Genomic DNA, 576,716 nt, shown 5'->3' with positions numbered 1-576,716 from the left:
AAAGGAGGGTGCTGACCAAGAGTGTGAGCAGGTCGCGCATCCCGTTTGGAGAGGGAGGGCTCGGAGGGGGGCCAGGATGAGGCGTCCTTTGCCTCCTGGTCCCCTTCAACGGCCTTGAGGTCCGGATGAGCCACTGGAAGTGGGGCGATCCGTCAGCACCCTCCTCGGGACACCACGTTGGCGGCGGATAGGGGCAGCCGCTGGGATGGGATGCGGGGATGAGGTCACCAATCTGAGAAGACTGGTGGCCGAATCCCCACATGGCATCCCGGAGATCGGAGCGAAAGCTTCCGCGGACCAAACACCGGTATGAATGCGTGTGTGAGTGGGCTGAGGCATGGGATATTTGCCGCGGGTTTTACCTAGGGCCGCAGGTTAGCCAGTTGACCGCGGGTGAGTCCTGCGGCCAATGTGGCCCCGCGGCCCCGTGGCCGGTGCACAGTGGTCCCAAATGCCGAAAAGATGGCCAAAATATGAAGAAGTTCTTCGATTTAGCTAAAAATTTGTAGATAGCTGTTATCGAGGTCGCTGATTAAGAATCAAAAGTCATAATTAGAAAGAACAAGACGGCGTCTCCAATAGAGCTCACGCGTATGCGAAGGAAATGTAGGAATCACGTGAAAATTACATAATTATACATAAGTTATAATATATTTAAAACACACTGTTCAAGAATTAAAGCAAAGGTCTTAAGATTATTGATTGTACGATATTTTTTGCTCGCTCTCTATTGGTTTGCTATACAGGGTGTTCGGCCACCTCTGGGAAAAATTTTAATGGGAGATTCCAGAGGCTAAAATAAAACGAAAATCAAGAATACAAATTTGTTGATGGAGACTTCGTTCAAAAGTTATTAGCGTTTAAAGTACCGCCCGTACTGAATTTTTTTCTAGAAAATAGGTAGGATTTCAAGGGCATGTGTATTGACCAAAAATTATTGTAATTGACGCCCGCAACCAAAAATAATTTTTATAGAATGATTTGAAATTTTTTAAATTAATTTGTTAATAACTTTTTAATGAAACCTAAGTCAAGAAATTGATACTCTTCATTTTCGTCTTGTTTTGGCCTCTAGAATCTCCCATTAAAATTTTTACCAGGGGTTGCCGAACACCTTGTATAAGTAAAAAATCTACATGAAAACGAAAGAAAGAGAAAACGAAAGGTAATACCGCACAGATATTTCGTGACCGTCATAAAGTAAGGCAGGTATAAGGTACAATTTACAGCTTGCAGCAAGGCCTTCGTATTTTTTGATTCTTAGTGCTTTTACATGACAAATGCGAAAAAATGTTTTAGTTAGGAATTCTCAAATTTTATTAATTGTTTGCGAAATAAATAATTTTTCATCTAATTAGTTTAATACAGATTTATAGTCAATAATGAAATAAATCAACTGGTTCATTAAAAAATATACAATTTTTAATAATAAAAAGTTGTTTATGCATTAGTTTCAAGATTTATTAAACCTAATAATAAGTCCACCCAAAATTATACATTATTTATTTGAAAAAATTTGTTGCATCTGCCACAGTTTCCAAGAAAAAACCACTTGATTTAGTAACGCGGCTACCCTGCATTATAAAATAGGGCTGTACGATCAAAAGGGGCAAAAAGTGGCAGCTAATTTTTGCAAATTCTATAAGATCAAAGTATCAAATACAAGTCTGAAGAGGAATTGTACCGTGATATTGTGGGATATGCAACTTTTTGCTTACATGTTTGCGATGCATGCATGAAATTTCACGTTCTATTTTCAGTAATAAATGTACCGGTTTACAAACTTACTGGATAACAATTTTCAATATATCACTACTCAGAAATGTTGTACCTACTTCCAGGAACAGCATCCATTTTGCAGAATTGATATTGATGTTTTCTAAAAAAACTTATTCACTTTTCACTTGGTCGCACGTATTCACGCTTACGCTCTCGCCAAACGACTGACTAAAGAAGCCGAAGTTTGGATCGCAATTGCCATCCAGCTATAAAAATATGACACATTTCATTTTGCCTACCCTAAAGGGACATCATTAAACTAACGATTCCGACAGGTTAAACCTCCGTAGCGAAAAATTATTTTTTGGGGTTTTGGCCACGATTTCACGATTTGGGACCACTGTGCGGCGGCTTACTCCCATATCACGGGACCTGGTAATGAAGTGCCTGCGGTTGAATGGGAATGCGGTGGGAGGAGCCTGAAAAGGCACGGTGCGGCGGAGGACTCTGTGATGGCTCTCTAGAGTTTCCGGTTCCCCACCAGGCGTCTGAGGATGGTCACCGTGGAGTTTTAGCCGGTAAGAGTCCGGCACTACCCGTCAGTCCTCCCTTCGGATGGGTCAGATTATTACGGATACAATGGACAAAATAATGCATTTAAACATTTTAAAAGAAAATTGAAAGCGAAGTGCACAAAAGATGGGAATCTTAGACGTCTTCCACTTTTACCAAGATAACGACCCCAAACATAAAGCCAGATTAGTGCAAGAATAGTTATTACACAATTGTACGAAAATAATAAAAACTCTACCTCAGTCCCCGGATTTAAATCTTATCGAGATGTTATGGAATATATTAGATGTAAAAATACGTAAACACTTAATTACAAATAAAACTGAACTACAAAACAGATTACAAGAGAAATGGCAAAAAATTGACATTAATTATTGAAAAACAATACTGAGATCAATGTCAAAAAGACTTGTGGAAGTTATAAAACGGGAGGGGTATCCCTCTAAATATTAATTTCGTTAAAATAGTATTTAATATAAAATGAGCGAATAATTTTGTGACGTGGAAAAGCGTAAAGATTTGTTATAACTTGTATTTTTGCAATTATAAATCAAAACTTTTTTTACATTTTGTTACATTGAACTCTAAGTTGTGTATACCCAAATAAGAAAGCTTTAAAAAATCCTTCGCTGTCATCACGGATTGCCGGGCATTCGCGCTGACCATGAGAAAGAAAGACCTCTGCGTTCGGGTAGCGCGATGGGCGCTGTTGCTGGAGGAATTCGAGTAAGCGATCGAGCACCGGTCAGGGAACTCGATGAAACACGTTGACGCGCTTAGCCATAACCTGACGTCGATCTGTCTCGCGATCGAGAGTGAGGACATTATATGGCAAAACGGGGTCTCCTTTTGCGTGAGATAGACGGTGTTACAGCGCGCAATAATCATTTCAATTTCGCCTGTATTGCAGCGTAACAGTAAATTCATAAAGCCATCGGATGTAGAATCAGACCTTTCATACAATCAAGTTTTGCTTATACCTAAGTGCCATTAAGGCGGCTAGTTAAATATTAAATTCATTCAAACCTGCATGGCCTTCCAAATCCAGGCGTTCTATGATTTTACTATATACTGTTGCGACGGATTGAAGATGCATCGTTGCGGCAACGTGAAGGCTGTTCCGCAACGATGTGAAGCTGCCCCTACGAACGAGCGGAAGCGAGATCCCGTGGCCTTCCGGTTGCTGAGAAACCGGCAACGATTTGAAGAATAGAACTACGATAGATCTCAAGACGAACGAACGTATCGAAAAGCATCCTTGTTAATAAAGTTCTTAGTTTGCATTATAGTTGTGTTACGTTGTGCTATTTTTGTTGTGTTATAATATATGCGGCGATCGACGAGTAATACTCCCCGGCGTAACAATACAATAACATCGAAAACCGATGCCAAATGTTTTATGGCGAGTCAGGTATCGCAGGAAACATCTGGGCACCAAGCGTTGACCTGGGCCCGTAGCCGCTACGCGGAAATACCCAGACGAGGGAAAATTATTAAAAATACCCGTTACATGCCGCCTCCCACCGACCAACGTCGCCTCCAAACTGATTGGTCTGTATTATTAACAATTTTGACCAATCGAAGACCGATGCTGCCTCCCATGGCCTTGGATACGCCCATGGCGAAGTTAGCTTCTTGGACAACCTTCGCCGAGACAGCAGACAAAAATTGACACTCAAACATCACTGATCAATAGTAGATTCAAGACTTTGTACATTTCAGCTAACCGACTTATAATAAACAGTTATTGGTTGTTATAATATTCCACTGATTGTGATTCGAACGTTTACTTTCCGTATCCTACAAACATTCACTCGTCATTATCGTTAACGTGTGAAGTTGAGCATAGTAGAAAGTTTCTTTCACCAAATTAAAATCATTTTGCTCAACCCCGCAACAGACGGCGAATGGCGTATCGTGGTGTCTAAGGACATGCAGGCGCAGATCACGCGGAGGGCGCACGAAAACGGGCACTTTTCCGTTGCCAAAACCGAGGCCTTATTGCGCCGCGATTACTGGTTCCCTGCGATGCGGGAGAAAGCGGGAAAAATTGTAAATAATTGCGTGGACTGTATTCTCGCTGAACGTAAGAGGGAGCGGCAAGAGGGGCTGTTGCACGCGATTGAGAATGGGGATCGGCCCCTCGACACCTATCACGTTGACCACTTTGGCCCTCTTGCGTCCACCAAGAAGCGGTACGGTCACATTCTCGTTGTGGTAGACGCGTTTTCTAAATTTGTATGGTTGTACGCCACTAAGTCGACGAGTTCCCTAGAGGTCGCGGATCGTTTGCAGAAACAGGCAGAGATTTTCGGGAATTCGCGACAAATCATCTCAGACTGAGGCACAGCGTTTACGACCCAGATCTTCAAGGATTACTGCGCCGACCAGGGAATCGAGCATGTTCTGATCGTCGCGGGGGTGCCACGAGGAAACGGGCAGGTTGAGCCGGTGAACCGCACGTTGATACCGTTGCTCACGAAATTGGCCGCACCGCACCCCGCGGAATGGTACAAGCACCTTTCTAAAGTACAGGAGTTCCTCAACGCCATTCCCCATCGGAGCACAGGGGTATCCCCCTTTACTCTGCTTGTGGGAACGCGAATGCACTTAAAGGACGATCCGCAGGTAAGGGAGATGCTCGAGGCCGAATGGGAGGAAATGTTTCAGACCGAGCGGGATGAGATGCGACAGCGGGCGAGAGAACGTGTAGCGGCCATTGTATAGCCACTACGCTCTTGCCAGAGTATGAATGGAAATGGAATGTGAGGCTAGTTTTAAACTTTCTATTTTTCCATTTTCCCAGGGTCTCGTGCGAGCCTGGTCGTCCTGTAAACACTTGGCGACCAGAGCCGTACGAGGCGCCTGTTTTCCTTCAAGGTTTCGCCTGGGCCTCGGACCACCCCGATCCGGGCCCGGCGAGCCTCTTCACTTTTATTACCCTCTTTCGCTCTAACTAAACTTTTCCTACACTCGATATTTTTCAGTTTCGTTTTTCCATCTTTCTGTCCTATCTCTTTTTCTCTCCCTTTGTCTATTAGGGTAAGGAGTGTATATAGGGAGTAGATTCTAAGAAAGAATACACAGTCCGTTAGAGACGTTGTCAATGTGCAGTCCGTGGAGGACGTCGTAATATAACAGTCTGGTAAAGACGTCGTTGCGATTCATATTCGGAATCTTTAGTAGCTTAACCTACGTATGGTAGCGTATGCCCCACACCACCATCACTCGCGCGTTGATAATAAATAATAATAATTGTGGGGTAGTCTGGTTGAGTGATCATTTTACCTCCTAGCCCCCTCAAATAAATGTACCGGTTTACAAACTTACTGGATAACAATTTTCAATATATCACTACTCAGAAATGTTGTACTAACTTCCACGAACAGCATCCATTTTGCAGAATTGAAATTGATGTCTTCTAAAAAAACTTATACACTTTTCACTTTACGGTATGTATTGACGCTTACGCTCTCGCCAAACGACTGACTAAAGAAGCCGAAGTTTGGATCGCAATTGCCATCCAGGTATAAAAATATGACTCAATTTATTTTCCCTACTGTGGCGCCTCTTCGCTGAGGCGTGGGGGCTGCTCGTGAGAATTCTATAGGAGGACGGAAAAGGAAAGGAGGGGGCGCGTTTCGTCCGGACCTGCTAGTGGACTCATCAGTAAGGCTTTCTAGCAGGCCCTGCCTTAGACGACCGGGATATTGGGAAGTCGTTTGAGGAGTGTATATACATATAGCAACTGAGGGGTCGGTCGAGCGCTTGTGAGAGCGCGACCCCTCTGGTGGCGAGCATGGGAGGCGACGCCACACTACCCTAAAGTGACATCGTTAAACTAACGATTCCGACAGGTCAAACCTCCGTAGCAAAAAATTATTTTTTGGGGTTTTGGCCACGATTTTGCGATTTGGAACCACTGTGCGCCGTTTCGAAAACAAGCACGCCAAGGGCGGAAGAAATAGGCGGTGATTTGGGGAAAATAAACGGCCCTGATTGGAAAGGCCAAGTGGAGTTAACCAATCAGGGTTGTTTAACAATTTTGCCAGTGCGAACGGAGGGGTGACAACGAGTAGAGAGTCAAAAAGCCTGACTAGTTGTGGAACAGTGGCCGCGAGAAGACGTCCTATAAAGAACTCGATCTGAAGAATAAAAACAGTTTGTCACCCAACAGTGTCATCCGACGAACGCTGTCCGACCGAGTGCGTCGCGAATTATATTAGATATTTGTAAATTCTAATCCTACATAATTATCCTTTGAACGCGACATACTATACACGAAACCCTTGTATTTTACTTGTTGGTTTAAGAATATATCTAATTTCATTATTAAATCAAAGTTATCCAACTTCTTTAACCCATCATTATATAAAGCGATTATTATTAGTTAAACGTTCCCACGATAATATAACCTTACCGCTCGGGTTATATTATATTTAATAATTGAAAGTTACGAGGTCAATTAACATATCCTGAATCAAAATACAAATTCTTACAGCCTAGTGGCTCCCCAATTTCGCATTGGGTTCGTCTGCGTCGTTATCAATAATCCTAGTGACTCTCCAATTTCGCATCGGGTTCGTTCACGACGTTTCACCCTCCTACGGCTCCCTAGTTTCGCACCAGGTTCGTCCGTACGTGACTCCATCCCAGAGGCTCCCTGATTTCGCATCAGGTCCGTCCTCATTATCAACTATCCTAACGGCTCCCCGATTTCGCATAGAGTTCGTCCGTGCACCTAACTAACAAATTTGTTATGTATGACGTGAGATGAGGATGCGCCTTGGGGCGCGACATGTAAACGGGGCCTCCCGCTTATTGCGCGTGCGCTCAAGCGACAAAGGAACGGGATAGAGAAATGTTGAGTGAGTGAGGGAAAATGCGGAGTTGTTACGTAAGTATAGTCCATAGTGTTTTATACTAGAATAAATACAAATATATGTAAGCTTGTGCACATGCACATGCGTTTAGATCATGAGACGTCTGGGAGGTGGTGCCACCAGAGGGGGAAGATAAGCATAGAGCAGAGTGATAGAGAAATAAAGAGAATAACGTATAGTATATTATATAGAGTTACAGTCACAGTAAAATAATTCAGTGAAGAAGATAAGAATATTATAAGAGTGATATTTGTGTTCAAAATTAAATTGAGAATTGTTAAACAAGTCCGGCTTGTTAGAATTAGAAGCATAAACATTTAATTGTTGATTCTCTTATTTTTAGACGAATCACGGTGTGCTTATTGCTTCGGTAACCCTCCACATATTATATATATATTTATCCTATTAAGCTTTTTGTATTTTTTACATATTTATCCTTTTTACTTTTTGTATTTATACATATTTATCCTTTTATACTTATTGCATTTTTTACATTTTTATTTATTCAATATTAGTTTATTAGTTTTACTTTTTATTAAATTAAACATTTAACAAACGAAATGGAATCTAGAAAGAGGGGCCAAACCGTCCATAGTGAGGCCCGAAACATTATTCAGTAATCAGTAATCAGAAAATGCGATGAAGAAGCAAGCAAAGGGCAATATCTGCATGCCGCGAAGCAATCTAATGCACGTATTGCGGACTATACCGGTGTTTCAGTATCAACGGTGACGAGGATCCGGAAGGAAGATTCGGAGTCCACGGAAGATGAGCTTCTTTCATCTCCTGGGAAAAAACGTCCGAGAAGCATTGAAAAGAAGTTCCATTATTCGGAAGAAGATAGGACTATGATACGAAATATAATTTATGATTTTTACACCAATAAGAAAATTGTGCCCAGTGGACTGAAAGTATTAGCCGCAATAAGAGAAAAAATTGAGTTCTCCTGGAAACTCGATACACTTTGGAAATTATTAAAAAGTATGGGCTATAAATGGAAATAAAGCAGCAATATTAGAAAATTCTTAACGGAACGACCACAAATTGTTGCTTGAAGAGGAAAATATTTAAAAGTCTTTCAATACTGTCGTACCCAGAATAAAAACATAATTTACATCGATGAAACTTGGATGGACAATACCCCATCTTTTGGAAAATATTGGCAGAGTGAGCACATAATTGGCATTGTGAAAAACACCAGTGCATCTCATCGATTTATAATTGTATTGGGTTGTTCGGAAAGTAATTTCGTTTTTTCCCAACAGAGGGCCTAATTATATTTTTCACACTTAAGCCGCATAATCATTATATATTGCCCATACTCACGTACGTGTTGGAAAATTCCGACACCCCCTTTCCTGCTCTGAATACGGCCCAGCGGCCGAGCCCCGAAGGGCTGTTTGGCGACGACAGGCCCTGGCCTACACGGCGCCAGGCCCATCGTAAATTACGAGCGGACACTTGAGGACCTTTTCGCCAGGGCAGACGAGCATTTTCCCAGGCCGGGAATATGCCTTCACTTCGTTCGGAACGTCTAACTGCGTTACATCGAGCGGAGCTCAGCGATAGCATAAGAAATATCTTTGTACTTTCAAGCTGTTGCTTACATACGGCTGTGTGGTATGGTACGACAGAGTGACGCATCACCATACTAAGATCTTGACGCAATGCAGCGAATGATGCTGATATTGATAACAAAGACGTGCAGGACCACGTCTACTGAAGCGATGCAAGTCATCGGCGGAATTCTACCTCTAGATTTAGATGTCGTCAAAACGGGAATTATGTCTCAGGTTCGAACCAAAGCGTTACGTGGAAAGACTACACCTTTCGCCCAGTTGAGAATCCGATGGCACTAAACTTAAAAGCAGAACTGAGGAGAATCGAAGAAGCTTTGGTCGAAGAACGGTGGACAGCGTCCACCAAAGGAAGTGTTGGAAATTCCGACACTACCCGGTACACATGAGGCATAACAACGGGCAAGACGTCGCGCAGGCAAGCGGACCCCAGCGACGAACGCCAGGCCCCGCCATAAACCACCCCCGAAGGCCCTTGAAAGGCCTTCGTCAAGAGGGCTGCATGGCGACTTGGGCGAGACACTTCTTTTCGAGCGATTAGCTGCGACGCATCGTGCAGAGCGCAGCAACTGAATAAAGCAATTATTATATTTTTGAAAACGTTTCTTACAGAAGGGACACTTTCTCTTTCAAAGGGGAAAACCGATGGTTTCCTCCGGGTAAAGAGTGCGTGTTCCTGATGACAGGGTACGGTCTTGTTACATATCATTCATGTATGGGACTGAAACGTTTGGTGGCTTGGGCGTTGGCCCGATTCTCTAGCGCACAACCCCTCGAACGGGGTTGACTCATGCCGTATGTGCACACCCGGCCCAGTTTCATTGCCTTATATGGTAATGCCCCGCCACTGTACTGAGTAATTTTCCAGTATATAAGGGCCGCATTTTCCTACTCGGAGAGCTCAGTTTTTCTCAAAACCTCTCGAGACGACGTTACTTTGACACTCGAAGCAAGATCGGGCTATAATCCCCTTTGAGCAACTATTCACCCTAGCGGTTTTAATTGTGAGTGTTCAATCGACTAATCGAGTGAGTAGCTCCCGCGAACGCGCCGCGTAAACGCCGATTTAAAACTCTCGCCGTCGTGGCAACCCAGCGATAGTACTGGTTTTGTTAATACACCTTTTGTACTTGAGCACTTAACAGAATATATACTAGTAGTTACCCTGATCTGCATTATTTAATTAATAAAACCCTGAACCATATTAACGGAAAGACGGGGGAGTATCTCACGGACCCGGTACACCTTTACCGCTCGAGGTGTACCATTACGATAGAGCAAAGATCCTAAAATTTCCTAAAAAACCTACGTGGCTCCCAGGGTATAAAGCCCCTGGTTCGTCCACTCCTTTCTAGCGGCTCCCAGGGTATAGAGCCCCTGGTTCGTCCGTGAAACCATACATTTCTCCTTATAAATTTAACCCCGTGGCTCCCAGGGTATAGAGCCCCTGGTTCGTCCACGTAACCTACTCCTACGGCTCCCAGGGTATAGAGCCCCTGGTTCGTCCGGAACTCCTGTCTCTTTCCTAACCATACCTAAAAACCACCGATCGAGTACTGCCCTCGACCGAATCCAGGATCTCGCGCTCGCGCTCGTAACAGTCCTATCAACGGCACACTCTTTGACAGAGGGGTCGTTGACGACTCCACATGCCCTGCATGTAATACCCGAAGAGAAACTGCAAAACATATGATATATGAATGCCCAATCTACCAATAATACCGGTACGCCGGATTTTTAGGCAACCGACCAAACCCTCGGAGGCATATAGCCTTGTGGTGGCCGGTGCAACGGACACGGCGCCACATAATGTAAACATTAGGCCGACTCTCCGTCGCCAGCGATACGCGACGTCTAAACAACGGCCGTCTTAGGAAAGGAATCTCAAGTGTGACTCCTGGGACGGTCGAACGGCGCACAGAGACCCACGACGGGGCCTGACTTGAGCAGTCTCACGCCAACGCCCGAACGACTTGGTCGAATAAAACAGTAAAACGAAAATACGACTACGTTATTCTCCTTCGCCCACAAGATGACTAAATTTTTCGACGAAAAAAAAAAAATTTCAAATCGTTCTGGAAAAATTATTTTCGATTGCGGGAGTCAATTAAAATCATTTTTGGTGAATAGGCATACCCTCGAAATCCTACCCACTTTCTAGAAAATAATTCGAGAAGGTGTGAAATTTTTCGACGGAAAAAAAAATTTCAAATCGTTCTAAAAAAATTATTTTCGGTTGCGGGGGTCAATTACAATAATTATTGGTCATTACACATACTCTCGAAATCTTGCGCATTTTCGAGAAAAAAATTTAGTACAGGCGGAACTTTAAACGTTAATAACTTTTTAACGAAGCCTCCATCAACAAATTGGTATTCTTGATTTCCGTCTTATTTTGGCCTCTAGAATCCCCCATTAAAATTTTTCCCAGGGGTGGCCGAACACCCAGTAGTACAGGGTGTTCGGCCACCCCTGGGAAAAATTTTAGTAGAGGATTCTAGAGGCCAAAATAAGACGAAAATCAAGAACACCAATTTGTTGTTGGAGGCTTCGTTAAAAAGTTATTAACAATTAAATTCAAAAATTTCAAATCGTTCTGGAAAAATTATTTTCGGTTGCAGGGGTCAATTACCATCATTTTTGGTCATTACACATACCCCCGAAAACCTACGCATTTTCGAGAAAAAAATTCCTTACCGAAAATGTAATGTCTGACCATACCATTGATATGTTTCCCTGAATTTTATCGGCGAAAAAAAATTTTTTCAAATCATTTTAAAAAAATTATTTTTAGATGCAGGGGTCAATTACAATCACTTTTGGTGAATAGACATACCCGCGAAATCCTATGCACTTTCGAGAAAAAAATTCAGGGAGGTGGACAAATTTTTCGAAAAAATTAAAACATTTCAAATCGTTCTGGAAAAATTATTTTCAATTGCAGGGGTCAATTACAGTCATTTTTGGTCAATAGACATACCCTCGAAATCCTAACTATTTTTGAGAAAAAAATTCCTTACCGAAAATATAATTTCTGGCCAGAAATGCTTCCCGTAAAGTTCATGCGAATCTTTGAAACGTCATAATTTCTGAACGGATTGGACGATTTTCATTTTTAAAAAAGCAAACTACGCGTATTTTAGTGTAGAATATGTAGAAATACTAAAAATATTCAAAAAGTAGGTCCTTGACCCCGCAAAATGAGAAAAACCCCATAAAAATGGTCCAATTTTCAAACAGCCATAACTCCTACAATTGTGAATATATTTCAATGAAACTTTTTTCTGACGTAGAGCTCATGGGTACCTACAAAAAAGTATTAGACAACTTTTCTGTAGGGCGTCAAACAAAAATACTAAAAATGAAAAAGGAATTTTTAAGAAAAATCGACAAGGGGGTAGGTGCCTAAATTTTTCGACGAAAACGAAAAGTTTCAAATCGTTCTGAAAAAATTATTTTTGGCTGTGGGGGTCAATTACAATCATTTTTGGTCATTAGACATACCGTCGAAATCCTACCCACTTTCGAGAAAAAAATTCGAGGTGTGAAATTTTTCGACGAAAAAAAAAAATTTCAAATCCTTTTGGAAAAATTATTTTCGGTTGCGGGGGTCAATTACAATCATTTTTGGTGAACAGACATAACCCCGAAATCTTGCGCATTTTCGAGAAAAAAATTCAGTACAGTCGGAACTTTAAACGTTAATAACTGATTAACGAAGACTTCATCAACAAATTGGTATTCTTGATTTCCGTCTTATTTTGGTCTCTAGAATCCCCCATTAAAATTTTTCCCAGGGGTGGCCGAACACCCAGTATACAGGTATATGTAATATAATACACGTACACTATTTCATACGACGACTACTGGCTTTGTGATTCTTCAACCGATTCCAGAAAATAATCCCAACAGTTATAAATGTTTATTTTCACATATATTTACAGACATATTCTCACACGTATTTACATCTCACGTATAAATATATACAAAAATTTGATAATTATTTCAGACGAGTTTCGCAACGGATTGTATGATTTTTATCATAAAAACAAGGAAAACAGAATGATTTCATACACCAAGCGCATGTTATAAATGCTTGTTCTGTACAGCATTTTTTATTTTTTGGGTCGTGTGGAAAACATACTCGATTCACATTACAAAATATTTCTTTTCTATGATCTGGAGGGGTGAGTTTAGACGCATACCATGCATATTTAATTATGTCTGTAAAAATTGGAGCAGATAACTGATAATGGATTATGGAATGTAATTTTATTATATCCTGTCTATAAGTTAGTTCGCTGTTTTCGCGGATCAATGTCGGGGCGTTTTGGAGTCTTGAAAGGAAGTTCTTAACCTGTCTAAAGAAGTACACGTCGCATGGTTGGCAAATGGGTTGTACATTTTGGTGGTATAACTTTCAACGTGCAGATAGTCATATTTGCGTCTTCCGGATCATGAAAGATGCTGTCGTATAATACGGGATTTGTTTGTCCACCCCACGAATCGATGACTAATAGGAATTTATTCGTGTTTACGTAAGATTTTAATACATTTTTCAAAAATAAATGATAAGTATCAGATTGCAATTTCCCTGACTTTGTGCAAGTAATGTGTACATTGCTTAATTCCTCTTCTTGTTTTTGAACATCTGCTGCCACCCGTGGTCCAAAAGCTCCTCCAACTTCTTGCAGGCACAAAGATAGTTTTGGTAAAAGTGTTCCGGAATAAGTTAACGCATATTGCGCTGTATAGGAGTGCGATATTTTATTCAAACTCCCCACTGCAACTTCAGTGGTCTTCTCTCCTTGAATACTTAACGTCCTCTTGGGTTGGATTTTATATTCACACCCAGTTTGATCGGTATTAATAACATAATCTTCATGAAATGTGGAAATTATCTTCTGAATTTGATTTTGGAATAATTGTGCTGATTTTGTAATTTCTCCCACCGTTAGTGTATCTTTCTTCGATACAAACCGTGTTATTTTTCGTTGTCTTATTCTTTGTTCCCGTTTAAATTTTTTTACCCATGATGTTGAAGTCGCGAACTTAAAATCACCTGCCCTGAATTGATTTAAAGCTTGTAAAGCCCATAATTGTAACATTCGTGTAGTTACTTGCTTCTTCGATTGGCGAGCCTCTAGAAATCTGTCCATTTTCCACTGTGTAATTATATGATATTTCTCTTGAGTAGAATTATTTTTTTCAAGTGTCTGTTTCCAATGTGACAATTGGCTAGCAGAGCACAGCTGCCTTGTCACACTCCTCTGAATGGTCTTCCAAGTCCACGCAGGATGGAGTTTTGCAGCGGTTACTGCTTTTATTTTGGTATCCAACGAAATAATTCCTGTTTTCTCTTTCTTTGCAGGTGGGCTGTATGTAGATTCATTGTCAGTATTGCTTCCCTCGCTGGATATTTCTTCTTCGTGGGGATCAGTTTCCTCCACGAATTAGTCGTCTGCGTTTTCATCCTCTTCACAGTGAACTACTGCCTCTTCCTCATACAGTACCATGCCTTCTATAGCATCTTCGATGCGTTTGAGAAACTCATTTCCAATCACAATTACAGCACTTGTCATGGTGCCCGATGCTTTTTCGGCAATCAAACCTTTTGACCGCAATGAACGCACTGCGAAATCCACAGCGTCTGCACAAATAATTTTGTACTCTTCGTTCACTGCTGCGACCGAGGTAGACGGTTGAGATTCCATTTTATTACTAGATAAAGTCTACAGTAAATTGGTAGTCAAAAAGCGTGTTTTTTCTATGTTGCAAGAGGTATGTTGTCGAAACGAACTAACTTCGATGACAATTTTGTGCTACCTTCACGAATATAATAAAAGTGAAATTCTACTATTAAATATTGTTGTATAATTTAAACCATACGTCCCACAGCCCTACAATTCCAATAGTATACAATATTGATGAGACGTGGGTGGACAATACACTGCCCTTTGAAAAGTGCTGGCAAAGCAAGGAAGAAATGGGAATACTGAAAAGTTCCAGTTCTCCCCACCGGCTAATAATTGTCCACGTTGGTGGAAGAAATGGATTTATAAAATGTGCCGATTTAATTTTTAAAGCCCGCAGCACCATAGGTAATTACCATGGGCAAATGAATGCCGAAAATTTTGAGAAATGGGCGCAAGAAAAATTACTGCCCAACATTGCACCGAACTAGGCCATAATAATGGACAACGCATCGTATCATTCGGTAAAAATAAATAAGCTATCATCAAAATATTCCACAAAGGAGATGGTAGATTAGCTTTTGAATAAAGGAATTAACTGCTCCCAAAGTGTGCAAAAATTTGAATTGGTGCAATTAATTAATCAAAATAAATCACATGAAAAAACACATAAAATAGATCAAATAATAAAATGGCATGGACACGCGTCTTAAGACTATCACTTTAACATTTTTTGCCCATTTCTATACGAAGCAACATGGAGAATAAAAAAATATTATGATGAGAATTTAGAGCTGAGTGAAACTGATGATGTATTTGATTTTGAAGTGTTAAAAGATATTGTGGAAGACAATATTGGTAATGATTCTGACACTTCAAGCAGCGGTAGCGAAATTATTCTTCCAAAGAGACGAAGAATGAGAATTATTGAAAGTGAAAACAAAGATTCGTTACAAGACTTGAATGAATGGCGTGATGTTACGAAGGAATTAGATATTCCAGATAGAATACCTTTTAGTGTACTCCCATTCGTTCGCCTACCTCCGAAGGGGTCGGACGTGTTAGCTGAGCGCTGGAGCAGTGAAGTGCCGCTAACGGTGACTTAGAAAGTGAACTCAGTGCTACATCAGCGAACCTATTCCAATTATTATAAATCCACAGCGATTTTATAATATAAAACTATTCATAGACAATAGAGCCAGTGCTTAAGCAAATAGGGGATGCATCCCCTAAGAGTGTAGCCCAACAGGGCATCGTGAAACCTGTGAACGAAGTGAACATCGCTCACCCGTCGCACATCATCACGACAGATAAAACCGTTATCCATAATGACGATATAATTCTCTCGACTCTCACGAGAGAATATATCAAGTCTAAAACTAATGTGAAAAGACTTAACCCAGCTCCAAGGTTGTCTACACGCAAGGTCCCAGCGTTGCCGGAAATTGCCAAGATGAAGGCGAAAACGAAGGAAAAAACTACAAACGAGGACAAGCCATCATACATTTGACTACTGTGGGCGCCTATAGACGCTCACAAATTTTGCGTTTCTGATACTCGACGCAGTTTGGCTTTCTGACACGGAGGGCGCCTTTAGGCGGCTCGAAAATTATATCGGTATTTATTCCCATAACTCATCTCAGTTAAACAAGAGTTAACGCTAATTTCATTAGTACACACTCTGGTAGTCACCAGCTACGTAAATATTTAAATAATAACGAAAAATGAAAAAAGGGAAGTTAGAGGGTGTGGAGGCACGCGCTCTGCTATTCGTATCCTCAGAAAAAGACTAAGCGAATTTTGAAGGCATCATTTCGTACTGTGGTAACTATGTTCTGCTCAGTGAATCATTCCATACCGCCTCATCCCACAATTTAAATTAAAATTTTACAATTGTTTTCTTGTTTTATCCTTAGAATGCAAAATTCGAATACGAAAATGAACAAAAAAACGTACAAACATGGTACACCTGATAATTCTGATTCAGAGGCGAGTGATATTTAAATGCCTGTTCCTTTTTACAAGCGGAAATTAAAGGAACGTCGCCTTATATTATCAGAATCAGAATCAAAAGATAGCAGTATAAGAGCGGCATCAAAGCAAACAAAATATAAAACCAAATTTTCCTGGACGCGTGGACACTTTCAACCAACAATTTACGAATTTGATATCCAGAATAGTGGAATTAAAACCAATATAATTGTAGATAATTTAAACGCAGTTATGCGAACAGTAAAAAAACGTTATCAGAAATGTTTAGAATGTAATGGAGAAGCGTTTGAGTATCTTCTTCAACAAAGACATTTTTTGAAAATATCTCGAGATCTAATAATTTTGTTGCCATGGTACCCTAATCATTTTTTACGTAGAATGAACAGAAGAATCGATCTGTGTAAAAAAATATGCATTTCTATTTAAAGAAATTTTAAGGCCTACAGATGTAGTGCTCTTCGAACCATTTATCTTTCTCCTTTGGCATTTTTTCGTAAATGCAATAATAACGGAGTTATGACTTGAAACAATTGCGTGGACCACCCTGTACATTATGGTTCCTTTATCTTTTCCCCCTCTCAAAAATACCTAACTGCAAAATTAGAAAGCATTCAAAATACCGCGATTAGGCTTGCCTCAGGCTACCGTAAAACTACTCCACTTAATATCTTGATAGGAGAATCAAAACTGTCTCTGATTAAAGAGCGCGCTCCCCTGTTATGCTACTATTTCATGGCCAAGATCTTAACAAACCGAAACTCTCTCACCCTCAGGGCCATCAAGACTTATTATAATTTGTACAGAAGCTAAAGGACCTCAAGACAACGCAGATTGCTCTGTAAATGCCTCGCGTCTGCTCTAGAGCACAATGCATCCAACATTCGTGAAACTAATATCTATTGTCACTATTATAAAACTTTCACAACTTCAATCCCAATTGATACCGAACTGGGTACTGATATAAAAATCACAAATAGCGTTCAAAACATTCTTCAGGATGCATTTGGGATCAGTGACTGCTCCACTATTTACACGGATGGTAGTAAAATTTCTGGGGCCAACTGTGTTGGTTCGGCTTGCATCTGTTCTGAACTTAGCCTTGAAATAACTGACTCCATTAATCCATCTGCATCTGTGTACACCGCAGAATGTATTGCCCTAAATGATGCTTTTGATATTGCTCTGGAACATCAACATTTCAGTTTTCTCATATTCTCGGATCCTCTCAGCGCGCTCCAGGCCTTGGAAAGCACCAAAGTAGATATTAAAACTAACCCATACATTCTTGAAATCAAGAGAAAATACAACTTGTTGATCAATGATGATCATAACAGCTTTGTTAAATTGTTTTAGATTCTGTCGCATATTGGAATTCAAGGCAATGAAAATGCGGACAGAGCAGCTAAGTTGACAACGTCAATGAACACTATAAATATTCCTGCGGTTCCCTACACTGATTTATTTGAGAAGTTTCAAAAACAAGCTAAGGATCGTACAGTGTGTTAGGAAATGATAGGTTCAGTCATACTTATGATAATAATTTAGAAAGAAGTGCATGAATCAGTTTCAAATTTTCAGAATGTTTAACTTTTATATTAACAAACTGTTCTGCTAAACATTATATGGAAATAACGGTTCAAAAAGAAACTAGAAATCTTTTACTGAATGTAACCAGCTTTTAACCGTTAATAAATGATAGGTTCACTTGCTAAAAGGACGATTAAACGATTTGTTAATGTACCAAAATTTAATACATCACAATATTCTTTCGTTATAATGCATTCATTGTAAATTTGGCTGCTTGACACCGTCATTTTGTTTGCGTGTCGTTTGTTACGTATCCTGGTTACAAAGGAAACAAACAGTAAACAATTTCTCATGAATCTTCTCATGCATTTACAGTGTAAAAGATATGTATTAAAGTATCGAAGTATCGAGTTATTAAGGTGTTAAAGCATTTTTTTTTAAATGGGCAGGGGCAAAGTTTTGAATGAAAAAGAGAAAGGACAGATATTGGCGTATAAAGACTCTGGAATGTCTCATCGAGAAATTGGTCGTCGCATAGGCAGATCTTGCAATGTGGTGAATCAGTTTATAAAAAATGGGGGGGATGAATATGGTGTGAAAAAATCACCTGGAAGACCAGCAAAATTGACACCACGCAATAAAAGAGCAATTATCGCGAGTGCATCAAATTCAACAATCGACGATTACGCAACGAATTCGCGCCAAATGTTTCACATGTGACAGTATGAAATGTTTTAAAAGAATCTTCTAATCTTGTATACAAGAAAATGAAATCTGCCCCAACGCTTAAAAAGGAGCATTGCAAAACACGTGTAACATTTGCAGATTTGCATCAAACGTGGACCCATCAGTGGCATTCGGTATGTGCACATTTTTTAGCGAGGACGTTGCAATTTACATATTTTTAAATTTTTAGATTATTTGGTCTGATGAAAAGAAAGTCAACTTAGATGGACCAGATGGGTTGGCGAACTATTGGCACAATCTATGTACAGAACCGCGTTATTTTTCAAAGCGTAACTTTGGTGGAGGTTCTGTGATGATTTGGGCGGCGTTCTCTGGATTTGGCAAAACGACATTAGCCTTCCTTGATACACGACTCGATTCAAAAAAATATCAAGCTGTTTTAGAAGAATACCTTTTGCCCTATATTCGCCGTTGTTCGTCTACAAAATTAACATTCATGCATGATAACGCAACAGTGCACGCTTCATCAAGCACTAAACAATGGTTAAAAACTAAAAATATAGACACATTAATATGGCTATCAAGGTCTCCTGATCTTAACCCGATTGAGAATTTATGGGGACAACTAGTACGCGATGTTTACGATGATTGTCGCCAATTCAATAGTGTAAAAGAGTTCAAAACGGCAATTACGAACGCTTGGGATCGCATTACTACTCGGCAACTCATAAATCTTGTCGAATCTATGCCGAAGCGAATCAATTTATTAATTAAAAGTGGTGGAAAACCTATTAAATATTAATTTTAATTTTTACTTTGTTAAGAATTATTTAATGACTATGTATGAATATGTTTTTTAAAGTGAACCTATCATTTATTAACGGTTAAAATATGTTAAAATTATGATATTCTTATGTTACATCATTTTGAAATATTACTCCAAAACGAAATTTAGCAATCAGATTTGTTAATACAAGGACATTGTATCTTAAAAGTTTGAGAGCAGTTGATACATTTCTCTATAAGTTACGATAATAAATGTGAGTGAACCTATCATTTCCTAACACACTGTATGAAATGGAGCAAACTTCATGTTATTTATTTCAATCGCACACAACCTCATTTAGACGCATATTTCGGCATAATTTGTTTTTCGTGTGAAAGGTACATCTTTTCCTCTTTCTAACTCATATTTCAGTTTGAAAAAATTTGTAATAGTTTTTTTGTATAGGCGATTAAGTGAGACCATGGAAATCAGCGAAATTCGTGTGTTGATGAAGTATGAGTTCTACCGTGGAGCTACAACACGGCAGGCAGTCGCCAATATTAATAGTGTGTTCGGTATTCAAGTGGCTAGAAACGCGACTGTAGCTCGTTGGTTTAAAAAATTTCGTTCGGGAGATTTCGACCTGTCTAATGAACCACGTGGTCGACCCAAGACTCAAATGTCGTCCTGAAAGCCACTGTGGAAGCGAATCTCAGCCAAAGTGCACGTGAATTATCATTAATGTAGAATGTATCAAAGCAAACAATCTTGACTCGTTTGGCACAAATCGGTAAAGTGAAAAAACTGGACAAGTGGATACCGCATGAATTGACCGATGCACAGAAGGAACGAAGACTCGACGCATGTCTTTCTCTTCTTTCTCGCAACAAAGCCGAACCATTCAATTTAATAGAGTTCAAGCGGGCAAGGGCCAAAGCAAGGTGTTTGGGCTTCGGTGGGTCGGCCAGGGTTATGACACAGACCGTGTTTTTCGTCAATGCCAGCATGGGCAAAATATCGTGGAGTCTCGTAAGCAAAGGAACAAAGTGTCATAAACTTGGTCGGCGCAGGCAGTCTCGAATGGTTGCAACTCCAGCGGACTGTCGGATGACCCGCACGTGCTCGGATTCGTATACCTGGGCCTCCCTTGTTTTCCTCGATAGTTTTGCACACGGGCCCAGGGACTGACGCACGCGGTGGAAAATCCCCGGAGTTGCCAAACGTAGCACTCTCCGCCTTGGACGCCAACGCTACGCTGGCATCGCTGCACCCCCACCACGAGTGGCGACTTTTGGGCGAAAGGGGGGTGCAAGAAATCAGCCCTTAAAAACGGCTGAACGCCGTGATTTTGCTCTCTTAGTTCTTCAACTATCATCGCGGTTAGTATTCTAGTCAACTAGAGTCAGCGATCACGTGTAACAGGAGTTGTTAATTTTGAATAAACCAGTTTCAAATCAGCATTTTGGTTAGTCCTCTGATCAACAGGGGTGGTCCTTCGCAGTCATAGTTATTAGTCGGCACTCCACGTGCAATTTTCAAAATCCGAACGAAATAGACAACCACGGATAAGACACAAGGAAAATCCTTAAACAAGCAAAAAAGAATTCGTGGATAAATTACATCGCATCCTTAACAAAGACCACTCCATGTGAACAAATATGGAATAAACTGAAGAAAATTAATGGCCAGAAAGTAAGTTCCCAAATTACTGCAATCAAAAGTTCTGATAATTCAACTACCACAGACGCTACAGAAATTGCCAACCTTCTAGCTACTATCTTTGCGAATAATTCAAGTAATGAAAATTTCGACCCAAACTTTCTAAAAATTAAAGCTAGTATTGAATAAAATTCAAGACACGAACATATCATCTTTCAGACAAACAACCACCCCCTCAACATGAAAATTCTGCCTACCGAATTACAATCGGCACTAAAATCTGTTAAGAATTCCAGCCCAGGACCCGACAACATTCCAAATATTTTTATCCAACAACTACCAAAAGCAGGAATAAATTATTTATTAGATATCTATAACAGCATATGGCTGAATGGTGTCTTCCCTACCAAGTGGCAAGAAGCAATAGTAGTTCCCATTCTAAAACCTGGAAAAACCAAGCTTCAAATCGACAGCTACAGACCTATCGCCCTGACATGCTGCCTATGCAAATTGCTAGAGAAAATAATCTGCAAAAGACTGCGATGATATCTGGAAATCAATAACCTGCTAGAAAAAAATCAAAATGGGTTTAGACGGTATCGTTTGACGATTGACAATCTTGCAATGTTAAATATAAACATTTGCGAAGCCTTCCTTAAAAAACAACATCTAATAGCAATATGTCTGAACATTGAGACACCGAATAATACAACAACTTATAAAGTGGAACATAAGTGGAAACATGATAAAATTTATATAGAATTTCCTAAAAAGCAGATCTATATACAGTGGCGGACATATACTTACGTACAAGTCGTACGTTAATTTGCAAATGGCATATAGCTTTTTAGAAAGCTTGCAAAAATATCTAATCTATATTTTCATTTAATTTGAACATGCTGTTTTGAAGTCTCAGCAAAGTTTTTCTTCTTTCCGAGAATAAAAGGATATTTATGTTTACATTTTCCTGAGTTACCGCTTTCAGGGCGGACAATTACTTACGTACATTGTACTGGTAGCGCTGTAAGTCGAAATATCAACATTGTAAACAACTTTTGTCAGTATCTGTCGAACTGTTGAGTTAGTCAGAAGTGTACTGTAAGTGATTACGATGAGTAAAGGAAAGAAAGTAACACCAGGTCAACAACGTCAAATTGAATTTCTTCGTAAAGCTGGGAAGACATTCCGAGAGATAGCAAAACAGTTAGGGATATCAGTAATGGCTTGTTGTCAAGCAATGCATCATATTAAGCATCATGGAACCGTACATGATATTCCTCGGAAAATTAGAACCCGAAAGACGGACGTTAGAACCGATCGCATTATTCATCGCATATCTGAAGCAAACAGATTTAAGACAGCCGTTGACATTCATAGAGAAATAATGCCAAATCTTAACACAAATATTTCTGTTAGAACAGTTCGACGTCGATTAAACGAATTTGGTTTAAAGGGAAGGGTTGCAAGAAAGAAACCCTTCATTTCGGAGAAGAACCGTCGAGCTAGAATTACTTTCGCGAAAGAGCACCTCAATTGAGCACGAGAGCACTGGTCCAAGGTAATTTTCACAGACGAATCGAAGTTTAATAGACTCGGATCCAATGGCAAAACTTATGTTAGGCGTCGCATCGAAGAGGAGTTCCGAAAAAATTGTACAAAATCGACGATTAAAGGAGGTGGTGGATCGGTACTTGTTTGGGGTGCAATGTCCATGAATGGTGTAGGGCCCATTCATCGAATACAAGGAATCATGGACCGTTATGTTTATTTAAATATAGTAAAAGATGTATTACTACCGTATGCAGAAAGATGCATGACAAATGATTGGATTTATCAAGCTGATAACGACCCGAAGCATACCGCACGCGTCGTTAAAACGTTTTTATCTGATCAAAATATTAATTGTTTGAAATGGCCGGCACAATCCCCTGACCTAAACCCCATCGAGATGTTGTGGATCGATGTGGAAAAATATCTACAACAACGGAAACCAAGAAATTTGAAAGAATTGTATACTTTAACAGAAGAAGCGTGGAAGTCAATACCCGTGGATAGATGCAGCTGTGATACGGCAAAAAGGATTAGCTACTAAATATTAAGTATTTAAAATTCTAAGTTAACATTTGATACAAAAATATATTAATTTTTCATTTGTACGTAAGTAATTGTCTGCTTCAAAATCTACTGTTCAACATAAAATATTTACAAATGTTGGAAAATTCCGACACCCCCTTTCCTGCTCTGAATACGGCCCAGCGGCCGAGCCCCGAAGGGCTGTTTGGTGACGACAGGCCCTGGCCTACACAGCGCCAGACCCATCGTAAATTACGGGCGGACACTTGAGGACCTTTTCGCCAGCGTAGACGAGCATTTTCCCAGGCCGGGAAAATGCCTTCACTTCGTTCGGAACGTCTAACTGCGTTACATCGTGCGGAGCTCAGCGATAGCATAAGAAATATCTTTATACTTTCTAAGCTTTTCTTACACAAATTTGTTAAATTTTTGAAATAAATAAAAACTTTTCTCGTATTTGTTAGAATTAAATTTTTAACGATCTATCTTTCGCTAAGGTTCTGGGGTAAATGCCGTGGGGTTCATCACAGTCCTCTTACCAAAAGGCAAAGCCTTCCCCACTCCGTGGCCAGATCCTTCTAGAAAACCCTTATCGTTTTCCACGTGCCGTGCAACACCATAACTTCGGTTCATCGGCCACGCGCACGGTACCTTTGATGGTCGGCGATCGGGCTCTCTATCGCCGACCAATAAACAAAACATCCGCGACTCTTAGAATTCGTCGCGCCTCGAGTATCAACAACGTCGGGCCTAAGTCTGATGACAAACTTATGGTTCCGGTATCGATACCTACGATACTCTTGGGAATCCAGTCAAAGCCCCAAATGCATTGACCCTGACACGTGTCACCACTTGAAAAAGGAATTGACGCTAACATATTTAATAAAATAAGGTTCAAATTTTATAAAAATATGACTTCTATGCCTATGTGAACTTCTCAAAAGAATACAGGTAGTTTTAGAATTAAAGTATTGCTTGTACGTAAGTATATGTCCGCCACTGTATATGCCTGGAGTTTCCTTTTAGTTTTGGCCATGGGTTCTACGAACTCATGGTGTTTATTATACGAAGATAAGAGTTCGTCGCTAGGGCGAACTGCGCTTCACTCTCGCCTTTCTTCTGCGGGTGAAGACACAGTCCAGTAACAGATCTCTTAGTGAACGGTACAGAACTCTAAGATATATTGTTGGAAATTCCGACACTACCCGGTACATATGAGGCATAACTACGGGCAAGACGTCGCGCAGGCAAGCGGACCCCAGCGACGAACGCCAGGCCCCGCCATAAACCACCCCCGAAGGCCCTTGAAAGGCCTTCGTCAAGAGGACTGCATGGCGACTTGTCGAGACACTTCTTTCCGAGCGATTAGCTGCGACGCATCGTGCAGAGCACAGCAACTGAATAAAACAATCATTGTATTTTCGAAAACGTTTCTTACAATTATGGCAAAATGGGGGGTCATGGAGGAAATCGTCTACGACCTCATATTAGAAAATGAGAGACTGAAAAGTACCAACGAGCACAAGAACCCCCCGCTTTCGTACTCGCAGGTGGTAAATTTAAAGAGGAAACTGAATAACTGCACGTGTCCGGCGAGCGACTGAAAACGCTTCAGTCAGGCAGTCTTGTCGCAATTGCGAAGGAGGACGGATATACCACCTTAAGAATAAACTTGTATTCAGTTTTTAAATCAGTTTACCTCCCTTTTAAAGTTCTCCTCCTCATTTCGATTCCCAAACGTGGAATCAGAAAATGCGACGAAGAAGCAAGCAAAGGGCAATATCTACATGGTGTGTAGCAATCTAATGCGCGTGTTGCGGACTATACCGGTGTTTTGAGGCGAACAACCTCACGAAAATTGAAATAAAGACCATTATGGCAAAATGGGGGGTCATGGGGGGAATCTTCTACGACCTCATATTAGAAAATGAGAGACTGAAAACCACCAACGAGCACAAGAACCCCCCGCTTTCGTACTCGCAGGTGGTAAACTTAAAGAGGAAACTGAATAACTGCACGTGTCCGGCGAGCGACTGGAAACGCTTCAGTCAAGCAATCTTGTCGCAATTGCGAAGGAGGACGGATATACCACCTTAAGAATATGTTGAATGACCAACACGACCCAACAAACACCACTCCGTCACATTGCAAACATTACTCATCCAAACATCCTAGTCACGATTCCCAAACCTTACTCATCCTGAACCTCGTACCCTTCTGAGTCACACTCTCCCTTGACCTGTGTCCCTACTTCTGCCTATTTCCAGCAATAGCATATAAACGCCTGCAAAACCGAAAAACCTCTCAGAAAGAGTTCAGTATTCAGCCGACCCAACATTTGTACGAATTTTCTTATTAAATAAAGTGTTGTTAAATTCATTGGAATCCAACAAATAAACTTGTAGTCAGTTTTTAAATCCGTTTACCTCCCTTTTAAAGTTCTCCTCATTTCGATTCCTAAACGTAGAATCAGAAAATGCGATGAAGAAGCAAGCAAAGGGCAATATCAGCATGGTGTGTAGCAATCTAATGCGCGTGTTGCGGACTATACCGGTGTTTTGAGGCGAACAACCTCACAAAAATTGAAATAAAGACCATTATGGCAAAATGGGGGGTCATGGGGGGAATCCTCTACGACCACGATATTAGAAAATGAGAGACTGAAAACTACCAACGAGCATTTCGTACTCGCAGGTGGTAAACTTAAAGAGAAAACTGAATAACTGCACGTGTCCGGCGAGCGACTGGAAACGCTTCAGTCAGGCAGTCTTGTCGCAGTTGCGAAGGAGGACGGATATACCACCTTAAGAATAAACTTGTATTCAGTTTTTAAATCCGTTTACCTCCCTTTTAAAGTTCTCCTACTCATTTCGATTCCCAAACGTGGAATCAGAAAATGCGACGAAGAAGCAAGCAAAGGGCAATATCTACATGGTGTGTAGCAATCTAATGCGCGTGTTGCGGACTATACCGGTGTTTTGAGGCGGACAACCTCATAAAAATTGAAATAAAGACCATTATGTTGGAAATTTCGACACTACCCGGTACATATGAGGCATAACAACGGGCAAGACGTCGCGCAGGCAAGCGGACCCCAGCGACGAACGCCAGGCCCCGCCATAAACCACCCCCGAAGGCCCTTGAAAGGCCTTCGTCAAGAAGGCTGCATGGCGACTTGGGCGAGACACTTCTTTCCGAGCGATTAGCTGCGACGCATCGTACCGAGCACAGCAACAGAATAAAACCAACATTGTATTTTCGAAAACGTTTCTTACAATATATACCTTAACGTATTAAATAAAGAGCATTAAAAATTCTACCATTAATTATTGTTGTTTCAATTAAATCATACGTCCCATAACCCTACCTATTCCAATAGGTTATGGGCCCAGGCTACGCCGCGTATTAAACGTGTGAAAAAAAAAGACGGACAATATAAAAATAACTGTAAGTGCTAAGAGTGTATGGCAGTAAAAAAACTTGTGCGTCGAAAAAAAAAACGTGAAAAAGAAACAGATACTGAAAATATACAATTGTTTTGTGAATTGTGAACAATGCGTGATTCAAGAGCAATGGAAGTCGCAAGTGTTAAACGAAACATTAAAGTGTTCGACGGAGAACGGTATGGAATTTGGAAGTTTAGAATTCGTGCCGTTTTAACCGAACTGAACGTTATAAAGGTGGTGGACGAAGATAGTCCGTTAACCCCTTAACCTATAATTACGGGCATAGCCCGTAGTACGATGATTGGGCCAAACATAAATATTACGGGCATAGCCCGTAGTAGATAAATGTATGAATTAAAAAGACCAATATCGAACAGATAAAAAAAAATTCTTTTATATCCTTTCATGTATTTCCTCATTACTGGAAAGCATGCTAATATTTGGTCTTGGAGAACAATTCCATTCATTCCCTTATTGTACTCTGTAATACAATTTGGTTTTGGAGTACGATTGAATCCTTGTGTAGTCATTTCGACTGTTTCATGTTTTGTCGTCATAATGTAAACATCTCGCTTGTTTTTCCATTTTATAGCGAGTATTCGGTTGCAACTTCTTATTGCGTATTCCCCCCTTTTTAATTTTACATTACACAAATCTTTTGGCATATGCTTTCTATTTCCACGTACTGTGCCAATTACATTTGTTTTATAATTAAACGATAATGTCATAAACAATTTTGGGGAAGAATACCAGTTATCTATGTATAAAGTATGACCCCTGTGCAACAATGACTCAGAAAGCTCTTTAACAACATTTTCCGAAGCGCTATCATCACGGTTTATTTTATCGCGAACTTTGTTACGTTTTCGGCCCAAAATTTTCGAACGTAAATCGTAGGTTAAGGGGTTAAACATTACAGCAGAGTGGAAAAAAGCTGAGCGTACTACAAAGAGGATGATAGTAGACTATTTAGCGGATTCTCTCTTGAGCTTTGTAACGCCAGAGAAAACTGTAAAAGAAATATTTAAAAATTTAGACAGTATATACGAAAGAGAAAGTTTGGCTACGCAGTTAGCTTTAAGAAAAAGACTATTAAGTTTAAAGTTACAAGGAGACATGCCGCTAATGAAGCATTTTACAGTTTTCGACGGTTTAATAGCCGAGCTCGTGGGGGCAGGGGCAAAATTAGAAGAAATAGATGTAATTTCTCATTTGTTATTAACAATGCCATCCTCATACGATGGGGTCATAACGGCCATCGAAACGTTATCGGAAGATAATTTGAGTTTGGCATTCGTGAAAACAAGACTATTGGACTAGTAAGTGAAGTTAACAAACAAAAATAAAGACACAAGTGCGAAAGTGCTTCATGCAGTGAGGAAACGTGCTCGTGACTTTCCGAGGATAAATAAAGATCGTCATTTTAGTAATAAGAATAGCAAATATAAATCTACAAAACTGTTCGCGATAAATTGCCATCAGTGCGGGAGAAAAGGCCACATAAAAAAAGACTGCTACCATTACAAACGATCTCTACAGTACAAGCAGAACGAGAACGGAAGGACACTGCAGACCGTGCAACTCGCACAACCACTAACCGAAGGTGCGAATATGTCTGACTTCGCTTTCATGGCAGGAGATTATGAAATAAATGATCAAGACAAGAAGACAATACGTTTTCTACTGAACTCCGGAGCTTCGGATCATCTCATCAACCGAAGAGATTTGGCGGTGGAATTCGTGTTGTAAATCATACTAATCGTGACATCTCTTAGTTATGTATGCAAACTTTATATAATGTGTCACGTGACCTCTGAGTCATGTCCGAGTTTCCGAGTTCCGGCTCTGTACGGTCCTTTAGCACTTTCGTCTCGACAACCGAATTGTAAACACAACAGCGACTCTTTGTGTATAGTCTAAACCACGTGTTAAATAAATTCATCATATTAAATCAAAAGCTACAACAATTCGAAAATCTGAAGACACCGATAAAGATTTCCGTTGCCAAAAATGGAACATATATTTTAGCAACGAAGAGGGGCACGCTGAATGTTGTCAGCGACACGGGAATCAGAGGTCATTTGAAGGATGTACTCTATTCCCCAGACATTCCCTACAATTTGTTGTCTGTGACAAAGATGCAAAACGCGGGAACAACAATAATCTTTAATAAGGAAGGAGTACAAATCCTAAATGGTAAGGAGATTATAATGAGGGGTAAGTCTTTGAATAATCTAATAGCTATAGACCTAGTAATTAAAAATAATAAAATAGAAGTAACTAAACAAGTATATAGTGTAACAAATAATAACTATAAACTATGGCATGAACGACTAGGTCATGTAAGTAAAAGTAAATTTTTAGAATTGAAAAATAAAGAAATGGTAAGCGATGTAGAGCTAGTAAATGCAATTCACATTAATGAAAATTTGTGTGAAGCTTGCATTAAAGGCAAACAAACACGTTTACCATTTAACACAGCTAAATAAAAAGACTACATAACAAGGCCATTAGTAATAGTACATTCTGATATCTGTGGTCCGATTGCTCCTTCTACGGTAAATAACAAAAATTATTTTGTTACATTTATTGATGAATGTACACACTATTGTGTGGTATATCTAATGACAAATAGGTCAGAATTCTTTGCAATGTTTAAAGATTACGTAGCAAAAAGTGAAGCACACTTTAATTTAAAATTAGTTAATCTGTTTTGTGTATTGTGATAATGGTAAAGAGTATCTGTCTAATGAGATGAAAGATTACTGCGTTCAAAAAGGTATCAGCTATCATTTAACTGTTCCGCGAACTCCACAGTTAAATGGTATGGCGGAGACGATGAACCGAACTATAACAGAAAAGGCTCGGGCAATGATAGCTGGTGCGTGTTTAGATAGTTTTTTGGGGTGAAGCAGTTCTTACCGCTACATATTTAATAAATAGAACCCCAATTAGAACGATGAAATTAAATAAGACACCGTTTGAATTGTGGCACGGTAAGAAACCACAAATAAAATATTTGAAAGTTTTCGGTTTCACAGCACATGTACATAACAAAACCAGTAAATCAAGACTTGATGACAGATCAAGGAATACTGGTAGGGTACGAAACAAACGGATATAAAGTTTGGAATACGGAAAAAGAAAAATATGTCGTTGTTAGAGACATAATTGCAGATGAAACAAATTTTTTAAAATCTAGGCCCGGAATAAGAACCGAAAGGGTTAATTCTGAAGAACCTAGAAACGAAATTGATGTTTCTGACACAATGTCAAAATCAATAATAGAGGTTAAGAAATCTGATAATAGGAAATCAGATGTAAAGCTGCGTCTCCACTGCGTCGGCACAGCGCGGCACAAGTCGGCACAGCCGGGCCGTACCACCACAGACGAGGTATATGAGTAGACCAATCACCTTATGGACTTTCGCGGCCGAATCTGACTGCCATACTGACCTGAAAATTCGGAGGTGATTTTAGCGGCCTCTTCTCATGGATGGCGGTCAGTTGAGAAACTATTCACTGAATTAGTATTGATGGGCAGAAAGCTGTAGTGTGTGCGTAAATACATGTGAGTTGGCAGTGCAGTATTATCAGACGGCAAACCTGGGGCCAAAGGAAACTGCCCCTCCACTTACACACACAATGCACAACTACCTTGTATATGAGTTCTGGCGATTCGTATAGCTTCGAGGATTCGAGAAAGCCGGCGAATGTGAGTCTATCCTTCTTGCTCTCAACACAACTGAAATTCGACCTAGCATCACGGCATGCGATATCGAATCTCGACTGCCCAGGAATTTTTTACTTTCCGACCTATGTATGCGCATATAAGCAAAATACCATAATGTAAAAAAAATTTCAAAATTTTTTTTTACGGAAATACACGTTTCAAGACTCCCTAATCATATTTTAACTATGAAAAAAAAAGACATTTTTTTACTATGCTTACGGACGTGCGTTCATATATTTATACTATTTATGCGATTGAGTCTAAACAACCGAATGAATTTCAATGTAATTTTAAATTTTTAAATCTGAAAAAATTTGGAAATACTGTCCTATTTGTCCTCTTTGTTTAGCAATTTAAAAAAAACGCTGATTCGTTGAAATCAATCATATTAAAATAAAAGACTGGAAAATTTTTCTTCTTTCAATGAAGGAAACTCTTTTACTTAATCTTTTTCGAAGGCGAAGGTGAAAAAGTCGATTTCGCCACGGTAACAATGATTGAACACGATGCATGGACGTTCCCCCGAAATAGGGGATTGGTTTTTGTTTTCCAGGAACGCGAGCGAGGCGATCGAAAACGCGAAACGCGTTAGTTGGATAACTGAGAGAGTCGCGAGGTTCCGTATGAAATAAAAAGACACGACCCCTAGCAACAGCATGCGTATTTTGTTTGCCCCACATAGTCATCCAAAGGCTAAAGCATGAAATTAAAATCAAAATAAAAATTAAATATACAATATAAAATTTTTCTATATTGCAGAAGATAGGGATAAATTATAGTTAATTGTATTATGTAAAATTTATTTCAAGCACTTGAAAAATCATCTTCAGTCTTCTCCATTCATCATCAAGCCTTTCTTCTTTGAATGTAGATTAACTTGTTTTATTTCCAATTAATTTATATTTACAGGCATGTTTCTATAAATTTCAAATCCATTAATCAATTTGAATTTGTGATATTATGTCAGCCAGTTTCAAAAAAATGGTTTCAAGAAAAACGCATTTAAAATTTCTGATATGATTATTAACCGCTGGGTACTCTTCCCTTTAAATGACTATAACTTTGTTACTTCTACGAATTTTAATGAGTCTACGTTTATAATAATTGCTAAATAAAGAGGACGAGTTGCAAGCCAAAGACCAGTTGCAGGGTTTTTAAAAAAGACAGATTGGCATTTTTCTTCTCATTGTTTGCAGCGTGTTTGCGAGGGATGTGTCCGATATACATATGGATATAATCAATTCATTTTCCTTCAATAATTCTCCATTGCAAAAATTCTACAGTATTCTTACATTTTTTTATATTTTAAAATTTTCCCATATGATTAGAAAGTAGGTATACGGCGAAAGCTATACAACTTTATATGTATACAGGGTGTTCCGCCACCCCTGGGAAAAATTTTAATGGTGGATTCTAGAGGCCAAAATAAGACGAAAATCAAGAATATCAATTTATTGATGAAGGCTTCGTTAAACAGTTATTAACGTTTAAAGTTCCGACAGTACTGAACTTTTTTCTCAAAAATGCGCAAGATTTCGGGGGTATGTGTATTCACCAAAAATGATTGCAATTGACCCCCGGAACCGACAATAATTTTTTCAGAACGATTTGAAATTTTTTTTTTTCGTCGAAAAATTCAGGCACCTATCCGATTTTTTTTCTCGAAAGTGGATAGGATATCGAAGACATGTGTATTCACCAAAAATTATTGTAATTGACCCCCGCAGCCGAAAATAATTTTTCCAGAATGATTTGAAATTTTTGAATTTAACTGTTAATAACTTTTTAACGAAGCCTCCCTTAACAAATTGGTATTCTTGATTTTCGTCTTATTTTGGCCTCTAGAATCCTCTATTAAAATTTTTCCCTGGGGTGGTCAAACACCCTGTATATAGTGCATGATCGCTTCGCATGGAAAGTCAATAAATCTTCAAAAAGCGTCCAGGTCCGATTTCGAGAAATGTAAGGTCTGTCAGTCACGATGGCTTTTGCCGTTTACTGACGATCCGAACGTGTGGCGATTGGCGATGCCAGGCCTGCTTTCGAGAAATGTAAGCGACGTCAGCGATGCAAGAGCGAGAAGAAAAGCGAGTATCAGCCTGTTCTTCTCGCTTCTTCCGAAACTCTACGAGCTCACGTATACGCAATTGGGCATAGTGTGCGAAAGTGGAATGAGGAGTTCCTGGGGCCCCCGATGCGCGGTTTGATAATACTGATTTCGAGTCGCAAATACGTTTTTGCCGAGTTATTTTTTAAATAAATGATGTATTACAATTTAAAATAAAAAATAGAAGATTTGCGGTTTACGTATCAATGAGATACATTCTTTGGTATTTTAATAATCTTGAAATTTTTAAATAACCTTAATCGATTGATTATTCCAATGAAATTAATCGATTAATGTCCAATTATGGACCAAACAGCTTTCATTTCGTTAAAAAATAATACAATTTCTGAAATTTCATTTTCTGTCTCACTTCCTCTTTTGTTCATTTCTAAATCTGTTGGTAACGTTGCGAGTGACACGGAAATGGTAATGGGGCTCTAGAGCCCCAGAGAATTGGGCCGAAAAAATACATTAGGTGATAGGTCTACTCGTATACCTCGTCGGTGGTACCACTGCTATGCACGTCTACGTGACAAAACTATTTCTTTCTCATTCGATTAATAATGAAACGCAAAATCTCTTCCGTAAACGATGTTGATTTTTCTCATTATAACAATTTTTTTATTCAATAAAAAATTAAGATCACCTTGATTTTTTTAAATTGATGCAACTTTGTATCCTTTTGAAAAAAATATTAGAGGCTTTAGGTGGAAGATTGAATAGTTTAAGAGTTATTAGTTCAGTCCCGAACTCCCATATACAGGATGTTCGGCCACCCCTGAATGAAATTTTAATGGGAGATTCTAGAGGTCAAAATGAGACGAAAATCAAGAATACCAATTTGTTGATGGAGGCTTTGTTAAAAAGTTATTAACGTTTAAAGTTTCGCCCGTACTGAATTTTTTTCTCGAAAATGCGCAAGATTTCGAGGGTACGTCTATTCACCAAAAATGATTGTAATTAACCCCTGCAACCGAAAATAATTTTTCCAGAACGATTTGAAACTTTCCAATTTTACCGAAAAATTTAGTTACCTACCTTTGTTGTTTTTTCTTAAAAATTCATTTTGATTTTTAGTACTTTTGTTTGATTCCCTACAGAAAAGTTGTCTAATACTTTTTTTGTAGATATCCATGGGCTCTATTTCAGAAAAAAATTTCAACGAAATATATTCACTATTGTAGGAGTTATGAACATTTGAAAATTGGACCATTTTTATGGGGTTTTTCTCATTTTGCGAAGTTAAGAAATAATTTTTCGAATATTTTTGGAATTTTCACATATTCTTCACTAAAATACGCGTATTTTGAAATTTGAGAAATTAAAATCGACCAATTTGTTCAGAAGTTATGACGCAAAAGACACGCATGAAATTACAGGGAAGCATTTCTGGCTTCACATTAGATTTTCAGTAAGGAATTTTTTTTCTTGAATATGTGTAGGATTTCGGGGGTATGTGTAATGACCAAAAATGATTGTAATCGACTCCTGCAAACGAAAATAATTTTCTTAGAACAATTTGAAATTTTTTAATTTAATTTTGTAATAACTTTTTACCGAAGCTTCAGTCAAAAAATTGATATTCTTGATTTTCGTCTTATTTTGGCCTCTAGAATCTCCCTTTAAAATTTTTCCCAAGGTTAGCCGAACACCCTGTACATATAGTCCGGGCTACGATATAGCGAGGTCGAAAACTCGAGTAGGTGTCAATGTTTACATGTTTCAGTTTCCGAAACAAGGGAATTGACAGAAATACGAGTAGCTAAGGTCCTTAGACTATGATCAGGGCCTAATTTGGTCAGGTCAGAAATTAATTTGTTTCTAAATTTAAGCAACTACAATTTCTTGTCGGTTACATACTGATTAACTTCAATAGGAAACATTTTTTTGTCAGATCATCAACAGGGTCTAGAAAATCATGTGGATTAGTTCATATGCCTTACCTTGTATAATAATAGATGAATCGTGTCTTCAATCAGATACGAATACTGACTCTGATTCAGATGTAGGCATAATATAATATATAATTGATTTAAAAAATGTATTTAATGAAAAAATTCAAATAAGTGTTAATTTTTTATTCTTTAACCCTATATTCTATGTACTCCAGTGATTAATTCGATTTTTTCAAGTATTCTCGATAAACTGACAAAAAATTTTCCAATAAAAGTTACTCAGTAATTATGTGACAATAAATGGTAAACGAAAAAATTGGCAAAAATCTTTTTATTCAATAAAGAATTAAGATCACCTTAATTTTTGTAATAAAATTGTATCTTTGTATCTCGATGATGGTTTTGGAACGAAATTGACATGAATCTCTGTACGTTGAGGACTCAACAAACTACTTGACTGATGCACTCTGCATTTTTTTTGTTTGTTTTTTGGAAATACAGAAGCAACAAAAGTTAATTGCCGGTCTTAGCACGATCTCTTTTGATGGTTACCGACATCGTGCCGTTCGGCTTTTCAAGCCATGCTATCCGAGACGATGCAGGTCTTTAGAGTGTCTGGCTTTGCCGAGAAGTACTTAGGGTGCCGATCGGCCGTGCTAGATGACAAATGCCGACGCAGTGGAGACGCAGCTGTAGGTCAGGACGACCGAATCTGTAACGATATTTGGATTCACACATGCATATCGCGGTCGAACCTTTGGGCGGCGAATTGCTTTTGAGCCATTAGTCGGCAAATTCGCTTTTGAGCCGTTAGTCGGCAAATTCGCTTTCGGGCCTTCAGTCGGCGAATTCGCTTGCAAGTTCTTTGATGGCGAATTGGCCTTTGGGTCGCCGCCGCGATTCCGCGAAGCTTACGCGGGTCACACGTGGCCTTACAAAGCGACCGAGTCGTCATACGAAAGACGAAGAAAAGAATCAGGGTATTGAACACCTATGCTTTGGACGAACCACAGAGTTCTGTCTCGACCACCATGTTCAACGCATCACTGTTAAAATATATTGTTAGTAATATATTTATCCATTAATTGAGTGGTAAGTCATAAAAACGGTCCTATTGTTGCGCTGTTTTACTATGCCTGTTGAAACCGATAGCAAGGATCTAGCTCGAAATGGCAGGCCCGAAAAGTAAAAAACATGGAAAGTATTGTAGGATACAGAACTTTATTACACCAAAAAATTAAAAATACACAAGCTCGCTTTGCACACTCCAATCGCTTCAATCGTTCTCCTTGCTCTGCCCTCCTGGTCGCGCGCGCGCCTTGAGACAAAAACCGCACGCATTCTGTATTCGTCTTCGCGATCCCGAAATCGATCGATTTGTTTCCGAGGTTCGCACAGCTGACCCTAGAGTCACTCGCCTCACGGACTCACACAACAACGCGCTCATACATTCACACCCCACAGTATTGTATATTACAGTATTGTAAATTTAGAGAAAAGTGTTTTCTTTACTGATAAATTGAATATTGCGGTTACATCATTGATCGGGATGGCATCCATAAAGATAAAAAAAAGATTGAAGCGATTGATGGTATGCCGACACCTAAAAATGCTTCCAAAGTCCGAGCATTTATAGGATTCAATTACTACGGTAGATTTATTAAAAATCTTAGTTCAATTCTATACCCCTTAAATAACTTACTACATAAAAATACAGAATCCAATTGGACTCGTGAATGTGAATTAGTTTTCCAAAAAGCAAAGAAACCCTTTCAAAGCAATGAAGTACTAGCTCATTACGATCCCACACTGCCCCTAATACTCGCCACCGATGCAACCTCACACGGAGTAGGTCCTGTACTTTCGCATACCTATACTGATGGAACTGAGCGGGCTATACAGTATGCATCGTTTACACTGACTGATACACAACAAAAATATGCTCAAATCAACAAAAAAGCATATAGTACAATCTTTGGTATTAAGAAATTTTATAAATATTTGTACGGAAACAAATTTATATTATATACAGATCATAAACCTCTAGTACATACAAGGTGTTCGGCCACTTCTGGGAAAAATTTTAATGGGGGATTCTAGAGGCCAAAATAAGGCGAAAATCAAGAATATCAATTTCTTGACTGAGACCTTGTTAAAAAGTTATTAACAATTAAATTTAAAAATTTCAAATCGTTTTGGAAAAATTATTTTCGGTTGCGGGGCTCAATTATAATCATTTTTGGTGAATACACATACCTCCGAAATCCTACCCACTTTCGAGAAAAAAAATCGGGTAGGTGTTGAAATTTTTCGGTGAAAAAAAAATTTTCCAAATAGTTCTAAAAAAATTATTTTCGGTTACGGGGGTCAATTACAATCATTTTTGGTCATTACGCATACCCTCGAAATCTTACGCACTTTCGAAAAAAAAATTCCTTACTGAAAATCTAATTAGGTGCGTAAATTTTTCGACGGAAAAAAAAAATTTGAAAATGTTGGAAAACATAGTTTTACGATTATTCAAAGTGACCGCTTAGAGTGGGAATAACATAGAATATGCAAGAGCGTTGTATTTACGATTCTCATTACGCTATAAGTTTTACTTCACTTCATCGAGTTCATTGGTATGGTGTAACACGTGTTTAGTAATCCGCGCCAAGAATATCATTATATGTAAGTGTCGCTTATAACTGTTATCATAATAACTCAATATTATATTATATTTGTAGAAACTGTTCCAATCCATAAGTGTATACATGTACCCAAATAAAACCTTGTTGAGAGTACAATATCTCCTGCACCACCGTAGGTGCATACGGCACTGGGGACAATCGAGCGCTCGGAGAGTCATTCGAATAACTAACGACCACGTGTATGCCCTAACGGGTCCTTTACACTTGATTGTTCCTATTTCTTAATAAATGTAGTTTTGTGTTATTCGCTGTGTGATCCATTATTATATCCATAACTCTAACAAACCTTAATAGAAAACGTTCTGAAAAAATTATTTTCGGTTGCGGGGGTCAATTACAATAATTTTTGGTGAATAGACATACCCCCGAAATCCTGCGCATTTTCGAGAAAAAAAATCCAGTATGGGCGGAACTTTAAACGTTAATAACTTTTTAACGAAGCCTCAATCAACAAATTGGTATTCTTGATTTTCGTCTTATTTTGGCCTCTAGAGTCCCCCATTAAAATTTTTCCCAGGGGTGGCCGAACACCCTGTATATTATCGCCATCTAAAAATCTACCAATGCACAGCGGAATGCACATGCAGCAGTATGCATTATTGTTACGTGGATTTAATTACACAATCAAATACAAACATTCCAAACTGCATAGTAATGCTGATTGCTTATCTAGATTACCAATCCAGAAAAAAAGCGAATACTTTTGCGACATAGTTGATACATACCAAATTGATACTGTAGAATTATTACCAGTTAATTTTGAGAAATTAACGACCGAAACCCAAGAAGATACGAATTTGCAAAATATATTGAATGCGTTACAAACTGATAGACCTCTAGATAAAAATAAGAAACTTCAGAGTAATGAAGTAGAGTATACTATACAAAAAGGAGTCATTTTTCGTGGGCATCGGGTGGTAATACCTAAAAACACTTCAAGCACAAATTCTGTCTGAAACACACGCCGAATATTTTGGTGTGGTTAAAATGAAAATGTTAGCACGCGGTTACGTCTGGTGGGTAGGAATAGATAAAGACATCGAAAGAATCGCACAAAATTGTGCAGAATGCAATGCTAATCGGAATAATCCACCAAAAATTAAACACATGTGGGAACCTACGACATTCCCATTTCAACGGATCCATATAGATTTTGCTGGCCCCTTCAAAGAACACAATTTCTTAATACTTGTTGATGCATATACTAAATGGCCTGAAGTTTATATCGTAAGCAAAATTTCAGCGCAAATTATGATACAAAAATTTCGCGACATTTTTGCAAGATTTGGTTTACCTGCACAATTAGTAACGGATAATGGTAGAACTTTTATATCGAATGAATTTCAAGAATTCTTATAAAAACTCAATATTAAACATAAATTAACAGCGCCCTATAACCCAGCTACTAATGGATTAGCGGAACGTTTCGTACAGACTTTAAAAAAACCTTTGCGTACCGTAAGTACACATAAAACTCAATTAGAGATAGCACTACAGGTATCTCTCCCACAGAATTAATGTTTAATAGAAAAATTCGATGTATTTTCGACGTTAATGCGATCTACAAAAGAAAAGGAAGTGCCGATACACCAAAAAAAGAAACATATTTTAGGAGGGGAGAGAGAGTAAGCGGTAGGAACTATCAACGGGGAGACAAATGGATGTTCGGTAGAATTTTAAAGCGAATAGGAAAATTGCATTATGCCATTAAATTAAATAATGGACGAATTTGGAAACGCCATATTAATCAATTACGACGAATTGGAGGAACCACCCAGTCATGTAACGATAAAAGTGTCGTGAAACCATATGTAGATTACAATTTGGAACATACAGTTAATCAGGAATCAACAAGCAACAAACACCGCCGTACAACACACTGCGAACACGTCATCTTACCGTAGATCGGAAAGGGTTAGATCCATCCCAATAAGATACGGAAATTATAGAACTCATTAAGAGTAACATTATTTTTTTACATATGCTATACTTTGTCATTACGTCTTCGCCTTGTCCTTTTTCTTTCTTTCCTTCTTTAAGAAAGGGGGGTGTGTTCAGTTCCGAATGTTTACGCATTCGGAAAACCCCCATTCATCTTCGTCCAAATTAAACTTCCAAAAAAAATCTCCTCCGAGGTTCCAGTAATTCCCCGGGGTTTTGGCCGTGTGCACCGATACAAGAATCGGGCCGGGTGCAAAATCGATCGATGACACGTGTCGCAGAACCTTGTTCTCGAAGGACCGAGAATATTTCGCGGCACGCGTCGAGAACTTTTGCACCCGGCGCGAAGGAAACCCAAGGACGATCGGGACCAGGGCTATACAGGGTGTTCGGCCACCCCTGGGAAAAATTTTAATGGGAGATTCTAGAGGCCAAAATAAGACGAAAATCAAGAATACCAATTTGCTGATGGAGGCTTCGTTAAAAAGTTATTAACAATTAAATTCAAAAATTTCAAATCGTTCTGGAAAAATTACTTTCGGTTGTGGGAGTCAATTACAACCATTTTTGGTGAATACACATACCTCCGTTATCCTATTCAGTTTCGAGAAAAAAAATCGGGTAGGTACTGCAATTTTTCAGCGAAAAAAAAATTTTCAAATCATTCTAAAAAAATTATTTTCGGTTACGGGGGCCAATTAGAATCATTTTTAGTCATTAGACATACCGTCGAAATCCTATCTACTTTCGAGAAAAAAATTCGAGATGAGAAATTTTTCGTCGGGAAAAAAAATTTCAAATCGTTTTGGAAAAATTATTTTCGGTTGCGGGAGTCAATTACAATCATTTTTGGTGAATAGACATAGCTCCGAAATCTTGCGCATTTTCAAGAAAAAAATTCAGTACAGGCGGAACTTTAAACGTTAATAACTTTTTAATGAAGGCTCCATCGACAAATTGGTATTCTCGATTTTTGTCTTATTTTGGCCTCTAGAATCGTCCATTAAAATTTTTCGCAGGGGTGGCCGAACACCCTGTATAAGCCAGGGTCCCGATCGCGGGACACAGTCTATCCGATTTCAATACAAAGAACATATCTCGTACGCGTTATCCAAAAATCTCCATTTGTTGTAATTTATTGTAAAATATTTGTGTTGTTGGAAATAAACTAATTAGATCGTATCCATCAGTGTTGGATACCATCCCCGCCCGGTTATTGCGTCGCGAAGTTCGCGAAATGATATTACACCCACTCGATTAAAAAAATTGCGTGTAACTACAGTCAACCCTCCTATAACGCGGTACTCTCAGAGCGCGGTTTCCATATAACGCGGAGCTGAAATTGCGACAGCCCTCCTATAACGCGGTTCTCTTACAACGCGGTTTTCCGTTCAACAGCATCCCATAAGTTCCTTCCGCGCAGCCTTTGAATGACTCTAGTAACTAGATATGTTTATATAAACATGCCGGCTTATCTCATAGCCATCTACGACATCGGTTTCAGTCGTCTAAGAGTTCGTTCACAGTACACACGTTTTGTTGGCGACCAAGTCTTTCTAAAAAATTTTCTGCACCGTTCGTTCGTTCAGCTTTTTGCTGCTTAATTTGTTTACAATTGGACAACATTACACAATACTGTAAGTAATGTTCTTCATTTGTTCTAATATAATAATAATAGAGTAATTATTAACCCTAGATTTGCATCATGTCAAACACAAAAGAAACAAGGAAAGGATTAAAAAGAAAGTTTATATCGCTTGAAGATAAAATACAAATTTTAAATCGTTTAGAAGGCGGGGAAAAAATATCGTCTGTTGCAAAATCAACAAATTTGAATGAATCTACAATTCGAACCTTAAAGAAAAATGCAGCTAATATAAGGAAAACTGTGGCAGATGGCTGTCCGTTAGGTGCGAAACGTGTTACTCGCACTCGAACTTCTAATATGGTTAAAATGGAACGGGCGTTAATGATCTGGTTGGAAGACTGTATAGCCAAAAAGATTCCTATCAGTGGAAATCTTATCAAGCAGAAAGCACTTAAAATCTACGAACATTTAAAGAACATTAGGCATTATAATGCAGAACCAGAAAATCATTCGTTTGTTGCGAGTAAGGGTTGGTTTGAGAAACTAAAAAAAAGGTACACATTGCACAATATTAAATTTCAAGGAGAACAGGGAAATGCGGAAAATTCTAAGCCTGAATTGGCTAGAATTATTAATGAAGGAGGTTATTCACCTGATCAGATTTTTAACGCCGATGAGACGGCATTATATTGGAAAAAACTACCATCTAGGACCTTCACTTCGAAAAATCAAAGGCGTGCTCATGGATTTAAATCTTCGAAAGAACGTGTCACCCTTCACGTGTGCAGCAATCTATCAGGGAGCCTGATGATAAAACCAATGATAATAAATCGCTCTTCAACTCCCCGTGCAATGAAAAACATTGATAAAACCCGATTGCCTGTATTCTGGCGATCTAATAAGAAAGCTTGGGTGACTCAAGATTTATTTAAGGATTGGTTTTATAATTGTTTTATCCCGGCAGTGGAAACCCATACGATAGAAAAAAATTTGTATTTCAAAGTTTTATTGATTCTTGATAACGCTGGTTGTCACAACATAGAACTGGATCATCCAAATGTGAAAATTGTCTTTCTTCCTCCTAACTGCACGTCATTAATACAACCTTTGGACCAAGGAGTCATTCAAACTTTAAAAATGTACTACACACGCCAAGTTTTCCAAACCATTTTCGACAGATTAGAAAGTAGTGAAAATAAAACTCTTACTCAAGTGTGGATGGAATTTTCAATTTTAGATTGTATTAGAACCGTGTCATCGTCTTGCGCGGAAATTAAACCATCAACGCTTAATGCGTGTTGGAAACCTCTTTTACCTCAAATGGTTGAAGCAATACAAGATGATTCTACAATTTCACTCCCAGTTACAGAAATAGTAAACATTGCTTCTCGTTTAAGCGATGAAGAATTTGCAGTAAACAATCAGGATGTAAGAGAACTTGTACTCGGTGAAGAAACTTTAGATGAAGAAGAACTGATGGAATTAATTGATGCACCCACCTCAAATGCATTGGTAAATGAAACTAAGGAAAACGAATGGGTGCCAAATCTCGATTTACAAGATGTGAAAAAAGGGCTAAATTTGGCTAAAGAATTAGAACTACATTTTATTCAAACTGATCATTCAACGGTGCGCAGCGCAAAGTTTAAAAGAGAATTAAGAAATTGCTTAGCTCCCTATAGAGAGGTTTTAGTGGAGTTAGAAAAAAAGCTACAATCGAAAACCAATGTGAAGATGAACCAAGTGAAGAAGACATTTTGCCCATTAAAAGAAGACGAGTTAGGTGACTCATATCTGACAGCGAGGATGAGTGTTGAAAGATTACATAATTTTACAAAAGTCTTTCTTGTTTTACTTGGAAAACAGTTTTTTAGTTTAGTTTTTGTTTCGTTTTTTGTATCATTTCCTTATAAAACATCTCAATTCAATTAAAATAATTTATAATTTATCTTGTTTTTGGAATTATTGGTTTCCATATAACGCGGTACGAATGATGTGATTTGTACTAATTATGAGTTTCTTATAGCGCGGTTTCCATACAACGCGGTAGACGGTTTCCATAGAACGCGCTACGAATTAGCCTGGTTTGTACGGTTAAATCCGAGTTTCTTATAGCGCGGTTTCCATATAACGCGGTACGCACTCACCGCGTTATAGAAGGGTTGACTGTAGTCGGTACAGTGTGTTATAATGAGTTCTGTTGGCATAAATGATACATTTATATTGTGTGTGGTACGCATGGTGTGAAGTATGCGAGAGAGGATGCGTTTGTGAACGCATATATGGTGCAATGTTGCGCAGGAGACTATGCGCAGTAGCGACGAATGTCAGTCGGTACAAATAAGAAAGAAAGCGAACACGTGCGAAGAGAGTAGCCAGTATAATTATCGTTATTGTTAATAATAAAATTGTTATTATATTAAACACAACTCCAGAAATATCCACAATCCTTTCAAGTTCAAATAGCGCGCCGAGTCTACGCGCGAATTATCATAGATGCCGAGCATCGCGATAGCATCGCTCGCGCGTGCACGGTCTGCCCGGGCTGTCTGTTGGGATTGGTATGTCGGAGAGATCGAAGCGAGTGGATAGGACCTTAATACTCTGTATAGTCGAAGTGAAACTAAACTCCATAAAACGAAAATCACGTACAACTGTGAGTTATCATTTACAATACACAACATGCAACTAATAGTTTTATACCCAAATATTCAAAATATTGGGCAAATGTTAATCGAACACGATCAATCTTTGCAAAAAAGTACACGCAGTTTATGGAAACCGAAATTGAAATATCATTTGAAATGATGCACCCCAAACCTGTTATTACTAATCCCAATGATAGTTCATCGTGTGGCAACGTAGGGAACCGTGGTCATGGTCGTCTGCGTAAATGGTACGAAGATTGTAACAGTAAGACCCAAAAAAGACGGTCACATGAGCTTCGCAGCAAGTATAGCCAAGAAGAGTTGCGGACAGCTGTTGCACCCAACAATAAAAAACACTGTAAATATTTGCTACCGGATAAAGAACAAGAAGAATCATTTATAAATAAAGTTCTGGCAATTTATATAAACTTAGGTCTATGAAAGAGAAAATATAAATTGCTTTGAACTTATAATGAATGCTTATTCGGAGATAAACTTTATCCATCTTATGCGAAGATTCAGGCTGCTAAAAAAAAAATGTTACTCTCAAAATATAACTGTAACTGAAAATGGTAACACAAGAACAGAGCCAGAAGAGCGGTAACATTTACCAGATCTACTTCATATGTTTATAAAGAGTATCGCGTTACTCGACTCGCGTCCCATACTCGAGCAGTATTCCTTTGTCCGCCCGAACCTCCCCCGTGGCTGCTACCTTGTCATGGTGGAGGAGCTTGAGTTCCCTTGTGATCTCTGGAGTTATACCGGCGGGGGTCTTTGACCCCTGGCAGGTTCTACCATGCCGGAAAGGTTCAGGGTGAAGGGACAGGGAACCCGAGGTGCCTGGCGCAATCATACCGTAACTCCCTGTTTGTCGTCGTAACGACTCATTCGCAATTCCTCTTTGGGTTTTGTGAATGGTACGCGGCGGCAGGTCGGGCCGGGGGCCTTGACTTAACCACCTGGGCCGTGAGGATGGTAACTCTATAAATTACCCACGAATCCCAAGCTATGATGCGTGGTGATGGGATGCATGATTGAAAGGGTAGCTTCAATCCCTAGTGGTCACCTCAGGACACCTGGCGATCTCCTGAGTATCGAGCCTTCTTCTCGGAAAGGGCGTGACCCGGGAAGTGACCTTTAGTTCGTTCCTGCTCGTGGGAACTATATGGATTATTGTTCTTCTGGGGATAAGGGGGTTAATGACGAGAAGGAGAGTCGGAGGGAGGAGATGTGGAGGACTGCACAGTGGGAGGATGTGGAGATAGGGGCACCTGTATCTGGTTGTGCTAGGTCTAGGGCCTTTTTAGAGAGTGTGCAGCCGAAGATAAGATCGTATACGGTGGTTGTTAAGCCTAAGGATGCAACGATGGAAGTTACGATCGAGTAAGTGAAGAAGAAAGTGATGCGTGAGGTGAGTAGTGTGTTGAATATACGTGTGAAAGCGATGAGGAAGATTCGGGCGGGTGGTATTGCGATTGAGACGACGAGTGAAACCGATTTGAAATCGATGCGTGAGTGTAAGAAGTTTGAGGAGATTGGTTTGAAAATAGAGTTGCCTAGGAAGATTGGTCCTAAGGTAATTGTGTACGATGTGCCAAATGAGATGGCGAGTCAGGAGCTTGTGAATGAGATGTATCAGAAGAATGTTAAAGGGAGTGTTAATGAGAGTGAATTTAGGGAGCGTGTGAGAATTTTGAGTAAAATGAATAAGAAGAATGCGAGCGTTGGCAATGTGATCATGGTGGTGAGTGGAAAGGTGAGAGATACGTTCTGTAAGGAAGGACGTATGTATGTGAAATGGCATGCGTTTAAGGTGAAAGAGGTTTTGAATGTGTTGAGGTGCCATAAGTGTTATGCTTTTGGGCACATGATGCGCGAGTGTAGTATGACTGACAGATTGTATCAGCGATATGGTGAGACTGGGCATTTAAGAGGGAGTTATAAGAAGGTTGTGGTGTGTCGGAATTGTAAGGTTAGGGGTAAGAGGTGTGACCACGCGGTTGTATCTGAAGAATGTCCGGAGTATTTGAGAATGCTGAGTAGGGAAAAACAAAGAATTAGCAATGACTAATACGGGGTTGAATATAGTTCAGTGTAATTGTCAGATTCCCAGCGGACCGTTTTGTTTATGTGGCTCCACCAACTCATTCAAGTTGGCGGAGTCACACAACGGTCCGTTGGTGCAGTCCTGCCACACTGGCAAGAGTGGTAGGACAAACCGGGTAGGTTGTCCTACAGGATGACACAGATGCTGACCAGGCATGGTTGCTTTGGTGAGTACCTGTGTCGAATGTGGAAGGAGGCGACGACGGTATGCCACCATTGTGGAGATCCTCAGTGGACATCCCAGCGTGGGCAAATGAGCGCCGTGTCCTGGAGCAGGAAGTTGTGAGGAACTTCTCGCTGGCCACAGTAGTGGCAAGATGGTGGCCAGCGAGAGGACATGGCAAGTGATGGTCTCCTTCTGTGAAGTAGTCATGTCACAGAAGGAAGCCGCCGAGCGGGCGCGCGAGCAGGCCGCGCATCCCACTCGGAGAGGGAGGGCTCGGAGGGGGGCCAGAGTGAGGCGACTTTCGCCTCCTGGCCTCCTCCAACATCCTTGAGGTCCGGGTGGATCTCCAGAAGTGGGGCGACCTATCAGCCCACTCCTATGGCCACCACGTCGGTGGCCGAGGAATTGATGGGCTGCAGGTGCTCGGTACGAGGGGCCCGAACACCGAAGGCAGCCTCGGGGCCGCGGGCGTCGGGTGACCTGGCGTCCGCGGCGGAGAAATCAGGATGAGCCTCGACGGGCAAGGCGCGGCGGGGAACTGTGATGCTTCACTAGAGTTCCGCCGCAGCGCCGGCGGACGGTCACCGTGGGGTTTTAGCCGGTAAGAGTCCGGCACTACCCCGAGGCCCCCCCCCCCCACCTATTTAGGGGCCTCAGGGTGTCCATGAGGATTTCCCCATGTACAAAAAAAAAAAAAAAAAAAAAGTGTAATTGTCAAAGAGCATATGCGGTAATGTGTGATTTGGGTAAAGTTGTAAGTGAGCGTGGTGTGAGTGTTGCATTGTTGCAGGAGCCGTATTTTCTGGATGGAAGAGTGAGAGATTTGCCGCTTGATATGGATGTGTATGTATGTGAGGATGGATTGATTAAAGCTGCTGTGGTTATGAATGATGCGCGACTGGAGGTTATGTGTGTGAGAGAGTGTACGAATTAGTGGGGTGTCTGTGTCTGGTTGAAAGGAGATTTTGGGGAAATGTATGTTGTGTCGATGTACTGCCGATATGGGCAGGATATCGAGCCATATTTGGCATATATGGATGGGGTGCGGAATTTTACGAGAGGCAGGTGTCTGTTGTTTGAGATGGATGCAAATGTCGTTTCGCCCTTGTGGTTTAGCAAGGGCGGTGGTCGTTCGCAGGTGAATAAGATGCATGGAAGGGTGCTAGAGGAATGGATCTTGGCGAATGGGGTGTCTCTTTTGAACGAGCCGAGTGAGTATTATACGTTTTCAGGTATGAGGAGTGAGAGTGATATAGATTTGAATGGAGTGTTAAGCATGATTAGGGAGTGAATGATTACAATGTGATTTTGATTGTGATGGGGAGTAATCAAGTGGGTAGGGATGATGTTCCGTTCGGTCAACTTGGGTTTTCCGCTTCTTATGGTGCCAGATGCGGAACGGTGACTTAGTCGAAAAAGGTTTTCGAACATTCCGCATCTGGCAAATATCATCATAAAACAATCAAAGTGCTTCGTCGAACGAAGGCACTAGACCCGAGTTGGCCAGCGAAGGGCTATATTGTTCCGCGGGTGGTCCGGTCTTCGAGGTCAACGTCGGGCGACCGGCAACGACCATTGTCACCCCGAGGAACAATATAGCCATAACACAACTGCAGAACACGTGCGGCAATTCGGCGCATCCTAATCCGGAGTCCCGTTTTTCTTTTTTCTCTCCTCGGCAAAATTAACGCGGCCCTCGACTTTGGGAAGGCACCGCGGTCACCCTCGTCCAGGTGACCTGGGACTCCTCCTTCACCACGTACGGATGTGAGGGAGGAGTTTTCCGCCCAAACGGGGCGAGAAAATGGATCCTCCTTCCCCAAGTCGATGACCAATCAATCGAAGTCCAAGATCAACGAAAAGTTCAGTCAACACCCTCAAAATCGCGTGTCGGTTGGGGTTTAAGCCGAGGAGGAAACGGGCTCCGGAAACCAAAGACATTTTTGAAACATTCGTGCAGTAACACACAACTCATAGATTTCAACTTACCATCTCTAATCAGTAACACGGTTAGAGACGTACGGTTTCACGAATTTTAAACTTTAAAGTCGAAGATTTACAACCTTCGACGACTCAGAGATATTGGTCGTTCGCGAAACGTGCGAAAACAGATGAGATGAATGTGAGGACTAGATGGTCCACTAGGAATGCTGATTGGGAAGGTTATATGCATGATTTGAGGGAGAGTTTGCGATCATATAGAGTGGACATGGCTGGGATGGCTGTGGATAGGATGCTGGAACTCATGATGTTGTGGATACGTGAGGCGAACAGGACAAGGTTTAGGGAGGTTAAACGCGTGAATGTGAGGAAGATTGTGTGGTGGACGGAGGCGTTGGAGAGGTTGAAGAGGGAAGTGAAGAAGAGTAGGCGTAGGCTTCAGAAGGCTAGGAGACGGGGTGTGAATGTTGATGCAAGAAGGATGGAGTATAGAAAGTTGTTGGCTGAGTATAAGGGTGAGATATGGAGAGCGAAAGAAGGGAATTGGAGAGAATTTGTGAGCGAGTCTTCTAACATCGATCCTTGGGGTCCAGTGTATAAGATTTGTCGTAAGAAGTATGCGAGAGATAGGTTGAGTGCAATGAAGGTGGATGATGTGGTTTCGAGTACATGGAGGGAGAGTGTGGGTACGTTGATGCACAGGTTTTTCCCTACAGCCAACGTAACTATGGATGAAGGACGGAGAGTGTATGGGAACCTCGGTTGGATGGGTTCTGAATGGAATGAGGTGAATGAAACTGTGAGAGCTTTAAAGTTGCGTAAGGCGTCGGGACTGGATGGGATTAGTGCGGAAATGTTACGTGTTGTGTGGAGAGCGATTCCGGAGTGGTTGAAGAGATTGTACGATTCCTGCTTGACTGAGGGGTATTTTCCGGTTGAGTGGAAGAAAGCGAGAATGATTGTGTTGGTGAAATCGCCGGAGGAAGTGCGGTCGGATCCTGGTTCCTACAGGCCGATATGCCTGTTGTCGGTGTTTGCGAAGGTGTTGGAGAAGATAATGGTGAGGAGGCTGGAGCGGAAGGTAGATGATAGGTTGAACCCGGCGCAGCATGGGTTTTTGCCACGCACCCGTTTGGATGTCCAGGCGGTAAGGGAGGTGAACCCCTACGTGGCGCGTCCCCAGGTGGCGGATAGGGGTAACCGCTGGAATGGGATGCGGGGATGGGGTCACCAACCTGAGGAGGCTGGTGACCGCATCCTCGCATGGCATCCCGGAGGTCGGAGCGGAAGCTCCCGCGGACCAAACACCGGTATGAATGTGTTGTGTGTGTGAATGTGTGTATGAGTGAACTGGGGCATGGGATATTTACCGCGGGTTTTACCTAAGGCCGCAAGTTGGCCAGTTGGCTGCGGGCGAGTCCTGCGGCCAACGTGGCCACGCGGCCGGCGGCTTGGTACCATCTTATGGGGCCGTGGGTGCTGGTGACCAGGCGCCTGCGGTTGAGTGGGAATGCGGTGGGAGGAGTGCCTGAAAAGGCACGACGCGGCGGGGGACTTTGTGATATCTCATTAGAGTTCCCGGTCCCTCGCCAGGCGTCTGAGAATGGTCACCGTGGGGTTTTAGCCGGTAAGAGTCCGGCACTACCCGCCGGCCCGCCCTTCGGGTGGACCCGCGGGTGTCCATGAGGATTTCCCCATGTACAAAAAAAAAAAATTAAAAAAAAGCATGGGTTTGTGAGAGGCAGGTCGACTACGCGCGCTTGGTTGCGTGTAAAAGAGTGCGTTGTGAATAGTGGGAGGAAGTATGTGCTTGGAGTGTTTGTTGATTTTAAAGGTGCGTTTAATAATCTTGAATGGGAGAGAGTGATTGCGAAGCTAAGGGGCATTGGATGCGAGGAGATCAGGTTGTGGGAGAGTTATTTTACCGAGTGAATGGTTTGTATCGTGGGTGCGAATGATGTAGCATGGAGGGAGGTGCGGCGAGGCTATCCGCAGGGTTCCATTTGTAGTCCACTTATATGGAACCCCATGATAGATGAACTCCTGTGGCAGTTAACCGAGGGTGGATGCAAGTGTGTGGCATATGCGGATGATTTGGTTTTGTTGGTGAAAGGACGGAATCGAGCGGAACTGGTGCGAAAGGGAACGGAGTGGATGAGGATTGTGAGCGAATGGGGACAACGTATTGGTGTAGGTGTGTCTGAGAGTAAGACTGTTTTGATGTTTTTGAAAGGAAGTGTGGCTGCTACGAGACGTCCGGATGTGCGGTTGAGTAGTAGATTGATAGCGTGTGTGGAGAATGTTAAGTACTTGGGTGTGTGGATGAATGAAAGAATGCACTTTAAAGTACATTTAAAGTATTTGAGGGTGAAAGTTACGAATGTGGTAGGGTAAATGAGGCGCCTGCTTAGGCGTGAATGGGGTATGAAGAAGCGTGCTATGCGGATGTGTTGGCATAAATGATACATTTATATTGTGTGTGGTACGCATGGTGTGAAGTATGCGAGAGAGGATGCGTTTGTGAACGCATATATGGTGCGATGTTGCGCAGGAGACTATGCGCAGTAGCGACGAACGTCAGTCGGTACAAATAAGAAAGAAAGCGAACACGTGCAAAGAGAGTAGCCAGTATAATTATCGTTATTGTTAATAATAAAATTGTTATTATATCAAACACAACTCCAGAAATATCCACAATCCTTTCAGGATAATTTATAAGGGTTTCTTTATGTCGTGTGTTATGGTGCCAGAGTATGGGATGATGTGATGGAGTTTCAGTATGCAAGGGACTTGATAAATAGATGTCAGCGGTTGGTTATGTATGCGTGTTTGAATGTGTGTAGGACAGTGTCGACGGAGGCCATGCAAGTGCTGATGGGGGCATTGCCATGGGACCTCGAGTGTAGGATAAGGAATGCGGTGTTTAAGATAGATAAGGGTGTGGGATTGAGTATAAAACATATTGTGGATAATGCTGAAGTGGATGGTATATCGCTGGATGAGTATAAAAAGTTTGTGAATGTCAGAGCGTATGAGCATTGGCAGAGAAGATGGGATGAAAGTCGGAATGGAAGGGTGACGTATGAATTTATACAGAGCGTTAGTTTTTCGGAAATGAATGTGAATTTTGAGCCGGGACTGTATGCGTGTTATTTGTTGACTGGGCACGGTAGTATGAATGCATTTTTGTATGACCGTGGTTTGAGTGAGAGTAAGGAATGTTTGTGTGGTGCTGAGTGTGAGGATTGGAAGCACGTGTAGGGCCTAGCCCGACTAGCTCAGTCGGTAGAGCATGGGACTCTTAATCTCAGGGTCGTGGGTTCGAGCCCCACGTTGGGCGAATTTTCTTTCCCGGGGGATGGGCGCGAAAGCGCGGGCACGGGGAGGATACCGGAAGAATGCTTCGAGCGATTCCCGGTATCCTCCCAAAGCGTGCCGAAGGGTCACCGTGGGGTTTTTAGTGGGTAGGTCCCGCGCCTGTCGTTGTACGGGCGCGGGGAATCCCACACACCCCTCCCACCTCTCCCCAAGGAGGTGGGAGGGAGTCTTTCGAAGATTTTCCCCACGACAAAAAAAAAAAAAAAAAAAAAAAAAAAAAAAAAAAAAAAAAAAAAGCACGTGTAGGGCTTTGTGGCAGGAAACACACGGGAAACCTACGGCTATTCTGTCCGCCCAAGCGACCGAATGCTTGAAAATGAGTGTGGCGTACGCTAGGCGATACGAAGCTGTATTTTTCTGTACGCATCCGAAAGGGCCAAAATTAAGCTTTTCTGCGACGGCTCGTTATATGAGGAAATCCACAGAGTTTGTTAGAAAGTGGGTGAATCGACATAAGACAGTGAAAAACGTTGATGACTTTGAAGGAAGGGGGAAGAAACTTGGAACAGAGCGACAGGATAAAGTCATTCTAAAGCTGCGTCTCCAATGTATCGGCACGGCTCGCTATTTGTCATTCGGCATAGCACAGCGTCTCGACACAAGTCGGCACGCTGGGGCATGCCGGGCCGTGCCACTTCTATACACGGCTACATGGCCAGGCCATTTCTTTCTCATTCCATCAATAGTGAAACACAAAATATCTTTCGTTAACGGAGTTGATTTTTCTCATTATAAAAATCTTTTTATTCAATAAAAAATTAAGATCACCTTAATTTTTTTTAGTAAAATTGTATTCTTTTTTTTCATAAATCGATGCATCTTTGTATCCCCTTGAAAAAAAAATTAGAGGCTTTAGGTCGTAAATTTAATAATTTAGGAGTTATTTGTTTTGTCCTGAACTTCCATATACAGGGTGTTTGGCTACCCCTGGATGAAATTTTAATGGGAGATTCTAGAGATCAAAATAAGACGAAAATCAAGAATACTGATTTGTTGATGGAGGCTTCGTTAAAAAGTTATTAACGTTTAAAGTTCCGCCCATACTGAATTTTTTTTCTCGAAAATGCGCAGGATTTCGGGGGTATGTCTATTCACCAAAAATGATTGTAATTGACCCCCGCAACCAAAAATAATTTTTTCAGAATGATTTAAAATTTTTTATTTAATTTTTTAATAACTTTTTAACGAAGCCTCAGCCAACAAATTGATACTCTTGATTGTCGTTTTATTTTGGCCTCTAGAATCTCTCTGAAATTTTTCCCAGGGGTGGTCGAATACCCTGTACATACAAGGTGTTTGGACACCCCAGGGAAAAATTTTAATAGAGAATTCTAGAGGCCAAAATAAGACGAAAATCAAGAATACCAATTTGTTGATGGAGGCTTCGTTAAACAGTTATTAACGTTTAAAGTTCCGCCCATACTGAATTTTTTTTCTCGAAAATGCGCAGGATTTCGGGGGTATGTCTATTCACCAAAAATGATTGTAATTGACCCCCGCAACCAAAAATAATTTTTTCAGAATGATTTGAAATTTTTTATTTAATTTTTTAATAACTTTTTAACGAAGCCTCAGCCAACAAATTGATACTCTTGATTGTCGTTTTATTTTGGCCTCTAGAATCTCTCTGAAATTTTTCCCAGGGGTGGTCGAATACCCTGTACATTGTATAGTCCGGGTTACGATATAGCGAGGTCGAAAACTCGAATGGGTGTCAATGTTTACATGTTTCAGCTCCCAAAACAAGTGAATTGACAGAAATACGAGTAGCTAAGGCCCTTAGTATATGATCAAGGCTTAATTTGGTCAGGTCAGAAATTAATTTGTTTCTAAATTTAAGCAACTACAATTTCTTGTCGGTTAGATACTGATTAACTTCAATAGGAAACATTTTTTTGTCAGATCATCAACAGGGTCTAGAAAATCGTGGGGACTAGTTCATATGCCTCACCCAGTATAACAATAGATGTATCGCGTCTTGAATCAGATACGAATACTAACTCTGATTCAGATGTAGGCATAATATAATATATAATTGATTTAAAAAATATATTTAATGAAAAAATTCAAATAAGTGTTAATTTTGTATACTTTAACCCTATATTCTATGTACTCCAGTGATTAATTCGATTTTTTCAAGCATTCTCGATAAACTGACAAAAAATTTTCCAATAAAAGTTACTCAGTAATTATGTAACAACAAATGGTAAACGAAAAAATTGGCAAAAATCTTTTTATTCAATAAAGAATTAAGATCACCTTAACTTTTGTAATAAAATTGTATCTTTGTATCTCGATGATAGTTTTGGAACGAAATTGGTATGAATCTCTGAACATTGAGGACTCAACAGACTACTTGACTGATGTACTCTGCATTTTTTTTGTTTGTTTTTTGGGAATACAGAAGCAATAAAAGTTAACTGCCGGTCTTGGCACGATCTCTTTTGATGTTCACCGACATCGTGCCGATCGACTTGTCGGCATGTCATTCGGCTTTTCAAGCCATACTATCCGAGACGGTGTAGGTCTTTAGATTATTTGGCTTTGCTGATAAGTGCTTAGGTGCCGATTGGCCGTGCTAGATGACAAGCGCCGACACAGTGGAGACGCAGTTTTTGGCATTGCCGATCGGCCGTACCGAATGGCAAAAGCCGACGCAGTGGGAACGCGGCTTAAGACTGTTCGAAAAAAATCCGTCATTATCATTACGGCAAGCTCAAAAACAACTTGAAAAAAAGGAATCAAGCTTGCTGTTTCAACAATAAAAAGGCGATTAGAAGATTCCAACGTAAAAGATAGAAACACGATGCAAAAGCCTTTGCTCTCCGAGAAACACGTCAGTATGCGATATGCTTGGGCCCAGAAAAATATTGGTCGCAACTGGGACAATGTAATCTTTTCTAACAAGTCCTCGTTTTGGGCGTGGGTATCTAAAAAGAAAGCCAGGACCAACAAAGGCAATCCGATGCTACAACGAACTGTTAAGCATCCAGTTAAGGTCTATGTTTGGGGATACTATTGTTCTCTTGGTTTTAGAAATTTGTTCCTATTCACTGAAAATTTCAATGCTCAAAGGATGCAAAAAATTTATGAAAAATGCTTATTGAAATTCGCTAGAGTGTGGTTTGGTGAAGATAATGCTTCGTGGGTCTTACAAGAGGATAATGATTCGAAACACCGCAGCCGACTTTGCACCGAGTGGAAAAGAGAAACGGTATTAACCCTTAGAGTATGGAGTGACAAGATTAGTTTTTCTTTAATAACTTCGTAAATAATTTCTTTCTCTCTTTTTCCCTTCAGGTAGTCGAGTTTTATTTTAAATCCTGTGTTGAATTATTAACAAAAATTATCGTCAAGATATCCTTGTATATACAGTGACTCGCATTAATATTCGGACACCATGCTGTGTGCGAGATTATTGCTCTATATATTTGTTTACACTAGTGTTATTGAATTGTTTTTTTCGTAATATATTAAAACACTTATTGTAGTTAGTAGAAACATAAACTTTATTTATTTCACACACATAGTTTTTTGCAAAATACGTGATAAAGTCAAGAATGTCGAAATTTAACATCGCAAAAATATTCGGACATAACAGTTTATTGGCTGTAGTAAGTCGTTGGATCCAGTCGGTTATTTTGCTAGTGTACATTGTTTGTAAACATAACGTCTAGCGTGCATCCAAGAGTCAGTACTGTTATTGACTTCGTTAATAGTAGACGTATTATTAGTGAATATGGGACGAAAAGGCAAAAATACATCCTTTGAAATTCGACAACTGGTTATTTACCACAAAGAAAAGGGAAAATCATATCGAGAAATAGCCAAATTGCTAAATGTAAGCAAGAGTACTGTAGCAGATATTGTACACAGGTATATTCATGAAGATCGAATCGATTCAATTCGGCAAAAGGGACGTCCAAAATTATTAGATTCTCGCGAAGAACGCAAGATTGTTAGAAAAATAAAGAATGATCGTAAAAAAGTGCTATAAAACTAGCTGCCGAATTATTCCAAGAATCTGGAAAGAAAGTGCATCCCGACACAGTGCGTCGGGTATTAAAAAACCATGGATACAACGACAGGGTTCCACGAAGAAAACCATACATAAACGAAGTGAATCGTAAGAAACGATTAAATTTTGCTAAAGACTACGTTTCTAAAGACCAAACATGCTGGAACAATGTAATATTTGCGGATGAAAGCAAATTTAATCTTTTTGGGTCAGATGGACGAAGAACGATATGGCGTAAAGTCAACGAAGAATTGAAATTAAAAAATTTGAGAGCAACAGTGAAACACGGCGATGGCAGTGTAATGGTGTGGGGTTGCATCTCAACTGCAGGTGTTGGTGAACTAGTTTTTATCGACGGCATTTTAGATAAGATGAAATATTTAGACTTATTGAAACAAAATTTAATCAAAAGTGCTGTTAATATGAACATACGCAATAGTTTTAAGTTTTATCAGGACAACGATCCTAAGCACAAATCGAGAATCGTTCAGGAATACTTACTATATAACTGTCCTAAAGTGTTACACCCTCCGCCTCAATCGCCAGATTTAAATCCTATTGAGAATTTATGGAATCAATTGGATCGTAAAATTCGAACAACACCCATAAAAACAATAAAAGAATTAAAAGAACGTTTATTACAAGAATGGAAATGTATAACACAGGAATATTTAAATAAAATTATAACAAATATGCCCAAACGATTACAGGAAGTAATAAGACAAAAGGGTCAACCTACAAAATATTAATACTGTTCAAAAAATATATATATTTTATATAAAATTTATGTAAGTTATTCACTGTCCGAATATTTTTGCGATGTTAAATTTCGACATTCTTGACTTTATCACTTATTTTGCAAAAAATTATGTGTGTGAAATAAATAAAGTTTATGTTTCTACTAACTACAATAAGTGTTTTAATATATTACGAAAAAAACAATTCAATAACACTAGTGTAAACAAATATATAGAGCAATAATCTCGCACACAGCATGGTGTCCGAATATTAATGCGAGTCACTGTATTCGACTCTCAAGTTTCGAGTCGAGAGCATGCAGCTGTGTTCTTTGTTCACAGTTGCTGTTTAGCCTAAGCGAGATAGGACCCAAGAGGGTCTACGAATGCGTGACGAATTTTCATTCACAACGTTCATTCTCATAGTTTCTCTCGTTGAGTAAAGACACACTCTTTCTGTCTGCTTTGAATAAATTCAAATATTAAAGTTTAATATAATATTGTTTTACTTTATTTCTCCCACCATAACCAATAGGTTATGGGCTCAGTTGAGTTGTGTGCTCTTTGTGTATAGTGTGGGATAAAATAAAAGAACAAGAAGACTATATGTATAATAAAACTATATCTATTCTATAATAATAATAATAGTGTGTAAGCTTGTGTAGTTCTAGTCTTATCTAAGTGTAATTAAAGTGTGTAGGTTTTATTAGTGTAAAAGACAATGGAAGGTTTAAATATAAAGAGAAACATTAAACCATTTGATGGTGAAAAATATAGTGTATGAAAATTTAGAGTCCGTGCGTTATTAACTGAACTTAATGTAATTGAAGTTATTGACGATGAAGTTCCGGATAAATTAACTAATGCTAAATTAGAAGAAACAGACAAAGTGTCCCATTTATTGTTAACTTTTGTTGGAAATTCCGACACTACCCGGTACATATGAGGCATAACAACGGGCAAGACGTCGCGCAGGCAAGCGGACCCCAGCGACGAACGCCAGGCCCCGCCATAAACCACCCCCGAAGGCCCTTGAAAGGCCTTCGTCAAGAGGGCTGAATGGCGACTTGGGCGAGATACTTCTTTCCGAGCGATTAGCTGCGACGCATCGTGCAGAGCATAGCAACTGAATAAAACAATCATTGTATTTTCGAAAACGTTTCTTACATTTTGCCGGCTTCCTATGATGGCATAATAACCGTGATTGAGACATTAACAGAGGGTAATTTGACATTGGCGTTTGAAAAAACGAGACTCATGATCACGAAGTAAAATTAAACAATGAGTGCCGTGACACCAGTGTAAAAGTGCTGCAAGTAACCAGAGGTAATGTTTCAAGAAAACAAAGATTTCAAATTTCAAAGCCATTCAAAAGGTATGGTCAAGGACAATATAAAACCCGGTCTCTCAAAATTGATCAACCATTACCTGTGGTAAAATGCCACCACTGTGGAAGGAAAAGTCACATCAGGAAGAACTGTTTTTATTATAAAAGAGAACTTCAGCGTCAGAATGCTGAAAACGGAAAAACTGCTCAGACAGTGCAAATGACAATTCAGCCATCAACATCAAAAGAAACAGTGTCCAGTTTTGCATTTATGACCGGAGATTGTCAAGAAATCGACGATCAAAGCAAAATTATCTTTCTTCTTGATTCTGAGGCAGTGAATCACATGACCAATAGAGAAAATTTGGCAGCAAATTTCAAAACATTGGAAATACCACTAAAAATTTCCATCGCAATACGTTCGTATTGGTCCGAAAATTCACGTAACATACCGTGGTTTCGAAGAATGTTCTCTCGAAATAGATTTCAACAAATTTTGAAATATTTTCACTTAATTGGTAACTCTTTATGTTTTCCACCTGGTCACGATAAATACGATCCCTGTGCAAAATTTAAGCCACTCGTTGAACACGCTAATAAAGTATTCAAATTACATTATAAACCACACAAAGAATTATCAATTGATGAGTCGCTAGTTGGGACGCTGTGTCATTCTAGCAAAACGCAATACTTGCCAAATAAAAAGCATCATCGTTGGGGAATAAAATTCTGGATGCTGTCTGATTCCGTTTCAAAATATTGTTTGGCGTTTTCTTGCTATAAAGGTGCAAAAAAAACAATTACTACTGATAGGAAAAAGTTCGGACTTGGATATGATGTGGTGGTAAATTTATTAAAAGATAGTAATTGTTTGAATGAGGGACATCACATTTTTGTCGACAACTTCTTTACTAGCGTAGAATTAGCTAGATATTTATATTTTATGGATACTTATTTAACTGGAACTATTAGACGGAACAAGAAATGTATTCCCGATAATTTGAAATAAACTAATGTAAACGAGGTAAAATATTTTCGAAATAATGAAGTATTATTCTGTGCGTATCGCGAAAAGAAAAGTGTAAAAAATCCTGTATTATTAATTTCAACGAAAGCAGAAGAGCAAAATGTGACTATAACAAAAAATCGACATGGCAAAGAAATACGTTCCACAAAACCCGCTATTATTCAATTTTACAATTCCTTCATGGGTGGTGTCGATGAATCGGATGAAATGCTGTATACCTATCTCGACGAACGAAGATCAGTTAAATATTGGAAAAAGGTAGCCTTTAACATAATCAACCGCATGGTTTTAAATGCATATTGTATAATCTACAAGGAAAGAGTTGAGAGTAAAGCAATATCTCGGTTAGATTTTATGCCCAGTATTATTTTTGAAATTGAATGTCAGTGGATGAACGAAAAGCAAGCACATTGTTATGTAAAGGAAAAAGAATTTGGTTTAGTGAAGTTGCCTCAACGTAACTTACGCCAATGTGTAGTTTGCCGCACGAAAAATGCAATAAAAAGATCATATTTAATTTGCGTGCTATGTAAAAAAGGAATCCATCCAACATGTTTTGATAAACACCGATGTTACAAATTATAATTGTTACTTTCCATTTAAATTGTTTGTTTATAAAACAAAAATATTGTTAATTTGTAATTCGTTATTTTATAAAATACATCTGAATTATTACATATGCGTACTGTAAATTTATAAATATTTCAAGTTTTGTTCGATAAAAATTATTGAGAAGATAAAAATGAAATACAAAATATTTTATTTTGTAATGTATTATTACACTATTATTATAGTATTGTATCTATTGTGAAATGTATTATTTACTTTTAAAAGTAGGAGCTGTGCGATCTACTTGCGTGAATAAATCTGAGCGCGCGACTTCGACAATCAGTGACGCACCGTCAGTTGTTCACAACGTTCGAAATGTGTTGGGTCTTTTCGACATAAAATCTGAACAGCGCAATCGCGCTGCTTGGGACTCAAACGGTTAAGGGACCACGTCTGGCCTTCGTCCGTCAGCACCCCCACCCCTGCCGATGGGGAATGTTAACAACAAAGCGAGGGGCCCGGGCTGGAAAAACACAGTCGGTTTTATGCAATAGAAACTGCTCCATAATTGTTTTTGTGTATATTTTAGATGAAAATATTTTTTAAATATTTTAAATAGATTTTCATTGTCATGCAGTTGGAAATTGAAAAAATATATAATTAATATATCGGCGCGTACAAAACTAAAGTTGGCAACAACCTGGGCCGCCCCACCGAGCACGCCTAACTGTCCAACTACCCTCACTCGGCACGCGTACGAGAGCTTAAAAGGACCCGTATAGCTCGCACGGCTCTCTTTCGTATAAAGGCCGTTGAGTCGAGCGTCCCACGAGATTGTTTACAATTTGTTGATTAGTCAAAGTGCTTGTCTGTGTGATTACTATTTTCGTTGTTACAATAAACTGGAATATTAAAGGGTGACAATGGAGGATGATTCCTACCCTCACACCCCTCCTCCTCCTCAAATATAATAAAAAAAGATGTCCTAAGAAGTGCTTTAAGCGGGACGTGAACCCGCGTCAAAAAGTTTGCAGCATATACACAGTCATCATCTTACTCACTGCACCATCGCAGCTCTTGGAAACACTGTTGATAGTTCTGAATGTAACACGCATAGCACCTTTTATTTGGCGACTTATTTATGCTTTTCTTTTCTATACACTGTTCTGCTCAACATAGAAATCTTTAAAACCATAGAATATAGTTATTTATTAAAGGGAATACAAAAATTCAAAGTATAAGTTGCTTTTTCACGCGAAAAACGTCGAAAAATCAAAAAATCTCAAACAATTCAGGGACATTGTTTCAGATTTGCCGTTACGAGGGCAAAACGGACGCGATGCGCGTGACGGTTAGACCGTGTAAACTGCCGTCTCGACGGTTACCGGTGTTTACCGTGTTCCCGATTTTTTTGTTCCCGGTTTCGAATTAAACCGTGCCGAAACGTTTCGATTCCCAGTCAGTCGTCGTATTGTCGCTAAACAGATCACACCGAATAAAAGTGAATCCTATTTCGTTAGTTACATCGGTCTAACACTTTCGCCCTCCATCTTTTATCCTCGTACGCCAGTGATCTACTGCCCTGATTCCAGATCCATAATCCACACGCGTGTAGAGAAATTCGACTCGGAAATCATTCCATCGATTCTCGCACAAACATAAACAATGACAATACGCATTTACAGTAATTATACTATAAATCTAGTGTCTCGAAAGCTTCAATACGAAATCCGTATTTTTCTGCGTTTTTTTGCGTTTTTAATTTTTCACACCTAGAACTTGGAGTCGAAAAATCGGAAAAAATTTTATCCATCGCAAATGGATAGGAAAACAATTTACTGTTACGTTCAGTATAAGGCGGCGGTGTGCGAGATGCATCGTACACATTATTGTAAGAATTGTGCAATTTAGACATTCATTTTATTATTTCGAGCTAATTTTTTTTTAGTTTCTCCAATTTCTGTCTAAAATATCGTTTTATGTTATTTCATATCAATAAATAATCACATGCATTGTAAATTTTGTTTTTAGTATATTTTTATGCGCGCATGAACCATTCCAAAAATCTTACATCTTTAGACCTGTAAATAATTATACTTTTTTAACAAGTGACAAATGTCTCTATATAATTTTGAAAGGACATAGTCTGAGATTTCTAAAACCCTACAAACCTTCTTCCGATCTTTGTTTATTATAAAACTGTAAAACTTTAAACTATTTCTTAATTCTTCAGGACTATTTTTAAATTTTTATTTTTAATGCAAAAGATATTAAATATGTCACTTAAGTATGACTTATGCTTCAAAATAGAAATTCTAATATGTGTCTTAGAATTTTTGCAGATTTTTTTAATAACTAAAACAATAAAAAACCAGCCTAGAATTAAAAGACCCGTTATGTCGTCCGTGTTAGTAAAAATAGGTTATCCCTAATGCTTATACATTATGGAATGCTACAAGAAAAAAAACGATCTATGGGAGAGATGTGAAATTTGATTCAAATATAACAGAATTTAATAAAAACGCACTTGGAAACAAAGGATAATGCTAAGATTAAATGCATATAATGATTCAAACTCAGAAGATGAAACAAACAATCAGATTGAAACAGAAGAAAATATTGAAGATGTAGAAGAAAATGAAGATTCCTCGTTTGTGGATGCTGTAGAAGATCAAGCAATAGAAGAAAGTCAAACAAGTCAAGAGATACCAAATGTAAGAAAAAACCAGTAGAAAAAAAAGATTTCCAAAAACATATGATGAGTACGTCTTTCTAACATATGAAGAAGCAGTAAAAGGTGTAGACAAAGAATTGTGGAAGAAAGCAATTGATGAAGAGAAACAATCGATTGAATGTTAGATTCAAAGAGTGCACATACTCTAAATGACACATACGATTTCAATGAAGAAAAAGAGGCAAGTCAGACTAATTTCCCATATAGACAATCTGTGGGAAATTTATTCTACTTGAGCAACAGAATCACATCAGATTTGGCATATGCTGTAAATCAAGTCAGCGGATATGTAGTAAGATATGTAGTATAAAATAATTGTAATTTAGGAATAAGATATCAAGTAAACGATTCTCTTAGTGATGAAATAAAGTTAGACCATTATTGTAATTCAGATTTTGCCAGAGACTTGCAAATTCAAAAATGTACCATAGGTTACATTATTTTTCTTACTGATAGACCCATAAGTTGGTGCAATAAGTAACCAATTGTTACTTTATCAAGCATCGAGACTGAATTTGTTGCTGTCGTGGAATGTATGAAAGAGATTTTATATGCAAAAACGTTGATAGAGGAACTAATGAATGTAAAAGTAACAGTTAAATTAAAGATAGATAGTCAAAGCACATTGCAGATTACAAAAATGGTTCTATCAATAAAAGAACTAAATATATAGACGATAGATATCATTTTCTGACAGAGAAAGAGCATAGCCGAATAAAGGGGTCAAATGTGCATTTGAACCTTTGGCATATGATGGATTCATCGATAGAGAATCAAAATCAAACATTCTATGCCAAGTTTCAGCTCTCTATCTTGTTCGGAAGGGTAGTTATAGGGAAAGTCCGGATTATCGAATTTGTGCCAATTTTCCGTTTTACAAAAAAAGCAATAGTTCAATTAACATACATTATAAATGGAATATTCAAATACATGTACTTTCCAAAGCATTGAAAAGAAACTAATATTATACTTATCTTTAAACCTGGAAAAAACAAAGCAAACCCACGAAGTTACAGACCAATAAACTGGCTAATAACATTAAGCAAAATTACAGAGAAAATTATATTAGATAAACTTAAAGATCATGGAGAATAAAACAGGTTAATTAAAGATATACAATTTGATTTTAGGAAAAAGCACCACATTGTACAAGTAGTTAGAATTATTAACAATATAAGCCTAAGTTTTAATAAAAATAAAATAACAATATTATTATTATCAGACATACAGAATGTTTTTGATGAGGTTTACATACATGGTCTTACATAAAAGATGATAATGCAAAAATACCCATCCAACTAAGTAAAACTAATTCATTCCTATATGGTTGTAAGGAAATTCAAAATAATATATAACAATGCTAGCTCCAACAAAAAGGAGATTAAAGCATGCGTTACTCAGGGATTTGAATAAGAACCACAGCTAATTAAAATATATCTTAATGATATACCAAAACTTATAAAAACTAAAATTTTCTAATGATACCGCCATATATGCATAATCTTTTAATGCAATAATTGCAATTATTTTTGCAATACAACATTAATGCAATAATGTAGCAAAGCAAATACAAATACATATAAATAACCTAGAAAAATGCTATGATAAATGGAAAATTTCTTTAACGTTAATCCATGTAGAGAATAGATCAATAATTATTAAATACATTACCCCTTTTATTGGATCTGAAAAAATCTGCGTGAAGCCGATGATTTGGCCCGTTTGGTCAATTCCACGTGTGCGATGATGATTTCGGTGGACTATTTGCATTTTCTAGATACCTCACATGTTTTGCACCACACATTCTCAATCACTCTGTCAATTTCGAGCTACTATTTCCTATATGCGAACTATGCAATTCGTGTAATAATTCTTTGCACAGCGAGTCCGAAATTACGATTCTGTTTCCCCACGTAACAAACCGAACTTGCCACATGGGGTGCCGCGTGCATACTAACCAAATCAGGCGTACATACGGGAGCTCGTAGAGTTTCGAAGGATCGACAAAGACAAACTAACACTCGCCTTCTTTCTCGATTCTTCGAAGCTACCCGAAGTGAGCACAGATGTACTTCGAAATGTAGTCGTGATTCGTGATTTCAACTACGGGTTTGTGCATATATCGCCACCTATATTATAATCTCGGCTTGATTTCAAGGAAAAGCGAGGCAAATACAAAATTCGCCTACAGTAAATATTACTTTTGGGGAGAATAGGAATTAAAAAATCATTAACACGTTGTTTAACTGTTTTCATCTATAGAGATTTTTTGAAGAACTTTTGCTCAGACTATATATTGTGAATAATAGAAATATTTATAACTTCAATAATTTTCTTGGTATTTCATAGCAATCCCAATTATAGTAACATTGTTCGAAATTTGATACATATTAGGATTCATTTGTTGGAAGCATGTTAGAGAAGCATATGTAGGTTCAAAGTGCTAGTCGCCAGTGATTTCAAGTATTTTTATTCCTTTTAGGTAACTTACAAATTTTAATATACATTTCTTATCATTATCATATATACATTTTCTTCGTGTATATTTTTACATGTTGAAACATATTCTGTTACGTGTAATATTAGTATTTTATTGTAATTGGTTCAGTAAAGTACTTCATCTTCTGTTATTAGGTAAAGGAAGGTGTATCTATGTAATGCGTGTTGTATCCATAATATATTTCCTGAATAATATGAATTTGTTATGTTATTTGAAACTATGTTTCCTCTTTGATCATAATAAAACTTAAATTTAACATATCTTTAAACGTTGTACTTATTCGACTAAGATACAAGTAAAGTAGGTGACATGTTAAATTTCAAAAACGGTACCCAGTACTTCCGTATTCCACTGCTAGTAAATGAATTGTAGCTTTGTTTCGAAAATTTATCTGAGAAGAGGTTGTTGTATTCCTCTTGATCAATCTTTATTACTGTCGAAATACTAGGTTGTGTGGTCTAACGGCGTACAAAAACAAGTGGTTATTCGTAGTCTTAGACTAAAGCTTTACGTGTTCGTGCAATTACCAAAAATCAAAATCTCTACTAGGGAAAAGCGCAGAATATATGTATATTGTTGCGCCGGGAAGGGGTATTCCTCACAGAACTCATTTTAACACGAACAAATTAACAAGAACTAATTAATAGAGAACTTTATTGGTACAGGGTTTAACAACCGGAAGTCCTGGGTCCTCGCTTCCGCTCGTTCGAAGAAGCAGCTTGTGGCGGCTCGCATTCCACTCGGAATGTTGGCGCCTAGGAACGTCAGGCGGCTCTGCGAGCGCCAGGAAAAAGGTTTCCACTCTTGATGGCGAAAAGCATAGAGGGGAACATAGACAAACGACTGCAGTCCCAGTTCAGTTCATCACTGTTATTCACTGTTATACATTGTTGTTCATTGTTACGCATTGTTATTCATTGTTATCCATTGTTGTTGAATAAAGTTGATTGTTAAAAATATATACGTGTGCTCGTGGATTAATTCCGCCAACGGAGAGAGCCACAAGCTTCACATCGTTGCGGAACAGCCTTCACGTTACCGCAACGATGCATCTTCAAACCGTCGCGACGGTCGCGTCGCGTCGCAACACTGCTACACTACTCCTTTTCTTCAAAACGCGGACGTCTCGACCGCGGCAAATTCAGCTCGGGCAAGTGTAAACACTTCTGTCTGTAAAGAAAATAAACCAATAGACCGAAACATTTACCTGAGCGGCCTTTAACAGATAGTTAAGGTGAATGTCCCTATTCCGAATCACGTCCCGATTTCTGCTCAGTGTGCATATCTTTATTTAATATAAAGAGTTAATTAAGAAATTAGTTTTATAAAAAATTGTTTTAAATAAGTTCAGTATTCCCGTACAAAATGATACAATCTGCTGTTCAATAGATGGCAGCATTTTAATAGAAATTTTAATAAGTGCCTTCACCACAACGAAACCTGACTTGAACGATTTGGTTACAATCGTGACTAACACGTGGACATCCTATTTTTGCTAAAAAAACTTGTTTAATTCTTCTTTTTTATTGCCAAAATTTGGCAGAAACGTGCAGTATAAAACTTAAAGTGCAGAATGTTATTTTTTTTTTATGTTTTACTTTGTATTTGCAAAAAAAAGTAGGTTAGTAGTAGTACAGTCACTCACATAACCAATAAGTCCCTATTTCTAATCGGATAATTTCAATGACATGACCCTCGAATATAAATATATAACTGTCATTATTAAAAAATTAATACATATTTACTTTTCACGAATTTAATTATTATATTTAAGATTAAATTTATTTATTTTATCGTTTATTAGTTGATAAATATGCCCCGAATAATTAAAAAAACTACATTTACAAAGAAAAAAGAAGAAAAAACGGGGACAGTGAAGAGGGGAAAATGTAAAAATAAATATTTACGATTTACCGAAGACGATTTAATAAATGCATTATAAGCTGTAAAGAATGGAATGCCTTGAGAGTTGCGCATGAACAGTTGAAAGTGCTTTACTCTACAGTTAGAGCTAAACACAAAGGCATACATGTTATTGGAAAGAAAAGTGGCCCTCCAACAATTTTAACTAAAGAGGACGAAACTATGTTAGTGGATTGAATCCTTGCAAAAGCTAAAATAAAAGAACTGAAAGAAGTTGCACCAAGAAAAAAATAATTGAAAAAGATACATTACTGTAAATATTAGGTATTATAATATATTTTGTATTTTGTATTATAAATAAAAGGTATTTTTATATTTTAAGTGATTTTACTTATTTGTGTTATTCAAGATGTTATAATTATAAACATTTCAATTGCAATATAAATCGCATATTTGACCACAAACTGGGACACGCTCGTGGGCAGAAATGAAAGCATTTCCATTTTCGCTGAGCAGAAATAAGGACATTCTGTATTTCATATTAAATTAACTATTATTAAGTTAAATTAATATGAAAAATACTTTTCTTTAAATTTAATGCTAAAAGGAGATATAAACTTAATATCTAATAAGTTTTTTGTCAATTATTGCGTAAGTAAATAATAAGAAATCTATTTTCGCGACAGCAGAACTCTTACATGATTAGAAATAGGGACATTCACCTTACCGCCTTGACATTCGTCCACCATTTCATGGAAAACCACCCAAAAACCTTGAGCAAGACGCCGGTGTATCTTTCGAAAATTTCGTTTGATTGAAAAATCCCTCCAGATGAACCTGATCTTAGACTTCGTCGAGAATGAGGAAATTCCGACTGTTCCTCGCCCCTCCATCGGTGCATCGTTGCGGCAACTTGATGGCTGTTCCGCAACGATGTGAAGCTGCTTCTTCGAACGAGCGGAAGCGAGGACCCGGGCATTCCGGTTGCTAGAGGAACGGACAACGATTTGAAAAACAGAATTACGAGAGACCTCGTAGCGAACGAATGCATCATTAAACTGTATCAATAAAGTTCTCTGTTAATTAGTTCTTGTTAATTTGTTCGTGTTAAAATGAGTTCTGTGAGGAATACCCCTTCCCGATGCAACATTGGTGTCAGAAGTGGGATGTGGATCTGCAATTTATCCGGCAGTCGAAAATTGAGAAAAATAAATATTTGGCAAGAGGTTTCTGCACTTTTCCCTGAAGCGAAGTACTTTTAGAAGACTTGGAATTCATTGGAAGTGCATTGTGGATTTGTAAGCAGCCTTTAGGTTTGTAATGAATGAGTACAGTTACATTATGTGAGAGCATCAATTAAAGGCATTGCCGACTATGTGTGTGCGTGTGTTTCGCGTGAAGTGTGCATTTAAGAGTTATTGTTTAAAGATTGCATAATGCCGAGCGATTATTCTCGGCCGCAATTACCGTTAATCCTGTTAACGTACAATTCGAAGGAGATTATCTCTAATAGGATTTGTATAGGAAGCAGTGATAGAAAAACGCGTGTATTACCAGTTTTTCTGGCATCGGTAACGGCTCATTACCTTCGATTTGAGTGTGCCAACGGTGTTGATGACGTCAGTATCGTGAGAGAGTAGCGCGCAAATAATTAGATAAAGATAGACTGCCGAAATTTAGACAGCGCCGCGGAACTATTAATTAGAGTACCACGGCGACGTCTTCGGCTGTCAATCCACACAGTCTCACAACGACTTCTGAAGAAGACACATCGGCTCCCGATCGTGTCCGAACAGATTTCGAGCGAATCTTGAGAGTGAAATTCTCGAGATAAAGCTAGCAGACGATTATTGAATAAAGGGTGCAACGAGTCGATGTTCAGTCTGGTGCGGGTCCTCTGATTGACCTCGCACAGCTGAGAATTCATTAAAACTCAAATTAGCATTCATTAATTTTAGACTTTGCTTATCAAACGAGTCGACTTTCGATTCGAATAAAAGCATTCAGGAGTTTCGTTCGGGAAAGTCCCAAACAAGCTCAATTTCTATTTTCTGTCTAGTTTGGAGGGTTCGAGAATACACCAATAAGGTGCTCGACCCCCCTCGTGCAGTATTATTTTGTCGTTTCAAGCGTATAAACGTTTGAAACACAGAGAAGTGGGCGGATACCGTTCAAACTTCTCTGTGATTGTCGTTCGGCTTAGGAGACACCGAAGGGAGGCACCTACGTGGTGAACCTCCAGGTGGGCTCACTGGAGTCAGGTCAGCGTCCACTTCGGACGCTTGACTTTCGGTCTTCGATTTCTTCCCTCTACAGACCCCGCCGGTGTAACGCTTAGAGGAGCACCTGTGCGGAGAGGTTAAGGAGTCGCGGGTCAGGCCCCCACGTAGTTCAAATACTGTCACGAATCACATCGAGTGGTGCATTCGTGCAGTGAACCACGTGCAGTCGGGCTTCGCAGTGCAATTCTCGACCAACAAGTCATCTGTTGGAACGTTAAAGAGAAGCCGCAGATCGACGGTCGTGCCGTTGTACTGCAGTGCGACTCGACGCACAGACTCCGTGGGCATACTCACGGGATCAGTGCATTTGGAGCCTTACAACCTCCACTTGCATCCCCGTCCACTAGACAATCGACTCAGTTCGGCGTCGAAAGGAAATTTAATTCTTTTCACGCCAAATATTAAATACAGTCCACTTGCGAGCTCGTAGATTACGAGTGAGCGAAATTCTCCGCTCCTATACATTCGAATATCGAAGCCAGGAGCGTGAGGACACACACGCGGCGAATATACGTGTAACGTGTTTACGTGTCTAACACATTGCCGTGTTTTTCTGTTCACAGAACCTTGGCCTACCTCAACGTGTCGGGTCCGACCAGGAAATCGTTGGGAACAATTAAATAAGAATTTTCATTATTTCTGATTGTTTATTTTATTTTTATTTTTATAATAAACAGTTTTTTTTGGAAAAAGAAAATCTTACATTCTCAATCACTTCCCACAATAAAGATCCGATCCCTCTATCCGGACTTCGTAGTTAAAAGCATCAGCTTTTTAACAGTTATTCATTTAGTTAGTTAATCGCTTGTTAATAATAATTTCGTTAGTTACGTCCGAGTTAGCTTTCCGTACGGACCATTGTACTGAAATATTAAAGAAAACTATCTTACAGATTATTGTTCCAAAGATGGGAATTCGTTGACGGAGATGAGTTCAGTCGGTTATTGGTAGTGCCAAAGAGCAAGATCACCGAGGCCCTTCAGGAATGTCATGATGCACCTTCTGGAGGACTCTTCGGAGTGAGAAAAACATTGGTGTCTGTTGACCCACCAACATTACCTTTACGACTTGCAGTGAACAGAATGATTATATTGATATTGAGTCCCATAAATAAAGGGTCGAATACGGTAGGAATGAATGATCGGGAGGTTGAATGTAGACAATGAAAATTCGCTGGTTGAACGTAAAATGAAAAGGCGTTATTATTCAAGTAATTGGTATACGAAACACTTACAATTGAAGAGTACCGGCATAAAAAATCTCAGTCTCAAGTGGAGAAAAATCCAGTGACTCTTTCACATTAAAGCTCACACACTTACATTCTACAATCGTTGGATATCCATCCGCGTTACGCTGGGAGAGCTCTCTTACCAGTCCCATGATCATTTCGCCGATGCACAGTGATCCATACGCCAGGATTCCATAATCCCTCCTGGGCAACAAGTGCCCACGGTTAACCAAGGAGCAAGCCAAGACCTCGGAACCGTGCAGCAAAAGACAGCACCCTGGTACCTCCTTATCACCCATCCGGATCACAAGCACAGCTTAGGGCCCATACCGTTAAACCATTTAATAGCATCAAGTGCCCACGGTTAGCCGAGGAGCAAGCCAAGATCGCGGAACCGTGTAGCAAAGGACAGCACCCTCGCCCCTATTCTTTCACCGCGGCGCGTATATCGCTCAGTCACTCTCCGTTCGATTGCTGAGTCCCTCATGGTCGGCCCCAGCGGCCCTTCGCCTGTCCCCATCGTTCACGCATGCGTTATACTCGACGCTCCTGCGAGCGTTACAACACGAACAGTGTCAGAAGCGGGATTGTGACGTGTTCTATCGCCGGGAAGGAAGCTTCGTCGTTGGAAGTGTTGTTTGGGGATTTGCAGAGAAGGATCTCCGCGCAATTTCTGGAGCAGCAGCGGATGTTCGAACAGGAACGGGCGCGGGCCGAGGAAAGGCAGGCTGCGGAGAGGGCTGCTGCTTCGGCAAGGGTTGCTGCTGTTGAAGGGAGGATTGGAGCTGTCGAGAGTCAATATCAGGTCCTATCCTCTAATGTTGCGCAAATTCTCGAACGGTTATCGGGAACCTCGGTCCGTGAAAGGGAGGGCGATTCTTCTGTCAGGCTCGCGGACCTTTCGGCTTCGCAACAATATGTAAGGTTGGAAAAGGGGAAAAAGTGGGAAGAGAAAAGAGCGAAACAGAGAGAGCTTCCAAAAATGAGTCAGTGGTCAAGGTTCGGGTGTGAGTCAGGATAAACAATGAAATCACTAAGGAAAGGAATTTTAGATGTTTTGTAATTTTGTATGATGAGGATATGCGCGTAAACATGATGAGACATACTGGCATACAACGAGGTACTTCTCCATTGTATCTTAACGTTACATAACCTACTTATATTTTTACGTTTTCTATGCCCTATATTTTAATAAAGCTGGATGTTCATTCAGTGCGTAAGTTTGTAGTGAACAATCTTTTTCACGATAACGGTACTTTTGACTTTACAAATTAAATAAGGCGTTAAACAAATGTGAAATTATGGCTCGCATTTACGTTTTCACATCCGGAAACTTAATCTGAAAAATTGTGCAATAATTCAACGAGTAATTAGTTATTAAGGAAACAAAAATATCTGTGTACCGATACATACATAAAATACATACGTAGTCGTATATATTTTAAAATAAAAAACAATTCCAATAATAAAATGTACTTTCTAAGTTTGTGGATTATGGTTAAGATTTCATAATTCATTCCCTCATAAAAAAACCTAATGTTATAATAATTACATATCTTCTTAACACATTCTTAGCTAAATCGTAAGAAATCAATGGAAACTCACTGTACATATATGTAGGATTAGGATTTGTTAAATCTATCCCTTTATTAGAGAATACAATGAACACAAAGAGAATACAGGATTTACACAAGATGAACACAAAAAGAATACAGGATTTACACGCGATGAACACAAAAAGAATACAGGATTAACACAAAATAATTCCGTAAGCGAGAGAGAGAGAACGTAATCGTAGCCGTGATCGTAATCGTCGTCGTAATCGTAACCGTGTCATCAGACGTCACATTCGCCTCGAGCCCTGGTTGGCCACGCGCTTTCCGTTTACACGATAATCTCAAGTACTCTGTCCCAAACACTCTTCTTTCACACCTTAGCCAATCTTTCCAAAACACGCTGCGTTTGCTCTGTAATAGATTCACTCTAAACATTCCTCAGCCATACCAATCAATAAACATTCACACGGCACATCCATTCCCACAGTATAAATAACTAAATAATTTTCAATGAAACTTTACATATAAGTTTTATGTTCTCATTTTAAGATTTTGAGCATAATCAGCACGTGGATAATAATGACTATACCTCTTATTGTTTTTTAGTTATTCCGATACATAGGCGTTATACATTTTTAAATGTTTTAAATGTAATTTAAAATTTAAAAAATTAAAAAAAAAATTTATTAACTTAATTTTTCATTTTATTGAAATTATCATAATGACAAAAAATTACGAGTATTTGATTTCAAATCCATTGGTATGTAATATTTTAAAATTACCTCTTACAGTTTTACAGATTTTTATGATTTACATCTTGCGCGCACATCCACTATGGTAGTAGCCGTTCTCACTTTGATTTTAATGAAGCATTGTAGGCTTGCACTAAATTATACAGTAACTAGTAACAAGTAACAATAACAGTAACAAGTTTCTTGACAGCAATGAAAAGATCAATTGCTTTTATTGTCCACCTATGACATCGTGGCTGTTGGATGACCAACCTGATGACTCAATGCTGACAAGCGTATCGGAACCACTGCGTCCAAAATAACTGAGTCAGTCTTGTTTTTCACATTTCTATCTTAAGTACAGAATCCTGGACGAAGTACACAAGTGTCTCATCCAGGACGAGTCATTGATAGCCAGTCATCAGGTACTAAGGGTCACCGACATCCCCTCCTCAGCGAAAAGCCTAATATACAGGGTGTTCGGCCACCCTTGGGAAAAATTTTAATGGGGGATTCTAGAGGTCAAAATAAGACAAAAATCCATCGATCACAAATGAATTGGTATATTCTTTACAGCGAGGTTGGAGATGTATAATTGTACTCTTTTCGAGAATAACATCCTCCATAAGGTTCTGACTTTCTTCGCATATGACAGTAAGCGTAATTGGTTCATGAAAAACATAGATCCATTGATTTGTTGCTATATAGTTCCAAGTTTCTGTCGATGCTTTAATAGCTTTTGTTGTACACGAGGATGGAATTTTATTGATGTGTAGAGATAGTAGATCGCTCTCACAAATCGGTTGATTAGTCGAGGCTGTGGCGTGTAGATGGTAACAGATGAACTCCTCTTCTCGATACTCGTTGCAGTTAGACAGTTCAGTAAGGAAAGTGAATTGAGATTTACTTTTGGATAGGAGAAGAAAACAACTTTGAGGTGTAGCGACTTCGTCGCCACCACGCTTTCGCTAAAATCAGCATTTTATTGTAGGAGCTTGTACGAGCCCGGTCAGGGTCGATGGGCGCGGAAGGTTAAAGTGGGATGGACCTCTGCAAAGGAGGAGGTCCTTGCGCCGCGCCCGCTGCAGTGCTACCGCTGCCTCGAGACAGGGCATGTCCGGCAGTGGTGCACAGCGACGGTGGATTGGAGTGGCCGCTGCTACAAATGCGGCTCCTCCGACCACCGCGCCAGGCAATGCGGTACGACGTCCCCAGTATGTCCTCTTTGTATAGACATACCGAGGAGATCCACGGGGCATCCTTTGGGGAGGTCAAGTTGTGCCTCCCCGCCCAGGCAGGGCCGCCGAGGGCGGGCCACAGAGAGTGTCAAAGGGCATAAGGCCGCCGTCAATAAGGTGGGGGGAGAACGCTAAGCCCTCTCCCACCACTACGAGCAAGGAGGCACAGATGGGGGCTATGGCCCCCGTAGTCAATCAAAGAGAGGCCACTAAGGCCTCTCCTGCAATGGAGGTTGACAAAGCCGTCGGGGGGGATGAGCCCCTCCCGGTGGCAGAATCGAAGGGGGAGACGGAGCGCCCCTCCCCAAACGAGAGTAAAGGCCTGAAGGAGGCTGTGAAAGCTTAAAATTCATTCTTCTCCAGGCCAATTTGGCGAGGACTCGCAGGGCACACGACATGTTCGTCCACACCCTGCGGGCCCGAAGGGTAGGTTTGGCCATCGCCACTGAACCGTACACGGTTCTTGATCAGCCCAACTGGATCGGGAGCCTGTGCGGTTTAGTGGCGATGGCCTGGGCGTGGCCGCCAGATTCTCCTCCCCTATCCATTATGTTCAGGAGGGGGTTCTGGCGGTCCAATGGGGGATCATCGCAGTTGTGGGCTGCTACGTGTCGCCCAACTGTGACCTCGCCGCATATGCGGCATATCTGGACGGGGTGGGCGATTGTATCAGGAGGTGCCTACCCCGTCCGGTACTGGTCCTGGGGGACTTCCCCAGGACCAACCGCCGTGGCGAGGCACTATTGGGATGGGCGGCCGAGCACGACCTCCGGCTGGTGAATCGGGGCTCCGAAGCTACGTTTCTGGGGCCGCAGGGAACGTCCGTCATTGATTTGACGTGGGCTACCCCTGCGGCCCTACGCCTCGTGTCGGGGTAGCGAGTGGCAGTAGAGGTGGCCACACTCAGTGACCACCTCTACATCACCATGACGGTGAGGGCCACCCCAGCACGAAGGGAGCCCCAGGCCCGGAGGCCTGTTACGAACGCTGCAGCCGCCCCGCGATGGTCCCTCAAAAGAGTGGACTGGGAGATGGCGGAGGCAGCCGCGACGGCGGCTGCCTGGTCCATGCCAGGGGGCGGACCTGTCGACGACGTTGAGCGGGAGGCCAAATGGTTCCGGGGCAAACAGTCAGAGGTATATGATGCTTCCATACCCCGGACCAGGCCTCCCAGGAGCCAGGGCGCAGCGTATTGGTGGTCGCCGCACATCGAGAAGTGTAATGCTTGACGTGCGCGCGCCCGCCGAAGATACACCGGCGCCTGAAGATCACGTCGTCGACGCCCGACCGCGGAGCAGATGGCACGCATTTACGAGAAGTTTGCCATAGAACGGCGGACGCTCTAGCGCGCCATCCGGGACGCCAAGGCACGGGCATGGAAGGACCTTCTCGGGGAACTGAACAGAGATCCGTGGGGGCGCCCGTATAAGCTTGTAATGGACAAGCTTCGTCCATGGTCGCCCCCTCTGGAGACTCTCGACCTCCAGTTTTTAGAGGAGGTAATATCAACCCTGTTCTCGGGGTCTAACCGGGTCGGGGTACCACCGCCTCGAGAACCCTGGGACCCTAACATCTGGTCCCAGGAACTGGAGGTCATCCCCGAGGAGATTCGCCGGGCTGTTCGTCGCATGAGGGCTAGATGTTGGCCTGTGCCCTTGACGTCTTGAGCCCGCGGTTTGGGAGGCTGCTCAGCGGTTGCCTCCGCCGAGGGGTATTTCCCTCGCCTTGGAAGTCGGCGCGTCTGGTCCTTCTCCAGAAGGCGGGAAGGCCCGCAGGTACGCGCTTCGCGTACCGGCCGGTGTGTCTGCTAGATGAGGCGGGCAAGTTCTTTGACCGCATAGTGGCTGCCCGTCTCTAGGAGACGGGGTGTGGATGTTGATGAAAGGAGGATGGAGTATAGGAGGTTGTTGGCGGAGTACAAGGGTGAGATGTGGAGAGCGAAAGAACGGAATTGGAGAGAGTTTGTGAGTGAATCTTCCAACCTTGATCCGTGGGGTCCTGTGTACAAGATTTGTCGTGGGAAGTATGCGAGGGATAGATTGAGTGCGATGAAAGTGGATGGTGTGGTGTCGAGTACGTGGAGGGAGAGTGTGGATATGTTGATGGACAGGTTTTTCCCTGCTGCCAACATAGGTATGGATGAAGGACGGAGGCTGTATGGGGACTTCGGTGGGATGGGTTTTGAATGGAATGAAGTGGATGAATCTGTGAGAGCTTTGAAGTTGCGTAAGGCGCCGGGGTTGGATGGGATCAGTGTGGAAATGTTGCGTGTTGTGTGGAGGGTGATTCCGGAGTGGTTGAAGAGAGTGTATGATTTGTGCTTGGCCGAGGGGTATTTTCCGGTTGAGTGGAAGAAAGCGAGAATGATTGTGTTGTTGAAATCGCCGGAGAAAGTGCGGTCGGATCCTGGGTCCTACAGGCCGATATGTCTGCTGTCGGTGTTTGGGAAAGTGCTAGAGAGGATGATGGTGAGGAGGCTTGAGCGGAAGGTGGGTGACAGGATGAGCCCGGCGCAGCATGGGTTTGTGAGGGGCAGGTCGACGGAAAGTGCTTGGTTGTGTGTGAAGGAGTATGTGAGAAATAGTGAGAGGAAGTATCTGCTTGGAGTGTTTGTCGATTTCAAGGGTGCGTTTGATAATCTTGAATGGGGGAGGGTGATTGGGAAGTTAAGGGATGTGGGATGCGAGGAGATCGGGTTATGGGAGAGTTATTTTAGGGAGAGGATGGTGTGTATGGTGGGTGCGAATGATGTAGTGTAGAAGGAGGTGCGGCGGGGCTGTCCGCAGGGTTCCATCTGTGGTCCATTTATATGGAACCTGATGATGGATGAACTCCTGTGGCGGCTGACTGAGGCTGGATGTAAGTGTGTGGCGTATGCGGATGATTTGGTTTTGTTGGTGGAAGGGCGGAATCGGGTAGAGCTAGAGCGAAAGGGAACGGAGTGGATGAGGATTGTGAGTGATTGGGGACAGCGTGTTGGTGTGGGTGTGTCTGAGAGTAAGACCGTTTTGATGTTGTTGAAAGGGAGTCTGGCTGCTACCAGACGTCCGGATGTCCGTGTGGGTGGTAGATTGATTGCGTATGTGGAGAGTGTTAAGTATTTGGGTGTGTGGATGAGTGAGAGAATGCATTTTAAAGTGCATTTAGAGTATTTGAGAGTGAAAGTTACGAATGTGGTAGGGCAGATGAGGCGTGTGCTTAGGTGTGAATGTGGTATGAGAAAGCGTGCTATGCGAGTGATATATAAGGGTTTGTTTGCGTCGTGTGTTATGTATGGTGCCAGTGTATGGGGTGATGTGATGGAGTGTCAGTATGCAAGGGATTTGATGAATAGGTGTCAGCGGTTGGTTATGTATGCGTGTTTGAATGTGTGTAGAACAGTGTTGACGGAGGCCATGCAAATGCTGATGGGGGCATTGCCATGGGACCTCGAGTGTAGGGTAAGGAGTGTATTGTTTAAGATAGCCAAGGGTGTGAGGTTGAGTGTGAGAGATTTTGTGGATGGTGCCGAAGTGGAGGGTATGTCGCTGGAGGAGTGTAAGAAGTTTGTGAATGTGAGAGCATATGAGCACTGGCAGAGAAGATGGGATGAGAGTCGGAAGGGAAGAGTGACGTATGAATTTGTGCAGAGTGTTAGGTTCTCGGGGATGAATGTGAGTTTTGAGCCGGGACTGTATGTGTGTTACTTGTTGACTGGGCATGGCAGTATGAATGCATTTTTGTATGACCGTGGGTTGAGTGTAAGTAAGGAGTGTTTGTGTGGTGCTGAGTGTGAGGATTGGAAGCATGTGTTGGTTGAATGTCCGTTGTATGATGATGTGAGGTGCCTGGTTGAGTGTGGTGTGTCGGTTAGGAGAGAGGATGGGTATGTGGATGTGAGTGGTGTGTTGGAATGTAAGGAAACGTACGAAAGATTCTGTAAGTTTGCGATGGATGTGTTTGCTAGAAGAGTGCGAATGAGAAGGAATGTGTGATTGTGTGTGGAGTGTCCTGTGGTCGCAGGGGGGGTCCTGCAGATCAAAGACCCTAGTGGTTGATTCCTGTAGGACCCTTTGGAGGGTAGCGTCTCCACGTACCCGAGGCGCGGGCTGACCGATGCCGGTGATTGTAGGGTCACCAATCGGTAGTGGCATGCCACGCAGATCCGACCAGTGATCTAGACTGGTACCGCGGGGACCGGGGGCCCACCGAGGAGTGCCTCGGGCCCGGTCGTGGGAAGGACCATCGCGGGGGCAGTGGTTGATAGCTACATGCTGGCTAGAGGGCCCATTCTTGGTCTTCGACGGGGGAGCTGCGAATACAGCTCGGGCACCGACCTGCTATGTCGGTAGAGCGAGGAAAGGCGCTCGGCCCCACCAGTGACTTGTCGTCGGGACCTACATCCCGCCGGCATACTGGTAGTCCTCGTCCAGACGGGGACGCGCTGATTGGGCGTATCCCAATCCCGCGCCCGTGGGGGCCGTGTGTGTAGGGCCTTTTGGCAGGAAACGTACGGGAAACCCACGGCTATTCTGTCTCAGGGCAGTCGTCGGGGATTATCTCCGCGGCAGGTGGATCGAGTATCCGGGCCGGGATGGTGATATGCGGAGGGAAGTGTACTGCGGGGTTCCGCAGGGGTCGGTCCTCGGGCCACTCCTGTGGAACATCGCGTACGACGCGGTGTTGCGGGCCGACCTCCCCGACGGCGTCAGTGCCGTGTGTTACGCAGATGACACACTAGTGCTGGCCGTCGGGGCTCAGTGGGGGAGGGCCAAGCGCCTCGCCGAGGAGGGGGTGCAACGCGTCGTCGACCGGATCAGGGGGATGGGGATAACGGTGGCGGTCCATAAGACCGAGGTGATAGCGTTCCATTCACCTCGGCAGGATCCGCTACCCCCTCTGATCCGGGTGGGTGAGGCTGAAATCGAGGTGAAGCCCCGGATGAGGTATCTGGGGCTGATCCTCGATAGCCACTGGCGCATCGAGGAGCATTTCCGCTGCCTGGTTCCCCGGTTGGAGAGGATGGTCTCGGCTTTAGGCCGGATCCTCCCCAACCTGGGGGGCCCGGCGGGACGAGTTCGCCGCCTCTATGTGGCAATGGTTCAGTCGGTGGCCCTATACGGGGCCCCCGTCTGGGCGGACGACCTGGCGACCTCCCGGCGCAGTATGACGATGCTGCGTCGGGTGCAGATGCGGATGACGCTGAGGGTCGTCCGCGGCTACCGGACCGTGTTGCATGAGGCGGCGACGGTTCTTGCGGGAATGTCGCCCATGGATCTCCTCGCGCGGTCGCACGCGATGATGTATCGTCATCGTGTCGACCGTCGCGCGGGAGTGGGGGCGGTCCCGGAAGAGCAGGAACCTGCTTGGGGCGATTTGAAGCGCCAGGCCCGGCAGTTCGTGGTGCTCGTGGGGCGGAGCGGTTGGCCCTGCCAACTGCAGGGCACCGGACAGTCGGGGCTGTTCAGCCACTCCTGAGTGAGTGGCTGGACAGAGGCCATGGAAGCCTCACTTACCGGCTGGCATAGATATTTTCCGGGCATGGCAGCTTCGGAAGATACCTGTGCCGGATAGGGAAGGAGCCGACGGCGCGTTACTGCCATTGTGACGCCGAGCAAGACACGGCTGATCATACCCTCCAGGTATGCCCAGCGTGGGAGGGGAAACGCCGTGTCCTGGTCGGCGTCATAGGGCGGGAAGTCTCGCTGCCGGATGTGGTGCGCGCCATGCTCGGCAGCGAGAGGAAGTGGAGGGCCGTAGCCTCCTTCTGCGAGACCGTAATGCTGCAGAAGGAGGCCGCGGAAAGGGTGGTATGGTGGCGCGAGGGCGTCGCGGGCGGCCGCCTTTGCGCGGCGGATGACCCTGTCTGGGAGGGGGGCCCTGAGGGGAGCCTCCTCCCGCCAGGCGGCGAAGGGTCGGACCGGGTGGGTCCGGCCCACGGGGAGGCACCCTAGGTGGCCTGGAGCGGCCATGAGCTCCCGGCCGCCGAGGGGTAGAAACGGGGTTGCAGACGGTTGCGAGTTGGGGCTCGCAGCCGCCACTAAACGCGGCCCCGGGACGGATGGCGGCGGGATGCAGTGGCCCCGTCCTGCCGCTATGAGACAGAGTGTCTACCGGGTGGACCGTTTGTCCCCCCCGGGGATGGGTGCAAAACGCGGGCACGGGGAGGATACCGGAAGAATGCTTGAAGCGATTCCCGGTATACTCCCAAATCGTGCGGAAGGGTCACCGTGGGGTTTTTAGTGAGTAGGTCCCGCGCCCGTCATTCTACGGGCGCGGGGAATCCCACACGCCCCTCCCACCTCTCCCCAAAGAGGTGGGAGGGAGTCTTTCAAAGATTTTCCCCACGACAAAAAAAAAAAAAAAAAAAAGTACCTGGCCCGAGTTGCTGAATGCGTGATGTATTGCGCGTTGGCCTCCTTCTGTGAGGTAGTTATGGCACAGAAGGAGGGAGGGCTCGGAGAGGGGCGAGGGCGAAGCGACCTTCGCCTCCTGGCCCCCTTCAATAGCGCCTGAAGAGGTGGGGCGGCCCGTCAGCTTTCACCTCCGGTCACCACGTCGATGGCCGGGGGATGGACGGGCCGCCCGTAGGCGCTGCAGGTACTCGGCGTTAGGGTCCCGAGCACCGAAGTCAGCTCCGGGGCCGCGGGCGTCGGGTGACCTGGCGTCCGCGACGGAGAAATTAGGGGGGGAATGACACGTTGTCGTTTCGAGTGGATCCCTCGCAGAACGAACGTAGCGTGTTTTGGTAAGATTGGCCAAGGTGTGAAAGAAAAGTGTTTGGGACAGAGTACTTGAGATTATCGTGTGAACGGAGAGCGAGTGGCCACCCAGGGATCAAGGCGAACGTGACTGAATGTGTCTTTCGAATGGTTGATGACTACATCTAGGGTGAACGAAATGAAGTGAAAGAAAGAATGAAAGAAAAAGTGAAAGAAAATGAATGAGCGAATGAATATAAGCCGCAGGAAAAGCGCGCAGCGGGCCAAGGGTTTTTTCCGAGACTGCGAGAGAGTTCGAGCGTGAATTGTGTGTCATCCTACGTTAGTTGTATTTTTTCTGCAATAAACGTTATTGTTTTTGAAAAAACCTTTGCAACGATTAATTTAATACCTCGACGCTCATCCATGGGGAATTTAATACAAATAATTCCTACAGTTAATAATAGCTAGAAGTTCCGGTAATTATTTAGAAGTTTGCCCTCCTCACCGATTTTCGTGACCTGGAAATATGTTGTCAAAGTCATCATTCTCAACAACTTTTCCCTATACATGTTACCGCCGCTTGGCCTTCGTTTTCCAAATATTCGCAAAAATAATTTTATTGCCGCCATTCACCGATTGTCAGTTCAAATCCACAATTGCAGACATTTTTTTTCCTGCAACGAAAAACAAGAATATGGAACTTCGTTCCATGAGCCCTGCGGAACAATAAATAAAACATCCCCCACGACTTGAACAGTAATATATTAAATGCGTTTTGCTAACTGGGGGGCTGCTCCCCCCCCCCCCCCCCCAACAACTATACTAACTAGTACCAATACCCATTTTTAATATAATATATCTCGAAAACTAAGGCCGAACGGCGGTAACATGTATAGGGAAAAGTTGTTCAGAATAGTGACCTTGACAACATATTTCAAGGTCATCGAAATCGGTGAGGAAGGCAAACTGCTAAATAATTACCGATAGTTCCTTTTCGGTAGTAGAGTAATTTTGTTCAGAATTATTTAAAGTTCTCGAATAATAAGCTATAGGTAAGTCTTTAGAATCTTTCATCTGCGAAAGAACTCCGCCAATACCTCCATTAAATGCGTCACAAGTGACGACAAACGGTTGAGAAAAATCAGGATATTGTAATAAAGGTTCGTCGATCAAAATTGATTTTATGGGGTATATAAGAAGAGTTCTAAGCTATGGGGCTCCGAGGGATCCGTGGGGCGGGGGGCCGACGGTCGGTAATTAGTATCAACGGTTGGTAATTATCAGAGGTCGGTAAAAAGAGCGGAGGAAAGAAATTAGATATCTTTGATGATTTAAAAGATGATATATTTAATTTTTATCATAATGCTGGCGTGAGAGTATAAATGATGCAGAGATCGGTAAAAAGTGAAAGGGGAAAGAAAGTACATGTCTTTGGTAAAAAAAAAGAAGTAATTATCAGAGGTAATTATCAGAGGTCGGTAAAGAGGAGGTGGAGAAAGAAATTAGATGTCTTTTGACTATTTTAAAAAAGTGATATATGTAATTTTTTATCGCAGTTCAGTGACAGTATAAATGATACAATCTTATTTCACAAAATTAAATACATTTCTATTTAGTTATTGACAGCATCGTATAAAATATTATTCCGCGCAAATGCTAACAGCTCAAAATCCGCAGGCGAATTTCTATCGTAATACTCATGAAGGATTTTGTCAGCCTCGCGTTTATGCATAATACCATCCCGTTTTAAAATAGTTGTAAATTCTTTGTATTTCTTGCTAACAGTGCGTATTTTGACATAGCCACGAATATGCATGCTCGACGCACTGTTCCAGTTCGAATAAAAATAATATAGTTGACGGTTTCATATACATGCAATCATCATGTAATTTCACTTGTACAATGCTCATGTCACGCATTGTAACAACCGTAAGCACCAAATCACAAATTGATAATGATGTTGGAGGAGCTGATTCTGCATGTTGTTCGATATCCTCGCGTTTCTGAATCAACGCCATCCATGTCGAATGAGGCAGCAACAATGCATTTCCTCGAGAATCGCCAAGAATAAGTTTCACAGCGGATAAAGGTCCTACGTCGATTCTAATATCCAGGTACATACTTGTATGCTGTGGATGTGAGGTCAAACCTCCTTCCTAGTATATGAGGCGTAGAACGTTGTTTCTTGCTACTGTAACGTATGTAACGAATGAAAGGTAAGTAATGACGATAACAAAATGATGATAATAATACTTACTCATGACTTATGCACGCCGTATCGCGAGAAATGTAGTAATTCATTTTTCAGAAATTGGAACATAGAACCCGCGAATACTGTAGTAATGTGCTAAAACATGTTTAAATGCGAAGCAGATGTCGTATAGTGGGAGGGAATTTCTATCACGTGTTCTTCTGCGAAAAACGCAACCTATGCAAAGCGTATAAGATTTGCAAAACGTCGTGGAAGTGTGTCTGCTGCAATATTATATGACATAACAAAGATAGATAACGTTTCACGACGATACTATCGAACGTGATATACCCTGGGAAAAATTTTAATAGTGGATTCTGGAGGTCAAAATAAGACGAAAATCAAGAATACCAATTTGTTGATGGAGGCTTCGTTAAAAAGTTATTAACGTTTAAAGTTCCACCCTTCCTGAATTTTTTTCTCGAAACTGCGTAGAAATTCGAGAAAAAATAATTGTAATTGACCCCGCAATCGAAAATAATTTTTCCAAAACGATTTCAAATTATTTTTTCCGTCGAAAAATTTCACACATTCTCGAATTTTTTTCTAGAAAGTGAGTAGGATTTCGGGGGTATATGTATTCATCAAAAATGATTATAATTGACCCACGCAACCGAAAATAATTTTTCCTGAACGATTTGAAATTTTTGAATTTAATTGTTAATAACTTTTTAACGAAGCCTCCTTCAACAAATTGATACACTTAATTTTCGTCTTATTTCAGCCTCTAAAATCTCCTATTAAAATTTTTCCCAGGGGTGGTCGAATACCCTGTAATGTGAATATGGAGCAGCACTTAAAAACGCAACGTTGCATCACGTGTAGCAAGCGAAGCGGATATCGTAGTGGGGGGGGGGGGGGAATTTTTATGTCACGTGTTCTTCTGCGAAAAACGCAATCTATGCAAAGCATATAAGATTACCTTGAATACGTGCAAAAACGCAACTTTTGCAAAACGTATAAGATTACAATCGCGTACACAGAAATGTAGTAATTCATTTTTTCAGAAATCAGAAAGTAGAATCCGATAGATAATTTCACGACGACGACGATACTATCAACGACGAATACCACGAGTGTGAATATTGTGCAGCACTTAAAAATGCAACGTTGCATCACAAGTACCAGGGGGAAGCGGGTGGTGCATAGTGGGGGAGAGGAATTTTTTATGTCACGTGTTCTTCTTCTGCGAAAAGCGCAACTTTTGCAAAACGTTTTAGATTACCTTAAACACGTGCAAAAATGCAACTTCTGCAAAACGTATAACATTACATTCGCGGACACAAATTTTTGTAATATATCGAGTGCACCACCGTAGGAAAGAAGAAGGATTTTGTTAGCCTCACGTTTTATGCACAATACTATTCCGTTTTAAAATAGATGTCAAAATTGTTTGTATTTCTCGCCTGAATATTGTGCAGCACTTAAAAACGCAACGTTGCATCACGTGTACTAAGGGAAGCGGGCGGTGCATAGTGGGGGAGAGGAATTTTTATGTCACATGTTCTTCTTCTTCTGCGCAAAGCGCAACTTTTGCAAAACGTTTTAAATTACCTTGAACACATGCAAAAAAATGCAACTTCTGCAAAACGTATAACATTGCATTCGCGGACACAGATTTTTTGTAATATATCGAGAGCCTTACCGTGGGAAAGAAATTAGATGCCTTTTTTGATGATTTAAAATATAATATATTTATTAAAGCAACGAAAGATTATATTACAAAACATTACTTTTATGGATCCACGAATTGTGCGAGTTATTGAGTCCTACCCATTTTACGTACACACTGTTCCCCTTCTTACGCAATACTTTTTCAACCAGATACACGTCGAAATTAGCAACGCGTTACAACTCGTGTTCGTAGAATCCTCCGGCAATTGGTTTTTCATAAACATCTTTCAGCAGATACGTTGCAGGATTAGTTGTCTGTATCTCGGCGATTGTAAATATTTCAGTGGTCCAATTCAGTGTGTAACCTTTTCCAAAATTGTCGTAAATTTGCTCACACGTACCGCATCTCCCACTTTGAATCTTTACGTGATTATACACCGTTATTAGGAGCTTAGTGGCGTTTGTTGGTGTAACGTCAATTAGTCGCATACCGATAGTTCGATGCTTTCGTGCATTGTAATTTCATACGAGATGCTGCAGCGAGTCGATCCATTTATAATTTCCATTAAGCGTAACAGTTTACGTAAACAGTTTAAGTAAACAGTTTCCACATGTCGTTTTTGAGCGCACGATTGAACTGCTCGACGACTAACGTTTTCATCACTTGTTGGATGACTAACTTCCTGATCCTTTAGTTACTGATAATCTCAACCCAGCGACTTTGACGACTGAGTCACTCTTGTTTTCGTTAAACTTCTAGAGATAGCTACGTTAGTCATCCTAGGACTAAGGGTTAAATGTCCAATCCCCACCAAATAGAAACATTATATAAGGACTCTTCAGAATATGAAGAGGGCTTTTTTTTCTCTTTGACTGTCACTCGTTACGACACTCAGAATTACTGTTCAAGACGAATTGCCGAGTTCCGAACTATTAAGATTTAAGACTTCGTGTATTAAGTGTTAGTATTTCGTGTATTAAGTTTTAGTATTAATAAAATCATTATTTGCTAAAACATCGGAATCCAACACACTGAATACGTTGAATAATGATTTATGTTGTGGTTTGACAAAAGTTTTTGTACATTTGTATTGTAAAATTCCTTTCCTTTGTCGGTCTGCAAACTTTTCGGATATCTTCCACTGTCTCGGATTATCTTCCCGATCGACGTAGAAACTTCCTTTCTATTCTTGGTTTTTAGGGGTATAGTCCATGCATGCTTACTTAACATATCGATAACAGTGAGTATGTAAAGGAAGCCTCTGTTATACCACGTGTAAGGTCACATCTCAACCACGTTCGTTTGCCATAGGTCGTCGTACCCATGTACTATGACGCGTCTTCGGCGAAAATGCGTTCTCGACGGAGCATGCAATTCTTCCACAAGACATCGTTTCTCGATACTGGGGGTTTTTCTTCTTAGCCATGTATGACTCGCTATTGACGCGAAGACCTGACGTATAGTCCGGGCCACGATATAGCGAGGTCGTAAACTCGAGTGGGTGTCAAAGTTTACACGTTTCAGCCCCCGAAACAAGTGAATTAATAGAAATACAAGTAGCTAAGGGCCTTAGACCATAGTCAGAGCCGTACGAAAAAATATTTTATCTAGTGTCGCCATTTTTAAAAAGCCATTTTCAGAGGTATCGTAACAGGTAAAGGTCTTACTCAAGTCTTTAATATCTTAATTTACCTGCTTATAATATATGCATCTAGAAAACGTAAAAAGGTAGTGCAGTTACGGACACAGAAAAACATTCAGAAAGGCACCCTCAAGCAAGATGTCATGTACGGCCCTAAGTGCCGCAGCAGGAGTCGGTCCCAGCCGTCAAGAGTTTAGTTTACGACCTCGCTATATTTTGGCCCGGACTATACACGCCTTATCAAACATCAAATCGACGTTCAACGTCCCAACGTCCCAACGTCCAGCTATTGATGCATTTGATTTCGGAATTCGGTAATATCCCTCTCCAATTGATTCAGCTGATCTTTCAAGCTGTGAACGTAGTCTTGAAACATGATCATCTTCTTGTCGATTTTTTATAATTGTCATGTTTTCTTGCAAGTACAGCTTGTTGATAACATCGCCATCCTCTACAGGCTGTGCTACCCGTCGAATCTTGCACGACTTTGCATCGTAATTGGCACCTACAATACAAAGAGCGTTGTCGCGTACATAATTTCTGTCTACTCCATTCAAGTGATAGTATGATTCCATTGTTCCAAACGATGACCCAAACTTGTTGATTAGCATTTTGATAATGATTGACTGTATCGCCAAAAGTGCAGCTTAATTTATAATGAATTCTGCCCCGCGAAGTTCTTCGATAATCGGTAACATCTCATTGTCATGAGTGTTGTGACCGGCTTGACGCGAAGCCTCGAGCAATCGAAGCCGATCTACGAGTTCGTTGGGATCGTTCCAGTTAACGTAATCAATCTTGTTGCTGGTTAATCTCATGGAGCTTGGTATGCCCTTTCCAACTTTTTTATCTTTCAATAAAGGTTTGATTACATAGTTATACTTGTATGCTTTGTTGCCTAATGTTTTACCATACGAATCATGCTTGTACTTATGCGCACTCGTTGTCAGCAGTATGCCCCTATATTTGCATTCATCAGCCTCAGTATAAATGTCGTTATCTGGAATTTTCTTAAATATCAATTCATAAAGGCCGGGTGTACCAGAATATCGTATGCCATTGATAATTATGTTATCGGTATTGTCCACATCAACACTGTGAGTAAAATGGACAAAAATGTATTTATTTACACAACGACGACACTATACAAAAGATATGAACAATTAAAACCCACTGATATATAGGAGTACGATTTTTTCTTTTTCTTTTCTCACTCAGGCACGTCTTCCAACTCACATTTATTTCAATACTCTCTCTTTCTCTTGGTCCTTGATTCGTACTACCAGTTAGACACAATGTTCGGTCGCTCACTGTCTCAACCATGAAACACGTATTCTCTAGACATTTCGCCACGCTCACTTACAGAGATAAACACTAGGCCACGACATACAAATAAAGTTCACTTTCTAATCTATGATAACCATATTACCACAAACACGTTTATTACCGACCATCGGTCCATCATTGCTGAGATAAATACCGTACACATGATCCATATCAACCTCTACGTCACCGCGTAATACAAGCGCGATGTATTTTTGACTTAGCGGACCTAGGTGATTCCGCAACGTTTTTTTCACTTTCCGGCGTTTACAACCGACTTCGAACAGACGCACAGTGGTCCCAAATCCCAAAAAGTTGACCAAAATATGAAGGAGTTCCTCAATTTAGCTAAAAATTTGTAGGTAGGGGTTTTCGAGGTCGCTGATTACGAATCAAAAGTCATAATTAGAAAAAATAAAATGGCACCTTCAATATAGCTCACATACAGGGTGTTCGGCCACCCCTGGGAAAAATTTTAATGGGGAATTCTAGAGGCCAAAATAAGACGAAAATCAAGAATACCAATTTGTTGATGAAGGCTTCGTTAAACAGTTATTAACGTTTAAAGTTCCGACCATACTGAATTTTTTTCTCGAAAATGCGCAAGATTTCGAGGGTATGTCTATTGACCAAAAATGATTGAAATTGACCCCCGCAACCGAAAATAATTTTTCCAAAACAATTTGAAATTTTTTTTTTTCGCCGAAAAACTTCACACCTTCTTGAATTTTTTTCTAGAAAATGGGTAGGATTTCGGGGGTATGGATAATGACCAAAAATTATTGTAATTGACCCCGCAACTGAAAATAATTTTTCCAGAACGATTTGAAATTTATTTTTTCGTCGAAAAATTTAGGCACCTAATTAGATTTTCGGTAAGGAATTTTTTTCTCGAAAATGCGTAGGATTTCGGGGGTATGTGTAATGACCAAAAATGATTGTAATTGACCTCCGCAACCGAAAATAATTTTTTTAGTATGATTTGAAATTTTTTAATTTCGTCTAAAAATTTCAGTATTTTCTCGATTTTTTTCTCGGAAGTGGATAGGATTTCGGAGGTATATGTATTCACCAAAAATGATTGTAATTGACCCCCGCAACCGAAAATAATTTTTCCAAAACGATTTGCAATTTTTGAATTTAATTGTTAATAATTTTTTAACGAAGCCTCCATCAACAAATTGGTATTCTTGATTTTCGTTTTATTTTGGCTTCTAGAATCCCCCATTAAAATTTTTCCCAGGGGTGGCTGAACACCCTGTATAAGAGATGGACAGATCGCATTGCGGCATAGTTTTAAAGATATTGCACGATGGTACCAACGTTTGTTGACATACAAGGGTTCATCAGCAATGCCCAGTTTGTTGTAAAGGAAGTGGCAGTGCTGAGAAAAGGAAGCATTCTAGCACATTACATCTTCCAAAGCCCACATCCTTCAAATGTACTGTCTGCAGCCGATAAATCATGGGCTATTTGGCTAACGGCAAATTATCATGGATTGTCATGGGAAGGTGGTTTCGTTCCGTACAACATGGCGAAACAATTGATTACAGCGGCAATAATGGATGAAGATGTAAGGACTCTTGTGTATATCGAGGGAAGCAATAAACGAGACAGGTTAACAAATTTGATAGAGGAGGAACATGTAAATATTGAATCCATTTATGCTGATTACGATGATATCCAGCGTTTTCAAAATCTTGATGGTGCTAATACATTGCGATGCGGCAACCATGAAAAAACTTATGCTTTACAAAATGTATTTAAATTATACAACTGGTGGTTGAAATACCGGAAATAAATGTATCTTTGTTTTAAATACAATTTACATCAATTTTTCATAATGTAAAATTAGTAACAAATTGGGGTGAGGGAGATGTGGTATGGAGACACTGATCACAATACCATGTATATAAATTGTTTTTATTACATACTATAATTATTTATAAAGAAGCATTAATAACAAAATATATAATTAAAATACATACATAAAAATATAATTAAAAAATATATAGAATGATTAAGAAATATCATATTATAATTATTTATAAAAAGGATTAATAAAAAAATAGTGAAGAATATATAAGGATTAAAAAATATATAAAATGATTAAAAAAATATAAAATGATTAAAAAATATATAAAATGATTAAAAAAATATAAAATGATTAAAAAATATATAAAATGATTAAAAAAATATAAAAAATATATATATATATATGTTAATGCAAGTTTTCGCACACGATTATTGCTTGCCGCGATATTCGATGTATTGGGAAGTCTGCGATTGTTTGAACAGACAATACAATATGTTATTTGGAAAAGAAAACATCGCCACTGTCACAAGAATGTGCGTTGGCTCGCGCTCAAACTTCACTGCTTCGTGCAGCGGCAGCGCTTTCAAGAATCTTCTACAAATTCGTCTCTGTTCGTTCCTTAGACGGTAACACCTGCCTCTCCATAGAAAGTATCTCAAGCTAATGACGCGGTACCGGGACACCGGTAATACCGCCTCCGCGTAGAAGCCATTGCTGCTTAAGCTGACTCTAGCTGTGGGACGAGAATGTTCATATTAGAATATTATGTTTGTAATTGTGGTTGTTAAATATGGTACAAACTGTCAGATTGTCCGCGGATCGGGATATAAATCACCACCGAACACGTCGAATAATAAACTCCATTTATTAATATAAACCACAATAACTGAACGCCGCGGCGTCGCCGCATGGACGCGGTTTCTCTAAGACACACACGACTCGACTCTCACATTCGACATCATGCCCGAACAACCGACAATCTACCCGCCACGCTATGCCGTTGTCTCAACCATGCCGTTATCGATCCATACTTACTAACACAAACTAATGTGATAAAAAAATTACTCCTGTTTTACATACCTTCGTCCCACTTATATGCAACCATTGTTAAATTTTTATTTTTTTTATGCAAACTTAAAATCACTTCTGCTATAAATGGCATGGGCTGGTCGTACAACTCTTTATATAGTACATTACTCAGGTGGGGGAGGACTTGGTCCTCTTAGGAATGGAAGTGGTACTCGCCTGTATCTGCTGACGTTAGTAGAATTGTATGCCCCCAGCTTCTCCCACAGCGGTTCTGCACACTTCGCATTCTTGGACCTTCTGATCGAGGATATCATCGTGAGACAATGTTACCGAGGTCTGTATTTGAGTTACAAAAATATGTATACTGGTACGTTTAAAGCGGTATTTTATAATGTCCCCATGGCAGCGTCTCGGTTGAATATGGTACAATATATCGTTTGTCATCGTGAGGACTCAGAGCAATTTTTGTTTCTGATATCGTGTACACTTCATGTAACGTGGATCTTATACATGATTGGTGGCAAATCTTTTCAACCTCGCCCATCAAACATTGCACATAATCATCAAATGTTATAGTGCGTGCTACAACATTACTCTTGACACCTTTCACCTTTTTCGTATCTTTTTTGCCATCGACTTGCAAGGCATACATCTTTGCCCTCAATCCGACAAATTCAGTCATAATCGCCCCATTATTTTCGTTTTTCATTAAACCTGGTATCTTCTTATTAGCAAGCGGAATACCATATCGATTATCTGTGGGATAATCGCTCGTGTCAAAGCGGGTAATATCGCGTATTATAAGTTCATAAATAATGTCACACTCGATGTGGTAGATTAGACTGTCTGTATCGGTGTACATAATTTTACATTTATTGCTATCTGTGGGTAACATGTAAACGTGATGGAATTCATATAAACAAACCTTAGATATATCTAGTATACACATATCCACATAGATCAGTTTGTTAAATTTTACTGACAGTTTACCCAGTTCGATTGCAACTACGTTTCCCGAAAATACGCTGCGACTATGGAAATTTGGTTTAGCGATCAGTGCCTCCGCACCATATCTTCCTTCCCATTTTGTTACTACTTTTACATCTACATGATTGCACACATTCTCCATAGTTTTGCCAAACACTGCATTGTTCATTAATTTATATAAATTTTTCTCAAAATCATTTGTAGCAAAAGTTTGTTAGAAAATCGAACTAAGCGAGTGTCTAAGACGGGTCACATGCGTTTTGTCAATGCACGACACCTCTCAAGGAAAAGTTCCTTGAGAGCAGGGGTGTTGTTGGGAACCGGGTAAGAAACGCGTAGACCGTTGGTATACTATAGATATAATATATTTTGCGATGGTTTCTGATTTTACTCGGTTACAACAACTAAGTTCTATGATAAGGCTAAACGAGGAGTGACGTGACGTGAAGTATTCAAATTCGTACTGAGAATGAGAGGTGTTCTGTGTTTTGGCTCCTATATATATATTCTATATTCTGGTAAATCGATGGGGAAGGGCGAGCCCTTAGCGACGGAGGTGATGGAGGATGATCTTTGCACGAAATTGAACTTTGAGCGACTTAGTCAGCGTGCTGCGCTGACTAAGATGTTTTTGTTATTCGGCTATTTAACGGCAGGGTATTGTGACTCAGATAGTAAACAGGGGACTAGTCCTCCAACAGTGTCATAAAGAAACAAACGGTTACCCTGGCGAAGGCATTCGCCTCAGGCTAGAAAGAATTCATTCTTGTAGCGACCATCGCCTGGAACGGACAAAATAAAGGAACAAGTTTTATTTTGAAACCGCCCACTTTGTTTTTCGTCATTCTTACAAATTCTAAAGTTTGTATTTAGTTCGATGTAATCGCGAAGCCATGGAGATTGTGAAAACTATAATACACGGTGAACTTCAGTTACGCGAAGACCGTGACGAATACATTGCTGCAGATTGCGGTAATGTATTACGTAACGCTTCTTATCGTATACAGGGTGTCCCGTAAATAGTGTAAGAGCCGGAAATGTAGGGTAGCTGAGACGATTCTGAACAACAATTTCCTTTGCAAAAATGTCGGATGGAGCTTCGTTTTTGAATTATTAACGAAAAACACTGACGAATCACGGCGCGTGCCTGCCGCGCGCTCAGGGCCGTCCGAACTAAGAGAGCCACCGTGTCGGGTAGGTAGCAAGATGTGCATCGAAGATACGTCGAGGAACGAATACAAATAATTAAAAATACTACCACTGCAACTGTTACCTCTGCGGATTGGATAAATCAGTCAGCTAAATCGAATTTATTAATTATTTGTATTCGCTGTTTCCAAGGAAGAAGGAATAAAATGTGGGAAGATGCTCTCGGAATTTTTAGGAAATTAATTCTTCGCACCTGAATGACGCTTCTCGCCAGAGTGTGTTAAAATTAAAATAAGAATTATTTTCAGAAAATTAAAATAAATACGGTAAGAACCATTTGTAATCGTTTGTTATTAAAAACTGTACTGGAAAAGCAGACTAGATTTGTGCATACCGAAACATTCTTCGCATGCAAGGGGTTAATAGAGAAATAATTGAAATTCGACTTACCCATTTACTAGCAAGTTGCTCTGCTGCGCTGACAATAAGGCCCGGTTAGTACACTCCTGTCGATCACGGAAAGGTCGAAGACCCCAATAAAAATCAGCTGATGGGACGGCCCGGTCACTGCACCCGCTTCTTACCCCGAAAATGTAAAAGTGAAAAGTGTTAGTGACCGTGCTGTGAAGTGTTTTCGGGGTAAGAAGCGAGTGCAGTGACCGGGCCGTCCCATCAGCTGATTTTTATTGGGGTCTTCGACCTTTCCATGATTGACAGGGGTGCACTAACCGGCCCTATTGCAACTTGCAAGTAAATGGGTAAGGCGAATTTCAATTAATTCTCTATTAACCCCTTGCATGCGAAGAATGTTTCGGTACGCAAAAATCCAGCCTGCTTTTCCAGTACAGTTTTTAATAACAAACGATTACAAATGGTTCTTACCGTATTTATTTTAATTTTCTGAAAATAATTCTTATTTTAATTTTAACACACACTGGCGAGAAGCGTCATTCAGGTGCGAAGAATTAATTTCCTAAAAATTCCGAGAGCATCTTCCCACATTTTATTCCTTCTTCCTTGGAAACAGCGAATACAAATAATTAATAAATTCGATTTAGCTGGCTGATTTATCCAATCCGCAGAGGTAACAGTTGCAGTGGTAGTATTTTTAATTATTTGTATTCGTTCCTCGACGTATCTCCGATGCACATCTTGCTACCTACCCGACACGGTGGCTCTCTTAGTTCGGACGGCCCTGAGCGCGCGGCAGGCAAGCGCCGTGATTCGTCAGTGTTTTTCGTTAATAATTCAAAAACGAAGCTCCATCCGACATTTTTGCAAAGGAAATTGTTGTTCAGAATCGTCTCAGCTACCCCACATTTCCGGCTCTTACACTATTTACGGGACACCCTGTAGAGTCGCGAGAAGCTTTTCCTGGCGCTTGCCTGGCGGTTTATCATGCGTTTGACAGAACGGTAAATCTGTGTGCGCATCATGCAGATGTTGTGGATACTCCAGGTCGACTTCCAAAATATACCCTGTCGATGAGTCTAACGCTACGGCCATTACATCTATATATTTGTTGTTGGCCCACTGAAAATTGGCGTATGGTAATGGTTAACTCATTGCCCAGTCGTACAAATTATTTACATCGAAATACATTAAATATGACGACGATTGCGATGGATCGTACGACTGCATGTACTTGTTAAGAACTATTTTCTTTTTTATTGTAAGAGTCCTCTTACCAAAATGCAAAGACCTCCCCACTACGTGGCCAGATCCTTCTAAGAACCCTTATCGTTTTCCACGTGCCATGCCGCACCATGACTTCGGGTCATCGGCCACGCGCGCAATACCTTTAGCTGCGTCTCCACTGCGTCGGCACGGCACGGCACGGCAAAATAAGACGAAAATCAAAAATACCAATTTGTTGATGGAGGCTTTGTTAAAAAGTTATTAACGTTTAAAGTTTCGCCCGTACTGAATTTTTTTCTCGAAAATGCGCAAGATTTCGAGGGTATGTCTACTCACCAAAAATGATTGTAATTAACCCCTGCAACCGAAAATAATTTTCTTAGAACGATTTGAAATGTTTTAATTTAATTTTTTAATAACTTTTTAACGAAGCTTCAGTCAAGAAATTGATATTCTTGATTTTCGTCTTATTTTGGCCTCTAGAATCTCCCTTTAAAATTTTTACCAAGGTCAGCCGAACACCCTGTACATATAGTCCGGGCTACGATATAGCGAGGTCGAAAACTCGAATAGGTGTCAATGTTTACATGTTTCAGCTTCCGAAACAAGGGAATTGACAGAAATACGAGTGACTAAGGTCCTTAGACTATGATCAGGGCTTAATTTGGTCAAGTCAGAAATTAATTTGTTTTTAAATTTAAGCAACTGCAATTTCTTGTTGGTTAAATATTGATTAACTTCAATAGGGAACATTTTTTTGTCAGTTTATCGAAGGGGGCTGGAAAATCATGGGGACTAGTTCATATGCCTCACCCTGTATAATAATAGATGAATCGCGTTTTCAATCAGATACGAATACTGACTCTGATTGAGATGTAGGCATAATATAATATATAATTGATTTAAAAAATATATTCGATGAAAAAATTCAAATAAGTGTTAATTTTTTTTTCTTTAACCCTATATTCTATGTACTCCAGTGATTAATTCGATTTTTTCAAGTATTCTCGATAAACTGACAAAAAATTGTCCAATAAAAGTTACTCAGTAATTATGTGACAATAAATGGTAAACGAAAAAGTTGGCAAAAATCTTTTTATTCAATAAAGAATTAAGATCACCTTAATTTTTGTAATAAAATTGTATCTTTGTATCTCGATGATGGTTTTGGAACGAAATTGACATGAATCTCTGTACGTTGAGGACTCAACAGACTACTTGACTGATGCACTCTGCATTTTTTTTGTTTGTTTTTTGGGAATACATAGCAACAAAAGTTAATTGCCGGTCTTGGCACGATCTCTTTTGATGGTTACCGACATCGTGCCGATCGACTCGTCGGCATGTCGTTCGGCTTTTCAAGCCATGCTATCCGAGACGATGCAGGTCTTTAGAGTGTTTGGCTTTGCCGAGAAGTACTTAGGGTGCCGATCGGGCGTGCTAGATGACAAATGCCGACACAGTGGTGACGCAATTTTCGGCAATGCCGATTGGCCGTGCCGAACGGCAAAAGCCGACTCAGTGGAGACGCAGCTTTACATGTTGTTGGCTTGTGCGCGTCTGTTGGAACATTGACTTAAACCACCGCGTATACCACGTTCGATGAATAGAACCATGTCGATATCGGTAAGAAGTTCGAAATTGATACATGTATGCTTCAGCATGGCATCCCACGTAAAACCTGGAAGAACATAATAGTGCACGGTATCGAGTCTGTAACTTGTGATGCATCTATTGCGAAAATTTTTAAAAATATCGGCCAACAACAAGACATCCGTCTTTAGATACAAATCGCTATACTCGCTGAGCGTTTGAATGGAGGACCGCGTCCACACGTTGACGGCGTGCGTGTAGTCGTTTTCGGATACTGTATCACCAGTCAAGGAACTGTAAAATGAATTGCGCGATGATAAACATGATTGGTCCAACTTTTCGACACAGTCAATGTACTCGTACGGAAACACCCCTTTTCGCGTCAATAAATCAAAATCTTCCGCAGATAATTTTTGAAACTCGGACCGTGTAATTTGAAGTTTATCTTTACTAAGAAAAGGTAGCAATTTCTCGAGACTTGTATTTAAAAATTTAAACGAATCAATGAATTGCAATTTTATGCGCCTGCGCGAGTTCGATTCTTCATCCATGTTTTCAATGTATTTTGTAAATGAAATGTACTTTTCTTTTGTTATCAGCAATACAGTGACACCACCCTCGAATGCTGTGGCTATCTTCTTAATAATAAAATGTGAATCATAACCAGATAAATTGTGAAAGATCACGGGGATCGCAAACGCGTCTTTATAATTTACATTGTGATTTAAATGCGCGGGACCTCTGTACCGACCGACCAAATCACAAGGATCGTGTACCCGCTTGTCATCTCGCGCAAACAGTGTTCTGCATATATGAAAGTGTGTTGCAGTATTAAAATTTTGCAATTGTTCAGTTGATAAAGTTTACATGGATACATTGGTCGATTAAATGGGCTTTACACGATGTGGCAAATCTTGGAGTTTTCTCACAAACCATGACACGCAATCAGGATCGCGACGACATTGAAACGTAGATAACGAGTCGACGTACGAGCACCGCACATAGTATCCCACACTAAATACTCGATGATACTGGTATGTGTATCTTGGCGCTTGTTAATCAGTATACCTTTTCTCCAGGATGCATTCCAGATCGGCATACACGATAAACGGAACACGCTCTTTCCTGCTGTAGTTGCTGAAGCTGAGCCACTAGCTGTCATCATCATTTGGTAATATGATTGCGCAATCATTCATCTTCTCGCAATCTACGGTGTGAGCTTCCAGCTTTTCATTCGAACTAAAGTAGTGCAAGCATCTGCAGTAAGAGACATAAGTTTTATCTAACATAAATATTATATAAATATAAAATATTATATACATACCTACCGTAAAAGTATTTTCTGTCAATATGTTTACTCAATTGTGAGCACACGAGGCGAGATAAGTTCTTGATCCAAGCGAAATGTCCCACATCGTTTGCTCCTTCTAAATACAACAAATTGACATGGGTCTCCATCTTCTTATCGGCGACTCATATCGGCAGCACCTTCTTATTCTCAATGGTATAGACATTGATGGAGATGTTGTTGACATGTTCAAACTTTTTAATTTGGTTCATTGTCATTGGAAATTCAATATCCTGGATATTTAGCACTGTTATACAGGGTGGGGCAGTAACTATTAGCACCTCAGATATCTTCGAAACTATAAGTTTCACAGAAATATTTGCTAAAGTAAATTGCACAGTACGAAGGGCGCTATTGGGTGGCGATAATAGTTTTTTTGCAGGTGGAGGTACTTCGGACATTTGAAGGTCACATCCATTTTTTTAAATGGATCGGTATGTTTTTGCTTCCGTATCACGATAGAGGATCTTAAAACGAGTTCAACGACCTATTACACAAGGTCATTGAAGGTCATAGAAAGTAGAGAAAGGCGATAATACTTACGGTTTTGGTAGTAAATGAAACATGTTTATAGTAGGTGTTCGAAATGATGACCATCACTGTCAATGCACCGTTGGATTCTTTTTACGATTGATTGACTTGCAAGTCTTACAGCGTCAGAACTTATTGATGCACAGGCTGCAATAATTCGCTGTTGCATATCGTGAAATGTAGTTGGTACTTCTTTGTACACTTTCTCTTTCAGTGTTCCCCACAGAAAGAAATCTAAAGGTGTTATGTCTGGTGAACGAGCTGGCCACGATATTGGACCGCCGCGTCCAATCCAACGATTTCGAAATTTTTCATCGAGTTCCCTTGGCGCAATCGATGAATAATGTGCTGGGCATCCATCATGTTGATACCACATGGTTTGTCATGTAAATAAAGGTAACTCTTCTAGCAAAAGACCCAATGTATCCTTAATAAAATTAGCATAGACGTTGCCATTCAAATTTCCATTGATAAAATAAGGTCCAATAATTTGATCACCTATGATACCGCACCATACATTCACAGACCATTGTTTTTGATGTTCAACCTGTCGCAGCCAATGTGGATTTTCCGCTGCCCATAAATGCATGTTATGCAAATTAACATTCCCGTGATTTGTGAATGTTGCTTCATCAGTAAATAAGACGGTATTAAAAAGAAGCTCATTGTTTTGAATCTGACGTATAGCCCATCGACAAAACTCAACGCGATTCATGAAGTCGTTCCCATGCAATTCTTGGTGAAGACTAACGTGATACGGATGAAATTTGTGACGGTGCAAAATGCGAAGTACGCTCCTCCTACTAATGCCAGATTCGCGTTCAATTTGTCGCGAACTAATATGAGAATTTCTAGACACACTAGCGAGCACACCGATTTCCATTTCTTCGTTAATTACTCGTTTCTGGCGTTCACTTTTACGAACACTTAAACTACCGGTTTGCCTAAGTTTATCATACACATTTTTAAATGTTTGACGCGAAGGCTGAGACCGATGTGGATATCGTTCAGCATACAAGTTTTTCGCCTTTACAGAATTTTGTTGGCATTCGCCATAAATAAGAAGCATATCAACCTGCTCTTCAAACAGATACATCGTGCCGGATTGACCGATTTATCGATACTAATCTTATGATGTTTATCTTACTCTGCAAACTATTAAAGTGTCCTTCAAGCAGTGTTTATTCTCAGTGAAGTAAACGGTAAGCATTACGCATTCCTCTACTGTTGACAATACGTATGTTTCATTTACTACCAAAACCGTAAGTATTATCGCCTTTCTCTACTTTCTATGACCTTCAATGACCTTGTGTAATAGGTCGTTGAACTCGTTTTAAGATCCTCTATCGTGATACGGAAGCAAAAACATACCGATCCATTTAAAAAAATGGATGTGACCTTCAAATGTCCGAAATACCTCCACCTGCAAAAAAACTATTATCGCCACCCAATAGCGCCCTTCGTACTGTGCAATTTACTTTAGCAAATATTTCTGTGAAACTTATAGTTTCCAAGATATCTGAGGTGCTAATAGTTACTGCCCCACCCTGTATAATGAGGATATGTCGATACCCGATATACGTGACTTTCGGCTGGATGCGGAGCAGCAGCGACCGACCATGCGAAACATGCATTGTCCGTCAAGCGTACGTTGATTACAGCTCTGTTTAGTTGTATCTCTCGCGGTAATTGTATGGTACATCCCGCATACATCGGCATATATTTATTTACATTAACAATTAAATTAAGTATACGCGACAGCGCCCACCCACTGTCGCTTTTCTGAAATTCGTCTAAGAATGCTAGATTGGGTTCGATGACGCGCAAATCATACCATTCGCGTAGGTCAGACAAGTGAAAAAGTTCACAGTTTTTTGTGTTAACACTTTTGTTTGCACATTTGTTACTAGCCACAAATTCACCGTTAAGTACAGTACTTATTTTTACACTGTCATGTTTCGGCACAATGTTCCGCACATAATCGAGTACAATGTCCCTCGCATCTTCGAGAAAATTGCGAGGCTCTATGTGGTTAAAATTTATCACCACACCGGTCAATATACGGTTAACGAAAGCCGTATCAATTTCACGCCATCTGAGTCTTGCACTGTGTCCAGCACCTACATATACAAATCGATTGCGTGTCGAATCTTTCAGACTTTCCAATCTAGCGATACGAGCAATCAATGATTGTTTTTCACCGATTGAGAGTCGCGGTCTCTTGATTCGGCTTCGTTCCTCCAACGAATTGAGATAGTCGTCAAATCGATGTTTCCATAAATTGTACTCTTCCTTCGACCTTAATTGAGCGGCCTGCTCGTACAGCTCTTGCTCTTGATGATCCATACTGTTGTCTTTTGTGTTGACGTGTACAGTGATTCTCACGATATATTACAAAAAATCACTGTCCCGATGATACTCTTGGTGATGCTCGTGATATATTACAAAAATCTGTCCGCGATTGCAATGTTATATGCTTTTTGCAGAAGTTGCGTTTTTGCACGTGTTCAAGGTAATCTAAAACGTCCTTGCAAAAAAGTTGTACTTTTCGCAGAAGAAGAATGCGTGACATAAAATAGAAAGGTGGACAGCGTGTACGTAAAATGGCTAGGACTCAATAAGTCGCACAATTCGTGGATCCATAAAAGTATTGCGTATAGTGTGTACGTAAAAAATGATCGCATCTTCCGCGAATGTAATGTTATACGTTTTGTAGAAGTTGCATTTTTGCACGTGTTCAAAGTAATCTAAAACGCTTTGCAAAAATTGCGCTTTTAAAATAGTCAAAGACAGTTAATTTCTTTCCCCACCTCCTCTTTACCGGCCTCTGATAATTACCTCTTCCTTTTTACCAAAGACATGTCATTTCTTTCCCCCCTTCTCTTTTACCGACCTTTGACAATTACCTCTTTCTTTTTACTAACCTCTGATAATTTACAACCGGCGATACTAATTACCGACTGTTGATACTTATTACCGACTGTCGGTAATACTTGCCGACCCCCACCCTAACTTTCGGGCTCATTCCCCACTTCTCCTTCCTGACGGATCCCCCACCCCGACACGTGGCCCCGCACCCCCACCCGGCGGCCCCCTTATCCCTCGCCCTCGGTTCCCCCCTCCTCCGCATCCCCCTCGGAGACCATTTTGTAGAACACTCCTTACTCACCTACTAGCTTTATTTTTCACCATAGTATCTTTTTAAGTCAATACACTTTCCCCAGCGATGCTCTAACTTTTCTAACCCTTCGAAATAGTAGTTGGTATCTTGCCCTGCAAAATAGGCGTTTACGTATGAGATGACCTCCTCGGTCGATGGAAAATCTCTGTCTTCCAAGCGATATTTTAAGCTTAGAAAAAAGGAAAAAGTCGCTGGGAGCGAAATCTGGTAAATACGGTGGATGGTCAACTAATTCGGAACGTCATTCGTAAATTTTGACCATGGCGACCGCCTAAGTGCGAGCTGATGCGCTGTCTTAATGGAACAAAACTTTCTTCTTCTTCAAATGCGGCCGTTTTTTTTGCAATTTCTGCCTTCAGCTTATCAAGTAATGACGCGTAATACGCTCCCGTTATTGTTTTACCTTTTTCAAGATAGTCAATGAACACAATCCCTCGTGTCTTGCAAAAAACCGTTACCATCACCTTCCCGACCGATGGAACCGTCTTCGCCTTTTTCGGAGCACGTTCACCCGTTGCAGCCCACTGTTTTGACTGTTTTTTCGTCTCAGGAGTATAGTGGTGGATCCAAGTTTCATCGATAGTGTTGAATTATTAACAAAAATTATCGTCCAGATATCCTTGTATATATTCGACTCTCAAGTTTCGAGTCGAGAGGATGCAGCTGTGTTCTTTGTTCACAGTTGCTGTTTAGTCTAACAAGCGAGATAGGACCCAAGAGGGTCTACGAATGCGTGACGAATTTTCGTTCACGACGTTCATTCTCATAGTTTCACTCGTTGAGTAAAGACACACTCTCTGCCTTGAATAAAATCATATATTAAAGTTCAATATAACATTGTTTTAATTTATTTCTCCCACCATAAGCAATAGATAGTTACGAATCAGTTAAAAAAATCTGCTTCATTTCGCTTAAACTGCTCTAACAGAGCCTTGCAAATGTTCATTCGATTGTGCTTTTGGTGAAAAGTGAGCAAGCGCGGCACCCAACACACGGATAGTTTATACATGTCCAACTCTTTAGCCAATATATGATAAACGCGTTCTTTTGATATGCCTATAGCCTCTGCTATCTCTCTAACCTTGATTCGACGGTCATCCAATACCATTTTGCGAATATTTTCGATGTTATCGGTAGTGGACACAGGTTTTGGCCGCTCCAGACGCTCATCATCAGCCAAGCTGGTACGACTACGTTTAAATTCAGCTGCCCATCTTTTCACGGTGGCATATGAAGGGGAAGAGTCCTCGTAAACAGCGTCGATCTCAGTTTTAATTTGCGCAGATGTATTGCCTTTTAAATCCAAGTATTTTATCACGGAATGATACTTTAATGATACTTTACAAAAATACTGACATCGACTGATACAAAAGACTGCCAAACAACAATCGAGCGTCCAAAATTGCTGAAATTTTCACAAACATTTGTTAAAGAACATACCATTGTACTACCAGAATGGTTTTAACGAGAAACACCACCTTCATGTCGAGGCTCAAAACTTTTCAGACGACCCTCGTAGTATCCAAAGTCTTGAAAGTACTACTACATTTTTCTCCGGCTAGCTGCTATACAGGGTGTTCGGCCACCCCTGGGAAAACTTTTAATGGTAGATTCGAGAGGCCAAAATAAGACGAAAATCAAGAATACCAATTTGTTGAAGGCTTCGTTAAAAAGTTATTAATAATTAAATTCAAAAATTTCAAATCGTTTTGGAAAAATTATTTTCGGTTGGGGGGGATCAATTACAATCATTTTTTATGAATACACATATCCCTGAAATCCTACCCTCCTTCGGGAAAAAAATTGCGGCAGGTGGTGAAATTTCTTGAGGAAAAAAAAAATTTTTCAAATCATTCTAAAAAAATTATTTCCGATTGCAAGGGTCGATTATAATCATTTTTAATGAATAGATATACCCCGGAAATCCTACCCAGTTTGGAGAAAAAAATTCGAGAAGGTGTGAAATTTTTCAACAAAATTAAAAAATTTTAAATCGTTCTAAAAAAATTATTTTTGATTGCAGGGACCAATTATAATAATTTTTGGCCAATAGACATACCCTCGAAATCCTAACCATTTTCGAGAAAAAAGTTCCTTACCGAAAATATAATTTCAGGCCAAATGCTTTCCGTTTTCATGCGAATCTTTAAAACACCATAACTTCTGAATGGATTGGACGATTTTAATGTTCAAAAAGCCAAACGCCGCATATTTTAGTGTAGAATATGTAACAATTATAAAAATATTGGAAAGGTTGTTCCTTGGCCCCGTAATGTTAGAAAACCCCCATAAAAATGGTCCAATTTTCAACTTATATAGCCATAACTCCTATAATAGTGAATATATTTCAATGAAACTTTTTTCTGAAGTAGAGCCTATAGGTACCTATAAAAAAGTATTAAACAACTTTTCTGTAGGACGTCAAGCGAAATTATTAAAAAACAAAAACGAATTTTTAAGGAAAATCGACAAGGGGTGCCTAAATTTTTCGGCGAAAATGAAAAGTTTCAAATCGTTCTGGAAAAATTATTTTCGGTTGCGGGGGTCAATTACAATTATTTCTCGTGAATAGACATATCCCCGAAATCCTACCCACTTTCTAGAAAAAAATTCGAAAAGGTGTGAAACTTTTCGACGGAAAAAAAAAATTTCAAATCATTTTGAAAAAATTATTTACGGTTAAGGGGGTCAGTTATAATCATTTTTGATGAATAGACATACCCCCGAAATCTTGCGCATTTTCGAAAAAAAAATTCAGTTCGAACGGAACTTTAAACGTTAATAACTTTTTAACGAACCCTCTATCAACAAATTGGTATTCTTGATTTTCATCCTATTTTGGCCTCTAGAATCCCCCATTAAAATTTTTCCCAGGGGTGGTCGAACACCCTGTATAGCGAGTATCCGATACAAACAGTCCCAGCCACAATTAGAAGTAAAATTAGAAAAGATATTAATTTTTAATGATTTACAGTCATTCAACATTCCTTGTGTTAATGTAAGGGAAAAATTGTATTAATTTTATTTAAAAAATATCCATCTATATTTATATTTATAAAAAAAATATATTAAATTTACAAAGTAAATTTACAAAAAAATTATTATTTATATAACACAATATTTTTCAAATTTGAAGTTTCCAGGTTTCTAAACAATTGAAAGTGTTGGCGAGTTTTTTTAGAGATTGAAAAGATACGAAGTGGCGATGTTGGCGACTCCGCAGCCTATAGGTGGCGACACCAATTGTAGTCGACCTGATCACTCTACTGGCCACACTAGGTAAAATGCAATATGTCTACCTCGCGGGAGAAAAGTATTAATTAACGTTTTTAATTGTTTTATGTAGACGGTTAATTGTACGAAAGTTCCTTATTAAGTTAGTGATTCGTAAATCATTTGACATGTAAAATGAGCTTTTCCGTGAAAAAAACAGGTGGTAGAATGTGGCATGAAGCGCGGAAACAAGAAAAGAAAATTCGTGGAATGCTAGTAGATTATCGCCGTCGAGCTGAACGTCGACGAGATTATTATGAAAAAATTGTAAGCAATAAAATAAAACAATACGAGTACATCGATTATATTTCAGTTATATAAATTAGTGTTAAGTTTTTTAATATGTTGTAAAAATTGTAACTACGTTCCTTTTGCTTGTTAACCTCAAAATCTACAAGTTAATAAGCTTTAAAATTTATTAATTTAAGAATTACACGTACACGCGCGCGCACATACACACACACAAAATATATACATATATATATATATATATATACATATACTCAGATAATACCAAAATAGGTGGTTCCACTTTGATAGTATATTCTATTCTTCTTAAGGATAAAAAAAGATCATATAAATATAGGTCTGGAAACCTTTCCTTGCTGAGATATAAATACGTTTTATTTATGGTAGAATATTTTAGGACTGCTTAAAACTTAAAGAAATTGTTGGGATCTATTACCCTCTACAACAATACATGATTTACATAGATATTTCTAAGATTATCAAACATTTAGAAATTCTCTGCATATTCTGAATTTTGTCATGTCCAGTAATAATGCAGATTTTGAGTATTTCCAGATTGTCAATAATATTACTATCATAAACTAAACTTCTTAGATATCTCTATAAGTCAAAAGTCAAAAAAATTAAAATATAGAAAAATGCAAGTAATAGGATTAATTATTATTAAAATATTCACAAATAGTTTGACTAAAGTAAATAGAAACTCCATTGTTCATAAACTACATTTGAGTGCATATGACCGGTGTACCTCTTATAATATTGTTTAAAGTTTATAGCAATTACTATGCACATTGCTTTGTCTATATTATTGTCTCTTTTATCTATTATCTCATATTAAGCTTTTCGAACAATAGAAATCCCAAAATAGATAGAATGACCTTGATAGATTAATTTGCATGATGATTATTAATACACTGTATTGTTTCTACCACATTGTATTGCAAGTTCTACTCCATTATATATTTCTAACAAAAAAAGAAATGTTTGTAATACTACATGTAACAGTTATTCGTGAAAAATTTTCATTTAAATAAGCACATTTATCTCTTGTTAAGGAAGAGTTTCAATTTAAAAAGAACATATGCTACTACAGCTGAACTGCCTATATTGATGTCAAGTTTAAATTGTAGCCGACAATTTGTCAGTAGATACTAGTAATAAATAATGGTTAGTAGACGTTTGAAAAAAATATAAAAATTATGTGTATATTTTTTTTAGAAATCAGATCCTACGCAATTTCTACAACTTCATGGGAGACCATGTAAAATACATTTGGATCCAGCGATAGCTACAGCTGGTAATAGTCCTGCAAATATGTAAGTTAAAATGTATTTAATTTAATGTTGATGTTATTATTGTTATTTATACATTAAAATTTGTGTCATCTACTTAAATTTATTAAAGGGATAAATAAATTTACTTTATACATAAAAATGTACTAAATTATATTTTACTCTATTTTATTAAAAGAGATTAAGAATGTTGATTTGAATCAAAGTTATATAAAAGTAATATAGTTATATTTATTTTTGGTTTTATATACTTCATTTATAGTGCGAAAATTGGAAATATGAATGACAGTAGTTATTAGAAATAAACTACTTTCCACAAATTAGTAGAGATTCAAAAAATTGGGACAAGCTGTAGCTCTTTTTGTAAAACATTCATAGTAGAAAAAGTTGAATCCTACTTAGACTTGTTTTTTAAATTGAACTATTCATTTTTTGTACATAAATCCATTCTTATTATCATTTCCCATATAAAAATCTTAAGGTATGAATATTTTGTATCTTTTGCGTAAAAAATAGTTAGAACTTATCTCACTTTCTAGAATCACCCTGTATATTGTAAAAATTAAAAAATTACTAAAAACTATTACCCATGGATAGATATTACTGAAAATCGAATCAGATTTTGATACGAGAATATGGAAGTTAAATATAAAATTCTGTTGAAATGTTTTCAACCATTTAGATCTAATCGTATTAATAGCATATATTTTAATGTACAAAAATTATATTTCAGTTATGCTGTTTTCAAATGTGTTTTTTCGTATAAAAAAAATAGTATTTTTTAATTGTTGTGCATAATAATGAAGTGTAATTAAATATACTTGTATTCTTTTAATTGTATATTTTTGTACAAGTAAAATGTATGAAAAAAAAATAATTGTAGTATTCTATTAATAGGATGCCATGGCAAGGAAACGAAGACAATCTTATTGACCGTTTTGATGTACGTGCACATCTTGATTGGATACCAGAAGCGCCAGATTCTATTGATGTAGATATTGCTCTTACTAGTGAAGATAGACATATCAATTATGAACGCTATCGTATAATTGTTCAAAATGAATTTTTAGGAGGTGAAAAATTGTTCTGATTTTAATACTTAATTTTATTTTTGAAACTGCTTGATAAATAATAATTGTTGATACAGTAACAGAAGAAAAATTTCTACACCAAATACATTTGGAAGAACAGTTTGGTTCGTCTACAAAATTAGATTCTGCGAGAGATAAAAAGAAATCTTGTAATAATGTAGCTATTGGGTACAATTATGAGACGGAAGAACCAATACCAGAAACAATAAAATCATTAGATAATATTGTATCAGAAGAAAAAGCAGATGATGAAGATAGTGATATTGATTTAGGTATAAAATTATTTTTTTTAAATAAATGCTACAACTTTGTACATTACATATCACAGATAATATATTTCAATTTTTCCAGATATTTGTGTAGATGTATCTCAGATAGAGCCATCACAAGCACACGAAATGAATTTAGTAGCTCAAAAATATGGACTTTTAGGAGCTGATTATTTTAGTTTCTTAACGCAGGATTTTGAAGAAGCCGAGACATTAAGACAAGCACGTAAACAGGAAGAAGAAAAAGCTATGTACTCGGTAAATTATTATAACATATATAATAATATTTAATTCTAAATTTTTTTTTCTTATATTTTCGTAATAACTTTGTATAATTATATTATTGCATGATAGATAGATTTTATTTTAATTTCAGCCTTACGGTCAAGTAATGGACTTAGTTTACTCTTTATTCCTCAATTATACAAACACTCATTCCCTAACGTTTTTATTATTTTCGTACACTAAATTACTTTTAAATAACGTTTAATACATATTTTTAGTTTTCACATGATCTTAGGTATTACATTTGGTTTTATTGCTTTCTTAACATCTCTTTCATTATGACTTCATTTATCTTCATCGACATTTTCCTCATTTTTTCATTGTTATAAACCATAACCATTCTCCATAACTTGTTCCTAATTTTCATTTTTCTCTCTACTATACCTTCCACTTCTTCAACCTCAATCTCAGTATCTTCACGCTTCCTCGTTCTGGTTATGATTCTTCCTCTCAATCTCTCTTTTTTATTTTCTTTCTTTGTGACTTGACTATCTTTTACTCTCTGCCATCCTGCTTCATCTATCGATCTCTCTGTTACATCCACCATATTAAATTTTTCTACATATTATCAAAAGTTCTTTTATTTATTAATCCTGCAAAATTCCACAATCACATCTTCCCCTCCCTCTTCTTTACCGATTCCTCTTATTTTTTCTTGCTTCTTTTCTGAACTTTCGGCTGGAAGTTTATCGAAAATTCCACTCTTTATTAAGTTTTTCTTGTCTTTTTTGCCAATTTATCCGTTTTCCAACAATCCTTAGTTTCTGAAAACCTATTTTTACTTCTTTGCCTTTTTTTCATCATCTTTAGCAACTACCCTAACTGTTCTCTATATTTTCTTTTTTAAAATGTCATGCCATAATCGATGAATATGTTACTATCTCGTAATCTGCTTTTGTTTTCCGTGATCTTTTGCTTATCTACCCATCTGTTCAATTTTACAGTACCATCTTATTTCTGTAACTTCCTATTTTCCTACCTTCCTTGCTCAAATTATCTCACTTCTTACATTCAGTTGATTTTCAAAAAATTGCTTTACCTGTTCTTGTAAATTCTCTCTATCGCGCTTTAACCATCTAACCACCATATTATTTTTCCTCTCGTTTCTCTCTTTTTCTCACAAATTTTCTTATTTATCTAAATATCCTCGCTTCTTCAATTTTGTTTTTTGTGTACACCTCCTGTTTTTATTTTATATTCCAGTTCAACAATTTTCTATTTTCTACTCATTCTCTGACAATCCTTTTTTTCTTCTTAGCCTTCCAACCATTTTACTTTCTCCTCTAACTCTCCTATTCTCTTCTTAACTTCTTTATTGTCTTCCTCCCACACTTTCTCTTTTTCTAGTACTATTCTCCTCAGTTCCAGTATTTCTTCTCTGTTGCCCGTATTTATCGTATTTATCTTTTTTATTTATTATTTTCATGTTTTTTTACTTCTTCTACTAGACTTTTCAGCAGTTTGACTATCTCTGTCTTACCTGTTCCCTCTACAACTTTTGTCATCTTACTTAGGTATGTTTGTTTTTCGCTTTTTCAGACTTAGCTTCTATCTCTTCATCAGTGATTTCTTTTCCTTTTTTTTCATCTAACTGTTTGTAGGAATCTACTTCTCTTTCTATTCATTTTACAATGTTTTCCAATTTTCCTCTCACTTTCTTCTGTTTTTCTGCCTGGATTGCTTTCGTTGGCCTTCCTCTCCTTTCTCTCTTATTTTCTTCTTTCCTTCAAGCAAGGCTTTTTCCTATCTCTTATTCTACTAATTCCGTTTCCCCTTTCTCTTTGACACAATCTCCTATTGCTCATCCTGCGCCTTCTGTTTTTACCGTCTTGAACTCTTTTTTCTCCCCTCCAACTCTTTCTAAGTCCCAGAACCACGCTATCTTTAGAGAACCCTTTTTGATACTTTATTTTATCACGCAACTTATTCTCTTTCTATTCGTATTTTTTACTTCTTCTTATTTTATCTTTTTATCCGTTTCTAATGTTACCGCTTTTCTCTTTTTCTCTTTCTTATTTTTCTACAAATTTCCTTTCCTCACACCGTTCATTTTCCAACAATACATTCTATCCCACGCCCTCTAACCAAGTCTTTTATTAAATGATGATATGTTTATGTTACACAGGGCAGAAGGTCACGTAGAGAAAGACGTGCATTTAGAGAAAAAAAAATGATTGGCAGAGTTATGAGTCCACCCAGGTAAATATTTATATTTTGGAAATAAATTTGTTTTTAAAATCCATATTATTTAAATTGACTGACAATTCAGTAAATATACTTGTAACATTTTCTGCCCAATCTACTAATTAGTTACGCAGCAAGAGAGAGTCCCGAATACAATCCTTATAGAAAATCTTCGTCTAAGTCTCGTTCAAGATCTGTATCACCTATAAATGCTGGACAAATTACTTACATTACAAGTTTTGGCGATGAAGAAGAGACTCATGGAAGTTCATCCCATGTTACTTCCTCCAGTTCAAGAAAAGTCAATTACGCTCATCTCAGACGAAGAAGATCAGACAGTCCAACGTTAAGCGAAAGAACAATTAACAGAAAACTTTCAAAATCAAGATCAAGAAGTTGCTCTCGATCTGTTAATAAATCTAAATCCTACAGAAATCGTGAAAGAAAACGTAGCATGTCAAGAATGAGGCAAGTTTATTCATATTTTATAATTATACTTACAAGGGGAAACCACAATAATCGGGTGGAGTAGCTCAATGAAACTCTTTAAACCTGTTGCTTAGCCATAAAAAAAATGATATATGTGTTTCGGCATTTGTGCCATTGAGCCTTATTTATATAAGATAAAAATATTTAAAATTGACACTATGCGCGCCATATAAATTTTAAGCGTAAAAAGTTTTCCTATGGATATAATTGGCACAATAGGAAAGTACTCTCAGACGCGGGTGCAATTCCTTCGACTCTTTCAAATCTTTTTTTTTTTTTAGTTTTTTTACGATTATTATACAGTATATACAAATGAAATAACTTTCAAATTAGAATAAAAAGTGTATCTTGAAACAACAAGTATTTATAAATAATGAATATAAAACTTCGATTGTAATGTATTTTATATTTGTTTTAATTTATAATTTGTTTTAAGTTTTATCACAAATAACTAGTAATTTCTTGTAATGAACGAAAGTAAATTGAATTAATAATGAGATATATTTATTTCGTTTATAAATAGTAATTTCTTTTATACAAATAAATATTGTATAAATATTAAACGTAAAAAACTAAAAAAAAAAACAAAAAAAAAGACAGAAAAGAAATTTATAAAAGTCGAAAGAAGCGAACCGGCGTCCTAACATGTCTGAAGTTTTTTTTTCTAACAATGTTTATTCTTTTATAAGGATTGTTCCGTCTGCGAGGGTTAGTTCACATGCTACGAGTTAAATACTAATAGAACTGTTACTAAATTTTCAAATGGGCTTAAATTTTAAAATGTAAGAAGGAATCTGACAATGAACAAAATTTGTGCTGGGTGGTAGTTTGAGTCTAATAATTGTATATTCGAGTATTTTATTGAGTTTTAAGGATGTGAAGTGTATTGTGTCACGTTGTATGTTGTTTTTTATTTACCTTGAGTTGCGATGTGGCGGTCTGTTCTTGCTAGGCTATAGTTCTTGAAGTTGAGTCTGTTTGATTGTTTAGCTTGGTTTTAGATAATAGTATTACACCAAAGTTGTTACGGTTTATAAGTTCTTTTAAATCATAGCGGCGTTATGTGGAGATGATAGAATTAACATTAGTGGCTGCAAACTTTATATTGTTGAGCTAGCGTGCACCATTTTTGCACTTGGAAAGTTTATGTGAGGGGTGGCTGAACGGTTTATATTTATTAATGGCTCTCTGGAAAGAGTGAAGATAGTATGACATTAATCTTTTCAGTATTTATATTCACCTGTTGTGTTATGTTGTTCAGCTGCGTGATCAATCTGGTCATTCTTAGGGTTGGCTGGGTGACTTTTCTGGTTGCTGGTAGGTTGCGTACTCTTGGTGGCAATGGCAATTTGTCTAGTTGACGATAGTGCTCCTCAGCTGAGGAAAAGCTAGAGGTTTGGATAAAGGTAGTGCTTTTTGTTGCTTTTCTTTTATGCGTGAGAAAATGACATAGACATCCTCGAGCCTTTTCAAAGGAGTCCAAGGATAGTGTCAGACTGTTATCGGTTAAAACCCCACGGTGACCATCCTCAGACGCGTGGCAGGGGACCTGGAACTCTAGTGAGACATCACAGAGCTCCCTGTCGCGCCATGCTTTTTCAGGCCCCTCTCAGTGAGAGGCACTCCTTCCATTTCCTTACATTTCTACTCAATCGCAAGCGCCTTGTTACCAGCACCCGCGGCTCCGTGATATGGTACTAAGCCGCCGGCCGCAGAACTCACTTGCGACCAACTGGTCAACCTGTGACCTTAGGTAGAACCCTCGGCAAATATCACATGCCCCAGCTCACTTACACAGACACATTCATACCGGTGTTTGGTCCGCGAAAGCTTTCGCTCCAACCTCCGGGGTGCCATCTCAGCTTCTTCCCTTATCCGCCATCTGGGGACACGCCACGTTAGAGATTCACCTCCCGTACCGTATGAACAACCAAACGGGTACATGGATTTTTTGTTGCCTGGCCGTAGGTTATGCTGCCACTGACAAGTTTGTTTTGTCGGAAAGTCACTGCCCGACTTTGGGTGCTTAACTGCTGCTTTCTTAAGTTGATTGTAAACTTTTGGAACGGGCAGCCTTTGTGAGATGTTTGGTGCCCGTGTTGATTACTATTCGGGAAACAAGTCACGCATGTTCCTCTGGCCAACTCGGGTTTCTTCCGCTCCTTTATGTTGCCAGATGCGGGATCGGTACGATGTTGCAAAGGTCTTCGAGTCTCCCACATCTGGCAAATTTCATAGTCAAAAAGAAAAGAATTTCATCAAAATGAAAATGCTACACCTAAGTTGACTATTATAGTCCGTACTTCAGAAATGTAAACAATGAGAACAAAAAGAGGTTTCACGTATGTTACTATGCAGTGTGTAGTTTACAAAAATATAAGAAATATTTGTTTACGATACGTGATTACATAAATAATAAAAGAAAAACGGAAAGTACGCTCATTTTCATGTCACAGAAATATTCGGACACTATCAAAACTAAGTTTATATCAGGATATATAAATCTTGTTTTTATTAATTAGTATTTTGTTGGATATCCCATATGTTTTATGATGTGCCGTAAACGCGTTGGTATGTTACAAATTATTTTTTTTAAATAATTTTGCCCAATACGTAGCCATTCTTCTTGCAGACCGTCTTTTTAGCTCTTCTTTTGTGTTCATGGGAGTTGTCCGAATTCGGCGATCTAATTCGTCCCATAATTTTTCAATGGGATTCAAGTCTGGCGATTGCGGTGGTGGATGGAGGATATTCTCGCACGTGTACAATAAGAATTCTTGCACAATTTGCGATTTGTGCTTTGGGTCGTTATCTTGATAAAATTTTATCCCATTTTGAAGTCCCATATTATCAGCACTTTTCTTTAAATTTTTCTGCAAAATCTGTAGATATCTATTTTTGTCAAGGATATCGTCGATGAAAATTAATTCGCCTACTCCATGGGCCGAAATACAGCCCCGCATCATAACCGATCCACCACCGTGTTTCACAATCGGCTGCAAATGTCTCGGATTCAGTTCTTCTTTCGACTTCCGCCATACCCTAATTCTTCCGTTACTTCCATAAATATTATATTTGGACTCGTCCGCGAAAATTACGTCCTCCCACCACTCACTGTCCTTTGCAATGTAGTCCTTTGCACATTTCAATCTCTTCATCCTGTTCGCCGCGTTAATATACGGCTTCTTTCGAGCTATTCTTCCATTATAGCCCTCTGATCTTAACACTCTTCTTATGTTATCCGGATGCACTAATATTCCACGGTGTTCATTTAATTTAGCTGCTAACTTTGGAGCACTTATCCGAGGATCACATTTGATTCTCCTAATTATGGAACGTCTACCGCGAATATCTAGAATCGGTTTGCGTCCACTTTGAGGAATAGATTTGATTCTATCTTCGTTCTTGTACCGTCGAACAATATCCCATACCGTGCTCTTACTAATATTTAATAAATCAGCAATTTTGCGAATCGATTTCCCCTTTTCATGATGAAAAATTACTAATTGTCGCATATCAAACGATGTATTCTTACTTTTCCGACCCATTTCGCACAAATTTTGAACAAGACTGACAAATATTCGATCTAAAATATACTTTGTACATAGTATGAATGATATGTTTACAAACAGTGTTTCAGTCAGTTCCTGGAACCTGAAAACTTGGGAAGTATAGCCAGTGTCCGAATATTTCTGTGACATGAAAATGAGCGTACTTTCCATTTTTCTTTTATTATTTATGTAATCACGTATCGTAAACAAATATTTCTTATATTTTTGTAAACTACACACTGCATAGTAACATACGTGAAACCTCTTTTTGTTCTCATTGTTTACATTTCTGAAGTACGGACTATAATAGTCAAAACTATAGTGGTGTCCGAATATTTCCGTGACCGACTGTATATTGTTCCGCGGGTGGTACGGTCGTCGAGGCCAAATGCAGGCACCGACGACAACGGCCATCGCCGATTCGTGGAACAATATAGCCATAAAACAGCTGCAAACCAGACACAGCCTTCGACTTGGGGAGGAAACCTCGGGCACCCTCGCCAGGGTGGCTTGGGACTTTTCTCCACCACCGATTGTGAGGGAGGAGTTTCCTGTCCCTGTCTCCTCTCCCAAGTCGATGAGGCAAATCTGCAAACACCCCCAAGTGTATCTCTGTTGGAGAAGATACAACCTGAGGAGGAAACGGATTCTAGACACAAGACGCATTTTTACCTTGTTCTTTGGTAGAGTAACCATCTCTAAAAAGACATGCGACAAATTGTAGGCCGTGAAGAGTGTCATTTTGAACGTATTTTGTAACATTGAACGGAAGAAACAGTTCTTCCTATATTTCACCGCGCTTATAGTAACACAGTACATACAGTCCATTTGTTATTATTATCAAATATATGTTTCCAAAAAATGATATATTCATTTCAATCCCGGCCACGCACATTCGAGCACGAACAATTGCAGTTTGCGCATTTTAGAGTTGTGCTTTCTGTGTTTTTGTCCAGTTAAGCAGTTATTTGCGTGTTTGTTGCTCACGCTAGACTCTTGGAGCAAACACTTTGCTGTTGTGTTAATTATATTCTTAGGAAAAATTTTCATGCTTAAAGCATATATGTTGCGCTACGCATAGTGGCAAATGTAAATATTTTTTTCCTCACTAAGTAAGGCCCAGTGATACAAACACTGAGATCTGTATATATTTTTTTTTGGCTAAGAAACAGGTTCAAAAGGTTTCATCGAGTTGCTCCAACCGGTCATTGTGGTTTCCCCTTGTTAGTATATTCTCAACTAATAGGTGATTTTCAGATCAAGAAGGACACGATCGCGACACAGAAAAGTTACAAGATCTCGAACTCGAAGTCGTTCGAGACGATCGCGAACTCGAAGTAAATCTAGATCTCGTTGCCGAAGTTTTAGTAGATCTCGTTCACGTACTGTTTCAAGATCCAAAACAAGATCTAGATCTCGTTCACGTCCAAACAGGTCTAGAAGTTTATCTTCGAGTAGTATATCTAGATCAAAATCAAAATCAAGATCGAGATCAAGATTACGATCAAATTCAAGATCTAAGTCGCACAATAGAAGTCATTCAAGAGATAGTTATCGACGAAGACATTATTCTCCATCAAAGTCAGAATCTAAATCTCGATCCAGGACTAAATCTCAATCTAGATCTAGATCAAGAAGTCAATCTAGATGTAAACGATCTCGAAGCGTTGAAAATAAAGCTCCAACACTGCCAAGGTATGAGACATATTTTTGTTAATCTACAGTTATGTCAGAAAGTAAATTAATGATCAGTGTCGTATGTAAACATAGAAGAAACAATTGAGATAATATGTTTGATAAGGTGATTCTTGCATTTGTATATTTAGTTGATGTACAATGAACAAATGATTGTACAGAAATAACATAATATTTTACAATTAAAGAGAGAGAAAGTAAACTATGCAATGCGACTACAATGATAATGTAGAAAAGTAAGTTAATGCTTCTTACTTTTTCTAATATTTTGCAATAAATTATATCTTAATATTTTAGATGATAACTTTTTGCGGCTATAACGGCTTGTAGACGGTTTAGTATAATCTAATTAAATTTTTTTATTTCATTTGGGCTAATACTGTTCAACTCCTTAAACAAAGTATTAATTAAAATTATTTTATTAGTTGTCTCGTTTTCGGACACATTCCCCTTTAAATGATCCCATTAGTACTTGACGCGATACAAATTCGGACTTTGTGAGGGCCAGTTCACTACAGTTATATTGTTATTGTTCAAAAATTTCATTGTTATATTTGCTTTGTGTTTAGAATCATTGTCTTGTTGAAAGATGTATTCCCTTTCCAATTTTATTTTATGTGTCAAATCAAACAAATTGTTTTGCAGAAATGCAGAATTTGACAACCGTCAGTCATAATTAAGTTTTCCACACCATGTCTAATAAAACACCCTTAAGTCATAACAAAGCCACCTCTATGTTTAATAACTGTTTTCACGTATTCCCTTCTAAAATTATTGCTGCTTTTCTTCCAAACACATCACTGCCTATTATTATTACAAATTTCAAATTTCACCTCGTCAATCCAAATAACAGATTCCCAGAATCCAATTGGATTCTTTAAATATTCAGTAGCAAATTTTAAGCGTTTTTGTAGATTCTTAAGAATTAGTGGTTTTTCTTACAACACATCATTGAAAGCTCCCTTCTCATAGACGTTTCTTGATTTGTGTTAGCCCTATTGGTAGTTCTAAATTTTCTTTTATTTCCTTAGTTGTAAATAAAGGTCTATGTTTTATTTTATGAACAATATTATTGTCTTGACGTGGTGTCGTTTTACGTTTATTTCCAGTTCTTGGCTTGGATTCAGCAAAATCCATCTCTTCAATACTGTCACATATTTCTTAAATTCCAACTTTAAATAGTTTGAAGTCTTTTGCAAGAATTTTCAATCCTTCTTCAGCAAATTATTCTCCTCTTTGTACCATGTTTAACAAAATATTAAAGGTCTCGTTTTATATTCAGTTTCTGATACTAATAGAAGTACTATAAGTATTTTAGTGATATTCAAAAAGAATGTAAGAATAAATATTGCAATAGACATCTACTAGAAACGTAGAATTATATGATTGTTAACTTACTTTTTGATAATGAAATGTGCTCTTTTAAGATTGTTTACCCTATAACTTAGTGAATTTTTTTATTGAAACGAAAGCCAATAATATTGAGGGATCACTATCAATTGTTTTAGTCAAGACTATTATTATTGATACACTCAATAGATGACATATTATTTATCAATACATCAATAACTTCGCGCAAGGCGTTAATTTACTTACCAACGCAACTGTATATTTTTCTTTTTCTTGGTGGTCTCAGGTATTACGGCCGACGTGGAAAATCGTCAAGCCTAGAGCTAGAATTGTCGGATAGCGAAGACAAAGTCCCCATGGCAGCACCAAAACCAACGGTTATTAACATCACGAGCATGTAAGTTTACTAATAATACTACCCAATGAGAACTTCATTTTACAGTATCTACTTAGTGAGTCTTGTAGGCCTCCTCGTCTCAAACATAAAGGATAATAGCTGAATAAGGGGGTCAAATGTGCCTTGAACCAAATTTAGAATTCAACCCTCTATCTTGTTCGGAAGGGTAGTTATAGGGAAAATTCAGATTATCGAATTTATGCCTATTTTCCGTATTTAATCGAATACGAAAATTACGTAAAAAATCTGGTGCATTCTGGTTATCGAGATACGTGTTCAAGAATTGTTTTCGATTTTTCGATTTTTCGATTCCAAATTCTAGGCGAGAAAAATTAAAAACGCAGAAAATTACGGATTTCGTATTGACGCTTTCGAGATACTAAATTTATGTAATTACTGTAAATGCGTATTATTATTGGCTATGTCCCTGAATTGTTTGAGATTTTTTGGTAAGATGCACCATAGTAGCAAAAATCAAAAATTGATTTTTTCGACGGTTTTCGCGTGAAAAAGCAACTTACACTTTGAATTTTTGTACTCCCTTTAATAGATAACTATATTCTATGGTTTTAAACATATCTATGTTGAGCAGAACGATGTATAGAATAGAAAAACAAAAATAAGTCATCAAATTAAAGGTGCTATGCACGTTATATTCAAAGGCATCAACAGTATTTTTAAAAGGTACTATGATACAGTGAGTAAAAAGCATATCTTTTTTTTTTATTTTATTAATTATATATTTTCTCAATTTTCAACTATATGACAATGAAAATCTATTTAAAATATTTCAAAAATATTTTCAACCAAAATATACACAAAAACAATTATGGAGCAGTTTCTATTCCATCGTTTCTCTAGCTGCGTAACATTAATACATAATTGTATGCTTTTTTAACAATTCATTTGGAAAACGCTTAAATTCAAACGTTGGATTCCGTGATGAAATAGTAAACAAAATGTCAAGTCAATAAACGGAAAATACATTGGCAATAGAAGTTGTGACAAACATTGTAACAGACGAAAGATACCATTTAACATGGGTATCTTGCGACGGATCTTCTCGATTTCCCAGAGATGACAGAGAGAGACTTAAAAATTCTATTTATCGTATCGAATCAGTTATCGCAAGCAGTTTCGTATTTAGCAGAAATAATGGTCGAAGATAACAATATTCGCATACATTCCTTAAAAGAAAATAATACCATTGTTAAATTCCAAGTAAAATCACACCATAGTAATAGTAAAGTGTATCAATGTTACATAGATTATACCGGGTGTTCGGCCACCCCTGGGAAAAATTTTAATGGGAGATTCTAGAGGCCAAATTAAGACGAAAATCAAAAATACCAATTTGTTGATCGAGACTGTGTTAAAAAGTTATTAACGTTTAAAGTTCTGCCTGTAGAACGGCAATCTGCGATCAGCTGCGTGCATACAATAGTGGTTCTCACTCAGCATGAGAAATCTACTTACTGACATATCAACAGCCTTACAGTTTTGTGAGTGAGAACCACTATCACGCGTACACAGCTATTCGCAGATTGCCGTTCTACAAGCGGAACTTTAAATGTTAATAACTTTTAAACGAAGCCTCAATCAACAAATTGATATTCTTGATTTTCATCTTATTTTGACCTCTAGAATCTCCTATTAAAATTTTTCCTAGAGGTAACCGAACACCTTGTATACCAAACTTAATTGACCATTCCGGAATGAAACCATTCATAATCGTACCATTGGGTGTTGTTCCCATATTGCAACTATTATCTATTATTTGTCGCATGCTCGATACTTCTCGACAATTATAAGGCCTGCAGAAATATTAAGTCAAATATTTAACGAAGAGCAAATGTCATCTGTTATTAATAAATTTACCCAACAATCATGTAGATAAGTATTAATACAAAAAAGTTCATATATGTATTAAGTATCGAAAAATATAAAGAATTGTATTAATAACAGGAATCAATATGGACATATACAGGGTGTTCGACCACCCCTGGGAAAAATTTTAACGAGAGATTCTAGAAGCCAAAATAAGACGAAAATCAAGAATACCAATTTGTTGATGGAAGCTTCGTTAAAAAATTATTAACAATTAAATTCAAAAATTGCAAATCGTTTTGGAAAAATTATTTTCGGTTGCGGGGGTCAATCACAATCCTTTTTGGTCATTACACATACCCCCGAAATCCTGCGCATTTTCGAGAAAAAAATTCAGTACGGGTGAAACTTTAAACGTTAATAACTTTTTAACGAAGCCTCAATCAACAAATTAGTATTCTTGATTTTCGTCTTATTTTGGTCTCTAGAATCCCCCATTAAAATTTTTCCCAGGGGTGGTCGAACACCCTGTATGTATAACGGAAATGGGTAACAATAGAACACTTTCTCGTCTCAAATATGTAATTTAATCTGTAAATAGATGTAATATTGTACACGGAGAATTTTGAACTCCAATCGTGCACATCATAAACCTTGTCATCATGATATCCGTAACTACATATATGCAAAGACTGCTTATGTTCTTTTTATTGAAGAAATCTGCTTCCTCTATTCAGAGTTATTAAAGGTATGAGATTTTAAAACTAAGCTTGTATATTCATTTAATATAGAAAAAATAAAGCAGTTGGGTATTTGAGCGAATACACAGCTAGAGAAACGATGGAATAGAAACTGCTCCATAATTGTTTTTGTGTGTATTTTAGGTGAAAATATTTTTGAAATATTTTACATAGATTTTCAGTCATATAGTTGAAAATTGAGAAAATATATAATTAATAAAATAAAAAAGAGATATGGTTTAAACGGGGCGCGAACCAGCGTCAAAAAGTTTGCTGCATATCTACAATCAAGCACCTTACTCACTGTACCATCGTACCTTTTGAAAACGCTGCTGATACTCCTGAATATAATGCGCATAGCATCTTTTATTTGGTGACTTGTTTTTGTTTTGCTATCCTATACATCGTTCTACTGAACATAGATATGTTTAAAACCATAGAATATAGTTATCTATTAAAAAAAATACAAAAATTCAAAGTATAGGTTGCTTTTTCACTCCAAAAACATTGAAAAAATCGGTTTTTGATTTTTGCTACTACGGCTCACTCTACCAAAAAATCTGAAAAAATTCAGGGACATAATCAATGACAATACGCATTTACAGTAATTATATAAATCTAATGTCTCGAAAGCGTCAATACGAAATTCGTAATTTTCTGCGTTTTTAATTTTTCACGCCTAGAATTTGGAATCGAAAAATCGAAAAAAATTCTTAAACACGTATCTTGATAACTACAATGCACCAGATTTTTTACGTAATTTTCGTACTTGATTAAATACGAAAAATAGTCTTAAATTCGATAATCCGAATTTTCTCTATAACTACCCTTCCGAACATGATAGAGGGTTGAAACTTGGCACAGAATGTTTGATTCTGATGCTCTATCGATGAATCCATCGTATGTCAAATTTGGTTTAAGGGCACATTTAACCCCCTTATTCAGCTATACCCTTTAAAAGTGTCTTGCCAGACACAGATTCAAACATTTTTAACTACATGTATAACCATTATTTGTATATAAGATATAGAAAAGATGCATAATGTCGGGAATACGCTGCGAAAAACAGATCGCGAGCAGCTCATGAACTGCTTGCAGATAGTTTGCGGGTTATTCGTCAACGGAAACAGCCGCGTTTTCACATTGGAGCTCACAAACAGCTTGCGAATAGTTATAACCTACGCAAACTTTGAGTTTGCGAGTCTCCACACTACTGGCGAGCACAGCTGCGAGTTGTTCATGAATAGCAGTGTATTTTCAGCATAATGCTACTTGTATGATTATTTTGGTTCTTTGTAACTGTTCTACTCACCTTTATGTAACAAATTGAAACAGTTATTTCTGGTAGAGTTTTAGACTCTGTTTTTAATATTGCAGGAACAAACCAAAAGCTGGGTTAAGTACAAATTCTGGTGGCGGACACAAAGTCAGTAAGAACCATAACGCTTACTTAGTCACTTAAAGCACAGAGAATAAAAGACAGTATATACTCTCTATATAAACTACCCTCTCAACGAAGAACCTCAGCAAGTGCTACTTGTTTTCATTTTGTTGGGCAATATAAGGCGCTTAGATTATATTCTTTGCATTTTGATGTTTCATTTTAATTTCTTTTCATGTATATGTCAATAGAAATTCACAAAGGATTTAAATTTGTATTATAATCTCAATTTTCATTGTTATAACAATATGAAATTATTAATTTTATAAATTAAATTTTATAAAATTAAATAAGTACATTTATATTTTTATAACTATATCGAATTTTTTGTCAAATTTCTTTGTTTTTATTATCAGTATTATGAGAATGAAAACATCAAATTTTTTGTGATACGATTTATTTATTTTGTAGAAATAGTAATATAAGAGGGTACTTCATTATAGAATATATCTTATAATGAAGTACTTTTTTATACAGGGTGTTTTATAACATAGTTCTTCAGTAGTGGTTAAGGAGTATAAAAACAATGAAAACAGTTCATAGAAACATGTACCTAATTTGGTCTTTGCTTTGATCGATAGCTATTTATTCAATAATATATATTTACTTACTTTTTCGATTGTGAGACACTAGTTAAGTACGAACGATATTTTCGATGCATCGTTGTATCTTTTGAATTGCGGAACAATACAATCATTAAATGACACATGGTCGAGTGAGTACGACGCAGTCGATTATTGAAATAGACTTTTTTAATTAGAAACAGCGTTTTGCATATGCTTTGTTTTGGAAGAATACTTCCTCTCTTTGCTCTAAAAATTGTGCCAATAAAAAAATGATGCCAATCGGATCGACGAAATTCAGAAACTAATTACCGAAACTTGCGATACGAAAAGTCTATCGTTGCAAGGAGAAGAAAATGATAATATACATAGTGCAATCGAACCACGTTTCATTTGATCGCAAAGCTAGTGCAACAATAATGTCACATAATTGCATACATGCGTCATCGATACTTGAAACAATCACCCAATATTAATTTGGCAGGTAATAGTCGCGACCAAACACGTCCACGACGACCAATCTTGGGCCTTACAACCCTATAAGGGTTCTATTAAAATCGATATAACATCAAATGCATGTCTGTTATTTCCTGGTTCGAATACTTCATATCGATATTCATTATTTTTTCTAATGCGCAACAAATTAATTAATTATTAAGTGATCTTCTCAATAAAATGTACTAGCCTAACTCATAGAATAGAATAATCAACGAAGTCGGAAAATAGCAGACTTATCGAGTATTGTATGCAAATAATTTGATAAAATCAGTTGTATTATAAATGGGTTTATGATTAAGAATTACTGAAGCACAAAAATGGCAATAACTTAAGACCAAGGTTAAATAAGGCATATGTTTATATGAATTTTTTTCATTGTTCTTTTTTTCCTCGCTAATACTGAAGTAGTTACTATACGTTACGAAGCACTCTGTATATTAGGTCATATTAGGATATATTAATAGGAGATATGTGACAGCATAATAAATTGTCTGAAATTTTAACATAAATTTTATTGTACGATATATTTGAGAAACGCAGAACTATATTATGTTAAACATAAAACAATGCATTAAAATACAAAAAATAAAAACGAGTTGCAAAAACGAGATATTTCATAACCCGTACATAACGTTATAATAAATTATATATACATATATATAGTTTAATTGAACATGTATAATTTATTGTTAGAGTAAAAAATTTATTTACATCACCTTTTGTTTCGTCAGTTTTGTTGAATTTGTTGCTATTAAGAGTTTTGTAATAAATGAAGGGAATGAGTATCTGTTGATGCAATGTCTAGAATATTGTTATAATGAAAGATTACGCGTTTGCAATTATCTATATAATACATTTTTATAACGCACACATTTTCATTTTCTTTTACAATACAATTTGAACAAGGTCTAGACTTTTATCGTGCAAGGGGTAAAAACATATATGAAAACTGTATAATGATTTGTAAAAATCTATATTTATCGAATTATGATATCATTTCGAGATTATAAATCGTTTGCAATGCTATAGATCGATTGATACCAAGTTTTTGACCAGTTTCTCCTGTTGTTTGATATGGACCATATTTAATGATTAGTTATAGCATAGACTAGAATTGTAATTCTCTATTCATTTTAGATGGTCGCCTGAAATAGAATTGATCTTTAATCGATATATTATCATTGCAAAATTTTATATACTAAAAACGTTTTTCAATATTCAACAAACTTTTTTTATTTATAGCAGTTTTCTCATAAAAAACTAAAATATTTATTACGGCTTATGCTGCAGTATTATCTTTGATAAACTCATACAAAATGCATGTCTATACATCTTGCCAAATGATACCATAAAAATGAAATGCGATTATTTTTCTATTTCTAATTTGTAACTAGATAATAATAGAATCTTTAAGTATTTTTTTAAACAGATTAATGGCCGCTTTGATAGATGTCGCTTTAACAAAGCGTTTATTCAGTATGTCCTAAAAATAAATTAAAATACAAATTTAACAAATTATGTTATCAAGTACAGTGAAATTTATATTAAAATCTCGGATAAATTTTATGTTCGTTTACATATATTATAAAAAAATTATGATAATTGATAACAGATTTTTAAGAGTTACATTTTTCAGTCATTGAAAATCACACCCCAAGAGCGGCTTAAGAAGAAAATGCAAGCTTTACTGAATAAACAATGTAAGTACAATATGCCCAAATTTAATTGTTGGTATGTTCTTATAATACTATGACTATATTTATCAGATAAAGCTGACAAAAAGGCGGAACAACTCAGGATTGAAAAAATGGAGCAGCAAAGACAAGACCGAGAAGATGAAATTCGGGAAATGTCCTTGAAATTACGTAGAAAGTACGCTGTATCACTCTTATTTCATATATTGCAATATATTAACATAATTTCAACATTTTATCAGCGTATATCTCTCTATAATTATATTACCGTGTGTTAATAATGTTTAGGCAAAGAGAACGGAGACACCGTTATGAAGGTCATAGTTCTGATTCACATTCCTCTGTATCGCGCACACCAAGTCCTGGGCGTAGTCCACGAATCGTGCGTCGAGAAAGAAAAGGAAGAGATACGAGAGATTTCGAAAATGATCGTGAACGAGAAAGAGATAGAGAGAGAGATAGGCGTGATGATAGAGAAAAGTTTAGAACCGAATCTCGTAGAAGATACAGAGATTCGCCACTTCGTTCTTTAAGTCCAAGAAGTAGCCGGTAAAAAACAAATGATTGTTACAGTATATTATATTCAAATTTAAGCTGGTTTATTGTTATCTTTAAATTGTGTACTCTTTTAGCGGCCTAGTCGATTATTGACACGAGAATAGATGGTTAATCTTCCATTTGATGGATTTAAAACTTTATTAGACTCTTCCTGTATTGCATTCCTTCCGTAAAATGTTACGAATGTTTTAAGAAAGTGCGATAAAAAATAATACACGATACAAATTGTATTCTTAAGTATTCTTTATTATTAATTAATATTGTTCAATCTTACAATATAAAATAAAAATACAGATGTTTATTTACGTGTATCGTTATTGTTAAATGAAAACTTTATATTTTGTAATATAAGATGTGACGAGCGTCTCAACTTAAATAAATTATAAAGTAACTTAACCTTTAAATGATAGACGATTCTGGCGCAAATATACAATAGTGACCAGTCTGAGAAACACGTAATACTTTTTATTTGAACACATTTAAAAAAAAATTGATTAATTATTAATTAATAGTAGTAATATTTAGATTTATCTTGTCTAATGTCATGTTGAATACTGTTATTGTCTCAATAAAAAGTGCGTGAGACAACATTAATTCCTTAATTCTTAGATTCAACAAAATTTTATTGATATAAGAATGCTGCCCCAGGCAAGTTTATACAGTAGATATACATATACGAAAAATTGGCAAAATTTTATTCGCATCATACACAATGAAAAAACCAATCTATAATTTATACGAAACGTTTATTCGATTCAACAGTAAAATTTATGGCTATTTCATTCTGTAATTTAAATTTAAATTTTGATACAATGAGTAACAAATAAACAATTGTTTGTCTTTTATTTATTATTTGAAATTTTTATCTAAATAAGAATTTTAATAGATTAAAGCGAAGTTTACGAATAAATTATTTTAAGAACATTAGCTTTTTGTTATTACATAATGTTGTTTAAGCTTGTACTGAGAAATTAAATATTAATCGTATCATAAGTATTATAGCAACAAATTATTGCAAACATTGGAATATCAATATATTTATTTAACTAATTCATAAATAATAAATACTTTATTTGTATAAAACATTTTATACGATAACATTTATACAGGTTATTTGGCCACCCCTGGGAAAAATTTTAATGGGAAATTTTGGAGGCCAAAATAAGACAAAAATTAATAATACCAATTTGTTAATTGAGACTTTGTTAAAAAGTTATTAACGTTTAAAGTTCCGCCTGTACAACGACAATCTGTCGATCGCGTCAGGTCAGTCCTAGTGGTTCTCATTCAGCATGAGAAACTCTACTTATTGTTAGTGACATATCGACAGCCTTACAGTTTTATGAATGAAAACCACTATCACGCGTACGCAGCTGTTCTCTGATTGCCGTTCTACAGGCGGAAATTTAAACGTTAATAACTTCTTAACGAAGCCGTAATCAACAAATTGGTATTCTTGATTTTCGTTTTATTTTGGTCTCTAGAATTTCTCATTAAAATTTTTTCCAGAGGTAACCAAACACCCTGTATGTATTAATTTCTTGTTTCAACTCTTACTAAAAATTATAATTTTCGCAGTATATAATACCATTGATTTTTATTTACAATTATAGTAAATTAATTTTTCATATTTGTACGATACATATTACTAATGTTAACGTGGGTTTTATTATGATTATTAACATTTTTTTAAGTGTTTGGAAAATTAATTATACACCAAATATTAGTGCTATTAATTTAAAAAGTAATAGAATTTAAAGATTTATATATTCCATTACAAATTTTGGAAATAATAGTTCAAAATGAAATATTTAAACAATTTATTAAATATATATTATCTTAAAAACTTATTCGATACGGTATAAATTATCTACGCATTTATTGCGAAACATAAAGTATAAGGGCGTGTATTCACTAACTGAGCAAGAGAACGTATCGCTGTAATTGCTAATTGTGTTTCACTTTTTCTCACAGTTTCGTATTCGGTTCGACTGTATTCGTAGCGAATGTCATGACTCCTCGGTTAGTGGATACTCGCCCTAGCAGTGTAGTCAAATTTGGCATAATTAAGTGCATCGACAGTGATACTAGTAACGACGAACTCCCTTTAGTGCCTAACGGAGTAGTGGGGAAAGCAAACACACCCTATTGCACGGGCCGCGTATACGTGAGCTCGACGTTTCGCGCAACTTCGGGAAATCGAAAAAAAAGACAAGTGTGAGCATTTCCTTCTTTCGCCATATCCATTCTCACGACAATTAGTATACGGTTAGTCTTGGTAAGTATTCGTACCCTCGTTGATTGTAGGAGAAATTTGTTGAAATCAAAGGATGGATTTAAAGTTTTGCAATAAATTGTTTATTATAAATGAAAATATATAAAGTTTATTTATACCAAATTATAACAAAACTGATTAACTATTAATAAAAATATATTGATTTTATTCTGCATAGTACATAATAGTAGTCCAGAAAAGTATTCGTACCAGTATAGAGTTTGTCAAAAAATCGCATATTATGGTAATTTTTTTACTTTGTATTAATTTTCTAGTATTTCGTGATATTTTAAAGTGATATTTGATTCAATACTATTCCAAACTTCCACAATTTTTTCTTTCAGCATTTGTTTATTGGAAATTTCATGCCGCGTAGTCTTTTATTTATTTCCGCATATAAGTTTTCTATAGGATTTGTATCTGAACTCTGAGGAGGTGTACGTTAGAAATGGCGCGAACTGCTACTTTTGAATTCGTGATTCGATTACGTTCATTCCCAATCATGGTGATTTTTCACAGTGATTCGTGATTCTTTGTAATCGCTTTTGATTTGTGGGGAGCATTATTTTCATTTTTCACGAATTACGTCCTTAGACTGTATATGTATTATATTATAATATGGAGTAAAAGCAATGTTAACATAATTTTCTTATTAGGAGAAAGAAAAGGAAAAATTAAAAGTGTTAAATAAATGTAAATATAAATTTTATTTCTCATTATTTCAACATTCGTTTCATAAATGTTCGTGAAATTTTTCAACAAAGTAATGTATACGCAAAACTAACATGTTTATAATTTTAAATTCTAACTTATTTCTTTATGATATAAATACAGGGTATTTGGCCACCCCTGGGAAAAATTTTGATGGGGGATTCTAGAGGCCAAAATAAGACGAAAATAAAGAATACCAATTTGTTGATGAAGGCTTCGTTAAAAAGTTATTGACAATTAAATTAAAAAATTTCAAATCGTTCTGGAAAAATTATTTTCGGTTGCGGGGGTCAATCACAATCATTTTTGGTCATTACACATATGTACCTCCGAAATCCTACGCACTTTCAAGAAAAAAATTCCTTACCGAAAATCTAATAAAAAATTATTTTCGGTTGCGGTGGTCAATTACAATCACAAGTGTGAAATTTTTCGACGGAAAGAAAAAATTTCATATCGTTTTGGAAAAATTATTTTCGGTTGCAGGGGTCAATTACAATCATTTTTGGTGAATAGACATACCCCCAAAATCTTGCACATTTTCGAGAACAAAATTCAGTACGGGCGGAACTTTAAACATTAATAACTTTTTAACGAAGGTTCCATCAACAAATTCGTATTCTTGATTTTCGTCTTATTTTGGCTTCTAGAATCCTCCATTAAAATTTTTCCCAGAGGTGGTCGAACACCCTGTATACCCCATGTCCCGATCGTCTTTTGGTTTTTCTTTCGCGCCGGGTGCAAAAGTTCTCGGCGCGTGCTGCGGACATTCTCGATCCTTCGAACGATGTTCAGCGACACGTGCAGTCAATCGATTTTTGCACCCGGCCCGAATCGGTTGCAAACGGCACCGTTTGCCCGGGCCTCAAACCCATGCGACATATAATATACATAAAATAACTGTAACGGCCTACAATAGCGAAAATTTTATTGTAAAATTTTATCGTTCGATTTCAACAAATTTCTCCCATAAGTAATGGAGGTACGAATACTTATGGGATTCACTATATGTTTTCGAGTCTCGACTGGCCAAGTATTTTTACTTTCTGATCTGCATACATATGTAGATATAAGTATCATAATGTAAAAGAATTAAAAAACATTTTTTTTAACAAAAATACACGTTTTAATACCCCCTGATCACATTGTGACTATTGAAGAAAAGGAAATTTTTTTTATTATGCCGACGTAGCTACCCATATACATACCTATGCTATTAATATAATTGCGTCTAAATAATTGAATGAATTTCAATGAAACTTTATATTTAAGTTTTATGTTCTCATTTCAAGGTCTAATTAAACTGTGAGCATAATCAGCCTATGGATAATGATTATTATACCTATTGTAGTTTTTTAATTATTCCGATACGTTATTTGTAAAAAATTTTCAAGACGTTTCATATAAATCTTAGAGAGGATTAAGAACACCTCTATCTTCTCTAGAAAAGACAAAATTAAACGAAATCTTATACATTACATACTTACCTAAACCATATTAAAATCGTATACCACAAATATTTTAGAATAATGTTGTTCAAAGCAGTCCCTCTCACAAGAGGTTAATTAAGAAATAAATGTTTAGAAATTGAAAACAAATAAAGTTTATTAAAATGAAAAACCATTCTGATGCATTACCATGCACGCTGTAGCAACCTTCAATAGCAAGTACATATTTTTTAAAGATATGATATAAATAGAAGATTTAATTATTACAAAAATAGGCTAATATTGACGTGTCCTGCTATGTTTTTCAATAATCATATGTGTTAGAAGTTTTATCTTCAACGGTTCTGGGATAAGTGCCGTGGGGTTCATCACAGTCGTTTTACCAAAAGGCAGAGCCTTCTCCACTATGTGGCCAGATCCTTCTAGAAAACCCTTATCGCTTTCCACGTGCCGTGTAACACCATGCTTCGGTTCATCGGCTACGCACACAGCACCTTTGATGATCGGCGATCGAGCTCTCTATCGCCGACCCATAAACAAAACATCCGCGACTCCTAGAATTCGTCGCGCCTCGAGTATCAACAACATCGGGCCCAAGTCTGATGACAGACTTATGATTCCGGTATCGATACCTACGATACTCTTGAGAGTCAGGCCAAAGCCCCAAATGCATTGACCCTGACACGTGTTACCGATCTTAACTGCATCAGCCATCCTCTCGTACGATCCCGACACGTGTCTTAGCTTCAAAAGCATTTTGACGCTAACATATGAATTTGTTATGCAGAATCAAATGTATACAATTTAACTTAATGGAATAAAAAAATATTCTGTGTCGAACCGCAGATACGATTTTTGGAGATTTCAACGACCTTGGGCAAGATCCTAATGTCTTGAAACACATGTCGTTCAATCGAACGATATTATAGCAGTTTCGTACTCTCATGAAACACAACGTATTTCTAGTGTTCTACAGAACATCAAGTTTTCCATTTTCATTGACGAAACATCAGACTAAACTAATGAGAAATGGATGTCGTTTCTTGGTCGACAATTATTCAATAATAATTGTTGTATTTGCAACTTTTAAAATAGCCACACTAGAGAAACAAATTCCTTTCAAAAATATTATCATCTTGTCATGTGACAACGTTGTTGTCATGAAAGAACAACATTCGTCCTTTATGACAAAGTTTGCCAAAAATATCATTTATCTACAATGATAGTGTGGGAAGTGTACAATATTATTCCAGACATACGTAAGGACATTTTATATAGGGTGTTCAGCCACCCCTGGGAAAAATTTTAATGGGAAATTCTAGAGGCCAAAATAAGACGAAAATCAAGAATACCAATTTGTTGATGGAGGCTTCGTTAAAAAGTTATTAACGTTTAAAGTTCCGCCCGTACTGAATTTTTTTCTAGGAACTGGGTAAGATTTCGAGGGTAGGTCTATTCACTCAAAATTATTATAATTGACCTCCGCAACCGAAAATAATTTTTCCAGAACGATTTGAAATTTTTTTTTTCCGTCTAAAAATTTCACACCTTCTTGAATTTTTTTCTCGAAAATGGATAGGAATTCGGGGGTATGTCTATTCACCAAAAATGATTATAATTGACCCCCGCAACCGAAAATAATTTTTCCAGAACGATTTGAAATTTTTGAATTTAATTGTTAATAACTTTTTAACGATGCCTCCATCAACAAATTGGTATTCTTGATTTTCGTCTTATTTTGGCCTCTAGAATCCCCTATTAAAATTTTTCCCAGGAGTGGCCGAACACCCTGTATGTAGATCGGAAAGTAAAAATGGTTTACAGTCGAGATTTGAAATCGTATGCCAATAGTCAGAAGGTCGGATTTTAGCTGTTGTAAGAGCGAGAAGGAAAGATTCACACTCGCCTTCTTTCTTAACTTCCCGAAGTTGCACGAAGTGTCGAGCTCATGTACATGCGGCCCGTGCAGTAGTGTGTATCTACTTTCCCCACCACTCCGTTAAACACCAAAGGAAGTTCGTCGTTACTAGTGTCTCCGTCAAAGCACCCAATTATGCCAAATCTGGCGACACTGCGCCTTAGTACAAGCAACGAGCGTGATGGAACTATCTAAACTTGCCTTGGTTATTAATGTAAAATTAATTTGATTAAACATTAAATCAATGACAATATTAATTTAAACAATCCTGCCTAAACGATGTAATTTTGAATTGTTTTGTATCTGTTTATTTTTGTACGAAAGTACATAGGAGCATGTCCTTGTTTTATACTATATCTGAAATCTGTTAGTAACTAATATGGCGGAGTAGGTACATGTTGACTTTTCGAGTTCCGGACTTCACGGATTCAAATATTTCTACATAATAGAATTTAAAAAGAATCAAGTTAGTTGTTATTTACTAATATTAGTGTCGATATACATTGCAACTATCATTGATGTCATATGTTGTGTACTTAATTATATTAAGTATTATTAACAATAAACGCGTACGTTATTCATTAGATCAATCTACTTGACAAACTACTAATTTCAGTTTTTAAAGAGAAAGTTATTGTAAGCGTCATTTACAAAATGAAGAAGTACAGAATTTTTTAAATTATTTCGATTCTAAATAAAGATAGTACGAGTTACGTAATGAAAGTGTTTATATCAATTTTGTGTATTCCATCGAAAGGTTAAGAGGTGTGTTTATTATTTAGGATCTAAAGTTATTAAAAATACTTATGATTTTATTAAGTATATAACCTACAATAAGAAATTATGTGTACTCGATAATGTGAATCATTTATCAGAATAGTATATTCGATTAAAACTCATTTTTTAAATCATTTTTATGAATTTCAAAGTTCAAACTTTATTTCATTTTACGAATAAAAAAATTAGTTTTTTTAAATACTTAATATGAAATTATTTTCTCATAAAAAAGAATAAAATACAGAACTAAATGTCGGTTCTTTAATTAATTCAGCAGTTTAGTTAATCTTTCAGAAAAATGAGTGATATGTCCAAAAAAATGAAAGATTCAAGTGTCAAGAATAATGTGCAAAATGAATCGACAGATCAGGTCTGTCAAAAACAGAGTGTCGATAAAAAAGAATCCACATTGAAAAGTACAAACGAAGACGTACAGCGTGCGATTGAAGGTTTAAAGGACATACCGGACGAAGAGCTGCAAGAATTTCTTGACGATGAAGATTTCATGGAAGGTCTGGACGTTGTTGATGCATGGGAAGGTGACGAAGAAAAAAGCCGGGAGGTCGATTTAAAAACTTCTCATGGCAAGGAACAAGAACAGAAGCGTCCTTCTAGGTAGCATCAATAATGTAGAATAATTTTCATGTTATTATTATTTATTATACAGTTGAAACAAACTTGTTATATAATGTTATTATAATATTAGAATTTTGTAAATTAGAATCAGTTTATACATTACTTACATATTGAAACTCTGGTCAATATTATGTCTTTGTTGAATACATTTAAAAGTTTTTACATCCTTTGCCTTAAATAATTAGTGATAGGAAAGAATGATCGCAAGCCTACTTATAGGGATAGACACCGTCGTGACCGCAAAGGATCTTACAATCGTGAAAGACCAAAAAAAGAAGAGAAGAAACACGAAGAAGTACGTCGAGATCCTTCTAAAAGTACAAAAGATATAGAGAGGGATAAAATACGTACAAAAAGAGATAATGAAAGTAAACTTTTAGCAGAAAAGGAAAAAGCTATTAAGCATTTGTTAGATTCTGACAATGTTGTACCACCGGGTACAGAGGCTGAAGCTATTCAAAGTATTGCAGAGAAACAGAATTTAGAACAAGCGCAGATGCATATCCGTAGAAGTCGAGAACGACGTAGAAGTTTAGAACGTCAAGGAGGAAATTCGTTACGCCGTAGAACTCCAGATAGAGTTAGATTAAATTCTCTGAACTCTCGACGAAAATCTCCATTAATATTAAGTCCAGAACGGTGCAGAAGTCCTTTCAAGATGAGTATCGAAAGACATCGAAGTCCATTAAGATTTAGTCCAGAAAAAAGAAGAAGCCCAAGATTTAATTGTGTCCGCAGAAGTCCTTTTGCATTCAGTCCAGAAAGACGAAGAAGTCCGATTAGAAGTTGGGAACGAAGAACAAGTACAGATAGAAGATGGAGCGCTGAACGACATAGAAGACGTACAAATATACACGAACGGTGAGAGAACAATATTTTTATATGTATATTATGTTCCTTTTTACTTTTGTTGTAGACATAAAAAAAATAATGTTTTTACGAGTTTTTTGTTGTAACATCTAAATCTTCGTAAAATCCAAGTATGATGCGAATTTTATATTTTGATTAAATTGTAACAATAGATGTAACAAATTGTTAGTTTTATATAGTGGAGTATTTTAACTCGAATTTTAAATTGTTAAGCCGAAGAAGTCGATCACGAGATCGGCAACGAAGTCGGAGTATGGAACGCATTAGAAGAAAAGCCAGCCGTTCACCGATTAATAGACGCTACAGTCCTCGACGTCGGAGTCGAACTCGGAGTAGGTCGATAGAACGTCGGACAAGGAAAAGGTCACCTTTCATTAATGAACTTACAAGACAATTAAGAAACGAAGCTATAGTAACATCGCATATAAACACTGGATATGCACCTCCTCCACCGATGGAGGGGATACCACCATTGATGAATACTGTTGTGTATCAACAAGAAGCAGAATCTAGACCACCAATACCAATGCCACCTTATATACACCAGTCTGGATTACCACCACCGATGCCATCAAACGTAACGACTCCTGGCGGGCCACCGCCATTTATGAATTTTGAAAATTCATCTCAGTCGATGAATTTTGATTCTGTACCGTTGCATCCGTTACCTCAAACTGAATATGTTTCTGGCCCAGTAATGTACAATCAATCGAATACTAGTTCAATTCAACCTGCACATCGACCACCGCTTCTTCCTGCGCCAATTTCTTCGCCACAACCTGAACCTGCCACAGGGTCCATGGAACATGCACAAACAACGTACAGTTCATCGCATGGTATTCCTTCTACTCAACAATCGCCGATTCAAAATTTCGAGTTTACAAATAAATCTAAGGACAAAGCATCTCAAAACTACAGGGAACGTTTCAGAGATTCCTATAACGGATATCATGCTTCCCAAGAAGAACGACTAAAGACACCTGAACCGCCAGTCATCTCTGATACAAAAGTAATTGTATTATACATTGTAACAAAGTGTTTTTTTTCTTTTTGTACATATACTTACATATTTTACTCTACATTATGGAAACAGAAAATATCTACTACAATTAATGAATAATAATTTTATGCGCGTTATTTGCAAAATTTGCAGATAAGTGTTTGTTCTTATGTAAAAAAAATTAATATTTTTTTTTTATGAATTGATCTTACAGCAGTTTGAAAAGACGAGTTTATCCAGTCTGTTGGAAGCATCTGTTTCCACAAAAGGTGCGAAGAAAGCATTTTCTTACTTAGTTACTTGTAAAATTCGTGTTTACGTATTACGGTCTTTCTTTAATTTTATTATATATATGTATATATATATATTTTTTTAGATTCAGCTAATTTACCAGTCTTATATCCAGGTAAGAACATTTTAATTATTTCGAGTTCAAAAGTTATTTTTATTACGTTACATCGTAAGGAAATAACGTTGAAATGTACATTCTCGACAATGTTTTCATTTCAAATTAATAGAAATATGATATTTAAAAAATGATGTATGTTAACATTATATCAACTCTACGTAAACTTATATTTTGTCTTCGTAATAGGATTCAAACCTGAAATATTACGCCACTGTGAACATGCTCTGCGCGAACTTCCTACCGAAGATCCCCGTTTAAAGATGAAAGGACGATTTTTTTACAATCCAAAAAAGGAAAAAGTACAAAATGAACAGGATCTATACTCGTCAAATTCCATACTTTTACAAAGAAGCAAATGCAAGATATATTGGGAAGAAGAAGAAGGACAGCATCTTTCGCCGATAAAACATAATGTACAAACGCATCAAAAAATCTGTCAAACCGACGAAGTAGAAACAAATACAAAATTTGTTCAAGCGAGCGTTACTATGGTAGATTTTGAAGTACAAGTTTATCCTCAAGATTTACAACACGTTACTAAGGAAGAGAAAAGACCCATTATGGATCGTTTAGATTGGAATATGCGTGAAACTTTTGATTATACGCCTAAATTTCGAGAAGCCGATGATTTAAGGTGGAGTTTAAGCAATTCTTCTCAAAAAAGAACTTGGAATAGAACGGTATCGCCTCCTAGGCGAACCGATGATCGCGAACATCGCGTAGATTCCGTATCTTCTTTAGATCATAATTCGAGGAATTTAAAATTAGGATCTCCTATAAGAAATAGAGATAACTTTTCTAGCCACAAAGGATCTATACGGGATCATTATGTTCATGAGAGATACTCGCCCAATTACAGGCATTCTCTCAACGAACGTGATGATTTCCATGAAAGTAGAAGCGATGTTAGTCGTGGTGAAAGTCCAATGATGTTAGACGATTCTGCAGAAGAAATTGAATTGGAGCAAACATTCCAAAGAGGAACAGATTGGCATGGAAGAGGAAAGTTATCAAGAGGTAGATCAAGCCCTTTGATAAAACCACACGTGTACAGAGGAAAACATTCGGGAGGAAGATCCTACCGTGGCCGTGGAAGTTTCCGTGGAAAATTCTAAAATTACTTGTGTAAAGCACAATTTACAATACTGTAGAATTATATAATCAAATATATCAATATATCGACAAATGTTATCTATTCTTACAACAGAACTGAAAAAAGTATGCAAATGCATTGCTTTATTTTATTTTTAGATTAAACTTCTGTCACATTTATTACAATATGCGTTTTAAATACAGTTTTAACGAGCATTATATAATAAACAACAAAATGTAGATACATGCAATAATTACGTTATTTACGTAACGTTTGCAAAATAAATACTTTATTCGACAATACATGGTAGTGCAAAGAGAACTACTATTTATGGTATCGCGCCGTACTACTAATTGTGTACAATTGTGCGATAACTGAACAAATTTCAAACATATGGTCTTTACGCGTGACATCTTGTTCTGTGTAATAATCATTTTCATATAAAAATATCAATGCGATTGCATGATTAAAAACTGTAACACGTTTATTTCTTTATTATAATATTAAAACTTCGTTATTCTTTCATTAATGAATTGAAGAGTAAACAAACACTTAAATTATTATCTAGAAAATATTTTGAGTCACAAAAAAGAAATCATTTCTATTAATTAAAACTATTGTATGTAAAAAAAATGTCATGTAACTGGTACTTTTCCTAATTTTAATACTTAAATTTATAAAATAAGTGCGAAACATATTTACAATACAATATTAATTGTTGAATTATTGGAAGAATTATGATCTGGTAAATGAAAGAATCGACTAGCTAAGAAAAGAGGTTTCAGGAACGAGAATTTCTACTCTCTCGGTCTTGTCGCTGCTTTTATCGAGTACTTGGGAGAGTTCTTCTCAACAAAGCATTTGGTGAATAGTCTCCCAAGTCGATACTTTCACCTATCGAAATTTAGTATTCTCGAAACATATATTAATTGCTGATAAATTTACGATTTAGTTACAGATTGAACTATTTAAAAGTGGCTTTACTGTGTTTGACAATACGAAGGAATGTTAAGAACGAGGAAAAAATGTTCAATATAAATTTTTCTTAAGGTTACAGTTTTTGAGACTCAAAAATGGATTGTGCATAATGAGACTAATTGAACCATATGCACGTTGCATAGTTTTATTGACAAATTTTGGAAGCAAAACGTGTTTAATTCTTTTGCTACAAAGGATGACTAGCACAGTCGACTTTAGTACGAGTCATGCAGAACGAGAGGTAATGAAGCTGCAAGAATCCGATTTTACACTGGATAGACAGACTCAAAAATGTTGCGTACTCTTTTTATCAAGTGCAAAATTAGACTCTTGTGGTTTTACTGTTTTTCGTTCAGTATGACTAGTACTGGAGTCGGCTGTGACTATAGTTGTCTTCTACGAAATTATCTGTGAATCTAAAGAACAACTTGAGTCATTTTCGATGAAACGATTTATGATTATAAAAATACAATTTTAGTCAATGTTTGCTATATATTATATGTTATAAGTTAATACAACTTGAATAATTGAAATACTGTTTTATTTAATACGTTTACAAAGGGACATTGATTGTATTAAACCTTCGTTGCGCGTTAAGATATCCTCGTAATTTTTTTTATCGTTTCCAACGAAGTTTATAATACAGAATGTAATTAATTCGTACAGTTATACAGGGTGTTCGGCCACCCCTAAGAAAAATTTCAATGGGAGACTCTAGAGGCCAAAATAAGACGAAAATCAAGAATATCAATTTCTTGACTGAAGCTTTATTAAAAAGTTATTAAAAAAATAATTTAAAACATTTGAAATCATTCTGAAAAAATCATTTTTGGTTGCGGGGCTCAATTACAATCATTTTTGGTAAATACACACACCCTTGAAATCCTATCCACTTTCGAGAAAAAAATTCGAGTAGGTACTGAAATTTTTAGACAAAAGTAAAAAATTTCAAATCATACTAAAAAAATTATATTTAGTTACAGGGATCAATTACAAGCATTTTTGGTGAATAGACATATCCCTGAATTCCTACGCGTTTTCGAGAAAGAAATTCCTTACTGAAAATCTAATGTGAGGCCAGAAATGCATCCCAGAAATTTCATGTGAATCTTTAAAATGTCATAACTCTTGAACGGATTGGAGGATTTTAATTTCTCAAAATACAAACAACGTGCATTTTAGTGGAGAATATGTGGAATTCTAACAATATTGAAAAAGTTGTTCCTTGACACCGAAATGTGGGCAAACCCCCCTAAAACTGATCCAATTTTCAAACGGCCATGAGTCCTACAATAGTAAAGGTATGTCATTGAAAATTTTTTCTGAAGCAGAGCCCATGGGTACCTACAAAAAAGTATTAGACAACTTTTCTGTAGAGCGTCAAACAAATTTATTAAAAATGAAAAATAAATTTTTAAGAAAAATTGACAAGATGTAGGTGCTTTTCGGCGAAAAAAAAAATTTCAAATCGTTCTGGAAAAATTATTGTCGGTTGCAGGGGTCAACTACAATTATTTTTAGTCATTAGACATGCACTCGAAATCCTACCCACTTTCGTGAAAAAAATTCAAGAATGTGAAATTTTTCGACAAAATTAACAAATTTCAAATCGTCCTGGAAAAATTATTTTCGGTTGCGGGGGTTAATTACAATCATTTTTGGTGAATAGACCTACCCCCGAAATCCTACCCACTTTCTAGAAAAAAATCCAGTACGGGCGGAACTTTAAACGTTAATAACTTTTTAACGAAGCCACCATCAGCAAATTGGTATTCCTGATTTTTGTCTTATTTTGGCCTCTTAGAATCTCCCATTAAAATTTTCTCCATTAGAATTTTTTTGGAGTCATAAAAAATGTACTGCACTAAATGCGTTCTGAAATAATTTAAAAAATAATAATTGTGTATTCAAAGTAATGAAATATTCAATAATTTGAATACTCTCAAGCTGTGCTTTTTCATTCAAACACAATTTTAAACACATTTGTTCCTAAATTCCCCAATAAAATTGTATAATATATAATACGGTTGAATTGTTTCATTATGTTTTTTCTAACTGCATTGAAAATATAAGTTCCTTTGAAGAGGAACTTCAGAAATGGTGAAATTCGTGATTTGAAGAAGAAAATCATTTACTTCTTATCGTGTTTTCTATTCCAAATACGGAATTTCAATTATATGATATTTTATTGTACCACCAAGTTCAACCATATTTTAATTTCTAGTCTTATATAATTTACCTCGTGTTACATTTATGAAATAAAGAGAAACCGATTGAAAATATTTAATTAGATATACTGTCATCGATAATGTAGGAATATATTTTTGGATCACGACACGATAACAAAATTAACTAGCATTTCAAAAGACACTGTAAGAAACATATTTGGTATCTGTATTTTTACTTAAATCAAAATAATACAGTAAAAATTTTACTAATTTTTTGCTCTTAAAATGTCTATAATAAATGAATAAAATTACTCCTATCTTCGTATAACATTATGTGTTATATCGAGAATATTTGAATTTTTAATATCATTTTTTTTGCAAACTACAATTGATAGTAGACACTAAAAAAATTTTTGCATTATTTCTTAACACAAAAAATGGACAAATTATATCTTTAAATATATAGAACCTTGAATTTACATATTTTCATGTAGCTTATGAATGATTTGAGTGTCGAGCAGCGTGTTCGCGCTTCTTTTTTGTTGAAAAGTATCAACAAGTATTACGATAAATCATTTTTGAACATAAAACCAGAAATGCAACCTGGTTGCTACTCGATTTTTTTTGCGTAGATTGTTGCAATCATCTGGACGTTTTTTATAATCAATTGATTATATACTCGTACACTAAGCATTAACACAATGATAGTTTAACTCTTAGTTAAAGATTGCGTTAAATAACCATTACTTATGCACATTGATCTGTTCTGGTAAACCAGTCACAAATCTATTAGTAACATTTTCCCATAATTTCTGTAGTTGCAGTATATTTTATTAATTCTAATGCATTTTGTGTTTACAAAACTATTAAAAATATTTTTATTTTTATATCGGTAACTAAGTAATTTTCTTTTCCTTTTAACTTTTAATACTTAATTTTATGTACAAAGGGTTTTTAAAAACTTTTCTATTTGGATATATATAATTTACAATTCAATGTAACAAAATTGTAAAAAAAAACTCAAAACTTTTGATTTATAATTGCCGAAAAACGAGTTATAACAAACCTTTACTCGTTTTCATGTTACAAAATTATTCGCACATTTTATATTAATTACTATTTTAAGGAAGTTGATATTTAGTGGGATACTCTGTTTTATAACTTTCGTAAATCTTTATGGCATAAATCTCACAATTGTTTCTAAATAATTACTGTCTATTTTTTGCTATTTCTTTTGCAATCTGTTTTGTAGTTCAGTTTTGTTTATTTGAGTGTTTATGTATTTCAACATCTAACAGATTCCATACCACCTTGATGGGATTTAAGTCAGGGGACTGAAGTGAAGTTTTCATTATTTTAGAACAATTGTATAACAGCCATTCCTGTGTCACACTCGATTTATGCTTGGAGTTGTTATCTTGGGAAAAGTGGATGACGTATAAGATTCCCATCTCTTCAGCACTTTGCATCAAATTACTTTTTAAAATATCTAAATTTATTTTATTAGTTTGTCCATTGTATCCGTAATAATCTATAGTTTACCTACTCTTTAATAATTAATACTGTCGTGCTTAATAGTATCACTCAGCTTCTTGAGATCTAACTCCGCGTATGTTTTTTTTCACTCATCCTTCTTCTGTGTATCATTTTATAATGTATTACATTGTGGAATAATTTTTTTAACATTCACATTTGTTCCTTTACTCTTTTCATCCATGATAATGAATTGTTGAAACGAGAATGAAAATTATACAGGATGTTCGGCCACCCCTGTGAAAAATTTTAATGGGAAATTCTAGAGGCCAAAATAAGACGAAAATCAAAAATACTAATTTGTTGATGGAGGCTTCATTAAAAAGTTATTAACGTTTAAAGTTCCGCTTGTACTGAATTTTTTTACGAAAATGGGTAGGATTTCGAGTGCATGCCTAATGACCAAAAATGATTGTAATTGACCCCTGCAACCGACAATAATTTTTCCAGAATGATTTGAAATTTTTTTTTTCGCCGAAAGGCACCTATGCCTTGTGGATTTTTCTTAAAAATTTATTTTTCATTTTTAATAAATTTGTTTAACGCTCTACAGAAAAGTTGTCTAATACTTTTTTGTAGGTACCCATGGGCTCTGCTTCAGAAAAAATTTTCAATGACATACCTTTACTATTGTAGGACTCATGGCCGTTTGAAGATTGGATCAGTTTTAGGGGGGTTTGCCCACAGTACGGTGACAAGCAACAACTTTTTCAATATTGTTAGAATTTTTACTTATTCTCCACTAAAATACACGTTGTTTGCGTTTTGAAATATTAAAATCCGCTAATCCGTTCAGAAGTTATGATGTTTCAAAGATTCACATGAAATTTTGGGGGAACCATTTCAGGCCTGAAATTATATTTCCGGTAATGAATTTTTTTCTTGAAAGTGGGTAGGATTTCAGGGGTGTGTGTATTCACCAAAAATGGTTGTAATTGAACCCCGCAACCAAAAATAATTTTTTCAGAATGATTTAAAATGTTTGAAATTATTTTTTTAATAACTTTTTAATGAAGCCTCAGTCAAAAAATTGATATTCGTGATTTTCGTCTTATTTTGATCTCTAGAATCTCCCATTGAAATTTTTCCCAGAGGTGGAACACCCTGTATAATAAATGGAAATTAACTTTTACTAAGTGTTTGTCTACGTTATACTGCCTATTTTTGGCATCAATCAGTAATAAATGTTCAACGAAGTTTGTAGATTGCGTTTTGTTTTTAGCATGAGCGAATAATTTTGTGACGTGAAAAAGCATAAAGATTTGTTATAACTCATTTTCTTGCGATTATAAATCTAATCTTTTCAGTTTTTTTACAATTGTGTTACATTGAACTGTAAATTGTGCATATCCAAATAAAATGGTTTTAAAAAACTCTTTGTTGTCTCATTATTTCATTCATTTTTGCCACATTATCCATTGAGCGAATAATTTTGTGACCCACTGTATGTATATGTACATATATTCGATTTGCGATGGATCATTTGTTATCTCGATTTTTGGGGGTAGTAATGTACAAAAAGTGAAAAACATTTTTGGAAAAAATCAGATATTTCAATCAAAGAGGCAATTATTACGGAATTTTTCCGGTTTTTTTGATTGAAAATCTAAGTTATAAAAAGCAAGGATGCCAAAAATGCTGACAATTGTGGCTTTGAACCGAAGCAGTCGTGGAACTATAATTATATTTTTATAGTAAGTACATGTTATTGTTATAATTATTTAAAATTTTTCCAAATTACTTTATTTATTGCGATGTACCTAATTAAAGTTGTTTTTTTTTATAAGTATTAGAATTAAAAGAATTAGATAAACTTAACTGATTAAAACTATACACTACGAGTTAGATTTTAATGCAGGCATGTGATGAGCAAGAGCGTTCTTCTGGGGGCCACGTATGCAGAGCCATAAAAAGAAATGCTAAAAACATTATTCCCATCCTGCAAACACTAAATACTGTAGTATGTGTATATAAAATCTACACCAGCTATTATACGAGGATTTCGAAATATTAAATTAAATAAGCGAATATCGAGGAAACCAGGGAACTGGTATGGGGTAATAAGGACAAGTTCTCTTCAAGCCTGTTTTGCAAATGCTCGAACTGTGGAAAAATGCATTTCATTTGTATTTAGAGAAAAATTAGAAAGTACAAGTCAGTTGGAGCCACAAGATATTCTTTGACAAGAATCACAAATATAAAAACATTATGTTTATAAAAATATTAACTCTGTTCTTCTTTTGTATTTCTGGTAACGGATTATAGGCATAAGTTTTAATGCGTTCGCTATCACCGATCGGTTGTATTAATTTACCTACGATTAACCTTTAGTTATCTACATTTATATTAATTGTATTCAATGCATGCTTGCAACTATGTACAAATAAAATTTGTTAAATAAACCACATGAATAATTTTCATACTTAATTTCTTTATAATGACGTATCTGACGTTGATCTCTGACGAGAGTCGACGTGTTACAGATATCTGACGCGTGGTAGCGAACAAGTTAAAAGTTATAATTGTAAAGGATCAAAATGTCCAGTAAAAATGTCAATTTGTCGAAATTAGAAACCTATTTGGGTCTATTGATCGTCGTTAGTGTAAATAAATAGCGCGACGAAGAAACAGAGTGTCCTTGTGGGATGAAAATAGAAGTACATCTGCTACTATATCCATATTGAATTTGTAAAGATGTTACTAATTTTTTAGAGCGATCATTACGTTCGATAATAAAATATCACGATCTGCTAAAAGATAAAGATGTATTATCACTTATTCGTATAACCTATTTCATTTTGAAAATAGTAACGTATTTTATCGCTGCCTTTTTTTCTAATTTTACGAGTAAATTTTTATATTTAAATCAAATTACTTTGTTCTTATAGAATACAAAATTATTGTGCAGTTTAATTTCAAGAAAGGTATATATTTACACACATGTATTTTTTCACAGTGTCTATATAACTCGAACACAAATACCGTAAGTTTTTATCGAAAGGATTAAGCAGTGCACTTTGGATGATGCTGAATCCTTAAATTTCCACTGCTTCGATCCGCTTAAAAGCGAAACTACAAGTTTGTATAATGCCAGAAGATTTTTGTTTATTCCGTTTGATACGTGAAATTTAAATATTTCGATTTGCCTCATTACTTTTGGACACTCTGTACAATGGGTTTCGACTTATCAATTGCCAAATAAATATTAAACGTCGAATAAGAATATTATCTTGCAATTAAATATAAATAATATCATTTACGCATTGCTGTGCAATAGTTACAGAATTCCTAACATAATTATTATTTGGGTGCAGTCTATAAAGATTTACTCTCGATTTTAATAGCAACGAAATATATACATATATACGTACGTACATACATACATACATACATACACACGCGCGCGCACACACATACACACACAGGCACGTATATATACATATATATATATGAATTGAATCTGATTTCATATATATATATATATACATACACATACACACACACATCTGTATGTATCAGTTTATTGAATCTTTATAATATCATTGTAACGCGCCGCAGATTTTGTTATAGAGGTAGGTATTGATAATGCGATGATAACTTATACAACCGGTGTATTAACATGAGAAAGTGGAAGTTGGACGGAGTTATGCGAAGCGGGCAGCGATAGCAAATGTCCGCGTTCCATTTCATTTACTTCTTGTTGTTCTGCTCCTCTCATAGAACCAGTTGAGCGTGCAAGACTATTGCGTTGCCTGCACATGTATGGTGTTTCTCCTGGCGAAGGAGTTTCACGACCCTGCAAAAAGAAAAATATATATAAAATAATTACGTACAAATTGAATCTAGTAAAAGTACGCAAACATATGAATTTAAAATTGAACGCTATAAAATACTACGCGTCAATGCTTATCTGTACACACACACACACACACAAAAGATTTTGCTATCTGTCGAATTACAGTTCCATCGAGGAATGTAAATCGTCTGGTTGAACGGTAAAATATAAACAGTTACCTATAACTGTATTTGAATCTGATTTCATAACTTCTAAACATCGTCCAAGACACTTTGACTTAGGACAGGCAGAACGGGAATTTGTATCTCTCTTGATGTTATACTGCGCAAGCCAAGGGATAGGAGTTATCAAAGGGGAATAACATGCATAGAAATTTAAAGCGCGTACCTGTTTAGAGGGACCGCAACATGTTGCATGGTTGCAAGGTTTATCGGTCTTTGGACAATCCAAAACACAATCTTCTGTTGGTGTTTCCTTAATCTCACTATTAGACTGATACTGAAATGTCATTAAAAACGTTCTATTAGTCATCGTAATAAGATAAATTTTACGATGCAATGCAATTTTTTTATTATTATCAACTAAATAAGTACTATTTATTTACAAGTTCTTAATCATTAATATGGAGTATTTTTTAATTTAAATTGTTGCTCGATCATGAAAATCGTATTAAGTTATAGTTTCTATTGCGAGGTCGCGCCGGGAAGTTCCGTTGATGTTGTCGGAAAGGAATTTTCTGTTAAGTAAACCCGGTTTTTACATACAGTAAGGGGCATAAGTGAACCAATGATCACAAGGTTTGCATAAATCATTATTTATTACTAGGAATATAAAAGAATAACAAAAAATAAACATTATAATTATCACAGTTAGAAGTAACATAAGAAAGTTTTTCAGTAATTAACATCTTGTTGTTTATGAATAATACGAACAATAGATTGACTCAGTTTTGCACCACGTCCAATATTTAATATATTATTTATTTTTAATATTTCGTCCACAACCCTTTTGCTTGCAAAACTGCACTGATTCTCTTTGGCATACTTTCTATTAACTTTTTACAATAATCTGGAGATATTTGTTCCCATTGTTCTTGAATTCTGTTATGCAAATTTGTGATTGAAGTTGGTTGGGAGTCATATGAATCCCGAAGTCGTCTTTTCAGTAACCCCCATAGATTCTCTATAGGGTTGAGATCGGGGCTCTGTGCAGGTCAATCCAAAACAGAAAGTTTTTTAGTTTTGAGCCAATTTTTCACACTTTTAGCAGTGTGCTTAGGGTCTCGATCATACATGAAAATTACATTTTCTTCTTCGAATGGCATATTTTCAACAGCATCTGTGAGATGATCTTATAAAATATCTTTGTACATATACTGACTTATGATGTCATTAATATGGTGTAGTGATCCAACACCAAATGCTGTTAGGCATCTCCAAAACATTAGGGATCCGCTGCCATGCTTTACCTTTCATTTTTACGAATCCAGCACCAAGACATGCCATCTGAACAAATTTTGTTAATTTTGGTCTCGTCTGACCAAATAACCCGTTCCCATTCAGTAATTGTCCAGTTTTGATACTTTTTGGCAAATTCCAAACGAAGTTTAATATTTTTCTTTGATAACATTGGCTTCTTTTTCTTCTTAATGCTTCTAAAGTCAGCTTGTTTGAGGGTCCTTCGTGCTGTCCACTTACTTATTTGTATATTCGTACAATTCTTCGTTCATCCTGCGGCGATAACTTTTTTGGTCTTCCTCCAACATTAAGTAATATACCTTTACAGTATTTTTTTCTTATTCTCTGCACTGTCGATTGACTAACACTACAATTTTTCGCCGTCTGACGCGTTGACAGACCGCCATTCAAAAAAGAAATGACTTTTTTTAAACAATTTGGAGCAATTGACTTCGTACTTATTCTTACTTCATTTCCGTGCCCTTCCGTTCGACTGATTGCGGCAAACTGAGTGCTAAGACGTACAATAACATTTTGTAAACATTCCAAGCTGCTAGCTGTAAACATACTGCTAGAACATTCCACGTAAACATTCCTTTTACTGACCGGTGCAAAACCGAGTCAATCCATTTTCTTTGCCATTGCTAAACCAGAAGACATTAATTATTGAAAAACTTTCTTATGTTACTTCTAAATATGTTAAAAATTGCTGTAATATTTATTTATTAATATTCTTCCACATTCTTAACGATAAATAAAAATGTATACAAAACTTGTGGTCATTGGTTCATTTATGCTCCTTACTGTATAAGTGATCACGGATTATTGACATAAATATTATAGTAGTGTACGAATCACATTCCAGGCCAACTTAAAAAATTATAAAAAATAAGTAAAACAATTTTTTTTAAGCTGAAGTCATTTTTATTTGGTACTTCAATGTCTTCAGTATACGATTCTAAAATCATATTTCTTTCCGTTTGCCAGTTTAGCAGCTATAATTTTTTAAAATAAAATGTAGTACTATTATTCAAGTAGCTGTAAAATGCACAATTTTTTGAAATTTTGAAAAAAAATATTCATATTTGACCAAAATTCGAAATGGCGCTTCATTTAGTGTCCGAATTCCTGTGGAACGACCCAATTGTTAAAGCCAACGCTGACCGATCGGTTGACTTTTTCATTTCATTACTGCTACCATTGAGATTGTTGAGTTCTGGCTGTTATTAATTCTTATGGAAACATTTGTGAGTCAAATGACAAAGATGAATAAAAAAATACATAATATTTTTCTATCCATCCTATCGAATACATCTATTTTAAGTCTGCCACAATTAATAATTCTTAAGAATTTGGAATCAGACTGTTATTATTAGGCTAAATATTATTTTGCGTCTTTTTACTATTTGTTGATGCAAAGTCGAGACATTGAGAATTACGGTACTCGAGGGAGGACACTTCACACAGTAAACATTTGCTCGATTATCGACACCATCGCTAATTGCACCAATGTACATCATTAGATTAATTCCAGTGAGATCCAAACGATTTGACACGTAGGCTACTATAAAGCTGCGTCTCCACTGCGTCGGCATTTGTCATCTAGCATGGCCGATCGGCACCCTAAGTACTTCTCGGCAAAGCCAAACACTCTAAAGACCTGCATCGTCTCGATAGCATGGCTTGAAAAGCCGAACGGTATGCCGACGAGTCGTTCGGCACGATGTCGGTAACCATCAATAGAGATCGTGCCAAGATCGGCAATTAACTTTTGTTGCTTCTGTATTCCCAAAAAACAAACAAAAAAACTGCAGAGTGCATCAGTCAAGTAGTCTGTTGAGTTCTCAACGTACAGAGATTCATGTCAATTTCGTTCCAAAACCATCATCGAGATACAAAGATACAATTTTATTATAAAAATTAAGGTGATCTTAATTCTTTATTGAATAAAAAGATTTTTGCCAATTTTTTCGTTTACCATTTGTTGTTACATAATTACCGAGTAACTTTTATTGGAAAATTTTTTGTCAGTTTATCGAGAATACTTGAAAAAATGGAATTAATCACTGAAGTACATAGAATATAGGGTTAAAGAATTAAAAATTAACACTTATTTGAATTTTGTCATTAAGTATATTTTTTAAATCAATTATATATTATATTATGCCTACATCTGAATCAGAGTCAGTATTCGTATCTGGTTGAAGACGCGATTCATCTATTATTATACAGGGTAAGGCATATGAACTAATCCGCATGATTTTTCAGCACCTTTCGATAAACTGACAAAAAAAATGTTCCCTATTGAAGTTAATCAATATCTAACCAACAAGAAATTGCAGTTGCTTAAATTCAAAAACAAATTAATTTCTGACTTGACCAAATTAAGCCCTGATCATAGTCTAAGGACCTTAGTTACTCGTATTTCTGTCAATTTCCTTGTTTCGGAAGCTAAAACATGTAAACATTGACACCCATTCGAGTTTTCGACCTCGCTATATCGTAGCCCGGACTATATGTACAGGGTGTTCGGCTAACCTTGGGAAAAATTTTGAAGGGAGATTCTAGAGGCCAAAATAAGACGAAAATCAAGAATATCAATTTCTTGATTGAAGCTTCGTTAAAAAGTTATTAAAAAATTAAATTAAAAAATTTCAAATCGTTCTAAGAAAATTATTTTCGGTTGCAGGAGTCGATTACAATCATTTTTGGTCATTACACATACCCCCGAAATCCTACGCATATTCAAGAAAAAAAATTCCTTACCGAAAATCTAATGTGAAGCCAGAAATGCTTCCCTGTAATTTCATGCGTGTCTTTAAAACGTCATAACTCCTGAACGGATTGGACGATTTTAATTTTTCAAATTGCATATTACGCGTATTTTAGCGAAGAATATGTGCAAATTCCAAAAATATTCGAAAAGTTATTCCTTAACTCCGCAAAATGAGAAAACCCCTATAAAAATGGTTCAATTTTCAAATGTTCATAACTCCTACAATAGTGAATATGTTTCATTGAAATTTTTTTCTGAAGTAGAGCCCATGGATATCTACAAAAAAAGTATTAGACAACTTTTCTGTAGGCAGTCAAACAAAATTATTAAAAATTGAAACAAAGGGTATAGCCGAATAAGGGGGTCAAATGTGCCCCCAAACCGAATTGAACGAATGATAGGTCATTCGATAGCTTATCCAAAAAAAACCATGTGTGCAAATTTTTAACTTGAAATCTCGACCGTGGGGGTAGTAATGGGGTGAAAACGAAAATCATGTTTTTGAACAATTTCTCTTAACCTATTGAGTAAAAAAATGTAAAAAAATTCAGAGACACTTCGGGTACTGGGACACATATTTTGGGAGATTTTCAGATTTTTTGATTGAAGAACCAGGTAGTAAAAAATAAAAAACCGCAAAAAATGGCGAAAAATGCCAATTACGTATTGAAGGAGGCCTGGAACTACTTTTATACTTTTACAGTAAACACGTATTGCTATTACTATTATTCTCAATTTTTTTCAGATTTTTCATTTTGGTGCGCCGCAGTGAAAAAAAATAAAAACCGATTTTTTCCTCATTTTCTGCGTATTAGAGTAACTTACACGTTCAATTTTTATGCATTCTTCAATATACGAGTGTTTTGTACACTGTTTAATGTTTCTACACTAAGCAGAATTACATAACAATTGAAAGAAATAAAATAAACCAACCGTTGAGCGCAACATATCCTAAAAAATCAACGATGTTTTCAACGACGTCGTTGGCGCAGCGTTAGAGTGTCCGACTGTGGAACCGCTGGAAGTTTTTTTACCGTAGGTTCGAGTCTCTCTTTGGGACTTAGAATTTTTTTTTATTCGTTATTTTTTTTTCAAATTCTAACTATATAACAATGGTTTATATTTATTTATAAATATTCTAAAGGCATTTTACAAATATTTTAACCTGAAATATGTATAAATATAATTTTGGAGCGATTTTTGCATAGGATGATTTTCTTATCTCCACATCATTTAAAAATAACTTCAAAAAAATTAAGGATACATATTGTTAAACTATAGCAATATTTAATATACTGTTAAAATCCAAAGTGATTTGAAAATTCGGTTTATGACACAGTTTTCTGGTACATTGTAGTTATTAGGAATCGTTTTTTTCGTAAGATTATTTTTCGTTATTAGTCACTCTTTAGCAAGTTACTCTGTAGCAAACATTCATATTTATCAAAGAAAGAGAAAAAAAAGGAAAGATCTGCTTGATCGAAGGGGGAGAAGAAGTAATAGTAAGCCAGTATAGAATCTTCTGTTCTAATCCATTCACAATAGTCAAAGGTAAGAGATTTGAAAACTAACATTTCACATTAATTTCAGTTTAAGAGATGTTAAACAATAATCGTGGTTGACAAAAAAAATAAGGACGCAAAGACGCTCCAAAATTATATTTACTTATATGTACTTTCTAAGCTTTTCTTACATGCGTTTCACTATTAATCGAATGAGAAAGAAATAGTTTTGTCACGTAGACGTGCATAGCAGTGGCACGGCCCGGCCGTGCCGATTTGTGCCGCGCTGTGCCGATCTGCAAATGCTGAGTCATGCCGATGCAGTGGAGACGCAGCTGAAGGTTCATATCAGTGAGTTCGCTCACGATCTCCATCTTCGGTTTCCGTTGACATTTCATAATAGAAACCGGATCTACCCTATATCAAATCACTCGTTCTGTTCGACCATTCCGTTTCGGTGACATCAACGGAACTTTTTCATTCCACGCCAAACCAATCACCTTTTCCCCTTGATGTCTGGAATTTTGTTAAAATTGCGTATGATGTAGTTCATACGACATTAAAGATAGTTTAATGTCATCATTTTGCTGGTTTCAAAGTTTAAAAAATACAGGCTTCTGAAATTTACGACTTCGGTGAAAATGAGTCATACTTAGGAATTTTTATCTTAGAAATTATTTATCGTATTGAGATGTCTTTTTCAGTTTTATTTGTACAGGATTGACCTTTTTAAATAAAATTTGTCCTGAGTGAAAAAACAATTTTACATCATCGGAAATTATAAATCAATTTATATCTTTTAAATACAGTTTTGAAGATGCGTTTTTAAAAATTTGGAGAAAATGCTGTCATATTCTTTGGAATTTTCTCTATAAGATGTGCTTCTCCGATGGCGTGGCGCTTATTAAAGTCATAATAAAGTGCCAAAGGTAGTGCCGCGTGCTTTACTGGGACGCACAGTGGATCGGAAACCCCAAAAAAGTGATAAAAATTCAAAATATTATCGGATTTATATGAAACTTAATAATTAAGAATTTTTGAGGACGTTGATAACAAATGTGATGTTAAAAATTAAAAATTTTGTAAAATATTTTTTATTAAAATGTGAATGCAAATTCAACGAAAATTTTAAGCACCAAATGTATCCATGAGTCTACAAAATGTATCTCTCAAAGTCATTGTTCGATTTAATTTTCTGCTATGACATCCTCTACAAATTCTTCAAATGCTTATTGAGGGCTTCACTGGCTTCTTCGCCAACTATTCCTACTGATAAAAGTCTTGAGCTTATTAAGTGTGCATAAAAAAGAATTTTTTGTAGTATTGCTGGCATGGGAAGCCATGAATAATTTTCTATGTATAATTTAGTTGTCTGTGAACACAGATTATCAATGTTCTGTGGGTCAATAGACAGATGAATTGATAAAGCGATTAAAATGTTTCAATAGTTGGCAATTTAGATTTGAACATTTCAATTTATCAAAATTTTGTTTAATTCTACATGTATCTTAGAATTTTTTATTTCATTTCATCTTAAAACTAACAAAGCAGCTTTTACACATTGCAAATCAGTTGGTCAAACATCCTTCAAGAAAATATTTAATTTTTGTAAAATATAGTTCAATACTTGAAACAGGAGAGTATTTAGGGGGAATATTTTCCAGAATCTGACGCTTTGTAAATTAAACCATTATTTATCAATTCTTTGTAAAGATATATTAAATATCAAGTATGATCGCTTGAAAAAGAGATTAAAATTTGTCTACTTCGTATGATGATAGAAGAAAGTAAAATGTAACAAAAACTGGCACTTGTTATTACACATTTTTACGCACTTATTATTAATATGTACTTATTATTACACACTTTATTATCGTACACTTATTGTTATTTGCAATAATTACTAAGATTATTATTACACATATAAATATCATTCAATTTAAATATATGTATAACTTCGTCTCTCAACTAGATTTAATATTCAAATGCACTAAATTCATCTCATTTTTCTCTTTTGATTTATAAGTTTCGTCTTTATAACTCCTTAAAGACTGCGATTGCAATTTTAACTGAACGAAAATTTTAACGTACGCTGTACCATCCTACCATTCTTATAAATATCATTACGGTTAGGGGTGATATACAGGGTGTTCGGCCACCCCTGGGAAAAATTTTAATGGGAGATTCTAGAGGCCAAAATAAGACGAAAATCAAGGATATCAATTTGTTAATTGAGGCTTCCTTAAAAAGTTATTATCGTTTAAAGTTCTGCCTGTAGAACGGCAATCTGCAAACAGCGCGTGCGCGCGGAAGGTTGCGGCAGGCTGGTGTTAGTGGTTCTCACGCAACATAAAACATTCTACTTATATACAAACGTTATCGACAGCCATAGATTTTTGTGTCCACTTATGGGAACGCGACACCTTACGTTGAATGAGATTCAACCAGTCTTATGAAAATTCAGAAAGGCATATCAAATCTCAAAGTGTGTAAGCTCCCACTGTGTTCGTGGAGCCGTTTTATTTAGTAAACAGAAGGTCGACACAATTTACAACACTTGAATTTATGGTAATTATTTAGAATACGGACGGTACTTCCGATTTCAATGATTTTTGAATATGTTATAGAAATCAACATTTTGAACAACTTTTTCCTATACATATAACCGCCGCTCGGCCTTAGTTTTCGAGATATTTTCAAAAAACTGTCGGAACTAATACATTGAATTCTGCCTGTCGTGTGCATCCGTGTTATCTCTTAACGCGTTAGTATGCGATCGCTGTTTTTCTACTGTTTTGCAGGCAGCAGCACACCGACGGACACCAAACATATACACATATACAGGGTGTTCAGCCACACCTGGGAAAAATTTTAATGGGGGATTCTAGAGGCCAAAATAAGACGAAAATCAAGAATAGCAATTTATTGATGAAGGCCTCGTTAAAAAGTTATTAACGTTTAAAGTTTCGCCTGTATTGAATTTTTTTCTCGAAAATGCGTAGGATTTCGGGGGTATGTCTATTCACCAAAAATGATTGTAATTGACCTCCGCAACCGAAAATAATTTTTTCAAAACGATTTGAATTCTTTTTTTTTCGACGAAAAATTTCACATCTTTTCGAATTTTTTTCTCGAAAGTGGGTAGGAATTTGAGGGTATGTCTAATGACGAAAAATGATTGTAATTGACCCCCGTAACCGAAAATAATTTTTCCAAAACGATTTGAAATTTCTTTTTCCGTCGAAAATTTGTCAACCTACTCGAATTTTCTCGAAAATGGGTAGGATTTCGGGGGTATGTGTATTCACCAAAAATCATTGCAATTGACCCCCTCAACCGAAAATAATTTTTCCAAAACGATTCCAAACTTTTCAATTTTGACGAAAAATTTGTCCACCTATTCGAATTTTTTTCTCGAAAGTGAGCAGGATTTCCGGAGTATGTCTATTGACCAAAAATGATTGTAAATGATCCTTGCAAACGAAAATAATTTTTTTAATACGATTCTAAATTTTTTAATTTTGTCGAAAAATTTGTCAACCCATTCGAATTTTTTTCTCTAATATGCGTAGGATTTTGGGGGTATGTCTATTCACCAGAAATGATTGCAACTGACCCACGTAACAGAAAATAATTTTTTTAATACGATATGAAATTTTTTTTCTCCGTCGAAAAATTTCACACCTTTTCGAATTTTTTTCTCGAAAGTGGGTAGGAATTTGAGGGTATGTCTAATTACGAAAAATGATTGTAATTGACCCCCGTAATTGAAAATAATTTTTCCAGAACGATTTGAAATCTTTAAATTTAATTGTTAATAACTTTTTAACGGAGCCTCCATCAACAAATTGGTATTCTTGATTCTCGTCTTAATTTGGCCTCTAGAATCCCCCATTAAAATTTTTCCCAGGGGTGGCTGAACACCCTGTATAACGGGTGGGCTTAAAAATCAAATTTAACTAATTTTAGTGATTTTGAATCGAAGCCTATGTCTGGTCGCCGTCAGGCGACCAGAATATTACCTTAGACTCTAACCTAACCTAATTTATTGATTAGGAATATTAGATTAGTTTAGGTTAGGCTATTTTCTATTCCCGGCTGCCGTGAGAAAAATCGTAAAATTTGGTTATTTATATTTAATTGTCACTATTTACAGTTGGAAATATTTCAACCATAATATCAAACAATTTTATTATTCGATTATCAAAATCGTGTTGCCGCCGGAACAAAAATTCAGCTAAATATCCAACATAATATTTTTGGCATGTACCATATCTTGGAATATTTGCCCTTGTTTCTCGTCACAAGCGTTCGATATTTTGTGGGTGCGCGTTCGTTTGCGGATCTACAAAGTTTATTCTATGATTCACTCTTAAATGGATATATCCTTTTTGAAGGCAATCATAAGATTTCCAGCAATCGGATATAATGGTGGTCCCAGGTTTGATTTTATTTGAACCTGCGTGTGCCGGCTGCCTCACGGCAAAACTAGTCTAACCTAACATAATCTAATATTCTTAATCAATAAATTAGGTTAGGTTAGAGTCTAAGGTAATATTTTGGTTGCGTAACGGCGACCAGACAAACTTCGATTCAAAATCACTAAAATTAGTTAAATTTGATTTTTAAGCCCACCCGTTATATATGTGTATATGTATTGGTGTGCGTCGGTGTGCTGCTGCCTGCAAAACAGTAGAAAAACGGCGATCGCATACTAACGCGTTAAGAGATAACACGGATGCACACGACAGGCAGAATTCAATGTATTAGTTCCGACAGTTTTTTGAAAATATCTCGAAAACTAAAGCCGAGCGGCGGTTATATGTATAGGAAAAAGTTGTTCAAAATGTTGATTTCTATAACATAATCAAAAATCATTGAAATCGGAAGTACCGTCCGTAATCTAAATAATTACCGAATTTATTTACAATATTTACATAGGTGTTAACAGTTTAATTTTCAATGTCCTTGATTCGATTGTAATTTGTAACGGTTCTTGTGGTGTTCTTATGGTGTTCTTGTAGTGTTTTTACTTGTTCTAACTCTAAAAACTCATGCCCCGTGATTTTATACATATTCCAAAATAGGTGGAGATTTAGAATCACCAATCAAATCCCTGCTCATCCCTCGTGGGCTAGTCCTCAGACATTCGAAATACCACCCACTGAGGGTGGTGCAGGGGTAGGTGTCCGCGGTCCCAAGGGGCAGGTATGGTACCGAAGTATGGTTCCTTTACGGTGTTATGGTACGGCAATTTGCATTGTACCAAAAGGTTGCCAAAGGTGCTGATTAAGTAATTTAACTAATAAGGTGTACGCTAAATTGATATAATATTCACTAATTGAGGTTCGTTAATAAGTGTTGGGAATTCCCAACAAAGTGAATACCACTTCCAATACACAATGTTGTACACAATAATCACCCACGCGCGAGCATACACGCCCCATAATTATCCACAGTGTCCGCAAGTGTCCACAAATAATCCTTTCAGGCACGAATTACAATGCAATTAAATACGCTCGCATTGCGATTATGTTATTCGTGAATGATCATGTGTACGCGCACTGCGATTATAAATTTTCAAATATGTTTTAATTTAAAAATGAGAAAAGGAATCTGATAACGAACGAAATTTTCGCATCTACAGTTACCGAAGAAAGTGTCCATACACCGAAACACGTTCAGTTTAAACAATAAAAACTTTGATTATAGAAGGCTAGTTAACTATGGAAGGCGCATATGCAGTTAGGAATTTAACTCAGCTTTCAGATAGTATGAATTTTATTGTAACTTAAATAAAAATACAACAGACAAATCTCAAATGCCGAATGAAGTAAGAAAATCAGCGAGAAAAAAGTATTCATACAGAATTTTGTTTGTATGTGAATCAGTCATATTTATAGTAATTAATATTTTGTAGGATATCCGTTATTATCAATAATCGCTTGTAATCGCCTGGGCATAGATTCAATTAAATTTGTTAAATTATTTTTATTTGAAATTTTATATTTTTGCAAACGATGTTTCAATTCTTGCCATATATACTCAATTGGATTTATGTCCGGTGATTGCGGAGGAGTTTCCAGAACGTGACTCTAATTAAATGAGTCTTGTGGATGGGAGCGTTATCCTGCTGAAAATAGTAATTATCAGAAAGACCTAATTTCCGTGCGCTGTCTTTCAAATTTGATTTTAAAATATCTAAATATTTATATTGGTCTATTATTCCATCAATGAGGTGCAAGTTTCTCAGGCCATTTGCGGCCATACAGCCCCATACTATAAGGCTACTTCCACTATGTTTGACTGTAGGTCTAATATTTTTGGGCCTAAAAGATTTTCCCTTTTTTCTGTACACTAATTTTCGTCCATCTGAACCCCAAGTATTAAACTTACTCTCGTCTGAGAAAATAACTTGCTTCCAAAAATCTAACGATCTATTTATGTAAATTTTTGCGAAATTAAGTCTTTTTTCTTTATTCACCTTATTGACGTAGGGGTTTTTCCTCGCTACTCATGCGAAATACCCTGATTCTTTAAGTTTCTTTGATATCGTTTTTGGACAAATTTTGTTACCAGTTCTTGCTTCTAATTCCGCTGCGATTTTAGGTGCACTTTCAAATGGATTTTCTTTTATTTTCTTTGTAATAAATCTTTTATCCTTTTCAGTTAACTTACTCGGTCTCCCGGAACGACACATATTTTCAATTAATCCTGTACTTTTGTACTTATTAACTATATATTGTACACTAGCATGATTCCTTTTTACCATTTCACCAATCTCGCGAAGTGATTTCCCACTTTTCCATAATTCAATTACAATTTTTCTTTCCTCTATTGTAGTTTCCTTATTTTTAGCACTCATTATGATACAAACTATGATTCCTTAACAAACCACGCTAACAATTGACGAAATGCTATGAAACAAAAGAAAGACGAGATTCTCCCAAGATTTTGAGTTTTATTGGTATATTTCGCCAATAGATATCACGTATGAATACTTTTTTCTCGCCGGTTTTGCTTACTTCATTCGGTATTTGAGACTTGTCTGTTGTATTTTTATTTAAATCATAATCAAATTCATACTATCTGAAAGCTGAATTAATTTCCCAACTGCATATGTGCCTTTCATAGCTAAGTAGCCTTCTACATATAATCAGAGTTATTATTGTTTAAACTGAATGTATTGCGGTGTATGGATACTTTTTTCGGTAACTGTATTTGCGTTGAGTCAAACAAGGTAACACGAGTAGCAGCTGATTCTGCTATCGATCGACGTGGTTCAGAGAAACAAATGCTGATCAGGCCCAATATCCTAACGCTAGAGGTGCTCATTATGCAGCGCGTAACGTGATTTAACCAAACACAAAACTCTATTGATTTGCTATTTTTAATTAAATAAATGAATTAAATAATGAAATAAAATTGAATTAAATTATTATTCTTATAAGAAATTCCAGTTTTAAATCAAATTGTTTGCTGATGTAGAATCAGATGGCACATTTTAATGTACACATACGTATATATTTTATGTATAATCAGTGGCCACATTTTATGCATCCATGCGTAGTTAACGACCGCCAGTTTTTTAACGGTACGCCGGCAATGCTTTCTCTTGATTCGAAATTTTGATTCGGCACTTGATGTATTCACAGTGACTCAAAGTAAAACTCGGACACTTGTATATTTTCACTTTCTGAGGTTATTATTAGTATAAGAAAACAAATTAAATGAAAAACAGAGTTATTTTCAATAATTTACACTTAAGGTCATATAAAATTTGTTAAGCAAAGACAAATTATTCACGATAATTCAAAACAAAATGGAAATGTCAAAAATCATGAAAACTAGCCTCAAACTGAAATTCGGACAGTTGGTAATCCTGTGGGAAAAACGAATGAAACGCGGGGAATCACCCTTCATTTTTTCATACTTTCATTTTATGTAGGTTTTAATTAACGTAAGTTGTTAGTTTCTGTGAAATTTTATTTTACTTTCACAAAATGGCTAGACAATGTGGACAAACGTCATTACAACTCCGGGAACTTGTTATAAGTCATTTTAGAGACGGTTTGTCTGTACGAAATATTGCATCAATAGTGAAACGCAGTTACTCTACAGTTGATGATATTATAAAACACTTTAGATCCAGAAATAATGTGGAAAATAAACCAAAACTAAATGTTATACAGGGTATTCGGCCACCCCTGGGAAAAATTTTAATGGGAGATTCTAGAGGCCAAAATAAGACGAAAATCAAGAATACTAATTTGTTAATGGATTGATAACTTCGTTAAAAAGTTATTAACGTTTAAAGTTACGCCAGTACTGAATTTTTTTTAGAACGTGGGTAGGATTTCGCGAGTAGGTCTATTCGCCAAAAATTATCGTAATTGACCCGCGCAACCGAAAATAATTTGTCCAGAACGATTTGAAATTTTTTAATTTTGTCGAAAAATTTCACATTTTCTCGAATTTTTTTCTCCAAAGTGGGTAGGAATTTGAGGGTATGTCTATTCACCAAAAATGATTGTAATTGACCCCCGCAACCGAAAATAATTTTTCCAGAACGATTTGAAATCTTTTTTTTTCGTTGAAAAATTTAGGCACCTATGCCTCGTCGATTTTTCTTAAAAATTCGTTTTTAATTTTTAATAATTTTGTTTGACACCTTACAGAAAAATTGTATAATACTTTTTTGTAGGTATTCATGAACTGTACTTCAGAAAAAAATTTCATTGAAATATATTCACTATTGTAGGAGTTATGGCTATTTGAAAATTGGACCATTTTTATGGGGTTTTTCACATTTTACGGGATCAACGAGCAACTTTTCCATTATTTTTAGAATTTCTACATATTCTCTACTAAAATACGCGTTGATTGTTTTTTTAATCATTAAAATCCTTCAATCCGTTCAGAAGTTACGACGTTTTAAAGATATGCATGAAATTTCAGGGAAGCATTTCTGGCCTCACATTAGATTTTCGGTAAACAATTTTTTTCTCGAAAATGAGTATGATTTCGGGGGTATGTCTAATGACCAAAAATCATTACAATTGACCCCTGTAACTAAATATAATTTTTTTTAGTATGATTTGAAATTTTTTAATTTCGTCTAAACATTTCAGTACCTACTCGAATTTTTATCTCGAAAGTGGGTAGCATTTCAGGGGTATGTGTATCCACCAAAAATGATTGTAATTGAGCCCCGCAACCGAAAATAATTTTTCCAGAACGATTTGAAATTTTTGAATTTAATTGTTAATAACTTTTTAACGAAGCCTTCATTAACAAATTAGTATTCTTGATTTCCGTCTTATTTTTGCCTCTAGAATCTCCCATTAAAATTTTTCCCAGGAATGGCCGAATACCCTGTATAGATGAAAAACCAAATGCATTCCAGAATCCTATTGAGTACTGCTATTCTGTTAAAAATGAATCAAGATGCCATATTTGTGGTGACGTGGCAATAATTAAATTCGCATGGTGTAAGAAATCTTTATGTTTCAAACATTTTTTCAACGAGTACCACTATTATCGAAACTACATAGAGTAAGTGATATACACACTGTATGTATTTATAATTTATAAATCGCTCCACCTTTGCCACGATGTCATAGGTGGGTAATAAAAACAATTAATCTTTTCATTGCTGTTAAGAACTTGTTACTTGTTACTTGTTACTGTATAATTTAGTACAAGCCTACAGTGCTTCATTAAAATCAAAATTAGAACGGCTACTACCATAGTGGATGTACGCGCAAGATGTAAATCATGAAAATCTGCAAAACTATAAGAGGCAATTTTAAAATGTTACATACCAATGGATTTGGAATAAAATGCTCGTAATTTTTTGTCATTATGAAAATTTCAATAAAATAAAAAATTAAGTAAATAAATTTATTTTTGTTAAATTTTTTAACACCATGTTATTGTACATAAGAAACCATTAACCTCGCCCATTAACAATGTTTTCGTATGTCTTTCCGTTTTCGAGATAGCCGTTTCGAGCCAAAACTTCAAGGGGTGGTTTCACCCCTTAAACTCGAATAACCGCAGCTAAAAAAAAATACGTGTCGATTATTTTTGGCTGCTTCATAAGTGTACGAAGTTTCATCAAAATCGAAGCCGGACCGTTCGCGAAGGTTCCTTGTAAGTAGAATTTCTCATGCTGAATGAGAACCACTATTCTATGCATGCAGTTGTTCGCAGATTGCCGTTCTACAGGAGGAACTTTAAACGATAATAACTTTTTAACGAAGTCTCAATCAACAAATTGGTATTCTTGATTTTCGTCTTATTTTGGCTTCTCGAATCTCCTAACAAATTTTTTCCAGGGGTGACCGAACACCCTGTGTAAAGTATCGTGTTTCGTTGCGGTTTATTAATATCAATATGCTCTCGCAAAGTTCTTCTATTAATTGTAAAACACACGCCTAATATTTTTTTAAGAGTAACTATGCGAAATAGATTGAAAATGCGAGTATAGTCTCTCTATATGTAAAAAAGATCTCTGCAAGTAATATTTGTATCCCCACCACTAGAAGGATACCTCCGGAGTTCAGTCGTCAAGCGTAGCTCGAATAGTGTAATCTAATCTGCAATCGAATATCTGTTTCAAGATATAAACTACAATACTGACGTGTGAAAGTGACGGTGAATAATAAACTAGTACCCAAATCTACCTTCAATCAAAGATAAACTTTATTTTCGTTAGTGTCACGCGTAGAATGGGTACCGACATCTTTGATGGGTCCGGACGAACTTTCTCTCCGGCCTCGTCACCGAGGAAATACAAAATCCTTAAAAGTTAGTATGAAAGGAAAATGGAGAGAGACAGAAAAGAGAGAGAGGGACAAATCGAAGATGAAAAACGTGAAGAAAGTTAGAGCGGCCGGAAATAGATAATAAAAGTGAAGTGCCTCGCTGAGCCCGGCTAGAAATGGTCCGATGTCCAAGCAGGGGCTTGAAAGAAAACAGAGAAATGTCATACGGGTCTGGTCGGCAAGTGTTTACTAGGATTATCAGGTTCGCGCGAGATCCTAGGAAAGAGAAACTAAAGTTACCCTTGCACGCATTTCATTCACACAATGGCAAGGGCATAGTAATGGTACAATAGTCATCACACTAATAGTAACTGTAATTTCAAACACATTTTCATACCCTGACTGCAATTCGCATATTGAGTTTCGTGTTTTTGTCTGATGCTTATTCCTTTCTGCATACCATATGCATGCATATTTGAGATGTCAGGCTCGAAGTATTACCATTGTTTATGTGTGTGATTGACGTTTACTTGAAGAACTAACTCTTTTATTACATTTACGTTTATAACTGCAATAATGTTTTCACGAATAAAGCCACGGATAACAGCGAAGTAACAGTTGAAGCCAATTTACTAACATTTATACTTATAATGGGGTTTCCAATAAGGGCGGGTCGATGTTGAAATGGAATAAAACAAACTGTGTGTGAGATATTAACGAAATTTTTTTTTTATTTGAAAGGCCCATGTATGCCATTATCTATGGAATGTGACATCGTTCAAATGTCCGCCGCGGCTTCTTACGATGGTACAGATTAGAGAGGTCCAATTTTCAATGACTCTGCCGCATAGATCCGACTGACTGGGTTATGTTGACTTTGAGAGCATCGGTCGATTGTGGTTTATTGGCATAGATCTGTGACTTCAGAAAACTCCACAAGAAAAAATCTAGCGGGGTCAAATCGCACGATCTTGGTGGCCAATTTACGTCACCTCCGTGAGAGATAACCATACCCTCAAATCGTTCATGCAGAATGTCCATCGCGTCGTTCGTTGTGTGGCTCGTAGCGCCGTCCTGCTGGAACCGTCGTCCACGTCCATATCGTTCAATTCGGGCCAAAAGAAACTGATTGTCATCGATCGATAGCGTTCATCATTGACGGTGACAGAATTACCAAAGTCGTGTTAGAAAAAGTACGGACCAATGACGCCGCCGCCCCAAAATCTGCACCAAATAGTAACTTCCTGTGGATGCATTGCCACCTGATGAATCTCGTTTGGGTTGGCGTCGTCCCATATACGGCAATTTTGCTTGTTAACATAACCATTTATCCAAAAATACGCCTCGTCGCTAAAGATGATTTTTCGACCAAAATTTGGCCAAACGCTCCGAAGCTCAGTCAGCAAATAAACGCGTTTTCTATGGTCATTAACTTTGAGCTCCTGGGTCAGTTGGATCTTGTACGGGTACAGGCCCAAATCCCGGCGCAAAATTCGCCAAGTTGAAGTCTGCGATAGGCCAACTTCTTGTGCACGGCGAGGAATTATCTGCCTCGGGTTCTCCTGCACACTTTCACGGACAGCGGCGATGTTCTCGGCCGACTTGGCGTTCCTTTGACGTACGGATGTCGGCTGATTGTTTACCGAACCGGTCATCTCAAATTTGGCCACCAAACGTTGGAAAGTCGACTTTGAAGGGCCACCGCATCTGCCGTAAAATGGACGCAATGTGTGCAACGGTTGCGCTAACGAACAATCATTTTGATAATAAAGTTTTATCATTTAGACGTGCTGCTCAATCGTGTAACTTGCCATGGTGATTTGGCATTACTGGCTGAGTCACAAACAAAAAATTTGACAGACGCCGCCAAAACAACATGAACACCATAGACTACCAACATCGATCCGTCCCTATTGGAAAACCCTATATTACGATCGCATCAAATTGGCTCGTATTCGTAGAGATAGGTATACAGTATTGTCTCTATAGAAGCGACGCTCTCGGGACTCAACGCTCGGCTATATCGTGGACGAGAAACGATTCTTGATACTTTGTTGACGCCTACTGGAGGCGGCGAATGTAGAAAAGAACAGCGAGCATATGACAAAGAGGGACTGAGCGCCCGAGCATCGCCGAATTTGCTATCGCTTCCTTTGCTTCAGGTCGGCTGTAGCGAAACACAGGCGATGTTTATGCGAGCCTATACCGAATCGGTGTTCTAATTCTGACCTCTACCTCTCTTGGTAGAGGTCGCAGAATGAAATACTGATTCTGTATAGGCTCCCGTAAACATCGCCTGTGTTTCGATACAGCCGACGTGGAGTCACCTGAGCGATGCATGCCTTTGATCGCTTATTGCGTTAGTAAATGGGATCTAAATTGTATATCGTATTTGATGTCATGGTAATTATTTAGATTAGGGTACACCTCATTGATTTCGATGATTTTGAAATATGTTGTAGAAATATACATTTTGAACAACTTTTTCCTATACATATTACCCCCGCTCGCGCTTAGTTGGTGAGATATTTGCAAAAAAACTAGTGCTATTACATATTGAATTCTGCCCAGACGTGAAAACTCGTGGCCACGTATACGCTCAACGTATACACTGCCGATACGTAGACTTTCTTCTGTTTTGATTCTTTGTTTTCGATCAAACTAAGATATGTTATAAAGAACGATAAAAATTCAAAATTGACACCTGCACCCCCTCCTTGACGAATCAGGCCTTGACCTAACTTAATCTATGTTTCTAAATGTACTTCGAGATAGATTAGGTTAGGTCTGGATTAGATTATTATATTGGGGAGGGGGCGGAGGGGGTGCTCCGCCCCTCCCCCGCTTACGCGTGTCAATTTTGAGGTTTTCTAAAGGCAGCATTTTCGCAAAACAAGTTCGACAGATCAGAAATTGGTTAATTTGAACGTTTCAGTTTAACCGGTATGTACGTCGTTTGCTGGGCACACCGACCGTTTACGAAAACAGTAGATGAGCGACGATTCCGTGCTAATGCGTCGCTTTGGGCGCGTGGTTAACACTCGGTAATATGTAGTGGGAAAATTGAATATTGCATTAATTAGATTAAGTTTCGAATTTTATTAAATATTTCATAGATATTATTGCATTAGGGGTGTACATGTTAAGCACCGGTTGATTCATTAATGGGAAACACGTCCGCCATTATATTAAAAAACGCAACAAGATGATCGTTAAAATTGAATTTTCGTCGAAAGAGAAACTCTGCTATGTACCCAATATAATGGTAGGTGCGTATTCCATAGCGGGGAATATCCGCCCGTGTTTCCCGCCATGTTCGCTCTATATTTTGGGTATGAGCACCGCTATTTGGATCCACAAAGTTCATTTTGTGGTTCACCGTTAAATGCTTATAGCCTTTGTGATTCAAACAGTCATATGCCTTCCAATAGTCCGAAATGATTGTTGTCCCCGGCTTAATTTTTCGTTGTATAACGGAAAGTAACGTTTCGCTACTTCGGTCTGGAACCGGCTCAATAAAAAATTGTTTACTGGTACGATCGAAGCCTCCAAATATCCACTGTCCACTCATAAGACGACCTTTATTATATTTCCGTTTGCCAATTTTTGCTTCATCGACTTCGACAATTTGATTTTCGCCTCCTATTTGAACTGAATATTTTTCAGTCCATAAAACACAATTCTCTGCAAAAGCTCGCCCAATCAACAACTGTCGTTGTAGATACACCCAGTTCTTTCATTAAAAATGTTTGCCGGGGTGGCCGTAGCATTATGTGGTAAGCTATAAATCTGCAGATGGCCTGAATTGGTATGCGTGCATGTTGGAACCACGTATTATGTAACGCACTAATTTGTACTACGCATTCTTTTTTCACGCGTTTTTTACTACTATTCTTCGTAAAAAATGTATTCCGACATTTAAACATTAATCTCTTACGATTAAATGCCATTTCCTTCTGACATTTTGTGCAAACCATGCTTCCATGAATTACCTTTTATTCAATTAAATATCTATTAATATTCCGTAGTCGCAACAAATATTTAGAAATTCATAGTTACCTTCCGCTCAATTAAAAAATCTATTAATTTCTCATAGTCATCACAAATATGTAAAAGCTCGTATAATTTCATTATAGTTATACGTACTGTAACACTATACGCGAAAATAATGTTATAAAAGTGATTCTTTGGACGAGTTAATTGTGCGTGCTTCTTTACCTCGTGACGCGTACTGCACTAATTGTAAGGAGAAAAAAAAAGAATCAAAACAGAAGAAAGTCTACGCATCGGCAGTGTATACGTTGAGCGTATACGTGGCCACGAGTTTTCACGTTTGGGCAGAATTCAATATGTAATAGCACTAGTTTTTTACAAATATCTCAGAAACTAAGCGCGAGCGGGAGTAACATGTATAGGAAAAAGTTGTTCAAAATGTATATTTCTACAACATATTTCAAAATCATCGAAATCGATGAGGTGTACCCTAATCTAAATAATTACCGATGTCATTTTAATCAGAAAAGTGTCACGAATATGTTGATGAAGTTTGAAAAAAGGAAGAACAAAAATAAAGATAAATTTCGTTGTTGATTTATTATTGTATCTGTACTAGTTAAATCGTATCATAACTTCAGTACATATATGTATGTATCGCTCGTTTACTGCAACAGTGTTATGACTCAAAAAGATACAACTTGTGAATTTAAACTGTTTAACCAACTTATTTTACTCTGAGTTGTCTCATGGTTTCAGCAAATAAATGATAGGTCAATTAAATTACAATTCCTTTTTTTAGATGAAGATACACTTTAAAGAAAGGACAAATGTATATTATAATTTATGAAAAACAATAATAAAAATTATGTTGTATTTGATCTTAGTTAAATCAGAAAACTGCCACAGACATGTCAAAAGTTTCAAAATAAGAAAAGGAAACATAAAAAATTTGTATTATTGCACTAGTGTTGCCTTAACCCTTTGCGCTCGAGGCCGTTTCCGTGCGGACCAACCAGCAACTCGAGACGTTTCGTAGCGCTTTTGGTGACTTTACTACCTCTAACATAAAATGATTACACACGCAAAGTAACTTACAAAACTTTTATTTTTTAATATTTAATGTATCTTTACATCTTTACGAGGATAATTTGTTTAACATTATTCTTTGTAATTTTGCTTTGTATGATATTTCATGTAACAATTGCCGAGATGTAGGCCCGGCTTATCGGGACAAGTATCACAATAGTACGTCGTTTGATGTCTTTTGCCATGTCTACTTCTTTGAGAGCAGACTTTACAATCCTTCCTAACTCCCGTTAGAATGTTATGCAGTTTTCCATTTAAGCGGTCGTTTTCAGAACTGGAGGTTGAGGTTGAAGATCGAGCACGTGTCTGATGAAAATCTCCAGTCAATTGCTGAACTAAGGTTTTCACATACCTCAAGTGACTAAGCGGCTGTTCTCCTCTCTGCTGTTTAGTCATTTTATAAAGTAAATACGAATTTATTGAGCAAATTTCAAGCCCCCAAAAAAACAGTTTACGCCACCATTTCAAGGATTTTCGTAAGAAACAGTACGTTGCAGCTAATTGATCTGCACGATCGACACCACCCATATGTTTTATATAATTTATTACTACATTAGGCTTCTTGACGGTAACTTCAAACCACCTCGTAACATTCTTCTCACAAAAGTCATTCCTGCATTGTTCCAATTCGTCAAGCACGTGACAACCCTCTTGTCCTTCCATGATAAAACTAATGTATTTCCCTTGCGGAATGCTACTGTCGATTTCCTGCCGAATTTTGGTTTTTTGATTTGGTTTGGCAAATGCTTCCTATTTGTTAGTATTGTTCCTGACAAGTGGCACTTCAATTTCAGTAACTCTTCAGCTAGGATAAAGCTGGTGTAGTACCGATCGGTGAACATGTGGTGTCCTTGACTACCAGGCACTTTCTCCAGAAGCACCGTATAAAGGTGCAGCGGTATTCTTGCAGATATCGGAAGGTCAGGCCTTATCAATTTCTCCGTGGTAAGACTTCCATAATAAGGAAGAATGCCACAGATATAACCAGTATTTGAGTCTGCCATTGTGTAAACCCTAATACCCCATTTCGTTGGTTTCTTCGGGTTGTACGTGATAAAAGAAACCCGACCTTTGAATTTGATAGTGGACTCATCCACACAAATTTCTTCTCCCGGTGTAAAATACTTCAAAAGCTTGGAATTTATATATTCTAAAAAGCAGCTTACTAGCTGCAAACGGGTTCTTGGACCTGCATCTATTGTTGGGATTGTTTTTAGATGAAGCATCCAAAAAATCTGGCTGAATGTATCTCTGGTAAATTTGTTTGAATAAAAAGGTATGTAACTGACATCATTCCGTGACCAGTACTCTTGCAAATTCGCGAGCGGCATTGTCCCCATATTTATTATAACGCCAATAAATGCCCACATTTCTTCGGTAGTCACACTGCCAAGTTCGCCATATCGAGTATGGTGATAGCGTCTTGTTCTCTAACTTTCTTCTAGCGTAATTATTTGTTTCTGTAACTACTTCATTTACGAGTTCATCAGTAAAAAATAATTTAAAAAAATCTAACGGTTCTTTCGTGTCTGCGAATATGTGCGGTCCTGCAGGATTATTGCCGGCTATAAACGGTATTCTCTGGGGTATTTCTTCGGATTCTGGACAGCTAATCCATTCGGAACTGTCGGATTGTGGGTCTTCTCCAGCATCACTGTTACTGTCACCTTCACTGTCTATTATTCTAATTTTTCGCCTTCTTACACCTCTTACTTCATCATTATCATCATTACTGCTCGCGTTTTCTCTATCGTCAAGTTCTCTGTGTATAGATGTAATTTTCTCGTTTAGCAACTCTAAATCAAACTCATCTTCACTAGAGCTTATTTCATTATTACGTTCCATGGTAATGGGGATCAAAAACTTCAACTTTTCTAGACTCTTTGCCACGGCTGTCAGGTTCGAACTGAGACCGAAAATGCAATCCGGTTCGTGGTTGCGTACTAATTTCAGATAAGAAAGTCTTATCTCCATTTGAAGGGATATCATTTCACACTTCATAAGAATATACAAACAGAGCGTAGGAACTCACGTCGAAGAAACTAAACGTAAACAACTACCGCCGCGCATCAAGTTACCGCAGCGTACGAAGTGGTGAGCGACAGTCACCTCTCGAGTTGCGGCATCAAATCGCGTGGTGAGTGAGACTCACTTCTCGAGTGCAAAGGGTTAATAATTTGAACCCGTATCGTATGACAATGTTCGACGACCGATCGTCAAGCGTGCCGCTATCTTGGGGAACCGCCCGTAGGAAGGCACACTCGTCGGTACAGCGAGTGCTGGGTTCTAACAGTACGCAGTGGGGATAAGTAGAGGGGATACGATATTTGCCTATATTGTCGACGAGTTCCGAGCTTATATAGAGAAAATACTGTATCACACAGAAAACTTTGTGACGAAAGTCACTCATCGGCGCCACGACCCCGGTAACCCGCCATCCACTGGCTCCGCGACCGGCCGCACGCGGGCAACTTCGACTGTGACCGCGATGTGGCGCCGCGCTGCTAACCTTTCTCGCAGCAGGTTTCGCGTGCGGCCGGGGATATAAGAGGAGCCCTGAGGCTCGTTTGGCCAGCATTCATTCATCATACAACCGTCAGAGAACGAAGACTGCTCGACACTCCTCCGCATCTGCACCTAGCAAGTGCCCTAACAAACGACTACCCAAAAGGAACACGACACACGCACCCGACCAGGACCTGCAAAAAGGACACGGAATTAATTCGGACAATCCAGATACCACACACATCACACAGCGCTGGCCACCGGGCCAGAGAAACTGGCATTTCGCCATCGCCAGTCAGCTCGACAAAATGGCGAACCATACATTCAAACTGTAAGACGCCAGACAGCGTCACTATCAGACTCAAGGAGATTCTTCACCGCGTCACCCTGCCAAGACGTCCCGGCTAAACCACCGCCATCACCATCAATGGACACAGTGAACAAAGAAGAAACAGACCAGGGAGGCTTCCTGTTCCCTAGGAAAAGGAAAACCTCCAGGGAAGCACCAACAACCCTAACACCCGAGGCATCGACCAGCAAAGCCACAACAGCAGCCACAACCATCACCCCAGTGTCCAACAGGTACACCATACTGTCGGACATCTTCGACGTAGGACACGATAGCATAATCACCCCACCACAGGTAACTCCGACCGTACCAGTCAAGCCACCTCAAGGTAAGCCTCCACCAATTTTCATTCACTCAATGATCAAGGATCATAAGGCATTCTGCCACCTGATAGAAAACACGGTTAAAGACACCTTTGAGGTCAAATACTTATCTAACCAGGTTAAAATCACGCTCAATTCAATCAATGACCACCTCGCGGTAAGAGAACTAATAATCAGTAATAACCTACAAATGCACACCTACACACTAAACGCAGACAAAACCATAGCAGTTGTCCTTAAAGGACTCTCTAAACTTCCCACTGACCAGATCCTAAAAGAAATTCAGGCCAAAGGGTTAAACGCCCTAGCCTGCACAGAATTAAAACGAAAAGAGGCAAGCTACCTAGCCACATACAAAGTAATATTCTCAAGGGGCACCACCCTCCAACAAGTGAACCACATAAGAACCCTAGGGCACAGCAGAGCCTATTGGGAAAAATATAATAACTCAAGACCATACATACAGTACTTTCGCTGTCAGGCTTTTGGCCACTCTTCGGCCAACTGCACAAAAACTCCTACCTGTGTCAAATGCGTAGGCAAACTTCCCACCAAAGAATGCACCAAACCTCCAACCACCCCAGCTACTTGCTGTAATTGCCATGGCCTACACCCGGCAAACTACAGCCAGTGCCCCTCACTCCTAACCTTCATTCAAAAAAAGAACTCACTCCATATCACCCACATCCCCCCCATCCAAACACATTCCAGCACCTACCCCGCCTCAACCTACTCCTGTCAGCATGAAACCAACCTACTCCCACTCAGTGCCCCTGCAACCACACACAAGACATATGCAGCTGCTGCAGCTGCAAGACAAAACCCTAAACCCATCCCTAGCGAAAACACTCCTGAACTGTCGGATCTCTTCGCCAAAGCTCAGACCATCAACGAGCTGATTGACATATCCAGCATAGGCGCCGCCTTAGATCACCTTTACAATAAACTATTAACGCGTTGAGCGCCACGCGGTTTTATAGCGACTTCCCCGTCAGGCCGCACACGCAGCTGTCGTAGCACAGCAATGCGAAGCGCAATACTGGCAAATTAGAATTTACTCAATGGAAACTTTAAAACGTATTAGGGCCATTGTTTTTTTAGCGTAGTGGAAGGTATTTCTGTTCGAAAGGGAATGCTTATATAAGCATTCATTCTACACGTTAGGCCTCTCGCCTGTTTTGTTTACAGTTTGGCCCGCTAGAGATAAGATTACATTGAACTCCACTTCGGGCCGCGGCTCTGCTTAGGCTACGGCAAAGAAGGATAAACACCGTAGAAATGGCCTACGTTATTCATTTTAGAAATATATTACTATTTCATTCAGTCCTCTATAGTTCTTGGTCCAGTGCACACGAAAGTTTTTTCTTAGCCTTCAAAATGTCAGTTCATGATTCTGAAAGTGACAATAGCGAAGTTATTTTTGCTAGAAGGCGGTATAGAGTCCCGATTTTTCCTTCATCATCAGAGGAAGAAGAAGAACGTGTTGAAGAGTGGAGTGATCCGAGTGGAAATCGACCAAATATTCAACCTTTTGTCTCTCCTTCTGGATTTGTGATGGATGACATAAGTCTAGGGTCGGATGCAGGAGTGGAACATTGTTACGAGCTATTTGTGCCGGATACTTTAGTCGAAGAAATTGTGGTGCAAACGAACTTGTATGCGTCACAACAAGTGGAAGCTGGCTGCTCGAAGCGCTTGCAGAAGTGGACACCAACGAATAAGTATGAAATGAAGCGATTCTTGGGGCTAATTTTATGGATGGGATTGGTGAGATTACCGGCCATACATTTATATTGGTCGCATGATCCAGTTTACATGCAAACATTCCCAAAAGGTGTCATGTCGAGAAACAGGTTCGAACTGTTACTAAGATTGTTGCACTTTGCCGACAATACAAAGGATAATGGATCCAACCGTTTGTTCAAAATCCAACCACTTTTAGACGCACTGCAAACAAATTTCAAAAAATATTACAACCCGTCGGAGGAGATATGCATCGATGAATCGTTGATTCCGTTCCGTGGCCGTATTATATTTAGGCAATATTTAAAACAGAAGCGCCATAAATACGGAGTGAAAGTATATAAATTATGCTGCGAATCCGGCTACACATATGCCTTTCGTCTGTACGCGGGAAAATCTTTTGAAGAACAAAATACGCCCACTAAAATAGTGATGTTCCTTTGCAGGGACTTATTCCATAAGGGACACACGTTATATACCGATAACTGGTATACCAGTTTAGAATTGGCAGAAAAGCTAATTGAAAAAAACGTACATTTAGTGGGAACGTTACGTTCGAATCGGCGAGGAAATCCGGCGCAGGTGATTTCCAAAAAGTTAAAATGGGGAGAGGCAATTGCAAAGCAAAACAGAAAAGGAATAACCATTTTAAAATGGAAGGACAAGCGGGATATACTAGTTCTGCCAACGAAACATTCGTCGGAAATGGTGAATGTTCAGAGCCGATTAGGGAACAAGTTGAAACCCAGAATTATAGTGGACTATAATAGAGGAAAGGCGGCTGTGGACTTATCTGACCAGATGAATGGTTATAATAGTCCACTAAGAAGATCTCTAAAGTGGTATAAGAAACTGGCTATTGACCTTTTGTTAAATACTGCAGTCTTAAATAGTTTGATTTTATTCAAACATATAACGATGAAGAAAATCAGCATTACGGAATTCCGGAAGAAATTGGCGGTTTATTTGACAAACTGCAAGGAAGCCGACGTTCCATCCAGCAGCATTGCAACCAGCAAAAAACATCACAAACTGCAGACAAAACCTGGCCGAGTTTCAGCAGTGAGAAAATATTGCAAATCGTGCTATGAAGAAAATGCGGCACAGAGTGGCAGAAAAATAGCACGAAATTTAACCAAACAGGTTATAACATTTTGTGACACTTGTGAGGGACAACCATTTTTATGTTTACCTTGTTTTAATAAAATCCATTAAAGTTTTCTGAAAAAATGTTTAATTTTCACCTTTGTTATCATATTTTATAGTGTCAGTTACCGGTGACTGACGTGGCCTGAACGGAAAGGTCGGTATCAGTCACCGGTGACTGACGTGGCATTCAACGTGTTAATTTGCAAAACCAAGGCCCAAAAACTTCAAGCATTCTTAGAAGCTGCCAAATTAATCAATGGCTAATCTACCAACAAAAATCTTACTCTGGAATGCCACCAGTATTCTCAATAAAATTCATGAACTCCAAATATTCCTCGAACACCATCAAATCCATATTGCTCTTGTATCAGAAACTTGGCTTAAGGATACTGACATTGTAAAAATAACTAGATACAGAGTCATAAGAAACGACCGGATAACACCTCGCGGAAGCGTCGCCATCATCATCCATCAATCCATAGCATACAACAACATCCCACAACCTTTCTTAGACAATTGTCAAAGGAATTTTCATTGAAATCCCATCCACTCCAAAAATCATAATAGGGTCCGTATACCTCCCACCAAACAAAAGATTCACGCAGCATGATTTAAACGCACTAACCACACACACTGCCAGATACATCATTGGAGGCGATTTTAACGCAAAACACCTCAGTTGGAACAACACCTCAACCAACTCCAATGGCAAAACAATCTACACACACATGACAAAAAATAGCTACCATATTCTGCACAGTGACACATACACACATCAGCAACCCAGAGCCAGATCATCCAACATAGACATTTTCCTCACCAACTCACCTCACTATTCTGAATGCCACACCATATACGATCTCCCTTCAAACCACCTCCTGGTAATCCTACAACACACAAACAAAACCACTCACTTTACGAACTGTACGGTCTCAAACACTAATTGGCAGCAATTCCGTAACCAGTGCAACAGATACTCAATAAACCCACACATCAATAACACCAATGATATAGACAGAGAAATTAACAGACTTCAAAACACCATCACTACAAACTAAAACGCAGCTACAACCAAAAACTGCTTTTGCTCCAAAATAATCAAGCCCGACCTAAAACTTATAAACTTAATCAAACTCCGCAACAGGTACAGACGTAGATTCCTACGTTCACTTAACCCACTCCACAAGCACCTTAGAAACTTGCTTACTAATCAGATACAAATTAAAACCAAAGATATCAAAACACACGCATGGCAGCAAAAACTGAGGCAAGCAGAGACAAACCCCAACTCTCTATGGTCACTATACAAATCCCTCAAAACCAATCACGCTACAATTCTACCACTGAACAACAACGGCACTACAGCTTACACTAATCCAGAGAAAGCCGAAATGCTGGCTAGTACCTTCCAGCTTCAACCTCCGACCACCTCCAACTCCCCTATAGACATAGAAGCAAACCACTTTACAAGAACCATAACCTTCGCTTCAACAGCTCCCCAAGACAACTTCCGTATCACACCAGCGCTCATCCACAAGCACATAAAGAATCTAAATAATAAGAAATCCCCTGGACCAGACAACATAACATCCATACAACTCAAAAACCTTCCACAAAAAATCATAACACAACTATATTACATCTACAGACAATCCTTCCAGCTTGCCTACTTCCCCACCAAGTGGAAGATGGCAAAAATCATCCCATTACCAAAACCTGGCAAATCCAAACTAAATCCTAACAATTACAAACCAACTAGCCTTCTCAGCCTACTGGGCAAGATATACGAGAGGATCATATTAATGCAGCTAACCAGTCACCTTCATGCTCACAGCATCCTGATACAAGAATAATTTGGCTTCCGAGCAAACCACTCCACCATCCACCAGGTGCTCCGACTCCAAGAAGACATTGCCTTCGAAGTCAACAAGAATAGATCGGTGGTACTAATACTCCTAGACCTCCAGAAAGCTTTTGACTCCGTATGGCACAATGGCCTTCTCCTGAAACTCCATAGATACAACATACCCTTGCATACCATTAAAATAATACAAAGTTTCCTTACAGACAGAAGAATCACAGTTTCCCTCAACGGCTCCCAATCCTCACAAAAACCTATTTACACTGGGATCCCCCAAGGCTCAGTCCTAGGCCCAGTATTGTTCAACATCTTCATCAACGACATCCCCAAAAATCCAAACACCAAAATTGTCCTCTACGCAGACGACACAGCCATATATGCTTCTTCATGGGTTCCAAACCAGGCAGTTAAATACATTCAAACTCACTTGGACCAAATTTCTCAATTCATCGACGCTTGGAAACTAACCCTTAATCCCATAAAAACCGAGGCCATACTATTTACAAGGAAAAAATCCCCCACCGCAACAAACATTCAGGTCAATAACCACTTCACACAATGGTCTACCAAAGTCAAATATCTAGGCATATGGTTTGACAAAAGACTCAGCTACCCAACATACAAGATAGAGAGCTTTATACTGTATAAAAACAAATGTGGTCACTTGATAACTTCGACAAAAAATCGATGGTTAAAATATTTTCGAATTTTTTAAAAATCGAATTTGCATCCAAAAATTCTGAAAAAATTCTCAAACATGTACATCAATCGATAGAATAACCATGATTTTTTTCATAATCTTTAATTGAGTAGAACGGGAGATATTAAGGATAAACCAAAAAATGATTTTCATCCCGTAATTACCCCTGTAGTAGAGATACCGGATTGAAACTTTGGGAAAAGGGGTTTCTTTGAACCACCTATCGAGTGGTATTAACCCCGTTCAATTTGGTTTGGGGGCACTTTTACCATGCTTATTCGGCTAGATCCTTTGAGCTCAATCAGCCAATTGGTTTCTGAGATATCGTGGTTGCCAATTTGTAGAACATGGTTTTGAGAAAATCACGTTTAAAGTTTTTGTACTGTTTGATGAGGTTTGAATGAAATTATTGATTCTTACTAATTAATCAGCCAATCCGGGTCCATAAATGGCTCCTTCCTCTGTCTCGTGAAATTGATTTTTGTCAGTCAGTGCTTCTCTTCTAGCAGTCCTAGCTTTTTTTGAAGCGGCTGACGCTCGTCTTTCGGAACGGTCAATTCTATTTTGGTCGCGCAACATTGCATATGGCTTTACTTGCTGTCCGATTTTGACACCCATCGGTGATTTCAACCGTAGCGGTTCCAGCATGAATATGTTTTGGAGCAAAAGTCCAAATCAATGAATTTAGAGATTCATTATTATTTTGCGTTTCTGCTCCTAAGCACCGCTCTAACAAATCCTGTGATGAAAGATTTTCATATACAGGTTTTATAGCTTTTAAAACTTCATCACAAAGAGGTGGTTTATCATGACTAAATTCCTCGAGCGATCCAGCAGTCTCTGCGTTACGCTACTTACACCAGCTTGAAGGTCTCGGAGGGCAATATGTGTGCTGAGGATTTTCGTCACTCGAAGCGTAATGATAAAATGTTGACCATACAGCCTTCTTCGTTTCTTCGATCGAGTGACAATGTCTTCTAATAGCCAAACCATAGTAAATTGTCAAATCACCGATAATCTTGTCAGTCAATTTTCCTTTGCCTTTCCCACCTATGCCTTTACTCTGCTTTTTCATGCTGCGTAATCTTGTCCGCATTCTTTTTGCAACATGCCCAATACTCTCTTTTTTTTGTATACAGTGGCGTGCAAAGTTCCCGGCCAGATGGTTTTTGCAATTTTTCTTCCAAAAGAAAAGCGTTAAGAAATTTTTATTACTATCATATATAAGAGCATATTATGTGAAAGGATACTACAAAACAAATCGGCGCTATTTATTTTTCTTAGGTGTTTATTTGCAGAATAAGTAAATTAACGTGTTCAAAAGTTCCCGGCCAGTTTCGATTTATGTACAGACTCAGGTCTGTAAAGGTCAGTAAGTGTTTACATTCAAATAATATTGTGTAGTATTATTACTTGAGTTGACAATCAGTCGCTGAAACGTAAACATGGTTCGAAACACATCTGTCGAAGTACGTAAAATTGTGATAGAGTTGTCGTTAAAAGGAAAGTCGTCTCGCGAAATTGCTTCAACATTGTCTATCGGGAAAAGTACAGTGAACGATATAATCAACAGATATCGCGCAGGGAATGGCGTAAAAGATCGAGCGCGAAGTGGAAGGCCTCGAAAGACCACCAAAAGAATTGATAGGATCATAAAACGTAAATCAGTTGCGGACTCAAAGAAGACAGCTAGCGATATTGCAGCAGAACTACAAGAGGAAAATGTTGCTAATATTAGTCGATGTACGGTATCAAGACGACTACATGATGTAGGACTATTTGGTAGAGTTAGTGTTTAAAAACCACTAATCAATAAGAAAAATAAAGTAGCCCGATTAAAGTTTGCTGAAAAGTATTGTAACTGGACTGTTGAAAATTGGAAAGCTGTTCTTTTTTCGGATGAATCTAAATTTAATTTATTCGGCAGCGATGGGAGACAATATGTACGACGTCCAGTTGGCACAAGAAATGATTCCAGGTACCAAACACCAACTGTTAAACATGGCGGAGGAAACATTATAGTATGGGGAGCTTTCTCTGCTCAAGGACTTGGTCCTCTTATAAAAATTGAGGGTATTATGAACGGTGTCATGTATAGACAGATTTTAGAAACTCATATGCTACCAGATGTTGAAAGAAAAATGCCTGAAAATTGGATCTTTCAGCATGATAACGACCCCAAACATGCATCTAAAATCGTAAAAGAGTGGTTGTCTACAAATAAAGTACAAGTTTTAGACTGGCCTTCTCAATCTGCCGACTTAAATCCAATTGAGCATCTTTGGGGAGAGATGAAACGTCGAATGAAAAATCATAGAAGTTCTAATAAGAAACAATTTTTTCAAAATTTAATAGAAGAGTGGAACAAAATACCACACGACTACATTACTCGGTTAATTGAATCCATGTCTCGTCGCTCTGTTGCTGTTATTGCTGCAAAAGGCATGGCTACGAAATATTAGTCATATGTTAAATAATGTATCGCTAAACTATTTTTTTTATTAAACACACTGGCCGGGAACTTTTGAACACGTTAATTTACTTATTCTGCAAATAAACACCTAAGAAAAATAAATAGCGCCGATTTGTTTTGTAGTATCCTTTCACGTAATATGCTCTTATATATGATAGTAATAAAAATTTCTTAACGCTTTTCTTTTGAAAGAAAAATCGCAAAAACCATCTGGCCGGGAACTTTTGCACGCCACTGTATATACGCATTTATGCAGCGGACTGATAAGGCCGATCCGCGTCAGGTGCACATGCTGACGTATATCAGTCAGTTTACGATCTAGATCGAATACCTTACAGGAGTCTGTTGAAAATATGATATACAGGGTGGGGCAATTTTACACGTTGAGCGCCACGCTGATTTTTAAGGAAGTCCCCGTCAGGCCACGCGCGCTGCTTAGAAGCGCTGGTATTGTAGGGCCAATGTTTCTTATCGCAGTAGAAGATAGTTTGCGTTTAGAACGTGATCCTTATAGGCATTCATCCAACACGTTACGCGCCAAGTCTGTTTTGTTTCCTTTACCGTTTGGTCCGCTAGGTAACCCCAACCGTCTCAGTCAAGCCGCCTCAAGGTAAGCCTCCACCAATTTTTATACACTCCATGATCAAGGATCACAAGGCATTCTGTCACTTAATAGAAAATACGGTAAAAAGACACCTTCAAAGTCAAATACTTATCTAACCAGGTTAAAATCACGCTTAACTCAATTAATGACCACCTCGCGGTAAGAGAATTAATAATCAAAAATAACCTACAAATGCACACCTACACACTAAACGCGGACAAAACAATAGCAGTTGTCCTCAAAGGACTCCCCGAACTCCCCACTGACCAGATCTTAACCGTTTTAGTGACAGGGTTTTTTAAAGATCCATGTAGAATTGTGTCATGAAGCGCGGTAGCGCTTCCTTCATTTATTTGCGAATAATGCCGATCGACGCGATCGCGCTGGTCTTTTTTTTCGTCGAAATATGCCACCCGGCGAGCTCGCGCTTCAAATTGATAGGCAATTTTTAATCATAATAATTTCATCAGTTGCATCAGAATCGTTATACTGACCACTCAAAAGTTTGCGAAATATTCGTGTTTGACGTTTTTCTTCGATAACATTTTATAATACAGATTTTGGTCTTTCAATTGAAGAGGTAATATATACATTAGTTTGTTTTAATTAACATGTTCTTCAGCACGTCACATGAACATGGGTGAAGGGTATACTTCCGTGGAGCGGTAGCCAAAATATAGGCAACAAATGTGTTAATTTTTTATTTATTATTTGTGTATCCCTTGTAGGGCAATGAATACGAAAAAGAAAATAACGATGTCACGTTCGAGATCTAATTCAACTTGTGATTCTGACGATAGTAGTAGGATCGTTCCAGTCTCAAAAAGAAAGATAATATACACTTTTGATACATCTAGTAGCGAAGTTAGTATTCCGTGCAATTTTACCAGTTCTGCGACATGTGAAAGTGTTTCTACGGATGGTATAGATGAACAAGAGAATTCAGTTCGCTTTACTGAAGATATTGGGCCACAATCACCGCTAACTAACGAATCTAAACCTATCGATTATATTAATCTGTTTTTCGATTCGTCTTTGTTAACAATAATGGTTTGCGAAACAAATAAGTACGCCGAAGAACTAATAAAATCACTTGACATCACCCGTGGATTTCGAATGAAGCAGTGGAAACCAGTTACTTTACTCGAAATGTAGGCGTTTTTGTCAGTTTTGTTGGAAATGGGAATAACGAAGCAACCAACAATGTTTTCTTATTGGGCCGAAAATTCAAGGAGCATACCCTGGTTTTCAAAGATGTTTTCGCGAAATAGATTTTAGCTTATTCTTCAATGTTTTCACTTAGTTGATAATAAAGAATGTTTCCCACCAGGTCATGAAAAGTACGACCCATGTATAAAATTTATGCCAATAGTTGAATATGCGAATATGGTATTTAAATTGTACTACAAACCGCATAAAGAATTATCTATCGACGAATCTTTAGTAGAAACTTTATGTCATTCGAACATCATGCAATATATACCGAATAAAAAACACCACTGGTGGGGTATCAAATTTTGGATGCTTTGCGACGCAGTATCCAAATATTGTTTAAGTTTTTACTGTTACAAGGGGGCTAAAGGAAAAACTGATACTACTAAGTCACGAGAACATGGACTTGGATATGAAGTCGTTATAAATTTATTGGAGCAAAGCCAGTATTTAAATAAAGGGCATCATGTATTTGTCGATAATTATTTTAGTAGCATCGCTTTGGCCAAATATTTGTATTGCAAAAATACATATTTAACGGGAACAATTAGAACTAATGGAAAAGGCGTACTTAGTGATATAAAAACAACTAAGCCTAATGAAGCAAAATATGCTCGAGATGGTGAAGTACTTTTGTGTGGCTATCGCGAAAATAAGTCTGTAAAAAAACCGGTATTGTTAACCCTTTGCACTCGAGGGCTCCGGAGCGGAGCCATTTAAAATTTGTCTTCAAACTCGAGGGCTCCGCTACGGAGACAATGCAAATAATTTTCAGTTTTTAACATAAGAACAAAAACAAATCGTAAAAACTAGTTGTAGGATGTTTCGCTGTTGGTGACAAATGACGGTCGCAGCTCGCAGATTGTTATGCTCTCGATAACAGCAAATAATCGCGGTTTGAGCAACATTCTGTTGTCCGCACTTGGATGCAAGTGAGTTAAGTCCTATTATTTAGTAGTACAGTGTATCAGATTCGAGTTTATCTGTTGTTTTTATATTTTGAATTCATATTTATATCCCCGATATGGCAAATAAAAGAAAAATTTGTGAAAATTATAGTGATATTGAAAGTAGTAGCGATGAATTAGAATTTGAAGTTTCTAGTGAACATAACATAAATAATATAGACGCTCTTACCCATGATAACGCAGACAATATTGAACTAAACCATGAATCCGATTCTAATGATAGTGATATATTTCCTGTTGTACGACGATACATACCGAGAATTGAAAGTGATACCGGAGAAAATGTAGAAGACACAGCAGATTCAACTGGAAATGACGAATGGATAGATGTTTCGGAAGTGGATAATATTCCATCTCCTATGGATTTCGATATTTCACCTCGAATTGCCGGACCACAAATTTCCAACGATATAAAAGAACCATTAGATTTTTTTCGATTATACTTTACGGATACATTGATTGATTCCATAATAAAAGAGACAAATGATTAGGCAAATTCAAAACTGCGAGGAAAGCAATTGTCAAAGAGATCAATATGGAATACAGGAGTGATGTTAATCGGAAAGAATTTCTGGCCTTCATTGGAGTGATCTTGTATATGGGAACCATGTCGGTTGCAAATCTCCAGTAATATTGGTGTACCAAATTCACCAGTAAAATTCCATTCTTTTCAGACGTATTTACCCGAGATAGATTCCAACAAATATTTTGGATGCTTCATTTACACAAAAATGCACCAGTAGGCAGAAATACATGCTTAAGGACCCGCATTCAAAAGGCTAATATCTTTTTACAATACATCAACTAAAAATTTTCCGAACATTTTGTACCTTATCAGTCGATTTGCGTTGATGAATCCATTATAAAATTTAAGGGGAAAATATGTTTTATGACATATAATCCAGCTAAACCCACTAAATGGGGAATTAGAATTTACGTTCTGGCCGACTCAAATACCGGTTATGTTTATTCGGTTTTGCCTTATTACGGCAGTATTACTTCTGAAAATCTCATAAGACCTGATCTGCCTGTCAGTTCCAGAATTCCCTTAGACCTGTATAGAAAACTATTGGACAATGTTCCTAATGCTAAAGGTTATCACATGTATACCGACAGGTATTATACAAGCATACCCCTTGCTGAAGAACTGCTAAAAATGAATTGTTTCCTCACCGGCACAATAAAAACAAATAGGAAATATTTACCAATGGTAATAAAAAAAGCGCAATTTGTAAGAGACAGAAAAACAGTGGCTTACAGAAAAGGCAAAACCCTAGTTCTCGCATGGAAGGACAAAAGGATTGTAACTTTGTTAAGTACTCGTAATGAAGCGGGTTTGATATCGGTTGATAGAAGAGTACGTGGTGGTGAATTAGTCAGAATACAAAAACCTAAAATTGTTATTGATTACACAAAAAATATGCGTGGAGTAGATCGGGCCGACCAATATGCTGCAACATATTGTTTTTTGAGAAAATCCCTGAAATGGTGGAGGAAATTATTCTTCTGGTGGATGGAAATGTGTACAGTAAATTCATACATATTGTACACTTCTGTTAAAAAAATAAATAATGAAAAACCAATGTCACATTTGAAGTTTGTAAAATTGTTGGTGGACCAATTGATTGGGAATTTTCGACAAAACAGCACATCTCGAAAATACACTTACACACCAAATACGGAGGGCAGGCTCAACAACCACCTACACATTATACGTTCTGGAACCAAGAAAGATTGTGTAGTGTGTTCCAATAGAAAAATTCCGGGTGAAAGACGGCAGACCCATTATTTTTGTGATACCTGTCTAGAAAAGCCAAGATTACATATTGGCAATTGCTTCGAGAGGTATCACACTTTGGACGATTACAAAATGTAATAATTTTATAATTTTTTGTTTTTTTATATATCATAACATTTGTATTCATAAACAATTAAAACAATAATAACATACAACGATGACTTTTCTTTTAATGCGAATATCATTAACTTACATGTGAATATGATCTTTTCACTAAAATCGCTTCGAGTTGCTGGTAATATGAATGAAAAAAAACTTCGAGTGCAAAGGGTTAATTTCGACGCATGCTTCTGATGGCAATACTATTGTAATCAAAAAACGAAATGGAAATGAACGAAGTAAAGTAAAATCATGCATCGTTGATTGTTATAATTGTTATATGGGGGGAGTCGACGAATCAGACAAAATGTAAAAATGGCAACGTGAAGGCTGTTCCGCAACGATGTGAAGCTGCCCCTACGAACGAGCGGATGCGAGATCCCGTGCCTTCCGGTTGCTGAGAAACCGGTAACGATTTGAAGAGGAGAACTACGATAGATCTCGTGACGAACGAACGTATTCAAAGCATCATTGTCAATAAAGTTCATAGTTTGCGTTAACAGTTGTGTGATGTTGAATATTTGTTGTGTTAACATGAGTTTCTGGAAAAACGCCCCGGCGCAACAATATCAACAAAATTAAAACGAGGAGAAATCGTAGCAAAAGAAAATAACCAAGGAATAACCATTTTGAAATGGAGAGATAAGGACATCCTAGTTCTATCGACAAAGCATCGTCAGAAATTTTGAATGCCGATCAGGAAACAAGTTCAAGCCACAAATTATAGTAGACTACAACAGACAAAAGGCAGCTGTCGACTTATCCGACCAAATGAATGCCTACAACAATCTATTACGCAGGACCATAAAATGGTATAGAAAACTAGCCTTCGAATTGTTATTAAATACTACGGTTGTAAATAGTTACATTCTATACAAAGATATTACGAAACAGAAAATTAACATTACTGAATTCCGGAAAAAATTAGCAGCATACCTTACAAGTTGTGAAAAAGAAGACATTCCATCGAACAGAATTGCAAGAAGATCTAAAAAACAACACAAACTCCAAAGAAAACCGGAAAAAGTCTGCTAAGTACGAAAATATTGTAAATTATGTTATGATAAAAATGTAACAAAAGATGGTAAATGGCCAGGAAAAAGACTAAGCGAGTTGTCAAATTTTGTAATACCTGTAAAGGAGAACAGTTTTTATGTTTACCGTGTTTTAATGAAATCCATTAATCCTGTAATGAGTCAAAATTAAGTAAATTTTAAATAAATTTTCTGCAATTCCATAAAACAGTGTAAATTTTATAGTTCTATATCATGTTACACGCTGTCAGACGCGGCCTAAACGGAAAGTCTAGTATCAGCCAGCGATGGCTGACGTGGCGCTCAACGTGTTAAACAGGTCACCTGAATAACTCGCTTGTTTTTGAAGACAGGAGAAAATGCATTAGACCAAACTTACTTGGTATCGGGGGGCTTATAATCTGGTATTACCAATTTTCCTGTAGGTGGAGGCGTCAAAGAGATATGAAGGTCAACTCTGTTTTTTTACTTACATTCCGATAGAGTGTTTCAAGGCGAATACAATGACCTATTATTAAGGTTATCCAAGGTCACCCAAAGTCAACTGCAATAAAAAATAAATTGTCTCAAAGCACTCTTCTAACACTTAGATATTTTGATACTGCTACTACAAGTGTTCAAAATGGCGACCTTGAACATGGATACATAATCTAAATCGTTGCAATACTGATGATACTGCTTGGCAAATTTCATTTGTATCTATTACAGAGCAAGCTCTTCTTATACGTTCTTGCATGTCAAGTTTGGTAGTTGGTTTTTCACGGTACACTTCTGCCTTTAATTTTCTCCACAAATAAAAATCGAGAGGTGTCAGGTCTGGGGATCGTGCCGGCCATTTGTTACTTCCTGATCGACCTATCCAACAATCTCCAAATTTTCTATTTAGAAATTCTGTAACATTGCGTGCTGAATGAGTTGGACATCCGTCTTGCTGGATTGTCGTATATCCAGTGAAGTGTCTTCTAACAATTCTGGCAAAACGTCTTCTAAGATTCTTAGGTACTTACTACTATTTAGCGTGTCATCAATAAAATATGGACCAATTGTTTTATTATGAAAAAGGCCGCACCAGACGTTTACAGACCAAGGTCTCTGTTTGTCGACTTCTCTCAACCATCGTGAATTATCTACTGACCAGTAAGGTAGTTAATTGCTCCATGGTTTGTAAATGTGGCCTCATCGGTAAATAACAGTTTACTCAAGAACATTTCATCGTCTTGTAGTTTTCGTAAGCCCCATTCACAAAATTGTAAACGTTTTGTATAACCATTTTCAGTTAATTGTTGATGAAGTAATATGTGAAATGGATGAAATTTGTTAATGTGTAATATTCGTAAAATACTTCGTCGACAGTTGTCTTGTACTAACATATGGATCTCGTATTACAGCTGCTACAATATTTATCGAGTTTCCATTATTAGTTGCTCGTTTGGCAAGATTACGTGTTTTGTTATCCACAGTTCCAGTTTCTTGAAACTTTTTTATAATGTTTGTAAAGACAGAAAGTGAAGGTCTATTATTACGATCGAGAAATCTTTCACCATACAAACATACCGCTTCCCTTATAATTCTATGACATTCACCATAAATAAGAACCATTTCTACTTTCTCTGCTATCGTGTAACGCATTTTAGAAAACTGAACACTTAGACTGAATAAAGCTGTACTCTAGTCGGTAGTCAAATTACCAATAATGTTTGAGGATACAGATAAGCGTACAATGTGATTGAATGTTTGTTTATCTTTTGTGACCCGTGTCACGTAATATACACACGTGATACACAAGTATTCGAAAAGTACTCTGAGACAATTTATTTTCTATTGCAGTTGACTTTGGGTGACCTTGAATGACCTTAATAATAGGTCATTGTATTCGCCTTGAAACACTGTATCAGAATGTAAGTGAAAAAATATACTGTTCCATTTAAAAAAACAGAGTTGTCCTTCATATCTTCTTGACGTCTCCACCTACAGAAAAATTAGTAATACCAGATTATGAGCCCCCCGATATCAAGTAAATTTGGTCTAATGCATTTTCTCCTATCTTCAAAAACAAGCGAGTTATTCAGGTGACCTGTTGAAAATGCTCCACCCTGTATATTACTAATCGCGACATCTGTGGTATTCTTATTGTGAATAATTCAGTTGTTTATTTCGTTTCTATAGACGATCTGCTCGTCGCTTGTATAACAGACTCTTCTTTTTGTTCTGACCGTCGCAGTGTAACCATGATTTTATTGTCCTGTATCGTTCCTCTGTGTTAAAATATATCAGTTACGTGTTTCAAGACTCTGCCCACACATATTTCAACAGGGTCGACAACGTCGTGGCCGATTCAATGTCGCGCATAGAGTCTATAAGACTGCCTACGGACATTGAGCTGTCCGAGTTGACGCAGGCACAGGAGAACGACGACGACCATGCACCCGTTTGGTTGTCCAGGCGGCAGGGGAGGTGAACCCCTACGTGGCGGATAGAGGCAGATGCTAGGATGGGATGCGGGGATGAGGTCATCAACCTGAGAAGGCTGGTGGCCGAATCCTCGCATGGTATCCCGGAGATTGGAGCAAAAGCTCCCGCGGTTCAAACACCGATATGAATGTGTTGTGTGTGTGAATGTGTGTATGAGTAGACTGGGGCATGGGATATTTGCCGCGGGTTTTACCTAAGGCCGCAAGTTGGCCAGTTGGCTGCGGGCGAGTCCTGCGGCCAACGTGGCCACGCGGCCGGCGCACAGTGGGCGATTTTGGCAATCTAGCTTTACATTATTGAAATATAAATTCTTTCTGAAGATAAAAACTTTTATGTCATAATATAATATACAAGTTCCATTAATAGTACCGTTACTCTTTTTATGAATTTCTTTTACAGGTATTTATAAAATGAGGTTTTATGTTTGTACTGTGATTTCATACTTCATTTTTAAAAGTAAATAACTTTAGTGTTCATCTATATTCTCCAATTTCGTTTTTTCTAATGTATTTCGGACAATATAGCAATTATTACTAAGTTTTGTAAAAACGTTTTTTTAAAGTATTAACATTGTACAGTACACTAAAAGCTTTTTTAAGTTTCAGGAGACTTTAAAATTGTTCTGCAGCTCTCTTCAATCAAATTCATGGCACATATCAATTAATGACTAAAAGGGATTATGTTGTAAAAAAATTTGCTGCGCATATTTGCACGTTTTGAAGAAAATCAATTTGACAAGTAACACGTTTGAGGCAAAACGCGCTCTTCATTCTCGCGCCCGAGAAAGCGATATGCGTCGCATGAGTTCTGGCTAATCTAAACAAACTCTTCAGTCTCGCGTTCGGAAAAGGTAAAAGGCGATAAGCACTTTTCATAAACAGTTTCCCACTTCCAGCTCTACATTAGCTTTTCATTAGTTCTCATGCAATCTTTCTCTGCAACACATCGTGATCGGTCTCCTTGCTCTACGTCTTGTGATATTTCTTACAAAGTCAAGTTCAGTTTAGTTAGTTCATTTTTAGTGTAGTGATTTTGTTCTTTGTGTGGTTACATTATTCTTAGTGTAGTTACTTTAGTGTATGCAATAATTTTAATTTAGTTACTTCGAACATGAGTGAAAACATAACGAAAAGACATCTGTTCAATTTCTGGATGAATTCATCCAAAAAGAGTAGTGATGAAGTGACATCGTTTATTTTAAATAAATGCAATATATGTGAACCTGATGCGGAAGCAATGTCTGATCTACAAAAGTCAGTTTCGTGCTTTTTAACAAGACTTAAAGCAAAGTGGGAGAAATGCAACAGGCATTTGGACAGATTTGTTTCCAACAATGAAAACTGGCTAAATTTGGAATTTTTGTTACCGAATAAAATTCTATCCTTCGCACAGTCTTCTTCAACATCAAGATCAAAAGCTGGAAGTCCCAAAATACCATTTGGTCAATGTTCCAGTCCGGTAAAGAAGCGAAAGGTTCAACACCTGTTAGAGATGAAAAGTAAGCAAGATGTTTTGTTAGCAGCAGAATTGAGCCTGAGATCATCACGAAAAAGAGATGCAGCAGTACTTCTTAGGGAATTATCTCAAGGTTCTCCTCAAGCAGCGACACATATAAAGAAATTAAGAACCGTTTGTAATCGAACGAATGCGAACGCAACATTAAACGGTGAACAAGCGCTTGCGCTTATGGTCAACGCAAAGTTGAGTACCAATCAATATAAAATGATTCGAAAACAGTGGAAAAGAATAGGAAATAACAGTTACCCTAGCTATGAAATTATTAAGCGTGAAAAGCAAAAGTGTTATCCTATTGAGTCATCTATAAAAGTGTTGGATTCCAATGAATTTAACAACACTTTATTTAATAAGAAAACTCGTACAAATGTTGGGTCGGCTGAATACTGAACTCTTTCTGAAGGGTTTTTCGGTTTTGCAGGCGTTTTTATGCTATTGCTGGAAATAGGCAGAGGTAGGGACGATGGTCAAGGGAGAGTGTGACTCAGGAAGGGTACGAGGTTCAGGATGAGTAAGGTTTGGGAATCGTGACTAGGATGTTTGGATGAGTAATGTCTGCAATGTGACGGAATGGTGTTTGTTTGGTCGTGTTGGTCATCCAACAAAAGTTACAGAAGATTCAGCAGAAGTAAAGGTGCAAAATTTAATGGATCACACTATTCAACGTATTTGCTCTCTAAAAGAAGATTTCTTGAAGAACATATCAAGTGATTTAAGTACTTGTTCATTTTTTCTAATCGCTAAATGGGGTTGTGACGGTAGCTCTAACCAAAGCCGTTATAAACAAAAATTTACAAATCCGGAATCTGACGATGAATACTTATTTGCTATTTCGATGGTTCCTCTTCAGCTGTATTATTTAGATTCAGATAAAAATAAAACTATTATTTGGTTCAACTCGAGTCCTTCTTCCGTAAGGTACTGTCGACCGATTAAACTACTATATAAAAAGGAATCTGCAGACTTAATAAAATTTGAGATAGACCAAATTAAATCACAAATAGATGAACTTCGACCTGTGAGCGTAATGTTTTAAAGTATTAAAATACTGGTAACATGTCAATTACTTTTCACAATGGTAGATGGTAAAATATGCACTTCACTTTCACAATATACTTCTAGTCAAACCTGCTATATATGTGGCGCGAAACCATCGGAAATGAATCAAACTATAATTAACAAACCAGTAAACAATGAAATGTTTAATTTTGGCATATCTCCATTACATTCATGGATGGCTTTGAATGCTTGCTGCACATAGCTTATCGACTGGAAATTAAAAAATGGCAACTACGTTTAGCAGTTGACAAGGAAAAGGTTGCCAATAGGAAGAAGGAAATACAAATTAAATTCAAAACCGAAATGGGCCTTTTAGTGGATGTTGTTAAGCAAGGGCATGGAACTACGAATGACGGAAACACTGCTAGAAGATTTTTTAAAAATACCGACGACACTTCGGCAGCAATTACCGGAATTGACAAAACTTTAATCCATCGATTTCGAGTAATTTTAGAAACCATATCCACCACTTCACAAATAGATTCCAATAAATTTGCTGCGTATATTGAAGAAACAAGAAAATTATATTTAAAATTATATCCTTGTTATTATATGCCGTCAACTGTTCACAAGATTCTTGTCCATGGAAGAGATATATTAGACAACTGTATTTTACCATTAGGACAATTATCAGAAGAAGCCCAGGAGAGTAGACATAAAGACTATAGACGTTATCGAGAAATATTTACACGAAAGAACTCGCGAATATGTACCAACAGAGACATATTAAATAGATGTCTGTTTTCATCTGATCCGAAAATATCGAGCAACAACGCCTTTTCATTCAAATCATCCAAACAACACAATAGAAGCCCTGATGTCAGCCTATTATTAAAAAATGAAGATCAGAATCCATCATCAGATTCCAGCGATTCATATGATTCGTCTGACGAAAGTGACATTTGACCATTTTTTCTTCATTAAAAATGTGAGTATGACTAAAATTTTATATTCGTAACATGCTCTGAAGACATTAAAAAGATATTAAAAAAACTTTAGGCAAATAACTTCAGTCAGTAAAAAGTTATTAATTTAGTAAAGCTAGATTGCCAAAATCGCCCACTGTGCGGCGGCTTGGTCCCATGTTACGGGGCCGTGGGCGCTGGTGACCAGGCGTCTGCTGTTGAGTGGGAATGCGGTGGGAGGTGTCCTTCCCTTCAGACGGGGCCTGAAAGGGCACGGCGCGGCGAGGGACGCCTGAGGATGGTCACCGTGGGGTTTTAGCCGGTAAGAGTCCGGTACTACCCGCCGGCCCTGCCTTCAGGCGGGCCCGCGGGTGTCCATGAGGATTTCCCCACGTACAAAAGAAAAAAAAAGGAGACCGACGACGAGTTAGAGAGGATTCGGGACGACGCCAGTCATCCTCTCAAACTCATTAGGCTCATGTGAGGTCATGTGAGGTGGGAAACAAGGACATCGATCAACTGAATGCAGATCAAAGAAAGAAAATTTCGCCGGAAACAGCATGGAAGACGCCATGCCAGCGATAGTGTTGAACGCCGAACCGGAAAGATCGGCGAACTGATGTTTAGATAGTGGCGCCACGAAGCATACATATGTAACTTTCATGTTTATGCTGCTGATGGAAACAAATTAGAAGATACGGTTATAACAGTTATTGAACCATATAAAAACATATGGCACGAGATTTATCAAGACAATTATTACAATAATGTCAAAATGACTCAAATTCTCCTAAGAAATAAAATGCGAGTGTGTGGAACTATTCGCAAAAATAGAGGTCTTCCTCAATCACTACAAACATTACGACTTTTGCAGGAATCGTCAAAATTTGTTAGAAGTGTGGAATAATGGCAGAAGAAATGTGAATATGATCTCCACCATACATTTTGCACAATTGATGGAATCCACAAGCAGAAGCAAAAAATCAACAGCCCCAATACAAAAGCCTAATTTCATCATAAATTATAATAAATATATGAAGGGCGTAGATCGCGCGGACCAACATCTCGCGTATTATTCCATTTTCCGAAAAACAAAAAAATGGACAAAACGGGTTGTAATGTTTTTCATCAACTGTGCACTGTTTAATTCATTCAAAGCATACACAGTTTTAAATGGGAAAAATATTACGTATAAGAATTTCCTGCACAAAATGGTAATTTCGTGGACGGAAGATAGTGAAACTAATTGTACGGAACACGATGACAACCAACCTAGTCCTGAACCTACAAGGAGAGCACCCAGATTAGACCATCCCGGAAGACTATCGAATTTCGGGAAACACAAACTTATAAATATAGTGACCAGTGGTCGAAGTTTAAAACCACAAAGACAATGTAGAGTTTGTGCAGTGCATAAAAAAAGAAGTAGAACATGTTTTGTTTGTAAATTTTGCGAAGTTCCACTACAAAAAGGCGACTGTTTTGAACGATATCATGTTTTAAAAAAATATTAACTATTTCTTATTTGTAAACCTTAATTGTCGTTTCTTTATTTACAGAGAAACATATTTCGTTTACTTCATTGTCCTTTAATAATAATAGTCTTATATACATATTTATCCTTTTTTACTTTTTGCATTTTTTACATTTTTATTTATTCAATATTAGTTTAGGAGTTTTACTTTTTATTAAAATTAAATATTTAACGAACGAAATGGAATCTCGAAAGAGGGGCCAAACCGTCCATAGTGAGGCCCGAAACATTATATAGCGTGTAATCAGAAAATGCGACGAAGAAGCAAGCAAAGAGCAATATCTGCATGCTGTATAGCAATCTAATGCGTGTGTTGCGGACTATACCGGTGTTTTGAGGCGAACAACCTCACGAAAATTGAAATAAAGACCATTATGGCAAAATGGGGGGTCATGGAGGGTGTTTCGTCGCGAACCCGTCGCGAAAGCTCAGCAACCGTTGCATTCGGCCACGACACATTCACTTGTCACGGCTACGCCGATTTGCATTTGTTATTGTTGGAAATCGGCCTTAACACTTGATCGCTGCGCCCTCCGACGGACCCACGAGAGTGTGTCTGGCGTGTGATGGCTTTTGTTCTCTCGAGACTCTCGTACTGTCCACACATGTCAAGTAATAAAAGTATATGTTAAATCTCTTGTGCGGGCATCTATTGCAATTTTCTTTATCCTACGATCCACTCATAATCTCACAGTTATACTCTAGAAACAAAACGCATCCAATGATTCAGAAACAACTCAAACAAGAGTCACTCTCGAGCAGTGTATTCAGTAGTCAGTACATCTTTCATAGGCTTACGCTTTTGGTTCAACAGTATAATAAGCCTTATTATTCTGTACCTTTTTACCCATATAATATGAGTGAAGTTAATGAGTATATTGCTGACCCTCTATCGGATTATTCGATCCATTCAGAAAATTTTGATATACAAGTCGAGGACAGTGATAGTGATGTGGGTCCAAGGAGAAGATCAAGAGCTGTTCCCTTACAATATTCGAGTGATTCTAATGATTCTAGTGATATAGAAATGTTCACAGAATCGCATAGTTACAGTGAATCATGGTCAAATGTCGACAAAGTTTCTAATATATAGGATTTTACTACTGAACCTGGTTCAAAGATTTTTCTTGCCGATAAGAAAAGCATAAAACAAGTCGTCGAATTGTTTATTGGCAATGATTTATTTCAATTGATGGTAAATGAATCCAACATCTATTATCAGCAAAATAAGGACAACATGAGTAAGGGGAAGAAAATGTCTAAGTGGAATGATATGAAGAAATTTCTTGACATGATTATATTGATGGACCAAGTAAAAACAGATCTAAAAGATGATTATTGATCTTCAGAGTTTTATACTAAAACACCATCGTTCTCCACTATAATGTCACGTAACAGATTTCGCCAGATTTGGAACACGTGGCATTTTTCAAATAATCAAACAATAAGTGGCTCTAATAAGCTCGAGAAGTTTCAGCCAGTACTCGACTATTTATTAAATAAATTTAAATCGGTATACACGCCTAGAAAAGAACTTTCGCTAGATGAAAGCATTATTCCATGGCGTGGAAAATTGTCTATAAAAACATACAATCTAGCAAAAATAATAAAGTATGATCTACTTTGCCGTATGTTATGCGAAGTTAAAGGTGGATATATTTGTAACATGGAAATATACTGTGCGGAAGGCAAAAAATTGGATCAGATTATGTCATTACTGGATAAAAATATATGTTTGGGATATCACTTATATACAGTGGCGTGCAAAAGTTCCCGGCCAGATGGTCTTTGCGATTTTTCTTTCAAAAGAAAAGCGTTAAGAAATTTTTATTACTATCATATATAAGGGCATATTACGTGAAAGGATACTACAAAACAAATCGGCGCTATTTATTTTTCTTAGGTGTTTATTTGCAGAATAAGTAAATTAACGTGTTCAAAAGTTCCCGGCCAGTGTGTTTAATAAAAAAAATAGTTTAGCGATACATTATTTAACATATTATGACTAATATTTCGTAGCCATGCCTTTTGCAGCAATAACAGCAACACATGGACGAGGCATGGATTCAATTAACCGAGTAATGTAGTCGTGTGGTATTTTGTTCCACTCTTCTATTAAATTTTGAAAAAATTGTTTCTTATTAGAACTTCTATGATTTTTCATTCGACGTTTCATCTCTCCCCAAAGATGCTCAATTGGATTTAAGTCGGCAGATTGAGAAGGCCAGTCTAAAACTTGTACTTTATTTGTAGACAACCACCCTTTTACGATTTTAGATGCATGTTTGGGGTCGTTATCATGCTGAAAGATCCAATTTTCAGGCATTTTTCTTTCAGCATATGGTAGCATATGAGTTTCTAAAATCTGTCTATATATGACACCGTTCATAATACCCTCAATTTTTATAAGAGGACCAAGTCCTTGAGCAGAGAAAGCTCCCCATACTATAATGTTTCCTCCGCCATGTTTAACAGTTGGTGTTTGGTACCTGGAATCATTTCTTGTGCCAACTGGACGTCGTACATATTGTCTTTCATCGCTGCCGAATAAATTAAATTTAGATTCATCCGAAAAAAGAACAGCTTTCCAATTTTCAACAGTCCAGTTACAATACTTTTCAGCAAACTTTAATCGGGCTACTTTATTTTTCTTATTGATTAGTGGTTTTTTAACACTAACTCTGCCAAATAGTCCTACATCATGTAGTCGTCTTGATACCGTACATCGACTAATATTAGCAACATTTTCCTCTTGTAGTTCTGCTGCAATATCACTAGCTGTCTTCTTTGAGTCCGCAACTGATTTACGTTTTATGATCCTATCAATTCTTTTGGTGGTCTTTCGAGGCCTTCCACTTCGCGCTCGATCTTTTACGCCATTCCCTGCACGATATCTGTTGATTATATCGTTCACTGTACTTTTCCCGATAGACAATGTTGAAGCAATTTCGCGAGACGACTTTCCTTTTAACGACAACTCTATCACAATTTTACGTACTTCGACAGATGTGTTTCGAACCATATTTACGTTTCAGCGACTGATTGTCAACTCAAGTAATAATACTACACAATATTATTTGAATGTAAACACTTACTGACCTTTACAGACCTGAGTCTGTACATAAATCGAAACTGGCCGGGAACTTTTGAACACCTTAATTTACTTATTCTGCAAATAAACACCTAAGAAAAATAAATAGCGCCGATTTGTTTTGTAGTATCCTTTCATCACGTAATATGCTCTTATATATGATAGTAATAAAAATTTCTTAACGCTTTTCTTTTGGAAGAAAAATTGCAAAAACCATCTGGCCGGGAACTTTTGCACGCCACTGTATGGATAATTATTATAACAGCATTCGTACCGTAGAATTGCTTATGAAAAATAATACACGAGTTTGCGGTACAATTAGAGCGAATAGAGGTGTTCCCGAGTCTTTAAAGCATTTCAGATTGAAAATTGGAGATTGTGCATTTAAAAGAAAAGGTGAAATTTTAGTACAGGCGTGGAAGCCTGTTGAGCCCCAACACAGGTAGCTGCAAAAGGGTCGTAGCAGCCGAGCATTTTTAGGCTCGGCAATTACAACTCTTCGCGACCAGAACCGTCCCATAAAACTTGACCTTACCAACAGCTGCACATCACGTACAAATCACCGGAATAAACCATTACCTGCTAGCCTTAACTGAACAACATTTCCCAAAAATGTTTAAACATCTAAGCTCCACCTCAAGACCATTTTCAGATCCACCCTGACAACACAACCGACCAATCCAAAGTCATAGAGTTCACTTTTTCCCAAAATAACAGCAGCCAATCAGGACCTTAACCTCCTCGACAACCGAGCAAACACAACTCGATCAGACAGAACTCAAACAGAAGTCAAACAGAACACATTAAAATTTCACTCACTACATCATCGAACCACTTTTGTACAGATATTGTTTTGTATTAAAGTTTAAATAGTGTTATTAAAAACTCGTGTCAAAATTCATTGCAAAATTACCTACTACACCACAACTCTTCGCATATTAATTTGCACGAAGAAGAGCGAACGCAAACGATCCGTTGAACCGGATCGATCGTCACCCTGCGTCGCAACAAGGCCAAAATAGAAAACCGTATATATAGTTTCTACAATACATTTGGGAGAATTAACAAAAACGAATAAAATACATTAGAAAACAAAAAAAGAAATTATAAAACTGCATTCCGTCATAGATTACAATAAATATATGATGGACGTAGATTTGGCTGACCAGTATTTATCATATTATTCTATCATGAGAAAAACGGTGAAGTGGACAAAGAAGACAGTATTGTTTCTTTTAAATTGCGCAATGTTTAATGCATTTAAATTATATATTGAGTTCACTGGTACCATTATAAAATATGACAAATTTTTACATGCTGTTAGACGTTTATGGATCGAGGAATAATCAAATACTCAAAATATATCAAATGATCGTGTGGAACAAGTACTATCCAGTGATGACTTGTTGGCTAGGCACCTACAAACTAAACGGGGCAAGGACAAGGAGAGATCTTCGCGCCGCCTTATTCCCACTACAGAGGCCCGCTCTGGCGTCACGCTGCATAGTAGGGTCTCCATAACTACGAGGGATACATTTTTGTTCTATTCATGGCTAGTATTTTGAGCGTACGGTTACGCCAATGCCTCTCAGTCTTGTCTTATCCTACTCTGTCTTTATACGTTTCGTTCGCGTCTTTTGTCACGCGATGGAATTGTAGTTGTGAGCGGCCCAGCCAACAATGACAATGCGTGCGAGAGCAGGCGTCGCTATTACGTTACGACCAATCAGCGTGCCTAGCCAACAAGTCATCTGTGTATAGTACCTACTTCTGTATTTGTTCCTATACCTCGCACATTAAAATTTGATCGTCCCCAGAGATTTTCAGGTGATATGAAGAAACACAAAACTACTGGAATTGTTGTATCAGGGGAAAAACCGATATGTACAACGTCCGTGTAAAGTTTGCTCTGCTAGTAAAAAAAGATGCAAGAGTAGCTTTATGTGTTCTCAATGCCTAATACTCTTACATCTTGGACAATGTTTCGAAAAATACCATATATCCCTTAAATATTAATATTTCTTTTTTCTGTTTATATTATATATGTAATAATCCACTATGAAATAAAAAATTGTATTTTTTTCTATAATTATAAATTAAAAATTTCGATTTTATTTCTATTTTTCGTTTCCGTTAAATCTTTCTGAAATTTCATAAATATGGTATAAAGCTTTTCAAATTGTGTTCCACCGAAGGGTATACATGGTCTGCGAAAATATTATTATATATAAGTTTTTCTTTGTTCTATATTATATTATATACATATATTAAAATATATATTCATGCAATTTCATACACCTAAAAATGCTGCGTTATTTAGAAAAAGCCCAACACCTTGTTACATTCTACGGCATTAGAGTTTCAAAATTATCATTCTTTTTCTTAAAAAATATTTATAAGCAATAAATTATGGATTCTTCTGAAGCAGGTAAGTGTGCATAAATATCAAACATTTTAATTAAAACTTCGTTTATTTTCTTATACTTAAAGAGCGTTGAAAAAAGGAATTTTTTACTCAATTTTAGAGACACTATTATCATAACTCGAAGGGTTTTGTCATACTTCAGGATGCGTCCCGACTTTCATTTTTCTTTAACATTCAAGGGAAAGGCTTTAATATTATATTCGTAAAAGAAATTTCCGCGGAATCGCGTGAATCTTCTTACAATTATTAGAAATATAATAAACAGTCATACGTGATATTTTTTCACTATGGATTACTTTTACTTTAAAAATTATAATTTTGTGTTTAGGTTCATCTGGAGTTAGAGTAATAACTCGGAGAGATATTTTTAATATAATGCAAAAACAAAAGGACTGCAATATCAATGAAAAATTGAAACTCATTGAATATTACATTCTGAGCCACGAAGAATATTCAGAAAATGAAAGAAAGGAAATTAAACAGAAATTTTGGTACGTGAAATCGGAAATAAAACATAGATGGGCAGCGGCACATAAAAAAGAAGAAATTTTTATTGAAAAGAATCAAGAATGGCTTGAAGGAATATTTGAAGTGAGTAAAATAAAAACGCGATTAAGATGGCCACTAAAAACTTTCGAAGAATCAAGCGAGCGAAGCAAAAGAAGGAAGACAAAAGAATTACGGAACATAGTGGGAAAGGACCAACTAATTTTTGCTGTTCGCATGAAATTACAAACTAGTGGAATGAGAGATGCTTCTCAACTACTGAAAGAGTTAACCATTTCCCCAAGGCGTGCAAATAAGTATAAGAAAGCATATTCTAAAAGTACACAACAACAAAATTTGCAATTGTTACCATTGCAGGCATTGGCAATGTATGTAGAAGCCGATCTTTCTAGATGACAATACGAAATTATTAGGCAAACTAACAAAAAATTCTATCCATGTTACTCAATATTAAAAACAGTGAAAATGGATTGCTATCCAAATAAAAATTCATTTACAGTGACTGCTACGTCTGCGGAAATAAGTGTACAGGAATTAATGAATCACACCACTAACAGATTATTAATATATTTATAAGATGTTATAGGAACTTTAAACCAAGAAGATGCCAATACTATAAATCTAATTTCCAAGTGGGATTGTGACGGATCGCAACAGTCCCAATACAAACAAAAATTTAATAACGATGCAGATTCGGACGCAAACATATTTCAAAGTTCGTTTGTGCCACTACGATTAACTTGTGGCGTAAATAATACAAGAATTATTTGACAGAATCCAATACCATCTTCACCACGTTATTGTAGGCCTATAAGGATTATATTCATTAAAGAATCTGTTGATATAATTAACAAAGAAATTCGTTATATACAAACACAAATAGATGCTCTGCAAGAGTCAAAAGTAACAGTGGTAGATCGAAATTTATCTGTTAGGCATACAATGCTATTAACTATGATTGATGCCAAATCCTATTTGCCATTCCATAAATTCTAAAGAATTTAATAATTTAGCGGAGCAAAAAGAAATTAATGAAGATACGTTAAAATTTGGCTTATCAATCTTGCACGCAAGAGTAAGATTATTAGAAAGCCTATTACATTTATCTTATAAGCTACCCATAAAAAAATGGCAAGTACGATCGGAAAGTGAGAAAAGCATCGTACACGACAGAAAATTATTAATTCAAGAAGAATTTAGGAAGAAGATGGGTTTAATTGTTGATGTACCGAAATCAGGTTTCAGCAACACTAATGACAGCAATAGTAGCCCAAGATTTTTTATGAACCCTGAGGTAACAGCAGAAATAACGAGCTTAAATCAACAACTTCTAACTCGTTTTAAAGTTATTTTAGAAATAATATCTAGTGGTTACGAAATAAATATTCAAGAATTCGCTATATATACTATTGACACGGCAAAGCTATACGTTAAATTATACCCATGGTACCCGATGACACCTACCGTACATAAAATTTTAATTCATGGTCCTATTATAATAAAAAATGTCCTGCTGCCTATTGGACAATTATCGGAAGAGGCAGCTGAGGCAAGAAATAAACATTTCCGTTTGTATCGTCAAAATTATGCAAGAAAATTTTCAAGGGAGGCATGCAATATGGACGTCCTCAATAAATTACTTATTAATTCTAATCCACTTTTAACTGGTATGAGACCCAAAATTAAGAAAAAGGCAAAACAATTTTCAAAAGAAACTATGCAAATGCTCCTACCACCTGATGAATCTACGAACGATAGTGAACCTGAAGAAAATGTTCCTTCGGAGGAATATGAAATGTCTTCAGACGAAGAATTATAATGTTATACAGGGTGGGGCAGTAACTATTAGCACCTCAGATATCTTCGAAACTATAAGTTTCACAGAAATATTTGCTAAAGTAAATTGCACAGTACGAAGGGCGCTATTGGGTGGCGATAATAGTTTTTTTGCAGGTGGAGGTACTTCGGACGTTTGAAGGTCACATCCATTTTTTTAAATGGATCGGTATGTTTTTGCTTCCGTATCACGATAGAGGATCTTAAAACGAGTTCAACGACCTATTACACAAAGTCATTGAAGGTCATAGAAAGTAGAGAAAGGCGATAATATTTACGGTTTTGGTAGTAAATGAAACATGTTTACAGTAGGTGTTCGAAATGATGACCATCACTGTTAATGCACCGTTGGATTCTTTTTACGATTGATTGACGTGCAAGTCTTATAGCGTCAGAACTTATTGATGCACAGGCTGCAATAATTCGCTGTTGCATATCGTGAGATGTAGTTGGTACTTCTTTGTACACTTTCTCTTTCAGTGTTCCCCACAGAAAGAAATCTAAAGGTGTTATGTTTGGTGAACGAGCTGGCCACGATATTGGACCGCCGCGTCCAATCCAACGATTTCGAAATTTTTCATCGAGTTCCCTTCGCGCAATCGATGAATAATGTGCTGGGCATCCATCACGTTGATACCACATGGTTTGTCGTGTAAATAAAGGTAACTCTTCTAGCAAAAGACCCAATGTATCCTTCATAAAATTAGCATAGACGTTGCCATTCAAATTTCCATTGATAAAATAAGGTCCAATAATTTTATCACCTATGATACTGCACCATACATTCACAGACCATTGTTTTTGATGTTCAACCTGTCGCAGCCATGTGGATTTTCCGCTGCCCATAAATGCATGTTATGCAAATTAATATTCCCGTGATTTGTGAATGTTGCTTCATCAGTAAATAAGACGGTATTAAAAAAAGCTCATTATTTTGAATCTGACGTATAGCCCATCGACAAAACTCAACGCGATTCATGAAGTCGTTCCCATGCAATTCTTGGTGAAGACTAACGTGATACGGATGAAATTTGTGACGGTGCAAAATGCGAAGTACGCTCCTCCTACTAATGCCAGATTCGCGTTCAATTTGTCGCGAACTAATATGAGAATTTCTAGACACACTAGCGAGCACACCGATTTCCATTTCTTCGTTAATTACTCGTTTCTGGCGTTCACTTTTATGAACACTTAAACTACCGGTTTGCCTAAGTTTATCATACACATTTTTAAATGTTTGACGCGAAGGCTGAGACCGATGTGTTTTTCGCCCTTACAGAATTTTGTTGGCATTCGCCATAAATAAGAAGCATATCAACCTGCTCTTCAAACGGATACATCGTGCCGGATTGACCGATTTATCGATACTAATCTTATGATGTTTATCTTACTCTGCAAACTATTAAAGTGTCCTTCAAGCAGTGTTTATTCTCAGTGAAGTAAACGGTAAGCATTACGCATTCCTCTACTGTTGACAATACGTATGTTTCATTTACTACCAAAACCGTAAGTATTATCGCCTTTCTCTACTTTCTATGACCTTCAATGACCTTGTGTAACAGGTCGTTGAACTCGTTTTAAGATCCTCTATCGTGATACGGAAGCAAAAACATACCGATCCATTTAAAAAAATGGATGTGACCTTGAAATGTCCGAAGTACCTCCACCTGCAAAAAAACTATTATCGCCACCCAATAGCGCCCTTCGTACTGTGCAATTTACTTTAGCAAACATTTCTGTGAAACTTATAGTTTCGAAGATATCTGAGGTGCTAATAGTTACTGCCCCACCCTGTATATATTTTTAGTTATATAAGTAGTATGTATTTTTAGTTACATTAATTGTATGTTTTCTTAGTTATATTTAGTTACATATTTTACATACTTCACATATATATTTTCATTCATTTTTAATTTTACATGTTATTATTTGAATAAAAACATTTAAATCGTTAAAAAACGCACAATAATGGTTTTTCATCTTTAAATTCTTTAAATTTTACCATAAAGAAGTAGCTAATTACGTTCTGAACCAATTAAATAAAAGAAATAATTTTGGCCAGCTAGATCGTGCAAATACCCCACTGTGGATCGTCGAGGGACTACAGGAGAACAGGATAATTCAAGAATCGACATCACCATACGCGAGCCCTATTACGCTTGTGAGAAAAAAGACGGGCGTATACCGGCACTGCGTGGATTATCGGAGATTGCATGCGGTCACTGTCAGGAATCAATACCCTTTTCCATTGATCGAGGATCAGATAGATCGATTGGGGGCTATTGTTATTTCACTCTATTGACCTGGACTCGGGGTACTACCAGGTAGCCATGAGCAAAGACGCGATATCGAAGACGGCCTTCGTTATCCCCGACGGTCATTACGAGTTTCCGCGAATGCCTTTTGGGCTTATGAACGCACCAGCTGTTTTCCAACGGCTTATAAATACGGTGCTGGGACCGTTACGGAATGCGATTGCCTTTCCGTACATCGACGACATAATAAATTCGTCGAAAACTATCGCCAAGGGATTAGAACGTCTTCACCTTGTTTTGAGCAAACTGCGTGAGGCGAACTTAACCATCAAGTTAAGTAAGTGTTCGCTGTTGAAAGCAAAGATAAACTTTCTGGGAAGGGAGATAAGCGCTACAAGGGTCAGGCCCGGGGAACATAAAATCGTTGCTGTCTTCAAAATGCCAGAGCCTAAGAATGTTAGGGAAGTACGACAGTTCCTGGATCTTGCAAGCTATTTCAGGAAATTTGTCAAGGAGTACGCAAGCCTGGTTTAACGGCATTGACAAAGAAACACGAAGAGGGTTGTGCGTACCGTAAAGCAAACGTTGACGACGAGATCGATTCTGGCTATTTTCGACAGTGCGAAGCGAGCGGAATTGCACACAGATGCCAAATCCTTGGGTTTAGAGGCGAATTATTCCAGTACTCGACCGATGGGACGCGGCAGGTAGTTGTGTACTTCAGGAAGCAAACGACGGTTGACCAACGGAAATATCATTCGTACGAACTGGAAACTATGACGGTTGTGCTTGTGTTACAGTATTTTCGAGTCTACCTGCTCGGAATACGCTTTACGGTTGTTACGGATTGTAATGCGTAAAAGAAGGACTTTCTTTATGAAGAAGAATTTGATTACCAGGATAGGGCGGTGGTGGTTGGAAGTGCAAGACTTCGAATTCGACATAAGAAATAAGAAATTAGTTTTACAAATAATTGTTTTAAATTAGTTCAGTATTCCCGTACATAATAGTACAATCCGCTGTTCAATAGATGGCAGCATTTTAATAGAAATTGTGGCGGATGACGTCACAAGCGTAGCAAGCGCCATTTAGTTAAGTCCCTAGGTTAGTTAGTTTCTAGTTAGTTTAGTTAGGTTAAGTGATATCTAAGTCATTAGTTGGTAGGTTTTTTTTTGTAAAGGTTAATTTTGTGTTGTGGGTGTACAAGGAAAAAATAAGAAAATGCCCAACGACGCACATGGCGACGCCATGTCGACCGACACGCGACAAGAAATCCAAGCTCATGAATTTAGAAACGTGAAGCTTCCGCCCTTTTGGAAAGAGGAACCACGATTGTGATTCACAATGTTGGAAAAAGAATTTGTGGCATATAACAAAAAGCCGTAAAAAGTTCTGCCGTAATCAGAAACCTCGATATGGCGACTATGAAAATAGTCCTGGATGTTATCGAGACCACGCCGGAAAAATCGACATGCGAAAATATCAAGCAAGTGTTAATTGACCGACTCGCAAAATCGGACGAAGCAAATCTAAGGAGGTTGTTAACAGGTATGGAACTCGGTGGTAAAAAGCCGTCTGAGTTATTGCGAGAAATGACGCAGCTCGCGGGGAAAAGCATCGGCGAAGATGCACTGCGTACTTTGTGGATCCAGCGTCTTCCAGCAAGGGTGCAAGATATTCTTGCAGTGACTGACGATGCGCCATTAGATCGTCAGTCGAAATTGGCCGACAAGGTGTCGGAACGTTCAGAATTGGCGGGGGTGGCCGTCATTTCTGACGACTCTTATGCCCTATCGGAAACAAGGAACGCCAAGCTCAGGGTTCGAGATGGCGAAGTGGCCGCCATTGCCAAAAGATTATCACGACTCGAGACCCGAATGAGAGGACAGTGGCGTAGCAGCAGCCGAAGGCGTTTTCAGCGGAACAGGAGCACGAGCGGTTCTCGAGGCAGAAATAATTCCAACGCAGATAATAGATTCTGCTACTATCATGGCAGGTTCGGTGCAGAATCCAGGAGATGCAGGAAGCCATGCGCCTGGACGGAGCCGGACAAGCAGCAGGGAAACTAGGAAGGCCGTCACAAGTCGAGGCATTGGGAGACGACCTTAGGAAACATCGCCTCATCATTACGGATCCAAATACCAAAATCCAGTGTCTCATAGACATTTCTGTGATTCCCAAGGCTTTTGGAGGTAAGAGTTTGAAGGCAGACATCTTTAAGTTATACGGCACGAACGGGACGACCATAGATACCTATGGCGAAAAGTTACTACCTCTAAATTTAGGCTTGCGTCGAAATTATTCGTGGCGTTTTATATTAGCCGAGGTAGAAAAGCCCATCATCGGAGCCGATTTTCTACATTTCTATAATTTGCTAGTTGATTTAAGAAACAGAAAACTGTTAGACGGAAATACAAAATTGTATAAGACGTTAACCCTCCGTATCCGAAGCCTGAGTCAATTTTGACCCACCGTTTTAGAGTGCTCACGCACACAGTGACAGAGCTGTTAATATTATTCGCAGCCAAGCGGTCATTTAGCTGTGCTCAAGGAGGGCCTCGCGCTTGGGGGTGTCATAAACCGGGGTTTTCCGGGGCCTAAAGAGTCGAAAGCTCGAAGCGACTGCGTTGCCTTGGGGCATTCGCGAATGTATAGCCGACAACGACGCTTCGCTGCTTTCTCGTGTTTTTTCCTAGGATTTTTGTTAGTTTTGTTGTTATTATTATTCTCATTATTATTATCGTTATCGTTGTTATCATTGTTATTAGTGTTGTCATAGTGGTGTCGTTTTGTTTGAATTGTTATAATGTCTCTACTACCAAACGACGAGCAATCTCTTTTTGCGGAAGACGACGAAGACGTTCACAACTGCGAACAGTCATCGGATGGTGGAAGTGCTTCGAATAGCGATTCTGAGCCAGAAGTGCAGGATTAGGAATCCGACGAATCTGATACGTCAGAATCTGAAGAAGATACTGTTCCAGAAGACGAAATTGTATTTGGACGTAACTGGCAGTACATTGCACCAAATAACGGAGCAGTCGAAGACCTTTCGCGTAAGTGTTCACTTACAGAAAAAAGTGAACACGTAGAAACGGTGGATGAATGTTTCCATTTATTTATGAATGATGAAATCATCAATACGATCGTTCTATACACAAACATCAAGGCAAGGAAGAATATGCCGCCAAATAAACACTGGAAGCCAGTGGACCGCATAGAACTCGATGCATTTTTTGGGCTTCTCCTACTTATTGGGCGGTTCAGAGAATCACGTGAACGCAAGCAGGACCTGTGGAAGACAAGCGATGCATTTTCGCGACAATTTTATACTGCAACAATGTCGCGTGATCGCTTCATAGATATACTAAGGTATGTTATTATTATTATTATTATATTTATTTATTATCCTGGTCGTTCGGTTCTGGATGGCTTTTGCTTACATGTTCACATACATCCACACTTACATTTACATTTTATTCAGGTATATTCGTTTTGACGATTCTGCCACACGAGAAGAAAGAAAATCAAAGGATAAATTGGCACCTCTGAGGGATATTACAAATATGTTTGTACAAAACTGCCAGGACTCGTACGATGCAACAGCCGTTGGATGCGTCGATGAACAACTAGTTACATTTCGTGGTCGTTGCTCGTTCAAAGTCTATATGCCAAGCAAACCAGGAAAATATGGCATCAAAATATGGACCCTTTGCGATTCAAATATTTCTTATTGCTGCAACATGCAAGTATATCTGGAGAAACAAGGACAGGCCCCAGAAAAGCATCAAGGGCAACGGGTCGTCAAAGAAATGACAGATTTTTGGAGAAATTCTGGCCGCTGTGTAACAACAGATAATTTTTTCACGGATATAAGTTTGGCGGAGTATCTGCTAGAAAACAAACTTTTTTTTGGTTGGAACAATTCGTAAAAATAGGCGGGACCTACCAAAAATATTAACACAAATACAAGATCGACATATACAGGGTCTGTCCGGAAAGTAATGCAATTTGTTTTTTTCCGCCATTTTTCCTGGTCCTAACGTATTTGTATTTGTTGGATTGGGTGGGGGGGATTCTTAGCTTCACAACGCCTGCAACTTCGGCCTCCACCACGCTCTAGGAGCGTCAGAATCGTTATTTCCGTGAACCTCTTGTTAGTGTCCGTGTCACGACGCACAATGGAGAAAACAATCGAACAACGTTATGCGATTAAATTCTGTGCTAAACTGAATAAAAAGCTTGCCGACACCAACCAAATGATTAAGGAAGCATACGGGGACTCTGCTCTTTCCTATTCTCAAGTTTCCAGGTGGTTGAATTTGTTTAAAAATGGTCGGGAAGAGGTGGAGGATAACCTCCGCTCTGGACGGCCGTCAAGCAGTAAAAGTGACGAAAATGTTTCCCGTGTTCGAGAACTTTTGAATAACGATCGTCGAATGAGTGTTCGAATGATTGCACAGACTCTCAGTCTTTCGAAAACCACTGTGCACGACATCGTTAGAATCAATTTGCAAATGCGGAAAGTGTGTGCCAAGTTGGTACCCAAATTGTTGACTGACGACCACAAGATCAACCGAATGACGATTGCGAGTGAACTTTTGGAACGCGTGCAAAACGATCCAGATTTTTTGGACAATGTCATTACTGGCGACGAAACATGGGCATTCGAGTACGATCCGGAGACGAAGCACCAAAGTTCCGAATGGCACACATCGACGTCCCCTCGTCCCAAGAAGGCAAGAATGAGCAAATCCAAAGTGAAAACCATGCTCATTGTCTTTTTTGACGCCAAGGGTGTGGTGCACAAAGAATTCGTACCCCAAGGGCAGACAGTTAACTCTACCTACTACGTGGAAGTGCTCGACAGATTAAGAAAAAGGGTGGTTCGCACCCGAAAGGAGATCGCCACTACGTGGCACACCGCTCTGCGCGTCCGGGAGTTTCTGGCCAAGCACAGCTTCGCAACGTTACCCCAGCCCCCGTACAGTCCTGACATGACTCCTGCAGACTTCTTCTTCTTCCCGAGGATCAAGACTGTCCTCAAAGGAATCCATTTTGGAACCGTAGAAACGATTCAAACCGCCGTGATGAAAGCTATAAACGAGGTTTCCGTCGACGCCTTCCAGGATGCGTACCGTGCATGGAAAAGTCGCTGGCAAAAGTGTGTCGATGCCCAAGGGGAGTACTTTGAAGAATTTTAAACGTTTGTAACAATAGCATAAATAAATTTCTTTTTACCAACTTAATTGCATTACTTTCCGGACAGACCCTGTATATTCTTCTCATTTCCTATTTACACAAACAATAAGTTTAGTATCCTACATCCCGAAACCGCGAAAGTGCGTTGTTCTACTTTCAACACTACACCACGAACACAGTATATCTACAGCAGCAGAAAAGTTCAAACCGAAAATTATAAAATATTACAATTCCACAAAAAGTGGAGTAGATGTATTAGATAAATTAGTAAGGGAGTACTCTTGTAGGCGTTGCACCCGCCGTTGGCTACTATCATTATTTATGCATTATATCGATATCGCCGCATACAATGCTTTTGTTGTATGGCATACGAAGTATCCAACATGGGAATTTAGACACTCCTCAACAATGAGGAGAAAGTTATTTTTGCAAGAGTTAGCAAAAAAATTAACTGCTAACAATATTGATAGACGGGCGACTAAATTTGAAAATGAAGAAGGAGGGCTACAAGCCAATATTGTAATCGCGATAGAAGCGACGGGAAGAAAAATTGTAAAGAAAAACAAACAATTAGCAGGTCACAAACGTGGCAGATGTTGTTTCTGTATAGGGAACAACAACAAATATCATACTGTATGCGATTCATGTAAAAAACATGTTTGTAAAAACCACTTTACCGAAAACCGCACACTTTTATGTAATACATGTAGTAGGTAATATAGATTTTGAATAAACATAATTTTTTTATAATTCACAAATCGCAACCCTATTATTGTTTCGTATAAGTACACCAAATATCCAAACGTAATCCGAAACCTCTTCCACCACTCTGCATAGTATTTCGGCGAGGATCTCGAGCTCGAGCGACCGTCTCTACCTGAGTACCGTATCGGTGAGGGTCTCGAGCCACCTTGAATATGCATTAGTGAACTATCGGTGTGGGGTCTGCAAGGACCCAGGCTCAGGACTCGAAGTCCCGTACTCGGAGGGTTAAATATAGTTGAAAGTGAAATTCCGTCCGTTTCGACAATAGATAGTAATAATTCAATGAATCGCTTATTGAAAGAATTTGTAGAGATAACCAGATCTGACGCGAGAAAAGTTGCTAAACACGATGTGTACCATTATATAGAAACAAGGGGCGCTCCGATAGCTGAGCGTGCCAGACGTCTGCCTCCAGATAGATTGAAAATTGCCAAGGCGGAGATTGAGCAAATGCTCAAAGATGATATTTGCCGCCCGTCCAAAAGTCAATGGGCTAGTCCACTACACCTTGTGCCTAAGAAGACCATGCGGAGATTACCGCAGGTTGAACGGTGTGACAATTCCAGACAAATATCCGCTGCCGCACATCCATGATGCGGCACATCAGTTCGATAGATGCAAAGTATTTTCGGTGATAGATTTGGCCAAGGCGTACAACCAAATACCGGTTGCGCCTGAAGATGTGCCGAAAACAGCTGTGGTCACACCGTTCGGCCTGTTTGAATTTGTGATGATGCCATTCGGTCTCTGCAACGCTGCGCAAACCTTTCAAAGATTGATGGATACTGTGTTGAGCGGTTTAGATTTTTGCAAATGTTACGTAGACGACATCATAGTAGCATCTCCGGATAGAGAAAGTCACGAGAAACATTTACGTGAAATTTTTAGTAGACTAAGAGATTATGGTTTAAGTATTAATTTAGTTAAATGTACTTTTGCACAGGATTCAGTGCAATATCTAGGATATAAGGTTAGCGATAAGGGAATTGCTCCGTTGGACGAACGAGTTAGAGCAATTAAAGAGTACCCGAAACCAAAAACGGTCAAAGAACTTAGACGTTTTCTAGGAGTTTTAGGTTTTTATAGAAATTTCCTTCCAAGGGCAGCAAATTGGTTAGCCCCGCTTCATAGGCACCTCAAGGGAGCAAAGAAAAAGGACAGGACGCTGGTCGATTGAGACGATGAGTCTGAAAACGCGTTTGAAGCAGCAAAGAAGCAGATAGCCGCAGCAACGTTATTATACCATCCAAAGGAGAATGCACCTTTAGCGTTGCGCACCGACGCATCGGATGTCGCGATCGGTGCGGTGCTTGAGCAGTTCAGCAATAATAAATGGGAACCACTCGGATTTTTCTCTAGAAAATTAGAAAAGGCTCAGACAAATTACAGCGTATATGATAGAGAGCTTTTAGCCATCTACAAGAGTCTTAGATTTTTCAGACATCTTGTAGAGGGCAGGGAATTGCATATACAGACGGACCATAAGCCATTGATATACTCATTCCAGCAAAAAGCCGACAAAGCCAGTCCGCGACAGGTCAGACAGCTAGACTACATCAGCCAAATCACCACTAAAATGGTGCATGTAGATGGCGAGGAAAATATAGTGGCTGATGCCTTCTGTAGACTGCAGACTATAGAAATGTCCGTCATTGTCTCCACAGAGGAGTTAATGCTAACACAAGCGGAAGATCAATTAGCAAAATTGCTAACAGAAAATTCTAGCAAGTGGAGCTTCCAGAAGATATATTTGGATAGCTCAGAGAAATACTTATACGGAGATATTATTAAAAGCAATATTAGACCTTATATTCCGCAAAGTTTAAGAGTGCGAATTTTCAATTGCGTACATAATTTATCGCATCCTAGCGGAAGGACAACAAAAAAATTAATCGCAAGAAATTTTGTTTGGCCTTTGATGAATGGAGATATAGCCGAGTGGTCACGCGTATGCATCCCATGTCAAAGGAGTAAGATTAGTCGTCACAATAGGCCAGCGCCTGAAAAGATCGAAGTTCCGGAGGGACGTTTCGAACATATTCACGTCGATCTGGTAGGTCCGTTGCCTGTTATTAACAATTATAAATATTGTTTGACAATTATAGACAGGTTCACCAGGTGGCCGGAAGCTATCCCGCTCGCGGATTGTTCAGCGGATACTGTGGCAACAGCGTTGTATGCCGATTGGGTAGCGAGATTCGGAGCACCAGCAACCGTTACGACAGATCAAGGCACTCAATTTGAGTCTCCATTATTTCAGGCTTTGACAAGTTTAGTAGGGTGTAATAAAACCAGAACTACGGTATATCACCCGCAAGCGAATGGGATAATCGAAAGATGGCACAGATCTCTCAAGGCAGTCATAATGTGTCACGAAAATACAAACTGGATGGAAATTCTTCCCACCGTGTTACTGGGGCTCCGAGCTGGCTACAAGGAAGATATTAAAGCGTCCGCAACCGAAATGCTGTACGGTTCGACAATTCGGTTACCTGGCGAATTTTGTGTGACTTTCGAGGAAACAACGGATCCGCAGATATTTTTAGAGAAATTTAGACAGCATATAAGAAAAATTAAGCCAGTACCAACTGCACATCATTCCGTTGCAAAAACGTTTTATCACAAAACTTTGTATACATGTTCGCACGTGTTCGTCTGGGTTGATGTAGTTAGGAAGCCTCTTGAAGCGCCATATGAAGGACCGTTTGAGATAATCGAACGGATTACAGATCATATTTTTAAGATTAATTATAAAGATAAACCCGTTAATATTTCCGTAGAGCGTTTAAAGCCAGCTTTTTGCGAAAGTACAGAAAGTACAAGCCAAAGTGTTCCAAAGACTTATGCAAGGAAAGGAATAAGATTCACGAGTCAAACAAAGTTGTATTAACTCACTCGGGGGGGAGTACTGTGGCGGATGACGTCACAGGCGTAGCAAGCGCCATTTAGTTAAGTCCCTAGGTTAATTAGTTTCTAGTTAGTTTAGTTAGGTTAAGTGATATCTAAGTCATTAGTTGATAGTACTAGATTTAACTTGGCGCACCCCTTTCTTCTTCGTGGCCCGGATAGTTTGTAAGGGTCCAGTTTGTTCGACACCTGCGAGAACATAAGAAGCACGAAAACACGTGTAAAAATAAAAATCCTGTTAATTCAACCGCAGAGCTGAGTTTATATTAGAAGCCTCTCCCAGCACGAACCAAGCCACCACAAAATAAAAATAAGTGCCTCCGCCATAACGAAACCTGACTTGAACGATTTGGTTACGATTGCGAGTAACACGTGGACATCCTATTTTTGCTAAAACAACTTGTTTAATTCTTCATATTTTTTGCCAAAATTTTGTAGAAACGTGTAATATAAAACTTGAATGGCAGAGTGTTATTTTTTTTAAAGTTTTATTTTGTATTTGCAGAAAAAAAATAGGTGAGTAGTAATACAGTCACTCACATAACCAATAAGTCCCTACTTCTAATCGGATAATTTCTGTTAGTGAGTAGGTATCGATGACGGCATGGTTAAGGCAACGACATAACGCAGCGTGTCGATTGTCGCTTGTCTTGCATCGTGTCCGGTGTGCGAGTCGAGTCGTGTCCATGCGAAATCGCGTCGAAGCGGTGATCTTATGTTCTTATGTGATTATACGTTTATAAATATAACTATTATTATTCTGTGCGTGTGTTAGTGGTATTATTCATATCCCGATCCAATAGCAATCTGACAATTTCAATGAGATGACCCTCGAATATAAATATATAACTGTCATTATTAAAAAATTAATACTTACTTTTAACAAATTTAATTATTATATTTACGGTTAAATTTATTTATTTTATCGTTTCTTAGTTGATAAATATGCCCCGAACAATTAAAAAAGCTACATTTACAAAGAAAAAGAAAGAATAAACGGGGACAGCGAAGAGGGAAAAATGTAAAAATAAATATTTACGATTTACCGAAGACGATTTAATAAATGCATTACAAGCCGTAAAGAATGGAATGCCCATGATAGCTGCGAGCGAGCAGTTCAAAGTGCCTTACTCTACAATTAGAGCTAAACACAAGGGCATATATGTATGTTATTGGAAAGAAAAGTGGCCCTCCAATAATTTTAACTAAAGAGGAAGAAACTATGTTAGTGGATTAGATCCTTTCAATCGCTAACAAAGGTTTTCCTTTCACTGAAGATATCTTGTTGGATAGTGTACAACTTTTAATGAAAAAAATGAATAGACAGAATCCATTCACTAATGGAAGGCCAGTGTTGTGGATTGGTACGAATATTGTGGGGTCGAGACCTGCAGTCTCGTCCACACGAGAACCAGGGAAGCATTCCCTCGATGCCGTGCGAATCCGCCGTAAGGCTACGCGCGCAGCGCAGCAAGGTGAAAACGCGTCATCCCCAAAAAGCTTTTCACTCTTGTATAAAAACCGAACGAGTAAGCACGTAGAACCGACCGTGCCTAAAAAAATAGACTTAAACGCCTTGCGTTGGAATAAAGTTATTGTTATCGTTATCGTTAGTCGTGTTACATATAACGTGCATATTTATTTCTGTACCTATTCACGTGATAGTAGGATTGGGCCTACTAAAAGACACGCAACGTAATCCGTGGAAACAAACCACGTGTTCAAGACAAGAACCAAAAGTCCACAACTGGTGACCCCGACAAGTCGTTACCGTCGCATATAGAGCGATTGAACGAGCCGGATCAAGGATCCAGAGGATCCAGAGCAAGAGGGTGCAACGGACGCCACTAGACGCACGTGTTGCTGGATCAGCGTTCCACATCGTGGGAGACACCTCGGCGTGCAGCGCAGAGGATAACGCGGACCAGGGCACGAGGAACGAGTTCTGGCCGAAGGCGTAAGAAGCAGAGGGCTGCGTAAGGCGTCCAAAAAGGAGCAAGGTGAGAAAAGGCGACAAGATGGCGGTGAACAACGCCACAAGCGACGGCCATCTTGGAAGCGTCGATTCATACCGCGTGCCCAAGATCCCGAAATTTTTTCGCGATGATCCAATTATGGTTTTTGCAAGTAGAAGCTACTTTTAATACCGCGCGAATAATCGATCCGAGAACGCGCGTAGACTATTTATTCGCGGCATTGGATCCGGAGGTCGTATCCTCTATTAGGGATTTGTTAACGGGACCGCGATCGGACGATATATACGAATTAGTAAAAGCGCGTATTATGTCCGCGTACGTGGCATCGGCGGAAAGCCGGCTCCGGCAACTATTGAAGGGGCAGGTTACGACGGAAGGGAAGCCGTCGCAAACATTATATAGCCTGCGTGCCCTGTACGACGGACGATGCGACGATGAGGTAATACGATCAATTTTTTTGGACCAGATGCCAGAAATGGTGAAAACCATTCTGGTAGCCGCGAAAGTAACAAAACTGCAAGATTTGGCGGAGCTTGCAGATCAGATATACGAATCCACCACGCAAAGCAGCAGCCATGTCGTCGCATCGGTCGGAGTTAGGGATCGGACGAATTGCGACTCGGTAGAGGCGAAAATAGACAGGTTAACCGACGCTATATTAACCTTTTGCACTCGAGGGCTCCGGAGCGGAGCCATTTAAAATTTGTCTTCAAACTCGAGGGCTCCGCTACGGAGACAATACAAATAATTTTCAGTTTTTAACATAAGAACAAAAACAAATCGTAAAAACTAGTTGTAGGATGTTTCGCTGTTGGTGACAAATGACGGTCGCAGCTCGCGGATTGTAATGCTCTCGATAACAGCAAATAATCGCGGTTTGAGCAACATTCTGTTGTCCGCACTTGGATGCAAGTGAGTTAAGTCCTATTATTTAGTAGTAGAGTGTATCAGATTCGAGTTTATCTGTTGTTTTTATATTTTGAATTCATATTTATATCCCCGATATGGCAAATAAAAGAAAAATTTGTGAAAATTATAGTGATATTGAAAGTAGTAGCGATGAATTAGAATTTGAAGTTTCTAGTGAACATAACATAAATAATATAGACGCTCTTACCCATGATAACGCAGACAATATTGAACTAAACCATGAATCCGATTCTAATGATAGTGATATATTTCCTGTTGTACGACGATACATACCGAGAATTGAAAGTGATACCGGAGAAAATGTAGAAGACACAGCAGATTCAACTGGAAATGACGAATGGATAGATGTTTCGGAAGTGGATAATATTCCATCTCCTATGGATTTCGATATTTCACCTCGAATTGCCAGACCACAAATTTCCAACGATATAAAAGAATCATTAGATTTTTTTCGATTATACTTTACGGATACATTGATTGATTCCATAATAAAAGAGACAAATGATTAGGCAAATTCAAAACTGCGAGGAAAGCAATTGTCAAAGAGATTAATATGGAATACATGGAGTGATGTTAATCGGAAAGAATTTCTGGCCTTCATTGGAGTGATCTTGAATATGGGAACCATGCCGGTTGCAAATCTCCAGGAATATTGGTGTACCAAATTCACCAGTAAAATTCCATTCTTTTCAGACGTATTTACCCGAGATAGATTCCAGCAAATATTTTGGATGCTTCATTTACACAAAAATGCACCAGTAGGCAGAAATACATGCTTAAGGACCCGCATTCAAAAGGCTAATAACTTTTTACAATACATCAACTAAAAATTTTCCGAACATTTTGTACCTTATCAGTCGATTTGCGTTGATGAATCCATTAGAAAATTTAAGGGGAAAATATGTTTTATGACATATAATCCAGCTAAACCCACTAAATGGGGAATTAGAATTTACGTTCTGGCCGACTCAAATACCGGTTATGTTTATTCGGTTTTGCCTTATTACGGCAGTATTACTTCTGAAAATCTCATAAGACCTGATCTGCCTGTCAGTTCCAGAATTCCCTTAGACCTGTATAGAAAACTATTGGACAATGTTCCTAATGCTAAAGGTTATCACATGTATACCGACAGGTATTATACAAGCATACCCCTTGCTGAAGAACTGCTAAAAATGAATTGTTTCCTCACCGGCACAATAAAAACAAATAGGAAATATTTACCAATGGTAATAAAAAAAGCGCAATTTGTAAGAGACAGAAAAACAGTGGCTTACAGAAAAGGCAAAACCCTAGTTCTCGCATGGAAGGACAAAAGGATTGTAACTTTGTTAAGTACTCGTAATGAAGCGGGTTTGATATCGGTTGATAGAAGAGTACGTGGTGGTGAATTAGTCAGAATACAAAAACCTAAAATTGTTATTGATTACACAAAAAATATGCGTGGAGTAGATCGGGCCGACCAATATGCTGCAACATATTGTTTTTTGAGAAAATCCCTGAAATGGTGGAGGAAATTATTCTTCTGGGGGATGGAAATGTGTACAGTAAATTCATACATATTGTACACTTCTGTTAAAAAAATAAATAATGAAAAACCAATGTCACATTTGGAGTTTGTAAAATTGTTGGTGGACCAATTGATTGGGAATTTTCAACAAAACAGCACATCTCGAAAATACACTTACACACCAAATACGGAGGGCAGGCTCAACAACCACCTACACATTATACGTTCTGGAACCAAGAAAGATTGTGTAGTGTGTTCCAATAGAAAAATTCCGGGTGAAAGACGGCAGACCCATTATTTTTGTGATACCTGTCTAGAAAAGCCAAGATTACATATTGGCAATTGCTTCGAGAGGTATCACACTTTGGACGATTACAAAATGTAATAATTTTATAATTTTTTGTTTTTTTATATATCATAACATTTGTATTCATAAACAATTAAAAAAATAATAACATACAACGATGACTTTTCTTTTAATGCGAATATCATTAACTTACATGTGAATATGATCTTTTCACTAAAATCGCTTCGAGTTGCTGGTGATATGAATGAAAAAAAACTTCGAGGGCAAAGGGTTAAAGATGTCGGCCAACTTCGAGCGCCTCGAAAGAGCGATGTCACGGTCGCGGTTGAAATCACGGCAACGCGCGTTTGCCGGTAGGTCGAGCGAACGAAGCCGAGCGGCGCCGAAACCAACCCCCGCAGTGTGCTGGGCACATGGTAAGTTCGGGGCGAAGGCGTACGCGTGCAAAGACCCGGAAAATTGTACGTGGCCGAAACCGTCACCGCGGACGGAAAACTAACAATACCTTCCCCCGCGGGGACAGGGTGTGAGGGTACGAAACAAGTAAATTCAAAACGTCTCCACGTTCAGGACAAAATTTCGGGACAGGTATTTTTAATTGATACGGGTTCGGACATTTCTCTTGTGTCTATAGCCAGGAACTGCAAGCCAGTGGCCAGCAGTCTGCGGCTCTATGCCGCGAACAACACGCGTGTCGACACGTATGGCGAGTCGACGCGCACCATTGAAATCGGTCTACGACGACCGATCACGTGGAATTTTTGGGTAGCATACGTGCCATACCCGATCGTAGATGCTGATTTATTGACGCACTACGCCATTACCGTGGACTTGAGAGGCCGTAAAATAATAGATTCATTGACCCAATTGCAAATTCGGAGCATGACCAAGAACGTGAACCACGTCTCGACGCACACCATCGATCCCTTATCGGGAACAGCGGGGATATTACTCGAATTTCCGGAAGTGACAGGAATATCCCAAGCAATTCCGCTACAAGAACGTAGGGTATTCCATTATATTTGCACCGAAGGGAATCCGGTTGCCTCGCGCGCTAGGCGCCTCGCACCAGACAAGCTCAAAGCAGCCAAGCTGGAGTTCCGACGTCTGGTGGAGGCTGGGGTTTGCAGACCATCGAGCAGCCCGTGGGCCAGTCCCATTCATATGGTCCCGAAAAAAGACGGAGGATGGAGAGTGTGCGGCGATTATCGTGCATTAAATAATATTACAGTTCCGGACAGGCATTCCTTACCGCATATCCATGATTTTTCAGTAAATCTACCTGGAAAAACGGTATTTTCCTGTTTGGACATACATCAAGCGTACCAACAAATCCCGGTAGCGCCGGAGGACGTTCCTAAGACCGCCGTGATTACACCGTTCGGCTTGTTCGAATATTTGGCAATGCCGTTCGGGTTACGTAACGCCGGTCAAACGTTCCAACGGTACATGAATCGCGCCCTCGGCGACTTGGAATTTGCTTTCGTCTATGTAGACGATATACTTATAGCTTCCGCGTCGAGGGAAGAACATATCGCGCACACGCGGACAGTCCTCGAGAGACTTAAGAAGTTCCATTTAAAAATAAACGTAGAAAAATGTCAATTCGGTGTACCAGAATTGACATTTTTAGGTCACTTGATAAATAGCGAAGGTTACAAACCGACCCCTGAAAAAATTAACGCGATACAAAATTTTGAGAAACCCAAGACCATCGTCGAATTGCGACGATTTCTGGGAATCATCAATTTTTACCGCCGAAGTATTCCCCACGCTGCCACTCTCCAAGCTCCATTAAACGCTTACCTAACACAGTCGCGGCGAAAAGACAAAAGTGTAATAAACTGGACAGAAGAAGCCGAGGAGTCCTTTCGGAAAGTCAAGGATAGCCTTGTAAACGCGACCTTGATAGCGCATCCCTCGGGAGACGCCGAGACGCGGTTAGTCACAGACGCATCCGAATTTGCAATGGGGGCAGTATTAGAACAAAAACTAGAAGATGCGTGGAAACCTCTGGCATTCTTTTCAAAGAAATTCAACTCCGCACAACAAAAATACAGTACTTACGATCGAGAGTTGACAGCTGCGTATTCCGCCGTGAGGCAATTCAAATATTTCCTGGAAGGGCGCGAATTTAAAATCGTGACGGATCATAAACCGCTTATATACGCATTTATGCAGCGCGCTGATAAGGCCGATCCGCGCCAGGTGCGCATGCTGTCGTATATAAGTCAGTTTACGACCCAGATCGAGTATCTTCCAGGGGTCGACAACGTCGTGGCTGACTCAATGTCGCGCATAGAGTCGATAAGATTGCCCACGGACATTGAGCTGTGCGAACTGGCGCAAGCACAAGAGACCGACGACGAGTTGGAGAGGATCCGAGACGATACCAGTCATCCTCTCAAGCTCGTGCGACTTATGTGGGGGCCGGCTCACACACGGTTATATTGCGAACAGTCGGGCGAAACGGTACGCCCTTACATCCCTGGCGCCCTTAGGGAAAAAGTGTTCCATCTGTTTCACGCGCTGGCATATCCGAGCGCTAAGGTAACCGACAGAATTATACGGCAAAGATACGTATGGCCAAATATGTGTCGCGACGTGTCGAAATGGTGCAAAAACTGCATTCCGTGCCAAACATCGAAGGTCACGCGCCATGTAAGAAATAATCCGGCACCATTCGTGGCACCCGATGGGCGAAACGACCAGGTCCACGTGGACATAGTAGGGCCATTGCGGGAGTCGGACGAATATCGGTACATATTAACGATGATCGACCGGTTCTCCCGATGGCCTGAAGCCGTGCCGTTACGAGAAATAGGGACGCAAACGGTGGCGAAGACGTTCTTCGACACCTGGGTGTCTCGCTACGGAGCCCCCAAAATAGTAACAACAGACCAAGGAACCCAGTTCGAGTCTCAATTTTTCGAATCCGTATTAGCACTCATCGGGTGCCAACGAACTAGAACTACCGTATATCACCCAGCATCCAACGGAATGATCGAGCGATGGCACCGAGACCTTAAGGCAGCGTTCATGTGCCACGCGTGTGAAACAAATTGGTCGCGAAAACTTCCGACGGTGTTGTTAGGGTTGCGTGCGTGGGTACGGTTAGATACTAACGCGTCGCCCGCGGAATTTATGTTCGGTACGACAATGCACATTCCTGGAGAATTCGTCCTAGAGGGCGATTTCACGCCAGATTCCAAGATATTCCTCGGAGAATTTCGAGAATATATGCGAGCAGTAAGGCCAGTACCAGTGGTACATAAACAAAAAAAGCGAGCATTCAGATTCAAAGAACTCCAGGAATGTACGCATGTATTCGTACGCGTGGACGCGGTAAAACGGCCGCTACAGCGACCATATACCGGGCCACATAAGATTCTGGAAAGAATTTCCGAACAAGTGTACCAAGTAGAGGTAAACGGGGTGGCGCAGAACTTATCCGTCGAGCGGCTAAAACCTGCATTCTTTACGCCCGAAAACATCGAAGGGCAGTTGCCCACCGTACACGACCAATTGCAAATCGAGACCGCGCCTTCCGCGAGTACGCCAAATAAGTTAAGGACGTACAGCAATAAAAAACGTGTACAATTTAGTGATAAGTAGATATAAGTAGATGTAAGCAAAAATATGTAAACCGAACAAATAAATAAAGAGCGCTGTTACTCGGGGGGGGGGGGGGGGGGGGGGGGGGGGGTCGAGACCTGCAGCCTCGTCCTCACGAGAGCTAGGGGAGCATTTCCTTGATGCGTGCGAATCCGCCGTAAGGCTGCGCGCGCAGCGCAGCAGAGGGTGAAAGCGCATCATCCCCAACGAAGCCTCCCACACTCGTACGAAAAGACTAGAAGAGTAAAGACCTCGTTAAAACGTATTAAGAATAATAGAGACGCTTCACGTCGCATTAGAACAATTATACGCCTTGCGTGAAATAAACTTTGTTATTGTTGTAACCGATCTGATCCAAGGAGTCTATTGATTTTGCACCCATCCACGTGATAGTAGCAGTGGGCCTACTAAGCACGTAACACAACATCGTGGAAGCAACCACGTGTTAAGGAATCGAGAGCGGAGCGCCCACAACGTAAAGACGTCAGCGCCATCTAGGAGCACGGTGGCGAAGCGAGAAGGAGATCGCGCAGACGAAGTAAGCGGAGAGTGAGTAGGGAACGAATAGTCTGTGAGAATAGCGCAGAATAAAAGGAGTCTAACCTCAAAAATCGTGGCAATATAAAAAGGCATCACCGTCTCGCTTTATTTTACCAATTCATTACTTCCGTTCCTAACAGCCAGGCAGGTATTGGTCTGAAGCCTTTGTGAAACGCCACCCCCAACTTTCATCAAGAACATCGCAGTATTTATGTCAAAGACGTGGTCAGGTGTCTGAGGCAAAAATACGAAAGTGGTTTAAAAAAATTAAAGATTATCTGAAATCAAAAAATCTGCTTGATGTTGACTCATCTAGGATTTTTAATTGCGATGACCAAGAGGCAATAAAGTTATCACGAATAAAAAATCTAAAGGGATTTATAATTTAGTTGGTGCAAATGATAAGGAGTGTATAACAACATTGATTACAGGTGACAAATAAAATAGTATCTTTAGTTTAAAAATATATAACTCTTTTTAGTAAAGAGCCTAGTCGGATAAGCATGGGGAAGCGGCCCCCTCGACCAATACTACTATTTATGTATTCCAAATATTACTTTTTACCTAGAAGGCAACAGTGTAAAGTTTTAGATCCCTAACCCTCCTCCTAAGGGAGATATGGGGACACCAACCCTCAGCATTAACATTTTTTTTCTCGGAAACGGGTTATGATATTTGGACACGTTCAAAAGAAAATAGTAGCTATTTATTAGCTTTGCTACATATATTTTTTTCAGAATTGTAAGTTAATTACAAGGGGTGAAAAAAAATTAATTTAATTTTTGAAGGTGGTGTTTGCGAACAATTCCTTGTGTGACAATCATCAAAAAAATTAAGAATAATGCTCCATTATCGAATTATTTTATATTAATCCTTACCGGTCGTAAGTTACTTCTCACGTGACAACAGTACTTTGTCGCTGCGGTCGTACGTCACGTGGGAGGTGATAACGAGTGTACCTATCAAAATTCTCGCTCTGTGAAATATGAGCACGACTGACTTGTGAGTTAAGCATCAGCAACGGTGTAATTGACATCTCCACTGATATACCACTGCCTTTTGTACTCAATTTTTAATATATTGAGCCCAAAAATGAATAAAGAAAATTGTAAAAATTTCGTTAATGATGATAGCAGTGAAAGTTTCGAAAACAGTTTTGAAAATGATGTTCATTCTAGTGATGAGACTAGCAGTCAGATTTTATTGCATCATAAGAAAAGAAAAGTTACGCCCATAAAATATTCAAGTGACGAAGAAAATGATGTAGAAATAGAAAATATGGATAACTTAGACGATGATTGGATTGAAATCGAGAGTGATGATGATGATCTTTCTAGTAGGATTTATTTTACAAATATCAATCGCCATATTTTTGGAAATGTATAGCAGCCTATAGATCATTTTAAAAAATTTATTACTAACGAAATCATAATGGAAATTATAACGCAAACAAACTCATATGCGCACTTCTGTGGAACGTACAACAGAAAACCATTCTTTCATGTAGGAGGTTGTTTAAAAAAATATCATACGTTAAAAACTTATAAATAATTATTTACATATACACCTTCAAAAAATAAATAATTTCTAACAAAAATGTTATTCTCATAATATTGAAGATTTTTCGCTTATTTACCGAAACCATCTACAACCTAGTGAGAATCACGTGTGAAAAGCTAGCGACCGATAAGGGTTAAATCTTGTTCAAGAATTAGCTTATTTCTTGGCCGCCACGAGTCTCATTAGCAGCACCGAGAGAATCGCTAGCCACGCCCATTGCGCAATGCGTCAAAACTGATTTTGGGCCTGTGCACATGATTGACATGCGCACGCATCGATCTTCTGCGTGCCGGTCGAAACCACGTGGCGGCCAATGACAGTCTTGTTCTGATCGCCTTTGTGCAGTGCTGTGTGGTAGTTCAACTGTTCAAAAGTCTTTGTGTTGCTCATATCTCTCCTTTGTGTGTTCATGTAATTCACTCACGTTAATTAATACAAGTCTCAAGCTCATAAACCCCTTGCAATTAATAAAATTGCAAGGGTATTATGTGTCTTGAAATAGCACATAATTTAGGTAGTTTCTCAAATCTCGATCTCTGCTGGAAATGGCGATCAATAACATCGTCATTTTCTTTAGAAGCTCAACTCACGATTCTCATTAATATTGACTCTCTTGTAGCCGCTGCCTTGTTTTAAAAATAAAAACGTTAAGACCTTGTTTAAAATGTTTGCAACAAGTTATTTTTCGCGAACCTTCTATCTAACTGGCAATCTCATGTATACAGTCCGCGAATTCAAACAAATCTTCAAATGAGTGGAACATGGTTAAATAATTTAAAAAGCATTTTAATGTCATGAGAGAGAAGTCTTTATTCAATCTTCGTCGCTATTTTCCTCAATAACTGGTATTATTTGTATCGAATTGAACATGTTTGTTAATATTTCTGATGATTTAACAATTTTTTACTTAAGCCGTTCGTGCGACAAGTAATAAATAATTGCAGCTACGAGGGAACAACAACCTACTGTCCTGTTGCCATTCGCATAATCGAATGTATACCGTGTTACTGCCGTGTAGCTAATAGAATTTGGCACGTATTCTATATAACATTTACATATATGTTTTTCGATTAATGTGCTGTGAGCGCTTCTCCATTCTAATAATTGTTTCATTTTCCATTAAGTATTTAACATTTAAAGAGTTTTCATTATTTAGCAGTACTGCAAGATAACACACTGCCTGCGATAACTGTTATGAACATGTAAATAGTATTCAACAATTTGCAACATTGCTTGTATCGCTTGTCGATTGTTTTTTTTTTGTTTTCATTTTCCATCAATGACGATACATCTATTCTAGCGTAGTGTATAATACAACAATTAGTTTAGAGTTCTTTAGAGTTATTAGTTAAGAAAAATGTCCGAAAGCAGTATTAGTGGTAAATGCATTAAATGTGACGCATTGATAAAAAAATTTCGTGGGATAGTGAAACAGATTGTCAAGGAAGATGAAGTTGTTAAATATCAGAAGCACTGTGTTAATACGATGACAATTGGATCTGTATTTTGCGGTAAATGCAGATTAGCTGTTTAGAGAAATCAACAACCGAATGAAACTGACAGTCTGATACTGATGACAATGCAACGGATCCGGATTTTCATACTGGAAGAAGTAACTCCGGAAACCGTAGTGGAATTACACTTTAAAAGAGTCGTGCATACACATAAATATTGTATTGGGTTGTTCGGAAAGTAATTTCGTTTTTCTCCTTCGTGAAAAGGAACAATTTTCTTATAATACGTCTGTTTTGTCTCGGTCTATATTTAGCAAACCGATTCGATGAGTAGAAAGGATAAACTGGCCCACGGAACTGTGGATAGTCCGGATAATTAACCCCTTAGCTTACAATGACGCCTCAGAGGCATCGTAAATCTATCGGGCCAAACATGAATAAGACGCTGTCGAAGGGTTGAGCAAACTGATTTGAATGTGGTGAAAGAAACTTTTTAGCTATGCTCAACTTCACACGTTAACTTTAATAACGAGTGAATGTTTGGAGGATACGGAAGGTAAACGTTGAATCACAATCAGTGGAAATTATAACAACAACAACTATTTATTGTAAGTCGGATAGCCGAAAGGCAAAAGGTCTTGAATATACTATTAATCTGTTATATTTGCGTGTCAATTTTTGTCTCTCGTCCTGGTCAAGGTTCTCCAAGCAGCTAACCTCGCCATGGGCGTAGCTAAGGCCATGGGAGGCCACATCGGTCTTCGATTGATTAAAATTGGTATTAATGCAGACCAATCAGTTTGGAGGCGACGTTGGTCGGTGGGAGGCGGCATGTAACTTGTATTTTTAATAATTTTCCCTCGTCCGGGTTTTTCCGCGGAGCGGCTACGGGCCCAGGTCAACGTTTGGTGCCAAATGTTTTATGGCGAGTCAGGTATCGCAGGAAACATTTGGCACCGGTTTTCGATGTTATTGCATATAGTAAAATCATAGAACGCCTGGATTTGGAAGGCCATGCAGATTTGAATGAATTTAATATTTAACTAGCCGCCTTAATGGCACTTGAGTATAGGCAAAACTTGATTGTATGAAAAGTTTGACTCTACATTCAATGGCTTTATGATTTTACTGCTACGCTGCAATACAGACGAAATCGCCATGGTTATTGCGCGCCGTAACAGACGCCTCGGAGTCGTCGTAAGGCTATCGGACCAAACATGAATAATGGTCACAGAGACATTCCAGAGGCGCGACATTCAGTTACTTCTCATTCGCATTCGACTTTACATCGTATGTAAGAAGTATTATAAAATCACCCATTATAATGTGTTCAAAAAGAAAAATTAGAATTGAGAACAGTGATGACATTGCTACCAGTAGTAGTGACAGTGGTAGTGACATTGTACGTGTCGTACGAAAAGCTACTAAGCAACTGGTGATTAACGAAGAATCCGATGATGAAGATTATTATCAACCACCTGAGTTGTGGGTCTGGAAAAAAAACGAGAACCAACCAAAAATATGGCAATATATGGAAATTCCAGGAATAAAAGAGGCAACGTTAGATCATTTGAGTACAAGCAAAAATGAAATGGGCGTTTTTAATCTAATGTTTAATAGTATATTTTGGGAAAATATTGTGACGGAGACAAATCTATACGCGGAACAAGTAATAAACAATGAAAATAAAAAACGAAAAATTGATGAAACTTGGTCTCCTGTTGATTGTGATGAAAAAAAAATATATATTGCGCTATGTATAATTGCGGCTGAAGTAAAGAAACCTGCAATTCAAATGTATTGGTCTAAGAGGGCCGTTATTGAAACTCCAATATTTAGAGAAACGATGCCGTACAGAAGATTTTTACAAATAAGTAGATTTTTGCATTTTGCAAATAATAATGTGGCCAATAAAAGTGATAAATTAAACAAAATAAAACTCGTGATAAATTATTTCAATCAACAATTTCAAGAAATATATACAATGCAAGAGGACATTGCAATTGACGAATCATTAATGAAATTTAAAGGACGCTTATCCTATAAACAATACAATCCGTCAAAAAGAGCGAGATTTGATATAAAAGTTTATAAATTATGTGATTCCAGGTCAGGTTACTGCTATAGTTTCGAAATATACACTGGCCGTGACAAAATACATACTACAGATAATGCATCTGAAATTGTGGTCAAAGAACTATCAAAACCAATTTTACACAAAGGACACATATTATATTTGGACAATTGGTATTCTTCACCAAATCTTTTTGTAACTCTACTCAACAGTAAAACTAATGTCATTGGAACAGTGCGCGCAAACAGAAAAAATATGCCAAAAGGTTTCTTGAAAACAAAATTAAAAAAAGGAGAATAGGAAATAAGAAGCTGCAATGGATTACTGGCAATAAAATGGAAAGATAAGCGAGACGTTTTTATTCTATCTACAAAACACACAACAGTAGCAATGACTGAGCAAATCAAAAATCAACACAATCCTACTTGGAAACCAAAGTGTATCGTCGAATACAACAAAGGGATGATAGAAGTTGATCGACAAGATCAAATGTTAGCGTGCTTCCCTCTGATGAGAAAGTGTATGAGGGGGTATCGCAAAATTTTCTTCTACCTGTTTGACATGGCTTTATTTAACTCTTACATTTTGCATAACAAGATAAATATTGAAAAAAGACAGGGATATGCAGAATATAAGGTTGAAATAGCCAAATTATTATTGAAAAATACACCATTACCAAACTACAACCGTAAAGGACGGTTGTCAAATGGAGATTTACCACTAAGATTACAGGCTCATCAGTGGAGTCATTTTCCCAAACATATACACTCATACACGAAAGTATTCGAACGCTTACAATTCTAATATTCAACTAATGAAATATGTATGTTAAATTGAAGCATTTGATGTAATATGACACATATAGCAAGGGATTGGTCTTAAGACTACATAAGTAAGATTAGACAATAATTCAACGATTTGTACCGTGTTTACACTACATTTATTGTAAACACGTACCAGAAGCGGCTCACAAAAGTATTCGAACTTTGAACAACTAAGCATTTCCAACGATAATAGAATGTAAAGAAATATTTCTCAGTTCACTAGCAGAGGGTCCCAGCGAAACAGCATTCAAAATTTTTGCCACAGTCTTCATTACTAATAATATAACAAAATGAATCGCAAGAAATCGGAAACAAGCAAGTCTGTCAGAGAATTAATAGTAAATTGGCATAAGGAAGGCAAATCATATGGTGACATTGCACACCTTGTGAGCAGAAGCAAGTCTACAATTCATTATATTGTGAAGAAATTTAATACGCAAGGTAACATTGCTAATAAGCCCCGTTGTGGGCGTCCGAAAAAGTTAACTGAAAAAGAAGAAAGGACAATTATTCGAAAAATCAAACAAGATCCTTTCACTTCTGAATCACAATTGGCATCAGTGGTGGCTACGCAGTTTCAGAAAGAAGTGCATCCAGAATTGTGTCGCCGATTATTAAGAAATAACGGTTTACATGCACGAGTTCCAAGGAGAAAACCATTTATTAGCAAGAAAAATAAAGTTATACGTTTACAATTCGCCGAAAAATTTATTTATAAAAATAATTCGTTCTGGGACACTGTGTTATTCTCTGATGAGAGTAAATTTAACGTTTTTGGTAGTGATGGACGTAAAAATGTCTGGAGAAAACAGAATACAGAATTAGAACCACGAAATCTACGGCCGACTATTAAACATAACGGTGGATCTGTATTAGTTTGGGGCTGCATGGCACGCAGTGGAGTGGGAAATCTTGTGTTTATCGATGGAATAATGGACAAAACGAAGTACTTAAAAATTTTGCAGGAAAATTTAAAAGATAGTGTATCGAAATTAAATTTACCATGTAATTACTGGTTTCAATCGGACAATGATCCGAAGCACACCGCCAAAATAGTTAAAGAATGGATATTGTATAACGTTCCACACGTTTTACCACATCCACCGCAAAGTCCAGATTTAAACCCCATTGAGCATTTATGGGATGAAGTAGAAAGAAGACTGAGAAATACAGTTATTACTTCGAAAGAAGCGTTAAAATGAAATATTACTGAAATATGGCAATCAATTGATTCAAATGTTACTTCTAAGTTAGTCCACTCAATGGAAAACCGACTTAGGGCCGTTATAAAAGCCAAAGGTGGGCCAACTTCCTATTAAAACTTTCAATTATTCAATTTAAATAATTATTAAATGTTCCGTTCGAATACTTTTGTGAGCCGCTTCTGGTACGTGTTTACAATAAATGTAGTGTAAACGCGGTACAAATCGTTGAATTATTGTCTAATCTTACTTATGTAGTCTTAAGACCAATCCCTTGCTATATGTGTCATATTACATCAAATGCTTCAATTTAACATACATATTTCATTAGTTGAATATTAGAATTGTAAGCGTTCGAATACTTTCGTGTATGAGTGTAGATCCAACGCCGTCGAACCAATACTCAAAACGAAGATGTGTAGTTTGCACAAAGCATAAAAAACGCAGTGAGACAGCGTGAGAATGCAAAAAGTGTAAAATTGCATTACATGTACCAACATGTTTTGAGAGATACCATACTATCGAAGATTACTAAATTTTTGTATTAAAATAAAAATGTTATTATTAATGTATTATTCAATTTGCAACAATAAATCTTTTTTTTGTTTAATAATCAACTAATCGTAATTATTTATCAAACATCTTGCAAAGTTAATTATACCGCGCACGTGTATATACAAATCATAGGAAGTTTGCGATTTGTACAGTTTCGAACGCTGAGCCAAGCTGTGTATGTCCCTGTGCGCGACCGACCTTGGTATCGCTTTTGGCCCGCACAGTTGGAAATTAAATCGTAAGGCAAAGGGTTAATTTTTTCGGTCTCATGGGAAACTTTATTCTCTCCCTTCGCTTCTTCTTCGTGAAAAGCCTGACGAGCTCACGGTTTACAAGATTGTTTCTGTACGAATCGACTCTCACTTACAGACTGACCGTGAGCGAAGCGAGCGGTTAAATTTTGTATTCGCCGGCCGGGTATGAAAAACAATCCGCCGAGACTCGGGCGTAGTCGCGTAACGACAATAATATCAAACCTTGTTGACGAGCTGCCAGCGGTTACACCAAGGCGCTTTGAATATATGATATTGAACAACGTCAATATTTTATTGAATTGTGTACTGGTTATTTTGGTTCAACATCTTTTGCTATCTTCCTGGTAGTAATATGATTCCACGCTCATAAAATTTTTGACCTTTATTTATAAAAAACTGATGCAAGTGATTTTTGACATAGTCGCTTAAATGTTTTATCGTTTAAGAAATTCTTTAAAGACCGGAACAAGTAATAATCCGATGGTGCCGAATCTAGGGAGTATGGTGGGTGTGGTAACACATCCCATCCAAACTGCAATAACTTCTGACGAGTTACTAAACTTGCGTGAGGTCTGGCATTATCATGGTGGAACTCAAATGTCGAGCTTTGAAACGAAACCAAGTCGTTTCTATTAGTCTGGGGACACGCACACCAGGGCGATACACCCGTTAACGCACTTCCAACGCCACCTAGCGAGTGGGTTGATACTTTCTCGTATCGCTTGTGTTAAGTGCGCTCAACCACGTTTTTATTATATCATTCGCGTATTGTATTCTTTGGTATTTTTTCATTAAACTACAGTATATGCAAACAACTAGTACTTTCGATCACGGATCCTCTCCCACAGGTTATGGGCCCAGAAGATCTCGGAAAGTGCACCGGAAGCGAGTGATCTGAGTGTTTTTGCATTGACAAACTTTTAGAGGTTAGGTTTCCTTTCTTCTCTGTCGCGACACGTATCATGAGTTCCGGAATTGTGCGGATCGAATCCTTGAACAAGAAGAAGTATGATACGTGGAAGATGCAGATGCAAGCCTTACTAATAAAAAATGACGCGTGGACATACGTAAACGGCGAAACGAAGAAACCTCATGTCATTGCCGGTGATGCCGCGTCGGAGAATGCCGCAAAAGAATGGGCAAGAGAAGATAGTAAAGCGAAATCGGACATTATTTTATCCATAAGCCGGTCCGAACTAAAGCAAACAAAAAATTGTGAAACGTCTCGCGAAGTGTGGCTGAAACTTCAAGAAATTTATCAATCAAAAGGGCCCGCACGGAAGACCACGTTGTTAAAGCAACTCATGTTGCAACGAATGGAAGAAAGTGGGGATATCCGCGAACACATTCCTGACTTCTTCGACCTGATCGATAAATTGAACGAGATGGAAGTAGTGATAAATGAAGATTTGCTAGCAATCATACTTTTGTACAGTTTACAGTTTAGTTTGAAGATGAAGAAACCTTTTTTGCTAATGCAAGAGAAATAATTCGAGAGTTGGAGGACGAGGATGCAGAGGACCATGAAGATCCTACCTATAGTTATCCACCACTGGTTCAAGATCTGCCTGGCCCATCAAGTGAAATTATTATTTCATTACCCATGCAAGAAGGTCATGAACATTATGTAGAGTTTGATAAAAGGAAACTCATTTGGAAAAAAGACAGTTTGTTGTATGACGAATCGAAAATAATTCACCAACCAAGCACAACAGACTCTGCTATAACTGAACTTGATACACCATATACAGTGACTCGCATTAATATTCGGACACCATGCTGTGTGCGACATTATTGCTCTATATATTTGTGTACACTAGTGTTATTGAATTGTTTTCTTCGTAATATATTAAAACACTTATTGTAGTTAGTAGAAACATAAACTTTATTTATTTCACACACATAGTTTTTTGCAAAATACGTGATAAAGTCAAGAATGTCGAAATTTAACATCGCAAAAATATTCGGACACAACAGTTTATTGGCTGTAGTAAGTCGTTGGATCCAGTCGGTTATTTTGCTAGTGTACATTGTTTGTAAACATAACGTCTAGCGTGCATCCAAGAGTCAGTACTGTTATTGACTTCGTTAATAGTAGACGTATTATTAGTGAATATGGGACGAAAAGGCAAAAATACATCCTTTGAAATTCGACAACTGGTTATTTACCACAAAGAAAAGGGAAAATCATATCGAGAAATAGCCAAATTGCTAAATGTAAGCAAGAGTACTGTAGCAGATATTGTACACAGGTATATTCATGAAGATCGAATCGATTCAATTCGGCAAAAGGGACGTCCAAAATTATTAGATTCTCGCGAAGAACGCAAGATTGTTAGAAAAATAAAGAATGATCCTAAAAAAAGTGCTATAAAACTAGCTGCCGAATTATTCCAAGAATCTGGAAAGAAAGTGCATCCCGACACAGTGCGTCGGGTATTAAAAAACCATGGATACAACGGCAGGGTTCCACGAAGAAAACCATACATAAACGAAGTGAATCGTAAGAAACGATTAAATTTTGCTAAAGACTACGTTTCTAAAGACCAAACATGCTGGAACAATGTAATATTTGCGGATGAAAGCAAATTTAATCTTTTTGGGTCAGATGGACGAAGAACGATATGGCGTAAAGTCAACGAAGAATTGAAATTAAAAAATTTGAGAGCAACAGTGAAACACGGCGATGGCAGTGTAATGGTGTGGGGTTGCATCTCAACTGCAGGTGTTGGTGAACTAGTTTTTATCCACGGCATTTTAGATAAGATGAAATATTTAGACTTATTAAAACAAAATTTAATCAAAAGTGCTGTTAATATGAACATACGCAATAGTTTTAAGTTTTATCAGGACAACGATCCTAAGCACAAATCGAGAATCGTTCATGAATACTTACTATATAACTGTTCTAAAGTGTTACACCCTCCGCCTCAATCGCCAGATTTAAATCCTATTGAGAATTTATGGAATCAATTGGATCGTAAAATTCGAACAACACCCATAAAAACAATAAAAGAATTAAAAGAACGTTTATTACAAGAATGGAAATGTATAACACAGGAATATTTAAATAAAATTATAACAAATATGCCCAAACGATTACAGGAAGTAATAAGACAAAAGGGTCAACCTACAAAATATTAATACTTTTCAAAAAATATGTATATTTTATATAAAATTTATGTAAGTTATTCACTGTCCGAATATTTTTGCGATGTTAAATTTCGACATTCTTGACTTTATCACTTATTTTGCAAAAAACTATGTGTGTGAAATAAATAAAGTTTATGTTTCTACTAACTACAATAAGTGTTTTAATATATTACGAAGAAAACAATTCAATAACACTAGTGTAAACAAATATATAGAGCAATAATCTCGCACACAGCATGGTGTCCGAATATTAATGCGAGTCACTGTACCAATGAGGCTACAGGCGCAACATTGGGGTCACCTTCCGAAACATATATGTAGATCCCACGCCATTGAAAAAAAATCCAACAAGAGCTTATCTTGACGAACGAAGATCAGTTAAATATTGGAAAAAGGTAGCCGTTAACATAATCAACCGCATGGTTTTAAATGCATATATAATCTCCAAGGAAAGAGTTGAGAGTAAAGCAATATCTCGGTTAGATTTTATGTCCAGTATTATTTTTGAAATTGAATGTCAGTGGATGAATGAAAACACACGCAAGCACATAGTTAAGTAAAGGAAAAAGAATTTGGTTTAGTAAAGTTGCCTCAATGTAACTTGCGACAATGTGTAGTTTGCAGCACGAAAAATGCAATAAAAAGATCACATTTAATTTGCGTGCTATGTAAAAAAGGAATTCATCCAACATGTTTTGATAAACACCGATGTTACAAATTATAATTGTTACTCTCCATTTAAATTGTTTGTTCATAACACAAAAATATTGTTAATTTGTAATTCGTTATTTTATAAAATACATCTGTATTATTACATATGCGTACTGTATATTTATAAATATTTCAAGTTTTGTTCGATAAAAATTATTGAGAAGATAAAAATGAAATACAAAATATTTTATTTTGTAATGTATTATTACACTATTATTATAGTATCGTATCTATTGTGAAATGTATTATTTACTTTAAAAGAAGGAGCTGTGTGATGTACTTGCGTGAATAAATCTGAGCGTGCGACTTCGACAGTCAGTGACGCACCGTCAGTTGTCCACAACGCTCGAAATGTGCTGGGTTATTTGACATAAAATCTGAACAGCGCAATCGCGCTACTTGGAACTCAAACGGTTAAACAATACATTAAACAATAGACAACAGTCTTTCATTCTTGCATTTGTTTGCCCAAACGAAAGTGAAAGCTATTTGATACGTAGTAGATGCTATTGAGCTGTACGCTTATTTTTCATATCTTATTAGAAACATGTCAAATGCTGACAAATGTGCTTCCTGCAATAAATATGTTATCAAAATATCGCCGCACAAAACGATCGTGACATCCCAAAAAATGGCGGAATTCTTAACGCAAAATCTAAAATTTCAAATTGTGTTAGATGATGTTTTGTGCAACAATTGTCGAATAAAAGCATATAAAAATAATAAAACCGACAGTGTTTGTGATACTAATAATAAAAATGATGTGATTGTGGAAAGTTCAGCCTCATCTTCATTTGATGATCCAAATTTTAATATTTCACTCATGAAATCAGCTAAAGATGACGTAATAAAGATTGAAGTCCCCATAAAAAGAACTGTTGCAACACATAAATATTGTTTTACTTGTAATGATACAAAAAATATTCATGTTGTTCCGTTTGAAGCAAGATTACAAATATACAGGGTGTGGCCGGACGGGTAGTACAACCGAACAGGGGGTAATACTACATGTAAAAATAAGTCGAAAAAAAGGAGTAACATTTTTTCGTTGACGCTCCGTTTTCGAGAAAATCGAGTTTGAAAATTCTATCCAGTACGCGTGCACTGTACAGCCTCTAGGCTTAGATATGTATTATAAATAAGAAATGTTAATGTTTATTAATTTTACTGACATTACTAACGTTAATTACACAACATTATTGAATAAACTATTCAAAGTGCTGTCCTTGTTGACGCGTACATATCATTGCTCGCCTTATTAGTGAGTCATGAACTGACGCCAATGAACTTCGATATTTTATTTGATTAAAAGCATTTATTATTTTTTCCTTCAGCTGAAGAGAATTCTCACTTGTTTCTGCATACGCGATCTCTTTAACGTGACTCCACAAGTAGAAATCGAGTGGATTAAGGTCTAGTGACCTTGCCGGCCAATTTATTGTTCCGTCCTGGCCTATCCAACATTGATGTCGTTCATGTAATAGTTGCCGTACATTTCGTGAAATGTGAGGTGGTGCTCCATCATGTTAAAAGATTAATTTCTGTACAATAGACAGAGGTATGTCTGTCAGTAATGACGGCAGTTCTTTACGTAAAAACTGCAAGTAAACTGCCCCATTCAGCTTATTCGGAAGGAAGTATAGTCCTATGATGTACGAATCAATTATTCCTGCCCATACATTAATACTTCATTTCCTTTGAAAGTGGTTTTCTTGAATTATGCGCGGATTTATAGATGACCACCAGTGTGTATTGCGTCGATTAATTGCAAAATCTCGTGTAAAAGTTGACTCATCTGTTCATAAAATGTACGATGTAAATTGATTATCGTTATTATACTGTTGAAGTAGCCAGTTGCAGAAGTTTAATCGTGCGAAACGATCAGATTCTTCGAGTGCTTGGACTCCGCGTATTGAATACGGATGAATTTTGTTATCGCGTAATATGCGACGAACAGTTCTGGTATTGGTATTATTACGAATACTAAGTTTTCGTATACTTATCTTAGGATTATTAGCAACGGTATTAAGAACTTCTGTTTCTAAATTTAAAAATCTTCTACTGCCATCAGACTTATGGTAATTATAAAAAGAACCACGCTCAATTAATCTTTGCTCTGCTCTCTGTATCACTCTTCTGTCCGGAAGACGACGATTTGGAAATTATTGTCTATAATATTCAGCTGCTGCTGTTGCATTTCCATGACAAACCCCTAAAGCTTTTATCATTTCGACATACACTCATACACGAAAGTATTCGAACGCTTACAATTCTAATATTCAACTAATGAAATATGTATGTTAAATTGAAGCATTTGATGTAATATGACACATATAGCAAGGGATTGCTCATAAGTAAGATTAGACAATAATTCAACGATTTGTACCGTGTTTACACTACATTTATTGTAAACACGTACCAGAAGTGGCTCACAAAAGTATTCGAACTTTGAACAACTAAGCATTTCCAACGATAATAGAATGTAAAGAAATATTTCTCAGTTCACTAGCAGAGGGTCCCAGCGAAACAGTATTCAAAATTTTTGCCACAGTCTTCATTACTAATAATATAACAAAATGAATCGCAAGAAATCGGAAACAAGCAAGTCTGTCAGAGAATTAATAGTAAATTGGCATAAGGAAGGCAAATCATATGGTGACATTGCACAACTTGTGAACAGAAGCAAGTCTACAATTCATTATATTGTGAAGAAATTTAATACGCAAGGTAACATTGCTAATAAGCCCCGTTGTGGGCGTCCGAAAAAGTTAACTGAAAAAGAAGAAAGGACAATTATTCGAAAAATCAAACAAGATCCTTTCACTTCTGGATCACAATTGGCATCAGTGGTGGCTACGCAGTTTCAGAAAGAAGTGCATCCAGAATTGTGTCGCCGATTATTAAGAAATAACGGTTTACATGCACGAGTTCCAAGGAGAAAACCATTTATTAGCAAGAAAAATAAAGTTATACGTTTACAATTCGCCGAAAAATTTATTTATAAAAATAATTCGTTCTGGGACACTGTGTTATTCTCTGATGAGAGTAAATTTAACGTTTTTGGTAGTGATGGATGTAAAAATGTCTGGAGAAAACAGAATACAGAATTAGAACCACAAAATCTACGGCCGACTATTAAACATAACGGTGGATCTGTATTAGTTTGGGGCTGCATGGCACGCAGTGGAGTGGGAAATCTTGTGTTTATCGATGGAATAATGGACAAAACGAAGTACTTAAAAATTTTGCAGGAAAATTTAAAAGATAGTGTATCAAAATTAAATTTACCATGTAATTACTGGTTTCAATCGGACAATGATCCGAAGCACACCGCCAAAATAGTTAAAGAATGGATATTGTATAACGTTCCACACGTTTTACCACATCCATCGCAAAGTCCAGATTTAAACCCTATTGAGCATTTATGGGATGAAGTAGAAAGAAGACTGAGAAATACAGTTATTATTTCAAAAGAAGCGTTAAAACGAAATATTACTGAAATATGGCAATCAATTGATTCAAATGTTACTTCTAAGTTAGTCCACTCAATGGAAAACCGTCTTAGGGCCGTTATAAAAGCCAAAGGTGGGCCAACTTCCTATTAAAACTTTCAATTATTCAATTTAAATAATTATTAAATGTTCCGTTCGAATACTTTTGTGAGCCGCTTCTGGTACGTGTTTACAATAAATGTAGTGCAAACACGGTACAAATCGTTGAATTATTGTCTAATCTTACTTATGTAGTCTTAAGACCAATCCCTTGCTATATGTGTCATATTACATCAAATGCTTCAATTTAACATACATATTTCATTAGTTGAATATTAGAATTGTAAGCGTTCGAATACTTTCGTGTATGAGTGTATTTGCGGTTGCTGTAAGTAGACATTGTCACAGCTTAACTGATCAAAACAGACTAAAAGTAGAAGAAAGTCTTATGGTTGAAGAAAAAATGTAAACATTAGAAAGGTCAACATTACAACATGTAAGCAATAGGAAACTTGTAGCGAACAATGACTTGGGGAGACAGTCCAGTGCACGCGTACTGGATAGAATTTTCAAACTCGATTTTCTCGAAAACGAAGTGTCAAACGAAAAAATGTTATTCCTTTTTTCCAACTTATTTTTACATGTAGTATTACCCCCTGCTCGATTGTATCACCTGCCCGGCCACACCCTGTATATTAAGACAAAAATTTATGTTCCTAAAGGAAATCGATGTTGCCGAAAGAATTCAATTAAAAATAAATTGTATAATGACGAATTAAAACATACACTCCCGTCTATAAGTCACCAGACACTTACTCGTTTTCAGCAAAAGAATGATTAAAACACGGATACAACTCTCTAGCTTGATTTTATTGTTAATCTTGTAATATTTAGGTATTTTACGATCATTTCGGTATGTAAAAATAGAAATAAATATTAGTTATTTAAATAAACGTTTAAAAAAGGAACTGCATGCGTAAGCACTTATTTCGTTAGGTTTCCATTCGGTACATGTTGGGATATATTGTTTGCTTTGGACGTTCAAAACCATCAGAGGACTATGTATGTACATATATTTGGAACATTATAAAGAGTTTATAAACACTGTAAGAAGAGTTCTAGACTAAATAGAGATAAGCATGGAGCTGCGAAGGCGAAGTCGCTGTTTCTTCTTCATTTCAAGTTTGACAGTGCATGTGATCAGTATGAGCAGTTCTAGAAAAGAATTATCCGTTGAAAAGCGTTCGTCTATTATTACTTTTGTTAAAGAAGGCTATTCTGTGCGGGAAATTGCGATAAAAACTAAAATTCCGAAATCAACAGTGCATGATACAGTGAAAAAGTTAATAGATACTAATACTTTTGAATATAAAAAACGAACTGGACAGCCCAAAAAAACAACAGAAAATGAAGACCGCTATACAGGGTGGGGCAGTAACTATTAGCACCTCAGATATCTTCGAAACTATAAGTTTCACAGAAATATTTGCTAAAGTAAATTGCACAGTACGAAGGGCGCTATTGGGTGGCGATAATAGTTTTTTTGCAGGTGGAGGTACTTCGGACATTTGAAGGTCACATCCATTTTTTTAAATGGATCGGTATGTTTTTGCTTCCGTATCACGATAGAGGATCTTAAAACGAGTTCAACGACCTATTACACAAGGTCATTGAAGGTCATAGAAAGTAGAGAAAGGCGATAATACTTACGGTTTTGGTAGTAAATGAAACATGTTTACAGTAGGTGTTCGAAATGATGACCATCACTGTCAATGCACCGTTGGATTCTTTTTACGATTGATTGACTTGCAAGTCTTACAGCGTCAGAACTTATTGATGCACAGGCTGCAATAATTCGCTGTTGCATATCGTGCGATGTAGTTGGTACTTCTTTGTACACTTTCTCTTTCAGTGTTCCCCACAGAAAGAAATCTAAAGGTGTTATGTCTGGTGAACGAGCTGGCCACGATATTGGACCGCCGCGTCCAATCCAACGATTTCGAAATTTTTCATCGAGTTCCCTTCGCGCAATCGATGAATAATGTGCTGGGCATCCATCATGTTGATACCACATGGTTTGTCGTGTAAATAAAGGTAACTCTTCTAGCAAAATACCCAATGTATCCTTAATAAAATTAGCATAGACGTTGCCATTCAAATTTCCATTGATAAAATAAGGTCCAATAATTTGATCACCTATGATACCGCACCATACATTCACAGACCATTGTTTTTGATGTTCAACCTGTCGCAGCCAATGTGGATTTTCCGCTGCCCATAAATGCATGTTATGCAAATTAACATTCCCGTGATTTGTGAATGTTGCTTCATCAGTAAATAAGACGGTATTAAAAAAAAGCTCATTGTTTTGAATCTGACGTATAGCCCATCGACAAAACTCAACGCGATTCATGAAGTCGTTCCCATGCAATTCTTGGTGAAGACTAACGTGATACGGATGAAATTTGTGACGGTGCAAAATGCGAAGTACGCTCCTCCTACTAATGCCAGATTCACGTTCAATTTGTCGCGAACTAATATGAGAATTTCTAGACACACTAGTGAGCACACCGATTTCCATTTCTTCGTTAATTACTCGTTTCTGGCGTTCACTTTTACGAACACTTAAACTACCGGTTTGCCTAAGTTTATCATACACATTTTTAAATATTTGACGCGAAGGCTGAGACCGATGTGGATATCGTTCAGCATACAAGTTTTTCGCCCTTGCAGAATTTTGTTGGCATTTGCCATAAATAAGAAGCATATCAACCTGCTCTTCAAACGGATACATCGTGCCGGATTGACCGATTTATCGATACTAATCTTATGATGTTTATCTTACTCTGCAAACTATTAAAGTGTCCTTCAAGCAGTGTTTATTCTCAGTGAAGTAAACGGTAAGCATTACGCATTCCTCTACTGTTGACAATGCGTATGTTTCATTTACTACCAAAACCGTAAGTATTATCGCCTTTCTCTACTTTCTATGACCTTCAATGACCTTGTGTAATAGGTCGTTGAACTTGTTTTAAGATCCTCTATCGTGATACGGAAGCAAAAACATACCGATCCATTTAAAAAAATGGATGTGACCTTCAAATGTCCGAAGTACCTCCACCTGCAAAAAAACTATTATCGCCACCCAATAGCGCCCTTCGTACTGTGTAATTTACTTTAGCAAACATTTCTGTGAAACTTATAGTTTCCAAGATATCTGAGGTGCTAATAGTTACTGCCCCACCCTGTATACAAACGTTAAGTAAACGAAACAGGAGTATGACATCAACAGAAATTGCAGCAGAAGTTAATAAAGATCGAGAGGATCCAATTGATACGACAACAGTTAAGCGACGTCTTTTGCAAGCAGGGTTTCGCGGGTATGTTGCAGTTAAAAAACCGTTATTAAGGACTCAAAATAAGAAAAAAAGACTGCAGTGGGCAAAATTATATAAAGATTACACTGCTGAAGATTGGGAAAAGGTGTTGTGGACCGATGAGTCGAAATTTAAAGCGTTTAGTACAAAACGACGAATCCATGTGCGTAGGAAACAAACTGAAAAATTAATTCCCGATTGTATTGAACCAACCGTTAAGCATAGGGGTCAGTCTGTGATGGTATGGGGTTGTTTTGGGGCAAATCAAACTGGTGATTTAGTGCATATCGAGGGAATTTAAAAAAAAGAACAGTATTTGCAAATTTTACATGACCATGCAGTGCCGTCTGGTAAACGCTTAATAGGACGAAACTTTGTATTTATGCAGGACAATGATCCCAAACACACCACAAAAATTTGTACTGTAAGAGAAGGTGAGTTGCGAGGATTGATTGGGAGGAAGAGGAGAGTGTTACTGGGAGAGGGTGTAGGTGAGGGTGTAGGAAACCAAAGGGGCACCAAGCCTTCGCTGTAAAGCACAGTCAAACCCGAGGGCGGACTCGTAATTTTATTCGTCGTTGCTCGTTGTTACAAAACTCCGGCGGCAGGTCCGTTGCCGGTGTTGCGAGCGCGAGCGCGAGATCCTGGATTCGGTCGAGGGCAGTACTCGACCGGTGGTTTTAGGTATTGTTGGGAGAGAGAAAGGAGTTCCGTACGAACCAGGGGCTCTACACCCTGAGAGTCGTAGGCTTGCTCTGTTGTAATGGTACACCTCGAGTGGTAAAGGTGTACCGGGGCTCGTGAATACTCCTCGTCTTACTGTTAATAAGGTTCAGGATTGTATTAACTGAATAATGCAAGTGAGGATAACTACTTGAATATATTTTAATCGATGCTCAAGTACAATTGTCGATTATTTGAACTAGTACTATTGCTAGGTTGCCACGACGGCGAGAGTTTAAATCGGCTTTTATGCGGCGCGTTCGCGGGAGCTACTACTCGATTAGACGATTGAAACTCACAATTAACCCTTTCGCTACGAGCGGTGACTATAGTCACCCAACACTTGACGCTCGCTACGTACGAGCGGTGACTTAGGTCACCCGTGAACTTTCGTGAGCAGAGTATATTTGTTATCTCCATGGTTATCCATCGCAAGTATTTTGCACTTGTTTTACGCTGCGGAATTTCAAGCTGACCCAATGAACAGCATTATAAAAATAACATTTCGGCAGTGCAGTTGTTTCAGCCCGCTCACACTTTCCAAGTATTTGCACGGTATGTGGTTTAATTTTTTTTTTTTTTTTGTATTTTTCACATCATTAAATTTTATTTTATTTTTTCGTTTATTTTTTTACGCCTCAAAGATAGTGAATACGAATTACAAAAGGCGGAGAGGAAACTGCTATTCCGTCGAAAACGAGAGCAATGAGATGTACGATAAATCATCGGACACCGATAGCGATACTGCAATAAATAATATTTGTGCTAGAAAGAAGGCAATCAGCATTCGTCGGAAAAATGTACTTAGCACGTCAGAATCAGAAGGTGATTACATCCAAGATGCTTTGCCATCAACTACTTTTAATAATAAAGAATGGGCTATGAAGAATGTTGAATTAACATTTCACAACTTTAATACTTCCAATTCTGGACTTCAGACAGAAGACATAAATTTCTCATCTGAAATATTAGACTATTTTCTATTATTTTTTTCACCTGATCTTGTGGACTTTATTGTGGATAAGACAAATAACTATTGGGCACGTACAGTAAATGATGACTTGCGTAACATCAAACTTGGTACAACTGTCGATGAGCTGTACTGTTTTTTCGTATGTACGCTGCTAATGTCGAGAAACAAAAAATTACGGCTTAGTGAGTATTGGTCTAGAGACAAACTTTTAAAAACTGATATTTTTAGAGAAATTATGTGTAGAGATAGATATTTAGTTTTATTGGAAATATTGCATTTTGAAGATAATAATCGAAACTTTCCTGATCGTATGCAAAAAATTAGCAGGGTTTCAAGCAGACTTCAAAAATCGTTTAGAAACTTATTTTATCCTTTTCAAAATTTATGTATAGATGAAAGTCTTTTACTATACAAGAGCAGACTATCTTTTAAACAATATATACCGGCTAAAAGAAGCCGATTTGGCATTAAAACGTACGTATTATGCGACTGTAACACTGACTACGTACTAGATACTATCGTACATACAGATAGTGATTCACACGTGACAGAGAACACGAAAGAAATTGGCAAAACAGGAAATATCGTTTTAATGCTTTTGAAACCGTACTTGGGCAAAGGTCATTCATTGTATGTCGATAATTATTATAGCAGTCCTGTTCTTTTTAATTTATTACATACAAATCTAACAAATGCTTGTGGGACTGTAAAGCAAAGGCGAAAAGGAATGCCTATAATGGGCAGAAAATTAAAAAAAGGCGAGGTTGATTTTCGGACATCAAGTAATTTGCTGGCCCTTAAATGGCGTGATAAAAGGGACGTATTTATGTTATCCACTTTCCATACTAGCGAATTAATATGTACAGGAAAGAGAAATTATAACACTCAAGAACTTATACGTAAACCCAAATGTATAGTCGATTATAATTCATCAACGGGTGCTGTCGACAAATGTGATATGGTTATCAGTTCCATTAAATCCATCAGAAAATCTATAAAATGGTACAAGAAGTACTTTTTTCATTTGCTAGATATTGCCGTTTGGAATTCTTATTGTTTATATAAATACAAAACAGGAAAAGATATTTCTGTAGCCGCTTTTCATCTTGAATTAATAAGACAAATTTTACGAAAATACCATAAAGACGACTTTAGACAAAGCGCTTCTAGATCTGCGGATAAATATCCTTTGAGGCTTACTGGTAGACACTTCCCAGCGATTTACACTAGCGAGAAAACAAAACGAAAAAGTGGATTAAGAAAGTGTATTGTTTGTACTAAGAATGGTGTCCAACGACAAACACATTACCAATGTAAAATATGTGAGGTAGGACTTTGTGTATACCCGTGCTTTGAAACCTTCCATACGAAATTATATTTTCTAATTGCATTATGTGATCAATTTTTTACCATTTCCTTTCTACGAGTGACTACACCCGCTCTGCGTAAGATACCGCGGTATTGAGCGTATCATGGGCGATTACAGTTGTTTCGCAAATGCACACTTTTGGCGCGGCGGCTCATTCAGCGAGAGTAGCGCGTCGCAGAATGCGTCCGTAGCGAAAGAGTTAAAACCGCTAAGGTGAATAGTTGCTCGAAGGGGATTATAGTTCGATCTTGCTTCGAGTGTCAAAGTAACGTCGTCTCAAGAGGTTTTGAGAACAACTGAGCTCCCCGAGTAAGAAAACGCGGCCTTTATATACTGGAAATTGAGCCTTTACAGTGGCGGGCATTACCGTATAAGGCAATGAAATTGGGCCGTGTGTTCACATACAGCATGAGTCAACCCCGTTCGAGGGGTTGTGCGCTAGATGATCGGGCCAACGTCCAAACCACCAAACGTTTCTATCCCATACATGAATGATATGTAACACCGGCGAGGATTAGTCGTCCAATGAACGAGGGCGCGGGGCCTAAGAGACCGGTGGCGACGCTCCGCGTAGGTGTCGCGTACCGTGTCTCGTAGGGGCGCGTAGCCTCGGCGAACACGAGGTTCTTGCTAACGTTACCCGTAAGGGTTTGTGAGCACTCTCTTGCAGTTTGGCACATCCGCGTAGGAGCCGGCACTGAGGAGCTTTCCCTGGCGAGGGCACCCGACTGTATGACAAATAGTTTTCCCGCAGCTTGGCACATTCGCGTAGGAGCCGGCACTGAGGATCTTCTCTGTACTAAGTCGGGTAGCGACTGCCGAACATGGGCCGGAAGGCCCTTATTTATACTCAGGGAAGCGCGCTAGGCCCAGGCCGAGCGCTGACCTGGCCGTTGCTGGTTGGTTATCCTAAGTTATTTTTAGCCGTTACCTGCTTTTTCGGCAAAAGTCACATCGTTCTAACTATCTTATGTATGTACTATGAGCGCGGTATAGCCGTGCTGGCTTCGTTTCAGCGAAAGTCGCGTCGTTATTCTTATTTTACATCCTTAAGAAATATGTCGCGTTACATTAGAAATTATTTAAAAGACCTAGAAAATAATCATGAATTGAAAATTATGGTATGACCTCCGCAATCACCCGATCTTAATCCAATAGAGAAATTATGGGAAGAAATAGACAGAAATATACGCAAAGTGTGTCCAAAATCAAAAAAACATTTATAGGAACTATTACAAAAAAGTTAGACAACAATAAATTCAGAACAATTAAAAAAATTACTCGACAGGATGCCGCGACTAGTCCAAGCAGTGATAGCCGCACGCGGGCGGATATATTGACGAAAAGAAAATATAAGATATTTCGGTAAGATTGTTGACATTTCTCCACTACTTCTTTATCGTAAAATAGCTTAATATTACAAAACCAACAATAAAATTAAGCCAGAGAATTGTATCCATGTGTTAATAATTATTTTGCTGAAAACGAGTAAGTGTCCGGTGACTTATGGATGGGAGTGTATATCCATTTATTCACATTTTAGTTTCATTGAGCCTGTAGAATTACAATAATTATTAAATAGTCTAGCAATTACTTGTGATTTAACATTGTTTAACAAAATTGGTGATTTTAATGTGCCAGAAGAACAACTATTCATATTTACTGGCTTAACGTGGGAGAATATTATAGAATTGAAGACAATGTTAAAATCAATGAAGAATTCAGCATCTCAAAATGTTACACAGGCTATTATTATTTTTTTATTTAAATTACGAAGTGGTAACGCAAATGAAACAATTATTTCTATTTTTCAGTTAGAACGTAAACAATTAGTTTCAGATTATTCAAATGCAGTCATGAATGCGTTTGATAAAGATGTTCTTCCCTAAAGTTAGGTTTAAAATCTGCCACTAGGGAATATCTAATTAATAATCACACTAGTAATGTAGCTAAATCGTTGTACAACATTGACAACAAATTATTATTAATTTGTGATGGCACTCACATACGACACCAAAAAAATTCTAACAACGAGTATCAACGAAAGTCATTTTCTGGACAAAAAAAAGTGCCTCTGTGCAAACCATTTACCATATATGTATAACGGGAACAATCAGTAGAAATAGGAAAGATATTCCCCCAAAAGAAGCTAAAGAATTAACCCCTTGCACTCGAGGGCTCCGGAGCGGAGCCATTTAAAATTTGTCTTCAAACTCGAGGGCTCCGCTACGGAGACAATGCAAATAATTTTCAGTTTTTAACATAAGAACAAAAACAAATCGTAAAAACTAGTTGTAGGATGTTTCGCTGTTGGTGACAAATGACGGTCGCAGCTCGCGGATTGTTATGCTCTCGATAACAGCAAATAATCGCGGTTTGAGCAACATTCTGTTGTCCGCACTTGGATGCAAGTGAGTTAAGTCCTATTATTTAGTAGTAGAGTGTATCAGATTCGAGTTTATCTGTTGTTTTTATATATTTTGAATTCATATTTCTATCCCCGATATGGCAAATAAAAGAAAAATTTGTGAAAATTATAGTGATATTGAAAGTAGTAGCGATGAATTAGAATTTGAAGTTTCTAGTGAACATAACATAAATAATATAGACGCTCTTACCCATGATAACGCAGACAATATTGAACTAAACCATGAATCCGATTCTAATGATAGTGATATATTTCCTGTTGTACGACGATACATACCGAGAATTGAAAGTGATACCGGAGAAAATGTAGAAGACACAGCAGATTCAACTGGAAATGACGAATGGATAGATGTATCGGAAGTGGATAATATTCCATCTCCTATGGATTTCGATATTTCACCTGGAATTGCCGGACCACAAATTTCCAACGATATAAAAGAATCATTAGATTTTTTTCGATTATACTTTACGGATACATTGATTGATTCCATAATAAAAGAGACAAATGATTAGGCAAATTCAAAACTGCGAGGAAAGCAATTGTCAAAGAGATTAATATGGAATACATGGAGTGATGTTAATCGGAAAGAATTTCTGGCCTTCATTGGAGTGATCTTGAATATGGGAACCATGCCGGTTGCAAATCTTCAGGAATATTGGTGTACCAAATTCACCAGTAAAATTCCATTCTTTTCAGACGTATTTACCCGAGATAGATTCCAACAAATATTTTGGATGCTTCATTTACACAAAAATGCACCAGTAGGCAGAAATACATGCTTAAGGACCCGCATTCAAAAGGCTAATATCTTTTTACAATACATCAACTAAAAATTTTCCGAACATTTTGTACCTTATCAGTCGATTTGCGTTGATGAATCCATTATAAAATTTAAGGGGAAAATATGTTTTATGACATATAATCCAGCTAAACCCACTAAATGGGGAATTAGAATTTACGTTCTGGCCGACTCAAATACCGGTTATGTTTATTCGGTTTTGCCTTATTACGGCAGTATTACTTCTGAAAATCTCATAAGACCTGATCTGCCTGTCAGTTCCAGAATTCCCTTAGACCTGTATAGAAAACTATTGGACAATGTTCCTAATGCTAAAGGTTATCACATGTATACCGACAGGTATTATACAAGCATACCCCTTGCTGAAGAACTGCTAAAAATGAATTGTTTCCTCACCGGCACAATAAAAACAAATAGGAAATATTTACCAATGGTAATAAAAAAAGCGCAATTTGTAAGAGACAGAAAAACAGTGGCTTACAGAAAAGGCAAAACCCTAGTTGTCGCATGGAAGGACAAAAGGATTGTAACTTTGTTAAGTACTCGTAATGAAGCGGGTTTGATATCGGTTGATAGAAGAGTACGTGGTGGTGAATTAGTCAGAATACAAAAACCTAAAATTGTTATTGATTACACAAAAAATATGCGTGGAGTAGATCGGGCCGACCAATATGCTGCAACATATTGTTTTTTGAGAAAATCCCTGAAATGGTGGAGGAAATTATTCTTCTGGGGGATGGAAATGTGTACAGTAAATTCATACATATTGTACACTTCTGTTAAAAAAATAAATAATGAAAAACCAATGTCACATTTGAAGTTTGTAAAATTGTTGGTGGAGCAATTGATTGGGAATTTTCGACAAAACAGCACATCTCGAAAATACACTTACACACCAAATACGGAGGGCAGGCTCAACAACCACCTACACATTATACGTTCTGGAACCAAGAAAGATTGTGTAGTGAGTTCCAATAGAAAAATTCCGGGTGAAAGACGGCAGACCCATTATTTTTGTGATACCTGTCTAGAAAAGCCAAGATTACATATTGGCAATTGCTTCGAGAGGTATCACACTTTGGACGATTACAAAATGTAATAATTTTATAATTTTTTGTTTTTTTATATATCATAACATTTGTATTCATAAACAATTAAAACAATAATAACATACAACGATGACTTTTCTTTTAATGCGAATATCATTAACTTACATGTGAATATGATCTTTTCACTAAAATCGCTTCGAGTTGCTGGTGATATGAATGAAAAAAAACTTCGAGTGCAAAGGGTTAAAAGTTGGAGAAACGAAATATTTTCGCAATGGCGAGGTACTTCTATGTGCACATCGTGAAAAAAAGAGTTCGAAGAACCCCGTTTTGTTAATTTCTACAGAGGCATTGGCAGCGAATGTAACAGTAACTCAAAATCGCTATGGAAGAGAAAGACAAAAAACAAAACCACATATTATCAATTCATATAATAATCATATGGGTGGTGTAGACGAGACGGACAAAATGTTATATACATATCTGGTCGAACGTCGAACCTTCAACATATTTTCACGAATGGTATTAAATTCGTATTTGTTGTATAAGGAAACTATGAGAAGAGAAGCAATGTCACGACTCCAATATACATCGAATATAATTTCTGAAATAGAACATGAATGGTTACGAACAAGGTGTAAGGGTCCCTATGCGCTAGGCTGCGGAACGCGGGTGGCCCATGCAGCGGGATGACGTAGGAGAGGTAGGCGCTGGGCCTTTCCCAAGTGCTTGCTCCTTAGCAGACAAAGAAACCCAAAATTGTGGGGCTGAAGCAAGGAAAGCTCGCTTGCAGAGTCAGTCGTTGCGAGAGGGTCTCCCAGAGTTGTCGAGCTACGAAATACACTTTTAAAACCATACCTAATCGTGCTTCATTTGTATCGACCTTCCCATTACAAAGGGAAGATGAATTCAACATAAGGGGGAAAAAGGTATACGGATTAGAAAAACAACCAGGACGCAATTTGAGGCGCTGCGTAGGCTGCAGTACCAAAAACAGTGTTATTAGAAGGTCTAGATTAATTTGTGTAGCATGTAAAACTTTTGTACATTTTAATGATATTTGCATCCAAATGTTCGACTGAAATTAAAATTCGTTCTTTTACCAACTGTCTCATTCTTTTACTTTTACCTAAAATGGAATGGTAACCGTAAAATCGCGCATCGACGGAAACCGAGCGTGTCGCGGTTATCGGCTTTGCAGCCTAGAGCGCTGGCACTGTTCGAGCGACACAAAAGTAGCGCAAAATCTTAATTGATAGAGTTGATCAATACCTAACTAACTACCCTGTCATCAAAAAGCGAGGGAAGAAATATTATCATAAAATTTAACGACTATTAAGTGGTTAACAATCGGTTAATTCAACTGTTTGAACATTTGGCTTCAATGCTTTGAGGTTAAATCAGTAGTGTGGGCTCTAATCTGCGTTGAAGGTGACAAAAATAACAATGAGTGCAGCGTACGTTAGTCGCTTCGAAGCGGTGTTTCTCTGAAATCATCCAAAAGGACCCAAACTGTCGTTCGCAGCGGCCAGTCGCTACATGGGCAAATCAGTGTCCTTTATTAAGAAGTGGGTGAAAAGGTATGAGGAAGTTAAAAATATTGACGACCTGTCCGAACGTGGCAAGCGTCTCTCAACGTCAGAAAAGGACGACAAAGCAATTTTAAGAATCTTTAAAACGAATCCTGGGTATTCCCTACGAAAAGCCAAGTCAGTTTTAGCGAAAAAGGGTGTAGAAGTGAGCCTGAAATACAATTCGACGTCGATTACATGATGCTAACTATGGGTGACGGTGCACAAAGTTGAAACCATTTTTGACCGAAAAGCATGTTGAAAAGCGTCTGTTGTGGCCTCTGTTTAGGCCTGGGGTACAATAAGGAATGTGTGGTCACCTCGTGCAGTTCCCGTTATCCAGCGCACAGTGAATCACCCGGTAAAGGTGCATGTCTGGGGTTGCTTCTGTAGACAAGGATTTGGAGTTTTGTACCTGTTTACGGACAATCTTAACCCTTTGCACTCCGTTGTCGCCGTATTTGCGACATTAAAAAGCTAACAGTAAATCCGCTGTCGCCGTAGCGGCGACATGGTTGTTTTGCTGCCTCGGCGCCCTTAAAACAGTTAGGTAAGCAAAATAGTCTGTGCTTATCTTATAGTGTTTATGATACGTTTATTATGCTTACATTGTAATAAGAGTAAAAAGTGCTCTATTTAAGTTTATTTCGTTACATTCATAACGTTATAACCCTTCGTGTAGTGAAGATGGAAGGCGAAAATTTTGACGATAGTTGTGAAATAAGTGATGTGGAAGATGAACTCGATTTTGCGTTGCTTGCCGACGATTTAAGTCAAATAGAATTAGAAGATCATTTAGAGACAGATAGTGACGATAGTGACGTAATAGTAGTTAGAAAAAAAAGAAGAATTGCAATTATTGAATCAGATTTAGAGGACGAAGATACACCATCTGTAGACGTCGATGTATGGAGTAATATTACGGGAAGCGACATTCCTTTGGAAAAAATCAATTTTTCAACAGGAAATAAAATACCAGGGCCACAAGTTTTCAACATCGAGGAACCATTACAATTTTTTAAACTGTATTTCACGGAAGAGTTAGTGGACGAAATAGTGTCAGAAACAAATAATTACGCCAAGAACAAATTGAAAAATAAAACTCTTTCCAAAGATTCTATATGGCATACATGGCGCGACACAAATAAGGAGGAATTTTGGGCCTTTATCGGTGTAATTTTGAATATGGGAACTGTGGTTTTGCCAAATGTTCAAGATTATTGGTCTATTAGTGCAAATACCAAAATACCATTTTTTTCTGATGTGTTCACTAGAAGCAGATTTAACCAATTATTTTGGATGTTACATTTAAAAACAGTTAATCAGCAACAAACAGACATCAGAACACGGATTCAACGGGTCAGTAATTTTATGGAATATATCAATTAAAAATTTACGGAATATTTTGTACCAGGACAAGATATATGTGTCGACGAATCGGTAATAAAATTCAAAGGTAAAATTAGTTTTATAACCTACAATCCAAATAAGCCTACAAAATGGGGCATACGCATATACGTTTTGGCTGACTCAGAAACTGGGTATATGTACAATATTCTCCCATATTATGGTAGTATTACCTCCGATAATCTTATAAAACCTCAATTGCCTGTCAGTACTAGAATTCCATTGCACCTGTATAACAATTTATTGTCGAACGTACCAGATGCACAAGGTTACCATATGTATACAGATAGGTATTACACTAGCATTGTTCTGGCGGAAGAATTATTACAAATGAAATGCCATCTAACAGGTACAATAAAAATCAATCGCAAGGGCATACCTGATCCAATAAAGAAACCCAAATTCGGTGAAAATAAATCGATCGCTTACAAAAAGGGAAGAACGATGATATTGTCTTGGAAAGATAAAAGGGTGGTTACGCTGATAAGCACCAGTGATAGCGCTGAATTCATTACAAAAACCATATTTGTAAGAGGAGGTGAACAACAAAATGTGGAAAAGCCAAAAATTGTTGTTAACTACACGGCTTCAATGGGCGGTGTTGATCGCGCTGATCAATACGCATCATCATATTGTTTTCTAAGAAAATCTCTTAAGTGGTGGAGGAAGATGTTCTTTTGGGGAATGGAGATGTCTGCAATAAATGCATACATTTTATATAAGTGTGTAAAAAAAAGCAAGAACGAAAAATCACTGTCCCATTTGAAGTTCGTCAAGAGATTAGTCGATCAACTTGTAGGTGAATTCCGCGTAGATCGATCAAGACCTTCCACTTCAGCAACTGAAACAAGCCTGGACAAAAAACTGCACATATTGCGAAAAGGCAAGAAAAGAGATTGTATTGTTTGTTCTAATAGACAGGAAAAAGGACAAAGACGCGAAACTTCGGAATACTGTGATACTTGTCCCGGTAAACCGCGAATGCATATGGGCAATTGTTTCGAAAGATATCACACTTTAAGAAATTTTAAGTCCTAAAATTTATGTTTTTCTTTTATAATATAAGTTAGAATATGTTTTGTTTATAAAATAGCTAAGAAATAAAAATTGTGTTTTATTGAAACGACTCTATTTTTCTTCTACATCATAGGTATGTACTTGGAACTAATATAGTGCTGGAGTTGCTGGTAGCCTCTATGCATTACTAGGCTGGAGTGCAAAGAGTTAATGCCCAAAAGATGATTAAAATATATCAACATTGTTTATTAAAGTCTGCTGGAAGATGGTTTGGCTCAGATAACAGCTTGTGGGTGAAGTCGTGCATGCACGGAGTAGAAACGCGAAAATGGCAACAGGACACTGGATTGGCCTTCTCAGTCGCCTGACGCTAATCCCATCGAAAACGTGTGGGTAGCAATGAAGGGCAAGCTCAAAGGAAAGCGAGTATTTAATGTGAAACAATTGACACGTCACATCCGCCAAATATGGAAGTCTCTACCCGAAACAATGGCGGAAAATCTCGCCGAAAGTATGCCTAAACGGTGCCGGGCTATAATCGACAATGATGGCGACTGGACAACATACTAAGTAAATGCATTGTAGTACAATGCTTATATTTCGAGGTCATACGTTCAATTATAAACAATTCCTTTTTTCGCAGAAAATATGACCGACACGCTCTTGTGAAACAGAGTGTAAGTCAAGTTACCTCGCCGGAAGAAGGTAATTTTGCAGGTACTTCTTATGAAGTAGTACTTGCAAGCACATCTGCTATGAATTGTGTTCCTACCAACACGATATCTGAAGAAGACGTAGGAAATTTGAAGAGGTTATTGAAGAAGAAAGGAATGAAGATATTGAAGATTGTACAGATAACAACTGTAATTGGGTGGTAGAAAAAAATGCACCACAACAGTCGAAGGAAACAATTTCAGAGGTGACAGAGTTTGCAGACTTCTCATACATTTTCCAGCAAATAAAACATTTACAACAACATTCCACGATTGGCTGCGGCATTGAACATTTTGAAATAATCGAATGCCAACAGTACGGTTTAGAGAAAACGTACAGTGTCCAGTGCCAAATGTGCAATCATGTAGAGCGCATATTCTGCCTTTGGCAGAGTAATGATGATTAATCGACTTTTGATCTTTCTGTTAGATTTGGTTAGGCTAGACTGACAAGTAGCAAGCAGCAAGCATTTCGCATTCTTTATTCAGATAATCGGTGCTTTTCTCTAAGCTTTAGCCCTTAAAAATGAATGAAAAGGATAGTGTCGGTGAGTTTTATCTCGACGACCTGTCAGATTGTCTTGATTGCCGTTCAGCAAGTAGTACTGATGACGAAAGTGATAGCAGTAGTATAGCGATTCGAAAGCGACGTCCTGTACCGCTAATATACAGTGATTCAGAAGACGAGGGCATAAATGATAACGTTGAAGACAACAATGGTACATGGTCAACGAACGACAAGAATATAATTTTGGAACCTTTCGAAAGCAGCTCTGGCGTAAAAATTATGCCAAGTTCCTCTGAAAGCGTAATAGATATTGTGAATTTATTCATTGGAAGTGACCTGATTGAGCACTTCGTGAGGGAGTCTAATAGGTATCATTATCAAATTGTGGAAAAATATAGAATTACATCAAAAACGAAAAAATGGAAAGACGTCACGGTGACTGAAATGAAGAAATTTTTGGGCCTGATCGTTCTCATGGGACAAGTAAAGAAGGACGTTCTCTACGATTATTGGTCTACAGACCCATCTATAGAAACGCCGTTCTTCTCGAAGGTTATGAGCAGAAACAGATTTTTACAAATAATGCAAAGCTGGCATTTTTGTAACAATAATGATATTTCTTCCAATTCGCATAGGCTGGTGAAGGTCTAGCCTGTCATCGATTATTTCAAGGAAAAATTTAACAACGTATATAAACCAGATCAACAATTGTCTCTAGATGAATGTTTAACCTTTTGCACTCGAGGGCTCCGGAGCGGAGCCATTTAAAATTTGTCTTCAAACTCGAGGGCTCCGCTACGGAGGCAATGCAAATAATTTTCAGTTTTTAACATAAGAACAAAAACAAATCGTAAAAACTAGTTGTAGGATGTTTCGCTGTTGGTGACAAATGACGGTCGCAGCTCGCGGATTGTTATGCTCTCGATAACAGCAAATAATCGCGGTTTGAGCAACATTCTGTTGTCCGCACTTGGATGCAAGTCAGTTAAGTCCTATTATTTAGTAGTAGAGTGTATCAGATTCGAGTTTATCTGTTGTTTTTATATTTTGAATTCATATTTATATCCCCGATATGGCAAATAAAAGAAAAATTTGTGAAAATTATAGTGATATTGAAAGTAGTAGCGATGAATTAGAATTTGAAGTTTCTAGTGAACATAACATAAATAATATAGACGCTCTTACCCATGATAACGCAGACAATATTGAACTAAACCATGAATCCGATTCTAATGATAGTGATATATTTCCTGTTGTACGACGATACATACCGAGAATTGAAAGTGATACCGGAGAAAATGTAGAAGACACAGCAGATTCAACTGGAAATGACGAATGGATAGATGTTTCGGAAGTGGATAATATTCCATCTCCTATGGATTTCGATATTTCACCTCGAATTGCTGGACCACAAATTTCCAACGATATAAAAGAACCATTAGATTTTTTTCGATTATACTTTACGGATACATTGATTGATTCCATAATAAAAGAGACAAATGATTAGGCAAATTCAAAACTGCGAGGAAAGCAATTGTCAAAGAGATCAATATGGAATACATGGAGTGATGTTAATCGGAAAGAATTTCTGGCCTTCATTGGAGTGATCTTGAATATGGGAACCATGCCGGTTGCAAATCTCCAGGAATATTGGTGTACCAAATTCACCAGTAAAATTCCATTCTTTTCAGACGTATTTACCCGAGATAGATTCCAACAAATATTTTGGATGCTTCATTTACACAAAAATGCACCAGTAGGCAGAAATACATGCTTAAGGACCCGCATTCAAAAGGCTAATATCTTTTTACAATACATCAACTAAAAATTTTCCGAACATTTTGTACCTTATCAGTCGATTTGCGTTGATGAATCCATTAGAAAATTTAAGGGGAAAATATGTTTTATGACATATAATCCAGCTAAACCCACTAAATGGGGAATTAGAATTTACGTTCTGGCCGACTCAAATACCGGTTATGTTTATTCGGTTTTGCCTTATTACGGCAGTATTACTTCTGAAAATCTCATAAGACCTGATCTGCCTGTCAGTTCCAGAATTCCCTTAGACCTGTATAGAAAACTATTGGACAATGTTCCTAATGCTAAAGGTTATCACATGTATACCGACAGGTATTATACAAGCATACCCCTTGCTGAAGAACTGCTAAAAATGAATTGTTTCCTCACCGGCACAATAAAAACAAATAGGAAATATCTACCAATGGTAATAAAAAAAGCGCAATTTGTAAGAGACAGAAAAACAGTGGCTTACAGAAAAGGCAAAACCCTAGTTCTCGCATGGAAGGACAAAAGGATTGTAACTTTGTTAAGTACTCGTAATGAAGCGGGTTTGATATCGGTTGATAGAAGAGTACGTGGTGGTGAATTAGTCAGAATACAAAAACCTAAAATTGTTATTGATTACACAAAAAATATGCGTGGAGTAGATCGGGCCGACGAATATGCTGCAACATGTTGTTTTTTGAGAAAATCCCTGAAATGGTGGAGGAAATTATTCTTCTGGGGGATGGAAATGTGTACAGTAAATTCATACATATTGTACACTTCTGTTAAAAAAATAAATAATGAAAAACCAATGTCACATTTGAAGTTTGTAAAATTGTTGGTGGAGCAATTGATTGGGAATTTTCGACAAAACAGCACATCTCGAAAATACACTTACACACCAAATACGGAGGGCAGGCTCAACAACCACCTACACATTATACGTTCTGGAACCAAGAAAGATTGTGTAGTGTGTTCCAATAGAAAAATTCCGGGTGAAAGACGGCAGATCCATTATTTTTGTGATACCTGTCTAGAAAAGCCAAGATTACATATTGGCAATTGCTTCGAGAGGTATCACACTTTGGACGATTACAAAATGTAATAATTTTATAATTTTTTGTTTTTTTATATATCATAACATTTGTATTCATAAACAATTAAAAAAATAATAACATACAACGATGACTTTTCTTTTAATGCGAATATCATTAACTTACATGTGAATATGATCTTTTCACTAAAATCGCTTCGAGTTGCTGGTAATATGAATGAAAAAAAACTTCGAGTGCAAAGGGTTAATTCCGTGGAGAGGTAGACTGTCAATCAAAACATATAATCCCGCAAAAATCACAAAATACGGAATACTGGTCAGAGTGCTCTCTGAAGCTCGTACAGGATACGTATCCAACTTTTGTGTGTATGCCGCTGATGGAAAAAAATTAGAAGAGACTGTATTATCGGTCATTGGACCGTATAAGAACATATAACACCATATATATCAAGATAATTACTATAATACTATCAACATGGCTAAAATTTTTTTAAAAAATAAATTGCGAGTGTGCGGGACGATTCGAAAGAACAGAGGTCTTCCTCAAATACTTCAAACTGCCAAACTTTCAAGAGGCCAACATCAATTTCTTAGAAATGGCCATATTTTATTACAAGTATGGAATAATGGCAAAAGGAACGCACACATGATCTCGACAATACATTCTGCACAAATGACGGAATCTAGAAACAGAAGCAGGACATCAGATTGCCCCATACAGAAGCCTATTTCAATAATAAATTATAATAAATATATAAAGAGCGTAGATCGCGCAGATCAATATCTGTCCTATTACTCCATTTTTAGGAAAACAAAAAAATGGACGAAACGTGTCGTAATGTTCTTCATCAACTGTGCACTTTTTAATTCCTTTAAAGTATATACAACTTTGAACGGACAGAAGATTACATATAAAAATTTTCTGCACAAAGCGGCACTTTCATTGATAGAAGACTGCGAAACTGAAGAACAAAATAAGGATCTACCTAATTCCGAACCTACAAGAACCACATCCCGATTTGATCATCCCGGAAGACTGGAAAATTTCGGAAAGCATAAACTGGTAAATATAGTGACCAGCGGTCGATGTAAAAAACCCCTACGACAATGCAGAGTTTGTACAAGTAAAAAAAAACTAAGCAGAACAGGTTTCGCTTGTAAATACTGCAACGTCCCACTACACAAAGGTGACTGTTTCGAGCGGTATCATAGTTTAAAAAAATATTAAACAACTTCTTTTTTCGACAAGTATTGTTATATGGATTATGGTATATTTTATGTAAATAATAAACTGAAAACGATTGTAATAGATAAAATAAATATTGTTTAACACTAATATGATTAAAGTAAAAGATTTTATCAAATTTGGTTACTCTACAATAATACGAAGCGTACAATTTTACCAGAGCTTAAGAAAAGCGCATATATTCCCGCGCGTCAGTCTAGGCCGAAACCGAGCCGGTGCACAGTGGTCCCAAATCGTGAAATCGTGGCCAAAACCCCAAAAATTAATTTTTCGCTACGGAGGTTTGACCTATCGGAATCGTTAGTTTAATGATGTCCCTTTAGGGTAGGGAAAATGAAATGTGTCATATTTTTATAGCTAGATGGCAATTGCGATCCAAACTTCGGCTTCTTTAGTCAGTCGTTTGGCGAGAGCGTAAGCGTGAATACGTGCGACCAAGTGAAAAGTGAATAAGTTTTTTTAGAAGACATCAATATCAATTCTGCAAAATGGATGCTGTTCCTGGAAGTAGGTACAACATTTCTGAGTAGTGATATATTGAAAATTGTTATCCAGTAAGTTTGTAAACCGGTATATTTATTACTGAAAATAGAACGTGAAATTTCATGCATGCATCGCAAACATGTAAGCAAAAAGTTGCATATCCCACAATATCACGGTACAATTCCTCTTCAGACTTGTATTTGATACTTTGATCTTATAGAATTTGCAAAAATTAGCTGCCACTTTTTGCCCCTTTTGATCGTACAGCCCTATTTTATAATGCAGGGTGGCCGCGTTACTAAATCAAGCGGTTTTTTCTTGGAACCTGTGGCAGATGCAACAAATTTTTTCAAATAAATAATTTATAATTTTGGATGGACTTATTATTAGGTTTAATAAATCTTGAAACTAATGCATAAATAACTTTTTATTATTAAAAATTGTATATTTTTTAATGAACCAGTTGATTTAGCTCATTATTGACTATAAATCTGTATTAAACTAATTAGATGAAAAATTATTTATTTCGAAAACAATTAATAAAATTTGAGAATTCCTAGCTAAAACATTTTTTCGCATTTGTCATGTAAAAGCACTAAGAATCAAAAAATACGAAGGCCTTGCTGCAAATTGTAAATTGTACCTTATACCTGCCTTGCTTTAGGACGGTCACGAAATATCTGTGCGGTATTATCTTTCGTTTTCTCTTTCTTTCGTTTTCATGTAGATTTTTTACTTACACAGAGTGTTCGGCAACCCCTGGTAAAAATTTTAATGGGAGATTCTAGAGGCCAAAACAAGACGAAAATGAAGAGTATTAATTTCTTGACTTAGGTTTCATTAAAAAGTTATTAACAAATTAATTTAAAAAATTTCAAATCATTGTGAAAAAATTATTTTTGGTTGCGGGTGTCATTTACAATAATTTTTGGTCAATACACATACCTTTGAAATTCTACCGATATTCTAGAAAAAAATTCAGTACGGGCGGTACTTCAAACGCTAATAACTTTTTAACGAAGTTTCCATCAACAAATTGGTATTCTTGATTTTCGTTTTATTTTGGTTTTTGGAATCTCCCATTATGATTTTTCCCAGAGGTGGCCGAACACCCTGTATAGCAAACCAATAGAGAGCGAGCAAAAAATAGCGTACAATCAATAATCTTAAGACCTTTACTTTAATTCTTGAACAGTGTGCTTTAAATATATTATAACTTATGTATAATTATATATTGTAATTTTCACGTGATTTCTACATTTCCTTCGCATACGCGTGAGCTCTATTGGAGACGCCATTTTGTTTTTTCTAATTATGACTTTTGATTCGTAATCAGCGACTTCGATAACACCTACGTATCAAATTTCACGTGATTCCTACATTTCCTTCGCATATGCGTGAGCTCTATTGGAGACGCCATTTTGTTTTTTCCAATTATGACTTTTGATTCGTAATCAGCGACCTCGATAACACCTATGTACCAAATTTCACGTGATTTCTACATTTCTTTCGCATATGCGTGAGCTCTATTGGAGACGCCATTTTGTTTTTTCCAATTATGACTTTTGATTCGTAATCAGCGACCTCGATAACAGCTATCTACAAATTTTTAGCTAAATCGAAGAACTCCTTCATATTTTGGCCATCTTTTCGGCATTTGGGACCACTGTGCGGTGTCTCGGACGATCTGCGGCTGAGTGGGCGGTGAAAAGGGCATAGTATGTTCGAACCGCTACCGGTCGGTAAAGTGTTAACCACGCCGCTGTGTCCGCAACAATGGTAACAGGCGGCGGATACAATCAGCTGGAGGAATTGTTGTCCAGTGTAAATGTATCCTGCATGTCGAAAAGAATTTATGAGAAATGTCAGAATGACATAATCGATGCATTCGAAGTGGCCGCACAACGTGAAATGGAAGATACTGCGAAAGAGGAAAGAGAACTGGCTATAGCGATATACTCCCAGGGTGTAATATACCGTGGATCGCAGTTGTCGCAGATGGAAGTTGGATGAAACGGTCATACCGAGGAGGAGATTATAATTCTCTTTCTGGCGTAAGAGTCATCGTGGGTTATAACACCAAGAAAGTACTATACGTAAACGTCAAGAACAAATTTTGCATGATTGCCAAATGGAAGCGAAAAAAAGAAAGAAGCGCACAAGCATCGATGCTTTAAAAACTGGGGTCGTAATCAGAGTTCGACTGGCATGAAAAGTGCTGCTATAATCGAAGGTTTCAAATGCAGTATAGAAATGCACGGCCTTGTATATTCCATATTAGTTGCCGATGGCGATAGCAGTGTATACAAAAAGATATTGGACAATGATCCATATAAAGAGTATATGGTGCACGTACGAAAAATAGAATGCACCAATCACCTGCTACGCATTTTCAGTGGACAAATTAATGATATTTGAACAAAAGACAGATACAAAGAGCTAAGAGCTGTCGTAAAAGTTAATGCTCTCCGCCTGCGTACTGGTGTAAAGAAAGCAGCAGAATATCGGTTCAAAGAAAAATTATGACTCGTAGATCAAATAAAAAATTTGAAAGAAGACATGAAAGATGTACCGAGTCACGTTTTCGGAGAATACAAGGAGTGTCAGAGATTAGCATACTTCTGCAAGAAATACTCTGACTCAAACATTGTGAACTACGTTCCACAATTGATGCAAGCTGGTATTTTTCAAAGCATACAGGAAGCGATGCAGCCACTTTTCGCCCAAGTCGAAAGTTTGCTGTACTCTCTAAATAATAATGCTATTGAGAGTTTTAATAATATCACCGCCAGATTTATCGGAGGCAAAAGGATAAATTTTAGTCGAGGAGGCTCCTATCAAGATAAAGTCTCCGCTGCTGTCGTATAATTGCTGTCGACAACCATCGTAAAAAGGATGGAAGAACGTCGTAAGCATGCAGCGGAAATGGCAATAAAATATAAACAAGAAGCGAAAATCCTTCTTCCGAAATGAAAAACAATCGTGCAACTAGGATTACGGCCCCAGTGCAGAGAAACCAGATATGGATAAAGCAGTATACTTTTCGGAGTGCCAAAGGCACTTGGCTATACTGCATGAGTGGCAAACGATGCGATGCTAGATTGAAGCAGAAACTCGCGATCAAGCAAACAGCGAGAAATGGATAGCTTATAGGAAGAAATTATTAACCGCATCCAATTTCGGCAAGGTATACCGATTACGGAAAGAAACATTACGTACAAATACTTTGAAAAGTATAATGTACCCACAACTTCAACACTTGCATTCAGTGCAATACGGAAGAGGGAATGAGGCAAAGGCGTTGAGACAATTGAAGGAAGAATTAGGAAAACATATTGTCCCGTGTGGCCTGTTTATCGATGCCGCTCTTATTTAGGTGCAACTCCTGACGGTGTTGTGGACGACGATACCATCGTCAAAGTGAAATGTCTCGAATTGGCGAAAGATTTATCGCCTGCGAAGCAATACAGCAAATTCCTGCAATACGACGTATTTTCCGGGGTGGTGACATGAATAAAAATCATCATTATTATCAAGTGCAAGGACAATTGCACATAACGAATAGACAAACAGCTTTATTCTGTTTGTGGATACCAAAAGGAATGACAATTACAATAGTACCGAGAAACGATGCATTCTGGGCAACAGAAATGGAGGAAAAACTGAGGAAGTTTTATGAAGTAGATTTAATCGACACCAGCCAATTAGAGAACCTCCGTACATAAACACAGGAGGAGCATGTATCACTAAACAATAAAGTACGTATTATAACGATGGATGACAACATCGAAGCAGTACCGGCGACTGCATTCAGCGGATATGAAAAGCTGTTACATAAGCAATTGCAACTACAATGTACCATTACACCGGCGAGTGCATTCAATGGATAGAAGAAGCTGTTGAAAAAGTAATGTAAGTATGATGTATGTGAAAGACACAGAGTAAAGAAGACCGTTTATGACGGGGGTGGTGGTGGGTCTCTTTACATTTTTCTAATAATATATAGTTACACCTATTTTTTCAGCTAAAAAATTGTAAATATAGCACTGATACTTTTCTTATGCAAATAATTGGATCAATTGAAAATCATTATGAATTTCTCTTTCAACTATGAATTTCTGACATTTACTTCTGGTGAGCAGTATTACTGGCAAAAATCACCATATATGAATCGAGGAAAGAAACCAAGGCTTCGCAATGCATGCATACAGATAAGTAAGTAACACACACATTTAAATTTATATTGTATATTTATATTGTAAATTATTACAATTTGTTCTAACTTTTTACCACAGGTTCTATTAATAGTAATTGCAACTGAAAGGGGCCAGTACCGTTGCAAGAAAATATATATGAGAAATAGTCAACATTAATAATACATTCTTCAGAAGATGTAACTATTGCTTTTCACATTCAAGTGATATAAACCACAACAGTAATTTTTATTACATTTCTTTCTTTTTATAGATGAAAACAAAACGTACAGCACGTTATTTCAACAGATGTGGTATTATATAATATGTTAAACATTTCATAGATCATCTTTTCATAACATAATCTTGATATAATCTTATATATTATAATGTGTGTTCGATAACTACTTTCTGTATCAGACGTTGATTTATGTTAGGACAAGTGCATAACTTTCATGTTCTGCTTGTGTTTTCCTAATAAAAAACTGTCTAATGTAACAAATTTCATTTTGCTGCAACATCCTCTCATCTGTCCTTTATTCCCACTTATAATTTGTTACTGTAACGTAATATATTCCAGTATAACCATATTTCAACTAATTGAAAATGTACAATCCGCTTTTTACATTCCCACTACCAGCATTGTTTCATATACAATAGCTGAGCATTTCTTTACACGTTCAGAATGGTATATGGCAATAGCAAGCAGCTCCCTCGCATTTCTTCAGGCAACCGTGTATTTGCCGGTATTACCATTTCTGTGTAGAGAATAGCTGCTGTAATATCGACCTGCCGAATCGGCGAGATCACGTGCCGTGTCTACTCTCTTAAAAACAAAAATTGTTTACTTTGAAGTCCCGTTTCAATAGAAGATGGCAATTAGCGAATAGATGACACAACCTTTTTCTAAAACAAAACCAAAATTGGTTTCGGCAAATTGTCACTGTTTCAAAACCTATAAATAAACAGGGACGACCCCGAAAATTGTTTGAAGAGCTATCCGAACGTACCAAAAGAAAAAGGACAGAGAATATTAGAGCAATTTCAGAGTTAGAAGAATTGCAGTTTGCGACTGAATCGAAGTTCCGAATGTCTGGCCAATTAGAGGCTTCAAAAATATTGAGAGACATCAGAGCATCTCCGGGCAGAGCTAAAAAGTTAAGAACAACATATGTAAATGCAAAAAATAACAAGAGAGAGCAACTGTCAACATTAGATGCACTACAAATATACATTGACGCAGATTTGTCGCGAAGGCAGTATGAAATTATAAGGACATGTGACAGGACATTATTTCCGTCGTATAAAAAATTACGTCATCAAATGGGTCACTGTTATCCAAAGCCAGAAGCCTTTTATGTGACAGATAGATGCGCCGAAGTAAATGTACAAGATTTACTAGATCATACAGCGACACGATTAGTGAAATATTTAGAAGACGTATTACCAAGATTAAAAGAAAATCAGCGTGAACTAGAATTAATTAGTAAGTGGGGGGTATGACGGTTCACAACAAGTGGAATATAAACAAAAATTTGAAAACGAAAATGATAGAGATGCTCAAATATTTTAAACTTCGATGTTGCCATTGCGATTAATTTGTGGTAAATGCAACAATTCAAACCTAAAATATTAAATCTCGGATACTAAAATATTCCAGACTTCGATATTACTATTGCGATTAATTTGTGGTAAACGCTTTTTACCGCGTTTAGAGTGCAATGGTTCCACTGTACGTCGCTCACTGATGCGATCGTCGGAGGACGAGACGTCCGAGCGGGTACGACACTGATCGCGGGACCATTCGCGACGTCGACCGAGGAGACGGCTCTAGCGACCACTACAAGCCGCGATTGCGGGAGCATTGGAAGGTTCGATCGCGGAACCACTCGCGAGATTGATCATGGGAACGGTCGAAGGAAAGTAGCCGTAGCCGGGAATGAAGCGATTTCTATGATCGCTCGTATCGTCAGAAGCGTCCCCCAGAATCGTCCGCGTCGGAAGATTTGCGCGCAGTGGTAAAACGGTTAACCCTTTGAACGCTATGGACGCATATATGCGTCTAGCGAAAGCTATCAGTGTGGACTAAGGACACATATATGCGTTTTATCTTAGTTGCCGACATGGACTGAAGGCGCATATATGCGTTTGTCAATTTTTTCGATCACCTACATAGAAGTGTGGCGGCGACAAACTGACGCCACGTCTCCGCCATGTGTTTAGTTTAAGTCTAAGGTATGTTTGAATGAATGATTCGGGTTGCGTGCTGTGCGATAGCGTCAAGAGAATATTTGGACGATTGAGTCGAGTGTCGCGTAGGGTGAGTGTGTTTGGTTTGATTTCGAGGGTAGGCGAACTGTGAGAGTGAGAAAGAATGATTTTCGTGAGAATGTGTCAGCGTGCGAACGGTTAGTTTGTAAGTCAGTTCTAGTAGAGAATACGTTAAGAGCGGTCACGCGAGCTACGCGAGTTGTACGACCGTCTCTGTCGAAATAAAGTAAAAAGTGGGAAATAGAGCCAGTGGTTCTATTTACCTTTTAGGTACCTCCATTCTAAATTCATATAATTAATATGAGTTCAAGCGTGAGTGAGGATTCATCTTAAACTGAGGAAACTATACCTCAACCTGGACCTTCTAAATTTCCTAAGAGAATTTGGGTAAAGAAGGATGGCTCAGTGGTGCCCGCACGCCGCAGCCTAGCTAGTAAACGTAAGAAACAAGAGGAGTTTACAGCTAAAAAGAATCGTGAGGGTGATTTTAGTTTAAAGAATGATCGTTTTCGCAAAAGTTTTTCTGTATTTTCAATTGGTGAAGAAACAACATACGACTCCGATTCTTTGAATACCCTACTAGAACAGTGGGATGAACATCTCTTGAATGGTGAACCTTTAACGTTCGCAGATAGAAGAGATGAACCGATTATTACGTTTGTAGCTCCTGATGAGTTTGTTGAAGCGAACCCCAAGGTCACTTTCTTTAATGAGAAAGACCTGCTGGATTATAATGATGGTGATCCATCTGAGTATTCCGGAGATGAATCCGTCCCTGTTGAGAGTGAGATGGAGATTAGTCAACCCGATGAGACTCCTATTGATATCTGGAGTTCCGGGGATATTGATACTACATCACGTGATGCCTGGGCTCCCGGAAAAATTTCCGACACCAAAGTTGATGTTTGGAATACGACGGTTGTTCCACACGAATTAATATCACATCCTCCTCCACTTCGTTGTTATGAATTAAAGACTGACAACATATGGGATCGGTTTTATTATGGACTTACTTCTAACTATAGTCCTGACCAGATAAAAGCCTCGACATGTATAGACCCTTATCAATGGGTGAAACTATGCCTATATACTGGGCGAAGATATCTTGCCTATGTCATTCGATGTAAATGGATTGGTTTGCTAAGACCTCGATCTATAAAGATCTTAAACATTGATGACGATGTTGATAGAATTGTCAGTGGCATGTCTCGTCATCCTCCGGTTATGATCCCACCCATGCTAAAGTGGGTAAAGTGCAGCGGTAGGCGACATAAGCTGTATCGCGGTAGCTTAAGACATAAGATCTTTGTCCCCTCTGCTGATTTCTGCTTGGGTCACGATGAGGGAGATGGCTGTAACTACTCCCAGACTGAGCAAGTGGGATAGCGATAGCTAAATACATCGGCATCAGACTAGCGGTTAGAGGAGACCCCGCCTTAGGCGGCTGATGCCCAGTCGTGATGAGGGAGATGACTTTAACTATTCCCATAGCAACAACAGGAAATAGTGGTTTCGACGGCTAGTCCTAGTTGGCTCTAATAGTTGCTCAGTGGCATGGCAGTTCAGCTACGAACCGTCGTTAGTTCACTGACTCCTTACTTTCCCGTCACAATCACCTCAGAAGTAACACAATTACTTTTGTGTGAGATGAATACAAATGCGTGCCTTAGTAATGGCAGTAAACAAATGCAAACAATGCCTCATTATAACAGTTGTCTACCTGTTTCGAGGACATTTGCACCTGTTTCGCGTAGAGCCGCAAATTTGGTTACTCGTAAGAGGTGTGATCGTAATAGCAGTAGAACATATTGGATAGTGCCGTATATATTTTACTTGATTATCTTTTACTTGTGACACCCTACAAAATGTCAAGCAATATTGAAGAATATTTTGTATAGATGTATACCAGTTTGATCCACCATTATCAGATAGGGAAGAATCAATCGATCAAAGAAGAATAGAAAACGGCCCAGAAGATTAAGTACATCTTCAGAAGAGGAAAGTTCAGAAGTAGCTGAAAATATCGAGACCTGACCTCTCACTAAACGGAAATATTATTGTGGTCAAAAAAGAATTTAACGCCTATACTACACATCTTTGACGAACAAAATTCAGGAGTAAAAGGAAGTCTGAATCCAAAATCAATACCTTTAGACGCCTTTCAAATGATCTTTTCGGAAGAATTAGTCTCTCAAATTACCAAGCAGACAAACAATTATTTCAAATGCGTACAACAGTGTACAGCATATAAAAAGAATTCCCGTTTGAAGAATTGGAAGGATGCATCAGTCCCTGAAATGTAGGTATTTTTATGCATTTCAATGCTAATGCCGCGTTCGAAGAAACTGTCGTTGAGAGAGTATTGGTCTACGGATGAACTGTTGAAAAGCAATATTTTCCGCAAAACAATGGCAAGAGATCGATACATGGTATTATTGTAAATGTTACACTTTAACGATAATAATATAGCAAGTGACGATTCTTTAGCAAAAATACGACAAGTAATCGATAAAATAAGGATTTCCTTTTCGCAGTCATTTACACCGTACGAAAATCTATCTATCGACGAAAGTCTTCTATTGTACAAGGGCAGATGTTATTTCAAACAATTTATTCCATCCAAAAGTAGATTCGGCATTAAATCATTTCTCCTTTGTGATTGTAAAACTAATTATGTATTGGATTTTATAATTTATACCGGACAAAAAACAAACATTAATATAAATAACACAGTCATTGGGATCTCTGGAGATGGTGTAATGACGCTGCTTCAGCCATATCTCGGAAAAGGCCATACACTCATTACGGATAATTGGTACACGAGTCCACGATTATATACCTTATTACACGAAAACAAAACTAACGCATTTGGAACAGTTCGTAAAAATAGAAGAGAAATGCCCCGCATGGAAGAAAAGTTGAAGAGAGGAGAAATTTGCTACCGATCGACTGACATTTTATTGGTAATGAAATGGCATGATAAAAAAGAAGTTTGGATGTTATCTTCTGCACATGCAGCTACATTGATTGAAACTAGGAAAAGAGATTATCGTATAGAGTTATATAAGAAGAAACCATCATGTATTGCAGATTATAATTCTAACATGGGTGCTGTAGACAGAGTTGATATGATTTTGAGTACACTTAATTCTGTAAGGAAAACTATAAAATGATATAAAAAATTATTTTTCCACTTGTTAGATTTAGCCATATATAATGCATATATTTTATATCAAAATTCTACTGGTTCGAAGCAAAAATTTAGTGAATTTCATTTAGCGCTGATAAGAGACATTTTATGAAAATATTCCCACCCTAGAAGCATGGCCGGAGGAGGAAAAAGAAAGTCTGAGGACTTACCATTTCGTTTAATTGACAGGCATTTTGCATCAAAATGTCATAATCGTGCGGGCACAACACAATTATCAAGAAGAAAATGTGTTGTTTGTGCGAAAAATAAGAGAAGAAGCGACACACGATACGAATGCAGGAAATGCGATGTCGGTTTATGTATCGATAATTGTTTTGAAATTTTTCACACACAACTGGATTATTAACTTTTGTTATATTTAGTTTTCTAGTTTATTGTCTATTGTTTTCAGTTTGTTTGTTCTAGTTTGTCTAGTTTATTGTTTTCTAGTCAAATTCTAGTTTATTCTAAATTTTAATGTTTATAATAAATAATTAATACTAAAAAATAACGCTCCCTAATCATTTAATCTCGTTGAAAAGGATTACTATAACTTATTACTATTTGCCCCTTAACCCTTTGCACTCCGTTGTCGCCGTATTTGCGACATTAAAAAGCTAACAGTAAATCCGCTGTCACCGTAGCGGCGACATGGTTGTTTTGCTGCCTCGGCGCCCTTAAAACAGTTAGGTAAGCAAAATAGTCTGTGCTTATCTTATAGTGTTTATGATACGTTTATTATGCTTACATTGTAATAAGAGTAAAAAGTGCTCTATTTAAGTTTATTTCGTTACATTCATAACGTTATAACCCTTCGTGTAGTGAAGATGGAAGGCGAAAATTTTGACGATAGTTGTGAAATAAGTGATGTGGAAGATGAACTCGATTTTGCGTTGCTTGCCGACGATTTAAGTCAAATAGAATTAGAAGATCATTTAGAGACAGATAGTGACGATAGTGACGTAATAGTAGTTAGAAAAAAAAGAAGAATTGCAACTATTGAATCAGATTTAGAGGACGAAGATACACCATCTGTAGACGTCGATGTATGGAGTAATATTACGGGAAGCGACATTCCTTTGGAAAAAATCAATTTTTCAACAGGAAATAAAATACCAGGGCCACAAGTTTTCAACATCGAGGAACCATTACAATTTTTTAAACTGTATTTCACGGAAGAGTTAGTGGACGAAATAGTGTCAGAAACAAATAGTTACGGCAAGAACAAATTGAAAAATAAAACTCTTTCCAAAGATTCTATATGGCATACATGGCGCGACACAAATAAGGAGGAATTTTGGGCCTTTATCGGTGTAATTTTGAATATGGGAACTGTGGTTTTGCCAAATGTTCAAGATTATTGGTCTATTAGTGCAAATACCAAAATACCATTTTTTTCTGATGTGTTCACTAGAAGCAGATTTAACCAATTATTTTGGATGTTACATTTAAAAACAGTTAATCAGCAACAAACAGACATCAGAACACGGATTCAACGGGTCAGTAACTTTATGGAATATATCAATTCAAAATTTGCGGAATATTTTGTACCAGGACAAGATATATGTGTCGACGAATCGGTAATAAAATTCAAAGGTAAAATTAGTTTTATAACCTACAATCCAAATAAGCCTACAAAATGGGGCATACGCATATACGTTTTGGCTGACTCAGAAACTGGGTATATGTACAATATTCTCCCATATTATGGTAGTATTACCTCCGATAATCTTATAAAACCTCAATTGCCTGTCAGTACTAGAATTCCATTGCACCTGTATAACAATTTATTGTCGAACGTACCAGATGCACAAGGTTACCATATGTATACAGATAGGTATTACACTAGCATTGTTCTGGCGGAAGAATTATTACAAATGAAATGCCATCTAACAGGTACAATAAAAATCAATCGCAAGGGCATACCTGATCCAATAAAGAAACCCAAATTCGGTGAATATAAATCGATCGCTTACAAAAAGGGAAGAACGATGATATTGTCTTGGAAAGATAAAAGGGTGGTTACGCTGATAAGCACCAGTGATAGCGCTGAATTCATTACAAAAACCAGATTTGTAAGAGGAGGTGAACAACAAAATGTGGAAAAGCCAAAAATTGTTGTTAACTACACGGCTTCAATGGGCGGTGTTGATCGCGCTGATCAATACGCATCATCATATTGTTTTCTAAGAAAATCTCTTAAGTGGTGGAGAAAGATGTTCTTTTGGGGAATGAAGATGTCTGCAATAAATGCATACATTTTATATAAGTGTGTAAAAAAAAGCAAGAACGAAAAACCACTGTCCCATTTGAAGTTCGTCAAGAGATTAGTCGATCAACTTGTAGGTGAATTCCGCGAAGATCGATCAAGACCTTCCACTTCAGCAACTGAAACAAGACTGGACAAAAAACTGCACATATTGCGAAAAGGCAAGAAAAGAGATTGTATTGTTTGTTCTAATAGACAGGAAAAAGGACAAAGACGCGAAACCTCGGAATACTGTGATACTTGTCCCGGTAAACCGCGATTGCATATGGGCAATTGTTTCGAAAGATATCACACTTTAAGAAATTTGAAGTCCTAAAATTTATGTTTTTCTTTTATAATATAAGTTAGAATATGTTTTGTTTATAAAATAGCTAAGAAATAAAAATTTTGTTTTATTGAAACGACTCTATTTTTCTTCTACATCATAGGTATGTACTTGGAACTAATATAGTGCTGGAGTTGCTGGTAGCCTCTATGCATTACTAGGCTGGAGTGCAAAGGGTTAAATAGTTAATCAACAGAGTTCAGTCTAGCGAGAAAGTATTCCGTCCACAGCGATCATCAGCGCTGGCCGCGCGCCGTCCGTACGGACCGCATAGGCCGCGAGTATTTAGCACTCAAAGGGTTAAAAAGGGAACTGCGTGGCGTATGCTACAAGCCCGTGCAGGACGACTACACGGTGCCGATATTTGATCCGGAAAATGACAACGCCAATGTAGAGCAGTGGGGTGGCGCATGTGGACCGCCTCGCGCGTCGCTACCACTGGACGGACGATGATGTGATTCGAGCAATTGAGGGGTCATGCCAGAAAATTTTGTAGGGTGTGAACAATTGGTGGTGCGTATGGTCGGTATCATCCCGCGACGGGATGGCGCCAGTATGTTTGTGGATTCGAGTGTTAGAAACTTTCGTGAGGTATGAATGAATCATTGTTGCGCGCGTGCGGTCGGTGTCGTCTTGCGTCTGGACGGCGCCGGGATGTTTGGGAAATAGGGTAGCTACGTTTGGAAAATGTCGAGTGGCTGAAAGAATGCGAGGAAGAGTGTTTGGAACTGAGCGACTGGACCGTGAGAATGGAGCGATTAGTAAGGCGTGTACGTGACTGCGTGAATCTGGACTATGGATGCGAGGATTTTGGGTGTGAGTGAAAAGGGATGATTGCGTGAGGAAGATAGAGCGACTGAGGGTGAATCTGTATAAGTGCGTGAAATTACAGCGAATTAGCGACTTGTGTCTTTGTTATCAATCGTGTTGTTATTATTGTTATCTTTCCTATTATTTTTGTTAATAAACTGTTATTGTTCGTTAATCGAGTCCTCGTCTCATTTTTGTTGTGAACGATCTCCCACACACTCAATTCCTACAATTTTATGACAAGGAGCAGAAACATAACTGGCCGTGGAGGTCGCTGAAGGAGCTATTCCTGAGGCAATTTAAGAAACTACTGCCTTTCGAACGACTGTTAAAAGAGGCCGCGATACAAGCAGCGCGCCCAGGCCAGAAGCTCGGAGATTATTGCTTCGAAAAAATGGGCAGCTGCGAGCTTTGAAGCTCGATATTCCAGATGCATACATAGAGGACGCTATTATATTAGGTCATCCCATGAATTCGTGCCGACTTTCGTGTATACCTTTCATGCGTCGATTTATAAATATCCGGCGATAAGGGACCAATGCACTTAAGCTTAGCTGATCGAGATCAGTCTAGAGAAGGTTTTCATGGATATGAGATCGTGAAATAGTGAACACAATGACTTCTAGCAGTGACAAATTATGGGCGAAATGTATATCCATTTAAGACATCTCATGTTATATGCATTTCGGAAAAAAGGTTCGGTAACAATTGCCACGAGAAACATATGTGTTGTTTACGGAGAAAATACACTTTCATCTCGTACCTGTAGGAAGTGGTTTCAACGTGTTAGATCTGGGAATTTTTATTTAGAAGACGAGGAACGGTCCGGTCATCCCCCTCAAACAGACAAAGATAAAATTCGAGACCTTGTGGAAAAATCACGAAGTTTATCAGTTCAGGAGATATCAGATGTTCTAAAAATACCTAAGACAACAATTCACAGGTATTTAACACGTTGAGCGCGGCGCCGGTCCCTAGGGACCGGCAGTGAACTTTCCGTTTGGTCGGCATCGGTCCCTGGCGACTGACAGTATTAAAGTTAAAAAATAAATGAAGTTATTTCAATGAAATTTATTAAAACACTCTAAACAAAAATATGGTTTGGATTTACACATATTACAAAAATTTTGGTCAAATTTTTGGCTATCTTGCGTCCATGTAGTTTTGAATTGTTATCATAACATTCCAAACAATATCTTCGGACTTTATGTACATCTCCTTCCTTTTTGTGTAATTTATGAACAATTCTTTCAACTTGGATTGGAATTTCCTCATCTAGCTGCCGTGTGAGTGCATCCGCCAATTGTCTGCGAAATGTCGTGACTGATATTTTTTTTCTTGTTACTTCTTGGAACATGAACAAGGCATTTATAACAGCAGTATTTAGAAATAGTTCGAAGACTAACTTTTTATACCACTTGAGAATTCTCCTCAAGGGACTACTATACGCACTCATTTAGTCTGACAAGTCAATACAGGTCTTTGCTTTATTATATTCGGCCACAATTTTTGGTTTGCAACAAAATCCTCTTTTTGTTCTCACATTTATCATTTCGCTCGAATGTTTTGTAGACAGGACCAATACGTCTCTCCTGTCTTTCCACTTCAACACTGTAATACCCCGATTATTTTCTTTGACGATAATTTCTTCGTGTTTCAATTTAGTATTTATTACTTCACTTGGGTTTCCTTTACGATTTATACGAAGTGTACCAATCAAATGTGTGTTTTTGTCTAGAAGGTTATTCGCCAAATCATCACTGATGTACCAGTTATCAGTATACAACGTATGGCCTCTATGAAATAAATTTTAGAGCAAAGACATTACAACATTTGACGGGGTTGTATTTTCCTTGTCAAGAGCTTTTTCGGTGTACACGTGAAAATTGTATGTGTATCCGTGATCACAACATAATTTAAATATTTTTGTGCCGTATTTGTGTCTTTTTTGTTTTAAATACTGCCTGAATATGATTCGCCCGCGGAATGGGATTAGCGATTCATCACTACATAGTACCTCAGGTGGATCATAATATTTTTGAAAATTTTTATTTAGTTCGTCTATGATAAATTGAATTTTTGATAGACGGTTAGATGCGTCAGCTGCTCTATTATCTGCGAAATGCAGCATTCTCATGAGGATTTCAGATCTATCCCTGCTCATTACTTTTCGCGGGAATGTTTGTGAAAACAATGGGTCTTTAGTCCAATACAGTAAGGATGGAAGGTTCACCATTCCCATCCATATTATTAGCCCGAATAAACACTTTATCTCACTTTTATTAGTTGGTGCCCATTTATCTGTACGTTTAGAAGCGATTCTTGATTGAGCAGCATAAAGGTTTGTTTGCTCACTGACATATTCAAACATTTCGTCAGTAACAAAAAATGCATAAAAATCTTCTACTTTTTTACAATTCCGCACTTTATCATCAGTCTTTTTGGCGCCGGAAGCACTCGTAAAGGGCACAATATTTGGCTGATTGCCTTTTGGATCAAACCATTCATTTCGATCGTAGGTTTCATTAGCACTACTGTCATTCTCAAGTTCCACTTCCTGGTCTAACGAATTATCATCTTCTAATAATGACAACCGTAATACACGTTGATGTCGACGTTTGGATGATATGAATAATTCACTTGATGTATCACTATCTTCTTCTCTCTCCGACGTTTTCGGTAATATGGGTAATAAATATTTTCAAAAACAAACCAAATTTTTTATTATCAAATAATCTGCACGCCTCCGTGACTTTCTTCCAACTGATCGCCTCTTGGAGGTACGTATGCATTGGCTGCTCCATTGTCCCGCTCCAAGTAAAAAGTTGAAACTTCCTCATTCCGAACGCGATTTCAAAAGTCAAATTCTGCGACCACGAGCTTCGCCACGCACAGGCAGGGCTTGTGTGTCGGTAGCCAACAAAGTCACCAACAAATAAGCCTTACAAATCACCCTGTATCATCATCACTTGAGTGGTCGCTCGCTGCCGGCTGAACGGAAAAAACAGCAATTTCGACGCCGCGTTTAACGTGTTAAAAAGAATGGGAATGGTATCAAAGCTGAACATTGGATGCCCCATGAACTTACGGAACGGAACCGTCCTCAACGAACGAAAAGTGAGCTATTCCTTAAACGCCTCATAACTGGAGATGAAAAATGGATATTATACGAAAACCCTGAACGGAAACGCAGTTGGTCCCAACGAAATCAGCTACCTCAACGTTGTGCAAAACCAGGCTTACATCCACGTAAAATTCTCATGTGTGTATGCTGGTATTACAGTGTGTTATGAAATGATAGGTTCAGTCATACTTATGATAATAATTTAGAAAGAAGTGCATGAATCAGTTTCAAATTTTCAGAATTTTTAGCTTTTATATTAACAAACTGTTCTGCTAAACATTATATGGAAATAACGGTTCAAAAAGAAACTAGAAATCTTTTACTGAATGTAAGCAGCTTTTAACCGTTAATAAATGATAGGTTCACTTGCTAAAAGGACGATTAAACGATTTGTTAATGTACCAAAATTTAATACATCACAATATTCTTTCGTTATAATGCATTCATTGTGAATTTGGCTGCTTGACACCGTCATTTTGTTTGCGTGTCGTTTGTTACGTATCCTGGTTACAAAGGAAACAAACAGTAAACAATTTCTCATGAATCTTCCCATGCATTTACAGTGTAAAAGATATGTATTAAAGTATCGAAGTATCGAGTTATTAAGGTGTTAAAGCATTTTTTTAAAAATAGGCAGGGGTAAAGTTTTGAATGAAAAAGAGAAAGGACAGGTATTGGCGTATAAAGACTCTGGAATGTCTCATCGAGAAATTGGTCGTCGCATAGGCAGATCTTGCAATATGGTGAATCAGTTTATAAAAAATGGGGATGAATATGGTGTGAAAAAATCATCTGGAAGACCAGCAAAATTGACACCACGCAATAAAAGAGCAATTATCGCGAGTGCATCAAATTCAACAATAGGAAGTCGACGATTACGCAACGAATTCGCGCCAAATGTTTCACATGTGACAGTATGGAATGTTTTAAAAGAATCTTCTAATCTTGTATACAAGAAAATGAAATCTGCCCCAACGCTTAAAAAGGAGCATTGCAAAACACTTGTAACATTTGCAGATTTGCATCAAACGTGGACCCATCAGTGGCATTCGGTATGTGCACATTTTTTAGCGAGGACGTTGCAATTTGCATATTTTTAAATTTTTAGATTATTTGGTCTGATGAAAAGAAATTCAACTTAGATGGACCAGATGGGTTGGCGAACTATTGGCACAATCTATGTACAGAACCGCGTTATTTTTCAAAGCGTAACTTTGGTGGAGGTTCTCTGATTTGGGCGGCGTTCTCTGGATTTGGCAAAAAATATCAAGCTGTTTTAGAAGAACACCTTTTGCCTTAAATTCGCCGTTTTTCGTCTGCAAAATTAACATTCATGCATGATAACGCAACAGTGCACGCTTCATCAAGCACTAAACAATGGTTAAAAACTAAAAATATAGACACATTAATAAGGCCATCAAGGTCTCCTGATCTTAACCCGATTGAGAATTTATGGGGACAACTAGTACGCGATGTTTACGATGATTGTCGCCAATTCAATAGTGTAAAAGAGCTCAAAACGGCAATTACGAACGGTTGGGATCGCATTACTACTCGGAAACTCACAAATCTTGTCGAATCTATGCCGAAGCGAATCAATTTATTAATTAAAAGTGGTGGAAAACCTATTAAATATTAATTTTAATTTTTACTTTGTTAAGAATTATTTAATGACTATGTATAAATATGTTTTTTAAAGTGAACCTATCATTTATTAACGATTGAAATATGTTAAAATTATGATATTCTTATGTTACATCATTTTGAAATATTACTCCAAAACGAAATTTAGCAATCAGATTTGTTAATACAAGGACATTATATCTTGAAAGTTTGAGAGCAGTTGATACATTTCTCTATAAGTTACGATAATAAATGTGAGTGAACCTATCATTTCCTAACACACTGTATAAGGGAATTCTTTATTTTGAACTTTTACCTAGCAGTAATACCATTAACTCAGACAAATATTGCACTCAATTAGATATACTAAAGGAAGCACTTGCTAAAAAACATCCAGGTTTAGTGAATAGGAACAACGTTATCTTTCATTATGACAACGCTAGACCGCATGTCGCGAAAAGCGCCACAAAGAAATTATCTGAATTTAATTGGGAAATTTGACCATATCCTCTATATTCCCCAGACATTGCCCCGTCTGATTACCATCTGTTCAGAGCATTACAACACTTTTTGGATGGTAAAAAGTTTAAAAATATTGACACCCTCAGAAATAGCTTGCAAAACTATTTTGAAGGGAAAGAAGAGAATTTTTATCGGGATGGAATAATGGCTCTACTAAAAAAATGGAAAGAAGTCATACAACGAGAGGGCGATTACGTCTTGTCATAAAACTGAAAGGTATGTTTACAAAATTAACATATGTAATCCCTTGAAAAACGGCACGAACTTATGGGATGACCTAATAGTAGGAATCGGTGACGAAAACATTGAGCGTACGATTCACTTCAACTGGTATGACGGTGTCCACGAGTTGTATGCGGCAATGCGTGAGATGAGAGCAATGTCGCAAGCCACCTCGTTGACCAGCAAAGTGTTGCCGCAATCGGTGGCGCGGCGACAGGCCACGACAATGGGCAAGACCTTTCATCCTGCTACGATCACGGCCGGAAAATCCAGCGGGGCCACCACATCAGGGGACCTGTCGCGAGTTACAGTTTGCCTGCTACAATTGTGCGGAGAACGGTTACTCTTGAAGGCATTGCCCTAGGCCGCCGACTACCCAGCAAGGCCTGCGGGAGAAAAGGACACGTTGGAAAGTTTTGTCGTCAAACGGAGCGCATGGATGCCACACAGGTGAGCTTGACCGCCAATAATATGTACTACCTTGATCAAAAAGTTCTAGGACTGTCCACCGTGTGTCGCTGTCAATCACCCGAATGCTTCTTTTTTTTTTTTGTTTGGTTACCATATCTGTCATTAACACTTCCTTCCAATTTCAGCGTCATAGCTTGATATTTGTAAAAGTTACGCTGTGCTGAGTACATCTCCTTTGTTCGTGTTTTCGATTTTGAAAATGGCATCATTTGAGCATCAACGAGTTTGCATTAAATTTTGTGTAAAAAACGGATTTAACGGTCCGCAGACCTTGGGTATGTTGGAGAAGTGTTTCGGCAACGATACTCTTTCGAGATGAAACGTTTTTCGATGGCATGAACGCTTCAGAAGTGGTCGTGAGTCGGTCGAGGATGACAAACGCAGTGGCAGGCCGTCGACATCGAAAACCGATGAAAACATCGATAAAATTAAAGAAATGTTGTCTGAAAACCGCAAATTGACCATCAAAGAGCTGGCAGAGGACTTGAACATCGCTTATGGATCCGTTCAAGACGTTTTGGTTAGTGATTTGGGCCTCAGACGTGTCACTGCAAAACTGGTGCCGAAAGACCTCAATTTCATGCAAAGAAAGGACCGCATTGAAATCGCGAAAGACATGATTTCCAAAGTCGAATCCGACCTAACATTTATTAAACGTATCATCACTGGAGACGAGACGTGGATTTATGAGTATGACACACAATCCAGACATCAAGCGAGTGAATGGCGTGCACTGAAAGAGCCGAGACCGGAAAAACCACGTCGTTTTCAGTTAAGAAAGAAGGCGATGCTCACGGTTTTCATGGATTACAATGGTGTTGTACATCAAGAATTCGTGCCAGAAAAACAGGGAGTCAATAAGGAGTATTATTTGGGATTATGAGACGTTTGCGCGAAGCAATTCGTCAAAAAAGACCGGCTTTGTGGGCAAACAACTCGTCGATTTTACACCACGATAACGCAGCGACGCACAATGCGATCCTTATCCGTGAGTTTTTGGCCAAAAACAACACGAACACTATCCAGCAGCCTTCAAATTCACCAGATTTGGCTCCCTGCGACTTTTTCCTGTTCAGCCGACTTAAAAAACCGCTTCGCGGAACGCGTTACAGTGCCCGAGAGGAGGTCATGACAAAATCGAAGACGGCTCTGATGGACATACCGAAAATTGAGTACCAGCGGTGTTTCGAGGATTGGATCAAGTGCTGGCGCAAGTGCATTGCAGTCCATGGGGAGTACTTTGAAGGGGACCATATCGATTTGGACGAATAAACTTGTATTTTCGATTTTATGAATAAAGTCCTACAACTTTTTGATCAAGGTAGTATGTATTACCAGCATTTGTGAACGGTGCACAGGTTACCTGTCTTGTTGATACGGGATATCTTGACGGTGAATCGCATAGTTTGCAAATATAGACAAGAGAATGAAAAGCTTTAAAGATGAAGATGAAGAGGAAGTCAAACCATTTAGATTTCCAGACTCAAAGTGAAAACCTATTATCAAAAAGGATCCGTCGCGAGAGAAAAATACCGGTCTAGCACCTGTCGTTTCATCTCCACTTCCTCCGTCGCCGTCGAGAAGGAAAGCTTCAAACTCCATTCGACCCAGCACTGTATCAACACCGCTGAAAAACGACCCTATGTATGATGATATCGATTGTAATGACTTTGTTGGATTAAGTGAGCTGCGAAATAAGAGAACTTTCGCTATAACTAACGAATCATACATCCCACTTATAGATCGGGAATATGATTTAAGAGCCGCGACAGACAAAAGATTCGCAGTAATCGTATCAAAAGCATGCTACAGGTACGTTATGATGGTATACTTATACGCACGTTACGTACAACTTCGCGACCTTCATGGTGAAAGTAAGCATGACGAAGTTAATTTGCTGACCTATCTTAAAGGCAAAGCATATGTGTTACCTCCCGCCATCGATGCTTACTTCCGGAGTATTGGCGATTTCGCCAACTCAAGTGGTAAACATCACAAGGTGGAAATCCGAGTATGATCCAACGAGACAGGAGACTTTGGTAAAGTGTCAGAGATTACCCATTGGATGTATATGTCTTACCCAGCACCACGTGTTTTCGCTCAAGCTATTGTAGCCGATTTGAGTTACACGACTGGAGCTGATTAACCTGTTAACCGAGCGGGACGTATAAATACGTCAAACGTAAACTATATCGGGTACGGGTAGGATGTATGAATGCGTCCTTCAAATATATGTTGCGCCCTGGAACGGGCGGGACGTATATTTTCGAAGAACAAAGGTATTCGTCATCCATACATTGTCTCGACGTGAATTTAAGACACGGAGGGAATTAGTATCATTTCGCTTTTGAGAGTGGTGGACGTGTTCTGGGTGAGCAGTGAGGGTTACCTACTTACACTTACCTACCTATTTTCGTATTACATATTATTTACTTATATTTTTTATATTTCCAACCCTTTATTTTAGAATACATTTATATAAGTATTCATCAAAATGAATGAAAGCGATATCAGCGATGACGAAATCAATGTACCGGCAGGTAGAAAAAGGAGACGTATTATGAGTTCGCCATCGGAGTCATCTGATAGTAATTTTGACTACGACACGTCCTAGCAACAGCATTGTTTCTAAAGAATGACTACCTCAAAATGCAGAAAGACCACCACCATTTTCCTTCACTGCACATCCAGGAAAAACTTTCGATACTCCTCCCAAAAAAGTTCCTTTGCTTTATCTTGAGAAGTTTTTAGATGAGGAACTTATCAAATTAATTACAGAGCAAACAAATTTGTACGCCGCCCAATTCTTTGATAATGATCCGAAGTTGAAACCACGTTCGAGAATTCGAAAATGGAAGAATACAAATAAAGCTGAAATGAAGATTTTTTTGGAGCTCCTAATTTTACAAGGAATAATTGGAAAACCGGCTTTTGAATTTTATTTTTCAAAAAGAAGAATAATTGAAACACCATTTTTTTATGAAACTATGAGCGAAAGCAGGTTTCGATTATTATGTAAGTTTTTGCATTTTGCAGACAATCTAAGTTTTGATCCTAACACATCTATTAGGAAAACATATAAAATTGATCCAATCATCAATAATTTGTCAGAAAAGTTTAAAAGGTTTTATGTATGTGAACGAAAAATATGCGTAGATGAATCTCTCTTGTTATGGAAAGGGAATTTATCTTGGAAACAATATATATCTACAAAAAGAGCTAAATTTAGAATGAAGTTGTTTATTTTCAGTGAAAGTCAATCTGGATACGTACAAAATATAATTTTATACACAGACAAAGACACAAATTATGGTTCGAACTACCCACAAGAAAAAGAATCAACAAGAATTGTTTTGGAGTTAACACATGACTTACTGAATAAAGGATATAGGATTTACTTAGATAATTTCTATACGTCAATTCATTTGGTTGAACTCTTGTGTCAAAACAATACAGACATTGTTGGAATAATGAGGATAAACAGAGTCGGAATCCCCAGTGAAATAAAAACAAAAAAATTAGAGAAAAATGAACATACAGTAAGATTCAAAGAGAAACTTATGGTTTTAAAATGGAAGGATAAAAAAGACGTATTGCTCAGATGCTCAGTTCTATTCATAATGACGAAAAGACAATGATTGAAAAGAGAGGAAGAAGGAAAGAAAAATCGAATGTTGTCCTGGATTACAACAAGAATATGGGCGGCGTAGATTTGGGAGATGGAGTTATGGTGGCCTACACGGCTGCCCGTAATAGGCTCAAAAAATTTTATAAAAAAATTTTTCTACGATTACTTGATATGTGCTGCTTCAATGCATATATTATATACAAAAAAGATAAAGGTCATTTGGATCGATTACACTTTTTGATAGAGTGTGTAGAGAAATTGGTAGATAACATAGTGAAAACCCACCCAAAGACATCAACAAGCAGCTCTACACCTAAACCATCACGCTTAGTTGAAAGGCATTTTCCAGAGCAAATGAAAAGCGATATAGGAAAAACTAAATCCAGAAAATGCCGAGTTTGCTACAAAAAAGGTGTTAGGAAAGAATCTACATACTGGTGTCCGGATTGCAAGGCAGCACTATGTATCAACAATTGTTTTAAAATCTCTCACACGGAAATTGAGTTTTGAATTTTTACATATATATTTTAATTTTTTAAACTCAATATTTCTATTTTATTTGTATGCTTTTGTTTATTGTTCTGTAATTGTTAACTTTTTTATATTTTTTGTAATCTTTATAATTGTTTGGAAAATTTATAATTTTTTAGCTCGATGTTTCCATTTTTTTGTTGGTATTCTTTTTTATTTGTTTGTAATTTTGTATTTTCCTTTGTGCTTTATATACAAACAAACGAAAAAATATATATTTCATAGCCTTTTCATTTATTTTAAGCATAAATAAACAAAAATAATATGAAATTACATCCTCCGGGCGTGACGTATTTACACGTCGTAATGAAAGAGTTCGCGCACGTTGTATGCTGCGTAATTAAAGAGGGAACTCCCCGGTTAACAGGTTAAAGACGAGATTGGAATCTCCTCGAGGCACTAAACTAGATGCCGGTGATAAACAACCAGGCTTACCAACTGTGGATTTGTTAGGCTGGAACAGAAAAACGACGTTAACCTCGGACCAAAGAACACGCATCGAAGATACAGGTGTATCTATCGATGGTTTTGGAGGTAGGGACAGGTTTTGTCTCAATTGTACACCACTTGAGAAAGTACACGACGCCTTAAATAACTCGTCAACCAAAATACAATAAAATTGGAAAACGGATTGTATGAACGACCAAGCGGATCTGGACAGCTCCTCTATTATGAGAGAGACCTGAGCGAAACTGAGAGAAATCCGCAGTGTATGCGTGCAACAGCTTGACAGACGCGTTGCAATGTACGGGCAGGTATACAGTTTTCGTGTTGAGAAAGAAAACTATGATTACGGCAATATCAGCCGCCGAGTCTAGTCGATTTAGGCCTGAAATGGCTATGCTAATGTACCTGATTCATGGAGTACGACCGCTAACACTGTCTTCACTTATGGCAGTGGTGATCGATTGAACATCAAAGACTTTACCACCCCATTTACCGGACGAGACAATATTCAGACCGCACTTCTAAGGAAGTTAGAACTCTTTCCCCTTCCTTAATACTTCCTCTCCCTCTTCTCTATTTTTGGATGGATCGCCAAGACGTGGGGCGGTCCGTCAGCACTCTTTTCCGGACACCATATCGGTGGCTGGAGAGATAACGGGTCGCCCCTGGGGGCTGTAGTCGGGCCTCTTGCACCGAGCACCGAAGGCAGCTCCGGGGCCGCGGGCGTTGGGTGACCTGGCGTCCGCGGCGGAGAAATTAACCCTTTCGCGGCGAACAGCGCCAGATGGCGCTCAGCCATAGATGCTCATTCTCAGCGAACAGCGCCGTTCGGCGCTCAGGCAAATAAACCCGCGGCGAACGAACAGCACCAGATGGCGCTCATCTGGAGCCGCTCTCTTTGTACGAAAGCGCTGATCGTTTGTTATCAACAACTGTCATTAATGTCCGTTAAGTTGTTTTTGACGTGCTAGCAGCATACGCTTCTTGTGCAAAGGTTTTTTTACATAGTCAAATATAATTATCCACAAATTTTGCCCTAATCATGGACAAATGGACGACCAATATGAGCTACGATGATATGGAATTTTCATCGGATTCTGACCTGTCTGAAATGTTTGGAGAAATTGGATACAAAGGTAGAATTCTAAATGGATATAATAAAAAGCGCCGCCTACTATCAAGTAGTTCGGAAACTGATTCTGAAAGCATTGAGGAATTACCCGACATCAATCCGCGGCAATTTCTTTGGAGCGCACAAAATTTGGCTCCAAAAGTTTTCGATTTTGATGAAAACCTACCAGGAATTAAAGCAAATATCGATGATAAATCGTCAATATTAGAAATCTTTCAGCTCTTCATTTCGGAAAATATGGTTGAACATATTGTAAGAGAAAGCAATGCTTATTATACCACGAAAACTATAAGCAGTAGGTACTCGCGATTGTTGGCATGGAAAAATACAACAGTTACCGAAATGTATCGATTTTTTGCTCTGTCGATGTTAATGTCAAGAGTAAAAAAAGTATCAATAGAAGAATATTGGTCAACCGACGAGTTATTACGAACGGAAAGTTTTCCAAGAATAATGACAAAAGACAGGTATAAATCTCTATTACAAATGCTGCATTTTCATGATAACAATGAAACAACAAATCAAGACGTGCTAATAAAAATTCGGAGCATCATCGACAGACTGCGAAATTCTTTTTCACGGGCATTTTACTCGTACAAGTATTTATGCATCGACGAAAGCTTGTTGCTTTTCAAAGGACGATGTTTCTTCAAGCAGTATATACCTTCGAAACGAAGCAGATTTGCCATCAAGTCGTATGTTATTTGTGACTATTATACTGGATATATCCAAGATTTTATTGTCTATTGTGGAGCGCGCACTGATATAACTAACAATAATTTAGCAGAAATTGGAAAATCAGGAAATATTGTCATGACGTTGATGGAACCGTATCTAAATAAGGGTCATGTTTTGGTCACCAATAACTGGTATTCATTATTTTCTCTCTTACATCACAATAGGACACATGCATTTGGAACCGTGAAGAAAACCAGACGTGGAATGCCTAATATATCCAATAAATTATGCAAAGGCGAAGTTGCATTTCAATCTACGGATAAATTATTAGCACTAAAATGGATGGACAAAAGAGAAGTGCTAATGTTATCAAGTTATCATTCTGCTGAATATACAGAAACAAAAAGAAATGATGTTAAAACGGGAAGACCAATTCTAAAACCAACTGTCGTAGTAGACTATAATCGCGTTATGGGAGCATTCGATAAAACCGATATGATTTTGAATTCCATTAATACTATTCGTAAAACTCTAAAATGGTATAAGAAATTATTTTTCCATATGATGGATCTTTCGATTTACGATACTTTCATACTTAACAAAATTACGTCCAAAAAGAATATAACATTTGCTAAATTTCATTTACGTCTCATTCGAGAAATTCTACTTAAATTTTCAAATAAAAATATATGTAACAATAAGTCTGGAGGTAAAACTGCGTCCAAAGATAATCTGTTACGTTTGGTTCCAACACATTTTCCATCCAAATATATCAATCCCACAGGAAAGCGGCAGAACGGTCGGCGGAAATGTGTGGTTTGCAGAAAACACAAAAAGCGAACCGAAACACAATTTGAATGTAAAGACTGTAAAGTTGGTTTATGTATTGAACCCTGCTTTAGATTGTATCACACAAAGGAAAATTATTAAAAATTGTTAAAAATTATATAAGATTATTAAAGATTGTGAAACATTACTAAAATTGTTATTATTATTGATATCATTGTTTTATCTGCGTGCCGGCCAGCCGCATTAGAGAAATGTCCAGCAAAATCAGCTCCATACACTGCGTTCGGAACGACTCGCGTATTTTGTCCGCGAGGTCGATCTGGCATTGGCTGCTTAGAGCGCAACTTTTTCCAGAGCACTCCGCCGCGAAAGGGTTAAGGGGAAAAGGACACGTTCGTCCTTCCTCCCGGGATGAGCCTCGATAGGCATGGTGCGGCGGAGGACTCTGTGATGTCTCATCAGAGTTTACTACTCCCCCTCCCCCTCCCCCCTATTTAGGAGCCTCGGGGTGTTCATGAGGATTTCCCCACGTAAAAAAAATAAAAAAAAAAAAAAAAATATGATACGGGTAGCTCAAGTAAACTGATGCAACGAGCGGTAGCAATTAGATTGGTGTTCTAAATGACACCGGACGCTGGTTTCCAGCTGCGTCGGTTTGCCGGTTTCGAAACGTGAAACGATTCGATTTTTTACGTGACCGTAAAGATCATGATTATCGTCAACAACAACGAAATGATTTACGAGGTAATCGTCGAGCGAGACTTTTTAGACCAAGCGTACGTTTTGTTGGTCAAACGGGATAATCACATCTCGATTGAAGAACTACTTTCCAGTGAGCATGCGGACGAACATGTTCGTCCGGTGGACGAAACACGGGAAACGAATCAACTCACCTTTGGCACTATAGACGAAACGAACCGCGAGCGTTGCACGGGATTGATTTGGGAATATTTCGACTGCATTTCAACCTCGACGAGCACCCTTAGGAAGACCGAAACCGTGAGGTTGGAAATCCATTGTACGCGACATTGCGACGAATGGTGCAGGATTTGCAGGATAGTAATATTATCAAGAAATCGGTATCGTCATACTCCCCAGCCCCATCACTCTAGTGAAGAAGAAGACGGGCGACTTTCAGCTATGCGTGGTCTACCGCCGGCTTATCGCGATCACGGTTAGGGACCGATACCCATTGCCGCTAATTGAGGACCAAATCAACTATTTGGGCGGAAATAGGTATCTTACGGTGTTAGACCTGGCTTCGGGTTATTACCAAGTGCCCATGCATGAACGGTCGGCGGAGAAAACGGCGTTCGTCACCTTGAGCGGCCATTACGAATTTCTACGGATGCCGTTCGGATTGACAAACGCATCTACCATCTTTCAAAGGCTCATCAACACGGTACTGGGACCTTTGAAATATTCGGTGGCTTTCCCGTATACAGGGTGTTCGGCCACCCCTAGGGAAAATTTTAGAGATTTCGTTAAAAAGTTATTAACATTTAAAGTTCCGCCCGTACTGAATTTTTTTCTAGAAAGTGGGTAGGATTTCGGGGGTAGGTCTATTCACCAAAAATTATTGTAACTAACCTCCGCAACTGAAAATAATTTTTTTAGAATGATTTGAAAAATTTTTTTTTCGTCGAAAAATTTAGGCACCTACCCCCTGTCAATTTTCCTTATAAATTCGTTTTTCATTTTTAGTAATTTCATTTGACGCCCTACAGAAAAGTTGTGTAATACTTTTTTATAGATACGCATGTGCTCTACTTCAAAAAAAAGTTTCATTGAAATATATTCACTATTGTAGGAGTATTGGCTGTTTGAAAATTGGACCATTTTTATGTGGCATTTCTCATTTTACGGGGTCAAAGAAAAACTTTTTCATTATTGTTAGAATTTCTACATATTCTACACTAAAATACGCGTTGTTTGCTTTTTTAAACATTCAAATCCTTCAATCCGTTCAGAAGTTATGATGTTTTAAAGATATGAATGAAATTTCAGTGAAACACATCAATGATATGGTCAGACATATTTTCGGTAATGAATTTTTTTCTCGAAACTGAGTAGGATTTCGGGGGTATGTGTAATGACCAAAAATGATTGTAATTCACCCCTGCAACTAAAAATAATTTTTCCAGAACTATTTGATATTTTTTAATTTAATTTGTTAATAACTTTTTAATGAAGCATCAGTCAAGAAATTGATATTCTTGATTTTCGCTTTATTTTGGCCTGTAGAATCTCCCATTAAAATTTTTCCCAGGGGTGGCCGAACACCCTGTATAGACGATATTATAATACGGCACCACTGTGCGACGAGCGAATAACGCGCCGTCCCTGTTGATGGATTACTCCGAGGTCACGCCGCAGTGAAAGGGTTAAAGAGGTTATTGTAGGAATGGATGTGTCGTGTGAATGTTTATTGATTGGTGTGGTTGTGGAATGTTTCGAGTGAATCTATTGCAGAGCGAACGCAGCGTATTTTGAAAAGATTGGCCGAGGTATGAAAGAAAAGTGTTTGGGACAGAGTACTTGAGATTATCGTGTGAACGCAAAGCGCGTGGCCACCCAGGGCTCGGGACGAACGTAACCTAATGTGTTTTTCGAATGGCTGATGACTGTGTCTAGGGAGAATGATATAAAATGAAAGAAAGTGTTTCGAGTTATAACATTCTCCGACTTCGGTCGATGGTAATATATTTTATTATTTCCGGTCACATAATTTATTCTCCAAGTGCATACACCTTGGAAAAGCTAAAATCGTGCCTACGCACAAATATCCTCCATATTATGGATCACTCACAACCAAGCTATTGGCCAGACCAGATTTACCTGTTTCCTCACGAATTTCGATACACCTCTATAAAATGTTGGAGAAAATTCCTGGTGCTCAGGGGCACCATATGTACGCGGACCGCTACTACACCAGTTATGTCTTGGCTCAAGAACTAGCGAAACTGAAATGCCACATAATCGGAACGATCCTAACGAATAGAAAACAATTGCCGAGTGAAATAAAAAAGCCAAAATTTAAAAAAAAATCCACGGTAGCTTATCGACGAAGCAACACATTACTTTTAGCGTGGAAAGACAAAAGGACAGTCACTTGTTTGACTACTAGAAATGACACAGAAGGATTGCACGAGGTGGTGTGGAAATAATGATCAAGAAACCGAACATTATATTGAATTACACAAAATATATGGGTGGTGTTGATCGTCGACATATTGTTTTCTGCGAAAATCGTTAAAGTGGTGGTGTAAGCTTTTTCTTGGGGCATGGAAATTTGCCTCATCAATTCCTATATATTGTATAAATTAGAAAAAAAGAAAAGAGGGGACACAGTCATTTGAGCTTTCTAAAAACGCTTGTGGAGCAACTGAGAGGACCCTATCGCCAGCGTCGTGAGCAAGCGTCGACGTCGGTCACCGATGAACCCCGATTAAACGGAAAGCTCCATATTATGCTAAAAGGGGCAAAAAGGGGCTGCAAGGTTTGCTCTGACCGTAACAAGCCTGGTGGTAGACGAGAAATCTCGTATTATTGTGATACGTGTCCTGACAAACCGAGGATGCATCTTGGGGATTGTTTCACTAAATATCATACAAAAACTAATTACAGGGTGTAATATTTAACAGATTTTGTTGTATTCAATATAAAAATAAATAAATTGGTGAAATTTTATTATTTGTATATTATTTATATGTCTCGAGTTGCTGGTTCGCCCAAGCGAAAAAGGCCTCGAGTGCAAAGGGTTAATAAGGGGCTCACAGTTTGGATGGATAACTATTATAATTCTCCATTCTTGACTAAGTTATTCAAAAGTCAGGGTACCGACTGTGTTGGTACATTGCAGGCTACAAAAAAAGATGTTCCACAGTGTATGAAAGTTAAAAAATTATGTAAAGGTGAAATTATATCGAAACACAGTTGGGACATTGTTGTCTTGAAATGGCAGAACAAAAAACCTGTTGCCATGACATTTACATATCATAATAACGATACCGTGGCAATAGTAAAAAGGGGAAAACAAATTACCAAACCCAGAATCATAGTAAATTATAACAAAATGATGGAAGGTGTGGATTTTAAAAATCAAATGTTTCATAGCTATATGGTCGAAAGAGAACGTATGCAAAAATGGTACCATATTTCAACGTTTATTAAATATAGTTGTCTTAAATTCTTTAGTTATTTTTAATAAAAATATAAAAAGCCGTGCCATGGATCATTTATAGTTCTGCCTTAGATTAATTGAAAATTTATTAAGAATGCAGGTAGATGAGGAAAGACCAATTCTAAGACCTATATCAGATAATTCAATAGCACGACTGGTTGACAGACATTTTATATCAAAATTATCATCTGCAATCTCAAAATCAAGACGGCAAAGAAGATGTGTCGTATGCACAAAGCAGAGAAGAAAGAAGGAAACTGTATATTGGTGCAAAAATTGCGATGTAGGCTTGTGTCTTGAAAAATGTTTCGAAATTTACTATACGAAATTAAATTATTAAGGTAAACAACTACATAATTTTTCCGAATTTTTTAACTATAATTTATAAATGACTAAAAACTAATTAAGTTTTGTTTCATTTTTTTTGTCAAGTTAAATTACAGCTACAAAAGCTTTTATTATTGGTGATGAACCGCATGTATCCAGTATATATTCTATATAACTTTTTATATCTATTGTAATTTTATAACTAGTATTATTATTGTCGGAAATGTATCCGCAGGATGGCATGGCGAGCTGTGTGTGTGTTGCGTTTGTTTTCGCTTACAGTTATAGCAGAGTTTGTTTCTTTTGTCTCCTCGTTTTTGTATTTTAATAAAACTAAGATAATTTCATGTGGTGTTGTGCTTTCTACCAAGAGAACATATAAGGGAAAGTTATTAAACAAATTCTCCATATCATACAATCCTAGAGTAGAATTCACAACAGTGTGTTCAACCAAGCAAAAATCTAATAGGTTATATGCCCAGGTGCACGTGGCGTTGCATAATGGCCGACATACGTTTTTCGATTGCAAAGTTGAACATGCAAATTGCGAGATATACAGTGGCGGACATATACTTACGTACAAGTCGTACGTTAATTTGCAAATGGCATATAGCTTTTTAGAAAGCTTGCAAAAATATCTAATCTATATTTTCATTTAATTTGAACATGCTGTTTTGAAGTCTCAGCAAAGTTTTTCTTCTTTCCGAAAATTAAAGGATATTTATGTTTACATTTTCCTGAGCTACCGCTTTCAGGGCGGACAATTACTTACGTACATTGTACTGGTAGCGCTGTAAGTCGAAATATCAACATTGTAAACAACTTTTGTCAGTATCTGTCGAACTGTTGAGTTAGTCAGAAGTGTACTGTAAGTGATTACGATGAGTAAAGGAAAGAAAGTAACACCAGGTCAACGACGTCAAATTGAATTTCTTCGTAAAGCTGGGAAGACATTCCGAGAGATAGCTAAACAGTTAGGGATATCAGTAATGGCTTGTTGTCAAGCAATGCATCATATTAAGCATCATGGAACCGTACATGATATTCCTCGGAAAATTAGAACCCGAAAGACGGACGTTAGAACCGATCGCATTATTCATCGCATATCTGAAGCAAACAGATTTAAGACAGCCGTTGACATTCATAGAGAAATAATGCCAAATCTTAATACAAATATTTCTGTTAGAACAGTTCGACGTCGATTAAACGAATCTGGTTTAAAGGGAAGAGTTGCAAGAAAGAAACCCTTCATTTCGGAGAAGAACCGTCGAGCTAGAATTACTTTCGCGAAAGAGCACCTCAATTGGACACGAGAGCACTGGTCCAAGGTAATTTTCACAGACGAATCGAAGTTTAATAGACTCGGATCCGATGGCAAAACTTATGTTAGGCGTCGCATCGGAGAGGAGTTCCGAAAAAATTGTACAAAATCGACGATTAAAGGAGGTGGTGGATCGGTACTTGTTTGGGGTGCAATGTCCATGAATGGTGTAGGGCCCATTCATCGAATACAAGGAATCATGGACCGTTATGTTTATTTAAATATAGTAAAAGATGTATTACTACCGTATGCAGAAAGATGCATGACAAATGATTGGATTTATCAAGCTGGTAACGACCCGAAGCATACCGCACGCGTCGTTAAAACGTTTTTGTCTGACCAAAATATTACTTGTTTGAAATGGCTGGCACAATCCCCTGACCTAAACCCCATCGAGATGTTGTGGATCGATATGGAAAAATATATACAACAACGAAAACCAAGAAATTTGGAAGAATTGTATACTTTAACAGAAGAAGCGTGGAAGCCAATACCCGTGGATAGATGCATCAGATTGATTGATTCCATGCCACGGAGATGTGCAGCTGTGATACGGCAAAAAGGATTAGCTACTAAATATTAAGTATTTAAAATTCTAAGTTAACATTTGATACAAAAATATATTAATTTTTCATTTGTACGTAAGTAATTGTCCGCTTCAAAATCTACTGTTCAACATAAAATATTTACAAATTTGTTAAATTTTTGAAATAAATAAAAACTTTTCTTGTATTTAATAAAATAAGGTTCAAATTTTATAAAAATATGATTTCTATGCCTACGTGAACTTCTCAAAAGAATACAGGTAGTTTTAAAATTAAAATATTGCTTGTACGTAAATATATGTCCGCCACTGTAGAGAAGTAAAGTTGAATTGCTATTAATTACAGAGGACCTGTGACATACCATAATTAAAGAAAAGCTTGCAGATGCAAACGAAAAATGACTTAAAGCTGATGGTCAGGCCAGGGCAATCATCGGACTTCTATTGGAAGACGACCAGTTTATTCATTTTAAAGGAGCTGTTGACGCTAAAGGAGCATGAGAAGCACTAAGAAAATATCACCAGAAAGCCTCCTTGACGAATCAGGTACATTTACTCAAAAGAATAATTAACCTAAAGTTAGACGAGAACGACAATATAGAAAGGTACGTCGTGAAATGTTGAGCTTCGTGGATCGGTCTCTAGACAAAAATTCCTTGTAGTGCAGTAATGGCTCGGAGTCAAAATGGGTCGACGAGTACCCTACCTCAAGGATATGGCAAAATTGAGGGGTCTAGTAGATCTCTGTTTTCGTACTTGGTAGGTGTTTATCGTACCATAACACCTGTTGGTATACGTGAAAGCCTGGGTACGACACATTATAATAATTATTATAAGTATTATTGATTTTATAATAAAGATTGTTACATTTTTCATGTGTTACATACTAAAGATATAGAGGGTGTTCGGCTACCCCTGGGAAAAATTTTAATGGGAGATTCTAGAGGCCAAAATAAGACGAAAATCAAAAATACCAATTTGATGATGGAGGCTTCATTAAAAAGTTATTAACGTTTAAAGTTCCGCTCGTACTGAATTTTTTTCTCGAAAATGCGCAAGATTTCGGGGGTATGTCTATTCACCAAAAATGATTGTAATTGAACCTCGCAACCGAAAATAATTTTTCCAGAACGATTTGAAATTCTTTTTTTTCGTCGAAAAAAGGGTCTAGCCGAATAAGCATGGTAAAAGTGCCCCCAAACCAAATTGAACGGGGTTAATACCACTCGATAGGTGGTTCGAGGAAACCCCTTTCCCCAAAGTTTCAATCCGGTATCTCTACTACAGGGGTAATTACGGGGTGAAAATCATTTTTTGGTTTATCCTTAATATCTCCCGTTCTACTCAATTAAAAATTATGAAAAATATCATGGTTATTCTATCGATTGATGTACATGTTTGAGAATTTTGTCAGAATTGTTGGATGCAAATTCGAAAATATTTTAACCGTCGTTTTTTTGTCGAAGTTATCAAGTGACCACATTTGTTTTTATACAATATAAAGCTCTCAAAAGAATTAGTAATCCCTAATTTTTTCAGATTTTTCGAAGGGGTGGAACGTAGTCAAAAGAATAAAAAATGATTAAAAAATAGTGAAAAAGCTTTATATTGTCTTAATTACTTACGTGACCATGCTCATAGTTTTACAGCTATAGCGTAACATTATGACTATTAATGCGTAATTTTTTCAGATTTTTTGGAAAAGTGCATTATTGTTAAATAAATATGAATTCATATTTCCTACTTCTTCATACTAAAAAATGACGCACATGCTTTTAAAATAGATATAATTAAAATATATTTGTTTACATACTTTGTTAACTGGTCGCTAGATGTAGTTTCAAATATGTACGTGTGATACTGGACTCCTGTTGATTAGAACCACTACGGCGTCGCGCGGCGCAATGCGCTGATCATTTCGATAAACCATGCGCCACATTGCCAACATTTTGTCTGAATCTGAATAATACTATGTACTGATAAATATAAAGATGAGGATGAGACTAACGTAAACAATATTATAAATATAATATTTTATTATATTAAAAAGCACATAGACGCACACAGCGTGGTTACAACACATAGCTATATATATGTTAGAAGTTTTGCTTTTGACGGTTCTGGGGTAAGTTCTGTGTTCTTCCTCACAGTGCTCTTACCGGAAGGTCCCACGCCTTCCCCATTCCGTGGCCAGATCTTTCAGGACAAAGTCTTTATTTTTTTCAGCAGTACGACGTTAGGTCGTCTGCCTCTTTTAACTACTCTCTCTCCACCCATAAACAATCAATGCCTCGACACACGCTAGCTGGAGACCCAACACGGTCGTCCGCTATTGTGTCGCCTGCCGCCTGGCCTGTTTAGTCTCATTCGCTCTTTAGGCCACCTGTACCCCAAAACTCGGTCATAAATCTATCATAGACTGTGCATCCTTTGGTGGTTGTTACCTCCGACTCTCTTGGAAAATACATTGCCACTAATATATATGTATCAGAGGAACAATCGAGAAAAACGAAAGAGACTTGTCATGTATGCGCGCATTGATTACATGTTTAAATCATATCCTTACATCTACATGAAGTTTTTTAAAATATTTCTTATATATTTTTGCTTTAATTAAAATAAATGATTTAAAAAAGTTTACCTACTATTATCTTTAGTGGCAGCATTAATAACCCGGTTTGTTCTTCAATCTTCATCGCTATCATCATTTATTACAGAATTTACTTATTCAATGTCAAATAGTTTGTTGGGTATTTCTGCAGGTCTTGTAACTGTAGTTCCGTTTATTACCGTTTTTATTACCGAAGGAATAAATTTTCAACAAATTGTCAATGTAGTTTGTCTTTTTCCTACTGTGAGTAATAATTGCCGTTTAATCACACGAAGATTCGGGTGCAAGAAAGTACGAGCGGCTCATACCCTTGCTTATCTTTAGTTTTCCCTGATGCAGGTAAATGGTACGATATTTTTGATATGTTTTCTCTGCTGCTTTTAGAATTAAGTTTTCAATACGTTTTATGTCTTTCCGTTTATTCTCATTTACAACCAGAAGAACTCTTAATCCGCAAAAGTTAAAGATAATGATGTTTGTGTAGATAGTAATTACCATATCATAAACTCGTGGAGGTTTAAATCTTGCAATAGAGTTGAGCGCAGCTTGTCCTTCTTGGATTTTTTCTAGTGAATGTAAAACGTATATCCTTCCACAGTTAAAACGGTCAATTATTACGGGCGTTTACAAAGTCTTAGAATTTTACTAGTTTTTATCGGTCAATATTTAGCAGCCAATTAAGAAGAAGGGTTTCCTTCCTTTTTGTTCTGTCATGGAAGGGAAATGCGAGTCACGAAGATAAATAAGGAAAAAAAATAATGATTAGATTTCGAGAAAGCATCAGAAGCAACGTATTAGGACGATTCCTAGTTGGTGGTGTAACGACAGTGTATACATAAATACGACCTTGTCCGCGGGCTTTTATGGTAGGGCTAGCGTACTTTCCTCCGTTAACAAAGCCGATGGTTGGGCTGACTGTCGAGTCCCCGACCAATTCATGGTTCTAAATGTTCTTACGATCGACGAAGACCAGACCTAGAACTTAGACATTTGCAGCGCACATGAGCTGCCATCAGCCACTTTACCATTTTTTTCTACCCATCATTGTCTTCGACACCAGGAACCACAGGTCGTTTCCTCAAACGGAAAACTCCTACATCGTACACTGCCCCTTACATTCAGAACATAGTCACACCCACTACCACCGTCAACCACCAATCAGTCAAAATTATACAGCCCCATCCACAACATTTTTCACCAATAACAACTTAGCCGAGATTATGTAAACCGCGAGCGCCGTCAAAAACCACACATTTTCATTCTGAGTCAAATCCGAACGAAACAACTCCAAACGCAAAATAACATTATTTCAAAAAACAGAAAGAAATCTGCTCAGCCGACATTAGTTTGTCGAACGAGCAAACCGGGTTCGCGAATTAAGAGGTTTACAATCTCTTACAAACGAGTTCGCGATCACATCCGGTACACTTATAGAAACATTTTTTTTATGTATCATAGATTTATATTTATATATTATTATATGTGAAAGTGTATTAGTGGCAGTGTATTAAATTAACTTTATAGTATATTATATACATTATTATATGTGAAAGTGTGTTAGTGACAGTGTATTATATTAACGTTTAAATATATAAAAAAACAGCAAAATGAATACGAAGCATATACGATGCATTAAATGCAATGCTGCATTGTTTAAATTATGCAGCCGAAAGAAGAACATTAATACAACAACCGAAGCTAATCAATGGTCACAAATATTAGGAAAAGTAGTCGTTGTTGGTGACGTACTGTGCAATAAGTGTCGAATGATCATATATCGAAGATATAGGAATTCCTAGTACTTCACATTATCAACCGTCTTCTGAAGTTCCATCATTTCAAGAATCTCCTCAACATCCATCTTTACACGAGGAAACGAATACCTCGAATAATACTCCGAAGAATACTTGATCCCCATCTGATCTATCAGTTTCATCAAGAGAAGATCCGACATATGTTACTCATCCAGGCAGTACAACAGAAGAAACTGAATGCATTGAAATGCCATTTCCGAGGGTTATTGCAACACATAAATATTGCTTCATATGTGGTGCTGCGACAAACATCATCAATGTACCACATGAAACGAGGAAACAGCTGTTTATCTCAAGGCGAATATACAGGGTGTTCGACCACTCGTGGGAAAAATTTTAATGGGGGATTTTAGAGGCCAAAATAAGACGAAAATCAAGAATATCAATTTGTTAATGGAGGCTTCGTTAAAAAGTTATTAACGTTTAAAGTTCCAACCGTTCTGAATTTTTTTCTCGAAAATGCGCAGGATTTTGGGGATATGTCAATTCATAAGAAATAATTGTAATTGACCCCCACAGCTAACAATATTTTTTTCAGAACGATTTGAAATATTTTAATCTTGTCGAAAAATTTCACACCTTCTCGAATTTTTTTCTAGAAAGTGGGTAAGATTTCGAGGGTATGTGTAATGACCAAAATTGATTGTAATTGACCCCCACAGCTAACAATATTTTTTTCAGAACGATTTGAAATTACTTTTTTTCGTCGAAAAATTTAGGCATCTAATTAGATTTTCGGTAAGGAATTTTTATCTCGAAAATGCGTACGATTTCGGGGGTATGTGTAATGATCAAACATGATTGTAATTGACCCCCGCATCCAAATATAATTTTTTTAAAACGATTTGAACAAATTTTTTTTCGTCAAAAAATTTCAGCACCTACCCGAATTTTTTTCTCAAAAATGCGTAGGAATTCGATGGTGCGTCTATTCACCAAAAATAATCGTAATTGCCCCTCGCAACCGAAAATAATTTTTCCAGAATGATTTGAAGTTCTTGAATTTAATTGTTAATAACTTTCTAACAAAGCCTCAGTCAAGAAATGTATATTCTTGATTTTCGTCTTATTTTGGCCTCTAGAATCCCCCATTAAAATTTTTCCCAGAGGTGGCCGAACACCCTGTATATACCAAAAGGTAATCGGTGTTGTTCTACCCATTTAATAAAAAAGCGTTTGTATCGAGAAGATATAATAAATTTACGAGTCCATTCGAATTCCGCACTAATTGACGTTGATGAAATACAAAATTATTTCGATTATCTTTCGGCAAATTGTGATTCAACCCTTCAGGATAAAATAGGTGATTTTACGTTGTCAAATGAACGCCTTCAGGTTTTAACAGGATTAACTTGGGAAAATCTCATACAATTAAAAGACATAATGTTTTTGCGATGAGAAAAAGCAAATGTAGAAACGTAACTCAAGCTATCGTTATTTTTCTATTTAAACTCCGCACGGGAATCGAACGAGAACAGCAAGTTTCTGATTTCTGCACGTCAGTCATACATTCCTTTGAGAAAGACATATTACCCACTCATTTTGGATTCACCGTACTTTCTCGGCAACAATTAATTGATGAAGAGACCTCAGAATTTGCAAGAAGACTATATAATATAACAGACGAATTAACCCTAATTTTTGACGGTACATACATACGCCATGGAAAAAGCGCAAATAATGAATACCAACGAAAAGCATATTCGGGACAAAAAAAGATGCCATTGTGCAAACTGTTCACAATTTGCACAACAAGTGGATATATTGTTGAGATATTAGGACCATTCTACGCCACGCAAAATGATGCCGAGATCATGAAGATTGTCATGGAAGATAGGAATGGTCTACGATCATTAATGAAGAAAGGAGATATATGCATTGTCGATCGAGGTTTCCGAGACGTGAAGACACGGCTAGAAGAGGAAGGCTTGAGAGTACTAATGCCAGCTCTGAAAGGGAAGCGGCATCAACTAACCACTGCAGAAGCAAATTATTCAAGATTAGTGACAAAAGTGCGTTAGGTCGTTGAAGCTATCCATGGCATAATAGGGCAGAAATATCGCCTGCTGCATCACCAACTGGATAATAAATTACTTCCAGCAGTCAAATCATACTGCCACATTGCCTGTTTTCTGCAAAACATGTTTGGCAAAAGATTACATTCCGATGTAAGGTGCACAGAAAAAATAGTAAGAAGATTTTCAGAAAGAAAGGACGAAGAAAATTTACTAGGAATGGAAATACAATCACAAAACTTAAACAGACGAAAAGCTGCATTCAAGAAAATAACAGTAACCGATTTACTCGACTTCCCAGAAATGACCGAACAAGATCTAAAAATATTTTTTACGGGATCGTATCAATTTTCCCAAGCAATATCCTATCTTGCCGAAATAATGAATGAACAAAATGAAATAAACCTCAGTTATCTAAAACAAAACGAAAATACAGTTCAGTTCAAAGTGCAATTACGACATATTAATAAAAAACTGTACAAGTGCTACATAGACTATACATCAAATTCAACGAGCTACTCGGGAATTAGACGATATTTCTGTGAATGTGCAAGTGGTAACAGGACAATTGGATGCTGCTCCCATATAGCTGCGATAATTTATTATCTATCGCATGCCAGATACACTTCACAAATAATAAAACCTACAGAAATACTGAGTAAATTATTTGAAAGTGAAAAAGTAAATCCTGTAATAAATGATGACAGCGATGAAGATTGAAGAACAAACCGAGTTATTCATGCTGGCAATAAAAATAATAGCAGGTAAACCTTGCTTAGATCATTTATTTTAATTAAAGCAAAAATATTTAAGCAATATTTAAAAAACTTCATGTACATAATATATATTATATATATTATAATATTAAATTTATATATTATATACACAAGGATGCTGTACCAAAATGATCAGCGCATCGCGTCGCGCGACGCCATAGTGGTTCTAATCAACAGGAGTCCAGTTCACACGTACATATTTGAAATTACATCTAGCGACCAGTTAACAAAGTATGTAAACAAATACATTTTAATTATATCTATTTTAAAAGCATGTGCGTCCTTTTTTAGTATGAAGAAGTAGGAAATATGAATTCATATTTATTTAACAATAATGCACTTTTCCAAAAAATCTGAAAAAATTACGCATTAATAGTCATAATGTTACGCTATAGCTGTAAAAATATGAGCATGATCACGTAAGTAATTAAGACAATATAAAGCTTTTTCACTATTTTTTAATCATTTTTTATTTTTTTGACTACGTTCCACCCCTTCGAAAAATCTGAAAAAATTAGGGATTACTAATTCTTTTGAGAGCTTTATACTGTATAAAAACAAATGTGGTCACTTGATAACTTCGACAAAAAATCGACGGTTAAAATATTTTCGAATTTGCATCCAACAATTCTGAAAAAATTCTCAAACATGTACATCAATCGATAGAATAACCATGATATTTTTCATAATCTTTAATTGAGTAGAATAGGAGATATTAAGGATAAACCAAAAAATGATTTTCACCCCGTAATTACCTCTGTAGTAGAGATATCGGATTGAAACTTTGGGGAAAGGGGTTTCTTCGAACCACCTATCGAGTGGTATTAACCCCCTTCAATTTGGTTTGGGGGCACTTTTACCATGCTTATTCGGCTAGACCCTTCACTTTTAACCCTTTGAGCGCTATGGGCGCATATATGCGTCTGGCGAAAGCTATCAGTGTGGACTAAGGACACATATATGCGTTTTATCTTAGTTGCCGGCATGGACTGAAGGCGCGTATATGCGTTTGTCAATTTTGTCGATCACCTACATAGAAGTGTGGCGGCGACAAACTGACGCCACGTCTCCGCCATGTGTTTAGTTTAAGTCTAAGGTATGTTGGAATGAATGATTCGGGTTGCGTGCTATGCGATAGCGTCAAGAGAATATTTGTACGATTGAGTCGAGTGTCGCGTAGGGTGAGTGTGTTTGGTTTGATTTCGAGGGTAGGCGAACTGTGAGAGTGAGAAAGAACTATTTTCGTGAGATTGCGTCAGCGTGCGAACGGTTAGTTTGTAAGTCAGTTCTAGTAGAGAATACGTTAAGAGCGGTCACGCGAGCTACGCGAGTTGTACGACCGTCTCTGTCGAAATAAAGTAAAAAGTGGGAAATAGAGCCAGTGGTTCTATTTACCTTTTAGGTACCTCCATTCTAAATTCATATAATTAATATGAGTTCAAGCGTGAGTGAGGATTCGTCTTAAACTGAGGAAACTATACCTCAACCTGGACCTTCTAAATCTCCTAAGAGAATTTGGGTAAAGAAGGATGGCTCAGTGGTGCCCGCACGCCGCAGCCTAGCTAGTAAACGTAAGAAACAAGAGGAGTTTACAGCTAAAAAGAATCGTGAGGGTGATTTTAGTTTAAAGAATGATCGTTTTCGCAAAAGTTTTTCTGTATTTTCAATTGGTGAAGAAACGACATACGACTCCGATTCTATGAACATCTCTTGAATGGTGAACCTTTAACGTTCACAGATAGAAGAGATGAACCTGTTATTACGTTTGTAGCTCCTGATGAGTTTGTTGAAGCGAACCCCAAGGTCACTTTCCTTAATGAGAAAGACCTGTTGGATTATAATGATGGTGATCCATCTGAGTATTCCGGAGATGAATCCGTCCCTGTTGAGAGTGAGATGGAGATTAGTCAACCCAATGAGACTCCTATTGACATCTGGAGTTCCGGGGATATTGATACTACATCACGTGATGCCTGGGCTCTCGGAAAAATTTCCGACACCAAAGTTGATGTTTGGAACACGACCGTTGTTCCACACGAATTAATATTACGTCCTCCTCCACTTCGTTGTTATGAATTAAAGACTGATATGGGATCGGTTTTATTATGGACTTACTTCTAACTATAGTCCTGACCAGATAAAAGCCTCGACATGTATAGACCCTTATCAATGGGTGAAACTATACCTATATACTGGGCGGAGATATCTTGCCTATGTCATTCGATGTAAATGGATTGGTTTGCTAAGACCTCGATCTATAAAGATCTTAAACATTGATGACGATGTTGATAGAATTGTCAGTGGCATGTCTCGTCATCCTCCGGTTATGATCCCACCCATGCTAAAGTGGGTAAAGTGCAGCGGTAGGCGACATAAGCTGTATCGCGGTGGCTTAAGACATAAGATCTTTGTCCCCTCTGCTGACTTCTGCTTGGGCCACGATGAGGGAGATGGCTGTAACTACTCCCAGAATGAGCAAGTGGGATAGCGATAGCTAAACACATCGGCATCAGACTAGCGGTTAGAGGAGACCCCGCCTTAGGCGGCTGGTGCCCAGTCGTGATGAGGGAGATGACTTTAACTATTCACATAGCCACAACAGGAAATAGTGGTTTCGACGGCTAGTCCTTAGTTGGCTCTAATAGTTGCTCGGTGGCATGGCAGTTCAGCTACGAACCGTCGTTAGTTCACTGACTCCTTACTTTCCCGTCACAACCACCTCAGAAGTAATACAATTACTTTTGTGTGAGATGAATACAAATGCGTTCCTTAGTAACGGCAGTAAACAAATGCAAACAATGCCTCGTTATAACAGTTGCCTACCTGTTTCGCGTAGAGTCGCAAATTTTGTTACTTGTAAGAGTTGTGATCATAATATTAGTACAACACATTGGATAGTGCCGTATATATTTTACTTGATTATCTTTTACTTGTGACACCCTAGAAAATACCAAGTAATATTGAAGAATATTTTACAAGAGACGACAATGAAATAGAAGATTATGATTCAAGCGATTCAATGAATGATGTGTACCAGTTTGATCCACCATCATCAGACAGTGAAAAATCAATCGATCAAAGAAGAATAAATAGAAAACGGTCCAGAAGATTAAGTACATCTTCAGAAGAGGAAAGTTCAGAAGTAGCTGAAAATATCGAGACCTGACCTCTCACCAAACGGGAATATTATTGTGGTCAAAAAAGAATTTAACGCCTATACTACATATCTTTGACGAACAAAATTCAGGAGTAAAAGGAAATTTGAATCCAGAATCAACACCTTTAGACGCCTTTCAAATGATCTTTTCGGAAGAATTAGTCTCTCAAATTACCGAGCAGACAAACAATTATTTCAAATGCGTACAACAGTGTACAGCATATAAAAAGAATTCCCGTTTGAGGAATTGGACGGATGCGTCAGTCCCTGAAATGTACGTATTTTTATGCATTTCAATGCTAATGCCGCGTTCGAAGAAACTGTCTTTGAGAGAATATTGGTCTATGGACGAACTGTTGAAAAGCAATATTTTCCGCAAAACAATGGCAAGAGATCGATACATGGTATTATTGCAAATGTTACACTTTGACGATAATAATATAGCAAGTAACGATCCTTTAGCAAAAATACAATACGATCAGTAATCGATAAAATAAGGATTTCCTTTTCGCAGTCATTTGCACCGTACGAAAATCTATGTATCGACGAAAGTGTTTTACTGTACAAGGGCAGATGTTATTTTAAATAGTTTATACCATCCAAGAGAAGTAGGTTCGGCATTAAATCATTTCTTCTTTGTGACTGTAAAACTAATTATGTATTAAACTTCATAATGTAGGAGTGGGAATGTATGAGAGAAAGAGGACGTTAGTTGGTAAGATAGACATAAGGACATTGGAGCGTAGTTTTAGCCTAGCTCAGGTCAGTTTAGTTATTTATGACCGAGCCACTTGAGCCAACGTTTTCCAGACACACCCTGGCAAGGCAGCGTGAGATAGCGTTCCCCTACCAGGGAAACTTTGGTTAGGGTTTAGTTTTAAGGACAAGGGCAGTCGAAAGTAAAGAATCGAGAAGTAAAGACAGTGCGGACAGAGAACATTGTGCGGATTGAGCGGACTATTGTGCAAATTAGTATATATATAATATTCCATATAATAATAAATTAGAGTATATACATATATATCGTCGTCATACATTCAATCTTCTACAACAATTTAATCCATCCAAACGAGCCAGCTTTGGATTGAAAATATATAAAGTAGTACAGATACTACTTTACGAACCCATTTGAAGTTTGACTTGTTAGTAATAGAGGGCACAAAGATAAGTGAGAATACGAGAGAAAAAAGTCATTAATCAGTATAAGAAGGAAAGATAGGGAAGAATAAGCTGTTAATGCCGTTTCTCTATTTATAGGTAAGGGATCTGTAAATAATGTAAATAATGTAAACAAACTTTAATTATAGTTTAATAAATATCATCTCTATTTATAGTGAAACCCAGTTTAGTTTATTCACCCACAACGTATTGTATTAAAGGAAAAGCTCTTATAAATATATAAACTATGTGAAGCAAATACTGGACTCTGCAGCAAGTTTAAAATATATACTAGCCAAGATAAAATTGGCCTAAATGATAGTGCATCAGAAAATATTGTCATGGAATTGGCAGAATCGGTAGTAAATGAAGAATACACATTGTGCATTGACAATTAGTATTCCTCACCCACTCTTTTTCTAAGATTGCACAAACAAAAAAGAAATGTTATCGGTGTTGCGTATACCTGGTATCTTTGCTCGGCAATGCTCGCCGGATATATAAATTCGTCCCCTTCCTGTCAACCTTTGATCCCTATTACGTCCTTTTTGTATCCTTTCCTATCACTACTTTTACATCAACCGCATGCACCCAAGATCTCCCAAAAAGATACAAAACCCTTTTTAACCCGTTGCCGCAAATGACGGCTATAGCCGTCCGATCTTTGTTGATATGTAGGCAAACGACGGCTATAGCCGTCGTGCACATTTTACTTAATAAAAAAAAGTACAGCGTTAGTACGAAGTGTACTAACGCATACACTTGTTAATTATTGAATAATACATTTAAAAAAAAAGGTACAGCATGCCAGACAGCATATCAATTGTTTTTTTTATGCGTTTTCGCATGCCTTATCGCTCCGAAATATTTGTGCATCTATAGACAAATGACGGGTATAACAGTCGTTTACGACGGCGACGGTGCTTGATCGTCGTACCAAATGTTTAGTTCATTTCAGTTTATGCAGTTGAAGTGTGTGCTTCTGTGAAGACGAACCATTTATTCGGTAAGTATTTTTTCATGAATTAAGTAAATACAGATCAATGACTCTTCTAAAAATTAAATAAATAAAAAAGTAAATTATACTATTATCACACAGTGACAATTTACACATAATGACACTTATGTACTTCCTCCGTCGGCCAATTGTACATTTTATTTTTTCATAAATTAGTAAAAATATTTGTTTCGATGTCACTGTGAGCGTATGTGTATAAGTGTATATATTTTTTGCTTTGTGTAGAAAAAAATTTAATCGCTAAAATGAACTTTTGCGAAAAATACACGAAAAAGAATCAAAAAATATTGTGTGACTGCGATCTCATTGATGACGATCAGAGCGTTGTTTCCGAAGAGTTCGATGCTGAAGCAGACTTTTAGCGACGATAGTGAGGCAGACTTTTTCGCAACTCTACGTCGGAAGCAGAAGCGTTTGATAGTGTCGTCTGAGGATGAAGATACTGAAGATACCAATGATTTTGCCAGTGACGATGATGCGAGTGGTTTGCCATTGAGGACAGATAATGAGCGGATTATCGACGATGATGATATGTGGTATGATACGAAAGAGAAATTGATTGAATTTGCATTTGACGATGATGAATGCGGCATTAAAATGAATGCTGATAGGAATTCTAGTGCGAAAGACATTTTTGATCAGTTGTTTTCAAGAAGTATAGTTCAGACACTTGTTAGTTGCACAAATTGCTATGGAAAGCATTTGTTTAATACCAGGCGCGCTGTTACAAGAAATACCCCAAAGATTAATTTCACTGAAACGAATGAAGAACTATTGAAATTTTTGGGTCTCTGCTTACTTCAAGGTCAAAAAAAGGCTCCTTCCATTCGACATTTATTTACTGAAAATCCACTTTACTTTTCACCAATATTTCCGTACACTATGACGGGTCGCCGTTTTGAACAACTACTACGATGCATCAATGGACATTATACTGGACATGTTGACAGCAATACCCAAAAATTAAACAAAATTTATCCCATACTCCAGCCAATTCTTGATAATTTTCAAACAGCATATTCATCGTCAAAAGCACTTTCATTGGATGAATCCCTTTTGTTGTTTCGAGGTCGGCTAAGTTTCTGACAATATAGAAAAGGGAAAAAAGCAAAATATGGCATAAAACTATTTAAACTTAATACGCCGGACGGATATGTGCTAAATATTGAAATTTATGAAGGAAAATCACATAACATAGAGAAAAGATCCAAAACAAGTAGTCTTGTTTTACGGTTAATGCAGCCATATTTGAATAAAGGACATCATCTCTTTATGGACAATTTTTACAACAGTGTCGAACTGTCAAAAGAGCTGCTAAAACATAAAACACACACAAGCGGAACGCTTCGTCCTAACAGAAAAGGTAATCCTCAAGAAGTAACATCAAAGAAGTTAAAAAAGGGCGAATATATATGGCGTAGACGAGGTCAAATTTATGTATCGAAATGGCGAGATAAACGGGACGTTCTGTCCATAACAACAAATCATCATCCGGAAATAGTGAAAGTTACTAACAAATTTGGACAAAAGAAGAATAAACCAAATGATTTAGCCGAATACAATTTGAATATGTCAGGAGTTGACAGATGTGATCAAATGATTTCGTATTATTCGTCACCTCGAAAATCCGTTAGATGGTATAAAAAACTTCTTTTCCATCTTTTAGACCTATGCGTTTGGAATTCCTACTTTATCTATCGACAATTTCATAAATCAACGACATTCCTACAGTTTAGAGATTTGCTAATACAATCACTGATCGGACTATCTCATACTGAGATTTCTGGAAAGAATTTAGTGGCATTAACACCTACGCGTGGTCGACCGAAACAAATAAATGCATTACCACTGACATCAACAAATTGTCCACAACAACATTTCTTGGAAAAGATACCTCCGCCTGTTGATTTTCAGCGTAAAACTTATTTTTTACGTTGCAGACAATGTACGACCCGCCGAATTAGAAAAGAAACGTCATAAAAATGTAAAACTTGTCCAAGTAAACCACCATTGTGTCCAGAATGCTTCGAATCCTATCATTTATAATGCTTTTTTGTATGTATGTAATTTGTTTCCTAAATTAATTTTTATTTTATTTTTACTATTTTATGAACAAAATAAATTACAAATGATAATTTTGTTTTAAATTGATTTTCTTGTGTTAAGATTACACCTATTTACTCTCTTTTATTTATAGGAATCATTTTGAATTAGTAAAGCAAATGCTGTATAGTCGTCACGACGGTCACAGCCGTCATTTGCTCTGGAAAGAGAAAAAATGACATGATGAGCAAATGACGGTTATAGCCGTCGAGATTTTTTGGAAAAACTGTGGCCAAATGTGATAATTTTTACTTCCAAACATACAACTTACACTTGATTCCATCTGGCAGTCATAAACAATTGAAAAAAAAAGTGTGTTTCTGAGTGTGGTTCTGAGGCAGTCATAAACAATTGAAAAAAAAAAGTGTGATCATCAAATTAAAAGTGTGCGGCAACGGGTTAAACGAGACATGTCCTTTCCATCTAAAACACTTTCCCTTTTCCAGAATACGCAACCCTACAGACCCTCCAGGTCTGTGTCTAATGGTATCTGTCTTCCTGTGTTTTAGAAATCCGCGTAGGTTACCTGCTCAGGGACAAGCAGAGATGCAGGAGGGCCGAGTGTAAGGCGTCGAGAAAAGACGAGGCCCCAGGCCGAGAGGTTCCGTAAGGGATCGCGTCTAGCCTTCGTCCGTCAACACTCCCACCCCTACCGATGGGGGAAGATTGGCGACAAAGGCGAGGAACTAGGCCCAGGACGAGGCCACATTCGGTTTCCCGACGTTAGAGAAACAAGCGAATAAAAGACATAACCGTACACCCTGTGTAGTTTATTCCAATTCCTCTCTTTACCGAATTATTCTAACACCTATTTGCTGACAACTAAATTATTATGAATCTTATCAACACCCTTTTAATCTTTGCCGGTTACATCGAACGCTCGTCCTCTTTCTATCTTATCGCTCACTGCGTTCGATACTGCTAGCAAAGAAGAAAAACGTTGTCTTCTTTTACGGATAGAGAATCTTTTACGCATAAAGAGACTTTACTGTAATAAGCACTATAGTAAATGTAATAGTAATTAATATGCATTACAGCAATACTGTAATAGAATTTTTGCTATACATATATAAAACTTTATCGAAAGATAATGTATGAGACAAACATTTTCCTTTGTTCGTAATAATTTAAACAAAATTGACTTACGCAATTTACAATATACAGTCAGTCTTATAAGAGTGTGTACGATAAATTTTTTATTTGGATGCTGTCACAGAAAAAAAATTACTAAAAATCAAATAGTCTGGACCTTCCTTTATGACGCGTTCCACGAAAAGTTTTAGTAATGAATGCTGTATGCATGAAACGTTTCGAATCTGCGTTCTTGTAATGCAACCGAGCGGATCGAAAATGTTGATAGAAACAGCTGCAAAGTATATAAAAAAGTTCAAAACATTCATAAGTAAGTGTGTGAAACGATTCGTAGAGATAAAAACCGTCGTTTGATTTTCTAGAAAGGGGAACTAATAAACTGATTCCAAGTTATCATTGTGTCAAAATTAAGAAAAATTAAAAAAGAAGTATAAATGTGTCCTGTAAAAGCACACGTACCATGGAGAGATGACTCGATGGCTAGGCATGCTGATTAGCCATAGCGTGGTAGAGTCGTAGAGTAACAGTTACGGACAAAATTAAGTAGACAGATAGGGAAAATAGGTACGAATTAAATTTAATCAAAGTAGTATAATTATTATGCACTTAAGTTTTATATATTATATATCTTTATGGTTCATAGATTATTTAGCGAATAATTGAAATTAATGTTTACATTTGTGTTGAAATGAAATATACCACTTAACGAAAACGTTGGTTGATTGTCGAGGGACAAAGTAAGTGGACACTCGTTTAAGATGTAATTACAACGCGAAAAATGTAAAGAAGGGTGAAGTATCCTTTTCGCTTTCACGCAGTAGTCTCAAGTGAACTATTTGGTTGATGTGTAAACTTTGCATAAAATAGATTATTCGTAAGGAAACAGCAGAATGTCAGTAAGAAAAGAATTTCCAAATCAAATTCATAAATTTGATTATAGTGAACTGTCGAAATAAATTAAGTTACTGTATAGTATCAAAAAAGTACAATTTTTCTAAAAGTGCAGTCAAAAAAGTTTATAAAAAATATTTACTACATAGTATTGTTGAACATTTAAGAAGACGCGGACGTAAGCGCTGTACCACCACGCGAGAAGATCGTCAAATTACTCGTAAATGTCGACAAAATCCAAGAATCTCAGGGCGAAATATTGTTAAAATGCTAAAATTAAGTGCGTCAATGAAAATAAAACGACGAAGTTGCAGAAGGCGGGATTAAGATACTATAAATCCAAACGTAAGCCGTACATTAACAATATTAAGACGAGGAAATATTTAGTTTTTATTAAAAAATATATAAATATACCAATATCATTCTAGAGAAAAATAATATACAGCGATGAAAACAAATTTAAACTGCAGCAATTAAAAAGGAAGTATCATATACGAAGAAAAAGAAATGAAGCATACAAAAAGCTGTTTTGTATTATTATGTCAACTGTTAAATTTGATCAGGATCATCAGACGATCATTAATGTTATGGGGGTGTTTTTCGTGGAATGAAGTTGGCAGTTTGGTACAGATTGTCAAAATAATGAATGCAAACAAATGTATTGAAACAGTAAACGGAAATTTAGAAGAGCAGTTACGAAAATGGGACTCGAAGAAGAATTTATTTTGCAATAGGACAACGAACCGAAGCACACTGCTAAACGAGAAACGAAAAAATTTTTAATGATTCCAATATTAAATTATTGAAATGGCTGGCACAAAGTCCGGATTTGAATCTAATCGAAAACTTATGGAGCTTACTGAATTCAAACGTGCTATTGGAAAAACGATAAAACAAAAACAATTGCTTTAAATATTTACGACTGGCACTTGAAAATATTGACAAAAACTACATTGAAAATCTGATAAATAGCATTCCACGATGTTTAAAACTAATTATTGTAGCAAAGGGTGGTCATACTACATATTGATTTTATATTTTCGTATATTTTATTATCTGTCTACTTATTTTTGTCTCTCAACAATTAACCAACCTTTTTGTTAAATATACCTTATTTCAACACAAATGTAAATATTAACTTCTGTTAAAATATGTTTCTGTAATCTTTTGATATTTGGTTTGACGTTTGTTTGGTAACAGTTACTTTTGTATTTACGTAGTTGGCTGCATTGGTTTATGCACCCCTTTTTTGTTTTTTTGAGTGTGCTCGCAAGCCCGAGCTTCGGACTGGGTATATGTGTGTGTGCTCACGAGGATGGCAACATGTGCGTCAAATTGCTGCAGTTTTTAAGCTTTTTCTTTCTCATTCTTACCATATTTTTCTTTCATTTCCAATTAATAAATAAATATTATAAAAGTTAAGCTTATTTTCTTTAATTCTAACAACTTCAATTATACGTTAAATAATCTATGTATCATAAAGGTATATAATATATAAAACTTAAGTGCATAATAGTTATACTACTTTGGTTACATTTAATTTATATTTATTTCCTTTACCTGCCCACTTAATTCAGTCCGCAACTGTAGGTACCTAGCCAACAAGTCATCTCTATGGTACACGGCTGTGTACCCACAATGTTGTAAACAACAAAATTAATACAAAAAGTTGAACAATTATGTTTTCATCATAGTAATTTAAAATAAAATAGTTTCTGTACAATATATTATGAATTGTTTTCTTTGTCTGTGGATATTTTAATTTGACTTCATTTATACAGAATACAAAAACACTTACAAATTCGAAAGAATGACTGTAAAATGAATGCTATAAAATTATAGGGTTCCCGACTGGATCTAAACGCTACCTCCGTATTCGGTCAGGTACCCGCGCATCTTTACCCATACTTGCCATAAAAATCCTCTCAAGGATATTAACACCCTGCAAAAGTGCACGTTTGGAGGTGCTTTACAAGACACAACTTTTGAAGCTTATCAATATTTATTAATAATCAAACGCAATTAGAATGAATTGAATTTATCAGAAAAGTTTACTAAGTCTGACACCCAAATGGTTTGATCGAGAAAACCAAAAGTGGGTATTAGAAGAAGACAATGACTCGAAACATCAAAGTCGTCTATGTACATAGTGGAAGGCAGCTAACGGTGTTCAGATAATTAACTGACCTTCTCAATTGCTGGATGCAAATCCAGTTATAAATTTGTTTGATTATATGAAATTAAAGCTTTCGAAAAAGACTATAGGGTCATTCCATGCGAAGTCGGACACCTTTTGGAGTACCATGTCGGATTTTGCTTTAATTTGAATATGTTGTAGTCTTTAGTGATATATAAATGTATCTTGAAGGATTTTTAAAAATTTAAAAAATTGTTGGTTTTACATCTGTTTGAAATATAGAGGTTACTTTTTCTCAATAAATAATAGCTGCTAAAGTAAGAAAGTGATAAAATTGTACCATTAGGTACTTGTAGTAGATCCATGGGAGTACCAAATAAAAATTATTCCAATTAAAAAAAAAATTTTGTTGACTATTTATTTTGCAATTGTTTACAACAAACGTCATTTTTTTATAGTGGGGAAATATTTAAAAATGTGAAAAAAATGAGCATATAGTCCTGTTTGTCCCCTTTATGGGCCAAGTTTTAGAAATACGGACACTTTAAAATTGGCCTTATGAAAATTAATTGAATGTAATACTGCGTAGCGTCGTGGCACGCTGCGCTGGCTCGACCGGCCAAGTCACGCGGTGTCTACAACAGCCAAGCAGCTATACCTTCTATTGTTATATAGGGTGTTGGACTGCTAGAAGGTGTAACAGTTATTGGGCACTCACTCTGTCAATGACACTTAGCGTTATACACATTTAAGTTGTCAATGTTCAATGGAAACCACGAGAAGGTGGTGAGTATTTTTCCATTCAAAATGTATATTTTTAATATTGACAGTTGCCCAATCATATAATTTTGATATACATTTTGAATTCGGGTCAACAGAAGAATATAAGGAACATTCGGAATTCTTGCTGGAAAGGCGTGGACTGAATACAACAATCTGTGGAACACGTAATTTTCATTCATTTATTCCAACCGAAGAAATAACACATTTGACTGCCCGAATTTATTCAGACAGTGAAAAATCAAAAGTTGTAGCTGTTATAAAGTAAATAATTGTATAACAAACAATTTATTCCGGTAGGCGATCATTCATACTATCCAACCATTATTCCTTAACTAGAACCTAATCCCATCATATCCTATCCTACCTCCCGATGGAAAAATACTCACCACCTTCTCGTGGTTTCCATTGAACATTAACAACTTAAATGTGTATAACGCTAAGTGTCATTGACAAAGAGTGAATGTCCAATAACTGTTACACCTTCCAGCAGTCCAACACCCTATATAACAATAGAAGGTATAGCCGCTTGGCTGTTGTAGACACCGCGCGACTTGACCGGTTGAGCCAGCGCAGCGTGCCACGACGCCATGTAGTGTTACATTCAATTAATTTTCATAAGGCCAATTTTAAAATGTCCGTATTTCTAAAACTTGGTCCGTAAAGGGGACAAACGGGACTATATGCTCATTTTTTTCAGATTTTTAAATATTTCTCCACTTAAAAAAAATGACGTTTATTGTAAACAATTGCAAAATAAATAGTCAACAAAATTTTTTTTTTAATTGGAATAATTTTTATTCGGTACTCCCATGGATCTACTACAAGTACCTAAAGGCACAATTTTATCACTTTCTTACTTTAGCAGCTATTATTTATTGAAAAAAAGTAACCTCTATATTTCAAATAGATGTAAAACCAACAATTTTTTAAATTTTTAAAAATCCTTCGAGATACGTTTATATATCACTAAAGACTACAACATATTCAAATTAGAGCAAAATCCGACATGGTACTCCAAAAGGTGTCCGACTTCGCATGGAATGACCCTATACGGAGTTTAAAACAATTAATCTGTCAAATTCAGAGAATATTGCGAACGTTACCCCGACAATACACGGGGAAATTAGTGGATACCCACAAGATAACAGGCTATAATAGATAACAACAGAAACTGAACAACAGACTAAAAAAAATGCATTTGTGTACGATGGTAAATAAAATAATTGCAAGTTATTTTATCTAATTATCTTCAAACTGTTTGAAAATTATGGCGTACACATTGTTGTTAAACAAATTGTATAATATACATTTTGCAGTGTCTTACATAATTTGTAAAATAATTTACTTACGTCGATAAATTCTGGTTGTATCGTAGTAGAATGTATGCCCTCATTGTGAAAAAACTCTTTCACTTGTTCTGCAATCTTCATGTATTCTGACAAGTTTCTACATCTTATATGCGCTGAAGCAATAATGCGATCACCAGCTAACTGCCATACATGAAATTCGTGTACAGCCAAGACACCATCAACATTTTCTAATAAGCGTTGTTGAATAGCATCGACCTAAAATAAAAGTTTTATGTTGTTTAGATGAATATACATTAGAAAATAATGATAAAACTAAGATATAATTATTTATGAGTTGCGATAAAAACAGGAATATTTGCAATATAAATTGCATTATTGCTTGTGACTTCACACATTAATAATGTGTTAAGAGTAATGATTTGTATTTGATGGGAACATCTCTGTGATATTGTTATATGTTTGATCTACCATAGTATAGCCCTCTGTATGCCCAAAGACTCACTCATTTTTTAAATTTCTACTCATAAGAAGGCAACTAGTATCCAAATCTCTACTTTCAGATTAAATATCCAATATGTGTTGTGTTACAATCAGAATGGAAAGTTAATTAATTAATTACAATGTAATTATAAATTTGAACATCAGAATTAATCGCGATCAATATTGGTCTACTTCTGGAATCGATGGCTCGTATTAATTGACTATGAATTTAATCATTGATAGATCATCATGATTGACGGTTACAGAAATGTAAATTGTTTCCAATGATTGACACTCAAATTATACTTATTTCTGTTACAAATATAATATTTCTTTGTTTACAAATGTTTACTTTCACCTACATTTGTTACACAGATATTGTAACGTCTTCAGAAATATCTGAACATTTTCAGTACGTTGTTACTTTTGTTTTGGTTGTTGTTTCCTCTTTTGCTCACTGTGTTGTTGCACAGTAGACAATGAATGCAAATGAATTTAAAGAAAAGAAGAAAACAAAAACATGTATAAAATATACATATATTTCCTAGGTTACCAACCACAATTTAACAGCTGACAATCAAACTTAACAGGTTATGAAACAATATAATCGATAAATTATCCATATAAAAATGTTAATGAAAAATTTCATATTGTTATCCATGTATTTAGTACTAAATATTAAACTTTAGTTAGTTTTTTTGTTTTGAAGCATTTATCACTGTAAGTATAGATGATTACCTTTACAATTATTCGTTTATTTTATTATATTTATAATTACTTTATAAAAAAAGATTATAATATTATTATAAAATTACCTGAATGTGTGTTGGTACAGTTTGTAAAAGAATTAATGCAGATTCTTGTAGTAATGGCCACACTGACCGCAGAATGAGAATAACTAATAAAAGTGAAAGAGCTGGATCAATGTAAAATCTGTAAAAAAAAAAAAACAAATATTTCATACAGACGATAAATAAATTACCAGCGATAATCCGAGATATAGAATACAAATAAAATCATTGTTCCAAACAAATTGTGTCGTATACATTTTTGACTCTGATAAGTACTAAACGCGTATGCAAGAAATGCAAGAAAAGTGAGGACTCTGTCGTTAACATCAAGCACTTTACCGATCTAATTGGGAATTAATCTGCAGCCTGAGTTTTATACATTTCGAGACAAAAAGATAAATATATCTTATATTTATTCATATGTGGTATTATAAACCGAAGAAAATAAATATTTAAATTTAATGCCTTTGGATGTACTTGCGTATACAGGGTGTTCAGCTAACTCTCGAAAAAAATTGAATAAGAGATTCTAGAGGCCAAACTAAGACTAAAATCAAGAATATTAATTTGTTAATTGAGGTTTCGTTAAAAAGTTATTAACGTTTAAAGTTCCGCCTGTAGAACGGCAATCTGCGAACAGCTGCGTGCGCGCGATAGGTTCAGGCAGGTTGGTTCTACTGGTTCTCACTCACAATATACTATAAGACTGTCGATTCATCAGTAAGTACAGTTTCTCATACTGAGTGAGAGCCATTAGAACCGACTTGCGATCGACAGATTGCCGTCCTACAGGCGAAACTTTAAATGTTAATAACTTTTTAACGAAGCCTCCATTAACAAATTAGTATTCTCGATTTTCGTTTTACTTTGGCCTCTAGAATCTCCCATTAAAATTTTTCCCAGGGATGGCAGAACACCCTGTATAAGTAAGTGATATATTCCAATTAAGGAATGCTATCCGAGTGTATGTAAACTTTTTTAATTCAGTGTATATTGTGAATATTCGTCATAGTTCGTACTATACAGGGTGTTCGGCCACCCCTGGGAAAAATTTTAATGGGGGATTCTAGAGGTCAAAATAAGACGAAAATCAAGAATACCAATTTGTTGATGGAGGCTTTGTTAAAAAGTTATTAACGTTTAAAATTCCGCCCGTACTGAATTTTTTTCTCAAAAATGCGCAAGATTTCGAGGGTATATCTATTCACCAAAAATGATTATAATTGACCCCCGCAACCGAAAATAATTTTTCCAGAACGATTTGAAATTTTTTTTTTTTTGTCGAAAAATTCCACACCTCCTCGAATTTTTTTCTAGAAAGTGGGTAGGATTTCGGAGGTATGTCTATTCACCAAAAATGATTGTAATTGACCCCCGCAACCGAAAATAATTTTTCCAGAACGATTTGAAATTTTTTTTTTTTTTTTGTCGAAAAATTCCACACCTTCTCGAATTTTTTTCTAGAAAGTGGGTAGGATTTCGGGAGTATGTCTATTCACCAAAAATGATTGTAATTGACCCCTGCAACCGAAAATAATTTTTCCAAAACAATTTGAAATTTTTGAATTTAATTGTTAATAACTTTTTAATGAAGCCTCCATCAACAAATTGGTATTCTTGATCTTCGTCTTATTTTGGCCTATGGAATCCCCCATTAAAATTTTTCCCAGGGGTGGCCAAACACCCTGTATAATGTATCAATTCCTTCTTGAAATTTTGTAATCGATGTTTCAACTAAAAATGATTGTATTGTTACTTATTATCATTCTTGTAGCTTAGAAGAACACTTTCTTACAGCTTACTATGCAACAAAACAAGCATTAAAAAGGGAGTCCAAGTTTTCATCTCAATGCCAATAATATAAATAATCTATGAATTGTTCAATAAGAAAGACAGACTATGAGTTAGAATTGATTCACCTATACTGGTAGACTGTTAATATCTCAGAATCGTCTAATTGTAGAACATTCAGACAACTGTGTTAAGATGAAAATTATTAATATATGTATAGCCAAATATTATAAAACTAAGTCATGAGATACAATTAAGAAATTATATTTCAAGGCAAAGGTAATCGAAACTGTTTCTCCTAAAGTCAATATTTACCAAATTAATTATGGTGTACGTTTGTTCCATTTATTTACAATACCTTATTTTATAATTTGATATTTTTATTACAATTTTATGAAGTAACGTCGAAAGAATTTCAACCTTAGCAAAACCTTAAGTTTCAGTTACTTCGAATTCATTTGCCACTTCTTGCATTTATTTAGGAGAATGTAAATAAAATTTAATATTTCACGAGCATAAAAGAAACAAATTAATTACCTGTATTTCCATTTCGTCAACCACACAATTAAAGCAGACACTATTACGATAACAGATCCTAATGCATCTGAGAGTACATGAAGAAACACACCACGCATATTCATTTGACTTGCGTCATGAGAATGACCATGGTGTGTCCTTTTCACTTGCGGCGTTGATGGCCTATAAGCTTCATCATTTTCATTGTCGTCTGTCCCAACTAAAGAGCTAAGCCTGTTATGGCTTAGAGAAATACCATGTGAATGTGCATGGGTGTTTCCATGTTCTGCAATCAAAATTTCAATATCATTTATGTACATATTTAACAAGAAATATACAAATTAAACAATTATTTTCCGTTTTTTTCTTATACATGTATTTTTTGTAATTCAGCATCGTAATGACTGTAGGTCAGGTTGTAACACTATAATTTTCTTGACTATGAATAATCTTGAGTAAAAAAAATCATGCTAGCTACAAGATAATTGGAAAATTCAACATTTGTTATTTTTTGTAAAAAAAAAGCTTATTCATTTTACAGTAAATGTTCAATAGAGTACCTATTGACTTTAACTCATTTCCAGACACGCAGTAACAAATATTTTGTTATCCTTTCGATCATTACTGAAAGACTTGTATCAGAAACAGAAAATTTTTTTTTACATATTATTTAATGCTATGGGCATCGACAGACAGACAAGTTAATGGTTAGTTTCCACTGATTAAGTTTGCTCTCAAAAGGAATGGCTTGTTCGTGTGTCTGTACAAAAGAATTATTGGCTCTTAAGAGCAAAATTCTCGTTTTACTCTCGCACATACAGTGGGTGTAAAAAGTATTCATACAGCAAACAATTCCAATAAAAACTTTATAGGACTGTGTTTGTTACAAAAAAATGTATACGTACTATTAGAAATCTCAAAAACAAATTTCATTAAAAATGCATTGTTTATTTATATTTTCTATGAAAATATTAACAAAAGTCTGGATGTGGTCAAAAATATATACGTAATAAGTATTTGTACAATTCCTGTTTCATAACATTGAATGTGTAATAATTACAAGGTAATCCATGAAATATCAACATAATTAACATCAGTATATCTGGAGACTTTGTCAATATAGGTAATGTTTTCAATTGTAATAGTATTAATTCATCAAACTGTAATAGTACTAAAATGAGACACAAAGGTAAAGAAACGACTGAAAGTGAAAGAAAAATTATTATAAATCTTTTCAGAGATTAATATAATATTTTTGTTCTTTATAACATTTTAGTTGACTGTCCCTATGCAAATTTCGCTGTATAGTAATCCATTTAATTATTTATTAATATTATATATATTGATTATATGTATTAATATTATTTACATTATCTATTGTTTATAAAATAAAAACAAAGGAGTTTTTTTGTTTGTTAAGATGTCATTCTATTTCGTATCATTCCCTCATATATCTTCCTGACTTTGAATTTTATTAACACAATACTTAATTTATTTCATTAAAAAATATTAATGTCCCTACACAAATTTCGACCACTGTATCATTAATTTCCCTTAAACTTTTTCCCTTTTTATAACTACTAATAATTACGTTTCGTAATTCAATTGAGGTTTCCATACCTTTCTTTCCTATTTTGTGTGCTAAGTGATAGAATGTTTACTTTTAAACAAAAGAATAACTACTGATTGTCTTTTGTTCTTTGTAGCATGTAAGGGAAATCCCTGATATAATGAGAGAACATCCCTAGAATATATTTCATGATCTATGTATACGTATATTAACTGTACGGATATGACTTTGAAATACTTTTTATGGCTAGTTACATTCTTTTTGTATTTTCTGTATTTTCAATAAATGAAAAATAAAATACTTTGTAGATAGAAATAACCTACTGTAATAACGAACGTTTGATAAGAATAAATGAAAAGTATTAATAAGTATGCCGTATCGACATCGTTGTGCTGATGTATGATGATTGTGTGATGCGAGCGTGTGCATTAGGTTGGTCCTTAGCTACAGAAGTCAAATTTTTTTTTTAGTTTTTTTTTACGCACCCCCATAGATTGTAACACTTGATAAAGAAATCATTCATGCTAAATTTTAGCGTGATTTAAATATGATTTTAAAAGTGATTTAAATAAATATGATTAAATATAACGTTTCTTCAAAAATCTATTGATTTATTAACAAATTGTTTAGCAAATACTAACCTCTTCTGAGTATTAAGTTTACTAACAAATAGTCTTCTTTTTAAAACTCAACCAGTGAACTCTACTCTTTTACTTCGCATTTGTATTTGTGTTTCTTGAATAAAAATTGTTTAGTATAATTGATTATTAGAAATTGAACGGTTTAGAGTTTCTCATGCTGAGTGAGAACCACTATCACGCGTACGCAGCAGCTGTTCGCGAATTGCCATTCTACAGGCGGAACTTTAAACGTCAATAACTTTTTAATGAAGTCTCAATCAACAAATTGGTATTCTTGATTTTCGTATTATTTTGGTCTCCAAAATCTCTCATTAAAATTTTTCCCAGGGGTGGCCGAATACCCTGTACATAACAACGAAGTTGCGAGTGCGGGAGGTGACGCCACAGTTTAATCAACTCATTCACTTCACAGGTATGCGCCAGTGCATGCATCATTCAGATACTGTTCGATGACTTTTACACAGGCAAGCACTCGTAACGCAGAAATAATCCATCGGTGGTTGAATACGCTTTAATTGATGATCACGGTATCGCTACCCAATTACGCGCATGGTACTCTCTCGTCGAGTGAACGAGTTGCTTGAGAAACGGCTTACAAGGAACCTTCGCGAACGGTCCGGTTTCGATTTTGATGAAAGTTCGTACACTTATGAAGCAGCCAAAAATAATCGACACGTATTTTTTTTAGCTGCGGTAACTCGAGTTTAAGGGGTGAAATTACCCCTTGAAGTTTTTGCTCGAAACGGCTATCTCGGAAACGGAAAGACATACGAAAAAATTGTTAATGGGCGAGGTTAATGATTTCCTATGTACAATAACATGGTATTAAAAAATTTAACAAAATACAATTTGTTTATAACAAAAAAAATTTATTAACTTAACTTTTCATTTTATTGAAATTTTCATAATGACAAAAAATGACGAGCATTTTATTCCAAATCCATTGGTATGTAACATTTTAAAACTGCCTCTTACAGTTTTGCAGATTTTTATGATTTACATCTTGCGCACACATCCACTATGCTAGTAGCCGTTCTAACTTTGATTTTAATGATGCACTGTAGGCTTGCACTAAATTATACAGTAACAAGTAACAAGTAACAATAACAGTAACCAGTTTCTTAACAGCAATGAAAAGATTAATTATTTTTATTACCCACCTATGACATCGTGGCAAAGGTGGAGCGATTTATAAATTATAAATGCATACAGTGTGTATAGCAATTACTCTATGTAGTTTCGATAATAGTGATACTCGTCGAAAAAATGTTTGAAACATAAAGATTTCTTACACCATGCGCACTTAATTATTGCCACGCCATCACAAATATGGCATCTTGGTTCGTTTTCAACAGAATAGCAGTACTCAATAGGATTCTGGAATGCATTTGGTTTTTCATCTATACAGGGTATTCGGCCACCCCTGGGAAAACTTTTAATGAGAGATTCTAGAGGCGAAAATAAGACGGAAATCAAGAATACTAATTTGTTGATGGAGGCTTCGTTAAAAAGTTAACAAAATTAAATTAAAAAATTTCAAATCATTCTACAAAAATTATATGTAGTTACAGGGGTCAATTACAAGCATTTTTGGTGAAGAGACATACCCCGAAATCCTATGCACTTTCAAGAAAAAAATTCTTTACCGAAAATCTAATGTAATGCTTCCCTGAAATTTCATGCATATCTTTAAAACGTCATAACTTCTTAACGGATTGAAGGATTTGAATGTTTAAAAAAGCAATCAATTAAAACGCTTATTTTAGTACGGAATATGTAGAAATTCTAAAAATATTGGAAAAGTTGCTCCTTGATCCCGCAAAGCTATAAAAACTCCATAAAAGTGGTCCAATTTTTAAACGGCCATAACTCCTACAATAGTAAAGGTATCTCATTGAAATTTTTTTCTGAAGCAGAGCTCATGGGCACCTACAAAAAAAGTATTAGACAATTTTTCTATAGGGTGTCAAACAAAATTATTAAAAATTAAAAACGAATTTTTAAGAAAAATTTTCAGCGAAAAAAAAAATTTCAAAACGTTCTGGAAAAATTATTTTCGGTTGCGGGGGTCAATTACAATCATTTTTGGTGAATAGACATACTCTCAAATTCCTACCCACTTTGGAGAAAAAAATTCAAGAAAGTGAGAAATTTTTCGACAAAATTAAAAAATTTCAAATCGTTCTGGAAAAATTATTTTCGGTTGCGGGAGTCAATTACGATAATATTTGGTGAATAGACCTACTCGCGAAATCCTACCCACTTTCTAAAAAAAAATTCAGTACGGGCGAAGCTTTAAACATTAATAACTTTTTAACGAAGCCTCCATCAACAAATTAGTATTCTTGATTTCCGTCTTATTTTCGCCTCTAAAATTTCCCATCAAAAGTTTTCCCAGGGGTGGCCGAATACCCTGTATAGATGAAAAACCAAATGCATTCCAAAATCCTATTGAGTACTGCTATTCTGTTAAAAATGAACTAAAATGCCATATTTGTGATGACGTGGCAATAATTAAATGCGCATGGTGTAAGAAATCTTTATGATTCAAACATTTTTTCGACGAGTATCACTATTATCGAAATTACATAGAGTAATTGCTATACACACTGTATGTATTTATAATTTATAAATCGCTTCACCTTTGCCACGATGTCATAGGTGGGTAATAAAAATAATTAATCTTTTCATTGTTGTTAAGAAATTTGTTACTGTTATTGTTACTTGTTACTTGTTACTGTATAATTTAGTGCAAGCCTACAGTGCTTCATTAAAATCAAAGTTAGAACGACTACTAGCATATTGGATGTGCGCGCAAGATGTAAATCATCAAAACCTGCAAAACTGTAAGAGGCAGTTTTAAAATGTTACATACCAATGGATTTGGAATAAAATGCTCGTTATTTTTTGTCATTATGAAAATTTCAATAAAATAAAAAATTAAGTTAATAAATTTTTTTTTGTTATAAACAAATTGTATTTTGTTAAATTTTTTAATAGCATGTTATTGTACATAAGAAATCATTAACTTCGCCCATTAACAATTTTTTCGTATGTCTTTCCGTTTCCGAGATAGCCGTTTCGAGCCAAAACTTCAACGGGTGATTTCACCCCTTAAACTCGAGTTACAGCAGCTAAACAAAAATACGTGTTGATTATTTTTGGCTGCTTTATAAGTGTACGAAGTTTCAACAAAATCGAAGCCGGACCGTTCGCGAAGGTTCCTTGTTAGTTATACGCGTTGCACTAGAACCTTTAGCAATGTTTTTACACACTATATCACTCAACAGATTGAACGGGGTGTATACTTACGCCAAAACGTATTTATAGTGAGTCTCTATGTCGATGAATACGCAGCAAAACCAACAAAAGTTATGAAACCATGGTAAAATTTGAAAAAACTGAGTAAGAGTATTCCGATGCTACTAAGCAACTATTCCTAAATACTGCAACCAGTGCAGATTCCTGCAATGAAGATACCTACATGAGGCATAATGCGACAAGCACAACCTTTTTGCACGAGATGTAGTGCTTTTCTTTCTATTTTTCTTATTCATAACATTTTAGCTTCCCTCTGGAATAAAGGACATTTACGTATCATAATAGGAAATGGTTTCATGCTGTGATTAAAAACCACTGATAAAAGTCATATTATTACTCGAGTTCCTGTTTCATAGAGTCTGAAAATGTATTTATGTAAAAGTTTGTCAAGGTAGTGGCTAGATGTCAACAAATTAAGAGCAAAATTATGATTAGGAAAACCTGAATATGATAATGATAGGTAAGTGTACGAGGTCTGTTCAAAAAGTATCCAAACTTTTTTAATTATTTGTTTGTGTATCGTCATAACAACGAACAGTTGACAGTACTGTAATTGTCATAATCTTCCACGTAACTGACCTTTTTACAAATTGTTTACATCTTGTTTAGTTTCCGAATTATTGCTATTTGAGTGTGTAGCGGCCATTGTATAGCCACTACGTCCTTGCCAGAGTATAAATGGGAATGTAATTTGAGGCTAGTTTTAAGCTTTCTATTTTTCCATTTTCCCAGTGTCTCGTGCGAGCCTGGTCTTCCTGTTAAACACTTGGCGACCAGAGCCGTACGAGGCGTCTGTTTTCCTTCAAGGTTTCGCCTGGGCCTCGAACCACCCCGATCCGGGCCCGGCGAGTCTCTTGACTTTTATTACTCTCTTTCACTAGCTAAACTTTCCCTACGCTAGATATTTTCCAGTTTCGTTTTTCCGTCTTTCTATACTACCTCTTTTTCTCTCTCTTTGCTATTAGAGTAAGGCAGTGTATATAGGGAGTAGAGGTTTAAGAAAGAAACACAGTCTGGTAAAGACGTTGTCATAGAATGGTCCGTAAGAGACCGTGTAAACGCGCAGTCTGGTGAAGACTTAGCCGCGTGTTCAGATCATTGTTGTAACAGTTCAGCTTATTGTAATTATTTATATTTTAACCTACGTGTGGCTGCATGTGACCCACACCCACGAATAAACAATTAATAATTGTGGGGTAGCTTGTTGGGTTGTCATTTTACCCCCTAGCCTCCTCAAGTGCAACGTGCTTCACTGTTCGTGGCGATTTTCGCAATGTCCGAGTTACGAAAGCAACGATCTAACGTGAAATTTTGCGTAAAACTGGGGAAAACATTCACGAAATCGTTTGAACTTTTGAAGCAAGCTTACGGAAGTGATGCTTTTTCTCGTACACAGTGTTACGAATGGTTTATCAGATTTAAAAATGGTCGTTAATCAATTGAAGATGATCCTCGATCAAGAAGGCCTTCGACTTCAACTGATGATATTCACATTCAGAAAATCAAAGACCTTCTGTGTATTAACCGTCGTCTGACTATCAGAGAACTTGCAGGAGAGGTTGGAGTATCAATTGAGTCATGTCATGAGATTTTGACCGAAAAATTAAGCATGCATGACAATGCGTCTGCCCACTCAGCCTTGTTAATTCGCCAGTTTTCTGCCAAAAATCAGATGACTGTCCTCCCCTAACCTCCCTATTCTTCAAACCTTGCTCCCTGCAACTTTTTCTTGTTCCCAAAATTAAAATCAGTGCTGAAAGGACGCCGTTTAACTTAATTGAAGACATTAAGAAAAATTCGTCACAGACATTGAAGGATGTTCCAAAAGAAGCTTTCCAGGAATGCACCGTAAAATAAGTATGTGAATAGAGGAGGGGGATACTTTGAAGGAGACAACGAGCAATAAGTTGTACATTAAATAAAAAAAATTGTTTAAAAATAGTTCGGTTATTTTTTGAACAGACCTCGTACAGTCACAGTTTTAAAATGCATATTATTGAAACCTTGGTCTTGACATTGATAAAAGATAATTGTGCGAGAGAGAAAGAAGAGATGAAGAGATACTTCCAGCTTTCTCTTGTCTTATCTACACCGGAAGTTTGCGGTTTCACTTCCGGTCTCGCACTTCCTGTTCCAGAATCGGCTTTGCATTGAAGCACAACGATACCCAAATAAATGAATGTTTTGTGTGTGTGTGATACAGGCACGCGAAGTGACGTGACGTAATTATCGATCTGCGACACTGTGTTGCACAGTTTTTTGTTTTACTTCATTTTTTCTTTTCTTCCAGTTCGTTCCGCTCGAGCCGTAAAGCAACAACGTATCGATATACAGGGTGTTCGGCCACCCCTGGGAAAAATTTTAATGGGGATTCTAGAGGCCAAAATAAGACGAAAATCAAGAATACCAATTAGTTGATGGAGGCTTCGTTAAAAAGTTATTAACGTTTAAAGTTCCGCCCGTTCTGAATTTTTTTCTCAAAAATGAGCAGGATTTCGGGAGTATGTCTATTCACCAAAAATGATTGTAATTGAGTCCCACAACCGAAAATAAATTTTCCAGAACGATTTGAAATTTTTTTTTTTCTTCGAAAAATTTAGGTACCTAATTAGATTTTTGGTAAAGAATTTTTTTCTCGAAAGTGCGTAGGATTTCGAGGGTATATGTAATGACAAAAAATCATTGTAATTAACACCCGTAATCGAAAATAATTTTTCCAAAACGATTTGAAATTTTTTTTTTCCGTCGAAAAATTTCACACATTCTCGAATTTTTTTCTAGAAAGTGGATAGGATTTCGAAGGTATGTATATTCACCAAAAATGATTGTAATTGACTCCCACAACCGAAAATAATTTTTCCAGAACGATTTGAAATTTTTGAATTTAATTGTTAATAACTTTTTAACGAAGCCTCCATCAACTAATTGGTATTTTTGATTTTCGTCTTATTTTGGCCTCTAGAATCCCCCATTAAAATTTTTCCCAGGAGTGGCCGAACACCCTGTATATTGCTGTATACGCGAGAACCCACTGTATATTTTATTACTTATAAAGAAAGTTCAACACTTTGCCCTACTACTTCCGAAAATTAGTTGATGTCGTGATGGCCAATCTTCTTAATCTACTGTCCCATTCACAAAGGAAACAATATTTTGAGAAAAAAGGATCAATACTTTTTAAAACTTTGATACCCATTTATAGCTATTTATGGTCACAAAATGTATTAAAATATACATACATTGATATATTCAGAAAACTCTCTTCTACCTTTTAAGACTAAATTGAAGTTTCTAGTATTCGCATTTGGGATAAGAATCTCTACAAGGATCGCCTAGCGGACATTGCAGATCAGAAAAAAAGTTTTAATTTGTTGGACAGTGTTATTATAGTTAATATTAACAAATAGAAAAAAACTTATTCTGCTGCTTGAAAAGTTGAATGCTAATTACAGCACGTATGTTTATCCGTACTAATTGATTTTAAAACTATTTTTGTGTTGATGTTTTAATGTGTTACAACTGTTTTCTTTTGGCGTTTGCTCCTTGGCGTATGTGCGTTGGAGATAGGAAGAAAATGTGATATGATAATGAACACCCCCCCCCCCCCCCCCACACATTACTTTGGAGCCAGTGACTTACTATACAGGACGTTCGAACACCATTCTTTGAGGGAGTGATTATTCAGACTAAAATAAAACAAATATTAAGAATGACAATATTCCGGTAGAGGCTTCGTTTTAAAGTTACTGACAATTAAAACTACATTTAAGAAAGAAAAATTCATTCAAGATCTTTCAGAGTGGCATCCAGGTCGAAATTATCTATATTTCATTTTGGCCTTTAGAATCTCCCATTAAATTATTTTCGAAAGGTAGCCGAACACTCTGAATATTTAAGTTTAATCGTATAATTATTTAATTCAGTGAAAGTTTATTAATCTTTTGAAAAAAATAAAGTTGTAGATTTTTATTTAATTTCATATCTTCTATTCTATGGTACATGGAAATATTTAAATATGAATAGACTTACCATGAAATAGACACAACCCAATTAGATTCACTAGTAATCCAAGTGCACCAACTGCTACAAGTAATTTAGCTTCATGTATTTCTTCTACTTCAATAAATCTTTTACATGCTTCCACGGTAATACTAAAACACAATGCTACTAAAAAAACAGCATTTACCAAAGCACCTAAAACTTCTGCTCTGGCCCAACCAAATGTATTCTTAGACCATTTCTTTGGCGACATCTGAAAAATAGCAAAAACAAATAATTTAAAAAGGAAAACTTTATTAACAACCAATATTCGTTAATAGTATAATATTAATCGAAATACTACGTTTAAGGAAGTATTCTATTCTAGACAGTAATTTTTCATGTATACTATAGAATTAGAAACAAAATTTGTATCAGATTTCATTTTATGTTTTTGGCCCATACATAAGAAGTATAGACAATTTTTTTCGTGTAAAAATATTTAAAATTGTTGAAGATACAGGATTCATTCCACGCCAAATTAATCCACTTCTTTTTGTACTCGTTGTCAGGGATTTCGTTCAAATTATTTTCAAAATTATTTCATAGTCACTAATGACTGGACCGACAGTATACATATGTATATGACATATATATGTATAGGTATTTCTTGAATGTAAAAATTTAGCTAACGCAGTGCTTGTAAAAAAATTGTCAACATATACATGATATCCTTTGTCTAAACAATCAGCATCTTGCAGTAATTTTCTTACAATGTCATAACCAAGCCCATTTTGCGAATTCTTTGACTTTGCACCTTGATAACAGTAAAACGCTACACAATATTTTGATATTGCATCACAAAGCATCCAGAACTTGATGCCCCATTTATGATGTTTCTTGTTTGGTAAATATTGCGTAATACTTGAGTGACACAGTGTTCCCACTAAAGATTCATCGATAGACAACATTTTGTGTGGAGTGTAATATGTTTGAAACATCCGATTGGCGTGCTCAACAATCAGATTGAATTTAGCACATGCGTCATATTTTTCATGTCCCGGTGGGAAACACTTTTTATTATCAACGATATGAAAACATCTTAAAATATTTTGAAATCTGTTCCTTGGGAACATCTTTTTAAACCAAGGTATTGCTCTAAAACTTTCAATCCAATATGAATATATTGTTGGCTTATTTGTTATCCCAATTTCCAATAGTACGGCTACAAATGCCTTCAGTTCCAGGATAGTGACTGGATACCAATTTACCATTCTAGACTTATCAGTTCTTGTGGATTTTGATAACAATTCTTCTGCATATCTGTTTGTTTCCTCAACCATTATTGCTCAAAGAGAATTAGTGAAAAAGAGATTAAAATATTCAATCGGTTTGGCTCTATTAGATAAACGGTATTGCGGTCCCGACATTTCAATGAATTGGAATGAATTGTCTTGGTCAATATATTTGTGGCGTCGCCTCCCATGCTCGCCACCAGAGGGGTCGCGCTCTCACAAGCGCTCGACCAACCCCTCCGTTGCTATATATACACTTCTTGAACGACTTCCCAATATCCCGTCGTCTAAGGCAGGGCCTGCTAGAAAGCCTTACTGATCAGTCCACTAGCAGGCCCGAACGAGAAACGCGCCCCCGCCTTTCCTTTTCCGCCCTCCTACAGAATTCTCACGAGCAGACCCACGCTGCAGCGAAGCAATGCCACATATTCATTTTCCGTAATCGTAATATATTTCGAAATATCACCAGTATTAGGGATATTAATATCAGTAACAGAATCGTCGATGACATTAATCCTTCTTCTTTTAAAAATAACAACTTCCGCACATTGTATCTTTGTATCGTTCGCGATATTCCATAATAAAGTGATAGATTTTATAATTGTACTCCAGCAATTGAAGGTTGTTTTTTTGTCAGGCACTCGCGTGAAATATGACCGTACTGATTACATTGGAGGCACTTACGACCTCTGCTTTGTGTTGGACAATTCCGACGTTGAATGTTCCCAATCACCGCAGTTGGTGAATCTCCTAGTTACCGCTGTTGCGTTTGCATCCAGCAAATCGACATTCGTCCTAAACCGCTGCAGGCGCGCCTGGTCCCGGAGAATGGGATCAGATATCTCATCGATGCTGCAGTCGATGAGCTCTTCTTCGTCAATGGAGATGCGGTTCGCCAGAATTACCTTCTGGTGGAGGTAACCGGCAAACGTTACTCCGCATCGCCACGTCCTCTCCTCGAACCGTCGTCTCACCATCAGCCGGTTGGGTCGTTGCTGGAACATAGCCTCCATGCGCTCCAGTAGAGTCTCGACTGGCATCGCCATGAACTCGGGTCGCGAATGAAACCAGTCTAAAGTCTTTCCGCGGAGCTTGGGCACGACGAGTACACGGCATGAGTCGTCTTGTAACCTGTAAACACCGCTTAGAAGTCGGAGCTGCCTTGACCATGTTTCGAACGTCTTTTCTGAGCCATCATAATGGCTTAGCAGCTCCGCGATAGCCGTGATGTCCATGCGTAGAAGTTCGGTTGTCGTGGTCGTTGCCTTTGTTCTCGTCGGCTGTGGCACAATACTCGGTTGCGTTGCACGGAAAAGTTGTAACTTACTCCTCGCCAGGTCTATTTCCCGGATGGTCATCTCTTTTTTCTTCTCCGCGAGCTCCAGTCGGCGCCTCAGCAGCTCTATCTCGGTGACCTGGCCTGGAGCACGAGGAGTCGGCAGGATCCTCGAGTCGTCTTTGTCCGTCACCATACCCCCAATGATGATCTCGGCTGCGCCGATGCCGTGATCGAGTAATCTCGCGATTAGCTCGTTCTTCGTACTGCTGGTAGGAACAAATCTTTTCCTCAGGATCTCTTTCAAACGTGTTGTGGCAAGATCCTACAGATTGTTTTCCTTCATTACATGGTAAATCGTGTATTTAATTACCGCACTGTTCACCGATTTGTACCGTCGCGAATTCTGGTCGTTGTCTTATCCCGGATGAGCCCTCAATTGTAGGAGTAGAATTATAAAATCTATCACTTTATTATAGAATATCGCGAACGACACAAACAAAAATACAACGTGCAGGTAATTTCCGTAATCCGTAGTCGTAAATCGTAATCGTAACACAATCGTTTGCCGTGAAGATTCGGTCGAAAATCCCCTTTCGTGTCGCCAACGCGTCCTTTTATTCCCTGCTCCTCGAACGTTCTAGATGTTTCGCGTTAAACAATCGCCGATTGTACGTCCGGTAAAGTTTTTAGCAATTTCCCTGCCGCTTGTACACAACATTTCGTCACCATGACCGCACGCATGCATACATTCAACTCAACAGTGAACAGTTCAAATCATTGTACTCACAATCAGCGAGTACAAAGATGCATTTCTATTAGAATTGAATAACGTGCAACTAGATAACTCTTATGTTACGGCACGAAATAACAATTAGGATTTATTATGTGTTGCAGCGTAACAGTAAACTAATAAAGCCACCGGATGTAGAGTCACACCTTTCATAAACAGTCAAGTTTTTGCTTATAACTAAGTGTCAATAAGGTGGCTATTTAATTAGTAAATTCATTTAAATCTGCATGGCCCTCCAAATCCAGTCGCTGTACGATTTTACTACCTGCAATAACATCGAAAACCGATGCCAGATGTTTTATGGCGAATCAGGTATCGCATGAAACATCTGGGCACGAGTAAAAATGATTAAAAATCACAGTTACGTGCTGTCGTCTCCCACCGACTTACTTCGCCTCCAAAATGATTGGCCGACATATTAGAAATCTTTAACCAATCTGCAACCGATTCTTCCTCCCATGGCCTTGGGTACGCCCATGGCGAGGTTACCTTCTTGGGCAACCTTGGCCAGAGACCAGATTCAAATTGATACTTACAGTGGGGGACAAAAATATTCATACACTTGGAATATAGAAATAAAAGCAACAATACTTTCTATACTATTAATTATATTCAAACATATGTTGCTGTATATCATACATAATACTTATAACAACAAATGAGTAAAAAAATAAAGACAATAACATCATTTAGTAACTTAATATGAATTGAAATTCACACGACGCGACGGTCAGAAATCGCTGGGACAGAAGTATTCATACATTTAATTTTCTAAATTAATATTTTGTAGGATAGCCCTTCTGGCGAATTACTTCTTGTTATCTATTAGGCATTGACATTACTAAACTTTTTACGAAGTCTGGTTCTATATTATACCATTCTTTTCTTAACATTTTTTTTAAGTGTTCTTTACTTGTTATATCGTGTCTTCGTACATTTTTTTCAAGTTTCGCCCATACGTACTCGATGGGATTTAAATCAGGCGATTGTGGAAGAGTTATTAACATGTGGGGAGTATTATACAGGGTGTACGGCCACCCCTGGGAAAAACTTTAATGGGGGATTCTAGAGGCCAAAATAAGACGAAAATCAAGAATACCAATTTCTTGATGGAGGTTTCGTTAAAAAGTTATTAACAATTAAATTAAAAAATTTGAAATCGTTCTGGAAAAATTATATTCGGTTGCGGAGGTCAATTACAATCATTTTTGATGAATACACATATCCCCGAAATCCTGTCCTCCTTCGAGAAAAAATTTCGGATAGGTGGTTTTCTCGGCAAAAAAAAAAAAATTGTTCAAATCGTTCTAAAAAAATTATTTCCGATTGCAAGGGTCGATTATAATCATTTTTGATGAATAGATATACTCCCAAAATCTTACCCAGTTTCGAGAAAAAAATTCGAGAAGGTGTTAAATTTTTCGATAGAATTAAAAAATTTTAAATCGTTCAAAAAAAAGTATTTTTGATTGCAGGGACCAATTATAATCATTTTTGGTCAATAGACATTTCCTCGAAATCCTAACCATTTTCGAAAAAAAAATTCCTTACCGAAAATATAATTTCGAGCCAAAATGCTTCCCATAAATTTCATGCGAATCTTTAAAACACCATAACTTCTGAACGGATTGGACGATTTTAATGTTCAAAAAGCCAAACGCCGCGTATTTTAGTGTAGAATATGTAGCAATTATAAAAATATTCGAAAGGATGTTCCTCGGCCCCGTAATGTTAGAAAAACCCCATAAAAATGGTCCACGTTTTAAACAGCCATAACTCCTATAATAGTGAATATATTTCAATGAAACTTTTTTTTAAAGTAGAGCTCATAGGTACCTACAAAAAAGTATTAAACAACTTTTCTGTAGGACGTCAAACGAAATTATTAAAAATCAAAAACGAATTTTTAAGAAAAATCGACAGGTATGTTACGAGCCAGGGCCGTGCAGCGCGCGTGGCCTGCGAGTGCGAGAAAGAGTATGGAATATAGTATCAATTTGTTAGTTAGGTGCACGGACGAACCCAATGCGAAATTGGGGAGCCGCTAGGATAGTTGCTAACGAGGACGAACCTGATGCGAAATCAGGGAGCCTCCTGGGATGGAGTCACGTACGGACGAACCTGGTGCGAAACCAGGGAGCCGTAGGAGGGTGAAACGTCGTGAACGAACCCGGTGCGAAATCGGGGAGTCACTAAGATTGTTGATAACGACGCAGACGAACCCAATGCGAAATTGGGGAGCTGCTAGGAGGTTGGAAGGCGCGCAGACGAACTCGATGCGTAATCGAGGAGCTGCTGGGAAGTTGAGTAAATCACAGACGAACCTGATGCGAAATCAGGGAGCTGTAGGATGCGGACGAACCTGATGCGTAATCAGGGAGCCGCTAGGATGGTAATAGATTGCGTGGGCGAACTCGATGCGAAATCGAGGAGTCACTAGGTTATAAGAATTTGTATTTGGATTCAGGATATGTTAATTGACCTCGTAACCTTGAATTATTAAATATAATATAATCCGAGCGGTAAGGTTATATTATTGTGGGAACGTTTAACTAATAATAATCGCTTTATATAATTATGGATTAAAGAAGTTGGATAATTCTGATTTAATAATGAAAGTGGATATATTCTTAAGCCAACAAGTAAAATACAATTGTTTCGTGTATCTTATGTCGCGTTCAAGGAATAATTATAAATACCTAAAAAGTTTCTGCTCGATGTTGACGCACTGGCAATGCGGGGGTATGTCAGTTGAAAATAAAGGCCGCAATAGAAGTTACACCGATTCACGGATTCTATATGGTTTAATATTAATACGACAGGGTACTGTGGCCCGATCTCCCGAAATACAACTGACTATCAAAAACCGTATACACGTAACGAGAGACGTGGAGTTGACACTAAACGTGACGGTACGATTATGATCACCCGAGTAATGAAGTTACGGGGTTTATATACCAAAAAATCTGTGTAGGGCGGATTCAAAAGTACGTTAGAAATTATCGTGTGCAGTATTCTCCGTATTGTATTAATTAACGAGCTGCTCTATTCTCTGAATTGTATTAATTAACGGGCTGCTGCATCGCGACGGAAGTGACCCCCATTTCAAAGGTTAGATAAGTAGCAGGGCGATTTCCTAATACACGCAAGTGGCAAGGAAATTTTTGGGGAACGAAACGTTCGACATACGTAACAGGTAGGTGCCTAAATTTTTCGGCGAAATTGAAAAGTTTCAAATCGTTCTGGAAAAATTATTTTCGGTTGCGGGGGTCAATTATAATCATTTTTTGTGAATAGACATACTCCCGAAATCTTAACCACTTTCGAGAAAAAAATTCAATATTGGCGGAACTTTAAACATTAATAACTTCTTAACGACGTCACCATCAACAAATTGGTATTCTTGATTTTCGTCTTATTTTGGCCTCTAGAATCCCCCATTAAAATTTTTCCCAGGGTTGGCCGAACATCCTGTATAAGTGCCAAGGTTTCTGACTCGGCGAGCTCAGTTTTTCTAAAACTCTCGACACAACGTTACGCTGACATTCTGAGCAAGATCGGGCTATAATCCCCATCAAGCAACGTACCTATCTTAGCAGTTTTATTAGTGAGTGCACACTAGACTGATCGAGAAGTAGCTCCCGCGTCAAGACAACCTAGCAATAGTACTAGTTCAAATAATCGACAATTGTACTTGAGCATCGATCAGAATATATTCAAGTAGTTATCTTCACTTGCATTACTCACTTACTACAACCCTGAACCCTATTGACAGTAAGACTAGGGGTATCTGACCTACGTGGTTCCCAGCGCATAAAGCCCCTGATTGGTCCACTCCTTCTAGCGGTTCCCAGGGTATAGAGCCTCTGGTTCGTCCGTGAAACCATACATTTTCCTTATAAATCTAACCCCGTGGCTTCCAGGGTATACAGGGTGTCCCGTAAATAGTGTAGGAGCCGGAAATGTGGGGTAGCTGAGACGATTCTGAACAACAATTTCCTTTGCAAAAATGTCGGATGGAGCTTCGTTTTTGAATTATTAACGAAAAACACTGACGAATCACGGCGCGTGCCTGCCGCGCGCTCAGGGCCGTCCGAACTAAGAGAGCCACCGTGTCGGGTAGGTAGCAAGATGTGCATCGGAGATACGTCGAGGAACGAATACAAATAATTAAAAATACTACCACTGCAACTGTTACCTCTGCAGATTGGATAAATCAGTCAGATAAATCGAATTTATTAATTATTTGTATTCGCTGTTTCCAAGAAAGAAGAAATAAAATGTGGGAAGATGCTCTCGGAATTTTTAGGAAATTAATTCTTCGCACCTGAGTGACACTTCTCGCCAGAGTGTGTTAAAATTAAAATAAGAATTATTTTCAGAAAATTAAAATAAATACGGTAAGAACCATTTGTAATCGTTTGTTATTAAAAACTGTACTGGAAAAGCAGACTGGATTTGTGCGAACCGAAACATTTTTCGCATGCAAGGGGTTAATAGAGAATTAATTGAAATTCGCCTTACCCATTTACTTGCAAGTTGCAATAGGGCCAGTTAGTGCACCCCTGTCGATCACGGAAAGGTCGAAGACCCCAATAAAAATCAGCTGATGGGACGACCCGGTCACTGCACTCGCTTCTTACCCCGAAAACACTTTACAGTACGGTCACTAGCACTTTTCACTTTTACATTTTCGGGGTAAGAAGCGGGTGCAGTGACCGGGCCGTCCCATCAGCTGATTTTTATTGGGGTCTTCGACCTTTCCATGATCGACAGGGGTGCACTAACTGGCCCTATTGCAACTTGCAAGTAAATGGGTAAGGCGAATTTCAATTAATTCTCTATTAACCCCTTGCATGCGAAAAATGTTTCGGTTCGCACAAATCCAGTCTGCTTTTCCAGTACAGTTTTTAATAACAAACGATTACAAATGGTTCTTACCGTATTTATTTTAATTTTCTGAAAATAATTCTTATTTTAATTTTAACACACTCTGGCGAGAAGCGTCACTCAAGTGCGAAGAATTAATTTCCTAAAAATTCCGAGAGCATCTTCCCACATTTTATTTCTTCTTTCTTGGAAACAGCGAATACAAATAATTAATAAATTCGATTTATCTGACTGATTTATCCAATCTGCAGAGGTAACAGTTGCAGTGGTAGTATTTTTAATTATTTGTATTCGTTCCTCGACGTATCTCCGATGCACATCTTGCTACCTATCCGACACGGTGGCTCTCTTAGTTCGGACGGCCCTGAGCGCGCGGCAGGCACGCGCCGTGATTCGTCAGTGTTTTTCGTTAATAATTCAAAAACGAAGCTCCATCCGACATTTTTGCAAAGGAAATTGTTGTTCAGAATCGTCTCAGCTACCCCACATTTCCGGCTCCTACACTATTTACGGGACACCCTGTAGAACCCCTGATTCGGCCGAAACTCCTTTCTCTTTCCTAAACATACCTAAAATCACCGGTCGAGCACTGTCCTCGACCGAAACCCGGATCTCGTGTTCACGCTCGTAACATAGGTGTGATAACAAATCTAAACATACAGAGTGTTCGGCCACCCCTGGGAAAAATTTGAATGAGGGATTCTAGAGGCCAAAATAAGACGAAAATCAAGACTACTAATTTGTTGATGGAGGCTTCATTAGAAAGTTATTAACAATTAAATTCAAAAATTTCAAATCGTTCTGGAAAAATTATTTTCGGTTGCGGGAGTCAATTACAATCATTTTTGGTGAATACACATATCTCCGAAATCCTATCCACTTTCGAGAAAAAAAATTGGGTAGGTACTGAAATTTTTCGGCGAAAAAAAAAATTTTTCAAATCGTTCTGGAAAAATTATTTTCAATTGCCGGGGTCAATTACAATAATTTTTGGTCATCACACAATTCCAAAAATATTCGAAAAGTTGTTCCTAGACCCCGCAAAGTGAGAAAAACCACATAAAAATTGTCCAATTTTCAAATGGCCATAACTCCTACAATAGTGAATATATTTCAATGAAATTTTTTTCTTATGTAGAGCTCATGGGTATCTACAAAACATTGTTAAACAATTTTTCTGTAGGACATCAAACAAATTTATTAAAAATGAAAAAGGAATTATTATGAAAAATCGACAGAGGGTACCTTAAATTTTTCGACGTAAAAAAAAAATTTCAAATCGTTCTAAAAAAATTATTTTCGGTTGTGGAGGTCAATTACAATCATTTTGGTCATTATACATACCCCCGAAATCCTACGCACTTTCGAGAAAAAAATTCCTTACCGAAAATCTAGGTACCTAAGTTTTTCGACGAAAAAAAAATAATTTCAAATCGTTCTGGAAAAATTATTTTTGGTTGCGGAGGTCAATTACAATCATTTTTGGTGAATAGACATACTCCCGAAATCTTGCGCATTTTCGAGAAAAAAATTCAGTACGGGCGGAACTTTAAACGTTAATAACTTTTTAACGAAACCTCCATTAACAAATTGGTATTCTTAATTTTCGTTTTATTTTGGCCTCTAGAATCCCCCATTAAAATTTTTCCCAGGGGTGGCCAAACACTCTGTATGTTCCATTATACGGTGATTAATGATCAAAGAAAATGTAGTCTTTACTTTTTCTTTCGTGATATGTCGTTTAGCATATCCTGTCGGCCCGGGCACTTCCCTAAAAATATTGTGGACTGGTGTCTTTCCAGGTTTGAAACATTCGTTTATTTCTTTCCAAATTGTTCTATCAGAAGCAGTTTTGATAGTTTGATCATCTTCATCATTCTCACATTTTCAATTCAATAGTAATCTTCTTCTCTTTTGCCATCGACGCTTATTTATAATATTCTTTTCTTTGTTATCGCTGTCTGAGGACTGTAATTTATCTCTTTGCATGTTGTCTTTAGTTTACGAAAGTTCTCTTTCATCAAAATCCGAACACTCTTGTTGTTTATTTTTTCTAATAATGTCATATTTTTGGAGCGTCTTGGCATTTTTAGGGTACATATTCACCACAGAATAATACACTATGTACGAAATACAAAATTTTCATCAAAGTATTGCTGCTTTACTTTCAAGAATATAATGAAACTCGCGTTTTTGTATATGTTGATGATCACAGTATACGTTATTCAGGTGGTTACAAGTTCTTAGAAAATCCAGGCAAAAAAAAAACAGTTTTCGTTGCCGCGTGAATCATAAACCGCGCTGACCATTTTTTCGCCAAAACGGGTCAAATAACCCAGCTACGGTAGATAGAATAGAGTACACATATTTCTCAAGGAAAACAAATAAAACGAGAAGTAAATATTGAAAAATACACTGTATGCATGTTTTAAGAAAAGCTGTAAAGTTTGATAGCGATGTGATAACGTTTAAATATGTAAAACTTGTACAGAAGTTTGAAAATGATCAAATTGACCGATAGTGGTAGGTTTAGTGTTAAGGAGACAAGTATTTACAGCTATTTAATATAAAACAATCATTAATTATTAGCAATTAAGATTCTGAAATTTATTTATATTACTGTCCCCCTCATATTAAGCAGATTCTATCTGACAAATGGTCGTTCTTGTTGGTGAGTCCACCTCTAAGAACAAAAGTTAATAAAAATAACTTACCTTTACAGAAAGAAATGCAACGACCAGTGCTGCTACATCAGACAACATATGAAAACTGTCAGCTATCAAAGCCATCGAGTTAGTTACATAACCCACTACTATTTCTACCAAGAAAAATAGAGCTGTGAGCCATAACATTGTCATTAGGCGACACTTCTTTCCTGTGTACCGACCCATCGTGTTTGTATGTCCCTAGAAGTAATTTTACAATCACATATATAATCTAGAAACAAAACATATTCATAAAATTTTATATTTTTAACGCTTTGATGACTTCTATATCTCATACATACACTGTTTTTCATGTATCGACATCAGTAATAGATACAAAAGCAACTGTTTTTTAGTGTTCCCTCTATATTCACAATTCGACTATCACTAAGCATACTGTATACAGGGTGTTCGACCACCCATGGGAAAAATTTTAATGGGGGATTCCAGAGGCCAAAATAAGACGAAAATCAAGAATACCAATTTGTTAATGAAGGCTTCGTTAAAAAGTTATTAACGTTTAAAGTTCCGACCGTACTGAATTTTTTTTTCGAAAATGCGCAAGATTTCGGGAGTATGTCTATTCACCAAAAATGATTCTAATTGACCCCCGCAACCGAAAATAATTTTTCCAAAACGATTTGAAATTTTTTTTTTCCGTTGAAAAATTTCACACCTCGAATTTTTTTCTAGAAAGTGGGTAGGATTTCGGGGGTATGCCTATTCACAAAAAATGATTGTAATTGATCCTCGCAAACGAAAATAATTTTTTCAGAATGATTTGAAATTTTTTTTTTCGTCGAAAAATTTAGGCACTTAATTAGATTTTCGATAAGGAATTTTTTTCTCGAAAGTGCGTAAGATTTCGGGGGTATGTGTAATGACCAAAAATGACTGTAATTGACCCCTGCAACCGAAAATAATTTTTTTAGAATGATTTGAAATTTTTGAATTTAATTGTTAATAACTTTTTAACGAAGCCTCCATCAACAAATTGGTATTCTTGATTTTCATCTCATTTTGGCCTCTAGAATCCCCCATTAAAATTTTTCCCATGGGTGGCCGAACACCCTGTATAACAGTAAGAAGAATGATTTTAGAATACCATGGAAATGTAAACAAACTGAAAATAGGGGAGACTGATCACGATTCTAACACTTTGAATTACAATAGGATTACGTACAAATTATTCCGCTTATAACAATTCTTGTACAAATACACTTACTGACAACAATTAAGAAACAGTAGTTTAAGAATTATTGTATAATTTTCATCTATTTCAAGTATTAAATACAATAGTTTTTTTTCAAATACAATTGTATTTATAAAGATTACTATTAATACTGTAATTTTTTATTTAGTATTAAGTTTTTTAATACTAAAAAACAAAAAATAGCTGGCACATATTCCGAGATTTTTAGTTTTCTTTCTGGCATTTTTATAACATAGTTTGCGTTAAATATGAACAGGAAAGCAATATTTAACAGAAGCTGAAAATCTAAATGTTTAAGAAAGGCCAATAAAAAATTGACATGGCAAAAGTATTTAGTGTGAATTTTCGTATTATCACGAAAATTATTAAACGATTTGATGAATATGAAATTGTTAAAATGACATCACGAACTGGCAGACTGCGAAAAACAACTCAAAAGCTAGATCGTCGATTACAAGTCTGATCCGTTTTACATAGTTTCCGAAATTAAAAATCACTTGGGTCTGACAAACATTAGTGGCAGGACAGTTAGCCGTCGTTTAAATGAAAATAAACATTTTTCACGCAAAGCATGCAAAAAACCACTTGTGTCGAAAAAGAATAGAGAAGTTCGGTTGAAGTTTGCTAAAAGACACTTTAATTGGATTACTACTGAGTAGTCAAAAATTCTATAGACCAATGAGAGTAAGTTCAACTTGTTTGGAAACGACTCTAGAAATAATGTACGACACCTTACTGTACACGGTGTGAAAGTGTTCCTCGCGTAACGGCCTGATTCATTAATACAAATAAAAGAAACAATGAATAGATTTGTGTATCGCGACATTTTACAAAATCATATGCTGCCATTTGCCAACGAAAAAATGTCATTAAAGTGATCATTTTAGCGCGATAATGATCCCAAACATTCTTCTAAATCAGATAAGTCAAGTCAATCTCCGAACTTAAACCCAACTTATCATTTATGGGATTATGTTGGAACACAATTGAGAAGTAATTCTTTTACAAATAAAGTAGAATTAATAGAAACAATCACGAAGGTATAACCAGAAATACCGGCTGAGTTTTGTATTCGGTTAACCCTGCGGAGGTCGTGATCTTGAAAGTTTCATACGAGGTCGCGATATATTTGATAGAGATACAGTTACTTAACATTGTAAAAAAAATCAGCAAAAATTAAAAAGAGTATATTTTCATAAAAATACATGTAGTTACAAATCTGTTTAACATAAATTAGGGAGAATTTTCAGTCGATGGATTTTTAATATTGCCATAACAGTTGTCACAAATAATATTATTATGCTCAGGACATTGTGGCGTCGCCTCCCATGCTCGCCACCAGAGGGGTCGCGCTCTCACAAGCGCTCGACCAACCCCTCCGTTGCTATATATACACTTCTTGAACGACTTCCCAATATCCCGTCGTCTAAGGCCGGGCCTGCTAGAAAGCCTTACTGATGAGTCCACTAGCAGGCCCGGACGAGAAACGGCCCCCCGCCCCCCGCCTTTCCTTTTCCGCCCTCCTACAGAATTCTCACGAGCAGACCCACGCTGCAGCGAAGCAATGCCACAACATAAATACTTTTCACAGCATTTGCAAAAATATTTTGATAGTCGAGTCTCCTTAGATGAAAAACAGGTGGAACATCTTTTTCTTTTGGTGCTTGCGGTCGGCATATCACTACCTGAGTTGTCAGCATTCTCCTCATGGTGTTTTTGAAACTTTTGAAGTTTTAGGTGTAAAAGCTTATGCAAACCTGTAGTAACCTCTGATAATCTTGCTATTTGATCCAACAGTAACTGCGTTACAAGGTTCCTAATAAATAATCTACGTCGTATTTTCACATTTTGATTTAGCATGAGAACAATATGTGCATTCCTCCAATATTCAGAATTGTATAAAATATAACCATAGGCCATCGTCTGCTGTTTCTGGCTACGTTATATGCACCAACCATTTAGTCCACAGTGTCAACCCCTGACTTGGTTTCATTATAATATTCTATTATATTTGGCTTTCGCGAATCTGAATTTACTAAATCATCAAAGTGCATACTCGAAGCTAAAATAACGTTTTTCCCTTTCTTGGGTACACGAAACACAAGGATACAATCTGCACCAAAAGCAAATAAGTTGGACTTCTCAGGTCTGTCTTTCGTACAGACTAAGTCTGGTGGTAGTTATCTTTTATTTTTTCAAACTGTGCCAATGTATGAAAGTCTGTTCTTTTTCAAGTCAGCGATGAGATTCATGTCAGTAAATCAATTGTCAGCAGTAATGTTACGACCTGAATTATGAATAGGTTCTGCGAGTCTCTTGACTACGTCCACTGGTTTATTACTAACAAAATAGGGGCATTTGGGTTGCTTTCCTGCGTATATTTCAAGATTTCCTGTGTATAGAATTTTGGAATCGACCATACAAAAGGTTTTGATACCATATTTATTGGGTTTAGAGGGAATGTATTGTCTAAATCCGCATCTCCCACTAAAACCAGCCAACATTTCATCTATAGTTACATTTGGTCCCATGGAGTAACATGCTTTACAATTTTCTACAAATAAAGAAAATACTTCTTTTACTGCTTTTAGTCGTTCGGAGCGTGTACTTTTGTCATCGAATCTGATACTATTATGGAGAAATCTAAATCTGCGTAAAGGCATTGAAAGTTTAAAAAGTTCAATTCTACTCCCATTTGTAACCCATAAATCCTGTAAATTCAGCCTATTACTGCGATATAAGCCAGCAAGATACAAAAGTCCCAAAAATGCTTTTAGTTCCATTTTGTCTGTTTGTATTGCATCTCTGTCTCTTGAGTAATTATCAGAAATGGAATCTATACATTTACATGTGTATAATAAAATTACACCCAGAATATCTTCTGAAATAAAACAACTCCAACATTCATATTCTGTCTTTGCATTTTTTGCTTTTTGTCGAACTATAGGTAATTGGCACAATATATTCTGCAGCTGTCTCCTAACTTGTCTTCGTGCTTTCTTTTTCCACTTTGTTATTTTATTTTTTTCCAAAAAATACTCTCTATTCGTGACTATTTTATTTTCATTCTCACTTACGCTGCTTTCGTTACTAGAAACATCCTGTACACTGTCAGAACTGCTCGATCGCATTTCCACACAATCATTTTCATCCACGTCACTTTCATTCTCAAATTCTGTTCCCACATTTTCATCGTTGGAGTCAAATGACATTCGCCGTAGTTCTTTAAGATGTCTTAGATCATTGAAATTATCTACTTTGTTAGCCATTTTCAAAAAGAAAACTTAAAATAACACCGAAGATCTCGGTATCTCATACCGCGTCGAACTAGCAATTGTTTTTAATAGGTATACTCAACGTGGTAAAGTTGTACGGGGCCTCGCTTCAGTAATAACTAAAAAAATGTTTTTAATTTATATGTCAGATTAGCCACAACCTCTGCAGGGTAAATCGAATCAATGCCACGCAGATGTCATGCACTTATCAAATCCAACGCGTTATTATATTACTATGATAAATACAGATATCTACATATTGTTGTGTATATTAAAAGTGGTTACATAACTTAACCAATGTACAGTGGCCCACAAAAGTCTTTGTAGATGAAAGCAAAATTCATGGAACTTAAATTTGTGGCATCACCTCCCATGCTCGCCACTAAAGGGGTCGCGCTCTCACAAGCGCTCGACCACTCCTTGGATGCTATAATACAATCCTCGACTGACTTCCCAATATCCCAGTCGTCTAATGCAGGACCTGCTAGAAAGCCTTACTGATGAGTCCGCTAGCAGGCCCAGATGAAACGCGTCCTCTCTTTTCTTTTTCTGTCCTACGATTCTCACGAGTTCCTATCCGCAGCAAAGTAGCGCCACAAATTTATTGGTATTTTAATAATATTTTAAAAAAATATAATTATACGTAAATAAAATACAATTCTCAATTTTTAAACTGTAATATGTGTTCAGGCGTACAGCTGAGCCCACGAGGTTGTCTGCGCACTTTATGGCTACAGCTAGCGTGTCTTCTTTCGTTAACAAAGACAACAGTCGAACCAATCTCGAGTCCCCGACCGACCCATTGTTCCATAATTCCTTACCCTAAAAGCGCAACATTTGCAACGCACGTGAGCTGCCGTCAGCCACTCTAACATGTTTTTTTTTTTTTTACACTACATTGTTTTCGACACCAGGGACCTCTGGAACTCTCCCCGAACGGAAAATTCCTACACCATGCATCTCCCCTTACAGTTAGAAATAGTCACACCCATTACCATCGTCAACCACTAATCAGTTAAAATTTGTACATCCCCATCCACAACAATTCCCACCAATAGCAATAGAACCGAGATTATGTAAACCGCGAGCATCGCCAAAAATGTCACTTGTTCTTCCAAATCGTCAATCGGAACAAACCGAATAAAGAACATACAAAAAACCGCTCTCAGTGCATTATTTATACATAACCTGCTCCGACGATATTAATTTGCCGAACGAGCAAGCCGGGTTCGCGACTTGAGAATGTACAATTCTTAAAAGAAAGTCCGCGATACATATCCGGTACAATATGTACAAATCAAATAAAATTATATTTCTTTGAGTAAATGGGAAATATTTATTACATAGTATAAGCGACGGTACACAAAAGTCTTCGTACAGTTAGTAGCATGGTCTATTGATACTGTAATTAGAGTTTTCTAATATTTAGTAGGGTAATCTTTTAATCGGATTACAGCTTGCAATCGTCTAGGCATGGATTTAATCAAGTTGAAAGTAATCTCATTACTACCATTGTTCTATTCTGACTGTAACATCTGTTTTAACTCCTCACGATTTGAAACTGACCTCTGATTCTTGTGTTTAATTCCTTCCACAGATGCTCGATCGGATTGAGATCTGGGGACTGGGGAGGTGTAGCTGTTATGCGAAGAATATTAAAAATGACATTGCTGTACTAAATGAGATTTGTGTTTCGGGTCATTGTCTTTGTTGAGGATAGACTTTAATAATTTCGTTGTTATCAATGACACCTGTTTACAGCCAAATGCGAGAGAAGCAAGTGTGCGTGATAGGACTCTGGAAGGTTCTTCACAGTCAGTCTAGTTTAAACAGGCAAAGTAAACAGACATAAAAGTAAAATAACCGTTACAGGAAAACTAATAATTCAATTATTCGTTACATATGTATACGTATATGTATACATTAATGTTCTTTTTGTTCGTGTATACAGGGTGTTCGGCCACCCCTGGGAAAAATTTTAATGGGAGATTCTAGAGGCCAAAATAAGACGAAAATCAAGAATACCAATTTGTTGATGGAGGCTTCGTTAAAAAGTTATTAACAATTAAATTCAAAAATTTCAAATCGTTCTGGAAAAATATTTTCGGTTACGAAGGTCAATTACAAGCATTTTTAGTAAATAGACATACCCCCGAAATCCTACCCACTTTCTAGAAAAAAATTCGAAAAGGTTTGAAATTTTGCGACGGAAAAAAAAAATTTCAAATTGTTTTGGAAAAATTATTTTCAGTTGCGAGGATCAGTTACAATCATTTTTTATGAATAGATATACCCCCGAAATCTTGCGCATTTTCGAGAAAAAAATTCAGTACGAGCGGAACTTTAAACGTTAATAACTTTTTAACAGAGCCTCCATCAACAAATTGGTATTCTTGATTTTCGTCTTATTTTGGCCTCTAGAATCCCCCATTAAAATTTTTCCCAGGTGTGGCCGAACACCCTGTATTTATCGCGTTCATTTTGTATTATTTGTGTAAATATATGTGTATAAACACTCATTATCATAAGAGGTGTGTCTCCACTATTTTCAAGCATCTTCCGACTAAAAAATTAACAGTTTTGATAAAAATGGAAGTCCTCCAAAATCCCAAACTTTTTAAATGAATAAACTTATCCATAATTCCGTTGATAATGTGTAAATTGCCTGTTCCTTTAGCAGTTATACAGCCCCATACTATTATGAAATCACCACCACTTTTAACGCTCGGTTGTGAATTTTGTCTGTCGAGTTCTGTTCTTGCTTTTCCCCACACTTTTTTCTTTCTATCGGATCCAAAAATATTATATTTGCTTTCGTCAGCATATATTGTCTTCTCTGATGAGAATCGTCTAACGTGCACGTCAGTTCCAGTATATTCTTTCAATTCTTTAAGAGGATTCATTTTTATTTTTCGCGAAATAAAATTTTCGTCCATTATTCTAAGTTTCTTGGGTCGTCCCATACGAAGTTTAGTAGCTACACATTCTTCATCTTTGTACTTTTTTACAATATACTGTACCGTAGAATGGGGCTTTCTAATAATATTTCCAATTTCTCGAAACGATTCTTTTTGCTTAAATAAATTAATGACAATTTGTCGCTCTTCGATGGATGTTTCTTTTTACGATCCATATTTCTAAGCTTATTTTAACAGTGATGCGATCCTACTGCTGCTGAAACTTTATCGAGACATTTAACTGTTGATTTTCAGCATCAAAATGTCTCCGATCGTCATTTGTTTTAAGCATTTGAGCATCTATGTATGTATAACATTCTTCGATTGTACGAAGACTTTTGTAGAACGATGTTTTCACCATGTAATAAATATTCCTGGTTTCCACAAAGAAAAATTATTTAATTCGTTACGAATCTGTCCTATTTTGAAAAATAAGAAATCGCTATTAAAATATCAAAAAAATTAAATTAAACGAATTTCACTTTCGTGTACAAAGACTTGTGAGTCACTGCATGTTTCTTAATTTCTGTCACGCAACTTTTCTCTTATTTCTTCGATTCAATTTAATTGTGATCTTTGTAAATATATGTTAGAAAAAAACTCATTGTTCATTGGTGTATGAAATGTTATCTCATCATGTTATTATTAGTTTCAACCTATGTATCTTAGAAGATGAGAATATATCGAAATTACTAAATGATTACGTTATTTTTTAATTTTTGTCAGTGAGTGTATATTACCTACTTATTTAAAATTATTGAGTTACAGCTATTCTGTTATGTGTCACGGAATATTTGAGTTATTAAGTAAAAATGGCATGCGGAAAAAATGTTACAACCATCTCAAATTCAGTTCATCCTCAGGTCGATTGTAACAGCATTGGAACGATAGTGACACAAATCTAATTATAGAAAAGCAAACTATTTATTTAAATAGAACTTATTATTTAGAATATTTAATTAAATTCTATTTAAAAAAGACAAAATTGATGTTTTGGTATCTAGAAAGCTGAACAAATTAAAAATAATGCTGCTTCCTTTATTACATATTTTACAATAGAATTTACTTGCTCCTCGGTAAAAACTTTGTTCCAAGCCATGTATCCCATTGTTACTGGGGTACTAGTATCTTCTTTTTCAATATTCAGTCTTTCTTTTACATATCTTGAAAAGGATACACGACATGTATCATATTTTTGTGACAGTGATTCGAATAGATAATCCATTTTTTTCTATATTAATACAGGGTGTTTCCTTTTTTGCCCACCTTTTTTCGAGCACTAAAAAAATTATTATTTTTTCAGTAAGAAATCGAGGTCACCTTGATTTTTTTTAAATAGCATTGCATATTTTTTATTTCATATTATTATAGTTTGTGTTAAGACAAATTCAACGACCTGCTATAGCATGACCTTCGGATGATCTTAAACTGAGAAAATTGAGTTCAATCAGCAAAAACGATCAAAGATGAAAATTGTTTTATTTTAAGATACATCAATCGCCAAATTGATAAGTTTATTTCAAAAAATTATATCATTAAATAAATTCAACGAAAACAAGGGTACCAGGTCAGCTATGAGGATGAATCTTGAAAGTTTAAATAATCCAGTTCATAATAACTTGTGACAAAATTATGTTGCAACCTATGTTCAAACTGGAATCCATCTTCTACAGCACAGAACTCCGCTCTCTGTACTACACCTCTAGTTGTCACATCAATTAACACATTTCTATCTATGTTACTACATGAATGTATTATGCGTTCTCGAAGATCTTGAACGTTGTCAATTGGTTTTTCGTAAACAATGGACTGCAGATGTCCCCAGAGATAAAAATCTAAAGGGGATATATCTGGAGAACGCGGTGACCAACGAATTGGACCATGTGTTCCTATCCAACGATTTTCGAACTTAAAATCGAGATACTGACGAAATATGCGGGCATTGTGGGCAGGGCATCCATCTTGTTGTAAATACATACTGTTTCTGATATTGAGAGGAATATTATCTAATAAACCTGGGAGTTCTTCTCGCAGAAAGTTAAGATATCGCTGCCCTACTAAGTTTCCTTCGATGAAATATGGTCCGATTAAATAGCCATGTAAAATTCCGCACCAGACATTGACACTAATTCGAACTTGAAAATTACGTTCTCGTATCCAGTGTGGATTTTCCACAGCTCAATAATGTTGATTACGACGATTAATGATGCCGTTATTTGTAAAACATGATTTGTCGGTCCACAGAATTTTCATTAATATTTCAGGATCGTCTTCCAAAATAGTAGATAGCCACGCACAGAATGTCAATCGTCGAGGTCCATCAGTATCACGTAGTTGCTGGACTAACGTCATTTTGAATGGATGATACTTATACTTCTTCAAAATAACATGAGCACTTTTTACGGACATGTTCAATTCGTTTGCTACTTGTCGAATAGACGCATGCGGATGAACTTCAAAATAACTCAATACTAGTATAACGTTCTCCTCGTTAGTAACAGTTTTCTTACGTGCGGTAGTATTCTTTTCGCCAGGAAATTTACCATAGCGAAGTAGTGATTTTTCAAGATAACGAAAAGTATTCGCAGAAGGACAAACTCTATTCAAGAACCGTTCTCTGTATAAAACTACTGCTTTGCATGCATTTCTTCCACATTCGTTGAAGACAGCTAACATGTCATATCGTTCTCTTTTTGAAAACTTATTCATTTTTATACGATAAGTTATAAGAAGGCACACGATACTACGACTGGGTTACGACTGGATTAATAATACCTTCCTCTCGTTCGACCTTTGTTTCATCCGCTCATCATTTTGTTTCTCTCCTCGGCTATTGTTGCCCGCCTTCAGACGTTCACGCTCGCCCCACATACACACATGCATACACTCTTTCTTACAGTACTAAACTGCCAGCAAGTTAGTAAATGGTTGAAAATCTAATAGCAGCCTTATGATGAAAGTAAACACTAGATTATCGTAAAGCTGCAACGGAATTCTGTGATAAACATTATTTCGAATACGCATATCGTTTCTGCTGATTGAAGTCAATTTTCTCAGTTCAAGGTCATCCGAAGGTCATGCTATAGTAGGTCGTTGAATTCGTCTTAATACAAGCTATAATAATATGAAGTAAAAAATATGCAATGCTATTTAAAAAAATCAAGGTGACCTCGATTTCTTACTGAAAAAATAATAATTTTTTAAAATTCAGATTCATTTTTTTGTCAGATTAACAGAAGTGCTCGAAAAAAGGTGAGCAAAAGTTAAGGAAACACCCTGTATATGCATTTTCATATGATTTTATATCGTTCATTTCTTTATCAAATTTTCTAACTTTTGTACAAGGCATTCTAAAAGATTTTTAATTATGATTTTAAGTTATATAAATTCTAAATTTATTAATTAACTTAATTTGAATGGTTCTTACTTAAATTATAAGACTAAGAAAATATGGAGAATAACTGAACCAATAACCACTAGTTTTGTATGAATCATTATTACTAAGAATATAAGAGAATATTACAAAATAAACATTAGAGTTATTTTTATCACAGTTAGAAGTAATATAAGAAAGAAAGAATAGATTGACTCGATTTTGCACCACGTCCAATACTTGGCAGTATTTAATATATCATTTATTTTTAATATTTTGTCCACAACCCTTTTACTTTTGAAACTGCACTAATTCGCTTCAGCATACTTTCTATTACTTTTCTACAATAATCCGGAGAATCATATCATATGAATTATGCATTTGTTTTTTTAGTAAACCCCATAGATTCTCTATGAGATTAAGATCGGGGTTCTGTGCAGGCTAATCCAAAAGAGAAAATTTGTTAGCACTGAGCCAATTTTTCATACGTTCAGCAATATGCTTAGGGCCTTGGTCATGCATGAAAATTACGTTTTCTTCTTCGAAAGGCATATTTTCAACGACATTTAAGACATCTTGTAAAACATCCTTGTACATATACTGATTCATGATGCCATTAATTCGGTGCAGTGAACCAACGCCAAATGGTGTTGGACACCTCCAAAGCATTATGAATCCGCCTCTATGTTTTACAGTTTGTTTTACATGTTGTGGTTTAGGGGTTTCATTTTTACTAATTCATCTCCAAGACATACCAACTGAACAAATTCTGTTAATTTTGGTCTCGTTTGACCACATGACCATCATTCAACAATGATATATTTTGGCAAATTCCAAACGAAGTTTAATATTTTCCTTCGATAATAATGACTTCTTTTTTTTCTTAATGCATCTAAATTTGTCTCTTTTAACACTAAATTGCCTAAGGAAGTCATTTTGACTGCTTTTCAATTTCAATTAGAAAAACAATTATGTATATAATGACACAGTTTCTTAGAATTTTGTGACTTCTTATACAACGTATAAATGCGTTTATTAATAATTGTAGTTGCCTCCCCCCTCCTTCATTTTCGATATATACATATATATGTGTTATACCTATATTGCCCAAAAGCAGTCATTTTGACTACTTGGGAAATTTTAAATAATCAAATGACTTTTATTATTGAATTGAGTAAATTTCTTATATGACCCGATGGGCTCTGGATTGGAATAACAGTTTATATTTTTTTTTGATTACCGTCACATGATAACATACAAGTTCATGATAAATTGTCGTCCCCCTTCAACGCGCTATAACGTAGTTCAGGGGGAAAGAAGGATCACTGACTGCTTGATGTCACAGCCCAGCATACTGTAACTATTATATATATCAATTGTGAAAATTGATAAAAGATTGAGACTTTGTTAAAAAGTTATTAACGTTTGAAGTTCCGCTCGTGCTGAATTTTTTTCTCGAATATGCGTAGGATTTCGGGGGGATGTCTATTCACCAAAAATGATTGTAATTGACCTCCACAACCGAAAATAATTTTTTCAGAACGATTTGAATTTTTTTTTTTTCGTCGAAAAATTTAAGGCAACCCTCTGTCGATTTTTCATAATAATTCCTTTTTCATTTTTAATACATTTGTTTGATGTCCTACAGAAAAATTGTTTAACAATGTTTTGTAGGTACCCATGAGCTCTACCTAAGAAAAAAGTTTCATTGAACTCTATTCACTACTGTAGGAGTTATGGCCATTTGAAAATTGGACAATTTTTATGTGGTTTTTCTCACTTTGCGGGGTCTAGGAACAACTTTTCGAATATTTTGAAATTTCTATATATTCTTTACCAAAATACGCGTTGTTTGCATTTTTAAACATTAAAATCCTTCAATCCATTCAGAAGTTATGACGTTTTAAAGATACGCAAGAAATTTTGGAGTGATATTTTTGGTCTAAAATTATATTTTCGATAAGGAATTTTTTTCTCGAAAGTGCGTAGGATTTCGAGGGTATGTGTATTCACCAAAAATGCTTATAATCGATCCCCGCAACCAAAAATAATTTTTCCAGAACGATTTGAGATTTTTTACTTTAATTTTTTAATAACTTTTTAACGAAGCTACCAGGAAATTGATATTCTTGATCTTCGTCTTATTTTGGCCTGTAGAATCTCCCATTAAAATTTTTTCCAGGGGTGACCGTTGTACCATTACACTTATGAAAACAAAAAATGTTTTCACCCCTGGGAAAAATTTCAATGGGGGATTCTAGAGGCTAAAATAAGACGAAAATCAAGAATATCAATTTCTTGATTGTGGCCTTGTTAAAAAGTTATTAACGTTTAATGTTCCGCCCGTAGAACGAAAATCTGCGAACAGCTGCGTACGTGTGATAATGGTTCTCACTCACAAAACTGTGAGGCTGTCGATACGTCAGTAACTAGAGTTTCTCATGCTGAGTGAGAACTACTATCGCATTCACCAGCTGTTCGCAGACTGCCGTTCTACAGGCGGAACTTTAAATATTAATAATTTTTTAATGAAGCTTCAGTCAACAAATTGGTATTTTTGATTTTCGTCTCATTTTGGCCTCTAGAATCTCTCATTAAAACTTTTCCCAGAGGTGGCCAAACACCCTGTATAAGAAAAAGATAATATGTTGATTTTTTTATTAAAACTTATTTTATGGATCTTATACGCGATAATCTGTTAAAAGAAAAAGTTTAGAAATAGTTTTCATTATACTGACAAATAAAATAAGAACTTCTAATCGAGTGTATGTAGTTATGATTATAAAAAAACTGTATTGATAATGAAAATATACAGTCTCCGAACCTTAATATCATAGAAAATATATGGAGGTAATTTTGCAGGGAGCTATACGAAGCTGGCAAATAATATTAATGCGTTAAAAAAGAGTGATATTACATGCATCGTCAGACTTAGAGTTACACAAAAGTTTGCCCAATTAAATGCTCGATGTGATAGAAAATAAAGACAAGCCTACCCATTATCAACATTAGAAAAAATGTAACAATCTTGTTTAATTATATACATTTTTTTTCCATTTTGAAAGATAGTATCATAATTTTGTCCAAGTGAAATTATATTATTCTGGTTTAAATAGAAAATTTATTGTAATATTCGTTTAGTTTAAACCGTTATGCCAGCAATTTTTAGAGTAGTTTATAATTTAATCCACCAATGTATATGAACAACAATAACATAATTTCACTTACGTAAACCGGGAGATACTCATTTCTGCCATTTGAGGAGAATACGGCACGCCAAATGCAACCCCTTCTCTATCTTGGCAAACTTTTAGTTGTCGCCTAGTCGAAACATTAGATGGCATTTATAGAATCACTCTGTCGACGATCGCATGATAGATCGGGGCGAATCTTCCGAAACATGTAACCTCGGCGTAGCTAACCTAGAGCGACCAATAGCATAAATTGCTATGAAATAACAATGCTCTGAATATAGCTCAGCGATATGTAAATGTTCTAATAGATCATAAAACTTCGTATCATTGTGTTTTAAAGTTGAATACCGATATATGTAACCAATATTTTGCAAATGTTATTTAAATAACATCAATATATTACACATATTTAACATGTCGTAATATGTAGCATAAAATGTTTGAAATATAATGTGTAAGATATAAAAATACGTCATTAGTATAAGTAACTTGAATGGTACCTGATGGTGCATGATCCGGTGTATGTGTTTACTCTGAAAGTAGTCAAACCTATTTTTTTCAACCAAACTATTAATTTTTTTATACGTCAATTGATACGCATTTTAATATTACAAACAAGTATTAAGGTACTTTTATCGAAAAATATTTATTTCAAAAAATACATTAACAATAAAGAAACAATAAACAAAAAAAAATGTAAAGTTAGGGTTCTGCACAGTTGAATAATAACAAATTAAAGTAAAAAATAACTTCTAAAGTAATTAATTTTGAATCTAAATGTCCTTGTACTGTACCTTTTTAGAGAGAATAAAGAGATGCATTCAATAACACATAAAAAAAAACTTCAGTTAGGTTAACCCTTTATAACCTAAATTATGTTTGGCGTTAAACAAAAATTATACAATATGACTATTGATAAATACTAATAACAAGATATAAATTGAAAGATAAAGAAGGAATTTTAAAAATGACCATTTTTGTCATTATCTAAAAATGAAAAATTCATGCAGCATTTTTCAGAGTATTTCCCAGAGAATAAAAAATGTCGTTGACACTTACCAAAAAAACAATGCAAAATTGATTAAAACTGAGTTCAAAACGTAAATATGATAGTGATTGGATCAAACTTATCGTTATGTTGCACCATCTCATTAAACCATCTACAAAATAGTTGATGAATAAATCAACAGGGGAGGTAAACTGAAGATTAAAATCGACCAAATCCAAAGTACCATATAATCCTTGCTATAATATACATGGGAATAACACTAACTTTTCTTTCTTTCAAAATTTAAATTACTATTCTTTCCGAAAATGGTTAAAATTAGATAAAATACATATACAGGGTGTTCGGCCACCCCTAAAAAAAATTTTAATGGGCGATTCTAGAGGCCAAAATAAGACGAAAATCAAGAATACCAATTTGTTGATGGAGGCTTCATTAAAAAGTTATTAACGTTTAAAGTTCCGGTCGTACTGAATTTTTTTCTCGAAACTGGATAGGATTTCAGAGGCATGTCTATTCACCAAAAATGATTGTAATTGACCCCCGCAACCGAAAATAATTTTTTCAAAACGATTTGAAATTTTTTTTTTTCGTCGAAAAATGTAGACACTTAATTAATTAGATTATCGGTAAGGAATTTTTGTCCCGAAAGTGCGTAGGATTTCGGGGGTATGAGCAATGACCAAAAATGATTGTAATTGACCCTTGCAACCGAAAATAACTTTTTTAGGATGATTTGAAAAAATTTTTTTTCGCCGAAAAATTTCAGCACCTACCCGATTTTTTTTCTCGAGAATGGATAGGAATTCGAAGGTATGTGTATTCACCAAAAATGGTTATAATTGATCCCCGCAACCGAAAATAATTTTTTCAGAATGATTTGAAATTTTTGAATTTAATTGTTAATAACTTTTTAACGAAGCCTCCAACAACAAATTGGTATTCTTGATTTTCGTCTTATTTTGGCCTCTAGAATCCCCCATTAAAATTTTTCCCAGGGGTGGCCGAACACCCTGTATTTATATATTTTTAAAGCAATGACAACTTGTAAAAAATCAAAGAAAAGAAATATTATTGTAGTTTTACAATAACTAGACAATCACAATTTTTATTACACGCGAAACTACATTCATGACATCCAGACAGTTTTAAATACTTTATATATGTATTAATTAAGAAAAGTGAAACCGAATTGGAAGTCATACTTGCTCGATCATATGAACGCGTCGGTAAACGCGTTGTTACGTATTGTTCTCATGTAGCAATAACATTGGTACTTTAGGTTTGTTCGATTTCATCCTCACGTCGTCTGAAAAAAAGATGATGAAACAAAATATACTAGAATTCGATCATCATCACGTTTATATTTTCGACTCATTTTTAACAACTTTCCTGTCATTTTTTGGAAAAGTGTTAGGAACATTTTTTGTTTATTGACAGACTCTCTGAAAGGTTTCATATGAATTTGTCATTTCCAGGCGATACAAAAAATGGGCATTTTTTAACATTCTCTTTTCAGTAAACACAAATTTTCAAGTGTATTCATCCTAGTATGAATATTTAGTATGAGATATTGTAAAATAGTTGTTTTATATTAATTGTAAATATTATAGTTACACACACTAGATCATGCAACGTCGAAAATTATTTAACACTTTGACTGCCACGTCACCCATATATGGGTGACAGGACTTTTAACAGTGGAACTAAAACAATTAATTCTCAAGTTGAAATGTTAAAGAAAATAAATTTTAATAAGCTTCGTAAATTTTAATGTGGTTACAAAAGTAACTACTACGACAACTTTTAAGTTACGTAGTTTACAATTGCCTAAAATCAAAGTTTTGGTCCTGTAAACAATTTTAGGATTTAAAGCCGCGTCTCCACTGCGTCGGCACGGCCGGGCCGTGCCACTGCTATGCACGGCTACGTGACAAAATTATTTCTTTTTCATTCGATTAATAGTGAAACGCAAAATTTCTTTCATAAACGATGTTGATTTTTCTCATTATAACAATTTTTTTATTCAATAAAAAATTAAGATCACCTTGATTTTTTTAGTAAAATTGAATTGTTTGTTTTTTTTCATAAATCGATGCATCTTTGTATCCTTTTGAAAAAAGTATTAGGGGCTTTAGGTCAAAAATTGAATAGGAAAAATTTAGGAAAAATTTTAATGGGCGATTCTAGAGGCCAAACTAAGACGAAAATTAAAAATACCAATTTGTTGATGGAGGCTTCGTTAAAAAGTTATTAACGTTTAAAGTTCCACTTGTACTCAATTTTTTTCTCGAAAATGCGCAAGATTTCGGGGGTATGTCTATTTACCAAAAATTATTGTAATTGACCCCCCAACCGAAAATAATTTTCCCAGAACAATTTGAAATTTTTTAATTTTGTCGAAAAATCTGTCCAACTTCCTAAATTTTTTTCTCGAAAGTGGGTAGGATTTCGAAGGGCATGTCCAATGGCCAAAAATGATTGTGATTGACCTCTCTAGCTAAAAATAATTTTTTTAGAACGATTTGAAATTTTTTTTTCACCGAAACATTTAGGCACCTACCTACCCCCTGTCGATTTTTCTTAAAAATTCGTTTTAATTTTTAGTAATTTTGTTTGACGCTCTACAGACAAGTTGTGCAATACTTTTTTGTAGGTATCCATGAACTCTACTTCCCTCCAAAATTTCAATGAAATATATTCACTATTGTAGGAGTTATGACTGTTTAAAAATTGTATCATTTTTATGGGGTTTTTCTCATTTTGCGGGGTCAAGGAATAACTTCTTGAACATTTTTGGAATTTTCACATATTCTTCACCAAAAACATTAAAATCGCCCAATCCGTTCTGGAGTTATGACATTTTAAAGATTCGCATGATTTCTGGGAAGCATTTCTGGCCTCACATTAGATTTTTGGTAAGGAATTTTTTTTCTCGAAAATGCGTTGGATTTCGGGGGTATGTGTAATGACTAAAAATTATTGTAATCGACTCTTGCAACCGAAAATAATTTTTGTAGAACGATTTCAAATTTTTTAATTAAATTTTTTAATAACTTTTTGATAGGTTTTCGTCAAATTAAATAACGTGCGACAGAAACCGCGAGAACATTCTAGTAAACACGTAACTTCCTTTAATTACCTTTCGTTTGGCGACAATACGTCCTATCTGCTCTCTTACCTCGTAGCCACCTTACGAGACGGACGCATCGCACGTGTACAGTTATTTATCATAGAATGTTAACCAATTATCTATATATGTGTATATGTATATATGTACATTAAATTAAGTTTTCACTCACAATGGTTATGGGCCCAGGCACAAAATAACGAGTGAAGTAAAGAATAGTAAAAATTATAAGAGCACGTGTTGGTAAAAGTGTGAATATCGCTAGTGCATGTGGAAAATAAGAACCAGTTGCATTTAAAATGTCCGGTGAAACAAAAGATGAACTCAATATCACGAAACTCTCCGATGCTAATTACCAGCATGGAAAACAAAAATATCCTGGTACTTCAGAAGAAAACGGTTGCTGGACCACGTGCTGACTGAGAAAAAAACTACCATAAAATTCCACGAATGAAGAGGTAAGAGCACGCCAGATTAATGAAAATAAGGCGTTTGCTGCGATCGGATTAAATATAGAGACCGATCAGCAAATACGTATCGAAAAATATGCGACTGCACACGAAGCGTGGGAAGCACTGAAACAAGTGCATCAACCAAAATCGTACATCCGAATTTTGCATTTGAAAAAGGGGTTTTATCACATAAAAATGCGAGATAATGAAAATATGTCGAGTTATATGTCTAGAGTGAAAGTTGCAATTAGAGATTTGAAAGAAGCCGGTGCGGAAGTAAAGGACAATTACGTTGCATACATGATGTTAGCCGGTCTGCCAGATAGCTACGAGAATCTCAATATGTCCTTAGCCAGCCTACCTGATGACAAAATTACGTCAACCGAAGTCAAGAGAGTCCTACTAGAGGAATATGAAAGAAGGATATCCAGATCGAATCCCACAACTTAACCCTGTAACGAGGCGCTGCACGTAAGTAAAAAAGTTCAAGACAAGAGAGAAACTAATGCAACGAGCTATGGCTTTAGACAGGCACCCACATGTTTCAACTGTAACAGAACTGGACACATTGCTAGCAACTGCCGGGCCACAATGAACAAAAGTAGGTATAGAGGAAACTCCAGGACTCAATATAAACTAGAAGGAAAGGACAGAGATGAAGTATTCCTAGTAAGTCTGAACACAATAAGTTTAGAAGATTCTTGGTTGCTAGACAGCGGTTGCACGCACCACGTTTGCAGAAGAAACGACTGGCTTATAAGCTTTAAACCAATAAATCACGAAGTTGTAAATACCATAGGTGACCCTCGCAAGCAAGGGGGGACGACATTGAAAGCCCAGGGAATAGGAAATATAAAACTAAAAATGACTATTGGGAGTCCTACGAAAACTGTAGAATTGCAGGATGTCTACTATGTGCCAAACATCAGAAGGAATTTAATGTCCGTATCCAGAATTGAACAGAAAGGAAAGGAACTTTTGATAAAGAATGGAATGGCGAAGGTCAGGAGCATCAGAACGAAAGAGATCATGTGCATTGCCCATAGAAGGAACGATCTACACGTAGTGGATACAGAAGTGTGCATGGAAATTGCCCCAACGAACCCAACGACCAGATCTGGCATCGACGGTTCTGTCACGTAAGTAGCGACACGATAAAACGCCTAATTAGAAATAAGAGCGTCATAGGTCTAGACACTAAGGCAAGCAAATACACTTGTGATGCGTGCGATATTGGAAAAGCTACTAAAGCCCCCTGTAAAAGGATAAACGGCAGGCAATCGAAGAATATCTGTGAGTTAATTCACTCAGACGTGTGTGGACCCATGCCAGAGAGCTCTATGGATGGAAACAGATATTTTATAACCTTTACAGACTATTTTTCTAGATATATTAACATTACATGTACAAAATCCAAAGATGAAGTTAAGAGATGCATACAAGAATACATTGCCCGAGTGACAATGGGTTAGAGTACTGTAATAAAGAATTAGACAAATTTTTCAGAGGTCTAGGCATCAAGCACGAGAGATCAAACGTGGAAACTCCCCAAATGAATGGTGTCGCAGAACGAATTAACAAGACATTACTAGACCTGACTAGACCTATGTTGAAATCCGCGCGTCTACAACAAAAATTTTGGACAGAAACAGTATCAACAGCAGCGTATATCAAAAATCGAGTATGTCACTCGACCATGAACGATGAAGTCTCGCTAGCAGTATGGAATAACCGAGGGCCGAGTGTCCATCACTTGAAGGTCTACGGATGTTTGGCTTTCGCCCATTTACCGCAGCAAGGAAGGAAGAAATTAGATGATCGAGCTATGGCATGCGTTTTAATCGGTTACTCTGAACAGACGCGTGGGTATAGACTATGGTGGCTGCAAGGAAATGAAATGATAATCACCAAACACGTTAGATTTGCAGAGAACAAGATTGGATACGAATGGATACAAAACAAGGATACAAACACTTGGAACACCGGAGGATGGTTAGATAGTAGCGAATCCGAAGCAGAGAGCACCACGCACGAACACACACCCGAAGAGATCCCAAGCCAGACTGAACGAGAAGAAGAACCAGAGCAGTCAAATAAAAGGTCAGTGGAGGCGCGAGCCAGGCGCCCAGGGTCCAAGAAGATCATAAGAAATCCGTACGGACGGAAAGGTAAGCCAAAGACAGTACTCAGTAATGATGAAAAAGAAAGTTCTGCAGTAGAAAGTGACGTGGAAGCTAATTTTCTGCAAATAATTGAGCCACGAAATGTTGAGGAAGCCCTAAGGTCCCCGCAAGCCATATAGTGAAAGAACGCAATCAAGGAAAAGCTAGACAGTTTATCCAGCAGAAAAACTTGAGAAGTCGTCAAACTTCCAGGAGGAAAGAAATGCATAGGTTGCAAATGGGTGTTCAAATTGAAAAAAGACGTGAACAGACGAATTCAAAGATACAAGGCGAAACTTGTAGCCCAAGGTTTTTCCAAACAAAAGGGATTAGAGTACAACGAAACGTATTCACCAGTGGCCAGTTTCTCCGTGATCAGAATAATGCTAGCGATAACAGTGAACTTCCAATGGCACACAAGGCATATACTAGATATTAAATGTGTGTACCTATACGGAGAGTTAGAAGAGGAAATATTCATGAAGTTACCGCCGTTGTGCAACAGTAAAGAAGAAGGATCTGTAGCAAAATTGTTAAGACCGATATATGGATTAAAACAATCCGGAAGGAGTTGGAACAAGGAATTGGATCGCTTCTTGATCAAACAGGAATTCAAGAGACTAAAATCCTCAGGATGTACATACGTAAATGGGCATTGGACGGTTGTAGTTATATATGTTGATGATATCTTTGTTTTCAAGGACTTAGGCGAAATAAGTCACGCTTTAGATGTGAGGATAGATAGCAACAACGATGGAAGTATTTCATTGTCACACAAAAATTACGTTGAAACAATCCTAAAGGAATATAATATGGCTGACTGTCGCGGAGCAGCCACACCATTGGAACCAGGAACGAGACTTTCAAAAGAAGATGCCCCACAAACGCCAGAAGAGAAAGAGAGAATGTCAAAGGTACCATACAGAAAACTTATTGGGAAACTAATGCATTTAGTTTGGCACACTAGGTCAGACATATTACATGCAATAACAAAACTGTCTCAGTACAATGTTGATCCTGAAATAATACACTGGTGTCAAACCAAGCATGTATTGCGCTACCTAAACAAGACCAAAGACTTAGGATTAAGGTATTACGCAAGTAAGAAGCCAAAAGTAAAAATATACTCGGACGCAGATTGGGCAGGTGACGTCGACGACAGGCACTCCTATTCTAGCATGATAGTGAAAATAGGAGAAAACGCGGTGCAATAGTATTCGTCAAAACAAAGATGCGTATTGACATCCACGATGGAAGCGGAATACATAGCTTTGTCCCGAGGCGCCCGAGAAGCAACATGGATGCAAATGATGTTGAAAGAATTAGACTTATTTGGATTTTTGATTTCAGACAGTATCGAAATTTAAAACAAGGTAGAAAAGAACAAAACCAAACACATCGATGTCGCCTATCATGTGGTACGAGAAAAGGTCGAGGAAGGTGTAATAAACGTTCTCTACATCGCCACAGACGAAAATCTACCAGACATAATGACAAAGGGATAGATGGTTTGCGTCAAATTGAATAGCGCGCGACAGAAACCTCGAGAACATTCTAGTAAACACGTAACTTCCATTAATTACCTTCCGTTTGGCGACAATACGTCCTACTTGCTCTCTTACCTCGTGGCCGCCTTACGAGACGGACGCATTGCACGAATACAGTTATTTATCATAGAATGTTAACCAATTATCTATATACAGGGTGTTCGGCCACCCTTGGGAAAAATGTTAATGGGGGATTCTAGATGCCAAAATAAGACGAAAATCAAGAATAACAATTTGTTGATGGAGGCTTCGTCAAAAAGTTATTAACGTTTAAAATTCCGGTCGTACTGAATTTTTTTCTCGAAACTGGATAGGATTTCAGAGGCATGTCTATTCACCAAAAATGATTGTAATTGACCCCCTGCAATCGAAAATAATTTTTTCAAAGCGATTTGAAATTTTTGAATTTAATTGTTAATAACTTTTTAACAAAGTCTCAATTAACAAATTAGTATTCTTGATCTTCGTCTTGCTTTGGCCTCTAGAATCTCCCAATAAATTTTTTCTGAACAGATGTTGAACACACTGTATAATGCAGGAAATTACTACAATATCAGAAGTACCAATACTTTTTGACATGATATTTTTGAATTAAATTAGCGTATTATTGAGAATATTTACTTTTCATCTAATATAGGAACATTTTTGTACAATTGAACGCACTTTATTGTTGATGTTTCCTTTGTTCAAAAGAACTTCGTTATTTTCAACCACAGGGTGCCAATAAATTATCACGGTACTGTATATATTATTTTTCTTAATCCAGACCTAAACCATCGCGATGTATCGGTCGAGCCACTGCCCTTGTCCGAATCCATGATCTCGCTCGCCGCTCGTAACAAACCAAAGAAAATATATTTAACGTTAAAAAATAGTGTAAAAGTTTTAAAGTTTTCTAAAACAACAACGAGACTGTTATCAACATTAATTTTTATTTTATTACCCCTTATTTGATAATAAAAAATATTTTTCATGAAAATTTTTGTGATTGATTCAATTTCGCTACTTACTGTATATCGGTGTTTTAAACATAAATTGTGATATGGTAATATCAATTTTCAATTAATTTTACTATCTTCAGATAATACCGTAACAATATCAATACTTACAAAAATCAACACATAAAAATAGCCACTAATGACCAGACAAATCATATTAGATCGTACGCGTACTCGATGAATTATCAATGTAGGTTGTCCCGATAACAAAGACGTGCATGATAAAATTTTATCTCACAACTACGTTTCATTTTCTTATCTAGAATGATCATACTGCCGCTTGTACCACCAGTTATCGGGCATAAGTAATCATTTAAATCAACTGTGCAAAATAAATGTTAGACGAATCAGAATTAATTTCTAAACAGGTTAACATATGTTTAATACAAAATAATTCAAATATTCCTTCAACTAATAATCTGTTCTAAACTTAAAACATCGTGTGAATATAAACAGAACATTCTTACAGCTACTCACACGATCAATCATATATTAATTACTATATTAATCGGTACTAATTTTCAAAACACAATAATACACTTGTAATACGAAATAATAATATTCATTGGATCAACAATCTATTATAGTTTAAATAACGCGCTTCTATTAACAGAGTATTGCTCATATTTCAAACACTTGTCGTATCTTGGTGACATGTAACGGAATTCATTTTAAAAAATTTGACGGTGCCACTTATCTCATAAAAAAAGTATTGTGTGTATTGCATCAACAAATTATTTTAATATATAGGCGGCTTAACCAGTCAAAATGAGTAGAATGTAAACAAAAATCGAGGTTCTATCGAATCGAACACCACGGTTTATTGATAAATATTTATTTATTCTATAATCTTATATTAGTAATTCGGACCTTACGACAAACAGAATTATATTGTGGAACAATGCAAGTAAATAAACTCATGAGTTTTTAGTTTATAATCAAAAATACTGGAATACTGTCTGAGTTATATGTATACGAACCGTAGTCTATATTTGTTTCTGTTTCATCATAAGCACTAGAAACATTGTCAACAACTTAAAGAGGTTGGATATTTAAACTAATTCGTCTTCAACAAAAACGCTGGAGGAACTTTCAAGCGTAGAAAAAATAACAAAAACAAGAACATATTGATGCAGTTTTTCCTATTCGAGAGATTAAATTACAACAAAATTAATAGATGTATCCATGTACAATAACCGAAATAATGATAGATTCACTATTCATATTTGTATGTAGTACTTTTTTCCGTATCGCAACGGTATGTTCCAACATTCTTTGTAACAAATACTTCAGTTTAAACAGCATTCATTTTGAATTCAAATTGTTGACTATAAATAAAAAATATAGAGGGTTTGGAGCGAAATAATTTTAGGTTCAAGGTGAATTTTCTTCTTTTAAATATTTTTCAAATATTTATGATTTCTGAATTAATTTGAGGTTAGATTTGCGCTATAAATGCTTCCGTATCATAATGAAGTGTGGAAATCGTTAAAATAACATTTTTAGTTATTCATTAAAATAACATTTTTAGAGGTAAATGCAAATATTTATAATTTTTGAGTTAATTTGAGGTTAAGTTTGCACTATAAACGCTTCCGTACCATAATGGAGTGTGGAAAATCGTTAAACGAAACGATACAGAAAAGAGGAATGTTACATATAGTGGGTATAAGTGTGTGTGTGTGTTACTGTCGTGACGAATGTACTGGAGTGTTGCATCATTCGGCGTGTTACAGTTACAAAATTAAGCATACACCTATGTTGGTAATGAAAATTGATAAAATAAATACTAACACATACACTGACTACGAACACAATATATATTTTATTTATATACTTTAACAAATAACTCGTAAAAGATATTTAAATAAAATGAAGTATTTGTTTATTTATTTTAAGTATACGAGAGGTCGCTCCTTTCTACCAAATGACTGTGATTTTGGGTTGATAGAAATGAAAATAAAAAAAGCAAATTACTTATACAACCCTGAGCATTATTATAAATTGTTAGAAAAGTGTAGAAGAAGAAATACATTTTCGGTAAAACGAATGTCACAGCCAGATTTTGTTTCAACGAAACCACTAGAAGAGTCAACGACAAGAAAAGTAAAAAATACCGCGGGCAAATCTGTCTCTTGGCTGCAAATTCAATGGATGAGATTCTTGAAACATGAACCTTATAAGATGTTCTATAAAACTTTTTTAGATGATTCTAAATACCAAATTTTGGATCTTTCATTTAAAAGAGGAAGACCAAAAATATACGGAAGTATTAAATTACTTCCATTATACACCACCGTTAAACCAGTAACGGAAGAAAAACATAAAGATATTATGTGTTTACTACCATACATCCCTCCAGTCTTTCAGGAACATTTTAAGAATCTTAAAAACTCATAATGATAAAAGCCTAAAATGATAAAAATGGATTACTTTTTAAAAATAATTAATAAATGTTCATGAATTATTTCATTAAAATTATTGTTTCTAATAAAACTCATAGTTTTTTATTGTTTTAAGTCATTTATAGGACATTCAGTTAATTTTGAAAATGGTCTAAGTTGTTACATATCACTCATGTATGGGACCGAAACGTTTGGTAGCTTGGGCGTTGGCCCGATGATCTAGCGTACAACCCCCAGACAGGGTTGACTCATGCCGCATGTGAGCACCAGACCCAATTTTTATTGCCTTATGTAGTAATACCCTATCACTGTACAGAGCAATTTCGAGTATGTAAGGGCCGAGGTTTCTGACTTGAAGAGCTCAGTTTTTCTAAAACTCTCGACACAATGTTACTTTAACACTCGAGGCAAGAATGGGCTACAATCCCCATCAAGCAACGTACCTACCTTAGTGGTTTTATCAGTGAGTGCACACTAGACTAATCGAGAAGTAGCTCCCACGAACACGCCGCGTAAAAGCCGACATAGAACTTTCGCCGTAAGTCAACCTAGCAATAGTACTAGTTCAAATAATCGACAATATATTCAAGTAGTTATCCTCATTTGCATTATTCACTTACTACAACCCTGAATCCTATTGGCAGTAAGACTAGGGGTATCTCACGAACCCGGTTGTTGACTAGCATTTTATTCCAAATCCATCGGTACGTAACATTTTATAATTGCCTCTTACATGTTACATATCGCTCATGTATGGGACTGAAACGTTTGGTGGCTTGGGCGTTGGCCCGATCATCTAGCGTACAACCCCTCGAACGGGGTTTGACTCATACCGTATGTGAACACCCGGCCCAATTTTCATTGCCTTATATGGTAATGCTCCGCCACTGTAAGGGCTCAATTCATAGTATATAAGGACCGCGTTTTCTCACTCGGGGAGCTCAGTTTTTCTCAAAACCTCTCGAGACGACGTCACTTTGACACTCGAAGTAAGATGGGGCTATAATCCCCTTCGAGTAACTATTCACCCTAGCGGTTTTAATTGTGTGTTCAATCGACTAATCGAGTAATAGCTCCCGCGAACGCGCCGCGTAAAAGCCGATTTATAACTCTCGCCGTCGTGGCAATCTAGCAATAGTACCAGTTCTGTTAATATACCACTGTACTTGAGCATCGTATAGAATATATTTAAGCTGTTATCCTGACTTGCATTATTCAATTAATACAACCCTGAACCTTATTAACAGTAAGACGAAGGGTATCTCACGAACCCGGTACACCTTTACCGCTTGAGGTGTACCATTACGACAGAGCAAGATCCTAAAACTTCCTAAAAAACCTACGTGACTCCCAGGGTATAAAGCCCCTGGTTCGTCCACTCCTTCTATCGGCTCTCAGGGTATAGAGCCTCTGGTTCATCCGTGAAACCATACATTTTCCTTATGAATCTAACCCCATGGCTCCCAGGGTATAGAGCCCCTGGTTCGTCCGGAACTCCTTTCTCTTTCCTAACCCAGACCTAAAACCACCGGTCGAGCACTGCCCTCGTGAAACAAACTTTAAAAACAATATTTTCGTATGAAATTCACACAAAAATTCATATTCATAATAAGTTTCCATTAATCAAGACTAATAAAAGTCTAAATTAAAATGTTGTATAATATAAAAATATTTTTTAATTTATTCAAATGCAATTCATTAAATATCTCGAAACAAGAAATATATGACTTAGACCACTTTCTTAATTATGGGCACATATGTAAGCTCAAACGAATTAGAAAAATGGAGTTTGGTTACTTTTTGAACAGACCTCGTAATAGTGAAGTTCAGTGGCATGGAAAACTTTTCTTCAAAATGAAGGTTAGACAAGCCCGCAAGATCACCAATGGAGAAAAGCGATATATTGAAAAAATAATCAATCGTAATAGAGGATTTGTCTGCACCAAAAATTTCAGCGGAAATTAATGAAAACAGAGTAGACCCTACTAACGTTACAACAGTAAAGGAACGATTGCTAAAAAGCAGGTTTATGACGAGGTATACCAAAAATATCACTATTAAAACTAAAAAATAAAAAGAAAGAACTCGAATAGACTAAGGAATTCTGCAACATACGACGTACTTTTTTTCGTCGAAAATCTAATAAAAAATATATTGTAGACTGTATACTGCCTATAAATAACTATAAAGATGGGTCAATGATGATTTGTGGTTGTTTTGATAGTGACAGTGTAGGAAATATAATTAAAGTGGAAGAAATAATGCGAAGAGAACAATATTTGGATATTTAACAAAAACACGCATGATACCATCAGGAAAAGGACTTTATCTAAAATTGTTAGATGTCTGGAAACTTATGGCTGAAAGTGTACATGAGTCAGAGTAATTAAAAATATATACAGGGTGTTCGGCCACCCCTGGGAAAAATTTTAATAAGGGATTCTAGAGGCAAAAATAAGACGAAAATCAAGAATAACAATTTGTTGATGGAGGCTTCGTTAAAAAGTTATTAACGTTTAAAATTCCGACCGTACTGAATTTTTTTCTCGAAAATGCGCAAGATTTCGGGGGTATGTCTATTCACCAAAAATGATTGTAATTGACCCCTACAACCGAAAATAATTTTTCCAAAACGATTTGAAATTTTTTTTTTTTGTCAATCACCTAATTAGATTTTCGGTAAGAAATTTTTTTCTCGAAAGTGCGTAGGATTTCGGGGGTATGTGTAATGACCAAAAATGATTATAATTGACCTCCTCAACCGAAAATAATTTTTTTAGAACGATTTGAAAAATTTTTTTTCGTCGAAAAATTTCAGCATCTATCCGATTTTTTTTCTCGAAAGTAGATAGGATTTCGGAGGTATGTGTATTCACCAAAAATGATTGTAATTGACCCCCGCAACCGAAAATAATTTTTCCAGAACGATTTGAAATTTTTGAATTTAATTGTTAATAATTTTTTAACGAAGCCTCCATCAACAAATTGGTATTCTTGATTTTCGCTTTATTTTGGCCTCTAGAATCTCCCATTAAAATTTTTCCCAGGAGTGGCCGAACACCCTGTATAGTAAAGAATGAAAGAGAAATCTCTGTAATAAATTTCATTGCAGTTTTTAATATCGAAAGATGGCGTGACAAAAGTATGTGGGCAAGTATGGAAACCTGGCGAACAAGGAAATGCGGCAAGAATGGATGGCAGAGAGAAATAACCTCCGGTAAGACCGTATGGTCATAAAATTAGTTAAAAAAGTCCCGCGTATTAGTACACAAAAAATTATAAAACAATTTTTATTACCAAACTAATGTCTATATCTAGACAAAATCTGAAATAAATGAAGTTGATTTTCACAGTCGCATATTGTGGAAGAAACCGTAAAACTATGTATTTTGGAAGTACATACACCAAAGCGTTTTTCAAGGATTATTCAGTTCACGAGTAATGTCATTAAGCAATCATAGGGATCAGGCATTAAACTTGCGTTTTTTTTTCTGCGACCATGATGTCCATTCGTCACGCACAATCATACCATTCATTCTGAGTATAGACATTCAAGGGCCATATGATGTACCAATTTGCTATCTACATTAATTATATATTCTGTATTAAATATATTTTTCGATTCATTCAAATAAACATGAGTTTTGTACTGAATAACCCTAACAGTTTTTACCAAAGAATATTACAATAAATTCATGTGTCATTTTAGAAGTCTACCATTTAAAACGATGAGTCGAAAGTTGAACTGCGTTCAAATAGAAGAAAAAAATACGCAAGAAGACTGAAGAATGAAACTATACATGAAAATTAATAATATCCACTATCAAATACAGAGGTGGTTCTAATTTGATACAGGGTTGCTTTAATGACGTACATGTGTGAAATTGATCAATTATTGAAGTCAAATTGATTGCAGTAAAACACATAAAGTTGTTGAAAGAGTATTTATTTTCTTCTATAGAAAAATTCAGAAATAATAGAGCGTATGTATTTCAACATAACAACGACCCCAAACATACCACGAAAATTGGCCACATCAATGTCCTGATTTGAACCTAATAGAATACTTATGGGATGAGTTGAAAAAAAACATAGAAATAATAAGATTGATAGACAAAACTACAATTTATAAAAGTATTAAACAAATACGTGGACGGAAAATACTCCAGACCATTTAGAAAAGCTAATAAATAGTATGTCGAAACGGCTGTTAGAAGTAACAAAAACAAAGGGATACTTCTTATCAAAGAATACTTCTTATTAACCATGACATTATTTCAAATTCTATTGTAGTTTATAGTAATATTATTTAATTCTAAGTAGCGTTAACATAATTTCCAAAATCAATAAATCAGGAAATTTTTGTTAATTTTATTATTGTTTCGTTATGGAAGGGAAATATTTATGATATCAGCACTATAAACTTGATAAATATAGTTCTGTTATCAAAATTTATTGTATTTATTTCTACTATGAATTTATTTCATTAACTTGTTAAACATATTAACGTCAACGTAAATATTGATGCGAATGTATCATTTTACTCTATGGAATCATGTCGTACGATAAGATTTCGTATTTCTCTCAACAAACGCTACTATATTGTGAATTAAAAAATACAAAGTATTGTTTAAAAAAAATTAATTTGACTTAGATATCTCTCACAGTACAATACGTATAAGAAAATTATTTGAACAACTTTTGTAAGAACATTTTTTTAATAATTTTAAATCCTCACGAGATATTCCACCGTTTTCAGTTCAACGGATCATTTTGTAAATTATATGTATGTATTTTCATAATACAACAATCTGTACTTAATAAAGAAAACTTTTAAATGTTGCGAAATTGTCGACCGAATACTATTATTTTTTTATTCACGCGATCCGACGCGCGTAACTTAATTGTTTCGTTTAAAGCATTTATCGTATGATCGGTGACATAATAATTCTGCGCTGCAAATCATTATAATAACGTCATCCAGTATTTTAGACACACGACAACAAGAAACGTGCCGTGAAAAAGGAGTAGTACAAAGCAAGCAACGAGTACCGAGTATCTTCATTAAGCACAAATCATTATCACCAAATGTACAATTACAGATTACTCGCTTCAAGTACACAATTGATCGAAACTATAACTACAATTCACTTTTCGCTCGTTTATACTCATGGTTACAATTACTGCTTTTTTTCTTTTACAGAATTACATAACAATACATGAAAAATGAAGTTCTAAAAACAAGTTTTGCAATATCTACATAAACAGAAAAACAATTACGAACCTTTTTAAGAAACATGCTGTCCCAAGGTTGGGCAGAAGTACAAGTTCGATCACAAAAAATTCATATATTTATAAAATAATTATAACGTAAATTATCCTTAAAAATTAGTTGATGTAAAACGGTGAATTAGTTGACAAATTCTCGTTTTCGTACTTCTTATAAGTTCTTTTATCAAGGTCGATTTCTATCCACGAGTTAATAATTGATATTTTTAGTGCCCTGAGTGTAAAATATTTTGTATCATTTCAATATTTTCAATAGGTTTTTTATCCGGTGAACATTCTGGCTACATTAAACTTGAAATCTTTGACTGGGAACGAAAAATTCTTTTATAATATGTTCCTACACAATCTTGCGAACAAAAAATATAATATCCATTTTGTCCGGAAATGATGGGAAAATTATATAAATGCATTCAAACCACCGATTAGAATGTGGTTGCAATTTATTGAGTATTTTTCTTCTTTTTTTTTTAAGAATTTTTCTTAAGGTTTTTTCTTTTCAGATGGTGGTATCGAATCTATACAGACCCCAATCAGTGTACACTCATATACGTTCATAACAGAAACAATAACACTCACATAACAATAGGAATCAAAAATAAAATAAATGCATATAAAAAATCATTTACACCAATCTGACAAAAAATGTTTGGAATAAAAGCTAATGAATATTTCGAGGAGAACAAAGTGCAATAATAAAAATTTCGAAAATTTTGTTATTTGATAAAAAGCTTTAGCAATGATCTTAAATTTTTGAATGAATTTTACCTTAGAAATTCACGGTAATTGAAAAAATAATTTTCTTACGCGTTAATGAAATGTCCCCGTTAAATTTTTATCTCTAAATTTTTAACTCTAGAATCGGATAATACGTGCATGCAATGCCATAGATTCACAAAGTTTATTGTTTGCTACATGTAACAATTCAATGAGAAGAACAGAACATTATGTCGCAGAAGGCGGAATGCAATTAAAACATTTATTGAAATAAGGTTAACCATTATCTAATTTAATGATTAATTTAATTATTTAACCACTATGTATTTGTTAAAAAATTGTAAAATTGTTATTTTAATTACAACTTTCATTTTTGTTTTCGCTTTGCAAGAGATATTATTGTCATATCATCGACAAGGTAAATACAAATATATGTTCTGTTTATACCAAATAAAACCTTATCTTGCTTTGGCTTTAAAGTATTAATACTTATTCATCTCCTACAAAATTTTTCGAAATTTTTATTATTGCACTTTGTTCTTCTCGAAGTACTCATTAAATTTTGTTTCAAATATTTTATTGCCCGATTAGTATAAATGCGAGGGTATTTAGCTGATAAATAACTCTTCAGTAAAAATAATGGTTAATTGGTGCAATCTTTAGAGCTTCTTAGATAATTTCTTTAAGAATGTATTACCGAAGGAAATGTGGATATAATAACAAAATAAGTGTGCAATAATCGCAGATGTTGTATTATACATTTATATAAATTTATTAATTTAATTAATTTATTAATTTAATTAATTTATTGATTATACATAATACAATTTTTTTAATATTTTCAGGTTTTCCTATTTTATTTTTTTCCTGTTTAATGAGAATGAATGAGCTGACTGGACTTCTAATAATAAACATGAGCAATGCGTGACTGCGATACTATGAGAATGCATACGTTTAAAATTACATGTAATATAATTCTTTCTTCTTCACGTTTTGCGAATCATAATATAGAAAAAAAACTTTTCTTTATTTTCATTATAATAGTAATAATTGGTGGTTGGAAATCGGTTACATTGTGGACGAGCGTGTGCCAGTTTTGAGACAATTACACAACTTGTTTTATCCAAATATCACTAAAGTGCATGAGTAATTTTTTGAATTACTATAACAATATGTTAATATTTATTATTTATCTTAGTTATTATTAATTTTTTAAGAGAAATCGACATAAATATGTTATTTGCAAAAAATAATAATGGTGAAAACGAAAAAAAAAAGAAATAAAATTCAATGTCAGAAAAAAAGTCACTTAATGTAAATAGTTTAATAACGACATACAGGGTGTTCGGGAACAATTTTAATGAGAGATTCTAGAGGCCAAAATAAGACGAAAATCAACAATATCAATTTCTTGACTGAGGCTCCGTTAAAAAGTTATTAAAAAATTTCAAATCATTCTGAAAAAATTATTTTTGGTTGCAGGGGTCAATTACAATCATTTTGGTGAATACACATACCTCCGAAATCCTACCCACTTTCGAGAAAAAAATTCGGGTAGGTGCCTAAATTTTTCGGGGGGAAAAAGCGTAGGAATTTCATATATTTTATTTCTTTTTAATAAATTGTATTACTACATTACCCATGTTGTATTTATTAAAAATGAAAAATAAATTTTAAAGAAAAATCGACATGGAGTAGGTGCAGAAATTTTTCAGCGGAATTGAAAAATTAACGAAAATCTAATATGGGGCCAGAAATGCTACCCTGAAGTTTCATGCTTGTCTTTAAAATGTCATAACTTGTGAACAGATTGGATGGTTCTAATGTTTCAAGCGGCAAACAATGCGTATTTTAATGAAGAATATGTAGAAATTCTAAGAATATTGAAAAAGTTATTCCTTGATCCCATCAAGTTGGAAAACCCCTATAAAAATGGTTCAATTTTCAAACAGCTATAACTCCTGCAATACTGAATATATTACAATGAAACTTTTTTGGGGAGTAGAGCTCATGGATACCTACAAAAAAAGTATTAGACAACTTTTCTGTAGAGCGTTAAACGAAATTACTAAAAATCAAAAACGAATTGTTAAGAAAAATTGACAGGGAGTAGGTGCCTAAATTTTTCGACGAAAAAAAAAATTTCAAATCATTTTGAAAAAATTATTTTTAATTTCAGATGTCAATTACAATCATTTTTGGTGAATAGACATACCCCCAATATCCTGCGCATTTTCAAGAAAAAAATTAAGTACGGGCAAAACTTTAAACGTTAATAACTTTTTAACGAAGTATCCATCAACAAATTGGTATTCTTGATTTACGTCTTATTTTGGCCTCTAGAATCCACCATTATAATTTTTCCCAGGGGTGGCCGAACACCCTGTATATTACTTAAAAACGTAAAAGTGTATAATTGTACATAATCTTTAAAAAAGATTTTTTTTATTGTTGCATCGTAATCTACTCATCGAGAAAGTAAAATGTTTTATATGTTATAGATAATGTTACATGTATAATAATTTTTAAATTTGAGAAGAACGTTAAAATGAACTTCTCCGCGGTGATGTTAGTCTTATAACCCATTTAATATATTACATCGTTTATAAATATACATAAGTAGTTGAAAAAAACGAAATATAGATCGGAGGGCAATAAACTAATTAATTTAAAACCTAGACACAAAAGACGGAGAAGAAAAGAGAGAAAAAGACAATAGAGGTTAGAAAACGAACACAAACATAGAGAACTCCGTCAAAATATTAGAATAACGAGAAGCAGGCCGTAATAAGGTACATTAATAAATAAGATATCAAAAAAAGACGTTAAACAAACAACTTTAAATATATTCAAAGACAACACAACCACCAACAGATGAAACGAACAATTAGAAACTTTTAATACAGATGTATTAGATATGCTACTACAGAAAATGAATACAATAGGAAATGAATTAGAAAGTATAAAAGAAGAAATGAAAAAAACAAGGGAGGAAAGCTTAGAAATATTAAAGGAAACTGAAGAAAACAAGAAAAGAGAAGAGAGGAAAAATAACATTGTCATTAAAGGAATACAAAGAAAAGACAAAGTGGAAGAGGCAACAAAGAACTTCTTAAAAAAGAAAATGAAGTGGAAGTAAATAAAAAAATACTAAAAGGGGAGAAAATATACATATACATGTCATATACATGTATAGACGATGACCTTACGTATGAATAAAAAAATATCTATGTACACAATGGAACAAAGGAAACAAAGTAAACGAGAAGGAATAGAATACCAAAGAATACATATAAATAATGAACTACTGATATGGGGAAAAAATAAAGGTTTTGTCAAAAAATAATTATTTCAGGCACATACATACGGAAGAAACAAACAACAGGATATTGTTGTTCGTATTTTGGAATGTATACGGAATTGCAAACGTATATAACATTAGTATAAAAGATTATAACGAATACCTTAAAAAAATATACAATTATAGGTTTCTGTGAAGTGTTTAAAAGGGAAAAACAAATACAACTGCCAGTGTACCTACTTGAATTTAAATATATAACAAGGAAAGCAACTAGAGAGAAATTATTAGAAAGAGCAAGTGGTGGTTTGAGTATTCTATACATATAAACTAGATAGGTATAGTCGAAGTAACCCAAATACTAGGTATAACGGAAACATGGATATGCATAAAAATTAAAATATACCAAAGAGAATATATAGCCTGTAATTAAATAACAGGAAAGGACGCAGAACGTCGTAGATTGAAACATTGAGAGAAATTCTAGGGGAAATCAAGGAAAAGTCTGAAACACCTAGAATAATAGGTGGCGACTTCAAAATAAATAAAAAAAGTAAGCTGTTTTATGTGCCATAATGAAAGAACTAGGCCTTATGATTCTAAACGGGAAAAGCAACTCAGACAAAAGTGGTAACTATGCATTCATAGACACAAAGAGCTCGACCATAATAGATATGATCTGGATAAGCATAAATATAATGTCGCATATAGTAGATTTTGATATAATAGAAATAGGTACCTCAGATCGTCTACGACTCAAGTTAAAAACAAGAAAAGAAGTAAACCTAGAAAAAACAGAAAGGCAATCAACCGAAGAAAAATTAGTATGAAAAGACAACAAAATAGGACAATAGCAAAAACTACTGACAAACCAGGAAGTCGAAACTGAAACACTTGTTGAAACTCTGAACAGCAACATAATTACCAAAATATTAGAGTCAGTATATTAACTAGGAATGACAAAACACCAAACGATAAACCGAGTACAAAACAAAATTCTTAAACCATGGTGCTACTGGGAGTACTAGAAAACAAGAAAAGATTTAAAGTGCAAATTAAAAATGTTCAAAAAAAGTGAAAATGATTACACAAGAACGATAAGAATAAAAGAGTATCACATGCAGATAGAACAAATCATAATGAACACAATAAAAGAGTAATAAAGAGAATAAATTACAGGAAAGTTCCGAAAAATAAAATACAAAAGGAAGAGTGGGAAATATTCTACACAGAACTATATGATCAAATTACAAACCTAAACTATTAGCTAATTAACGTGAGACACCTCTTCCTGGGCAAAGATAGATTTTACAGAGCTACAAGGAGCCCTAAAGAAATTTAAAATGAATAAAACTAAAGGACCAGGCAAAAGCATTAACGAATCTTATTAAATATTTTGGTGGGATTTACACGATCGTTTGATCAGCAAGCCTTAGTTTGTATTTGCCGTGGTATGCCGATTAATATGTTCAGGTAAGAAACCAGAGTTGTATGTTTGATGAGTTGTATATTTGAGAATTTCCACTTGAAAGTTCGATTTATGAATCTATACATTGTTTACAAAGTTGGTACCTTAAATGCTAAAAGGAACTAGTAGGATGCGACCAATCAGATTCGTCAATGTCTGTGATTGGCATGCTGCTACCTTCGATTTTCATAGCAAAAGCGATGGTCAGGTGATCAGTCCCGAACGGAAAAAACCTCTGCTACAAATACCGGGCTAGGGAAGCGCAGAACCGCGGGTTTATGGCAGGGTGATGGATTGAGTAGCAACCCTCATTCGAATTGCCGGTAATGGCTTTATTATTTTAATTGCTTAACTGCCTAACTGTCTGCAATTGGATTGCCTGGTACGAAATGAGGCGCAAAGGAATTGATTTTTACAGAGGCAGGTATTGAAAACCTAACACATTTACCACAAAAAACTAGAAGTACACTTATGGTACTTCTAAACAGAGATTTACACAAAGGCGAAAGTTTAGTTTTGAAAGTTTCTTCGAGCTGGGCAAATGCCAATACAGAGATGCTATGTAAGATGGCAACAAATAGGTTCCTAATAATTACAGAAACATTACCCTAGCTAAAAGCATACAAACATCTTTACGCCAATACTGGATAAAAGAATTAATATGTGGTGTGAGAATAACGACATATAGTCTGTTTGTTAAGAGCGTGGACGCGATAAATCAGAAAAAAATAATTTTCTTCATAAAAAATTGTGTACAAATCGCAAATATATTTAAAAATTTAATACGAATTTATTTAATAATGGGTCCAATCTCCCCCATTACCGATTATCTCTTCACAACGTTTAATATGATGTAGCCAAAAATCTCCATATCTTGCGAATTTTTTTACTTAATGATTTGACTGTCAAACAGCGTTCTCCTCGAAGTTTATATATGTATATTTCATTACAGACCAAACATTTTCAGAAAGACTCATCGTTAAATACGACATCGCTCCAATCGTGGTCAAGATTCTCGTGTACCCACGCCAGTCGTTCTTCACATTGCTGTGTTGAAAGCAACGATTTAACACAAATTGTACTTCGCTATGAAACATTATTTGCTTGTAAACAGATACTTGGAAAAAAGATGGACGATCGCTTTGTTTTGCTTTTTTGTAATTACCCTCTCTGATCCTCGATCATCGACATTCTTATTGCCTTTATATCGTTGTACTAAGTTATTGCCAAATTCGCAAGATTTGTGCGTATATTTTGCTGCACTTCTAACACTCATTTTTAGCCCTTTTGGACGACAGCACAATAAGACCGCTCCAAATTGTTTAGCATGTATGTCACTCGTATTCGAAAACAACTGTATATCGCATTGACACGATTGAAACTGAAGGACTCGAGTGAACGTGTATCGAAAGAAACTGCAAGTGTTTAAACTAACACAATGTTCCTCTCATTAGGTATCAAGTTTCGGAAATATCGCGACCACGCTCTTACTGAACAGACTGTAATGCCCACAATACGCGGTATTTAGGGCAAAATCCTTAGAGACAAAAACTGGAGAAAACTACTTATAATTAGGATAGGACAAGAACACGAAATATGGGAATTAGTGAGATATACTAGTGAGATAAAAGAATGTATAAAACTAAGGGCATTCGCTCTGGGAGAATAATAGGGAATCTATAAGTATATTAATATAAATAATAACACATAGTGGAGTAAGGACAAAATAGATGTAAAATATAAAATGTAAAAATGTAACTATACACGTGTCGTTTATACATTATAAAAAAGATTATACTAGGTGTAATGCCTTAACATAATAATAAACAATACAATACAATAATTACTAAATTCGTCATATCATAGTGCGTCACCTAAGGCTGGAATGAAAAATATTTTTGAAACTGCCGGTTATATTAAAGAAAGCTTCAGCTTATTTGGTGTAATGAAAGGGTAGATGACATTTTTAATTTAAGCCTGTTTTGTTAAATGAAACCATATATATTTTAATACACTAATTGATTCAGCTTATCATTATTTATAAAAAATAAAGCTATCTAGCTGTACCAAAAAATCTTTATTTTGGAAGATATATTAATTTAAACAATGCGGAGTACTAGTACAACCGCATCTATGTTATACAATTGATTATTATTGAATCGTATAAGAATATCACTCCTGAGACCTTAAGTTATGTACAAAATTCGTTTAAGGGGGGAAACCACTGTGACGGATTGAAAAAATTGAAATTTCTTTTCTATCTCATTTCAATGCTTGGGGTTTTAAGAATGACCCCCTAAAATATTAAAGTAAAATTCGCAAAAATAACAAAGTTATAGAAGACTTAGTAGATGTAGAACATGTAATATGCGTAACGCTTGAAACTAACTGCTCTTTATTTCGGGACATTCATTTGTATTAGGTGTACAACTTTGCTTCCGCCGTTTTCCAATAGCTAGCTTTAGCGGTAAGTGGTGATCGAAATAAAGAGATTATAAGTGTCATTAGTCGATTTGTGTCTGCATCATAAAATTATTCTCAATTGAAAATGTCAGTTTACGAGCCAAATTCTCGTCATTTGCGGGAGGTTTCAATTTTCTGCTTCAGTATGAAGAAATCTGCGACTGAGGCTCATCGACTGCTCTCAAATACTTACGGTGAGGCCGTTATTAGCGAAAGAATATGTCGTGAGTGATTTCAACGCTTCAAGAACAGTGATTTTGATGTTGAGGACCGGTACAGCGGTGGAAAAGAGAAGGTTTTCGAAGATGCAGAATTTGAGGCATTACTTGATCACGACACGTGTCAAACTTAAAAAGAATTGGCAGAATCATTGGGAATGACTCAACAAGTCATTTCAAGGCGCCTTAAAGCCATGGGAATGATTCAGAAGCAAGAAAATTGGGTGCCGTACGAATTGAAGCCGAGAGATTTCGGGGAAAAACGGCGAAAGCAAAGTTGTACACCTAATAACTCTTTATTATTTCTGTTGTGGTAAAGGTTTCATATAAGTGGGAAGTGTTTTGGTCGAGATAACTATGTGAATCAAGAATACTTCGACGTGCTTTACGAAAAGTAACACGTTTCATTTTTCTTACGAAGACTAGCACGTTTCAGTTCATTACGAAAAAAAGCACGTTTCATGGTTTCCATTGAAAACTAGCATGTTTCATACTTATCTACGTTACACCGTTCGCCACGAACAATAACACATCACTCAATAAGTCTCTGGTCTGACAGATATATGGCAACATTGTTGACAGACCCACTTGATTTCCGGGTAGTACTAACCTTCAAACAGTACGTGTCAAAATTTCATGGCATTCTGACCGTTAGTTTAGAGGTTACAGTCGTTTTAGTGGCCCCAGTTTTGTAATTTTCAAGACAATGGATAGAAAGGAATTTTGTGTGTTGATTAAACACTGCTTTTTGATGGGGAAAAATACTGTTGGAGCCAAACAGTGGCTTGATAAGCATTATGGGGGCTCTGCACCAGGGAAATCAACTATTATTGACTGGTATGCTGAATTTAAACGCGGTCGCACAAGTACCGATGATGCTGAACGCTCTGGTCGCCCAAAATCGGCAGTTGTTCCGGAAAATATAAAAAATGTTCACAAAATAGTTTTAAAAGACCGTAAAATGAAGTTGCGCGAGATAGCTGACATCTTAAAGATATCAGAAGGTAGTGTCTTTACAATTTTACATGAAAATTTATGGCATGCGCAAGTTGCTTTCGAAGTGGGTGCTGCGTTTGCTTACACCGAACCAGAAACAACAACGCGTCGACGATTCAGAGCGCTGTTTGGAGCTGTTCAAGCGAAATAAAAAGGATTTCTTGCGTCGGTATGTGACAATGGATGATACATGGATCCACCACTACACGCCTGAATCAAAAAGATCGTTAGCTGAGTGGACAGCAGCCGGTGAAAGTCGTCCAAAGCGACTAAAAACTCAAAAGTCGGCTGGCAAGATTATGGCATCCGTATTTTGGGACGCGCATGGAATTTTGTTCATCGACTATCTTGAAAAAGACAAAACTATCAATAGTGAATATTACATGACATTACTGGATCGATTGAGTGCAGAAATCAAGAAAAAACGGCCCTACATGCAAAAGAAAAAAGTGCTGTTTCACCAGGATAATGTCCCGCGTCACAAGTCGATGAAAACAATGGTTAAATTGGATGAATTACGCTTTGAATTGCTTCCCCACCCACCGTACTCTCCAAATTTGGCCCCCAACGACTACTGGCTTTTTGCAGACATAAAAAAGATGCTCCAGGGAGAGAAATTTGACTCAAATAATGAGAGCAAAGACAAATCGTTTTACATAAAGGGCATCGAAAAGTTAGAGGAGCATTGGAATGAATGTATCACTCTTGAAGGAGAGTATGTTGATGAATAAAGTGGAATTTCTAAAAAAAAAATTTGTTTTTCTTAGTTAGACCGGAGACTTATTGAGTGATGTGTTAGCATATTCCGAAAACTAACACGTTTCATTTGTCTTGCGAAGAACTGCTGAAATGTGCTAGTCTTCGCAGCAGACTACTGAAACGTGCTAGTCTTCGCAGTGGACTGCTGAAACATGCTAATTTTTGCCGCGAAGAAGCACAACGTGTTACTTTTCGTGGTCATAAAGTCTAATGTGTTAGTCGTCGTCAGAAAAAATGAAACGTTTTACTTTTCTTAACGCACGTTGATTTTGTCTAGAGCGATAAATGGTATGAATGAAATGTACTGACATACGACTAAAGTGGTCCAACTGACAACTTATTTAGCCATAAAATTGGAAAACAGGAAGACGCATATCGACACAAACAGGCCACGCTTCGCCTTTCCACTGCTGAGCGAAAGCACAAAACAGTGACACACAATGTTCGGTTGAAGGAAAAGGGAGATATAAATGAAGGAGATGACGATGCTCTTTCTACAGAGGATACATTCTAGGGTCCTGAGGTGGATGCCCTTTAGGAAGTTTAAAAATTCTAACGTTATTTCATAGATAATTTGGTACAAAACTTTAAACACGTTTTTCTCAAAACCTCGTGTATGCTCGCGCGTGTGTGATTTTTGTACACAATATTGTGTATTGGAAGTAGCATTCATCCTCCCTCTGCGAAAATCTCGCCGGATGGGTTTTGATATGCCTTTCTGGATTTTCATAAAACAGACTGAATCTCATTCAACGTAACATGTTCGCGTTCCCATAACTTGACACAAAACTGTAAGGCTGTCGATACCTCAATAAGTACGGTTTCTTATACTGACAAGGAGAGGTCACGATTTGACAACCCCTTTATGTTTATGTTTATATTATCTCAGTTCAGATCTGCTTACAGTGGGTAAAATAAGTATTTGCACACGGTTTTTGTTAAATAACTCTACACAAAGAAGGGGAATACTGTTACAAAATACTTTATTCGATAGCTTATTACAAATGAAGAAAACGTAGGTTAATAAGAATCTCAAAAACTTATCAACGAAAAAATAAATTAACGAAAACAGAAATTTCGTAGTCAAATAAGTATTTGCACATCAGCGTTACTATTATCAATGTGCTTATAAAACGACATTGGTAAGTTCTTAGCTAAACGTAAACATTCTTGATTTAGTTGACGATTACAATCCATAGAGAAATCATGTCGCCGAAAATATTTGAACTTTCAACTTTCACACGGGAAGGTCAAAGTTATCGCCAAATTGATGTAAATGTAAATGTAAACTTTTCGACCGTTCGATACGTAATTAAAAAACAAGAGGAAACCGGTAGTATCGAAAATAAACGCCGATCAGGCCGGCCAAAAATACTATCTTGTTATGATCGGCGGCAGATTATAAAACAAGTGAGCAAAGAACCGTTCACAAGTTCTCGATCCATAACTAATCAAATAGCTGCAACTTCAGGTAAAGTTTTTTGTCCCCAAACTGTAAGAAATGTTCTCCATAATGTTGGTCTGTGTGGAAGAACGTCAAGGAAAAAGCCTTTCATAAATGAACACGGTTTTGGGAACACGTCATTTTTTCGGACGAAAGTAAATTTAATCTTTTTGTGGCGGATGGAAAAAAATTCGTATGGCGACGACCTAATACGGAATGACAACAGAAGAATTTGCAGACCACACTAAAACACGGTGGCGACCATGTCATGGTTTGATGCTGTATGGCATCAAACGGAGTTGGAAATATCGCTTTTATTGAAAACACAATGAATGCTCTGGCATACATTGATATATTACGTGATAATTTATCACGAAGTGCATCAAAATTAAACATCAGGGGCACTTATCACTTCCAGTAACATAACGTCTCGAAACATACTGCCAAAAAGATGAAGGAATTGTTACTGTACAATGTTACTACTAAATATACTTTAGAACATTACAGAGATTAAAAATTTTGTATTCTTACGTATTATAAGTAGTATTAAACACAGCAAATCAGTTTCAACAAATTCTGTGTGTTTTAATATCCATATATTGACTTTAAATTTTGTAGGGAAAAGTAACTGCGAGACGCTAGATTTGCTCCTTACTGGTACTCTCAAGAGCGAAATCTGGCGACCGCAAAGGGTCAACGCGCAGAGACCAAGTGTAGAGAACACGATGAAATTAACGGTTACAAGCGACAAACCCTTTTTATTTTCGCCACGCAGATTATCGTATGACGAGAAAAACAAATTACGTTGTATCCTTGATGAGTTATTAGAAAAAGGGGTAATCAGGGAGAACACGTCCGAATACGTGTCTCCTATCGTTTTGACAAAGAAGAAGAACGGGGAAGTTCAAATGTGCGTAGATTTCCGCACGTTGAATAAAATTACGGTCCGCGATAACTTCCCGCTACCGTTGATCGAAGACCAATTAGATCTACTGGAGAGAAAAAGGTATTTTACAGCACTTAATTTAAAAGATGGGTTTTTCCATGTTAAAATAGATGAAGAATCGATTAAATTGACGTCTTTCGTTACGCCTTTCGGGCAATGCGAATATACAAAGCGCGCCTCTTAAATTCCAACGTTACGTCACCGAGATCTTTAGAGAGCAAATCAACGAGGGCGAAATATCGGTTTATCTGGACGATTTCCTCGACGCGACAGAAACTATAGAACACCACCTTGAATTACTCGGGAAGGTATTTAAATTACTTGCGACGAATCTTTTAGAATTACGGTTAGATAAGTGTAGGTTTCTCCAAACAAAGCTCGATTATTTAGGATACACAGTGACAAGCAAGGGGATCAGACCAACGGAGCAAGGCCTCGAGGCGATAAAGAAGTTCCCTTTTCCGCGAAACGTTCGAGAGGTACAGGGATTTTTGGACCTGTGCTCAAATTTTCGGAAATATGTCGAGAGCTTTTCCATCATCGCGAAGCCACTGTACGATCCGACAAGAAATGCGAAGTTTCAGTTAGGCGAAAAAGAAAAACAAGCATTCGAAACGCTTAAAGCTGCGTCTCCACTGCGTCGGCACGGCACGGCCGGGCCGTGCGTTTGCTATGCACGTCTACGTGACAAAACTATTTCTTTCTCATTCGATTAATAGTGAAACGCAAAATCTCTTTCATAAACGATGTTGATTTTTCTCATTATAACAATTTTTTTATTCAATAAAAAATTAAGAACACCATGATTTTTTTAGTAAAATTGAATTGTTTGTTTTTTTCATAAATCGATGCATCTTTGTATCCTTTTGAAAAAAGTATTACAGGCTTTAGGTCGAAAATTGAATAGTTTAAGAATTATTAGTTTAGTCCCGAACTCCCATATACAGGATGTTCGGCCACCCATAGGGAAAAATTTTAATGGGCTTTCTAGAGGCCAAAATAAGACGAAAATCAAGAATACCAATTTGTTGATGGAGGCTTTGTTAAAAAGTTATTAACGTTTAAAGTTTCGCCCGTACTGAATTTTTTTCTCGAAAATGCGCAAGATTTCGAGGGTATGTCTATTCACCAAAAATGATTGTAATTAACCCCTACAACCGAAAATAATTTTCTTAAAACGATTTGAAATTTTTTACTTTAATTTTTTAATAACTTTTTAACGAAGCTTCATTCAAGAAATTGATATTCTTGATTTTCGTCTTATTTTGGCCTCTAGAATCTCCCTTTAAAATTTTTCCCAAGGTCAGCCGAACACCCTGTACATATGTATAGTCCGGGCTACGATATAGCGAGGTCGAAAACTCGAATAGGTGTCAATGTTTACATGTTTCAGCTTCCGAAACAAGGGAATTGACAGAAATACGAGTAGCTAAGGTCCTTAGACTATGATCAGGGCTTAATTTGGTCAGGTCAGAAATTAATTCGTTTTTGAATTTAAGATACTGCAATTTCTTGTTGGTTAGATACTGATTAACTTCAATAGGAAACATTTTTTTGTCAGTTCATCGAAAGGTGCTGAAAAATCATGCGGATTAGTTCATATGCCTTATCCTGTATAATAATAGATGAATCGCGTCTTCAACCAGATACGAATACTAACTCTGATTCAGATGTAGGCATAATATAATATATAATTGATTTAAAAAATATATTTAATGAAAAAATTCAAATAAGTGTTAATTTTTTATTCTTTAACCCTATATTCTATGTACTCCAGTGATTAATTCGATTTTTTCAAGTATTCTCGATAAACTGACAAAAAATTTTCTAATAAAAGTTACTCAGTAATTATGTGACAATAAATGGTAAACGAAAAAATTGGCAAAAATCTTTTTATTCAATAAAGAATTAAGATCACCTTAATTCTTGTAATAAAATTGTGTCTTTGTATCTCGATGATGGTTTTGGAACGAAATTGACATGAATCTCTGTACGTTGAGGACTCAACAGCTACTTGACTGATGCACTCTGCATTTTTTTTGTTTGTTTTTTGGGAATACAGAAGCAACAAAAGTTAATTGCCGGTCTTGGCACGATCTCTTTTGATGGTTACCGACATCGTGCCGATCGACTCGTCGGCATGTCGTTCGGCTTTTCAAGCCATGCTATCCGAGACGATGCAGGTCTTTAGAGTGTTTGGCTTTGCCGAGAAGTACTTAGGATGCTGATCGGCCGTGCTAGATGACAAATGCCGACGCAGTGGAGACGCAGCTTAAGACTCGATTGTTAAGTGCGCTGATATTAAGTATTTATTCTCCGCGAGACGAGACGAAGATGCACTGTGACGCGAGCGCGTAGGGTTCGGCGCTATCCTATTACAAAGGAAAGCCGACAAGAAGCTGCATACAGTGTTTTATTTTTCTAAACGGACGACCGAGCCTGACAAGGAATGTTCGCGAACGGTCCGGCTTCGATTTTGATGAAACTTTGTACATACACTTATAAAGCAGCCAAAAAAAATGACACATATTTTTTTTTAGCTGCTGTGGCGTCGCCTCCCATGCTCGCCACCAGAGGGGTCACGCTCTCACAAGCGCTCGACCGACCTCTCAGTTGCTATATATACACTCCTCGAACGACTTCCCAATATCCCAGTCGTCTAAGGCAGGGCCTGCTAGAAAGCCTTACTGATCAGTCCACTAGCAGGCCCCGGACGAAATGCGCCCCCTCCTTTCCATTTCCGTCGTCCTACTAATTCTCACGAGCAGCCCCCACGCCACAGCGAAGCAGCGCCACACTGCGATAACTCGAATTTAAAGGGTGATACCATCCCATAAAGTTATGGCTCGAAATGGCTAATTCGAAAACGCAAAGATATGCGAAAAAATTGTTAATGGGCGAGGTTAATGGTTTCTTATGTACAATAACATGGTGCTACAAAATTTAACAAAATACAATTTGTTTGTAACAAAAAAAAATTTATTAACTTAATTTTTCATTTTATTGAAATTTTCATAATGACAAAAAATAACGGGCATTTTATTCCAAATCCATTGCTATGTAACATTTTAAAATTACCTCTTACAGTTTTGCAGATTTTAATGATTTACATCTTGCACGCACATCCACTATGGTAGTAGCCGTTCTAACTTCGATTTTAATGAAGCACTGTAGGCTTGCACTAAATTATACAGTAACAAGTAACAAGTAATAATAACAGTAACAAGTTTCTTAACAGCAATGAAAAGATTAATTGTTTTTATTGCCCACCTATGACATCGTGGCAAACGTGAAGCAATTTATAAATTATAAATACATACAGTGTGTATATCACTTACTTTATGTAGTTTCGACAATAATGATACTCGTCGAAAAAATGTTTGAAACATAAACATTTCTTACACCATGCGCACTTAATTATTGCCACGTCATCACAAATATGGCATTTTAGTTCATTTTTAACAGAATAGCAGTACTCAACAGAATTCTGGAATGCATTTGGTTTTTCATCTATACATATAGGATGGTCCACGCAACTTGTGCAGCTCTGTAATTTCCAAAATATGCGTTACACGAAAAAATTTGATGTACAAAAGTTGCATAGTTTAAAGGGATACATTACGTAGTGTATTTATTTTTTTTATGGGTGAAAATGTTTCGGTGATTTGAAAGTCAACTTTGTTATTTAAAATAGAATACTAAATTTTTTATACCAAAATATGGAAGAATATCGAATTCTGAGTAAACAAGTATTGACTCTTATTAGCCCTAAACCTAATAGCTAACGAGTAATTTCACTTTATTTCTTGTTAATTTGCACTATTCTGCAGAAATCTGTGATAAGGTTGAGTCTCTAATTTGATATTACGTGAAGAAAATTGTCAAGAAATGAAGTGAAATTATTCATTAACTATTAGATTTAGGGCTAATAAAGGTCAATACCTTTTTACTCAGAATTCGATATTTTTCCATATTTCCATACAAAAAATATAGTATTCTATTTAGAAAAACAAAGTTGACCTTGAAATCTCAGTAAATGCACTACGTAATGTACCCCTTGAAACCATGCAATTTTTGTATACGAAATCGTTTCGTGCAACGCAAATTTTGGAAGTTACAGAATTGCACATGTTGCGTGGACCACCCTGTATATGCGGATTTATACCAGAAGTATTTAATAAAATTTTGGAGCCTTGGCGATGAAAATTGATTGTGAACCAGAGATTGAAGTTTAATTATATTATTTCTAGCGTGGAGATTAATGTCGTAATTTAAAACAAGAACTATATCTGAAAATCGGCGGACGAAATTGTTTCAAGTGCGGAAACCGTAAACATCCAGTAATTGAACATAGTTTGTTCCACCTTTTGGTATCATACAAAGTTTTACGTTTTTGATAAATACACAAAGCTCCTAATAAATATAGAACTGGAGATAAGATGTTGATAAAATTATCAACGAAAATAATTCCACGGTTTGAAGGACCGTACGAGATCGTAAATTGCGGAACGATCGATAACTGATTAAAGACATTGTAGGATTCCAGTCGTCACAAACGCCCTACCATGGGACATGGGAAGCCGCCAATATGCGACCGTGACGACCGGCGCCCTAGATTTGTAGAAACACAGTATATGTATGCAGTTATGCACGTTATGTATTTACTTTTATGTATTTATTTATTTATATGTTTAGTTGCTTTTATGTATTAAGTTGCGTTTTTATGTATTTATTATACTTTTATGGATTTATTTTTAGTTGCGTTGTACAAAGCGATTCCGGCAAATTAGAATGATTTGTCGTCAGATCGGCTGAGCTGTAAGCCGTTGGTCGATCAGCCGCCATACATCGTAAATATTATACAATCAAACCTATTTTTGTGTGGTTCTTTTTTATGCGGTATATGAATTCCAACGGTGTTGGCATTATTACATCGTTGTAATCTTTTCTACCAGTGTACATACAGTCGGTCACGAAAATATTCGGACACCACTATAGTTTTGACTGCTATAATCCGTACTTCAGAAATGTGAACAATGAGAACAAAAAGAGGTTTCACGTATGTTACTATGCAGTGTGTAATTTATAAAAACATAAAAAATATTTGTTTACGATACGTGATTATTTAACTAATAAAAGAAAAACGAAAAGTACGCTCATTTTTGTGTCACAGAAATATTCGGACACTTGCTATACTTTTCAAGTTTTCAGGTTCCAGGAACTGACTGAAACAATGTTTATAAACATATCATTCATACTATATACAAAGTATGTTATACATCGAATATTTGTTAATCTTGTTCAAAATTTGTGCGAAATGGGTCGGAAATTTGCAAATTGCAATTGATTCGCAAAATTGCTGACTTATTAAATATTAGTAAGAGCACGGTATGGGATATTGTTCGACGGTACAAGAACGAAGATAGAATTGAATCTATCCCTCAAAGTGAACGCAAACCGATCCTAGATATTCGCGATAAACGTTCCATAATTAGGAGAATCAAATGTGATCCTCCGATAAGTGCTCCAAAGTTAGCAGCTGAATTAAATGAACACCGTGAAATATCAGTACATCCGAAAAACATAAGAAGAGTGTTAAGATCAGAGGGCTATAATGGAAGAATAGCTCGAAAGAAGCCGTATATTAACGCGACGAACAGAATAAAGCGACTGAAAGGGTATAGCCGAATAAGGGGGTCAAATGTGCCCTTGAACCAAATTTGACATACGATGGATCCATCGATAGAGCATCAGAAAAAAACATTCTGTGCCAAATTTCAACCCCCTATCTTGTTCGGAAGGCTAGTTATGGGGAAAATTCGGATTAGTAAATTTGTGCCTATTTCCCCTATTTAATCGAGTACGAAAATTATGAAAAAAATCTGGTGCGTTGTGGTTATTGAAATACGTGTTTGAGAATTTTTTCCGAATTTTCGATTTCAAATCCTGGGTGTGCAAAATTAAAAACGCAGAAAAATACCGATTTCGTATCGAAGCTTTCGAGACACTAGATTTATATAATTACTGTAAATGCATATTGTCATTGGTTATACCCCTGAATTTTTTCAGATTTTTTGGCAGGGTGCGCCATAGTAGCAAAAATCAAAAACCGATTTTTTCGGCGTTTTTCGCGTGAACAAGCGACTTATACTTTGAATTTTTGTATTCCCTTTAATGGATAACTATATTCTATGGTTTTAAACAATTCTATGTTGAGTGAAATGATGTATAGAATAGAAAAACAAAAATAAGTCACCAAATTAAAGATGCTATGCGCGTTATATTCAGAAGTATCAGCAGTAATTTCAAGACTTGCGATGGTGCAGTGAGTAAGTTGTTTGACTATGATGGATACGCTGTAAACTTTTTGACGCTGATTCGCGCCCCGTTTAAAGCACATCTTCTTTTTATTTTATTAATTATATATTTTTTCAATCTTCAACTATATAACAATGAAAATCTATTTAATTTATGTAAAAAATATTTTCATCTAAAATATGCACAAAAATAATTATGGAGCAGTTTCTATTCCATCGTTTCTCTGGCTGTGTATTCGCTTAAATACCCTACTGTTTTATTTATGTACTGTATTATATATTATACATTAATATATAATTACTACAGCAACTATTCAAAAATGGCACGTTATAAAAATAGTCGGATTATATTATAGAATAGTATATTCTTTAATCAGTCCATTCGGAAAACGCTGAAATTCAAACGTTGGACTCCGTGATAAAATAGGAAACAGAATATCAAGACAACAAACGGAAAATACATTGGCAATAAAAGTTGTGACAAAACACTGTAACAGACGAAAAGTACCATTTATCATACGTATCTGCGACGGATCTTCTCGATTTTCCAGAGATGACAGAGAGACCAAAAAATTCTATTTATCGGATCTTATCAGTTATAACAAGCAGTTTCGCATTTAGCAGAAATAATAGTCCAAGACAACAATATTTACATACATTCCTCAAAAGAAAATAATATCATCATTAAATTCCAAGTAAAATCGCGCCATAGTAATAGTAAAATGTATGGATGTTACATAGATAACATATCAAACTCAATTGGCTATTTCGGAGTGAAGCGGTATTGCTGTGAATGTGTTAATGGTAATCACACCATCGGGTGTTGTTTACGTATTGCAACTATTATTTATTATTTATCACATGCTCGATACTTGTCGACAATTATAAGGCCTGCAGAAATATTAAGTAAAATACTTAACGAAGAGCAAGTGGCATCTGTTATTAATGAAGACAGGGATGAAATCTAAAGACATCAAATATGACTTTATTCAATTTACCTAACGATCATATAGAGGAGTATTAGTACAAAAAAGTTCATATATGTATCAAGTATCGAAAAATATAAAGAATTGTATTAATAACAGGAATCAATATGGACATGCATAATGGAAATGGGTAACAATAGAACACTTTCTCGTGTAAGGTATGTAATTCAATCGGTCAACAGAAGTAAATATTCGTGCATATCGTGCACATTATAAACCTTGTCATCATAATATCCGTGACAATATGCAAAGACTGCTTATGTTCTTTTTATTGAAAAATCTGCTTCCATTGTTCAGAGTTATTAAAGGTATGAGATTTTAAAACTAAGCACGTATATTCATTTAACGCAGAAAAAATAAAACAGTAGGGTATTTAAGCGAATACACAGCCAGAGAAACGATGGAATAGAAACTGCTCCATAATTATTTTTGTGCATATTTTAGATGAAAATATTTTTTACATAAATTAAATAGATTTTCATTGTTATATAGTTGAAGATTGAAAAAATATATAATTAATAAAATAAAAAGAAGATGTGCTTTAAACGGGGCGCGAATCAGCGTCAAAAAGTTTGCAGCGTATTCATAGTCAAGCAACTTACTCACTGCACCATAGCAAATCTTGAAAATGCTACTGATACTTCTGAATATAACGCGCATAGCACCTTTAATTTGGTAATTTATTTTTGTTTTTTTAGTCTATACACCGTTCCACTCAACATAGAATTGTTTAAAACCATAGAATATAGTTATCCATTAAAGGGAATACAAAAATTCAAAGTATAAGTTGCTTTTTCACGCGAAAAACGTTTCTGATTTTTGCTACTACGGCGTACGCTGCCAAAAAATCTGAAAAACTTCAGGGACATAACCAATTACAATATGCATTTACAGTAATTATATAAATCTAGTGTCTTGAAAACTTCGATACGAAATCGGTATTTTTCTGCGTCTTTTTGCGTTTCTAATTTTTCACGCCTAGGATTTGGAATCGAAAAATCGGAAAAAATTCTCAAACACGAATCTCGATAACCACAATGCACCAGATTTTTTTCATAATTTTCATACTCTATTAAATAGAGGAAATAGGCACAAATTCGCTAATTCGAATTTTCCCTATAACTACCCTTCCGAACAAGATAGAGGTTTAAAATTTGGCACAGAATGTTTTTTTCGGTAATTATTGAGATTAGGTTCCTCCTCACCGATTTTGATGAAATTTAAATATATTGTAGAACTCAACATTTTGAACAACTTTCTCCTATACATATAACCGCCGCTCGGCCTTAGTTTTCGAGATATTTTCGAAAAACGGTCGGAACTAATACATTGAATTCTGTCTGTCGTGTCCATCCGTGTTACCTCTTACGCATTGGTATGCGATCGCCGTTTTTCTACTGTTTTGCAGGCAGCAGCTCGTCGACGGACACCGATGCATATACACATATATAACAGGTGGGCTTAAAAATCAAATTCAACTAATTTTAGTGATTTTGAATCTAAGTTTATGTCTTGTCGCCGTTAGGCGACCAGAATATTATCTTAGACCCTAATCTAACCTAATTCATTGATTAGGAATATTATATCAGATTAGGTTAAGTTAGGCTATATTTCATTTCCAGTTGCCTCACGGCAGCCGGCGCACGTGAGTTAAAATAAAAAATCGTAAAATTAAAATTCAAAAATCGTAAAATTTACACAGTTATGCATCCTCCATAGTAGTAGCAGCAGTTTTTCAAAAATATCTCGAGAACTAAGGCCGAGCGGCGGTTATATGTATAGGAGAAAGTTGTTCAAAATGTTGAGTTCTACAACATATTTAAATTTCATCAAAATCGATGAGGAGGAACCTAATCTCAATAATTACCTTTTTTTCTGATGCTCTATCGATGGATCCATCGTATGTCAAATTTGGTTGAAGGGCACATTTGACCTCCTTATTCAGCTATACCTTTTGGTTCAAATCCCAGGTTGACAGGTCATGACATCCACTTGTAAGCGTTCGCAAATGCTTCCTTCGAGACATATTTACTACTAAAATTAATAACAGTTAGGAATGGAATGAAGATTACTAATTTGTTGCTGTCTGCACTGTAAGCAAAGCTCCTTTCATTCGTTCTGAGTAACTGTTAGTTCACTAAATTCTTTGGTAGAATAAACTAGTGGACAAATCATACCTCGTACATATACTACTAGTGATTATGCCAATATAATGTATGTGTATGGATATGGCGATGGAAATGCTAACGCTGCAAGTCGAGAATATGCTGTGCGATTTCCAAGGAGAAGATTAACCAGATAAAGAAGTATTATCTTTAACATTTCAAGGATTCAAGAAAACTGGGTCAGAATACCGAGCTGAAGGAGTTTCTGTACCATTGCGAATATATTTATAATATTTATTACCATCTGACACACCATGTAGGAGAATATTTTGCGATTGGTTTTTGAGCCAAGGAAGCAACGACCTACAATTTCCGAACAAAATTATGTGAACAGATGAAGCTATATTTACTAGACAAGGTATATTTAACCAAAAAAACAGTCATATTTGGTCACACGAGAATTCTTAAGTAATTCGTGAGCAACGTTTTCAACGCAGTTTTCAATGTAACGTATGGTTAGGCATACTCAACAATACGTTAATCGGGCCTCATTTTTTACCAAATCGATTGAATGCGAATGGATTTTTCGAATTTTTGAACAATGATTATTATGATCTTGTGGAAAACATTTCTTTAAACATGAAAGAAAGCTTGTGGTTTCAATTGAATGGCTGTCCCGTTCACTATGGTAGAAGACCCCATGAGAGCCTCATTATTCATTTTCCCGGAAGATGGATCGGTCATAATGGAGCTGTCAATTGGCCTGCGCGTTCTCCGAACATAATTTCAAGGGATTTTTTCGTGTGGGGGCAGTGAAGCAAAAAATGTACGAACAACCTATTAATAACATTAAAACATTAAAATTGAGAATAGTGTAAGCGTGTAACGAAATGACAATATCAATCGGCCACTTCTTCTGTCATTGATAGGTTTAATGCTTGTCTCCAAGCTGGAGGCAATGATATCTTTAATAATAAATACAACAATTTTCTGCAGTAATAGCAATTCATTACTAAATCCTAGAAAAATATCTTGAAGGAATCATTTGGGAATACCGTGGACGAAATTTCTATAAGAACACTATGATTGTCTGCAAAATATTCCTTTATTTTAAAAATATCTGATACTGGTATGTGGAAATCTTTTGCCAACCACCGCATCGTTACTGAGGTACATTAAATGTGAATATACTCGCGTGCTCAAAATTTGTATAAGAACAGTAAGTATTCCTCAGTTTTACTTAATCATACATGGAAGTAACATCGATCTCATCTCACTAAGAGGAAGTATTGATACTGAAATACAGTATTCGTATGATAACATTAAATAATTCTACATATGGTGTATTAAAGTGCTGTTAGGAATAGTTTTGTCTTCGCAGGAGAAAGTAAAAATAGATGCACATTACAATGCATACTATTCTATTCGAAAAATTGCAAAAGAAATTAATACATCTAGTATTTGGGTATACAGGGTGTTCGGCCACCCCTGGGGGAAATTTTAATGGGAGATTCTAGAGGTCAAAATAGAACGAAAATCAAGAATACTAATTTGTTGATGGAGGCTTCGTTAAAAAGTTATTAACGTTCAAAGTTGCAACCAAAAATAATTTTTCCAGAATAATTTGAAACTTTTCAATTTCGCCGAAAAATTTCTCCACGTACTCGAATTTTTTTCTCGAAAGTGCGTAGGATTTCGGGTATATGTCTATTCACCAAAAATGATTGTAATTGACCCCCGCAACCGAAAATAATTTTTCCAGAATAATTTGAAATTTTTTAATAACTTTTTAACAAAGCTTAAATCGAGAAATTGATATTCTTGATTTTCGTCTTGTTTTGACCTCTAGAATTTCTCATTAAAATTTTCCCCAGGGGTAACGGACACCCTGTATAATTATTTAAAGTTAGGTGTTAAATATGACAAAACCCACTATATTGGAGGCAATAGAAAATTAACTAGGCGTGACCATTCTCGTATTTTTAAAGAAATAATAAATAATAATACAACTGCCGCTCAAGTAAACAGAAATCTAAATCTACCTGTAACTACGTGACGTGTACAGCAAATATTGCATAAAATGGTAACTAAGCCACCGCTTACCCAAGAGTACAAAGCTACAAGATTAAAATTTGTAAAGAAACATATGACCTGGGTCCAAGAATGGAAAAATGTAATATTTTCAGACGAAAAAAAGTTGAATCTTGATTACCCGAACGAATACAAATATTATTAGCACGACTTAAGAAAAGATAAAACCCTAAGCATAATTATTAAAAATCATAGTGTTCTTACAGAAATTTCGTCCACTGTATATTACCAGAAAGAAAGTTTTTCGGTTTAACCTAGGAACACCCTGTATAATTGCCTGCAATCGTGGTATAAATCGAACTAACTTTTCTAGGAAACCTAGATTAATATTTTCCTATGTTGTTCGTAATTTTTGCTTTTAATTGATCTTTTAACTCAGATGACTAAACTGGTGTGTGAATAACTTTGGGACATTTGTAGAGTAACCCTTCTTGAGCGATCCTTGATGCATGTTTCGAGTCATTGCCGACGTAAAAGATGAAGGAATCTAACAATCCTAATTTTTGTGCACTATCTTTTAAATGAATTTTAAAAATATTTAAATAATATGATTTGTTCATATTTCCATCAACAAATTCTAAATTTCCAACTCTTACAGATGAAACGCAACCCCACATAATAACGTTTTCTTTTCCGTGTTTAATGGTCGGATTCAAATTTTGTATTTTCCTGCGTTGATTTGATTTTCGCCAAATTCTTATTTTACCATCATTTTCAAACAAGTTAATTTTGCTTTCAACTGTAGAGATGACATTTTTCCAAAAACTGTAATCTTCATTCATATGACGTACAGCGAACTCTTATCTTTATCATCTATTCTTGACACTTACAAGCGGCTTTGATCGGGCTATACAACCATGATATTCATTTATTTCTTTAACTTCGTTTAATAGTTTCTGCATTTACAGATTCTCCTAGATATTCTTCAACGTCAATCACAATAGCCGGAGCACTTAATTTTGGATCTTTCTTATTTTTCGAAGTATCCACCTTTCGTCAGCTTCAGTTAGTTTCGTCTTGAGGCTAATTTTTATTTTATTTCTTAAACGGTTTTTTTTCTTGATAACGTTTTATTATAAAATATGTATTGTATAGTAGAGATACTTCTATTTAACATTTTCGCAATATTTCTGTGTATATGATTCGTTATCATTAAAATGGTGAATTATACAGGGTGTTCGGCCAACCCTGGGAAAAATTTTAATGGGGGATTCTAGAGGCGAAAATAAGACGAAAATCAAGAATATCAATTACTTGACTGAAGCTTCGTTAAAAAGTTATTAACGTTTAAAGTTTCACCAGTAGTGAATTTTTTTCTCGAAAATGCGCAGGATTTCGGGAATATGTCTATTCACCAAAAATGATTGTAATTGACCCCCGCAAACGAAAATAATTTTTCCAAAACGAATTGAAATTTTTCGAAACTTCTCGAATTTTATACTACAAAGTGGATAGGATTTCGGAGGTATGTGTACTCACCAAAAATGATTGCAATCGACTGAAAATAATTTTTCCAGAACGATTTAAAATTTTTTTTTTTCGTCGAAAAATTTAGGCGCCTAATTAGATTTTCGGTAAGGAATTTTTTTCTCGAAAGTGCGTAGGATTTCGGGGGTATGTGTAATGACAAAAAATGATTGTAATTAACCCCTGTAACTAAATATAATTTTTTTAGTATGATTTGAAATTTTTTAATTTCGTCTAAAAGTTTCAGTATCTACTTGAATTTTTTTCTCGAAAGTAGGTAGGATTTCGTAGGTATGTCTATTCACCAAAAATAATTGTAATTGACCCCCGCAACCGAAAATAATTTTTCCAGAACGATTTGAAATTTTTTAATTTAATTGTTAATAACTTTTTAACAATGCCTCCATCAACAAATTGGTATTCTTCATTTTCGTCTTATTTTGGCCTCTAGAATCCCTCATTAACATTTTTCCCAAGGGTGGCCGAACACCCTGTATGTATGTTCACGTTGCACTAATGACGTTTGTTTCATATTTTAATTATTATTTAATCAGAAATATTAGTATTTAGTCAAATGTCATTTTACGCCGAAGACTACAGAAGCAAATGAAGAGCAAAACTTTGTGTAGCATATGTTTAAAAAAATGCGATATCACTATACTGTACAATTACGAATATAAGAACGATGTAACGTACAATATGATAATCATTATTTTTCATCAATAAAAAATAGTGCTTAATTTTTTATTTCTTGTGTGAACAATTACTAAGTATTAGTCTGTAGAATAATAATTGTTTTTCAAATTTCTTATCTTGTTATTGTATCGAGGCAGCACGTTTCACGATACGACCTATACGAATTTCACTGTGAGTGACTGTATTTTCTTCTGGATAAATAATACATATGTATGTATTTACTTTAGTGGTTCTGCCCTAAATTTGTTTATTTTTTTCAAATTTTTCATAGGAAGCTGTATCTGATCTTTATACAGAAATATAGTTAGGGGATAGTGAAAAAGTAATGCTCTTTTGCATTTTTTTGCAAAAAAAAAAAACAGAAATTGTATTGGTTGATGAAATAAATGTAACCTCAAAAAAAGTTTTTTCAAGGTTAATCTTTGAAATTTCAAACTCATAATTTTTTTTTGATGGAATCATATAAATTTTGTCCGTATATGAAGTTGTTCGGAAAGTTTGTTTCATATTTCCCGAAGTTCATTTTCAAATTCGCACGCTTCGCGTTACTATTGTAACCGATTACTATGGTAATAAACAAACATTCCTGGATGTCTTACATAACTAACATAACTTCACAGGCTTTACTAAGTACGTTTGTTTTAATAAAAATTCACTATCGTCACGTAATGTTCGTACGGAAGAAGTTATTGGACTTCGACTGGGACGTTCTACCTCGCCCATTGCATTCTCCTGATTTTGCCCCATCTGATTTCAACTTGTTTTTTTTGTTCATTAAAAAATTTTCTTCGTAACAAAAAATTCGAATCCTTAAAAAAGCTTAAAAATCACCTGGATTTATTTTTCAAAAGTAAAGAAGTTCTTTTTAGAGCAAAGGTATTATGCAGCTACCTGAAAGATGGGCCAAAGTCATAAAAAAAAACGGTGCATATTTAGTTCAATAAAATTGTACGGTAAACAAAATATTGTATTTTGAATTCAAGACTTGAAACGAACTTTCCGAACAACCTAATACTTATAGAGTGTAAAAGACAAATTCTGTGATATACAAAACTGTATAAAGGCTCTGCATTGAAACAGGGAGAAACGAATTACAGAAATAAACAATTTTCAAATTCGATATGTCACCATTTTCCATTGTCCGATTTCGCTGCATATTTCTTTCTTAGTTTTACGGCTATTCATTTTATGCGATATACACCTTGCATTGATTCTATATTTTATAATGATTGAAATAGAAACATCTAAATATCTTCGTTATTTATAAACATATAAAAAAATGTTATAGGTAAAAGTTGTACTATTTAACGCCGTGGCGATGTCTCCTGAGCAAGTAGTGCCTGCATGTAAATACTATGCGAGCCAAACTTGTGTGATGGCCGATTTTGAGCTGGCTCACACTGGTACGCTTCGAGTTGTTAAGAGTAAAATTAACGCAGCCACAGATTGGATGCGAAGCATCGGAGTGCCGAGAGAGAAATGTGATGCTATGGGAATTATAGAAGTGGTTTCAATTGAGTTAAACAGATGGTTGGCGATGGTCCCGTCAACTTGGCATATTGGCTTGGTCCCGACTTTATCTAGGATATTTAGAGCTAGCATCGTTGGAGGATGATTCGTATCTATCGTGGAGATACTGGGATCTACCTTGGCCACACCTGTCTTGTTGTCGATTAAGGGGGGATACTTAAGTAACGGATCAAAAAAATCGATTTTTTTTTTTAGATGAAACAATGCTTTTACATCTCAAGAATGTTGTTTAAAAATTTCAAAGTGAAATTCTTTGTCGTTCTTGAAAAAAACCAAGTAGGAACTAATAGGTGGTGAGAGCAACGTGTTGCTGAGGCTGTGGGAAATGAAAAAAGATATCGACACCCTCTTCCTTTCCGTCCAAAGTACACGAATTGTCTATTTATTGAGATCTATTCAGAAGAAATCTCCTCGAAAGATGCTTAGATGGCCACACGCAAAACGCAAACGGAAGTTTTAATGGTACGTTGTAGCGATTAGCTCCGAAACATCTTCATGCCGAAATAAAAATAATCGAAATTGCTGCATACATAGCTGCTGAGATTTTTAACGAAGGTTATTATGCAGTCTTCAAAATAATGAACACATTAGATATAATAATTTGTCCACAGTGCAAAATTCTCGCTGATATACAGTGAGTAACGAACAAGACAATAATCGATTCTACAAAAGTTGTACAATAAATTGCAATTTATTGAAATAAATTGCTTTTATACTATTGTACATAATTTCCTAAATATATGCAAACTTAGAGAAAAATTAAGCAATAAGAGAACAAATTACGTAACATTTTTCACAGATAAGTACATTTAATATGTAACGAAAGTATTTGAACGCTGAATTATAAGCACTATAATTTGTAAACACAAGACTGCTACGAGGTCTAAATGTAAACAAATGTTCTTCAGTATGCTTCGAATAGTATTTGAGAGCAAATGGAACCGAAAGTTAACTGTTAATCTGTAATTCAGAATAATAAGTGGTAAAACATTAGAGACAAGTAAACCCAAACGAAAAATTATTGTTAAATTGCACAAAGAAGGTAAATCATATAAGGAAATTGCATCTCTTGTAAGCAAAAGCAAATCAACAATTCATTACATAACAAAAAAAGTATAATACGAACGGAAATATAGCAAATGAACAGAGATCAGGACTTCCAAAGAAATTAACACCACGAGAAGAAATACTGCTTCTGCGTGAAATAAAAGAAGATCCATTTACATCTGCTCCAAAATTAGCAACGGTGGTTGCTACAAACTTTAATAAACAAGTACACGCCTAATTATGTCGAAGAATGCTATGGAAAAATAATTTCCATGGTAGCGTCCCACGAGAGAAACCATACATTAGCAAGAAGAATAAATTACTTCGATTAAAATTTGGCAGAGTATATAAATAAGGACATCAATTTTTAAAACACTGTCATTTTTTCCGATGAGAGTAAATTCAATTTATTTGGGTCCGATGGTAGGAGAATAGTGTGAAAAAAACCAAATAATGAGGCTGCATATCTGCTAATGAACCTGGCAATCTCGTATTCATCGATGGAATCATGGACAAAATTAAATGTTTAAATATTTTAAAAGAAAATTTAATTGATAGTACCGAAAAGTTAAACGTATTAAGAAATTTTTGCTTCTAGAAAGACCGAGACCCCAAACATATGGCCAAAATAGTACGAGAATGGATCTTATACAATGTTCCCTATACATTATCGGGCCCACCACAGAGCCCGGACTTAAATCCCATCGAGCATCTATGGGAAGAGCTCGATAGGAGACTTAAAAGGACTACACACCCTGGCAGAAAGTTTCCGATCATACATATTGATACAAATTTTACGAAAAACTCACGTGTTTTATGATTATAAAATGTTATTATTGTGGGATTTACAATTAAACGGATGCGGTGATACAAAAATTTTATTCCGTCGGAAAACGATATAATCAAAACTCTTTATTACGCTCGGTGTTTCACTCTTGAAAAGACTCTCTGTCTTGTCAGCTGTTTTAGCTTCTTATATATCCTATTGTCGCACCTTCCGCTATCTCACTCACTCATTCACTCACTCTCTCTCTCTCTCACTCTTATCCTCGCGGTTGTTCACTCGTCATATGACCAGTATTTTTGAAAACGCGACGCTCGCCTTTATTATTATTACCGGGTCATCGCGCAACCGTCTCGCACAAACGTGTAAGCGTGCAAAAACGTTTGTCGACCTTAGGAGAGTTCAAGCGCCGATCAGCCGCGGTGATTATTTAACGATTATTTTACTCCTACATTATATATAATTAAAACTGATGGGAAATGTAAGGGGGTTTGTAGTAACTAATCAACTACAAAATAACACAAACTTTCATTTATTTTCAAAGATAACGTAGAAGGAAAACAAAATGTTACATGGAAAAAAGTTTTCGATCACTGAAAGTCTTGGAAATAAGTTTCCGATCATAACTGAAATAATTAGTTCTACGAATGTTTGAACCGTAAAGGGTAAATTTAAACACAAAACGAGTTCGCAAAAATTGAAGCAAACGCTCGTATGTCCGAGGTATCAACTAGTTAGTAATCTTTCATTCAATAAACAAGTAAGACAGAAGTGTGCAATATGCCATCGAGTAAACTGTATTCAAAAGATATAAAAATAAGAATAATTGAATTTCTCAAGAAGGGAAACACACAGAAAAAAGTCGCAAAATTAATTGGGTGTAGTCAAAGTACTGTGGCGTCGCCTCCCATGCTCGCCACCAGAGGGGTCGCGCTCTCACAAGCGCTCGACTGACCCCTCCGTTGCTATATATCCACTCCTCTAACGACTTCCCAATATCCCAGTCGTCTAAGGCAGGGCCTGCTAGGAAGCCTTACTGATGAGTCCACTAGCAGGCCCGGACGAAACCGCGCCCCCTCCTTTCCTTTTCTGTTCTCCTACGATTCTCACGAGTTCCACACCGCAGCAAAGGCAGCGCCACAGTACCATTAATGATTTAAAAAGAAAATACGATGAAACAGGGCCGTGTTTTCTAATCGTAAGAGTTGTGGTCATCCTCGTGGAACTACTAAAAGGGATGACAAAAGACTATGTAAAATTGTGAAAAATATGAGAAGAGCTACCCCTCAAAACAATTAAATGAACAATGGGCTTCCAAACCTCTGATCGTACAATTAGAAACAGGTTAAACGAAATGGGTTTCACATTTCAGAAAGCTAAGACAGAAGAACCCTTGCTCGCAAAGGCACATAGAAAAAATCGCTTACGATGGTGCAAGGAACGTGCAAATTGGACAGTGGACGACGCGACTGGTGTAAAGTAACATTCAATGATAAGTCACGTGTATGCCTTGGAACAGGAGTGGCACAAGAACATTTGTTTGAAGAAGAACAAATGAAAAGTTTAATGAAAATTGTTTAAATCATAAAGCAAAGTATCCACAATCATATGTGATATGGAACTGTATGTCTGCGAAAGGCGTGGGAAAATTGTGCATTCTCCATCAGAATGTTAATGAAGAAAGTTACATTCACATTTTGGAACATTTTTTAATTCCAAGTATACAAAACATGTTTGGAAATTCTACAGATTTCATCTTTCAAGACGATAACGCCAACTGCCACCGCAGTAAAATAGTAAAAAGCTATTTACTACAAAACAACATTACAACAATGCAATGGCCCGCGAATAGTCCCAATATCAAACCTATAGAAAATTTATGAGCAAAATTAAAGAAACTGATTCGGGAAAAGAAGCCACAAAGTAAAGATGAACTTCGACAGGACATAAGGTTATCGTAGGGAGAAATTTCATTCATGAATTGTAAAAATTTAATAATATCAATGCCACGCGTATTAAAGCTGTCATTTAAGTACGAGATAATGTAACAAAATATTAATGGTACCTTTAATCGGAAACTTATTTCCAAGACATTCAGTGATGGGAAACTTTTTTCCATCTAACGTTTTGTTTTCCTTCTACGTTGTCTTTGAAAATAAATGAAAGTTTGTGTTATTTTGTAGTTAATTACTTCCTACATAACTCCCTTCCATTTCCCATTGGTCTTAATTATATACAATAACGCATTATAATCATAAAACACGTATGTATCAATGTGTATGATCGGAAACTTTCTGCTAGGGATTGTAATATGACATGTAAAAATTCTTTAAAACAAAATATCCTAGCAGCCAGGCACTCTATAGATTCAAGTGTTACCATAAAGTTAGTTAATATGGAAAATCGTCTTCGAGAGGTTATTAAAGCCAAAGGTGGCCGAACTATACAGGGTGTTCGGCCACCCCTGGGAAAAATTTTAATGGGGGATTCTAGAGGCCAAAATAAAACGAAAATCAAGAATACCAATTTGTTGATGGATGCTTTGTTAAAAAGTTATTAACAATTAAATTCAAAAATTTCAAATCGTTCTGGAAAAATTATTTTCGGTTGCGGGGGTCAATTACAATCATTTTTGGTGAATAGACATACCCCCCAAATCTTGCGCATTTTCGAGAAAAAAATTCATTACTTTAATGTTAACTTTAAATGTTAATAACTTTTTAACGAAGCCTCCATCAACAAATTGGTATTCTTGATTTTCGTCTTATTTTGGCCTCTAGAACCCCTCATTAAAATTTTTCCCAGGGGTAGCCGAACACCTTGTATATTAGACTGCAATATAACCATATCTATTGCGTTTTATCATGGCTATTAAAACTGTATTCGAATACTTTTGTTATGTCTTATATGTACTCATCTGTTATAAATGCTATGTAATTAGTTTACTTATTGTTTACTTTTTCTCTAAGTTTGAATATAGTATTTAGGAAATGTATGTAGAATAGTATAAAAACAATTTACTATACAATTTTTGTATAATCAATTACTTCCTACGATGTCATTCGAATACTTTCTTTACTCACTGTATGCAACAACAAGCATTTGAACAGGCAGTGGCGTCGCGGTTTAAGTGAGACAAAAGAAACTTGTATAGCTCGCAAATTGCAACAGATCCAGCAAAACGAGTTTTACAAGGAAACTGAAGGTGAATTCTGAGCCTAGAATCGCAGATTAGCCTCAAACAAAAGTAAGTTTCCAGAAATATTGACTTCTCTAAGATGAAAACCTTAAACCCATTTTTCTCGAAACTGCATTTCTCGAATTGGCGTGCATCATAGCTCGAAAAATAATTGACCGATTGAGCTGGGTCAATACATGTATATACGTAACTAAATTCTTCATCGTATGAACTAACATCCTTCATAATAATAATTATTTAAACTATGTTTATTGCATAATTAAATTAGAAATTTATTGCAAAAATCATTTTTTTGTGTTTAGAACCGTATATCTTCGACAATTTTGCATTTTTTAAGGAGGATTTTAGTTCATACGACGCGTAATACTATTATGAACAAAATTTCGTTCGATTGTTTATTTTAGATCAAAGGAAAAAAATGTTAGACTTCACGCCGATCAACGCCGTCGACATAAGGAATAACACTTATTATTTCATCTCAAGGCAATAAAACGTAACGAAAAAAAAATATTTGTATCTTGAAATGTTAAAGAATATATGTTGAAAGTGATGAAAAGTTTCATCAAACTCTTATGCTATAAAAAAATTGTCAAATATCACTTCTCGTTTTACCATTTTACATGAGTCTCCACCCCTTAATGGAGAAAAACGGGTTACGAAGATAAACAATTTTCATTCTCCGATCAATTTCAGATTTTGCACAGATTATTTGTTTATCTAGTGTCACAATTTCAGGGGGTGTTTCGAAAAAAATCACAAAAAAAATTTTCATCAAGCGTAACTAAGGTCCACCCTACTGAACATACAGTGGCCGAAATAATTATAGATTCACTATTCATAGTTGTGTGTTCTTTGCTCCTATATCTATGAACATTCTTGAAGACATACGATGATACTTGACATCGTTCCGCAAACATACAGGGTGTGTGGCCACCCCTGAGAAAAATTATAATGGGAGATTCTAGAGGACAAAATAAGACAAAAATGAAGAATTCCAATTTGCTGATGGAGGCTTCATCAAAAAGTTATTAACGTTTAAAGTTCCACTTGTACTGAATTTTTTTCTCGAAAATGTGCAGGATTTCGGGGGTTTGTCTATTCACTAAAAATGACTGTAATTGACTCCCCTAGCTAAAATTAATTTTAAAAACGATTTGAAAAAATTTTTTTTCACAAAAAAATTTAGGTACCTACTACTCCCTGCCGATTTTTCTTAAAAATTCGTTTTTAATTTTTAGTCATTTTGTTCGATACCCTATAGAAAAGTTGTCTAATACTTTCTTGTAGGAACCCATGAGCGCTGCTCCAGAAAAAAGTTTCATCGAAATACATTCGCTATTGTAGGAGTTACGACTGTTTGAAAATTGGACCATTTTTATGAGGTTGTTCTCACTTTACGGAGTCCAGGAACAATTTTTCGAATATTTTTAGAATTTCTACATATTCTCCACAAAAATACGCGTTGTTTGCCGTTTGAAACATTAAAATCGTCCAATCCGTTCAGGAGTTATGACAGTTTAAAGATTCGCATGAAATTTCGAGGAATCATTTCAGACCTCAGGTTAGATTTTCGGGAAGGAATTTTTTTCTCAAAAGTGCGTAGGATTTCGGGGGAGTGTCTATTAACCAAAAATGATTATAATCGACCCCCGCAACTCAAAATATTTTTTTCGAAATGATTTGAAACTTTTTAATTTAATTTTTTAAGAACTTTTTAACGAAGCCTCAATCAAGAAATTGATATTCTTGATTTTCGTCTTATTTTGGCCTCTAGAATCTCCCACTAAAATTTTTCCCAGGGGTGGCCGAACACCCTGTATATCCTATGAATGGTGCACCACTTACCACTGTTAGTTGGGTTAGAACAGCCTAAACGTTAAAATGCAACTTCTTCAAAAACTTGTAAAAAGTCATAATATTAATAAAGCGAAATCATTTTACGCTCAAGGTATTATTTTCAAAGAATGCTGTAAATCCTGGAGTTTTTTTCTTGAAGTTAATGTAGAACTATAATTCCCAAATACTCTATATTGAATTTTAAGTTAGGTTAAACCTTTATAGCAAAATGAGCCACAAGAAACTTTTAATTGATTTTGAAAAGGGTCAGGTTAAATGTTTTAACAGATATGGGCCTTTCGAACCGAAAAATTGCGATAAAACTTCAAAGATCTTTGAGTACTATCAATAATTTCGTGAAATTAGGTGACAAATATGGCAGTAAATAGTCTACAGATCCTTCAGGAAAGCTTTCTAGAAGAGATGGAGGAAAAATCTTTCAAGATGCTCGAAAAAATAAACTCAATCCAAGCCAAATAAAAATTAAATTTGACTTGAGGGTAATTACTCGACGTGTTCAACAAGTTTCAAATTCAAGTGAAACTATTTCTTATATAAAATGGACAAAAAAGCCACCTTTAACAAAACTTCATAAAGCGAAACATGTTAGGAAACGAATTTATAATCCGTGTCGCCTAATTGTGTCGAATGAAGTCATTTCGTTAGTAACCGAAATGATCTCTGGTCTCCTGTAACGATGATAGGAGATTGTCAGATTTTATTGTATTCTTCCTAGTTAACACGGTTTGCATTACATGTAATTTGTTCACTCATAAACTATTCTGCTATTAATATATCTTATCGCTTTAACTCTAAAAGATTATGGGCCCAGGAATCGATATATTTTCCTGGCAGTTTGTGTGGAATAAGTGAAAATAATAAGTGACAGAGTTTGTACTAGCTATAGCTTTCGTAAAGGGAAACGTAGGTAGAATTGAAGTCCTAAATAAGGATAATTACGGCACATGGTGCATGCAAGCAGAAACACTATTAGTAAAAAACGATGGATGTGAATATGCAGCCGAGACGATGAAACGACCCGTAGTTGTCGAAGCAGACCCGACGACAGCAGCAGCGGCAGCGGCATGGGATAAAGGTGACCGAAAGGCCAAAGCCGATATAATATTATTCGTAAGTCCATCAGAGTTAAATCAATTAAAAAGGTGTCGGACGGCACATGAAGTCTGGCAAAAATTGCGAACAACGTATGCATCGCAAGGGCCAACGAAGAGAGCCACGTTGTTGAGACGGCTCACGACTCATCGTATGGCGAGTGGCGATGATGTCCGACATCATATAAATTCTTTTATTGAGATTGTAGGCAAACTCGCTGAGATGAATATAAATATTCATAAACATTTGCAGAGCGCTCTGTTATTGAATAATTTACCAGAAAGTTTCGGGAATTTCAGATGTGCCATGGAATCTCGAGATGAACTTCCTGATTTAGATGCTCTAAAGATAAAGATTTTGGAAGAGTATGAAACAAGATTCCAGAAACGATCGGAGGAACATAGAGTGATGGTAGTTAAACATAATCATTGGAAGAGTGATAAACAAGTAAAGCGAGACAAAGGGGAAAATAAGTTACATGGTCCTGGGAAACTGCCGATTACGTGTTATGAGTGTGGAAAATTGGGTCATCGTGCAGCTGACTTGGAATAAAAGAAGTAAACATAAATGTACAGCAGGTATGGCCAATGAATCGTTTTATGTAAATGTAAATGATGTGTATAATATCAGCGAAAACCCGGAGCACAGATATTGATGTCTCGATAGTGGGTGCATAACTCATCTTTGTAAAGATAAATATAAGTTTGATGAAATGTGTCATTCTAGATATAACAAATTAAATCTGGCTAATGATACCTCAGCCGTAGTAGAAGCCCAAGGAAATGTCTCTATTAGAACAGTTTTAGATAGCAACGCTAAGAATATTGAATTGAAAGACACATTATACGTGCCTGATCTGAGGACGAATTTGCTCTCTGTAACAAAAATAACAGACAAGAATTATAAAGTTATTTTTAGGAAAAATGATGCTATCGTGGTCGATCCAGAAGGAAGGGTTAGATTAAAAGCAAACCGTATAGGAAATTTATACTACCTGCGTGAAGAAGCCGTAGATGGAAGAATTACAGCTTCTAAAGAAAATTCTAACCGACAAGGAAAATCAAAAATTCAATTATGGCACAACAGATTGGGACACCTGAATGCGAAAGATTTATTGTATTTGGCCAAAAAGGAAAATGCCATAGGAATAAATTTGAATGGAGAAAAAACGCTGCCCACATGTGAAACGTGCTTTCGAGGAAAGTTAACTTCGACACCTTTTCCAGAGAAGAGCCAAAGGAATTCGAAATTCTTAGAAAATATTCATGGAAATGCCTGACCAATTGGAAAACTGCTTACAAGAAATTGCAAGAGATAAAAAGGAAACCAAGTGGATAAGAGAGACTACCAAAAATTTATTAAAAGAAGTTGATCGCAGCAATGATGGAGTGTGTCTGTTGACGAAGTCAATCTACGGATTACGTCAAGCAGGAAGACAATGGAACGAGAAACTTAGTCAAAATCTAAGAAAGTTGGGATTGCAAGTGACAGTGGCAGATCCCTGTTTATACCATGGAAAGTACGAGAATGATAGGTTGTATGTTATCATATACGTGGATGATATGCTGATTATATCTAATAACAAAGAGTGGATGAAAAGTATTAAAGAAGGGATGGCAAAAAAATTTGATATCAAGGATCTTGGTCGAGTAAATTATTGTTTAGGTATTGAGATTCGGCAGGAGGTACAAGAGATAAGTATGTCTCAAATAAAATATGTAATGGATCTCCTCGAAAAATACGGTTTAGCTGACTGTAATCCTGTGGCCACACCAATGGACAAAAACGCAGTTTTGAATAAAACAAAGGGTAATGGAACTCAGAGGAGACCATATCGCGAATTAGTTGAGGCCCTAATGTATTTGGCGGTCGCTACAAGACCGGATATAGCGTACGTTGTCAGCGCCCTTGCTCAGTTTAACGAATGTTACGGAGACGAGCAGCAGCAAAGAGGGTCCTCAGGTACTTAAAAGGTACTATTAATCATGGTATTATTCTTAGGAATTCAAATGAGGGTGCGTCTATACATATATGTTGATGCTGGTTGGGGAAGGTGCCAGGTGGACAGAAAATCGTACACTGGGTACATAATAAAGATTTCACAAGGTCTTGTAACCTGGAAATCACAAAAACAACGCACGGTGGCGTTGTCTTCCACAGAAACTGAATACATGGCGTTGACTGAAGCTGTGAAAGGGGGACTTTATCGACAGGAGATTCTGAAAAAATCGGGTTGGAGGAATTTGCAAAAATGTACATTTATGGTGACAACATTGGAACACAGTTGCTGGCGAAAAATCCGATAGTTCATCCGCGAACCAAGCATATCGATGTAAAGTTTCACTTTTTGCGAGATGTGTTAAAGAAAGAAACTTTCTCTATGGAATATTTACCGTCCAACCGTATGCCAACTGATGTATTAACTAAGTCAATGACCAAAGAAAAACATTATTTTTGTATAGATGTAATAGGTTTAAGAAACATAAACAATGTATAAATGTTTGTACAATAATGAAAAATGCAATTAATTTAAGGCACGTATTAAGAGGAGGTGTTAGGAAACGAATTTATAATCCGTGCCGCCTAATTGTGTCGAATGAAGTCATTTTGTTAGTAACCGAAATGTTCTCTTGTCTCCTGTAACGATGATAGGAGATTATCAGATTTTATTGTATTCTTCCTAGTTAACACGGTTTGCATTACATATAATTTGTTCACTCATAAACTATTCTGCCATTAATATATCTTATCGCTTTAACTCTAAAAAAACAGTTCAAATTTGCCGAAGATCACATCGTGGGTTAAAAAATTCAGAACAGTTATTTTCTCCGATAAAAAAAAGTTTAGTTTCGATGGCCTGGATGGCTTTCAATGTTACTAACACGATCCACATGACGAAAAGGAAACAAAAATGAGTCACAACTATGAAGGAGGTTGTATCATGATATGGACTGCATTTGGTTATAACGTTAAAACTCCAATAATTTGGTTTCCGCCAAAGGTAAATGTCGAAAAGTATTAAGAAGTATTAGACTTTGTGTTTAATGAATATGGCGACGATATTGGGGCAATTCATCGTGTGAAGTTTGTTAAGAAATGGTTTGAAAAAATAAATGTTGAAGTTTTATCTTGACCTTCAAGGAGCCCTGACCTGAACTCAATTGAAAATCTTTGGGGAATTTTAGCTAGAAAGATTTATATCAATGGAAAACAGTATTCGAACGTGAATGAATCGAAAAATGACATCTGACAAGTGTGATTTCAAATCGAATTAGAAACTTTAGAAATAAAGTCGATGTCTAAAAAAATACTTCAGGTGATACAAAATAATGGAAGATCTACTAATTATCTTCTCAAATATTTGTTCACTATTTATTGAAAATATATAGAGCGAAATATCAGTTATTTATATCACAAAGTTTGTCATTTATATTAATAGGAGTTTATATGTTAAAAAAAACTATACAGGGTGTTCGGCCACTCCTGGGAAAAATTGTAATGGAGGATTCTAGAGGCTCAAATAAGATGAAAATCAAGAATACAAATTTGTTGATGGAGGCTTCGTTAAAAAGTTATTAACGTTTAAAGTTCCGCCCGTACTGAATTTTTTTCTCGAAAATGCGCAGGATTTCGGGGGTATGTCTATTCACCAAAAATGATTGTAATTGACCCCTGCAACCGAAAATAATTTTTCCAAAACAATTTGAAATTTTTTTGTTTCGTCGAAAAATTTAGGCACCTAATTAGATTTTCGGAAAGGAATTTTTTTTTCGAAAGTGTGTAGGATTTTGGGGATATGTGTAATGACAAAAAATGATTGTAATTTACCCCCGCAACCGAAAATAATTTTTTTAGAATGATGTGAAAATTTTTTTTTTTCGCCGAAAAATTTCAACACCTACCTGATTTTTTTTCTCGAAAGTAAATAAGATTTCGGTGATATGTGTATTCACCAAAAATGATTGTAATTGACCCCCGCAACCGAAAATAATTTTTCCAGAACGATTTGAAGTTTTTGAATTTAATTGTTAATAACTTTTTAACGAAGCCTCCATCAACAAATTGGTATTCCTGATTTTCGTCTTATTTTGGTCTCTAGAATCTCCCATTAAAATTTTTCCCAGGGGTGGCCGAACACCCTGTATGTTATCGACCCCCCTCCCCCCGCCCCACAAATCCAGACATAACGTCAAAACAAGAGCTAAAAAAGCACTTTTGGAAAAATGGGAATATATAAATCCAAATATTACAAAAAAGTTAGTACAATCGATGCCGAATCGTTTGAAAACTGATAGAGACAAAAGGAATATATACAAAATATTAAAATCAAAAAATTCTAATTGCACTAATATTTTTGTTTCGATGAAAACTGTTCACTGTGTACACTTTCTGTTATTACTAACCATGAAATTGTTTGAGTTTCCTCGTTTTTTTTACGCTTCTCTCAGAGACTCGAGGCAGTATTTTAAAACAAGATTTAATCAAATATTATTCTTCGTTACAGATTGATACGCGATTGTATTATAAAACATTGCCTGTACCAATACTTTTATTCGGCATTGCATATCCAAATTCTTGTTTAAGAAGAAATTTCCTAATCATGTCAATAGTATGCACGTGATATTTGATGCCATACAAAATATGAAATCTTCAAACAATGTGGAAACCTCGATATAGAACTCCTCGTAACAAAAATAATGAAAACTAATTGGTACTTTTCAATGCCCCCAATTTTTTAAACAATGGAACAATAATAGATCGATTAGGAAATTAAAAATTTTTAGTCTTTTCAAGCTACATATTTTGGGTGCATGCTGTCAAATTCGCTCAGGACTGCAGCAGATCTTCTCTCAGTGATAAAATAGAAAATAACCTAACCCAGACTTAATCGTTAAAACTAATTGTCGGAATATTGATTAAATTAACTAATTAATTTTAGTGATTAGGTTAAATTTGGCTTTATTTTATATCGAGTACGACACTATATATATGTGCATAAATTAGATTAGATTAGTATGTCGTAATTAATTTTGAAAATGCCGCCGTCAGATAGGTGTCACAAGATCCCGGTCGCGGATTTGCTTTTCCAGCCATGCGTGGTGGCAGATTCGAGGCTCTCCCGCGAAGTTGTGAAACAGGAGCCTTGTTGAGCCCCAACACAGGTAGCGGCAGAAGGGTCGGAGCAGCCGAATATTTTTGACAGGACCGAAGGTACATTAATTTTTTGCAATTATCTATGCGTACGTTATCATGCACCGTCGAGCGAAATTGGTCGGCAAACCCTGGCCAATCTTCGTACGCGCCCGAAAAGGTTGGCAGATTGATTTTAGGTAATGTAATTTCACTTTCCGTTGATTCTACCTGCGAGTGGGGCGTATGTTGCGCGTCTCGTGAATTATTCCCTGACCGTAATGTCGTTGCTGTTGCAATTATATCTAACGCTTGTGCTTTACATTGTATAAACGCTGCTTTTATACTGACGCGTTCACGCATTAGCTGACCCTCCTCTAAACTATCTAATTCGGATTGCGATTTGTTGAAAGCTGCGAATTCTGACTCTATATCATCTAATTGAACACGGATAGTCGTTACTGAGGTTCCTTCAATAAAGTTATCAATTGATACTTTAAACGTTTCGAGTTCTATTTTAAACGCCTCGCGTCTCAATTTTAAATTTTTTAATCGCTCTTCATGACTGGGAGCCATTTTGTGTGAATTTGATTGGATTCGGAATAGGATTAAGAAATATGTTCTAACGATGACTCAAAAACAAGGGTGTGGACTTACGTTTCGATGCGACGTCTGCAACCTGGTGTTTGATGGACTCACTCAAGATGCTGCTTAGATTGGATGCTGGATGTCACTCTGTCTGAGTGACCGACTCCGTTAGCGTGGCTGACCGTGCTGGACCCAAGATGCGCGGCTGTCTTTCCCCGAAGGTGACACTCCTGATGCCACAGACTTCGACGACGAAGACTGGACGCGCTGGATGACGGCTCGTGGTTTTTGATCCAAAGGTGACACTCCTGATGCCACTGACTTTGGTGCTGTTGCTTCTCGTGATGAGTTCTCCGGACTCAATTCCTTCCAAAGCACTGGATCCGGCTCGAAGGACCAATTTTATGTTGCGACGCAGGATGACGATCTGTCCGGTTTAACGGATCGTTTGCGATCGCTCTTCTTCGTGCAACTTAATGCGCAAAGATTTGTGTGTATAATGGTTGATTTTGCAATGAGTTTTTACAAGAGGTTTTTTGGTAACACTATTTAAACTTTAATACACAATAATATCTGTACAAGTGGTTTGATGAAGTAGTAAGTGAACCTTTGATGTGTTTTCTTTGACCTCTGGTTGAGTTCTGATATGCTCGACCGTGTTTGCTCGGTTGTCGAGGAGGTTAAAGTTCTGATTGGCTGATGTCATTTTGGGGAAAGGTAAACTCTATGATTTTGAATTGGTCGGTTATATTGTGAGGGTGGATCTAAAATGGTCTTGAGGTGGAGCTTGGATGTTTAAACATTTTTGGGAAATGTTGTTCAGTTAGGGCTAGCAGGTAATGGTTTTATTGCGGTGATTTGCACGTGATGTGCAGCTGTAGGTAAGGTCAAGTTTTATGAAACGTTCTGGTCGCGAAGAGTGGTAATTGTCGAGCCTAAAAATATTCGGCTGCTCCGACCCTTCTGCCGCTACCTGTGTTGGGGCTCAACAAGCCTAGCGCGACGGATGTATGAGATTCGCGAGCAGTACATGAATAAAGTGTTATTTATACCACAAGTATATTATTGAAATTGGTTAAATTACATCTTTTTGTCCACCCTTTATATACACTCGCCTGTCGGTCGCCCCGATGTGATTATAGAAGCAAGGCAATCGACGATACTTTACAGATGCAACGCACCTACGACACTGTATACATATAGACACAGAATGAATGCGGTAGCATCAGCAATTTTTATAAACATCTCGGAAACTGGAATCGAACGGCAATTATTGTTTAGATAAAAGTTATTTTTTTGTAAAAAAAAAAAAATACAAAAGCACATTCCTTTTTCACCCACCCACATCTATACCTCTATTCAATGCTGAAATATAGCCTTTTTTTAAAACACCATTAGAAATAAACAGATTTACGACAATTAAAGTTGGATGGAATAGAAACTGCTCCATAATTGTTTTTGTGTATATTTTAGATGAAAATATTTTTTAAATATTTTAAATAGATTTTCATTGTTATGTCGTTGAAAATTGAAAACATATATAATTAATAAAATAAAAAGAAGATGTGCTTTAAACGAGGCGCGAACCAGCGTCAAAAAGTTTGCAGCGTATCCATCATAGACAAACAACTTACTCACTGCACCATCACAAGTCTTAAAATTACTGCTGATACTTCTGAATATAACGCGCATAGCATCTTTAATTTGATGGCTTATTTTTGTTTTTCTATTCTATACACCGTTCCACTCAATAGAGAATTGTTTAAAACCATAGAATATAGTTATCCATTAAAGGGAGTACAAAAATTCAAAGTATAAGTTACTTTTTCACGCGAAAAACACCGAAAAAATCAGTTTTTGATTTTTGTTACTACGGCGTACGCTGCCAAAAAATCTGGAAAAATTCAGGGACATGACCAATGACAATATTCATTTACAGTAATTATATAAATCTAGTGTCTCGAAAGCTTCGATACGAAATCGGTATTTTTCTGCGTCTTTTCGCATTTTTAATTTTTCACGCCTAGGATTTGAAATCAAAAAATCGGAAAAAATTCTCAAACACGTATCTCGATAACTACAATGCACCAGATTTTTTTCATAATTTTCGTACTCGATTAAATAGGGGAAATAGGCACAAATTCGCTAATCCGAATTTTCCCTATAACTACCCTTCCGAACAAGATACAGGGTTGAAATTTGGCACATTTCTGATGCTCTATCGATGGATCCATTGTATGTCAAATTTAGTTCAAGGGCACATTTGACCCCCTTATTTGGCTATACCCTTTATATTAAATAAATCAAATTATTTTTTATTATTTGATTATTTCTATAAAAAATAGTTACAACAAATATTTAGTATGTAGATTATCTATATCATTACTACCTAATATTTTTTTCACAATTAATAAATGTACTACAAAAATATAAAAAAATATTTCACTGTTTTCTGCACAAAATGCTATAATTTGAAGCATTTTTAAGATTTCAAATAGATTTTATAAACATGAAAATAATATCAGTTTTGTTATATAAAAAGCTATAAATTTTTGTGTCATATGAAAGTAACTGTTTGGATCATATAGAAAATATGTATATGTAACACAAAAATGATAAAGAACACACACAATAATCAATGAAATAGTCATTTTAACTTTCATAATGTTGTATTTAGTACTATTAATACTAATGGGGTTATACAAGGTGGCCTGTAGCCTGTGAAAACCACTTCGGCAATTACTTTCGCCATTACAACACTAGGTATTAGGTTATTGTAATATGTCATGTGTGAAAATGGGATTCTAATAACTTAAAATCAGAAAGATTCTGTATTTAAAAAATGGCAAATATGCACCTAATATATGGGCTTGCTCAATATCATTTGCAGGGTTGGGTTTAAATGTAAGGAGGTGATTTTGAACACCAATTGCAAAGGTAAACAGATATAGCATATCAAAGAAGAAACTTGCTACAATTCGAAAATAAAGTTAAATAGGATATATATTTAAACTGATTTCATCTGCAAAATCCATTGCTGAAGTAGTATATTTAATACAATTGTAACTTTAGATGAAACATAAAAATCATACATTTTTAGTCATTTGTGTTACATTTTTATTACTTTTATCAATGTAATATGAAGTACAGATACATATTATTACATACTAAAATAAAAGAAAATTATAAACATTCTGTGTAACAATATTATTATAAAAGTACTTCAACTTTGTATAATTTTCAACATTTTTTTAACATATTATTCAACTTAACTTGACAGTTACTTTCATAAGATAGAAAATACTTAGAATGGTGTATATAAAAATCTTAAATTTATTTTTACATGCACATGCATAATTTATTTCATAAATGATGAAACATCATTATTTTATATTTTTATATAGACTAACATAAAACATATACATCTATTTCCAAACGCTTGTGTATAATATCGTTTAGAATGTAAAGTCCTTAAATTTAACTCAGCCCCTAACTTTCTTTAAAGAACTTTTTATCCGAAAGTATAAATTTTCGTTTTGTTTACCAAAGTAATGTCTATAAAATAATTTATATTTTCTTTTTATCAGAATAATTTAATAAATATCTCCTGACAATCTTGTTACTTCAATATAAATATTCAATGAAGTTGTCTTGAATTAGTTATCATTTTTGGAATTGATTAAAAATATTTCAAATTTTTTTTTAAACCTTTCACCCAGTTTATTTATTTTAATTTGTAGTTGCAAATGTTTTATTTTACAACTTCGATTCTCAACAAATTCACAATTTTTAATACTATATTACTGTATCTTATCTTTGACATTATGTTTATTCAATGTAATATATGTACAGGATGTGACACATAACTGTTACCACAATTTTTTGTATACTTTCAATGGTATAACGAAAAATTGTTTCAGACACAAGTTGATCAGTTTTGGATTACTTATAAACTACAATATAAAAAATCAAAGCTACCTTCATTTCTTTAAATGATATTATTACATATTTTTTTCTTCGTATTATTGTAACTCGTGTCAAGACGAATTCAATGATTTGATATACCATAACATTTAGATGACAGTGACATCAAATATATAAATTTAATCAACAAAACATTTGCTTCAATATTTGTAATGACAACAGTGTAAATGAAAGTGTGTGAACAAATTATGTTGATATTTTTCCTATGACTTATCTTATGTGTTCAGAGGACATTTGCTGCACCAAGTTAATTTTACTAAGATGGCCCTAATATTCAGTTTTTTGTTCTTATTAAAATGTTAAACATGTATTCTTATAATAAAACAGTTGATATGTTGCCCATATTCTAAATATGACAAGAATGCATGCAGAGGTGCAACTATATGTATACTATAGTACAAAATATCTGAAGAGACATCATCCATGCCCAAATCTGTTTTATAAAATTGGAATGTGTTTAAGAGAACATAGAATATTTGAAACAAAAAAAAAAAGAAATAATTCAAAACCAATTACGTATGATGACAATGTTATAGCATTAGCACATTCAAGCACTTATTGTAAATTAACTTAAGTAAGATAATTTTCGATGTTAATGTTTTTGTTGATTAAACTTAAAATCTGAAGCCAAGATCAAGGTATATGAACAAAAATATGCAATGCCATTTAAAGAAGGTGACCTTGAATTTTTATAATGAAAAGAATTTTTTTTTAATTTTTTATATTGTTACAGTTTGTAGCTGATCCAAAACTGATTAACTTTTGTTTGAAACGTTTAAAATGGTTCCAAAAATAATTGTTTCAAACTGTTATACATCAGTTCTGAATTTAAACAGTTATGAGAATTGAAAAAGTGTCATAACTGTTATAAATATATTAGTTTTAGTCTATACCAATTTTAACTGTAGTTCTTCAGAACCAATATTATAGTTATTTTTTGGTTCTGTGTATGTATGACACATTGTATATGGGGCAAGTACTAATACATCTTTTGCATTTCGTAATTTATGTCCATTGTCGAAAGTCTAACAGCAACAACAAAAATCTTAAATTTTATTACAATATACCTATTATAGAAAACTGAACTATAATTGAAATAAAACCAAAAAATAACAGTTATAAAACTAACATAATATTAGTTTTGGAAAACCATAACTGATAAGCCAAAACCAATATATCCATAACAATTATAACATTTTTTCAGTTGTCATAATTGTTTCAAGAACTAAAACTAATATTATAACTGTTTTCAACCCTTGATCGAAAATGTCTGAAAAATCATACCAACAGTTACATGCCACACCCTGTATATTTTGAAGAGTTTGTTTATTAATCCATTTTGTTAATAAGTATAAATATGATTTTTAAAAAGAATGTTTATAAAACCCAAACAATATATAATTGAACGAATCAACATGACAAATTTGATTTAGTCACTACATAAACATTAACAAGAAACGTTATATTTGTTTAACACATAGTTAATGTTTAATATACTTTGCATTTTACATAATAAAAAAATGTATACTATAAAAAATAAAATAAAGAACAAAATATAATGTTAACAAATATTCTTTCTTGCAATATATAGAACTTAACTTCATTGAAAAACACTAATTTATTAATTTCTTTTAAAAATAATAACTAATTTGTAAACCTGTAATACATGTTTTTGATACAAAAAGTTTCCAAATTCATTTGTATTTTTGCACATAAAATTGTTTATAGAAAGCAAGTTTATATAAATTTAAAAAGTAAAATTATAGAAATGACGTTTAACAAGTTAAACAAAGAAAAAGTCTAAAATTAATTTATGATACCTACGTTTTTGTCATACTGTATCAAATTTACTAAATTACTAGAAACATAATCACATGTACTTACGTTTATAACCAAATATTATAATTCTTCGTACAATATATCAAAATTGTATCAAGTGGCACCAATATAAATTGTTTATGGACATGTTACACAGTGCTAATGTGTATCCACAAGTAGGAATAATAATAAAAGATGACATTAGACTCTTTCCCAATACTTCGAAACATAAATGTTTTAATTCATCGCTGAAGAACCACGTGGGAAAATAAAATGCACTCCAATCGCACAGTTAATTCACACAACTTGATAGAAACCTTACACGCAGTGATGCCAGGCGAGAAGAACTTCTGGGAATTTCTCCTCCGATTGGAAGTAGGAGTGAGGGAATGGTATATAGTAGTTAGTACCGTTTGGCAACGCGACTTCAGGCGGCGTGGTGTAGCGTGCAGTAGGGAACTTAGACAGCTGACTGAGCTGATAGCGACATACTACAACAGCGCATGCGTTAAACACGAGGTACTAGGAAAAAATAATTTTCTCACTATTATTTCTACTCTGGAAATGGTCATCAAAATTCTTTTCATCTAACATCACTGCTTGGACGATATTGTAGTAAAGCTATTTTACACTGAATAGAAAGGGTACGCAGCATTTGTGCGTCTCTGTCTATCTAATGCGAAGTCATAGCTTTACTGTCTCTCGCTTAGCATGGCTCGTTCTGGAGTCAGCTGTAAATGTATTATGTTTCGATATTGACTAGTAAAGGCGAAATCAGTTTTTTTATATCTAATTTAATACTTTACCGATCAGTAACATATTAATTGGGTTTTCGCCGCTAACGGTAGCCTATTAATTGCTTGTCATAGAAAGAAAAAATGTTATTAGATTTAATTACCCTATAATAACAAAAAGCGAACAATATAGTAAACACTTTCACAAATTTTGATTTAACATTTCTATAAATATAAGAAAAAGCGCATATACATTCCCGCGCAATAGCCTAGGGTTAACCGCTACCAGTCGGTAACGTGTTAAATCTACATATAAACTATAGAAAGGTAAACTCTTGCATAATTTTTACGCGCGATAAATATAAACGAAAGTAACTTTAACTAAATGGTTTATAGTCATTTTTATTTATACAATACGTCTTTGCTCACTCGCTTTTAATTGCGTCCAAACAAAATTCCGTCTCACAATTTTTTCTTTTGTGTCTCTCTCCAACAATTTTAACTTAACCATGATCTGATCGATTTTTCACATGAAGTTGGCTTCGCTACACATGCATACTTCAAAATATACAAAATATTTTTTATTTCAGTAACACTTGTTACAGGTAACATGCATTTCTTTAATTTGTTATATTATCTTTAAAACTGACCATTTTTAAACCTTATAAAGTAAATATATATTTTCGATAATGTGTATCAGTTTTATCAAAGGCGTTCAAATCTCAATTATTTTGCAAAGTTATTATTAACAACGTTAATTATATAACGATTATTAATATTTAAAATTAATTGTTATCAACAATTTATGCATTATAATCTTTTGTATGAATTAAAATGAGAAAGGACAAATTATTAATTTTGGTTTTATATATTACGTATTGCAAATAATCATGCGAAATATTTTCATTATCTAATGTACAAATTATATTTTTATAACAGTTTTAACATATTTTACATTTCAAACATTGTAAAATTGTATAGTTTTGTTTGCTTTATTATTTGATATATCGCGTTAAGATATATTATTTAAAAATTTGTTAATTTGTCTCTAAATCTGATACATTTATTTTCACCTACAAACGAGTTACAACGATTACATATTTACTGTAACGACCTTTGTTTCAACAGTTTAGTATCTTTTAGCATCTAAACTTAGCATTTAAGTAACATAATGAATAAATAATAAAATTTACTTCTTATTTTTCTTGTAAATCAAGTACATATTTTTATTCTTCGTAAGTCTTCAAATTTTTCGTCTTATTCTTGTAACATTTAATCTTTTATATTTACTTTTAAATAATTTAAAAAAAACGTTTGTATTTTGCTATACTTCTAAATAATTTAGTAAAATTTTTGGATCATTATTTATGTTAAAAATTTTTTACGTGAAAAACTAAGAAGTTGCCGCTTTTGTGACATAAGTTAAATATAAAGACTATATTCCTTGGTAGTGTTCTTTGCGAAGCAAAGTTAGACAATCTATGGTACTTAAATTAGAGAAAGTAAGGTGGAAGTCCCTTCCTCCACCATTAACATTAATCAAATATTATTATATTTAGATACCAAAGCTATATAGCAATCATAATAGATTTTTTTAATAACAATTATATTAAGCTGTAAAGAAGTACAAAATATTTTCTAAGTATAAATTTATAGTTCCATATTTGAAAAGTAACTTATTAAGTAATTATTAATTATTAAGAGCTTAAAATAGTCTAAAAGTTTCAATGAACAAACAAAAAAAATCAGGATCAAAGTGATTACGTTCTTTAAAATACATTTTCAGAAATTACATTGCCAAAAATATCCGTATATTTCTAAACAATTACTTTCCCTATGAAATACTTATAAATAAGTTTATGCAAATTATTATTGAATATTAAATCGTAGTAAAGTTTTCTATTGAATATTTATGAAACTGTGCAAACATGTTAACAAAAAGCATAATGTTACATCATACAATAACGAGTAGACTTTATTAATAAAATAAACCAGATATTAAATATATTTAATTATTTATTTACTACATATAATTTGGCACTACATCTTATAAATTATTTAACGATATAAATGATCAGCATGAATGTTACTAGCAATTTCAGTTTCCCACTTGTCTCCATTGTTTAAAAGTTTTTCTTTATTGTATAACAATTCTTCGTGTGTTTCTGTAGAAAATTCAAAATTTGGACCCTAAAATAGTTTAAATAATTAATGTAAATACATTAAAACATTTTTAAGACCACATTTATATTATAGTCACACAGAACAAATGAATATTTATTTCATTTAACGAAACTATGTTTTTTTCTACTATGAATCAAAGGCAAACACATAATCTATCCTTGTTTATTATCACATCAGTCATGAGTACCTCTACAATTGCATCAACTGGACAAGCTTCTTGACAAAAACCGCAATAAATACATTTGGTCATATCTATATCATATCTTGTTGTTCGTCTAGAACCATCAGCTCTTTCTTCTGCTTCAATAGTAATAGCTTGTGCCGGACAAATTGCTTCACATAATTTACATGCAATACATCTTTCCTCTCCTGAAGGGTATCTAGTAAAATATATTAATCATATTTCACTTATTTTATTTTAAATATTTGACCAGAATGATCAAAAAATCTCTCAAATGCATTAGTAAAGATTGTCAGTATAGATTTAGGATTCCCTGTATATCGTTTTTAGTCTTTTTCCAAATGATGGAAAAAATATAATTTAATTTGCGTTTCTATGTTGAAAGCACTTTTATAAAAAGAAATGAAAATTTATGATTCTATAGATATAATATAAACATTTTTATATTGATACCTTCTCAATGCATGTTCTCCTCTAAATCGTGGACTTAAAGGACCTTTTTCAAATGGATAGTTTATCGTTGCTGGTTCTCTAAATAAGTGTGACAATGTAATCCCCATTCCACGCATAATTTCTAAGAAAAATGCCTTCTGTACTGTGGAATCAGCAATATCTTTCCAAGTTTTTTCACCATCCTCATCTTTGTTAACATAATAATATTTGGTTCGAAATGAAGGTACATTTAAAATCTTTGTAGTCGATTGTAATAGTTTTAAACCTGAAAATCATTATAATAAAGGTGAAATGTATATATAAAATGAAATAATTATACAAATTATATAATTATACTGACATTAGTATTTGAATTTGTAATAGTATGCTTTAGAGGTTATAATATGTTCATTAATAAAAATGATCATTGAATACATATTAATAATTTCTGATAATTAATATTAAATTTACCTGGTTGCATAACTTTAAGAGATGTCATATTGAAATTTTAGAAACAATTTCTCTTGGTACGTCGATAATCAATTTTTAAACTTCACAAATCTGAATAATAGCAACCATATATAATCCAATCTATATACAATACCTTTTCCTACTACAAAATTAACAATTTCTGACGTATTCTATAATCATAAAGCTGAATCCCCACTGCACCGGCATTTGTTATTCGGCAAAGTTGCTCAGTAGAGCTAAATAAGCTGCAGCTAGAATCTACCTGTGTATTGGCTTGTGCCCAGGGACTGAAAACAGTTATGATATCGATTCCGATTACGACACAGTTGTAACTCTGAAGTGATAGTATAATAGTTATGAACAAAATGGATTCTAGTATATATCGGTTGCGGTGACAGTTCTACAGAATCGTTGTTATATCAGCTATGAAATGATTCTATATAGGTTGTGAATTGATTCTATAGCGGTTCTAAAATGGTTCTATTCTATGCCGATTCTATTTCAGTTCTGAAACGATTCTACATCGGTTCTAGAACAATTTTACGTCAGTTCTAAAACGATTCTGAATTATTTTTATACCAACTATATATTGTTTTCACATTGTGTACGCTCTTAAAAATATATCAATTTTTTAAAAACTTTGCATAGGTCGAGTATTACTGTTGTTACGTTATCGCGTGACCGTAGGTTTAATGTACATAGCGCCACAACGGGAATTAATTGAAACCCGATTACTCACCGTCGAGTGCAAAGTCATGTAACTGCATTCTAATTAAGAGCGAAATTCAAACGGATCAGCGTATTGTAATGAACAATGCAATTGTGTGTTTTTTAACGTGGGCGATCAAGCTAGGGAAGGTAGAGAGAAAGGAAGGCATTTCTTAGAGATACTTAGTTTATTTTCTAAAGGCCGTGTCAAATCGGAGTTTCCGTCGTTCCTTCGTTTAGTTTATTACGGCCCGTGCTGAATTAGCTATTTCCGTCAAGAGTTGCGATAACTTGAAACACAGAATGGCTCTCGTGACACTTCACTTCGCGTTCCGTTCAGTTCTTTTTAGGAGGGTTCATAAATTTTCTTAAGGGTTGCTTTAGCTAGCTTCGTTTTCTCTCTCGACTCCCACGCTTTCTCTCACTCGCGGCCGCTCCACTCGTCTCGGGGGTGGATCACGGATCGAAGACAATCCGGATGGATGGGGCAGGGCACAAACCCCGATTGGACCAGGACAACTCAGAGGGAGGATCGAGAATTTTCCAGAGAAGGGACGAATACCTAGGACGACGGAAGGATTTTTGCGGAACGACAGATCGATTTTCAATGTCAACCGAGTTGTATCAAAAAGTCGTACGCTGAGTTAACTCCAACGAATAAATTTTGCTAAAGTACTTTGAAACGTATCGAGTAGTTTTGATTTTTGTGCGCCTCGCCGAGTAGAGCGGTTCAACGCTCCACGGGCACCAACCCAGAGCTGCCCATAGATACCAGATTCAGCACCCGGTGCCCTACTCACCCATGCCAGATCACGCGTACGTGAGCTCGTGGAGTTTCGGAAAGTCGACAAAGGCAAACTGACACATGCCCTCTTTCTCGATTATTCCGAAGCTGCCCGAAGTAATTTCGGACCGCCTCGTGGGAGTCGAGAGAGAAAGACTCAAATTTGCTTTCTCGCTCTTAACATCTGAAATCCGACCTCCCGTCAACGGTATACGATTTGGAATCTCGAGCCGAAATTCTCGACTGCCCAGGCATTTTTACTTTCCGACCTACGTATAGACGCACATAAGCAAAGTACCCATAATGGAAAAAAAATTTTGTAAAATTTATTTTACGGAAATACACGTTTTAAGACCCCCTGATCATATTTTAATTATTGAAAAAAAAGAAATTTTTTTTTATTATTTCTATGTATGAGCGTACATATGTATATTATTAATACGATTGAGTATAAATGGCTGAATGAATTTAAATGGAACTTTACATTTAAGTTTTATGTTCTCATTTCAAAGTCCGATTAGTCTTTGACTATAATCAGCCCATGGATAATAATGATTATATCTCTTGTTTCATAGTTGTTCCGATACATAGGCGTAATTTATAAAAGATCTTTTAAGTGTTTCATATAAATCTTGGGAAGAATTCAATTTCATGTAAAAAAAATTAAATAAACTTTTTCTTTATCTTCTCTAGAGAAGAAAAACTTAAATGAAATCTTATACATTATATGCTTACTTAAATCGCATTGAAAACAAATATCACAAATGTTTTAAAAACAGCAGTAAGCAGCTTAACCGGCTGGGATTTTCGCTAAAACAAATTGAAAACTTGGTTCTAACAAGGAAAGATTGGAAATATTCGAATGGTACCCAGTTTTGGGCTAGGTTATTACAGGTACTTATCTCCAAAAATAGAACTATATTTACAACTAATTGGCGTGACAATCATATTTTAATCGTACACAAAATGTGACATTATATTTTTGTATGACCTTCGAATATTTTTTTTTTAAAGTTAAATTTAACCAATTACATTTAATATATGTTATTTTCAATGTACGAAGTACATGAATCTGGATGGTACTTTTCGTAAAAACAGTCAAAACATAAAAATTTCAAGCACCACGTACATCTAATGAAAGTTCTGTTTTTACAGAAATTACAAAATTTTGTATTTAACTCTGATGGAAAGGCCGCTTCATTTACATTGATAAAATGTGAACGATTTTCGGATAGTCGTACCTTGTACCTCGTGCTTTTTACCTTATACTTCAAGTAAAAAGGGATATAACTGGGTAAAATAGTTTTATGACATTACCTGCTAATTCATGTTATTGTTCTAAAATGAAACGCTATGTTTTGTACCTTTAAAAATATTCGACTATGTCCTTTTAAAATTTTAAGTCCAACCCATACTTTGTATTAAACTGGCAAACGGGAACACTTTTCTTTTGTTTCTAAACGGTTTGGTGGTGCACGTTATTAATTTTGATGGATCGATACAATTATTTTCTTATACAAAGTTAAGCCCAATCAAACATAATATTTAGTTCGTCATATCAAATTGATACGGTTATCTCCAAACATATCGAGGAAAATCATTATTAATTAATTTCTGCAACTATAAATTCTACTATTTTGTTTATGTTATAAAAATAAGAACTCTTCTTAGTGAAAAATATCACAGTCTGCACAATACTGGCAAAGAGTGGACTCTCATTTTAATTTATTAATTTTCAATCTAAAAGTATTTTGATTTTGAAAAATCGTATTAATAATATACATATGTACGCTCACACATAAGAATAATAAAAAAAATTTCTTTTTTTTTAATAATTAAAATATGATCAGAGGATCTTAAACGTGTATTTCCGTAAAATAAATTTTACAAAATTGGAAAGTAAAAATGCCTGGGCAGTCTAGAATCTCAACTCGAGATTCCAAATCGTATGCCGTTGACGGGAGGTCGGATTTCAGTTGTTAAGAGCGAGGAAGCAAATGTGAGCCTTTCTCTCTCGACTCCCACGAGGCGGACCGAAATTACTTCGGGCAGCTTCGGAATAATCAAGAAAGAGGGCATGTGTCAGTTTGCCTTTGTCGACTTTCCGAAACTCCACGAGCTCACGTACGCGTGATCTGGCATAGTGTGAGAGAGTACCTTCGGTGCACTTCTGGCACCTCTGCACCAATCCATCTCCTTTTTCCCTAAACCGCGAACTCGAGACGCAACACGCAACAGTGTTAACCTTTTGCAGACAGTCATTTTGTTGTTACTTTGTTAATGCATTTAATATGTTAGTGAGGGGGCTAGGAGGTAAAATAATAATCCACCAAACTACCCCACAATTATTACTGTTTATTAATTAATTACGCGAGTGAGTGATGTGGGGCACACGCAGCCACACGTAGGTTAAGATAATGTCTTTGAACTATGAACAGTGATTACACGTCTTCACCAAACTGTTTACGGCGACGTCTTTACCAGACCGTCTCACGACGACGTCTCTAACGGACTGTGTCTAACGAACTGTATATCGACGACGTCTCTAACGGACTGTCTATGAACACGGTTAGGTTTTTAAAGGGCAATAATTAAAAATACAATTCTATTGCATGAATAGCAGTCAATTTAATGTATTTCATTTTACAGTAATGAATTCAGTGGAGAATAAAAAAAAAGGCAAGACGAATATGGACGTTTTAATATACGGCGTGTGGTAATGTTACAAATAAATAAGGATTTTATACATCCTAATGGAAGGAGGGAAATTGAAATCCATCAGATTTCCATTGAACGGCAACATGCATGTTATTGTTTTTCCAATATTTAAATTATTTTGTTATGTAAAGTTAAGTCAAATATATAACATTTGATTCTGTGTAACGAATTGATACGGTTATTGGAAAACATAGCGGGAAAAATCAGTACCTAGTAATCTATTTCTTGTTACGAGGGCAGTACTCGACCGGTGGGTTTAGGTATGGTTGGGAGAGAGAAAGGAGTTCCGGACGAACCAGGGGCTCTATACCCTGGGAGCCCTAGAGGTAGGTTACGTGAACGAACCAGCGGCTCTATACCCTGGGAGCCACGGGATTAGATTTATAAGGAAAATGTATGGTTTCACGGACGAACCAGGGGCTCTATACTCTGGGAGCCGCTGGAAGGAGTGGACGAACCAGGGGCTTTATACTGAGGGGGCTAGGAGGTAAAATAACTCACCACCAGGCTACCCCACAATTATTATCGTTTATTATAAACGTTAGCGAGTAATATGGGGCACACTTAGTCACACGTAGGTTAAGGTAAATTGTGACTTTGAATATGAATCGCGTCGACGTCTTTACCAGATTGTTATATTACGACGTCCTCAACGGACTGGGCATCGACAACGTCTCTAACGGATTGTCCCTTTTTTCTTAAAACCCTACTCCCTATATACACTCCTTACTCTAATAGACAAAGGGAGAGAAAAAGAGATAGGCCAGAAAGACGGAAAAACGAAACTGGAAAATATCTAGCGTAGGAAAAGTGTAGCTAGTGAAAGAGAGTAATAAAAGTCAAGAGGCTCGCCGGTCCCGGATCGGGGTGGTCCGAGGCCCAGGCGAAACTTTGAAGGAAAACAGGCGCCTCGTACGGCTCTGGTCGCCAAGTGTTTAACAGGACAACCAGGCTCGCACGAGACCCTGGGAAAATGGAAAAATAGAAAACTTAAAACTAGCCTTGCATTCCATTCCCATTCATACTCTGGCAAGGGCGTAGTGGCTATACAATGGCCGCTACAGTCAGTAAATAAATAAGTTATATCTAACTGTATAATTATCCAAATAGTACAAATTAACAAATTTATTTGTTGCGTCCCGATCTGCGGTCTAGAGGGATAAGGAAGTGGTTTGGTGACTGTGGAGCGTTAAACCGGTCTGCTCGACGAGGTGCGCAAAATAAAACTTAGAAAATTTTCAGTGTAACTTGAACGATTTTATTTATTCGAAATCGACTCAGTAAATTCACAGACTTTTCGATTATATTGATGTTCGCTTTACTCTCTCGAGAACTGATGTTTCTTCCGCGAAAGTCTCGTGGTCTTCGGCGTTTGTCCCTTCACCAGGAAAATTTTAGATCCTCCCTCCGGGTTGTCCTGATCCAATCGGGGTTTGGGCCCTACCAATGTGGCCAGATTGGGCATAATTAAGTGCATCGAAATCGACAGTAGTGACGACGAACTTCTTTAGCGTCTAACAGAGTGGTGGGGATAGCAGGCATATACTACCGCACGAGTCACCTGTACGTGAGCTCGGCATTTCGCACAATTTCGGGAAAACGATAAAGAACGCTAGTGTGAGCCTTTCCTTCTTGCTCTTGTGAAAGAGAAACAGCTGAAATACGACCTCACGATAATCGGCATACGATTCCAAGTCTCGACTGCCCCAGCATTTTTACTTCCCGACCTATGTAAGGTATAAGGAAGGTACCATAATGAAAAAAACATTTTGAAAAATTTTTTTTAGCGGCAATACATATTTTAAGACCCCCTGATCATATTGTGTCTATTAAAAAAAAAAGAAATTTTTGTTTGTTCCTATGCTATTAACACGATTGCGTCTAAACAGCTGAATGAATTTGAATGAAACTTTACATTAAAATTTTATGTTCTCATTTCAACGTCTGATTAGATTTTGGACGTGATCAGCTCCCGTAAGGCGTAGGGAAAAGGCGAGGCCCCAGGCCGAGGCGTCCATAAGGGACCGCGTCTGGCCTTCGTCCGTCGACACTCCCACCCCTACCAATGGGGGAAGGTTGACGACAAAGGCGAGGGACTAGAGAACGAGGACGAGAGAACATTCGCTTTTCCAACGCCGGAGGGAAAACAGGAATAAAGCGTATAACCGAACACTAACAAGTCAGAAGTGGGATAACCGCGTGTGTTGGCCACTGATCCTTTTTTTTTTTTTTTTTTTTTTTCGTGGGGAAAATTTTCGTAAGACTCCCTTCCACCTCTTCGGGGAGAGGCGGGAGGGATGTGTGGGATTCCCCGCGACCATGGAATGACGGGCGCGGGACCTACCCACTAAAAACCCCACAGTGACCCTTCCGCAAGATTTGGGAGGATACCGGGAATCGCTCGAAGCATACTTCCGGTATCTTCCCTGTGCCCGCGCTGTGCGCCCATCCAGGGGGGACAAAAGGGTCCCCCCGGCTGTCACGCTATCTCATGGCGGCAGGACGAGGTCACTCCGTCCCGCCGCCATCCGTCTCGGAGCCGCGTTCAGTGCAGAGATGCCAGAAAAGCACCGAAGGTGCTTTCTCACACTATGTTAGATCACGCGTACGTGAGCTCGTGGAGTTTCGGAAAGTCGACAAAGGCAAACTGACACATGCCCTCTTTCTCGATTATTCCGAAGCTGCCCGAAGTAATTTCGGTCCGCCTCGTGGGAGTCGAGAGAGAAAGGCTCACATTTGCCTTCTCGCTCTTAACAACTGAAATCCGACCTCCCGTCAACGGCATACGATTTGGAATCTCGAGCCGCGATTTTCGACTGCCCAGGCATTTTTATTTTCCGACCTATGTAGGCGCACATAAGCAAAGTACCCATAATGGAAAAAAAATTTTGTAAAATTTATTTTACGGAAATACACGTTTTAAGACCCCCTGATCATATTTTAATTATTGAAAAAAAAGAAATTTTTTTTTATTATACCCATGTATGAGCGTACATATGCATATTAATAATAAGATTTTTCAAAATCAAAATTCTTTAAGATGGAAAATTAATAAATTAAAATGAGAGTCCACTCTTTGCCAGTATAGTGCACGTTGTGGCATTTTTCAATAAGAAGAGTTCTTATTTTTATAACATAAACAAAAAAGTAGAATTAATAGTTGCGGAAATTAATTAATAATGATTTTCCTCGATATATTTTGAGTTAACCGTATCAATTTGTTATGACGAACTAAATATTATATGTTTGATTTGGCTTAATTTTGCATAAAAAAATGATTGTATCGATCCATAAAAATTAATAACGTGCACGATACCGTTCAATGGAAACCACGGGAAAGTGGTGGTCTCTTCCATCAGGAGGGAAATGTAAAAAATTGTTATTTAATTATGCAATGTGCAATATTGAAATGTTTAAACTAATGTAATGAAAAAAGAGCTCGTAGATACATTAATTTTTGATTAATATACATACGAGCAATAGTCACGAGATCCCCACCATCAAACCGTTTAAAAACAAAGGAATAGTGATCCCGTTTGCCAGTATGATACAAAGTATGGGTTGGATTTTAAATTTGAAAAGGACATAGTCGAATATTTTTAAAGGTACAAAACATAGCGTTTCATTTTAGAACAGTAACATGAGTTAGCAGGTACTATCATAAAACTGTTTTAGCCAGTTATATCCCTTTTTACCTGAAGTACAAGGTAAAAAGTACGAGGTACAAGTAAATCGAAATCCGAAAATCATTCACATTATATCAATGTAAATGAAGCGGTCTTTCCATCAGAGTTAAATACAAAATTTTGTAATTTCTGTGAAAACAGAATTTTCATTAGATGTACATGGTGTTTAAAATTTTTATGTTTTGACTGTTTTTACGAAAAATACCATCCAGATTCATGTACTTCATATATTGAAAATAACACATGTTAAATGTAATTGGTAAATTCAACTTTAAAAAAAAATATTCGAAGATCAGACAAAAATATAATGTCACATTTAGTGTACGATTAAAATATAATTAAAAAAAAAAAGATATCTTTTAGCAGGGTTCGAACCTGCAGAGCAAAAGAAGCTCGAACTTACAGCCAAACACCACATCATTCACACCATACTACTTATTGGTGAATTTGGTTCTATTTTTGAAGATAAGAAGCTGTAATAACTTTAATAATATCTTGCAGTAAAACTTAACCCAAAATCGGGTACCATTCCAACTTTCCCTTATTAGAATCGAGTTTTCAATTTGTTTTAGCGAAAATCCCAGCCGGTTAAGCTGCTTACTGCTGTTTTTAATTACCAAGCATTTATTTCTCAATTAACCCTTTGCGAGTAAAACCATTTTGCACATTATTCTAAAACATTTGTGGTATTCGTTTTCAATGCGATTTAAGTAAGCATATAATGTATAAAATTTCATTTAAGTTTTTCTTCTCTAGAGAAGATAAAGAAAAAGTTTATTTAATTTTTTTTACATAAAATTGAATTCGTCCCAAGATTTATATGAAACACTTAAAAGATCTTTTATAAATTACGCTTATGTATCGGAACAACTATGAAACAAGAGATATAATCATTATTATCCATGGGCTGATTATAGTCAAAAACTAATCGGACTTTGAAATGAGAACATAAAACTTAAATGTAAAGTTCCATTTAAATTCATTCAGCCATTTATACTCAATCGTATTAATAATATACATATGTACACTCATCCATAGGAATAATAAAAAAAAATTTCTTTCTTTTCAATAATTAAAATATGATCAGGGGGTCTTAAAACGTGTATTTCCGTAAAATAAATTTTACAAAATTTTTTTTCCATTATGGGTACTTTGCTTATGTGCGCCTACATAGGTCGGAAAATAAAAATGCCTGGGCAGTCGAAAATCACGGCTCGAGATTCCAAATCGTATGCCGTTGACGGGAGGTCGGATTTCAGTTGTTAAGAGCGAGAAGGCAAATGTGAGCCTTTCTCTCTCGACTCCCACGAGGCGGACCGAAATTACTTCGGGCAGCTTCGGAATAATCGAGAAAGAGGGCATGTGTCAGTTTGCCTTTGTCGACTTTCCGAAACTCCACGAGCTCACGTACGCGTGATCTGGCATGGGTGAGTATCGCACCGGGTGCTGAATCTGGCATCTATGGTTCAGTGGTAGCTGCGAGCCCCAACTCGCAACCGCTCGCGACCCCATTTCTGCCCCTCGGCGGCTGGTGGCTCATGGCCGCACCATGCCACCGAGAGTGTCTCCTGATGCGCTGGACCGGTGTTAGGGTGGCACTCCCACCCCCATCCGGTCCGGCCCTGCGCCACGTGACTGAAAGAGGCTCCTTTCAGGAATCCCCTCCCAACCAGGGTCATCTGTCACGTCGTGGGGGCCGCCCACGATGCCCGGCGCCGGGGCGACGCCCTCCCGCCACCACACGAGCGCACGCCGCTGAAGCTCGCGTTCTCTGCCCGCGGCCTCCTTCTGCAAAATTACGCTCTCGCAGAAGGAGGCCAGGGCCCTCCACTTACGCTCGCTGCCGAGCATGACGAGCACCATGCCCGGCAGCGAGACATCCCGCCCGATGATGCTGACCAGGACACGGCGCACCCCCTCCCACGCAGGGCACACCTCGAGGGTGTGTTCAGCCGTGTCCTGCTCAGCGTCACAATTGCAGCAACGTGCCGTCGGCTCCTTCCCTATCCGGCACCGGTATCTCCCGAAGCTGCCATGCCCGGAGAACACCTGTGCCATCCGGTAAGTGAGGCTTCCATGGCCTCTGTCCAGCCACTCACTCAGGAGTGGCCGAACAGCCCCGACTGTCCGGTGCCCCTCGGTTGGCGGAACCAACCGCTCCTGCCACGCGAGCATCACGAACTGCCGGGCCTGGCGCTTCAAATCGCCCCAAGCAGGTTCCGGCACTCCCGGGACCGCCCCAGATACCTTATTTGGGGCTTCACCTCGATATCAGCCTCACCTACCCGGATCAGAGGGGGTGGCGGATCCTGCCGAGGTGAATGGAACGCTATCAATTTGGTCTTATGGACCGCCACCGTCATGTCCATCCCCCTGATCCGACCGACAACGCGTTGCGCCCCCTCCTCTGCGAGACGCTTGGCCCTCCCCCAGTGTGCCCCGACGGCCAGCACCAGTGTGTCATCTGCATAATACACGGCGCTGACCTCATCAGGCAGATCGGCCCGCAACGCCGTATCGTACGCGATGTTCCACAGGAGTGGTCCAAGGACCGACCCCTGCGGAATGCCGCAGTACACCTCCGCCCGCATACCTCCATTCCGGCCCGAATACTCGATCCACCTGCCGCGGAGATAATCCCCGACGACTACCCTGAGATAAAGGGGGACCCGATGATCTTCGAGCCCCCTCCTTATCTCTTTCCAGGGAAGAGTGTTAAAGGCGTTGGCAATATCCAAGGATACTGTCAAAGCCACCCCTCCCCGGGAGACGGCTGACCCCGAGAGGGCCCTGACGCGACCTATCACGCCGCCCCCTGCGGCCAAGTTGCAGCGAGGGCAGCTGCCATCAGATTCCACGCACCCATTTGGTTGTCCAGGTGGCATGTGAGGTGAACCCCGACGTGGTGCTTCCCCAGGTGGCGGATAGGGGCAGCCGCTGGGATGAAATCCCGGAGGTCGGAGCGAAAGCTCCCGCAGACCAAACACCGGTTTGAATGCTTTGTGTGTGTAAATGTGTGTGTAAGAGGACTGGGGCATGAGATATTTGCCGCGGGTTTTATCTATGGCTGCAGGTTGGTCAGTTGGCTCCGGATGAGTTCTGCAGCCAACATGGCCACCCGCCGGCGGCTTAGTACCATGTCACGGGGCCGCGGGCGCTGGTGACCAGGCGCCTGCGATTGAGTGGGAATGCGGTGGGCGGAGTGCCTCCCACCGAGAGGGGCCTGAAGAGGCACGACGCGGCAGGGGACTCTGTGATTTCTCATTAGAGTTCCCGGTCCCTCGCCAGGCGTCTGAGGATGGTCACCGTGGGGGTTTAGCCGGTAAAAGTCCGGTACTACCCGCCGGCCCGCTCTTCGGGTATGTTAAGGGCATTTAGCCTCTTGGACTGAATTTCGGAAAGGATTTCGTCCATTGGGAGTTTGGGGAGTCCTTTTAGTATCACTGCAATTGTTTTTTCTGACGTTAGAGAGTATGTATGGTATTGTATTTTGTTGTTGGTTAGGAGATGTTTGGTAACGAGGAAATCAGGAGTTGTAGCCAGGGTAATTTTAGCTTGGTTAGTGAGGTATTTTACCTCGAATTTGTTGTCAGTGTTTGATTTGATGAGTTTGCAGAGCCCGCTGTGGTCTTTGATGTGGGTGTGTATGAAGATAGGTGACGGCTTACCTTGTGTTGTTGTGGATGGTTGGTTGGTAGGGGGTGTTACCTTCTCCGTGGGACTGGATTGTGTGTTGGCGTCGTTGTTAATGTCGAATATGTCCGCCAAAATCTATTGGTGGTGGGCGTTGGTTCTATGGCGGGGCGCGTCGGTTTTGCGGTGTCGACAGTGATGGATTCCTTGGATAACCTCCTTTTTCAAGGTTGGATGAATCCCTCCGTGGTGTTATTGGGGTGCGTTGATGTGGATGCTACAGATGCGTTCATACCTGAATTTGAAGTACTAGTTGTCATTATTGTATTTGATCTTCTCAAGTCTGAGTGCGAGATACCTCTCCTTCTGAACGTCGTTGGTACATACGGTTCACCTTCCAATCGCGCTGCCTGGCGATGGAGGTGCTCTGTTTTATTTAACGACCAGCGTTGTCCTGTAGGCGACCTCCTTGTGTAGCCCTTTGTGACCTCTAGTCAATATGGCTCACACGCGTCGCGTGTACTCGTACTTTCACTTGTGCTTTCGCTGTTACTTTTCACTGCTCAGTCGTTTTCCGCTCAAGGGTGATCCATTCACGACGGGGTCCCATGGTCGAATCATTGAGAAGCGAATGTCAATGTGGCGGCTTAAATGTAACTTGAAGTGTCAGCCACCAGCCAATCAGAAAATGTCCTTTTTCTGATTGGTGCGCTGTTACTTCTGATTTTTGCACCTGTGGGTGAAAGAGAGTAACGTAATCGTATTCCGTGTCAATATCTTTATTCGACCGAGTCGTTCAGGCGTTGGCTTCAGACTGCCAAAGTCAGGCCTCATCGTGGGTCTCGTTGTGCGCCGTTCGACCGTCCTAGGAATCACACTTGAGATTCCTTTCCTAGGACGGCCATTGTTTAAGGGCGTCGCGTATCGCTGGCGACAGAGAGTCAGCCTAACGTTTACATCTCTGCACCAGTGTTTACATTATGTGGCGCCGTGCCCGTTGCACCGGCCGCCACAGCAACCAAGACGATGGCACGTCTCAGGTACCGGCGGAAAAACCCGGACCCAACGGTGATGTCAGGCCGCGCGGTCACTTACTTGATTAGTGTCATTAATGGCTTTAGGGCCTCATTAGGGCACTAACGAAACGGCTTTACGGCCCCATTGCCTTAAAGGCACTAACGAAATGGCTTTACAATCAAAATTTGTATTGTACGCTAAACATTCCGCCCGCCTTGAATACATCAGCATTCAATCGTTTGGATCATTTGACAATGGATGAAGTGGTCGCGAATTTAGGCTTGCTTCTATTTGCGCGAGAGTTGTCTATAATTCCTCGTATGTCAATTGTTTCGTTCCTATTACGACCTTCAAATGAGTTTTGACCGATTTAATTGCGCGTTCATAGAGGCCACCGAAATGCGGTGAGTGAAGCGGAATAAGATGCCACTATATTTACTCCTAGGACAAGACAGTACGGACTCGATCGTTATGTTCCTTGCTATTAAGTAATATGCCAAGTTCGTTGAGCTCATTTCGAGCTCCAATAAAATTTGTCTCATTGTTGGAGTGAATGCATTGACTTCTTTCTCTTCGCGAAATAAATCTATAAAGACAATTTAGGAAGGCATCGGTGATGATCTGTTGCCAATTCAATATGAATAGCCTTCGTCGCGAAGCAAACAAATAAACAAATATAAGTTTTGTGAAAGATACGACCACGACCCCTTTCCTTAATTATTACCGGACCTGCATAATCGATGCCGCAGGTAGTGAACGCGCGAGCCGGCGTTACTCGAGCGGCAGGTAGGTTGCCCATAATGTACCTGGTACCGATGGTGTTTACTTTGAAGCATGGTACGCAATCGTGAATAACCTTCTTTACTAGTTGTTTCTCAGAAATTGGCCAAAATCGAGACCGTAATGAAGCTAGTGTATGCTGACACCCGTCATGCAAAAGTCTTTGATGTTCATAAACTACAATAAGAGTGGGCAATGGATGTTTGTACGGCAAAATCATTGGATCTTTCTGATTGTAAGGCACAGATGCATTGATTAATTTACCTCCAATTCTAAGAACTCCGAAGCTGTCCAAAAATGGGTTTAATGAGATTAGGCGATTCGTTGAACTTAGTTTTTTGTTAGACGTTAAAGTCTTAATTTCATCAGATAATTCCCGTAGTTGCGCTAATCTCACAAGTGAGCGTTCTGATTCTACAAGCTCCTTAGTGGATAAAAATAGATTACTACATGGAGAATCATCTCCATTTTTGCCAGATTGGTGGTTCTTAGTAACACGTTTTTGTCGATTGATGAACCGTAGGCAATATGCAAAGATTCGACGTAAATGGCAATAGTTGGAGTATTTCAAAAAAATGCCAGCAATGTTCGAATGGAATTCATTCAGCATGTTGTAACATGCAACTGAAGGCTGCCGTTCCTCGGGTGGATGCTACACAAAAATGTCTGAAGCAGGCCCTCGATCAATCTCTTCAGTTAACCATTTTGGGCCAAACCACCAAAGATGATTTGTACTTAGATCGCTAGGGCTAGAACCACATGAAAGTATATCGGCGGGATTCTGCTCTGAATTTACATTGTTGTATTTCTTTCTTAAAACATACAGATTTATTTATAATAACATACAAAAAAAACTTAACTAGAACCTTAACAACTATGCAACTCCCCTCCTTCCTTCCTAGTCTCTCTTGTTCTGCCGTGGTTCCTTTGTCTCTTCGATACACCCGGTATTCCTCTCTCACTCCTTACTACCAACCTCACTCATCATCACTGCCAACTTCCACAACCAAATCACCACCGATGTCATTCACAGGAGATTATCCCCTAACCTACATGATTCCAGTTTTTTACTTATTTGCAACAAAGGTTTTCCATCTTGATGATGGACCTTTAATTCAAGCAAGGGTTATAGTGCAGTCGGACCAATATTGTTTACAATTAAAATCTAACTCGAGCGCACGTTTGACCTTATCTGCTAACCGCGGTAGTAAAAGTGCCGCGCAAAGTTCTAAACGCGGCAAAGAAATCGTTTTTAACGGTGCTACCCGAGATTTCGCACATAGCAGCCGTACAAACCACGTATTATCTTTCATTAGCGTACAAATGTAGACGCATGCCCCATATGCCCTTTCGGATGCGTCTGCGAAGCCATGCAGTTCAAAACGTTTGGCGTTACTGCACAAAACTCTACGTTGTACCTTACATGACATAACTTGATGTAGAGTATTTTCTCTATACAGGGTGGGGCAGTAACTATTAGCACCTCAGAGATCTTCGAAACTATAAGTTTTACAGAAATATTTGCTAAAGTAAATTGCACAGTACGAAGGGCGCTATTGGGTGGCGATAATAGTTTTTTTGCAGGTGGAGGTACTTCGGACATTTGAAGGTCACATCCATTTTTTTAAATGGATCGGTATGTTTTTGCTTCCGTATCACGATAGAGGATCTTAAAACGAGTTCAACGACCTATTACACAAGGTCATTGAAGGTCATAGAAAGTAGAGAAAGGCGATAATACTTACGATTTTGGTAGTAAATGAAACATACGTATTGTCAACAGTAGAGGAATGCGTAATGCTTACCGTTTACTTCACTGAGAATAAACACTGCTTGAAGGACACTTTAATAGTTTGTAGAGTAAGATAAACATCATAAGATTAGTATCGATAAATCGGTCAATCCGGCACGATGTATCCGTTTGAAGAGCAGGTTGATATGCTTCTTATTTATGGCGAATGCCAACAAAATTCTGTAAGGGCGAAAAACTTGTATGCTGAACGATATCCACATCGGTCTCAGTCTACGCGTCAAACATTTAAAAATGTGTATGACAAACTTAGGCAAACCGGTAGTTTAAGTGTTCGTAAAAGTGAACGCCAGAAACGAGTAATTAACGAAGAAATGGAAATCGGTGTGCTCGCTAGTGTGTCTAGAAATTCTCATATTAGTTCGCGACAAATTGAACGCGAATCTGGCATTAGTAGGAGGAGCGTACTTCGCATTTTGCACCGTCATAAATTTCATCCGTATCACGTTAGTCTTCACCAAGAATTGCATGGGAACGACTTCATAAATCGCGTTGAGTTTTGTCGATGGGCTATACGTCAGATTCAAAACAATGAGCTTTTTTTTAATACCGTCTTATTTACTGATGAAGCAACATTCACAAATCACGGGAATGTTAATTTGCATAACATGCATTTATGGGCAGCGGAAAATCCACATTGGCTGCGACAGGTTGAACATCAAAAACAATGGTCTGTGAATGTATGGTGCGGTATCATAGGTGATCAAATTATTGGACCTTATTTTATCAATGGAAATTTGAATGGCAACGTCTATGCTAATTTTATTAAGGATACATTGGGTCTTTTGCTAGAAGAGTTACCTTTATTTACACGACAAACCATGTGGTATCAACATGATGGATGCCCAGCACATTATTCATCGATTGCGCGAAGGGAACTCGATGAAAAATTTCGAAATCGTTGGATTGGACGCGGCGGTCCAATATTGTGGCCAGCTCGTTCACCAGACATAACACCTTTAGATTTCTTTCTGTGGGGAACACTGAAAGAGAAAGTGTACAAAGAAGTACCAACTACATCTCACGATATGCAACAGCGAATTATTGCAGCCTGAGCATCAATAAGTTCTGACGCTGTAAGACTTGCAAGTCAATCAATCGTAAAAAGAATCCAACGGTGCATTGACAGTGATGGTCATCATTTCGAACACCTACTATAAACATGTTTCATTTACTACCAAAACCGTAAGTATTATCGCCTTTCTCTACTTTCTATGATCTTCAATGACCTTGTGTAATAGCTCTATCGTGATACGGAAGCAAAAACATACCGATCCATTTAAAAAAATGGATGTGACCTTCAAATGTCCGAAGTACCTCCACCTGCAAAAAAAACTATTATCGCCACCCAATAGCGCCCTTCGTACTGTGCAATTTACTTTAGCAAACATTTCTGTGAAACTTATAGTTTCCAAGATATCTGAGGTGCTAATAGTTACTGCCCCACCCTGTATAAGCTCGGAACTCGTTCACGATATAGGCAAATATCGTATCCCCTCTACTTATCCCCATTGCGTACTGTTAGAACATACTTATATGTTCTGAAGTTATGATACGATTTAACTACTACATATACAATAATAAATCAGCAACGAAATTTATCTTTATTTTTGTTCTTCCTTTTTTTAAACTTCATCAATATATTCATGACACTTTTCTAATTAAAATGACACCAAATACGATATACAATTTAGATCCCATTTACTAACGCAATAAGCGATCAAAGGCATGCATCGCTCAGATGACTCCACGTCGGCTGTATCGAAACACAGGCGATGTTTACGGGAGCCTATACAGAATCAGTATTTCATTCTGCGACCTCTACCAAAAGAGGTAGAAGTCAGAATTAGAACACCGATTCGGTATAGGCTTGCATAAACATCGCCTGTGTTTCGCTACAGCCGACCCGAAGCAAAAGAAACGATAGCAAATTGGGCGAACTCAGTCCTTCTTTATCATATGCTCGCTGTTGTTTTCTACACTCGCCGCCTCCAGTAGACGTCAACAAAGTATCAAGAATCGTTTCTCGTCCACGATATAGCCGAGCGTTGAGCCCCGAGAGCGTCGCTTCTATAGAGACAATACTGTAATTCCGAATGAAAGGTGGACCATTGGGTATGCAAACCTTGTAGTAAGGTTTCATCCCACCCTAATTGCAGCTGCCATAATTGCTGCATGATGAGTTTTGCTCTTACAATGATAGGCCCTATCAAACCCAGAGGATCGAAGATTTGTGTGATCCGGGATAAAATAGCACGCTTAGTCACGGGAGTCTGCGAATGTGATTCGAAAATGTATCGAAGCTCGTCGGTAATTGTGGACCATAACAGACCTAATGTCTTCTGATCATGGTCGCTCAGATGAAACTTTATCTCTTGTGTTTTGTCAGTCAGTCCTGTTAACACGTCACCGTGGTTGCAAGCCCATTTTCTTAATGGAAAACCTGCCCGTCCTAAAATATCTGTCAATTCGCGGTGTAATTGTCGAGCGTCCGTCACCGTCTCGCAACCAGTTAATAAATCGTCCACGTAGAAGTCATTGATGATTGTATGAGCAGTGGTCGGAAATATGTCAAGATGTTCCTGACCTACCAGATTCAATGTTCGCGTGGCCAAAAATGGGGCAGATGCCGTACCATAAGTGATGGTATTTAATTCAAACGTGCTGATGGGATCTTCCGGACCAAAGCGCCAAAGGATACGCTGAAACCTTCGATCCTCCTTTTTTACAAGTACCTGCCGATACATCTTTTCAATATCGGCCGACAAAATAATGCTATGTTTTCGAAATCTCAGTAGGATCGAAAATAGGTCGCTTTGGACGGTTGGACCTACAAGTTTCATTTAGAGATACTCCAGATGAAGTTTTGGCGGAACCATCGAAAACTACACGTAATTTAGTGGTAGTGCTTGTTTCCTTAAAAACAGCGTGGTGTGGTAAGAAATAACCGGAATCTAATGTATTACTGGAATCAATTAAACGTGACATATGTCCTAATTGTTCGTGTTCTGATATGAACTGTGTGTATTGAGAACGAAGAGTAGGATTTTTTGCAAATTTCCGTTCCATGGCAAGCAGGCGCCTTTCTGCCTGTTCCCTTGAAGTTCCTAATTTTCCAATTTTTTCATTGAATGGAATGCTAACTATATATTTTCCATTTGTATCACGAATTGTATTCTTCTGAAAATGTGTCTCACTATCATCCATCGCTGTTTGATTGGTTTGAATATATACGTTATCTTCAATTTCCCAAAATCTAGTGATAGCATTATCTAATCGATCCTGCTTAAGCGTATGAAATGTGCAAACATTAATTGTTGGGTTGCCTCGAGGCCAATGTAAATGCCCACCTAGTACCCAACCGAGTCTTGTTTTTTGCCACACTAATCCAGCGTTTGCCATATGTTGCCCAACGCACAATAACTGTCAGAAAAGTGCGGCACTAATCAATAAATCTATTTCCTTAGATTCATTAAATCGCGGATCGGCTATTGGAATTCCCATTGGAATGGAAATAGCGCGCCTATCAAATGGAACACTCGGCATCTTGTCAGTGATTTTCTGTATGACTAGACATTCTAAATTTGAATTAAAGTTACCAGTTCTGGAGTGCATAACAATTTTTGCCTTTGATTTTACGGGATTCGTAATCATTCCCAAACCACTCGTCGTTGCATTTATTTTAGTTTGCGAAAGCCTTAATTTATTGCAAAGGCGCCGGGCGTCGTGGGCGGCCCCCTCAGCGTGGCGGATGACCCTGACTGGGAGGGGGATCCCGAAGGGAGCCTCCTCCCGCCAGGCGGCGCAATGGCGGACCGGATGGGGGTGGCAGTGCCTCCCCCATTCGGGTCCGACGCAAGGGAAGGCATCCTCGGTGGCCTGAAGCGGCCATGAACTCCCGGCCGCCGAGGGGTAGAAATGGAGTCACGGGCGGCTGCAAGTTGGGGCTCGCAGCCACCACTAAATGCGGCCCCGTGACGGATGGCGGCGGGACGGAATAGCCTCGTCCCGCGGCCATGAGACAGCGAGACTGCCGGGGGAACCGTTTGTCCCCCCGTGGATGGGCGCACAGCGCGGGCACAGGGAAGATACCGGAAATATGCTTCGAGCGATTCCCGGTATCCTCCCAAATCGTACGTAAGGGTCACCGTGGGGTTTTTAGTGGGCAGGTCCCGTGCCCATCATTCCATGGGCGCGGGGAATCCCACACACCCCTCCCACCTCTTCGGGGAGAGGTGGGAGGGAGTCTTTCGAAGATTTTCCCCGCGAAAAAAAAAAAAAAAGAAAAGCTCCGCGAGTGCATGTCCTTGCACTGTGTCCTGATTGTAAGCAGTTGAAACAACACTGCAAACGTTTGATTATTTCGTGCATTTTCGCTTGAGGCATGGATCTAAATTCCTTACATTGGAATAATGTATGTTCCCCCTTGCATAATGCGCACTGAATTAGCGAACTTGCAACATGGGAGGAAACAGTGAATTGATTTCTAGGTTTGATTTTGTTTAATTCTGAAACACCCGAGGAGGACAAGCTAGGTATCGGTTTGGTTCGTTCCAGCAACCGTGATCGCTGTTCCAATATGTTGATAAATTCATGAAGTGTAGGCGTACTTTGTGACTTTACGGCCCTCTTTCCCCATTCGACTCGCGACGCGGGGTCTAACTTTTTTGTCAAGATGAGAACTATAAGGAGATCCCACGTTTTCACTGGAAGCCCGAGCGCCTCCAGTGCAGGGATGATTGTTCACTGAATCTATGAACTCACGAATTACGATACCCGACGATTTTTTAATTGGATCTTTAAACTGTTCCATGCAAACTTGTAATCTGCCTCATAAACACCCAATGAGCTTATCATGCGTGCTGCCGGGCCCTTTAACGCGGAGGTTAAATAATGGAATTTTTCTATGTCTGTTAAACCTTCATTACTGTGAATCAACGATTTGAAGGTATCACGAAACCGTAACCAATTATCAAAATCCCCACTGAAAGTTGGTAATGTGATCGTAGACAGTCGTGGTGTAACCGTTTCCGATATGACGGGTGATTGTGTATGCAACGCATTTGGTCGTATGGGACCGCGAAAATTTTGAATAGATCACTCAAATTCGCCACTGTATTGACATAGGTAGACTCGAATGTTTCCCGTTCGCTTAGATGTAATTCTTTTAAATTTGTGCCGATAACAATTGTTTCTATCCGCGTTTGTACATCGTCTTTTTCGTGCAATTTTTCGTTAACTGATAATCGTCTCACTAGCGCAAGAACGTCTGTCTCGTTAGTCGCGGTTTGAACAAAGTTTTTAAACATGATTAATTTCGCTTTGACCGTTCGGCGTTCGGCGATGAGAGGTTTCATTTAACTCTCCATCGTGTAACATTCCGTAATTTAAAAGACTTACAGTAACGCTTTGTAACCGTCCCCCGTAAGCCTGGGGCAGAAACAGTTTGAAGTTAAGAATAATCGAAAGAAAGTAGTGTAGATTAATCAGTGATTCCACGATCGATCAACAAAGTTTCTTTTATTTCTCTTTTAAGAGGAAAATTTGTACATGTACGGTTCAACTCGACGATTGGATTTGGTATTACAACACGCCCGGGTATCTAACACGCGATCATAACAAGACATACACGGACATCGACTACAACAACATTCTCGGGCCGCTGCTCGAGAATACGCTACGAAAATATAAATTATATTGCTTAACCCGAAGATCTCTCGAATTCTGCTAGAATTAACGCTTAGACCTGTCGTCGAGCCCTCTTTTATTAATAGAAAGTTCTATTCCGTGTTTGTACAGATTCGCATGCCCTGCTCTCTGTGGCTCGCTTCGGTACACTTATCTTTGTCTCGCGGTTCCTCAAGGAAACCGATGGATGTTAGAAATTTGTGACCGCCAGGTTGTCGTTGGAGAGATAGAGCTGCCTCGAGAAGCTATTCCGGAATACGGCCATTCGTAATTTCAGGTTTGCTTGCTTATACCACCTCGATTTTCTCTACGTGTGCTTTCAACTAGGCATCGACGGCAAGTGACCGACACTCGCACCGGCACGCACCTCGCTCGAAATCCTCGCCTGTAGCATGGCGGGAGAAAACATTGGCGCTTGCACCGTTGATATCATAAAATTGAGTGGGGCGATAACGCTTGGGCCCCTGAATGTATGTAACCGTATCGGCAACCGTGTCGATCGGTTACAGCTTATTGACGATCAAGTGGGTGATGATGCCTCTGTGGATGCTGCGTGAACCAGTTGTTCCTTGTCGGTTGATGAGGTACCTCAAGCGTAGGTACTCTCGTCTGTGGATGCTGGATCAGTTGTCTCAGGGCGTCCACCGACGATCAGCAGTCGGAGTTGCACAAGATGATGCAATTGTAATCCTATGTGGCCACGCAATGATCGTGATTCTGCTTCTTCAAAGGGAATCTGTCCTCAGGAAATGCCAAGCCGCAACCTTCCGCGCGAACGCACTTGTACGTGGATTGCCATTCTACAGGCGGAAGTTTAAACGTTAATAACTTTTTAACGAAGCCTCCATCAACTAATTGGTATTCTTGATTTTCGTCTTATTTTGGCCTCTAGATACGCTCATGTAAATTTTTCCCCGGGGGTGGACGAACAAAGTATGTAAGAAGCAGCATTACATTCTTGACTGTCTCGCTATCAAACTCGTTTTAACGTCCGCCGATTGTTCGCTTTAAATATATACATATGTATATATAATATTCATATTTCAACCCACGAGTACTAATTTCTTCAACCCGGATTTCAACATAATTATAAAACTATAAGACGTATAATCATCATTATCCGGGAGCTGATCACGCTCAAAATATAATCAGACCTTGAAACGAGAACATAAAACTTAAATGTAGTTTCATTGAAATTCATTCAGTCGTTTAGACGCAACCACGTTAATAGCACAGGACCAAAAAAAAATTTCTTTTTTTTTAATAGGCACAATATGATCAGGGGGTCTTAAAATGTGTATTTCCGATAAAAAAAATTTTCGAAATTTTTTTTCATTATGGTACCTTTCTTATACCTTACATAGGTCGGAAAGTAAAAATGCGGAGGCAGTCGAGACTTGGAATCGTATGTCGATTATCGCGCGATCGTATTTCAGCTGTTTTAAGAGCAAAAAAGAAAGGCTCACACTAGTATTCTTTATCGATTTCCTGAAGTTGTGCAAAGTGCCGAGCTCACGTTCACGTGGCTCATGCGGTAGCAATGCCTGCTATCCCCACCACTCCGTTAGACCATAAGGAAGTTCGTCGTCACTATTGTCGATTTCGATGCACTCAATTATGCCCGATCTGACCACACTGATGTTTCTTCTCACTGCTTTTTCATTTTCAATAAGTTAAAATGGTTTAATTAGAATTTTTACAATAACAGTTGTTGGAATAAAAATTCCCTGTTAAAAAATGTTTATTGTAAGACAACCTAGTAACACTCGTACTTGATTAAGAAAAGTGAATTCAAATAAGAGAACAGAGTGAAAATAATAATGTGATTTCGTAAATTTTATCAATTCATCGGTAGTTATACAATAATTGATCTTCTAATCAATTTGAACTCCATAAACCTGATCACATCTATACTGTAAAACTAATTCATAGAATACCACAAATTTAAAAAATCATGTATATACTTCAGTAATTAGCATATATGACACCGATCTTTCACCTACAGCAAAGAGTGTAATAAATTAATAAGGATGATTTTTTTTATAAAGATTAATATATTTATTTGTTGTTGGTAAATTCAAGTCAATTAGAAGTAGTATCAAATGTCTCATCTTTTATTTAATATTCCTATAAAGTTCTGTAAATCCATTTAATTGGACATCTCCTTCCTCTTCTTTTTCTTTTCGCAATGTTTTATTTTATTTTCTAAGCTTTCTGTAAAAAATTTTTCATTAAATACAATTACTTATATTGTATGTCACAATTAATTTCAAAATATTAATAAAGTAAATACTAACCACAAGTTACCCGTGTCATTAACGATTGGTATACTTTAGATTGTACACCAAGAAGTAAAGCATTATTTGGAAGTAACATATCTTTACGATCAATTGAATTTTCCAAATCTGATAGCATATTTTCAATCATAACTGACCTATACATATATATATATATATATATATATAATTTTGATATATACATAATTTTTCTATTGGCTGCTTTTAAACAATTCAAACTAATTATTAATTAGTGTCAATAAAACTGAGTACTTCATATAAATATGAAATATATAGAGTGTTCGTCCACTGCTGGGAAAAATTTTAATGGAAGATTCTAGAGGCCAAAATAAGACGAAAATTAAGAATGCCAATTTGTTGATTGAGAGTTCGTTAAAAAGTTATTAACGTTTAAAGTTCCGCCTGTAGAATGGCAATCTGCATACAGCTGCGTGTGCGTGATAGTGGTTCTCACTCAGCATGAGAAACTCTACTTCCTGACTCATCGACAGCCTTACAGTTTTTTAAGTGAGCATCATTATCGCGTGTACGCAGCTGTTTGCAGATAGCCGCTCTACAGGCAGAACTTTAAACATTAATAACTTTTTAACAAAATCTCAATCAACAAATTGGCATTCTTGATTTTCCTTTTATTTTGGCCTCTAGAATCTTCCATTAAAAAGTTTCCCAAGAGTAGCCGAACACCCTGTATAAATAAATTCTCTGTATTGCAATTGTTTCAAGACATAACTCCATTATTAATGCATCTAATAAAATTCAATAAAATGTATGCAATTTATCAATGTTTTAAACAAAAACAAACAAAATTTATTCAAATCTTATAAATTCTGTGGAGGATCTGAAAGAGAGACAGAATATTTTTCAATGTTTCTCACAAGAAAAAATTTAGGGACGTTAAATCTGAATTTTGTGCTGATCAGCAAATAATGCCTTTGTGTCCTATCCATCAATTTAGTAATATTTTATTGAGTGTTGAACATCCATCATATTGCTAACACCATATTGCCTAATGAATGCTTAATGGTACATTTTCTAATAAATTTGGTAATATATTTCTTAAGAACGTTAAGAATGTTAATTTCTTATCATGTTTTTGAACAGTAAAAGTGCCGTCAATGAAACAAGGCACAATTATTTGTTACCCTATGATTCCACACCATACATTAATTGACCAGTGTCTTTGATGATCAATTTTTCATAGCCAGTGAGGATTTTGCACTGACCAATAATGTGTATTATGTAAATTAACGCGTCCACTGCTGGTAAAAGTAGCCTCATCGATAAATAGTATTAAAGAGGAAAAATTTTGATTGATTTGTAATTACTCTTGAGCCTTTACACAAAATCTAACACAATTTACATGATCCATGTTATGTAATTTCTGGTAAAGGTTAATATGGCTAGGATAATATTTGTGACAAAGGAGAATTCATAATGCACTACTTTGACTGACTGCAGATTCACGTCTAATTTAAGGGGGGCAGTCTTATGTGAGACCTCAAAAAAATCAATTTTTTTTTTTATTTCATTTTTTGAAAATGTATATATTTAATGTAATGTTAAATTTTGAAAGATAGTTGTCAAGTATTGTGAATTGTAGAATATTTTTTGTATAGCCCTCGCGGTAATTATCTGAGCTTGTATAGCTCAGACATTACTGTTTCGAAAGGTGTACAACAGGGTCAAGAAACATCTGCTGTTTTTAAAAGTCAAAATTCTAGGGTTTGTGCCATCTGAATGCCAACACTCTGAAAGGAATTTCGTATGGAGCTAGGATTGACTAGTATGATCTTACAGACTTTAAATGCGTTTTTCTCGCAATATTAGTTTCTGGCATAGATAAAATCTCAAAAACTATACGTTCGATTGCTCTGAAATTTTTACACGATGTTCCACATACTAATAGCTCTCGCCTGTACCAAAATTATATTTTTATAATGAGTATATCATATACTTTCATTAAAAAGTTGCGGAAAAAAATGACAAAATTTTGCAATTTTTAATTTAAGCTTTCGCCATTTTGCCAATTTTCAACATAAATTAATTATTTTGCTACGGGCGATAATGGAAAACCTACCGAATAAAAATCTTTTAGATTTTTTTGATTTGGTCAACCTTGAGAGCTGCAATCACCTACGCCAGTGTTTAAACACATGTTTACTGTGACCGTAATAAAAACATGAAAAATCAATAAAAATGATTGAAAAATTTATTTTGTATTCCCAAAAGATAGTTAAGTAAATTGCAAAAATAAATTATAGCGTTAGATGTAACATTTAGTTTAAAAAAATTAATGAAAACGGTTAAATTTTGTAACGTATACATGAGACTGCCCCCTTAACATAAACTAATATGTGGATTATGACATGTCAGAGTGAAAGTAACAGAATGAAAACAGTCAAATATCTCAGAAATGGTAAGTTGTAGGACAAAAATACTTCAATACTTTTATACTCAGAATATGCCAATTTGTCGAAATTAAGCATACAAAATTGGACATTTCATTTAAAAAAACAAAGTTAACCTCTGTGTCTCCTCTATGTCTCTACTTACAAGAATATCATTTATACCACATTATATACTTTCTTAAACCTTACTACGTCTGTAAGTAACATTTTCTTGCATTGCTTGAAATAATTAAGATATAGATAATTAGTACAAATTATTTAAAAACATGTCAATATAAAAATTATGCCCACTTATTCTGTTTAGTAAAATAATTTGCATGTTTTTATACATAAAACTGTACATACTTTATTGTATTGAAGGTCCAATCGTTTTGTAGAATTCTTATTGTGTTTATTAATTCATTCTTATCAACGTACCACTCATCAGATTGATACTCACAATACCAAAGGTTTAGTGGTACACCATGAGCCAAATTGTATTGTGGTTTTCGAGAATACTTTTCAATATCTAGAAGTTCTAAAATAACTTGCGGTTTTTCTTTTCCTTCACCAATAAGAAACAAAATACCCATTAAACAACGGATCTGGTGCCACAAAAATGCTTGACTTGTTATAATCAATTCACATATGTCATACCCTGTAAATGTTATGTGCATTAATGAAAATAAGATTTATGCATAATATAATATTATCTACATATATTAATCAAGTGTTGCAAAATAATAAATGTTTAATATATGTAAAACGTAAATCATACAACATTATTGTTTAGAACCATTTTTTTTGATAATTAAAAAAAAAAAGAAAAGGAATGTATACATGATGTTAATTTAGAACGAGAAAAATATGGAGAATGTTATACTTCAATGACAAAACTTAGAAAAGACACAAAACACTTTTATATACAGGTTGTTATATGACTGGTGGCATAAGCAGAAAGGCGGTGATTCTACATGAATTACTGAATCAAAATTTAGAATAAAATTTTTTCGAACGAGGTTTTGTTTCCGAGAAAAATAATTTTGAAAATTGTTTATCGAGTATGCATACACTTGATTAAATTTCTACAAACATTTATCTAACTTATTACTTTGCAACTGCAATGATTTGAATGCTATAAAAATTATTTCTTTTAATTGTCCAACACTCGGTAGATGTTACTGTGTATACACCATAGATTTAAAATAATGCCATAAATAGTAATCCAGCGGTGATAAATCCGATGATAGTGCCGGCCAAGGTATTCTTCCATCGCGGTTGATCCAATTTTGATAGTTTTGGAGTAAAAAATATCTCATTTCATGACTGAAGTACGATAGTACAAGATTTATTTGTAACGAATTTAAGCATTTCAATACCGTAAATTCTGCTAATTGTTTATAAAGGCAATAATGTTTTTATCAAAAAGCAAGCATAATATACAGTATGTCCATGTCATACGAGGTGTGGCTATTAAATAACGGGACTGACGCTGTAAAACATTTTATTTCGATTTCATACATATTTACGTATTATCATCTTCAATATACACCTCTCTTTTATCCCTACAGTACTCCATGCGAATTTTCCATTGTTCGAAACAGTGCTGGAAGTCTTCTTCTGTCAGCTCCTTCAGGACGCGTGGCGCTTTTTCTTTCGCAGCTTCAACGGACTCAAATCTTGTTCTTTTTAATGCAGATTTTACCTTAGGAAACAGATAGAAGTCGCACGGCGCAAGATCCCTCGAATAAGGCGGATGGTTTAACAAATTCACCGAGAGCCAAAAAAGCTCGCATGAACAAATTAAAATTCAAAGCAATGATGATTGTTTTTTTCAATATTCATGGAATTGTATACCCTCACTGGGTTCCTGAAGGTCAAACTATCAATCAACATTACTAACTTCACGTTCTTGCTGAACTCTGTGAAAGAATAAGGAAAAAACGACCCGAATTGTGGAAAGACAAGTCATGGGTTCTCCATCAGGACAATGCGCCGGTTCATTCCACTTGGTCTGTCAAGAGGTTTCTAGCCAAGTACAGCATCTCAGTGAGACCATCCGCTTTATTCGCCAGATCTTGCGCCGTGCGACTTCTGTCTGTTTCCTAAGATAAAATCTGCATTAAACGGAATAAGATGTGAGTCCGTTGAAGCGGTGAAAGAAAAAGCAGCACGCATCCTGAAGAAGCTGACAGAAGAAGACTTCTAGCACTGTTTTGAACAATGGAAGATTCGCATGGAGCATTGTAGGGATAAAAGAGAGGTGTATATTGAATGTGATAAGTAAATATACAGGGTGTTCGGCCACCCCTGGGAAAAATTTTAATGGGGGATTCTAGAGTCTAAAATAAGACGAAAATCAAGAATACCAATTTGTTGATGGAGGCTTCGTTAAAAAATTATTAACAATTAAATTCAAAAATTTCAAATCGTTCTGGAAAAATTATTTTCGGTTGCGGGGGTCAATTACAATCATTTTTGGTGAATACACATACCTCCGAAATCCTACGCATTTTCGAGAAAAAAATTCATTACTGAAAATCTAATTAGGTGCCTAAATTTTTCGACGAAAAAAAAATATTTCAAATTGTTCTGGAAAAATTATTTTCGGTTGCGGAGGTCAATTACAATCATTTTTGGTCATTAGACATACCCTCGAAATCCTACCCACTTTCTATAAAAAAATTCGAGAAGGTGTGAAATTTTTCAACGGAAAAACAAATTTCGAATCGTTTTGAAAAAATTATTTTCGGTTGCGGGGATCAATTACAATCATTTTTGATGAATAGACATAACCCCGAAATTTTAAGCATTTTCGAGAAAAAAATTCAGTACGGGCGGAACTTTAAACGTTAATAACTTTTTAACGAAGCCTCTATTAACAAATTGTTATTCTTGATTTTCGTCTTATTTTAGCCTCTAGAATCCCTTATTAAAATTTTTCCTAAGGGTGGCTGAACACCCTGTACATGAAATCAAAATAAAATGTTTTACAGCGTCAGTTCCGTTATTTAATAGCTATACTTCGAATACTCATTAAAAAAGTAAAAAATTGAACGAGAATACGAGAAAAAAGTCTTGGTTTCTATTGCCGAGATCGGAACGAAATAGAGCTGGAAAATTCCGGCGATGAATTCATTGACACCCTATGTATGGTAGTGAGCGTCAGGGTATCGTATTTCAGTTCGTGACGCCGAAATGAACTTCAAAATCAAACACTAAATGGAGCACCATTTCGGATTTTGATCGACTTTGAATATGATGTAATCTTTAGCAGTATCTAAACAAATCTCGAAGAATTTTTCAAAATTTCGAAAATTATGGATTCTACAGCTGTTTGAAAAATAGTACTGCATTTTGTTTAAAAAATTTTAGGAGCTTATACTGAAGCCATTGTAATACCTAATAAAAATTACTTCAGCATAAAAAAAAAATTGTTTTAACTTTTTTTTTACAATTCTTTTAAAAATGTTGTCATTTTAAAATTGATTGTGTGAAAATTATTTGAAGTTAACATTGCATCGAAGCATATCGCTTCGCGCCAATGTCATATTTATCAGCTAGTTTATCCCTACAATTAAGTCGAAAATTATAGAAATTACGAATTAATTGAATATTATAATCGGTTATTTTATTAATTAGATACTCATGAATGTTGTAAAATACTGTTTATCCATTAACCATATCTTATTATATTCCACCTTATCCTGATTTAAATGTTTTCAACAAAAAGTGCCATTGACAAATAGTGAGTTCCAATACATACTCGAAAGGGTTCCTGTTAATGTTTGTATAAAACATTGTATTAAGAATTTTCTCAGATTTTTGAATTTGTCCCAACTATTAAAACATGTTATGCATCTTGTCTCAAGAACAGGTACACTATATGATAAGAGCGTCTTGCGTGATAAGGCACGCTTCAATGAAGTGTTAACATCAAATAACTTTCATACAGTTAATTTTAATGCGACACCATTACATGTACATAATTATAAGGTTCATATCACTGAGTTCGTTCATGATCTCCATCTTTGATTTCTATCTACATTTCTTATAGAAACTGAGTTTACTGTCTCAAATCACTCATTCCGTTGATTATTCCATTCCAGCGCAATATCGCAATAGAAACCATAACTTAAATTAAAATCACTAGGACTTTTTACTGCATTTATAAGAATAATTTAATATTGACACCAACCTGAAATGTGTTCATTGTTTTGTCGAAGTACAGATACCTTTGCATCGATAACTGTTCTCTTGTAATTAGTGACACCATTTGTAACATCCATTTTACAAATATTTCTAAAGTCGTGCTCTCCTATAGTGTATTTAACTGCTTTATGCATCAAATCTATATTTAAATTTCCTCTTGGAAAAAAATACTTGTAAGTTCGAAATTTGCAATTAAATCTTGCAGAGAAATCACTTGACACTGGACACCAAGCGATACATCTTATGTTAGAAGGTAGTAATCTATTTAGTATTTTGCAATACAAAAGTTCATCTTCCACTTTATGTTGGTCTTTAAGTTCCAAATTGCTTCTTATATCCAATGAGATCACTTGTGAAAATGAACTAACCCCTTTATCTGTTCTGCCGCAACGGTGATAATTTGAAGTTTCACGTGATTCTATACAACAACTTTTTATCAATGCCGCAAATAAATGCTGTTCTATCGTATCATTAATATTCTCTTGAACGACAAAACCATTGTAATCCCATCCGAGATAATAGAATTTTAGAAGAATATGTCTTTTATTATATCTAATATCAAAACAGTTCATATTGATATTAATGGGCAATTATTAATATCATTTTATTTTTTTTATAAACAATTATTTTGGTAATACAATTAAATATTTTACGTACCTTAAAAAATTAAATGGTCTTTTTGGTTTATGAACAATATTGATATTTGTTTGTTTTTTATTTATTTTATTTATTACAGCTTCCAATTGTTTGTTATTTTCTTCCAACAATAGAATTTTTTTAATCAATTCCTACAATAAACATACATCTTATTTAAAATCTTATATACAAATATTGTATTATAATGTATTCTGATAAAAAAGATAAATATATATAAATTGCAGCTTCCGTTTGCTAGTTAGAAATAAATGTTTTGAAGGATTTAGATTCTGTAAAAATAAGGTTATATTTCTTTGTTCTCATTTTTCTCACGTTTATTTCATTTTTTACAATTACACTATATAATAATTGAACTATACAACAATAAAAAATAATTAATATAATTACGGATTTATCAAGTAATTCAAGTTCTTCTTGCTGCAATATTACTTTTTCTTTTTTTTTCTCACAAGTAGTTGACATTTTTTTATTAAACTTTACGATATGTTATTTTTACTTAATTAATAGAAAAATTTGAGTTGACCACATGTGGTTGTTATTGTTACACGAGTAGCACACGAACATTAAGCCGTACAATTTATCAATTGTCATTTGTCCATGTCCAATGCACAGATCGGGCATAATTGAGTGCATCGAAATCGACAATAGTGATGACGAACTTCCTTAGCGTCTAAAGGAGTAGTGGGGATAGCAGGCATACACTACCGCATGAGCCACGTGTACGTGAGCTCGGCACTTCGCACAACTTCGGGAAATCTATAAAGAACGCTAGTGTGAGTCTTTCCTTCTTGCTCTTGTAAAAGAGAAACAGCTGAAATTTGACCTCGCGATAATCGGCATACGATTTCAAATCTCGACTGCCCTAACATTTTTACTTTCCGACCTATATAAGGTATAAGATACCATAATGAAAAAAAAATTTCGAAAATTTTTTTCAACGGAAATATACGTTTTAAGACTCCCTGATCTGTTAGAAAATCGAAGTAAGCGAGCGGTTAAGATGAGCCACATGCGTTTTGTCAACGCGCGACCCCTTTCAAGGAAAAGTTCCTTGAGAGCAGGGGTATCATAAAAAAACAAACGCTCACCTTGGTGAAGGCATCCGCCTCAAGCTAGAAGGAAGACATTCTTGTAGCGACCATCGCCTTGAACAGTTCAAATAAAGCAACAAGTTTTATTTTGAAAGCGTTCACAATAATTTACCTGATTCTTACAGATCATATTGTGATTAATAAAAAAAAAGAAATTTTTTTTTGTTCTTATGCTATTAACACGATTGCATCTAAGCAACTGAATGAATTTCAATGAAACTTTACATTTAAGTTTTATATTCTCGTTTCAAGGTCTGATTAGATTTTGAGCGTGATCAGCTCCCGGATAATGATGTGTAAGATACGACTCGAAAATACAATGATATTTTGTGTGAACGCTGAGCTCCGCTCGATGTAACGCAGTCAGACGTTCCGAACGAAGTGCCGGCATTTTCCCGGCCTGGGAAAATGCTCGTCTGCCCTGGCGAAAAGGTCCTCAAGTGTCCGCCCGTAATTTACGATGGGCCTGGCGCCGTGTAGGCCAGGGCCTGTCGTCGCCAAACAGCCCTTCGGGGCTCGGCCGCTGGGCCGTATTCAGAGCAGGAAAGGGGGTGTCGGAATTTTCCAACACTCGGCCAGCCTGCTATTCTGCTTGTCCTCAAGCGGATGCCTACGTTGATTTCTGTAACAAAAGATCCAGCACATGCCTGAGTACTCGGTTCATCGTTGTGGGAGGTCAATTCGAACCCCTAACGAAGATCTTTCTTTCCGTTACAAAGAAAAATGTTTGTCAGTCGACAATACTCCCCTTCTTCACCACCGTCATATCCTCCTAGGATTAATGAGTTTAGGTTACGAGCGTGCACATCGCTCGATCCTTGAATTGTGATACCCCGTTGTACGATGTTTGCTGGACCATTGTCGAGCTGCAACGCACGGGTCTCCGATGCGATGTACAGGTATCGTTGATGCCTTCGGCTGTCAGTCCGTGTCCTAACGCTCCAGTTTCTTCGCCATGGTGATCGCAAAATCTGCTCTCCGTCATGGCATTTTCGGTACAATCACGCGACAGTGGCTATACCATCACTATCGCCGTGATATCGAGTTCATCGTCATCTGATGGCGGCTAGACATCGCCATCAACCTGACGGCCTCGTCGTCCGGTAGTGACCAGCTGTCACCACCGACCCGACGGCATCATCGTCCAGTAGCGACCAGCTGTCACTACTGACCCGACGGCATCATCGTCCAGTAGCAACCAGCTGTCACTACCGACCCGACGGCATCATCGTCCAGTAGCAACCAGCTGTCACCACTGACCCGACGGCATCATCGTCCAGTAGCGACCAGCTGTCACTACCGACCCAATGGCATCGTCGTCCGGTAGCAACCAGCTGTCACTACCGACCCGACGGCATCATCGTCCAGTAGCGACCAGCTGTCACTACCGACCCGATGGCATCGTCGTCCAGTAGCGACCAGCTGCCACTACCGACCCGACGGCATCATCGTCCAGTAGCGACCAGCTGTCACTACCGACCCGACGGCATCATCGTCCAGTAGCGACCAGCTGTCACTACCGGCCCGACGGCATCATCGTCCAGTAGCGACCAGCTGTCACTACCGGCCCGATGGCAATGAAGTCGTCATCGTCCAACAGCGGCTAGACATCACTGTTGACGGCCAGACCAATATCGTCCCAGGAGGAAGGCGACACCTTTGCCATTGTCGTGACGTCGGTCTTCGTTTCAGCGGCGGTCCCTCTCTCGAACCTCGATTCGTGCGGCGCACGCCGCCACAGGCGATCACAGCCATTGCGGCTGCCCCAGATATGCTACCTGTAGATTAAACATTTAAATTAAAAGTTATCACCTGTTTTTGCATGTACAGGTTTCACCCTTTAACCAAGGCGAGGTCACTCATTCCACCGTCGCCACCCAAGGTTTCAGTCGCTCCGCAGCGACAACGAGCTTGGCGCGTCTGCCCCCTTCTCGTAGATTCCCGACCTCGTACCGGTCGTTAAATGAGGACTCGATAGATCCTGAACGGTCCCTTGAATTTGGTACAAAGCTTCTTGCTTTCCCCCGTTGCCCGTTCGCTGGTGATCTCGACCATGACCAAATTCCCTTCCTGGTGCTGCATTTCTGTTTGCACTTCTTGCAAAATTCGCGATTCTGCTGTGGTTCTAACGTTGAACCCCAATAACGCTTCCGCGGTGTATTCCAATAGGATGGCACCCAATCCTAACGAGCTCGCATCAGTGTATACCTCGGTTCGAAGCGTGCTATTAAACATTGCCAGGATCGGTCGCGTTGATCCGTTTGGACTTTGAACAGAAATTGTCCTTGTGACCTCTTTTTCTGCACAAGCCGCAGGTATTCGGACCCTCGGGGCACCTGATCGCATAATGGCCCGCGTCTCCGCAGTTGTAGCAGGTAACCGCCGGTCTCTGCATGTGTTCCTCGGCTGCCGACGGCCAGGGTTTTTCCGCCGAGATAGGGGCTGCGCTTTCGGGCCTTCTGTTCATTACCCCTCGATGAAGCGGGCGCGGGGCTGCATGTTCAACCGCCACTACCTGGGGCATCGCACCCATCTCGTTCATGGCCGCATACAGCTCGTCGGTGTCTCCGTACGTTTTCGAGCGGATGATGCGAGCGATGTTGTCATCCTCGATCCCTCCGATGACGGCATCTTCTAAATAGGCGTCCGGGATGTCCACCTTCAACGCCCGAAGTTTTGACAACTTCTCGAAGCAGTAGTCGCCTAGTCGCTGTCCAGGCTTCGCCGTATATGTTGCTGCTTCGAGGAGTAACCGCGCGAACGGCAGCGGTTTTTTGAATCGCCGAACGAGCAGGGACTTGAACGACTTCCACGTGTGGTCATTTGCCACCTCCTCGTCGTATACGCGTCGTGCATGACCCTTTAGATTCCGGGCAACGGCATGCAAGGTGTTGTCGCCGCTCCACCCGTAGCGGTTCGCGAGTCGGTCCACCTGGCGTACCCACAGTTCGACGTCCGCATTGTCCCGCGATGGATCGAATTTCGGAATCACGAACTCATCACTCACAGGTCTGCGCTGCACTAGTTCTAGTTCCTGACGCAGTCTTTTGACGGTAGCTCGCACGTCCTCCGAATTGGAGCTATCCGTCGATTGTCGTCGACGGCGCGTACGATCACGCGAATCCCTTCGCACGTCACTCCGCACTCGGTCACGATTACCCTCGCGATCCCCTAATGGTTCGTACGAGGATCGCCTTCGCGAACCGTCTCGTGATCCCCTTCGCGAATCACCTCGCGATCTCCTTTGCAACGCATCTCGCGATCTCCTTCGCGACTTGTTTCGCGAATCGTCTCGCGATCTCCTTCGCGACTTGTCCCGCGAATCGTCTCGCGATCTCCTTCGCGACCTGTCCCGCGAATCGTCTCGCGATCTCCTTCGCGACTTGTCCCGCGAATCGTCTCGTGATTGATCGCGCACCACTTCGCAGGATGTTTCGCGCGATTGCTCTTCCGTTTGTTCACGTTCGCGCAAGCGTCCCCGTGAGCAATTCCTCGAGCGTTTCTGCAATTTTCCACTCCGACGGCCCATTGTTTGATGTTTAATCGGACACAGAATAACCACTCACTTCACTCGGATATACACTGTCACAATCGCGTAAAAACGTCTAAAAAAATTGTGCAGTAGCGTAAATCCACGATACCACAAACGAATTCCGAGGAAAAGAAAAGAGAAGCTCGTGGTTTATCCCACTTCTGATATGTAAGATACGACTCGAAAATACAATGATATTTTGTGTGAACGCTGAGCTCCGCTCGATGTAACGCAGTCAGACGTTCCGAACGAAGTGCCGGCATTTTCCCGGCCTGGGAAAATGCTCGTCTGCCCTGGCGAAAAGGTCCTCAAGTGTCCGCCCGTAATTTACGATGGGCCTGGCGCCGTGTAGGCCAGGGCCTGTCGTCGCCAAACAGCCCTTCGGGGCTCGGCCGCTGGGCCGTATTCAGAGCAGGAAAGGGGGTGTCGGAATTTTCCAACAGATGAATATACGTTTTATAGTTTTATAATTATTTCGAAACATATTGTTGTATACCAGTATGTATCATTATGTTTACACGCATATCCTCTTCACACAAAACTCCAAAACATCTCAAATTCCTTTCCTTAGTTTATCTTGACTCACACCAGAACCTTGACCACTGACTCATTTTTGGAAGCTCTCTCTGTCTCGCCCTTTTCTCTCCCCACCTTCCCCTCTTTTCTAATCCTGCATATTGTATATCCTGCGCTTTTCCCAAAAGCCCCTCTGATTCTCTGACTCTCTGACTCTCTGATTCTGATTCTCGACAGTTGAACGAACGCGCAAAGCTTTTAGTCTAAGATTACGAATAGTCAAATTGTTTTTGTACGCCGTTAACCTAGTATTCCGACGATTAATAAAGTATTATTCAGAGAAATACAACAATATACATTATTTGTAAAAAATTTTTTACATGATTTATATAAATCTTAAGAACGATTAAGATCAAATAAACTTTTCACCTATTTTTTCTAGAAAATCTTATACATTGCATACCTACCTAAACCACATTAAAAACGTATTCCATAAATATTTTAGAATAATGTTGTTCAAAACAGTCTCACTCATAAAGGGTTAATTAAGGGTTAATTAAAATGAAAAACCACTCTTAGTCAGTACCGTGCACGCTATAACAATCTTCAGTAACAAATATTTTGTTAGATGACCAACACGACCAAACAAACACCACTCCATCACATCGCAAACATTACTCATCCAAACATCCTAGTCACGATTCCTAATCCTTACTCATCCTGAACCTCTACCTCTACCTATTTCCAGCAATAGCATATAAACGCCTGCAATACCGAAAAACAGACCAGAAAGAGTTTAGTATTCAGTCGATCTAACATCTGTACGAGTTCTCTTCTTAAATAAAGTGTTGTCAATTTTATTGGAATCCAACAATTTTGTAAAAATATGATCTAAATAGGAGAATTAATTGCTATAGAATGTTACATATCACTCATGTATAGGACCGAAACGTTTAGTGGCTTGGGCGTGGGCCCTATCATCTAGCGCACAACCCCCCGGACGGGATTGACTCATGTCGTATACGAACACCCGGCCCAATTTCATTGCCTTATACGCTAATGCCCGCCACTGTAAGGGCTCAATTTCCAGTATATAAGGGCCGCGTTTTCTCACTCATAGAGCTCAGTTTTTCTCAAAACCTCTCGAGATGACGTCACTTTAACACGCGGAGCAAGATGGGGCTATAATCCCCTTCGAGCAACTATTCATCCTAGAGGTTTTAATTGTGAGTGTTCAATCGACTAATCGAGTAGTAGCTCCCGCGAACGCGCCGCGTAAAAGCCAATTTAAACTCTCGCTGTCGTGGCAACCTAGCAATAGTACTAGTTCAAATAATCGACAATTGTACTTGAGCATCGATCAAAATATATTCAAATAGTTATCCTCACTTGCATTATTCACTTAATACAACCCTGAACCTTATTAACAGTAAGACGAAGGGTATCTCACGAACCCGGTACATCTTTACCGCTCGAGGTGTACCATTACGACAGAGCAAGATCCTAAAACCACAGACAAGGTATACGAGTAGACCTTTCACCTAATGTATTTTTTCGGCCCGTTTCTCTGGGGCTCTAGAGCCCCATTACCATTTCCGTGACACTCGCAACGTTACCAACAGATTTAGAAATGAACACAAGAGGAAGTGAGACAGAAAATGAAATTACAGAAATTTTATTAAGCGATTAATTTTATTGGAGTAATGTACATAAAGACATGTATTGACAAAAATTAACGACTAGAAAATGAGTAATACTACAGATACGGAAGTTATACATGTGTGTCTTGATAAATCTAAAAATATAGCCCTCGAAAAATGGCGAATGTGTCTTTCTTTCTTGCTTTCGAAACAGCTGAAATCCGATTTGTGTCAACCTGCATACGATTTTGAGTCTCAACTGCCCAGACATTTTTATTTTCCAAACCATGTATACCTATTACACATAAACGAGGTAAAGAATAGACCTATCGTTAGTGGAATGAATGCTGTCGCTGTACCACGAGTGCCTTATAACATGAGATATACTCTTCCAAAGTGGAACAAAATGTTAAAAAGATCATGCATCAAATTGTAAGGGGATCCTCGTAAGAATGCTTTAATCTTCGTAATAGTTTTAATGGGTTGATGATCATCAATGACTAGCTTATGGTCACTGATGGTCAACAGTGAGGTTGACATTAAGGTCAGCGGTCCAGTGAAGATCCAGAAATGGTCAAGAGGTGGGACCAATCGAAATAGTCTTGTTCTCTAGACCAAGCGGTTCTTAACTCTTCACGTTGACACTGTCTCCCCACTCTTCGACTTCCCCACTCGAAGACTACTGCTGGACAAATTCTTCAGTACCCCTGGAGCATCCAGGGGAATCGGGTCTCGCGGACCTAAGCTAGGCCATTCGTGGAGGGCTGACCACTGGGGGGGACCAGGAGTGACCAGGAGTGACCAGGAGTGACCAGGAGTGACCAGGACTGACCAGAACTGACCAGAACTGACCAGTGCAGATCCGACTACTGACCACTACTGACCAGTGCCGGACCGTGATGACCAACGGTAAGAACTGTTCAAAAATTCTCTCCCCTCTTCTATTCTATCGTTTGATACCAATTTCGCTTCATTGAACTGATTTTGCTCTACTTGCCTAACTGATGTTGCTATAATTTGAATATTTTCTTATTTTACAGCTGGCCCAGTGGTAACCATCCTATGTGGTAACTCTCCTATGTGGTAACTATCCTATCCTACTGACAACAAGTAGTAAGTCTACTCCACCTATTTATATTTCATTATTTTCATTTGTTTATTTATCTATCTGATTTTATTTAATTATTATGAATGTTCCTTTTCTCTGTTTCTACTTTTACCTTGTTTTTCGAATTTATGTGATTGCTTTGACATGTATAATATTGCAGGATATAATAATGTAATTTCAGGTATTTTTATTCCACTGATTAGAACAAGATTTTTGTGGTTACGTTCTTGCTTAAATTCTCGTAATAATCTGCGGAGGCACTTTGATTCTTCCATTTCGTTTGATTGTTTGGGGTTGATTCAACTTGGTGTCTCAATCTAAGTTTCTTTCATTGTTATATTTATTACTTTGATTCTTTCATTTCGTTTGATTGTTTGGGGTTGATTCAACTTGGTGTCTCGATCCATGTTTCTTTCATTATTACGAATGTTCGTTTTGATATGTATAACATGGTGTCGATGCATATACCATATTTGTTTCGATGATATTGATTAATATAAGATTTTTATTTTTATGTTTCAGCTTAAATTTCCTTCCATATCACACTAATATAAATGTTAGTTTTGATTTCAGTTTAGATTATTTAATTTAGATTAATTGCAAGGACATCGAGGGAAGACGCCATAACCACCGAGGGACATTTAATTCTAAGTCGATTGGATTTAAGCTTCGTCGCGAATCTTAAAATTAACGTCGAAGATTTCTTTATTGTACATATTTCCGCGTCCTACCAAGCAATTATTAAACAAGTAGCTTCTTCTCTCGTTCCCTCGTTCCTAGCTTCGGTCACCACTGTTTCATCGATTGAAACATGTGATCGGCCGTGTATCTGATCCGAAAGATCTAATCGCCTTCCCTTGGTAAGCTTGATTGAGGGAAAATGGCACTTCGCTGGAAGGTGTGGAGTTTCCGTATTCTGCGGAAACGCATACCTTCCAGCGGAAGTCGACACCATTTCAGGTACTCTCTCTTTGTCAGACAGCCTAAGTCGGGTCCTTCGGGCTCCCGGCGGGTTGCGTTGGAGAAATGGAGACCTCGACTCGGAGTTGCAGTTATCTATTTTCTTGTTGAGATCGAGTTAGCAAGGGCAGTAGGTTCGATCCTCGGATCCGCTGCACGGTACAGCATCGTGTCGCGTCGCGTCGCGTATCCCACGATTTAGCTTCATCCCTCTTTTTAACCATATAATTGCTTGGTACAACTAACATCCAAGGAACTTTGTTCCCTTCTATCGTCCGAATTTTAGATTCAACTTGACTAGACTTGAGCTTCGACGTTAATTTTAAGTCTCTAGTGTATCTGCGTATGCCAAGTAATTATTTAACAAGTAGCTTCTCTCGACTCGTTCTCTCGTTTCTTGCTTCGGTCACCACTGTTTCGTCGAACGAAACATGTGATCGGCCGTCCAGTTTGTCCGAAAGATCTAGTCGCCTGCCAATGATAGATCGATTTCTAGAAATAGAAATCAGTCTACCAAGGGCAGTGTCGATTCGATCCGAAGATCTGCTGCACGGTTCAGCATCGCGTCGCGTCGCGTCTCCAACAATTTAGCTTCATCCCTTTTTAAACAAAATAATTACTTGGCATGACTAATCTAGTTTCTAAGGATGTAAAAGGGAGATCGATGGAACTTGGATTCCATCTATCTCCCTTCGGGTCTCCACTCGCAGCAACCTCCACGTGGTGAGATCTGGTAATCGGTGTCACCCACGATAGAAAAGTTATTCTTCGTGGGTGACACCGAGCTAATGGCTGCGAATTTAGAATTGTTTCTTGATATAATAAACAAATTTAGATTTATAGTTAGGCAGGTGTTTGGTTAACCATTATGTTAGGCAGGTTATTTTTATTTGAAGACAAATTCTTTTGAAAATTCTTTCAACTCTCTTCGTTGGTTGTGCATCTTTCATTGGTTATACTTTTGTTTGTTTCGTCTTCGACCAATGATCGCTGGTCACAGAAGATCTTTATTAATGGAGGGTGGTTGGGAATCGGTTAGGGTGGGTCTCCATTCGCAGCAACCTCCTCGTGGTGAGACCTGGGTAATATTATTTAACGTTTAATTAATAATCGTATCACTCTTAGTTGGGTAATGCAATTATTAATTAAAATCTAAATAGTATTAGCAAATTGGCTGCGATCCGCTTTGCATAGGTCATCATAAACATAGAGCTTCTTCGCTAGGTTAGTTTTGATTCTCATTGATTCATTAAAGATTCTAGAGTATTGTCAGAGACGAGGTATACGAGTAGACCTATCACCTAATGTATTTTTTCGGCCCGTTTCTCTGGGGCTCTAGAGACCCATTACCATTTCCGAGTCACTCGCAACGTTACTAACAGATTTAGAAATGAACACAAGTGGAAGTGAGACAGAAAATGAAATTTCAGAAATTTTATTATTTTTTAACGAAATGAAAGTTATTAAATTACGTTTAAAGTTCCGACCGTACAGAATTTTTTTCTCGAAAATGTGCAAGATTTCGAGGGTATGTCTATTCACCAAAAATGATTGTAACCGACTCCTGCAACCGAAAATAATTTTTCCAGAACGATTTGAAAAAATTTATTTTCACCGAAAAATTTAGGCACCTACCCCCTGTCGATTTTTCTTAAAAATTCATTTTTCATTTTTGATAATTTTATTTGACGCCCTACAGAAAAGTTGTCTAATAATTTTTTGTAGGTACCCATGAGCTCTACTTCAGAAAAAAGTTTCATTGAAATATATTCACAATTGTAGAAGTTATGGCTGTTTGAAAATTGGACCATTTTTATGGAGTTTTTCTCATTTTGCGAGGTCAAGGACCAACTTTTCGAATATTTTTACGATTTGTACATATTCTACACTAAAATACGCGTAGTTTGCTTTTTTAAACATTAAAATCGTCCAATTCGTTCAGGAGTTATGACGTTTTAAAGATCTGCATGAAAATTCGGGCAAACATTTCTGGCCAGAAATTAGATTTTCGTTGAGGAATTTTTTTCTCGAAAATGGTTAGGATTTCGAGGGTATGTCTATTGACCAAAAACGATTGTAATGGACCCCCGTAACTAAAAATAATTTTTTTAGAACGATTTGAAATTTTTTAATTTTGTCGAAAAATTTCACACCTACACGAATTTTTTTCTCGCTAAAACCACAGACGAGGTATATGAGTAGACTTTTCACCTTATGGACTTTCGCGGCCGAATCTGACTGCCATACCGACCTGAAAATTCGGAGGTGATTTTAGCGGCCTCTTCTCATGGATGGCGGTCAGTTGAGAAACTATTCACTGAATTAGTATTCATAGGTAAACAGCTGTAGTGTGTGCGTAAATATATGCAAATTGACTATGGGTGGATTGCAAAGAATAATCGAATATTAATTATCAGACGGCAGACCAGGTGCAGAAATTTTTCACAAACGAGAAAGGTCCAAAAATTATTTTTGGTTGCAGGAGTCAATTACAATCATTTTTGGTCAAGAGACATACCCCCGAAATCCTACCCCCCTTCGAGAAAAAAATTCGTGTAAGTGTGAAATTTTTCGACAAAATTAAAAAATTTCAAATCGTTCTAAAAAAATTATTTTTAGTTACAGGGGTCCATTACAATCGTTTTTGGTCAATAGACATGCCTTCGAAATCCTAACCATTTTCGAGAAAAAAATTCCTCAACGAAAATCTAATTTCTGGCCAGAAATGTTTGCCCGAATTTTCATGCAGATCTTTAAAACGTCATAACTCCTGAACGAATTGGACGATTTTAATGTTTAAAAAAGCAAACTACGCGCATTTTGATGGAGAATATGTACAAATCACAAAAATATTCGAAAAGTTGGTCCCTGATCTCGCAAAATGAGAAAACCCCCATAAAATTGGTCCAATTTTCAAACAGTCATAACTTCTACAATTGAGGATATATGTCAATGAAACTTTTTTCTGAAGTAGAGCCCATGAGTACCCACAAAAAAGTATTAGACAATTTTTCTGTAGGGCGTCAAATAAAATTATCAAAAATGAAAAACGAATTTTTAAGAAAAATCGACAGAGCTCAGGTGCTTAAATTCTTCGACGAAAAAAAAAATTTTTAATTAATTCTGAAAAAATTATTTTTAGTTGGAGGGGTCAATTGCAATCATTTTTGGTGAATACACATACCCCTGAAATCCTACCTACTTTCTAGAAAAAAATTCGAGGAGGTGTGAAATTTTCTGACGGAAAAAAAAATTTCAAATCGTTCTAGAAAAATTATTTTCGGTTGCGGGGGTCAATTACAATCATTTTTGGTGAATAAACATACCCTCGAAATTTTGCGCATTTTCGAGAAAAAAATTCAGTACGGTCGAAACTTTAAACGTTAATAACTTTCATTTTGTTAAAAAATAATAAAATTTCTGAAATTTCATCTTCTGTCTCACTTCCTCTTGTGTTCATTTCTAAATCTGTTGGTAACGTTGCGAGTGACACGGAAATGGTAATGGGGCTCTAGAGCCCCAGAAAATCGGGCCGAAAAAATACATTAGGTGATAGGTCTACTCGTATACCTCGTCGATGCTAAAACCTCCTAAAAACCTACGTGGCTCCCAGGGTATAAAGCCCCTGGTTCGTCCACTCCTAGCGGCTCCCAGGGTATAGAGCCCCTGGTTCGTCCGTGAAACCATACATTTTCCTTATAAATCTAATCCCGTGGCTCCCAGGGTATAGAGCCGCTGGTTCGTTCACGTAACCTACTCCTAGGGCTCCCAGGATATAGAGCCCCTGGTTCGTCCGGAACTCCTTTCTCTCTCCCAACCATACTTAAAACCACCGGTAGAGTACTGCCCTCGTAACAAGAAATAGATTACTAGGTACTGATTTTTCCCGCTATGTTTTCCAATAACCGTATCAATTCGTTACACAGAATCAAATGTTATATATTTGACTTAACTTTACATAACAAAATAATTTAAATATTGGAAAAACAATAACGTGCACGTTGCCGTTCAATGAAAATGATGGATTTCAATTTCCCTCCTTCCATTAGGATGTAAAAAATCCTTATTTATTTGTAACATTACCACACGCCGTATATTAAAACGTCCATATTCGTCTTGCCTTTTTTTTTATTCTCCACTGAATTCATTACTGTAAAATGGAATACATTAAATTGACTGCTATTCATGCAATAGAATTGTATTTTTAATTATTGCCCTTTAAAAACCTACAGAGACTAGACTATGTAAGTCTATATGTATGTATGTCTACGCTCCCTCTTTTTCCATCTTCGTCGTTCTTACGACCCAGCGACCTGCGAGGAGTATAAACAAAACATTGTCGTTAACATGCATGAGTCACTGCTGTGACAGCAGATAGAAAAAATAGAGATAAAGTTTATTTGATCTTAGTCCTTCTTAAGATTTATATAAGACGTTTTAAAAAATTATTACAAATAATGTATAGGCATCGGAATAATTATAAAACTATAAGACGTATAATCATCATTATCCGGGAGCTGATCACGCTCAAAATATAATCAGACCTTAAAACGAGAACATAAAATTTAAATGTAAAGTTTCATTCAAATTCATTCAGCCGTTTAGATGCAACCATGTTAATAGCATAGGAACAAGAAGAAATTTCTTTTTTTTTAATAGACACAATATGATCAGGGGGTCTGAAAATATGTATTTCTGCTAAAAAAATTTTTCAAAATGTTTTTTTCATTATGGTACTTTCCTTATACCTTACATAGGTTGGAAAATAAAAATGCGGGGGCAGTCAAGACTTGAAATTGTATGCCGATTATCGCGAGGTCGTATTTCAGCTGTTACAAGAGCAAAAAGGAAAGGCTCACACTAGCGTTCTTTATACATAGATTTCCCGAAGTTATGCGAAATGCCGAGCTCACGTACACGTGGCTCATGCGATAGTATGCCTGCTATCCCCACCATTCCGTTAGACGCTAAGGAAGTTCGTCGTCACTATTGCCGATTTCGATGTACTCAATTATGCCCGATCTGGTCACACTGCTCGGGATGCAACTGTTGCAGAACACGTGGTCGGTGGGTTAGGGAAATAAGGTCGTGGGACGGTGCCCGTGGAGCGCTGAACCGCTCTGCTCGGCGAGACGCGCGGAAATCAAACAACTCGATACGTTAAAAATACTTTAACAACTTTATTCAGTACTGTTCTTTAGATATCTCTAAATAGCGATTGAAAACGTTCTCTAGCGCAACACGATAGCTCATATAGACTGAGAGAGCGCCCGGCCACGCGGGCTCGGTCTTATATATCCAGCGTCCCGATCGGCGTTTGTTTCTTCCTTTCCCCGGTTGCCAAGTTCTCGGCGCGTGCCATGGAATATTCTCGATCCTTCGAGCGAGAACCGGCGACATGGCCAACCGATCGATTCTTACACACACACATATGCGCGCCACAAGCATACAGCCTATCTCTAACGGTCAAAACTACATTGTATACACAAAGTATCGGTAACGGTCTACAAATGCTCGGTTTGCGCTTAGATTTCCTCGCGTTGAATTTCCTACAATAATAATACGCATTACAATACGCGAGTTCGTTTGAACCTCCCTCGCTCAAATCGCAGCCTCGATGGTGATAAAACCAGTTCCAGCAATTTCCCATCGCGTCGCTGTATGTACATAGACCCTACGTCATGCAAATGCGTAACACAACAAAACCTACGTTCACGTGATAGCGTAACAAGGGATATTAGCGACATTAGGGACATTTCCCTAGTGTCCTAGTGAAAACCCCTAGATAGGGTTGGGGTGACAGCAATGTAGAACGCCACGCCACAGGAGGTGGTATAAAGCTTTGGTGCAAGGAATTCGTGTCATTACTAGTGATCCCGTATATTCCTACGTATTCCTATAATAATATTTAGTAATGTTGCGAGCGGTTTCTACGATCTGGTTACTTACTATATAGTAACTAATTATATGTGTTACGCATTCACGTGACGTAGGGTTGATGTACATACAGCGGTGCGACGGGAATTTACTGGAACTGGTTTTATTACCATCGAGGCTGCGATTCGAGCGAGCGAGATTCAAACGAACTCGCATATTGTAATGCGTATTATTATTGTAGGAAATTCAACGCGAGGAAATCTAGGCGAAAACCGAGCATTTGTAGATCGTTACCGGTACTTTGTGTATACAATGTAGTTTTGACCGTTGGAGGTGGGCTGTATGTATGTGTCGCGCATATGTGTGTGTGTAAGAATCGATCGGCTGGCCATGTCGCCGGTTCTCGCTCGAAGGATCGGGAATATTCCATGGCACGTGCCGAGAACTTTGGTGTTGCGGAACGCGTGGTTGGTGAGTTAGGGAAATAACGTCGTGGGACGGTGCCCGTGGAGCGCTGAACCGCTCTGCTCGGCGAGGCGCGCGGAAATCAAACAACTCAATACGTTAAAAATACTTTAACAACTTTATTCAGTATTGTTCTTTAGATTCTCTAAGTAGCGATTGACAAACGTTCTCTAGCGCAACACGTTAGCTCGTATAGACTGAGAGAGCCCCGGCCACGCGGGCTCGGTCTTATATATCCAGTCGTCCCGATCGGCGTTTGTTTCTTCCTTTCCCCGGTTGCCAAGTTTTCGGCGCGTGCCATGGAATATTCCCGATCCTCCGAGCGAGAACCGGCGACATGGCCAACCGAGCGATTCTCACACACACACATAACCGCGCCACAAGCATACAGCCTATCTCTAACGGTCAAAACTACATTGTATGCACAAAGTATCGCCAACGGTCTACAAATGCTCGGTTTGTGCCTGGATTTCCTCGCGTTGAATTTCCTACCATAATAATACGCATTACAATACGCGATTTCATTTGAATCTCCCTCGCTCAAATCGCAGCTTCGATGGTGAGAAAACCAGTTCCAGCAATTTCCCGTCGCGCCGCTGTATGTACATAAACCCTACGTCATGCAAATGCGTAACATTGGCAACCGGCAAAAGGAAGGAACAAAAGGACGATCGGGACGCTGGATATATAAGACCGAGCCCCGCTTGGCCGAGCTCTCTCAGTCTATACGAGCTATCGTCCTGCACTAGAGAACGCTTTCCAATCACTATTTAGAAATATCTGAGAAACGGTACTGATTAAAGTTGTTGAAGTATTTTTAACGTATCGAGCAGTTTGATTTTTGCGCGTCTCGCCGAGCAGAGCGGTTCAGCGCTCCACGGGCACCGACCAACCACCTTATTTCCCTAACCCACCGACCAGGGGTCGCAACATATGCAATATAAGAACAACGTGCCAGAGTGGGGGAAACGTACGCTATGCGAGGTTCATAGTGCAAGGGGCCAGAGTGGGGGGAACGTATGTACACGGACGTTACAAAGTATTGGTAACACGAATTAGAATCCTTATTGGGTGTGCACATTCTTGCGTTTAGTTACCTATCTAGAGTAACTTTCGTATTTTATGTTCGTGAAATTTCTAGAAGAGTTCTACGTCTCTTACTGTAATAGTTATTTCGTTAATAATTTTGAATCTCGCACAAAGATTTAAGTTATTTATTTAAATAAATATAAGAATTTTGAAGTTAAACGTGTTCCTAATATTTTAGTGAAAAGTTAGTTTTATAGTAGAACGAATTAATATTTAGTAGGTTCTAACTACAAAATTGAATGTAAATTACCTCAGTACGTAGATAGTGATTGGCAAACCTTTATTAAAAGAACTTTCGTAACTTTTGGTAAGTAAAGAATAATTACTATTACGTGAAACTCCTTTATACATATATTTCTTTTTATTAAAGTTATTTATTTAACGAACATTGTTTTTAGGTTATGATTCTTACGTTTTTCTTGATTAATACCTGACTTTAATTGAAAGTAAGATTACTTTTGGATTTTGAATAATTTGTTAAGTAATTTACGAGACCATATTAAATGTGTAAAAATTGAATAACTTTATTTACAGAATACTTAATTGAGTATGTTAATATTGTATATCAAATATTCGTTTATTTATTTATTTGAAATTTAATCTCACATATAAGAATATGATTATAGCATTGAATGGATGTTCTTGTTAGACAATGCCGGGTATAGTTAAAACAAGTTGTAGAGCTATGGAATATTGGCATTTACTGATTTTTTTTAATGGTGTTGATTTCTCTGCTAGCAAGATCATTTCTCTCTTAACCTTTGACTATTACTATCGATCTGTAAGAATATTACTTATTAATTACTTATTTATCTCTATTTTTCTTCTTGCATGACTTAAGAGCCTGGCACTGTAGGCACTTTTTAGTTATAGTATAATGTTCAGTTACTAAAATTATTAGCTGATAATGTGTTTCCAGTTGCTAGTGAGAACAATTTATTTTTCCTTAGTAGACTATGAAACTGTTAATAGTAGTTACATTACTCATTTTCTGTTATTTCTATAAACAGTAGGTCAAAGTACAAAAACAAAGCTAAACAATTTATAATAAAAATAGGAATCAATGAAAATAAGTATGACTAAATTATGAACAAAAATCAAACTTTATTAAAAAATCAGATTATATGCCTTCATAGCACAGTGTACATATTCTTTTAGCACACTGTAAGCAGATTAGAAAGTTACATTTTTTGCAAGGATATTTTATGCCTCTAGGAAAAGAATTACAAAAAGGTTTTTAATACACTTACTACTATTCAATTGAACATGAACGCCTTCATTATTGATGTGTAAAGTAAGATTTTGATTTTTTGCAAGATATCTATATTTTTACCATAAAATGTACAAAATTTCACAAAATTATTCTATATAATCCCTCAATTAACTGAGTTCTGAATCATCTGACCTCTAATTTTTTAAGTATTAATAAGTATCATTGTCTTCCTTTTATTTACGTTTTGCTTAAAAATTCATCAAATATTAGCTGGACATGTTATCTAAATGTACATTATACAGGGTGTTCGGCCACTCCTGTGAAAAATTTTAATGGGAGATTCTAGAGGTCAAAATAAGACGAAAATAAAGAATATCAATTTCTTGACTGAGGCTTCATTAAAAAGTTATTAAAAAATCAAATTAAAAAATTTCAAATCTTTAAAAAAATTATTTTTGGTTGCAGGGCTCAATTACAATCATTTTTGGTGAATAGACCTATCCCCAAAATTCTACCCACTTTCTAGAAAAAAATTCAGTACGGGCGGAACTTTAAACGTTAGTAACTTTTTAACGAAGCCTCTACCAACAAATTAGTATTCTTGATTTTCGTTTTATTTTGACCTCTAGAATCTTCTATTAAAATTTTTCCCCATTTTTTGTATCATCTACAGGTTGTCTATTTTAATTGGATTGAAATGATATTTTCAGCAAAAGTTGTTAGGTACGAAGGGGACATAATGTTGCATAATTATTTTTGTAATGTGTGCAGTAGTAGGGGGGATTTTAAGATCAAGTGTGTTTTTTTAAACGGGACACTATATTTTTATATTTTGTATCATCTACAGGTTGTCTATTTTAATTGGATTGAAATGATATTTTCAGCAAAAGTTGTTAGGTACGAAGGGGACATAATGTTGCATAATTATTTTTGTAACGTGTGCAGTAGTAGGGGGGATTTTAAGATCAAGTGTGTTTTTTTAAACGGGACACTATATTTTTTTGTTTATAATATTACAGCTGTTTTTGAGACGAATTCAACGAGGTAATACATGATGATACTTCGTTTTATGGAAAGTTGTAAAAACATACAAAATCGGGGGTTTGGTCACTTGATGCAGCTCGCCTTCGGCTAGCTAAATCCTGTTTGACCGTGCCATTAATGCAAACCAGACAATTCAGTTGTTAGAAATCTTCTTTCCAATCATGGAAAAATTCGTACCGACGCGACTTTCGGAAACGTGGGAAGTAATAAATATGCAGGTAGTTTACGAATGTTTCACAATAATCGAAGAGTTAGTTTAGCTCTCGTCTTCGGAAGGTCAAGAGCAAGCTTTGCGAAATCAATGAATACGTTAGTGTGGCACTTCGGTGACATTCTAATATTTTTACAGTGAAACGTTACTTTTATGACATTATAATACTTTAATAGTGGAACATTGTTTTTGTAACATTATAATATTTTGATAGTGGAACATTACTTTGGTGTCACTGCAATATTTTCGTAATTGAACATTGCTTTGGTGGCACTCAAATATTTTCGGTAGTGGAACAATAGTTTAGCATTGGTTGTTATTAAATTGTTACATGAAGGATGCTGTTAACTATTCAAGAAAGAATAGAAATAGTCCTACGTGGGGATGGTTATTTAACATATCTCGAAGTTTCTGAAAAATTTTATGAGCGACATCTAAATAGATCGAAATCGACACCGTCAGCAATTAGAAAAATTGTTACGCTGTTTAACACTAGGTTTACGGACACTCGTTACGCATATTTTTATTGTAATTCGCTGTGTTAACAGTTACATTAAAATGCAATTTTTCTTTTAATTAGAGTGTAAATTCATATCACTACATCAATTAAATCCAACATAAATTGCTAACAAATAATATTTATAAGTTCTGTAACGTTAGGTTTAGAATCTTAATGCGTCAAATTGACGTATTCCGTAAACCTAGTGTTAAAGACACTGGAAGCATCATAAGCATCAACTGACGATAATAAAATAAATGTATTCGCTGCAGTTTAAAGCAATCCAACATTATCTCTTCGAACAGTGGCTGCTAATTGTGCACTGTTCGGAAAATATTAAAAATAAATCACTTTAAGGTCTTTAAATTAACTATCGTACACAAACTTCTTCCGTGGGATTTTAGACCTCGTATTGAATTTGCTTTGTGGGTATCCGAGAAAATTGGTGACGATACAAATTTCGTTCAGTAAATAATGGTAACCCGACGAGTGTATTGTGACGCTGCTTTTTGCTGCGGGTAGGAACTCGGGAAATCGTAGGACAGAAGAGGAAAAGGAGGGGATGCGTTTCGTCCGGGCCTGTTAGCGGACTCGTCAGTAAGACTTTTTAATAGGCCCTGCCTTAGACGACCGGGATATTGGGAAGTCGGTCAAGGATGGTATATACAGGGTGTTCGGCCACCCCTAGGAAAAATTTTAATGGGAGATTGTAGAGGCCAAAATAAGACGAAAATCAAGAATATCAATTTGTTGATGGAGGCTTCGTTAAAAAGTTATTAACGTTTAAAGTTCCGCCCGTTCTGAATTTTTTTCTCGAAAATGCGCAGGATTTCGGGGGTATGTCTATTCACCAAAAATGATTGTAATTGAGCCTCGTAACCGAAAATAATTTTTTCAGAACGATTTTGAAATTATTTTTTTTCGTCGAAAAATTTAGGCACCTAATTAGATTTTCGGTAAGGAATTTTTGTCTCGAAAATGCGTAGGATTTCGGGGGTATGTGTAATGACCAAACATGATTGTAATTGACCTCCGCATCCAAATATAATTTTTCCAGAACGATTTGAAATTTTTTAATTTTGTCGAAGAATTTGTCCATCTACTCGAATTTTTTTCTCGAAAGTGCGTAGGAATTCGAGGGTATGTCTATTCACCAAAAATGATTGTAATTGACCCCCGCAACCGAAAATAATTTTTCCAGAACGATTTGAAATTTTTGAATTTAATTGTTAATAACTTTTTAACAAAGCCTCAGTCAAGAAATTGATATTCTTGATTTTCGTCTTATTTTGGCCTCTAGAATCTCCCATTAAAATTTTTCCCAGGGATGGCCGAACACCCTGTATAGCAACCGAAGGATTGATCGAGCGTTTGTGAGAGCGCGACCCCTCTAGTGGCGAGCATGAGAGGCGACGCCACAGTATCTTTCGCACAAATGGATTAATTTGCCACCAGAATTCAAAAATCTAGGCTAAAAACAATCCAGAATGGATTCGGGAAAATAATATGCAATACCGCCAATCTCTGATGGTATGGTGCGGTATTCATGATAGAAAAATAATTGGATCATACTTTTTTGACGAATCTGTTAACGCGCATGTTTATCTGGAATTTCTGTATTCATATTTATTGAATGTTTTGCACGACGTGTCTCTTGCTTCAAGAAACAATTTATGGTTTCAACATGATGGTGCTCCTCTGCACAATGCAGCGTCAGTACGAGCTTGGCTAGATCAAGAATTCAGAAATAAATGGATTGGATGAGGCGATCATGTAACGTGTGGCTCCTAAGATCACTCGATTTCTCACCGTGTGATTTTTTTCTCTGGGGATATTTAAAAAAACCATATTTACCAAACACCTATTGAAAATGTCGATCACTTACGAAGAAGAATTATAAGAACATGCGCGACTGTCAGGCGGGAAATACTCAAAAATGTTGAAACAGAATTTGTGAGATGGTTGTAAAACTGCATTCATCAAAAGGACACGTTAAAGGAATAATCAGAACAAATCAATAAATGATTCCAAATTAAGTGGTAAGTCTAACTGCAAATAATTAATTCATAGTCTTCCAGAAATTACTTAATTAGGTGAAAATTTTTCTAGCGATTGAGTGGTCTGATCTGCATTAGTGGCACAGGGTTTGAAACAGGGTTTAGCTAGTCGAGAGCGAGCACCACGAATTGACCTGATCCCCGATTTTTTATGTTTTTACAACCTTCCATAAAACGAAATGTCATCGTATACTACCTCGTTAAATTCGTCTCAAAAAGAACTACACTGGCGTGCAAAATTTAGGAAACACTAAATTTTCATCGAAAAATTGCTGATATTTAAAGTGTGATAACTTCTTAGCAAAACATCATACAACAATCATGATTGTAGCGCTTAAAAAAATTTTCGATGTCTGTACAGTCATTTGAAATCGAACAATTTTTGAAAAAGAAAACATCCTCGCTTCTCCACCCTCCCACGTGACGCAGAAATGACCCTGGAGAAAACTGTTGGAGGATTCTGAAAATAGGGGTTCCAAGCTTTAAAACGACTTCAGAATGATTGTTGTATGATGTTTTGTTACGAAATTACCACACTTTAAATATCAGCAATTTGTCGATGAAAGTTTAGTGTTCCCTAAATTTTGCATGCCAGTGGATAACATCACGAAAAAAAATGTAGTATTCCGTTGAAAAAATACACTTGACCTTGAAATCTCCCCCATTACCCTCCTGAGATATTCCAAAGAGTCCAGTTAAAAAAGACACCCTGTATGTATTATACTGTAGAAATAATATTTTAAATGGTATTGTATACATTTAGATAATAATTTAGTAAAGTATTATGATAAATTTATAACATACCTGTTGTTCTAAGGTAAAAAATTCTCCTCACTTTTCAAGACTCTTAATTATGCGATCAATCGTTGTCCCTGCTAGGTTGAATAATCAAGGAATTACTATACATATATTATGTAGAGTGTATGCTGAAACTTGGGATATGAATGTGGAATCATAAAACATATAAATTTTTTCTGTGAAAGTAGACTTGTGAGTGCTTCCTTCGAGAGATGTTTTATCTCGTTTGTTGATGAAAAGAAATTATGTTTGCAAGCATACTTGCAGAGGTAAAATGTGTTTGTTTTATGATTCTGTATTCATATCTCAAGTTTGAGCATTTTACCCAGGAACACTCTGTATAATGAGATTGTATGTGTAATAATAAGTATAGTACTACTATTAACATTATCAACATTACATGTACTACTAATTATTTGCTCGAAATGGAAGTAAGTGGAATGTTTCTTACAGTTCTTTTATTAAAAGACATCTTTTGCTTTTGTAATATTCATTTTTCGTCATATTTTAGTAAAAACATACCAATGGATATATAATGTAAATAGTTTGTGAATTTCATAAAAAGTAGTATCAAACATAACCAAAATCTAATATAGATTACTAAACTTTTTGTTTTATGTCTGGGTTTGTGTCAAACGATACATATCATAATCGTCAATTCGAATTGTCAGACGATTATCTACTGCTACAAATTTTAATTTTTACTAAAATGCTTTTAACGAATGTAAACAGTAACATACACATTTCCTAATAAAAATATTAATGCGTACAATTGTAGAAAAAGTAACAAATGTATAATTCGATTAAGTTTATAGTTTTATTATGATATATATGTATAATGTATTTGCTGTAATATTGGTAAATGGATATGATATTCTATGTTTCAGGAATAAGTATTTATTTTAGTTGATATATTGAGACATTATAACGTACAGAGAGCTTTTGACTCTTCAGAGATGGCCAAGTGGGGTCAAGGAGATCCAAGATGGATAGTCGAAGAAAGGCCTGATGCTATTAATGTTAATAACTGGCACTGGTATGAAATAAAATGCATGCAATAATTTTAGTATGTTTAATTTTTAAGTTAAATGTGTGTGTATCTTTTGGATTACATAAATTCAGTATAAATATGCAATGTATGTACTATTGTGCAAGCTTGTTTGCAATTATGCCAATGCGATTCTTATCAGAGAATTTCATTGGAGATCTGTTATGCACATGTTCAATAATTTTTGCCATTGTGCTGTAAAATCGTTCTTCGTTTCTGTATATCTTTTCACGAAGGACGACTATAATTGTTCTTACAAAGGGATTACAGAATATGTTATGTCTCTATTTTAATAAGATTTCATAGGTATATAGAGAACCGAAAAATAGTTGAACCCCGTTTGACTGTTTGCTCCAGTACTTGATAATTTACGAGATATTAAGCAATAAAGATCGTAATTTGACCCCTGGTTCAACAAGTATTTAAAATGTAACTGTTTTTAAAAATAAACGGTGGCCAAGCGGTTATGGTCGGACCTTTTCGAATTATTGAGTTGTACAGGGTGTCATTGAATTACATGATTTCCTTAAAAAGGAAATGTAGTGTACTTAAAATGGAGTAAAAACTATTGTGTCGAAAATGCATAATTAATCAGACAAATAGTACCAAAGATATAGGAAAAGATATCAATACTTCGCATTATTAACATAAATAAGCTGAAATAAATGTTTGGAATGGCTATTATTTTCACATATACATATAAAAGTTAACTCACCGCAAAAGTGACTGACATGTCTTTTGTAAGATATAGTGCGTATCATAAATATACCAATCTTTGAAAATTTAAGAAATTTGATTATTCAGAAATGAATTATGTCTTAATAGTATTTTAAAATGCTAAGTAGTATCATAAAAATCAATTCAAAATTCAAAAACAGATTTTTTAGTTTGTTGTAATTAATAATTTAGGTAATGAAATTACTGTTTTATCAGTGTTTCATAAATATATCAACTATATAGAAAATTTATTTTAGTTAAAATCTTAATAATTATAAAGATTAAATAAAAATTTAATAATTATTGCATTTCTTCAATCACGAATTACAGTTACTCACAAAAGTATCCACTCATCATATGAGTATAACGTAACATATATAACAATATAATAATATAACATATTTTGCTTAGTTAATTAATGTTACTGGTTCGGCCACGAATTTGATGCACCAATTTGCGGGTTTTTTAAAACATTTTTAGTGATACATATTCCGTTCTTCTCTGCGACTTAAAATTTTTGGACAGCCATTGCAGGGATTGTTAACCACACTATTAGTGCATTGACATTTTTTCATTATATCTTTCACTGTACTATGTGGTATTTTAACAATATTTAATAGGATTAGTTGCTCTAACATGGAATACTTTTTTTATACACATGTTTCACTTGCTTGCAGAACTTTTATAAAAACTTAAATATCATGAATTTATAGAAAATGTTATGCTCTTTTGACTGTTAACAGTCAAATTTTAAATATAAGAACGGTTTAGGAAATGTTTACTTTTTTTACTGACATTGGGAGGTCACAACCTGTCAACCTCGGATTTGGACCAAAGGGTATAGCCCAATAAGGGAGTCAAATGTGCCCCCAAACCAAATTGTACGTGGGATGAGTTATTCGATAGTTTATCGAAAGAAAACCCTATGTGCTAATTTTTAACTTGAAATCTCAACGGTGGAGGTACTAATAGCATGATAAAGAAAATCATGTTTTTGCACAATTTGTCTCTTCCTCTTGAGTAAAACAATTTTTTTAAATTCAGAGACATTTTGGGTACCGGGGCACATATTTTGGAAGCTTTTACAGATAGTAAAATGTCAAAAATCACAAAAAATGCTGATTAAGCATTGAAGGAGTTGCAGAACTACTTTTATATTTTTACAGTAAACAGGTTTTGTTATTGCTATTATTCTCAATTTTTTTCAGATTTTTCATTTTGGAGCGCCGTAGTGAAAAAAAATAAAAACCGATTTTTCCTCATTTTCTGCATGGTAGAGTAACTTACAAGTTGAATTTTGTTGTATTCTTTAAGATATGAGTGTTTCGTGTACTGTTCAATATTTCTACACTAAGCAGAATTACATAAGAATTGAAAAAAATAAAATAAAGCCAACGTTGAGCGCAATATATCCTAAAGAATCGACGATATTTCCAACCGCGCCGTTAGCGCAGCAGTGAAGTGTCCGACTGTGGAATCGCTGGAAATTTTTTGTCCAGTCTCTCTTTTGGACTTTATACTGTATATTAAGGAAGTATTGCTGTCTAAGCTGTCAATTTCACGGCCCTTTTTGTGATTGTTTTTTTAATGATAGATAGGCTGTTTTGTACTGAGACTTTGTAGACATATTTATTCATCTTATAAGCATGTACAATATTTTTTTCATGGAAAAATATTAAAAATCGTGGGAAGTATAACTTTTTATTTAATGGCTCTTTTGGAAAAGGTACTCCAATGGCTTCCACGATTCCAGATAATTTGAAACAGGGGGGGGTTAAAGTATCTTCATAAGGAAAGTTGTAGTTATAGCAGGAACTACAAGTTTCGAATTTCTATTTGTCAATCGTTCTTTTGTCTTTAGCGTATCAAAAAAAAATAGTACAACTCGATATTTTTTAAATCTCTAGTTCCAGCTATAAAGGCGTGTCTGCTGAATATTCTCGCTAAATTTGAAGTCAATCGGATTGCTAGGTCTTGAAATATCATATAAGCCAGTTTAAATGCCAAATAAATATATCTGCAAAATGTCACTACAAAACAACCTACCTGTCATTAAAAAAAAATCACAAAAAAAGGCCGAAGAAATGACAGCCTAGACAGCAATACTCCCTTAACACTGTAACACATATACAGGATTGTATATTGCAATAGTTTAACAATATGTATCGTTAATTATTTTGAAGTTATTTTCAAATGATGTGGAGATAAGAAAATACTCCTACGCAAAAATCGCTCCAAAATTATTTCTATACATATTCAAGATTAAAATATTTTTTAAATACTTTTAAAACATTTATAAGTACGTATAGATCATTGTTATATAGTTAGCACTTGAACAAAAAATAATGAATAAAAAAAAAATAGGTAAGTCCAAAAGAGAGACTGGACAAAAAATTTCCAGCGATTCCACAGTCGGACACTTCACTGCTGCGCTAACGGCGCGGTTGGAAATATCGTCGATTCTTTAGGATATATTGCGCTCAACGTTGGCTTTATTTTATTTTTTTCAATTCTTATGTAATTCTGCTTAGTGTAGAAATATTGAACAGTACACGAAACACTCATATCTTAAAGAATACAACAAAATTCAACTTGTAAGTTACTCTACCATGCAGAAAATGAGGAAAAACCGGTTTTTATTTTTTTTCACTACGGCGCTCCAAAATGAAAAATCTGAAAAAAATTGAGAATAATAGCAATAACAAAACCTGTTTACTGTAAAAATATAAAAGTAGTTCTGCAACTCCTTCAATGCTTAATCAGCATTTTTTGTGATTTTTGACATTTTACTAACTGTAAAAGCTTCCAAAATATGTGCCCCGGTACCCAAAATGTCTCTGAATTTAAAAAAATTGTTTTACTCAAGAGGAAGAGACAAATTGTGCAAAAACATGATTTTCTTTATCATGCTATTAGTACCTCCACCGTTGAGATTTCAAGTTAAAAATTGGCACATAGGGTTTTTTTCGATAAACTATCGAATAACTCATCGCACGTACAATTTGGTTTGGGGGCACATTTGACTCCCTTATTCGGCTATACTCTTTGATAGAGTTGTAGGGGCGGGCTGATGTCCAAACGTAATCTGTAAAATATTAGACTTTTATGGCCAACCATTTTTTAAAAAAATAAAGTATAGTTTAAAATTTCGAAGTCGTCGGATCGAATTTGTTTCTTTTTTCTTTTTAAATTGTAGGTTTTGACGAGAGGAGCACAAAAGCCTAATGCATTTTTATTGTATCATCAATTTTTTGTAACGGGACAAATGCACACGTACTTTACAGTTTGGACATGTTTTTAACAGCCGTCGTAGCCGTGGAGTTAGCTTTGGCAATTCGACCCGAAAGTGGAGGTTTTGTGTCCTCGGAATTAGTGCATTTTTTTTTTCGCTTAATTTTTATTTATTTTTAATTTTAATTTTTAATATTAGAAAGAAGTAGACTGTTACAATTAAATAAAATACTATTCTGGTTATAAATGTTTATTTCCACACATATTTGACTTTATATTTACATATAAATAAATACAAAAAATAGATAATTATTTTATACGAGTTTGACAATTTATTGTATGGTTTTTACCGTAAAAATAAGGAAAGCAAAACGGTGTTTCATACATGTATGAATGCTGTCGTAACTCTAAAAAGTCCTAAGTGATCTATGTGTACGATATGGAAGGGTCAATCTCCTTTCGACAGTGGGTGTAGCAACCCTTCCTTTTTCCCTGTTGGTGTTTTATAATATACAGGGTGTCCCGTAAATAGTGTAAGAGCCGGAAATGTGGGGTAGCTGAGACGATTCTGAACAACAATTTCCTTTGCAAAAATGTCGGATGGAGCTTCGTTTTTGAATTATTAACGAAAAACACTGACGAATCACGGCGCTTGCCTGCCGCGCGCTCAGGGCCGTCCGAACTAAGAGAGCCACCGTGTCGGGTAGGTAGCAAGATGTGCATCGGAGATACGTCGAGGAACGAATACAAATAATTAAAAATACTACCACCGCAACTGTTACCTCTGCGGATTGGATAAATCAGCCAGCTAAATCGAATTTATTAATTATTTGTATTCGCTGTTTCCAAGGAAGAAGGAATAAAATGTGGGAAGATGCTCTCGGAATTTTTACGAAATTAATTCTTCGCACCTGAATGACGCTTCTCGCCAGAGTGTGTTAAAATTAAAATAAGAATTATTTTCAGAAAATTAAAATAAATACGGTAAGAACCATTTGTAATCGTTTGTTATTAAAAACTGTACTGGAAAAGCAGACTGGATTTGTGCGTACCGAAACATTCTTCGCATGCAAGGGATTAATAGAGAATTAATTGAAATTCGCCTTACCCATTTACTTGCAAGTTGCAATAGGGCCGGTTAGTGCACCCCTGTCAATCATGGAAAGGTCGAAGACCCCAATAAAAATCAGCTGATGGGACGGCCCGGTCACTGCACTCGCTTCTTACCCCGAAAACACTTCACAGCACGGTCACTAGCACTTTTCACTTTTACATTTTCGGGGTAAGAAGCGGGTGCAGTGACCGGGCCGTCCCATCAGCTGATTTTTATTGGGGTCTTCGACCTTTCCGTGATCGACAGGAGTGCACTAACCGGGCCTTATTGTCAGCGCAGCAGAGCAACTTGCTAGTAAATGGGTAAGTCGAATTTCAATTATTTCTCTATTAAAGCCTTTGCATTCGAGGAATGTTTCGGTATGCACAAATCCAGTCTGCTTTTCCAGTACAGTTTTTAATAACAAACGATTACAAATGGTTCTTACCGTATTTATTTTAATTTTCTGAAAATAATTCTTATTTTAATTTTAACACACTGGCGAGAAGCGTTACTCAGGTGCGAAGAATTAATTTCCTAAAAATTCCGAGAGTATCTTCCCACATTTTATTCCTTCTTCCTTGGAAACAGCGAATACAAATAATTAATAAATTTGATTTAGCTGGCTGATTTATCCAATCCGCAGAGGTAACAGTTGCGGTGGTAGTATTTTTAATTATTTGTATTCGTTCCTCGACGTATCTCCGATGCACATCTTGCTACCTACCCGACACGGTGGCTCTCTTAGTTCGGACGGCCCTGAGCGCGCGGCAGGCAAGCGCCGTGATTCGTCAGTGTTTTTCGTTAATAATTCAAAAACGAAGCTCCATCCGACATTTTTGCAAAGGAAATTGTTGTTCAGAATCGTCTCAGCTACCCCACATTTCCGGCTCTTACACTATTTACGGGACACCCTGTAGATATAGAACGTATCTACAGGGTGTCCCAGCTAAAGTGTGACAGTCGCGATATTTCAATAACTATTGATGATACGAAAAAATTGTTTATGTGAAAATTACAGGATAAAGTAGGATCTTTATTTTGGCGTAAACGAAAATTTTGTTTATGTTATTAATTAAAAAGATACGATGGTGAAGTTTAATTTTTTAAATGGAACTGTATATTTTTTTTTGGATCATGCAATAGTGTTTTTCAAAACGAATTCATTAACCTGCAATTTATTTACCCGATTTTTATTAGTTTTCAAGATATAGGCGGAGACGTCTCGGCTTGAGTGGCAAGTCATAAAAACAGTCCTACTGTGCCTGTTAAAACCGATAGCAAGGGCCTACGCTTGGAACGGTAGGCCCGAAGAGTAAGAAACATGAAAAGTATTAACCATTCAAATTATTAATGACACCATCCTCGATGCGCCAAACTTGGACCGTAATGGACAATACTTTCCATGTTTCTTTTCTTTTCGGACCTGCCGTTCCGAGCTAGACCCTTGCTATCGGTTTCAACAGGCAAAGTCAAACTGCGCAACAATAGGCCCACTTTTATGACTTGCCACTCAAGCCGAGACGTCTCCGCCGAAAATCAGTAAACTTCCAAACGTTATATCTTGAAAACTAATAAAAATCGGGTAAATAAATTGCAGGGTAATGAATTCGTCTTGAAAAACACTATTGCATGATCCAAAAAAAAAAATATATAATTTCATTTAAAAAACGAAATTTCACCATCGTATCTCTTAAATTAATAACATAAACAAAATTTTCGTTTACGCCAAAATAAAGACCCTATGTTATCCTGCAATTTTCATATAAACAATTTTTTCGTATCATCAATAGTTATTGAAATATCGCGACTGTCACACTTTAACTGGGACACCCTGTATTTACATAACGGGTTACAAAATCTCGCATGTGAGGAAAATAATATATTTCTTCCAATTTCACCAGTGTTTTATTCACGCCGAGGCGTGCGATTGTGCGGTGCGCATCGGATACTACATCAAATCTTAAATCAGTTGGAACGTATAATCTCCAGATTCCTCGGGTTGTCTCGTACACACACGCATTATACATAGTAAATTGCTTATGCGTTTTTTGATCCCCTGCTTCTAATTGATCGCGAATTTTTAGAATAAGCGGATCCGTCCGTTACATTGCCGCAACTCAGTCGGTGGTGATATCAACCCCTAAAACGGGTAGTCCTGCTAGAAGTACGTCCTCGCCTGGTTCGATAGGGTTTCTACTTAACGCGTTCGCGATAGAATTTTGTTCCCCCTTATGATACTCGATTCGGTAATTGAATTCGGATAGCCTGAGAAACTATCTTGCGATTCGTGGACTCATCTCGCGCTTACCTTCTAATAATTTTAGACTATTACAATCGGTACGTATCACAAATTCAACACCAATTAAATATACCCGAAACCTGTCTAATGCGCAAACAATTGCTAGGGCTTCAAGCTTATACGAATGGTATTTTAATTCTTCTGGCGTAGTTTACCGGCTGTAATAACTTATTGGGTGCCATTTCCCGTTGGATTGTTTCTGCAGTAATACCGCCCCGAGTCCTACACTACTCGCGTCCGTTTGAACTTCGGTCTCCGCAGTAGGGTTATACATAGCTAAAACAGGCCTCGACAGAAGCCTTCGTTTTATTTCCCGGAACGCGGCGTCTTGGTCTGTTCCCCAGTTAAACACCTACCCTTTTTCAACAAATCTGTGATTGGATTCATAACAACGGCGAAATTTCTAATGAAACGTCTGAAATAATTCGCTAATCCTACGAAGCTTCTCCCGGAGTAGGGAATGACTCAACGCTTCGGAGTTTTCGGCTACCTGGTCGTATCACGCCTGTCTGTATCTCGAATCCGAGGTATTTGAACTTAGTTTTCAAAAAGTGACATTTCTCTAGCTTTATTGTCAAATTCGCGCTCCTTAACGCCTCGAAAACCTACCGTAGTCTCTCAAGCCCCTGTTCTATGTCTTTGGAAGGTATCACGATATCGTGGAGATAGGCTATGGCTACGCGGTATAATAATTTAGCTAAAACTATATAGATCAGTCTCTGGAAAACAGCCGGAGCATTGTAAAGCCCGAAAGGCATACTTAAACTGATAGTGCCCATCCGGCGTAATGAAGGCTGTTTTTTCGCATGATCCTCTGCTCCTTGGCACCTGAAAGTAACCGCTAAATAAATCTAAACTAGTATAGTAGATGTTTCCCTGAAGTTGATCCAATTGATCGTCAATTCTCGGCGACGGATGTTTGTCTCGCACGGTATTTTTATTTAAAGTGCGGTAATCTATGCACATTCTAACTTCTCCGCTCGCCTTTCGTACCAAGAGTACCGGACTCGTGAATGGCGACGCGCTATCTTCGATAATGTTTGCGCCCGTGAGTTTGGAGATGGTGTCCTTCAGCTGCTTTCGTTCATGGTAGGATAGTTGATATGATCGGAAGTACACCGGTTTGTCGGTTTGAGTTCGATGTGCATTTCGGCCTTGTCGATGCATTCAATTTGACGCACGTTTCTGGCCACCAGATCCCGATACTCGTTGATCAGTTCCAGTAACTGTTGTGCCTCCTCCCCGGATGCGTCGGTGTCTATTTCGTCCAACGTCACTGGCTCTTCGTTGATCTCACGTCTGATTTCTCGTCTCTCGTAATGCTCGCCTCGCGCCACCGTTTCTCCTGCTTTAATGGTTAGATCATTCCCTGTGACATTTAAAACGGGAATAAACGTACGACCTTCGCTATCGGTTTCTACGATACATCTCGGAATCAGTGTGCCCGTGGGCCGCGGCCCTCCCTCGACGCACAGCTCCTGATTCGATAGGGTACCACTCACCGTGATGTGTCCCAAATAATTGGAAGGTATCACCTGTTCTTTCTACGTCTGCAATCTCGTCTTCCCTGATGGTCCTGCTGCGTCTCATACTAGCAAGGAACGTTCGCGAACGGTCCGGCTCCGATTTTGATGAAACTTCGTACACTTATAAAACAACCAAAAATAATCGATACGTATTTTTTTTTAGCTGCGGTAACTCGAGTTTAAGGGGTGAAACTACCCCTTGAAGTTTTAGCTCGAAACGGCTATCTCGAAAACGGAAATACATACGAAAAAATTGTTAATGAGCGAGGTTAATGGTTTCTTATGTACAATAACATGGTATTAAAAAATTTAACAAAATACAATTTGTTTATAACAAAAAAAAATTTAGTAACTTAATTTTTCATTTTATTGAAATTTTCATAATAACAAAAAATGACGAGCATTTTATTCCAAATTCATTGGTATGTAACATTTTAAAATTGTTTCTTATAGTTTTGCAGATTTTGATGATTTACATCTTGGGCGTACATCCACTATGCTAGTAGCCGTTCTAACTTTGATTTTAATGAAGCACTGCAGGCCTGCACTAAATTATACAATACAATTTTAAATTTAAATTTTAAATTTTACACCGAAAATAATTTTTCCAGAACGATTTGAAATTTTTTAATTTTGTCGAAAAATTTCACACTCTCGAATTTTTTTCTCCAAAGTGGGTAGGAATTTGAGGGTATGTCTATTCACCAAATATTATCGTAATTGAGCCCCGCAACCGAAAATAATTTTTCCAGAACGATTTGAAATTTTTTAATTTTGTTGAAAAATTTCACACTTTCTTGAATTTTTTTCTCCAAAGTGGGTAGGAATTTGAGGGTATGTCTATTCACCAAATATTATCGTAATTGAGCCCCGCAACCGAAAATAATTTTTCCAGAACGATTTGAAATCTTTCGTTTTCGCAGAAAAATTTAGGCACCTACGCCCTGTCGATTTTTCTTAAATATTCGTTTTTAGTTTTTAATAATTTTGTTTGATACCCTACAGAAAAATTGTCTAATATTTTTTTGTAGGTGCCCATGGGCTTTGCTTTAGAAAAAAATTTCAATGATGTACCTTTACTATTGTAGGAATTATGGCCGTTTAAAAATTGGACCACTTTTACGGGGTTCTTCACATTTTACGGGATCAACGAGCAACTTTTCCAATATTTTTAGAATTCTTACATATTCTCTACTAAAATACGCGTTGATTGCTTTTTTAAACATTAAAATCCTTCAATCCGTTCAGAAGTTACGACGTTTTAAAGATATGCATGAAATTTCAGGGAAGCATTTTTGGCCTCACATTAGATTTTCGGGTAAACAATTTTTGTCTCGAAAATGCGTAGGATTTCGGGGGTATGTCTAATGACCAAAAATGATTAGAATTGACCCCTGTAACTAAATATAATTTTTTTAGTATGATTTGAAATTTTTTAATTTCGTCTAAAAATTTCAGTACCTACTCGAATTTTTATCTCGAAAGTGAGTAGGATTTCAGGAGTATGTCTATTCACCAAAAATGATTGTAATTGATCCTCACAACCGAAAATAATTTTTTTAGAACGATTTGAAATTTTTTAATTTAATTTTTTAATAACTTTTTAACGAAGCCTCAGTCAAGAAATTGATATTCTTGATTTTCGTCTTATTTTGGCCTCTAGAATCTCCCATTAAAATTTTTCCCAGAGGTGGCCGAATACCCTGTATAGATGAAAAACCAAATGCTTTCCAGAATCCTGTTGAGTACTGCTATTCTGTTAAAAATGAACCAAGATGCCATATTTGTGGTAACGTGGCAATAATTAAATTCACATGGTGTAAGAAATCTTTATGTTTCAAACATTTTTTCGATGAGTACCACTATTATCGAAACTACATAGAGTAATTACTATACACACTGTATGTATTTATAATTCATAAATCGCTCCACCTTTGGCACGATGTCATAGGTGGGCAATAAAAACAATTAATTTTTTCATTGCTGTTAAGAAACTTGTTACTGTTATTATTACTTGTTACTTGTTACTGTATAATTGAGTGCAAGCCTACAGTGCTTCATTAAAATCAAAGTTAGAACGGCTACTAGCATAGTGGATGTACGCGCAAGATGTAAATCATCAAAATCTGCAAAACTGTAAGAGGCAATTTTAAAATGTTACATACCAATGGATGTGGAATAAAATGCTCGTAATTTTTTGTCATTATGAAAATTTCAATAAAATAAAAAATTAAGTTAATACATTTTTAATACAAATTGTATTTTGTTAAATTTTTTAACACCATGTTACTGTACATAAGAAACCATTAACCTCGCCCATTAACAATTTTTTCGTATGTATTTCCGTTTTCGAGATAGCCGTTTCGAGCCAAAACTTCAAGGGGTGGTTTCACCCCTTAAACTCGAGTTACCGCAGCTAAAAAAAAATACGTGTGGATTATTTTTGGCTGCTTTATAAGTGTACGAAGTTTTATCAAAGTCGAAGCCGGACCGTTCGCGAACGTTCGTTGTAGGTCGTTCACGCTTGGTGCGATGCGTAGTTTTGTGCTCGTGCTTAAAATGTTGACGCCCGGGTGCTCCGTGCACGGATACCCCACGAGCAATGGCATGTTTTGGGACTCGTTCAGAACGATGTGCGCCTCCATCAGAACTTCCACACCGTCGATGGACAAGGGACAAGATGAACACGCCGGTCGGGCGTTTCACAGCTGCGATCGTCGATGCTGCACCCCCAGCTCGTCCGCTGCGTCTTGTTGGACCGCCACTGCACTGCTTCCCAGGTCGACATAGGCATCTCATCGGTTTCCCAGCGAAAACTGCATTTTTGAAATATTTGTCATGCGTTCTTTTATTTACATGTAGCATATTCGTTCTACCGGTTGTCGGTAACGCTCCCGATGTTGTGTTTCCACGTTTGACTTCGACGACAGCCGTTGTAAACCCCCTTGAGTAATGTCTCGGTTGCTCGCATTTGAAACAAGTTACCGGTTTATATATCTTTGCTTACAAGTTCTCATGGTATGCCCGATCTGTTTACATCTATAACATTTAACATTGACCTTCATACCTCTTTCCGTTTCTAACGGTCCGCGAGCTTCGTTATTTCGAATTGATTCTCGAGTATGCATATTTCCGCTTTGTAAATCGGGTAGCAACTTGCTGGGTTTGGCATATCTGGATAAAGGCCCCAAATAATCTTGGAACCTACTACTGTTTAGGCCGTTGACTATCCACTCGATTGCCTCTCGATCGTCCATGTTTGCCTTGTTGCACCTCGCCAGCTTTTCGTAGTAGTACTCGACAATTCCTTGGTTGGGACGCCGTGTATAATTCTGCGCCTCCATCCTCAACGAGACGGCGGTCTTCTAGCATTGGAAATTCTCCCTCAAGAGCTCGGTCCACCCCCTCCCGCTTCGTTCTCCTCGGGATAAAATATCACGCCAAAGTCTAGCCACACCCGTTAATTTCGAAAGTCTATAGTGTTTAGTCGCGACTTCGTCCCACGAGTACAGTTCACCGTACTCCTCGACCTTGTCTATCCACTAGTCTGTGTTAATGTCATTTTTAACTGGCTCGTATTCCGGTAATATTCCGTCGACGTTTTGGAAATATCTCATTCCGAACCCGTACGAAGGGTTGACCATACTTCCGCCTTCTCGATCGCTCGGAAGTCTTCCATGTTCATCACGTGGCTGCGTATTATCTCGCGATATTCGCGTCCTAAATTTTCCTCTGCCGATTTTCCCGTTCGCAACAATATCCGCGACACACGCCTGTTCGAACCCTCGGTTATTAAATTTGCGAGAACTATCCTGTCGCCTCTTTATTCTGCGCCACTACGCTAAACACTCCGCACTCAACGGTAATTTCGCCATGCGGTTCACGACTTCACGAGCCACCGTATTTCGCAATTTACTTTGCACGCTTGCAATATTATAGTACTTAATGTTCCGGATATTTAATCCTACTTCTGAGATTGTTCTAAAATTTATAGCGGATATAGGCTCGAGCGACCACACCCAAACTCTTTAAATTCGCTTTAATACTTCGACACACTTTATTTCTATTCGCTGTACACTTATTCTGCCTACCACTCGGCACTTCACCTGTTTATATACACATTCTCTCTTTCGTTCACACTCGTCTCATTCGCTCAACTTCGCATTTGTACAATTTCGCGGCTATTTCAAACGGTCTACACATGTATAAAATGAACCTCACAATGAAAATCGTCCATCTAGTTATAAATCAAAATCTTAAACACTAATTATAAAAAGTTTTATTTCTAATATTTGGTCGGGTTTCCTTTACTGTTCTCTACTTGTCTAAGCCTATTAATCGATTTAACTAATTTTTCGGTATATTCAGAAGAAATATTTCATTCGATTTTCAACGCTTCTTTTAATTGTTCTTTGTTTGTTATAAAATGTTGCCGAATTTTGGTCTCTAATTCGTACCGTATGTGCTCAATAACATTTAAATACGGCAACTGGGATGGTGTTTCAATTACCTTTGGGCAATTATAGAGTAACCATTCCCGAACGATTGCAGACTTATGCTTAGGGTCGTTGTCCTGATAAAAATGGAATGTATTCAAAATCCCTAATTTTTCGGCATTTTCTTTCAAATTCTTCCTTAAAATATCTAAGTACATCCATCTGTCCATATTTCTCTCAATAAAATGTAATGCGTCGACACCGTGGCTGCCATGCAGTTCCAAACCATAGCAGAACCGCCACCTTTTTTTAACTGTGGGGGTGATATTCTTTACATTTAATTCTGTGTTCGGTTTCCTCCAGACTGTGACCCTCCCACCTGAACCGAAAATGTGAAATTGACTGTCGTCTGCAAAAAGAACGTTTTTCCAAAACGAAAAGCCTTGATTAATGTACTTCCGAGCGAATTCGATTTTTTTAAGCTTGTTCTTTGCACTGATGAACAGCTTTCTTCTTGCTACTCGATCATGATAATTATTTTTCCGTAGTATTCTACGAATATTTTCTGGGTGCCCCTTTTTATTTATATGTATTTCAACATCTGCAACTATTTCTGGGGCACTTTTTTGGGACTTTTCTTAATTTGTCGCAAAACATATCACTCATCATGATCACTTAAAATCTTTTTCTTATTTTTTTTTAATTTGTTTGATATGCGGTTTTCACTTTTATATCATTTAAGATTGTATTCTACTGTAGTACCATTTCTATTTATAATTTGTGCAATTTCACGTTGAGATTTACCTTCATTATAATGGAAAATTACTAATTTTCGTATCTCCATTGTTTGTTTTCTTTGAGATTCCATTTTACTCAATCGATAAATTAATGAAATAGCGTGATAAAGCTATGCTCATCTAATGCTTACTAAGCGAAAAAATTTGAAAAACAATTGAACACACATATGTTAGTTAGGGGAATCCCCGAATATTATAGATGAACGATTTTTATTGAGTCAAAGGGTATAGCCGAAGAAAGGGGTCAAATGCGCCTTTGAACCAAATTTGACATACGATGGATCCATTGATAGAGCATCAGAAAAAAACATTTTGTGCCAACTTTCAACTCTCTATCTTGTTCGGAAGGGTAGTTATTGTGAAAATTCGGATTATCGAAATTGTGCCTATTTCCCCTTTTTAATCGAGTACGAAAATTATGAAAAAAATCTGGTGCATTGTGGTTATCGAGATACGTATTTGAGAATTTTTTCCGATTTTTCGATTCCAAATTCTAGGTGTGAAAAATTAAAAACGCAGAAAAATACAGATTTCCTGTTGAAGCTTTCGAGACACTAGATTTATATAATTACTATAAATGCGTATTGTTATTGATTATGTCCCTGAATTTTTTCAGATTTTGTAGTAGGATGCGCCGTAGTAGCAAAAATCAAAAATAGACTTTTTCGGCGTTTTTCGCGTGAAAAAGCAACTTATACTTTGAATTTTTGTATTCCCTTTAATGGATAACTATATTCTATGGTTTTAAACAATTCTATGTTGAGTGGAACGGTGTATAAAATAGAAAAACAAAAATAAGTCATTAAATTAAAGGTGCTATGCGCGTTATATTCAGAAGTATCAGCAGTAATTTTAAGATTTGTGATGGTGCAGTGAGTAAATTGTTTGGCTATGATGGATACGCTGTAAACTTTTTGACGCTGGTTCGCGCCCCGTTTAAACCATATCTTTTTTTTATTTTATTAATTATATATTTATTTCATTTTCAACTATAATATATAACAATGAAAATGTATTTAAAATATTTAAAACATATTTTCACTTAAAATATACACAAAAACAATTATGGAGCAGTTTCTATTCCATCGTTTCTCTAGCTGCGTAATATTAATACATTGAGGATGCTGAGGGGTCAAATAACAAACCCACAATCTACCCCACAATTATTAAATCTCTTTATTCGCCAGAGTGTGGGTAACATGTAGCCACACGTAGGTTAATGTTTAACAGTCTGAACTTTATGCACGCAACTGCGTCTTTACCAAACTGTACGTAACGTGTCTCTAACAGGACTGAGCTATGTAACACGGCGTCTTTCAAGGACCGAACGTAATGCGTTTATACAGGGTGTTCGGCCACCCCTGGGAAAAATTTTAATGGGGGATTCTAGAGGCCAAAATAAGACTAAAATCAAGAATACCAATTTGTTGATGGAGGCTTCGTTAAAAAGTTATTAACAATTAAATTCAGCAATTTCAAATCGTTCTGGAAAAATTATTTTCGGTTACGGGGGTCAATTACAATCATTTTTGGTGAATAGACATACCCTCGAATTCTACCCACTTTCTAGAAAATAATTCGAGAAGGTGTGAAATTTTTCGACAGAAAAAAAAAATTTCAATTCGTTTTGGAAAAAATATTGTTAGCTGTGGGGGTCAATTACAATCATTTTTGGTGAATAGACATATTCCCAAAATCTTGCGCATTTTCGAGAAAAAAATTCAGTACGGGCGGAACTTTAAACGTTAATAACTTTTTAACGAAGCTTCAATTAACAAATTGGTATTCTTGATTTTCGTCTTATTTTGGCCTCTAAAATCCTCCTTTAAAATTTTTCTCAGGGGTGGCCGAACACCCTGTATATGAACTATATTGGAGGCGCCATTTTGTTTGTTCTAATTATGACTTTTGATTCGTAATCAGCGACCTCGGAAACCCCTACCTTAAAATTTTTAGCTAAATTGAAGAACTCCTTCATATTTTGGCCATCTTTTCAGAATTTGGGACCACTGTGCATCGGTTTGGAAACCTAGAATCCAATGTTTCTCTTGTTACTCGTGCATAATGGGTCGGACAGCCATGAAATTGGCAGATCATCTTGTAAAAATTGAAAATATTTTCATCAACTTCTCGAAGCCAGCGCGGATTATCAACAGACCAATAATGGGCATTCCGTAGATTAATTGAGCCATTATTATTGAATGTTGCTTTGCCCGTAAACAAAACATTAGACGAAAATGAACGATTCTGATGTAATCCCCATTGAGAAAAATTAATTCGACATTGAAGGACCTTAGTATGTTTACTACAAGTCTCACTTGCAATAAACGTATTCTGCTTTCATATTTTAAATTTTATACATTTCCTCCAACCATGACCTTGAATGACCTTGAATAATTTATAGTCACTGAATTCCTAATGAAAGGGATTATCATTGTAGGTGTTTCAAAAAGGGTGATCTCATTTAAAAAAATGAAGGTGACCTTGATTTCTTTAAAAAAAATAACATTGAAATAAAAATATTTTTGACATTGTGTGAGGCCCATTGTACCATTCAATTTTGTCTTCAAGACATTTGACGTGTCTTTAAAAATAACAAAGATATTTCAGGTGCAAATGTTAGGTGACTCACTCTGTATACAAGTTATTCTCGACACGCTCGATGTTCAAAGCCGCTTGATTTTTAAGAATTGGTGGGGATAGCTGCAGACACTTAAGTGAGCACTACTGTAGTTTCAAGGCAGGAATGACTTTATCTTTGCCACAAGGTCATCTTTCCAAGGAATAATTTTTTGAATCTTGCAGGTTATTGTTCATCATTGCCTCGCGTATTTTGTTTTCATACTGTTCGTTGACAGTCAAATTTGAGTACAGAAACTGGACACGGAACCACGAATCCGGTTCGTAATCAGGAATAAAGTACTCCTTTAGTGGAGCTCTTGACATAGCGTCTGGTATTTACATTTGCTTTCCCGCGATGTGCATGACATTCAGATCGTATGCCTGTAAGGCAAGCATTATCCTCTGTAAGCGAGTCGGTACGTCATGCGAGAATTTCTGGAATAGGTACATTAAATGTTTATGGCCTGTGTCTATCATCACTCGATTGCTATAGACATATTGGTGGAATTTTTCGTACTCGAATTAAAATGCAAATAATTTTTTTTCTTATTGGGTGTATTTTTCCTGTGCTGAAGTTAGAATTGGAGCTGGAGAACTATAGGCCACTGGTTTATTATATGATGGCTGACTTAAATGATTCCACCGACAGTACGCTAAGGGAGGAAATACTTGGATTGCAATGTGCTCAGATTGGCAACTTTACAATTGCCTGTTTCAAAAGTATAAAACTTTGTTTGCAATTGCCATCCCACGTTCTTTTTTCAAAGATTTCTAAGCATCATTGTTTTTTGCGACAAGTTCTCTATAAAAGGTCCTAAATAATTGACTATATCTAGTATCCATTGCAACTCCTTAACATTTGTAGGTAACGGTATGTCCATTATGGCTTTGACTTTTTCCGTGTCGATTTTTAGACCTTCCACATTGAAGTCGTAGATCGAGAAACGTATTTCGTGTATCGAGAAGCGTTTCGGCCGCAGTTCTCGTTGTCGTCGACTTGTGTTAGAGTGCTTTTGCAACTTTCACAACTATGATTAATTAATTGCACTTATTTATACTTCTGTTGCTACTTCTGACACCATGTTTAGTAGATTCTAATTACGATGGTATAAATAACCGTTGATTCTGTTTTACTATGTAAAACTTCATTTCTAAGCATCTGTCGACTGACTCTTTGTTCTCCGTCTGTTCCGCGTCCCGTGCCTCGATCCATTCAGTCCGTTTCGCCCCTCTCGTCGTGCAGCGCGCACGATACAATGTAATAACAACCTGATTCCGTGGTCATGACTGTTACAAACTTAAATAAACTGAAAATTAAGTAACAAGAAATTATCAAGTTATGGATTTTTGTTAGCTAGATTTGAGTTTGGCCCCACCGTGCGATGCAATTTCCCTTAATGATTTTTGTTTTTTAAAATGATAATTTCCCGCTCTTCGATGGTTGTTTCCCTCCGTTTCTAATTGTAATCCATATTATCAAGCTAATTTTATAACTGAACTCATTGCACTTTTTGTTATCAAATTACTAAGGCATACGAGGGTAGTCCCAGAAGTACCCGGCCTGAGATATAGATGGCGGTTATTGTTTAAAAAAAAATGACTGTGATCGGAAGTACCAACCTTACAGAGTTTAAGTTTGAAGACGCTACATTATTTAGTATTTGTTTGACAGCCATTAATAGTGAACACTCTCAGTGAATTTGTAAACATGGAAAAAATTGGTCATCGTTATGTGACACAATATTTTTATTTGAAAGGTCTCAGTCCAACTAATATCAAAATTGAGCTAGATTCTACTCTAGAGGAATCTGCTCCTTCATTTACAACAATAAAATATTGGGTGGCAGAATTTAAACGAGGCCGTACGAATGAAGTGACCACGCCGGAAATGGTGAAGAAAATCCACAAAACGGTATTGGACGATCGTCGACTGAAAGTGTACGAGCTTACAGATATGTAGGCATTTCAAAAAGTGCTGTGCGCAAGATGGGTGCCGCGCTTGCTCACAATGGAACAAAAATAGCGTCGTGAGGATGTTTCAATCGAGTGTTTGGCGATGTTTTACAGGACTAAAGCCGAGTTTTTGCGTCGATTCATAACCATAGATGAAACCTGTGTCCAAAGAAAGCGAAGACAGTTCCATCTGTTGGCAAGGTCATGGCGTTAGTTTTTTGGGATGCGCGTGGAATAATTTTCATTGATTATCTTGAAAAAGGAAAAACAATCAATGGCGAGTATTATGCGAATTTATTGCAGCGTTTGAGTGACAAAATCAAGGAAAAACGGCTACATTTGGCGAAAAAGAAAGTGTTGTTTCACCAATACAGTGCACCAGTTCATACATCCGTTATCGCGATGACCAAAATCCAGGTATTAAAGTTCGAATTGTTCCCTCACGCACCCTATTTACCAGATTTAGCCGCCTCGGATTATTTTCTCTTTCCAAACTTGAAAAAATGGCTCGGTGGTAAAAGATTTTCCAATAATGAAGAGGTGGAGTCTGCGGTTAATGGTTATTTTGAGGAACTCGATGGTTCTCACTATAAATAGGGTATCGAAGCTGTTGAACACCGCTGGGAAAAGTGTACCCAGCTAAAAGGAGATTATGTTGAAAAATAAAGATATTTGTGTTTTTTTTTTTTTTTTTTTTTGTTGAGTCGGGTATTTCTGGGACCATCTTTGTACTACGTCTGATTCTTACTATTCAGATAGTTCATTGTATCATTTGTTTCAATAGTAGAGCATCTACGCATTTCATCCTGTGATTGTACAAAGACTTTTGTAGCCCGATATTTGTACCACGTAATACAATAAATATGCTTCACTTACTTAATGGAAAAAGATTCTTACTTAATGGAAGAAGTTTTGAAAATTAAGAAATGTAATTTAATTAGGTGTAAACTTTCTCAAAACAAACATTATACAAATAGTAATAAAATTAAATTGAACAAATTTCATTCTTGTGTATGAACGCTTTTGTGGGCAACTGTATATCTTCTGCCTTTCATAAGTAAAGCTTCAATAATAGCGTTTTCTCTATCTGGCAAATGTTTGCCACGAAGTATTTTCTTTTTTAAACTTTATAACACTTATGTATTACAAATTTTATTAACCCAAATCACATAATGGACTTTGAAGAATGCTAAGTAAAATAAACGATAGGGAAGCAAAAGATTAAAAATCTCAGTGGTAACAAAATAATACAAATGTTAAAGATTGATATATCAATGAAACGTTTGAAGTTTAATATTTTTATGTTTTTATATAATTATCTTTGTTGTATACACTAAAGTGTCAATTCTATTATTAGACTGCAGATGTGTATGCCAATAAAATATGTAAAAATATGTAAGTGACATATGTCAAATATGTATCAATAATATACCAAAATATACAGGAATATGTAAAATATATTTAAAATATGTTCAAATAATTTTATTACTTACACATAATAATTTTAAATTACAATATATTAGGAGTATTTCTTCAATATTGTCAGGAGTTAGTTGATGACATTTATCGCTTAAAGTCAATTTATAAGTTGAGAACGAGCACTCAATATTACAAGATGTAATTGGAGCATATTTGAACTTGCTAATCTAGCATACTTTAATTGTTTCAGGTTCTTTAACAATCTGATCTCATAAAATTCGTTTCCATAAAACCTATCTACCAAGAATACTTCAAAATGATTGATTAATACTATTCGTAGCATCTATGAACTGTTATCATTAATGATGTACTATAGGTAGACACGAGATGTATGAATAGTTATGTTGTCATTTCTGCCGCGACTATCATATACAAACGTTGAATTAGTAGACTGAAATAGATGTTCGGAAATTCATATAAGCATTAATTTTATGAAAAGAAATGCAATAAACATATATGGCATATGCAGTATGTTTCGACATATGTTTTTATACAAAATATACAAAACATATGCCATATGCAAAATATGCAAAATAAAAAATATATTTGGAAGGATTTATAGTGATGAAACTTCTATTTAGGTTTCACTGTTTTATCTATTTCCTAGAAACATATCCATTTGCATAAACATCCGTAGTCTATCTATTATACACAACTAATAATAATATTATAATCTTCTCTTAAACTGTCAAAATACTTAAACATAGATTGGTTATTATATGTATATATATATATGTATATAGTATACGTATACATATACTATATTTGTGATACGCATTGTATGGAGAGTGATATTGTTACTTGCAGGATTAATTAAATATTAAATATTAATATTGTTAATTTCACATTTCGTTGTAATTTTTGAAAATATTATAATATCAAACGAAGTTTTAATTCTTCGTCGATAACATTGGCTTCAAAAGAAAATTTTTTTTTAGTCTTATTTTACTTGCGTACTTTTCCGTTCGACCGATTGTGAGCAACTGAGTACACATTAAGAGGCAGAATAGCATAATGTAAACATTTGAAACTGCTAAATATAAACATATTGCTAAGACATTCCATGTAAATACAGTTTTTATTAATTGGTGCAAAACCGAGCCAATCTATTTTTTTTTTTTTTTATTATGTTATCTTTAACTGTGATAAAGATGTAATGTTTGTTTTTTAATATTTAATATTTTTTAATATTCTTCTATATTCTTAGCAATAAATAATGATTTATATAAAACTTCTGATTATTGGTTCAGTTATGCTCCTTATTGTACGTTTTTCGTTAATCTATCAGCTAAAACTACGTTGAACATACCTTTCGCGATATCTTTAATACCATTTATTTTATTAATTGTGCATCACCGACACAATGTTTATAGGACTTTTTTTACTAGAAAAGGAGCTCTTATTTTTGATAGTGGTACCAAACAGTGAAATTCTCAAGTAAACTCGCAGTTAAAGGGGATATTCTAATATAAAGTGCGTTTTTTAAACTTTCTTGGGGAATTTTTTGCATATAAACTATAACATCTTGTGCAGTAAAATTTACAAAGTTTATTTATACGTATTTCAGTAACATTTTATAATTTTTTTGGGTTTATTTTTGGGTGAAAGAAAGTTGAAATTGGTGGTACTACATATTTTCAGACATAGTCGCTTTTAAAAATGGTCGTCTCACGGTGTTCATGATATCGACTATTCTGTTTGTTTAAAAAGAAAAAACGTATAAGATTCTTAATTAGTATGAGTTTGGCTTTAGTCGGTAGCAAAATTAAAAGAAAAAGTCGATAATTAAAAAATCGACAACACTTTGAAATTTGATTACCGATTTTTTAATGTTTTTTTTTAACTTCGAAGACCTAATAAAAGAAAAAAAATAATAATTTTGAGTTGATTCTAGTGCGAGCTATAACTATCGATGAATATGCACTTAATATTTTAAGCCAATTGGTCAGATAGATTTTAAGATATCATGGATAACATTCTGATAAACATAGCTTCAAAAAAATGCTTTTAAGATTTTGTATCCCTATAACAATAACGTTAACCATCACGCCCTTTAAACAGTCATAGCTTTGTTAATTTTGGAATTGTGGTAAAAGGTTGTGCAGATATAATTTTCAATGTATTCTTTAAGAAAAACCAAAAAAAAAAAAGAAATCGATTTTTTCAAAGATTCACACTAGAATACCTCTTTAAGTTGTATCTGTGCGGTACTTTTTTTCTAATGTTTTCAATATGTTTTAATATTTTTCAAAGGGTATAGCCGAATAAGGGGGTCAAATGTGCCCCCAAACCGAATTGAACGAATGATAGGTCATTCGATAGCTTATCCAAAAAAAACCATGTGTGCAAATTTTTAACTTGAAATCTCGACCGTGGGGGTAGTAATGGGGTGAAAACGAAAATCATGTTTATGAACAATTTCTCTTAACCTATTGAGTAAAAAAATGTAAAAAAATTCAGAGACACTTCGGGTACTGGGACACATATTTTGGGAGATTTTCAGATTTTTTGATCGAAGAACCAGGTAGTAAAAAATAAAAAACCGCAAAAAATGCCGAAAAATGCCAATTACGTATCGAAGGAGGCCCGGAACTACTTTTATACTTTTACAGTAAACACGTATTGCTATTACTATTATTCTCAATTTTTTTCAGATTTTTCATTTTGGTGCGCCGCAGTGAAAAAAAATAAAAACCGATTTTTTCCTCATTTTCTGCGTATTAGAGTAACTTACACGTTGAATTTTTATGCATTCTTCGATATGCGAGTGTTTTGTACACTGTTTAATGTTTCTACACTAAGCAAAATTACATAACAATTGAAAGAAATAAAATAAACCAACCGTTGAGCGCAACATATCCTAAAAAATCAACGATATTTTCAACGGCGTCGTTGGCGCAGCGTTAGAGTGTTCGACTGTGGAACCGCTGGAAGTTTTTTTACCGTAGGTTCGAGTCTCTCTTTGGGACTTAGTATTTTTTTTCAAATTCTGACTATATAACAATGATTTATATTTATTTATAAATATTCTAAAGGCATTTTACAAATATTTTAACCTGAAATATATATAAATATAATTTTGGAGCGTCTTTGCGTCCTTATTTTTTTTGTCAACCACGATTATTGTTTAACATCTCTTAAACTGAACTTAATGTGAAATGTTAGTTATCAAATCTCTTACCTTTGACTATTGTGAATGGATTAGAACAGAAGATTCTATACTGGCTTACTATTACTTCTTCAACCCCTTCGATCAAGCAGATCTTTCCTTTTTTTTCTCTTTCTTTGATAAATATGAATGTTTGCTACAGAGTAACTTGCTACAGAGTGACTAATAACGAAAAATAATCTTACGAAAAAAACGATTCCTAATAACTACAATGTACCAGAAAACTGTGTCATAAACCGAATTTTCAAATCACTTTGGATTTTAACAGTATATTAAATATTGCTATAGTTTAACAATATGTATCCTTAATTTTTTTGAAGTTATTTTTAAATGATGTGGAGATAAGAAAATCATCCTATGCAAAAATCGCACCAAAATTATATTTATACATATTTCAGGTTAAAATATTTGTAAAATGCCTTTAGAATATTTATAAATAAATATAAACCATTGTTATATAGTTAGAATTTGAAAAAAAAAATAACGAATAAAAAAAAATTCTAAGTCCCAAAGAGAGACCCGAACCTACGGTAAAAAAACTTCCAGCGGTTCCAGAGTCGGACACTCTAACGCTGCGCCAACGACGTCGTTGAAAACATCGTTGATTTTTTAGGATATGTTGCGCTCAACGGTTGGTTTATTTTATTTCTTTCAATTGTTATGTAATTTTGCTTAGTGTAGAAACATTAAACAATGTACAAAACACTCGCATATTGAAGAATGCATAAAAATTCAACGTGTAAGTTACTCTAATACGCAGAAAATGAGGAAAAAATCGGTTTTTATTTTTTTTCACTGCGGCCCACCAAAATGAAAAATCTGAAAAAAATTGAGAATAATAGTAATAGCAATACGTGTTTACTGTAAAAGTATAAAAGTAGTTCCGGGCCTCCTTCGATACGTAATTGGCATTTTTCGGCATTTTTTGCGGTTTTTTATTTTTTACTACCTGGTTCTTCGATCAAAAAATCTGAAAATCTCCCAAAATATGTGTCCCAGTACCCGAAGTGTCTCTGAATTTTTTTACATTTTTTTACTCAATAGGTTAAGAGAAATTGTTCATAAACATGATTTTCGTTTTCACCCCATTACTACCCCCACGGTCGAGATTTCAAGTTAAAAATTTGCACACATGGTTTTTTTTGGATAAGCTATCGAATGACCTATCATTCGTTCAATTCGGTTTGGGGGCACATTTGACCCCCTTATTCGGCTATACCCTTTAGTAGGAACATTGTGTACACAATTTTGCAAATACTCGTATATTTTCTTGTCTTTGTAAAAATAAAATCATTTAATGATTTTAAAAATTATTAAAGTTGTAATGTAATAACCTTCAAATGACTGAACTGACAATATTTTTAAAGGACGGAAAAGAATGCCTGTGCCTGGTCCCAGGAGAAGTTGAAAGAATTATTTACCAATATGAAGATAGATGGAGATGAAGGTTTGCACTTTATCTTTTATTTTTAATCTTTTTTATATTTAAATGATTTCAGTAATGAAGCTACAATAGATTATCTATGTTTTAGAGAATAAGAACATACTAGAATAAATAATTAACTTTGGAATGGCATACTGTTTTTTAAGACTATCGCACGTCACACTGAGGTCATTCATGTTTTGCGCGATTGTCGTACATTTTAAATATGTAAAACATTTTATAAAAATTCATTGAAATACTTTTAAATACCTAGTTTACAAGTATAAAATTTAAATGATCAGTAAAAGTAGAAGAATCTATATATTTCCAATTGTTTTGCACTATGTTAGCTAAAATAAGTATTAATTTAATGATTTGTAGAAAATAATAAAAAACGATTTTAAGAATTTATATTTATGACTTAAAGTTTTCAGAAGAAATATTTCTTAAACAAATTTTTAAAAATCTATATACATTTAAGGAAGTGAATATCGTACATTTTTATAAACATATAGCAAAAATGACTTGTAGTGAATAAACATGTTTTTTTTTTTGGTTCACTGTAAAAGTATGATTTTTTGTTTAAACAGTGAGTAAAAAACATGTATAATTGTTAAGTTCATAAGCAAATTTTATGCACAACAAGAATTTTCATAAACGTGTAGTTGCTGTAATTTTTACCAATTGGTTTATTGCAAAGTATACAATGGTATAATAGTTTTATATCCTTATTAAGTGGCCAAACTGTGCATGTTTTCTTTTGTAATTTATGAAAATAATTGTATGTTCTTCTTGTGACAATCATTTTTTTGCTCCTTTTATTGTATTGCTATAAAAACTTCTTATTCCTGTACATTGGAATGTTTTGTGTCTTACATTAATTGAAACTTTCTATTGTTCAGAATCTAATTTATAATTTGTTATTACATTTATTAAAATTATATATACCTGTATCGGTAACCATGTTTTTTTTTACAAAATGATGATTATCTTATAAAATAAATCATCTTTTATTTATTTACGTAGACAATTTTGTTGTGGTCATTAAAGACTGCGGTATGCCATTCCAGAGATAACAATGACTACTTATATCCATCCAAATAAAAATATTATTTTAACACATTCATCATGGTAACTTTTTTCATGAAATTTTGTATTAAATTATGATATTTGAAGGTATACGGATAATAGGGGCGTAAACGCTAGAATTACTCTGTAAATTTATGTAAAAGTAGTAAACGAATTAAAAAGGTACTCTCTGAACATGTAACGAAGTTTTAATTGAATATGGCTTACACGGAACGAAATACAATACGAATCGTATATGTATGTATATTCCGTACTACAGTGAATGTGTTAATTAAGAGTTTATGATGTTATACATATAATTTTGTTCAACCTTTTACAAAGTATTTAAAAAAAATTTAGTTCTCAGAAGCGAAGAAATTTTTAGTTTTAAATCGTTAAGATTTAGTAGTTTTATATATTTAACTTGTTGTTAATGTTAATAGTATAGTGGAAACACTTTAATATCATTAATTTTATAATATAAAACTTTGTATACCAAAATATAATCAATGAAGTTGTGTTCCTTTCAGTTTCGTGTACAGTAACAGAGGTAGAAAAATGCGAGGGTGAGGCAATGGCAAACAATAGGAAAGGTAAATTAATTTTCTTCTATGAATGGAATATTGTTTTAAAATGGATATGCAACGAAAAATCTGATAAGAAGATAGAAGGTAAAATAAACATTCCAAATCTATCCGAGGAGAATGATATTTCTGAAATAGACGTAAGTAAAACGTCTCTGCAAAACAAAATTCTAGTTACATATAAGTTCTTAAACATTTACTTCATAAATAAGTGTATTAAGGTATCTAAGATATAAAATTATATTACGATGCAGATCAATTTTAAATATAATTATGACGCCAAATATATTAATCTGTCGACGACACTTTCCAACTATAAGTGACGTCTTTTTACTTCTCTTCTGCGATGAAAACAGGCGGGTCAAACCTATTTTTGTCTAGGAATCGGAGTATTAGTGACATAGACGTCAATTTAATAGAAATATAAAAAATAGCAAAACAATGAAAAATTTAAATATTTTTTTCGTATGTTATTTTGTATAAGAAACAGTTCTCTAGAATAAAATTTTTCCCAGGGTTGGTCGGAGCGATGGAGGTCACTTTAGCTTGGCTGATTATAAGTGAGCAAATACAGATTTTATTAAACAAAGCTTAGTTTTTTCTGCTCGACCTCCCTACAATTGTCACTTACTAATACGTAAATATGATCCAAATCACATCGTGTTTTGCCTTATTTTAATTAGTAAAACTTCACAAATACGCTGGTAAAAGATTAATTTAAAAAAAAAATAGAAATAAGAAAGTTCTATTTTTGCATTAGCGTTGTTTCACCGATATGTTTTCACTTGCCGTATTCGTCTACGTTATGCGAAAGATAAAAGTAAATTTCAAGCTCGGCTCGAAGTCCTATCAAAAATAAGAATCAACACCTTCATTGGATAAGTTTGAGATGTGGGGCCCAAATTTTTTGCAGTTATCCAATACACATGATGTCCGGCTACCTTTCGGAAAAAATTTAATGGGAGATTCTAAAGGCCAGAATAAGATGAAAATCAAAAATAATAATTTGTTAATTGTCGCTTTGTGCGCGCGATAGGTTGCGACAAGTCGGTCCTAGTGGCTTTCACTCAGCATGAAAAACTCTACTTACTGACGTATTGGCAGCCTTACAGTTTTGTGATTGAGAACCACTAAGAGCGACCTGCCACAACCTACCACGCGCTCGTAGCTGTTCGCAAATTGCCTTCCTACAGGCAGATCTTTAAACGTTAATAACTTTTTAATGAAACCTCAATTAACAAATTGGTATACTTGATTTTGCTCTTATTTTGGCCTCTAGAATCTCGCATTAAATTTTTTCCGAAAGGTAGTCAAACCCCCTGTATACTGCATATCCTGAAGAAGTTGCTTGCCCGGTGAACGTAAGCTAGTGTACCTCCATATTTAAAACAAAGATCGAGTGTCTGTCATTATAAAAAATAATCGTATGGAACAAAGAAACGAAGAAATACATTTAGTAGCAGAAGAGTAGCATCAACGACTCAATCAATTCGATCGACTAATAAGTTTGGTGTCAGATATAATGAAACACTTTTGCATGCAATGTTTATGTATGAACATTCTTAAATTTAATATAACTTCAAAAAATGATTCATGAGAGTAAAGCTGACTTTTTAATGGAACTTTTCAGGGTAATAGGGTATGTGATACTAAAATTATTATGCATTCCTTGCTAAATCGATTACCGTCTATACTCTAGAACATGGATTTCGATGAAATTAAAATACGTTGTAGTTCATATGAAATTCGAAAGAAGAAGAGTTAAGTTACCATGTTGCTGGTTTCTATTGTATTTGCCAAATACAAGGCATCAAAATTTACGTTTTTAATATGCAGGGTGGGGCAGTAACTATTAGCACCTCAGATATCTTCGAAACTATAAGTTTCACAGAAATATTTGCTAAAGTAAATTGCACAGTACGAAGGGCGCTATTGGGTGGCGATAATAGTTTTTTTGCAGGTGGAGGTACTTCGGACATTTGAAGGTCACATCCAGTTTTTTAAATAGATCGGTATGTTTTTGCTTCCGTATCACGATAGAGGATCTTAAAACGAGTTCAACGACCTATTACACAAGGTCATTGAAGGTCATAGAATTTGCACCGTCACAAATTTTATCCGTATCACGTTAGTCTTCACCAAGAATTGCATGGGAACGACTTCATGAATCGCGTTGAGTTTTGTCGATGGGCTATACGTCAGATTTAAAACAATGAGCTTTTTTTTAATACCGTCTTATTTACTGATGAAGCAACATTCACAAATCACGGGAATGTTAATTTGCATAACATGCATTTATGGGCAGCGGAAAATCCACATTGGCTGCGACAGGTTGAACATCAAAAACAATGGTCTGTGAATGTATGGTGCAGTATCATAGGTGATAAAATTATTGGACCTTATTTAATGGCAACGTCTATGCTAATTTTATTAAGGATACATTGGGTCTTTTGTTAGAAGAGTTACCTTTATTTACACGACAAACCATGTGGTATCAACATGATGGATGCCCAGCACATTATTCATCGATTGCGCGAAGGGAACTCGATGAAAAATTTCGAAATCGTTGGATTGGACGCGGCGGTCCAATATCGTGGCCAGCTCGTTCACCAGACATAACACCTTTAGATTTCTTTCTGTGGGGAACACTGAAAGAGAAAGTGTACAAAGAAGTACCAACTACATCTCACGATATGCAACAGCGAATTATTGCAGCCTGTGCATCAATAAGTTCTGACGCTGTAAGACTTGCAAGTCAATCAATCGTAAAAAAAATCCAACGGTGCATTGACAGTGATGGTCATCATTTCGAACACCTACTATAAACATGTTTCATTTACTACCAAAATCGTAAGTATTATCGCCTTTCTCTACTTTCTATGACCTTCAATGACCTTGTGTAATAGGTCGTTGAACTCGTTTTAAGATCCTCTATCGTGATACGGAAGCAAAAACATACCGATCTATTTAAAAAACTGGATGTGACCTTCAAATGTCCGAAGTACCTCCACCTGCAAAAAAACTATTATCGCCACCCAATAGCGCCCTTCGTACTGTGCAATTTACTTTAGCAAATATTTCTGTGAAACTTATAGTTTCGAAGATATCTGAGGTGCTAATAGTTACTGCCCCACCCTGTATAGAGGGTGTTCGGCCACCCCTGAGAAAAATTTGAATGGAAGATTCTAGAAGTCAAAATAAGACGAAAATCAAGAATATCAATTTCTTGACTGAGGCTTCGTTAAAAAGTTAAAAAATTAAATTAAAAAATTTTTTGGAATCGTTCTAAAAAAATTATTTTCAGTTGCAAGGATCGATTACAATCATTTTTGGTCATTACACATACTCCTAAAATCCTACGCATTTTCGAGAAAAAAATTCCTTAACGAAAATCTAATGTGAGGCCAGAACTGCTACTCTGAAGTTTCATGCGTATCTTTAAAATGTTCACATAACTTGTGAACAGGTTGGATGGTTTTAATGTTTCAAGCGACAAACAACGCGTATTTTGATGAAGAATATGTAGAAATTCTAACAATATTGAAAAAGTTGTTCCTTGACCCCATCAAGTTGGAAAAACCCTATAAAAATGGTTCAATTTTCAAACAGTCATAACTCCTGCAATAGTGAATATATTACAATGAAACTGTTTTCTGGAGTAGAGCTCGTGGGTACCTATAAAAAAATATTAGACAACTTTTCTGTAGAGTGTTAAACAAAATCACTAAAAATCAAAACCGAATTTTTAAGAAAAATTGACAGGGGGTAGGTGCCTAAATTTTTCGACGAAAAAAAAAAATTTCAAATCGTTCTGGAAAAATTATTTTCGTGTGTGGGGATCAATTACAATCATTTTTGGTCAATAGACATACCCCTGAAATCCTACTCACTATCTAAAAAAAAATTCAGTACGGGCGGAACTTTAAACGTTAATAACTTTTTAACGAAGTCTCAATCAACAAATTAGTATTCTTGATTTTCGTCTTATTTTGGCTTCTAGAATCTCTCATTAAATTTTTCTCGAGAGATAGCCGAACAACCTGTATACAGTATGTATATCAGTACTGCACATGGTTCAAAACCTTATTGTTTCATATTTCTACTCTATCTCATAGTCCTACCTTTTCCTCTACTACGTTCTCTGCGGTCAATTAGAAAAAATCGTACGTCTAGAACTGTAGGTCGTTAAAACTATAACATTGAGTATCTCGTAAACTATTACATTTGCTTTCCAAATTATGTTATTAATTTTAGTATCTAAAGTCTTATCGCCGTGCAATACACCATTATAAAGTCAGTTTCGTATTTTGGGAACTCTAGTTAGTATTACTTTATATTACTGAGAGGAATTTAACCAAAATTGACGAAATTCTGCCTCTCCTCTCTCTTTCTATTGGTTTACTTCAAATTTTATATATTCGTACATCTATGTGGTTGTCATCGATTCCCCAGTCAATTTTTCTGTACGTTTATAGGAAATGGGCAAAAGTAGAGCAGAAGTGTCGCCTAGGAAAAATGAAAATAAATTAATAACTTTTGAATAATTAAAAATATTTCAATGAAACTTATAGTAAAATTAGCAGAAAGTTATTGTTTTAGAACGATGTAGTACCTACGAGTTGCCATACATTTATACAGTGTGTCTCACGAATTTTGTCCACTTAAATATCTTGATTATTTCTAATACGAGAAAATGTTACTTGCAGAAGTTGTAGGGTTTAAGAAAGTACATAATATGGTATAAATGGCATTCGTGCAAGTAGAAGCATAGAGGATATTATAGAGGTTTAAGGATTTTAAAATGAAATGTCTAATTTCGTATGCTGAATTTCAACAGAATGGCATACTGAGTATAAAAGTATTGAAGAAGTACGTTTGTCCTAAAAGGGTCTAGCCGAATAAGCATGGTAAAAGTGCCCCCAAACCAAATGGAACGGGATTAATACCACTCGATAGGTGGTTCGAAGAAACCCCTTTTCCCAAAGTTTCAATCCGGTATCTCTACTACAGGGGTAGTTACGGGGTGAAAATCATTTTCTGGTTTATCCTTAATATCTCCCGTTCTACTCAATTAAAGATTATGAAAAAAATCATGGTTATTCTATCGATTGATGTACATGTTTGAGAATTTTTTCAGAATTTTTGGATGCAAATTCGATTTTTAAAAAATTCGAAAATATTTTAACCATCGATTTTTTGTCGAAGTTATCAAGTGACCACATTTGTTTTTATACAGTATAAAGCTCTCAAAAGAATTAGTAATCCCTAATTTTTTCAGATTTTTCGAAGGGGTGGAACGTAGTCAAAAAAATAAAAAATGATTAAAAAATAGTGAAAAAGCTTTATATTGTCTTAATTACTTACGTGACCATGCTCATATTTTTACAGCTATAGCGTAACATTATGACTATTAATGCGTAATTTTTTCAGATTTTTTGGAAAAGTGCATTATTGTTAAATAAATATGAATTCATATTTCCTACTTCTTCATACCAAAAAAGGCCGCACATGCTTTTAAAATAGATACAATTAAAATATATTTGTTTACATACTTTGTTAACTGGTCGCTAGATGTAATTTCAAATATGTACGTGTGATACTGGACTCCTGTTGATCAGAACCACTACGACGCGGCACGGCAGGACGCAGCGCCGCGCGGCGCGATGCGCTGATCATTTTGGTCCAGCATCCTTGTGTATATAATATATAAAATTAATATTATAATATATATTATATACATGAAGTTTTTTAAATATTCCTTAAATATTTTTGCTTTAATTAAAATAAATGATCTAAACAAGGTTTACCTGCTATTATTATTAACCGATTTACTCGAGTTCCCAGAAATGATCGAACAAGATCTAAAAATATTTTTTACGGGATCGTATCAATTTTCCCAAGCAATATCCTATCTTGCCGAAATAATGAATGAACAAAATGAAATAAACCTCAGTTATCTAAAACAAAATGAAAATATAGTTCAGTTCAAAGTGCAATCACGACATATTAATAAAAAACTGTACAAGTGCTACATAGACTATACATCAAATTCAACGGGCTACTCGGGAATTAGACGATATTTCTGTGAATAGTGGTAACAGGACAATTGGATGCTGCTTCCATATAGCTGCGATAATTTATTATCTATCGCATGCCAGATACACTTCAAAAATAATAAAACCTGCAGAAATACTGAGTAAATTACTTGAAAGTGAAATAGTAAATCCTGTAATAAATGATGACAGCGATGAAGATTGAAGAACAAACCAAGTTATTAATGCTGGCAATAAAAATAATAGCAGGTAAACCTTGTTTAGATCATTTATTTTAATTAAAGCAAAAATATTTAAGGAATATTTAAAAAACTTCATGTATATAATATATATTATAATATTAATTTTATATATTATATACACAAGGATGCTGGACCAAAATGATCAGCGCATCGCGCCGCGCGGCGCTGCGTCCTGCCGTGCCGCGTCGTAGTGGTTCTGATCAACAGGAGTCCAGTATCACACGTACATATTTGAAATTACATCTAGCGACCAGTTAACAAAGTATGTAAACAAATATATTTTAATTGTATCTATTTTAAAAGCATGTGCGGCCTTTTTTGGTATGAAGAAGTAGGAAATATGAATTCATATTTATTTAACAATAATGCACTTTTCCAAAAAATCTGAAAAAATTACGCATTAATAGTCATAATGTTACGCTATAGCTGTAAAAATATGAGCATGGTCACGTAAGTAATTAAGACAATATAAAGCTTTTTCACTATTTTTTAATCATTTTTTATTTTTTTGACTACGTTCCACCCCTTCGAAAAATCTGAAAAAATTAGGGATTACTAATTCTTTTGAGAGCTTTATACTGTATAAAAACAAATGTGGTCACTTGATAACTTCGACAAAAAATCGATGGTTAAAATATTTTCGAATTTTTTAAAAATCGAATTTGCATCCAAAAATTCTGAAAAAATTCTCAAACATGTACATCAATCGATAGAATAACCATGATTTTTTTCATAATCTTTAATTGAGTAGAACGGGAGATATTAAGGATAAACCAGAAAATGATTTTCACCCCGTAACTACCCCTGTAGTAGAGATACCGGATTGAAACTTTGGGAAAAGGGGTTTCTTCGAACCACCTATCGAGTGGTATTAATCCCGTTCCATTTGGTTTGGGGGCACTTTTACCATGCTTATTCGGCTAGACCCTTTATTGTTTCTGAGATATTTGACTGTTTTCATGAAGCATGTTAGAAATGTTGGCCATCTGCAGTGATGCAACGTTGTAGTCTTTGAACTGTTGCGTTCTTTACACCTCTTATTGTTGGAGCATCTATTGTAGTACACGCTGCAATAATTCGTTACTTCATATCTTCCCAAGTTGTTGTAAATCTGAACTTCGTGCTGACCAATAAATAGTGCCTCCACGTCTTATCCATCAATTTGGGAACATGTCATCAGGTGTATTTCTCATCCTAACATAATGTGTTAAACATCCATTGTACTGACACCATATTGTCTAATGAATGCTTAATGGTACACTTTCTAATTTTAGTAACATATTTCTTAAGAACACATATTTTCGACCAGTAAATGTGACGTTAATGAAATAAGGCCAATTATTTATTGTCCTACGATTATTACATCACATATTAATTGATCATTGTCTTTGATGCGTGTTATATAAATTAACACGTCCACTGCTGGTAGCCTCATCGGTAAATAGTATTAAAGAGAAGAAATTTTGATTGATTTGTAACTGCTCTTGAGCTTATACATATACATATAAAATCTAACACAATTTATATAATCTATGTCATGTAATTTCTGGTGAAGGTTAATATGGTAAGAATAATATTTGTGACAAAGGAGAATTCGTAATGCACTACTTTTACTGACTGTAGATTCATGCTCAATCTAACGTAAACTAATATGAAGATTATGACATGCCAGAGTGAAGGTAATAAAATGAAAACAATCAAATATCTCAGAAACGGTAAGTTTTAGAACAAACTTACTTCAGTACTTTTATATTCAGAATACATCAATCTGTTGAAATTGAGCATATAAAATTGGGCATTCCGATCAAAAAAACAAAGTTGCATACGACTTCTATAAGTAACATTTTCTCACATTGAAAATAACCAAGATATTTAAGTTGAGTATCAAAAAGAAACTGGACTCTCTTTACAGAATCTTTATTAGTCAATCATTTGAAATTTGGTTTCCATCACCTTCAAAGAAATCCCTTTCTTGTTGATTATGTTTAGTAATTAAAGGCTTCTTTCTGGCAAATCTCGATGTATAACCTATATTTTTAAAACATTTCCGAATGGTTGAAGAATCAATTTCTATTTTATCACACTCTTTCAACTGTACAGATATGTCAGTCAGATGATGTTAATTTTGAGTTATTTTCTTATCAAACGAAGGATTTTTCTTTTGTATTTTTTAGACAACTTCCGCGGACGACCAGTTCGGCACATATTTACAAAATTTTCTTTACCTTTATAATTTTTAATTATACTTCGTAAAGTTTTGCTTCTATTCATTACTTTTGCTATTTATGAATAAGATTTTTTTTCATTATGAAGATTCAATATTATTTTTCTTTCTTCGATCGTTGTTTCGCATTCTTTACGTCCCATTTTGCTATTACACGAATACGCTTCACTAAATACTAAGTAAATGTGTAACCTATAACAAATCGGGTATTCCTCTATGTACGTATAAAAAACGTATGGGATTCCCACATGCGTATATAATGCAGGAAATTACTAAAATATCAGGGGTGCCAATACTTTCCCACATATGATATTTTTGAATTAATGTTAGTTTTTAATTAATTTAAATAAGTTTTGTTACTGTAAGCGTATTACTGAGAACATACTTTTCACCTAATATAGAAGCATTATTGAATAATTAAACGTACTTTTTTGTTAATGTTTTTTGTGTTTAAAAGGACTTTGTTGTTTTCAACCACAGAGTGCCAATACTTTGTCACGGCACTATATATGTTCTTTAACTCAACATTTTCTTCATCTGAATCTAATCTAATTAACTTTGTGTACGAAAAATAATGATCTAAAAATTCTGTAGAAGATCAATTATATGAATAACATTCGAATCTGAAATATCATATAAATGTTAAAATACTGTTTATATTATTTATTATAATGAATCTTGTTACAAAACAAACACACTTATTTTCCATTGTAAAAAGAAAACTTAAAACTAAAAAAACATTCCTCGACATGTGCTTCTTTCACACACACACCACACTACCCCTCTTATCTGAAACGGTAAACTCCTAAACACTAAAGAAACTAACGAATTTTAAGTCATTTTTTTTAACACGCCTTCTTGACTTAAAATTTATCAAAACAACAACAAAAAATTAGACATGAGAAACAAAACAAAAAGGTTTTACAATATCATTCAAGACCTAACAATGCTCGATAATTTTTAAATTTTGTCTTTCCTAACGATTTAGTCAGTATATCTGCAATTTGATCGTCCGTAGATACCTTTTCGACACTTATTAGTCCTTTTTTTTCATAATCATAAACTAAATGATAACTTATATCTATATGCTTGGAATTTTTTGAAAATTTTCCATTTTTTGATAAGGCTATCGCTCCACTATTGTCTTCATATATTTTTACTGGATTGTCATTCTTCACGTCAAAAACAGATAAAATGCCCTTAATTGGAATGATTTCTTCTACACAATCAGCAAGAGCGTAGTATTCAGCATGCGTTGAGGCTCTGGAGACAATTTTTTGTTTTTGCGATTTCCATAGTACTACATTTCCAAAAACTCGTATGATTATCCCTGTAGTCGATTTTCTGTCTGTAGTGTCTGCAGCCCAATCAGCGTCAACAAATGCATCCATTATTTCCTGAGTAGTTGAGTTATAAACAAGATTTATGGAACGAGTGTGATATAAGTATTTTAGAACACGTAATGCGTATTTGAAATGTGTGCTGTCATAGCTATTTTGGAATCGACTTAGGTAATTGACCGCAAATGAAATGTCTGGGCGAGTACCATTTGCAATATACAATAATGCTCCAATTAAATTCCTATATTTCAGTTCTTCATCCACTATATCAGCAGATTCAATTTTTAGATTCATTTCCATAGGTGTATCGAACCTTTTACTATTTATTATTCCGTACTTATGACTAAGATTTTCAATATATTTTTCTTGATTCAAGTATATTTCCTTTTTACTTTGGTTACGTTGTACTTCAATTTCCAAGTATTGCTTTATTTGTCCCAAGTCTTTCATGCGGAATCGTTTATTAAGCATAGTCTTAACTTCATCTATAGCCATTTCATTTATACCACTGATTAATATATCATCCACATATAAAATAATATATATTTTTGTGTCGTTTATCTCTCCAGTATACAGACAGTAATCATAATCAGATCTTTTAAAATGCAAGCTTATCATGTAATTATGAAAACAATCATACCAGTCACGTGGACTTTCTCTCAATCCATAAAGCGCCTTCTTAAGTAAACAAACCTTATCTGACTGTATATTACTACCATCAGGAGGGTAGATGTAAACTTCAGACTTGATATTTACGTTTAAAAAAGCTGTTTGAACATCCATTTGTTCTATTTTTAAATTTTTAACACATGCAATTGACAGCAACACCTTTAGCGTGCTCATTCTTGCAACCGGTGAATAAACTTCTTCATCGCTTTGGTACAACTGTTGGAAACCTTTGGCGACAATGCGCACTTTGTATACTCCATCTGTCTTGATTCTATATATCCATTTTACTTCAATTATTTTCTTATTTATTGGAACGTTGACCAAATCCCATGTGTCGTTTTCTTTTAAACCATCAAGTTCTTGTTTCATAGCCGCTTTCCATTTTCTTGACTCTTCGCAGTTCAGTGCTTTTTGGTAGTTTTCAGGTATCAAAGCATTGCAATAGTTTGTATATACGACATGATCATCAAATTTCTTTGGTAACATTATATTACGCTTGAGGCGTGTATCTTTTTTAACTTCCTCAGTCTTGCTGCATTGATCATTGTCAGTTTTATTTTCTTTTATTTTCAAAACTCTTTCTTCTTCTTCTTTTGGCGTTTCCCCTTCGTAGTTTTCTTCGTTATCAGTATTTCTATAAATGGTATATCTTGTACCTTTTTTTATAAATTGCACGTGACGACTTACAACTATTTTGTCATTAACTAATATCTTATATCCGGTATCTGTATACCCTATTAAAATTCCTTTTTTGGTCTTTGGATTTAGCTTTGAATATCTGCATGCTTCGGGAATTCGTACAAAAGCAGTGCTTCCATATAAGTGTAAGTTTGAAACATCAGGCCTTTTATTAAAAAATATTTCATATGGTGTTTTTCTTATTCTTGTGTTTGCTAATAGGCGATTTCCAATGTAGGCAGCCGTATAAATACATTCTGGCCAATAAAACTTGTCGACATTTGCCTCTGACAGCAAGCAGCGTGCATGATCCATTATCGTTCTGTTGTACCTTTCGGCGACTCCGTTCAATTCGTGTGTATATGCTGGTCCTGGTTTCAAATAAATACCTTCTCGTTTCGCTAATTCATAAAAGTTTTTGTTAAGATATTCTCTTCCATTGTCACATCAAATTTCTTTAATACTTTTTCCAGTTTGATTTTTTACTAATTTCATATACTTAATGAAGCAATCAAAAAACATCACTTTTTTGTTTCATGCAATACACAACAGCAATTTTACTGAAATCATCTATAAAAGACACAAAGTATTTCTCACCATTATGACCTGTCTGAGTTATTGGACCATGGACATCTGTATGGACTATTTGTAACAAATCATTTGCTCTTGTACGTTTGTTTTTAAATTTCAAATTTGTCATTTTATTCTCCAGACAAATTTCGCATTTTATAAATTCGTTTTCGAGTTTTACCGGTGTTCCATTTAGCAGCCGAGCTTCACACAAATATTTTAAATCTCTAAAATTTGTGTGACAAAGTATTCTATGCCATTTTTCTATATTTGAAATTCCCATTGAACTAGTGTACGTACTTGTTTTCTTATTCTCAAGATTGGCAACTTCTCCATTTAATTCAAAGAGTTTATTTCTTTTAACAGCAATAGCAATGAGTTTTTCTTTCGAATTATAAATGTTAGCATTGTCTTTCTCAAACATTATGGTATTGTTTTGATTTACAATACAAGAGACACTTAGTAAGTTTTGTTTGATTTCTGGTACATAGTATACATTTTTAATCTTTATTTCCTCTGACTTATCATTAATGTTAATCATTACATTACCAATTTTTCCAGATATTAGTTTAAAACCATCACCAACTTTAATATCAACCGGGTTTTGTAGATTTTTGGATTCATAAAAGTACTCATCTGTGTTTATTATGTGATCTGAGCAACCACTATCTAGTAGCCATTTAATATTTGTACTTCTTGTTATTTTAGTCGCTTCTTCTATTTTGCTACTTTTCATTACTTCAACCTTGAATGAATTGTAATTTCTACTGTCATCTAGACTCGAATTTCCAGCCACTTGTGTATTGTGTCTATTTGTATATCTTTGAAAAAGTTGCCTTTTGTAATAATTATTAAAGTTTTCTGGGCAGTAACGTTGGATGTGCCCTGACTTATTACACTTGTAACATACCGCTTCAGTAGTTGTTGCACTGCTATGCTGATTACCTTTTGAATTGAGATACTTGTTCTGATTGCGTTGTACGTGTTGAAACCTATGACCTCTAGGATTTTTAGTTAAATTTGAACTAAACGTGTGAATGTAATTTCTGCTGTACTCACTACTACTTTTACCGTTTCTCTTTTGATACTCTAACAGTAATTTAGATTTTACATACTCAACTGTTTTTTCCTTCGTTGGCAGTGCATCAATAATATCAACAATACGTGAGAAGTTAACATTAATAACAGATAATTCAATTTATCCTCTTCATTCACAGTCTCACCAGTATTTTTGAGCCTATTTATATGCGTTTCAAATTCGTTAAGGAAGTCACTTGGATTTTCACCTTTCATTTTTAATTCTAACAATCTTCTTTTACACAATAGCTTTACTGCACTGTTTTTAACTAGATAAATTTCGTCAAGTTTTGCAATCATATTTTTCGCAGTCGTTTCTGATATTATTAATTCTAACTGAGTGTTTGAAATACTGTTTACGATGTAATTTTTTGCTTTAATTTCTTTTTTATTCCAATCTTCGACTCTTATTCCAGCCGGTCTATCATCATGTAGAATAACCTCGTTACAGTCTTTCATTTCTAAAAATAAATTTAGCCTGAATTTCCACTTATCGTATCCAGTTCCATCAAATATTTGTAACATGAAATCGTCCTTTTTTTCACTTGCCATGCTTCTATCTTAGGTTATCTTCCTTTCACAACTAAATTTCTTTTCTTTACTGTTACAAACAAACCACGGACCTCTGCTACCATGTTAAAATACTGTTTATATTATTTATTATAATGAATCTTGTTACAAAACAAACACACTTATTTTCCATTGTGAAAAGAAAACTTAAAACTAAAAAAACATTCCTCGACATGTGCTTCTTTCACACACACACCACACTACCCCTCTTATCTGAAACGGTAAACTCCTAAACACTAAAGAAACTAACGAATTTTAAGTCATATTTCTAACAATAAAAGTTAATATACGAGCAAAAATAACCTATAGTTCTTACACTGTTACAGTGGATATTCTGACAATACTATGTCGTAAGAAAAGCAGCACTTCATGTGATACCTGTCTCGATAAAAATATATGTTTTATGGAAACTGTGCCGAGTTATAATTTTGCATTTAAAGACTCGTATTCTATACACAATTCATAATACAGAAATGAGAACTACTTGTCATAATAATAAAAAGTTTATACCTGCCTAAGTATAAGTAATTAACAGTGTATAATTTCACCAATAATAGTTGTTAACTATAAATACATCTAAATCTTTCATAATTCACAATGGCAAAATTAGTACAGTGAAAACTCGATAAATGTCACTACTCCAGGTCCGGTCAGGAACACTTATGGAATAGGAGAATCGTTTTTCGAATTTGATTGTAGTTTGCCGACACCTCGAACAAAGAGTCAGTAGCTAAAGAAGAAAGAGGGACTGAAAACCTGATTTATCACTCCAGTTTAAATATCCGTTACACGTTACATTTCTGAAAATATTTCAATTTACACAAAATCTGAAATTGTGTGCCAAAACGTGTTCAATTTCGAGTGAAATGTCTCAGTGAAGTTAAGGAAGGGTATTTAATGGCACCTCCAAACATGTACCTACGTACTCGTATCTTCGCAAGGTCAATGAATCGTACATTTATAGAACAGAGGTAGCTAACGAAACCTCTTATCTCAAAAGTGTTGCAGTTTCTGATCACTTACGGAACAATGGAAGCGTTCCGTTTGAAAATAGCTACCTCCTATTCGATAAATGTATTCAGCACCTCGATCCGTCGTTCTTTGATGTTTCCGAAGGTAGAAAAGCACAGCACAAGAAGGATAAACAAAGAGAGAAAAACTTGCAAGTACAATATTCAATTCAATATTATGCTACCAAATATTGACCGATTTATATCGTGTTTAGTCTCATTTTAATCAAAAAAATTTCCTCCACATGATAGTAAAATTTGTATTAACAAAAAGTAAAAAATAAGAAATTTTTATCTGTACAGTAATGTGGTCACATTGCCAGGGGCATTTAAACGAAGGTGACGCGAAGGCAATAAAGATTTTTAAACAAAGCAGCTACGTCTCCAGTTACACTTCGCCTCACTGCTTCAAGGGGGATCCCCCTAGTGGCGGGGATAAAAATGTATCATTTACGGAACAGCTCTTGAGGATATTTATCGAGTTCTCACTATACAAACAAACAATACTTGTTTTCATAATTTCGAAGTTCTTTATCATTTTAATTAAATTATGTTCCTGAAGTATCTTAACATAATATTTGAGACATTCAATTGTTTTAAGAGCAAAATTGTCACTACATGACTTTTTTTCTTTGTACCGTTTTTTGCCCGAAGGGAGGGCCGGTGAGTAGTGCCGGATTCTTACCGGCTAAAACCACCCGGTGATCATCCTCAAGCGCCTAGCGGGGGACCGGGAACTCTAGTGAGCCATCACAGAGTGAGTAACCCGTCGCGCCTATTCAGGCTTCTCCCGGTGGGAGGCATTTCTCCCACCGCATTCCCACTCAATCGCAGTCACCTGGTCACCAGCGCTTGCCGACCCGTGACATGGGACTAAGCCACCGACCGTGGGGCCACGTTGGCCGCAAGACTCACCCACGGCCAACTGGCCAACCTGCGGCCTTAGGTAAAACCCACGGCAAATATCCCATGCCCCAGCCCACTCACACACACATTCATACCGGTGTTTGGTACGCGGAAGCTTTCGCTCCGACCTTCGGGATGCCATGCGAGGGTGCGGCCACTAGCCCTCTCAGGTTGATGATCTCATCCCCGCATCCCATCCCAGCAGCTGCCCCTATTCGCCAACTGGGGACGCGCCACGTAGGGGTTCACAAGTGGCTGTCATTATCACTACGTAAACGTTGGAAGTATGCATTATGTATATAGGGTGTTCGCCATCCTTGGGAAAAATTTTAATGGGGTATTCCAGAGGCCAAAATAAGACGAAAATCAAGAATACCAATTAGTTGATGGAGGATTCATTACAAAGTTATTAACGTTTAAAGTTCCGCCTGTAGAACGGCAATCTGCGAACAGCTGCGTACGCGCGTAAGGTTTAGGCAGGCCAGTGCTTGTGGTTCTCACGCAGCATGAAAAATTCTACTTTCCGACGTTATCGACAGCCTTAAATTTTTATGCCCACTCATGAGAACGCGAACACCTTACATTGAATGAGATTCAATCAAAACTCGCAATGTGGTTCACAAAAATCACCCACACGCGATCATACACTCCCAATGATTGTCCACAGTGTCCGCAAGTGTCTACAAATAATCCTTTCAGGCACTAAACTCTATGCAATTAAATAAACACGCACCGTGATTATGGTATTCATAAGTGTCTCTGTGTACGTGTACCACGATTGATCCGAGTTATTTACGAATATAATTGTTATTAATTTTTCAAATATACGTAAATTTAAAAATGTGAAAAGGAATCTGAGGATAAATGAAATATTCGCATCGATTTGCGTTCACGTCGAACAATGTAACAATACTAGCAGCTGACTGTGTCATCGATGATCGATGGTTCAGAGAAACAAATGCCGAACAGGCCCCCGATTCTTATTTCACTCACCTTGCTTATCACTTTCACACACACACACACACACACACACACACACTAAATGGAGACAAAGAACAGAATCAGCAACGATTCATCCAGCAGTCAGTCGTAAAAAAGAATCAGTTAAGACAATTAACGCGATGCATTTTAGACATATTTCATTCAGTTATGTATTAAATAATATATAAGAAATACAGTGATATAGATAATTAGTGAATATTTATTAGATTCCTTTTCACATTTTTAAATTGAAGTATATCTAAAACATTAATAACGGTTCTATTCGTAACTTGTAACAATCATGGTACACGTATGTAGAGACACTGGCGAATAACATAATCACAGTGCATGTTTATTTAATTGAATAGTGGTTAGTACCTAGAAGGATTATTTCTGGACACTTGCGAACACTGTGGACAATCGTGGGGCGTGTATGATCGCGTGTGAATGATTTTTGTGCACAACATTGTGTATTGGAAGTGGCATTCACCCTCTCTCAGTGAAAATTTCGACGGGTGAGTTTTAATATGTCCTTCTGGATTTTTATAAGACATTCAACGTAAGGTGGACAAAAATCTAAAGCTGTTGATGACATCGGTAAGTAGGATTTGTCATGCTGTGTAAGAACAACTAACACTGGCCGGCCGCAACCTTTCGCGCGTACGTAGCCGTTCGCAGATTGCCGTTCTACAAGCGGAACTTTAAACGTTAATAACTTTGTAATGAATCCTCTATCAACTAATTGGTATTCTTGATTTTCGTCTTATTTTGGCCTCTGGAATACCCCATTAAAATTTTTCCCAGGGGTGGCCGAACACCTTGTATAGACTTAAGGAACAATTGGTAGCAGGAATCGATAACAACGACGTATATTTACAAATATACAACATTTGAAACAAATTCATAAAGGGAAGGAAAAATTCTGTCTATTTTGAATAAGGTTCCATAATAGATTATTAACCGTTTGAGTGCCACGTGTCTTTGCTGTTTTCCCGTCTTGTCTTATTCCCTCTCCAAGAATGCCAAGGAGCGCTATTGCGCTGTTTTCAGATTTATACAGTAGCTGTAATTGTTTCAATTCATTGTTGTTCTGCCATCTTTCTGAGCGTAAGTACAGATTTATCAGCGTCTGGGTTGCGTCATATAATATAAGAATATAATTTAAATATTTTATTGCATATATAAAAGGTATGTACAGTAAAATTTTCACTATTTTTTTGTATTCTACAGTATAATTTTTTTATATTTTTATTTGATGCCCTTCAGCAATTAAATGCCTTCTAAACGTAAGACGAGCAATATAATAGAGGATTCGAATTACGATAGCGATGATAGTGAAGTTATTATTTTTAAAAGAAGAAGGATTAATGTTATCGACGATTCTGTTTCTGACAATAATATTCCTAATACTGGAGACATTTCAAAATATATCATGGTTACGGAAAATGAATACATTGACCAAGGCAATTTATTTCAATTCATTGAAATGTCGGGACCGCGATGCCGTTTATCTAATAGAGCCAAACCGATTGAATATTTTAATCTTTTTTTCACAAATTCTCTTTGGGCAATGATGGTTGAGGAAACAAACAAATATGCAGAAGAAATATTATCAAAATCCACAAGAACTGATAACTCTAGAATGGTAAATTGGTATCCTGTCACTATCCTGGAACTGAAGGCATTTGTAGCCGTACTATTGGAAATGGGGATAACAAATAGACCAACAATATATTCATATTGGACTGAAAGTTCTAGAGCAATTCCTTGGTTTAAGAAGATGTTCTCAAGGAACAGATTTCAAAATATTTTAAGATGGTTTCATATCGTTGATAATAAAAAATGTTTTCCACCGGGGCACGAAAAATATGATCCATGTGCTAAATTCAATCCGATTGTTGAGCACGCCAATCGGATCTTTCAAACATATTACACTCTACACAAAATGTTATCTATCGATGAGTCTTTAGTGGGAACACTGTATCACTCCAGTATTACACAATATTTACCCAACAAGAAGCATCATAAATGGGGTATTAAGTTTTGGATGTTATGTGATGCAATATCAAAATATTGTGTAGCATTTTATTGTTATAAAGGTGCACAATCAAAGAATTCGCAAAATGGGCTTGGTTATGACGTTGTAACAAAATTATTGCAAGATGCTGATTGTTTAGATAAAGGATATCACGTATATGTTGACAATTATTTTACAAGCACTGCGTTAGCCAAATTTTTACATTCAAAAAATACTTACATAACGGGAACAATCAGGAGAAATAGGAAAGATATCCCCAAGGAAGCTAAGGAATTAAAAGTTGGAGAAACGAAATATTTTCGCAATGTCGAGGTACTTCTATGTGCACATCGTGAAAAAAAGAGTTCAAAGAACCCCGTTTTGTTAATTTCTACAGAGGCATTGGCAGCGAATGTAACATTAATTCAAAATCGCTATGGAAGAGAAAGACAAAAAACAAAACCATATAATAATTATATGGGTGGTGTAGACGAATCGGACAAAATGTTATATACCTATCTGGACGAACGTCGTACAGTGAAGTATTGGAAAAAAGTGACCTTCAATATATTTACAAGAATGGTATTAAATTCGTATTTGTTGTACAAGGAAACTGTGGGAAGAGAAGCAATGTCACGACTTCAATATATATCGAATATTATTTCGGAAATAGAACATGAATGGTTAGGAACAAGGGAAAATGAATTAAACATAAAGGGGAAAAAGGTATACGGACTAGAAAAACTACCAGGACGCAACTTGAGGCGTTGCGTAGTTTGCAGTACAAAAAACAGTACTATAAAAAGGTCTAGACTAATTTGTGTAGAATGTAAAAAAGGTTTGCATGCATTATGCTTTGACAAGCATATTTGTGCATTTTAATTATATATTATATATAATATATTATAACTGAAATTAAAATTCGTTCTTTTACTAGTATCATTCACTACTTTTACCTAAAATGGAGTGGTAACCGTAAAGTCGCGCATCGACAAAAACCGAGCGTGTCGCGGTTATCAGTTTCGCAGCCTAGAGCGCTGGCACTGTTCGAGAGACAGAGGAGAAGCGCAAAATCGCTCCGTGGCACTCAAACGGTTAAAATGCATTAAAACACACTCTAAATAAAAATCTTATACATATAAGTTTGAGGTTTCGTAAGATTTACTTACAAAGTAATGAATAAATGTATCTTCATTTGTAGATTGAAATTACTTTGAATGATAGCACAGATGAGGGTGAATTAGTAAAACATTTTTTACATACAAAGGGAAAAGAAGCTATCAGAAAAAAATTAGAAAAATATGTCTCATCTTTAAAAGAAGGTAAATTGACACCAAAAACCAATAATTTGTATTTTTCTCTATGCTGATATTGAAAATAGTTTTATACGTTAATTAATTTTACATTTTTTTTATTAGAATTTACAGTTGGAATGATTCTACCCAAAAAAGATAGTGCAAAAGAAAATATTTCAAATATCAGTTCTGAATTCAACGCAAAAGTGAGTACAGGGAAAAATAATTAAAAATGCATATTTTTAAACAGATGTATAATTTTATTTGTTTTACAAATTATTTACAAATTATTTGTTTTTTAAACATTTTTATATTAATTTTTACAGGTGCAAATGAATTCTAGTGTGGTGTCATCAAATAATAAAACAGAAATAGGCTGTAATATTTCGACAACAACAATTAAACAACAGCAGACATTTCAATGCCGAGCAGAAGAATTTTACAATATTTTCTCAACAATTGAGGTAATGTAATATTAGTATTAATTAATTGATTAAATAATACAACTAAACAATGTAGCATTAATAGAAAGAGTACTGAAAAGTTATAGTTAAATTTTAATACGCTAATTGGTTGAATTTTTAGAATGTCGTTTAAAGACCTTATTATTTAATATTATAGAATTTTCAATATTATCTACACCTTTTGTTATGGGATAAAGTCTCATTTCAGTTTAATCAATTAAAAGTAATTTTAAAATTTTCAAAATTGCAAGTGATAACAAAAATTAAAATTATGCATTACATAATTTCCTCTGAACTAATTCAAGAACTCTCGTGGGACTACTCAACCGAATTAATTTTTATTAAAGTCAATATCTAGGAATTTATCAAAGTGTTTTCTATTATGTTTCTCAACCAATATACTTTTAAAAATAAATACTTTTATCGAGGAGAATCATTATTAGAATAAATAATACCCTATGAAATATGGTAAAGCAATATTTCATTTAATTATATAATAATTAAGGCTGTCGGAATACTCGAATATTCGATCTGCTCGAAATCTGTATCGAGCCGAAATACTTTAAAGTTTCAAACTTATACTTAATGTTGAATCGAATTCAGCGGTGTCCAAACAACGCAGAAAAAGGATACATGGAAAGAGTGAATATGCAAATTTGATTTCATTTTTCGTCTATCTTTTAACGACAAATCGTTTACTTGATACACAAAATAAAAATTAAATGAGTATAATAGATATGTATCTGAAGATGGCCGGGTTCTGTTCGTTCTTGCGATCAGCTATTGCTGGTTAGACTCCCTGTAACAAAACATGACAACAGGCTATGAGAACAAGCGAACATGTAGCACGTACTCGTGTTCGCCAGCTGATTTCTTCGTGCTCCTGGCAACGGTAATGTGCGTTTTAAAGGGGGAATCAACTGCTTTAGCGCAGTAGTATCTGCGAACTGTATACATGCTCTATGTAAGAACATTTATAATTGCATCTGTGTAGATGAGAGATTTTCCTCTGATCTACAATGGTTGCGTTAGTGATTACCACCAAATCGCACTCCAAATGCACTGATCGCGTGAGCTCGTTCATTATGCTTGGATGTGTATAATGATACAGGTTGCAATTGAGCTCCTATTACTCTACGGTTACTACACAGTGGCCTTCAACTGGCGACTGGTAGTAAGTGTAGTGATAGGAGAAAAGACCCTTGAACCCTAACTCCACTGCTCGGTGTGCTCTCTATTTGTCACACTGACGAGATCCTTGGAGCGGGGTTTTCGGAAGCACGGCGAGTACATTACGAGTCGATACCAATCTATTGGTATCTCCTATCGGCGACTCCGACACCGTATGGAAAATTTAAAGGAGTCTAAGCAATTAACGCCAAATCCATTAACGGCTCCATTAAGCTGCGACGTTTAATTAACTCTTGCGTTCGCGATCAAGACACGCTCGGCGTGCACTTCGATCAACTTATCCCACAGGCTGATTCTTGAAAATCTCTAGTCGTAGCTACGACGAGATTTCCGATAGTCCACAATAAATAAAAAGATAATTCTATATACTATACTTTTCGGAGCTTCGAAAATCTAGGCGGAGCGAGATCGGCTGATGACCCGCTCCCATCAGAAGTCGGTTCGAGAAATGTGTAAGCAACGACAGACGAAGACGTGTCCACGTAACGCAGTCGTTGCGCGATGCTGCTAAATTCGACTGTCGATCACTATTTAATTAACAATACGTTACCCTCTCTCTGCGCTGACGTCACAATACCGTTCGAACACCTGTTTTGAAATGTACCGTCGCATCGGGTACTGGCCAAGTTAGCCGCGTGAATTATCTTTTATATTCTCTGGGGTTGTAAGGTCCAATACCGCGGGTCTCTTGGCTGTCGCTCGCCAAACTAATATTGAGCGACTATGTAGTTCTATTTGTCGAAAGCTGTTTTTTGCGAAATGTTTTTGCATTACGAGTTCACGAATAGAGTGTGATTGAACGAGTAATTCGACACGTTTACTTCGATTCTTGAGCGACGAATAGTTAACAAGATGATCGAACTTCGAAATTTACGGAACGATTTCGTTGATGATCAAACGGCGAGTGTTTCCGGAGCCCGTTTCCTCCTCAACTCGAACTTCTTCCGAAACGGTAAAATTTTGGCGTGTCGAGAAGAGGGTTTCTGGTGAAATATGATTTTGGGAATGGTTTTTGAACAATTTCCATCAACATCTGCAAAGCAAAAAATACGTAAAGTTCATCTACAGTCACTTTTTTCCCATTTATGAACCCTGGAATGAAGTTTTAGTTGTTCTTGGTTCAAGTCTATATGTATAATTCTCGGCATAGCGGCTGGTTTCGTCGGCTATTGTTTGCATGATTGTCTGATCAAAAACTAACTTGAACCCCTCAATTGCAGTGTTTACTTGTTGTATAGGCCACTTATTTCCTGAAAATGGTATTTTTCCCACTACATAATCCTTATGCACTTTTTCCACTTCCAATCACTGTCAATTTTCGCGTGTTTTACTCGTGCATCATTTACGTCATCTGAATCACTTGAACTGTCACTACTTTCAGGTGGTATCTCGGACACATTATTGTCATCATTATTATCACTATCTATTTCACTGCCACTGTCAAAAATTCTAATATTTTTATCAATTGTTTCATAAAAAATACGAAGCATTTCGTCATCACTAACACGGCATGAGGTACTAGGGCACGCCATTTTGGTCTAATGTTCAAGCACGCTTCGCGAACGACCGATGTTTCAGAGTCGTCGATATTTTTCGAATTCGCGAAGTGTTAGAATGCGAGGCGTGAATAATAACAAGATGTCGGCTGTTCGAATGTTATTGTGTGAATGAATCTTTCTGGAAAGAACTCTGACTTCAACTCACCCTGGAGTCGAAGACTCGGTGGGGGGTAAAACATACAAGTAGGCAGATATTGTTTTAACAATTTTGGAGATGGAAGTTGTCGATTTACCTAATAGGTTAAGCACAATTTGTGCGCCAGATGATCGGGCCAACGCTCAAGCCACCAAAATGTTTCGGTCCCATGCATAAATAATACATAACAATGGATGGATGGTATTACACAGAAATAAATTATATAGAGATAAATTTGAAACAAACGTTGAATTTTCTTAAAGACAGAAGTTACGCGTACAAATTCAGATCTTTAATCCTCGTTTGGAGGAACTGTGTTGGGTTTTTAAAGGTGTGGGAAGTAGAGGGGATGTTAGAATAAGGCAAGAGTAGGAAGTTTCGTGAAGGACGCTGGAGTTAGGATGACGCAGGATTCATAGGGCATGGATGAAAAAGTGTTTACGAGTAAAGATTTGGGAGCATGGTTGACGCAGTGTTTGCACGTACAGAAAGATTTGGGAAATAAAGATATTTGGACGAATGAATCGGATAGATATGTGTAGGTACATTACAATTAAAACAATTTTATTTTTTACATAAAATATGATATTGTTGTTATACAAAAAAATTGTATATACAAAAAAATCCAAAACATACCATTAGTCTGTGGATTATATGTTTATGAAAGTTGTATGAATACTGTATTTTTTTAGGCAACATCTAATACCAAATTTATCAAATGATGGTTATGCATAGTGTTATATGTATATAAAAAATGTATACCTATATTATAATGTAGACATGCTATCCATGTTTTCAACCGCTTTGCTCTATTTCTCATTGTACTGTTACTTCTTCTTTCGGTTTTCTTTCACATCGCATCAACATCTGAGTCATAACGACGATTAACGGTGCTGCTTCTCACATTTGTATCGTTAAATTTTGTGCCATAGTTTTGAATCGCTCATGAATTTCAAAGTATCCCTTATATGGTCCTTGGATGTCAGGGCCGTATCTGACCTGATACCATAAACCTGTCTTTGCTGGTCGAATTCTCTGCATTCGTACAAAATGTGGTTTGTGTCAGTGTGTTTCCACAGAAGCTGCAATTTGGTGGGTCCCTTTGATGGGTGGTGTTGTTTTTTAATGTTTGTCTTCTGTAAGCATATTATGTTTGGTGGATATTGTTTAAGGATAACTTGTAGTTGTTCATAGTGTTTATAGAAACCATTAATATTCCATTGTATTATTTTTTCATTATTGTATAACTGTAGTCTTTACTTTTCTTTCGTTTTTTTTTTACATAATACATATTGGAGCCTGATGACAAGTCTACAGTATCTGCAATGTTGTATGGTGGATTGGGAGTTAGTTTTTTTTGTATTCTATGGATTCTATTTTTAATGCTACGTTCTCTTAGGAAAGAGTAGATTTTTGTCAGCATTTTTATTAGGGCGAGTGTGTCCTCTGTAAATTCTACAGCTGTTTTAATTGGGCCAATTGCTCTTATTGAGTTTTCTATAAAACTCTTCAATTGATTATAATTTAAAATGTAATTTGCTTCTAGGCGTTCAATTTTTTGTTTAACTGAATTTAACATTTCTTCTATTTTTCTGTTTTCTTTTTAACGGTAATACTTTTTTTGTTTGTTTACAGTGGCCAATGGTGGTTTGAATTTCATGTCGTTAAAGTTGACATATTTTGGTGGGTTTTTCAGCGATATTTGCGATAGAGGTCTTTTCATGCCAGTTTTGGTAATAGGTACTTCAGTTAATATTGGTGTACCTGCTGGTAAATTTGCTGGTTCGATTTCCATTGTGTCCTGATTTATCAACGATTTTCCTTCGATCGTATGAGTCTCTATATTGGTAGATGTGATTGTTTTATCCCATTGTTGTGTGTTTGTGTAGCGTGAGTTTGCGTTGTGTCTGTATTGTAGGAGCAGTGGTTTGCTGTATGACCCTCTTGTTTACATATGTAGCAGTTTAATTTGTCTGATGTAGCAAAAATTCGATATCGAATATCATCTAAGGTAATTAGAAAGGAATCAGGTATTTTTTTGGATATTCTCCGGGTTTATGTACATTTGCCTTCTGAAGCTTAATATATGCGAGTATTCTGGGTCAATCATACCAGCTTTTTTAGGTACGTTATTTTGTAATATAGCTTGACACTGTTTGTTTTAAACATATTTTCTATTTTGGAGTTGGGGATTATTGGAGGAACATTTCATAGAACAATTTTAAGGTTATAAATAATGAATGACCAGGTTTTTGGTTTTATCATAATCTTATTTGTCCTTTATTATAATTCCATACACCTGACTCTCACCACATGTAATCACGGACTCCTCTCTCTCAACTTACACGCCATCTGTTGTGGAAACTTATATCTAACTTAATCTTAACAGATAGAATGATGCGTTGTACTGGTTGCAGCATAGGTCTTATTCCTATTTTGTTATTTTTTATTTCTATATATTTATAGTTAGAGGTTAGGAGAGTCACTGTTTCTTTTTTATTCAGATATATGGATATTCTACCATTTGATACTTACGAAATGAATCTTATTGCTTTAAGGCTGATTAGTTTTCTCGATTTCATAGGCATACTCTTTGATACTAATACTATCTGTAGGTTGAAGTATTATGGCTTGATCTTTAGTGGGGGTGTATTCCTATTTAATAGCATTTGCATAGAATATGTTACCATTTTTAGTAGGATTCTCATTTGTTGTGTTGGCGGGGGTATTTCTGTACTCAGAGGACCCTCCCGGTTGACTGTTTTCTATCTCCATTTTCCAAATGACAATGGCCAGCGGCCACTGTGTAAGTATTAACACCACATACCTATATGTATACTATTAGCATCGACATTTGCAAGCGAGAGACTTGTGGGTAGATGAATAGAACGTATTTATTATAATTGTATAATGTTGGAAAACTATTTTACAAGAAATTGATACATTAACAACGATTTGTCCCACACGTCGCTCTTTCGTTAACTTCTCAATCATAATGTATACAAATCATTTAGACCATACACTCGTGTCACACTCATCCCTTCATACAAAATATCACCCACTTTATATCTATGACAACCAGTACCACAATCTCCTCCCTTGGTTTCATAGATTTTAAACACGCGTAAAGTTTTTTATATTTTTCAATAAAGAGGGCCCACTCAACGCTTTTGTCATGCAGTCCACAATCATTCTTTCTTTAGATACATGTATCGCTCTCACCGAACACTTGCATACAATTTCTCTAACGAAATGGCATTTTCTGTTTAGAAGTTTTGTTTTCGTTTTAAAGTTTCCACCATTTGCTACCTTTACCGTATTTAAATTATCGCATTTTAATTCGTTACACTCACTCAGCATTCTGATTTCTTTCAACAAGTTACTCATCCAAGATACATCTTTTAATCCGTTCATCATTGCCTCCAATTCACTTTCAGTGGATGATGGAGCAACTGTCGCCTGTTTTTTATTCCTCCAGTGCATAAGGTCCCTATTTCGATAAATAAGAATACCGCTAAACGATTTTGCATCCGCAGTACTGTCCCACGAGGCATCAGTATAACAGCTCAATCCTTTCTTCAGGTTTGTATTCCTATACTCAATTTGATAATTCATTGTCCCTCTCAGATATCGTAGTACCCGTCTCAACGCATTCATGTGCATTACTCTTGGATTTCTGCTAAATTGCGACAAACAGCTGAGTGCAAAGAAAATGTCAGGCTTTGTCGATACACTTAAGTACATTAAGCGTCCCAACAATTCCTGGTAACTTTTTTGGTCACTCTCCGGACGTCCATCATCTTCGTTCAATTTTTGATTCACATCAATTGGCGAACTTACCGCATTGCAATCATTCATCCCATACACACTCAGCAATTCTTTTATATAATTCTTTCGACTAATAATTAATTTCTCTCTGTCATAATTCAATTCCATACCCAGTAGTTGCATACCTATACCCAGATTCTTTAATTCCACGTATTTCTCTTGTTAGAATAGGGAGGGTTCAAATATTTTATTTGAATACCTCGTCTCACGGGGGTCCGGATCACGAGGGAAAGGACGGTGGAAAAGTAATTATTGCACGTTTAATTTATTTTTGCTTCGTCGATAATTCGACGTTTATTGACTCTTAATACACCGACTACGCGAACAAAAACTAGTGATTTAAAGGTCTAGCCGGCGTTTGGCTAGAAGAAAAAACCGGCCGCTTGGTCATCGGCTCGGCAGCTCGCGTCTCGCTGTTAATGTATTATGAAACGTATTGTTTCCATCCTAACTGTTGGTGAAAACGTCTTCTCATAATCGAACTCCGGTCTTTGAGCACAACTTACTGCAATTAGTCGTGCTTTGTGTCTCTGCTCCAGCGTTTCATAATTTTCTTTCGTGTTAAAAATCCATTTGCATTTTATAACTTTTTTATTTTCCAGTCTATTCACCAAATCCCATACCTGATGTCTTTGTAACGATTCCAACTCACTTTCCATAGCCTTTTTACATTTCTCCCATTCCGGTGACTGTTTCGCTTCTGTCACTGTACTTGGACTTTTTTCATCAACATTTCTCATTGCTTTTTGGTTCTTTATTCTCGCAGACCTTCTCACCCCTCTCTCTTCATCTAACTTCTTTTCCTCTTGTTTTCTTAAATATTATGAATTATGATGTTATAGCTTCTTTTGTTAGACCCTTCGGTCTTTCCACTCTTCTGCTTGTCGTCGGTTCTTCTTGCTCTGTAGTCTCTTCCCGATTCTCATTGTTTTCTTCTTCCTTAGTATCTTCATTGTTGAGAAATTCAATCCTAGCATCTTCGTAGTCACTGCTCCCTTCTTCACTCATTCTTCCTTCTTCCTCCATCTCAGTTTTTGTCTCACTTCTTTAACGTTTTCTTCAGTAAACTCGTTTTCATTTTCATCTTTCTCGACATCTAATGTTATGGCAATTGGGTTCTTATCATCATCATTCTTACCTTCTTTGTAGCGTTACAAGTCCGATCCATTTTTTCCTTCATTAAACCTAACATCGCAGTCGCACTTTATATTTTTCATTTCTGGTATGTATATCCGATAAGTATTATTATCGTTGTATCCCATAAAAATTCCTTTTATCGTTTTTACGTCAAATTTCCTTCTATGTCCTCCTTTATTCAACAAATAGGCTGTGCATCCGAATCTTCTCATGTGCCTTATGTTAGATTGTTTTCCGTGCCAAACCTCGTATGGTGTTTTATTATGTACTTGCGACTTCACCCGATTTCGTATGTATACCGCTGCATTCGCTGCTTCTTCCCAAAACATAAGATTTAATTTAGAGTCAGCCAACATCGTTCTGCTTGTTTCAATGATTGTTCTGCTGACTCTTTTAGTAATCCCGTTGCATTCTGGTATCATCGAAGGAATTAGCTCATGTTTAATTCCTTTTGAATCAAACCATTTTTTCAAATTTCTTTCGAAATATTCGCCATCGTTATCTAACCTGATTCTCTTTAATTTTTATTCCGTTTGATGTTTTTTTAATATTGTAGTCCGATAATAATATAGTATACAATTTATTCATGTCAATAAAATATATAATAAAAGTGATAAAACTAATTTGGTTTAATACACATATACGAACTTCTCCGCGACCGCGTGGCAAGCTTCACTCGGGGTTTCCCTACGGACGACCAGCCCGCTCACGTAAAGCGCCATCGTGCGGCCATATGCGCGTCACAAATATTATTATTCTCGAATAATCATCAGCTATACTTAGTATGTTATTTTTCTTACCATACGATGCGGGTTTGATTGGACCTATTAAGTCTGTATGCCACAGTTCCATAATTCGTTTCGTCCTCTCCACCTCGCGTCGTGGATATGACTTTTTACAAGCCTTACCTTCCACGCACGATTCACATACCTTTTTCCACGTACCATCCATTCCCAATACCAGATTTTTTCTTCTCATTTCTTCTATGACGTTTTTATTTGCATGCCCTACTCGTTTATGCTATATTTCATTATTCGTTGACACTGTTGCAGTCTTCTCGTCGTGTATAGATGTTCTTACATAGTACACATCTTGTACTCTTATCGCTGTCATTTGAATTCCATCCGACTTGTTATAAACTATTGCTCCATATTTATTAAAATTTACATCGTAGCCATGATCAATTATCTTCGCAACTGAAAGTAAATTCGAATTTTGCTCTGGCACGCACAATACATTCTGTAACTTTACAATATTATTATTACTAGAAGCTTGTCTCACAACGACATTACCAATGCCCTTCGAGGTTAATACCTTTCCATCTTTGTCTGCCATACTAATCCGTCTTTCTTCTTGAACAAAATTATTACATATTAATTCATCATGAGTCATGTGACTCGTAGATCCCGAATCTAACAGCCATACACGACAATTATTGCTCTCACACGTATCATTCTTATCTATCTCACTCACCTCATACAATTTTCCCTCTTTTTTAGTTTCGCTTAATTGCATATCATTCTCATACATCTCACTCACCACATACAATTTGTTTTTCTTTTTTGAAATTTCGCTTACTCTTATCACCACTTCTTCATATGTTTTCAACATGGTTTCGCCTCTGCCACGATGTTGTCTCTCATTTCGCCCACGATATCCGCTTTGAGGATTTTCTCCTGGTCTTCTTCTCATTGATGGAGCATTTCTCTTCCGTTCACGGCAAACCGCTGCAATGTGGTTAAATCCTTGGCAGTTAAAGCATGTTTTGCTTCGTTTACAATCGACTGCCATGTGTTCTTTAATGCCACAGTTGTAACAATTACCATCAGTTTTGGTTCCTTCTTTTACTTTCCTCATTACAGTGAAAACTCGATAAATGTCCTCAAGAGCTGTTTCGTAAATGTTACATTTTTATCCCCACTACTAGGGGGATCCCCCTTGAACCAGTGAGACGAAGCGTAACCGGAGACGTAACGGCTTTCTTTGAAAATTTTTATTGCCTTCGTCACCTTCGTTTAAATGCCTCTGTCAGTGTGATCACACTACTGTACTGAAGAAAGTTTTTTATTTTTTACTTTTTGTTAATAAAAATTTTACTATCATGTGGGAGAGATTTTTCTGATTAAAATGAGACTAAACACGATATAAATCGGTTCATGTTTATTAGGTCATAAGATTAAATGAAAAATAAGGAATAAGAAACATTGCAATCAGGGTGACAGTGGGAAGAGTGGGAAATTTCCTCGCTCACCAATGATCATAGAGAGGTACCGATTGCATCTCTCAAGTGACCGACGCAGGGACTCCGAACAGCTTTGCTAATGACCACAACGCGTAATAAAACTAACGGTCGTTCCGAATTTTAACCAACATGCGGAAAACATAAAATTATGACACTTTAAAACCCTTGGCAAAGCGTGACGAGATAATAAAAATTAGAATTCTAGCAAGTAACGGTTTCTTGGAAATTTATTGTTGCTACGGTGGGCTTCTTAAGGTCGAAAAAATTCGTCGATAATCCTCGTAAAGAGAGTTCGTTAGACGACATACGGTTTTCCAAAATAATTTCGCTGACCTGTGTACCATAAACCCTGCTAGCAATTTCCACATCAAAACTTTCTGTTGTACGTGCGAGTTAACCGTTACACATTACATTTCTGAAAATATTTCAGTTTGCACAAAATCTGAAATTGTGTACCTAAACGTGTTCAATTTCGAGTGAAATGTCCTAGTGAAGTTAGGGAAAGGTATTTAATGGCACCTCCAACATGTACGTACTCGTGTCTTCGCAAGGTCAATGGATAGTACATTTATCGAACGAAGGTAGCTAACGAAACCTTCCATCTCATAAGTGTTGCAGTTTTTGATCACTTACGGAACGGTGGAAGCGTTCCGTTTGAAAATAGCTACCTCCCGTTCGATAATTGTATCCAGTATCTCGATCCGTCGATCTTTGATGTTTCCGAACATAGAAAAGGACAGCACAAGGAGAAATAAAGAGAGAAAGAGTGTTTAGTTTCATTTTAATCAGAAAAATCTCCCCCAAATAATAGTCAAATTATTATTAACAAAATGTAAAAAATAAAAAACTTTCTTCTGTGCAGTAGTGTGATCACATTGACATGGATATTTAAACTGGGCGATAAATCCCCGAGTTTCAGTCCCTCTTTCTTCTTTAGCTACTGACTCTTTCTACGTTCGAGGCGTCGGCAAACTACAATCAAATTCGAAAGACAATTCTCCTATTCCGTAAATGTTGCTGACCGGATCCAGAGTAGTGACATTTATCGAGTTTTCACACTTCGTAGTCTTTGTTCGCCCTCTGTTTCTTTCTCTTTACTCTTCTGAGTTCCTTCTGATTTAACGCGAATCTGATATCATTTACTGATATATTCCTCTGCGATTCGAGTATTCTCACATTAGGATCATATTCGGGCCGAAGTCCTCGTAATATATCTATACATTTTGAGTTCATATTCCTCAATGTTTCTTCTCAGTTGAATGCATTGATTTTTCAAACCTTCTGTCTCGTTTATAAAGGCATTAACTGTTTCATCCCTCGCCATCTTGATGTTTGACAGGTCGCCAAGCGATCTCGCTTTTATCTCTTCTGTTTCGGCGGTCATATCTAATTTGATCCTTGACCACAATTTATCAGCACTCTTCTCACTACTATATTTCAATAATTGTGCTTTACTTATTGTATTAATCATCATAGTTCTCGCTGCATAGTTATTGTCATGCCACTCGTCCCAATATTTCCTTTTTTCCTCGTAGTTAGCCACTCCTTCACTTGGTTTTTCAACCGGTTTTACACCAATAACTTTTTTCCAAAGCTTTTTTGACTGTAAAACTCTGTTGAGAGCTATGCAATGTGTTGCACGTCGAGAGCTCTTCTTGCACGGTTGCTGATATGCAAGACGTTGGGTGATGTAGTGGACTGTATTTCTGTGGCGTGGACCCTTTCTCGTTCGTACGACGTTGCTTGATGGTGTTCGACGTTTTGGTCTGATTTGTACGCTAAATGTCGCGCCTTATATCCTAATGCAAGAAGCCAGCCGTATCCAATCAGAACCTTTTTCGTTCAGGATTGGTGCGCTGGTACTTCTTGCATTTCGCGTTCGCGAGGGTAGACTGCGCGTCCCAGGTATCGGGAAAAACCCTGGTCCAATGGTCAGGACCAGGTCGCGAGGTCGCTGGAGCGGGTCCTTTATGACGGTTATTTAGTTTACATTGACATTAAATCATTTAGGGTCAATGTAAACTCCGAATTGTTGTTATGAGCGGAACGGCATGTTTCGCGACGCAACAAACTCCTTCTATTTTTTCCTCCCATGTGAAATAGTTTGAATCGTCAAGCAGTTCACTTTCTCTAATACTCTCTTGGAACGTTTTCAGCAACCACGCTCTGCTACCATTTGTGGGTGCATGAATGGAACGTATTCATTATAATTGTATAACGTTAGAAAACTATTTTACAAGAAATTGATACATTAACAACGATTTGTCCCACACATCTTCTCGTTCTCAATACTAGCTAAACAATGACCAGTTTCAAGTCGAGCAATACTCGACTCGTATTTTACGAGTATTCGAACAGCTCTAATAATAATAAAGAAATATAACAATTCATTTTCGTAATTATTTCTTCCTCGTGTATCGATTACTAATTTAGAATGTTGAAAATCATATACCGAGCGATGTAATGACTATTACTAATCTTTATAATTTTGAAAGTCAGAGAAAAATTAACTGAACAATAATTAAATGATACAAATAAAATATCGAATAGCGCTGAAGGTTTCTTTGTAGGCAAATATACTTTCGAGATATTATTTATATTTGTAAACATAAATATATTACAATTCACTACAACTGTGTCATATCGACTATATAGTAATACAAACTATTTTTGTTATTGCTAATATTTCAATTTATTGGACAATATGATAATAGCAAACCTATTTGTTTAATTTTAATTTTATTATTAACTACATACGGACGTATTCTGCTATGAATTCATGTTATATCAATATATTTTATTGTTTTTGCTTTATTTGCAATAATAGTACACCAAACTATATTTCTAGTTTAATTTCACGTCAGTAACATAAAGATCATAATTATTAGGTAAGATATTTATTTTTAATTCAATAATATCTTTTACAGATGGTTCAAGCTTTTACGAAAGGACCAGTTAAACTTGAACCAAAGAAGGGAGGCAAATTCGAGATGTTTGGTGGTAACATACACGGTGACTTCGTGGAAATTACACCAACAAAGATCGTTCAAAGATGGCGTTGTAAACAGTGGCCTAATGGCCATTTTAGCACTGTTACTATCGAAATTGCTGAGAAAAGTGATCATACTGAAGTGAACTTAACGCAAATAGGTGTACCAGTTAGGTAAGAAAATGTAACGTAAATAATACATACTCATACGATCTTTCGTATTTTGTTATGTTTTTTAAAAATTGGTATATCGTGAAACGACATATTAGATCGAAATTTATTGCTAAAATTTTCTACTCTATGAAAATTATTTGTCATAAATTTTACATATTTTGGGATTCTACAAGAAAAAAAAGTGAAGGTAGTAGTTCAATTTTTACTATAAAAATAGAAATCTATATTTGGATTAGTGAAACGAGTCAACAAACGTAAATAAACGTCCCTGAATGTGAGTCGTAAGTGTCCTTTGGCAACCAATGACTCCAGTTGCAACATTGACCACACGAATATCACACAAACACTTTGTTTTTCTTCATTGACTAGTCTCGTTGACCCGAATAGAGTTCTAAAATAGCTTCAATAGAAAACCTACATTTTGTATTCTTTTTATGAATTTTCAGTTAAGAAATTTCAACAAAGGGTATATTATAGGGTATTATACAGGGTGTTCGGCCACCCCTGGGAAAAATTTTAATGGGAGATTCTAGAGGCCAAAATAAGACGAAAATCAAGAATATCAATTTCTTGACTGAGGCTTCGTTAAAAAGTTATTAACAATTAAATTAAAAAATTTCAAATCGTTCTGGAAAAATTATTTTCGATTGCGGGGGTCAATTACAATCATTTTTGGTGAATACACATACCTCCGAAATCCTACCCACTTTCGAAAAAAAAAATCGGTTAGGTGCTGAAATTTTTCAGCGAAAAAAAAATTTTTCAAATTATTCTAAAAATATTATTTTCAGTTGCGGGGGTCAATTACAATCATTTTTGGTCATTACACATACCCCCGAAATCCTACGCACTTCCGAGATAAAAATTCCTTACCGAAAATCTAATTAGATGCCTGAATTTTTCGACGAAAAAAAAAATTTCAAATCGTTTTGGAAAAATTATTTTTGATTGCGGGGGTCAATTACAATAAATTTTGGTGAATATACATACCCCCGAAATCCTACCCACTTTCTAGAAAAAAATTCGAGAAGGTGTGAAATTTTTCGACGGAAAAAAAAAATTTCAAATCGTTTTGGAAAAATTATTTTTGGTTGCGGGGGTCAATTACAATCATTTTTGGTGAATAGACATACCCCCGAAATCTTGCGCATTTTCGAGAAAAAAATTCAGTACGGACGGAACTTTAAACGATAATAACTTTGTAACGAAGCTTCCATCAACAAATTGGTATTCTTGATTTTCGTCTTATTTTGGCCTCTAGAATCCCCTATTAAAATTTTTCCCCGGGGTGGTCGAACACTAGTTAATATAGCCGAATGAGGGGGTCAAAAGTGTCCCCAAACCTAATTCTACGTGCGATAGACCATTCAATAGCTTATCGAAAGAAAACACTTTGTGCGAATTTTTAACCCGAAATTTCAACGGTGGGGATAGTAAAAGAGTGATAAAGAAAATCATGTTTTTACGTAATTTCCCTTGTCTTATTGAATGCAGAAATGTAAAAATATTCAGAGTCATTTCGGATACTGGGACACATATTTTGGAATTTTTTCAGATTTTTCATTTTGGTGGACCATAATAAGGAAAAGTAAGAACCGATTTTTTCGTCATTTTCTGCGTGTTAGAGTAACTTACACTATGAATTTTCATGCATTCATTAGTATATGGACATTTCATACACTGTTTAATATTTCTACACTAAGCATAATTACATAAGAATTAAAAAAAATAAAATAAAGCCAACCATTGATCGTTATATATTTTAAAGTATCGACGATGTTTCCAACGGAGCTTCTGTTGACGTAGCGGTAAAGTGTTCAACTGTGGAACTGCTAAGTTTTTTGACCGTAGGTTCGAGTTTCTCTGAAATTAAATATTTTTTTTATTCATTATTTTTGTTTCGAATGCTAACTATATAACAATGGTCTATATTCACTTATAAATGTTCTAAAAGTGTTTTAAGAATATTTTAACCTAAAATATGTATAAAAATAATTTTTGAACGTTTTTTGGGCGAGATATCGTCATCCAGACTTATTATAATTTGTTAGTCACTTTTTAGCAAGTCACATGTGTTTTCTTCTTTTTCTTCTTCATGAAATTACATTTTGCTTGTAAAACTTTGGTTATGTATCCATTAAATCGTACAATTGTCCAATAATTCGTACACCGGTATTAATGTGTTCTCTTTATTAACCCTCTATGGGCCCGTGTAACTTTCAGGTCACATGTTAATATATCGACATTTTACTAAATAATTTTAGTTTTCTCACAAGATTATTTAATGTTTCTGAGATAACTAATAACTAGATTGCGGATGTTTATGCATTTATGGGAAATTTAAATTTTCAAAAAACTACAGAATGCACTTAATATGCCAAAATATAAGAAATGTTTCAAGTTAGATACAAATTATTGTATTTAGGGGTTGAGACAACCCTCTATAAAGTTCCCATTTCATTAATTCTATTAATAAAAATACGAATTTGCATAAAGATCCGCAGTCTACTAATAACAATATTGATAACGGTTGGCAGCACCAAATATCAAAGTAAGTGGCTCGTAAGTTTATATTCGAGAAACAAATTCGGCCCATAGAGGGTTAATAACAGAATTTAGTGAAACTATTCTCCACACGTCTTTTCAATACAAGATGATGCTCGAAACTGAACGTTAGTTAAAAATTGCCGCAGATATGTGTCTGGATGCTCTACAGAGAAATGAGATGAACTCAGCCATTATTAATAGTATGATTGTCTATAGACCGCTGTTTAAAAAAAAAAGATGAAGACTGTAAAACGTTACTGTGTCCTCAGACCACCAACCTTCATCTCTTTCATAGAGCAAGCAGGATAATTAATAATTTGTGTCCATAGTTTCCATCAAGAAATGATGCTACGTTCAAAAATAAGCAATGAATAAACAAATTGATACTTAAAAATCCATTTATTACAGAAAAGAATTATTGGCAGAGAGTGGGTTAATAGATTTGACGTAGAATGAACGTTATATTTTTACGTTAGATACTGAAGCCATAGCAAACATCCATATTTCTCAAGGATAGAGAGTGAGTGGACTGCTTGTAGAAATAATAGTGAACCAATATACAATTTTCTGCTGCAATTCATCCATAATTGTCAAAGGCAAGAGATTTGAAAATTAACTTTTTACATTAATTTCGGCGTAGGAGGTATTAAACACTAATCATAATTGACAAAAAGGTCGTAACAAAAAAAGCAAAGACACTAAGACTAAATATAGATCATTGTTATATAGTATTATATAGTTAGCACTTGAAAAAGAAAAAGTAGTTAAGTCCAAAAGTGAGACTCGAATCTATGGTCAAAAGACTTCCACAGTCGGATATTTTTAATTATGGCGCACCAAAATGAAAACTCTAAAAAAAATTGAGCATAATAAAAACAACAATACTTGTTCACTGTAAAAGTATAACAGTAGTTCTGCAACTGCTTTAATACGTAATTGGCACTTTTTAACATTTTTTGCGGTTTTTTATTATTTATAATCTGGTTATTCAATCTACAAATCTAAAAGAAATTCCAAAATATGTGTCCCAGTATCCGAAATGTCTCTGAATTTATTTACATTTTTGTATTGAATAGGAACGAGAATTTAAGAGAAATGGCGCAAAAACATGATTTTCTTTATTGCTCTTTTACTACCCCCACCGTTCAGATCTCGTATTAAAAATTGGCACAAAGTATTTTCCTTTAATAAGCTATCGAATGATACCATCACACGTTCAATTTAGTTTGGAGGCACCTTTGATCCCCTTATTCGGCATACTCTTTCATAAAATTAACTTCTTTAGCAGAAATGCCTTCGATTTTTTGTAAAGTTTTCGTACAATAGAATAGGAAAAGTTGGACGAAAACGTAATTTTATTTTTACTCTCTTATACACCTCAAGACGAGATACTGAGTTTGAACTTGATTGGAAGGAGAATTCCCCATAGAAAAGGGGAAAATCGTTGATAATATAAACATCTCTTTTTATAAATACACAATTGTGTATAACTATTCTGTGTATATTTTTCTTGTATCGTTTTAAATTTACCACTTATCTCAGACACAAAATTTTCTTTATTCTAAGGAGGAGAAGGTCCTTCCCTAAAGGTTTGAAACCGCTAATTGTAAGCTATCGTTGATATACAGGATGTTCAGCCACCCCTGAGAAAAATTTTAATGGGAGATTCTAGAAGCCAAAATAAGACGAAAATCAAGGATACTAATTTGTTGATTGAGGCTTCGTTAAAAAGTTATTAACATTTAAATATTCGCCTGTAAAACGGCAATCTACGCGCAGCTGTGTACACGCAGTAGATCGCGATAGCTCTGTCCCCTAGTGATTCTCGCTTAACACATTGAGCGCCGGCACCAATAGCATGTAAAATTTTTGTATATTTTATAATGTTACCATTGAACTCAATATATAATTTAAATGCATTAAACATTGCGTAATTTAAAAGAAACAATACTGTTCCTCATTATCGTGGGGACAGCACTTAAGCGATAGACTCAAAAACCCGCGTTTTTGCGAGGCCGGCGCTCAAGCGATAGACTCGGAATCCTGCGTTTTCGCGGGGCCGGCGCTCAATGTGTTAACATAAGAAACTCTACTTACCGACGTATTGAGAACTTTATATTTTTGTGCCGACTTATGAAGACGCAAACGCGTTACGTTGAATGACATTTCCAATACACAATGTTATACAGAAAAATCATCCACACGCGAGCATTCACGCACCACGATTGCCCACAGTGTCCACAAATGTCTACAAATAATCATTTCAGGCACGAACCACTATGCAATTAAATATACACGCACTGCGATTATGTTATTCGCAAGTGTCTATGTGTACGCGCACCGCAATTGTCCAACCCGCGAGAACTGTAATCTTACGATAAACAAAATCTTCGCATCTATTTGCTTTTACATCGGACAGTATAGTACGTGGTTCAGTGAAACAAATGTCGATCGGGCTCAAGATCCTTATGCCAAAGATGTTCAATATGCAGCGCATGACATGTTTTAACTAAACACGAAACTATTAATTTGCTATTTTCAAATACATAACTGAATTAAATAATAAAATAAAAAGTAATTATTGAGATTAGGTTCCTCCTCACCGATTTTGATGAAATTTAAATATGCTGTAGAAGTCAGCATTTTGAACAACTTTTTCCTATACATATAACCGCCGCTCGGCCTTAGTTTTCAAGATATTTTCGAAAAACTATCGGAACTAATGCATTGAATTCTGTCTGTCGTGTTCACCCGTGTTACCTCTTACGTTTTGCAGGCAGCAGCACATCGACGGATACCGATACATATACACATTATAACGGGTGGGCTTAAAAATCAAATTTAACTAATTTTAGTGTTTTTGAATCTAAGTTTATATCTGGTCACCTAACGGCGACCAGAATATTATCTTAGACCCTAATCTAACCTAATTCATTGATTAGGAATATTAGATTAGATTAGGTTAGGTTAGGCTATAATTTATTTCCGGCTGCCGTGAGGCAGCCGGCACACGCGAGTCAAAATAAAAAATCGTAAAATAGTGGATAGGCGGCGCGGTGGTCCGATGCTGACGCATACGCCGCCGTGCATGCATAGGTATACGTAGAATTCATTGAAGTAGTAGCAGCAGTTTTTCGAAAATATCTCGAAAACTAAGGCCGAGCGGCGATTATATGTATAGGAGAAAGTTGTTCAAAATGTTAAGTTCTACAACATATTTAAATTTCATCAAAATCGGTGAGGAGAAACCTAATCTCAATAATTACCAAATAAAATTTAGTTCAATTATTTTTCTCATAATAAATTCCAGTCTTGAATCAAATTATTTGCTGATGTGAAATCAGAGTTTATTCGATTAGTGGCCACATTTTATGTACCCCTGCAATCAATGATCGCCAGTTTTTTTAGGGCACTCAGGCAATGCTTCTCTTGGTTCGAAATTCTGAGATTTATGCTGTCTACTGGTACGCAGATGTCAGAATTCCGACCTGGTACTTGGCGAATTTTTGCCCTACCATAATCCTCGCCTTTTTTTTTGACGCGGGGAAATCTTCATGGGCACCTTGAGGCCCCTGTAAAAGGAGGATCCTCGATGTAATGCCGAACTCCTACCGGTTTAAACCCTGTGGTCCTCTGACACTGCGGTAGGGGACCGGGAACTTTAGTGGGACATCACAGAGTCCTTCACCGCGCCATGCCTGTCAAGGTTCATTCTGGAGGGAAGGACATGCATGTCCATTCCCCCCTGATTTCTCTGTCGTGATGCCACCTTCGGTGCTCGAGCCCCTTGCATCCACCGACGTGGTGGCCGGAGAATAAAGTTAAGGGAAGGGCGCGACGAAGGAAAAGAGAAGAGGTAAAAGTAGAATCACCAGGACCAACAAGTCCAAACGGTATGCTGTTACATCTCTTAACAAAATCAGCTATTAATCTCGTTACAGTGTTCGACGTCAACGCAAATAAATGTCAAAATTTCATTTATCGTCAAATTCCTTTTCATATTTTTAAATTTAAGCCTATTTGAAAATTTAATGACGGTTCGATTTGTATTTATTTACTCGAAAAATGTAAAACTGAACCTCGTGGACGGAACAATCGCAGAACGCGTACATATGGACATGAACATAATCACAGTGCGTGTTTATGTAATTTCATAGTACTTCATGCCTGAAAGAATTATTTGTGGACAATTGTGGTGCGTGATTGGTCGCGTGTGGGTGATTTTTGTGTATAACATTGCGTATTGGAACTAACATTCACCCCCTCTCTGTGAAAATTTCGTCGGACGAGTTCTGATACGCCCTTCTAGATTTTCATAAGACAGGTTGAATCTCGTTCAACGTAACGTGTTCGCATTTCCATGAGTTAACACAAAAATGTAAGTCTGTTAATACGTCGGTAAGTAGAGTAACTCATGCTTAAATTTTTGATATACAGGGTGGGGCAGTAACTATTAGCACCTCAGATATCTTGGAAACTATAAGTTTTACAGAAATGTTTGCTAAAGTAAATTGCACAGTACGAAGGGCGCTATTGGGTGGCGATAATAGTTTTTTTCCAGGTGGAGGTACTTCGGACATTTGAAGGTCACATCCATTTTTTTAAATGGATCGGTATGTTTTTGCTTCCGTATCACGATAGTGGATCTTAAAACGAGTTCAACGACCTATTACACAAGGTCATTGAAGATCATAAAAAGTAGAGAAAGGCGATAATACCTACGGTTTTGGTAGTAAATGAAATATACGTATTGTCAACAGTAGAGGAATGCGTAATGCTTACCGTTTACTTCACTGAGAATAAACACTGCTTGAAGGACACTTTAATAGTTTGCAGAGTAAGATAAACATCATAAGATTAGTATCGATAAATCGGTCAATCCGGCACGATGTATCCGTTTGAAGAGCAGGTTGATATGCTTCTTATTTATGGCGAATGCCAACAAAATTCCGTAAGGACGAAAAACTTGTATGCTGAACGATATCCACATCGGTCTCAGCCTTCGCGTCAAACATTTAAAAATGTGTATGATAAACTTAGGCAAACTGGTAGTTTAAGTGTTCGTAAAAGTGAACGCCAGAAACGAGTAATTAACGAAGAAATGGAAATCGGTGTGCTCGCTAGTGTGTCTAGAAATTCTCATATTAGTTTGCGACAAATTGAACGCAAATCTGGCATTAGTAGAAGGAGCGTACTTCGCATTTTGCACCGTCACAAATTTCATCCGTATCACGTTAGTCTTCACCAAGAATTGCATGGGAACGACTTCATGAATCGCGTTGAGTTTTGTCGATGGGCTATACGTCAGATTCAAAATAATGAGCTTTTTTTTAATACCGTCTTATTTACTGATGAAGCAACATTCACAAATCACGGGAATGTTAATTTGCATAACATGCATTTATGGGCAGCGGAAAATCCACATTGGCTGCGACAGGTTGAACATTAAAAACAATGGTCTGTGAATGTATGGTGCGGTATCATAGGTGATCAAATTATTGGACCTTATTTTATCAATGGAAATTTGAATGGCAACGTCTATGCTAATTTTATTAAGGATACATTGGGTCTTTTGTTAAAAGAGTTACCTTTATTTACACGACAAACCATGTGGTATCAACATGACGGATGCCCAGCACATTATTCATCGATTGCGCGAAGGGAACTCGATGAAAAATTTCGAAATCGTTGGATTGGACGCGGCGGTCTAATATCGTGGCCAGCTCGTTCACCAGACATAACACCTTTAGATTTCTTTCTGTGGGGAACACTGAAAGAGAAAGTGTACAAAGATGTACCAACTACATCTCACGATATGCAACAGCGAATTATTGCAGCCTGTGCATCAATAAGTTCTGACGCTGTAAGACTTGCAAGTCAATCAATCGTAAAAAGAATCCAACGGTGCATTGACAGTGATGGTCATCATTTCGAACACCTACTATAAACATGTTTCATTTACTACCAAAACCGTAAGTATTATCGCCTTTCTCTACTTTCTATGACCTTCAATGACCTTGTGTAATAGGTCGTTGAACTCGTTTTAAGATCCTCTATCGTGATACGGAAGCAAAAACATACCGATCCATTTAAAAAAATGGATGTGACCTTGAAATGTCCGAAGTACCTCCACCTGCAAAAAAACTATTGTCGCCACCCAATAGCGCCCTACGTACTGTGCAATTACTTTAGCCAACATTTCTGTGAAACTTATAGTTTCCAAGATATCTGAGGTGCTAATAGTTACTGCCCCACCCTGTATAGATGTAGAACACCCTACATAAAGTTTCATACAAGAAGGATATTAGAAGAAAAGTTAAATTAAAAATCGGAAAATTATATTTTCACACTAATCTCTGTACACTTCGTAAATATTTATTCATTAATACGTTCTTGGAAATTATAAATAAACAGTAGTACGTATGTAAAAAATAATTAAATATTTTCGTTTTTTGCAGCGAAGAAGAACCGACAAAACAGAATTGGGAAAGGTATTACTGGGATGCTATAAAACGTACATTTGGATTTGGTTATTTTATGTAATCTATGTATATTGTAAACGTCACTTGCTTATTGATAAGTAGAAAAATAATTAAAATGTGTATTATCGTAAGCCGTCTCGCAAATCCTTGACGAATTAACTGCATAATAATCAGCCTGGTACAAATTGTTTTTTCTCCTGATGTTAATTGCTACAATGAATTCTTTTACCCTACTCTTCCTGCTCTATTTCGTACACTGCATCGCGTAAGTAAAAGGACGGGTTATAGCTTAAACCTAAATGAAACATCGTTTGTATTAATAGTTGTATATGTGAAATAAAACATGTCAGATATTTAAATGCTGATCCTTTATTATCTGCTTTTAAAATCATTGATTATTTTTGTATCGTTCATATTAGAATACTTGTAACACGGTATTATATTGTAGCGCCGGAGCGAGGCGTTTCTCAATAAACTCATAATAACACGAAATATAACGTAACACAAACTTATAACACAAACTAGGAACTTTATTAATATTGCTTTGCACACGTCTATACTATACGAGATCTGTCGTAGTTCTCCTCTTTCAAATCGTTGCCGGTTCCTCAGCAACCGGAAGACACATTTTTCATTCGTACAGTGTGATTCACTTGCTAGTGTACTCAAAGATCAAGCCACCGCCTATAGATCACAGCAGAAATCCTGTGTCGTAGCCGTCGGGTTATCGGGTAAGTATAAAATGTCCTGTCGTGATGTTTAGGCAGCGATACAGTCTTTAAATACACTAGCGAGCGAATCACGTTGTAGTACTATTATTTTTAATAATATAATGAGACGAAACATGGGGACGCCATCGAAATTTTTCGAAGCTGGTTGCCCAACAGAAAATCAAAATTACGCCCGATCAATACTTTGCTCGGTAGCAATTGTAGGTTCTCGAAGTTTTTCCGCCCGAAAAGAAACAGGAATCGCGCCAAATTGATAATCATGCCGCTAGGCAGTAATCGAAGCTTCTCAAAGTTTCGCGAAACTGGAAATAAGCATCCAAGCGTGTATTGAAGGCCAGCTGCAGTTAGCAACGACATTCAATTTTCGAACATTCACACTGCATCTATGAGAAAGGACGAGGTAAGACACGGCCGCTCATAAGATAAGAGAGTACGAAGCTATCGAACGCCGAGCAGCTCAGGAGAAGACAAGGGTTACGCGTGGTCGTCTTTCTGAAGTCGTTAAAATAAATCGACCGCTCGCCGAGAGAAGAAAATAAGGATAGCTTTCTAGCTGCCTGAAGAATTCCCGTACGGAATCGCCTGGTTTCCCCGATTTGATAAGAGAGGACTTATGGTAATGAGTTTATTCGAGAGAGTACGGTTGAAATAAACTGAACGCCTGAATATTAAAGTCTTGAATCCGCATTTGTGTCAGTTGATTCGTTATTTGTTAGTTTTTTAAGGGTATTTTGTACAGATTTCTTCCAGTATTTTTGGATTTGACTTGGGTGTTACGAAAAAACACGAACCACTTACATTTCCGCCATTCTTACAAGTGTCTGTTTATTTGCAGAGCAGGATACATATCATGACTACTGCCAATATTACGTGAGAAATTTTGTTGGTACACAACTCATAACTCATTATTTCCAGCATAACGCATGATCTGCGTATATTTCCGCCCATTGCAACCACCGCTAACAACCAATTAGTCAAAATTGTATACACATCTCCAAGACACTTTTAGCCAATAGAAACGAAATCGAACCTATGTAAACCGCGAACACTCTCGAAAAACACACATTTTTCCTCGAGTGAAATGTACCATCGCGTTGGGTACCGGCCAGGTAGCCGCGTGCATTTTCTTTTAATTCTGAAGGGTTTGTAAGGCCCTCTAACCGTCGCGGTTCGCGGGTTTCTTGGCCGTCGTTCGTCAAATTAATTTTGGACGTCTGATTTGAAATGTTGAAAGCTGGTTTCCATAACGATTGCTATAAATTCACGATACGATAGAACCTTAAAAACTTGAAATTTACGAGACAATGTTCGAAACACGATTAATTCACGAAGCGTTGAACTTTTGCGATTTCTAGAAACGATTACTTCGGTGTTCGCAAGACGAGTAATTCACGGAACGATTGAACTTTGCGATTTTTTAAGATACGGTTTCTTCGAGTAATACGCAAGGAATGTTCGAAGTTTCCGGAGCTCGTTTCCTCCTCAGTTCGAACCCCCTTCGAGACGCGATTTTGGGGGTTTGTCAACCGATTCGCGTTGACTTTGTTGGTTCATCGATTTGGGGAAGGAGGATCGATTTGCCCCGTTGGGCAGGAAACTCGTCCCTCACACCCGATAGGTGGTGGAGGAAAAGTCCCCGGTCACTCTGGACGAGGATGACCGAGGTTTCTTTTCCAAATCGAAAGCCCCGTTAATTTTGCCGAGGAAAAAACAGGACTCCAGATTAAGACGTCGAATGGCTGTACCTACGTGAGTTGCAGCTTTTTTATGGCTATATTGTTCCACAAGTTGGTGATGGTCGTTGTAGAGGACCATGCCATCCGCGGAACAATATAGCCCTTCGTTGGTCAACACGGACTTAGCACTTTCGTTTCATTAAAGCGCTCGAACGATTTACGACGAAATTTGCCAGATGCGGAATATTCGACAAAGTCATGCACAAGTAAAAAAAATACTTTTTCGACAAAGTCACGTATCCGCATCTGACAACTTAAAGGAACGGAAAACCCGAGTTGACCGAACGAAACATCGAGTCAACAGATAAGTAACTTTGCACATCACATATTCGTGCAAATAAAATAACACACAGCAAACCGCGTGTCTGATTCACATCATACCTCTAGACGAAACTTGCTGCGCCGACATTAACTTGCCGAACTAGCATCCAGGATCCGCAAGTTCGTGAAACTTACAATTTCTAAAAGATGAATTCGCGACAATATCCGGAATAAACTCCGTTCCAGCAGCTTCCCCTATACACCATATAGGGACGCGCCACATAGGAGTTGACATTCCCTTTTTTTTTCTTTTTTTTTTGTACGTGAGGAAGAAATCCTCATGGACACACCCGGGCCCGCCCAGAAGGAGGCCTGGTGGGTAGTGCCGGACTCTTACCGACTAAAACCCCACGGTGACCATCCTCAGGCGTCTGGCGGGGACCGGGAACTCTGACGAGGCATCACAGAGTCCCCTGCCACGCCTTTCCAGGCCCCTCCCAGTGGGCGGTACTCCTCCCATCGCATTCCCACTCAACCGCAGACGCCTGGTCACCAGCGCCCGCCGACCTATGCCGCAGTCCACTCACATACATATTCACACACATTCAACACGTTCATACCGGTGTTTGGGGTGCGGGAGCTTGTGTTCCGACTTCCGGGATGCCATGCGAGGATGCGGTTACCAGCCTTCTCAAGCTGATGACTTCATCCCCGCATCCCACCCCAACGGTTGCCCCTATCCGCCACCTGGAAACGTGTCACGTAGGGGTTCACTTTCCTGCCGCCTGGGCAACCAAGTGGGTGCGTGGAGGAATTCACCTTCCCTGCCGCCTGGACAATCAAACGAGTGCGTGGTGCCATTATTGACTTAGTCGATTACAACTATAATACAATGTCATTGCGTGACGAAGGGCGTGAACGAAACGTATCAAGACAGAATAAGAGATAGAATCACATTGGATAATATTGGCGTAGGCATAAGCTTAAAATATTGACCATGAATAGAACAAAAATGTATATCCAGGACTCTATACGAGACATTATATATTATGTAAAGTATGCCACTGGTACATATACCCTAATTATTTCGCAATAACATTGCTAATAACCCATCACTGACCTCAATGTCTTGGGCAACCTGGTAAATATTTAATTCTCAATTAACCCTTCGCGAGTAAGACCGTTTTGCACGACATTATTTTAAAATATTTGTAGTTTTCATTTTCAATACGATTTAAGTAAGTATGTAATGTATAAGATTTTTTCTTTTCTAAAGAAGATAAAGTTTATTTGATCTGTTTATATAAAATGTAATTCTTCCTAAAATTGATGTGAAACATTTAAAACATTTTTATAAGTAACGCATATATATCTGAAAAACTAAAAAACAACAAGAGGTGTAATTATTATTATCCATAGACTAATTATGATCAAAGTCTAACTGGACCTTAAGATGAGAACATAAAACTTAAATGTAAAGTTTCATTGAAATTCATTCAGCTGTTTAGACACGATCAAAAAATTTTTTTTTTTTTAATAGTCATAATATGATCAGGAGATCTTAAAACTTGTATTTCCACTGTAACGTCCGCGTAGCGTACATTTCCCCCGGACTGGCCCCTTGACCCTATATTGCGTATAGTTAGTTACCGGAGTTATGCTATCGTGTGAATGTAGGTTTAATACGTATAGCGTCATGACGGAAATTGATTGGAACTGGGTTAATCACCATCTAGTGCGTGATTTAAGCTGCCACGCACCCGTTTGGTTGTCCAGGTGGCAGGGGAGGTGAACCCTTACGTGGCGCGTCCCCAGGTGGCGGATAGGGACAGCCGCTGGGATGGGATGCGGGGATGAGGTCATCAACCTAAGAAGGCTGGTGGCCACATCCTCGCATGGCATCCCGGCGGTCGAAGCGAAAGCTCCCGCGGACCAAACACCGGTATGAATGCTTTGCGTGTGTGAATGTGTGTGTGAGTGGCCTGGAGCATGGGATATTTACCGCGGATTTTACCTAAGGCTGCAAGTTGGCCAGTTGTCTGCGGATGAGTCATGCGGCCAACGTGACCACCTGGCTGGCGCGCGGCGACTTAGTCTCATGTCACAGGGCCGCGGGCGCTGGTGACTAGGCGCCTGCGGTTGAGTGGGAATGCGGTGGGAGGAGTGCCTCCCACCGGGAGGGGCCTGAAGAGGCACGACGCGGCGGGGGACTCTGTGATGTCTCATTAGAGTTCCCGGTCCCTCGTCAGGCGTCTGAGGATGTTCACCGTGGGGTTTTAGCCGGTAAGAGTCCGGCACTACCCGCCAGTCCACCCTTCGGGTGGACCCGCAGGTGTCCATGAGGATTTCCCCAAGTACAAAAAAAAAAAGTGCGCGATTCAAACGACCCAATGTATTATAATGTATATTACTATTGTATGAAATTCAACACGGGCAAATCAAGCCGGGAAAAGCCGAGGGTTGTAAACTTTATTAACGGCCACGTTCAGGATCGGTGGGTTTACGATATAGACGTGACTTCTCTGCTATTTTTGAGGATTAAAATTTCGAAACTTTTTTATTTAACAAACTACATTGCAGCCATTAAAGGAAACTCCAAACTTCACTTAGGACTTGGAATCTTTGGAGCTCTTCCCCGCCTCAATAGCGATTGCTGTATCGTAAACCCGTGCTTATATACAGCTGCGGAACACCGGGGTCTTGGAGAACCGACGACGGCTTTCCCCAAATTGTTATTAAAAATGCAGCGTTTTCGCTCACTCTTGCGTAGCCTACCTAGATGCTAGACAGCAGAGCAAAATGTTAGGAACCGCCCTACCAAGGTGACAACGTTGAGAATTGGCTTGACCAAATCAACCCTCCTGTGAGCAACGTTGGTCACTGTCACCTTGGTAGAAGTAATCGAAGTTTGCTTATTGTAAAAATCAGAATTTAAACTTCAGATCAATTCTCGAAAGAGTAGATCAAAAATCGAAAATACGGACAAGTTTGTTAATTTATCGAGTCGACTCCGAATAAACTAAATTGTTAAAGTTACACCGAAAATTTTCCGAATTCTTTATTTTGCGCGCCTCGTCGAGCAGAACAGTCAGCGCTTCACGGGCACCAACCCACCTCCTCATCCCCCTAGACCGCCAATCGGGACGTAACACCAGATAATAAATAACTAGATTGTGGAAACCGCTCGCAACATCACTAAATATTATATTCAAGCTTGTTCATGTATTAACCATTATGTTCATCAATTAGTAATCATTATATTCAATCACTTGTGGTCAAGTTTAAGGGATGGCTGAATCAGGGCAAGGAAACGGAGATACCAGTTCAATAAATAATACAGTCTATATTCTATATACTACACAGTTATAATCATACGAGTCTCTTCTGGCTTACGTATCACTTATGGCCCCGACTGCCTGTCACGGCCTGTTACTTATTTGGTTTTCGGAGGATAGGCGGTTCTTTTTTTCGCCAATCATGTTCCCCCGAAAACACCCACCTCCGACGTCCCTCCTCGTGCAAACCAGGTGACAATTTTGCACCCTGGACGTCGGCTACCTGCACTCCCTTCGGCGACCAGGTTTATGATGCGACCATCGCTATTGTGCGCTCTCGCTGATCGAGCTAGCGTACGCATCATAAACCCTGTCCCTGTCCGAAGCATTCTAATTGCCTACACACTAAATATTAAATTTAGTCTTATTCATGTATTAATCATGTTGTTCGTTATTAATTATTATTTTGGTTATTTTATAGAACCATAACTCAATTATTTGATTAACCAACAATAACATTTATTTTATAATAATGTGTATACAAAGGCACGAGCCACAGGTGGGGAGTGCTAGGCGCTATACTATGTCCATCCCTTGACTGTTTACTGAGTGACTCAGCGTCCGGCTGCTTTCCTGCGTCAGAGATGCCAGATTCAGCACCCGGTGCCCTACTCCATATACCAGATCACGCGTACGTGAGCTCGTAGAGTTTCGGAAAGTCGACAAAGGCAAACTGACACATGCCCTCTTTCTCGATTATTCCGAAGCTGCCCAAAGTAATTTCGGACCGCCTCGTGGGAGTCGAGAGAGAAAGACTCACATTTGCCTTCTCGCTCTTAACAACTGAAATTCGACCTCCCGTCTACGGCATACGATTCGGAATCTCGACTGCCCAGGTATTTTTACTTGCCTTTCCTAGAGTTCATTACTGAACTCTGCAAATTACTCCTGGTTTCTATTTGCCTCTGATGACCTCTGATGACCAGTGCTGACAAAAGTACAGAACTCCCGACAACTTTTGACACCATACAGCGACTGTTACTAACTGCTCCTGATTACTGCTTGCCTCTGCTGGACTCTGCTGACCATCGCTTATATTTCTGACAACCTATAAAGATTACTACTGACTTCTGCTAACCTCTGTTGGTCTTTGCTGATCTCTGTCAGCATGTGCTTGTCTCTGCTGAACTTCCCTGGCCTCTGCCGAACGCTATTGACCACTGCAGGTATTTCTGATAATGTATAACGATTAATACTTACTACTGCATGCCCCTACAAGTCTCTGCTTGCCTTTGCAGGTTTCTGCTTGCCTGTGCGTGCCTTTCTGGCATCTCTGTCCTGCGCACGCCAGCCTTCCAGAATGTTCTGCCGAAACATTCTAGAATGCGCTCCCGAATGTTTTTAGGTTATGTCACACACTCCCCCCCTAGTGACAACGATAGAGAAAATAACATATACAAAACAAATTAAAAATAATAAAAATTGGTCATCTTTCTTGCAAACTTGACTCTGTGACCGGCTTTAATAGTCACCATTGGTGTAGAGTCTTCGTCGGTTGGTGACACAGTTCTTTGAGGAGTACTGAATGGCGTTGTTTCGGTCTTCATATTTGCGCTAGCTGACGACGAAGTAGCACCTGTAACTTGATCATTTGACATCACAAAAGCAGGTTTCAGGCGATCAATTGAGATACGTTTCGTTTTACCATCTACCTCGAGGTCATAATACTTGTTAGCTTTCTTAACAATTTTAAAAGGGCCAGAATAGTTTGGAGATAGACTGCCTTAAATAGAACTATTTAGTATCAGTGCGTAAGATAAGAATCGGAGACTATTTGAAACGAAAAAATTTGATTTGTTGTGGCTAGAAGTAGGTGTTGGTTTAAAAGATCTAATTACCGAATGGAGTTTTTGCAAGAATTTATTCTGCAGTATTTTAGCAGAGGGTGCTACTATTTCCCCGGGTAGGTGAATACTAGTCCCGTACACTAATTCAGCAGAAGAGCATTTTAAATCTTCCTTAATAGCTGTTCTTATCCCCAAAAGAACAATAGGAAGAGAATCGATCCATGATCTATTATCCAATAAATGCGCCTTCAAGCCGGATTTAATCGTCCGATGTTGACGATCGATTAACCCGTTAGTTTAAGGGTGATAAGCAGTCGTCCTCTTCAGTTGAAATCCGAAATACTTGACTGATTCATGAAACAGACTACTTTCAAATTGCCTACCTTGGTCGGTGGTTATCACTAACGGTATTCCGAAACAGGTGTTTTAGCTACGGTTTATGTGGTTTGATCTTGTTTAGGACAGGCTTCAATCCACCGCGTGTCGTAAGCAGATAACAGTTCCCTTGGCAAGGAGGTAAAGGACCAACGATGTCAAGATTTAGATGTTTAAATCGCTCATTTGGAACGTCGAATTCGGCTAAAGGAGCTCGTGTGTGTCAAGATATCTTTGATCTTTGGCAATGAACACAAGACTGTGCCCACTCCTTGCATCTAGCCTTCATATTGGGCCAAATGAAACGATCGGTGATGAGTTTCGTTGTTGCACGTACTCCTGGATGCGCAAAATTGTGTACGGATTGAAAAATTTGTAATTTGAACTTTTCGAGTACGTAAGGTCTGATCTTGTTTGTTGAAATGTCGCAGTAAAGTTCAGTAGAACAATTTGGGACTAAAAGTTTAGACATTTTTACTCTAGGTCTTTCAACAAGAATTGCAAGATCGGCATCATTTTGATTTTTTGCAAGGGTTTCATAATCGACTGGTGATGGAGCTTCGATAGTATTAATTCTAGATAAGGCATCAGCTACGACATTATCAGATCCATTAATATACTGAATGTTGGTAGTAAATTCAGCTATATGTATAAATTGTTTCTTTATTACATACTATGTCTAAAGCGGTATTTTATAATGTCCCCATGGTAGCGTCTCGGTCGAATATGGTACAATATATCTTTTATCATCGTGCGGACTGATATCGTGTACACTTCATGCAACATGGATCTTATACACGATTGGTGGTAAATCTTTTCAACCTCACCCATCAAACATTGCACATGTGGCGCTGCTTCGCTGCGGCGTGGGGCTGCTCGTGAGAATTCGTAGGAGGACGGAAAAGGAAAGGAGGGGGCGCGTTTCGTCCGGGCCTGCTAGTGGACTGATCAGTAAGGCTTTCTAGCAGGCCCTGCCTTAGACGACTGGGATATTGGGAAGTCATTCGAGGAGTGTATATACAGGGTGTCCCGTAAATGGTGTAAGAGCCGGAAATGTGGGGTAGCTGAGACGATTCTGAACAACAATTTCCTTTGCAAAAATGTCGGATGGAGCTTCGTTTTTGAATTATTAACGAAAAACACTGACGAATCACGGCGCTTGCCTGCCGCGCGCTCAGGGCCGTCCGAACTAAGAGAGCCACCGTGTCGGGTAGGTAGCAAGATGTGCATCGGAGATACGTCGAGGAACGAATACAAATAATTAAAAATACTACCACTGCAACTGTTACCTCTGCGGATTGGATAAATCAGCCAGCTAAATCGAATTTATTAATTATTTGTATTCGCTGTTTCCAAGGAAGAAGGAATAAAATGTGGGAAGATGCTCTCGGAATTTTTAGGAAATTAATTCTTCGCACCTGAATGACGCTTCTCGCCAGAGTGTGTTAAAATTAAAATAAGAATTATTTTCAGAAAATTAAAATAAATACGGTAAGAACCATTTGTAATCGTTTGTTATTAAAAACTGTACTGGAAAAGCAGGCTGGATTTGTACGTACCGAAACATTCTTCGCATGCAAGGGATTAATAGAGAATTAATTGAAATTCGACTTACCCATTTACTAGCAAGTTGCTCTGCTGCGCTGACAATAAGGCCCGGTTAGTGCACTCCTGTCGATCACGGAAAGGTCGAAGACCCCAATAAAAATCAGCTGATGGGACGGCCCGGTCACTGCACCCGCTTCTTACCCCGAAAATGTAAAAGTGAAAAGTGCTAGTGACCGTGCTGTGAAGTGTTTTCGGGGTAAGAAGCGAGTGCAGTGACCGGGCCGTCCCATCAGCTGATTTTTATTGGGGTCTTCGACCTTTCCATGATTGACAGGGGTGCACTAACCGGCCCTATTGCAACTTGCAAGTAAATGGGTAAGGCGAATTTCAATTAATTCTCTATTAATCCCTTGCATGCGAAGAATGTTTCGGTACGCACAAATCCAGCCTGCTTTTCCAGTACAGTTTTTAATAACAAACGATTACAAATGGTTCTTACCGTATTTATTTTAATTTTCTGAAAATAATTCTTATTTTAATTTTAACACACTCTGGCGAGAAGCGTCATTCAGGTGCGAAGAATTAATTTCCTAAAAATTCCGAGAGCATCTTCCCACATTTTATTCCTTCTTCCTTGGAAACAGCGAATACAAATAATTAATAAATTCGATTTAGCTGGCTGATTTATCCAATCCGCAGAGGTAACAGTTGCAGTGGTAGTATTTTTAATTATTTGTATTCGTTCCTCGACGTATCTCCGATGCACATCTTGCTACCTACCCGACACGGTGGCTCTCTTAGTTCGGACGGCCCTGAGCGCGCGGCAGGCAAGCGCCGTGATTCGTCAGTGTTTTTCGTTAATAATTCAAAAACGAAGCTCCATCCGACATTTTTGCAAAGGAAATTGTTGTTCAGAATCGTTTCAGCTACCCCACATTTCCGGCTCTTACACTATTTACGGGACACCCTGTATAGCAACTGAGAGGTCGGTCGAGCGTTTGTGAGAGCGCGACCCCTCTGGTGGCGAGCATGGGAGGCGACGCCACACACATAATCATCAATTGTTGTAGTTCGCGCTGACATTACTCTTGATACTTTTCACCTTTTTCGTATCTTTCTTGCCATCGACTTGCAAGGCGTACATCTTTGCTCTCAGTCCGACAAATTCGGTCATAATCGCACCATTATTTTCATTTTTCATTGAACCTGATACCTTCTTATTAGCAAATGAAATACCATATCGATTATCTGTGGGATAATCGTTCGTGTCAAAGCGGGCAATATCACGTATCATAAGTTTATAAATATTGTCACACTCGATGTGGTAAATTAGACTGTCTGTATCGGTGTACATAATTTTACATTTATTGCTATGTGTAAGACGTATATTTGAAAAATGATGATACACGGAAATCCGTAGGGTTGTTGTAGGTCTTTTCCAACGCGATGGTTAGTCAAGACTGACTTTCCCTTGTTCCAAAAAGGTCCCCTTGGGGGGGGGGGGGGGGGAATGTCCTCAAGGACCCTCCGTTTATGGCCCTGCGTCGTCGAAGTCCTCGGGCCCGGCGCACATGGCCCACCATGACCTAAGCAAGGTATATCTAGTATGCACATACCTACGTAGATTGGTTTGTTAAATTTTACGGGCAGTTTACGCAGTTTGATTGCAACTAAGTTTTCCGAAAATACGCTGCGACTGTGGAAATTTGGTTTAGCGATCAGTGCCTCCGCACCGTATCTCCCTTCCCATTTTGTTACTAATTTTACATCTACATAATTGCGCACATTCTCCATAGTTTTACCAAACACTGCATTGTTCATTAACTTGTATAAATTTTTCTCAAAATCATTTGTAGCAAGAGTTCTAAACTTTGTATTTAGTTCGATGTAATCGCAAAGCCATGGAGATTGTGAAAACTGTAATACGTGGTGAACTTCAGTTACGCGAAGGCCGTTACGAATATATTGCCGCAGATTGTGGTAATGTATTACGTAATGCTTCTTATTGTATAGAGTCGCGAGGAGCTTTTCTTGGCACTTGTCAGGCGGTTTATCACGCCTTGGACAGAACGGTAAATCTGTGTGCGCTTCATGCAGATGTTGTGGATACTCCAGGTCGACTTCCAAAATATACCCCGTCGATGAGTCTAACGCTATGGCCAATACATCTATATCTTTGTTGTTAGCCCACTGAAAATTGGCGTATGGTAATGGTTGACACATTGCCCAGCCGTACAAATTATTTACATTGAAATACATTAAATATGACGATGGTTGCAATGGATCGTACGACTGCATGTACATACTTGTTGGCTCGTGTGCGTCTGTTGGAACATTGACTTAAACCACCGCGTATACCAGGTTCAATGAATAGGACCATGTCGATATCGGTAAGAACTTCGAAATTGATACGTATATGCTTCAGCATGGCATCCCACGTAAAACCTGGCAGAGTATAATAGTACGCGGGATCGAGTCCGTTACTTGTGATGTAACTATTGCGAAAATTTTCAAAAATATCAGCCAACAGCAAGACATCCGTCTTTAGATACAAATCGCTAAACTCACTGAGCGTTTGAATGGAGAACCGTGTCCACACGTTCACGGCGTGCGCGTAGTCATTTTCGGATACTGTATCACCAGTCAAGGAACTGTAAAATGAATTACGCGATGGCAAACATGATTGGTCCAACTTTTCGACACAGTCAATGCACTCGTACGGAAACACACCTTTCCGTGTCAATAAATCAAAATCTTCCGCAGATAATTTTTGAAACTCAGCCCATGTAATTTGAAGTTTATCTTTACTAAGAAAAGATACCAATTTCTCGAGACCTGTATTTAGAAATTTAAACTAATCAATGAATTGCAATTTTATGCTCTTGCGCGAGTTCGATTCTTCATCCATGTTTTCAATGTATTTTGTAAATGAAATGTACTTTTCTTTTATTATCAACAATACAGTGACGTCACCCTCGAATGTTGTGGCTATCTCCTTGATAATAAAATGTGAATCATAACAAGATATATTATGGAAGACCACGGGAATGGCAAACGCGTCTTTATAATTTAGATTGTCATTTAAATGCGCGGGACCTCTGTACCGACCGGTCAAATGACAATGATCGTGTACCCGCTTGTTATCTTGCGCAAACGGTGTTTCGCATATATGAGAGTGTATTGCAGTATTAAAATTTTGCAATTGTTCAGTTAATAAATTTTCCATGGGTACATTGGTCGATAAAATGGACTTTACACGATGTGGCAAATCTTGGAGTTTTCTCACAAACCATGACACGCAATCAGGATCGAGACGACATGGAAACGTAGATAACGAGTCGTCGTACGAGCACCGCACATAGTATCCCACACTAAATACTCGATGATGCTGGTATGTGTATCTTGACGCTTGTTAATCAAAATCTTTTCTCCAGGATGCATTCCAGATCGACATACACGATAAACGGAACATGCTCTTTCCTGCTGTAGTTGCTGAAGCTGAGCCACTTGCTGTCATCATTTGGTAATATGATTGCGCAATTATTCATCTTCTCACAATCCACGGTGTGAGCTCCCGGCTTCTCATTGGAACTAAAGTAGTACAAGCATCTGCAGTAAGTGTAAGACAAACAATACTAAAAATACAATAAAGACGTTGCTAAGCTGCGGAGCTGAGCACGATGCGTCGCTGTTAATTGTTCGATAGCAAGTGTGTTTCCTGGTCTCGCCCAAATCGCCATGCAGCCCTCTTGACGAAGGCCTTTTAAGGGCCTTTGGGGGTGGTTTATGGCGGGACCTGGCGTTCGTCGCTGGGGTCCGCTTGCCTGCGCGACGCCTTGCCCGTTGTCATGCCTCATGTGTACAGGAAAGTGTCGGAATTTCCAACACTCGGCCAGCCTGCAATTCCGCTTGTCCTCATGCGGCCTCCCTTCACGTTCCGGTCGTCGTCTAAGCCGCTTTCTGTAACAAGAGAATCAAAAACCTGGCCTGAGTATCTAGCCAATATATCGTGGTTGGCCCAAAGTTTTCAACGGAGTCCTTTCTCCAAGTGACAAAAGGTTCGTCCTTCGACGATACTCCCCTTTTTCGGAAAGATTCACGGTTATCCGGCGTTTTCTCCTTTTTCCCTTTTTCTGTCGACGGCGTAGATCAACTCCGGTTAACTGCTGACGATTCGAAGCGGTGCCTCGTCGCAAGACATTCGTCGACGTCCTTGAATTTCCGACGACGTTGACTGCTCCGATCCTCCTTGTCGCACAACTGCAACTCTACTCGTGGCCATGTTGGCTCGGTACAACCACGTAATAGTGGCTAGGTCCTCACTATTACGGTGGTATCGAATTCATCGTCATCCGATGACGGCTAGACATCACCATCGGCATGACGGCGCAGTACAGTCAGACAACGGCGGCAACAACATCACCGTTGTCATGACATCGAGTTCGTCATCATCGATAGCCCGATAGTGGCTAGGCATCACTATCGGCGTGATGGCTCAAACGGTCGCACAACAAATTGTGACGACGTCGGGATCCCGTCGGCGGAGCTCGCACATCAGCACCGCTGCACTCAGCTCGGGGACCCTTCGTTGACCTCGTTTCCGCCGGCGACGGCGCCGACCTTCCATGGTCGCGGGCCCATCCCTATCCGAAACCCGTCAACTACCTGAAACATAACTATAAACAGTCTGGCAATGATCATTCAATGGCCGTGACCCAAGGCTTCAGCCATCCGGTTGCAACCACCGTCTTGGCCCGTCTACCTCCCTGCCTTAAATCCTCGACCTTGTATCGGTCGTTCCCGAGTACCCGGTGGATCTTGAAGGGTCCTTTGAATTTTGGGGAAAACTTCCTGCTTTCTCCCGTAACCCGCTCGCTGGTGATCTCCACCATCACCAGGTCCTCCTCTCGATACTGCGTCGCTTCCCGCCGAGCTTTATCGTAGCGCCTTTTCTGCTGTTTCTGGTCTTCCGTGATGTGCCTCGTAATCCTATCCCGCAAATCGCCGAGATCCAATCGTTGCATTTCGGTCTGCACTTCCTGCAGAAGTCGGGCCTCCGCAACCGTCCTTGCGTTGTACCCCATTAGTGCTTCGGTGGGCGTCGCCGCGATACCTTCATTATACGTGGTATTCATGGCGCCCTGCACTTTTTTTTTTTTTTTTTTTTTTTTGTCGTGGGGAAAATCTTCGAAAGACTCCCTCTCACCTCCTTGGGGAGAGGTGGGAGGGGTGTGTGGGATTCCCCGCGCCCGTACAACGACAGGCGCGGGACCTACCCACTAAAAACCCCACGGTGACCCTTCGGCACGCTTTGGGAGGATACCGGGAATCGCTCGAAGCATTCTTCCGGTATCCTCCCCGTGCCCGCGCTTTCGCGCCCATCCCCCGGGGGGACAATCGGTCCCCCCAGTAGACACACTGCCTCATAGCGGCGGGACGGGGCCACTCCATCCCGCCGCTATCCGTCCCGGGGCCGCGTTTAGTGGCGGCTGCGAGCCCCAACTCGCAACCGCCCGCAACCCCGTTTCCACCCCTCGGCGGCCGGGCGTTCATGGCCGCACCAGACCGCCGAGGGTGCCTCCCCTTGCGTCGGACCGATAGGGGGAGGCACTCCTACCCCCAACCGGTCCGACCCGGCGCCGCCTGGCGGGAGGAGGGTCCCCTCAGGAATGGCGCCCTGCACTTGCTTGACGTACTCGTCCCATCTATCCGCTTCTCTGTCGGCCGCGGTCGCGGCTAGCGATGCAACGATCGTTCGATTGTACCTCCCGCACTGTCCGTTGGCGCGTGGCGTAGCAACTGCATTCAAAATGTGGCGGATCCCGTAGGTCGTGCAAAATATTTTAAACGTCCGTGCTGTGAAAGCGGTACCCCTATCGCTGATAATCCGAGCCGGTACTCCGAACAGGTAGATGACACTCAACAGTACTTTTACCGCACGCTTCGCTTTTATGTCCTTCGCGGGTTCGATGATGGTAAATTTCGTGAAGGCGTCCACAATGACCAGCAGGTACTTATTTCTTTTAGCACTCGTCTCGAATGGGCCGACGTGGTCGACATGCAACGTGTGGAAGGGTATCGGGGTCTTTTCAATAGGGTAGAGCTTCCCCTGTTTCTTCCCTGCTGTCTGTTTATAATAGGCGCGACTCAAACACGATCTAATGTACTTCTTTACGAATTGTGCCATTTCCGCGAACCAATAATTCTCGCGGATCCGTCGCAGAGTCTTTTCCAATCCTAGGTGCCCCGCATCGTCGTGGCACAATCGACAAACTTGAAAACGCGCCGCGCGCGGTACAACCTACGCAGTGTGTCTGTTCTCCAAGCGTCGGTAAATCTTACCTCCTTTTAATACGTAATTCGAGAAGTACTGCTTCGTATCAGCATTCCGTACATTCTCTCTAAGTATCTCGCGGAATCGGCCTAACTGCTCATCCTGCAATTGAGCCGACAAAATCTAGTCCGCCTCCGTCACATCCACCGAATAAATTTCCACTCCTGGCACAGGGTTCCTACTGAGGGCGTCGACGTGTTGCATTCTTGCCCCCGTTCGATATTCGACGGCAAAGTTGAAGTCCTGTACCTCCAACCACCATCGTCCGATACGTGGTATCAAGTCTTTCTTGGTGAATATCGTACGGAGCGCGTTGCAATCCGTGACGACCGTGAAATTCAACCCGAGCAGGTATACGCGAAAATGTCGGAGAGCAAGCACCACAGCCATTGTCTCCAACTCGTAAGAGTGGTATTTACTCTGGTCATGGGTCGTTTGCTTACTGAAGTATCCTACTATCTGCCGCTCACCCTATGCTGTAAACTGGAACAGGATAGCATCTAATCCCAATGAGCTGGCGTTGGTATGCAGTTCCGTCTTGAGCGCGCTATTGAAAATCGCGAGAATGGGCCGCGTCGTGAGCGCTTCCTTAATCGCCACGACCACGTCCTCCTGTGACGCTCCCCAGGTCCACGCCGCATTTTTCCGCGTCAATCTTGTCAATGGCGTCACCAGGGTCGCATAGTCCCTGATGAACTTACGGAAATATCCCGCCAAACCGAGAAATTGGCAAACTTCTCGGACGCAGGTTAGTCTTGGCATGACCATCACGGCTTCCACCTTTCTACGTCCTGGTTTAACACCATCCGCGCTTATCTCTCGCCCGAGATAGTCAATCGTCGTCATCAGGAACGAACACTTGTCCAGGTTCAGGGTTAAATGGTGGTCTCGCAATTTGTCCAGCACCAATTTCAGCCGCTGCAGTCCTTCCGAGATGGTGGTCGACGGTATGATAATGTCGTCGATGTACGGGAAGGCTACAGAGTTCCTCAACGGCCCCAGAACTGTGTTGATCAGTCGTTGGAAAACGGCGGGGGCATTCGTGAGCCCGAGCGGCATTCGTAGAAATTCGTAATGCCCATCCGGGGTAATAAAGGCCGTCTTTTCTACTGAGTCGGCGCTCATCGGTACCTGATAGTATCCGGACGCCAAGTCCAGAGCGGTAAAATATTTATTACCCCCTAATCGATCGATCTGGTCCTCTATTAAGGGTAACGGATACCGATCCCTGACAGTTACCGCGTTCAAGCGTCGGTAATCCACGCATAACCAATAATCGCCCGTCTTCTTCTTGACTAGGGTAATCGGGCTCGCGTACGGTGATACAGATTCCCTCACGATATCGTTGTCCATCAGCTCCTCGATAATTTTCCGCGCAATTCCGCGTTTGATCTCTGCCATACGGTACGGGTTGTAACAGACCGGAATATCTGTCGTGCAACGAATCTCCATCTGTACAGCGTTAGTTTTCCCAAGCGTTCGCATCGACGTTGAGACTCGGCCCTCATACCTCCTTACCAAATCTTCGCATGGTCGTCTCCCGTCCTCGTCGACGTCTCCGAAAACGAGTTCTTGCATTCCGTCGATTTCCGTCGCGTCCACGGTATCCCGCTGAATACTTTCGATTCGCGGCAGCTCCCCTATCGTGACGCCGTCTCGATTCTTGATCAGCATCACGTGCGTCTGATCTAAGAAGTCCCGGACGATAATCGCCTCGTAGTGCATCGCTTCTGAGTCGATAACGATGGCTCGCACCTTCGCCGAGGCTTCCATAATTCGAATAATAATGTTAGCGAACGAATCGCTAACGGCCCCCGATCCGGAGAAACCTCGCAATTCCAATTCGCCGTCTTTGATTATCTCGACGTTTAGCCGAATCGCTACCGGTCGTTGGATAAGCGTGCACGAACTTCCCGTGTTCACGAGACACGTGATTTTATGGTCATTGATCGTGGCCGGTAATGAGTACATATTGTTTGGACACACCCGTATCAAGGTCACCCGCTTAACTCGCGCGCAGAACCGCTCCAGATGTCCCCGCTTGTTACATTGTCGACAAATCGTGGCTCCTTTAGGGCACCTGGAGGAGAAGTGGCCGATGTCGCCGCAATTAAAACAGGTAACTGCCTGCCGTGGATTTGCCTCCCCCGTCGCAGGCATCGTCGTCTTTGCTACCGTCGTAGGAGCCGTCGGCTCGGGCTGTCTACCCCCAAGCCCATGGTGGATCATCGCTGGTCGTAACGCCATCGTTTTCTGAGCCGTTGCTCGTGGCATCGTACCCATCTCCTTCATGACGGCGTATAGTTCGTTCGCGTCCTCATCGGTTGGATCGAATCGTCCGCTCGATTGTCTCGTCCCCGATACCGCCGATGATCGCGTCCTCCAAGCTCGCGTCCGGGATGCTCAGTTTCAAGGCCCGCAACTTGGACAGTTTCTCAAAACAATAGTCCCCTAGTTTCTGTCTGGGGCTCGCCATGTAGTTCGCTGCTTCTCTTAGCAATCGCGCGAATGGTAGCGGTCGTACGAAGCGCCGAGTCAACGTGCGTTTTACCGCTTCCCACGACTGGTCGTCCCTCATTTCCTCGTCGTATACACGACGCGCGTGCCCTTTTAATCCGCGGGCAACGGTAATGACCGTATAATTATCATTCCACCGATATCGTCGCGCGAGTCGGTCGACCTGGCGCATCTACTGCTCGATGTCGGCGTCGTCCCGCGACGGATCGAACTTCGGGACCGCGAACTCGTCCCACAACGGTATATGCCGCACGCTTTCCAGATCCTGTTGCAGACGTTTTACTGTGGCCCGCAGATCCTCGGACGACGAACCGTCCCGTCGGCGCGAGCGATCTCGCACGCGGTCACGAGAGCGGCTACGGATTTCTTCCGCCCTTCGACCATGGCTCGATCCGCGGTGTCGGTCTCGTGATTGACTCCTTCTCGACCCGCGTTGTCCATGCCGAGAGCGATCTCGCGAGCGGTCTGGCGAATGGTCTCGCAAAGGATCCCGCGAACGATCCCGCGAATGGTTTTCTACGCGGTCCTTCGCGTAGTCCCGAGAGCGATTCCGCGAGCAATCTCGAGAGCGGTCGCGCACCTTCGCACTCGATTCATCACCCCCTCGATTCTTTGATTGTTCACGTTCGCGCGAACGTCTCCGTGAACAATCTCGCGAACACTGTCGCTTCCCTTTCGATCGGCCCATTGTTTGGTATTTAACCAGACACAAAATCGATCACTTCACTCAGATACGCACTGCCATAATCGCGTGAAAACGTCTAAAATTGTGCGACGCCTGCGCGACGCCTTGCCCGTTGTCATGCCTCATGTTTACGGGAAAGTGTCAGAATTTCCAACATAAGAGACATAATTTTTATCTAATATAAAATATTTAAAAAATGTATTATATACATACCTATCGCAAAAGTATTTTCTGCCATTATGTTTACTCAATTGTGTGCCCACGAGGCGAGATAAGTTCTTGATCCACGCGAATTGTCATACGTCGTTTGCTCCTTCTAAATACAATAAATTGACATGCCTTTCCATCCTCTTATCGGTGACTCGTATCGGTAGCACCTTCTTTTGCTCAATGGTATAGATGGGGAGATTAAGATTTCCGTGGCCCTTTGTTTAGCGGTTAAATTTGTGTCCTTGGGGTCATTTTAAGAAAAAATGTATATGTCACAGGTATCAAATGGGCCTGGTTTAGTCACTAAACTAGATTTCCTGTTTTTTATAAATCTGCAAATATCTCTGTAACTATGCGAAATATGGCAAAATATCAAGAGACCTTTGTAGAAAATTAAATTTTTAACAATTTATGTCTTATGACATTTTGTTATCAGCTGCATAGTTTTCGAATATATTTATATTTTGGTAAAGTTGCAGAACAACTGCCCCCCCCCCCCCCCCCGAAATGATGATCGAGAAACGTAAAGGCTTCGTTCACAACTACTTATACGAGACTCAAGAAATGTCTATCTATTAAAACTCAATTAGCAGTGAATATTATTGACGTATGAGGTTAGGTTTGGTTATATATTTAAATAACGCTTCGTGAAATAATAATGTTGTTTATATAATTTGTTATTATTTCACAAAAGCGGTTGCCGGATACACGTATATGTAAAATCCCGATGCAGTAGAAGTACTTGAACTGTACAAGATACTAGAAATTTTGATTAAATTCCAGTGAATATTTTTCGTGAAAAACGGAATTTTAACATCACTTAAATGTTTTTTTTGTAGGAAATTCAATTTACTAATTACTATAGATTACTAATTACCCCCCGCACTCCCACCCGGCGGACCTCCCACCCCCCTCGCTTACGGTTCTCCCCTCCCCCCACCCCCCTCGCCCGTTGACTCAGAACGCACCTCTCTCACCTACTATTTATATGAAACATTTAAAAGATTTTTTATAAATAACGCCTATGTATCGGGACAACTATAAAACAAGAGGTATAATCATTATTATCCATGGCCTGATTGTAGTCAAAGCCTAACAGGACTTTGAAATGAGAACATGAAACTTAAATGTAAAGTTCCATTTAAATTCATTCAGCCATTTATACTCAATCGTATTAATAATATACACTCGCGTCGGTATTTATGTTGACATTCGTAAATTCTGACGATTTGCATATTTTGTGTTAACTGGTACCTTATATATTTGACCATTGTTGCTATGGTGACCGAACTGTTTACGTATCAAATACCAACAATGCATCAATATAAAGCAGAAGCAGAAGAGTGAACGTTTGTGGAAAATGTGATATGTGGTATGTGTATGGTATGTGTGAATCATGAGTGGTATGAGTGAGCGACGAATGCTTGGAGCCGAATGATTGTTTATGCAAGGGTATCGATGCCGATGCCGTCTATGTTGCGTGTGGCGTCATTCGTTTGGAAGACGCACGTGGCTGGCCCTGGGAAAAAAGGGCAGAGTCGAGCGAACCGTCGAAGAGTCGACACGAGCGAGTTAAGACGTAGCGAGTTATATTTTTTACCACCTTTATTTTATTTCATGTTCAAATAAACTTAACATCTTTTATTCTATTTTAATTTCATTTCCTACAAAAATATTCAGTACTTTGCAGAACTAGTACATTTTTGTGTGGTCGAAAAGTAAGTTGACATATGTACATTTTCATTCTGTAGATAAAATATTAACCTTCTCCGTATGTGTTAACGTTATTTTATAAAAACAGTAAAGTTGAAAAACATATTTCAGTTGTATGCCAAAAACACGTGAATTAACTTCAGAGGCACGAGCCGCAGTATATGTGTAAAAGACGAGTAAAAGGTGATTTCCTACAAAAAATTGCTTCTGATTTCGGTATATCAAGAGAAGGAGTTAGAAAAATATTTAAAAAACTCAAAAATACTGAAAAAGCGGAAAATTTACCTAGAACGGGTCGAAGAAGACAAACTACTAGGCGTGAAGACAGAGCAATTCTTACAGAAGTTAACAAAAATTCATTTATTACAGCGAAAGAAATAAAAGAAAATCTTTGTTGACCGATTGGAATTACACAAATAAAATCTCGAATACACGAATGTAATTCACACGGTCGAATTTCAAGAAAACGTCCTTACATTTCTAAAGTCAACGAATTGAAGCGGTGTGAAAATTTGCACAAGAGTATTATACAAAAACCACTTTCATTCTGGAAATCGATCATTTGGAGTGTCGAATCCAAGTTTGAATTAAAATTGAACAGCAGAAGAAAATATGTATGGAGAAAGGTAAAACATGGAGGGGGTAGCGTAATGATATGAGGTTGTTTTAGTAATGAAAATGTAGGCAATTTAGCCATTATTGAAGGAAAACTTACAGGTGCAAAATATGTTCAGCTGCTAGAAGAAAATCTTTTTGATTCCATTGAAAAATTCGGAGAAATCGAATCGTTTATTTTTCAACGGGATAACGATCCCAAACATACTTCAAAAGTGTCCAAAAAATTTTTTTATGAACAAAAAATAAATTTGCTTTCCTGGCCGCCCCAAAGTCCAGACTTAAACCCCATCGAACATTTATGGGAAAATTGGACCGCCAAGTAACACACAATGAAAGATATTCAAAAATAGAGTTCATTGGAGCATTGAAACAGGAATGGATTAAAATAAGCTCTAATACGTTAGAAAATCTAATCGAAAGTATGCCAAAACGGCTTTTAGAAGTTATAAAAGCGAAGGGCTACCAAACATCTTATTAATTTTACGTTTGAAAATTAAAACGTTGTGTCGCATATATTGTCAACTTAATTACTGTTGTTCAGTTTTGTTAATTGTTTTGTATTTATTACTATATGTGTATATATACAATATCAAAAATACCTAATTTCTTATAAAAATAAAGTAAATAACCGTTAACAACTGTGGTTGTATTAGAAATTATTTCTATTTTAATATTATCATACTTTTCTTCGTATATTTGTGATGAAATGCATGTGTCAACATAAATACCGTCACGAGTGTACATATGTACGCTCATTACAGGAATAATAAAAAAAAAATTTCTTTTTTTTCAATAATTAAAATGTGATCAGGGGGTTTTAAAACGTGTATTTCCGTAAAATAAATTTTACAAAATTTTTTTTCATTATGGGTACTTTGCTTATGTGCGCCTACACAGGTCGGAAAATAAAAATGCCTGGGCAGTCGAAAATCACGGCTCGAGATTCCAAATCGTATGCCGTAGACGGGAGGTCATAGATGCCAGATTCAGCACTCGGTGCGATACTCACACATGGCAGATCACGCGTACGTGAGCTCGTGGAGTTTCGGAAAGTCAACAAAGGCAAACTGACACATGCCTCTTTCTCGATTATTCCGAAGCTGCCCGAAGTAATTTCGGTCCGCCTCGTGGGAGTCGAGAGAGAAAGGCTCACATTTGCCTTCTCGCTCTTAACAACTGAAATCCGACCCCCGTCAACGGCATACGATTTGGAATCTCGAGCCGTGATTCTCGACTGCCCAGGCATTTTTATTTTCCGACCTATGTAGGCGCACATAAGCAAAGTACCCATAATGGAAAAAAAATTTTGTAAAATTTATTTTACGGAAATACACGTTTTAAGACCCCCTGATCATATTTTAATTATTGAAAAAAAAGAAATTTTTTTTTATTATTCCTATGTATGAGTGTACATATGTATATTATTAATACGATTGAATATAAATGGCTGAATAAATTTAAATGGAACTTTACATTTAAGTTTTATGTTCTCATTTCAAAGTCCGATTAGTTTTTGATTATAATCAGCCCATGGATAATAATGATTATATCTCTTGTTTCATAGTTGTTCCGATACATAGGCGTAATTTATAAAAGATCTTTTAAGTGTTTCATATAAATCTTGGGACGAATTCAATTTTATGTAAAAAAAATTAAATAAACTTTTTCTTTATCTTCTCTAGAGAAGAAAAACTTAAATGAAATCTTATACATTATATGCTTACTTAAATCGCATTGAAAACGAATACCACAAATGTTTTAGAATAATGTGCAAAATAGTTTTACTCGCAAAGGGTTAATTGAGAAATAAATGCTTGGTAATTAAAAACAGCAGTAAGCAGTTTAACCGGCTGGGATTTTCGCTAAAACAAATTGAAAACTCGATTCTAATAAGGGAAAGTTGAAATGGTACCCGATTTTGGGTTAAGTTTTACTGCAAGATATTATTAAAGTTATTACAGCTCCTTATCTTCAAAAATAGAACCAAATTCACCAATAAGTAATATGGTGTGAATGACGAGGTGTTTGATTGCAAGTTTGAGCTTCTTTTCCTCTCCAGGTTCGAATCCTGCTAAAAGAAATCTTTTTTTTTTAATTATATTTTAATCGTACACTAAATGTGACATTATATTTTTGTCTGATCTTCGAATATTTTTTTTTAAAGTTGAATTTACCAATTACATTTAACATGTGTTATTTTCAATATATGAAGTACATGAATCTGGATGGTATTTTTCGTAAAAACAGTCAAAACATAAAAATTTTAAACACCATGTACATCTAATGAAAATTCTGTTTTCACAGAAATTACAAAATTTTGTATTTAACTCTGATGGAAAGACCGCTTCATTTACATTGATATAATGTGAATGATTTTCGGATTTCGATTTACTTGTACCTCGTACTTTTTACCTTGTACTTCAGGTAAAAAGGGATATAACTGGCTAAAACAGTTTTATGATAGTACCTGCTAACTCATGTTACTGTTCTAAAATGAAACGCTATGTTTTGTACCTTTAAAAATATTCGACTATGTCCTTTTCAAATTTAAAATCCAACCCATACTTTGTATCATACTGGCAAACGGAATCACTATTCCTTTGTTTTTAAACGGTTTGATGGTGGGGATCTCGTGACTATTGCTCATATGTATATTAATCAAAAATTAATGTATCTACGAGCTCTTTTTTCATTACATTAGTTTAAACATTTCAATATTGCACATTGCATAATTAAATAACAATTTTTTACATTTCCCTCCTGATGGAAGAGACCACCACTTTCCCGTGGTTTCCATTGAACGGTATCGTGCACGTTATTAATTTTTATGGATCGATACAATCATTTTTTTATGCAAAATTAAGCCAAATCAAACATATAATATTTAGTTCGTTATAACAAATTGATACGGTTAACTCAAAATATATCGAGGAAAATCATTATTAATTAATTTCCGCAACTATTAATTCTACTTTTTTGTTTATGTTATAAAAATAAGAACTCTTCTTATTGAAAAATGCCACAACGTGCACTATACTGGCAAAGAGTGGACTCTCATTTTAATTTATTAATTTTCAATCTTAAAGAATTTTGATTTTGAAAAATCGTATTATTAATATGCATATGTACGCTCATACATGGGTATAATAAAAAAAAATTTCTTTTTTTTCAATAATTAAAATATGATCAGGGGGTCTTAAAACGTGTATTTCCGTAAAATAAATTTTTCAAAATTTTTTTTCCATTATGGGTACTTTGCTTATGTGCGCCTACATAGGTCGGAAAATAAAAATGCCTGGGCAGTCGAAAATCACGGCTCGAGATTCCAAATCGTATACCGTTGACGGGAGGTCGGATTTCAGTTGTTAAGAGCGAGAAGGCAAATGTGAGCCTTTCTCTCTCTCCTCCCACGAGGCGGACCGAAATTACTTCGGGCAGCTTCGGAATAATCGAGAAAGAGGGCATGTGTCAGTTTGCCTTTGTCGACTTTCCGAAACTCTACGAGCTCACGTACGCGTGATCTAACATAGTGTGAGAAAGCACCTTCGGTGCTTTTCTGGCATCTCTGCGGGAGGTCGGATTTCAGTTGTTAAGAGCGAGAAGGCAAATGTGAGTCTTTCTCTCTCGACTCCCACGAGGCGGACCGAAATTACTTCGGGCAGCTTCGGAATAATCGAGAAAGAGGGCATGTGTCAGTTTGCCTTTGTCGACTTTCCGAAACTCTACGAGCACACGTACGCGTGATCTGGCATAGCGTGAGTAGTGCACCCGGTATTCAATCTGGCATCTCTGTGCAGGTCTTTAGATTGTTTGGCTTTGCTGATAAGTGCTTAGGGTGCCGGATCGGCCGTGCTAGATGACAAATACTGACGCAGTGGAGACGTAGTTTTTGGCATTGCCGATCGACCGTAGCGAGTGACAAAAGCCGACGCAGTGTGGACGCGGCTGAATGTCCGATCTGATAACACTGGTTCCTGGTAACTCTGGTACCGATTCTCAGAATCTCTCTAAATCGTGCTGAGGTAAGTTATCGTGTGGTTTTTACTTTATAAAAGTACGATGCTATAGTGCACCGCCCCTAAGGCCAGGATATTCAATAGTATTTTCCACGTGTAAGAAAAGAAAGGACGACCCAAATGTAGGAGTGTCAAGATGAAAATATGCAATAATGGCAAGTGTATGTCATCGTGTGTGTCGAGAAACAAAAGAGGATCTACGTTAAAAAATTGCTGCATAGACTGGCTTAGCAAGTTAATGATATAATTCGACACCAACGTAAATTCTATACTTGTGTATTTTATTTAATCTGATGCAACATTCCTAGCAAACGGCCCGTTCACGGATCGGGGTGAGTTCTATACCATTCGATTCATCTAGTTCAGTACATTATTGATATGCATTTCATTATCTGCGGAAATTCGTCATTTTTGTTTAAACTTGTCGTTCAGTTGCAGTAGAAAAGTAAGGTTAAGTATATTTTGACAGTTCACAGGTATGTAGAAACAAGATAGTCGTTACTGTATTCATGGTGTAAATTATAAATGCCAGGTAGTCAAATGCTAATTTGTTAAACATGTGTTGAATGAAATTTCTGCTATTTCTGTTAATATTTCATTGAATAAATCTCCATTTTCCTGTTAGGTACATTTATTAAATACGGAATGACTCAAGTATCCAATGAAATTATCCTTCTGGAAAATATAAAATATTAATATTAAGTATTATATGTTATAAAAAAAATTAAAGAATGTGTAGCATGCCTCCAAATAGTTTCAATTTAATTTGTGTAAGCATCAGTAATGGGATCTTCAAAATTGATGCTGTGATTAATTTTCAAATGGCCTCTGCGATATTTTCTATGACAAAATGTTGATTCATCAATCTCGACAATCTTCTCTATCCTTCCAATTGCTGTGCAGTATTTTTATTTAATTTTAGTTATATAATAATATGACATTGTTCATAATTGTATGTTAGCATATATGTTAATTTTAAGACATCTGTAGCTGAGTTTGTTTTTAGAAAACCACGTTCTTTGTTTTGCAAATATCTTTATATTACAACGTCTTTTACATTTAATTTGATTGACAGATTCTGGAATAGTTATCCTGTATTGCCAATTTTCATACATCATTTTCGTGACATTTCCACATTACTGACAGTATAAGAAACAGAAGGAAAGCAGAAATTGTTTCAATTGTCATTTCTAATTTTCTTTTGTTTCTTGTACTTTGTGAATTTTGTTCAACTGTGCTACAAAAATGAGTGAATTTTTGTAGTTCCAGAAGTATGGAGTTTATTTAAATTGCACGAATTTTGTAAAAATAAAGAAGCCTTATTGAAATTTTTGCAAGACAAAAAGTTATTTACCAAATATCTTAATTGTCCATAGTGTGAAAATGCAATGAAACTGGTAAATGAAAATTGGCGATGTAAAAGGACAATTGCAGTATCTGCCAATGTTTGCAAATAAAAACGAATTTGTAATATAAAAATATCCATAAAGTGTGGAACATGTTTTTTGAAAACAAAACTTCCTTATGAAAGAGTGTTAAAATTAACTTATATGTTGGTCTACAATTTTGAACAGTATCATATTATACATGAACTAGAATTAAATAAAAACTGTTTCCCAATGGAATTACTTTGTAAAGCAAATGATGGTTGACTGGTTGCAAAATTCATGCAAAATACTTGGTAGACCAGGGAAAGTTGTAGAAATAGATGAATCCAAATTTGGCTGGAGAAAATACAATAGAGGCCATCGTGTGGAAGGGCAGTGGGTTTTCAGAGACATTGAAAAAGAAAGTAGGAAAATATTCCTGGTTCCTATTGAAAGTAGGGACACAGAGTCCCTTCTTTCAATAATCAGACAATGGGTAGTGCCAGGAACTACAATAATACCAGACTGTTGGAAAACATATAACGTTTTGGAAAAGGAAGGATATAAACATCTCACTGTAAATCATAGTTTACATTTTTAAAGATCCGAAAACAGGCGCTCATATGAATGCAATTGAAAGTAAGTGGAGGCATACTAAACACTTTTTGCCTGAATATTGTTGGTTAGTATTTGCAATTTCACATGTTCTTTAATATTTTTTGTAACATATAATATCATAAATATTTTTTATTTTCAGCAAAAAAGATAATTTCATAGGATACTTAAGCCATTATGTGTTTTGCAAATCTTCTAAGCAAGGAAATGATGATTTATTTAACCAATTATTAACAAAAATTGCAGAAATTTCATTCGATTCTATACAGAATCAAAACATACAAGATTTAGATGATGTTAATGAAATTTAATAATAAAAAAAAGTTAAACCATCGCACTGTGTATAATAGTAATTTATTATATTGTCTACCTGTAAACACTGTCAGAGGGAGGCCGCAACATTTTTTTACTGCTGCTGCATGTACTATCTACCTGTAAATACTATCTGAGTAGGCTGGGTTATTTGGGGGAAGGGGGGGTGTAGTTGTTGCTGCACATACTGTCTACCTGACCAACTCATGCAAAGTCTGTGCGTAAAAAAGTGATTTTTATGTATACATGTTTTGCAAATTCCCATTTGGCAATCTAGCATTTTCAAATTAGATCAATTGTTTATAATTTGTAATATGAACACAGCAACGATAGTCACTTGTTTCTACCTGTGAACCTGTCAAAAAATATACTTAACCTTACTTTTTTTCTGAAACTTTACAACCAGTTTATAAAAAAATAACGAATTTCCGCAAATAATGAAATAATGTATAATTCATCCTGATCGGTGAACGGTCCGTTTGCTACGAATGTTCCATTTATTTCTCTTTTACAAGTAATACAGATGAGTTAAATCATGTTAAATAGTATATGTTACTTAATTACTTTAATTGTTAAAACTAAAACCAATTATTCCTATAACATACTTTTTTTTAAGCAAATTGGAAGTAATTTTTTTGGTCCAGTTTTAAGATTTTCTACGTCGTATTGAAGCATTTGTTTTTGTTGCATTTGACTATGCAGAATACTTTCAAGCATGGTTATGTTAGCTTTATGTTCAAGTTCTGTTTGTAACATATTTTCCTACAATTAAAAAAGGCATTATTGGATGTTAATTATGTACTCTATTAGAATAAATATATACTTTCTCCTGAAATTATATTTACTTCTGAAGTTGAAACCTGCTCCAAAATTTTCTTAAGCTTAAACTTTTCTTTCTCCAACAGTGTCAGCAAACTAACTTTTTTAGTATTATTTTGTATCAAATTTGCTAAAACACTTAATCTTTCGTTGCATTCTTGTTTTACATCTAAAAAAAAAAACAAAGATTATATCAAAAACTTTTATCAAAATAGTTTTCTAACACTCAAAGTTTTTGATTTACTCTTTATTTCGTTGGTAAAATTCTTCATGACCTTGCGAATGTTAGTTTTGGTGTCGTAAATCAATCTCTGTAAAACAGTTTCGTAAAGGCTAATTAAAGATGTTTTGCGACCAAATTTTTGTATCATCAACTCTTTAATTTCTATTTCTAGCTTCTTATTTTGTGTTCTCATGTATTTCAGATCGAATTTTATTCTTTGAAGGTGTGTTTCATTTTTTCTACAAGAAATAAATATTTTATTTTTGCAAATTACTTTATATTCCTTTTAACTTACTTGCGATTTTCTTCTAAGTCATAAGTTTCTTTTTGCAATATTCCAATTCTAGCATACAGATTTGATAATTCCTTTTTATTAAAAATTACACAATTTTGAATGTCTGCAATACATCCAGAATTTGATATGTGTTGTAGTTGATGAATCTTTGCTACAACTGTTACATTAATGTCATTTAACTTTCTCTGATTTTCTAACTATTAGGAGTAACAAAATTAAATAAATAAGTTACTTTGTAAAATACTTACTGAATGATTTGAAAGTAGAGAACGCTAAACTTTAGGTATATATTATTTTACTCTCTTTAAAGATGATGGTGATACATAAGCATAGGTTTGAAGACTCCTACTTTTCGAAATATAAATACTTTTTGTTTATAATAGAGTATTTTAAAAATTAAAATTTACGTTTTATTTACGCATCAACGTTTCAAAACCGAATGTTTCTCATCAATACTTCGTTCATGCAGAAGCATTTCTAGATGTAGGTGCTGTAATGTCTCTTCACCTTGTTCATAAATAAAGTAAAGATCTGTCAATTTAATATTAAAATAAGCCATCTTAGTAAGAATATTTTCATTATTAAATGTTTGAATAAAAATTTATTTACTATGTCATAAGCTACGATATCAGAATGACTTGCTGTACTACATTTCTAATTCTATGTCTATATTTCGAAAAGGAAAAGTTATCGCACCTATGTTTATGTGACTTTTTTATTCTCAGGGAGAGTAGAGCACAACACTAAAGTTTAGCGTATCGTCTAGGGTATCTTGTTTAAGTGAGTATAGCAGGATATGCCGAAAGGAGTTGTAGTTATTAAAATGAATGTTCGTACAAAAGTGGTTTGGTAGGATTGGCTACATCATGTAGTACTAATTGTTTTTTGTGAGTGGAGTGGTGGAGGGAATCTGAAAATCAATCTAATTTTCTTAAATGGAATGCTATATTTTTTTCTTCAGAAAGTAAGAGGTGGCTATACGATATTATTTTGAATTCAATAGAGGTAAATCGTTATCTTATGTTTACGTTCTGCATCGGTCGGCGGCCGACAACCAGCAACCGCTGCTGTGTAGCGTCAAATTTGCCCGTATTAAATTATTTCCCACATTCATTTTAATAACTACAACTCCTTCCGAGATATCCTGCTGTAATCGCTTAAACAAGACACCCTGTATATAATAACTTAAAATACCATAAAAACTTCTAAATCTTCTAGATTCCTTTTCAACTTGCTTTCAATAACTTTTAAATTTTTAGAAGCTGTTTCTAATTCTTTTTGCAGTAGATCTATTTCTCTCTGCTTCTCTTTAATCTGAAATTCATATGTATATCGCTTTTTTCTCATAGAAAATGCCATATCATATAACTGTTTATCACACCCTGATGGACATATATTTTCATCGAATGGAATGTGTCTGGTTTCAGAATCTACTGTCGTATCTGTTTCTTCGGAACTGGTTTCCGACGACTGTGTAATTGAATCCAAAGAACCTAAAATTATAATTAAATCAATAAAATTGAGTAACTCGACCGAGGTTAATGTAAAAAATAAAACTAGAAAAAATTAATACGTATATCAATCTAATACCATCTCTTTGTCTTGTAGTTGAGTATTTTTTTTTAAATATTTTTTGAAGAAAATCATAAAATTTATTTCCAGCTGTAGCTTTTGAAAATTCAACAGTAACATCCTTTATTTTTGTATGCAATTTCCGAATTTTTTCTTCTCGCGTCACAATTTTTACATTTGTATTTTGTATCTATTAAAATTATATTGTGTTATTAATTTATATCAAACAATTGTTATTTTTTATTTTTATAATGATAATGACTTTTAACATCATTGCGACACGTTTACTTATTGTTTTATTAACTTTTTCTTCGAGTGCATATTCCACTGTTTCACATTCTTTCAATACAATAAATTCTTCGTAAAGAGTTAACAAATTCAAATTTACGTAACTACTCTGGTATATAACATCGAGTCTATATTCTTCTAATTCATTTAATTCATGCTCTAAATGTTTATAACTGTTATTAATATATCGTAAAATACAATCTTGCTCATATATTTTTCGCCACATTCGAGATCGTTTCATGTCACGTTCCCATGAAGTTTGTACAGAGTCACTTGTATTTAGATTTTGAATTAAATTAATTTGCATAGGTGAATGATCTTTTAGTTTCATCTTCGAAGAAGAAAGAAGAGTAGACAGATTTCCTATTTCATCTCCAAAGTCTGTTTTATCGTCACAAAATAATACTTCGTATTCTAAATCAAACAGATCTATTGGTAGATCCATGTTTATCGACTGTCTTTGTTGTTTTACTTGTTGCACCTGTTCTGACATTGACATATATTTCTCAAGCTGTAAAAATAATATTATCTTAAAGATACTTGTATGTGTTTTAATCGTAAGAAATTAGGAATTTAATTAACCTCAAGATTGTGTTCAGGAAATTCAATGTCAAAATTCAGCCTTGGCAGCTGTGGTAAAGGTTTTATACTTTTCAATGGAATTTCTGTATGAATTCTTTTAAGAATTTCTATTAATCTAATCGCTTCTTTCTGAAATCTTTGTTTTTTTAATCTGACCCCATTCAATTTTCCATTAAACTCCTCCCGCAAGTAATAAAGCTATTAAGAATAATTACTTTAAAAACCAACCATTATAATAAAAACTTGTATGTCAGTTATACCTTGGTTCTACAATCTAAAAGTTCTTTGTATTTTGTAGCAGCAGTTTCCTTTTTCATAGCTAAATTTAAACCTGTACCCATTTTCAAATTATATTCACCAATAAATTTTTTCGTTTTTTCAAGGAAAGATACATCCTCTATGCGATTTTTAGATACATTTGGTTTCCTAGCATATAGTGTTTGCCACTGAAAACAAATTAATATTACATAATACACATCAGTTACAACACAATTCATTTTTATTACAGCTTATTTACTTCTTTTTGCCGTTGAATTAATTTTCTTTTCTTTTCTTTGTATTTTAATAACATTTGATTAATTTTCAATCCTAACCCAGATGTCAAATCACTGTAATTTTCAGCTAAAAGACCTTCTAAGTATTGTATTTCCTCTTCTTGTATTTCTCCTATGTCTTTTTCTATTTCTTCTTCTGTTATCCTACAGCCACATAGTAATATAAACACAAAGAATTCGAGAAATAGTTGAATAATTTTCTTAATGAAAAGACGTTGAAAACAATATCAACAAGGATATAAAAGGATATACGCAATTCTTTTTTCATAATACCTTATTAAATACTATTTTGATAGAACTTCATTTTTTGAAAATTAATTTTGAATTATTCAATTTGATAAAGTTATAGATATCTAAAAAGAAAATATATATACCTGTTTGTTCTTTGTTGTTCTTCAACATGTTTCATCACTATGTATTTTGAAATGTTATCAATATTTAATTTCAATTCTCTTAAAGAATGCACAGTTCTATCTTCATTCCTATTTTTAAATTATTTTACTTTAGTAAATATAATTTTACATACTTAAAAAAAAAAGATAATACTCACAATATACTGGAAATCGCAAAAGGTAAATGTGTAATAGGTGTAATGAAATGATTCATAAACTTCTGTAATTCTAGTTTACTTTTCTTCTTTTGGAATTCTAGATTCTCCTGTGTCAAGGCAGTTTGTGCTTTTAAATACTGTTCCAAGTCTTCTATAATTCTTGTATCTAATTCAAATCGTGATATTTGTTGTGATGGCAGAAGGCTTTTATTTCTGACTTGACAAAGAAAAATAAATTATTATAAGGTAATAGTTAGTAACTATTAGTTATATATATATATATAACTAATAAAAACGTAACTTATATATACGTATATATAGTAATATTACCTAGTAGTAATTTTGACATATTCCTCTGTCAAACCACGTATGATTAACAGAATTTCTTTCTTTTTATTGGCTGCAGCTGAGATAATTTCATTTTGTTTCATTTTTGTAATTACATTTTCTAAACTTGGATAGTTTATATCTTCAATATCTTCAATATTTTTAGGCTACATTATAAAAATAGTTTAAAATATCTAGTTTTAATCAATCAGTTTAAAGGTATCAATTGGGAAATCAACTCACTAGAGGTAGGGGATGCTGCACTTTTGGTATTTCTATACTTTCGAGAGGTGTATCATCGTTAATTTTGAAAGAAAATATATTTCCATCGTGACCGCATGTCAACAACATTTTCTTATCGTAACTCAATAACATTTTAGATATGCATCCATTATAATAATCATGTATGGGAAGAATCCAAGAATCTGACAAATCTAACGGATCTTCTTTTCTCATTTTAGCAACATAAAGTTCTCCATACTGTGTTCCCAAAAATAAATATTTCTTGTTTTTGCTTAAAAAGGAAAAGAGTAATATATTACTTTTCTATGGCATTTCCGTTTTAAAATAATTTTACATTTCCTTACTAAAAAAGGCAATTGTGAATCTCTGTATCCTTTGCATGTTCAATTATTCTACTCCTAATCGGTTTATTATTTTTTATTCTTCCGGATAGTGGACGTGGATATTCATAAATATATCCTGCATCAAAACCAGCCATAAGTAGCCATATATTCCCATTGGTACTATACAATACTACTAAAATTTTGTTTGGAATTTCTGGAATATAAATTTCTGGTAGAATCATATCCATGTCATCAAACTCCACTAAAGAAAAAAGAATTAAATCAGAATAATTAATTTGAATTTCGAATCAAGCTGCTTGAATAATATTAAAAACATATTATTACTAAGAAAGGTTTCTTCATCGATTATAATATGAGGATTTTCTGCTATCAGTTCTTCCAATTTCTTCTTCTTTTCTTCAAGTCTTCTGTTTTTTTCTTTTTCATATTTGCTTCTTACAAGTTCTCTCTGTATCGAAGATTTTACCGATTCAAATTTAAATGCTACAGAATTACAATTTACAAGCTCGTAGGAACTAGTTGTGTATGATTGAGGTGCTATAGGTAATTGTACTTCTATACAGTCTCCTTTTAAGCATCCAATTAACAAAGTTGCCTCCTATTTAAATTAAATTATGTAGTCGCTTTTGCTATATTCAATTGAAATAAAATAATAATATTGGTATTTACTTCTTGTGGATTCCATGTCATACAAGTAACAGACGAAGGAACTTTAACGTATCCGATAGGTATAATTTTCGGATAAGTATTGGTAGATTGAATATGAAATGTAAAAATTGTAGCATCTTCGCTGCCCGTTATCAGTAAACTAAAAATAAATTATTTTGTTAGTAAAAATACAATTACTTTTAAATTTATGTAAAACATACCTACAAGAAATATTAAAACACATTACAGAAATTGGCATTGAATGTGGTTTTAAAACTTGAATCAGTCTTGTATAATTTTCATTTATATTATTATTTGTGCTAGCTGTCTTTATTGCTATTGTTATCATTCGAATAATACCACTTTTAAAGGCGCACACTAGCGTTGATCCTGTTTTTTCGATCTAAACATTTTTACAATATAATACCTTTTATAACAATTTAAAAAAAGAAAAAATTTTATTTACCTCGCATGGAAACCAAATGACTTGAGTTCCAAGGTCGTGAAAAGAATGGACAACATTTAATTTCTTTTCAATATAATTGTAAATATGTAATTGACCATTCTCATCGAGTGAAGCTACAAAAGGTCCCCATACTGCTACATCCATATCAACTATAGAACCAGCATGACACGTAAAAATTTTATTCTGTCGATGTTGTTTTTTACTGGTACAAAGATCAAGTAACCACAATCCTCCATTTCCATCCTACTAAATATTTCATTAAACAATAATATTACATTTTTATAATATGATATATTTACCTGGGCATACCAAATTGTTTTTTCTGGGACGTTTGGCTCCTGTTTTTGAATACTCATAAGCATTGCATTTCTTTTCGAATACTCTCTCCCCTCCGTAATATAAAATTCATAAATTGGTTCTATTTCAAATAACTGTTCATTGCTAGGAAGATCAGCATCATCAATACTTTCGTAAAACCAAAATCGTATCCACCCATCTAATCCTATCACAGCAAATATTACGATTTATTTTAAATTATTTTTGCTATGAATCATGTAGATTATATAAATTACCAATTGATATAAGTTCTCCGTTGATAAATTCAAATTGTGCAATATGACCAGTATGTGTAGCTTGTTTATTTTTCCTACATGCTTCAAGTTTAATTATACTTTCATCCCATAAAAGTATGTTACCCCATTCACATCCTGAAATTACCTAAAATATAAACACATGTAAGGTGAAAATTTAGATTTTCAAGAAATGACTTTCTTTTTTTCTTACTGTTTCGTTCGGCATTGGATGAATTGCTATAATATCAGAGATCTCTGTATTTCCAAATTTACCAGTTTCCCCTTTAAGTTTTAATCCGGTAAAAGTCTTAGACATTTTCCAAAATTTAATATGTCCTAATCCACAGGATGTTAACTGATCAGGAATATATTTAGAAAAAGTTACATTATATACATCTTGAACATGAGATTTACATTGCAAAATAATTTGTGATTCTTTCCAATTCCAAAGAGAAATATAGTAATCAGGTTCACCACCTTGCGAAGTTAATAATAAACCATCGGGGCTATAAATAAAAACATCTAGTTTTATTTTTATACTACAGAGTTTTTTGAATTATTTATTTAAATCTATCTACCTATATGTCAAATGAAAGTAACGTTTAGTTGTTCCTCCTTTTAAAGTAGTTATAATTTCCATGGAAGGCCATTTGTAAATAGTTATTAAGGGATTTATTCCATTCTCTCCCACAGCAATATGTTCGATGGTAGGATTTTTCTGTACAGATATTTTAAAGCCGTCCAAGTCTTATATCAAATTTATTTATATTAATATAAGAAAAGAAATACTTACACATATGTGACCAATGCCACCACCCATAGAGCCTCTTCTGAACCAAATTTTATTTTCTTCTACGTCGAAAAAGTGAATTATATTACCAGAAGCAAAGACTATAGTATTTGTATCAGCTACGCAAAGATTAAAATATCTTTGGCAATCATATGCATATGAATGACTGTTACGTATTAAGAATTTATACAAAATAAAATATAACTGAGAAACTTTAAAGAAAACGAATTAATTTTTTTATTAAGGATACAAAAATTCTAAAATATTTTTATTTATAGTTCCATTCTGTGGTTGCCTGGCTATAGAGGAATATTCTTCAATATATCCTAAATCCAGTTTATACTCTTCATTTATTTCGTAATTTTCATTTTCTTCTTTATTTTCATATTCGTATAATTTTAAATTACTTTGCAAATCTAATTTAGTACTTGAACTTCTTTCCGAATCATAATTATTTTTAAATTCAACTTTACCACCATCAGCCATTTTGTTTTCGTGGATCAATTCCCAAGTGTCAAAGCAACTATGAAAACATAAAAACTAGAGTACAAATGCATCTTTTTCAAAAGTTTGAATTTTGAATTATATGACTTTTTTGTAAGTAGCTATTGAAAAACACTGATCGTTACACAAAGTTCCTAGATTTTAGAGCGACTTCATTTGTGCATTTTGATAACCCAGAAACAGTAATAAATGTCACTCAATTTCATGTTTTATTCTTGTTGATCAGCGGCTGTCAACTGCACTAATACCAATATCGGTTGACGTATTAAGTCAGTTTAACCATGGCAAGTAATTAATGAAACATTAAATATATTTATTTTCGCTATGATAATAATTTAGCATACGAATACTATTTTTTTTTTTTAACACTATTAAATATTATATAATATTTTATTGATACAATTTATAAAGTACATGAAAGAAACATTTTCGTGAAAATTCTAAAATGGCTTTTGGTTTAATCTATAGATTCGCTTCATTCTTATTCAAAATAGAGCTGGAAAAACAAGATTAGCAAAATGGTATATGAATTTTGATGACGATGAAAAACAGAAATTAATAGAAGAGGTTCATGCAGTGGTGACTGTACGAGATGCTAAACATACTAATTTTGTTGAGGTAAGTCTCTTACATTTAATTTCAATAATATGAAAAAATTTAATATTGTATGTTTTAGTTTCGTAACTTCAAGATTGTATATAGAAGATATGCTGGTTTATATTTTTGCATTTGCGTTGATGTCAATGATAATAATTTGTGTTACTTAGAAGCAATACATAATTTTGTTGAAGTATTAAACGAATATTTTCATAATGTGTGCGAATTGGATCTGGTATTTAATTTTTATAAGGTAACTTTTAATTTTTAAGCACATACCAAATCAAATAAAACTCATCCTTATAATAAAGATCTTTTGCAGGTATATACAGTTGTAGATGAAATGTTTTTGGCAGGCGAAATAAGGGAGACAAGTCAAACAAAGGTTTTAAAACAGCTATTGATGTTAAATTCATTAGAATAAAATTATTTATCATTATCTCATTGTATTAATCAAATACATCATGAAAATATAAATAATAAATTACATTATAAACATTGTTATTTGATCTATCTTATTGAGTTAATCCTTCAAGTTTTGTACTCAGTTTTATAATATTGAATATAGCAATGTAATTAGAGAACCAGTTCTAAAATGTAGTACAATGTTGTAGCATTTAGAAATCGATAATATAAATAATTCCTTTAAAGTAGAAACTTTTCAGAGTACTATACATATTTGGCATGTTTTATACATCGAATTTTTTCATGAAATCTATCACATTATGAAGCAAGCGTCGCGCAATTGGAACGGGTTGTATTCCAAATTTGGTAAGAGACGGACAAAAATTGTAGAAGAAAAAGTTGAACAATGACTTTTTTTATAACTTCACTTTTTTATATGCTCAACGATAAGCTCGAAAAACGCGTTTCTTTAAAACGAAATCGCATATTTCATAGTCGTATTAATTTCTTGCAACATTGTAGGTACATCCATAAAAAAGTATGTATTATCTTATTCACACTGCACATAAACAGTTCTGACGCTTGTACCTACTTACTAGAGTTGGCTGTATCACACAGCCTTTGTGCAGTGTGTGCTGTGAATATTATGAAATTTGTAACGTCCGCGCAGTGTGGCCAGATCTGGCATAATTGAGTGCATCGACGTCGACATTAGTAACGACGAACTTCCTTAGCGTCTAACGGAGTAATGGGGATGGCAGACATATACTACCGCACGAGCCATGTATACATACGTGAGCTCAGCACTTCCCACACTTCGGGAAATCTATGTATAAAGAACGCTAGTGGGAGCCTTTGCTTCTTGCTCTTGCAACAGCTGAAGTACGATCTCGTGATAATCGGCATACGATTCCAAGTTTCGACTGCCCCAGCATTTTTACTTTCCGACCTATGTAGATATAAGGAAAGTACCATAATGAAAGAAAAATATCAAAAATTTTTTTTGGCGAAAATACTCGTTTTAAGACTCCCTGATCATATTGTAACTATTTAAAAAAATAGAAATTTCTTTTTCGGCGCCTATTTACGTACGTTTCAAGGTCTGATTAGATTTTGAGCGTGATCAGCTCCCGGATATTGATGATTATACGGCTTGTAGTTTTTCAATTATTTCGATAGATATACAGGGTGTTCGGCAACCACTGGGAAAAATTTTAATGGGGGATTCTAGAGGCCAAAATAAGACGAAAATCAAGAATACCAATTTATTGATGAAGGCTTCGTTAAAAAGTTATTAACAATTAAATTCAAAAATTTCAAATCGTTTTGGAAAAATTATTTTTGGTTGCGGGGGTCAATTACAATCATTTTTGGTGAATACACATACCCCTGAAATCCTATCCACTTTCGAGAAAAAAATTCGAGTAGGTACAGAAGTTTTTAGATGAAATTAAAAAATTTCAAATCATACTAAAAAAATTATATTTAGATACAGGGGCAATTACAATTATTTTTGGTCATTATATATATCTCCAAAATCCTACGCATTTTCGAGAAAAAAATTGTTTTCCGACAATCTAATGTGAGGCCAGAAATGCTTCCCTAAAATTTAATGTAAATCTTTAAAACGTCATAACTTCTGAACGAATTGGACGATTTTAATATTTAAAAAAGCAATCGACGCGTATTTTAATGAAGAATATATAAAAATTCTAAAAATATTGGAGAAGTTGCTCCTTGACCCCCTAAAATGCGAAAACCCCCATGAAAGTGGTCCAATTTTCAAACATCCATAACTCCTACAATAGCGAATATATTTCAATGAAACTTTTTCCCGAAGTAGTGCTCATGGATACCTACAAAAAAGTATTAGACAACTTTTCTGTAGGGCGTCAAACAAAATTATTAAAAATGAAAAACGAAATTTTAGTAAAAATCGACAAAGGGGTGGTGCCTAAATTTTTTGGCGAAAAAAAAAATTTCAAATCGTTCTGGAAAAATTATTTTCGGTTGTGGGGGTTAATTATAATCATTTTTGGTGAATAGACATACCCCCGAAATCCTGCCAATTTTTGAGAAAAAAATTCGATACGGGCGGAACTTTAAACGATAATAACTTTTTAACGAAGCCTCCATCAACAAATTGGTATTCTTGATTTTCGTCTTATTTTGGCCTCTAGAATCCTTCATTAAAATTATTCCCAGGGGTGGCCGAACACCCTATACATATATTGTATGCCAGTATGTATCATTATGTTTACGCCAGTATGTATCATCATGTTTACGCGCATATCCTCTTCACACAAAACTCCAAAACATCTCAAATTCTTTTCCTTAGCTTATCCTGACTCACACCCGAACCTTGACCACTGACTCATTTTTGGAAACTCTCTCTGTCTCGTCCTTTTCTCTCCCCACCTTCCCCTCTTTTCTAATCCTGCATATTGCATATCCTGCGCTTTTCCCAAAAGCCCCTCTGATTCTCTGACTCTCTGACTCTCTGATTCTGATTCTCGACAGTTGAACGAACGCGGAAAGCTTTTAGTCTAAGACTACGAATAGTCAAATTGTTTTTGTACGCCGTTAACCTAGTATTTCGACGATTAATAAAGTATTATTCAGAGGAATACAACATATATGTTAGAAACGTAGAGAAAGATAAATGCCTGAAGCAGGCCATGTGCTTCTTCTTGGCGCGTTTCCCCCTCTTAAAGGAGGATCGGCCAGGACACTTGGTAAAAGGAGGTCCGTACTGCCAAGGGTGCCTTCACGACCCTGGTTTTCTGTCAGGGTACAGAATAGTATTTGCTTTTGCCACGAGCAGATATAAAATATAGTTTTAGAAAGTCCACCTCGTGTTGATTTTATTAAAACACCCGACCGCTATCCTGACCGTAATAGCATCTTTCTTACAATACATTATTTGTAAACAATTTTTAAAACTTTTTATATAAATCTTAAGAAGAAATAAGATCAATTAAACTTTATCTCTATTTTTTCTATCTGCTGTTACAGCAGTGACTCATGCAGGTTGACGACAGTGTTTTGTTTATGTTCCTCGCGGGTTGTTGGGTCGTAGAAACGACGAGGATGGAGACAGAAGGAGCGTAGATATACATACAGAGCCCAGTCTCCGTAGGTTTTTAAATGGCAATAATTAAAAAAAAATTCTATTGCATGAACAACAGTCAATTTAATGTATTCCAGTAATGAATTCGGTAGGGAATAAAAAAAAAGGCAAGACGAATGTGGACGTTTTAATATACGGCATGTGGTAATGTTACAAATAAATAAGGATTTTTTACATCCTAATGGAAGGAGTGAAATTGAGATCCATCAGATTTCTATTGAACGGTAACGTGCACGTTATTGTTTTTCCAATATTTAAATTATTTTGTTATGTAAAGTTAAGTCAAATATGTAACATTTGATTCTGTGTAATAAATTGATACGGTTATTGAAAAACATAGTGGCAAAAGTCAGTATTAATCTATTTCTGTAGCAATTAATTCTCCTATTTAGATCATATCTTTAGAAAATATTTATTACTGAAGATTGTTACAGCGTGCACGCGACTGGTTAAGAGTGGTTTCTCATTTTAATAAATTTTACTTATTTCAATTTCTTAATTAACCATTTACGAGTGAGACTGCTTTAAACAACATTATTCTAATATATTTGTGGAATACGTTTTTAATGTGGTTTAGGTAGGTATGCAATGTATAAGATTTCATTTAATTTTTTCTTTCTATTTCCCGAAGTTGTGCGAAGTGTCGAGCTCACGTACACGTGGCTCGTGCGGTAGCATATGCATGCTATCCCCACCACTCCGTTAGACGCTAAGGAAGTTCGCCGTTACTAATATTGACGTCGGTGCACTCAATTATGCCAGATCTGGTCACACTGCGTCCCAGGCATAATTGAGTGCATCGAAATCGACAATAGTGACGACGAACTTCCTTAGCGTCTAACGGAGTGGTGGGGATAGCAGGCATATACTACAGCACGAGCCACCTGCACGTGAGCTCGGCATTTTGATAAAGAACGCTTCTGTGAGCCTTTCCTTCTTGCTCTTGTAAAAGAGAAACAGCTGAAATACGACGTCGCGATAATTGGCATACGATTCCAAGTCTCGACTGCCCCATCATTTTTACTTTCCAACCTATGTAAGGTATAAGGAAGGTACCATAATGAAAAAAAAATGTCGAAAATTTTTTTTAGCGTAAATACACGTTTTGAGACCCCCTGATCATATTGTGACTATTAAAAAAAAACAAATTTTTTTTGATCCTATGCTATTAACATGATTGCGACTAAACGGCTGAATGAATTTCAATGAAACTTTACATTTAAGTTTTATGTTCTTGTTTCAAAGTCTTGTTGTATTCCTCTGAATAATACCTTATTAACCGTCGGAATACTAGGTTAACGGCGTATACAAACAATTTGACTATTCGTAGTCTTACACTAAAAGCTTTACACGTTCGTTCAACTGTCGGGAATCAGAATCAGAGAATCAGAGAATCAGAGAGGCTTTTGGGAAAAGCACAGGATACACAGGGTGCTCGACCACCCCTAGGAAAAATTTTAATGGGGGATTCTAGAGGTCAAAATAAGACAAAAATCAAGAATACCAATTTGTTGATGGAGGCTTCGTGAAAAAGTTTTTAATGTTTAAAGTTCCGGCCGTACTGAATTTTTTTCTAGAAAGTGGGTAGGATTTCGGGAGTATGTCTATTCACCAAAATTTATTGTAATTGACCCTTGCAATCAAAAATAATTTTTCCAGAACGATTTGAAATTTTTTTTTTTCGTCGAAAAATTCAGGCAGCTAATTTGATTTTCGGTAAGGAATTTTTTTCTCGAAAATGCGTAGAATTTTGAGGGTATGTCTATTCACCAAAAATGATTGTAATTAACCCCCGCACCCGAAAAGAATTTTTCCAGAACGATTTAAAATTTTTGAATGTAATTGTTAATAATTTTTTAACGA

At 36.8% G+C, this 576,716-nt stretch overlaps 11 protein-coding genes, 1 non-coding gene and 1 pseudogene across 33 annotated transcripts; 5 read left to right on the top strand and 8 right to left on the bottom strand.

The window, feature by feature from the left end:
• The first annotated feature begins 50,683 nt into the window (after positions 1-50,683).
• Positions 50,684-50,756, top strand: Trnak-cuu (transfer RNA lysine (anticodon CUU)). Its single transcript has one exon. It is a non-coding gene; the product is annotated as a tRNA-Lys (tRNA).
• Positions 50,757-89,238: 38,482 nt separating this feature from the next.
• LOC143350103 (uncharacterized) lies at positions 89,239-89,892 on the bottom strand. The gene has a single exon (XM_076781927.1). The coding sequence runs from the start codon at positions 89,890-89,892 to the stop codon at positions 89,317-89,319; it is 576 nt and encodes a 191-aa protein (XP_076638042.1). The 3' UTR covers positions 89,239-89,316.
• Positions 89,893-102,635: 12,743 nt separating this feature from the next.
• Positions 102,636-123,117, top strand: LOC143349882 (CLK4-associating serine/arginine rich protein). 2 transcript variants are annotated; one of them, XM_076781493.1, is made up of 14 exons: positions 102,636-102,910; positions 104,111-104,208; positions 105,082-105,257; positions 105,332-105,547; positions 105,627-105,802; positions 107,955-108,028; positions 108,140-108,481; positions 113,311-113,748; positions 115,385-115,495; positions 119,440-119,488; positions 122,201-122,264; positions 122,331-122,436; positions 122,547-122,807; positions 122,891-123,117. In XM_076781493.1, the coding sequence occupies exons 1-14, from the start codon at positions 102,779-102,781 to the stop codon at positions 122,907-122,909; spliced, it is 2,262 nt and encodes a 753-aa protein (XP_076637608.1). In that variant the 5' UTR covers positions 102,636-102,778; the 3' UTR covers positions 122,910-123,117. The 2 variants fall into 2 exon arrangements, with proteins under 2 accessions (XP_076637608.1, XP_076637609.1); XM_076781494.1 differs by lacking the exons at positions 122,547-122,807; positions 122,891-123,117 and having other exon boundaries at positions 119,440-119,492; positions 122,331-122,437.
• A 6,197-nt stretch (positions 123,118-129,314) lies between these two features.
• LOC143349991 (uncharacterized) lies at positions 129,315-134,255 on the top strand. Of its 7 annotated transcripts, XM_076781709.1 has the most exons (8): positions 129,315-129,634; positions 129,785-129,933; positions 130,228-130,560; positions 130,801-131,442; positions 131,665-132,460; positions 132,666-132,720; positions 132,828-132,857; positions 133,047-134,255. In XM_076781709.1, the coding sequence occupies exons 3-8, from the start codon at positions 130,244-130,246 to the stop codon at positions 133,973-133,975; spliced, it is 2,769 nt and encodes a 922-aa protein (XP_076637824.1). In that variant the 5' UTR covers positions 129,315-129,634; positions 129,785-129,933; positions 130,228-130,243; the 3' UTR covers positions 133,976-134,255. The 7 variants fall into 7 exon arrangements, with proteins under 7 accessions (XP_076637824.1, XP_076637828.1, XP_076637827.1 ...); XM_076781713.1 differs by lacking the exon at positions 129,785-129,933 and having other exon boundaries at positions 130,240-130,560; XM_076781712.1 differs by lacking the exon at positions 129,785-129,933.
• Positions 134,256-141,484: 7,229 nt separating this feature from the next.
• On the bottom strand, positions 141,485-407,867 carry Znt63c (solute carrier family 30 member 1). Of its 2 annotated transcripts, XM_076781357.1 has the most exons (9): positions 407,543-407,867; positions 343,525-343,718; positions 329,488-329,679; positions 318,571-318,793; positions 309,031-309,295; positions 306,727-306,844; positions 305,471-305,686; positions 142,816-142,926; positions 141,485-142,428 (listed from the first exon to the last, which is right to left on the bottom strand). In XM_076781357.1, the coding sequence occupies exons 3-9, from the start codon at positions 329,662-329,664 to the stop codon at positions 142,231-142,233; spliced, it is 1,308 nt and encodes a 435-aa protein (XP_076637472.1). In that variant the 5' UTR covers positions 329,665-329,679; positions 343,525-343,718; positions 407,543-407,867; the 3' UTR covers positions 141,485-142,230. The 2 variants fall into 2 exon arrangements, with proteins under 2 accessions (XP_076637472.1, XP_076637471.1); XM_076781356.1 differs by lacking the exon at positions 343,525-343,718 and having other exon boundaries at positions 407,543-407,864.
• Positions 162,075-162,702, bottom strand: LOC143350175 (uncharacterized; annotated as a pseudogene).
• Positions 407,868-410,208: 2,341 nt separating the features above from the next.
• On the bottom strand, positions 410,209-411,807 carry Nd-23 (NADH dehydrogenase (ubiquinone) 23 kDa subunit). The gene is made up of 4 exons (XM_076781362.1): positions 411,479-411,807; positions 411,029-411,293; positions 410,582-410,774; positions 410,209-410,400 (listed from the first exon to the last, which is right to left on the bottom strand). Exons 1-4 carry the CDS (start codon positions 411,504-411,506, stop codon positions 410,269-410,271), a joined length of 618 nt encoding a protein of 205 aa, XP_076637477.1. The 5' UTR covers positions 411,507-411,807; the 3' UTR covers positions 410,209-410,268.
• A 20,371-nt stretch (positions 411,808-432,178) lies between these two features.
• Positions 432,179-442,500, bottom strand: LOC143349810 (tRNA pseudouridine(38/39) synthase). Of its 2 annotated transcripts, XR_013080999.1 has the most exons (7): positions 442,243-442,500; positions 441,856-441,986; positions 441,185-441,750; positions 437,353-437,644; positions 434,600-434,736; positions 433,769-434,516; positions 432,179-433,102 (listed from the first exon to the last, which is right to left on the bottom strand). XR_013080999.1 is itself a non-coding variant. In XM_076781358.1 (6 exons), exons 1-6 carry the CDS (start codon positions 442,315-442,317, stop codon positions 434,452-434,454), a joined length of 1,266 nt encoding a protein of 421 aa, XP_076637473.1. In that variant the 5' UTR covers positions 442,318-442,500; the 3' UTR covers positions 433,647-434,451. The 2 variants fall into 2 exon arrangements, 1 of the variants encoding a protein (XP_076637473.1); XM_076781358.1 differs by lacking the exon at positions 432,179-433,102 and having other exon boundaries at positions 433,647-434,516.
• Positions 442,501-458,167: 15,667 nt separating this feature from the next.
• Positions 458,168-576,047, top strand: LOC143349808 (activator of 90 kDa heat shock protein ATPase homolog 1). 4 transcript variants are annotated; one of them, XM_076781354.1, is made up of 10 exons: positions 458,168-458,440; positions 464,843-464,991; positions 489,696-489,775; positions 491,350-491,543; positions 510,942-511,062; positions 511,159-511,241; positions 511,362-511,499; positions 524,520-524,755; positions 533,761-533,857; positions 576,037-576,047. In XM_076781354.1, the coding sequence occupies exons 2-9, from the start codon at positions 464,912-464,914 to the stop codon at positions 533,843-533,845; spliced, it is 1,017 nt and encodes a 338-aa protein (XP_076637469.1). In that variant the 5' UTR covers positions 458,168-458,440; positions 464,843-464,911; the 3' UTR covers positions 533,846-533,857; positions 576,037-576,047. The 4 variants fall into 4 exon arrangements, 3 of the variants coding, with proteins under 3 accessions (XP_076637469.1, XP_076637468.1, XP_076637467.1); XM_076781353.1 differs by lacking the exon at positions 576,037-576,047 and having other exon boundaries at positions 533,761-534,143; XR_013080998.1 differs by lacking the exons at positions 458,168-458,440; positions 464,843-464,991; positions 489,696-489,775; ... (4 more) ...; positions 533,761-533,857; positions 576,037-576,047 and adding exons at positions 506,504-510,578; positions 510,678-510,834.
• On the bottom strand, positions 520,265-521,161 carry LOC143349811 (uncharacterized). Of its 2 annotated transcripts, XM_076781360.1 has the most exons (3): positions 520,890-521,161; positions 520,643-520,823; positions 520,265-520,546 (listed from the first exon to the last, which is right to left on the bottom strand). In XM_076781360.1, exons 1-3 carry the CDS (start codon positions 521,139-521,141, stop codon positions 520,371-520,373), a joined length of 609 nt encoding a protein of 202 aa, XP_076637475.1. In that variant the 5' UTR covers positions 521,142-521,161; the 3' UTR covers positions 520,265-520,370. The 2 variants fall into 2 exon arrangements, with proteins under 2 accessions (XP_076637475.1, XP_076637474.1); XM_076781359.1 differs by having other exon boundaries at positions 520,265-520,823.
• On the bottom strand, positions 542,689-545,788 carry LOC143349652 (uncharacterized). Its single transcript, XM_076781061.1, has 4 exons — positions 545,174-545,788; positions 544,639-544,805; positions 542,853-542,881; positions 542,689-542,782 (listed from the first exon to the last, which is right to left on the bottom strand). Exons 1-4 carry the CDS (start codon positions 545,778-545,780, stop codon positions 542,689-542,691), a joined length of 897 nt encoding a protein of 298 aa, XP_076637176.1. The 5' UTR covers positions 545,781-545,788.
• Ap-2sigma (adaptor protein complex 2, sigma subunit) lies at positions 559,487-571,818 on the top strand. Of its 7 annotated transcripts, none has more exons than XM_076781293.1 (5): positions 559,487-559,656; positions 570,948-571,005; positions 571,190-571,339; positions 571,398-571,571; positions 571,641-571,818. In XM_076781293.1, exons 2-5 carry the CDS (start codon positions 571,003-571,005, stop codon positions 571,740-571,742), a joined length of 429 nt encoding a protein of 142 aa, XP_076637408.1. In that variant the 5' UTR covers positions 559,487-559,656; positions 570,948-571,002; the 3' UTR covers positions 571,743-571,818. The 7 variants fall into 7 exon arrangements, with proteins under 7 accessions (XP_076637408.1, XP_076637407.1, XP_076637405.1 ...); XM_076781292.1 differs by lacking the exon at positions 559,487-559,656 and adding an exon at positions 559,680-559,909; XM_076781290.1 differs by lacking the exon at positions 559,487-559,656 and adding an exon at positions 559,680-559,982.
• Positions 559,994-570,703, bottom strand: LOC143349772 (cilia- and flagella-associated protein 44). 3 transcript variants are annotated; one of them, XM_076781285.1, is made up of 25 exons: positions 570,468-570,703; positions 570,221-570,383; positions 570,006-570,145; positions 569,639-569,933; positions 569,428-569,572; positions 569,155-569,357; positions 568,856-569,098; positions 568,611-568,792; positions 568,411-568,549; positions 568,066-568,339; positions 567,742-567,982; positions 567,398-567,668; positions 567,158-567,321; positions 566,828-567,040; positions 566,652-566,759; positions 566,241-566,421; positions 565,984-566,169; positions 565,724-565,921; positions 565,116-565,652; positions 564,872-565,043; positions 564,476-564,774; positions 563,282-563,478; positions 563,008-563,225; positions 562,790-562,932; positions 559,994-562,706 (listed from the first exon to the last, which is right to left on the bottom strand). In XM_076781285.1, exons 1-25 carry the CDS (start codon positions 570,701-570,703, stop codon positions 562,539-562,541), a joined length of 5,316 nt encoding a protein of 1,771 aa, XP_076637400.1. In that variant the 3' UTR covers positions 559,994-562,538. The 3 variants fall into 3 exon arrangements, with proteins under 3 accessions (XP_076637400.1, XP_076637401.1, XP_076637402.1); XM_076781286.1 differs by having other exon boundaries at positions 565,724-565,852; XM_076781287.1 differs by lacking the exon at positions 565,724-565,921.
• Positions 576,048-576,716: the final 669 nt, after the last annotated feature.

The sequence above is a fragment of the Colletes latitarsis genome, chromosome 14, assembly GCF_051014445.1.
Source record: "Colletes latitarsis isolate SP2378_abdomen chromosome 14, iyColLati1, whole genome shotgun sequence".
NCBI classification, from domain to species: domain Eukaryota; kingdom Metazoa; phylum Arthropoda; class Insecta; order Hymenoptera; family Colletidae; genus Colletes; species Colletes latitarsis.
The sequence above is the reverse complement of the archived record's forward strand: the minus strand, read 5'-3'. Positions and strand labels throughout refer to the sequence as shown.

Coding starts and splice junctions, on each gene's coding strand:
- LOC143350103 (XM_076781927.1), bottom strand. CDS start 89,892: ATGTGTATACTAGATATATCTAAGGTTTGTTTATATGAATTCCATCAC.
- LOC143349882 (XM_076781493.1), top strand. CDS start 102,779: ATGAGCTTTTCCGTGAAAAAAACAGGTGGTAGAATGTGGCATGAAGCG. Junction 119,489..122,200: donor ATTCTGGTGGCGGACACAAA/GTCAGTAAGAAC, acceptor TACATTTTTCAG/TCATTGAAAATCACACCCCA. Junction 122,265..122,330: donor AGCTTTACTGAATAAACAAT/GTAAGTACAATA, acceptor TATATTTATCAG/ATAAAGCTGACAAAAAGGCG.
- LOC143349991 (XM_076781713.1), top strand. CDS start 130,244: ATGAGTGATATGTCCAAAAAAATGAAAGATTCAAGTGTCAAGAATAAT. Junction 132,461..132,665: donor CAGTCATCTCTGATACAAAA/GTAATTGTATTA, acceptor TTGATCTTACAG/CAGTTTGAAAAGACGAGTTT. Junction 132,858..133,046: donor TTTACCAGTCTTATATCCAG/GTAAGAACATTT, acceptor TCTTCGTAATAG/GATTCAAACCTGAAATATTA.
- Znt63c (XM_076781357.1), bottom strand. CDS start 329,664: ATGGGTCGGTACACAGGAAAGAAGTGTCGCCTAATGACAATGTTATGG. Junction 309,296..318,570: donor TGGGTTGTGTCTATTTCATG/GTAAGTCTATTC, acceptor TTTTGATTGCAG/AACATGGAAACACCCATGCA. Junction 306,845..309,030: donor TTGACGAAATGGAAATACAG/GTAATTAATTTG, acceptor TTTTTTTTACAG/ATTTTACATTGATCCAGCTC.
- Nd-23 (XM_076781362.1), bottom strand. CDS start 411,506: ATGACATCTCTTAAAGTTATGCAACCAG. Junction 410,775..411,028: donor GGAGAACATGCATTGAGAAG/GTATCAATATAA, acceptor ATATTTTACTAG/ATACCCTTCAGGAGAGGAAA. Junction 410,401..410,581: donor CAGTTGATGCAATTGTAGAG/GTACTCATGACT, acceptor AAACTATTTTAG/GGTCCAAATTTTGAATTTTC.
- LOC143349810 (XM_076781358.1), bottom strand. CDS start 442,317: ATGTCAACTACTTGTGAGAAAAAAAAAGAAAAAGTAATATTGCAGCAA. Junction 441,987..442,242: donor TTGAATTACTTGATAAATCC/GTAATTATATTA, acceptor TGTTTATTGTAG/GAATTGATTAAAAAAATTCT. Junction 437,645..441,184: donor AAACAATGAACACATTTCAG/GTTGGTGTCAAT, acceptor TAACATTTACAG/GGTATGACATATGTGAATTG.
- LOC143349808 (XM_076781352.1), top strand. CDS start 508,997: ATGCCTTCTAAACGTAAGACGAGCAATATAATAGAGGATTCGAATTAC.
- LOC143349811 (XM_076781359.1), bottom strand. CDS start 521,141: ATGGCAGTCGATTGTAAACGAAGCAAAACATGCTTTAACTGCCAAGGA. Junction 520,824..520,889: donor AGAAAAACAAATTGTATGTG/GTGAGTGAGATG, acceptor AAATTGTATGAG/GTGAGTGAGATAGATAAGAA.
- LOC143349652 (XM_076781061.1), bottom strand. CDS start 545,780: ATGTGTCAACCATTACCATACGCCAATTTTCAGTGGGCTAACAACAAA. Junction 544,806..545,173: donor TAACAAACCAATCTACGTAG/GTATGTGCATAC, acceptor ATTATCCCACAG/ATAATCGATATGGTATTTCA. Junction 542,882..544,638: donor TGAAAAGTATCAAGAGTAAT/GTCAGCGCGAAC, acceptor TCTCACGAGCAG/CCCCACGCCGCAGCGAAGCA.
- LOC143349772 (XM_076781285.1), bottom strand. CDS start 570,703: ATGGCTGATGGTGGTAAAGTTGAATTTAAAAATAATTATGATTCGGAA. Junction 566,422..566,651: donor GAACAACAAAGAACAAACAG/GTATATATATTT, acceptor ATGTGGCTGTAG/GATAACAGAAGAAGAAATAG. Junction 563,226..563,281: donor GACTTAGAAGAAAATCGCAA/GTAAGTTAAAAG, acceptor TATTTCTTGTAG/AAAAAATGAAACACACCTTC.
- Ap-2sigma (XM_076781293.1), top strand. Junction 571,340..571,397: donor AACATACTAATTTTGTTGAG/GTAAGTCTCTTA, acceptor TGTATGTTTTAG/TTTCGTAACTTCAAGATTGT. Junction 571,572..571,640: donor TGGTATTTAATTTTTATAAG/GTAACTTTTAAT, acceptor GATCTTTTGCAG/GTATATACAGTTGTAGATGA.